At 38.7% G+C, this 545438-nt stretch overlaps 6 protein-coding genes, 2 long non-coding RNA genes and 1 pseudogene across 14 annotated transcripts; 3 read left to right on the top strand and 6 right to left on the bottom strand.

Moving 5' to 3' along the window:
• The first annotated feature begins 81935 nt into the window (after positions 1–81935).
• LOC148365447 (netrin receptor UNC5C-like) lies at positions 81936–327701 on the top strand. Of its 2 annotated transcripts, XM_088335767.1 has the most exons (18): positions 81936–82214; positions 226471–226710; positions 245208–245351; positions 251116–251219; positions 286650–286830; positions 288888–289055; positions 291418–291582; positions 297195–297242; positions 301397–301588; positions 304411–304511; positions 309864–309999; positions 310061–310148; positions 312050–312218; positions 313937–314170; positions 319204–319353; positions 319410–319574; positions 320831–321009; positions 324110–327701. In XM_088335767.1, the coding sequence occupies exons 1-18, from the start codon at positions 82121–82123 to the stop codon at positions 324273–324275; spliced, it is 2724 nt and encodes a 907-aa protein (XP_088191893.1). In that variant the 5' UTR covers positions 81936–82120; the 3' UTR covers positions 324276–327701. The 2 variants fall into 2 exon arrangements, with proteins under 2 accessions (XP_088191893.1, XP_088191894.1); XM_088335768.1 differs by lacking the exon at positions 297195–297242.
• LOC148365449 (uncharacterized) lies at positions 203611–205080 on the top strand. The gene is made up of 2 exons (XR_015850487.1): positions 203611–203851; positions 204616–205080. It is a non-coding gene; the product is annotated as an uncharacterized LOC148365449 (long non-coding RNA).
• On the bottom strand, positions 205164–206337 carry LOC148365448 (uncharacterized). The gene is made up of 2 exons (XR_015850486.1): positions 205951–206337; positions 205164–205536 (listed from the first exon to the last, which is right to left on the bottom strand). It is a non-coding gene; the product is annotated as an uncharacterized LOC148365448 (long non-coding RNA).
• Positions 327702–329059: 1358 nt separating the features above from the next.
• Positions 329060–376787, bottom strand: LOC148365446 (bone morphogenetic protein receptor type-1B-like). Of its 2 annotated transcripts, none has more exons than XM_088335771.1 (11): positions 376409–376787; positions 338786–338948; positions 338606–338705; positions 337798–337900; positions 337639–337729; positions 336595–336733; positions 336323–336515; positions 334223–334520; positions 332645–332820; positions 329466–329596; positions 329060–329400 (listed from the first exon to the last, which is right to left on the bottom strand). In XM_088335771.1, the coding sequence occupies exons 1-11, from the start codon at positions 376476–376478 to the stop codon at positions 329275–329277; spliced, it is 1590 nt and encodes a 529-aa protein (XP_088191897.1). In that variant the 5' UTR covers positions 376479–376787; the 3' UTR covers positions 329060–329274. The 2 variants fall into 2 exon arrangements, with proteins under 2 accessions (XP_088191897.1, XP_088191896.1); XM_088335770.1 differs by having other exon boundaries at positions 337639–337738; positions 376409–376785.
• Positions 376788–418839: 42052 nt separating this feature from the next.
• Positions 418840–488026, bottom strand: LOC148365445 (PDZ and LIM domain protein 5-like). 5 transcript variants are annotated; one of them, XM_088335762.1, is made up of 16 exons: positions 487935–488026; positions 486344–486470; positions 471812–471963; positions 450200–450230; positions 446142–446167; positions 444487–444507; positions 444381–444398; positions 442393–442565; positions 441522–441561; positions 430936–431009; positions 426985–427180; positions 424756–424936; positions 423418–423538; positions 421723–421783; positions 420905–420959; positions 418840–420838 (listed from the first exon to the last, which is right to left on the bottom strand). In XM_088335762.1, the coding sequence occupies exons 2-16, from the start codon at positions 486440–486442 to the stop codon at positions 420749–420751; spliced, it is 1338 nt and encodes a 445-aa protein (XP_088191888.1). In that variant the 5' UTR covers positions 486443–486470; positions 487935–488026; the 3' UTR covers positions 418840–420748. The 5 variants fall into 5 exon arrangements, with proteins under 5 accessions (XP_088191888.1, XP_088191889.1, XP_088191890.1 ...); XM_088335763.1 differs by lacking the exon at positions 444381–444398; XM_088335764.1 differs by lacking the exons at positions 444381–444398; positions 444487–444507.
• A 2909-nt stretch (positions 488027–490935) lies between these two features.
• LOC148365444 (uncharacterized) lies at positions 490936–499031 on the bottom strand. The gene is made up of 2 exons (XM_088335034.1): positions 497964–499031; positions 490936–491838 (listed from the first exon to the last, which is right to left on the bottom strand). The coding sequence occupies exon 1, from the start codon at positions 498897–498899 to the stop codon at positions 497967–497969; it is 933 nt and encodes a 310-aa protein (XP_088191160.1). The 5' UTR covers positions 498900–499031; the 3' UTR covers positions 490936–491838; positions 497964–497966.
• Positions 499032–502608: 3577 nt separating this feature from the next.
• On the bottom strand, positions 502609–517032 carry ckap2l (cytoskeleton associated protein 2-like). Its single transcript, XM_088335033.1, has 9 exons — positions 516858–517032; positions 515340–515397; positions 515203–515263; positions 513462–514366; positions 512688–512874; positions 510147–510305; positions 510022–510079; positions 507097–507262; positions 502609–503796 (listed from the first exon to the last, which is right to left on the bottom strand). Exons 1-9 carry the CDS (start codon positions 516895–516897, stop codon positions 503508–503510), a joined length of 1923 nt encoding a protein of 640 aa, XP_088191159.1. The 5' UTR covers positions 516898–517032; the 3' UTR covers positions 502609–503507.
• Positions 510705–510875, bottom strand: LOC148365443 (U2 spliceosomal RNA; annotated as a pseudogene).
• A 2357-nt stretch (positions 517033–519389) lies between the features above and the next one.
• acaa2 (acetyl-CoA acyltransferase 2) lies at positions 519390–539431 on the top strand. The gene is made up of 10 exons (XM_088335760.1): positions 519390–519534; positions 524223–524389; positions 524450–524578; positions 527530–527646; positions 527724–527871; positions 529101–529276; positions 532128–532257; positions 536395–536465; positions 537293–537447; positions 537525–539431. The coding sequence occupies exons 1-10, from the start codon at positions 519519–519521 to the stop codon at positions 537604–537606; spliced, it is 1191 nt and encodes a 396-aa protein (XP_088191886.1). The 5' UTR covers positions 519390–519518; the 3' UTR covers positions 537607–539431.
• Positions 539432–545438: the final 6007 nt, after the last annotated feature.

Here is a 545438-nt window from a genome sequence, read left to right as displayed (position 1 = left end):
ATGTTGTGTTACTCAGTGTTATTCAGTTATCATTGCTTATACTTATGGAGCTCATACCACATGATGTATTTCTGTTATTATTAATACTGCAATACTTTGAGCGAGATGCTCTAGTTTTCAAAATCGTACTCTATGGAGAATAGTAATGTCGTGTTACTCAATATTTTTCAGTTATCATTGGTTATGCTTATGGAGCTCATACGACATGATGTATTTTTGTTTTTAATAATACTGCAATACTTTGAGCAAGCCACTGTGGTTTTGAAATTCTACTCCATAGACATTTGTAATGTTACTGATGTCAATTATATTCTGTTTGAGGTACTTATGTTTTTTGGAGCTCATAGTCCAGCATGCTTTTTGGGGGGTTATTAATAATACTACAATACTTGGAGTGAGCTACTGTAGTTTTTGGAATTGCCGTTAGCAAAAATATTTAACACCTTTTGATTCAATTTCTTTCAGATATCACTGCTTATTTTATACGGAGCTCAAAGTCTAAAATGTTTTTTAGATATTGATTGTACTGCAATACTTTGAGCAATGTACTGTAGTTTTCTAAATCGTACTCAGCAGAATTTATGTTTATCTATTTATTTTTTTAAATCATATCTATTCAGTTATCACTTCTTATTCTTTTATGGAGATCACAGTACAAAATGTGTTTTTTATTAATACTATTACTATACTTTGAGTGAGTTACTGTAATGTTCAAAATAGCACTTACTAGAAATAAGATTTATTTATTTTGTTATCAAAACTATTTTTTTTAATGTAGCTCAAAGTACTGCCAATCTTTTTTATAATACTGCAATACTTTGAGCTTGGCCTACTGCGTTTTTGTGGAACTCAGTCAAACACTTAGGGATTTTCCCTTATTATCTTTATTATTATTATTATTATTATTTTTTTTAGTTATTATTAGATGGTACTCTTTGGGTGATGCTAGAGAGTTATATTTTTTGGAACTCAGTCAAATATCTGGGTATTTTTTTAACTCTATTCGATAGGTGGTCCTACCAAGTTTTTTGCGGATTTCAGTCAAACGTCCAAAATATATCTTTTATTTATTTTTCTCTGTACTCTCTAGACGACGCTAACAAGTTTTCTGGGCTATTTTCTTTTAAATGAAACTCAATCAAATATCCCGGTATTTTTTAACAGTTTTTTTTGGGGAAGTTTGTTTTGGGGGAAATTTAAAGACCAGTGAAATATTCAAGTATTTTTTGAGTAAAACGTCCAGGTTTGTTTATTTATTCTTTCAATTTTTGTTTGTGTTCTGACTGTACTCTCAAAATGGCGCTATTGAGCTTGTTCATGATTTTTGTGACACCCATAGTCGAATATTCCTTTTTTTGTGAAATTAAATTAACGTTCATTTTTTTTGTCCTGAAACATGGCATTTATTTATTAGAAGGCACATCTGACTATAAAGCGAATAAAATCCAAACCACACTTGCGTTAAAAAAAACATATGAAAATTTCAAAAATATATATTTTGTAAAACATAAATATGAGGAAAATATTTTAACAACTACAGTACACTGCTATTGGGTCTATATTACTTATTATATCGGCAAAATAACTTATTATTTATATTTTCTTAGCTTTGGTTAACTGTTAGCGTGTAGCCTAAATGCCGACGTTAGCTTAGTTGTCATGGTTGCCATGGTGTCCAATTGGTCCCAGCCGTGTGGCGCCATGTTGTCACGGTTGCCACGGCGCCCAATTGGCCCCGCCCATGGACACCGGCTAAAACGCATTGACAGATTGCTCACTGGGAGTACTCAAACGCGGTCTTTTGAGCCGTTAGTTGTCAGAGCGACTCCTGTTAAACTCTGTGAGAAATGCCTAGTTCTGTGAATTTGCCTGTGTTTGATCCTGTTTTATTTTTGGCCTGATCTGTTTGATTTTGACAACTCTTTTGTTCGGATTTCAATCCACTTCCGCAACCATCGATCCCCGGATCGAGTGTGCACGCATTCCTCCTCTCCCTAATAAACTGTGAGTACCTTACGCGATTGGGTTCTCCATTCGTGTTTCCTGTCCTGGTCTGTGACATTAGTAAGATTGCATGCATCGCAAACAAACGTTGGGCATGCAATCCAAGTCCTTTATTAGATAGATTTGATTTTCTTTTTTTTGGGGAGGGGGACATTTGAGCTGCACGCTAACAGTTAGCTGATGCTAAAAAAATGACTGGATGTGTTTCTGATATAAACAGTAATATGGGCTTGACAGCAGCAATCATAAACTTTAATTTCTCTTTCATGATATGAAGTCTGCGCTGCTAACCCGAGCATTTTTGATGAGTGCCTCGGTCCAATCTTTCATGTGTTTAACCAAACCTCTCTTCTTTTTCTTTGTTTCAAAGTGTCCGCTGAGATCCTGTAAAACTCGAGTGTACAATTAGTTATGTTTTTTTCTACGATTCTGTCACAAAACACACAACATGATGTGAATTAGCAGCAAAGACCGCTTTCTTTTCCTCTGTCTTCGAACCAGCACAATTATTGTTTTGCCTCCAGTTTCGGAAACCGTTTATAACAATCTCAAACTGCAGACGAGTTGGACCATGACAAGACTTTGACTCCACGTCGAACTTTTAGTGACTTTGTATTTATTTTGGATGCAGTCCATCAGGTCCAAAATCCCACCCCGACCCCATAGGGGACCCTGAAGGCTGGAGGGGCGTTCTCATCTTTGGAGGTGACCACTCGTATTTTATTAAAGGTCACGACCGGGAGCAACTTTATTGATTTTTTTTTTTTGCTCCTACTGTGAAATTGCAGAATCGTTCAGGCTGGGTCAGAAAATCGAGATTTACTATTTACCCTTCTTTGTTTTTTGTTTTTTTTATGTTGCTACAAACACACAGTAGCCGTCAATCGATGGTGCTCGCGTCTGCTAAAAAAAATGTTGTCTTGTCTTTGGATCTCATGATTGCTTTCCACACCTGGCGAGGGGAGATGTCAATTGTAAAACTTCACAGGAATGAATAAAATATTATTACCCTATTTTGTTTTACAGCAGACCCCCGGGATATGGCATCCCCACCTTACAACAATTTCACTTTAGGGTGTGGCTGAACTACCTCCCATAATACCTTTCTCTTGGTTCATTTCAGGAAATGCGTTTGCTTTTTTTAAGAATTTGCACCTCAGCAATATAATAGTTTATTCTTGGTACAGTATTTATCTGCTCTGGGTCCAAGGCTAAGAAGTAAAAACATGATAACTATGGAAATGAAGCCGGCAATTAACAAGAACACTAAAAAAGAAGTACACATCGTTACCCTCGCTATGGAATGTGGCCTTAACCAAAATCAACAATCAGGTCTATTATTAAAAATAGGGAGGCAATCAAAGAAATTTAAGGGCATGCAAGTGTAACTTTTGAAAGCAGTTTTAATTTTAATCTGCCTTATCCTCGCCTCTCTGCATCCGCTATTCCACACAATCAGCTCAAGTCACCAAAAGTAAATAAAATGTCATATTTTTTCTATGTATGCATTTTTTTCAATACAGTGGAACCTCGGTTTTCGAACGACTCTCAGTTCGAACAAATCGGAGTCCGAGCAAAAAATTTGAGAAATTCTTGCTTCGTTGTTCGACCAAAAATCGGAGTTCGAACGCCAGGGTGAATGTTTCACATCACATTTTTTTTACTCCTTCTAATTTTCTCAGGTGCAATTGCACCTACAATACACTAGGGGACGTCCGAGATTAAAAAAATGTGTAGCAAATGGGCCGAGTTACAGAATTTCACCACACCGATGAAGCTGCAGCCACCAGAGTCATCATGACTTTAATGACACTGTCATGAACCACTTCCGAAAAGTGCTAAAAAGAAGGCAGAAGCAAGTGTCATTGGATAGATATTTTAAGAGAAAAGAACAACGTGTGAGCACCCCTCAGACAGAAGAGCTCCCCGAAGTTTTAAAGGGGACTCTCCTTTCAAACAATATATTTCCTTCCTCCTCCACCCCTCTCACCGTCCATCTGCGCCTTCTGCTGACCACCGCAAAGGTAAAAAATCCTATTCATAATTATTTTCTTTATCCTTTTTTTATTTTTACACGTTCATGTTAGGGTAATCTGTCGTACGAAAGATTACGCTAACGTGAACGTACGATTAGCCTGGGTTACATTTATGTTATTTGTGTCTAAAAGGTAAACAAAGGTAAACATTCAGGGTGTTGGAACGGATTAAAACGATTTACATTATTTGTAATGGGAAAAAGGATTTCTGTGTTCGAACAAATCGCTTTTCGAACAGGGTTCTGGAACGGATTATGGTCGAGAACCGAGGTTCCACTGTGTGTTGTTTAACACATACACGTAATGAGTACAGATTATATACTATTTTGTTATCTTTATCTCGGGTATGGGGGTTTGGAGGCATTAGCTATGGATTAGCATTGGTTTATTTTTCTAGCTTTACGGCAATTTTTAATTGTGATCCACACCTCAGAATGGATTGATGTCATATGCTGAGGGTCTACTGTAATTTGAAATAAATCAAGATTTTGGGATATTTAAAAAAAATATATTTTTGTTTGAATGCGTTAATTGTATTGCTATCTAGTACAGTGGAACCTCGGTTCTCGACCATAATCCGTTCCAGAACCCTGTTCGAAAACTGATTCGTTCGATCACCGAAATCCTTTTTCCCATTAAAAATAATGTAAATCGTTTTAATCCATTCCAACACCCTGAATGTCTACTTTGAATGTTTAACGTAAACATAAAGCTAACCCAGGCTAATCGTACGTTCGCGTTATCGTAATCTTCCGTACGAAAGATTACGCTAACATGAACGTGTAAAAATAAAAAAAAGGATAAAGAAAAAAATTATGAATAAGATTTCTTACCCTTGTGGTGGTCAGCAGAAGGCGCAGGTGGACGGTGGGGTATTCCCTAGCAAGATCAGACACGCGCACACCTCCTTCATATTTTGCTATTATTTCTTTCTTAAATGCAATAGCTGTATGCAGTACTTGTCTTCTTTCACCTGTACCAACTTTGCTGCTTGCACTAACTTTCTTCGGAGGCATAATTAGGGGCTAAAACACTTCGTACACCTATATTAAAAGCGAAAGCTAAACGAAGCACGTCCGCACGCGATAACAGTTGGTCACGAAAAGAGCGATCTACACCCGTACGCCGCTCAGCATCGCACCATAGCGTACGTAGTCACGCATTACCGGCGTTCGAACTCCGATTTTTTTGACTGAACAATGAGACAAGAATTTCTCGAAATTTTTGGTCGGACTCCGATTTGTTCGAACTGAGAGGCGTTCGAGAAGCGAGGTTCCACTGTATATTTCTACTATATTTGAGTCATAATTGGCCCGTTGCTCTCACATGTGTTCACTTGTTTAACCCCAGCTGCCGCCCGTTTCCTGATTGGCTCCCCTCCTATACTAACACCTCGTTCTCATTCCACCCTGGTCAGTCCGTCAGCGAACCCTTCGCACATGCAAGGCAAGCGCTTTCTGACTCTGGCTTCCGTCTGTCCCGTCCTGTCCTGTTTCCTGCTCATCCGTCCCTGGCTTCCCAATCGTCCCCATTCATCTTATTTGTCCCAATCTCCGACCACGCTCCGATCTCCCGTCCCGGCTGCCCGACTTGCTTCCGATCTCCGAACATGCTTCATTTGGCGAGGGCTTCTTGCTCCTCCTGCTCAGTGAGCACATGATCGCTGTTGGATGTTTCCCCTGTGCCTGACTTCCTCAATCCTCCAATAAAGCTTTGTGTGAAACATTGCGCGTTTGGGTCTACTGCCTGTTCTTGTTTTGACAACTTGTTTTTTACTCTTTTTCTTTTAACCAAGCAAAGAAACTTCAATGTTTGTTTTTGTTTCTTAAATGATTATTTTGTAAACGCATTTTTGTTATTAATTACTTGAAAAAAAAAAACTTTCTCAAGTTAATTTGCATCCTTGGATATGTAAAGTACCGTCTTTTTTTGGGCTATATGGTGCACCTAAAAACTATATATTGGAAATAAATTTAAAATGCTCTTTATTTAACTAAATGTACGGTGGACAAAATATGAAATTCATAGTTACAATAAAATGATGCTGCATATGGTAACTGTTTTGCCATTGACAAACATACAGTAGTATTGGGGAGCTCTTTTGTGTTAGATCTTAAACATCCTTGTTTAATTTCAAACAAGAAGAAAGGAGTTTGTATAATAAACAAAATACAACAACATGTATTCAATATATTTTATATATATATATATATATATATATATATATATATATATATATATATATATATATATATATATATATATATATATTTATATATATGTTACAGCCTCATTCCAAATTGTATTAATTTAATCTCTTATCTCAAAATTCTACACAAAATACTCCATTATGACAATGTGAAAAAGTTTTTTTTTTAACTTTTTTTTGAATTTATTAAAAATAGAAAACTAAGAAATCACATTTCTTGCGTCTTAACTCTGAAAAGACCGAAATGTTAGTCATTGGTCCTTCTAAATGCCGGGACTTATTCGCAAAAACTGCTGTGAACATTGACAAATGTCACATCACACAGAGTGACTCAGTTAAAAATTTAGGTGTCATATTTGACCCTGATCTATCCTTTGAGATGCATGTAAAGCAAATTACTAGAACTGCCTTCTTCCATCTTCGCAACATTGCTAAAATCCGTTCAATACTGTCTCAGTCTGATGCGGAAACAATAATTCATGCATTTGTTACCTCCCGTCTCGATTACTGCAATGCACTACTCTCCGGTCTCCCGAAGTCCAGAATCAAGTCTCTTCAGCTAGTACAAAATGCCGCAGCGAGGCTTTTAACTTGGACAAAAAAGTACGATCACATAACACCGATTATGGCTAACCTGCATTGGCTCCCAGTTAGCCAAAGATGTGACTTCAAAGTTCTCTTAGTATTGTACAAAATCATACATGGACTTGCTCCCTCTTATCTTTCAGATCTGATCTGCCACTATGTCCCGGTCCGAAGCCTACGATCTGAGAGTGCTGGTCTTCTGATGATCCCGAGAGCAAAGAAGTCTTCGGCTGGTTCGAGAGCGTTCTCCATCCGGGCACCGGTGCTGTGGAATGCTCTTCCCCCTGAGATAGATCCGCAACCTCAGTGGAAATGTTTAAATCTAAACTTAAAACTCACTTCTACTCCATTGCATACGAATAACCTACTCCTCTTGTCGGTTGAAAATAGTTTGTGTAATATAGTGTAACAATCTGTGAAGCCCTTTGAGACTCTTCGTGATTTAGGGCTATACAAATAAAAATGACTTGACTTGACTTGACATTTACATAAGTATTCACAGCCTTTGCTTAATACTTTGTTGATCCACCTTTGGCAGCAAATACAGCCTCAAGTCTTTTTGAATATGATCCCACAAGTTTAGCACACCTATCTTTAGGCAGTGTTGCCCATTCTTCTTTGCAATAAGTCTCAAGCTCTATCAGGTTAGATGGGAGACGTTTGCGCACAGCCATTTTCAGATCTCTCCAGAGACGTTCGATCGGATTCAAGTCTGGACTCTGGCTGGGCCACTCCAGGACATTCACGGAGTGGTTCTGACGGCAATCTTTTGAGATCTTGGCTGTGTGCTTTGGGTCGTTGTCCTGCTGAGCTCCTTCTGTACTCGTTTTAGCTCCTGCTGATCACCATTTTTAAAGGCCCTCTTCTTTTGGTTCAGATGTCGCTCGTGATCCAGGGCTTGTATATACATATATATATATATATATATATATATATATATATATATATATATATATATATATATATATATATATATATATATATATATATATATATATATATATATATATATATATATATATATATATATATATATATATATATATATATATATATATATATATATATATGTGTGTGTATACATACAGTGGTTTGCGAAACTATTTGGCACCCTTGAACTTTGCGACCTTTTGCCACATTTCAGACTTCAAACATCAAAATATAAAACTGTAATTTCGAGTGAAGCATCAACAATAAGTGGGACACAATCATGAAGTGGTACACACTTTATTGGATATTTTAAAACATTTTAACAAATTAAAAATGAAAAAGTGGGTGTGCAAAATTATTATTATTATATGCTACAAAAAAATCGATTGAAATACTACAAAAATACTACAGAATTACTACAGGCATACTACACAAAACTCTTCCAAATATTACAAGAATATTACTGCTGGAATACTACAAGAACAAAACAACAGTAATACGACAAAAATCCAACTACTGTAGAAATAAAAAAACAAGAATCTAAAAAATTATTTTGCTTTAATTGAGAGTGTTTCATCACCAATTTGAAGAAACCAATCTACATAAAAACAATTTAAAAGATATATAAAAAGTACATGTCTGTGTTTATATTTATTCATAAATCGAAAAACAGAGGCAAAATTATTTAGCACTTTGACAATTTGCTGTTGGCCAAATAATTTTGAAATTAAAACCAAACGAGGCACACGATTTCTTGCATTAGCATTCATACTAACAACTACTCCATTAGCCCTTCTTGGAAAGATCTTGCTGAAGAGAAGAAAACATTATCATTTTGATGGGAATTGGCCATTGTTTTGTTCATCTCCAGCTGATAAAAACTAGAAACGGTGGGACGTCCTCCTGTGATCCGATCGGGATGATAAAAAATATTGGCGTGGAAAGAAAATGGATTTTTATTTGTGTGTTGCGTACAATGCTGGGGAGAAAATGAGTGGTGGGCGCTCCTGACAGTGATTATGGATTTCACCTTTGAGGTTACTCAGGCCAGTTGGGAAAGAAAACACGGTAGCTGAATTTGGAGAGCAAAAACAGATCGTTAGCGATCTGCACGCTTTTGTAGATTTATTGATTAGCAATTTGTCTCATTTACTGGTACTGTAGTCCCTTGTTTATCACTATTATATTTTAATAATTAGTTTCTTTGTAACTATATTAAAAAATGTATTTGTTAAAAAATAGTACGTTAAGAAATTGATTTACCGTTATTATACGATAATGAAAAGGAATTAAACTATGTTTTAAACTATTTTATAAAGTAAAATGAATAATAATAATAATATTGCTGTGACTTGCTCTCAAATACTACTCTGAACATTGACAAATGTAATATCACCCAGAGTGACTCAGTCAAAAATTTAGGTGACATATTTGACCCCAATCTGTCCTTTCAAACACACGTTAAGAATATTACTAAAACAGCTTTTTTCCATCTTCGCAACATTGCTAAAATTCGCCCGATGCTGTCTCAGTCCGATGCGGGGATTATAATTCATGCGTTTGTTACCTCCCGTCTCGATTACTGTAATGCACTACTCTCCGGTCTCCCGAAGTCCAGCATCAAGAGCCTGCAGCTTGTACAAAATTCTGCAGCCAGGCTTTTAACTAAGACAAGAAAGTTTGATCACATCACCCCGACTTTAGCTAACCTGCATTGACTCCCAGTTAGCTTAAGATGTGATTTTAAAGTTCTGTTGGTATTATACAAAATCATGCATGGACTTGCTCCCTCATTTAATTTCCCTCTATGTTCCGGTCCGGAGCCTTCGCTCTGAAAATGATGGTCTACTAGTGATCCCAAGAGCCAAGAAGAGATCCGCAAGTTCGGGAGCGTTCGTCATTTGGGCCCCGGTGCTGTGGAATTCTCTTCCCCCTGAGATTCAATCTGCAACCTCAGTGGAAATGTTTAAATCTTGGCTTAAAACACAGTTCTATTCTATAGCATATGAGTAACCTATACAGTGGGACCTCGCTACTTCGCGGTTCCATGTTTGTGGGTTCAGAGCTTCGTGGGTCTAAAAAATAATAACAAAAAAATCAAATAATAAAAAAAATATTAATAATAATACATGTGTATATATATATATATATATATATATATATATATATATATATATATACATATATATATATATATATATATATATATATATATATATATATATATATATATATATAATTTTTTTTTTAAGCATTTTTGAAGGGGTGTCGCTACTTCGCGGATTTTCACTTTTCGCGGGTGGTTTTGGTCCCCATTAACCTCGATAACCGAGGGATTACTGTATTTTTTTGTTGATAATATATGTGTATTATTTGTCCATTGCAGCCCGGTCATCCCGGAAGGGGGGGTTACCTCATGTGCGGTCCCTTCTCAAGGTATCTTCATTTTCCTCATGTTGAGTTTTTCTTTTAGTTTTTCCTTGCCCAAATGTAGGTTTTAGATAAGGCGATGGCGTAATAATAGTCTGTAGTTTGCAATAATCTGTGGTCTGTCCCTTTGAGACTCTTTGTGATTAAGGGCTATACAAATAAACATGACTTGACTTGACTATTGTTTATATATTTTCATCTAGGTTAGTCGTTAGAGGTTGTTTCTCTAATCTAAAAAAATAGATCCTAAATCTTTCATAAACTAGATATTAACAGATATTTAACATATGCAGATTTAACAGATCTGATATAAAAATTGATATTTTATTCCCCCTTGATTTCTTACAGTGTGTTATACTTATTCCCATTTAAATTTGATGTCTTTTTCCGTCATTGATGAAATTTGCGGGGTGATGAACAGTTTTAGACGCTAACAATATTGGGCAACGATGGGCGATGTTTTGACATCTGAAAGATCTGAGAAAAACAAATTGCGTATCATTTCCTCTTATAACGCAGCAGGACACCGCCTTAGGACACTTTCCTATTTTAATATGATCATCTCTGACATACTCGAAAAACTGAAGACTGTAGACCCCTGGAATACGGAGTGCCCACCTCATGATGTTTTCGCTTCACGATGTGGAATAAGATTTTTTTTTTTAATATTGAAATATAATTTAAAATTAGCTAAATTATTATTCTTTATTATTTTTACTGACTATTATTACATTTTTTATAATCAAAGTTACATTATTTGAAGACGTTATTATTCTTATTTTTTTTAAATACAATTTTCTAAATGGACGTATTGAAGTGTGTGAGTGTTAGCTGAGGTCAACAGCAGCCATTTTTTCACCCATGAGTTTTAATTTTCAATTATATATAATAATAATAATAATGGTCAAGAACCGGAACAGGAGGAGGACCCAGATGCGTGACGTTTCTCTTACAAGCTTTGTTTTACGGGAAATGGGGCAGTCATGCACGTTAACCCAAAACGCCAGTGATTCGGCGATCTTTGGGCGGAAGACGTAAGGCAGCAGTCTGGCGTGGAATGACAGGAAGCCAGAGGCCAATGAGATCGATATCTATTGCACGAGCAGATTTTGGACAGATGGGGTCGATACCGGAAAGGACGGGACACACAGGATTGATATCAGGCATTGGAGACTAAAGTCCGATAACAAGCAGGACGAGATAGATGAAAATGATACCAGGCACTGGAGATCGAATTTAAACAGGACAAACTAGACGGGAACGCTGCCAGACACTGGAGATCGATAAAAACAGAAAGAAATAGCCGGGAACGAAACTGGAGATTGATATTTAACAGGACAAAAACCGGACAGGAAACAGGCAGAAAACCGGACAGAGTCAAAACCCATGTCTTGCGGGTGCAAAGGTTCGTTGACGGACTGGCAAAAGGGAGAGTGAGAGCACTGAGCTTAAATAGGAGTGAAGCCAATCAGTCAACGAGCCGCAGCTGGCGCCAAACGGGCGGGACCCATTGGGCGCCATGGGCAACCGTGACAATAATATAAATATGCTACTCATTGACAGCTAATCGGCATCTTTGATTCTCCTTTCCTAGATGCAAGTGCACCACAAACTGATGACAAAAATACAAGAAAAATAAAAGCGTAGGTATGTTTTTTCCCCCCTTTATTTCCCTACAACATGTTGTACTTTATTATTTCCAATAGAATTTTACGTCCTTGTCCTTCATTGATAAAAGTTGCAAGTAATCAAAAGTTTTGGACGCTAACAATCATCGGTAACGATCAATTTTGACATTTGAAAGATCCGGGAAAAACTAATTGCGCATCATTTCCTCTAATAACGCGGCAAACGGCGCCTCATCGACCGCCACTCAAAACACAGACGCTCTATTGATTGCGTTTCTCCGCTGATGGGAAATTCCAGCATTGTTAGAAGAGAGTTGCGCTATGTGTGTCTGCGTACACAACGATTGTTGTAAAGTGGTTTGTTTTGTTACGTTATTTTACAGAAAGACACATTCGAATCTACCGGCTGAAAGGAATGGTCATATTACAATAGCAGATTTTGTTCAAAATCCAACGTGCCGAAGACGTTGAAAAAATTACTTTTTGGGGTCGAAATAAGAAAAAACAAATAAACTTAACACTGCAGCATGGTAGCGCAGTGGTAAGCGCATGTGCGACACAGTTCTGAGGTCACGAGATCGAACCTTCCTTTGTGGAGTTTGCATGTTCTCCCCATGCTTGCGTGGGTATCTTCCGGGCACTTCGGTTTCCTCCCACATTCCAAAAACATGCATTTAAGGTCTACTGGTCGGTTCAAATTGTCCCTAGGTGTGAATGAGCGAGTGACTTGTCTGTGTCTGTGTGCCCTGCAACTGAATGGCTACCAGTTCAGGGTGTTCCCTGCCCACTCCCCGAAGATAGCTGCGATGGGCTCCAACGCCCCTGCTACCCTACTGAGGATAAGTGGTGAAGACAATGGATGGATGGATAAACTCAACACTGACTATGTTTGGACTACATTTAGTCAAAGCTGAATGGTTCTAAACACAACCCAATTTTAGACATTTTTCCTAGGTCTAGAATAACTAACTAAACTCAACACCAACTATGTTTGGACTACATTTGGTGTAAGTTAAATGGTTCTAAACACAACCCAATTTTAGACATATTTTCTAGGTCTAAAACAAAAAACTGACCTGGCCATATTTACCTGAAAATCAAACATCCGAAAGACCTTGAAAGTTTTTGGGGTCAAAGATTGGACATGGTTACTTCAACAACCATTTTTGGGCTTATTTTGGTCCAAGTTGGATCGGCCTAAGCACAACCCAAGTTTGTTTTTGGTCTGAAACATGTAAAACAGGGATCAGTCCGTGCTCAATACCCAAGTACAAAAGACGTTAAAAGAAGACTATTTGGTGTCAAAAATGTGGCACGGTAAATTCAACCTAGACTCTTTTTATACTATATTCTGTCTGGGTTGAATGGGCTGAACATGACCCAATTTTAGATGTCTATTTTTGGTCTAAAACATGTCGAAAACCGAATTGACCATATTTCGCTAAAATTGCAACGTGCAAAGACGTTGAAAAGATTACTCTTTTGGGTCAGAAATTGGACAAGGTAGATTCAATTTGACTCCTAGCTGATTAATTTCAGTCTAAGTTGGATGGTGTAAACAAATCCCAATTTAAGGAGCCTATTTTTCATTGAAAACATGTCAAAAACAGACCAGACAGATTTACCAAAAAATCAAATGTGCTAAAAAAGATTAACAACATAAACTCTATGACCTGATCAGATTTATCTTAAAATTCAACGTCAAAAAAATGTTGAAAATCCATTTTTTGTGGTCAGAAAATTGGACCTTCACAACAACCATCTTTGGACTTATTTTGATTTAAGTTGGATCGGGGTGAACACAACCCAATTTCTAGATGTTTATTTTCGCTTTAAAACAAGTAAAAAAACGGTCAAGACCAGAACAGGGACAGGACCCACTTGCGTACGTTTCTCTCAGTTATATTGGGAGGAAGGGAAATGATTGCACACACGATCCGGAGATAGCTGGTCACGGGGAGCAGGGTGCTCAGACTCGGAAGTGGTATTTCCGTGGCAAGCGATGGCGGTGTCGGGAGCGGAAAAAACAGGTCAGTGGCTGGGACAGGAGAGCAAAAAACGTGGTCGAGATCAGAAAATGGGTCGAAGCCGGGAAACAGAAGGGGGCCAAAACAGGAGTGAGTCATTATCGGAAAGCTTGCCTAGCATAGACTGAGGTTCCCAGACGGACTGATAACAGGTAACACAAAGACGGGGGTTTAAATATTGACAGGGAGCCAATCAGAGTCCGAGGCAGTTGGAGCCAAAGGAGCGGGCACAGGTGCCTCGCATCAGTAATCATGATAAAAACGTAACGTAACAGACTAAGCTTCAAATCCAAAGTCCAAATGACAGTAAAAAGGCAAAGTGAACTCAACCTTGACGCTATTTGTACTAAATTCAGTCTGGGTTGGCTGGACTAAACTCCACCCAATTTTAGATGTCTGTTTTTGGTCTGAAAAAGTGTCAAAAAGTGACCTTAACGGATTTTGCCCCTCAAAATCCAACGTGCAAAGACATAAGAAAACTAATTTTTTGGGGTCGAGGAATGTACAAGTTAAACTCAATTTGACTCTTTTTCGACTAATTTCAGCCTGAGTTTGATAGTGTAAACATAATTACAGTATTAGATTTGTATTTTTGTTTTAAACCATGTGAAAAACAGACCAGACCATATTTAGCTAAACATCTAACAAAAGACGTTAAACAGATGACACTTTGGGTCGGACAATGTAAACTCAACCTTGACTCTTTTTGGACTAAACTTGGTCCGAGTTGCATGGTCCAAACACAACCGAATTCTAGACATCTTTTTTAGGTCTAAAACGTGTCAGGTTTATAACAAGATGATGAAAAGACATGTATTTGGGAACTAAATTTGGACAATGTGAACTTAAAAATGGCTTATTTAAATATGTTGAAAAGATGACTTTTGGGTTCAAATATTTTGGATTGAACGAGGTAAACTCAACAACCATTTTTGGACAAACTTTCGTACAACTTGACACAACCCAATTTTAGACTCATATTTTTGATCTAAAACATTTAAAAAACTGACCAGATTTACTCAAAACTAATCGCCAAAATGATGTTAAAAATACTATTTGTGGGTCTAAAATTTGACAAATATACATTAAACTCAATTTTTTCAAAAATTTGATTTCGTTCGAAGTGAATCGGTTTAAACACAACCCAATTTTAGATATTTTTAGGTTCCGACCTGACCAGTTTTAACCCAAAAACCATGTAAAACTGTCACGGTTGCCATGCCACGAAATTGGTTCCAGCCGTGTGGCGCCAGGTTCTGTCATGGTTGCCATGGCACCCAATTGGCCCTGCCCATGGACACCGGCCGAAACACGTTGACAGATTGCTCCCTGGGAGTACTTAAACGCTGTCCTTTGAGCCGTTTCTTGTCAGAGCATCTGCGAAACTCCTGCTAGACTCTGTGTGATTTGCCAAGTCCTGTGAATTTGCCTGTGTTTTGATCCTGTTTTATTTTCGGCCCGATCTGTTTGATTTTGACTATTCCTTAGTTCTGATTTCAATCTACTTCCACGACCATCGATCCCCGGATCGAGTGTGCGCCCATTAATCCTCTCCTAAATAAACTGTGATTAACGTTACGCGATTGGGTTCTCATTAATGTTTCCTGTCCTGATTCGTGACAAAAACAAGTTGAAAAGATAACTTTTTGGGGTCCATTTTTGGGCTACATCCTGTCTGAATTGTGTTGGTCTAAACACAACCCAATTTTAGTGGACTTTTTAAGGTCTAAAACATGTGAAAATCCAACCGGGACAGATTTGGCTCAAAATCCACATTCTAGAAGATGTAAAATGCTCCAGGGGATTAATTTATCCTGTTGACATGGGCTAATAAAGCAACAGCATCTGCATTCCAGATAGCATCTAAAGAAATCTCAGATGCTCGCGCTTCATTAGCATCATCATCATAAAAAAGAATTAATCTTGGTGTATTTATCGTAAAAGAGCGTCCCCGGACCACGACGCAGATGCCGCATTAAAAAAGTGCATCGGGAGACATTACTCCATGACGTTATCTTAAATCTCCTTTTAATACTCGCTTCGTAATTTACATTGTCTATTACCAGTCGCTAACGACTTTGACCTTCTCCGACGGAGTGCCTGACAGGAAGAAAAAAAAAGTGAGAGTGAAAGAAGGACAAGACAAAAGTAGAGTGTTTTAGGGCCCTGGCATTCAGAGGTGGGGCCATGAATCTCAGCTTTATGGCGAAATGATGGCGGGGAACGTACGTAAAGGTCAGCCAATGATAGATCAAGAGGACGACGAGGCACATACGTTCTCTCCGAGGACGTCTTTGCTAGCAGGGGACGCTTTCCTTTATGTTTGTTTTTGACCAACGCCAGATTATGAATATAATTCGGAAAGTGGACTCTACCAACTTAATCCCTTGACTCTATTGCAAACTTTGGACTACGACACCGATTTTCACTTGTGGGGATCGTCAGGTGAAATCGACATATAGCAAGAAATAGAAACCGATCTTACAAACCTCACACCCCAGGTACCACATTGAAATAACAAACACGTATGTAGGAATTTGCATGTACATGATTGGCTGGTAGAGTAGAGTAGCAAGTGGATGCAAAGGGCGGGAAGACAAGCGGACATATTTCAAAACTTGCAGGGGATTGTCATACCCTTGGAACATTTCCTTGCTGTAATCGCCTTCCTCTTTCTAATAATTGTCTGGATTGTCAATTGCTTTTTACAATACTTAGCTAAGGTAGTATATTGGTTGTCTTTTGGTTGAATTTTTTGATAATTGCAAGCTTCATTTCCTTGATTATCATGTTTTTCCGTCTTCTTTTAACATTACTGCAACTCTTGGGACCTGGAACTAAACGATTTTTTTCCACAAGAAATGTGTGAATTTCTGTGCCTCCTTCTAAATTATTGATCATCGCAAGCTTCGTTTTATTGGTTATCCTGTTTTTTGCTTCTCCATCTAGCATCACTTTAAGTCTTGGTACCGGCAGCTAATAAATACCGTACATCAAACACAGCCTTGTTTCGATGACTGAGCTGAACAAACAAAGAAAGGAATAGTGGGAGGGAGTTCAGCCAATAGCTAAATTGGATCCGTTTTGACGGTTTTAGAGCAGGGTTCTCCTACCTTTTGTAAGTTGAGAGCTACTTTTGTTTACTAGTTAGTGTAAAGAGCACCCAGCTTGGTATGCATTTCCGAGATAACAACATATGTTATTACTATGTAGTTACCATGTTATTACCAGCTTATTATTTGAAGCAGCATTAGATGGACTCAGTCAAATACTAAAAAAACTTTTTACCAGAAAATCACAATGACTCAGCACTGGTGAACTTTTTCTAGAACAGATGCGTGGGCACCTCAACTGTCCCTCAGGGGCACCTTTGGAGTCCCCTTTTTTAGAGCTAAAAACCACGCCTAAAATCGAGTAATGAGAACAATACAACTCAGACCAAATGTAGTCCAAAATGAGTCATTGTTGAGTTTACTTTGTTCATTTTTTTTGACCACCCAAAAAGGATCTTTTCAACTTCTTTACCACAAAAGATTTTCAGCTAAATCTGGTCCCGTACATTTTTTACATGATTTATACAAAAAATGGGTGTTAAAATTTGTTTTGTGTTTAGAACATCCAACTTGGATTAAAAAAATGGCAGAATTTAGTTGCATTCTTCTTGCCCGAGAAGTCATTTTCATGATAATGCTCATGAACTGCTAGTTTTATTTTAGACACTATCTGCAATGCAGACACAAACACAGCCCCTCTGGGACTGGACATATTTTTGGAAGATGAATTTTGAGCAAAATCAGGTCTGGTCCGTGTTCCACATGTTTTAGACCAAAGATCAACATCTCAGTCAGTTTTTTTTTAAATAGAATTTCCATACCCACAAGTTACCAATTTTGGTACCGAATTTGCGTCCATTGTCGTCCATACCGCATTAACACCGGCTGTCCTCGTTTCCTGCAATAATTGACACTTGTTGCCGTGATCCGCCGCACTTCATTAACTACCTTGATTAATGAAGGACAGCAGGAAAATGCCGTTAACATGCGTGTAAACGCCACCTCGCACACATCAGGTAGCCTTTACGACAAGTTGGGGTCTACGCCTGGGTTAAAAAAGTCTTTTACTCTAATTAGCGCTGATGGCGCAGCAGGCGGCGGGAAAGAAATGGTAATACATTTCAAGGTCATGCCTTGCAAATCAAAAATGTCTTTTTCGTTTAGAAAGATAACTGCAAAGTGGGAAAATGGGAGCAAAATTAGTTTGAAAAAACGTGGAAAAGGTGTTAAAAACGCGGCAAGGCTTGTTTGCTCTATAAGAAGAGCTAAATTTTATACGACATACATACAATTTTAGGCTAGGAGCAACACAACTGGAGAACAAAGGTTGAAAATATGTGAAGAAAACATTGAAAAGATGTTGAAAAGACTAATAGATGTGAAGGCTTGTTTGGTTAAAAAGATGACTAGTGGTACCTCTACTTACACATGTCTCTACATACAAAGGTTTCAGGTTACAAAGTACTTGAATGGGAAACTATTGTCTCTACTTACAAAGGCATTTTTGCAAAAGATACAAAGTCAAAAATACAGTACAATACGAGTTGCCATTCGCCGCTCCCAGAGTTCTACCTGGCAACTGTTGCGTATAACTGAATCCTGGCATGCTCTTCGCGTCCCCTTCCTGCTCTGTAAGCCATCTACTGTATGGTTCCACGACGAAAAGCTATCATTCACATTAGACGCCACGAAAAATATGCACTAAAGTGGGCAGGGAGAAAAGAAGAGGAATAGACTTTTATGAATAGAAGAGAAATATGTATAAAAGAAAGGAATAAAACACACACCTCCATGCAGGAGGAGTTCAGAGAAGACAAGTAGCCCCAAATCAAAAGCATTATTATTAAGTCTCAGAATTTGTGGGAAGAAATCACCCCAAAAAAGTATTGATAGGTCGGCTATCGTTCATTATGATGACTTCTGCCTCTTGCATTTCCAACAAATTGTCAAAAGCTGGCAAAAGAAGACGTCATTGGATCAGCTTTTGCGGAAACCCGAGGCAAAAAACACTGCTGAGGACTGGTAAACAAAGAGGCCAGATAGAATGTAAATGATCATTATTATTATTCCCTTTATGCTTTTTTTTTTACATTATGTAATGACATGGAAAATAAGCGGAAAAGACATAGAAAAAGATGTGGAAAAGACATCAGGATTACTTAAAAGGTTGACTTTTGGACCACTTTTGGACCAAAATAAACAATATGAACACATAACTTACTATGTTTAAGCTAGGCTCAACACAGATGGAGAAAAATCGTTGAAAACACGTGGAACAGACGTGGAAAAGAAAGGTCAAGACATGCTAAACGCCAAGGCTTGTTTGGTTGAAAATTCGACTATTAGGGGGCTACATTTGTTTGAAGTTTTTTTAATGAACAACTATTTAAAAGGTAGGAGGAACACACCTTTTAACCAAAAAAAAAATGATTGAAAAGATGTTATAAAGACACTGAGCTTCGTTTGGTCGAAAAGAAGAGAAAAATAGTCCAAAAGACATGAGATGACCTGATTTGACAAGATGTCAACGTTTTTTGGGTTGAAAAAAATGACTTTTTAGGGTCAAATTTGGACACCATTAGACGACATAAAAACAGGCTAGGAACAACACAACTAGAGGAAAAAATGACAAGGGAAAATAATTGACAAAAACGTCAAAGAGACATGGAAAAGACATCAAGTTTTTAAAGTGTCAAATTTAGACACTGTTTAAAGATTCAGACACAACTATATTTAGACACACTGAGAAAAATCGAAAAATCGTTCAAATTCGTTGAAAAGACATTGAAAAGATTTTGAAAAACGACGAAAGTTTGTTTGGGTGAAAAGACAGGAGTGTTGGACCACATTAAGCGTATTTTTTCAAGTTAGGAGCAACACAACTAGAGAAAATGTTTGAAAAGATAATGAAAAGATGTTAAAAAGACAAGGAGATTCGTTTGGTTTTATAACTTTTGAGGGTTATATTCATTTAGATATTTATAAGCTAGGAGCAATAAACCTGTTGAAAAGTTATTGAAAATATGTCCTAAACTTCTATAAATTGTTCTTTTCTACGTGCTAGCGCATTAAGATGCCTTAACTTTTACTGTATTGTTCTCCAAGCACTCCAAAACTAGCACCGTATTATTGTCCCTTACATTTTCCTGTGTTGTTCTTCGGGCAATCCTAAACTAGTATCTTCTTCTTCCATGCTTAAATAAAGCCTTTTTTTTCCCACATGCTAATAAATTAGCACAGTTGCAGGCTTCACTTATCCTTTTTTTTTGTTCTCCAAGTCCCTCAAAACCTAAAAAACTAGGAAACTAAAAAACTACAAAACTGCAAAACTAGAAATATAATTTTGTTTTCTACTACACGCTAACCCATTAGCTCATTAGCATGCCTTAACGTTTTCTGTGTTTTTCTACAGAAACTCCAAAATTGGCAATTTTTTATTTTATGTTTAAATATGTATTTGTTTTACCTGCTATTATTTTAGCATGCCTTACATTTTTCTGTGTTGTTCCTCTAGCTCTCCTATGCTAGCATCTTCTTCCTTCACACCATGCTGAAATAAACACTTGTTTTTTCCCAACATGCTAATAAATTAGCACATTTGCAGGCTTCAATTATCCTTTTTTTTTTGTTCTCCAAGCACTCAAAAACAAGAAAACTACAAAACGAAGAAAACTACAAAACTAGAAATATAGGTTTGTTTTCTACTACCTGCTAACTCATTAGCTCATTAGCATGCCTTAACTTTTTTTGTGTTTTTCTCCAGGCACTCCAAAACAAGCACTATTTTATTTTATGTTGAAATATGTATTTGTTTTACCTGCTATCATATGAGCATGCCTTTCCTTTTTCTGTGTTGTTCCTTGAGCTCTCTTAAGCTAGCATCTTCTTCCTTCATGCTGTAATAAAGACTTGCTTTTTTGACATGCTCATACACATTTGCAGGCTTCAATTTTCCTTTTTTTGTTTTCCAACCTTTCCAAAACTAGAAAACTACAAATATAGGTTTGTTTTCTACCTCATGCTAACACATTAGCACATTACCTTGCATGAAACATTTTCCTCTGTTGGTCTTTGAGCACTCCAAAACTAGGGCCGTCTTCTTCTAGGCCGAAAAATAAATATGTTCTCTTTATGTGCTATCATTCATGCATTCAATTTTCCATTTGTCGTTCTTCAAGCTTTCCAAAATTAGTGCCGCCTTTATGCCGAAATATCAATTTGTTGTCTCTTAAGTGCTAGCACATTAGCACCTTACATTTTTCTGTTGTTCTCGGAGCTCCACAAAACTAGTGGTGTATTCTTCCACATCAAAATATAGATTTTTCTCTGATGCGCTAACACATTAGCACCTTGGCATGCATTAAACAATTCTGTGTTGTTTGTGGAGCACTCAAAAACTAGTGCCCCCTTTTTTATATGCCACATATATATTTGTTTTCTTTCATATGCAAATACATTAGAACATATGCATGCATTTCATTTGTTGCTGTTGTTCTTCTAGCACTGTAAGACTAGTGCTGTCTTCTTTTATGCCGAAATATAGATGTGTTTTAAGGGCTAGCCCAACAGCAAGCATAAAATATTTGTTTGTTGTTCTTTGGGTACCCTAAAGCAGTTTTTTTTCTCCATTCTAACACATTAGCACATTTAGCGTGCCTTAATTATTTCTTTTGATTTCTTTAAGCACCCCCAAACGAGACCCATTTCTTCGATACAAAAACAAAGATTTGATTTGTCTTTGTGCCGTTTTCTTTCATGCCAAAATTATAGATTTTAGTTCTTCTCCAAGCTAACACATTAGCACAATAACATGCGTTAAATTTTTCTCTTTAGTCCTTAAAGCAATCCAAAACATATCTACGTTTTTCCATACAAAACTAAAGATTTGACTTTTACATGCTAACACATTGGCATGTTAGCATGCATTCCATTTTAGTTTGTTTTTATCACTACTATTTAGAGGTAAGATGGGGCCTAAAAAATTCAGACCCGAGTCCCAGGCATATACTGGTAAACTCGAAACCAAACCTGATGGATTGTCTTGATTTGATATACGAGCCCAAAATATACCCGAAGCTTTATATTCCTGCCAGCGTAAACATGAAGCTTTACTCCGGCCGTACGTACTACAGCACCGAACTATGCGTTTTGGCTAAACCACGCAGCTTGGGGTTTACTTAGGACAGAGTCCCTCAAATCAGGTGTGCACTTCGAAGTGCAGCCCTAAAATGAAAGGTGTGGTGCTGAAGGGCGCATCAAGGCGACATGCAGCAAGCGGAAGTAAACCTGAACAAAATGGCACCGAAAAGTAAATCCACTATAATGCAGATTGCATGCTGCAAATAGTGAAATATTTGGCCAAAACAGAAAGAAAGTTTGTAAAGCTTGTAAGCTATTGGCAAGAAGCAGAAATGATGTCTGACGTGAGGGAGGTGGAAGGAGGAAGCGATGTGCATTTTACCTAAACACAAGGAGAAAATGTATTTGGATTTAGTGATTTTGAGTTAAGGTTGGAAAGCATTTTCTTTATAGAAATAATTACTTGGGTAAAAGTAAGTGCATGCTGTGTAGATCCTCCATAAAGGGAAAAAAAAACGGCGAGAGAAGCCCGATTTACTGATTGACATTTTAAGCCCAAGATCTTACCTCTACTACCAATCTAGCGTGGTGTTCTTCCATGCCGACGTATAGATTTGTTTTTTTCTCCATGCTAATACAATAGCATATTAGCAGGCCTTCAATTGTTCTTTGTAGTTCTCAAAGCACTCTGAAAAGAGTCCCATTTCTTCTATACAAAAATACAGATTTGATACGTTCTACGTGCTAAAACATTAGCATATTAGCATGCATTTTTTTTTCTTGGTTTTAATCACTACTAATCTAGCGCGGTCTTCTTCCAAGATGACACATAGATTTGTTTAATTCTCCATGCTAAACCATTACCACATTAGCATACCTTCAGATTTTCTTTGTAGTTCTTATAGCACTTCGAAACAAATCCCGTTTCTTCTATACAAAAATACAGATTTGATTTGTTTTACACGCATTCCTTTTTTCTTAGTTTTTATCACTACTAATCTAAGCCGGTCTTTTTCCATGCCAAAATATAGATTCATTTTCTTCTACATGCTAACACATTAGCACATTAGCATGCCTTAGAACCATCTATACCTAAAGGATTACTTTAAATCGAGCCCTTCTCCTTCTCGACGATCCGTCGCCGTGTGAATGACGTACATTTTCCTTTTATTAGCTAAGGATCTCCACGTTATGCGCATAAAAAAATGTTCTTGACATTGATTAATCGGTAACACGACGGCCACGGCACGTTGAATTAATCTCCATTTTGGTCAGCGAGCCTCCGATTCATTAATCGGCGTAATTACGGCAGATCTCACGGACTATCTGATCTATCTGGTCGAGCAACGCTCTCTCTCTCTCTCCAAGAAATTATGGATCCCTGCATAATGGATAAGTCGGTCGGAGTAGACGGAATAAAAGCTCTTAGCCGTGTGATAAATTTTCTACGCTATCAAATTACGTACTGCATGAAAGGAGACTGTCGTACATGCTAAGTAATGACGTCGAAGGGGAGAAAACTCAGGCTGGAAAAATTATTTATTATTGTTTATATCGCTTTTTAGAGTTTTATTGACTCAAAAACTCATTAAAAAGGCTTTGGTGTTTTTGGTTGCACAACCTTCAATGTGAAAATCATCGTTTTTGCTTTAATTTGATTTTAAACGGGTGTTTTTTTCTCTTGTCGATATTCCCCCCTTTTTAATTTTTTTATATCTGATTTTTGGGCCTGCCGATGCCATCTCGCATTCTAAACTGAATTTCTTCTCGATTTGGCGCTTTTAAGAGATGGAGGGGTTGCGGGATGAAAATTAAATCCCGATATTGTCTCTCGGTCTTGACGATTGCGGTTTTAATTGATTTCAGGCAATAAAACTTACCAAATAAACTTGTCAAAACAAAGTTTATTGATTTAAAAGAATACATGTAAATTGGCCATTTTTACCGCAAAGGTAACACTTATAGCATACGTGTCAACCAGCTCCCCTTATTAAAGATTGCAATTTCCCTTACAGCGGAACCTCGGTTTTCGAACGCCTCTCAGTTCGAACAAATCGACCAAAAATTTCGAGAAATTCTTGCTTCGCTGTTGGGTCAAAAAATTGGAGTTCGAACGCCGGGGTGGATGATTCATATCACATTTTTTTACTCCTTTTAATTTTCTCAGATGCAATTGCAGCTCCAATACACTAGGGGGCGTACGAGATTAAAAAAATGTGTAGCAAATGGGCCGAGTTACAGAATTTCACCACACCGATGAAGCTGCAGCCACCAGAGTCATCATGACTTTAATGACACTGTCATGAACCACTTCCGAAAAGTGCTAAAAAGAAGGCAGAAGCAAGAGTCATTGGATAGATATTTTAAGAGAAAGGAACATCCTGTAGCCAGTCATCCGTAGCAAAAAGATTTGAACGTGTGAGCACCCCTCAGACAGAAGAGCTCCCCGAAGTTTCCTTCCTCCTCCATCCTTCTCACCGTCCATCTGCGCCTTCTGCTGACCACAACAAAGGTAAAAAATCCTATTCATAACTCTTTTCTTTATCCTTTTTTTTATTTTCACACGTTCATGTTAGCGTAATGTTTCGTACGGAAGCCTGGGTTACATTTATGTCATTTGTGTCTTAAAGGTAAACAAAGGTAAACATTCAGGGTGTTGGAACGGATTAAAACGATTTACATTATTTGTAATGGGAAAAAGGATTTCTGTGTTTGAACAAATCGCTTTTCGAACAGGGTTCTGGAACGGATTACGGTCGAGAACCGAGGTTTTACTGTATTAAGCCATGATAAACTGTGCAAACACAACATGGCATCTATTTACTCACAGCAAGACTGACCTTGGAGAAAAAAAACAAAGATGTTTAAACAAGTATTTTTTATTTACCATATAAACAACACAAACAATAACAGATATCTGTTGCAGAGTCAAGTTAGTGACTTAAGTTCTGTAGTTGTGTTATGGTGTTACGATATAGAGTTACAGAAGATGTTTTACTTTATCAGTTCCGTTATAGATTCACACTAGGAACTTATCTTCTGTAATTGGGCCACCGAGTTACAATGCAGTCACAACGCGGTCACTTGCAGAGATATGGTACAAAAAAGTGTTACAGAATTGTGTTACAGTGATCTCTTCATACCTGTCAACCTCAGCGACTCCATGCCCGTACAAACTGTCGTATTTTCCCGTACAAAATACAAAATAATGTACACCATGGTTTTTTTTTTTGGAATGATGCATGATGGGAAATCTCCAGGTGGAATACGCATGCGCACAGTAGCATCAAACCGCTCGCTTCGTTTGCAACAAAAAAAAACGATACCGAGATAGAGGCTTCCGCGGCGAACTCCTTTGACTTGATTGATTTGCCGTTTCGTGATAGTCGGTGTATACCGGATGGTACCCATCATTGACAAATTTGCGTTTTTCCGTACAGATTTCCTTGTACGTCGTACTCGTCTTCAAATGCATAAAAAACGTACTTTGTACGGCAAAACCGCTTGACAGGTATGTCTCTTACAGAGTCGTGTGACATACTTGAGTTGGGTATTTGTGTTACAGATTTACAATGCAAAGTAACATTCCGTCAGTGCTTTACATAAGTGAGCTTCCGAGTCGTTTTGTTACTAATGACGCTTTAAGGATTCCTGCTGAGTTACTTTGTTACACTGCAAAGTGAAATGACCAAGGTATGCCAAAGATTTTAGTTATGGAAGTTACGGATTGGTATCATCAAGGTATGTTAAAAATACGCACAGCGTTTAACCTCGCTAAAGAAGACTATCAAAACGTTCCATGATACAATTTTGATCTGGTGAAAGTCATGTTACAATATTTATATGAATCGGTACATATATGCAACACTTTATGTGATCAAGTGTTTAATTAATAGAACAATTTCTTGCCCAAAGAAACCTTGACACAGTTTCCTAGGCAAGAATCGATCCTACAACCTTTTGGGTTGAGAGACAAACGCTGCATACCGCCAACAACGACACGTACTTCGCCGTCCGAACATTTTAGTGGCGTAAGATTTCATTGTATAACATTTCAAGGACAGGAGTCTTTCAAAACTCATCAACGACATAAAACATACATTATCCCATAACGTTCTTTCCGTTATTGCCGCGCGATATCTTTTTCTCGACATACCTGGACGATCGTGTCCTTCTAAAAGCCAAAAATCCTTGTTTCCCGTGGGCTCTACAACGTCACCTTGAGTGTTTGTCGACCCCTGAAACCCTTAAAGGAGTCGACGTGCGAAAGGTTGAGGGATGCTTTTGAGTGGCACAGACGTGTTCCTTCTCTACGATTTTACGAGCAATCGATCACGGGGTGCGAAGAAACACTCGAGCGCTGCGATGATGTGTAAGTAATTCGATGGGGAGGTGGGGTACACGCGGAGGTACTTTGGAGGTGCGAAATTTGTCAGCCTGGGGGAGAGGGTCTGAAGGAAGGTGTCTTTTCTGGTATGTCGTGATTATTTGGGAAAATACAAGAAAAATATTGCACGAAAAACGACAATAAGTCACAACAAGGTTTATGCTAAGCTGTTATACAGTGCGGCATTTGAATGCTACGTAGTAAGAAGTATTTTAGGTGTTTTGAGGCTATATTGAAATTTAATATTGAAAGAAATAACCATTAAAATATGTTACCATCCAATATCTGCACCGCTTATCCTCAGTAAGGTCGCGGGGGTACTGGATCCCGTCCCAGCCATATTTTAGCAGTGGGCATCGGACACCCTGAACTGGTTGCCAGCCAATCACAGGGCACACAGAGACAGACAACTCGCTCATTCAGCTCATTCAGACCTAGGGACAATTTGGACCGGCCAATTAACCTGACATGCATGTTTTAGGGAATATGGGAGGAAACCGGAGTGCCCGGAGAAAACTCGCACAGGCACGGGGAGAATATGCAAACTCCACAAAGGGAGGCTGCAGTAGCTGGACTTGAACCCTGAACCTCCGCATCGTGGAGCTGCACGCTAACCACCCAGCTGCCGTGCCGCCTATAATGTGTTAAGTTACAATAAAAAAGTACACTGCTCTTTTTTGCATTACAATATTATGTGATATTATCATGTTACAAATTCTAGTTTTGTCTTACGATATTACGACATGAATTTTGTGTTGGGTTACAAAATATTTCTTGTTTCGCCATAATGTGACATTACAATATTGTGTTAAAATGAAGCTTCCTTCCTATGTACTGTTTCATTGTTATGCCGTGTTATTACATAGCTAAGTTGTGATATAAAATTTCTGACACAATCCCATAACTCACCTTCTTACTAATGATCTGGCAATGGAACACTATAACACAACTACAGAACTTAAGTCCCTAACATGACTTTGTCTGGGCATATTTCTGGAATGCAGCTTTGTGTTATAACTTCTGAACACAACTGGGTCACTCAAGATACTAACGAGACACTGTGTAACACAATTCTGTTACCCGAATTTCTAACTCACTTTTGTACCAAAAATCCCAAATTTTACTCAGCAATGTATCACAGTAACACAACTACAGAAATGAAGTTCCTAACTTGCCTCTGTAACACACCTCTGAAATGTCTTATAACTCTGTAACACACCTACCGTATGTAACAAAATTCCCTAGAGCAGGGGTGGCGAACATGTGGCTCTAAAGCCACATGCGGCTCTCGGCCAATAAAAATGCGGCTCTTTGCCTCATCATATTTTCTATATACTGTGGCTCTTTGCCTCATTTCATGTTTAGTTTTTTTGTGTGTATTGAGGGTGGACACTTTCCTTGAAATATAGACAAGAACAATACTTGTTGTATTGTAAGGAGACTTTTGAAAATTTCGGCTCTTTGTGTCAAACTTGTTTGCCACCCCTGCCCTAGAGTGACACTGTATCAAAATTCGGTAACACGACTTCTTAACTCAAGTCCCTAATGTAAAACAGTGACAAAATTCTTTTACATAACTCTGACGTGAACCTGTAACACGATTCTTTAAAAAGACATGCCCAAAATCCAAAATGCGATCCTGCAATGTAACATTATAATATAACTGCAAAACGCGAGTCCCTGATGCATTTTTAAATTGTGACACAGTCTTATAACACCAATATGTAACCCAAGCTTGAAAGTTAACGGGACCCCGAAACATGACCTGATACTATAACATGTTTACAGACTTGGGCACCTGGCAGACCCTACAACGGGACTTTAAATGAGTAGATGTTTCTTTTGTGTTGAAAACACCATTACAGATTGGCTCCGATCCTTTAGCGTAGTCGTGTTTTGTAATGCTAACATTAACAGCAGATATTAACAGCAGTTTTCATACAAACTGTCATGATTACCGATGTGAATCACCTGTGCCCGCTCATTTGGCGCCAACTGCCTCGGATTCTGAATGGCTCCCTGTCCCTATTTAAACCCACTCCTGCCTGTCCCCTTTTGTCAGTCCGTCTGCGAACCTCAGTTAACAATAGACAAGCCTTTTCCGACCCTGACTCCCACCTGTTTTTTGCTACCGTCTGTCCCCCGGCTTCGACCCGTTTTTAATCCTGATCACGTCTACTCTTCCGTCCCAGCTTTCGACCTCTTTGTGTCCCTGACCACGTCTACTCTCCTTTCCTGGCTTAAGACTCGCTTCCGACCCGACCACGTTTTTGCTCTCCTGTCCCGGGTACTGACCTGATTTTTCCGTTCCCGACACCGCCATCGCTCGCCACGGAAGATCCACTTTTGCGTTCAGAGGGACCTGCTTCCCGTGTTGAGAAATCACCAGATTGTGGGCGCAACCCTTTCTCTTTCTTCCAATAAAACTTGTGAGAAACACAATGCAAGTAGGTGCTGTCTCCGTTCTGGTCCTGACACAAACAACTCCGAGTAACGTCAGATATTATGAATACCGTAACTATAAGCTGCTACTTTTTTCCCAAACCTTCAACCCTGCGGCTAATTCAGTGATGCGGCCAATTTATGTAATTTTTCTAACGGCTGCCAGCGGCGCTCGAGTACAAGAGGTAAGATTTAGACTGCAACTTTTTAGCTTGTGCACAAATTAAATCAGCGTAGACATCTTTTCATCGTGCAAATTGCAAAAAGAAAGGCACATGACGCAACATTCAAGCTAAACGCATTCGGGCAGTCCGATATAGAAGGAAACAGAGCTATCACGCGCAATCTGTTTTTGAAAGAGGGAGCGTGGGACGACGTCTATATGACAAAGTCTCTTTCCCAGACTAAAGGAAGACGACTTTGATGACGTCAGCTATAAGGAGGAAAATGGGGACGGCTTACCATGCTCATTATAAGCTCAATATGTTTTTTTAACAGAGCTGTTTGCCGTGTTGCGAGCGTGTTCCTAGTAGCGTTTTGCTACCCTTCACAGGCACGGTTTGGGATGAAAGTTATAACATTATTATTAAAGCTTTGAAAACTCTCTCGGTGTACTGCCTTTCTTTGTAAATATGTGTAACCATGTATAATATGTATTTGCAACTGTGTATTTTTGTAATGTATTTATTTTAGAAACTTATTCTGGTATGTTTTGTACGAGTAAATGAGAAAGAAGGGGCGGGGCAAACGCGGGCTGACGGAAAGTGGAGTAAAGGTGAGACGTGTTTGTGGATGCGGCCGACAATAGTGGATATATATTTTTCCCACCCTTACCTTTGGAAATATACACCTTTTTTCCTTGGATTACTTTCAACGGGCACCTGGACTCCTCAGGTCTGCACTAAATGCATTCATTTTGACGGCTGTGTTTTTTGGTCTGTATCAGGTATGGGTTAATTTCGTGTTTGTATTGCGTTTTTTCGATGTGGGCGCATGCGGCTAATATACAGGTGCGGCTTGTGTATGTACAAAATCGTTTTTTTTCCCCGAAATGTGGTAATATTATAATCAGGTGCACTCTATAGTCCGGAATTTACGGTACTTATTAAGTATAGCCTGTTGCTACGTCTTACGAAATTATTACTCCATTTTTTATCACATTAACTAATAAAATGACTGACCTGACCTGATAAATTTCAAACATGTTTTCATCCAAACTAGAAACGTCATCACAAGGGAACTATGTGTTTTCCTTCGAACTACCCAACAACATACCGCCCTCGATTTATTTCCTCGATTTATTTCCAGTCGACATTTCTCCCTAATTTGTTTGTATATCCCATAATACCCGTAGTGTAAATCACTTTTTAGCGCAGTTGCCGTTATCGGCTTTTATCTTTTGTTTTGCGGATGCTGACGACGAAATATGTAAAGCACTTGGTTTTCTCCGCAATAAACGCAAAAAGAAAGATGCGTGGCTCGTTATTATATGTTTATGCTAATGCGGCAAGGTCCGTTTCGTGCCTGGATTGCCGTGGAAACAGCATCTTACGCTTTGCGCGGCGTTTTTATGGAGCGCGTTGTTAAAGGCGCTTAATTTACTCGTCATAGCTTTTAAAAACGACGCTTTTTACGACAGGATGTTTAAGTTGCGGCGTGTAGTTCGGCACATAAAGCGTCCGGCGAGAGCTAAACGAGGCGCCGTGCTAATAGATTGCTGTAATCGCGCCATACGTCATGTATAAAGCTGTCGAGCATTTTCTTAGAAGGCTAGGAAATTTTCGATATTGAATTAAGGAACTATAATAGTGTAAAGTCCTACCTTGACCTGCCTAACTTGGTTATATTGTTGATTGCGTGCAAATATGTGAAATTGTATACGTACTATTGAGAAATGAAGAAGAAAGCTACTGACATGCTAGGCTTTAGCAACATTTGTTTGAAAAAAAAATCTGTCTTTCTCTTTCGCTCTCTCTCTCTCTCTCTTTCTCTCACTTGCTCTTATTCTCTTTCTGTCTCTTATTTGTTCTCTTTCTTTCACTCTCTTTCTTGCTTTCTCTTTCCTCTCTCTCTCTATTTCTCTTTCTCCCACTTGTTCTTATCGTCTTTATTTCTCTCTTTTGTTCGCTCTCCTTCTCTCTCCTATACTCTCTCACTTTCTCTTTCCTCTCTCTGACCCTCTCTCTCTTTCATCTCTACCTCTGTCTTTCTTTGTTTTGTTCTCTTTCTGTCTCTCCCCATTCTGTCTCTCTCTCACTCTGTTTTTCTCTTTCTCATTTGCTCTGTTCCGTTTTCTCGCTCTCATTTGCTCTGTTGCTCTCTCGCTTCCGTGCTCTCTCTTTCAGTGGTCTTCCTCTCTCTCTCTCTCTCTCTCTCTCTCTCTCTCTCTCTCTCTCTCTCTCTCTCTCTCTCTACTCTGTCTTTCTCTCTCCCTCTCTCTACTCTCACTCTCTCTCGCTATCTCTCTCTGTCTCTGTCTCTCTCTGTCTCTCTGTCCTTACCTTTCCCTTTCTTTCTTTCTCTGTCTCTCTCTCTCTATCTCTCTCTGTCTCTCTGTCCTTACCTTTCCCTTTCTTTCTTTCTCTGTCTCTCCCTGTCTCTCTGTCCTTACCTTTCCCTTTCTTTCTCTCTCTCCCTATCTTTCTCTCTCTCTCTCTCTATCTATCTTTCTCCCTCTCTCTTGTTCTCTTACTGTCTGTCTGTCTCTTGTTCTCCCTTCCTTTCCCTCTCTCTCTTCCTTTTTCGTCTCTCTGTCCCTCTCTTTTAGTCTTTCCCACTTTAGTTTTCCCTCTCTCTTCCTCTCTTTCTCTCTCTCTCTATCTTTCTCTTTTATTCTTTTTATTGTAGTTCTAACCTCCTCTCTCTCTAACACACACACACTTCCTCTTCCTCTTTCTCCCCCCCTCTCTCCCTCTCTCTCACTCTCTCTCTCTCTCTCTTTCACTGTCACTTTCTCTTCGTAGGCCTGCAGCTCGTTCATTTCATCCCGCAGTCGCCTCACTCCCGTCCCATTTTCACGATTTGGTGAGCGCATGAATATGTATGGTGGTCTTCTTGTCGACCCGCCGGCGATGAAGCAGACGTTTTGGTCGCACGCCTGCGCACACAATTAAGCACGAGCACAACTACCGGAGAGGATTACTCCGGGTCACTTAATTAAAAACTCATTGATTGTTTCATGAAATATGAAAACGGCCGTGTGCAGCATATCCTACTCAGGGACACTTTTTTCGGTTCGTGCGACGATGCAAAACATTTGGAACATTTGGATGCTATGACTGCTCGCTAGCTAACTCACAAAGAAAAAAACCCTGCAGTTCTGAGTATCGGTCCAAATCTATTCTCTCTTATCTAAATATAAATCAATCTATCTGATCAAACTGTATTTAATAGAATCTCATCTATCAAAATCTAATCTCAATTACTTCCTAAATCCCGATTAGTGTGTGTGTTTGTATGTGAATAATTTTCGTGAAAAGTTACACCGTTTTACTTTGGGCCTCTGCGAGTGTCTTTAGTCAGGTTTTGTGTCAAGGCCCCAATAAATACTCAAAAAAACAGTAAACCTCTGCTTTCTTGTAGTCTGCTTTTGTGGGGTCTTTAATGCCTTCTGCGGGCCACATTGGATACTGCAGTTACTGACCGTCGATCACTCCAAGCAGCCGAATCTAATTTTCAATAGGCCTGACTCTAATATTTAACTGTAGTCACACACTGTATTATGTTATTTGTACATTTTCTCATTTTTACCTTTACTTTGGTCATCTTTTTTACGTATTTTATATAACTTCTGAGAAAACAGCCTCAGTAAAGGGATGCATTACTTTTCATTTGCGATACCTGAAATATCTAACAATTCTTTCCATGAATACAAGGGTACTTTGCTTGAAAGATAATATTTATTTGGAAGACAACCAATCTTCTATATTAATGATGTACAAACTTAGCAAGAATGTTTCAGACGATTTCGGTCACCTGGTGATCGCGGTCCTGTGGACGTGTACAAAACGTCATCCCTCTTTTCCCAGACAATGGGACTTTGTCACCTTTTTTAAAAAGAGAAAAGATCTGTTAAAGCTCCTTCTAAGCTGTTTACTGCTTAATTTTGTTTAGCTTCTTTAAAGCTTAACATGTTTTTTAGCACTCATGGATGTATTTATCCCAAAAAATACTTTTTCAGACACGATTATTCGACAAAACCAAGAATCTATAAATAAATTCCCCCTCTCTTAAGTTTTGAAGTAATGATAAAAGTACACTACACAAAACACAGATAAAAAAGTTCTCAAAAAAGAATGGGAAACATAATACAAGCCACGGGCAAACTGGCGACGACAGCTGCCCGCCAATTTCTTTCATTGGGTCGGCCATATTGCCGAGGATGGCGTTTTGTGAACGCAGCTCGATTAACATTGAGGCCCGAGGGGACCAAACCAAAACCAAAACTACGTTCCTTGTTTTCTCCCTTCGGAATGAGATGATAAAGAAAATGAACAAAGAAAGGTCATTTCAAAGTAGCAAGGAGTGATGTTTCCTGAATTAGCGCTTAAGTCAGTGCTTTTCGTCAACAACGCCACAGTACGACAATATTTTCTGATTAACTCATTTTTTAAAGTCAATTGTTTCAAATATTATTTATTTATTTATTATCTTATCTTATCCCTAATTGTTAAGTTAATTTTAATTTTGTATTCATTGTTTGGATGATTATAACATTTTATTTTTTTATGTCATTTTATCCACAAATTTGCAAAAAAATATTTTTCGAATTATTTTACTGTTTATCAGTAATAATTTAAATAACTTTTTAAAATTTCATTTATTTATATATTTGTTTCATCCATATTTTATTAATTGTTAAGATAATTATTATTCTTTTTTTTGTATTGTTTAAATACATTTTACCGTTCTTTAATTATTTCAATTGTTTTGAATCAATTGATAACTCCATTTTTCTCATGATTAAAAAAGAAATCCCTTCATTTTTAATTATTTTACTATTATATTAGTTTTTCTTCAACAGCACTGCAGTAGAGTGTTTTTGAATCAAGAGAACATTGATTTGGTTGGTTGGTTGGTTGGTTGGTTGGTTGGTTGGTTGGTTGGTTGGTTGGTTGGTTGGTTGGTTGGTTGGTTGGTTGGTTGGTTGGTTGGTTGGTTGGTTGGTTGGTTGGTTGGTTGATCCCTCAATCAACCACTTGGGTCGTAGGGGCACCATTTCCTATATTTCCTTCTTACTTAAAAAAATATGTAATTGTTTTTTACTGCATTTTTTAAACATCTAATTGCTGAAATTGTTATCCTTTTGATTATATTCATTCATTTCCTTTAAAACAATTTACTTAATGAATAAAAGAAAGATTACGAAAAAGACCAAAGGAAAAAAAGAGAAACCTGAGAACTGGAAAGAAAAAAGGAAGGGAAAAATAAATTACTTTTTTTTTGGTAATGATACATGTATGAAAAATAACCTTAGCAATAATTCCGGACATGGTTGTCACTGTGACAAATGGTCTCCGCGGCAACGCAGCAGGCGTAATTGGTGGCGAAATCCGGCAAAAATGGAGTAGCGGACATGTTTTTGATTCCGGCATGTAGAGGGCCGCTAACATTTCTTTGTACCTGCTAGCTAATCTGCGCGTGTCGAACAGAGATACCGACGCTTGCGTAATCTGTTGGCAGGGCGGGTGGATGTAAAAGAAGCCCCCCCTTTTCCCCTGAGAAGGAGATCAAAGCCAATGTTCAATGTCACGCCAAGCATCAGGCGTACATTTTGTTTGCGGTTGTAAATACGGCGTAATAGCAAACGTCAAATCAAAGCGCCGGCCTATCAAAAAACTTCAAAGGCAGAGTCGAATATTGCCGTCGAAATCCTACAATGAGACTAGGATTAGAAGAATTCTTCAAATTCTAACCTCAGTTTGAACTGAAGTTGCAAGATTTTTAGATTTCCTTGCAATTCTAATCATGGTTTGAACTGAAATTGGAAGTTTTTAAATTTGCTTGCAATCCTCATCCTGTTTTGAACTGCAATTGAAAGGTTTAAAATTGCTTTGCGATCCTAATCCTGGTTTGAACTGAAGTTAGAGGCTTTATGGATTTCCTTGCATTTCAAATCTCCAGTCATACAACTACTCAAGTAGATATATGCTACTGTACTTAAAGTATTTTAACACAAAAAAAGTAAACAGTTCAACAATATAAAGTGTGTTCAACAGTGCAGTGTAAAATAAATGAATCAAACTCTCCTAACCTTAAAAACTGGTCAAGTAGAAATAAGCAACTGCACTTTAAACAGTTCAGGACAAAAGTCAACAGTAAACATTATAAAGTGACTATCCAATCCCTCTCACTATTGTGATGTTATGTGCTTAATAACATAAGAACTACACCACCTATAATATAAGTAATATTACTGGTAATAAAATGTTTCCTTTTATTTTTTTGACTGTCAGGAACAGTAACGGCGTTGTAAGGGCAGAAAAAAGATTAGTTATATTATCCCGTTACTGAATAAAATACGCTGTTACGTAACTGCATTAATCACTGTAAATCAGTGATACCTCGTGGTCATCCGACCTTCTAAAAAACAAATAAATAAATCACTAACCTTTCTTCTAATGGATTTCACATTTCCAAGCACAATTAGTCTTGACTTTTCCTGATGAATACATTCCAACAACTCTGAGCGAGTTGCTCTGTTTGCGTGTAAAATATTCAGTCCTTACAAATGAATAATAGAGGTGCCGCGTCTCCCGACTTGCTCTTTAGCTAGCGCGAAAAAAGAAAAGTTGAGCCTCCTCTTCGCCATCTGTTAGTATGTACCCACGCTAACTTTGCTAGCGTCCTTCACAATCTGCTTGCAGGATTATGGATAACCCACACCATAAGAAAATTAAAATAAACCATCGTAACTCATTTACAAAACAACACAAGAGACAAGGTATGCTACATCTTGACCCTTTGCTCACAAGTGACCTAGCCACGTGCTGACACCATTACGGTCGGCACTGTAGTAAACAATACTCTTTATGGGTGAGGCCAGTAAATAGTTGAAAACAACAACAAAAAGCTATGCTATTCATTGCAAATGGCAATGACCGTTCAAACCAATATTGTGCATCTGTCGATTGAGGTGGGTCACAAAGAGCACTATTTAAGTGTTGGAATTAGATATCAAAATGTGGCGTTTACCAAATTGTTCGAATTAGTTGTCTGACTCCATAAACCAAACACAACCTACATTCACCCATCAATTTATGCGCGCTCGTTTCTTGAGAGAAAAGATGAACAGGAAGCTGACATTTCCACACGGGGGCAGATTTAATTTCCCTAACAATTTAACTAAGTGTACTCCATCGAAAACGGACAAAGTAGTGACGTTGGAGTCTCTGGGAAACCTTTTTCTCAAGTTCTTTAGTTTTTTCCTATTGGCCATCTTCTCCCCGCATAATGGCGTGCCAACTCCTCACATGGGCACGCCAAGGAAGCCCCCTGGGCTTCACCATCTCGTAGAAGAACGTCCCGATGTCTGGGGTACTCAAACATACACTGAGCGTTTCTACGTCATCAGGGCCTTTCTGCGTCAACAGCGTCTGGATGTGCTGATTATCTTATCAGCCGTAAGCCCCGTTCCCGCCGTTCCTGTAAACAACATTTTCCAGCAGAATGCCCTGACCTCGCGCCACAGCCCAGTCAGGGAATATCTTTTGCATTAAATGTAATTTACATTCAATCGTATAAAATCTTTTATAGTCAAATGTTAGAAATCTTTCATAGGGAAACTAAGGATAGCATTAGCAGGGCTTACTACTGACCCATACCGTCTTCCCCCTGACATATTCACAGATCTAACTGACTCTTCCAGTTTGCCTAACTTCAGTCCACTTGATCAGTAACACTTTATTGTATTTCGCTGGTGCTGGTGTAAACGCTTATAAAAGTCTGGATAATTATCAGCGGTTTGTAGCTATTTGGGCTACCGGTACGCATTGCTGGGCTGACAGGGGAAGGTACCTCATAATGGTAAAAGTAAGACACTAACGTTAGCTGTGTATGCTAATATGTTTTATCCAGGTAGCCATTAAATATCAAATCAAATGTAACCGAAAGCTGCTCAAATTCCATTTCAAATTCATTTTGAATAGGCCAATTCATGTATCCACAAGAGTTGTCAGACACACTCAGCTACAGCAGCACTAGCTAACTTCTTGGGAGCTACAATAAGTGTCTTTGACATGACTCTTACCTACTTAACATAAATTTGCTCTGAAATAAATAAAACAAACCTCGTAAAAAATTCTCGCTGCAAATCCTGGAGTACTTTGAGTGCTGCCTGTTCGTCTCATTGTTTGTCGATATCCATCGCCGTCTTCTGACAGGACGAGACAGGCAAGATCAATACCGGATACTGGGGACTGAAGCAAGATACCGGACAGGACGAGATTGACGGGATCAATACCGGATACTGGAAAAAGATACAGGACGAGACAGACAGGATCGATACCGGTTACTAGAGCATGATACCGGACAGGACGAGACAGGTGGGATCGACACCGGATACTGGATACACAAGCAGGATACTGGACAGAGTCAAAATACAAGTTTTGCAAGTCGGAGGTTTGTTGACTGACTGGGAGGGAAGCCAATCAGGCGGGCCCAAGTGAGGGCAAAGGGCAACCGTGACAATATCACTTTCCCCTCAATTTACCTCCATGGCTTTTGACCTCCGTCCCCACCCTCCTTTTTTTCTTTAGCTTTTGAAAAAAAAAGAATATATTTTTTGGTCAATTTCAGTTGCATTTTTTTCGACATCAGTGTTTTTTCAACTATAGCTTGTTTGTATAATTTACCCCCTCGATTTTTCGCTGTTACCTCGCACCTCTCCCTCCCTCACCTGTCATGTTTTATTTTTATTTTGTGTTAAACAACATTTTTTGGTCTTTCTTAGTCGCATTTTTTCAATTTTGGTTTTCTTTCTACAACTTGATACGCTTGGGGTTTTCTCAGTGGCTTCTTATCTCTCTCCCCCGTGTTCTTCGCGTTTTCTTTTTCTTTTGTATGAAACCAATTATTCCAATTTTGGGTCAACATCCTTTTCTGCCTTAATATTTTCTGTTTTGGTTTCCTTTTAACGACTATTTCACAGTCCTTTCCCCTTACATTTTACTCTGCGGCCTCTTACCTTTTCCTCCGTGGCTCTTTCTTTTTCTTTTTTTTTCAGATGAAAGTGAATATTCAATTTTTGGTGTAATTTGGATACATTTTTAGATTTTTTTTGGCTCGCCTCCCCCTCGATCTCTCCGTGCGGCCTCCCTCACTCTTGGTATTTTCTTTCGGTTGAACCTGGATATTCGTGTTTTTTTGGTTAATTTCGGCAAAAATGTTTTTACTCATCACGACATGCTTTTTTTCCTGCAGCATATTTTTCCCATTTCCTTTTCCCTTCAGCTGCTTGTTTATATCCCTCCCCCGTCGACAGGTCTGGGTGGCTTCTTGCCTCTCTCTCGCTCTTCTGGTTTGTTTGGCTTTGATGCATCGGCATTAGTATTCCCTGTACGCTTATTGTCGACTTGCCCGGCGAGAAGAGCGCACGACGTGCAATTTGTAAAAGCGTATAACCTGGGAAATGGAAAGTTGACATACTCCTCGTTGCAATCACGGTATCTTTCCGGGAAAATACCAGCTTTTGTCGGCACAAGCCTTTAATATTGACGGCGAGTCGATATTGTAGTGGTCGGGTCTGGACGTGTGGATGTTCCCTTTTGGCTTTTCAACCTTACTTTCTACTTCATCGCTGTCTTTGACCTTGTTACGAAAGGGAGTGTGTGTATTATGTAGCGCATTCTATTGTTAAAATGCACGACATTTATTTAAAATAAACAATAGACCATTAGATGATGAGCAAATATTCAGCAATTATCGTATAAACCTCCATTTTTTTAAGGCTGAAAAATTTGCGAAATTACGGTAGATGAAGCTTACCTAGAGGGAGTTAACACGTTTGTCGACCATCTTCATACCATGGAAAACCCAAAAAGTAGAGGGAAAAAAATAAATCAAAAAAAGAGAAAAAGAGGGGGGGAAATGAGGGAAAGGCAGAAAAGGTAAAAAAGAGTAAAGGGAAAAAAAGGAAAAAAGGAGAAAAGTAAGAGAGTTCGTAGAAAAAAGAGGGACATTTATAAAGGGGGCAAGGGGGAGAAGTAGAAAAAGGAAAAAAGAGGAAAAAATGTGAAAACACGACAAATAAAAGGTAAAAAGTAACTGGTCTGTGAATAAAAAGATTTTAAAAATTGTGCTTTTTGGTCACTTTGACTCTCCATAGTTTGTATTCTTCCTTTTGCATTACGGCATCATTTTTGGATGCACTACCCAATACAGTACATGTAGTGGTAGTCAAATTTTACACTGTCCCTTTAAATATATATATATATATATATATATATATATATATATATATATATATATATATATATATATATATATATATATATATATACCTTTATATATGTATATATATATATATACCATTATATATATACCTTCATCTATCTATCTATCTACCTTGGTCATATCACTCAAGAGGGGTGACTGACAGCAAAACAAACATAAAAAAATAAAAAGTGAAAAAATAATAGAGAAAAAACACACACAAAAACATACTATATATATATATATATATATATATATATATATATGGCAGCACGGTGGTTAGCGCGTGTGCGGCACAGTTCTAAGGTCTTGGGAACCTCCTGTGTGGGTTCAAATCCAGCTACCAGCCTACCTGTGCAGAGTTTGCTTGCGTGGGTTTCCTTCGAAAGACATACATTTCAGGTGGATTGGCCGTTCCAAATTGTCCCTAGGCGTGAATGAGCGAGCGAGTTGTCTGTCCCTGTGTGCCCTGCGATTGGCTGGCAACCAGTTCAGGGTGTCCCCTGCCCACTGCCCGATGATTGCTGGGATGGGCTCCAGCACCCCCGCGACTCTACTGAGGATAAGCGGTGTAGCTAATGAGATGAGATGAGATATATATATATATATATATATATATATATATATATATATATATATATATATATATATATATATATATATATATATATATATATGTGTGCGTGTGTGTATATATATATATATTGTATGAGAACATTGTTGGATTACAGTTAAATCTAGTCAAACTTAATCTGTGTCACATCACTAAAGCACATTTGACCTTGGCTATATCGGACAACTTCCCCCCAGGGAAAACATGATGTGAATGTAAAGATGTTTTATTAAAGTACAATTGGGAGAACAGTCGCAGAGGGATTCTCCAACAGGATATGCCAAATGTAGAGTGAATACCTTGTCACAAAAAGCCTCCCTTCCCTTTTAGTAGCCATATACTCTCTCAAGAAGATGGAACCTCGAAAGATTTACCATTTGTCCCATAAAGACCTTTTCTATATCCTTCTTATTTTTGTTTCATCTTGGATTATTGGATGACCTCAGCCGCCCGATAAACCGACCTAGACCCGTGATTGACATAACCACACCCGCTAGCCGGCGCTGTCTCCCGACGCCAGTGTCTTCTCAACCGTCATGGAAAGCTTCAAAACGTGCACACGACAAATGGATTATCAGCCTCTACATATTTCTAATAAAGGTTTAAATCATCTAAGTATCGGCTTGCAATTAAAAAATAATTGATTTGTCTTTGAGAGCTGTGTAACGATTCATGCTTGAGTATCTATTGGCATGTTTTTGATGAAATTGGCATGTAGAAAACTTTATTCTGTTAAAGCTTCAGCACCTTAGAAGGAACTTGCGTGACAGAGTCAAATGGCAGGTTCCAAGTGGTCTATGACATCACGGGGCATTTAAAAGCACGCTGCAATGTTCTTCTAGCTCTCTTTTTTTTCTGGACTTGGACGGGCTGAGCGCTAGCTATTTCTCTCGCTCTTCCCCTCCAGCTTGACCAGAAAGCACGCGATCTAACTTGCTCGTGAGAAAGAGAGCGCCTAAAACTTGCACTCATTCTAAGGTGTCCCACTTCAGGTAATAACAAGGAAAATATTTACAACTGACGTCTTGGTTTTCTAGTCGTATTTTTTCGAACATTTTAAACTCAATTTAAAATCCTGTCTTCCGAAAGGAACCCGTCATACCGTCTGCGAACCTATACTCTCAGCTAGGCAAGCTTTTGTACTCTCCGACATTCTCCTGCCCTGTTTTCTTGCCTGATACCTGTTGCCGACCTTTTTCTGGACCCGTTTCTGCTTTTGCTCCTCCGTCCCGGTCATCGACCTGTTTTGCCCTGTTTCCTACCTGATACCTGTTGCCGACCTCTTTTCTGGACCCGATGCTGTTTCACTCCCCCGTCCTGGCCATCGACCCGTTTTCTCGCTGTCAACGACTACCCTCGCTCGACACGGAAGTGCCGCTTCCGCATTCCTGCCATCAGCTACCCGTGACCGACGATCATCGGATCGTGGCTACAAGCACTGCTCTCTTTCTTAATAAAAACTGAGTAAAACGAACGCTATTGGGTCCCATCTACGTTCCTGGTTTGTGACAGTTAAATCTGAAACAGTCACCTTACTTGTGTTTTGGAGAGATTTGGTCCCGTGCTCCTTATGGTCACAACGTATGGCCCACGTGCTGATTTCAAGGCCGTAGTGCAGACCCGCACGGAGCTATCCGGAGCTACCCGGCTTCAGCGCTGTTAGACAGAGACACAAAAGCCTGCGGGAAGCGGAGAGGAGATGGACTCGCTATCTACGTGAACACGAGGTTGTGTAACCCTGGGCACAAAGATTTCCATCTGCCGCAGGGACCTCGAACTTTTGGACTAGCGTGTGACGTCATCCACTCCGCTGTGGCTAAACAACAACAAAGCACCCCGAGGGCATCCTGTTAATCCGTTAATAAACAACAAAGGAGACTGCTGGAAGTGTGAATTTCCCTACGGGGATGAATAAAGTGTCTATCTCTCTACTTGAGGATGTCCCTCCAGTCTACATAATTATGCACGGTGAGAACATTACCTTATCAATACATTGCCTTGGAAGTTTTAATTACGTTCAAAACTTCTTGTTATCAGATTTCATTATGGTACATGGTGAATTGCCACGTCCGGGAACTGTCCAAAAGGGGACGTCGTAGTTCCATCCATTCCAAAGCGAGCCATCCGTCACAAAGAAGGGGGAAGTCAATTTTGTGCCGGGCTTATTTGCTCTACACTAGTTCATTTTTAATGTATTTTCCTGTCCCTGTGTTTTATTTACTTAAATAGTTTACAAATTAATTAACTCAGTGATTAATTAGTGCTTAGTTTTATTCTCTTGAATTTAATATTTTTATGATATTTCATATCACTTTTCTCTTTTTTTCTTTTTGATTTATTTAGTTTTTAATTTCAATCATGTATTATTTATTTCTTTTTTTTTCTTTGTTTTCTTTTGTATATTATTTCCCTGAAAGTTTTGTAATTAATCATTTGTACATGTTTCTTTTTTATTTTTTTTCATTTATATTTTATTTTCTTATTTGTTTTTTTAATGTATTTCCGCATTTATTTTGTATTTCCTCATCTGTTTTTCCCACATTTTTTGGGGTTTAATTATCTGGCACCCTTCAGTTCCCTCCAAAAGAATATTTTGGTCCAAAAGGCCACCGTTGATAAAGCGATGCCTCATACCGTTTTATCCGCCACAATGTATTTTTCATCGTCGAGTATTTTCTCCAGTCAAGCCCTCGGAGAGCAAACATCTCGAACATCATCGGTTCCTCGTCTGTTTCCAAGCAACGCCGACAAGGAATCCTTCATGCAAGCGACTCGCTACATCTTACGCTCCACTTTACATTCGTTTAGCATTGCTTTACTCACTTGATACCCTAAAGTCTCTTTTTATATATTGTAATGCATAGGGAGAAAGAAACCTTCGAAATATGCAAAAAATGGCAATGTAGCCCCCCCCTTCCACTTTTTAACATGCGCCCAGCCGGCTACCACTTGCAGTCATAGTCGTCCAGGGATAATGGATCACAACCGCGTGGTTGCTGTTCATTTTGAGTGAAAAGAACAGGAAGAAGAGCTGCCGTGCACAACGCATATTTTCTGTATTGGCCCCTTCTATCTGCTATAGTCAACCAGGGATAATGGATTGCGGCCTTAACGGTAAAGTTAATTTTGAGCGGTGCGACAATGGCATGGTTTATTGGAACTGAAAAAAAATCAAGTGATCTGCCAGGGTCTCCTCTTAGCAATAGTTAATTGGGGATAATGGATCACAGTCGCAACTCTTTATTTCATTTTAGGAAAGCCAAAAAAGGACTCTGCTGGTCCTTGCTTGCAGCAATATGGGTCAGGGCATATTGATCTTGGAAACGTACGGTTTATTTTAAGGTACAAAGACAGGAAAGGCGAAAATACAGCCGCAAGGCCCAACAAACTCTACTGGCCCCAATTCGCAGCAATATGCGATAGGCGATAATAGATTGCGACCACATTAGTACAATTCGTTTTGAGCGAAAATACATAAACAGCAAAAGAAGACGGCAGGGCTACCAAAAATGCACTAATGCAGGTCCCCAAATTAGGAATAGGGGATTGACGATAATAGATCCCAGCCGCATGAGAGCAGTTCATTTAAGGCGGAACTACAGTAATGGCTAGAAAAATCTGCCAGGCTGGACAAAAGTGCGCTCAGCCAGCCCTAGCTAGGACTAAAATGCGATCAGGGATAATGGATCGTGGCTTAATAAGGCAATTATTAGGCAATTCCTTTCAATGGCCAAAATGAAAATGAAACAAAAGCTGCCGGGCTCGACACAAAATAAGCGATTGGGAACAATAGATTGCGGCATATTTTTCAACCCGAGAAAATAAACAATAACGAATAAAAATGAAAAGGTAATGAAAATACATAAAAGTAAAAATAAAAGATAAAACGATTACAAATGATAAAGTATTCATACTAAGTAAAAATAATGGTACCCCATCGTATTACAAAAAATACAATAGCAATAAGAGAATGATTTTAAAAAGACGGATAAAAATAAATTGAAATAATAAAAATAAAATATAATAAAATAAAATGTAACCTGGAAAGACAATTTTACTACATTTTCCTAAAGGCGTTTTTCAGTGCCGTTAAAATGAATCATTCTAGCTGTTCATGGCATTCAAATGAGTTGAAAAAGTTGATTTCATTTTATTTGCTAAAAAAATACGTCCACGTTTTCTATATCAAAATAGGCCCCAGTTAGCATTAGCGCAGGAAATTAGCCACTCACCTCATGAATGCCAATTTGCTGGAGGCTTTTTGCAAAAAAAAAAACAAAAAAACAACAAACGGCACAGATAAAATCCCAAGCACAAACGGCATGAAATCATCCCGGAAGAACAAAAGCTGGACGCGTTAATAAGCTTCCAACGGCGATGGCGCTTTTTTTACTGAGACCAACAAACGGATACACGATAGGCCGGCCTTTGATATTTCCCCCTCTTTGTGCTGCACTTGAAGGGAGCGGGCCGAGCACCTCGTCTGACAAGCCGGCTGTTTTTCTTTTTCGCTATCTGGGGAAACAGACCTTTCTTCTCCTTTTACGAATACCAATCCAGCCAGAGAGGGTGGGGGCTCGGGTGCGTCTATCCAAGTGTTTCTGAACTGGTGGGTCGGAACCCAAAAGTGGGTCGCAGACCTTTGTTTAGTGGGTCGGGGCCTCTGGCTTGGCAAAAAAGAAAGAAAGCGGAAAGTCAACTACACTCTTTAAAAGTAGATGGAGATAATGCCTTGCTCGATTTCTTTTTTCCATGGGCGCTGTACCAATTGTGTTTGAGAGGGTCCACATTTCATTTTGTTGTGATTTTGGGGGTTTTAATTCCTTTTTGTGTCCGTAAAAATTAGGGAATCATTCGATTTCTCTGCATTATTTTACCAAAAACGTGTTTTTGTCACAAGCCAGAAATGGAGACAGGACCCAATAGCGTTTGTTTTACTCAGTTTTATTGAGAAAGAGAGCTCCTATGATCGTCAGACAAGGGTAGCTGATGGCAGGAACGCAGAACTGGCACTTCCGTGTCGAGCAAGGAAAGTCGTGGGCGGCAGGAAAGCTGGTCGATAGCCAGGACGGGGGAGCAAGGGCGGTAACGAGTCCAGAAAAAGGGTTGGCAACAAGTATCAGGCAGGAAACTGGGCAAAACAGGTCAATGGCCGGGACAGAAGAGCAGGGCAGAAACAGGTCCAGAAACAGGTCGGCAACAGGTAACAGGCAGGAGAAAACAGGGCAGGAGATTGTCGGAAGGTACGGAGCTTGCCTAGCAAAGGCGTAGGTTCGCCGGACGGTCTGACAGCTTCCTCTTGGAAGCCGGGGGTTTAAAAGGAGTCAGCGCTCAGGACTGTTGGCGCCAACGGGGCATTCGCAGGTGCCCTGAATCAGCTATCATGACATCGCTGTCAAGTTCTATTTTTTCTTTGTTGGTGCCACGATGCACTTTGGTCCCGTATAACAATAAACATTCGAGACTGGGCTGAGCCATAAGTTGTCATGAAGAGGGATACATTTGACAAGTGGAATTTATTTTCTTAATTTGGGTCACAGTGGAGGCAGCACGGCAGCGAAGTGATTAGCGCGTGTGTGGCACAGTTCTGAGGTCATGAGATTGTACTTTCCTGTGTGGAGTTTGCATGTTCTTCCCGTGCTTGCGTGCGTTTCTTTCGGGCACTCCAGTTTCCTCCCACATTCCAATAATTGGCCAGTCTGAATTGTCCCTAGGTGTCAGTGAGCGAGTGACTTGTCTGTCCCTGTGTGCCCTGCAACTGGCTGGCAACCAGTTCAGGGTGTCTCTTGCCCACTGCCCGAAAATAACTGGGAATGGTTCCAGCACCCCCGCAACCCTACTGAGGATAAACGGTGCATATAATGGATGGATGGATGGATGGATGGATGGATGGATGGATGGATGGATGGGTCGCAGTGTTTACTTCGGGGGCAATGGTGGGTCCTGAAGTCAGACCAGTCGAGAACCACTCGTCTAAATAAAGGAGCCAGTATTGCATACCTGTATAACCTCTAGCCAGACACAGCAATATTAGTACAGCCGCAAATATGCGCCTGTGTAGGAACGATATCTCTCACTTCATCTTGCGCCCCCCTCCCTTTTAAAACATAAGCACGCCGGCCCCCCAGTTTGGACTGTTGTTATCAGCGTGCATTCGATTGCACTCGGTCACGCTCAAGTCATAAATCAGATCTGTGTTTGTGCAACACTGGGAATATCAACTGGAGAAGCACACAAGCTAATGCAAAAAAACAGGGGGTGGATTGATACAATCGGCGATACGGTTGATACTTGCGCCGTGAGATAGCATGAGAACGCATTCCCCCTACTCTGTATTGCCACCATTAACGTGCATTTGATTGCATTCGGTCACGCTGAAGTCATATAGTTTGTTTGTGCAACACTGGGCATATCAACTGGAAAAGCACACAAGCTAATGAAAAATACGGTGGATGGATTGATGAAAACCAAGACACGGTTGATACCTGTGCCATTGATGAAATGACGAGTGTGCAAAAAATGTCTTAAATAATTCCTATCGGGCAAAAGTTGAAAAGACGTCAACTTTTTTATTATTTTGAAAAGTGTAAGTTAAAAGAAAATGTATTTCCAGGACTTTGACAAGTTTTATTTTGGGGATGAATTTGCACTCGTGAAAGTATTCTAATTATTTTATTATTACTATATTATAAAAAAAACTCAACACAACGAGATAAAAACAAAAGAAACAAAGCGAAAGACACAAGAGGAGAAAGACCAAAATGGCAAAACAAAATAAAAAATTCAAAACAAAATATAATTATTATTTTTTTTTTTTTGCTCATTTCTTTTTTAATTGTATTTCAATTTTTTTTAATCTTATTTTTCCTTTTTTAAATTTTTTAATCTTTTTTATTATTTTTTTTTATTCATTTTATTTCCACTTAATTTCAATTTCATTTTTATTTCCTTGTATTTATTTAATTTTAATATTTTTATTTTTTCACCTTTTTCTTGTATTTTAAGTATTTTGAAAATTATAAATAAACCACAAATTTTGTTTTTTATGTCTTTTATTCTTTATTGTAATCAGCATCTTTGTATCTTTTAGAGTTTTCATTTTTGTCAATAAAATGTAAATACAGAAAAAAATAAAAATAAAAATAATAATGATAACAATGATAATGATACTAATAATAATAATAATAATAATAATTTCCTTTGTATTGTCATTCTTTGTAACAATGTACACAGAACGAAATGTCGATACACCTGACCCGTTGTAGCGAGCCGATGCAGCCGCAGCCAACAGAGGGCGCCGCCATTTACCAATGTTATAAGTCTATAAAGAAAATAACATGTATTTAAATTTAATTGATATTATTGTTTTTGCATTTAACTTTTGTTTTAATTTTTCTGTCTTTTTAAAATATTTTGTGTATTTTTCTTTCTTTCTATTTTTTTAATTATAGACCTATATATGTATACATGTAATAATTATAAGCTTATTTAAGTATTTTGTTGTTTTTTGAAAAATGTTTTTTTTACTTTTTTATGTTTTTATTTATATAATAAATATATACTTAAGATATTTTTCTAAAAAAATCTGACAAAGCAAACTACACTTTTATATTTGTTTATTTGTTTTAAAAGAGTCTCTCATAAATAATATTAATGATACCGGTGTGTCCAAAGTGGACTTAAACGCTCTTGTTTGGTATTGTTTGGTATGGCTTGGTATCCTTTGGCATCATTTGGTGGGGCTTGGTATCGTTTGGCATCGTTTGGTATTGGTGTTCCGGCTTTGGACGGTTTCCAAGGCAACAGGCCCGATTCATGCCGGAAGCAAAGAGGGGAGTTGCGAATGCTTGCTTACTGACTCATCTTTCAAGGAAGACTTTTATTAAAAAGAAGAATTCTCAGAAGAAGAAGAAAAACAGTGTAATAAAAATGCAATTGGGTTAGTACGGTATAAAAAAGGACTTTGGTTTTGTATTACAATAATATTTAGAGATGCTAGCATTAGCCAATCCACCAAAAAGGTTTGACTTGAAACTTTACCCAAAACAGGTTTATCGTTGGGTTCCGTTCTCAAATCAAGTTTGATTTTGTTAAATTTGTGGCCATTGCTCTTGGACTTGTTTTTCTTTTTCATTCATAAAGGAATTTCTTGTTCACGTATAACCCATTTGGTTTATCTTTTTCAACTATTTTTAGTCTTTGTTGGTACCACAAAAACGTTGGTCTTGTATTGCAGAAGTGAATTATGTATCTTAGCTTTGGGTAACTCTGTGAACAAACCTGAAGCGGACAATTTCTTAAAGAAATTTATGTATAGCACATTTAGTTCATCTTTTTCAACTATTTTTCTTCTTCGTTGGTACCACTATGCAATCCGGTCTTGTATTTGGATTATACATGTTTGCTTTACCTAACTCGGTTCATGAATCACTCAAATTCTCCCAAAAAATGAATGTGTAACACATTTGGTTTATCTTCTTTGGCTAATTTTCTTCTCACAAATCAGTTTGGTCGGGTAGTACAGCTATCTTATATTATGTTAAGTCACGTTTATTTGTACAGCCCTTAATCACAAAACATCTCAAAAGCCTGCACAGAACATATTATAAGAGAGCATAAAGACATTTTTTGTGCATTTTTACTGATCATTTAAAAAAACGTAATTGGCTTCACTAATTCAAACCATCAGTGATCAGGTTCAATGACTATAGGCCTGTCACACTGTGGTCATGAAGTGCTTTGAGAGGCTAGTGCTCCAGCACCTTAAAGGCTCCCTTACCTTCACCTTCTAAGAGTTCTCACTTTTTTCAGACTTCTTAGAGTCCAATTATGAAGGTGGGTTACCCCGGTCATGTATGATCCATTTATATTCTTCAGCTATATTCCTTTTTCGTTGGTGCCACAAAGATATTTGGTATTGTGTAACAATAGCGATTTAGAACCGTTAGCTTTGGCTAATCTAGAAAAATATACCTGGTGCGGTCGAATTTTCCGTTAAATCTACACATAATGCATTTGGTTTACCTTTTTCATTCACATTTTCTTCTTCGTTGGTGTCACAATGCACCTTGATCCAGTATTATATTAACAAATTATAAGCATTAGCGTTCGCTAAATCAGGAAACAAACCTGAACCTTTATTTTCCCCAAAAAAATCAGCCATAACATATTTGGTTTATCTTCAGCTATTTCTTCCTTTTTGTTGATGCCGCAAGGGGATTTGGTCTTGTATTACAATAGCATGTTGTACATGTTTAGCTTTCTAGCTTATTACCTCACCAGCATTTGTCGCTCTCTTTGGATTCCTTTGGCAGATATCAAGGTCAAGTTTGTCCCCTTCATTGCACATGCTAGTTTTAGCTAAGGTGCTAACCAATCCTCAGGTAAATTAATTGTTTAGTTTGTGAGATTTTACTCAGAACGGGTGTATTGGTTGGATTCCGTTAACCACCAATATCTGTGTCGCGTTTGTTTTCTTCTTCATTTGTGCCAAAGTGCACGTTTGTCTTAAATTTCAAAAATATTTAATCACACTAGGATTAGCCATTGCGTTAGAGAACCTGTAAATTGTTCATTTTTTCCATGAGATTTTACCCCAAACGGGATTATCATTGGATTCCATTAGCCTCCGATATCGGTGTCAAGTTTGATTTCGTTCAATATGTGGTGAAGACCATTTATTTAAATGTATTGCCGATGCTTTTGTATTAAAATAATAAATTATTCATGCCAACTTTTGCTAATGCACTACAGTGAATTGTACAAGTTTTCCAAGAAATATAACCCAGAACAGTTTTTTTTATTGGATACCGTTATCCTGTGATATCAGTCTCATATTTGTTTTCTTCTTTGTTGGTTCCAAAATACACTTTGGTCTCATTTTACAAAAAACATATATTCATGATATCACGCTAAAAAAGTTTCAAGTAAATTGTTCGATTTTTCCATGAGATTTTGCCCAAAAGGCTTTTATCATTGACTTCCATTAGTATCTGTATCCGGTTGGTTTGTTGGGCGACGGCCATTTTTTTAATGTAGTGCCGATGCTTTTGTATTACAATAATAAATTATTCATCCTAAATTTTGCTAATGCTCCACAGTGAATTGCATGAGTTATCCGAAAATTATAACCTAGAACAGGTTAATTATTGGATGGTGATACCCTGTGCTATTTGTCTCATGTTCATTTTCTTCTTTGTTGGTGCCACAAAGGAATTTAGCCTTGAATTTCAATAGCAAAGAATCCATGTGAGCAAACCTGAATTTGTTGCATCATTTTTGCTGGGGACGCATTGTGTCAAATCAACGTGTGTCCGCTGGAAGCAACTTTTTTGACACCAAATTGTCATTATTACCCGATTACATTTTTTTTTTAACAAAGATTTACCGCGCTCCAAACTTTTCGTCAGGCAGATCCGCCCATGTTGTTTTGGTCTCGCGCCGATCTTGGCAAACGAGATCTCGTTGCTTCGAGATGATGTCATTGTTTTGGTGGTTGTCGAGTGAAAGAAAAGTATGCCTCTGTAAAAACAGTTGGTATTAGGTGCAAATCAACAAAAATATTGGTAATTTCTTCAGTGTCTGTAATAAGTCGAAACACAATACAGAAAGTGGTAACAACGGCAATAATTCCAGCACGAAAAAAACGGCGGAGAAATTCTTCAGAAGACCGCGAAGACAAGGAAAACACGTGTTTTGAAGCGAACGATTTGACGAAAGATACTACACAAAAGAATACTCCTGACAAGAAAAGGATTTTTCTGCCAAAATTATCTCTATGAGGAGGATGATAATGGAGGCTACATTATCTGTGATGGGTGCACCCAGCGTGATAAAAAAACTGGATTGCGTAAATCATTTCGCAATACAAACTTTCAGAAAAGCACATTGGATCGGCACAACGACAATGAATACCACAAATTAGCTATGGAAATTCCGTTGCTGCAATTGGACCTTGAGAAGGCATTATAACTGTGGCGGGACAGCAAACCACGAAGAATATATGAACTGAAAAATCTGAAGTGATTAAAATGCATGAACATATAGACTAATATTTCAGCAATATTATTTTGTATAATGTACAATATTTTTGTGAACTGAAAAATCTGAAGTGATAACTGTTTTGTATTACCACTTTAGTGTGATGATTAAAACTGAATGAATATATAGATTTATACATTTATTTATATATTTGTCGCCAAATTACAATTTCAACCTCGATAACACTAAATTTTGGGGACCCATTGATCTCTGTTGGGATCCATAGATTTTTAGAGCATGCGAGTCCCCGGGACCCATCACTTTTCAGAGGTAAAATGAACACTGTTAGTCTAATATTACAGTATTAAATATATTGGCTAGCTTTAGCCAATGCGCTAAAGAAGCTTCATTTGAATTGCTCAATTCCTCAGATAAATTTGACCTGTAACGGGTTTATCGTTGGATTTGTTGAGCCTCCGGTATCGGTGTCAAGTTTGTTTTTCGTTAAATTTGCGTCTACGCCCATTTTTTGTACATATCGCCGTTGCTCTGCAGCTTATTTTTCTTTTTCATACTTGTTATTGAGCTAACGTTCCGGACAAAAGTAAGGACAATGTCCTTTCTTGCTCCACTCAATCTGATTGCAATCAGCATGAGTCCTCATCCTCTGCACGGCCCGTAATTGTCCAGTTCGTGTCGATTTTTTTTCTTCTTTGTCCCTGTGAGGTGGCTCTTTTTTACGGCCCTTGTTTACGCCGAGTCGGCGTTTCATCATCAGCCTATTTTGGCGGCCTTTGTTGTGAGACTTCATCTCTCCCTGTTGCCAGACGGACAGCTTTGAAAAACAACAAAGTCGCCAGTAAATGCTGTCAAAAAAAATTTTTTTCCCGACGTACACACGCCACTTTAATCGAGGGTAGAAGAAAAAAAGCTTGTTGCAATGGTTGAGAAAATGACAACAAAAGATGTCAAAGTTTAGTTCTCAAAAAAGTTTGTGGCCTCAGATATGTTTACAAAGTTTGGAAAAAATACCGCTCTAAAATATGACTGAAAATTTTGATTTTTTTTTTCCAGTTTCTATTTTTTATCTAATAATAAAATAGATTCATTGTATTCTTTCGTTATAATTTCATACATTGAACTACACAATAAAAATAAATCCAATTGAAACCAAAAACCCAAAAGAAAACAAAACAAACAAGAAATAAGTAAGAAAAATAGATAAAACAGGACAAATATAAAACAAAACGACAAACACAAAAACATACAAAACACAAAACCAAACAAAAAAGAAACAAAGTAAAAAAATAAAATAAAAAAATAAAATAACAAGCAAACAAAAAGTAGAAAAACAAAAAACACAAATAAATGTGAAACAAAACAAAAAACCATGAAATTAAAAACACTAGAATAAGACATTACCAACAGGAAAAATAAAAAACACAAAAAAATGAAATCAAATCAAAAGAACGGTTACCACGAGAAAAACGAGAAACAAAACAAAAAAACAAAAGGAAAAAAGAAAAACCTTCAACACAAAAGCAAAAACCCAAAATACAAAACAAAAACATGACAAAAAATACAATGCAAAACATGAAAGAACAACAATCAAAATGAAACAAGATAAATAAGACAAATCAAAAAAAAAGAAATACACAAAGCAAAACAATAAACACAAAACACTCACAAAAAAATGAAACAAAACCAAAAAAGATAAAGCCAAAACCACAATACAAAACAAAAACGTAGGATAAAAGGGCAAATCAATACAAAAAACGAAACAAAACAAAAAACCTAACCAAACCCTCCAAATAAATGAAAAACAAATAAACAATAAGGAAAACCACTCAACAATAAACACAAAGCAAAACAACTACAACAATACGAAGCAAGACAAAAACACAAAGATATCCAACACTAAAAACAAAACCATTAAACAATAAACCCAACACTTCAAACAACAAAATTACAAAATGAACAAGAAACCACCAAACCACCCCCCTATACAAAAACAATAACCCTAACCCAAAACAAAACAACAAACAGAACAATAAACATAGAACACACAAAAAACACAAAGCAGTCCCCTCCCGAAACTAAACTAAATGAAACACATGAAACCAAACAAAAAAACAAAAAACAAAAATTACAAAGCAAAAAAACAAAAAACAACCAAACCAAACAGAAACAAACACAAAAAAATGCACGAAAAAATGAACACAAAACAAAACTGAACGAAAATCAGGGATACAAAGACAAAGAAATAAAATTTAAAAACACAAAAACTTACCAATATGATACCATACCTTCAAGAAATCAATCTGAAGGAATTGACAGTGATGAAGATTTATGCAGACCCAAAATGAACCTCACCCTAATCCAAAATCAATCTGTTCCCTATTATATCACCACTCTGCGTCCATCCACTTTTAAATACCGCGCCAAACAAGTTTCCCAATGGCTTTCCATCAGGAGACCCCAAACTCAAATGCCCACAATGTCTTCCGTCCTTCACCCTCGGGGTACAAGCCAGAAAATAACCCCCTATCCTGTCATTTGGACAAAGATATGTCCATAAATCCTGCTCTTATTAGTCGACTTCCTGACCGAATGGCAGAAAAGTTCAAAGGTCGGCCTTCTGTTTTACATCACTTTCAAGCAAGCGTTTGTGAATTTTTTGAGGGGGAGGGCAACGCTGTCACTTTCTCAGGGCTGGCATCCCCCCCATCCTCCTGTGAGCCCCAGGTGTCAAAAACGCAGCCCGCGGGCCGGAACAGGCTGGAAAAGATTTTTTAACTGGCTCGTGAGGGAACACCCAGAGATGCACAAGAAAAAAAGCAGCTTTAGTTTAAAATATGTCTACCAGACGCCACTTGTAAAGCTACTGGAGCTATAATTCTTTCTCTCTTTTTGTTTTCTCTCTTAACCTTCTTGACGTATCTCTCTCGTTTTATCTATTTTTCTCCTTTTTTTATATCCCTGTATCTGTATCTGTTTCTCTCTATGTTTCCCTCTATCTCTCTCTCTCTCTCACTCACTCTTTCTTCTTTCTTTCTTTTTATCTGTATTTTTTACTCTCTCGTTTCTCTCCCTCTCTATTTTCTCCCTTTATCTCTCCTTGTCTCTCATTTTCTCCTCTTTTTTCTCTTACCCACTCTCTCTCCTCACTTTCACTCTGTTTCTCTCTTTCTTTCTATCCATCTTCCTTTCTTTATCTCTTTTTTCATTCACTCCCTTTCCTTCTCTCTCGTTATTACTCTTCCTCTCCTTTTCTTTCTGTCTTTTGTTTTCTCTTTTACTCTCTACCATTCACTCTCCCTCTTGATCTTTCGCTCTTGTTCCCTTTTTTTCTCTCTCTTACTCTCTAGCTCTTGTTCTCTCTCTCTCTCTCTCTCTCTCTCTCTCTCTCTCTCTCTCTCTCTCTGTCTCTCTCTCTCTCTCTCTCTTACTCTTTCTCTCCTTTTCTTTCTGTCTTTTGTTTTCTCTTTTACTCTCTACCATTCACTCTCCCTCTTGTTCTTTCGCTCTTGTTCTCTTTTTTTCTCTCTCTTACACTCTAGCTCTTGTTCTCTCTCTCTCTCTCTCTCTCTCTCTCTCTCTCTCTCTCTCTCTCTCTCTCTCTCTCTCTCTCTTACTCTTTCTCTCCTTTTCTTTCTGTCTTTTGTTTTCTCTTTTACTCTCTACCATTCACTCTCCCTCTTGTTCTTTCGCTCTTGTTCTCTTTTTTTCTCTCTCTTACACTCTAGCTATTGTTCTCTCTCTCTCTCTCTCTCTCTCTCTCTCTCTCTCTCTCTCTCTCTCTCTCTCTCTCTCTCTGTGTTATCTGTCTCCCCATGTTTTTCTCTCTTCTCTCTTTCTATCTTATTTTCTTTCCATCTTTTGTTCCTCCTTTGGAGCAATCCTGCCCTTAGCAGTTAGTAGAAGCCGGATTTCTTCTTCGGGGTGGATGCTGGGTGACCTCTCACAGCGTCACCACACGCTGGTAGCAGCAAAAAGAAGCACTACAGTAATGTCCTCGACTTGGAAAAAGGTACACACAATACAAACTCTAACTTATAGAAATGTCTGGATATTTTTCGACATCCCAAAATTAATGTTTGTATTTACCGTTTTACAGCATCTGTACACGTATATAGTTTGTTAGTTTCTATTTTTTATGCTGCAACTGAGTGGACAGCAAAGTAAGATTTTCATTGTGCAGGGAAACAGGGTTTTTTGATAGGCATTTGACAATAAACACTTTTACAACATATTCTGAAAAACATTTTCATCATTTCAAGATTTAAAATTCACATTTAAAAAAAAAAAAAAAGATTCAAAATACTATTCATTAAAATAAAATGCTATAAATATTCATACGAATAATTTTGCTCATTCGAAGATTAAGTTTCATTCTTCAAATGAGTAAAATTAACATCAATTGATTTTGTGAAAGAATTGTGTTTCCGTAATTGACTAAAACACGAGAAGTCCCAGTTTCCAGATCGGGGGAAACATGATGACCTGGAGAGGGATGGGAGCCATCAGGCTGTACTTGCCCAAGACACCCAACGGAAAATGATGCCTTTACTACCCTGGTGCTGAAGGGATCCCACCGACTTTCTATGTAACCATTCTACTGATAATGAGGCCCATCTGAAAATTGAAAATAAAAACACTTAATTAGCTCAATTAACATGAATTCATTTCGAAAGAACGCTATGAAAGAAGAAGGTCAAAAAAAAACAAAACAATTCAATTTGCTCTTTTCGTGTTCATTTTTTCTTTTGGTACACGGGAAATGAGCAAAAGTACATACATTTTTCCCATTGTAAAGATTTCTTTCTCTTTGTTTATTTGAAACATATTTGATGATTGTTATTTATCATTTTGCAAAATATGATTAAAGTTAAGGGTGGCACAGCGGATGGGTGGTTAGCAACCCCATGGTGCAGAAGTTCAGGGTTCAAGTCCAGCTAGCGCTACCTCCCCGTGTGGAGTTTGTATGTTTTCCCCATGCCTGCGTGGGGTTCATCCGGGCACTACCGTTTCCTCCCACATTCCCAGAAACACACATGTCAGGTGGATTGGCCGGTCCAAATTGTCCCTAGGTGTGAATGAGCGAGCAAGTTGTCAGTCCCTATGGGCCCTGCGATTGGCTGGAAACCAGCTTAGGCTGTCCTCTACCCACTGCCAGAAGACAGCTGGGATGGGCTCCAGCGCCCCTGCGACCCCACTGAGGATAAGCGGCACGGATAATGCATGGGTTTAAAGTTAAGTTGAGTTAAAAAAAAAAAAAAAAATATATATATATATATATATATATATATATATATATATATATATATATATATATATATATATATATATATATATATATATATATATATATATATATATATATATATAACTATCTTTTATATTTTTTAATTATTATTATTATTGTTATTATTATTATTATTATTATTATTATTATTGTTGTGTGCTAAAGTAACAAGATCATACTGGTAATTTTCCTCATTTTGAAATTAAAAAAGGATCATGTGTAATAATACTTCAATCGAGCTTGAATTTTGTTTATTTTAATGTTTATGTTATTTAAATATTATTTTTTTCAATTTTGAAATATTTTTAATTCATTATTTCCTTGAAAGGTTTTCCAGAAATGTTGGACTTTCTTGGGACACAATAGATAAGTAAAATAAAAAAAAATACAATTTTAATTTAGAGACAATAAAATAATTAAAAATGTGTATACAAATTAGAATACATGAAAATAAAAATAAAAATGGAAATGGAATAAAAATTGTAGATGAAATCATATTTTTTTAAAAAGGTAAAAAAATAAATAAATTTAAAGTGAAAAAATGGTAATTTATAATATTTTTGACTATTTATGTATTGAGTTTTTTTTTACAAGGAAAACAATGAAGCGCTAATTTTGTTGATTTAAAAAAATAATTTTAAATGCACAAAATAAACCCCCTCTCACGCACACGCTTGCACACACACATGATTTTACTCGATCCTTGCCATTTGGGTGCTGCTATCATAGTGTGCAACAATGACATTTTTTTTAAATCTGAGAATAAAATAAGAACACAAATTCTGACCAAAGCTTTCTATGGTACCTTCTTAAGGTGCGTTGGGGAACGAGTTTATCAGTTGGAATTTTGAAATTCCTCTTCCATTGAACAAAAGCTCCATTGTTTGCTATCTTCTGTGTACACATCTTATCTTTTTGAGCTTCCTCCCGCCTTTATTTTGTTTTGGCTTCCTGAAGGAATGTCTCCATTAGCTCAATTGTTGACGACAGAGCCCGCTTGACTTTTGTATCACATTTCAATGAAAAATATACACATATTTCTTTGCACCGTGTAAGAAAGTTCCTACTTGCTAATTGCTAACCGTTAGCTCGGTTATTCTCAAATAGGGCGTCAGCTCTTTGACAATGACAATAAATATTCAGATTCTGTATTGACATGAAAATTAGATAGATAGATAGATAGATAGATAGATAGATAGATAGATAGATAGATAGATAGATAGATAGATAGATAGATAGATAGATAGATAGATAGATAGATAGATAGATAGATAGATAGATAGATAGATAGATAGATAGATAGATAGATAGATAGATAGATAGATAGATAGATAGATAGATAGATAGATAGATAGATAGATAGATAGATAGATAGATAAATGGATGGATGGATGGATGGATGGATAGATAGATAGATAGATAGATATATAGATAGATAGATAGATAGATAGATAGATAGATAGATAGATAGATAGATAGATAGATAGATAGATAGATAGATAGATAGATAGATAGATAGATAGATAGATAGATAGATAGATAGATAGATAGATAGATACTTTATTCATCCCTGTAGGGAAATTCACACTTCCAGCAGTCTACCCCGTTGTTTATTAACAGATGAACATGATGCCCTAGGGGTGCTTGTAGCGGAGTGGATGACGTCACGCCAGTCCAAAAGTTCGACATCCCTGCGCCAGATGGAAAACTTTTCTTTGTGAAAATCCAGGGATACACCACCTCGTGTTAGCAAGTCCGCCTCCTCTCTGATTCCCCCCAGCTTTCGTGTCTCTGTTTAGCGGCGTTGAAGCCGGATTGCTCCGGGTAGCGCCGGGTGGCACCCCTTAGCATCTTCTGTGGAGTGGCAACATGGCAGCCTCAGAACAACTGTCAAATGACCTGAAAACAAATTTTGTTCAACATCATTGTTTAGGGGAAGGATACAAAAAGCTAACTCAGAGATTTCAGCAGTCAGTTTCCACTGTGAGGAACATAGTGGGGAAATGGAAGGTCACAGGCAGAGTTCTATTTGAGCCCCGGAGTGGCAGGCCAAGAAAAATCTCAGATAAGCAGAGGCAAGGGATGGTGAGAACAAACTCAACCCACAGAACAGCTCCAAAGACCTAAAACATGATCTTGCTGCAGATGATGTCATTGCACATCGTTCAACTTTTTGACGCGCTTTGCACAAAGAGATGCTGTATAGGAGAGTGATGCGGTAGAAGCCATTTCTGCGCACATGCCAAAAAACAGTCGCTTGAGGTATGCTAAAGCACATTTGGACAAGCCAGCTTCATTTTGCAATAAGGTGGTGTGGACTGGTGAAACTAAAATTGAGTTATTTGGAAATAACAAGGGGCGGTATGCATGGCAGAAGAAGGACACAGCATTCCAAGACAAACGCTTGCTACCCACAGTGAAATTTGGTGGTGGTACCATCTTGCTGTAGGGCTTTGTGGCCAGTGCAGGTACTGGCAATCTTGTTAAAGTTGAAAGTCGCATGGATTTCAGTCAGTATTAGCAGATTCTTGCGAACAATGTTCTAGAATCGGTGACAAAGCTGAAGTTGCGCTGGAGCTTGATACTTAAACATGACAATGACCCCAAACATTGCTCCGATTCTATTGAGGCATTCATGCAGAGGAACAGGTACAATGTTCTGGAATGGCCATCTCGGTCCCCTGACCTGAATATTATTGAAAATCTGTGGTGAGATTTAAAGCGGGTTGTCCATGCTTGGAAACCATCAAACCTGACTGAAGTGGAGATGTTTTGTAAAGAAGAATGGTCAAAAATACCTCCAAGTAGAATCCAGAAGTTATAGGAAGCGTTTAGAGACTGTTATTTCTGCAAAAAGAGGATATACTAAATATTGATGTAATTTTTCTGTTGGGGTGCCCAAATGTATGCACCTGCCTACTTTTGTTTACGTAATTATTGCACACTTTCTGTAAATCCTATGAACTTCATTTCACGTCTCAGATATCAATGTGTTTGTCTGCTTTTTGATATATTTAACTGAAATTGCTGATCCGAACAACCAATGATTAATGAAGGTAAATCAGGGGTGCCCAAACTTTTGCATACGACTGTATATCATTTATTTATGAATTGTAATCAATTTATATTTTATCCTATAATTTTATTCCCTCTCAAGAACATTTTGGGATGAATAATAGTGTTGGAATAACTACCCAGTTTTCTGTTTGTATTAGATTAGATTAGATTGGATTGGATTAGATTAGATTAGATTAGATAGTCCACCCAACCTGATATTGGGAGGGGTGGAACAGTGGGTATTTTTATGTGTCATGAATTATATTACAAAACCTTTCTGCAAGGTATTGTAATGCATTACACAGTATGCTATAAAATACTATATATTAGATTTTCTCTCCCACATTTTTGGGGAAATTGTATTTTTCTTCACATGAGGCTAATGATAATACATTTTTTATGCTTTATTGCTGCAAGCTAACATTCTTGTCCTCTTTCCAATCAAAACTGCAATTGTCTGCTTTTATTGTTTCATTAAAAAAGGGGTCTACAGTGGTTATGCTCTTTTATTGATTTGATTTTCTTCTCTCAGTAAACGCATGCGCACCATTTTTTTCCGAGTGCCTTTGTTGTCAAAACCCTGAGTGCAAACAAGAGGTTGATTACATTTAATTTGATGTTGTGTTAAGTCTTTAAAACATGCAGATTTTGTGGGTTCCTCAGGAACATAAACTTTCGGGGTAACAAAAAAGAAGAGTTAAGACCTTAATTAAAATCATTTTTATTTCAATATTTTTGAATTAAAACATACAATTGTGACTCAAACCTGACTTTGACACCCTAACCTTACTTCAATGTGTAACTCTCTCTCTCCATCTCTCTCTCTCTCTCTCTCTCTCTCCCCCTCTCTCTCTCTCTCTCTCTTTCTCTCTCCTTTATCATTCTGTTTGTATCTTTTCCAATTTTCCACTGTCTTTCTCTCCCTTTCTTCATTTGGTCTCTATATTTCTCTCCTTTTATCTAAATTGCTGTCTCTCTTTTCTCGCTCATTTGCTCTATCCTTTCTCTCTATATATCTCTCTTTCTGTACTCTCTCTTTCTCTCTCTCTCTCTCTCTCTCTCTCTCGATCTCTCTCTCTCCCTCTCTCTCTCTCTCTCTCTCTCTCTTTCTCTCTCTCTCTCCTTTACCATTATGTTTGTATCTTTTCCAATTTTCCACCGTCTTTCTCTCCTTTTTTCATTTCTTCTCTATATTTTTTTCTCTTTTTATCTAAATTGATGTCTCTCGCTCAATTGCTCTATCCTTTCTCTCTGTATGTCTCTCATTCTGTCCTGTCTTTCTCTCTCTCTCTCTCTGTCTCTCTCTCACTCTCTCTCTCTCTCGCACTTGATATATATATATATATAAATATATATACACTGTATTTCTCTCTATTCTGTCTCTCTTTCCCTCTCAATTGTTTTCTTCTTTCTATGTCTCTCTTTCCCTACTTGCTTTCATCCTTTCTCATTGAATCTCTATCACTCTCTATTTGTTTATCTCTTATTAGCTCATTTTCTGACTTTCTCACTCATTTTTTCTTAATTGCTCCATCTCTTCTCTCTGTCGCTTTCCCTCCTCTTTCTCTTTCTTTCTTCCATTTTACTCTATCTTTCTCTCTCCCCCTCTCTCTGGATCTCTCCCTCTGTATCTTTCTATCTCTTCCCTCTTTGCTTCTCTGTATTTTTCTCTCTCTCTTTCACTTTGCTTCTCAATCCCTGGCGAATTCAAGTGTGTTTCCCGCCCTCCGTTTCCCAATTTCCCGCCCCCGTTTTTGCCTCCCTCACCCGCTTCCTCCCCTCGCCGTGCTTTGTGCACAATTTTCCTCGTCCGTTTCATCTGACGACGGACAGACGGAAGGACGGACGCAGGAAGGATGGAAAGACGGACGTGTGGGTGGTTACCATGTGTTTGTTTATCCGCAACAGAAGGAAGATACGAAAGCTTGAAGTAAACAGTGGCTGTTTTGCATATGTGTGGAATCAAAAAAGGCAATATATATATATATATTTTTTTTTCCATAATGTACTTCTATTGTTTAGTGTGAAAATGTTTTGTCACATTTTTAAGTTTTTTGTTTTGGTCAAAGTTCAGGACGAGGGGCAACCAAAATATTGATAAAAATTGTTTTTTATTGTGTGTTAGTATGTAAACACAATATCGGAAAACAAAACACTCTCAAAAAATCGTCTCTTAAATCAAAACCATAAAGTGCATATAGCTTGATAACAATATGATAGTTATTCATAAAACTAAACGTAAACAAGAGTAGATTTCCCTCTTAATTATTTGTTTAGTCGTTCTTTCTTTCTTTCTTTCTTTCTTTCTTTCTTTTTTTCTTTCTCACTATTGTAATTCACAATGTAAAGCGTTTTGGGAGGTCTTCGGCGACTTGAAAAGCGCTATATAAATCCAAACCATTTACCATTCTTTCTTTCTTTCTCTCTGTTTTTCATTCTTTCTCCATGTCTTTCTTTCTTTCTTTATTTCTCTTTCTCTCAATGTCAGTCTTTTTTTCTTCTCTTTTTATTTTACTCAATTCCTATTCTCTCTCTCTTTCTTTTTCTCAATTTCTCTGTCAGTCTCTCTTTACCTTTGTCTCTATCTCTATTTTCCTCTCTCTATCGCTATTCCCCCTCCGGTCTCTTGCACTCTCTCTCTCTCTCTCTCTCTCTCTCTCTCTCTCAATGTCTTTTTCTCCTTTCTCTCTCTCTCTCTCTGTCTTTCTTTCCCCCAATTACTCTCTCACTATCTCTCTCGCTCTCTCTCTATCCTTCTCTTGTCTTTTTTCTCCCTATCTCTATTCCCTCTTCTCTCTCTCTCCCCTCTCTCTCTCTCTCTCTCAAATGTCTTTTTCTCCTTTCTCTCTCTCTCTGTCTTTCTTTCTCCCAATTACTCTCTCACTATCTTTCTCGCTCTCTCTCTATCTTTCTCTTGTCTTTTTTCTCCCTATCTCTATTCCCTCTTCTCTCTCTCTCCCCTCTCTCTTGTCTTTTCTTTTATGACTCTCCCTCAAAATTTTTACTCTTTCTCAATCTCCCACTCTTTCTGTCCATCGTTTTTCTGTAAGTTTGTTTTTCTCTCGATCTTAAATGTTCTCTCTCTCTTTACCACCTTCTCTCTACCCTTTTATTTCTCTCTATCTCTTTATATTTACCTTTATATAACCCTCTCTCTTTATATTCTACTGGACCTGTCTTTCTTTCTCTCCATGTTGACCTTTCACTTACTTTAACTTTCAATTTACTAAAAAAAATTAATAGAAACAATTCAAATCTTTCAAAATCTGTCATGATGACTCATTACGTTCACCTTTGCCCGCTCGTTTGGCACCAGCTGCTGCTTAAGTAGGATCGGTTCCCCGTCAGTCCTTTCACTCGCCTCTGGTCAGTCAGTCAGCAAACCTCTGTTCCCACAAAGCAAGCATTTTTGACTCTGACTCGCGTCGGTCCCGTTCTGTCACCCGTTTTCCAGTCATCCGTTCCTGATTTCCCTGTTTGTCTCCTTCTATGACCCTTTTTTCGACTCTGACCACGTTTTTGATCTCCCGTCCCGGCTAACGGCCTGTTTTTCCGTCTAACTACGCTACGATCTCCCGCTACGGAAGATCCACTACCGCATTCAGAACACGTTCCGATCCCGTCAGCGGCTTGCTTCCCGCGTCCAGCGAGCACCGGATCGTCCCACATTCCAAAAACATGTATGTCAGGTTAATTGGCCGATCAAAATTGTCCCTAGGTGTGAATGAGCGAGTGAGTTGTCTGTCCTGCGACTGGCTGGCAACCAGTTCAGGGTGTCCCCTGCCCACTGCCCGAAGATGGCTGGGATGGGCTCTGGCACCCCCGCGACCCTACTGAGGATAAGCAGTGCAGATAATGGATGGATGGGTATATATATATATATATATATATATATATATATATATATACTGTATATATATATATATATATATATATATATATATATATATATATATATATATATATATATATATCCATCCATCCATTTTATATATATATATATATATATATATATATATATAATATATATACATAATGTATATATATACAAGATAGAGTTGCTTGGCTTGGGTAAACAAATCTAAAAAACGACAAATATCTCCCTCTTTCTGTGGAAATATCAAAAGGATCCCAGATAACAGTCGTTTGCCTTTTACAGGGGACGTTACACAGAAAACATGGGGGCCGTATTTATGGAAGCTCGCTCGTTGCTAATTTAACAGGACGCTTAAAGCCCGTCCGGCGGGCGTCTCTCAGCCGTGTCTCGCCATCTTCGCACTTTAATAAGACTTAAAACCACGAAAGGGAAAGCGGTTATTGCAAAGCGCAAATGATCTCATACTGTTTACGGCCGTCCTCCAGAGATTCGCAGAAAATAAACTTCACGGCCCAGTCGCCGGGTAAATTAGAACGATAGCGGAAATCGGAGGCCGTCAAGTCGTACGTCTGTCGTCATAGTCGTATAAAATGGGGAACGGGGCATATTGCGGAAATTCCACGGTGTTATATACAAACGGTTTATAGTCTGGAACAAGTGTGGTGGAAAATGACATCGCTGTCTATATGCTTTTTCGACCCGCTTTTGAACAAAAGTGTCCTGTGCGGTAAAGCCCTGGGATACACCATTAATCGTTTCTGAGGTGGGGATTGCAAATTAAATGGCTTCATAGCGAGGGGTAGAAACCTTTGGTAATTCCCCCATGTTTTCCAAACCCCCGGTACCTCAAATGAAATCAGATAAATAGATAAATAGAAACATAGATAGATAGATAGATAGATAGATAGATAGATAGATAGATAGATAGATAGATAGACAGACAGACAGACAGACAGACAGACAGACAGACAGACAGACAGACAGACAGACAGACAGACAGACAGACAGATAGATAGATAGATAGATAGATAGATAGATAGATGATTTATTCATCCCCGTAGGGAAATTGACACTTCCAGCAGTATCCTTGTGTTGAAAATAAAACAATTATAAAGTAAAAGGAATATAATACACAAATACCCAATGTAACGTGTTGATATAGAGTATTTAAATAGTGCTACATAAAATACACACTGTAATAAAAATAGGGTAATATGCAATTTGGGGTGTGGTTTACTGTGAGCTTTTACTCCCCCGAGTGGAGTTAAAGAGCCTCATGGCATGAGGAAGAAACGATCTCCTCAGCCTGTCCGTGGAACGGGACTGTGACAGTAGTCTGTCGCTAAAGCTGCTCTGCCGTTTGGAGAGCAATATGTAAAAATATGTGTTTACCATAAAATTGTCAGGACCAGAACAGAAAGAGGACCCAGATGCGTAACGTTTACTCACAAGATTATTGAGATATAGAGGAAAAACAAACGCCAGCGATCCGATGCTCGCTGGCCGAAGGAAGCAAGCCGCTCACAGGATAGGAGCGTGTGCGGAATTTGGAAGTGGATCTCCAGGAGGGGGAGATCGTAGCGTGGCCATACGGAAAAAACGTGTCGATAGCCGGAGCGGAGGATCAGACCATGGTTGCTGGTTAAAAACGGGTCGTTAGCTGGGACGGGAGATCAGAACGTGGTTGGTGGTCAAAAACGGGTCGTAGCCGGAGACAAAAGGGGAATCAGGACCAGGCGAGTTGTATACAGATGGAAAAATGGGACAAACGGAAGCCAGAGTCAAAGTGCTTGCCTTGCGTAAGCAGAGGTTCGCTGATGGACTGACAACAGGAGGGGGAAGCAATCAGGTAACCAGCAGCAGCTGGCGCTAAACGAGCGGGCACATGTGAGTGCAATTAGTAATCATGACAAAAATTCGACCGGAAGCCGTGACTTTCACCCCAAGCTTTCAACCCTGCGGCTGATGCAACAATGCCGCCGATTTATGCAATTTTTCAAACGGCCGCTAGGGGCACCTAAGCAGTAAAGGTAAGAGTGAGACAGGTGGAATATATGCGTCAAGGAAGACGCCAGTTTAATTTAGCTTTGTGCATAAATGAAACTTGTATGAACAGACCCCTCATCATGGAAGAGTTGTCAATGGAAAGGGGAGGGATAACTACCACATTGGGAATAATTTTACGAGTCTGCTAATTTGTAAACAGAAATAATGTGGCGGAACGAACAGATTCCTATTCATCCGTCGGCATTATCGTTGGTTATAGAGTAAATATTTTACACAGTTGGATTCTATGAATTGTCCTTGATGTAATGACACCGTTTTTGAGAAAATTCAAAGGAGGTGAAGACGGCCAGGGAACATAATAATGAGTTACGTCGGCTTTATAGTTTTCGGGTATCTTGCTGCAGACAGATTGTGTTTTTTTTCTGATGAGTACATCTTGAAATGGTCATCGTATCTCAAATCCCAAGAGTTTAAGCTTTCCAATAATATGTGGCATGAGGTATTTCAGTGTTTCGAGACATTGTACAGACACATATTTGTTTATCAAAAGTCCGGTACCATATATTATTAAAACTCCTTCTGTGTACCGTCTTACTTTGTAAATATCTCATGTTTCAATGTGGGCACATGCGGCTTATGGTCAGGTGCGGCTTATGTATGTGAAAAACGTATTTTCTTTTAAAAATGTAGTGGGTGCGGCTTATAATCAGGTGCGCCTTATAGTCCAAATATTACAGTATATGTAATATATGTGTGTATTATTTGATACCATTATCGATAAATATGCATGTAAAAGAAACATTTATTCACCTTGGGTGTGACCTGACTTGAGCTGGAGTACCTGGTAGATGCAGAGATGCGAAAATGTATCAATGCTGATTAGTACAAAACACTTCATAATAATTTCATCAAACCTGTTTTTTTCTGATTTTTTGAAGTTCTTGTCATCCATTGGTTACAGCCACAGTCTTTAACGATAGTAAAGATGCCTGTGGCTTCTTGAAAATTCTTTGACCATTTCAAGCATTGTTTACGTGGTCATCATGCTTTTGCTTCTCCCTTTAGCATAAGTGCAAGCTTTGGTGCCCATAGCAAATGAACACAGAACAGAAAGTCACACGAGATTCTGAACTGAATGCAGAGAAAATAATGCAATGTGGGAATTAGTTCAGCCAATAGCATATTAAAATTAATTCATCACATTTAGTTTTTTCATGATTTTAATAATTAATCAAGAGCTTCTTTGTATTTTTTGATCATGGCAAGCTTCATTTTCATAGTGATCATGTTTTTGCTATTCTTTTTAGCATCACTGCAAGCCTAGGACACCTAAATATAGTGCAAAAAGTACTTATTGTATCAAAGGAACTCGCAACATTCTTGAGACACACAAGATTTTGAACAAATAAAGAATGAGAAAGGTATTATGGGATGGAGCTCAGCCAACAGCAGACAAACATTTAATACGACATCAACTGTCTTCGAGACGCCATGCAACACAGCAAGGCTAGCCATTCGTGTGCCTCCTTCATATTTCTTCCTAATCTTAAGCTTTTTGCTCTTCCCTTAAGCATAGTGAAAAAAAAACCCAAAAAAAGTCAAGCACTTTACTGAATAAAGAGACAGAAAGACATTGTAGGAGGTAGTTCAGCCAACAGCAGACTGGCGTTTAATATCAACCAATTGCGGACAGGCAACCTTTAATGCTTTTGGTTTGCTGAAGAACACATCACAACATCAAAATACGGTAGGCTATGGATGTCGTAAACTTAGGGGTTCACCGGGGGGCAGAGGCCAATTTACTTTTGAGCAATTGCAAGATCTGTTTATCTTCAATTCATTTACTTTTTTAAAACATAGTTATTGTAGTGTAGTGTAGTCTACATCTAACTGGGGAGAGGTTTTGCTCTTTAAACTATGTACGGCTCCCATTTCAGGTAAATAAAGCTACATTTAAGAAGTTCCCATCAAAGTGGCCGTTAAACCGTAGCTGCTAACCGGCAGTAAAGTCCAATTAAATTGTAACGTATCCTGCAGTGTAAATGTACATATTTAATTAAGTAAAATTACTCATTGGGGGATTACCCAGATTCTACTGAGCTCCTGAGCCAGCGGATGATTTAGAATATTCTTTTATGCACCTCTAATGTACAAGGCGGTCCTCTCTTATTCCACCAGGTAGAACCTGAATTACCGTGTGCGAGGAACGAGGAAAAGTTCCGAATCCGGAATGAAACGGCGTTGATGGGTTGAGAAAGACGTTTTATGAGGGTTGGTAATCATTAAACATTGTTTTTTTGGTACATATTTCTGTGTCTTTCAAATGTATTGAGATATCTATTATCTTTATAATTTATTAACAATACAGAGACGTGTGTAGAAGACGATAGAAGACAGGCACCTTAGAGACACCACACAGCTCACAGGGGGTGGCCATGCTTCATACTTCTTAAAAATCTTAAGCTTTGTTTCTATGGTTAGGTTAGCATGTATATAAGCGGTACGGCTAATGAGATGAGATGAGATGATATATATATATATATATATGATGGCGTCCATCCATCTCCATTCCAACAAATGTTTATTTTGGATTGCATTTCGAACAAGATTTTTTTTGCCATCAGAAGATGATGTGATACATTTCTTATTTCATAATACTAAGAAGAGACACAGATATTCTAGTAAAATGAAAAAAAAAACATTTAATATGGGCCAATTCTGTCAATGGGATATTTCATTTTTTGCTGTTTACTCATACTTGTAACAGACACATATGCATAATGAAGTGCTAATTTTTATATAGCAAGTCAAAGCCACCAAGTGGACGAGCTTACGTTTACGTGTTGCATAAGAACAAGTCCCTGTTCAATTTTAATCCTCCAATAGACAAGGATGAATAATCACATCTAATTTTGCTAACGTTAACATACAGGGCCACCAGGTGGCCTTGCTTATGTTGACGTGTTGCATAAAAACAAGTCACTGTCCCGTTTTAATCACCCAATTGACAAGGAAGAAGAAGATAACGGATAGTCATAAGGTGGTCTAGCTTACATTTACGTGTTGCATAAGAACAAGTCACTCTCCTGTTTTAGTCATCCAATAGAATTGGACGAACAATCGCATCCGCAACGATCTGTATGATTTATGACATGCTAACATTGCTAAAGCTAACATATAAGCCACCAGGTCGCCTAGTTTTTGTTGACGTGTTGCATAATAACTATCCCGTTTTAATCGCCCAATTGATAAGGAAGAATAATTGCATCCGCCACACTGTATGATTTATGACATGCTAACATTGCCAGAGCTAACGTATAAGCCACAAGGTGGCCAAGCTTAGGTTTACGTGTTGCATAAGAATAGGTCCCTGTCCAGTTTAAATAATCCAATGGACAAGGACGAATAATCAAGTCTGCAACTTTCTGTATGATTTGTGACATGCTAACATTGCTAAAGCTAACGTGCAAGCCACAAGGTGGCCTAGCTTACATTTATGTGTTGCATAAGAACAAGTCACTGTCCTGTTTTAATCATCCAATAGAATTGGACAAACAATCACATCCGCAGGGTTCTGTATGATTTATGACATGCTAACATTGCTAAAGCTAACATATAAGCCACCACGTGGCTTAGTTTTGTTGACATGCTGCATCAAAACAAGTCACTGTCCCGTTTTGATAATCCAATAGACTAGGATGAATAATCGCATCTGCACCTTCCTGTATAATTTATTACATGCTAACATTGCTAAAGCTAACGTACAAGCCACGAGGTGGCCTAGCTTAAGTTGACGTGTTGCATAAGAACAAGTCCCCGTCCCGTTTTAATCATCCAATGGACGAGGACGAATAATCACATCCGCAACTTTTCTGTCGGACATGTGAGTGGATTAGCGGCCCAGGTGGTTAGCGGATACGTGGTTGTACATGAAAAATGAGACTGGTAAAGCCGCTTCTTCAGCGATTTTACCTCCAGGGGGAAAAAAAGGAAACAAAAACCAACATATCACTCGTTTGATGGATTGGACACAGACAGTTGGACAAAGGACATGCAGAAAAGTCTTTTAATTAAATTGTTTCCTGAGGTCGGGGGAGAGAGGGGTCGGTTATCACAAACGCACAAAAGGATTTAGCGGTGAGAACAAAACATGTCGGCGGCAATAAATTGGATTGAAAAATCCCTGCCAGCGTGCGACCTAAAAAAAAAGCGAGTGCACGTTTCACATCAAAATAATCTGCCGATAATTGCGTTTCTTTATATAAGGCTGTGCTGCTTTCAAGGCCCCAAAGAAAATGGAGGGTCAAGTATAACTTAAAACAAGTACACATGTGTTATTTAGATTGTTTTTGCTCAATTTCATAAGTTTTATGTAATGTGGCACACGCTGTAATATTCATTCAGCTTGCAATATTTATTAGAAAGATTCTAAGCATTTTCAGTAGCACAAATTGATCGTGTACCCTCTCTCCCTCTTCATAATGTGAGTGAGGCACTGAAGATCTCAACCATAATCAGTTCCCTAGCCCAAAATTATAAGCATATATGTTCCTCATCCGATTGGATTTTGATCTTTCTCAAGAAATAGTAGCCCAACTTTGTCTTGTCTCCTCTCTACCTCTTCATAATGTGTGCGTGGAACCAAAGAGCTTATTCATATTCAGCCAATATTTTAAGCATTTACTTTCCTCAATATGATCGTTTTAGATTTTCTATAGAGGTAATAGCACAACTGAGTCGTATCTCCTCTCTACCTCTTCATAACGTGTACGTGGAACCAAAGAGATTAGTCATAATCAGCCAATATTCTAAGCATTTATCTTCCTCACTATAATCGATTTAGATTTTCTATGGAAGTTATAGCCCAACTTGGTCAAGTCTCTCCTCTATCCCTTCATAATATGTGCGAGGAACTGAAGAGCTTAGTCATTATCGGCCAATATTCTAAGCATTTATGTTCATTAATAGAAGATATTTGGATTTCCTATAGAAGTAATAGCCCAACTTGGTCGTGTCTCCTCTCTACCTCACCATAACGTGTGCGAGGAACCGAAGAGCTTAGTAATATTCAGCCAATAATCTAAGCATTTATCTTCATTAATATAATCGATTTAGATTTTCTATTGAAGTAATAGCCCAACTTGGTCGCGTCTCTCCTCTATCCCTTCATAATATGTGTGAGGAACTGAAAAGCTTAGTCATAATCTGCCAATATTCTAAGCATTTATGGTCATTAATAGAAGATATTTAGATTTTATATAGAAGTACCAGAACCTAACAATTTATAGTGTAAACAAAAAAAACAAACATAAAATTATTTGGTTTAGGTGTGGTCTTTCAATTCAGAAGCTCCAGAAGTATGAAGGCATCTGTTATTGGTATCATTAAAAAAAATTGTGGATCTCCCGGAGCGGGAGATCGTAGTGTAGTTAGACGGGAAAAACAGGTCGTAGCCGGGACTGAAGATCAGAACATGGTCGGGGTCAAAAAACGGGTTGTTAGCCGGAACGGGACATCAGAACGTAAACGGGGTCAAAAAAACGGGTCTTAGGGAAATCAGGAATGGACGAGAGGAAAACGGGTGACAAAACAGGACCGACAGGAGTCAGAGTCAAAAATGCTTGCCTTGTGTAAACAGAGGTTCGCTGACGGACTGACAAAGGGCGAGTGAAAGCACTGAGCTTAAATAGAAGGGGGAACCAATCAGGTAACCACCAGCAGCTGGTGCCAAACGAGTAATGAGCAATCATGACAAACAGGTTTGCATGCTAACAATGAATCACTTTTGAGTCACTGTTGAGTCACTTTGAGTCACTTTTGGAGCACTTTTAAGTCTTGTTTGAGTGAGTTAATTTTGGAGTCGTTAGTTGAGTCAATTTTTAAGTTTTTTTTATTCTTGCTGTTTCAGCTCGTTTTTCAGTTGCATTTGGATTTTTTTTAGTCGCATTTGAGTCATATTAGAATCTTTAATCATCTTTAGTCGTTTTGAGTCATTTTTCAGTCGGTTTTCAGTCATTTTTGAGTTAAAGTCTCAATTGAATCATATTTGAGTCCTCAATTGGGTTTAAGTTTTGGTGAAATATCTTTTTTTTACTTCTGTATTTACCAATTAAAAGGTTAAAAATGCTTACTGATAATGTTTGTAAATCATTATTAGCGGCTAACATCTGTCTACGAATCGCTACTATTATCAGCTACCATCTGTGATTCATTCACATTGACTGCAAAAGCAATGATACAGCAAGCTTCTATGACACTCTTAGTAGCTACAAAATTAGCACTAGCTCCATAAATCTCAGCAGCAATGGTCTTAGATGTTTCCAAGAAACAGTGAACGAATTGACTCTCTCCTAAATATTTTATGTATGTGTTTAGAGCGCATTCCTACCTTGTACGATGTCTAGAACGACATGAAATAACAGGTTTGCCTGCTATTGATGATGTGTAGCTGGTGCCGACTGCTAATGATTTAATTGCATTTTTTGGGAGTTGTTTTTGTGACATTTTTGAGTCATCTTTAAGTTGTCTTGAGTCGTTTTTTTGTAGTTTTTGAGACATATTTGAATCGCTTGTGAGTATTTTTTACCTTTTTTCAGGTGTTTTTGAGTCATTTACGGTCAGTTTTGAGTTAGTCTGAGTCTTATTTGGGTCTCATTTGCGTTGTGTGAGTCTTATTTGAGTAACTTTTGACAATTTTTTGAGTCTCGTGGGAGTCTTATGTGCATCTCGTTTGAGTTTTCGCATGGGTTAAAAGTTTGACCAAAATGGGGGTAAAAAAAAAGATTGATTTTTTTTTTTATTTTCAGCTTGCCGCTAATGTTAGTCTTTTGACTTTATAATTAGTTGTTAGCATTTGTATACGAGTCGCTAGCATTAGCAGCAATGGTCCTTGACAGAAAAAGTGGACAAATTGACTCTCTCTACATCATTTACGTGTTTAGAGCACTAGCCTGACTCACCAAAACCCAACAATTGTAATTGTAAACAAAGAGACTCATAAAAATTTGCCATGTTTTTAGTTCATTATCTGAAGCTCCAGAAGCAGGAATAAATTGGTTATTGGTATCGGTTGGAAAATTCAATTGTGCAACCCTAATTGCAATCTTAAAAACACAATGTCAACAACAGCACGAAATATCAGGTTGGCATGCTAACGACGATGCGGAGCCACCGCCGATTGCTAATGATTTAATTGGTGTAATATTGCTCACCGCTGGGTTAGCGGCGCTAATTAAACGCGACTCTGGCTCCGCGAGTGTGCGCCGGCTAATAATGAGCTCATCAAAAAGCACTCGTCCCGAATTAACACCTAGGAAGAGGGACGCCAATTAATTGCCGATCTGCTCCCGCCGGTGTTTTTGCCGATTTTTTCCACTTACGGTGAACCGTTTTCAAGTTGTTTCTGGCTTTTGTCTCATCTGTCGAGTTTGGCTTACGACTTAAGTGAAATTGTATTCGCTCAATTCAGTTGTCAAATTAAAAATCTAGAATCTAAAAATGTGCAAAATCGAGAGCAAGAGTTTATTCGTATAATTTGAAGGACTTAATGCTGGTGCTGTTTATTACACAACTGTTACTTAGCAGTGAATTGTGACATTTAAGCTAACTGTAAATACAACTAAAATTACAGGCTACGAGTGTTGATTTTGTGTTAAATTGGTTTTAAATTAGACTGATGTTGTTTCGATATTGTTATATTATTTCGATATTTTGCCAAGGTGGTGTATTCTAAATGCATAAATCGGCATTTGTTGGTTGAAATGAATGAAATCTTAATCGTTCAGTGAGTGGTAAAATTGAGATTGTGTGTATACATCCCTCTTGTATATAATTTTTCAGACGATCTTACTAAGATGTAAAACTCTCTGCTGGAATTGGAGTGCGTTTAAAGACCTGACTCCTAGTATGTACTTACAAATACTCCCATTAAAAAATTATTACATAAATGTTATTTTTTTTCCCCACCTAAATTCAAAATGTTTGAATTCAAACTGCTTTTTGACATGTTAGTTTTTCAAAGAACCTTTATTTAATCTTGCAATTTGCGCTACAATTATTACGGTGCATTTAAATACTTGGCTCTAAGTCAGAACTCTAGAACAGTCACAACAAACCTCTGCCGTATAATTCTAACTACTTGAAAAGTTATTTAACCGAGGTTTATAAAAATTACATAACCACCTTGTAACATGAGCTATAACTATCAAGGTGTGTTCAAAGACCTGAGCAGTTTTTTTTGTTAAATCTTAGATGTTTAACGTCAAACTACTATTAGATGTTCAAGTTCTTCATACAACCTTTGTTCAGTAAACACACGTAACTATCTTGTAATGTGACCCACAATTATCACGGTGTGTTCAAAGACCTGACTCTTAGTCATACACTTTTAATATTTACATAAAACATCAGCCATGTAATTAAACTTAGTTCTTCAACTGAACTAAATTCGAGAAACACTATGGAACTATCCTGTGACATAAGTTACTCTTATTACAGCGCGTTAAAAGACCTGACTTGTAGTCGGTCCTTCTGAATCCTCACAAAAAACATCTGCCGTATCATTGAAACTACTACTTTACAAGTTCTTCAACTGAGCTTTCTTCGATAAACGCTATATAACAATGTTTTTACGTGAACTAAAATGATCATGGTGCGTTCAAAGACCAGACTCATGGTTAAACTTTCCAATCCTCAAAAAATATCTCAATTTGAACTACTTCTTTACAAGTTCCTTAACTGAGTTTTTTTCGATAAACACGAAGTAACTTTCTCGTGACAAGAGCTAAAATGATCAAAGTGTATTCAAAGACCTGACGCATAGTCGGAACTTTCAAATTCCGTCACATTCCTGCAATCAAGTTTGATTTTCTCTCTCTTGCCCTATTTACTTTTTTAAATACGGCATTTTCTGGGCTAGGTGCTAGTTCGTTGCCTCTTTTGCCATGTTCCAAGCTTTCTTGTCACAGCTTGGTTTTTCTCCAGTGAACCAATCCTTGCCTCCTTTGCTGACCACGAGTACTGCATGTCGAACATTTGGACTGTCGGTTTTACGCAAGTGAGTTTTACCGGATCACCAACTCCTTGCCTGCCTCTTGGACCAAGACTGCTGCCTCTGGCGATCTAGATATTGATGCCCTGATACCTGATTCCTCATGTCCCGAAACCTGCCTGAAATAAAAACCACTGTATTAATCAGAGATTCTGTATTGTGATTCTACACCACCCTCAGCAACCCTGACGAATACTTACAAAAACTACCGGTACTATAGCAATTTTCTTTCAGTGTACTTCAGATGTTTTACTTGAAAATACTGGTTCACCATAACACCTAAATGTTTCAAAACGTAAGCTGCACTTATTGCGGTGCGTTCAAATACCTGACTCAGTCAGATGTTTACAAAAAAACTCTGGTATGTGTTACATATATATAAAATAATGACATATTTTTTGTTTAGGCTTTACTCCAGATATCTGTGGGTGAGTGTGTGTGTGAATGGTAAAAGATTGTATACATTTGACTATAAAGGATTTTATACGATTGACTACAAGTTACATATATTCAGTTTAATACAATAAAGATATTCACTGACTGGGCTTTTGTTCAATGTACAAGATCAGGACAGGCTTTGTGGAAGATGTTTTGTCTAGGAAATTTTGGATAACAGGAGGCCTGTGTTGACGCGGGGCGACCAGAGATCGTTGGGCGCAAACAACTGCTCGGCACGCCCATGGGAGGAGTCGAGACGCCATCTTGCGGGGACACATGAGCCAATAAGAGAAAGCTAAAGAAGTTAAGAAGAAGGCTTCCCGTACACACTCCAACGTCACTTCGGTCGTCTCCTGTACACACTTAGTTCTGTTAGGAAAAATAAACATCCGCCCCCGTGAGAAAATGTCGGCCTTCCTGGTCATTTTTCTCTCAGGAAACGAGCGCGCATAATTGTTGGATGAATGTAGGTCGTGTTTGGTTAATGGAGTCAGATAACTAATTCGAACAATTCGGTAAACTGTAAAGTTTGATGATTAATTCCCAACAATGGGTAAGTGTAAAGCACATTGTAAAGCGCTTTTGGAGGTCTTCGGTGACTTGAAAAGCGCTAAATAAATGCAGACTATTTATCCATATCTTTACTTCATCTTCAAACTACCTCTTTAAAAGATCTTCAAATGAGGTTTACCCGAAAAAGGCTACCAAACAGTGCTTCTCAATTATCTTTTGTCGTGGCCCCCCTAGGAAGAAGAAACATCTTGCGCCCCCCCAAGATCCTTCCCTACCCCCAACGCGCGCAAAACTGCTATACTGTACTTTATCTACGTTCATCTACGCATCACATTTTTACGCATTGAAAAAAATTAAAAATTGACCAACTTTTAACAAAAATTGAAAATGCATTTGAATTTCAAAAATACAATTAAATCCCCGAATTGTATTTTTTTCTCCCAGAGTAACCATGAACTCACCAATATTAACTCAGAAGCACAATATTAAATAAAAGGTAATTTGTGCGACATGTAACTGAGTCATTGGACAGTGGGATAGTTTTTATTTTTGCAGCGCTTTTCTCAGCATGACCAGAGGTGGGTAGTAACGAGTAACATTTACTTCAGCAAGTTTTAGACATTTTTTTCTTAAGGGAGTATTTTTAAATCACATTTATTTTCTCTTTTTCTTGAATAGATTTGTGAAGAAGAAGTAGGATTCTAATTCTGCTATATTAGACTATATTGAACCCGTTACTTAAGTACACACATAACTCCTTCATTTGTTTTCTTCTGTGTCCTCTGTGTGAGAGGCAGAGGGCTGTCCTTGAGGCCCAAGCCCCGCCTCTTTTAAAGACACAGTGTTACTCACATAGCAGGTGGCTGTTTAAAATAAACATGCGCGTGTGTGATCGGCCATGGAGCCCAAATGTAAAAAGATAAAAATAACTCCACAGAATTCAAACCTAAACTGAAATAATGTGATTTTATTTACTTTACCTTTTCAAAAAGTTGCTATTTTAATTTTAACTATGCATTTCTGCTTGTTATTACATTAATTGTGTTGCCTAGATATGGGGCGGATTAAAAACCTATATTGTGTTTTCATTCCAACCCTCAAAATAAAAATGACATCAAAAATTGAATTTCCTAATTGACTTGAATTTTCTTTCAGTTATCTCCAAATGTTTGAATTCAAACTACTACTTTACAATTTATTTCTTCAAACAAACTTTATCCGATAAATGCCATGAAACAATTTTGGAGTATGAGCTACGATGAACACGTTGAGTTCAAAGACCCGACTCCTAGAGCAAACTTTGGAATACTAATAAAAAACCTCTACCATATTTTTTTTTAGCTATACTGTACTCCAGATATTTGCCTTCAAAGTACCTCTTTAAGATAAAGTATTATTAAACGAACTTTATCCTAGAAATGCTACATAACAATGAGCTACAATAATTACAAAGTGTTCAAAGACCTGACTCCTGGTCAGAATTTTCAAATACTCACAAGAAAACTCTGCCTTATTTTATTTTTTTAGGCTAGACTGTACTCTAGCTATTTGCCTTCTAAGTATCTCTTTGTTGGTGATAGGAAGGAGTGGAGAGGTGTTGTGAAAGGATAGTGCGATTGTGGACGCGTTCTTAAGGATGGGCTAGGCACCCGTATGATGCGGCAGGGGTAAACCAGTGAAAGCTGTCGGGCCCTGCTGTTGAACAAAAGAGTGTGTTGTGTCACCCCGACCCGAGTAACATGGCCGCTTTCTGGTGTCCCATTTCATCTGGAGGGACGAAAGGATGACCAACCTAGTTGCCGAGGTGCCTAACTTGTTTGGGTGTTTGGGCAATTGGGTTGGCCATGGTCCAAAAATCTTTGTGTGTGTTTTTTTGCTATTTTTTCCCCCTTTTATTTTCTTTGTTATTGTATGAGTTTGTCTCGCTGTCGGTCATCCCTCTTGAGGGATATGACCAAGGTAGATAGATAGATAGATAGATAGATAGATAGATAGATAGATAGATAGATAGATAGATAGATAGATAGATAGATAGATAGATAGATAGATAGATAGATAGATAGATAGATAGATAGATAGATAGATAGATAGATAGATAGATAGATAGATAGATAGATAGATAGATAGATAGATAGATAGATAGATAGATAGATAGATAGATAGATAGATAGATAGATAGATAGATAGATAGATAGATAGATAGATAGATAGATAGATAGATAGATAGATAGACTCTACTCTAGCTATTTGCCTTCTAAGTACCTCTTTACAGGTAAGTTCCATCTTGGAATACGAGCTACAATGATACGTTGAAAAACCTGACTCTTAGTCAGAACCTTTGTATACTCACAAATAAAACATCTGTCTTATAAATGTTATTTTTTTCAGTTATAGTCCAGATGTTTGAAATCAAACTATTCGCTGATTATGTTCTTCCAACGAGTTTTATGCGATAAACGCTACGCAACCATCTCGTACTGTAAGCTAGGATTATTGGAGTTCCTTCTTCAGCTCCTAAACAAATCAAAGCCTCCCGTCGTACACGCGGGAGCTTTATTGAAAGCATAGCGCCGTGCTACGTTACGGTAGCCGTTTATGTTAAGAACAGGAAAAGCACGATAGCACGATCCTCCGGAGAACGTTTGGACAATTACCTTCTTGATTCGATTTGTAGCGCGACAAAAGGCTCGGAAATTAGCCCTTTTTCGGAGGCGGCTAGCTGATGTCTGGAATTGAATTGGGCTCTAATAGAACAGAAAACGGCAAATGGAGGCGGTCCCGAGGGAGCGCCCGAATATTTGCTTAGAGTCCCGTTAGCCCTTGCACCAGGTTTTGCTTATGATCCCTATAAATACTAGTGCAATATTTTACCAATAACTGAGCGGGGGAGTCATTTATCAGCCTTTTTTTGAGTCATATTTGAGTCATTCTTAAGTCAACTTTGATTCATTTTATGTGTTGTTTTTGAGTTATTCTTGCACAGTTTTCAACTTATATTTGAATCCTATTAGACTAATTTCTGAGTAATGACTGATGCAGTACTGAGTCGGATTTCAGTCATATTTGCTTCACTTTTGGGGTCGTTTTTGCAATTTTACTTATTTTTGAGTCATTTCTGAGTCATTTTAGAGTCATTACTGAATCGTATGTAAGTCATCTTTAAGTATTTTCATCTAGATGTTTTGGAGGAACTTTTTGTCAGAACCCGAACAGACGGTGGACCCTAATGCGTAACCTTTTCGCACCAAGATTTATTTTACGGAAGCGGGGCAATCATGCACGGGAACACAAACGCCAGCGATTTGGCGATCGCTGGGCAGAAGAAGTGGGGCAGAGAGGTCGGGCACGGGAAAACAGGAAGCAAGGGGCAGACGAGCAGGATACCAGACAGGGCAGGCCAGACGGGATTGATACCACATACAGCATACACGAGCAGATACCGGACAGCTGGCATCGATACCAGATACACTGGTTTACTGTATCTGATACAGGATGCACGAGCAAGATACCGGGCAATACGGGACAGACGGGATCAATACCGGATACAAGGTACACAAACAGGATACCGGACAGGACGGGACTGATGGGATTGATACCGGATACAGGATGCACGAGCAAGATACCGGACAGGACGGGACAAACAGGATCGATACTGGAGACACGAGCAGGATACCGGACAGACGGGATCCATACCTGATGCAGGATACACGAGCAGGATACCGGACAGGACGGGACAGACGGGATTGATACTGGATACTGGATACCGGAAAGGACGGGACTGATGAGATTGATACCGGAAACAGGATGCACGAGCAAGATAACGGACAGGACGGTACGATGTCATTCTTAAGTCACCTTGAGTCCATCCATCCATCCATTATCTGCACCACTTATCCTCAGTAGGGTCGCAGGGGTGCTGGAGCCCATCCCAGCCATCCCCGGGCAGTGGGCAGAGGACACCCTGAACTGGTTGCCAGCCAGTCGCATGGCACACAGAGACTGGCAACCCACTCGCTCATTCACACCTAGGGACAATTTTAATCGGCCAATTAACCTGACATGCACGTTTTGGGGAATGTGGGGGAAACCGGAGTGCCCGGGAAAAACCCACCCAGGCAGGCAAGGGGAGAACCTGCTAACTCCACACAGGAGGTTCGATCTCATAACCTCAGAACCGTGCCGCACACTTGCTAACCGCCACGCCGCTGTGCTGCCCTCATCTTGAGTCATTTTTGGTAAATTTTTATAGGCGATACTTCGTATTTGATTTGTTGAGTCATCTTGGAGTCGTCTTTCCATCATTTTTGAGCCAGTATCGGCTCATTTTTCGGATCCTTATTTGAGTCATTTTGAGTAAGTCACTTTTGAGATATCTTTAAATTGTATTTGAGTCATATTTGAGTTGTGAGGAAGTCGTATTTGAACTGTATTCCAATTGGATTTGAGTCGGTTTGAGTGGTTATTTAGTAAATTTGAGTCATTTTTTATTCATATTTTAAAGTCATCTCTCGTTCATTTTTTCAGTCATATGTTAGTTGCTTTTAATGGTTTTGAGTCACACCAGAATGTGACACATGACATGTACATAGTAAATCACATGATACTACACTCTTTTATGAAAACAAAATCTCACAGCACTCATTCCACAAACAAAGAGCTACTAGAACGCCTTTTTCACACAAGCTCAGAAACATTTGGTGGAAGGCTGGCCCTGGCATCATACATTGTAAATGTTTGTAGTAAAATATGCAGTCACTACCATTTATCACCGCGGCGGCCCCCGCCAGCCACGTTAGCCGCCAGCCTCGCTAGCCGTCAGCTACGCTAGCCGGTGACCCGGCGGGACCCGTAAAAGCCTTTTTATGCCGCCACTTTATTGGGAATGGGCAAAGCAATAAGTTACGCGGGAAACATACGGAGCGGCGCTCGTCAGCGTTCAGTGCCGACGGGGGAGGCCCCGCTCGTAATTCGCTTAGTTCGACGACAAAATATTGCTTTCATTACGCGGGCCCGTATAAAAAAAGCCTTCCCTCAGATTTCCAGGGAAATATTGCCGTGTACTTAGTACTTACTGATGCTAATGAGGCTAAGAGTTAGCAAGAAATATGCCATGTTACGATGGCCTTAATGCTAACGAATGCTAACAAGGCTAACAGAAAAGAGAGAGTAAGAGGGAGGCAGTGAAAACCAGATAAACATATATGGAGACATGGATGATGGAAAACTAAATTGAAAGAGAGAGAGTATGAGCATCGGGACAGACAGATAGAGAACGTGAGAGAGCGAGAAAGAGAGAATGAGCAAGAGACGGAAGGATCAAGAATGAGAGAGAAAGAATAAGAGAGAAAGAGCGAGACAAAGAAAGAGAAAGCGAGAATGAGACAGAGAGAGAACCAAAGAGAAAGAAAGAAATGGAGAGAAGGGGAGCAAAAAAGGATAGAGCGAGAGAGCTATATAGCAGGAGAGTGAAAGACGAGAATGAAAACAAGAACTGGAGATAGAGAATGATTGAGAGAGAACGAAAGAGAGAAATCAAGAGAATGAGACAACCAGTGTGCGAGGGTGACAAGAGATTGTAGAAGCAAGAATGAGGGAGAGAATGAGAGAAGGAACAAGACAAAGAGAACAAAAGAGAGTCACAGAGAAGGGACAAGAGAGAGTGCGAGAGAGAGAGAGAGAGAGAGAGAGAGAGAGAGAGGAAGAGAGAGAGACGGGCGGAGAGAAAGAGAATAAGTTAAAGTATGAGAGAGAGAACAAGAGAGACGGTGTGAAAAAGAGAGGATGCGAGAAACGATGAGAGAAAGAGACAGATAAAGTGAGAGACAAACAGCAAGACGGAGAGCAAGAGAAAGAGGGCGAGAGAGCGAGAGAGAGAGAGAGAGAGAGAGAGAGAGAGACAAACAGAGAGTGAGCGAGAGAGCGGGAACAAAAAAGAAGAGTGTTAACAAGAGAGCGAAAGAGATCCAGAAAAACAACAATACCAAGAATGAGGATGACAAGGAGAAAGAGAGCGAGTGAGCACAAGAAGAAAAACGAGAATGAGAGAAACAGATTGGGCAAGAGATAAAAGGAAAGAAAATGAGAGAGGGAGAATGAGGGAGAGCGCGAGAACAAGGTAAAGAGAAAGAATAAGCGAGAGACAAAGAGAATGAGAACAAGAACAAGAAAGAGAGAGAGGGAGTGAGTGAACAAGAGACAGAGAAAACAAGAACGAGAGAGAGGACGAGAGAGCAAGAATGAGAACGAGAACAAGAGAGAGAGAGATTAAGAGAGAGAACGAGAGCCAGTGAGAGTGAATATAGTGACAGTGAGAGAGAGAAAGTAGTCCGAGAGAGAGAAAGAGAGAGCGAGAGAGAGAGAGATTGGGAGATAACAAGAGATGAAAGAGTGAGATAGAGAAAGATAAAGAGAGACAGAGAGAGACTGAGAGAGGGGGGGGTGAGAGAGAGAGAGAGAGAGTGATGATGAGTTAGAGATGAAAGATAGAGCAAACACGACAGAACAAGAGAGAGCAGTTGCTTTAAAACGGATATTAAAAAGATGAACGTACCTTGCTTTAAAGAGATCGCTCGTTTCAATTTGCACTCGAGTCCAATTAAAAACTGATAGGAATTGATGGTGTATTAACGGTGTATTAAGATATTAATTACAAATCTCACAGTTAGGGGCGGAGGCATGTCTCTCTCTCTCTCTCTCTCTCTCTCTCTCTCTCTCTCTCTCTCTCTCTCTCTCTCTCTCTCTCTCTCTCTCTCTCTCTCTCTCTCTCTCTCTCTCTCTCTCTCTCTCTCTCTCTCTCTCTCTGTGTTTTTTTTCTCGGGTGGCTTTGCGCGCAGCAAGCGAGCCTCAGTACGGCCGCGCGGGCAGACACGCGTGGTACAGAAAAAGGGGAATTCACGCTCCTAACCAATTGTCTCGTGGATTATAAACCGCACCGCTATCGAGTGTCTTCTTTTTCGCGCGGGTGCAGGGAGTCTCTTTTTCTTTCTTTTTCAAGTGTCATTTTTGGGGTGTTATTTTTCCGTGGAGTTGTTGGCGTGGACATGGGGAGAAGTGGACTAGCAGGACGTGCGTGGATTTGCGCCACGCCGGCTCTTCTCGTCTTCGTGGGATTGATCCACGCAGGACGCGGACAAGGTAAGAGCAATACGTGACGCGTGTCCAAATCATATAAATATGTATAGGATATCATTAATAAACCGTTTTAAGGTTTGCGTGTTTTATTTGTGCGTGATCGTGGAAAACAAAAACAAATGTACTTGCAGGGAACTTGCAGGAGACCTCATCGATCCCAGCTTATAAATAAACAATCGATACTGTCATGGAGTGGTCGAAAAATGGCCGTATAAAGGTCTTCTTTTGCAAAAAAAAAGGAGACGCCAGCTCTGATGTCAATAAATTAAAATTCAGCAGTCATTATTTACTTCAACAAATGAATAAACAAGTTTTCCAATACTTTAATTTTCACCATTATTAGACTGGGAAACATTTCAAGCCAACCTGCCCTTAAGAGGATTTAAAAAAAAAATGATTCTGAATGTTAATAAATAAATATAAACAAATATAAATAACTGCGATTGGCTGGCAACCAGTTCAGGGTGTCCCCTGCCCACTGCCCGATGATTGCTGGGATGGGCTCCAGCACCCCCGCGACCCTACTGAGGATAAGAGGTACAGCTAATGAGATGAGATGAAATATAAATAACAAGCATTAATTAAAAAAAACGACTTTTATATATTTATTTTTGGTATCGTAATACTCAACAGCATTTTGGAGCTACTTATGTAATCACTTATGTAGTTCTTTTTATGTATTTATCATTAAAGATATCTATTTTCATCCATGGTTTAGCATCTCATGTACATATTGAAATTTTGGAAATACGAACTTTTGTTTTAATAAAATGAGATGAGATGAGAGATTATTTTAACATTGATCTTTTTACTTTTTATTTTATTTAATTGTATACCTTATTGTGTTTATGACCTCCTTTCTATCCATGTTGTATGAATTTTCTGTTTATGTGAGTGTTTTTTAATTTATGTTGTGTTATTATTATCATTAATTTATTTTTGTAGCATCTTTTATTTATTTATTTATTTATTTATTTATATTTTCTTTCATATATTTTCAACTTACAGACGCTCCCCTACTTACGAACATTCGACTTACGCAAAACGGTAGATTCGAACATTTTTTTCGGGATGTCGAAAAATCTCTGTAAGTTAGATTTTGTATTGTTTGCACCTTTTTCCGATTACAGGACATTACTGTAGTGCTTCTTTCCGCCACTACCAGCGTGTGGCGCTGTGAGAGCTCACCTAGCATCCACCCCGAGGAAGAAATCCGGCTTCCTCTTCCTAATTCGTGTGTAAATATTCTATACTGTATCTCCAGCGCGCTAAGAATTTTGGCATTTTTATTATTCAATATTCAATGTTCAATATGGTTGGTGTGAAGTGTAAAGAAGAGGGGGTTGTTTCTTTTGAAACGAAAGTGGAATAAGAAAGCTTGATGCGGTTGAGAAAATGGTCGGAATGCTTTTTTTCTGCCAATATTTACCACGGAGGAGGACCTCCTGACGCGCAAGTCCCAAAAGTAAGTAAAATCTCACTCTATTTATCTTTATAGAGCATATTATTTTATGAAATGTTTATTTTTTAGTACAAAACAATACAGGTTACTTATACAACCCCTTAAACATACAAAATATAGCACTGAAGGATTTTACGAACAAATTCAACTTGCAGACGATTGTCCGGAACCTAACTTATTCGCAGGTCGGGCAGCGTCTGTATACGTATTTATTAATTTATATTAATTTATATGTATCTAGTATCTCGTAAACCATTGGAGACAAATACAACGAAAGCCCCTCCCCCACCTTCAATAAAGTAATAAAACGTAAAGTATTTTGAGTCCAGTAAAAATGAACAGCTCGTAATCGTAATCTGGTGGCGACTGTTGACACAGCAACAATAACCAGTTCATCCAAACGCTGTTGCTAATGAAAACAGCAGCACACCCCGTAAACACCACATCTGTGGCGCTATTTTCTTTATCTTCCCACCTAAAGATCTACACGTTCTGGAGGATGCTACTTGAGATTTGACAGTGGTTTTTGAATACCGATCCACTTATTCGTTGTTTTCCGGGCTCCATGTTTGATTCCTTCTTGAAATAATGGGTGTTCTTTTTTCAATCTTCCAATTTTATTTATTATTATTTATTTATTTACTCGGGGCAGCAGTAGCTCAGGAGGTAGAGCGATCGTTTTAGGATTAAGGGATCCCAGTTCGAATCCCGGCTTGTCCGAGTTACATGTCGAAGTGTCCTTGGGTAAGACATTGAACCCCCAACTACCCCCAATAAGCAGGTTAGCTCCTTACATGGCTGCACAGATCACGGCCGCTATTGGGAAATGTGAAGCACAATGTAAAGCGCTTTGGGAAGTCATTGACTTGAAAAGCGCTATATAAATGCAGATCATTTCATTTCATTTGTTAATTTTGATAGACATTTGTTTCCTTCTTTTTTTATTTAGTTTTTTGATTTTTTAAATTATTCTTTTTTTTCGTATTTTTTTTAATATCACAAACATAACCCTAACCCCAACCTCAATATAAGAAAATATGAAAAATATTTTTGAAATATATATACTTATATATTTATCCATATATATAAATATATTTATATATATCCCCGCGACCCTAATGAGGATAAGCGGTACGGCAAATGAGATGAGATGATATATATATATATATATATATATATATATATATATATATATATATATATATATATATATATATATATATATATATATATATATATACATACATAATTACTAACTCAACTGTTTTTGTTGGGGAATGAAGTTTCATACTACAAAACAATACTTAAATGTGAAAAGTTTCCCTGTAAAATCTGCAAGCTGACCTGTCAAGTTCCATCGATGACCCCCAGGGGGCCCCGGTCCCCGGAACATTGGAGGTTCTGTTTCGTGGACTCCTACATCAGCTTCTGGTTACACCACATTCATGTTTCCACGCCCACTCAAACACAACACACTTGTTGAGATGATTCAAAATGGCCGCTTGGCGTCAAGTGGTGTGTGTGTGGGTGTCTGTTGGCGGCTCGGTGTGAACATGCGTGTGTGTGGTGTGTATTTGTACATACGTGTGAAATGACATGTTCTGTGTGTAGGAGTTTGTGTGATTTGTTTTTCTTCAATTGCGTGTCAATGTTCCCTCATTCTTTGTGTGTTTGTGTACTCATATTTCATGCCTTTTGGGAACCAGTGCCAGTGGTTAAAGGGACAGTGTGTATTATTGAGCGCCTCCTGGTGGTGAAAAAATTAACTTCATTTGAAAAACAACAACAATATTTATTTAAATGATAAGAAAATATATATGAACTATAATGCAAGCATGCATTTTCTTTTAAATACTTTGCAGTGAGGAAATTAGCATTTATTTTGCTTAAGATGATCCTCGCCTAAAGGGAGCTGACGTGAGTGGCTGGCATCTTGCTGCCAAGGCTAGCCTCAAAACCTGTTTTTATTTCCCTATTGCACATAATTGTAATTATTGATTTTCTTTTTTTGCAGAAAAAAATAAAGAAAAAAATTAGAACATCGTGAAATCAAAATATTTAATTGTAAGAGAATTTTTGATCACTTTAGGTAACATTTTTGTTATTTTTCCTTGTTTCTCTTGACACTTTTATTTCTACTTCTATTTTTTCTTACATTTCTTTTTTCGTTCTTTTTTGTTCCTCCTTTTCTCTTTTCTTCCGACCCCTGTCTTTTTCTGGCGTTTTTCTTTTCTTTGCTTTTACTTTCTTTTATTTCCTTCTTTGTTTTATTTTATTGCTTTCCCCCATCTCTCTTGAAGTTATTTCATGTTTCCTTCCTTTTTTCCTTTTCTTTTCTTTTCTTTTATTTTAAGTCAAGTCATGTTTATTTGTATAGCCCTTAATCACAAGAAGTCTCAACGTGCTGCACAGACTACTTTCATTTTTTTTTCTTTTCTTTACTTTTTGTTTTTTTGTTACTTTCTCCTTTTTTATCTTTTAGTTATGTCATGTTCCCCTCCTTTTCCTTCCTTTCTCTTCTTTTCATTTAATTTTATCTTCCTTCGCAAAAAGCTAGGCAAGCAAGTATGGGAAAATAATATATTGTTTTGGTCATTTCAGTCCCACTAATTTATATTCTTCCTTGCGCTTTCTATCACTCTTTTTTAGTCACACAACACCCCACACACACATTAAGTGGTCAAATATTACACACTGTACCTTTAAAGTTATATCAAAATATTGTTTCTATAAGTGTAGAGAAACAAGATTGAGTGAATTTGTGCTTTTATATGCGTACTTACTTTTTTTGTTTTCTTGGAACCCGTTCCGACACTTAAGGGGCTAGGAAATGCATGATATCAAAATATTGTCCCTACAAGGGTAGAAAAACAAGACTGAGAATGTGGTTTTGGGAATGAGGACTTGTATTTTTCTTTTCTTGGGACCAGTGTCCAGTTTTTACCATTATGTTCGGTGCCAATAATCCTTACTAGGACACTAGATGATTCTAGAACTCATTTTGAAGTAAAAAAACAAGACAAAAAAAATTATGGTTCTGTCTATGCGTGTGTGTACTTGTATTTCATATCTTCTTGGGACCAGTTCCAATAGTTAAGGGGAGGGGAAATGCATCACATTCAAATATTGTTGAAATATTGTGTAATTCTGTATGTCTTCTTGTATTTCTTCTTCTTGGGACCAGTCTCCATGGTTGAGATAAGGGGATAGGAAAGTCGCTATGTCTAAGTACTGTCTCAATTACACTCAAAAAAAAAACCTTTGTTTGAGTATAGTATACGTATTCGAAATTTTTTGGGGGGACCAGTGTCCAGTTTTTACCATCTTTCTAGGTACCAATAGTTCTTAATTGTCATGATGACTGATGTGACTCAGCTGTGCCCGCTCCTTTGGCGCCTACTGCCGCGGGTTCTAATTGGCTCCTGATAAGTATTTGTACACATTCCTGTCTGTCCCCTTGTGTCAGTCCATCTGCGAACAGAAGTGTATACTAGGCAAGCCTTTCTCGACCCTGACTCTCACCTGTCCCGTTTTTGCTCTGTCTGTCTCCGGGTACGACCCATTTTGATCCTGACCACGTCCGCTCTACCGTCCTGACTTACGACCCGTTTTTGATCCTGACCACGTCTGCTCTTCCGTCCCGGCTTACAACCCGTTACTGACCCCGACCACGTTTTTGCTCTCCTGTCCGGCTATCGACCTATTTTCTGTCCTTGACACCGTCATCGCTCGCTACGGAAGATCCACTTCCGTGTTCGGATCACAATCCGAGTACGAGAGCGACTTGCTTTCCGCGCCTAGCGAACACCGGATCGTGGGCGCAGCCCTTCCTCTTTTTTTTAATAAAGCTTGTGAGAAATGTAACGCAATTGGGTCCTGTTTCCGTTCTGGTCCTGACATTAATAGGACATTTAGGCAATTCTAAACCTCATTTTAAAGTAGGAAAAACAAACAGTTTTGTGTTTCAGTGTGCGTACTCGTCTTTCAGATCTCTTTTGGACCAGTGTTTAGTTTTTAACATAGTCGTGGATCACAATAGTCCTTGTTTGGACATTTTCGTGCGTCTTAACTTCGATTTAAGATAGAAAAACAAAGATGTGTGTGAGTGTGTGTGAATGTCCTCTTGTGTATGTCTACCCATATTCCAGTTCTTTTTGGACCAATACTGTATTCGGTTTTTACTATTATTGTGCATACCAATAGGACCTTTCGGCGGTTCCATTCCTCTTTTAGAAAAACAAAAGTTAGTATTTGGTTGTGTTATCGTATTCCGAATCTTCTGTCCAGTTTTATGTCATTGTGGGTACCAATAGTCACTGTTAGGACCTTTTAGTCCCTGCGACTGGCTGGCAATCAATTCAGTGTGTCCCCTGCCCACTGCCCGAGGATGGCTGGGATGGGCTCAAGCACCCCCGCGACCCTACTGAGGATAAGCGGTGCAGCTAATGGATGGATGGATAGGACCTTTTAGTGATACTAGATCACGTTTTAAGGACATTTTTTAAATTTTAGGTTTAATCAGACACGGGCAGAAAAATAAAACTATGTGTGTATACTTGTATTCCATATCTCCTTAGAATTTTTTTTACTGTCATTGTGGGCACCGATAGTCCTTTATAGGGCCTATCAGTGGGTCTAAATCACTGTTTAAGGGTTAAAAGGTGGTTTTAGATTAAGGGTTTAGGTTTTACCTTTCCTGGAGTTAGGTTAAGACTATCAGTTCCAGTTAGGAGGTATTGTGTGTGAGTTCTTGTAGTCCATATCTTCTTGGGACCAGTGTTTAGTTTCAACCTCATCATAGATACCAATAGAAGGACTATTGGGACATTTTAATGGGTCGATATGCCGTTTGAAAGGGTTAAAACCTTTTTTTACATTTAAGTTTGGGGTTAGGTCATGGAAATAAGTTCCAGTGTTAGTTTGGAACTATTGTGTCTCTGGGTGCGTGTTTGTAATCATATTCCATATCTTCTTTGGACCAGTGTTCAGTGTTTACCATAATTAAAGATACCAATAGTCAATTTTAGGACATCCAGGTTGTTCTAGATCACTATTTAGGGACCAAACATGGTTGTAGAGTTAAGATTTAAGTTAGACTTTTTTAAGGTTAGGTTAAGCCATATTGAATTCTAATAATAAATCAAATGGGGAGGATAAAGGTGTATTCAATTATAAGATTAAATGAAATAAAAAGCAAAATATGAACCCAGATAAAAGTACTGATTGTTGGTAACTCACCTAAATAGAGTGGGACTAGAATAAATGAATCTATAAATAGAGAACCATACAATCTTGCAGTATGTTGAAAATTACAATCTTGTTACTGTTTGGCCTAAATAACTGCCTGAGGGTAAGAGACGAGAAAATACATTGTCATTGTACTTGCTTATGAGAACCAATTTGAGGATTTTCATTCTTATTGTGATTGCTAGTTTTTTGTAATTGAATTGGATTATCTTTATTGTCGTTGCCATCAATGTTGTGAAACATTGTATGCAATGGCATTAGACAATTATAAGGACATTGAAGTGGTGACCCCATTTTCAAACATGATTTGAAATTTACGGTTAGGGTTGTCAAGGCAATCACTTCCAATGATTAAAGTCATTACCATTAGTCTGCATACAGGTAGAAAAAAAAAATGAATGAATGAAAACTTTATTCGAACATTAAAATAAAAACAGAACCAAAACAATAACTCAACAACAAAATAATATTACATAATATGTTCGAAAAGGGCTGGTCAGAAGCAAATGCTTATATTCCTTCCCCTTCCCTATTAAATACACTAATTATATAACAACATTTGTTATAACATTAATAATAACAGTGATGATATAACAATAGCACCAATAACACAAAGTTAACCATAGTTCTAGACGCACTACTCTCGTATCACTCATACCCGATTTTCTTCATCCCTGTATTCCACCAGGAATGTTTTTTTGTATTTAAATTTGATCAGGTGAATAGTAGGACATTGTTTAATCTCGTCTTGTAAATTGACTCCACACACAGACACACACATACTTTTCCTGGTGGTTCTCACCTTTGGGATTATGAATTTACTACAGTTTTGAAATATTGTGTAATTCTGTATGTCTTCTTGTATTTCTTCTTGGGACCAGTCTCAATGGTTGAGATAAGGGGATAGGAAAGTTGCTATGTCTAAGTACTGTCTTAACTACACTCAAAAAAATTAAGTTAGTTTTTTATAATTGAATTGGATTATCTTTATTGTCGTTGCCATCAATGTTTCTGAATGAATCATTTTTGGATGTTTTCTGGCACTATGTTTTTGTAGACCTTAAATAGCAGTTGTGCAGTGAAAATTTTTACTAAATCATCTAATTTTAAAAATTTGGATTTAGATGTATGTCTAAACTTGTATTGGGGGTTTCTTGGGGCAGATTCCAGGATTCTCACCATTATTGTGGTGGTTACTCCTTATAAGGACTTTAAGGTGGTTCTAGACCTCAGTTTTAGGGCTCATAGTTGATTTTAGGTTTGAGTTGTTAAGGCAATCAGTTCCAATGGTTAAAGTTAGGGAACTTACACAAGTCTGCACAAGGATAGAAAAACAAAACAATGGGTGTCTTTATTTGTGTACTTGTACTTGAAACCTTTCTGAGACCAATTTCACAATTTTTATTGTCATTAGTCCTTATAAGTTCATTGAGGTGATTCCAGGGCTTAAACTTGAGTTTAGATTTTGGGTTTGAGTTGTCAAGGCAATCCGTTCCAATGGTTAAAGTTAGGGACTGACAAACGTCTGCCAAAGGGTCCAAAAAGGAAAAAGGCGTGTGTCCTTGTTTTTGTGTTTTTGTGTGTTGTTGTACACACTTGGCACAGCAACATTGCCAGAGCCGCCGTCTCCTGCTGTCTCCTATTATGCCACCGTCCCGTCCCCAGGGAAAACCCTGCCACTTCGGGGTACACAGAGTTTGGGAAAGGGGAATCAGTACATGTACTGGCACCCTGGCATATGGTTTTCCCGACATAGAATGTTTTCATGTTACAATGATGAATATAATGTTTTTTTGGCCCCTTACTATTCCACATCAGCAAACTATTTTGCCTGTCCAAATCTTCTGTTCTTACCTATGACAAATTATATGAGTCGAGCTCATATACAATGCTCTTCTGCTATTGATTGCATCGCGGCTTCATGAATATGTCGATATTGTCACGATGCCAGGAAGGGAGACAGGACCCAGTAGCGTTCGTTTCCTCAGTTTTATTGATACGTGGGAGAGAAGGGCTTGCTTCCACGATCCGAGGATCAACGGACAAGTGTAGCAGGAGACGCGGGAGTTGCACTTCCGTGTCGAGCGTGGAGGGTTGAAGACAGGCAGGAATTACAAGTCCTTAGCCGGGACTGGAGGGCAAAGGCGGTGTCAAGTTCGGAAACGAGGTCAGCAACAGGAGGCAGGCAGGTAGCAGGGCAAAACAGATCGAGAAGGCAGAACGGGGCAGAGTTAGGTCCGGAAAACAGGTTGGCAACGAGGATCAGGCAGAGAAAAACAGGGCAGGAACAGAGTCTGACGTAAGAGCTTTCCGAGCTGGGAGCATCGGTTCGCATAACGATGTGACAGGGATCTTGATGGAAGTCAGGGGTTTAAAAGGATTACATCAGCCAATCAAAAGTGTCTCTATTAGTCACAGTTTTTTTTAGTTGGGCCAGGGGTGCAGCTTATACTCCAATGAGACCTACAGTATATGTGACATTATTGTATAGTGGGCGGCAGTAGCTCAGGAGGTAGAGCAGTCGTTTTGGGACTGACAGGTCCCCGGTTCGATTCTCAACGCCTCGGAGTTGGCAAGACACTAAACCCCTGTCACCCTCAATGAGCCGTCAGGCGCCTTTCGTGGCTGACACTGCTTTTGGTCTGTGGGGATGGGTAAGTGTGAAATACATTGTAAAGCAAATTGTGAGATCTTTAATGATATAAAAAGTGCTAGATAAATGCAGTCCATTTATATCATTGAGTTGTAATATATTATTACGATATATATATATATATATATATATATATATATATATATATATATATATATATATATATATATATATATACATACATATATAGATATATATATATATATGCATATATAGATACATATAATTTCAAATGTTATTTGCACACTAAACCTCAAGAGGGCGCTCTAGCCTGTGTTGATAATCAGACTTTGCCATGTTGTGGAAGGGACATTCTCCGAAGCAGGAGTTAGTTGGTTATAACCCCGAGTTGGAGGAGTTGTTTACCGGTAAAAGTGACACCGAAGATGGGTTCAGTGATATAGAGTGAAGCTGATTTGTGAGCATGTTTTTCATGCTCAATATGTTACGTCGCTACTGACGAGCGTGTCTAAGATACGTGTAACCTTAATATTTCGTACACCTATTCAGCCTGTTGTTGTCTATTTTTTTTTTTACTTTAATTTGCTTTTCAAGTTGATGACATGTGTTTTTTGTTGTTGGATTTGATTAAATACATGCCTATTTTGACACTATATATATCTGTATTCGTATCAATCAGGTAATTTATTATATAATATCTAAGCACCGAAGAAAATTACGTAAAAATAAAATGAATGTCTTCCATTTGTAGGAAAACCTTTTTCAATCAGATGCTAATTCCCAATTTCCCATTTTCAGTATCCTTATAATGTCAAGCAGCCAGCATGTCCATTTTTGTATGTATTCCCTCATTTTTTCTCAGGGAATTTGAATTTCTCCTTGTTCTTTCAATCTTGCTCATCCAAGCCGACAACCTTGACGATCTGGGCTGTGATCCGACGTTCTTTTTTCTTCTTTTCTTGCAGAAAACTTTCTTTTTTCCATTTTTTCATCTGACCTTTCTTAGCCCCTCGTCGTCCAGCGGCCTTGCGTTCACTCATTACATTTTATGAGCGACTGTGAAAAATGTTCTCCCACGCGTCACCATTTTTTTCTCTTCCTTTTCTTCTTTATCTTGTACTTCAGGTTACAGTTCTGCTCGCTTCAATACGCTTTCGCTGTACACTGACTGCCTTTGGCTGAAAAATGAAAACCTGAAATGAAGTATTCAGAGATGTACTGTATAAAAAAAAGATTCTTTCTTGATCGTTTCTTGCAGAATTCTTCAATGAAAATGCAACGTCAAAATATCGAAAACGAGCATCGAGACCAAGTACCGATACCAGTCTTAATATGGCCTGATTTTTTTCGACAACGGCTGATACTAATATCGGCTGCCCTCTAGTGGCCATTTTAAAACCATAAAATAGTAATTCAATTTCAGTAAGGATTTGTATAAATTAATTTAATGCTAGTCAAGAAAAAATATATACATATATTTTGGTGGGATTTAAACCTATTTCATGAAAATTTTAATGTTTTTTGTTCTTTCCTATGTTACCTTCACTGGCTTTGGCGAAATAACAACACTTGAAGAATTTAGTACTATCGAGAAAAGTTTCTTTCTTGGTCTTTTATTGTCAAATTTATAATAAAAAATAGATAAACTAGTATCAAGAACAAGTATAGCGAGTAAGTATTGATAATACACATTTTTCAAACTTTTTAGTTTTATATATTTATTCATGTTTACACTAAATTAGCATGTTTTTTTTTTCTTTTTTTTATAACACAAGAAAAATGTAAACAGTAAAAAATTAAACAGTGAAAAAAATAAAAGAAAATAGTATACAAAGGGAAAAAAGAAGATAAAAAAGGAAAGAAGGAAAAAGAAGAAGAGGGGAAGAAAATGGAAAAAGGGAAGTAAGAAATAACTCAAAAAAAGGAAAAAAACAAATAAATATTTTTTTAAGCAGGGTTTGGAGTAAATAAGTAAAAAGGAAGGGAAAAAAAGCAGATGGAATGAAAAAAGGGGAAATAAAGATTAAAAAAAGAAAGATTAAAGGTTGAGAAGAAAAAATAGAGGAAAGGAGTAACAATTGAAAAAAAAGAAGGAGAAAATGGAACGCATGAAAAAACAAAAAATAAAACAAACAAAAAGCCAAACAAATAACACCTTGTAAAAAAGAAAAGAAAAAGAAGAAAAAGAGGTAGAAGGAAGCGAAAAATACAAAAGAAACCCCCCGTGGTTTCCATGTAATCTTTTTAAAAAGGGGGACAAAATGAGAAGAAAATAAAGAAAATGAAGAGAGATTTTTTTTGGGAGAAAGAGAAAAATAAAGAAAAAAGAAGGGAAAATGTGATAAAAGAAGGGACATTTTTCATTTAAAGAATGGAGAAAAAAGTGAAAACATTTAAAAGAAGGGGAAAAAGGAGTGAGAGAACGAAAACCAAAAGAAAAAATAAACTGTTGAGTTGTACAACTTTGATATTTCAATTCTTCGTCTGAAGTTTTACATTCATAGCACAGCAGGAATCGACCTCCAATCAATTCAAAGCGACTTTTCAAAGCTTTGAAATGGACGCCAGCTAGCTCGCTAACGCTACGCTAATTGTTGATGCAAGCGTTCGTGTTTACGGCCATGTTGCAAGACGTAGAAGACGAAGATGCTAGTTTCTTCTCCTTCTTTCGTTTTCTTTTCCAATTCCTTCTCCAGTTTCATGTAGCATGAATTTTTCATGGCCCCCGAAACCCGAGGCCTCATTTGGGGCCGCTAGCTAGCCGCTTCAGATTTTTTTTTGGTGGTGTGTTTGTGTGTGCAAGAGAATGAAACATCAAACTCTGGCTTACTTGAACGAGAGTAAATTATTTAGTAAAAATGTGTTAAATGTTGACTAGTAGTTTCTTAATATAGATACATTTTACTCTCGGTTTGTGCTCTAGTTTTGCTATATCTATTTCTGACTACTTTTATATCAACCTCTACTTTCATCATGATTTCTACCTCTATCTCTTTTCGTACCTTTATTTTTATTTATCTTCTCATATCTATATTTGCATCTTTATCACTAGCTCAATCTTTATTTTTATTTCTATCTTTACTCTATGTCTACCTGTACTTGTATTTTCATCCATTTTATTATTTCTGTTCATCTCCCTACCTCAATTTCTATCTGTATCTCTATTTCTCCCTCTACTTTTATTTCTAGTTATGCCTCTTTCTCTTTTCCTTTGTATACCTCTCTCTGTTCCTACGTTCACCTATGTTCTTATATCTTTTTCTATCTGTATGTCTATCTCTACCTATTTTTTTTCTCCATCTCCATTTCTACCTTTACTTTTATCTCTATCTCTATCTCTACTTTTGCATTTATCTCTACATCTTTTCTACTGCTATCTTAATTTTGACCCCTTCCTTTTTATTATCTAGATTTGTATTTCTCTATTTTCCTATTTCTCTCTGTATCCCTGTATCTTATTTCTTTCTATTCCTACCTTTACTTTTACGTCCAAACCTACTTTTATTTCAAACTGTATTCTAATTTCATTTATATTTCGCAGTACCTTTATTTCTCCTTATCTCTATTCCTACCTTTATCTCTATTTATAACCCTCATTTCATTGGTACCTCTACTTCTATTTCTACTGTTATATTTCATCCTCTATTTTAATTACATTTCCCTATCTAGCTCTAGCTCTACCTTTACATTTAGTTCTTCCATTTCTTTGATTCTACTTTACTTTTATTTCAAACTCTACTTTTATTTTGGTTTATCTCTTTACCTCTATTTCTAGAAAACCCCATATTTCTACCTCTATCACTTTTTCTACCTCTATTTTCATTTTGACCCCTATCTTATTTCCTATTTCTCCCTCTGCTTCTAAATACAGGATATCTTTACCTCTATTTCTACCTCTACTTGTATCTCTACTTTAAATCCAAACTGTATTTTCAATTTCTATTTCCCCCTCTAACTTTGTTGCTATCTTGCCTCTTCTATTTCTATTTGTTTCTATCCTGACCTTTATTTCAATCTTTACTGTTATGTCTACCTCTCTATATTCCTTTCTTTACCTCTATTGCCTTTTCTGCCTCTAGTTTTACTCCAATTTCTCCCTCTACCTTTATTTGTACCTTTCAAATCAATTTCAAATGAGTTTTAGTGTCTTTGCAATCGATTCATTTTATTACCACTTGAAATGATCATATTGAAAATTCAAGCCCTAAATCTCATTTAATGAATCCACACCAAATTCAATTGACATTTTTCACACAGGGAGCAAATCCCCCTCTGTATGAAATCCGGTTTGGAAGGAAACATTATTATTACATGAAAAAATAAAAAATGCGAATGATTATAATGTTTTGACTTTTTGTTTTTTCTACCATGCTGGCTGGATACGTCCCAGTCCTGCACTCAGATTTGGTCAGGTCTTTCTGCACAATTTTGCTGGTGGACCCAAACGCAGGGAAGCCAGAACAGATGCAGGTGTGCCTGAAACACCAGTTTCATAACAAAAATAGGTACAAAGTAACAAACAAACATGTCCCAAAAAATCCTAACCTGACACGATAGTGGAAGACATCAGAAATGCCATTATTGCAAAGTCACTATAACACATTTGAAATAGATTAGAGAGGTGGAAATGGGGGTAGAGATATAAATAGAAATGCAAGTAAAATAGAGATAAAAGTAGAGGTAGAAATACAGTTTGAGGGAGATATGGAGGTAAAGTTAGGAATTAAGATAGTAATAAAAATAAAGGAAGATAGATAGAAATAAATAAATAGAAGTATACTGTAAATAAAAGTGAATATAGAAATAGAGAGATAAAACTAAAAGTAGAGATAGAAATATAAAAGCAAGTAGAGGTAGAAAAAATAGAGGTAAAGCTAAAAATGAAGACAGAAGTAGAAATTGAGAAATGATGGAAATATAGGGGTAAATCAAGATAAAAGTAAAGGTAGAAATTCAATTAGAGGTGACATGAAGGTAAAGATAGGAATAAAAATAGCAGCAAAAATAAAGGAAGAGAGATAGAAACAAATAAATTAGAAGTATCAATAAAAGTGAAGATGTAAATAGAGACAGGGATAGAAAAAGAGGTAGAGATAATATGAATGAAAGTAGAGTTAGAAAAAATAGAGGTAAAGCTAGAAAATAAGACAGAATTAGAAATAGAGAAATTATGGAAAAATAGGCGAAAATAGAAAAAAAGTAGAGGTAGAAATACAATTAGAGGTAGACATGGAGGTAAAGTTAGTAATAAATATAGCAATAAAAATAAAGGAAAATAGATAGAAACAAATAAAATAGCGGTATAAAAAAGTAAAGATAGAACTACAGATAGGGATAGAAATATAAATGCAAGTAGAGGTAGGAAAAATAGAGATAAAGCTAAAAATGAAGAAAATAATGGAAATATAAGGGAAAATAGATATAAAAGTAGAGGAAGAAATTTAATTGGAGGTAGACATGGAGGTAAAGATAGGTATAAAGATAGCAGCAAAAATAAAGGAAGAGAGATAGAAAGAAGTAAAATAGAGGTATACATACAAGTCAAGATATAAATAAAGACAGGGATAGAAATAGAGGTAGAGAAAATATGAATGAAAGTAGAGTTAAAAAATAGAGGTAAAGCTAGAAAATAAGGCAGAAGTAGAAATAGAGAAATTATGGAAATATAGGCAGAAATAGAAAAAAAAGTAGAGGTTGAAATACAATTAGAGGTAGACATGGAGGTAAAGTTAAGAATAAAGATAGCAATGAAAATAAAGGAAGAGAGATAGAAACAAATGGAACAGAGGTATAAAAATGTAAAGATATAACTAGAGATAGGGATAGAAGTATAAATACAAGTAGAGGTAAAAAAAAATAGTTGACAAGCTAGAAATTGAATCGGAAGTAGAAATAGGGATATGATAGAAAACTAGTGGAAAATAAAAATAGAGGTAGAAATGGAGATGAACGTAGCAGTAGAAATAAAGTTAGAAGTAGAACTGGAGGTAAAGGTAGAGAAAAAAGAGAAATGGGGAAAGGGAATATGGGGTACAAATAGAGGTAACTATAGAAATCGAGTTAAGGAGAAAAATAGATAGAAACAGATACGAAAAAAAAGTAGAGTAGAAATTAAAAGTAGAAACAAAAGTAAGGGTAGAAATGGAAACAGAGGTAGACATTCAGTTAAAATAGAAATAGTGCTAGAGGCAAGAAGAAAATCCAACAAAACTGGTCCTCCGACGCATTTCCGACCAAACTCTAACCTCCTCTCTGCACCGAATTTCCGCCGCTACTCTATCCAACTTTTGCTTTCCCCTTTCTCGCTTTTGGACCTTTCCCTTTATTGTGAGCATGTCGGATTTAGCCACTTTAATCGGCGGCGAGAGCAAACAGTGGCCATATTGTCCTCCTGACGGGAGCCCCAACACACAAAATGTGTGTTGCATGTAAACTAATCAGTCGGCGGTGCGTTCGGGTGTCTTTTCTTGCAGACATTTCAAGACTGAAAAGGGAATCTCGAGTTGCAAAAGACAGGTGAAGAAAAGCTCAGCTTGTCTCTATCTGTCCTCTTCACGCTCTATTTCTTCTTTTTTACTCGCTGCCGTAAAATCTGTCATAAATAGAGCAGGCGTTTTTATTGGCCTCGCTTTACTAGGGTGGGGAAAAGAAGTCAAAGTAAAAAAATACGGCCTTAATTTTATCCAAATATGCTGGATCGAAATCAAAATAAATAATATCTATTTTAGAAAAAGTTTATCCACAGAAAAAGAGGGACAAAGTTGCCATGAATCTTCAGTCAGCAAAGCTTTATTAGAGGAAGTACGAAACAGATTTTTTTGTTGCCTTTTTAAAAAATCACTCCAAATTGACAGAATTTAGCCAGACATGAACGCACAAAGATAAAAAATAGCCTTAAATTAATCTAAATATGCTGGATCAAAATTTGATATACTGTAAATAATATATTTTTTTTTGAAAAAGTTTATCCACAGAAAAAGAGGGACAAGGTTGCCATGAATCTTCAGTCAGCAAAGCTTTATTAAAGGAAGTACGAAACAGATTTTTTTTTGTTGCCTTTGTTAAAAATGACTCCAAATTGACACAATTTAGCCAGACATGAACGCACAAAGATAAAAAATAGCCTTAAATTAATCTAAATATGCTGGATCAAAATTTGATATACTGTAAATAATATTTTTTTTTTGAAAAAGTTTATCCACAGAAAAAGAGGGACAAGGTTGCCATGAATCTTCAGTCAGCAAAGCTTTATTAAAGGAAGTACGAAACAGATTTTTTTTTGTTGCCTTTGTTAAAAATGACTCCAAATTGACACAATTTAGCCAGACATGTACGCCAAAAGATCAAAAAATATCCTTAAACTAATCCAAATTTGCTGGATCACAATATGATATACTGTAAATAATATATATTTTAGAAAAAGTTTATCCACAGAAAAAGAGGGACAGGGTTGCAATGAATCTTCAGTCAGGAAAGCTTTATTAATAGAAGGACCAAGAGATCAAAAAAAAGCCTTAAAATAATACTGATCTGGGAGATCATGTCAATGTAGAGTAAAAATCATATACGTCATTATTTGCAACTCACGATTATTATCATAATCGGTCGGTTATTTTTCCGATCAAATGACAAATTGGATTTTAATTCCCCCCTCTATTCAAATATTGGAGTTTTGGAAAAACAGTGCACAAGACAACAGAATACTCGATAATTTTAAACAGTAAACAAAATTCAAGTCTATGTCAATTAACCTGGCCATAAACAAAACATTTTTCTCTCCGCCCATTTTTTGTCACATTTGAAATTTTATTTTCCCGGTGACTCACGAATGATGGGGACCTGGCAGATGGCTACTGGGTGGTATTTCTTTTGGATTTTTGGCTGAAGCGTATGTTTGTGTGTCACATCAGAGGGGGGGTTATTTGTGTCATCATGAATACGTAATAAAGCGGACTATTGAGGAATTAAAGCGTGACGAGACGGGAGGGGAAATGAACCCTCTTCCCGAAATTGTCGAGTCTCCTCTTTTGTGGCGTTTGGACCAAGTCCAAGTCAGTTTTAGTTTTCCTTTTTTCTTTTTCCCTTTTCTCTTTTGTTTTTGTTTTGATTGATGTACATAAACACACACTGAATTCGACAGAAACTGACGCACAAAAAGGTATGTAAAGACCCACAAAAACATGTATAAACATATGAAAACATAAGTAAACACGCAAGAAAACACAAGTAAAAACTCACTAAAACTTTCATTAACACGCACAAAAGCTTACATAAACGCTCACAAAAACATTCGTAAACATGCACTAAAACGTACGTAAACACACACAAATATATGCGTAATTGCACGCACAAAAATGCACTTAGACACGATCTAATACGTTATCGAATACGACAGAAAACGTATGTTAACATGCACAAAAACATACACTTCTATGTAAACATGCACAAAAATGTACGTCACGTAAAATTTCACAACGTAAAAACGCACTAAGTAACACTCCGCTTTTGACTTTCAATAACGGTAAGGGCGTCATGACGGCGGGAAAAATGAGTTAAATTAGCCCGTTACTGAAAAAAAATCAAGCCGTTATTCCAGGACTGTTGATCGGGAATCAACTTTCAATTTCTTACCATCTTTGTTTGCCGTTCCGGATTGGCCACCACGGTGATCATCATCATCATCACAATGGTAGTCCTAATCATAATTGGGGTCTTCTTGAGGCCCAGCTGGTGTACCTCACGTTGCAATAACGCCTTCCTTGTTTGCTGGCGTGCGTCTCAGAGGGCTCGCCAATATCACTAGCGTGTGCACGAGCACGTGCGTGGACGAGCACACGCCTACACGTTATCTCATCAACGCCGCATGGCATTAAGCGGCGCCGCAAAGTCCATTTTCATTATTCTTCTTATTTTTTTTTGCTAATGTTCCTCCGTCTATGGTGCCAAATTGGCTCCACTTCTGGCTTGATGGCATTGGAACAGTGCAGGGCTTATTCGCTGGCATGTTTTTTTTAAAAAAAAAAGCAGCCATCTTCACTAATGACTTTTTTCTATGTCCTGTATTTCGGTTGCACAGGTTTGCAGGATATAATGTATGGAAAATATGAATAAAAAAATAATTGGGCTTTTTTATTTTATGATTTTATAATTATCATTTATTACTATCATTGTTTCTCAAATATTATCAAAGTAAATATTGCTATTATTATTTATTTTATTAATTTGGTGGTTGGGGGTGGATCTCTCAACCACTAAGGTTGTAGGGGTACCATTTCCTGTGGTGTGTCTAAGGCAAATACAGCCTGATGGCGCCCATCCCTATCCAGGCCAATACATTTTTTCACCCAGTCTCAAACCTGGGGACCTTTCATGTGTTACATCACTGTGCTAACCACTGCACATTTTAAACAAATATAAGATAGTTTTGGTTATACATTTATAATTTTTAAATTTTTAAATATTTTTTTTCTGATGAATATTTTTGGATTATTATGACAAACATGTAATGTTTTTTTAATTTGATTTTGTTAGATTTAATTTTCTATAAATAAATATTAACAATGACGGCATGATAAAGAATTTAAAATAAATGTAATATTTTTTGAATGATTTGTCTATGTTTTATACATAAAATATTTTTTGATTAAAAACATTTAAACCAAAACTTTGGTAAAAATGTACTATTATTTTAAAACATTCTATATTCTAGTAGTTCAATTATATTTTTGTTTCAATCTTTTGTTTTAAACATCTCATCTCATCTCATTTAGCTGTACCGCTTATCCTTACCAGCTCAGTAGCCTAGATGGTAGTGTGCCCGCTTTGAGACTGGGAGGTCGCTGGTTCGCGCCTCGACCGAGACATACCTAATTGGTATAATGGCGGCGCCCTCTGGCTGCGGCTGCATCGACTCGCTACAACGGGTCAGGTGTATCGACATTTCGTTCTGTGTACATTGTTACAAAGAATGACAATACAAAGGAAATTATTATTATTAGGGCAGCGGGGGGCTGGAGCCCATCCCAGCCATCTCCGGGCAGTGAGCAGGGGACACCCTGAACTGGTTGCCAGCCAATCGCAGGGCGTTTTAAACATTCTAAAAATAAATATCCATACTATTGTTACGATGGAGTTTTTAAACAAATGTAATATTTTTAGTGACTTATCTTTTAATTATTTAAAATATTTTCTATAGAACCATCCATCCAGCCATTATGTGCACCGCTTATCCTCAGTAGGGTCGCGGGGGTGCTGGGGCCCATCCCAGCCATCTCCGGGCAGTGGGCAGGGGACACCCTGAACTGGTTGCCAGTCAGTCGCAGGGCACACAGGGAGAGACAACTCACTCGCTCATTCACACCTAGGGACAATTTGGACCGGCCAATCAACCTGACATGCATGCTTTTGGGAATGTGGGAGGAAAACAAAGTGCCCGGAGGAAACCCACGCAAGCACGGAGAGAAAATGCAAACTCCGTACAGGAAGGTTGGGAGCTGGATTTGAACCCATGACCTCAGAACTGTGCCGCCGTGCTGCCCTATATAGAACCGATCATTGTAAATTAATTATTTAATCAAGAAATATTTTATAATTTTATTTTTGGATATGTTGTACCATTTTTAAAAGATTGCACATCTCTGTACAATAAAACCTTAAAAAAAACATTAAAATTGTGATAAAAAATGCCTTTTCTTAAAGAAAATCGGGGTAAATACACACAATATTATTCCTTACCTCAATTTTCCTTATATTCTCATAGGCTTGTTTTTTCGTCATTTATGGTAGCAGGTCAAACAAAGCAGTGCATACAGTCAAAAAACAAAACAAAGCACTGACAATGATGAAAACTTTGGGGTAAAGAAAATGTATTTACAGTTTTTGGAACATCGTACTTAATACTAAAATTTTTTCAAACCTCTTTCTATTGTTTTTCATTGGAAACAAAAATAATGTATACAAAAACAACTACAATGACTGTGTGCCACCTAAGCAACCCCTTCTGGCCTGAGAGACTTGATCGTCTTTCTGGGAAAGCTGGTGGGTCAGAAAAAACAAAAATGCAGAGTCAGCCTTCTGCCGTAACTTACATGACTGCCCGGCTCCTCCGTGTTATATGTCGAAGTGTCCATGGACAAGACAATGAATCCCTAATGCCCCTAATAAGCAGGTCGGCGCCTTGCATGGCTGCTTGGCTGCTTTTGGTGTGTGAGTGTGTGTGTGAATGGATAAGTGTGAAGCACATTGTAAAGCGCTTTGGGAGGTCTTTATTGACTTAAAAAGCGCTATATAAATGCAGACCACTCACCATTTACCTGTAAAATATGCTGTTGATATTAAATGCTGTTCTGCCCTGGGAGAGTGGAATGTCTTTCTGGAAAAAAAATGCTGTCATTAAAACCAAAAGTGCTTTGTTATTTTTTAGGCATGTCTGCACATGTAGGTCCACCTTCTTACAGTCTACACTATATTGTGTTTAAATTGAATGATGTTTGTTCCAGGAAGAGGGGAATGTCTTTCTAAAAAAAAAAACTGCGAAACCAAAAGTGCTGTGTCATTTTTTGTCTTTTCCCCTCTAGAGTTACTTACCTGATTACATGTGAAAGATTGTGATCCTTGTTCCGGCCTGGGAAAGTATAATATATTTATGGTAAAGCTGCTGAGTCAGCAAAACCAAAAATGCCTTTCCATCCTTTTGTGGCAGTTTATGCAAATGGGAGTAAAATTCGGTGTTAATTTTGAATGTTGTTTTGGCCTGAAAGAGTGAATTATCTTTCAGGGTAGAAATGCTGAGTCAACAAAAACTAAAGTGCGGTGTAAGATTTGTTTGTTTGTTTTTCACATCTAGGGTAACCTAGACTGCTAAATTCCTCCCCCTTTTCTTAGTTAGACAGACACACAAGCAGACAAACAGACAAACAAACAAACACTTAATGTATTTATACATAAATAAATTCCCGTTTTTCTTCCATTCCTTGTGTCCTTCTTAATATATAACCCTAAAAAATAAAAAGCATCTTAGTCTGTCAAAAGCTTCCTATTGTTTTCTTTGTCTCCCATTTTGTGCAAGTGGCCAAACTTTTTTTTCCCCCTCGTGCGCCTGCCAATCTTTTTGGAAGCGTTTTTTTATTTTTTTCTGCCAAATGTGGAATGAAAAAATGTGCACAAGCTTGGCTGAATGTGCTTCAAATCCCTTGGTGAGAAACGCTATTTTACTTTCAGTACCGTGAAGAAAATGAAGACACTTTACGATTAAAAGTCGGTGTTTGTCATCTGGAAATGTCGGGACGTTTTTTAGGGAATACTTTTGCTGAAACAGCAAAAGTATATTGTTTTTAAAAATGTAAAGAAAATATAGAAATAAATCATTAAAAACAAAATACTAGAGAATAGATGATCACAAAAAATAAACGAAAACTATATTAATAGGAGAAAAAGAGCTTTAAAGATTATTTTATCATGAGGAAATAGGTATAAATCTATTTAAACTTTATGAGCTGCAATAAAACTGTCTGATATTTTTTATTGGTGATTACAACAAAGATAAATAATAATGAGCATTTCTATTTCTTTAATTTGTTTACATCTCATCTCATCTCATTAGCTGTACCGTTTATCCTCATTAAGGTCGCGGGGGGGCTGGAGCCCATCCCAGCAATCATCAGGCAGTGGGCAGGGGACACCCTGAACTGGTTGCCAGCCAATCGCAGGGCACATGGGGACAGACAACTCACTCGCTTATTCACACCTAGGGACAATTTGGACCGGCCAATTCACCTGAAATGCATCTTTTTGGAATGTGGGAGGAAACCGGAGTGCCCGGAGGAAACCCACGCAAGCACGGGGAGAACATACAAACTCCGCACAGGAAGTCTGGAGCTGGATTTGAACCCATGCAGGAGGTTCCCATGACATGAACTGTGCCGCCATGCTGCTAAAATAATATTATAATATATAATATATAATATTTTAGGATGTTGTTTATTGCTCTTCTTCTATTGCGTCATTTCTTATATATTTTTTGGTCAGCGCTACCATATTTTTATGCATTATTTTGTTTTAATTGCTATTTTTTAATGTATTATTTTTATAAACATAACATAATGAAGGATAAGCTATAGTCTACTTAGCTCTAGTTTATATTTTTGATTGTTTATTTATTTTTCATTCTATTTTCATTTTTATACATGATAGTATTGCTGTTTTAAAACTTGATAAATACATAAATACATGCATTTATGTTTTTTTTTGATTTATTAAAAATGTTTTTTAATCTTACTTTTAATTATGTGTATATAAATATATATATATATATATATATATACTGTATATATATATATATATATATATATATATATATATATATATATATATATATATATATGTATTATTATGTATTATTATTATATATTATATATATTTATTATTATATATATATATTTGTTTGATCACGGAAATCATTTTTCCCATTAAAAATAATTTAAATCGTTTTAATCCGTTCCAACACCCTGAATGTTTACCTTGAATGTTTAACGTAAACATGAAGCTAACCCAGGCTAATCGTACGTTCGCGTTATCGTAATCTCCTGTACGAAAAATTACGCTAACATGAACGTGTAAAAATAAAAAAAATCAGATCGTTTACAAGTCATTTAGCACCCGGGTCTCCACAACAAGTGGTGAGCGGTTCATTGGAAAGGGGGCTGCATTATAACACCTTGAATGTTTAACATAAACTTAAAGCAAACCCAGGCTAAGCGTACATTCGCGTTATCCTAATCTTATGAATAGGATTTCTTACCTTTGTGGTGGTCAGCAGAAGGCGCTCGCACACCTCCTTCATATTTGGCTATTATTTCTTTCTTAAATGCAATAGTTGTACACACTACTTTTCTTTTTCACCCTTAGCAACTTTGCCGCTTGCACTGACTTTATTCGGAGGCATAATAATGGGCTAAAACACCCGTACGCCGCTCAGCATCGCACCCTAGCGTACGCGCTCACCCAGTACCGGCGTTCGAACTCCGATTTTTTGACCAAACAGCGAAGCAAGAATTTTTTTGAAATTTTTGGTCGGACACCGATTTCTTTGAACTGAGAGGCGTTCGAAAACCGAGGTTCCACTGTATATATATATATATATATATATATATATATATATATATATATATATATATATATATATATATATATATTGAAATATTTAGATTATATTTATTATATTCATATTTTTATTGATTTTATGTTTTTATTTTTAAAAATAGTGTTGCTAATAAATCACAATAAAAGGATGACTATTAGTCAGTGCAAACACTTTTCTATTTTCTATTTAAAAATAAATCATATGATGTTGTTGCTCATAAATCATAACAGAATATGTGACACTTAGTTTTTTGGATTATTCAGTTATCCTTTGATTTATTTTTAACAGATTTATGATATCAATGCTAATAAAACATACCATAAGCCGCACCCACCACATTTTAAGAGGATAACTGCTTTTGTACTTACACAAGCCTCACCTGTATATAAGCCGCACGCGTCCACATTAAAACATGTAACACAATAACATAATTAACCCAAACCCTACTTTGAGTCCCGCAAATTTAAGGTACACAGTTCAAAAACCAAAGCCGGCAAAATAACGGAAAATGATACCGGTAGTTAAGATTTGATGCAGACCTGCACAGTCCGGGTCCCGTTAAAAGTAATCCAAGGAAAAAAAGTGTATATTTCCAAAGGTAAGGGTGGGAAAAATATATATCCACTATTGTCTGCCGTGTCCACAAACACTCACCTTTACCGGTCCCCACTTCCCGTCATCCCCCGGGTCTGTTACGCCCCTTCTTTTTAATTGGTCAGTGCAAGACTTATCAGAATAAGTGTCCAAAATAAATACGAATAAATACATTACAAAAATATAAAGTTGCAAATACATATTATACATGGTTACACATATTTACAAAGAAAGACGGTACACCGAGAGAGTTTTCAAAGCTTTAATAATATTATAACTTTCATCCCAAACTGTGCCTGTGAAGGGTATCAAAACGCTACTAACAACACGCTCGCAATACCGTTAACGGCTCTGTTAAAACAAAACATACCGTACATGTAGAAATCACGGTAAACCGTTCTCATCTTCCCCCCTATAACTGACGTCATCAAAGTTGTCCTCCTTTGGTATGGGAAAGAGACTTTGTCATATAGACTTCGTCCCACGCTCCCTTATTCAAAAACACGCTAGCAACATGCTCGCTAGGTGAAGTTTGCGTGCAGTAGCTCTGTTTCCTCCTTTATCGGACTGCTCGATTGCGTTTAGCTTGTAAGCTGCGTCATGTGCCTTGAACTCGAGCGCCGCTGGCGGCCGTTAGAAAAATTACATAAATTGGCCGCATCACTGAATAAGCCGCAGGGTTGAACGTTTATAGTCCGGAATTTACGGTAATACAAGTGTACTTTGAGTTTAAAATGGTAGAAAAAACATTTTTAAATACAAATTTGGTGTGAAGTGTATTTTTTTAACATTTCTAATACTATTTTGGTTGTGATACAATATTGGGCTGAGAACATCGTTATGTAATTGTTATGATTATTTTTTTGTATTACGGCTGATAAAAGTATATTAGCGAGTCGTTTTCAGATGCCCAATATATTAATGTGGCAAAAAAGAGACATAAATTGTAGCTAAAATCAAGATTTAAAAGCGTTTGCCTTTTCTTTAAACATAACGAAATAACGAATCAAGAGTTTAAGGCCAGCTAATCAATCAACGTCGGCAGGATTGATATACTGCTTAAGAAAAACACAAGCGTGGATGCACACTTAAGTGGACGTTTAATCATGGTGGACCCTTTGTAGTCCGCACAAACACACACAAAAACAAACACAAACACACAAAAACATACAAACACACACTTTTGTATCGATTTTGCGTGCGGTCCGGGCGTTGTTGCTTAAACAAGACAGTAATAATGGAGCCACGTTGTTTGCTCTGCTCATTGAACTGCGACTGCTCCTCATTGATTCTCGTCTCCGGTTGTATCGTTTGTGTGTCCTTGTTTGTTTGTGTCTTTTATGTGTATGTGTTTTTTTGTATTTTTTTGTGTCTTTTGTGTTTTGACCTCACTGGTAAATGGTGAAAAACTACAAACGTATGCTATTGTTATCGGGTTGTATTCACAAAATAATGCTATAAAGTGGAGATGTATTTCTACCGTTTTTTCCTGCATATCAAATTTAGCTGCTAGGGGCTGGAAACGGTTTTGTCCTTACGACAAGTGTTTTTCCTTCAGAAAAAAAAAGTTACTGTGTTTAAAATATCATACAAGGCTTAACACGGATGAATGTTTATGAATAAGTATTCTACAAAGGGATTTTGTGTTTATTTGAGCTCTAACCCCTTAGAGTTCCTGTAAAATTAACCTAAAATCCCAATCCCAGAGGTACACAAAGTAAATTGTATGCTGTTCTTAAAATGGACGCTTTTGGCCTCTTTTGAAAGGTAACACACAGAAGTTCTGTGCAAATAATCACTGCAAGTGTTACTATCATTGAGTAATCTGAGTTGGAACACATAGAAATTGAAGGTTTTTATTCTGTGTTTTTTTTTTTGCAATCACATGACTGCAGAAGAGTGGAACATAGACATCTTTGTTGGAAAACAACTGAGACGAAAAGTGCCGGCCCTATGTCAGATTTGATCCCAATCTGTAAAACAAAACATTGTATTTTACACATTTTCTCAAAGGTATGTCAAAGTGTTTCCAACGGCCAGTTTGCAGATACTAAACATCTGCAACCATTTTTAGACATCGTGAAAGAGTTGTTAATGTGTGACTTCTTTTTCTAGAAGTTAATCGCTGATTGTGCACACTTGCGTGTGATAATCACGCGTAAAAATGGATACTGATTTACATCTACACACATTTATTTTCAGCTCTGAATTATGTTGGAAATTTCATGGGCTAACCAATGTGTCAATCATCATTCAAATCGGTGACTACCGGCTGATGAGAATTTGAGCCAAAGTTATGCGCGTTGTTTTTTTAAATACAGGCCCCTATAGGCTAATCTAAGCTGTCGACCGTGGAAAAAAGCCTACAATTGGTTGAGAGTGGTGCCAATCGGAAGGTCCGAGGCGAGTAGCCATATTTGGAATCATTTGACAAGTGTTGTTTTTAAAAGGTTGTTTATAGACAATAGAATCACTGATAACCGATACATTATATTATCTTTTTTAACTGCTTTCTATATTACGAATAATTATGGATGCACAATAACAGTTTTTTAGTACCACTGACCAAATGAATTGACTGATACCAATATCAATACTAATATTTTGGCTTTTTAATTACTGGTAACTTGGAATGCAAGATAACTGTTTTTTGTACCGATAACCAATTAAGTCCTGCCCCTGGAGACTGACACTAATACCGATTACTTCAAATTATTGAACTGCATTTTATATCACTAAAAGTGCACTAAAAATGTTTTGTTTGTTTTCTCGTATCAATCACCGATAAATTCATGCCTCTGACCGATACTGATAAGCGGCATGTTTGTTTGCCTTTTTGCATTGGGAGGTCCAATCTACGCTGCCTCTACTGGCCGCAGCTGAGAAGTGCACTGAGTTTCTTCCCCCGTTTAGAACTCCTCTCTCTACTGCAGGTCTCTCCATCTTATTTTATGCAAACGAGCTCTAGCGAACTCGTCCAATTGGTCTCTCAGAGACTCCTACTAGAAGCTTCGTCGTTAAATTTCGCTCAGCTATGACGTTAAACCTCTTGACTAGAATAACGAGAATTTTTCGGGGTAGAACCCGGTCAGCGATGACGCCACTCGTAAGTGCGTTTGTCTTCTTTGGGCCTCCTTAATTGGGAGACGGGGTCATACCGTTGTTATTTTTCTTAGGCCTAGCATCCCTCGTGAGCGTAGCGCTAGTATACCGGGGGTCCTAACTGCCTATTACCGGTGAGTAGATGCACCCCGTGGCACTTTACTTGGCTACTCTGAATACGTTCGCAAATGAATATTGCATGGAGATGAATATGCGTGCCCGCACTTGTTCGCTTATAACCTTTTGTGAAATCAGAAACGGGCCTCGTCTGCACTTTTCCAGCCACGGGGGAGCTTTCGGAGCGTGCGGTGGAGAATTTGAACTCGTTCACTGCCGTTGACGGGTATAAAAGTCACTGGCGTTACCTCATGTCATTGCCAGTGGAGGGTAGAAACGTCAATTGCAGTAAAAAGTGTATAGCTTCTTCCACATCAAAAATTAACGTCAAAGGTTTTTGGTTCGAGACAGGGTGGAAACATATGTCGGCCGGGAGAGGGATGGGCGCCACCAGGCTGTAATTGCCCAAGACACAATACAGGAACGACCCTAGTGGTTAACGGATCCAACCAACCAACTAAAATTAGCATTTTTTTCATCCATGTAAATCAATACCATTGTATGCTGAACATTAGCCTTGTCGGCTTTTACTCCCGAAATCTGCGATCTATTCTCCTACACCAAACATTAGCATGTCCTTTCAAGCCAAAATTTGGCGTGATCTTGTACAGCCAAAAATTAATATCGTCTTTTTCTACACCAAAAATTATCTTCTTTTTATTTCACGTAAAAAAACATTGCGTTGTCTACATTATATTAGTAAATAGATAATATTTATTTTCTTTGTAATGATGCCATGTTTATGAAAAAGAAGAAAAAAAATCAATAGTATTGTATTCCTCTCCGACAAATATTAGCATAGTCTTCTACTACGCGAAAAATGAACATTTTCTTTCTGTAAAATTGTTCCTAATCTTCTTCGCATTAAGCTAGAGTCTTCTTCCACTCTGGACATTCGCTTAGGTTTCTTCTATGGCATTCTTCTACAGCAAAAAATAGCAGTTCTTCTTCTATGCCAAAAATTAGCAGGTCTTCTTCCACACCAAAAAATAGCATTATTGTCTTCTACGCAAATAACTAGCATTGTTATACATAGCTAAAATGTCACTGTTTGCGTCTACGCGAAAAATTGCGTTTATTAAAGGAAAGAGGAAGGGCTGCCGGTGTTCGCAAGGCACGGGAAGCAAGTCGCTCTCGTACTGGGATTGTGATTCGAACAAGTAAGTGGATCCTCCGTAGCGAGCGATGGCAGTGTCAAGGACAGAAAAACAGGTCAATGGCCGGGACAGGAGAGCAAAAACGTGGTCGGGATCAAAACAGGTCGTAGCCGGAGACAGACGGGAGCAAAAACGGGACAGGTGGGATTCAGGGTTGAAAAAGGCTTGCCTAGTATACACTGAGGTTCCCAGACGGACTGACAACAGGGGACAGACAGGACTCGGTTCAAATACTGACAGGGAGCCAATCAGAACCCGCGGCAGTTGACGCCAAATGAGCTAGTGAAATCAGTAATCATGACAATATTAATCTACACCAAAAACTGAAATAGTCTTTTTCTGAACCAACATTTTGTGTAATATTCTATGCAAAAAATGAGTGGTGACCTCTTCAACGCCCAAAAAAGTGTGTCATATTCTTTCATGGCCAAAATCAGCATTGTCTTCTACACCACAAATTTGCATTGCTTAGCATTGTTGAATTTTTTAGGAATATAACTACATATTTCGAAAGAAAAACGGACAAAAAAAACAACCTAATAAATAAAAAATACAAAGTAGATGAATGTTATAGAGGGTATGAGCAACAAACCGGCAATAGGGGGAGCCGTTACAGAGCAACCAATTTAATCGTCGACCGTACTTGATATTTCTTCGGAAAAACAAAACAAAATTATTGACATGTTGTAAAAACCAGCGTGGTAAACCGGAGTACTGATAATCAGATGGGGCAGAAGACACAGGGGCCACGTCACAGCCGGTTAGCGTAATTGAAAAAGGCAAAGGGAGAAAATCATTAAACCAACCCCTACTTGCATCACCATTATTAGATTCCCCTGCTGGGGTCATGCAGATTAAATTTCCCCTTCCCCATCTTTTTTTTTATTTCTTGCTAACAAACTCGAAACTCTCACAGCTTCTGAACTCCTTTATGACGACGGGGCACTTCGTTGTGTGGTGATTAGCATGCTTGCTTATTACACGGTTAGGACTATTTGCCAGGGAAAGACTCTAATATAACTGTCAAACAAACTTCAATCAATCTTCAAGCGGTCGTCAACATTCATTCAACAATCTTTAAACCTTAAGTGATCTTCAAACAATCTTCAAAAATAACATCAATAACTAAACAAACTTCAAATAATAATCAAATTGTCTTCCAAAAATGCTCCAGGGATTTTCAAACTACAACCAAATGATCTTTAAGCGATCGTCAAATGATCATCAAACAATTTTAAAAGAACATCAGTCCATCTTCAAACGACCATCGAATGATTATCAAATGTTGTTCAAATGACCACCAAATGATTCATATAAAATGATCTTCAGTAATCATCAAATGATCATTAACAAGCGATCTTCAAACAATCTTTACACATACATCAAATAATTTCATATCATATCATCAATCATAAATTTTTCATTAAACAATCTTCAAATAAACATCAAAATGTCTTTAATTTTCAAACAATAATCAAGGGGTGCTCAAATGATCACCAAATAATTATCAAGCTCTTATCAAACGATCATACAATGGTATTCTAAAGATCTTCAAACAATCTGCAAGCAATGAATAAACAATCTCGAAAGGTCATCAAACTATCTTCAAACGACTACAGAGGGTTTTTCAAACGACCACCAAAAGATCATCAAACAATTTTCAAATAATCATCAACCTTCAAAGGATAATTAATCCATCCATTATCTGCATCGCTTATCGTCAGTAGGGTCGCGGGGGTGCTGGAGCCCATCCCAGCCATCATCGGGCAGTGGGCAGGGGACACCCTGAACTGGGCACACAGGGACAGACAATTCGCTTGCTCATTCACACCTAGGGACAATTTGGACCAGCCAATCAACCTGACATGAATGTTTTTGGAAAGTGGGAGGAAACCGGAGTGCCTGGAGGAAACCCACGCTAGCACGGGGAGAATACGCAAACCCCGCACAGGAAGGTTGGTAGCTGGATTTGAACCCATGATCTCAGAATTGTGCCGCACATGCGCTAACCACTGCTCCGCCGTGCTATGATAATCAATCAATCGTCTTAGTATCATCAAACCATCTTCAAAGGATCATCCAAAGATTATTAATGGATCTGAAAACTACCACATACCGATCTTCAAACGATCATCAAAGTATCATTTGACGATCTTCAAGCGATCCTCAAATGATCAATTAACGATCTCATAAGATCATCAAAATGACCAAACATCTAAAAACCATCTACAAACCATCGTTACACAATCATCAAACAATTATCTAGGGTTGTGCAAGCGACCACCAAATGATCATCAAATGATCTTCAAACAATCATCAAAATACGTTCAAAAGATCATTAAATCACATTTAAACAATCATCAAATGATCGTTAAACCTTCTTCAAAAGATCATCAAACCGTCCATAAACAACCATCAATGATAAGACGATCATGGAATGAATATTTTTCCCAAAATTTGACAATCAGCAGCTAACTGGACACTACAGGGACGATATGCTGATATTCTGGGGCCCCAAAAATCAGTACCGGTTCCGATTATAGATCTTTTCAGCGCGACTCAAAGGAGTCGAGGGATTTGGAGCGACGAGTGTGACTAACGGATTCTTCCGTCCTTGTGACAGTCAGTAGGTCACATTACTTCTGACCCATTAGTTAGCTGGTACTCCGCGGCGTCCTGTCACTTTTGCTTCCCGTCTCGAAACCCCCCTTCCAAAGAAAGTCATTTTCCCCTTCCCCTTCCTCTCCCTCGCCCATATGCGCCACATGTCCCCGGGATGTGTCACACTTCCATGTCTAGACTGTCAGAGACGTTTACGTGTTGGCTTGCGTTACCCCCGGTGACAAGGGGACACCCCCCGTCTCCCTACCGTCCCCGAACTCCTAGTCAGTTCTCATACCGTGGCGTGCTGCCCAGGGGGCATCGCTAAATAAATCGTGAAAATAATTTCCATGAAAAAAAATCTAAAGTAAATATATAGAAAATGAAACAGAATAAAACTAGGAATAAAAATCATAACGGGTTGGGTGCCAAACTTGGACGTTGCTTAAGGAGACAAAGAACCTAAAAAGTCAGTGGAGGGTGAAAAAAGGTTGGAGTTGCCCTAAATTTTCTCATAATTTATTCTCATAACCTCATGTTTGCTTCCAGGGATAAAGATTTTTTTTTGGTTTGAACAAATTTATTGACACTAATAACAGAAAAAAACAATCATGACAATCTCAACAGCAATTAAGCACATCCACAATATTATATTTCAATATGACTTTTTTAACAGCAAGCACAATGTGAGGTTTGAACAACCCTTCTCGAAAATCTTAATAGCAATCAAGCATATTCACAATTTCATTATATAACATCTTTGTTAGTGTCAATAGATCCGTCCAGGCCAAAGTCGATATTTTTTTGGTTTGAACAAATTTATTGACACTAAAAACAGAAAACAATCATGACAATCTCAACAGCAATTAAGCACATTCACAATATTATATTCCAATATTACGTTTTTAACAGCAAACACAAAGTGAGGTTTGAACAAACCTTCTCGAAAATCAAACATATTCACAATTTCATTATATAACATCTTTGTTAGTGTCAATAGATCCGTCCAGGCCAAAGTCGATTAAAGTACTTAAACCCCGAGTTAAACCTTTAACTTTTGATAGACATCGGGTTCAAATGTTAATGTTTAAAGCTTATTAAACTTGTGCTTTTACAGTAAGTGATGGAGTTAAAATATTAGAGTAACTTAAGCCATGACTCAGATTTGGTTCAAAGGTTAACATTTAGCTTTAAAATACTTTTGGATTTTTAGTTAAAATGGTGAAGCCACTTTAACTCCAAGTTAAAGCTTTACATTTGACGACACATTGGGTTCAAAGGTTAACATTTAGGTATTTAAATTGTTTTAAATTTTGAGTTAAAGCATTGAAGCCACTTTAACTCCAAGTTAAAGCTTTAACATTGACTACACATTGGGTTCAAAGGTTAACATTTAGGCTTTAAAATACTTTAGAATTTTAAGTGAAAAGATTGAAGCTGCTTTAACTCCCACGTTATAAATCTTGAAATCTATTTAAAGTTCATTGTATTATCCAGCTTGAGGCTTTAACCCTGAGGTTAGGGTCGCTTTAAAGCAATAACTTTAAGGTTTTTGCTTTGTCTTTGACAACTTAGTGTAAATTCAGTAGTTATCTTTACATACAAAGATTGACTTTGAGTTAAAGCTGCTTAAACTCAGACTTTAAACCAGTTTAACTCAAGTGTGAAAACAGCTTCAATGTTTTAACTGCAGAAGGTTTGACGCTGCTTAAATTCAAGTGTTCAAAGGGTATTTAAATGTGTCACATTTGTTTTTTTTGCGCTCCTTAAGATTTTATGGCTACACAAATAGCACTTGGAAACATCTACGTTTTTCCCAGTGAGGGATTGGGCCTACCCGGCAATTTTCTGTCTCGAGGCTGGAAAATCACAGCTGTAAAATTGTCTTGAGTGGTAAAATCTTCCAGTGAATTGCGAAAATCTGACATCTGAATCATGACGACAATCTCAATGCTAGCACTCGTCGCACACAATTACATAACCGATGTTGCTCTGCCCGCTAAATAATTGAACGTGTAGGCACTGAGTCTCCGATGATAAAAATCAACATGAGTTTGAAGAGTTCGGGGCTTCCCATTATAATTGAACAATTAAGTAAATTAAAAAAAAAAAACACACATTTTTTTAACCGTCCAAATGCATGAATAGGTAGAACAAAACAACAGTAAATCCTTGATTTAAAGATTGCTTTCTACTTTGTTGCATAACCATATTGAAAAAATAATGTTAATATTAAGGCAAAAAAAAACTGTTCAAGAACATTTGGAAATGGTTTAAAAATAAATTAAATTGTAAATGGAGTATTCCCCTCCTCAAAGCTAGTTATTCTTCTCATTTAATATAAACATTTGTGTTATTCCCCATCCTATCAGCTATAGGTATAAAAGCCACACCCACTGTATTAAAAAATGTAATAGTAATTACTAGCATTTGGTAATTTGACCTGCTAAAGAAAAAATAATGTATTCATCTTTGTATTGATTTTTCATCCCTTATTTTGATTCTAATAAGTCAGTTTAGGCAGTTTGTTATTTGAAAGAAAAAATGGAACTAAACTAGTGACTCCTGACTCTATCCGGCCCTGTTGTTCTGTCTGATTCCCGTTGCCGACCGTTTTTGCTCCTCCGTCCCGGCCATCGACCTGTTTTTCTTCCGCGTTCCCAGCGATCTGCTACCCGTGACCGACGATCATCGGATCGTGGATGGAAGTCCTCTTTTCTCTTCTAAATAAAACTGAGTAAACAAACACAATTGGGTCCCGTCTCCGTTCCTGGTCCGTGACACAATTATTCGTAAAAAAAAAAAAAAAAAGTGTATGTGTGTATATATATATATATATATATATATATATATATATATATATATATATATATATATATATATATATATATATATATATATATATATATATATATATATATATATATATAATCGTTTCTTACGGCATGCAGTTTTCAAAGCAGAAGCTGTGACTTTCCACTTCTTAGCACCATCTTTTCTTGTGTGTTGACTGACACTTAGGAGTCGCTAATGACTGTTAGCTTTCCCGCTAAACTCGCACTGCAAATTGGGTGTGGAATTCGAAACGAGCACTACGGGCTGCTGCAGCTCGTACCAACTTGAGATGATTAAATGCTGACGCAGTTATATGATAACTAAGCATGTAACGAGTATCGTATAACCCGGTTTTATGACTAATTCCCGACATAACTTGTTGCGACTATTTGGTGTTGAGTGGAGACGAACAGTCGTCCCTGGTCATAAAATTTGATCGGCTACCGAAAACCGAGAGGGAGAGATCTCGGGAAGTGTTGACGCCTGGGATAGGGTCGTCAGGTTAAAGATGGAAACGGTGGCCCTCGGGCTTTAGGATCTCGTGTCTGATTTATTGCACTTCAGACGACCGGACACTCGTTTGTGCTAGTTTTTTGTCGATATAGGTGACGATACGGTTTTATTTGAGAAAGAGTCTTTACAGTATGAAACGTTGCAAAAATGTCTGTTTTTTTATTTTATTTCATTAAAACACGTGGCATTTAAAAGGTTAAAGCTTTTATTTAAGGCTTTGGGAAGCTAATGCTTTGACCTGTGAGTTACAGGAGCTTTAATGATTAATTCGAAAGTTAAAGTAACTCGACATTTTTAACTCGGGAGTTGAAATCACTTTAATGCTTTAACTCAAGAGCTAAAACTGCCTTACATGTTTTAACTCAAAATCAAAGCTTTAAAACAAAACTGAAAATTCAATTTATCCACTTTATCCCATTTTATTCTGATAAGCATGACAAGTTAAAGTTTTACCTCAAGGCTCTTCAAACCATGACTTAAAGTAGGTTTAATGTCAAGTCAAGTCAAGTCATTTTTATTTGTATAGCCCTTAATCACAAATAGTCTCAAAGGGCTTCACAAGTTATTACATATAAGAAGTTTAGGTAATGAATAACTCAAAAGTTAAACAATCTCAAAACTTAACTCAGGAGCTTCTAACCAAACAGCTTTTTAAACTCTAATTCAAAGCCTTAAAACTGAACAGAATTTTGAAGCTTGAACTCAAAAGCCACAATAGCTATTAATCAAAACTTTAACAATGTCTTTTTAAAAGAATAAAGATTTAACATCAGAGTAATAGGTTTAACATAGCTTTAGCTCAAAATTAAACATTTAATGATAACTATTAAAAACTTATTGGCAACAAAACAATGGTGTTGAAGTTTAAATGTTTTAACCTCTGAATTAGAGCTTTAAATCAGTTTTCACTCATAGTTAAACATTTTAAGTTATTAATTTAATTCTGGCTTACAGCAAACCGCTGCAGTGAAAGGTAGATTTAAAAAAAAAAAAAAGAATTATCGAATTAGAAAGCTATAGCTTTAAGTAAGTTTTAACTTTGTTAATCTTTCCATTTAAGATTAAATATCAATAGCTGAATTGCTTTCAAAGTCAAAGCCTTAAACCTGGAGTTATAACTTTAAAAAAGTGTAGGAGCTTAATATTGAAAGCCTAGATCCAGAAAACCAGAAAGAGATAGAGCTTTAAATTGGCTATAACTTCAAGTTAATCCTTTATTTTAAAGTTAATAATCAGAAGCTTAATTGCAGCAAACTGAAAAACAGAAACCTTTAAACTTAGAGTTATAGCATTAAAGCAGTTTCAACTCAAGAGTTAAAGCTTTAAAGCAGTCAAGCTTTAACAAAAAACAAAAACAAAAGCACATAACCTGTTGATTGAATAACCTAACAGGGCAACTGTAAATTCCCTGATGACATAAATGTATCAGTTAGCCTCGTAGCATCCAGTGTCCTAAAAAAAACTAGCCTTATAGGTTAAAATTGCATGGGTGGGCCCTCTTTTGTCCCCCCCGTAAATCTCGACCATGCATTATGTGGCCCTCAGACATTCGTTGCTATTTTTTCCAAGTCTTTATCTCCTAAAAGCACCCTGGGGGGTCAGAAAGCTTTTATAAAAGGCTTTAAGGTCGGCCATGTTCCATTTCAAGTAGGTGACTATTACCACTAAGTGATGCCATCTGAGTGTATGTCCTTGCAGCCGTGACGTGAGTCGCAAACAAAACGGGTCTTTGAGGCGGCTCTCTGAAGTGAACAACGTGAGCCGGCTCTTTCACCAATCAAAAGCCCGCTTGCTTGGAGATAGTGATGTGTTGTTTTGCGAATGAAGCGGCTCTGTGAACCTGGTCTTTGAAGTGAACGACGGGAGTTGTTTACCCGCCTGTCAAAAGACAGCTCACTTTGAGATAGTGATGTGATGTTGGCGAATGTAGCGGATCTTTGAGCCAGTTTTTTTAGGTGTTCGACGGGAGCCTGCTCCCCACCAATCAAGAGCTGACTTGCTTTGAGATAGTGATGTGTTATTGGTGAATGAAACGGTTTTACGAGCCAACTCTTTGAAACAATCGACAGGAGTAGGCTCCCTATCAATCATCAGCTGGCTCACTTTGAGAGAATGTTGTGTCGTTGGCGAACGTAAGGGCACTATGAGCAGGTTCTTTGAAATTAACGGCAGGAACTGGCTCCTCACCTATCAAAAGCTGTCTTGCTTTGAGATGGTGATGTGTTGTTCTGTGAAAGAGATGGCTCTGTGAAAAGGCTTACTGAAACGAACGACGGGCGTAGGCTCCCCACCAATCGAGAGCCGGCTCTATTTAAGATTGTGATGTGTCATTAGCGAATGAAACAGCTTTATGAGCTGGCTCCTTCAAGCGAACGACTGGAGTCGGCTCCCCACCAATCAAGAGCTCCCTTCGAGTTAGTGATGTGTCATTGGCGAGTGAAACAGCTTCATCAGCCGGCTCTTTGAAGCAAACAACAGCAGTAGGCTCCTGACCAATCACCAGCCGGCTCACTTTGAGATAGTGATGTTTTGTTTCGCAAACAAAACGGCTCTGTAAAATGGCTCGTTGAAGCGAACGACAGGGATTTTGCTCCCCACTAATCACCAGCCGGCTCCCTTCGAGATAGTGATGTTTCATTAGCGAATGAAACAGCTTCATTAGCTGGTTCTTCGAAACGAACGACAGGACTAGGCTCCTGACCAATCACCAGCCGGCACACTTTTAGAGAATAATGTGTCGTTGGAGAACGTAAGGGCTCTATGAGCCGGTTCTTTGAAATGAACATCAGGAACCGGCTCCTCACCAATCAAAGGCCAGCTTGCTTTGAAATAGTGATGTGTTGTTCCGCGAAAGAGACGGAGGGCTCTGTAAAACGGCTCTTTGAAGCGAATGGCGGAAGTTGGCTCCCCGCCAACTAAGGCCACCTCTCTTTGAGATAGCCATGTATTGTCACAAACAAAACGGCTCCATGAAGCCACCAAACAAACGTTGGTTCCCTTCCAGACGCTTTTTTCTTTTGTGACTGGTCGATGTGGATTTTTTTCCATGAAATTTGTGTTGCTGACTCTTGATGTGTTGAGTATATAAACGTTTAAAATTGGTTTTGTTTTTTTTGTCACCTTTTTTTTAGCTCTGTAAATAATGTGATTTAGGTTTTCTATGTTTTTGAGGAATATCGTTTCACGATTTGCTTTTTTAAAAAGAATAGTTTTTTGTTTGATAACTATTTTAATATTGCACTGAAAAATCATCATTTTTAATGTATATGTTTTTTTTTGGGAGATTTTGAGTTGACTTTAAACTTATTTAGTATTAAAACATTTAAACATTTAAACATACCTGTCAACCTCCACGGCTCCATTCAACTTCTTTATACAACATAATAATTCGTAATATAATGCATCAAAGCAAGTGAGCCGTTTGAGAGCCGGCTCTCTTTAATGAGTTGAGCCGAAAAAGCCGGTTCTCTAAAAATAGACGGACTTCCTCTCACTACACAAATAAAACTCGTTTGACTTGATTGATTTGCCGTTTCGTGATAGTCGTTGTATACCGGATGGTACCCATAATTGACAAATTTGCGTTTTTCCGTACAGATTTTCTTGTACGTCGTACACGTCTTAAAATGCATAATAAACGTACTTTGTACGGCAAAAACGTACAGGTTGACAGGTATGTTTAAATATGTTAAAAGTTCACTGAAGCGTGGGAAAAATGCTATTCTAATATGTAGAATAATAGATTATTTTAAATTATTGATTCATTTTGTGCATAAAGTTGCATTATTATTGGTCTTTTGGTCTTGGTTTCATGTTTTCGTCCTATTTTCTTTTTCTCTTAGCTTTTTACTTCTTTTTTTATTCTTTTTCCTCTCTTTTTTCATTTCTTTCTTTCATTTTTTTCTTCTTTTGTTTCCTTTTACCATACGTTTTTTTCATGCTCTTCCTTTTTTCTCTTCTTTCCTTCTTTTATTTGTCTTTTTTGCTTTGTTTTTCACCTTGTTTTGTCATTTTGTGCAAATTGTTTCATAATTGATAATGTATGGATTAACGCAACAAAAATACAACCTGAAGAGCTGTTGGAAAGCCAAAGAGCTGGCTCTTTTAAGTAAGCCGAGCCGAAAGAGCCGGTTCTTAAAAAAAGCCTTAATTCCCATCAGAAGACTTTCTTGAGATGGGGGTTGGCCATCCCATTGGCCAGCCTGTGGTTTGTGGCCGTAAACTGTCTGGGATGCCCCCACCTCCTCCGAGTCGCACTCGACCCCGTCGCATTCTTTTCCTTCGCTAAACTCGGAGTTACCGCAAATCTGGGTTGGACTTCCTCTCCATGCCACAGCATCATAACTCAGGGACAATGTCAAAATTATTGTTAACACTTTACAAAATGGACTCCGTGGTCCACTGAAAAAAATTCTATGACTATGTTTGTGTTGAAAATGTCCCTTTTTTTCCCCAACCAGGAAAAATATAAGTGGCATGGGAAAACGGCATCCTTATGTGATGTCAAAGTCAAAGCTTTAACTATGAGTCAATTCTGCTATACACTCTGAGTTTAAAGCTGATTTCAAGCGATAACACTAAGGTTAACACTTTAACTTTGACAGCACTGGTTTGCTGGGATTCAGTTTTCGGCATTAAACTTTAAATTAAAGGATTAACTTTGAGATAAAGCTATAACTCTGAGGTCAATGTTTTAACTTTAACACCAACGGTTTTCTACAATTCTTTTTAAATTTTTTTTATTTTAGTGATTAACTTCTAAAGCTTCTTTATTGCTATTTTTTCTCCACCTTTGCGTTAGAAAAATTGCCATTTAATATGTATATATATATTCCCAAAACAACTTGCGAAAATTATTTTACATACATGAGAATGTACTAGCAGATATACATTTTCTCTAACACCCGTCATGTCTGACATAAGTATGTGATTGGATGCATAATAAGTGTAAAAATAAATATAATAGTTCCTACTTCACAGACTTTGCCTATCACAGGTTCTCTTTGAGATAAATCAGGGTTCACTGTATAACTGACTAGAGGATTTCAAATAACCCAACAATTTCTGGACCCTCCAATTGTCCAAATACGGTGTTGTTGATGAGATTCCTGATTTTTTATTGTTTTATTTATTGTTCATCGATGTGTTTCATTTCTAACTTATTGTAACCGTGTATTTTATGACCAGTGGAAAAAAAGAAAGATTTCAATCAATAAAAATGGGTTTATTAATGAGTGCTGAAAAAATGCCAGGACTCCACTTGCCAAATCAACATAGTGTACATCCAAATTCAGTGTTTTCCTCAACACCATCAAAATGTTATGCACCAACAAAAGTATGTAAGTGTTTTTCAAAGTTTCAGTTTTTTTTCTTAGTCGGCCGGGAGTGCGACTCATACTCTGGTTCTCCGCACAGGAAGGCTGGTAGCTGGATTTGAATCCATGACCTCAGAACGGTGCCATGCATGCGCTGCCCACTACGCTGCCATGCCGCCTCATTATTATATCATTGGGTTTTTTATGTTTGTTTTTTTTTAGCCGGTATATCATTACACATGTCATTTTCACCCTAAATCGCAAGAGGGTGCTCTAGGCTTGTGTTAATCATTTTTAAATACGTCACTTGCGCAAACGTCACTTGAATGACTTTGTATCTCATTTGTAGGGAAAATATAATAGACCAGTAAAGCCCAGAGCATTGCCAGTCGTTATAGTAACGCTTGTGCGAGTGATGCGCGCTGGGGGGCATTTCACACGGGGGACTTCTTTAAAGTTTTTATTTTAAATTGCATTTCAAGATGAGATGTATGTTTTTTGGTGACAGATTTTAACAAATACATTCCCCCCAAAAATGTTACTTGTACTCCACATGCGACTTATCTATGTTTTTTTCTTCTTAACTATGCGTTTTTTTGGCTGGTGCGACGTATACTCCGGATCGACTTGTAGTCTGAAAAATACGGTAGTTGTATAATACTACTCGTATAACCGCTGGCAATAAACCAGGGTTCACTGTATAACTGACCTGAAGAATTTGCAAACAAACAAATTTCTGGACACTCCAATTTTTCATACCTATGCTCACTTTTCATGCCTATGCTCACTTTGCACTCACTATGTTGCCAGTTTTTGCACTACTGCATATTGCATTAATACGATCCCAAAACTGTATGTAACATCCTACATGCCCACATTTCTTGTGTAAATATTGTGTAAATTACTGTAAAACCTTTATCTTCTTTGTTCCTTTATATTGTATAAATTATAACCTTATATTCTTTGTTCCTTTATCTTCTTTGTTTTCTTTTATACTCACTGTTAAATGTGAAACAAGAGTGCCACGTCCAATTTTGTTGTCACAATATGTTCAACCCATTTTGTAACAATGACAATAGAGGTAAGTTATATTCTATTCTTGTCCAAATTTGGTGTTTTTGACAGGATACCTTCTGGAAAATAGGTCCTGTGATAAACGAGACATGCCTGTACTACTTGTACGATGTTTCATCTCCACTCCTCAAACTGGCAAAAGTATAATACAAGTACATGTGATTTCCTCTTCAATTAGCTCAAACGGACGAGCCGTTAAAACGTCTTGGGATCTGACGGACCATCCGATTAACAAGTCGCGATTCCGCGTGAGAGCGACTCTCTTATTGCGTCCATTCATCTCGGTGCCGGAGCAGCATAACCTTTTAGGCGAGGGGATGCTAAATCAAGCTCATTATTCTACTCTCCCTGGGCGCTCGCCTTCCATTGACTAACTGTTCCCCGAACCCCTTTGCGGGAAAAAAAAGAGGGGGTGCCAAAAAAACTGCCCTTCGATCGGGAGTAGGGTTCAAAGGCGGTAAAAGAAAAACAACGCAGGGGGACGTGTCACTCTGATTCATATCGGCCAATGAATACGAGCCTCTCTCGTGCCGTGTCCTTTTCCTGGAGAATCCACCGAATGAATAGAACTTTTGTTCCGCACGATATATGGTAGTCAAGTTTATTGGTATATCAGTAGAGGGGACATCCCCCTCCTCCCGCCGTACGCCTTAACGTAGTCTGAGACTATAATGCTTTCAGATTTATGAACGGAACTGAATGACGAGGTTATATACAGTTTATCGGTGATCCTTACCAGCAAGCATCACTGTCCTGCTGAAAGACCATGTGGTGAAAACAGCATAAAAGTGTACCCCCCCACACCCCCCTTGGACAACTCCCACAAAGCCACCAGGATGGCAAGTGACCCCACTGCAGTCTCTCATACCAAGAACCAGCAGGCTTAAGGACAGCTTCTTACATTAGTTTGTCAGGACTCTAAATTCTCTTCCTGCCCTTTGGATAAATTACTGCAAAACCGTGAGATTCCGGCTAAACTTAGACAGAGCAGTTACAAAGGATAGAGACACAGGCAGCTTTAATTATTTCTTCTTTTATTTAATTACAAAAAAATAAATCCTTACCCGATTGACCCAAAATTTTGCTTATTATAATTAAGTATAATTTCTTCTTATTTTTACATATTTTAGCCTTTTTTTCTAGTATTATTTAAATAACCATCCTGAAAACAAATGGTCCGATATGGCAAATGTGAGCCCGTTTATCTTTCCCCTCATTTTAAGAATTATTTACTAATTAGAGAAATAATGAAAACAATTTGACAATGTATATCGTCAACAAGCCAAGAAGATTCGATCTACAACCTCTGCGGAAATGTTTAAATCGAAGCTTAAAACACACTACTATTCTATAGCATATGAATAAATTATATTTGATGTTAACAATGTCTGTGTATGTTTTGCCCTCATGTAGGTTTTAGATGAGGGAATGGTGTCATAATAGTCTGTAGTTTGCTATAGCCTTTGATCTGTGCAGCCCTTTGAGACTCTTTGTCTATACAAATAAACATGACTTGACTTGACTTAGCACATTTTCAATTCAAAACCATGATTTTTTATATTACTTGATTCTAAAAAAATAAAAGACAAAAGAAAACTTGCTGCTATTTGTTCTGCTGCTATTGGTTATTAGTTATATGTATTATGAATCTTTTCTTCCGGCGCCGTCACGAATGGCAGCCACTCCAGCAGCTCCCGTGTTATTTTCGATTGTTCTCGATTGTTCTCAGCTCAGGGATGCTGCTGGAAATGTGAATTTCCCTTCGGGGATGAACAAAGTATCTATCTATCTATCTATCTATCTATCTATCTATCTATCTATTGCATGTTTGCACGCGGAGAAGAGAAAGCGATTTCATATGTGGTGCATGTTGTACAGAGAGCATATTTGACAATAAAGTCAAACCTGAGTTGATATTGAGCTCATTGAAAGAGTAACATCTTAGCTTCAAATTAGAATTATCTTCCTCTACGCGAATAGCTTGCATTGTCATCTATGCCGAAAAACAAAGATAGGTAGCATTGTCCTCTTCTCTGCCCCCAAAATGACATTCTCTTCCTTTACACAGAAAGCTAATATTGTCTTATTGTATGTTATTTAGTCTAAAACAGAAATTTTTTGGTTTCCCTTATCTATTTCAGTCTAAATACAACAAAATCTAAAGACGTCTGTTCCTTAGTGGTTGTGTATTATTTCCTAAAAAGCCCTTCAAAAACCAAAACACCGTATTGTTTTTGTCACCGTGGCAACGTGTCAAACATAGCTTTATTACTTGGACTGGCATAGAGACGTCATGACACCCCTGGGACGGATAATCTGTCCTGGAATCAGTAGCGAGCACTCCTCCACGCTTGACATCTTCACTTTTGTATCGATTCTTCTGCACTTTGCCTGATACGAGCGCACGCGCGGATAGAAATGGGGACAAGCGCACGCCAGGGGATTAAGAAAGTAGCTTTGGATGTTTTCGCAGTCGTCTTGCGCGCTTATAAGCGAAGCCATGCAAACTAGACAAGAAAAAGAAGGACAGAAGGAGCAAAGGAAGAAAGGAAAGAAGGAAGGAAGCAGAGAAGGGAGGACGGAAGGAAGGAAGGAAGGAAGGAAGGAAGGAATGGAGGAAGGAAGGAGGGAGGGAAGAAGAAAATGAGTAAATAAATGAAGGAAGGAAGAACAGAAGGAAGGAAGGAAAGAAGGAAGGAAGGAAGGAAGAAGCAAAGGAGTAAAGAAATGAAGGAAGGACGAAAGGAAGGGATGAAGGAAGGACCAGTGATGAAAAGAAGGGAAGCGCAAATGATTAATGAAATGAAGGAAGGAAAGAAGGATGGAAGGAGGGATGGAGTGAAGAAAGGAAGGAATGTGCAATGGAGTAAAAAAGGATTGAAGAAGGAGAGGAAAGAAGGCGCTAAGAAAGAAAGGAGCGATGGAATGAAAAAGAAAGGAAGGGAGGAAAGAAAGAGCAAAGAAAAGAAAGGCAGGCGAAAAGGAGTAAAGAAAGGAACGGCAGAAGGATGAAAGTGAGTCACGAGCAAATAAAGGAAGAAAGGAGCAAAGGAGTGAAGAAAAGAAAGACAGAGGCGAGAAAAGGAGCAAAGTAAGAAATGATCGATGGAGTAAAGAAAGATAGGAAGGAGTTGAAGAAAGAAGGAGCAAAGATATGAAGGAAGGAGAGGTAGAATTAAAATGAAAGGAAGGGAGGAAAGAAAAATTAAAGAAAAGAAGGACGGTGTGAAAGAGTGACAAAAGGAAGGGAGGAAGGAAGGAAGGGGGATGGAAAGAAGGAAATAAGAGAGGAAGTAAAGGAGGAAGAAAGGAAGAAATGGGAGTAGAGAAGGAGTGAACAAAAAATGGAGGAAGGAGCAATGCAGTGAAGGAAGAAAGAAAGGGAGGAAACAAAGAGCAAATAAAAGAAGGAAGGAAAGAGTGATGGAGTGAAGAAAGGAAGGAAGGATGCAGGGAAGGAGGAGATAATTGAAGGAAAGAGAAAAAAGGAATGAAGGCGTGATGCAGTGAAGAAAAGAAGGAATAAAGGGAGAAAGGAAGGAATGAAAAAAGGAGAGAAGCAAGAAACCAGAAAAGGTGAGAAGGAAGAAGCAAGGAAAGGAGAGAAGGAACGGGGGAAGGAAGGTGAGTGAAGAAAGAAAACAAAGGAAGAAAATAAATGAAAGAAAGTAAGGATGGAGCAAAGGAAAAATCTTAATGGAAACAGGTGTTTGAAGGCAAGTTATGTCATGTTTCTCTGTATAGCCCGTACTCACAAGGAGTCTCAAAAGGCTGCAGACACCATTTATTTCTATTTTTATATATCTATTAAAAAGGTCTGTGACGCAAACTAATAGCATTGCTTTAGGTAACATAATTTTTAGTTGATGTCTTATTCCAACCCCCAAAATTTAAATGTTGTAAGGTGAAACCGAATTATCGCGAAAATAGAGGGACTACTGCAGGGGTGTCCAAACTTTTGAGAAAGCAGGCCAGATTTGGTAAGATGAAATGTGTGAGGGCCGACTATTCAGCTTTTATAATTTACCTTGAAAGGTTTGCCAACAGCTTCGCAACCTCGTAGCTCGCCTATGTAGCATTTTCATTTGACTAGCAGGGTTCCCTGAACAAAGGCTCCTGTGCTGTTTATACAGCTTCCAGTTGCCTCCCCTTTTACCAGCGTTCGTTTCAAGTTAGCTTTCTGTAGTCAGCATGTTTTGCGCGGCAGTGCCTCTTGATTTTATGTACGTTGAAAACAGCCAAAGTCTCTCAGCAAATTAGAGAGACGCCGTTGTTTTGGATATTGGTGAATAATACTCGTCCTGGAAGCGGACGCCCTCAGAGTCAACTTTCCTTTTTTTATTTACAGTCGCCTTGTTGAAAATGGGCAGCACGGCGACGCAGTGGTTAGCGTGTGTACGGCACAGTTCTGAGGTCATGAGATCAAACCTTCCTGTGTGGAGTTTGCATGTTCTCCCCGTGCTTGCGTGGGTTTTCTCCGGGCACTCCGTTTTCCTTCCACATTCCAAAAACATGCATGTCAGGTTAATTGGCCGGTCCAAATTGTCCCTAGGTGTGAATGAGCAAGTGACTACAGTGTTATTGTTACTGTACAGTGACTTGGTTACGTGACTGCCCATTTTGCACATCTGGTTAGCTGCTACTCTTGCACTCTTTGCACTATTGTATAATACGATACATAGCCATTTACTACTATTATTAGTACTTCAATACTCCAAATCAATACAACATTTTATTTATATCTGTACATTCAAGGAAACTGTGCGGGTCAGATGTATTGACATTTCGTCCTGTAGACACGTGTACTAGAATGACAATAAAGTAGATCTGAATCTGAATCTGAATCTGAGTTGTCTGTCTCTATGTGTGCTGCGACGGGCTGGCAACCACTGCCCGAAAATGGCTGGGATGGGCTCCAGCACCCCCGCAACCCTACTGAGGAAAATGGAGGTTGGCTGAAATTTTCTGGTATAAAAATGTGATTTCATATGGGTACATATTATTCATTTTATGGGCCGTAACTGAACCCCGGGCCAGATTTTGGGCATACCTGGACGACTGTATTTCGTTTTTCGGAACGCCCCCTGTCTATTTTTTCAAGGGATTTGTGCAGGTATTGGATCACTGCCTTCATCGTATCGTTTTTTAAAAAAAAACGTTTTTTCCTTCCGAGTGCAGAAGCCAGTAAATGAGTTTGACTCCAGGCTATTTTCCTCATGGTTTCCTCTACTATCAGTGGACTAAAAAACACACTAGAGTGCTGTTAAATACAAACAAGAAATTGCTTTTTTCAAGGGACATCAAAGCACCGAATGCTAGCGTAAAATTATCGAAACGCATTTTCCTTTTTTATTTTTATTTTCCTGCAAGCATATGTCTCGCTAAGTTGCGTCAAATCAATCACGGAGAGCATTAGCGGTGACTGCTAGCGCCGTGATTACATTCTGATGTAGTGCGGCGAGCTCCAAGACGACGCTACGCTGGATTAAAAAGTGCGTAGGCACGCCAGTATCTCAACCATGCCCCTCTATGTACATTTTTTTAAGGTTGTGATTGTGTGCTTCAAGGAGGAAAGCAATATTAAAGTTTTAAATACCTTCAAAATTGATTATAAACAACCCTTATTACTTTTGTAAAGGGATAAACATTTTGTCATATTTAGCTAAACAGCAAGCGTTTTCTTCTTCTATGCCAGATGTTAGAGGCATCTTCCTCTACACAGATAGGTACGCCAAAAGAAAAGCATTGTTTTCTCCTACAAACACAGATAGCGTTTTTTCTATGCCCTAAATAATTGAAATGTCTTTCTTTTCACTGATAGCTATGTTGTTTTAAGCCAAAAATAGTGTCATTTTCTTACACTGTTACACTGTAGCGTCTTACTTACACTGTTAGGAATTAAATTATCAAAATATACCGTTTACCAAATTGTTTGAATTAGTTATCTGACTCCATTAACCAAACACAACCTAAATTCACCCAACATTTTATGCACGCTCGTTTCTTGAGGGAAAAGATGAACAAGAGAGCCGACATTTTCACACGGGGGCAGATTTAATTTCATTAACAATTTAACTAAGTGTACTCCATCGAAAACTGCTGAATTAGCGATGTTGAAGTTTCTGGGAAGCCTTTTTCTCAAGTCCTTTAGCTTTCTCCTCTTGGCCATCTTTTCCCCGCATAATGGCGTGCCGACTCCTCCCTTGGGCGTGCCAAGGAAACCCCCTCTGGGCTTCACCATCTTGTCGAAGAGCGTCGCAATGTGTGGAATACTCAGAACAACACAGCATTTCTACGTCATCAGGGCCTTTCTGCGTTTGGATGTGCTGAATATCTTATCTTTCCCCAAACAGATAGGCCAAAAATGTCTGTTCTCTTCTTGTACACGGATAGCTAGCGTTGACTTCCCCTATGCTAAAATTCAGCGTTGTCCTCTTCTACTCAGATAGCTAGAACTGTCTTCTATGCCAAAAAATAAGAAACAGCTTCCTTTTCACGGATGCCTTTTTCCACGCCAAAAAAATAGTATCATTTTGTCTTACGCTGATAGCTTTTATTGTTTTATTCTACACTAAAAATGATCATAATTTTCTTCTACATAAATAGCTAGCGTTGTTTTTTCTTCATAAAAAATAGAATTCTCTTCCTTTACAAGATAGCCAATGTTTTCTTTTTCTGTGACAAACAACCATGTCCTCGTCCTCTACACAAATACCTAGTGTTTTCTTATTCTTCAAAGATTGCTAGCAAAGTTTTATTCAAACCAAAACATTAGCATCGTCTTCCAATACGAGATTGCCAGCGTTTTTTTCTTCTGCGCCAAAAACGTGTGTCCTATTTATACAATAAATAGCTAGTGTTGTCTTATTCTACAAGAAAAGTATGAGTTGTCTTCTTCCACACCGATAGCTGGCAAAGTTTTAATTTACACAAAAAGCATCCTCTTCCTTACACACCACTACTTTATGTTGTGTATTTATACACAACTAGCTAGTGTCGTATTCCTTTCCGCCAAAATTAAGCGTTGTCTTACACACAAATGGCTAGAATTGTCATTTTCTACACGAAGAATATACTCCTCTTGCTTGACGAGATGGCTAGCATTTTCTTCTTCTATGCCAAAAATTTGCGTAATTTTGCCCGACAGTTAGCTAGTGTTATGCTAAAAATGATTGTTCTTTTCTTGTATGTTAATAGCTAACAGTGTCTCTATGGCAATAAAATGCATCATCTTCTTGCACATAGACAACTAAATTTGTTTTCTTCTCCACCCACAATTGGTATCATCTTTTTCTGCACAAATAGCTAACGTTGTCTTCCTTTATGCCAAAAACTAGCGGCGTTTTTTTCCATGCCAAAAAATAGCATCATCTTTCCCAACACAGGCAACTTGCGTTGTTTTCTTTCACGCCAAATTATAGGGCTTAAAAATAAACCAGTCAGTATGCTATTAAAAGGCGAAAAGAAATTCAGCACTAGTGCAACTTATTGTTGCTTCTAACCGCAATTAGGAGCATTTTCTGCTCCTTAATTATTTAACTGCAGTTGTCTCGAAACAACAAGTGCTTAAATGTTTTCAGTTTGAGTCAAATCTTTTCTCTTTTTCAAGTTTTTGTATAGATCCACGTATTTGTTATTTTTTTGGACGGATCTGAAATTGTTGACATGTCCTCAAGTACGGTAATCAAAGTGTTCATGTAATATTTATTCACGTGGATTATGGCACACTTCAATCCTTGTTGAGTCTAATCGGTTTTGGCAATCCTTGGCCTTTATTTAGTACAGGTTTTTGCTAGCAACATGAGCATATAGCATCACTTTGGTAGCTAATTTCTCTTAAGCAGTGAACATAATTTAAGTTTTAGATTATGCTAAATGATTTGGCAACTAATTCTAGTGTCGTAGACTTTAACTACTAGTATTGGAGACACCACTGCTAGCTGCTAATACTAGCATCCAAAAATAAAAGCCTAACGTTAAATGAATTTTAACAAAAATTAACAAACTTGTCTAAAAATAAAATGGTTAAAAGTTTGGATCCCTAGGGTTGTAGGAGCGCCATTTGTTGGTCGAGTACAGCCTGGTAGCACCCATCCCTTTCCAGGCAAACATGTTTCCACCCAGTCTCAAACCGGCGACCTTCCACGTGTTAAGAATGTGCTAACCGCTGCACTATGGAAAGATACATTTCCCAACATGTCCCTTATTGTATTCTGTCGCGGAGTCCTTGGCTTGGATTAGCACACATTTTTGTCAGCCAGTTAGCATGTAGCTAGTTTCACTTTAGCCGATAGCATCATTCGAATAGTTGGTTGGTTGGTTGGTGGGTGGGTTGGTTGGACCCCTTAACCACTAGGGTCCTCAAGGCACCATTTCCTGTGGTGTGTCTTGGGCAAGTACAACATGGTGGCCCACATCGTTCTCCAGGCCAACATATGTTACCTTGCGCATGTTAGGAGAATAGGGTAGTTTATGCTAAATAAAGAAGCAACTAAGGCTAGTTTAGTAGACTTTTAGTACTAGCATTGTAAACAATGCCCCTATCCGCTAATGCTAGCTGCTAATGCAAGTTGTATTAATGCCAAATGTTAATGGACGAAAATTGGTGTTGTTTAAAATAAACCCCAACTAAAAAGTACATACATTTCCTTTTAATGTCACCTGTTTTCCTTAAAGTAAAACATAAAAGCAAAATAATTTAATTAGTTCTAATTAGTTGCAAAACTTTTTTTCTTCAGATAATCGGGATAAGAATTAGATCTTTAATTGTACTCTGTTTTGGCAGTCTTTGGCCTGAAATTAGCACACATTTTTGCTAGCCTAACTAACATCTAGCAACGCCTTAGTTGGTAGTTTTGCTTAGACGATAGCATCACTTGATTGTGGTTTATCCTGAATGATTTAGATAGTCTAGTAGACCCAAACTAATAGTATTCTAGACATTGGCGCTAGCCACTAATCCCATAATGCTTGCATTATTTACTAAAAATTGTACATAAATATCATATCGGCATCTTCACGATGTTGTGATGCAAAGCAATAGCAGACCAACATTTTATGTGAGTCGATCAAGAGCATTCAGGCGCATTAGCTATGTAACTCTATAATTTGTTGTTAATGTCGTATAGTGGGTAAAATGCCATAATGAGGGGGCAAAAAACATCGCATCCCGTATCGTAATGTGAAAACATTGTGAGCCAGTGATGCCGTCACACGGGGGACTGCTGTACCTTAAATAAAGGAGTAAGTTAACGTGGCAAATTTTCAATGCTTACATTTTCCACCAATAGCAAGATCCCTATGAAACAACTCAGCTTACTTTAAATTCAGGATTGGATTTTAAGATTGTACCCATAAAGGAGATGCTTTCATTCTGCCACTAGTTCATTAGAATTAAGGAAAAGTGTCATGAACCGGAACAGGAGGAGGACCCAGATGTGTAACGTTTCTCACACAAGCTTTATTTTACGGGATTGGGGCAGTCATGCACATTAACACAAATACCAGTGATTCAGCGATCGCTGGGCAGAAGAAGAAAGACAGAAGTCTGGCGTGGAACAACAGGAAGCCAGAGACCAATGAGATCGATATCAATTACACCAATACCGGACGGATGGTGTCAATACTGGAAAGAACGGGCCTGACACGATTGATAACAGATATAGGAGACTGGAGACAGAGATCAGACAGAACGAGATGGACGGGAATGATACCAGACACTGGAAACTGGAGACCGATCTCAAAACAGGACGAAATAGACGGGATCAATACCGGACAGGATACACAAACAGGATATAGGACAGAGTCAGAACACGTGTCTTGCAAGTGCAGAGGTACATTGACGGACTGACAAAGGGTGAGTGAGAGCACTGATAGGAGGGAAGCCAATCAGTAAACAAGCCGGAGCTGGTGCCAAACGGGCGGGGCCAATTTGGCGCCATGGGCAACCGTGACAAAAAGAGACATAGAAAAATATATGCAAAGATAAATATGTGACTTTTTCATCAACAGATAAAGTTTGTGTTTAGTTGATGAATAAATTACTCTATTTTATTTGTTCTGTAAAAATAGCATCAAGTGTGTTGTTAAATTAAAAACACAGAAAATGATCTTTTCAACAACATACATGTAACTTACAATTCAAATCTTTTGTTTACTTGCCATAAATATGACATTTATTCACACAAAATTTGTATCCGTGTATTACACTCAGTCATGTATAGAACGCACCCATAATTTCTGATGATAAATCAATATGCAATTTTGTTTCACATTTTCTAAGCTCAAACTTAAATGCGACGTGAACCAACCAGGGTCTCAGCGGTGAGATTGTAACCACAAGACCACCAGAGATTTAGATGACATACGAAAGGGCATTCCATTTTACCTTGTCTCTATTTAGTCACTATGCAGATTTAATTTCTTTAACAATTGAACAAAGTGAACTCCATCGTAAATGGCCGAATTAGTCGAATTCGTTGTTGGAGTCTCTGGGGGGCTCTCTCTGAAGTCCTCCAGCCTTCTCCTCTCAGCCCATGTCTTTCCGCAAGATGGTGTGCTGGCTCCTCCCATGAGCGTGCCAATGAAGCCCAACGTGAGCCCCACCACCTCGCCGCGATGTCTGGAAAACTCAAGCGGACAGCGTTTCTCAAACAATGTCCTCCGCCATCAGGGCCTTTCTGCGTCGTCGGATGTGCTTACTATCTTATCAGCCGTTCCCGCTGTTCCTGTAAACATCATTCTCCACTAGGTTGCACTGACCTCACCCCATCAGCCCAGCCAGTGAATATCTTTTGCATTAAATGTAATTTGTATTTGATCGAACGAAATCCTTCATAGTCAAATGTATAAAATCCTTCAGTATGAACACAATACCTCCATAACATTTACAATGTATTCATTTTGAGTGCTTCAAAGACTGATTCATCATCATATACCCCAAAGAATTGTTTCCCTCATTGTGCTTTTTTGCATTTACTGAAATCTTTCAGGACAACTTCCTATTTTCGCCATTCTTTAACACAGTGTTTTTCAACCTTTTTTGAGCCAGGGTATGTTTTTTACATTGGAAAAATTTGGCGGCACACCACTAACCAAAAATGTTATAAAATGACACTGAACAGTATGTTTGATTGCAATATAATTTATAATACCCCGAGTTTTTACAGCACAGACCTTTAACAATAACATGATATTTGCAGAAAATGATTCATAAATGTTTTAGAAAATTTTAAATTTTAAAAAGTGCCATTGGATAATTCCTCACGGCACGCTAGCATGTCTGCTTTAACATTTGCTTCTGGTAAATGAAATGATCTGAAATGATCTGCATTTATATAGCGCTTTTCAAGTCAATGACTTCCCAAAGCGCTTTACAATGTGCTCCACATTTCCCAATAGCGGCCTTGTATTGCAGCCATGTAAGACGCTAACCTGCTTATTGGGGGTATCAGGGGTTCAGTGTCTTACCCAAGGACACTTCCACATGTAACACGGATGAGCCGGGATTCAAACTGGGATCCCTTGATTCCAAGACGAGCGCTCTACCTCCTGAGCTACTGCCGCCCCAAGTAGCTTAGCAGGTAGCGTTAGTTTGGCTAGCAAAAAGGTAGCGTGAATAAGAATAGTGTGATCTGTATGCATTTATACCACTTGTGTTTTTTAAAATAAAACAGTAGGGTCTGTTGTTTCTCCGAAATAAGTAAATCGAAATGAAAACTCTTTAGTGCACACAAATTGCATCATTTTCCACGGTACAATACACACCAGTGTGCACAGTGGTTAGGATTCAGTGCTATCACCACCACAACTTCGGTTCGATTACCGTTCCGATTGTGATCAGCGATATTTTTTCGTTCAGTCTTTGCACAAATACCTCTGTATTTTATCGCTCACACCTAAACTTTGAGTTATTTAAAAAAAATTTGATATACACAAATAAATACAGTAGATATCTCTGACTTATAGAACTATACGGCTTGTATATACATTTTTATAAAGAGTCTCTGAACCTTATATACATGTGCGCATACCTGTCAACCTCCATGGCTCTATGCCCTTACAAACCTTCGTATTTTCCCTTACAAAATACAAAATAATCTTACACCATTTTTTTTTTTCAAACGTGTTTATTCATGTAGTTTAACATGTTATATTGTACATGTGTTTCGCTATATCATAGTTAAGTAACATTTTGTTTTGAGATCCTGAGTTGCTCGACATGAATGAGGTTGATTATAAAAAAAGTTCAAAAATTAAGTAGCTTGGATGTTCACTGTAGAAGGAAAAAATGCATGCAAATTTAATTAAGTAGAATAATACATTTTCTTATTCAAATTACGAATTCATTTTCTGCATTAAATTATTGTTGGTAATATACTGATTAAAGGGATAACCACAAACCTGTCTTTTTTCATTTTCTCCTTTTATACTTCCTTTTTTTCTTGACTTCTTTATACAACATAATAATTCGTAATATAATACATCAAAGCAAGTGAGCCGTTTGAGAGACGGCTCTCTTTAATGAGTTGAGCCGAAAAAGCCGGTTCTCTAAAAAGAGACGGACTTCCTTTCGCTACACGACTCGAACTCGTTTGACTTGATTGATTTGCCATTTCGTCATAGTCAGTGTGCACCAAATGGTACCCATAATTGACAAATTTGCGTTTATCTGTACAGATTTTCTTTTACGTCGTACACGTCTTAAAATGCATAATAAACGTACTTTGTACGGCAAAAACGTACAGGTGGACAGGTATGATTTGCGCCTTATAGTCCAGAAATAACGTCTGTCTGATACATTTCCTGTTGCTCAATAGATAAACTATTTTTAATTTGTTTTTCTTCATGGAGTCACCACCGAGACTTGTGGGAGTTACGTTTGCTAGCAAAAGAAGATTCTTAACAGTCATTTTTCAATTATTTTTTTTAAGTCAGGGAAAAACCCGAAAATCCCAATTTATTTTGACTTTGGAATAACAGTCATCAATAAAACCAACTCTTTGATGCCAACAAATAAACAAGCGAACCTCCTGATGAACGCTGGCACTTTTGCAAGTCCAACTCGGCAATTTCGAGTCGGCCGTCGCCGATTCCCGACGCACAATCGAGTCATTGTGTTCCCCTCCCTATAACTAGCATCGTGGCTTCCATTTCCCCGAGTATGAAACCACAAAGTCGTAAAACGCTGCGTACACACTTCTGCTTCTGGCGTGAAAGACAACAAACTGTCGGCTGTCTCTTCGTTCCACGCCGCTGGAAAAAGAGAACGAAAATAAACCCGTCGGACTTTGGGAAATGAGCTAACTTGTCGTAAGCGGGACTGAATGACTTGTGTGTACATCTTTTTAAGAGAAGTACAAGAAGCAAAGTTACTGTAAAGGGTGTGGTGATTGCTAAAACATATTAGCGGGAGGGCTACACGGGTGAGGGAGGTTATATGGAGGTTATACATGTTTATTAGTGTACTTTAACATTTCTACATGTATTTTCGTGTGTGTATGGCCCCTAAGTTGAAGTGAGATCTTGGGCCCAAATTAAAATGTCCATTATTGAGTCGGGCCAGCCGGGCTTCTCTCTCACCGATCTTTTTTTTCTCTCTGAGCACAGAATGCACACACTTTTACTCAAGTACTTATTTAGATGAAAAAAAATCTTACCAAACTACCAGTTTATCACAGTAAATCCATAGAAACGCTTGGTGAGGAGGTAAAAGACGCGTCGCTTCCTCCTTCCACCTCCCTCACGTCAGACGTAATTTCAGCCAATAAGCTTTACAACCTTTCTGCTTTTGGGGCAAGTATTTCACTATTTGCATTTTGCAATCTGCAGAACATTATTTTTTTTTCCGTCCCATTTTGTTCAGTTTCACTTTCATTTTTGTCCGTTGCACGTCGACAAAATGCGCACTTCGGGGCCGAACCATTCGTTTCAGCACTGCACTTGCAGTGCACAACTGATTTAAGAGACTCTGCTTCAAGTCGACCCCAATTTGCCTAGTTCATCCGAAACGCACTGTTCGGCGCTGAAGTACGCACGGCATAAGTAAAGCTTTGTGTTTATGTCAGGCTCGGTTATTCGATCAAGATAATCGGGTTCGGGCGGGTTCGGGCGGGTTCGGGCGGGTTCGGGTTTATATACTGTCGACCTGGGTCGGTCGGGCTGAATTTTTAGGCCATTTAAACCCACTCCTATCTGTACCCTTTTGTCAGTCCGTCTGTGAACCTCAGTGTATACTAGGCAAGCCATTTTCGACCCTGACTCTCACCTGTCCGTTTTTTTGCTCCCGTCTGTCTCCGGCTACGACCCGTTTTGATCCTGACCACGTCTGCTTTCCCGTCCCGACTCACAACCCGTTTTTGATCCCGACCACGTCCGCTCTCCCGTCTCGGCTTAGGACCCATTTCTGACCCCGACCAAGTTTCTGCTCTCCTGTCGCTATCGATCTTTTTTTCCGTCCATGACACCGCCATCGCTCGCTACGGAAAATCCACTTCCCTGTTCGGATTACAATTCGAGTACGAGAGCGACTTACTTCCCGCGCCTAGCAAACACCGGATGGTGGGCACAGCCCCTCCTCATTCCTTTAATAAAACTTGTGAGAAACGTAACGCAATTGGGTCCTGTTTCCGTTCTGGTCTTGTTATATAAAAGCTAAAAATAAAATGTCCTGAAGCACGTCCGACTTATGGCTTCGTGAACATTACCTGTTACCTGTCTCATGAGATCCACACAATTAAAGTCTCAGGAACCTCAAAATGACCCTGAAATGTCTGGCACAAAACGGAGACAGCTTATTATTCTTTTTCCCCGTAATTAATCAAGGAAACGCAACCAAATGACCGTCACTAATTCCTCCATCCATTTTTTGTTTCACTTTCTCATTCATCGCGATGACTTTTTGGGTGCAACGATGCATTCAGGTTCCAGTCTGGTGCGGGACTTCACACGCACAGCTTTTTAATTGCTCATAATGATTTTCTGCTGTTTCCCAGTCGATGTGTGCTATCTAACTGTGGGCAGGATGAATATTTATTTACCTCTCATTTTGCTCAGCGGCGGCGTGAAAGGCCCTCGTAGCTAATTTAATTTGGCCGAGCTGTTTTGGGGAGATTGTTTCCGAGCGCCTACGAGAGAGAAGACGCTCGCATGAGTTACGAGTGTGAATTATGACCATGTTTTGTTTCTCTCCCCCATTTTTCCTGAAATGTGCTTCAGAATGTAAAATTCCGATACTGGCTCGGGGTGTTTATGTACTCGTCTTAAGATGGTAGGAGGTCTTCTTATTTTCTGGAACTGGGGGGGGGGTTAAAATAAAAGCTTTACAGAGGGACTGAGATCAAATTGGATAGGTAGAATATCCACACACTGCCCCGCCACCCCAAAATAAAAAAAACTATTTTAATTTTTTTTTTTCAAAACCCATAATTTTCCGAAATTCTATCTTTATATATATATATATATATATATATATATATATATATATATATATATATATATATATATATATATATATACTGGTATATATATATAAATTTTATAGATAATTGATTTATTTATTCGATTTTTATTATATTTATTTTCATTCTTTTCTATCTCATCTCATCTCATTAGCCGTACCGCTTATCCTCATTAGGGTCGCGGGGGGGCTGGAGCCCATCCCAGCCATCTCCGGGCAGTGGGCAGGGGACACCCTGAACTGGTTGCCAGCCAATCGCAGGGCATTCAATTTTCCATTTTTTAATTATTATTTTTGTCATAAACCAGAACAGGATCAGGACCCAAATGTGTGACGTTCTCACACAAGCCTTCTAATTTAAGGGAAATGGGGAGTCGGGCATGTTAGACAGCAGTCTGGCGTGGAAAGACAGGAAGCCAGAGACCGACGAGATCTATTCCAACTGCCGATGTCGGACAGATGGGGGTTGACAAAACAACTTTAAAAACTATATGTTAGCTTACGTGTTGATGCCTATGTGGCTTATAACAGTCCTTTTTTTCATTTTGTTTTATTTAAATAAGTCTTCAAGTTTACACTTTTAAGTTTAAGAGCCTTACAACGTTGATTTCTGTCATGTTTTGAGTGGTTTCATTTCTTTAAAAAAAGCGCATTTTAAAGGGAGAGTGTGTATTTTTTGACCACTTAATGTCACTGTACTGTATAGTGCAAAAATACAGCGACGAAAACACACCATTTTACTTCTCATATTTTTGCTCAGCCATTTTGAGGTTTTTAGGTACCTGTTGTATCAAGATGGCGGACAGTTTTGTTCAGCTCCCTTTAGGTGAGACACATGTCGGGGTTATAAAGAGTTTTAAATGCTAATTTCCTGACCTATAAGTATTCTAAAAAAAACATGATTATACAATAGTCCTTGTACTCGTGGTTTTTATTAAAATTAGTGTTGCTTTTATTTTTACTTAATTACATTTTCTTTTTGCTACAACAAGGGTGCCCTCAAAAATACACCCTGACCCTTTAAAAGAGTGTACTTTAAAAAGCTATGTGTAAGCTAATATGTAGATGCTAATGTAGCCTAAAACGTACTTTATTTAAATATTTGTTTTTATTTGAAAACGTCAACTTTACACTTTTTAAGGCTCTTTGACCGATAAATGACTTTCTATATTCAAGTTATTGATGTTTTTAAATGAATAACTAGATGGATTCAAAAATGAAATAGGTCCTCCAAAAATAAACACACAAGTATTTAAAACAAGTTACATAAACACGTCATAATCAATTCCAGACATTTGTTCCTTTAAGAGCACAAATAAATACATAAATATTTCCATAAATACATATATAAACAATGCAATAACATGGTTTCAAATACATAGAAGAATAAATACACACTATTCGAATAAATAGATGTAAAATTAAGACATACTCAACCAGCAAATGACACAATCCTTATAAAACAAAGTTTAAATAACTTTGTGTAATCTAACGTTCGATGCTTATGTAGCCAACAACATCTACAATGATCAAAAATGGGTCAGTAAATAATTAACATTTTAACAGAGCGATCATTTTATTATTGTAAAGAGAACAGCATAATCGCAAATTATAATAGTTGACACTTCCTTCATACTGACATGACTATAACAAAATTCTGGAAATGCCCTCAGATGAACCCCTTCAAATCAACTGTTTAGGCATTAATATTAATTGCTAATTATATTAATTTAATGGAATTCCGTTCATAATCCCTTTCGTATTGCTAGCGCGCTGATAAAGATGACTCAGGGCTTACAGCGGCGCTACGAAATGAGCTTCCAATTCCTCCTTCCTCTCCTGACAGCGAAAAGTTGATTTTCACTAAATTACTGTTTCCGTCGATATGTTATTTTTTGTTCGAGTGGTTTTGAGTCAAAAAACATCAAAGACGCGCCAAAAGCACTTTTCAATTAGAAACAGCAGCTTAAAACTCAGAATCTGCCTTATCTGCGGCTCAAAGACATCGGAAGGCCAAGTTGTCTTTTCAAGCTATGAAATGTAAAGTTAAGTGTATGTTTAGTGTTTTTACAAAATTAAAAAATGTCACTGAGTATTTTGTCACCATGACATGAGTTTTCCAGCTACAATTAGTTTCTTTTTTGATCATCACATTGTTTGGCATTGTTTATTTAGTTTTTGTAGATGCGCATCATGTTTATCCACATATTTAAGCAAAGTGGTAACTAGATGAAATGAAATGATCTGCATTTATATAGCGCTTTTTTAAGTCAAGACTTCCCAAAGCGCCTTACAGTGTGCTTCACATTTCCCAATAGCGGCCGTGCAGTCATGTAAGGTGCTAACCTGCTTATTGGGGGTATTAGGGGTTCAGTGTCTTACCCAAGGACACTTCGACATGAAACACGGAGGAGCCGGGATTCGAACTGCGATCTCTTAATCCCAAGACGAGCGCTCTACCTCCTGAGCCACTGCCGCCCCTAGATGCATCCTTTCTTAACAGTACTTTCCCATCAATAGTCTTCCGCCCTTATCATATAACCTTTGATGTATCAGGAATGCGCAGTACTAAATCTTGTAGAGGGAGTTCTCCTTTCTTTTGCTTTGTAATGTGAGATACCAGATGTGCCTGTTAGAGTTTCATGTTCCATTTTGCAAATCCACACCCTTCCCTATAAAACAGGGAGAAAAACATTCTGCCTTGCCTTTCTTGGGAGCGAACTCGCGGGAGGACGCTTCCCATCGACTGGTCGGGAGTGCACTTGGATTTTGTCTTTATTTTGAAACTTTGTAGTACATGTCCTTAACTGAATTGCTTCTTTCCATCTCTATTTTTCAAAGTCCGAATACTCGGACCAGGAAAATAACACACGGCGAGACATCGGGAATGTCCTTTTGCCTTCAGTGCCCTTAGGGATTGCTTGACTCCAGTTAACAACAAGCTAGCAACCACCGAGAATAGATCCTTTAGAATTTAGAATACAATTTATTGTGAAAATGATAATTAAGCGACAAGCTAACACCCGCCCGGGAAAAACTGGTTGAAAAGAAGTCGAAAAGATGTCAAGGTTCCGTCCAAAACAACTTGGTTGGAAAATGAAAGTTAGAATAAAAACCTTAAAGACAATTTTTTCGGGGCTATATTTGGATCACATAAGTTGAGCCAAAACCAGTTTTTGTTGTTTTACATCTCCTGACAGCGAAATGTTGATTTTCACTAAATTGGTGTTATTTTTTTGTTCGACAAAAACATCAAAGAAGCACTTTGCAATTAGCGACAGTATGATGAGCGTCTTTAAGTTTATGTTTATTGCCTGTAGGGATTGCTAAACTCCAGTTAGCAATAAGCTAAGCATAAGTTGAGGTTAACACAACAATTATTAAAAGAATCCAAGGTTCCATCCAACCAACATTTTTATTTTGTTAAAAAATTAAAAGTTGAAAAAATTAAGACGATCTTTTTTTTTTTTTTTTTTTACTAAATTTGGTCCAAGTCGCATGGACCAAACACATTCCAATTTAAGACGTCCATTTTTGGACTTATGAATGAAAAAAAAAATAGATCCAGCCCAAAATTTAACGTCCAAAAGACGTTGGATGCTAGCAGGGCTAACTAACTCGATTCGAGCAGTTATATAACTGTACGATGTTCCGGGTTATGAGGAGTCTGACTAGCTAACAAATGTATACTATGGAAAAAACACGTGAATTAAGATGCTTCACAGTATGAACAATGAACAAAATACTGAAAAGACTTATTGTCAGGAACATGAGGGATAAGAGTAGTCGATGGGTCGCTAATTAAATGCCTTGCAGTTGCTAACTGAGTCCCTAATTGCATTTGCTAACTGGAGTCTAGCTGGTTGCTGAATGGATGTTAAGGCTTCTGGAGCTGTTGCTTGCTAGTTGTTAGCCACTAAACCTGCTAACTTAATGTAAATATACTGACCAGCCAATGAAAAGAAATAGCTACTTTTTATTTTTGTGAATGGTTTGATATTTAAAAGCTGACCAGCTAGCTAGTTGCTAACTGGATGCTTAGAGCCTCCAGAGTGGTTGCTAAGTACTTGCTAGCTCCTGTAGCTGCTAACTGAATCTAAATATTACTGAACAGCCACTGATGAGAAAACGTTATGCTTTTTGTCAATCAGCTCAATATTTGAAGTTGAAAAGGTGGATCGTTGCTAACTCAATGCTAAGATCTTCCAGAGTGGTTGCAAGCAAAAAAATTCAAGAGGGGTTGCTAATTAGTTGCTAGCTCCTTTACCTGCTAATTGAATGTAAGTATGACTGACTAGACACTGATGAGAAAATGCTATGTTTGTTTTTATAAAATGGTTTAATTTGTAATAATTGACGAGCTAGTTGATAACACTTGTTGTTTGAGTATCTAAAGTGAAACTCCTTTGTCTTTTTCTTCTGTTTTGAAACCATCTATGTCGAGAGGGCGTCAAAACATGTTTTTCCCCCATCACATATCTGTTCTAAATGTAAATGTGGTAAACAGATAGCCGCTGGTTTTCCGTTGTTCTATTCCTGTCGACGTTTGGGCCACTTTGCATCCGTCTCGACGGACCGACGCACTTCGCTCAAACTCCCTTCGGTCCGGCTTTTGATTAGCGTAGCGCCGGCCTGACACTTTCATGTCGCTCGTACACAACTCGTGTTTGTTTTCTGCAGATGCTAATCAGGCTTTGTCAGCGGGACACCGCATCTTAAAGTATTAGTTGGCAAAGTTTTACAGTGATTTTTTTTTATTTTTTTTACTTCCTGTCTGATGTCATTTAACTGGGATGGTAACTGATTGCTAAGTAGATGATACATGGGTGCCAGTCCATGCCTGATTAGAAAATAGTTTACATTATCTACCAAGTCAGGCAGCACGGCGGCTGAGTGGTTTGCGTGTCTGCGGCACAGTTCTGAGATCATGGGATCATACCTTCTTCTGTGGAGTTTGCATGTTCTCTGTGTGCTTGTGTGGGTTTCCTCTGGGCACTTCGGTTTCCTCCCACATTCCAAAAACATGTATATCAGGTTAATTGGCCGGTTGTAATTGTCTGTAGGTGTGAATGAGCGAGTGATTTGTCTGTCTCCGTGTGCCTTGTGATTGGCTGGCAACCAGTTCAGGGTGTCCCCTGCCCACTGCCCGAAGATGGCTGGGATGGGCTCCAGCACCCCTGCGACCCTACTGGGTATAAGCAGTGCAGATAATGGATGGATGGATGGATCTACCTGCTCCAAATTTAGCCCCTAGAACAGGGGTCGGGAACCTTTTTGACTCAAAGAGCCATAAAAGCAAAATATATTAATTTTATTTTGGGAAAGAGCCACACCATATATTATGAGACAAATTTACTCAATTGCTAAACCCGCGCCCCAGACAAAAGCTTAGTCTTCAGCACATTTATTTTTGATGATTTGATAAAAATTATGAAAAGAGAATAATGCCAGAGCCCGTGTCCCAAAATCAACAAACATACCATTTTAAACTTGTGTCTTTCTTGCAATTACTCAAGATCGGTTAAACTCATTTTGACCCTTTTTTATCATACATATTGGTTTCAAAACCAGATGTAAGCTGTTATTTTGTAAAAACGTCACAACATTCTGCAAACAGGGAGCCTGATGTGCTTATGCGTAGGGCGAGAGATGGGAGGGAGTGCTTGCACTTTTTGCATAGCTCCACCCATCCCTCCCACTCACCCAATCAAAAAACTTTAAGTTCTCTTCAGGTGTTTTGGCGTATTTACAGTGTGTTCTGTGGATTCATCATAAGGTATCTGAACACTAAAGAGAGATCATATAGTGAGGTTTTATATAACGGATTCTTTAGCGATGTACAGCCAGAACGAGTTTTTTTTTTTTTTTTTTGTGTGACACCTTGACTGTAAATTGTAGTGAAAACGTGCCCTATATATTCTGCCAAGCACTATCTCAGTGTCAGCTTTGGTTTGGCTTTGTGTGGATCTGAACAGGATTAGTTGCCTACGTTTTGGACGAGATGGAGAAAATTTGCATATAATCGAATTTGTCTTCGAGCCATAGGTACTTATAGAAAGAGCCATATATGGCTCGCGAGCCATAGGTTCCCGACCCCTGCCCTAGAAAGACATTTTTCCAAACTTTCCCTTTCCAACCGAATAAAGACATGTTTTTGAAATAAATTTTGCTTTTTCTTTTCATTTTGGGCTGAGTAAGAACCCCTTGTAACAGTTCATTCGGTTAGCAAGTATCTAATTCCCTGTTAGCTTCTACACCAGGCACTCAACATTCAATCAAAAAACGACAATGAGCAACCTTCTAACAAGCAATAAGTGACTACCATGTAAAAAAATATTAGCTTCTGTCTTACACTGTTAGTTTGATACAAGTTTGACGAGCTTTATTAGCTTCATCACCCAGTTATTGTACTGTTTCCTCTACGTGTTTAACTTTTTTAAGTGTTGAACGCAGATAAACAGCAAGACAAGCTCTCTTCATGAGCAAAGGAACTAATGCACTTGCTCCTTTAATGATGCCTCAAAAATATGATTTCTTAACAAATGACAGAGTGAAACTGGAAGTAAAAGAAAGATACATCTCAAGCTTCAGTGTTTGACATTAAAGCCAACTGCGTACGAGCATGATTTTATCAAATGGTTTCAGTCAGACTGTATAATATCTTGGCTATCATAAACAGAAAATGACAACAGATATTACATTTTTATCCAGGCTAACAGACGTAACATATCCTTTTTCTATTGGTAAATGTAATCTTCAATACAAAAAGCCATGCTAGCACCTAGCTGTCAAAATGTTAATTACATCTACTATTTACAGAAATTGCATGGGCCGAACTGCCATGATTCACTTCATCTTACGTTGACAAAATTTAGCCCCTAAAAAGTCAACGTTATTCCCAGCTTTCATTTTTCAACTAAATTGAGACATGTTTTAGATGAAACCTTGGCTTCATTTTAACATGTTGTTCACATTTTTTTTAACTTAAGCTTTTCAACACCAAAATATTTTTGGTAAAAAATTAGCATCTCATGTTTGGCTGAGTAAGAACCCCTTGTAACTTTCCATTCAGTTAGCTAGTGTCTAATTCCCTGTTAGCTTCTACACCATGCACTAAACATATCATATAAAAACATGACAACAAGTAACAAACAATCGTATATGGATAGTATCGATCGTAATATGCTTAAGAAAATGTTCCTTGTGTTAAGTTAAATGTCTTCGTTATTATTTTTCTTTTAACTTTATTTATTTTACCAATTCATTTTCAGATTTATGTTCTCTTTATTTCTGCAGCACTTTCTGTTCCCTTGAAAATTTTTAACTTTGTTTCACTGTTTCATGCCAAATTAGTCTGTATTGATGCAAAGTCCAATACACAAGGATTAAAAAAAAAAATTAGTTACTTAAAACTACAACTCCGCAACTTTACAACGAGAATCCATACACTCTTTTGTATTCGACATGCTCGAGGGCTCATAATCCGCGTGACACAACAACTCGATGAGCAAATGATTTGCCAATGCCTTTAATATTCAATTTTAATAAATTTAATCGAGTCATTGCTGTGGCCCTAAACTCTTTCCTTTAATGCTGCATTACAATGTTGTACAATGTAGGATCATAAGCAAAAATAGTGTAATAATAACATCAAATGTAATCCATTTTCCTTTGTTATCTGTGAAGCTAGTGGGCTTGTGTCTATAACAGGGGTGTCCAAACTTTTCAGAAAGCGGGCCAGATTTGGCAAGATGACGATGTGTGAGGGCGGACTATTAAGCCTGGCGTTCTTTAAACAGTCTTTAATGAATTCACCCTCCATGAAAGGTTTGCAGTGCTTGGCGATCGGGGCCGCGACATTGTAGCTCACCTTTGTCACATTTTCATTTGACCTGCAGTGTCTCCTGAAAAAACGCTGCTGGTTGTGCCATTAGAACAGCTTCCAGTTGCTTCCCTTTTTCACAGCATTTGTTTCCAGTTAGCTTTTTGTAGTCAGCATATTTGGTCTGGCAGTGGCTCTTGATATTATATTCTTTGAAACAGTCACAGTCTCTTGGCATATTAGGCGAACGCAGTTGTTTTGGCTTTCTGTGAAAATTTCTCCAGTTTTCACTTGCCCGGGAAGCAGTGCCACTCACAGACACAGTCGCCATGTCGGAAATGGGGTGGGCTAAAATTCTCACAGAAAGACAAGGCGGCCAAAGGGCTACTGCAATCATCTGGTGAAATGGTGAATTTTTTTGGTACAGATAACTGCCGGGCCACATTTCATTAATTTTTTTGGAAGAGGCTGAGGGCCAGTACAAATTCGACAATGGTCCGTAAGTTGCCCCGTGGCTGGACTTTGGACATACCTGGTCTAGGATTTGGCACTCTCACAACTGCAATCTGGGTTTGATTCCCGTTGCATCCAATGCTGAGCGAATGAGGACAACGCTATTTGTCGATTGAGCAATCATAGCACGGTGATACATTACCGTAAAATCTTCTGTATCATGCACTATTGAGTTAACTTAAGAAACTACAAATTAGCAAGTTGCTAGTAGCTAACAAACTGATAGTAACTCTTCAGTTATGACTAGGAATTCTGTTTAATTACGACGATTCAAACCAGTTGAAGAAGGCATAGCATTCTTGATGGGACTTTTGACTAGCGAGCTAAAGCAGGCGGCTAACGTGAAACGATAAGCACTTTTTGTGGGCCGGGCATGCCAGGGCAGGCTCCGACTTAATGACAGCTGCCTTGTTGACTCTCCCCAAGCCAATTACAGCGCTACGTAATTGGCCTTGATTGCTGGGAGGCCAATTATACCCGTTAGCGCCACCGCTGCCGTTTGTTATTACAGTGCGCGCGCGGGTTAGCTGCATTCCGCTGTGTGGTCAAAAATAAGCCTGGTCTTGAATGATAAGATCGTATTCCAGCTTTTTCCACTCTGTGGCTGGAACCAAGAGAGCCATTGAAGGACCAATTACAGTCGCGCTGCGTTAGCTAGCGCCGTGAATGTCCTCGTTATTTCATGTACAGTTAGCTGAGACCTTCTGCAGGAAGTGAATGTTAAACTTGGACAAATATTGAAATTCTTAGGCACACTGAAGAACTGTTATGCGGGGAAGCAGAAAATCAAATGGAAAAGCGAGTAACTATATATGTGTAAGAACAGAACGGTTTTATTGCTGTCTGTCTTTCAAAAGGACACATATCCTGTGATTTTTAAATGGTTACACCGTTAGTCTTTCTCAGTGAAATTGAGTAATTTTTGTCACAATGGCAATACCTGTGTGCGTGAACATTTTTTTGGTGGAGATTATTCTCGACGGGATGAAGGAAACATTGTTGAGCCAAACCTACCGACCTACCTTCCAATCAGTGTTCCCTCTAAGCTGCGCGCGTGCGCAATCTCGCACTGCCTGCACATTCTCAGCGCACAAGAAAATCTATGCAGCGCAATGTTCCCTCTAAACTGCGTGTGTGAGATTTTAATTTTTTGAGAACCGGCTTCTTTGGCTCGGCTCACTAAAAGGAACGGCTCTTTCGGGTCCTAAACGGCTCTTAGGTTGTTTTTGCTTCTTTCATCCCTATATGACCAAATATTACTTAAAATTATACACAATATGACTTAAAAGAAGGGGGAATAGAACAAAAAAAGAAAATAATACAGAAATGAAAAAGTTGTGAAAAGCTGAGAAAAAAAGAAACAAAAGGAAGAGAAAAAAGGTAAAAATTTCAGAAAAAGCCAGAAAAAAAGAAAAGAAAGGGAAAAAAAGGAAATAAAGAACAAAAAGAAAAAAAGTAACAGCTTGGAAAAAATAAATACAATGAGATTTTTTAAAAGGGATCCATTTTTTTTAGAAAAAACAGGGACAACGAAGAAAAAGTTTGTGTTGCATTCAAATAATTTCCAATTATACCAAGTCAATCTTGTTGCCAACATTGTAATTCCACTAAAAAAATGTGATTAAATACAGTTGTGTATCGTGCAACCGACTAAATAAGCCCCCAAAAATGTTAGCATTATGCGACAAAAGATACCAGGAAAAAAAGAAATTGAAATCTTGTGAAAAAATTGTTGTAAAAACAGATGACGTTTGTGGGCCGTTCAACCTTTGCAAAAGTACATTAGTCAATTCATTCATAAGTGAAAAAAAAACATTTGCATTGCGGGAGACTCAAGTTTTAGACATGTTTGATAATGACTTAGTTGCCATACTTGGGATTTACGTTGCTCACTGTTGTTTCAAGCGTTGCTCACCGACTTTGTGTGAACTCTCAGACCCGTGAAAAATTACAGGGAACATTGATTCCAACTCACTTTTCTTTTGCTCTCTTTTTTTCCTCTTACACAGAAAGACGTTACACAGAAAGAATTTTAATAGTATACAGTACCTCAACTACCTTAATGTTTGATAAACAAATATGTGTCTGTACGATGTCACCAGCCACTGAAATATGTCATGCCACTTATCATTAAAAGGCTTGAACTTTTGGGTTTCGAGATATGATGACCAATTCAAGATATAGTTATCGCAGAAAAATTATGATCAGTCCGTACCAAGATACCAGAAAACTATAAAGCTGGCGTAACTCAGCATTACGTCCCCTGGCCGGCTTTCAACTTCCGTGAATGTCCGTGAAAAAGGTTTGTTTTATCAAGGACAATCCATAGAATTGAAGCATGTAAAACATGTATTCCAAAACACACGATCATGCCGACAGATAAATAAGAATCCACCTCAAACATTTCTGCTTGTTGTAATCCGTTTGTTTCGCCACATCATTTCCGTTTACAAATAAACAGACTCGTAAAATTATTCCCAAAATGGTAATTTTTCTTCCCCTTTCCTCTGACACCTTTTCCGTGATAAGGGTCTGCTCATGCTAGTTTTATTCATGCACAAAGAACAGTTACATTAAACTTCCTTGACACATACATTCCACCTGTCTCACCCTTACCTTTAGAGCTCAGACGCCCCTGGCGGCACTTAGAAAAATGCATAAATTAGCCGCATTGTTGCATAAGCCGCAGGGATGAAAGCTTGGGGGGGAAAATTTGGTGGTTTATTGTACACATTTTTCGGTATGTATAAAATCATACAAAGTATAATTCCCTCAAATTATTATGATTTTTTTTTACTCTCAGCTTAGAGTAAAAACAAGAAATGTTAATGTGGTTTCATATAGCACAAAACTGACATAGCATTAAGCATAATGATAGCACACACCTACGCAACACATAAACAGTGTGAGTATGTTTCTACATTTTTTGCTTAACATAGTAATGTGACAGTATTGTTTTCTTTGTCTGGTAAGGACCACACACTTTTTTACTGGCCCTAAAAATAACATCTCCAAGGATCCTGATAATGAGCGGCGTGGGCCTTGAGGTAATTACACGTGGTCGTTTGGAGAATGTGATAATTGCGAGTGTGAGTATTGGGCGCAGTCTTCCTGCAGGTGTGGCTATCTTTAGTGGTCGCTTGTGCTTCCTGAAATACGTAAAGGTCAATATTGTTGTTTGGATCAAAGATTTTGGAACGTTTGAGATCATTTCAGAAGACAGTACACCCCCGCCTTTTCATTTTACTGTAATAAAATACGATTTTTTGCCCCCTCTTTAAGGCCTTTCTTCTACTATACGACATCAACAAGATATTATTTTGCGTGGCCAACGTGTACAAAATTGTGACGGCGTTTGTGGGTACGATGAATTGCTATTGGTCGACATCACAATAAATGCTGGTCTGCTATCTGTTTTCATCCCAGAATTATTAAAATGCCAAGATGTTATTGGCTGGACTACATCCCACAATGCCTTTCTTCTCTTTGAGTTATGAATGTTTGAAGCCCCCGCCTTAATATTGAAGTTAAATATAAGTGTAGCTCACAAAAATCGTCGGTTTATTTATGACTGATCTATTTATTTATTGTAATATTAATTCTTAATAGTTTTTCTTAGATCTTCTTTTGGAGAGAATATTTTCTCAAAGATATCTGGGAACAGCAGAATGTTTCACTCTTTGTGGAAAACTCAGGTTGACCTAACCTCAGCCAGACATTAGTCCCGGTGACCCAAAAGTAATTTGAGTCTGAGATCCTTGTGCCAAAGAAAGAAGAATAAACATTATATTCACAGAAAAGAAGATGGCAATTATCATGAAATGTGAAAGGGGCACACAGATTTCTACACTCGCCATGGTTTTAACTAATCGACGACTAGGAATATTATTAAAAATAGAGAGACGTAAGTTTGAAATAATTTCGTTTTAATCCTACGTCATCATCTCCTCCCCACCTCCTTTGCATCCACCATATACTCCAATCTACCAGTGTAAGTAATGTTAGATCAAAAGTAAATACAACCTCATGTTATCTAGTCATATATGCATATGTTACCATCAAGCTGTCGCTGTTATCAATGTGTGAGTATGTGTGTGAATGGGTAAGTGTAAAGCACATTGTAAAGCGCTTTAGATGGTCTTCAGGGACTTGAAAAGCGCCATTTAATTTTAGGTTTCCATACCCCCCTCATACAGTAATTAACCATCAGGTGGGGTAGTCGTATGCCGGGGGTCTACCGTAACTAGACGCTATCTTTACATTACTACTTTTTGTCGGACAGTTTGTTCAAGGGAAACTGAGATTGCAGCATGTAGCCCATCTCAAGACAACACGTTTGATTCGTTCCGAGCGGCAACACAGCGACATGCCAGACGCAATGAGGCTCAAAAAGGGAACGAATAAAGTAAAAGACGCAAAAAGTCGCGGCGCGGAATAGAAGCGGCGAGCTCTGACCACCAGGGAGCTAACTAATGTAATATTCAGCACTACACGTGGGCCGCTGATGTCACCCCCGGCTCGCTTTTAGGACACAGTCAAACACACAAAGGCTCTCTTGGTAGCAGACGGTGAGCTGCAAACTAGCCAAGAAGTCGCACGTTAACTTGCTGCTATTCCATTTCACCAGGGCCGTTATGTTACGCAGGGTTCACACAGGTCCTTGAAATCTTTGAAGCTGCTTGAATTTTTATGTTCCAGTTCGGTGCCTGCATTCTTTCTTTTCTCCAAAAGATGACAGTTTTACCCAGTCCCCTTCACTTTTCCTCTCCTCAGGCATTTGCAATGAAACAGCCACCTCTTTTATAAATACCCCGGGCTCCCACCTCACTTTGCTAAACTGTTTTCATTCCTGAAGACTTTCCCTTACCAAGATGACAAACTTCGCCTCCTCCTTCAATTCCAGTTTCTCCCCTGGAAGACCTGCCACTCCAACCCTCTTCTTAAAGGTATTCCCACCCCTAGATCCCTTCTCAAGCTTTCCAATCAAGATCTCCTCCTCCGCTATCTTTGTCCTATGGTTGTGTCCATCGGACACCTCAGGACAATGTTGTGCTTCAAAGTTTGGAAAGTGCTTGAATTTTGGGTCAAGTGCTTGAAATTGTTGCCATGTTTCTAGGCAGTCCAGTTTAATAGACTGCGCATTAAATGAAGAAAATAAATCATGCCTGCTTAAAAATGAAAGATGAAAAAGAACTCATCGCATCATTCCATTTTATTGTGTGCTCTCTATTTTTTTCTCTCCACACAGTATCCAATTTAAGTACTGCTTAAACTGTTAAATGATATTGATAGCTTTGTTTTACTGTGTGGATTTATTTTTTTCCCTCCATACTAGCCCTGGTGAAACATTAGAATAACAAAGTTGTACATACTAAGTACTTCGTATATGTAATATACACGTATATGAATGAATAATATAAATACATATATTTATTAAGAAAAAAAAGGTCAAATTATTTCTGGTGTACAGTGGAGTAGTGGGTGGATGCAGAAGGGGTGAGGAGTTAGTGGATTAAAATGAAACTTATTTAAAAATAAATCACTTGCGAGGATTGTCTTGCCCTTAGAAGATTTCCTTGCCCTTTTTATTTTTAATTATAGTCTTGATCTTCAATTGTTTAGACCATGCAACTTAGCAAGGGTAACAATCATCTTGCTTTTTTTTAACATGTTTAATTTTCACAAGTTTTGTTTGCACGCACATCTGATTTTTGCTTCTCCCTTTAGCATCACAAGCCTTGGGACTTAAAGTGAAAAAAATTACATAAATGCAGTAAGTTATCACCGACTTGCTTAGTCTTTATTTTTTTCTGAACCGTACAGAGAGAAAGGCAACGTGGGATGTAGTTCCGCAGATAGCATAAACTGCATTTGCGTGATGCTGTGATGCAAACAAATAGCAGACCAGCATTTTATTAGACTCATCATACGCACGAACACCGCTGAAAGCCTTGGGACCCGCTGAAAGCCTTGGGACCCATAGCTAATACATACGGTACAAAAAGGCCAGTATTCTTTTGCCGACTTGCAAAGTTTTAATAAAGCATATGATATTTTGAAACTCAATGAAGAGAAATGCATTGAGGGAAGTAGTTCAGCCAAAAGCATGTTAGCATTTCTGTGATATAAACCAACAGCAGACCATCATACCAGTAAAGCATCTTAGAGACGTAACTCATACACAAAAATGGGGCAAAGTTAGGATTTTCTACATTTTTGGCCGTGCAAATTAAAATTGTTTATGTCATTTAGGAGAAAATGGTGGGGATAACATTTTATTTCACACTGTAAAGTGAAAACTTCTTAAGGCGTATCCCGGGTGTCTACTTTACAGTGCATCGGGGGGGGGGGGGGGGGGGAGAACAATGGGACCTTTCATAAAGGTCATCTACCTCCGACTTCCTGCTGCTACTTTCCTCATTCTCTTTTGAATCCGTTTCTTCCACCACCCTACAAATTTCCTTGTTAATTAACGTTTAATTGGTCCCCGATTTCATTAAAATTTTACACATGCTTCGCACCGGTCTTCTGCCTTGAATATCAAGCATGTATTTATCAATCATGACCAGCACCTTCATTTATTTTTTCTTCTTTCAGTAACAAGGTAGCCACATTCAAAACAGGCAGTGAATAATAACTTTATTTGTTGGGGAAAGCTAGAACGATATCTCTTGGAATTAAATACCAGCAATTTATGCTGTGATTTAATATAATGTATGATAATGTAAGAGCCTGTGTTCTATATCAATAAAGGGCCCAGCTACATTTGGTGTTCCTCCTCGCGTACAATCTGAAATCAAATACAGTATTTTTAATTTTTAAGAAAAAACAAAACACTACGAAGTACTAGGGATGCACGATCAATATGTTTCCCTACCGATAACTGATAGAATCCTGCTTTTGGAGACCAAAACAAGTACCTCTAACTTTGCTTTCCTTTTCAATTTAACGTTAAATAAAACAGACATCCATACATCCGTTATCTGCACCGGTTATCCTCAGTAGGGTCGCGGGGGGTGCTGGAGCCCATCTCAGCTATCTTCGGGCAATTTGAACCGACCAATAGACCTGAAATGCATGTTTTTGGTATCTGGGAGGAAACCGTAGTGCCCGGAAGAAATTCATGCAAGCACGGAGAGAACATGAAAACTCCACACAGGAAGGTTTAATCCCAGGACCTCAAAACTGCCGCAGACGCGCTAACCACTCATCCTCCGTGTTGCCCTAAAACAAACAGGCAAAATCAAATTATTTTTGTGTGTCTTAATTTCTATATACAGCTGAGGTGAACATAGCATTGGAGATATTAGAGCTTGATTTTATCAATCGATCGATCAATGCTTCCTTTTTTAGTCATTAATCACTGTAATGATATCATATTGTACATGTGCACATTGCAGAAATTGAATATGGTTATATGTGTGCTCAATATGTGAAAAAACGACATTTTGAGACATCATTCGAGTGCTCCTGTACTGAAAGTCACACATACCTTGGCCAAGAAATCTATATTACTCATTCTTATCAAGTAACATTACCTTAGCTGTACACATTAGTAGCTGATATAAATGGAAATATATATAATGCTGATGCAGAGGGGAAATACTTTATAATTACCTTATTTATTTGTGTACAACACGCACTCGTATTTTCTGATTAAGCACAGAATAAAATTTAGTTTTACCTTTTATCAGCTCTTTGTTAAGCGATACAAGCTGTAGAATATGTGCAGCCATGCTTGAAATAATATATGGACAACGTAAACTAATGAATAATATGCCAACATGAAATTAAAAATGTAGTCATGTCTTCCAAAGTCTGATTCATCTTCAGATAAACCAAAGTGTTGTTTCCCTTGTTGTTGTTTTTTGCGTTTATTTATATCTTTCGGGACGACTTTCTGTTTTCTCCATCCTCTCATATTCATCTCTGGTACCATGAATGAAAATGATGTTATGATGAAATAGAATGGAATGTCTTTTCATATCACATTGATATCACTGGTGGTCTAGTGCAGTGTTTTTCAACCAGTTTGCCGGGGCACACTAGTGTGCTGTGAGACCTTGTCTAGTGTGCCGCTGGAATTTGCCCAATTTTATCTTTCAAAAAAATCAGGCCATTATTTAGTATTTTTGATTTCTTCAGACAAAGAACTGTAATAGTCATCCATATCAGTAGGTGGCAGTAGATTTTTATATAGTTTTTATATACTAATTATCTGCTCATGAGGTAGCACACAGCATTTAAAAACTTTTGTTTAACAAAGCGGTTTAAGATTACACTGTAAAAAATAAAAACATAAATAAAGCACATCATTCTTTTTTATTTTTAGTATTATTTTCTTCCCTTTATATACTAATGATCTGCTTATGAGGTAGTACAGTGAAATATTTGACATAACTTCATTTTCACACATTTTCGACGCATGGTGTGCCTCTGAACTTTTTCATAAATAAAAGTGTACCTTGGTTGAAAAAGGGTTGAAAAACACGGGTCTAGTGGCTAGCATTCACCACGCTGCAACCTGGTGTTCCACTCCCTATGCATCCAATGGTTTGGGATTGTGGAGAGCATATTATTGACTGATCATTCATTGGAAATTTACTACCGTACAACCACATGTGCACCCAAACTTTCCGTTTTTTTTTAGGTAAAAAAAAGTGATTTATAAATAGGGCTGCACATCGATAACCATCTAATTTAGAACTGGTTCCGCAGTTAACCGACTTCTTGGAATCGGTGGTAAAACTCCATTTTGGTTCCATTATCGATCCTGCCCGGGCACGCAGTAAACTGTCAAAGGTGTGGCTGTATTTCACCCCAAAAGACGATGCAGAAACATGGTATACTTGCCCAAAAAGCAATCTCAGCGAAAGGGGGAAACACTACCAACATGCACAAACACTTGGCTGGAAAACATGGCATTAAACTCAAACTAATGCACTGTGTTTGAAGCGCTTCAAAGGCAGGAGGTCAGTGTAGCTACGTTAGCTAAGATTTTATTGGTGACACGGGGTTAATTTAGCGCCACTGTGTGTATCCAGCTCTCATTTGTGAATACTTTTTTTAATCCATGTCATTTAGATGACCTGATTGGCTGTCAGAATCAGGCTGCAGGTACAGCAGAGGCCCCTTATCCAACAGTCCAGCCCATCTTTAAATTATTTTTGTATTAATGAAACTTGTTGTACTATATCTGTAGTCACATAGTACATATTTTTCGTCAGTGAGAATTAATCAGAGAATCAATAAGGAATTGGATCGATGAGTAGGGATCGATAAGGAATTGGAATCGCTAAAAACTTCAATACACAGCCCTAGTTATAGATGAATAAATACAGGTAAATGGAACATTTCTACCTTTGTCTGTCGTCTTCAGAGCTTTTCAAGTAAAAAGGCATGGCACACAAATACATGATGTCTCTAAAGTGATATACATGTTTTCATTTATAAGTTACTCTGAAATGAACTCTGCAGGATCAGCCGACCGATCCAAAAAAGCACAACTGATGGTCTGGAAAATAGAATGTAGTGTTTAAGCGAAGTCACAGCCGCTTTATTTTGTTTCTGTTTTCCTAATGTTCAATTCCCGTCGTCCGTGTAGCCGTGTGGTCCTGTCAGTTTCTGGGCCTCACCGGCCTCGTGTCCCCAATGGCCCCCTCCCGGTAGATTGGTTTGTCATGTTGCTGACTACATGCTTCACCTTGTTTCCAGGACACACAAAGACACACACAAAGACACATGCAAAGACACACACAAAAACACTCAAAAAGACAGACACACACACTAGATCTCTCCGTCCTTGCAGCCCTGAGAGCTTGTAAAGTGTTTCAGAGCAGTCATTTGTCAAAGTCACTCACTCTTTGTGTCGGGAGATTGCGCCGCGCTTTCTCTTTCGCTGTCTCGCCGATTTTCTTTTCACCTTATGTAAAACCAAAAAAAAAAAGTCAAACTATTTTTTTTTTCAGATTTCTGCAGTTATATACATCAATCCATACCTATTTACTGTTTTTGTTTTTTTTTACATTTTTGCATCTGTTTTATTAGCCAAAGTTCAACTTTGCATTTAAATGGTCATTTCAAAGTAAAACCTAAACCTCAACAGTATTGATATTTGTGTACAGTAGCACTTTTTTTCTTTTATTTTGAAGTTTACCATCACTGTGCTTTACATGGCTGCTTGTTATTAAATTAAACTGGAGCAGATAATTAGTTAAATAAAAAAATACATTTAGAAATAGAGGTTTTAAAACAAAAAGACTTGTCTGACTGTGTTCGGGTGTGTTCAAGTTTTGGTGATTTGTTAAAATGTAGAGTTCTTCAAGTTCAGTGGTATCACTGTACGTAGTTTTTAAAATCGCTAAGTCAAGGGTCTTCAAAATGGCACCAGGGTGCCCCCTAAGGACAGCTGAGGTGCCCGCGGAACTGTTCTGAAAATAGCTCACCAGTGCTGGGTCATTGCGATTTACTTTGCTCATTGCACAATCATGTACATTTCCTTTAAGTCAAGTCAAGTCATCTTCATTTGTATAGCCCTAAATCACGAAGAGTCTCAAAGGGCTTCACAGATTATTATACTTTATTACACAGACTATTTTTCAGTTATTCATATGCTATGGAGTAGAAGTGAGTTTTAAGTTTAGATTTAAACATTTCCACTGAGGTTGCAGATCGGATCTCAGGGGGAAGAGCATTCCACAGCACCGGTGCCCGGATGGAGAACGCTCTCAAACCAGCAGAACACTTCTTTGCTCTTGGGATCACCAGAAGACCGGCACTCTCAGATCGTAGGCTTCGGACCGGGACATAGGGGCAAATCAGATCTGAAAGATAAGAGGGAGCAAGTCCATGTATGATTTTGTACAATACTAAGAGAACCTTGAAGTCACATCTATGGCTAACTGGGAGCCAATGCAGGTTAGCCAAAATCGGTGTTATGTGATCGTACTTTTTTGTCCTAGTTAAAAGCCTCGCTGCGGCATTTTGTACCAGCTGAAGAGACTTGATTCTGGACTTCGGGAGACCAGAGAGTAGTGCATTACAGTAATCGAGACGGGAGGTAACAAATGCATGAATTATAATTTCCGCATCAGACTGAGACAGTATTGAACGGATTTTAGCAATGTTACGAAGATGGAAGAAAGCGGTTCTAGTAATTTTCTTTACATGCATTTCAAAGGATAGATCAGGGTCAAATATGACACCTAAATTTTTAACTGAGTCACTCTGTGTGATGTGACATTTGTCAATGTTCACAGCAGTTTTTGAGAATAAGTCACGGCATTTAGATGGACCAATGACTAACATTTCGGTCTTTTCAGAGTTAAGACGCAAGAAATTGAGTGACATCCACTCTTTTATCTTAATGAGGCAGGCCTCCAAATTTCCACAGTTTAGTGTGGGAGATTCCTCCAAAGGAAGATATAGTTGAGTGTCGTCTGCGTAGCAGTGGAAGCTGATATTGTACTTGCGAATAATATCACCTAATGGAAGCATGTAAATGCTGAAAAGAAGGGGGCCAAGCACTGAACCCTGCGGAACACCGCAGGTAACATTAAAGGGCTCAGATGTCAACACAGAACTTTTGCAGAACTCAGAACTTTTGTTTGCAAGGTAGCACTATGAACTTTATGACTTATGTGTGCACTCTCTATTTATGTGTCGGACTGTTTACATAAGTGTATTAGTGTAATAGGTCCTAGCATTGTGTTTTTGTTTTTTATTTTCTAAACACTGAGGGCTGAGAGAAAAGCCATTTCAATTCTCTGTTTATGCAGCAGAATCGACAATAAAGCTTACTTTGACTTTGATTTTCTAGTAAATGTTTTTTTAGTGGCTGACCGAGTCTATTTTCCCTACTTCCAATAACCCAGCAGGAAAATTGTAAGAAATGGTTACTGTATAACAAGTAACAACAAAGTAACAACATAGTGATAACATTATAAGATTGTTGTTTTAGAAAAGTATATCAAACTAGTAGGTGCCTTTTAAACTAATTTGTAACAAAAATTAGCTCTCGGCTTAATATAGGTTGAAGACCCCTGATCTAAAGTTTTGCATCTGTTTCATTAGTCAAGGTTTAATTCCCTTCATTTAAATTGATCACCTAGGCTAACCTTATTTCCAAATAAAAGCTATGATAATAGCTCGTTTGGAGAATAAAACGACCCGATAATGATCCACTTGATGTCACGCTATAATTCAATCAGCTTTTGTAAGAAAGATTACAATCTGTTATGTTCTTCAATAGAATCAATTTATATTTTCTTTGGAACTTGTAGTGCAGGTTGGACATTTCTCCATTCTACCAGGCACTGGAGAGCTTGGCAATAAACAGGCCCATGGCACAAGTTATGTTCTTCATGAGAATAGTTTTTCCACTTTCCATAGAAAGTAGTAGCACAACTTGGTCTTGTCTTCTCTCTACCACTTCGTAATGTGTGTGAGGCACCGTAGAGCTGGGCCCTAATCAGTCGCATGGCCTACGATTCTGAGCATTTAAGGTTCTCATTAGAATATTTTTTCCACTTTCCATAGAAAGTAGTAGCACAACTTGGTCTTGTCTCCTCTCTACCTCTTTGTAATGTGTGTGAGGCACCGTGTCATGATGACTGATTTGGACCACCTGTGCCCGCTCGTTGGCGCCAGCCGCTGCGGGCTACCTGATTGGTTCGCTATCCTTTTTAAGCCCAGGCCTTTCAATCTCCTGTTGTCAGTCCGTTAGCGAACCTCTGTTTCCACAAGGCAAGCATTTTGACTCTGACTCCCGTCCGTTCCGCTTTTTGCACCTGTTTTACCCATCAGTTCGTGATCTCCCCGTTTGTCTCCGGCTTCGACCTGTTTTTGGACCCCGACCACGTTTGCTCTTCCGTCCCGGCTTACGACTCGTTTTTGATTCCGACCACGTTTTGGCTCTCCTGTTCCGGTTATCGACCTGTTTTTTTCCGTCCCCGACACTGTTATTCTTACTCCGGAAGATCCACTTCCGTATTGTGTGAGCGGCTTGCTTCCCGCGTCTAGCGAGCACCGGATCACGGGGGCTGCCCTTCCTCTTTCTATCAATAAAACTTGTGGTTAACGTTACGCATTTAGGTACTGATTCTATTCTGGTCGTGACAAACCGGAGTGCTCCCACATAATCAGTCGCCTGGCTTAAGATTTTGAGCATCAATGTTACTTTGAGGTTAGTTTTTCAGTTTCTATACAAGTAGTAACACATCTTTTGTCGTGTGTCCTCTCTACCTCTTCATTATCTGCCCCAGGCACTTGAGAGCTTGAACATCACTAGTTGAAGGGCACAGGCTCTTGTGATTGTAGGGGCCTCCGAGCTTTAGCTAGTATGTCGAGTTTTGTCCTATGTGATGTGAATTTCCCTGCGGGGATGAATAAAGTATCTATCTATCTATCTATCTATCTATCTATCTATCTATCTATCTATCTATCTATCTATCTATCTATCTATCTATCTATCTATCTATCTATCTATCTATCTATCTATCTATCTATCTATCTATCTATCTATCTATCTATCTATCTATCTATCTATCTATCTATCTATCTATCTATCTATCTATCTATCTATCTATCTATCTATTTTGTTCTTTCCCACGGCGATAGAATGAAACTCGACAGCTTGTTGATTAAAATAGACAGCTGCCTGACCAAGTCTGCAATATGTCACTTTTCGCTAATAGACATACACAAAGTCTAGTGTATACATTTTAATCTATGTACTTCCCTAGCAAATCATGAATTTGCTTTTAATTCACCGCAATTAAAAGCTTCTACAACTGAAATTGGCCAAACGTTACATTTGCCTGACGTGGTCTACAAATCACCATTTGTTTTTAATCACCATTTGTTTTATAGATTCTAGCTAATATTTGTACAACTAAGTTCTTATACAAGGCATGTGTGACATTCAGTATCGGAGTGCATGTGTTATGTTCAGAAGTGACGTATTTATTTTTAGTTTTTATTTATCTTAGCTACTAACTTGCACAGCTAACATAACGTCACTCGATAAGAATAAGTAGCGTGTGACTTTCAGTATTGGAGCACTCTTAATGACACACTAAGAGAGTATTGAGCGATAGATTGAAGCTCTTGTCTCTCCAACACTACTTTTTGGAGTCGAATTTATTGAAGCTCTCTCTTTTTGTGATTGTAAACAAAAAACACACATATGTATTTATAATTGGAATTTTATGGGTTTTTATTTTTGTTTTATTATAAATACAGTTTAAAAAGTTACTGTTTTCCAGAAGCACTATTTTATCTGTTACAGTATTGGTATCTGGAGGGAAAAAGAACAGTTATCCCTAAATAAATAAATGAACAAAGAAATAATTATTCCCTGCCTGTTACTTATTCAATACCAGACGTTTTTCTCAAATGAGAAGAGTGCCGGTGCCAGCCTATTTTTGGTATTTTGACCCATTTCGAAGGCCTACAGAAACTGTAGTTCTGTATTTATTTAGGCATAAGACATATTAAAAGAAAACTTTAATCCTAATTTTTTAATAGAAAAATTGTATGTTTCTTGTTTTTACCATTGTTTAGTAAACAACAGTGGAAGTTTCTTGAAAATACTGGACGGCTTTTTGTGAAGGTATGCCTTTCAAGCAGAACTTTCACTTTGGTGTTTTTTTTTGCATTTGTTATACCTCTAATATATAAACAATGATTTTTATAAACACAAGGCCACTTAGCTTGAAAAATAACATTTCATTGCAAGAACATTGAACTTATGCATGGAATATGCAAGCACTTTTTAGTGCTTGATGTTTCCAGTGACGTAATCACACAATTTCTGTCACCATGGCGATTGCGTCACTCTTCACTGTCCCGACGATGACGAAGAGACTTTTTCAGAAAGAGAAAAAGCTCTGTTGAAGCAGGTCCGGATCCATATATTAGCTTTTCTCACCACACTGCTTCACTATGCCTACTCCGGGGCCACCTACACACTCTCAATTTCTGGATACAGGAAGCAATACTAAGAAGTGCGAGCTTCCTTGATATGCTGACACAGATATGATCAAAGCTACTCCTGCCATCTAATGATGATTTGTTTCATTCTGAAATCATTCCCAGAGGCTTGATATATATATATATATATGTATATATATATATATATATATATATATATATATATATATATATATATATATAAAAATGAAATTAAATGATCTGCATTTATATAGCGCTTTTGATATATATTGTCCCTAGGTGTGAGTGAGTTGTCTGTCCCTGTGTGCCCTGCAATCGAATTGTCTGTCCCCGTGTGCCCCTGCGACTGGCTGGCAACAAGTTCAGGGTGTCCCCTGCCCACTGCCCGGAAATGGCCGGGATGGGGTCCAGCACCCCTGTGACCCTACTGAGGATAAGCGGTGCAGATAATGGATGGATGGAGTATATATATATATATATATATATATATATATATATATATATATATATATATATATATATATATATATATATATATATATATATATATATATATATATATATATATATATATATATATATATATATATATATATATATATATATATATATATATATATATATATACATATATATCTATATATATATATATATATATATATATATATATATATATATATATATATATATATATATATATATATATATATATATATATATATATATATATATATGTATATATATATATATATATATATACACTTTTTTATACTTTATGGCACTGAATGACTTAAGAACTGTGCTCAGTTAACTCTCTGATAACAAGGTCTCCTTTTTTGTAACTTTTTTTTTGGTGCTTTTTCTCTTATTTGAACACAATACAGACAAAGAACACAGAGAAGAGGAGGTAACAAAAACAAAACAAAAGCTGAACGAAACAAACAAAAAGCAAAACAATATGGAAGTGTGTCTTATCTAAGTGAAGAATTCGAATTTATGGAACTTCTCTATTATGAAATATATCATTTTTATAGGAGAATGCGTATCAACTTTCTGCCCCAACTGGAACATCATGTCAACAAGCAGCAAGCGTGACGTCCCTCCGTGGCATTGTCACCCCAGTGTATCCGACATCACGCTGATATGAATAATGAAGCTGCTCTTTTATGTTCCCATGCACACAACGCATCTTTTATTTAAACAACCGCGCTTTAAGTACTTGTACACGGACCTGTACACTCTGTCCGTGAAAGGTGACTCGACGGTCACATCATTAGGTACAAACCCTGCTGAGAGAGAGAGACTAACTCTATAAAGCCAGTTCTAGAATGGATTGCTCGAGGACTGCAGTGGTTAAATTTCATTTTGGGTATTTTCTTCTGCAATTTTATATATATTGGTTCTTTCATCCCCAATAATTCTTTTTTTTTTCAATGTAATATTTTATATGAACTGTGATTTTCCTCATTAAACATATAAGACTCTCAGGATGAAAGACAGAAAGAAATATTTAAACCTAGTGATTTTATTAAAGTATTTTTATTTTATAATTTTTCTACATATATGTTATGTATAGTCATTTCAAACAATTGTATTCATACATTTTGCTATCTGACTTGCCTCGTGAAATTACATAACTTTTTAAATACATTTTACTATTTTTGAGTACTAAAATAATATGTAGTTGAATACATTAGATACCAGTGTAATTGGCTCATTTAAATTATGTTTACATTTACATACATATTTTATACATATTCATTTATTTATTAGTAGAATATGAATTACTTGGATGGGCTCCAGCACCCCGGCAACCCTACTGAGGATAAGTGTTGCGAAAAAATAGATGGATGTGAATACTTAAAATGATCTTTCTTTTTTCGTTCTTTCCTTCTTTCTTCTGTCTTTCTTTCTTTATTTATGTCTATCTTTCTTTCTTTCTTTCTTTCTTTCTTTCTTTCTTTCTTTCTTTCTTTCTTTCTTTCTTTCTTTCTTTCTTTCTTTCTTTCTTTCTTTCTGTCTGTCTGTCTGTCTTTCTTTTTCTTTTTTTCTCTTTTTTTTCTTTCCCATATTCTTTCTTTCTGTCTGTTTGTCTGTTTGTCTGTCTGTTTGTCTGTCTGTCTTCTATATTTTTCTTTCCTTCTTTCTTTCTTTCTTTCTTTTTCTCTCTCTTTCTCTCTCTCTCTCTCTCTCTCTCTCTCTCTCTCTCTCTCTCTCTCTCTAACTCGGTTCTCCTCCTTTCCTCTCTTTCTCTATCCATCTATCCATCTATGCAACCAGACAAACATCTATCGAAACAAATATCCATTTATCAATCCAAATATCCATCAATTTCAAACATCCATCTTCCAATCAAAATATCTGACAAATATTTATCTATCTAAATATCCATCCATCCATCCATCCAAATACCCATATATAAATCCCAAATATGCATCCAAATATCAATATATCTAAATAACCAAATATCCATCGATATAAAATCTATATCAATGTATATTTATATTGTCAGATCTTGACTCCTGAACGGCAGTTCCATTTATTCACAACATAAACGTGTATAATGGACCCAGTCCATCAAATGCAAGGAATTGCTTCTCGTTCCTCCGGCGCCAACTGTAGATACGCTGGAGTACTTTGAAAAAGCGCCGGCAGCCTAGATACATATCATTTGATTACATTTGAAGCCCACCAACAGATTTCACACGCCACTTGGAAGTCCAGATATAGGTTTTTATTTTGGATTTTTTTCCCTCCCGTGGAACTTTTCTGTGTTTGTCGCTCGTCCCCGGTGCATGACGTCGTGTCAAGTCGGTGTGTAAATAGCTCATTAGCGCGAAGGGAGGGGGAACGTTCCCCAAATGTGTGTGCAAGAAGTGATGTGGTCGCAGCAGGGTGCCGGGCCTACTTCTAAGATCCTCTCATCTAATGTGGCTTCCTCGGCCCCCCTCCCCGACTCCTCTCATCCGATTCTGACTTCCTTAGTGCCGCCTCGCCATCCGATGGGACGAGGTTCGTCTTCAAACGTCCCACTCAAGACTTGCCCTCCCTTCTCCGCCCCACCGCGGCTCACACCCAGTCCTATGACACACTTGTCACCTGTCCTCTCGCTCGCCCCCCTGCCGTTTTCTTGAGTTACCACTCAACTCTACCTGTCTCCAGTGATTTTTTTGTTTGACGTTTGTATTTTTCATGTTTTGGGGGAGAATACAGTAAAAAAATGAGGTAGCTGTAGCCCCAAGCCCTTTATCAGTGCATAGAGAATTAAAATACAGCGTTTATTGTGCTTATTGGGAACCAGAACCCCGCGCGAAACACATAGCCCCCAAGGGTAAAACTTACCTCGAGATGATGTTCTTACTGACTGAGAGTATACAACTGTAACAAAATAACAAATATAGATCTACAGATCAAAACACGAAACACAGAATTGTAGTTAAATCTATATTGCTGGTACAAAAGTACAAGAAAAATGGAGGGCTTCTTCTTTAAATGTATCGCCTATCCTCGAAATGAGCCAGGTCCCCGCGATGATTGAAATACAACCGTCCAGAATGTAAAGGTTTCCTGCAAGTTTTATCCAAGTCATTCGTTTCATGGCCAACAGGTCTAGCGATGATGAGATACAGGCTCTCTAGGGGTTTAGCTGGTGAGGGTTGTCACCTAGCCTAGCCATAGTAGCAGCCACGCCATTGCCTTATTTCTCTTAAGTCAATTCATGGACTTGATGAAAATCCATGGAGCAATTGCTCTTAATCATTATTTCTTTGCGCTCTTCTCACTCTCCTCAGAGTCTGATTAAATTGATAAATATATTTTCAATGTAAGGAGTGGCTATACGCTAGCTGCTGCTGTGCTTACTAATTTGTTTTGGGAAACACATCGACTTGTGCGCCCTTCCCTGTTTGACAGCATACACCAGCCTTTCACAGTTGCACACAGAGACAGTCACGCCCATCTAACACACACACATACAACCTTCCCCTAGCGATAGCATTTGGGGTGCTCTGTCTGCTCAGAACACAATGCAAGATATGTTCTCAATGCCAATAGAGACAATTAAATTCAAAATGCACCAATGAATGAACAGGTGATAAACGGAGCACGAAGTAGCTAGGGATTGATGGTGGACTCCCGTCTATTGGCCGTATCCAGGTGAAAATGCCAATTCTGTATGTTGTTGTTACTGCTTGAGACAGAGACGCTATTGCACATGAGCGACTCTCACCAGGGAGTATATTGGAAATTCCTCACTCTATTGGAAAAATGTGTCTGGCGACAATAGTCGACAACCGAATTAGCTGTCAACTATTTCTATTATAGATTTTTGGCGATTACGTCGTCTAATCGTTGCCCTAAAACAAACACTAATTTATAGAATTGATGCCTTTACCTTACTTTTTTTTATCAAACTGTTTATCTTATTATAGAAACTTCACTGTTACATTGTGTATATAATGTAGAAAGGAGCTAAACCTTCTTTAGACTTCTGCAAAGACCCTGAGGTGCTATTTTTTTAATTGTATCATGTTAAATGGCCTGTTAGTTACTTTTATTTTGGTAAAAAAAAACATTGGAATGGGTTTCCTCAATGTTCTTTGGTTAATTAATGGTAGTCAGCCAATACAGCTACTGCGGGTGCTTTAGCGGGTCGTGTCACACATGTTTGACACGTGTGCTGCATTAAGAGATCTTTATAAAATAAGTAAATCAATAAAACCAAAGTGTGATGTACGATGTTTTGGGGGCACCAGCCTAAAGTATGCATAATTAAGAAGATAAACACTTATATAAGTCACACCCGAGTATAATTCAATTTTTGGGGGGAAATGTATTTGATAAAACCCAACACCGAAAACGTACATGTCATCTTGAAAGCCGATTCAAAATAAAACAAGAAAAACACGGTAAAAGATTTCATACGGTAGACAGCGTTACATGATTGGCATACTTGTTAATTTCAGTAACGACGTAACATATTTGGAGTTATTTAGAAAACACTAGCATAAAGAACATGCTTATCAAACTATCATTTTGACAACAAATCACTATATTCAATCAAAATCTTCATCCTTGGTGTCACAGTAGACTATCCACCGTCCGTTTTCGTCTTCCTCCTCTACAACGCTTAGGTCGGACTCATCGTTACCTGCGCTTTTTTCCTGCTTATATTTCACTATTGGCTGCGTGTAAACTGCATAATAGTATTTTCTTTTCGGTGCCAATTTGTTCAGCCTTCTCAGTTGTTTTTATAAATTTCTAATATTGTGGCAAAAATGTCTCTTCATGAGAATACATCACTTACGCAAACGTCACTAAAATGACTTTGTATCTAATTGTTGGGGAAAATATCAGAGAACAGTAAGGGACTTAGTATCCGCACATTGTATGTTGTTGTCGGATCCATAACCACTTGAGTCATCGGGGCAGCATTTCCTGTGGTGTGTAATGGGCAAACACAGCCTGGTGTCAACTATCGCTCTCCAGGGCAGCAAATCAGGAACGTTTTTGCTAACCAAAATCATGGTATTTGAACATACATGTATATCACGGTCATAGTATTTACTGTATACCAAGCGTTGGCAACCCAACATAAAATCCCTATAAAAAACGTTTTTTAAAAAAGAAAATTGGATTCCTACTTATAAAAAAGTTAGTCATTCAAGGTTTAATACGTATTCTAAAGAAAACCATGACTCAAAAAAAAATCATCTTTCAAGTGGATTTCAGGAAGTTTTACTTTAATTATCCAAGAAAAAAGTGCGATTGCACCCCCACTAGAAAATATCAGTTGCACTCTCACTTGGGCGCGTGAGAGGTTTTCATCTTCTTGAGGGGGGCATGACAGAAAATAATTGAGAAGCACTGGGTTGATGCCATATCCCAGGAGTCTACTGTATAAAACCGTTCATGGGAAGTTTTATTTACATCTGTAGCAGTAAATGGCGGTGGATGAGAGAATGTTGATAATGTAATTCCTTATGCAAAACAAGCCGACCACTCCTGTGCACATAGTAATGGGAAAACAAAACATTTCTTAGACAAAATTTACAACACAAAAGACCAGACTCTGCTTAGAGACAACCAAACCACCTTGCACCTCGTACAGAAATCCCTTTTGAGCAAGCTGAAAATATTTACTTTTGCTAAATGACGCCTTTTCTTCCGAACATTTGTATCCCGATGAGTAAGAAAAAGAAGTGCATATTTGCCAAAGTACATATTTTCAAATTGTTCTTTACAAGTTGCAAATTCTCTGTGGTTTACGGGTATTACGTTTCCCCAAAATATTACATACAAAGTCCTTTTAGTGACCCATTTTTTTGCACAACAGGGCAAAGTTAATATTATCAACACGTGCTTAGAGCGCCCTGTTGCGGTTTAGTGTAAAAAGAACATGTGAACTGATATACTGGTAATAAAACATCAAAACGTAATGATATAACAATGTGTTAATCATTTCACAAATATGTCTCACTGGGGTATATGTCAGACCATGGCCAAACTGTCAAAAAAAACTGCGACTCTTGGCCAGAAAATACGGTAATCCCTCAAGCTTTGTAAGTTTCTACCACTAAAGACTTGGGGTGTGTCAAGTTTGTTTGGAATGCTTCCACAGTGCACTCTAACACTTGACTTCTGACCTTACCCCTCCGTTCTTGTTCATCAACCCGAGTGCCGAAATCAAGCTTTTGTTTGGCCCATTGCACCGGTGCTTTTGCGGCCCCTTCCTCACAAAAGGAAAGTGAGCTTAGACTGTCTTGTTCGACAAAGACAAAGCCGGTGGCGGTCGGAGGCGAGACAGACGAGCAAACACGGGCTGACGCTCCAAAGGCAGATGAGTAAACACACAAACAATGAAGGCTTTGACTCCAAACCTCACTTTTACATTTCAGTTGCCGGGTATTTTGCCGCTGTCCAACCTCATACATTAAAAAGCGGTCGATGTTATTGCACACTTAGTTTTACGAGCGGAACATAACTTTTTCGGAATATTAAAAAAAACAAAAACGTGCTTGTTTAAAACTGGAAGTGACAAAGTTTTACCAAAACCGCAATTAAATCTAATCGTTGAAGCGGTTATTTACGCTCAATGACTCAGTCTTGTTTTAAAATAAAGCTGACTAAAACACCAATCTCAAGTCAAGATTTTTTTGTTTTGGTTTAAATTTTGGAAAAAAACTAAGATTCAAAAAAAAATCTACCAAGGGTCTTCCAACCTTTTCTAAACTGAGAGCTGTTTTGTCACTAATTAGCGCAAAAAGGCACCCATTTGCGCAATCCTAAAATAACAACTTATTGTGCTATTACTATGTTGTTACAGTGGCATTAAGTGTAAGAGGTGCAATTGACCCTCATTTATTTATTTATTATCCTAAGCATTTTTTTTCTTTTCTTTTCTTTATCAATGAATGACATTTTTTACTACTTGGAGGCACTAGGAGGAATAGTACAGACTGTCCCTTTTAGTTAGCTGATGATGGATTGATATATTAAAGATCTATTCATCTTAATATGGATGAATAAATAATTGAATATGTTCAGTGTTTTATTTTTCTTATTTCATATCTTGTATAGAGGATTAAAAACAAAAAAACAAAAAAACAATTTGGCTCAGCCTCATCCGGGCCGTTGCTCCGACTGTCCCCAGCTAAACTGAGTATGAGACCCTAGGACTAGAGCCAAGTACTACTAATAAACATATGTTGTTTTAGTGCTATTCTTGTCCCGAATGTCTCTTCCTTCGTTTTCCACCCATTACAAAAAAGTATTTTTACGAAGCATTAATTTGTTTTACGCTCAAAGCATTCATTTATGTACATGCTATTTTGTATTTATTCTAAGATATTTATCAAATTTCATGCAAAAAACATCCACTTCTGAACTTCTGAATTCATAATATTAATCATTCTGTTTGAAAGGGGAACTCAAAATATTACTTTGCGATTACCAATTTGATGAACTAATCCATTCGATAAACATCCATCCATCCATTATCTGCACCTCCTATCCTCAGTAGGGTCACGGGAGTGCTGGAGCCCATCCCAGCTATCTTCAGGCAGTGGGCACACAACTCATGCGCTCATTTACACCTAGGAACAATTTGGACCACAGCCAGTTAACCTGACATGCATGTTTTTGGAATATGGGAGGAAACCGGAGTGCCCAGAGTAAACCCACGCAAGCAGGGGGAGAACATGCAAACTCCACACGAGAAGACTGGTAGCTGGATTTGATCTGTGCCACGGATGTGCTAATCACTCTACTGCCATGCCACCCTTCATTAAATATATATCAAATTCAATATATACTCGGATGTAGGTCATCTGCATGTATATTAAATAATAAATGCATGGACATGAATTTCCTCTTGTGCTGCCGTGGTATCGGATTCATGACTCATCAGCAGATAGAACACAAATCAAATCAATCTATCAATGAATATTTTTTCTGCTAAAATGTTTAACCCCACAACTCATAAAGTTTGCCCACCCTTGGGCTTGGATATGCAGACAGTTCCTGGAGGAAGAAAGAATCGATACAATTGACTCCCCCGCACGTTCACCTGACCGAAACCCCTACCTTGCAAAAAGACTGTCCGTGTCTGTCCAGTAAAAGTACAAGCCATTGACTTTAAGAAGGTTTCGCCTGGTAAATCATCAAAAGCCCCGCCCACAAACTCCCAATTGGTCAGTTTGCCATCTATAAAACAGGGAAAATTTTGAGAGCATCAAACTCTCAGGGTGAGAATTCCTCTTCATAAGATTTCCAGTACCTGGTGTCAAGCATCACTTATTCCTCTTTGGGCTGATTCCGCTAAATTAGCTTACGGGTTTTTTTGTCGAGTACCCTTAAGTCCCTTTGGGCTTATTTGGCTGGGTCCTTTCCCACTGGAGGTGGGCAAAATAATGATATTTAATCATGAAGGACTTATTCAAGATGGTTATTTCAAAAATTGGATGATCGTTAGATCATCTTCCTTCCCTGGCCTGGACTTAGAGTTTTCTTACAAATCTGCAGCTAACACAACCGTTCAATTAACATATAGCATGGTGGCACTTTTTCAGTTGATGCTAATTGATTTAACAGCTAATGTTAGTGTCACAAACGCTAACTATGAATTTCGGATGGAGCTGATAGCTACAGTAGCCATGGCTAGTGTATTTGAAATAATGTTTAATATTGAATTACTCTTTTAATAACTCTTTACTGAGAGATGACTTAGATCCGGGATATCAAACTCAGTTTGGCCCTGGGGCCGGATCTACACTTTCAATTCTCTGGTGGGCAGGATCAGTAAGAGAATGTAAAATTAAAATGTTTAGATTACCATAGTTTTTCAGTATTATGCTTTATCATTCAACCTACATTAGAATCCTACCTTACATATTATACTCACAGAAGAAAAGCAATCTTTTCCCAACACAACACATTCATTCACAGTGGGGAAAAAAAATATCACGTTTGTCATTGAATGTGTTAACTACTTAATTTTAAATATTGATTGAATGCAGTTTTACACTTGAACCAAACCACCACGCTATACAAACATTTGTAGTCATTTGGTTTGCATTTAATAGAAAAATCACTACTTTTGATAACAATGACTTTGAGATTCGCTTCTTTTTTTGACATAGTCGGAAATTCATGGCGGGGCAGATTACATCCTCCGACGGTCTGGATCCGGCCCGCGGGCCGTAATTTTGTCAATCCTGATGTGAATGAGGGACAAGCTGCATGTGCATTGTTGAAGCAGAATGGCAGAATCCATGTCAGTTTTTAGCAGACTATTAACACAAAAAGATCACGGATTGGAACATCTCATAAACTTCAGCTGCTCCATAACGTTGCCGCACGCATCATCACCCGAACCACCTCTTGCCATCACATCACCCCTGTCTTTCAGCAACTCTACTGGTTCCCAATCCACAATAGAATCAACTACAAAATCATCCTCTACAACTACATTGGCCATTTATAACCTTGCCCCTCCCTACTTCTCCGACCACCTTCACATTATAACGCCATCCCGCACCCTCAGATCATCCTCCTCCCTTTAATCTCACTATACACCCTGCCATCTCAGCTCCATGAGTAGCTGAGCTTTCAGCCGCTCTGCCTGCCAGCTCTGGAACTCATTGCCGCCTGAGCTCCAAAACTCACTTCTTCAGACTTGACTTTTCATGATCATCTTCTTCACATACCACCGTTTTTAACTGTACTGTGTTCTTATTTGCTATTTACTAGCTTGTTTTATTCATCTTTTAGTCTTTCTTTATTTTGTTTGGAACTATATGTATGGGGACCTTGGGTGTCCTAAAGCGCGATTCGAAGTACAATGCATTATTAATTAATGTGATTACTATAACATAGCAAAAAGTAAGGGGTAGCAGCAAGAAGGTGACCTTATTTTAGTCATCAAACTCTACAACAACAAATGTATATTTTTGATTGCCGCTGGATTTCTTCCTTTGATGGTACAGGAAAAAATGGGGGAAAATGGCCCTGAAAGTGCTTAAAATTTGGACATTAAAAAGGTGCATACAATTTTTTGAGAAGCACTGTCTTAATTGCTCAGTTTACGTTAAAAATATATATTTTCTGGGAGTTTGGGTTTTATTCCATCCTTAAAAAAGCTCCTTTTGGAGATACGTCTTTTTAACACAACGGTGTTGATATTGACGCGCTATCGATGTCTCATACTCGTTTGTTGTTGTTTTTGCTTAAGGACACCCAGATAAATATTTACCACATGGACATGATGAGGGTAATTCACGGGCGACGGCGGGCGCAGCGGCCCGACATCTCGCAGACAATCAATAACGCTTTCATTCATCCTTCAAAGATAATTTCATGCTGGCTAAAGCTCATTGCTTCTCCGAACACATCTATTAAAGGGAAGTTCATACGGCGAGCTGATGGAGGAGAGTGCCGTGACCGCCGCTATCTGCTCCTGTTAAATGAGACTTTCAACTGTTAATCATCTGGGTTAGCGAGCGACTTGCCCGCACTTTAATGGCTAATAAGGTTCGGTAAGACGCAGAGCGCCGGGCCCGCAAGGAAGAGGACGACTTCATCTCATTTTTTATTTTTATTTTTTTGGTAGCTTCTGCGATGACCTCGACATTGACACTTAGAGGGAAATGTTCTATTTCCTGATGTGTTTAAGACTGGGCAGGAAGGTCAGTAGAGTAGAACCCCGGGATACGACATTAATCCGTTCTGGGATTAAAGTGAAATTGCTTGAAATCCTTGAATTATAATGTTGTGTTTTCAAGTCAAGTCAAGTCATGTCTATTTGTATAGCCCTTAATCACTAGGAGTTTCAAAGGGCTGCACAGACCACAGATTATTGCAAACTACAGACTATTATCACATCATCCCCTGATCTAAAACCTACATGAGGAAAATGAAGAAACCTTGAGAAGAGACCGCACGTGAGATAATCCCCTTCCAGGATGACCAGGCTGCAATGGATGAAAATATAAAATAATGAAAATATATGAGTTGCACAAGGGGACCTGAATGCAGCCAGGAAGCGGATTGTTAGCATGTCCAACAACATAGGAAACAATACAAAAAAGCATATCATTACCTATATAAAATGAAATGAAATGATCTGCATTTATATAGCGCTTTTCAAGTCGAGACTTCCCAAAGCGCTTTACAGTGTGCTTCACATTTCCCAATAGCGGCTGTGCAGCCATGTAAGGCGCTAACCTGCTTATTGGGGGTATTAGGGGTTCACTGTCTTAGCCAAGGACACTTCGACATGTAACATGGAGGAGCCGGGATTCGAACTGCGATCTCTTGATCCTAAGACGAGCTCTCTACCTCCTGAGCCACTGCCGCCCCTACATGTTCGCGGAACACATGTTAAAGGATGTTCTCGCAACATCCATTGCATCCTGGTCATCCTGGAAGGCTAATCAACTGAGGTTTTGCGTTTTTCCTTGCCTTCATGTAGGTTTTAGATCAGGGTATAATCTGTAGCCTGTGTTAGTCAGTGGTCTAAGCAGCCTTTGAGAATCTCTTGTGATAAAGGGCTATACAAATAATCAGGATTCAATTATGGGTGAAATGCTTGTAAATGCCTGAATTTGATACCATGTTTCTCTACAAGACCGCTTAAAAAACTGCACTCTAGTGACTTCGCTTTGCTTTTGGATTTTTTCTTCCCTCGTGATTAACGACAGCTGGCATCAGTTTGTATAGCATTCTCCTATGGAGTGTCATCGCCCCCTATGGGTCCCGGCCAAGAGGACTGTTTCATGCTACACCTAAACCGAGCGCTATAAATTTTGTATTAGTGCAAGGACTATACGTCAATTATGTACATTTATTATGGGCTGTGCAGAAAATGAAGGTAAAATGTACGTTACATTTTTTTGTTATTTTTATTCAACACCAATATTGGGAGAGTTTTGACTCAGAAACAAATATGTTAACTTCCTCAAGATCTACAAATCATATATCTGTATAAGATTAAAGATTGCATATATAAATCGCTGTTGTATTTGTAAAGTCAAGTCAAGTTATGTTTAATTGTATAGCCCTTAATCACAAGGCTTTGAACGGCATGATTCACACCCAAAAAACATTACACCCTTAAATTAAAATGTATTTTTAACATTTCATCAAATAAGTATCAAATAATTTTCTTTTCGACAATAAAGTGTAATTTTGCACTTTATTTAAGTAGATATTTCCAAGAATACTTTTACGTAAATAGTTGTATGCATTAGTATTTCTATTTTTTCAAGAGTCACTGATTAAACGAAATGTTCTAAGCTAGCTACCCTTGGTAACGTCTATTATCTTCTATTTGTTTGTCTCCCAGTTGGAGTTTACTGTAACATTGGCTAATAAAATATATATATAGCAATTTAAAAACCAAACAGTTCAGCCAAGCCGTATCATTTTGTCCGGGTAAAGTCTGCTAGCTAGATGCTTACGTAAAATGTTCGTGGTAAACCTTCAATTAGTTGCTATGTTAGTACACACGGTTATTACGATATGTTGAAATACATTTTTGAGGTTGGTTTTTCGGCATGGCTTGTGTTTTTACTTGATAAGGGCGGTCTCCACTGATAGGCTGTCCTTGGTTTACTCGCTTTATCCTCCGCGGTTGCCCCTAGCTTGGAATTTAATGACCTTAGTCAGCTTCTGCTTTGTTGGCGTCTGAGATTGAGTTTGAGCCGAGGGTTCCCACGTGCTCTTTAGCCAGATTTTCATTGTTATCCATAATTGGCTGTTCCAGATGTCAATTAAATGGACAAAGAGTTATAGAGAGAGAGAGAGAGAGAGAGAGAGAGAGAGAGAGAGAGAAAATAAATTTGATAAAGAGGGAGACAGAGTGCAAGAGATAGAGAGGGAAAGAAAAAATTACAGCTACAATGTCTTTGTGATTGGCGACATCAAGTAGACCTATGTTAAACAGCAGCTCATTCTTCTCTTGCGCTTCTCCCAGTGTTGTCTCGCGGGCCCGACCTGTCCCGCGGGCCACACATTTGACACCATTGCCTTTGAGTAAAATCGTTGTAAAGTGGGGCTGGTGTCTCCCCCGGGTCGACCGTTTCTATTTTTTGTCCCAGAATGAAATGTTTGCGCGGGTGCTCGTGATGGAACCCACGAGCGCTAACATGATTGCTGTTAATGACCCCTGCAACAAAAAGTCCTTTCAGCTAGCTTGTTTAGATCAAGTGGAACTCTGGCCTGAGCCCCCCTCGATGCCCCACCTCCTGCCGAATGCATACAAAATCCCACAGGAAGCAGTTAAGAGCACAAATCCACCGGACGGGGGTCCGGGTCAACAGCAGTCCAAAAGGTTTCCAAAATCAGGAAGTAATCACGGGGTTATTATCATTAGGGTGCCAGGTGGAATCAAGCTTGTAGAAGTTTGTTTTTTCCCCCTCATTATCCCAAAATGGACAGAAGCTATTTGTAGTTGCTGGAATCTATCACGGTTACACATTACCTGATGATGCCATTTTGTTATCGTTACTATTTTGCATTGTTATTATTATACAATTTTTATATTTTTTTATAAAATGCGATGTCAATATCACATTGCTGTTATGTAAAAAATGTGTCATTTGCCCCTAAGGAGAGTTAATGACCGAATTATGAGTTTTCTTAAACAGACGTGATTATTTGTTATTCATAATAAGGGCTGAAACAACTAATCGATAGCGTCGATTAAAACCGATTGCAAGTAATTCAATCTTCAATTCGTTATATTCTGTAAATTATGAGCCACTACATAGGTTAAATTGATGCAAATAAGAAAGCACACAATTCCGTTGTGACACTGAGAGTTGTAGTACCACTTTAATCCAGCAGAGTGCGCCAATACTTTTTTTTAAACGGATCCTACATAAGTTTAAATCTTTGCAAACAAAGTTGGCATGCAAAATTCAACTCTGTAGTTATCAATTTTCAAGGGAACAGAAGTGCTGCAGAAATACAGAAACCAAAATCCGAAAAAATGAGTCAATAAAATAAAGTAAAGTTCCATGTTTAACTCTATACAAGGGGCAGATCTTAATCGTATAATATACCATTTTCATATTGTTAATGTGAAACATATTCAAAGATTTAACCAAATTTGTTGACAACATTTTGAAAAAAAAATGTGGATATAAAAATGTGCTACACGTGAATGAAATGTATCGCTATTTTTTGTTTTGTTTTGTATGATAAGTCCAAATAGAATATGATCTTTGAACATGAGGGTAAGACAAGATTATACCACATATATATGTTTAGGTTTATAGTATATATTTGCATGTTTTTTAGTTTATTCCCAAGTTAATTGACAAACAGTTGGATTGATTTATTGTTTTATTATTTAGAGTATTCTGTTGTTTTGTGCATTTTTCTCTCTATCCAAAACTTTAATCAAATAAATAAAATGAAAAACTTATAAACAATCTTTCAATAAAGAGGAGGAAACTAACACTGTCTTTAAGAAATTTGATTTATAGATAAATCGAAAAAATAAGCGATACGTCGATTATGAAAACGATCAGTAGTTGCACTCCGAGTCTTTCTTAGCTGTGAGTGCAATGTCTACTCTTGTTGCTGACAATGTTTCCCAAGGCTGGTATCGATGACAATAGAGACAATTTCAATTGTTTGAATATAAAAACATTTCACAGCATTAAGGCCCTAAGTTTGGAGAGATAACGAATGGGGAATAGACGCCCGGCGAGGCTCCGCCCACATTTCTGCTTAGCTGCAGACAAGACTAATGACAAGCTCTCCCGTGTGAGACTTTCAGCACGTTGCTAACTGGAATTCCGAAACACATTTTTAAGTTTGGGGCTCTGGCGCTCAGTCAAGCAGAAAACCCGAAAAGTTGGCTTTTGACGCCATGCAGACGCGCTAATTATACGGCGTGGAGGCGCTTCTGCGACTCATCAATGCTCATTGGTCCAAATGAGACTTTGCTGCTGGAAATAACTCAAGAGAGGAAAAAAATACATCAACCAGGGGGATAAAGCCGTGAACTGGCGACTGTCAAGTGTTGTTATATGTGAAAAAGACATGGAGGGTTTGAAAAAGAAGCAGAAAACAATGATTGAAAAATCTCATCTCATCTCATTAGCTGCACCGCTTATCCTTAGTAGGGTCGCGGGGGTGCTGGAGCCCATCCCAGCAATCATCGGGCAGTGGGCAGGGGACACCCTGAACTGGTTGCCAGCCAATCGCAGGGCACACAGGGACAGACAACTCGCTCGCTCATTCACACCTAGGGACAATTTGGACCGGCCAATTCACCTGAAATGCATGTTTTTGGAATGTGGGAGGAAACCGGAGTGCCCGGAAGAAATCCACGCAAGCACGGGGAGAATATACAAACTCCGCGCAGTAAGTCCGGTAGCTGGATTTAAACCCACACAGGAGGTTCCCAAGACCTCAGAACTGTGCCGCACACACGCTGACCACTGCGGCGCCGTGCTGCCCTGATTGAAAAATATGAACCAAAAATATATTGAACTGAATTGTATTGTATTGAATTGGCTTCAGGGCCGTTGCCAGATATGAGTCACATCAAATGCACCGGGAGGTACAGCTATTATTACCCCCAAAATGTTTTTCAAAATGTACACTTTATTCCTGTATTTTGTAGTTTTTTTGTTGTTGACCTGAAGTCAGTAAATTATTTTAAAATACATTTTGTTGTGTCATGCATGTCAGAGCTAGAACAGGAAGAGGACCCAGATGCGTAACGTTTACTCACAAGTTTATTGAGATATAGAGGAAAAACAAACGCCAGCGATCCGGTGCTCGCTGGACGAGGGTATACAGCCGCTCACGGGATCAGAGCGTGTTCAGAATCCGGAAGTGGATCTCCCGGAGCGGGAGATCGTAACGTGGTCAAACAGGAAAAATGGGTCGTTAGCCAGGACGGGGGATCAGAGCGTGATCGGTGGCCAAAAACGGGTCGTCAGCCGGGACGGGAGATCAGAACGTGGTCGGTGGTCAAAAAGGGGTCGTTAGCCAGGACGGGAGATCAGAACGTGGTCGGTGGTCAAAAATGGGTCGTAGCCGGAGACAAACGGGAAATCAGGAACAGACGGGTGGTATACGGATGAAAAAAACGGGACCGACGGGCGTCAGAGTCCAAGTGCTTGCCTTGCCTAAGCAGAGGTTCGCTGACAGACTGACAAAGGGCGAGTGAGAGCACTGGGCTTAAATAGGCGGGGGAATTAATCAGGTAACCAGCAGCAGCTGGCGCCAAACCAGCGGGAACAGGTGAGTGCAATGAGTAATCATGACAATGCAGGGATTCCTGTTAAAGTTTGCTAAGAATCCTATACGTTTAAATGAGTTGAAAGTACACGGCAGAGTGAAAAAATAAATTTAGCAGAAAAATAGATTTTTCAAAATCGTATTACTGTAATTGTTTAGTGCAGAACATTACATTATATTGTTAGTAATAAACTGGAAAAAAAGGACCCCCAAAAACTTTTTTTCTGCTTTTTCTCTTCTTTTTTTCTTCCCTTTTTTCTCTTTTATTTTCTCTTCATTTGTTTCTTTTTTCCAACCTTTTAAAAAAATGTTTTGGTCTTTTTTTATTTTCATTATTTTTCCCGCTTGCTTTCTTCTGCTTCTATTCTCTCTTTTCCTTGTGTTTTCATTTATTACTTTATTTTATTTTTACTTCATTCTTCTTGCTTGAACTTTTTCTTTGTTTTTTTCTCCTTTTTCCTTTTAAGTTTGATCTTTTTCATCTTTTGTTTTTTTTCCTAGTATTTGTCAATCATTTATTTTTTTCTTCTTTTTTCCTGCTTTTTTCTTTTTCCTTTTCTCTTTTTTCTTTCATTCTCCTCTTCCAGATTTTACTATTTTTTTCTTGTTTTATTATTCTTGTTTTCTTTTTTATCTTTTTTTATTTTTCATTTTTCTCATTTTGTTTGTATTTTTTCAATTTCTTTCATAGACAATGGTCTCACCTGTGGATTTACAGTAGTAGACCAGCATTTTCAGAGCGAAGGCTCAGAACTGGAACATAGGGGGAAATTAAATCTGAAAGATATGAAGGAGCATGATTTTGTATAATACCAACGGAACCTTAAAATCTCATCTTAAGCTAACGGGGAGCCAATGCAGGTTAACTAAAATCAGGGTAATGTGATCAAACTTTCTTGTCTTAGTTAAAAGCCTCGCTGCAGCATTTTGTACCAGCCGCAGGCTCTTGATGCTGGACCTCTGGGGACCGGAAAGTAGTACATTACAGTAATCGAGTCGGAAGGTCTAAGAATGATTTAGTTAAAAAATAGCCTTTTTAAATCGAGTTTTGTTCAACCATCCTACGTTGACGCCATTTGTTCCAAAATATTTCCCTCATGTCAATTTAGAATCCCAAAAAGACATCGTTTTAGTTTCCTAGAAAATACAGATTGTTGAAGTTTCTCTTTTTGGCCAAATAAAGATGTCTTTTGGAAGAAACGTTGGTACATTTTGATGTATTTCAAGCAGTTTTTACTGGGAGGGGAGGAATCCTGATTGAGTGCGAACATTTTGAAATGGTCCAAATTTAAACCCCAAACTGATGTCTTTTCAACGTGTTAAAAATACATTTTTTTGAACTTTCACCTTTTTACCATACAAAGATGTATTTTGGAAGGAACGTCAATATATTTTCAATGTATTTTCCTAGGTGGGAAGGAATCCTGGTTAAGTCCAAAATGAATGATCTTGCCTCAAGATAGCCACCAAAATAACTTATTTTCAACATGTTGAAAAAGACGATTTTTTTCCACTCTTCTTTTATAACCAAATAAAGATGTATTTTGGGAGGAACCTCGGTTTATTTACACTGGTTTTTAAGATTTTCTGTTTTTGCTCTGTGGCAAGGAATCCTGTTATTTTGCAAAAATATTAACCTCTTTTTTTCCAAATGAAGACACTTTTTTAAAGAAACTGTGGGGTCAATGACTTTTCAAGCAGTTTTTTTATGTGCGTGAAGAAATCCTTATTTAGTCCAAAAAAGACAACCTCATCTAGATGTAGCCCATCAAAAAGATGTCTTTTTAAAGTCAGGAAGTTTTTTTTAACTTTTTTTTTTTTAAAGATGCCTTTTGAAGGAACCTTTAGCGTCTTTTTCAACCCCATGTTGACCAAGTATCATACAGTCTGCTTGGATTGTCTTCTGTTATTTTGGCCATGAAAGATTCAGAAATCATGTTATTTGTGATTAGTTTTGGTTATTTATGTTTTAGAACCATTAATATCTGGCAATTTTTGAGACAATTTAATAATAGCTTAAAATGGAAAAGCAAAATGAAAAACTCAAATTTCTCAGGTTTATAATGAAGCTGAGAATGTTACTGAACATCAACACCATTGTAAGACAATGCAAACTGCAAATAGTAACTGTATGCTCTCTCAGTATATATGGAGAATTGTTTTTTAATTTGTTACATGTGAAAAAAATTGCTTTAAAAATGCATGACCTATTATGCCCTGTCTGTGCCATTTCTTGCCTGTGATTGACCCGTTGCCACACGCGAATGCCTATGAGATGTCATTGTGGGAAGTTGCTTCCACCTTGTGGGTGTTTTAGAGAACTACTTTGAATACATATCCTTCTTTCCTTCCCAGAGTCATGGTAACTCATATAGCGCTTGTCAAACGGGGGCCCCAGCGCCCCTATGCTAATAAGAGGTTTGAAGTCTTATCAACATATTTTCAATCTGTTTTTGATCATTGAGTCATCACTTCATCAGTTCATTGATGAAAACCTTCCTTAAATCTAGTCCCCAGAAGGACGTCTTTTTAACCTCTTGAAAGTCACAAGGGCAAGAACTGACTATTCTTTGTAAAATCAGTCGCTAACATAACCAGCAGCACCTATGAAAACCCAGAAAAATAGTCTCACTAAGTCAACGTATTCCCGCCGATAAATGTTCTTTTTAGTCACGATAACGCTCCCGAGAGACGTCGGATTAAACAACGCCTTTAATTATTCGCCTCACACGCCGACGGGGGAAAGAAAATGTCCGATGGAGTGTAATTGTTTCTGAGAGCTGCGAGTGTCGTTTAATAATCTAACAAAGTGCTGTCTTGTCTCTTTGTGTTTTCTCTCTTTGATCATCGGGCGACACCGCTTCCTGTCCCTCCCGCACTTTCTTACTTCTAATACGAAGGTAAGATCACATTTTCCTTGTCAGCGCAAGTGGCGAACAACTATGAAAGAGTTTTTGAGGTCCTCAGAACTATTGGGACTCCCACCAAGGTTTATCAAGAGTACAGTCAAACCCCGGGATATAACATTAAGCCCTTCGGAGGTGGGGTTTGCATAGTAAAACTGCTGTATAGCGGGGATAGAAACTGATGCTGATTAGCAAATGCCTTCTGAACCCCAGATGAAAACCATAAAATGAGAAAATAGTATACCGTTTTTATATGTAAAGTGTTTATGATTAAATAACATAATACATGAATAAATTGGATTTACCTTTGGTGTGGCAATACCTCAGCTGGTCGAGTAGAGTAGCAGGTGGATGCAGAGGGCTGCGGAGCAGGTAGATTCAAATAAAAACAGATTTAAAATATTGTATTTGTGAGCATTGTCATTCCCAGATAAGACTTTATGACTTTAGTTGCCTTCTTATTTTTAAAAATTGTCAAGAACGTTGATTGGTTACAGACATATTTCTTAGCAGAGGTAATGATGTGCCTTCTTTTGCTTCTCAATTTAGCGTCACTGCAAGCTTCAGGACACATAGCAAGTAGATACTGGACCAAAAACAGTATTGAGTCACACTAACTAGCAAATATTGTGATTTTGTGAACTAGATTAAGACAGAGAAAGGCATTGTGGAAGTGAGTTCAGCCAATAGCACATTGATAAGTCCGTGATGCCGTGACCTAAACCAATTGCAGTACAGTGTTATATATGACGTCAGCCAATAGCAGACAGGCATCTTAGAGACCCAAGTCAACATACACATGAACATGGCAAAGTTTCTCCTCTCCAAAATGATAATTCATCTAAGTGGTATAGCGGGGGGGAAAACATGTTATTCCACTCTTCAAATTCAAAATGTCATAAGGCAGGGACACCTTATCCTGGGGTTTTAACGGGAGGGTCAACAAAAAGCGGTTCTGAAGTAGCACGTAGCTCTTTGGTGATCCCCAATGACTCCCTGGTGATTTTATAAAAATGTTTGATAATGGAAAATGATAAGGTTTATGTAGGAGGAAAACATGACCTAAACATTCTTAACATTATCTAATGGATAGAGATATATATACTATAGATATGCAGGATTTGCTACCTTCCTTATAAGGCTCATATAAAACTTTTCATTTGTTGGGGCTCCAATCATGTGTTTTCGGTTATATTTTTGGTCCAATATGGCCCTTTCCATATTTTGGGTAGCCAACCCCTGCTTAAAGGTGCGTGGTCAAGTAAATTAGGTCAAATGAAACTTGTCAAATATTCTAAAAGTCTTGAGCAGGCCTGTCCAGTCCAAGTCCTGCCCGGGGGCCGGTTGCGGCAAGTGATCACATTTTTCTGGCTCACAACACATTTTTCTGGCTCACAGCCTTTGTCATAAGACAATAAAAAAAATATATAATCACCATTTTCATTGTTATGGCAGTAGCCCTTTGACCACATTGACCTTGACTTTCCGTGAGAATTTTAGCCCACCCAATTCCCGACATGGCGACTGTAATTAAATAAAGGAAAGTTGACTCTCAGGTCCACCGCTTCCAGGACAAGTTGAATTTTTTTCAGCATAATCTGGAACAACTACGTCTGCCTATTTCTCCAAGAGACTGTATCTGTTTTCTAATATTATACTGTAATATCAAGAGGCACTGCCAGACGAAACATGCAGATTACAAAAAGCTAGAAACGAATGCTGTGAAAAGGTGAAGCAACTGGAAGATGTTTAAACGGCACAGCAAGACCTTGCCAGTCAAACGAAAATGCCACAAAGGTGAGCTACGAGGTCCCGACACTGATCGCCAGGCTGAATAGTCGGCTTTCACACCAGTTCACCTTACCAAATCTGGCCCGCTTTCCCAAAAGTGTGGACACCGCTGTTTTGGAAAGAGACTTTTAAGATTTTGGAGCCTCACTATGGTTAATGAAAGTTCATGGGTGTTATATAAATTCTGATCTTATATTATTCCCACAAAATATAACTGATTTCATTGAGGGTTGAGGACCCCTTGTGTCAATGCGTTTGCTGAAAAATGGGAACTACAAAAACAGACAGACAAAAGGACGTTCTCCAAGTTCTGTGTGTTCGTCCCCCAAAATTTCGACGTGATCTTCGAAACAGCAATAAAAGAGCATTACCACGAGATCCGGCGCACGGCTGTTATATAAGTCTCATAACGTGTATCACGGCGAGCGCTACAAGCCCGCCACTTTGTACTCCCTTATCGTCAGTTGCGGCCAACTTTTGTGTCATGATTGAATCTTGTTCAATGACATCCAGCAGCGAGCGAAGGCGACGCGTTTGCAGAAATTGCTTTAGAGGAGGACGACGTTGCGAGCGTCCCCTGAGCGCCTTATGTTTTTGTTGCAGCGTATCCCTCCATCTCAGCGACTCCATGGCGCTGTTCAGTGAACAGTGAAATGGACTTAGCGGCTCCTCAGTACTGTCAGGCGCGTTTGTTGTCTGAAATAAATGAACAGATGGCTGGCCCGACCGGCGTGGCTCGTGTCGGCGATATGTGCCTTTGATTGTTGGCGGGTGGGGAGTTTTTTAACGGTTTAATAGGACAGGCTTCGTAGGGGAGAAGAGGAGGCTGAATTGCGAAAAAGTTCGGCTTACCCTCCGTTACAATTCGGGCTGCGACGGTTTGTTAACATATTCGAGAATAATCGATTCTAGGAATAGTCGCTCGACGCGTTTTTCCAACTAAGTGAGGCATCTTACATGATAATAACCTCTGCTGAGGGTCACTCTTGCACCATAGCATATACAGAAATGCCGAGATGGGGTTAAAATCAAGTACGCGTACAAAAACTTCTAAAGTTGGGGAGCACTTCAACCTGGATACGGCCAACTAGAGGACTACTTGCAAAGTTTGCAGGTCAGACCTGGCGTTACATGGCAGTTGTTAGGTGACGCATGAACATTTAAAAAGCACGTCGAAAAGTAAAAAAAAAAAACTGAGTTTCACTCGTCTCAGTAAGGTTAAAAAAAAATTCAAGCCAATGCATTGTATATTTTATACGCATATGTTTTGCTAAGTCGATTATTTAACCCATTACATTTTAAACTGTTAAGAATTCTTAACTTCTATCTTAACAAACATGTTGAGCAATGAATGTGCTTCTTGCTGCTGAAGCTGTCCATTATCATATCGCATATCATTGTGAGCAGAGTTTAGCAGACCGCACTCTATTTGTTTGCCTTTATGTCCGCCTAAAATGAACTGCACTCGTGCAGTGGTGATCCATTATCTTCTTCAATCCTACATTGTTTAAATGGAAGGTTGTGGCGGCAATTCATTATCCCTGTCAACTATTATTTAGCTCAACTCATTATTTTTCCTGGTTTGGCCGCAGAAGCGTGCCATGGTAATTCACGTAAAATAAACAGCCTTTTTTTGGCCGCGATCCATCATCCTCGGTCGACCATCGCTGAGTGCAGACGCCGACAGAGCAAATTTGTGTCGTTTGTGGTGGCATTTTTTTTCGTTTCTTACCCTAAAATGAACAGTACCCGTGCAGCTGTGGTCCATTATCCTGGATCGACTGTTGCTACAAGTAGGGTCTGGCAGGTTGCGTGTTTAAAATGGTTAGGGGGTATTTTTTTGTGCAGATTTTTGTATATCACTGAGAAGTTTAAGTAAAGTTACAGTTTATAGAAAGAAGTACTCGTGTGTACATTACATTATGAATAAATATACATGTAAAGGAAAAATGTTATTTTAGTCACGTTTGTTGTGACGTGACTTGAGGCTCGTATAGTGGACCAACAGGTGGATCCATAGAGCGAAAGTGACAGTGGCGGACTAAAAATGACACTGATTATTAGACTTTATTGTTTTAACTGCCTCTTTATTTTTAATAATAGTCCAGATCGTCTATTGGTTACAGCCATGCAACATCCTGAGAGTAATGATACAATGTATATCTTTGTACTTTTTGTACTTCTTTTTCCATGCTTAACATGTATTTGCTTTTCCCTTTAGCATCACTGCAAGCCTAGGGTCACAATGAGTAATTACAAAAGAGAAATTACAGCACATAAAAATCTCAATTTTTCATTTTAGTCCGGTCTCCTCCTGTCTCGCTTTTTCCTGACTTACAGTCCACATCATTAAAAGCCGACTTTTCATCTGAGGCAAGGACATATCCACTCGCCCCTTGTGTTTTGTTATTTCGGCAATTATAACAACATCGCCTCTCTCAACCTCCCACGTAACATACCAGGAGACCTTTCTTTTCAGTTGCTCTTTTTCGCTCTTTCAATTATTTCCTAATGTGAGCACTTTTCCCCACCATCTGTTTGCAAACTTGGATCCTCTTGAACTTGTTTTGTCGTGATCATCCTTCCACACTCTTAGAATCTCAAAGCTAATGGCCAAGAAAACCAACAAAACCCACTATTTTTTTCAATCAAGAACGACTTGAAAAAATACAATAAACCCCCAGGATATGGCAACCCCGCCTAATGGCGTTTTACCTTTGAAATGCGAAATAGGATGTTTTTTAGGCCCCTCGTTACGGCATTTTCTCCACTAAATGACATTAACTACGAAAATATTTAACTTGCCCAAAAGTTTTGCAGTGTTTGTGCGTTTGTAGAGGGATGTCTCTAAGATGCTTTAGGTCATATAAAATGCCGGCCTGCTATTGGTCCGCTTCACAGCATAATGAAAATGCCGATATGCAGTTGGCTGAACTCCACCTCACAATGGTCTTCTCATTATTCATTCAGTGCAGAACCTCTTGAGCTTCGTAAATACGTTTTGAAACCTGTATTTTTATTATAGCTATTAGTCACAAGGCTCACTGGGATGCTAAAGGAATAAGTAAAAACATGATAACCACGGAAACAAAGCTTGCAATGATCAGGAAATTGGGAAAAGACACGAAAGCCTCTCCTTTGTAAGAAAATAGAAATTAAGTACCTGAAGTCTGACAGTTGCGGACAAAACCTTTTACTGCTTGTGCCAAGCTTGCACGCCTTGGATTTCCAACATTTTGCTATTAAATCAACACAACAATGTTTTTACATGTTTAACATCTGTGCAATTGTTTTGGTGAATAAATCCCCCCTGTGTTTGTAAAAGCTGTAACAGTTCTTGAGGCCTTCCAGAATCCATATATAGTGAAACTTGAAATCTGATTGGCTAAATCAATGGTTTTATTCTCAGTTGTTTGGTCTCATGAGAGCCTGCAGATCCTTGTCTGCAGGCCTCAGGGTAGATTTGTGAGCGTAGCAGCATGTAATAGATCAAATGTGATTGGTTAAATGCGTGAATATTAAAGCACACATCTGGAAACAGGGTAACTAGTGGAAAAGCAATATAAGGAAGCTGACAGACAATTTGGAATTATCTAAAAAGTATTCATGGACAAAATCTAATTAACATCTAATTATTCCGCTATTCTTAACGCCAGCAGAGAAGGCCTTGCAGGCCCAAAAGGCCCGCTACTGCTGTAATCAAATAAAATGGTAGACTGTATTGGCTTCATAAAAATGCTGATATATTATTTGCTGAACTACTTCCCACAATACATTTTTTCTCCCTTCATTCAGTTCAGAGTATCATGATCTTCATAAAGATGTTGTGACTTGGCAATACAATGCTATTTCTTTGTACCTCGTCTAAGTAAAAACATGGTAATCATGCAAATGAAGCTTGCGCTTATAAAGAAATATGATGAAGGCACACGCATTGGTACCCTCAGTTACATGGCTGTAACCAATCTCTTACCAAGGCTTGCAGTGATGCTAAAGGGAGAAGCAACCATGCAAACAAAGATTGCAAATGATCAAGAAACAAAAAGAAAGCCCACGCTCGCTTTGAAATATTGTACTAACCCTACAAAATGCTAGCTTGTATTGTTTTTAGTCATGACTTCATGAAAATGCTCATGTATTATATTGTAAACTACCCCCCACAATGCATTTCTGTGTTTTCATTTAGTTCAGAAACATGTGATCCGTAAAGGCGTAGCGAGTTGGCGATACAATGCTATATTTTTTGTAAATTGTCTATTTGCTAAAGGTTCCAAGAATTGCAGTGATACTAAATGGAGAAGCAAAAAGTCATGATAAGGTGAATAAAGCAACACACTCTTTTGAGTGTTACCACCTTTTTTTTGCGGTGACAGACACATGAGTAGTGAAGCAGGAACTGAAACAGGGGTGCTCAAAATAAGGATGGTCTTTAAAAAAAAAGTAAAGTATCAAACACACGAGTCTTAAATCAAATAACTTGTCCGAACTAAATCAAACCTGACACTACCCTGAACCAGAAACACAGACCAAACCGAAAATGTAAATGCAAGTAACAAAGTAACAAACAAGTGGGATTTAATAAAATTCCAAACAAGAAACCAGAATAAAAAATGTAAAAAAACTGACATGGCAGTGGAAATGCAAATAGGAGACTCCATTGTGCATTCGGAGCAGTCAATCTAAAAGCCCAGGGTAATTTGCAACAAGTGTGTGGATATTAGGCTCAGGTGTCTCTTGCTCGCTGGTTGGGGCCCTCTGGGGAAAGGTGGCATGCTGGATTCTAACAGTACTCTCGCAAATGCAACGTTTAAAATCATTTTTGATTCTAATCTGCCGGCGCCTCCCTGCTCTGCATCCACCCACTAACTCCACTGTACCAGCTTAAGTCTCGTCACACCAAGCAAATTGTTTCTATACTTACTTAAACTGTTATTTAATCATATGCACATATATTAAACATATTGTGAGTAGTACTCAAATAGACTATTTTGTATATTTTAATGTTTTTATCTTGGCTATCTGGGACTTGGAAATCATTAGCTAATTAACAAAGGTTTTAATCCCTGGCTATTCAGCAATATCACTGTGTGAACCCTAACTTTGAGTGGATTGGCGCATCCCAGGGATCTACTGCATAAGGTAGATTGAATCCAACTTTATTGACATACATTCAATTCCAAACAATTACGATACAGGCTCAATATAAACCTGCAGCAAAGGGCGACGAGAAGAGTCTGACAGAATTTAATTAGCATATATAAACGGCTTCCTTCGAGCTTCCCTCATCTGTTGTTTGAACTCATCAGTCTTTCATTGCCTTCCACCAGGCCCCTTATCTCTTTTTTCCCCCCACCTCCTCACCTCATTTCCCCCCATGCTCTCCCTCTCTCTATTTATATACACTGTACCCATCTTTTCATTTCCTCACTTTTTTCCCGGCTCTTAGCATTCGCTCCGGTCCTCCAAACCTTCTCGTCTCTTCTTTCATCCTTCCTCCTTGTTTCGTTCCTCTTCCCCCGTTCCAGTGGCTTGGCACCCCACTAAGAGGCTGTTGATGGTGTAATGGCACACTCCACTATTTGGATATTTATGCAGCCGAGCACAAGCCAAACGTGAACTCGCCAGCTAACCGCGCAAGTTTTTGAAGCCTGCCAGGTTTAGGCTGTTATTAGGAAAAACTGCCTTTTTTCCTGTTTGTTTTTTTTTTTGCTTCGCTTGGTATGAGCTACTGAAAAAGTTCCAAAATTAAAGAACATTTTCAGTGCAGATGGTTTGTTTAGAGAGGCGGGGAATAGAAGTACAGTCAGATGGCATTATAGAATAGAATAGAATAGAATAGAACAGAATAGAATAGAATAGAATAGAATAGAATAGTCGTGTCTTTATTGCCATTCATAGGAACGTGGCAAAACATTGTATTCAATGGGATAAAACATAGAACTCCAGGTTATAAAGACTTTAAAGAGAAAAAGGCAAAAGACAGTAAGATATTGAATAATTATAAAATAATAATAATAATAATAATAATACATTTTATTTTGAAGCCTCTTCCAGGACACCCAAGATTGCTGTACACAAAATATAAAACAGTGATACCAATAAAAACCGAAATAAAACAAAGAATAAATACATACATTTAAAAAAAGTACAGGTAAAATGTATTGCTTAGAGACGGGCCCTAGTTATAATAATAGTGTAATAACAAAATACTGCATCATAGCAAAATTAGTCAAAAATGTATACAATAACATTAACGCAACAACATTTCCCAAACATGTCACAAGATATAGATTTCCACAGTTTAGCGCACTTGTTTAGGGTGGGGATGGCCCTCGTGAAGAAACTGTCGTAGATAATGCTAGTCCTTGTAGTTCCTAACTGTCACGACCAGAATGGAATTAGGACCCAAATGCGTAACTTTAAACACAAGTTTATTAAGATAAAGAGGAAAGGCAGCGCCCGCGATCCGGTGCTCGCTGCACGCGGGAAGCAAGCTGCTCTCATAATCGGGACATGTTCGAATGCGGAAGTGGATCTTCCGGAGCGGGAGATCGTGGTGTCGAGAGCGGAATAAACAGGTCGATAGCCGGGACAGGAGAGCAAAACGTGGTCGTGATCAAAAACGGGTTGTAAACCGGGACGGGAGAGCAAAATGTGGTTGGGGTCAAAAAACAGGTTGTAACATTGCATCTCGAAAAGTCTTTGCGAGGCACACAAGACTTTGAACTGAATGAAGAGAAAGACATTGTGGGAGGCAGTTCTGCCAATAGCGTATCAGCATTTTCATGATCTTGACCAGTACCAGACAGTCATGCTGGAGACGTAACTTGTGTGTATGTTGAGTTTGAATTTCGTGTTAAAGTATACAAACATATTTGTTTATGTCGTATAGCGGCAAAAAATATGCTGGATTCTAACACAACTCTCGCAATTTTAACATTTAAAATCATTTTTAATTTTAATCTGCCGGCGCCTCCCTGCTCCGCATCGACCCACTAACTCCACAGTACCAACTTATGTCACGTCACACCAAGCATTCAACACTTTAAAATAAAAACTATAAAATGCTGGAATGCCGTTTTTCCTGGGTGAAATGTGCATAATTTCCTCAACACCGACATCAGACCCAACTTACCAAGCTATTTACTTTAATAGAGTTTCCCAAATTGGATATAAGCATCGTTTGTTCTTAATAGGCATAAACTGACGATGCGTTAATGGTAATGAAGAGATGATAGCGTAAATGCGTGCATTGTCATCCTTAATTACCCACTGTGGTTTTGTTTATCACTCTGCATTATATTTAAAAGGCTCTCACATCCTCCATTTTGTTTTAGGGGAAGCTTCTCTCTTCGTAGAACCGAGTTTAAACTGGAGTCATTCTCTCGTATACGACTTGCTTACGATGCTGCGCGATGCATTCCTTTTATCTCTTCATACGTGCTACTACAGGTCAAGTAATCCACTTGGTTTTTCGAATCCCGAGGGGCGCACGGAAGCGCTTTTATCCTCCTTGGCCAAAGAATGAACCACAACAAGGGATTACCTGACTATGTTTTTTGGGGGTACAATAGGACCAGTCTCCCAAAGGAAATGAAGTTATGCTATTCCTCCCAAAATGCATTTGTACAGATAAATGTTTCTCTTTAGGGGAAGTGAGCCTGGGACAGAAAAAGCAAGTCAGGCACAGAAAATAAGAAGAGTTGCAAACTGAAAGTCAGATAAAGAAGTTAGCAACAGCAGGACCCAGTTCGGAACAAGACAATTTAACAGGTTGAAGGCGGCAACAGCGAGTCTGAAACGAGAATGCAACTCTTAAGTAAGAGTAGCAAGAATCAGACATTGTAATAAATAATCAATAATACATGAAATGTGTCATTGAGATGTCTGCAAGGATGCTGCAAAAGTTAGCCAGCAAAACTGTTCATAGTTTAGTAAACACTCAAAATAAGGAGAGAAGACATCAATGGATTTTGAACTTGGAAAAACAGGGGAGAGAGCCTAAACCTCAGATAAGAAATTCTAATCCATTGTAAAAGCCCTTACCTGAGAGACAAAAATCCATGCCAGGGAATGCAGTTTTACCTGTTATACGGTAGAACCCCGGAATACAGCGAACCCGCATTAGAATGTTTTCACTATATTGTGCATGATCGACAACATTTAACACCGATACGCTATTGGGTGAACTAACGCCCACAATGCCTTTTTCTTTTCACTCCGTTCAGAATCTCTTGTGCTTCATAAATACTTTGGGAGTCGGTATTGCAATACTACATTTTTTTTGTACTGCATTTATTCACAATGGGTCCTAACGTTTGCAGTGATGCTAAAGAGACAAGCAAAAACATGATAACCATGGAAATGAAGATTGCAATTATCAAGAAATACAAAGAAGGCACACAAATCGCTACCCTCGCCGGGTTGCAAGTGAGTGTTGACCCATTTTAAATCAAAATATCCCATTTGATGTCACAGGGACTCAAATGGCACTGAATAACCGGTAGGACCCAATCGCAAAAACTCAAAGACTAATCTCAAAATGCAAATTGACATCAAGATTTCCACGGAAGTCAAACAAAATGGCCAGGCACCTCCCCTTCTCGTTCGAGATCTTCTCTTGATGTCAGCTAAACACTTTCTCTCCTTGCGCTGTTTGTTTAGTTGCATCGCATCTTGCACATCAAAGATTGCGGGGAGCCCCCTGCAGCGCAGTAGCACCCTAACAAGGTGCACGTTTCACAAAGATGGGGAGGCTCTCCGTAATCGCCCGCCTTTGATGTGTTTAGGAAAAAAAATCATCATTTGATGTCTTTAAATGATTAAAGATCCCAAATTGAAAGATTAGAGGAAGGTGCGCGTGCGTACATGTCAGTTATTTGCGAAGCTAGCGTGTTTTGTTGTGCCAACTTGTCATTAGCGTCTCCAAGGTTAGTTGTGTAGAGGTCGTATGGGTGCTTGAAATCCTTGAAAATGCTTAAAATTCAATGTTGTGTTTTCAAGGATTGAAAAGTGCTTAACTTTGAGGTGAATTGCTTGTAAGCGTTTGAAATTGTTGCCGTGGTTCCTAACACACTGCTCTCTGGTGGCCTTGCTTTATCATTACATTTCTTTACCTCATGATTCACGGCAGTTGGCATCAGTCTGAAAATAATCATTCTATGAAGCGTTATCGTCCCCTACAGGTCCCGCCTAGCATGACAGGTTTATGCTACACTTAAACGGGGCACTGTGAAATGTCTATAATTGCAAGGAATACAAATCTATTTTGGACATAAAATTAAATGTAAAGCACTTAAGACAGAGAGGTCACAGGTTCGATTCCCTGCTCCTCCCAGTTAAATGCCAAAGTGCCCATTTGGAAAGACACTGAACCCCTAATGCCCCTGATAAGCAGATAGGCGCCTTGCATGGCTGACTCCTTGTCAGTCTGTGAGTGTGTGTGTGAATGGGTAAGAGTGAAGTACATTGTAAAGTGCTTTGGGAGGTCTTCAGTGACTTAAAAGCACTATATATATGCAGTCCATTTACCATTTAATGGGAATAACTTTCTGCAACTGAAAATGTAAGCTACATATTACTGTCATTTTTACCCAAAACCTATACGCAGAGAATATATATATATATATATATATATATATATATATATATATATATATATATATATATATATATAGTCACGATTTGCTCAAGAACTAAAAATCGGGTATCTTGGTAAATTTACAGGCATAATTAAAAATCGCATATGTAAATTACAAATATATGTGTGGCTCTGCAGAACACAATTCAAATCAGAATTTCTATTATGGTACTGGAGAAATTTGAAAGTTGGCTTTAAAATCCTTCAAAGTTTTTTTTAATTGGGCCATGAAAAAGGTGTACGGACAGTGGGCGTTGAAATGAGCTGACTTCAATTTTTGTCATGTCTGGAGATTTATTATTAACACATTGAGATTGGCTGGGTCTTTGTGGTGATATTGGACAACCTTCACTGGACTACTTCTTAAAATGGACTTTTAATAAATGGCGAGCGCATCTTTGTGACAAACCCATTGTGTTCTCGCTTCACAATGCAACAAATGGACCAATTTCTCCTCTCCTTTCTTATTAACGTGTCGGCCAAAGGTTTTATAGACTTTCTCTAATATTGTTGGTTTTTTTTTGTTAGCTTTCTGTTTCGTATATTCCATTTTGATATAAATAACACCGTGGAAAGAGAAAATGTTGTCAGGGACAAGGAAGAGGAGTTGATGACAGAAAGTCAGGAATAAAATGTTAAAGCTAGGGAAATGAGAGAAATCATTTGACAACCAAGCGGACTGTGGGCAGCATAAGGCACAGCAAGCCCCATGAGAGAAGGCCAAGATAAGTGCAAAGAGGAAAAACTAGCTGCAACTTGAAATGTGTCCACTTCAGGTCACCAAAGTCAGGCGCCACTGGCACAGCCGCTGGAGCTGAAATTCCTTGTTTCTTTCCCTATCTGTCTCTTTCTTTTATGCTTTCCTTTTTTCTCTCTTCTTTAATCTCTCTCTTTGTCTCTCTTTTTGTTTCTTTTGCTCTCTCTCACTCTTCCTCTCTGTTTGCCTCTCTCTCTCTCTGTCTCTCTCTCTCTCTTTCTCTCTCTCTCTCTCTCTATATATATATATATATATATATATATACAGTGGAACCTCGGTTCTTGACCATAATCCGTTCCAGAACCCTGTTCGAAAACTGATTTGTTCGATCACCGAAATCTTTTTCCCATTAAAATTAATGTAAAATCGTTTGAATCCATTCCAATGTTTACCATAAACGTAAACATAAAGCTAACCCAGGCTAATCGTACGTTCGTGTTAGCGTAATCTTCGGTACGAAAGATTACGCTAACATGAACGTGTGAAAATAAAAAGATCAGGTCGTTTACACGTCATTTAGCACCCAGGTCTCCACAAAAAGTGGTGAACGGTTAAAGGATAAAGAAAAGAATTATGAATAGGATTTCTTACCTTTGCGGTGGTCTGCAGAAGCCATGCTCTATTCTCTCGAAATAAGGGAAACTCGCACACCTTCTTCATATTTTGCTATTATTTCTTTCTTAAATGCAATAGTTGTACGCACGACTCTTCTTTTTTTACCTGTAGCAACTTTGCTGCTTGCACCGACCTTCTTCGGAGGCATAATTAGGGGCTAAAACACTCCGTTCACCGATATTAAAAGCGAAAGCGAAAAGAAGTGCGCGCGCACGTCATAACAGTTCTTCACGAGGGGTGGGGGCATTCTACACCCGTACGCCGCTCAGCATCGCACCCTAGCGTACCGACGTTCGAACTCCGATTTTTTGAACGAAAAGCGAAGCAAGAATTTCTCAAAAAAAAAAAAAAAAAAAAAAATTTTAAAAAATAGATAAAATATAAAAAAAACAAAATATATATCTATATATATATATATATATATATATATATATATATATATATATATATATATATATAAATATATAATATATTCTCTCTCTGTCACTTTTCTCATTATTTCTCTCTTGTAATTTCTCTCTCCCTCTCTTTTTGTTCTCTTCCTCTCTCTTTTTTCTCTTATCGTCTCTTTTGTCTATCTCTCTCTCTCTGTCCCTTTCTCTCTCTTTATGTCTTTTTGAAGTTTTTCTCTCTCCCTCTTTCTTTCTATACCTTTCCTTGTCTCTCTTTTTGTCTTGTATCTTTTTTTTTTCTTTCTTTGTTTTATTCTTTTTTTCCTTCGTTCTTTCTTTCCTACTTTCTTTCTACCTTTTTTCTTTCTTCCTGTTTTCCTTTTTTCCTTTTTACTTTCTTTCTTTCTTCCTTTCTTTCTTTGTTTTTCTGTCTGTCTTTCTCTCTTTCTTTCTTTCTTTCTTTCATTCTTTTTTTTTTTTTACCAAATTATAAATTTAAATGATTGATTTAATGGATAAAAAGTGTTTTTTTTTTTTTTTTTTTAATGAGAAAGTTTACCTTTAAAAGTGTAGTTGGCCGTCAAATTTCATTTTTATTTTAGAAACTAGCTAAAGCTTAGTTAAACTTCTGCAAAGCTGCTCAGGTGGTATTTTTTGGATTTTGTATTGTTCCTCTTTACTTAAACACCGGGATGAGTTTCTTCTATGTTCTCCGGTTGATTAATAAGCAAACACAGCTACTATTGGTGCATTGCGAGTGGCGCCTGGCTTTGGCATCATCCAATAGACAAATTCAAACCAAAAGTCATGGTTTAACACGATGATGCTTTTTTTTTCTCTTGTGCTTTTCTCAGCATTGATTCACGGGCCACATGAAATGATGAGGCGGGCCACATTTGTCCCGGGGGCCATGAATGGGACTCATATGCATCACATTCACACTCAGGGTGTGGCAGGGTTTTTTTTTTCACAATTGTGATATGACACACGGCGTACAGGAAATTGTACTCATTGTTTAAACAAATATATAACATGTGCTATATACTGGACTGTCTCAGAAAATTAGAATATTGTGATAAAGTTCTTTATTTTCTGTAATGCAATTAAAAAAGCAAAAATGTCATACATTCTGGATTCATTACACATCAACTGAACTATTTCAAGCCTTTTATTATTTGAATATTGCTGAATTTGGCTTACAGCTTAAGAAAACTCAAAAATCCTATCTCGAAATATTAGAATATCATGAAAAAGTATACAAGTAGGCTATTCAACTAATCACCTGAATCATCTAATTAACTCGAAACACCTTGCGAGGGTTTCCTGAGCCTTGAAAACACTCAGCTTGGTTCAGTAAACTAAATCACAAGTATGGGGAAGACTGCTGATCTGTCTGCTGTCCAGAGGACCATCATTGATACCCTCCATCAGGAGGGTAAGACACAAAAAGAAATTTCTCAAAGAGCAGGCTGTTCACAGAGTGCAGTTTCAAAGCATATCCACAAAAAGTCTGTTGGAAGGGAAAAATGTGGCCGGAAACGCTGCACAACCAAGAGAGATGACCGCAGCCTTAACAAAATTGTGAAGAAGAGCCGCTTCCAGAATTTGGGGGAGCTTCAAAGACAGTGGCCTGAAGCTGGAGTGGAGGTATCAAAAGCCACAGTTCACAGACGTGTCCGGGAAATGGGCTACAATAGCCGTATTCCCATGGTCAAGCCACTTCTGAACTCAAGACAACGGAAGAAGCGTCTGACTTGGGCTATGGAGAAGAAGCACTGGACAGTTGCAGAGTGGTCCAAAGTCCTCTTTTCAGACGAAAGCAAGTTTTGCATTTCATTTGGAAGTCAAGGCGCCAGAGTCTGGAGAAAGGCTGGAGAGGAGCAAAATCCAAGTTGCTTGAAATCCAGTGTGAAGTTCCCACAGTCAGCAATGGTTTGGGGAGCCATGTCAGCTGCTGGTGTTGGTCCACTGTGTTTCATCAAGTCCAGAGTAAATGCAACTGTGTACCAAGAGATTTTAGAGCACTACATGCTTCCATCTGCTGAAAAGCTCTATGGAGATGAGTATTTCATTTTCCAGCATGATCTGGCACCTGCCCACAGTGCCAAAACCACCAGTAACTGGTGCACTGACCATGGCATCACTGTCCTTGATTGGCCTGCTAATTCCCCTGACCTGAACCCCATCGAGAATTTGTGGGGAATAGTTCAGAAAAAGATGAAAGACACCAGACCTGCAAATGCAAATGAGCTGAAGGCCGCTATCGAAGCATCCTGGGCATCAATAACACCTCAGCAATGCCACAGGCTGATTGCCTCCATGCCACGCCGGATTGATGCAGTAATCCGTGCAAAAGGATTCCCAACCAAGTACTGAGTGCATCAATGGACATTTTCAAATGTTTGATTTAGTTTTGCTGTTATAAAATTATTTTTTTACTTGGTCTGAGGAAGTATTCTAATATTTTGAGAGAGGATTTTTGAGTTTTTTTCAGCTGTAAGCCAAAATCAGCAATATTCAAATAATAAAAGGCTTGAAATAGTTCAGTTGATGTGTAATGAATCCAGAATGTATGACATTTTTGTTTTTTTAATTGCATTACAGAAAATAAAGAACTTTATCACAATATTCTAATTTTCTGAGACAGTCCAGTATAAATCATCTGGTGCTTTTTTCCACATTGTGACTTTACAAACAGTCGCCACCTTGTGGCATGGTGCCGAATTCCACATTGTTACGGATCAAGCAAAAAATAAAAACACATCAATTTCAAATATATCCGTTCCCTGTAAAGAACTTTCCACATTTTTGAAGTCTTCAGCTTTAAGAATCGCCCTCCTGTTTCCCTAGGTTTCTTATCAATCACCCTTTCTTGTTTTCGCTTCCGGTCGTCCTTTGTTCTGATTTGTGTCCCGTCCTTCTCCTTTGGCCTCCGGGACCCTCGGGGTGATATAAGTCAGGGGGAATGGCAGAAAGCGAATTCCTTGATGCGGATCTAGCACTCCGTCACAGGCCGGTGTCGTCGTCGAGCGCTTCGGGCACTACGCGGTGCCGCAGAAAACGAGAGATAAGTGGAGCCTTTTCATAGGAAGTCGGCGGTAATCAGTCCCAAATCTGCAATTGTCCTCTAGTCTCCGGTAAGGTCACACATGGATTGGTAATTTGGGATTTATGGAAATTTGTACCGAATACTTCTCTCTTTGTTTTGTTTTTTTCAAGATTATCCCGTTCTATGATAGAGAGCGGTATCCAATTAAACCTGACAGCAAGGGCACCGTGACATTTTACTTTTTAAATTACAGAAACAGTGTGGTTCGTTGCAAGTGGACACTGTTTGAATTGGGGGAAAAAAATAGACGGTAATTATAAAATAATGAAGCAAAATTTCTTCTTATCCAGGAAATCTGGTTCAAAAGACATACAAAAAACAGATCAGTGGAAAAGTATAGCTTTATTTGGTTGAGAAGTGGAAAAGAAACAGGTATTTTTAAGACTTTTAAAAATAGTTCTGGTGGCTAAATACGGATTCTTGCATACCCAACAAAAATGTATTGAAAAGAATATGCCTATCTTGCATCCGGAAGACGTATTTATCTGGATGAAAAGTAAAAGGTGTTATTTTTGGGTGCTAAATTTAGACAGGGAAAACTGAACTAAATTAGACAGCGAAAAACATACCTAAATTTTAAATGTCAATTTCGCAAGAATTTTTAACAGCAAATACTGGTTTAAGAGATGTCAGAATTACGCATAAGTTTAGACCCTTAGATGTCTTCAAAAAAGGTATTTTTACAAACGTTGAAAAGTCGTATAATCAGTGGCTGAATTTTAGACACTTTAAACATGTCCTGACTATTTTATATCTATGTTTATTGGGATACACACAAACCAATTTTAAATGTCAATTTTTGGACTGAATCAGAATTCTTTCACAGTGAAAAGTGGTTTAAGAAATGTCAAAATGATGCCTAAGTTCAGACCAAAAGAGGACTTTATTTGGTTGGAATATAAAAATTGTCTTTTTACAGACGTTGAAAAGACGTATTTTCAGTGGCTAAATTTAGACAATTTAAACATGACCTGACTCATTTTTCTCCATGTTTATCGGGCTATATACACGACCCAATTCATTCTAGACATAAATTGGACCATGCCAGATTGTTTTTGAGCATTGATTTTCTTAGGTTCGCTATCCATATTCTTGATTTGATTTATCTGTTCCTGACCAGAACAAAAGTCTAAAAATACTTTAAAGGGTTACCCATGTTCAGTTCAAAATGTGTCTTCAATTGGTTGAAATGTAAAAGTCTTAAAAAAATATGTGGGCGGCTAAATTCAGACTGGACCACTGATCAAAAACATAGAAAAAAAACGTTTAAAACATGTCCAGAAGACACATTCTCTGAGAAATATATTTGTTTTGGGTTGAAAAGTGAAAGTATGAAAAGGATGTTGAATAAATGTTTTCATCAGGGGTGAATTTAGACGAGGTACATTTCGGACTAAATTTGTTGACAGACCAATAATTTGAATCAATTCTTAACCACCTAGCCTCAACTTTCAACCACTTTAACTCCCACAACTTCTCGAAAAGACGTTGAAATGAGTTAAAGAGACACCAAGGTTCTGTCCATGAGATGTACTTAATTTGTGGTAGGGGGAAAGATTTTGCACCTCTAGGAGGCACTAAATATTACACACTGTACCTTTAAGAAGTGAAAGTTGAAAAACGTATTGTATAAGACATTGAAAAGACTTCATGTTGGGGGCTAAATTAAGACAAGCTTAGCATTTTAGACGAAAAGTGGTTCATATTTGTGGGCATATTTGTTGGTTGGTTCCCTTAACTGTTAGGGTCGTTGGGGCACCGTTTCCTGTGGTGTGTATCGGGTGAGTATACCCTAGTGGCATCCATCCCTCTCCAGGCCAAGATATGTTTTCCACCCGGTTTCGCACCGGGGACCTTTCGCGTGTTAGGCTAATGTGCTATACGCTGCACTTGTAGACAACCCAAATTAAGACGTCTACTTTTGGACTAAATCATGTTAAAACACAGGCTTCGGATGGGTGCTTGTAGTCCTCGCAAGTGCTTGAATTTTAATTGTGTTTTTTCAAGGATAGAAAAGTGCTTGACTTTCGGGTGAAGTGCTGGTAAATGCTTGAAGTTGCTGCTATGTTCCTTAACAAGTCTGCTAAAAAATGACGCGGGCACTGCTTTCTTGCTGAATCACTTTGCCATTGCATTTTGTCTCCCTTGTGATTAACGGCAGCTGGGATCAGTTTGTATTTGACCTATGAAGCGTCATGGTCCCTTACGGTTCAGGAGAATGCTACACTTGAGCAACGCACTCTGAAATGTGTATCAGTGCAAGGATTTCATATCAATTATGAACATTTATTCCGTACTATGCGTTTTACAGCAGTAAATTGTCAGGGAGACCTTCCTGCAACTCGTTTTTACCCAACATCTGTATGGGGAGAGATTCGTCTCAAAATCATATATATTTGCGATTTGTTTAATATTTTAATGGTCCCGGAGAATTTCGAAATTTGGCTTTGAAAGTCCTTAAAAAGTGCTTGAATCTGTCGATGAAAATGGTGTTCCTCCTAAAATTCAACGCCCAAATGACATCCGGTTCTCCACTTCTGCCGTCAAACCCTTACATCTTAGTCATAAGTACTCCCCAGCACAGGAATATTTTTTCTATTTTTTCTTTCCAGCCAAAATTTTGCAAGTGGCCATCTGTCGAGCGGAATTATGAAAAAGTGTGTAAGCAGTTGAAGGAGAAGCTGCTCATTTGGCAAGCCATTTGTTATCATTTCCTATTCAACATCCCAAAAGAATTGGCGCTTCGCTAATGCGCCGCCACATCAACGTTTTAGAAAATGCTAAAAAGTGGCTGCTCCTCCTCCGTGACTCCCAAAATCAATTTGATGTGGCGTACCTATTCATTTATTTCCGTTATCATTTTTTCAAGCACTTTTGGCATGAAATGAGTTCCCGCGTGCCCTTCATTCTTATAAGAGCATGGGTTGAGTGCAGGGCTTCTGCTGTTCCAAATTTTATATATATATATATAAACCAACAAAGAAATACATTAACAATGGGGCATTTACTTTAAGAAAAAATATATACTTTTTATGTTCCCGTTAGCATTAACCCCCAAAAAATGTTACAAATAATTTTTAAACATGAAAACATATGAAATTAAATTATGATACAGCAGTGAAGTGGGTGATGAAGGGTAACCACGGCAACAGCAGAGCCGTTACTGTCTTCCCCCTAATGATTCAGAATGTTGCTATTTTTTACCTCATTCTTGCAATTTATCGCTGCTTTGAGTGCCAAATTATTGCATTCGGAGTCTTCTTTTGTTTTTTGATAAAAGCAATCGAGGCGAAATCGGAGTTAAGCGAAGAGGGGCCCTGATTAATGGCGCTGCACGCTCTGCTGAGGACAGATTAAAAGAAGAAAAAACAAAAGGCGCCATTTTCATAACCTGGCCACAGCCAATTACGGAAAAGCGTGTCTGACGAGACCGCCACAAGTGAGCGAAGCTGTGATTGATGACCCCCGTACATCCCCATTCTGTTTTCTCTTCTTGTTTGCCATTCAAGTGCAAATTCAGAATATGATAATGAACAGAATGCATATTTTAGAGCCCTTGCCTGGAGCAAATGCTTTTTTCTTTGTGAGTGATATACACACACACACACACACACACACAAATATGAAAAAAGAGAGAACAGTAAGAGAGAAAAAAAGAGACAAAAAATAAGAGGAGAAAAGAGAAAAGTTGACGGAGAAAGAAAGAAAGAAGAAAAGAAAGAAAGGAAGAAAGAAAGAAAGAGAATAAAGGATTGAAAGAGAATAAAGGAATGAAAGAAAGAATGTAAGTATTCCAGCTCAGATTGCTTTTGGAATGGCTTTGTTGACATCATGTGGACAGAATTAACACTGCAGCTCATTTTTCTCGTGTGCTTCTCTCGCTGTTGCCTTGCTGGCGGGATTAAAACCCTTAGTGGACCTGATTCGCCATGTGGGCCGTACGTTTGACACCCCTTAGCTGGATGTTAGCATTAGCCTGCCAGCCTGAATCTTCACTTTCATTTTTACTGAATTTCTTCTGAGTTTTCTTTTACTGGTCATCAAACAGCTGCTTTCTTCTTAGCCGCTCTCATTATACTCACATCATTAGGCGCCTTTTTTTTCTTCTTTTTTTTCTTTTTTCCGCCACGGCACTGCCAATTTCAATTTCTCACGGAATGTGACATTCACGCGCTCGCTTGAAATGATTTTCACGCGGCTGTCCGTTCTGCTTCTTCACACGAGATGCTCGTCCATCATCTCAAACTTCAAGCTAGCCCTCGCTCTCCCATTGTAGATAATTAAGCATCTATTACCTCTACACCACCAGACTCCATCTTTAAAATTAGATACTCATGGAGTTAACCCCTTAACATTACGTTGATAAGCAAATACGTGTCCGTGCGATGTCACCAGTCTCGTGGCACATATCATCAGGAAGCTTAAACTCTTGGGATTCCAGATATGATGACCACTTCATCCCAGAAACATCACGATCAGTCTGAAACAAGATACCAGAAAACTATAAAGCTGGTATAGCTCACCACTAACTGATTGTCAGCTGATGAAACGATTCTCCCCATACACGGTCTTGTTAAATTTAGGACCATCCAGTGACTCCAACTGTCACGAACCTGGGCAGGAAACAGGAATGAGAACCCAATAGCGTAACATACTCACAGTTTATTAGGGAGAGGAGGAATGCACGCACACTCGATCCGGGGATCGATGGTCGCGGAAGTGGATTGAAATCCGAACAAAAGAGTGGTCAAAATCAAACAGTTCAAGCCGCAAATAAAAGAGTTTCGCACACGCTCTGTCACCAGGCGACTCGCAAGACCGCGTTTAAGTAGTCCGGCAGCAATCTGTCAATGTGTTTCAGCTGGTGTTAGTGGGCCAATTGGGCGCCTTGGCAACCGTGACAGAACCTGGCGCCACACGGAGGGGACCAATTGGTTGCCATGGCAACCAGGACACCAACTGTATAAAATATTTATTCCAAAACAAATAAAAAAAATTAAATAATCCGCCTAAATGCGTTACTGCATCATTTGACAATCTTTTTCATAATCAGTCCATTTTTCTCCATAACTCCCCTCCATAACAGACTCATTGGATGATATCCAATAGGCCGTTGGCCTCTGACATTTTGAGAGACACCACTTTCGGCCAAAGCAGGCTTTTTTTTCTTCTTAATCAACAGCCAATATTAGCCTATACAGGCCTATATTGATAGAACAGAGATTGCCTTATTTAGCGCTGAATATCTTTTGGGTGTAGTTACCAATTATAATGATGACCAAAACATTACTTAGCCAATAAAAATCCTGAACAGAACGATACACAGATATCTCATCTCATCTCATCTTATTAGCTACATTGCTTATCCTTAGTGGAGTCGCAGGGGTGCTGGAGCTCATCCCAGCAATCATCGGGCAGTGGGCAGGGGACACCCTGAACTGATTGCCAGCCAATCGCAGGGCACACGGGGACAGACAACTCACTCGCTCATTCACACCTAGGGACAATTTGGACCGGGCAATTCACCTGAAATGCATGTTTTTGGAATGTGGGAGGAAACCGGAGTGCCCGGAGGAAACCCACGCAAGCACGGGGACAACATACAAACTCCGCACAGGAAGTCTGGAGCTGGATTTGAACCCCTGCAGGAGGTTCCCAAGACATGAACTGTGCCTCACATGCGCTAACCACTGTGCCGCCGTGCTGCCCGATACACAGATATTCACTGTGTATTTAAATTAGACCCCAAAATAAACATGCGTAATGCAACTCGCGATCCATGTTTACATGGGATAATTACGAGTGAGTGTGTACAATCAGTGATTGACTTCCGAAAAGAGAAGTCAAACACTTTCAACTCTTTCCCAATGTCTAAAAATTGACCAAAGTAAAATACATAGTTGCAAAGGTTTTAGGCTGAGTCCCATTCTTCGCACTTTCACTCGCTATGTGCCCTAGTCACTCGGTTTGCGCGTTCACGTGAAAATGGGGTGTGTCCCGATACTCTCAAGACCGAGGCAGAAGTGCCCTCAAACCATGTCGTAGCCACTTCAAGACCGAGGGGGCTCTCGACCTCACTTGGCGGCGAAGTGACTACCCAGAAGGCTTTGCGAATTCTCAATATCAACAAACATGCCCGGAAAGGAACCGCACAAATGTAAGTAGTTTTCCACAACCACGCATGTATTTGCAACAAAATGTATTGAGATATCTTAGTTAGACGTAAATGCAATAGAAAATCGTATTTTCGCGTTAAAACACGAACATTGCAAAATCGCTACTTTACGAAGTGCACTAATCTACCAAGGGAGCTGGCAAAAAAAAATCTTCACGCTACAAACTTTAAAGTAGGATAACTGGGCAGAAAATCACGGTTCAGCCCATCCCTGTTTTTATCTTAAACGAGTCGTCCTTTTACATCTACTGTACATGGCCAGTCGCTAAAGGAGCATAGTCAGAATACCGTTCTGGACATAAGCGCTTGTTTACTGCACACAATTTCGGGTGTCGTGTTTTATTTACAATATGATTCTTTCATGTGAGATCAGAATGCATTAGTTTTCATCATGCATTATGAGTAATGTCTCCGAATTTCACGTGGAAATACAGTTGAAACAAACTACTATCACATAGTCCACTGCCTTCTCTGTAAACACATATTAAGTAAACTAATTACCTTCTCAAAATGTTGTCCAAATGTGGAGACAATTCTAAAGCATATGTGATGCTGGCCAATAGAAGGCTCATACAGCCATAAGAATAACATGTCAATTTTGTGTATCTATTCACTATCAAATAATTATCCAGAACACATCCTATAATTTCCTGTCTCACATCAACTTGCTGAGCATCCTATACTCAGTTGTTTTTGTACAATACATCAGCATTAAGTAATTCTTGTTTTTTCCACCCAACCTAAAGGCCACTGTAGAACGTCCCGTGGAAGAGCTGGTCACCATCACAGCTACCACGCCATCCACACCACCGGGCACGTCGTTGGCACCTTCTAATCCGGCGCCAAACCCCAAATCACCCAGAAAAAAAAGGAAGCACGATACACTCCTTGACTTTTTGAAAGCGGAGTCTGCCGGAGCGAGGAAAAGGCTCGAAGAAACTGTGGCCAAAACTGAGCGGTTCCCGTCCTTTTTGGGAAGCTCGTGGACAAATTTCCAGAACAGTGACATCTCTGCAATGTTTCCCTTTGTTTTATAAAAGGATAATATTGTTTTTTTTATTAAGAACTCAATGAAGTTCCAGTTTGTGTTTTCCAGCTTCATGGAAGTATTGGTATATTTTTGTTAAAATTTGTGACACATTATTTACTATTATGTATTTTGGCCCAATGTGAGTTTGTTTTTCTGAAAGTAAACTATTATTTAAGCTGGAGTGATTTGTAGTTGTTTTCTGTCCAACAGTCACATAGTTCACACACAGTATCTCACATCATTATGAAATAAACCACCAAGGTGTTACTCAAAATGAAGATGTTTATTGAATAGTAATGCAGAAAAGCACATAATGCAAATGTGGGTCTGACTTAAAGAGCCTAAATATGGCTTTTGGGCAATTTATTCCATATTAACTGGACAATTCTTTGTACGGTGGACCTGGGAACCCTGAAGACCCGTGACACCACACGGTAGGACAGAGCGTGGGCCAGCCAGTACACGTAGATCAGGACCTCCAGCCACGGCCCTGTTCCCTCTTTAGCAGCTCATGCAGGGCCCACATAACCTTCTTGCTCAACCTTAAGTCCTGAATGAGTTCTGACTCCACATCCAACCATAAGCACAGGATGGGAACATTCCTGTCCAACCTGTCCACGCTTATGGGACAGCCACTCTGGAACACAATAGATAACAATTTAGACATAAAAGTGGGCATAGAAAAGAAAAAGACCGCTTTAACTGTGATGTAAGCATCATGAAAAAATGTTGAAATGACCTTTTTTATATCCAATGACAACTCTTTTGAATTAAATTCCTTATGAACTAAGGTTTTTGGGTCGTACAGGGAAGTTTGGTGACGATATTATGTCAGCTTAAGGGTCAGGTGGACTGTTCTTGTGTTTGTTTACTTTTCGTCATGTCACACATTCAAAACCCCTACTATATGTCATAAAATGGCATTAAGATACTAATAAGTAGATTGCCATTTATGTCTACACAAACATAGGGTATTATGTGAACGTGCATTGTATGTTAACTCTTACTGTATTTGACCGAACGGGTCATTTTTTTTAATGAGTGTACGTACCTTGTAAAGATGAATCAGCACTACATAGCGCCAAAGCTGTCTTCAGTATAGCACATTTCTCCTCCGTTGATTGGAGACACGGAAAAGATGATGAGCTTTCAGGCAATCGGTAATAACACAGCTGTAGCGGGCATTTTTAACGTTGCACGAACTCTCCAACTGACACACTACGTTGAGACTCGAGTTGTTTACATGTGACGTAGGCCTATACGTCACTAAGGTCTACAGCCAATTAATATTACCGCCATCTCCTGGACAGGGGTGGAACCTTGCAAGTCTTGTCCAAACCTTTTCCACTTTGCACTCCACTCGATGAGGGCACTCCTCTATCGAGGGACCTCACTGGAGGGTTCTCGGGGCCGAGTGAGAGAAATGGGATTGGGCCTTAGTGTTTTAAACTTATCGTTCCAAATGGCCAATTTTGGAAACGCGTAAACCTACCCTGAAAGAAATGCGTAAAATACAATGTTTAGTTTTAAGAATAGTAATAGTAGTCTTTTTTACAACCATCTAACTAAGTGATGCTTATGATATGTGATACTTTTTCGTATTTCTTGCTGATCCCAAGCTTTGTTTGCATGGTTATCATGTGTTTGCTTCTCCCTTTAGCATTACCATTATCTTTTGACACATTAAGAATAAATACAGTACAAAACAAGACAGAATTGTATTGCCCTAACTTTCCAAGCATTTAGGAAGCAGACACTATTCTGAAATGAATGAAGAGAGAAAGGAATATGGGAGATAGTTCAGCTAATAGTATTTAAGCATTTTCATGTCACTATATAAAAACCAATAGCAGATCGGAATTTTATAAATCATCGACCATTGCAGACAGTTATCTTATATTCATATTGTGTCATATTGACGTTGTTGATGTCACATAGCTGAGAAAACGCTGAAAGAAGGGATGAAAAAACATTGTAAAGTAAAAACGCCATAAGGTGGGTACACCTTATCCTGAGGGTCCACTATATTACCATACTCCTTGCTAAAAAACAAATGAATGAATATAACTCAGATACTCAATAATTAAGGGCCTGAGTCACTTTCATGGAGGGGGTGGGGCCTAAAATATGTAACTTTCCACATCTCGCATTGATTTTGATACATGAACACAGTATAAACACACAGCGTGGTGCGTTGGTGTGCAGATGGATGGCAAACATATGTGGTGTACAGTACATGCTTCTAGTGGACTAAGCGGAGGGGGGTTCGGATTTGAAATAGTATCCCTTTAAAAAAAAACAAATATCCCTTTCAAAAAAGTGAGCGGCATAATGAAACATGTCAACAGCTGACACAACCGCGACAAAAGGGGAGCCTTTGTCCGCTCTGTTGACAGGGAAATCATTCAACACAAGCTTAATTCTTGGCCCGCTTTCATCGATTTAATTTAATTTGTAAACACACAAATTGTTATTAACATGTGTTTACATCCAACAAAAACAAAATAGAACTGCAATTATTCACACAATAAAATTCGACAATTACCTTTGAAGCCAGATAAATTGGCTCATTCTTTTTATTTCTTATTGTTATCTTTGTCACAGTGTTTACATTTATTTTAATAAATATAATAACATGAGAAAAACAAATGTTTAATATACGTAAAACAAATAATGTAAAAATATATTTTTCTCAAATGTTATTGTTTCTTCTTATAATTTTTAAATTATTTACATTTATTTTAATATCGCTAATAATAAAATGAGAAAGTGAAAACCGTAAGTACATTTTAAAAATAAGGTGAAATGAGATATTTTTTCTATTTCTTATTTCTCATTATTAAATTTCATGTTTTTTACATTTAAGATGTTTGATAAGAAAAAAAAGAAAAACATATTTTACAATTCTTCATTAATGACAAAAATATACATACCGTATTTTCCGCACTATAGGGCGCAACCCCAAAAGATAAGGCGCTACAATGGGAACGTCGACAAAACAGTCAGATAGTTCAGTCAAACTTATTACCCCCTTCACATTCCCAAAGCTTGCAAAGAAGCAAATACGTGTCGTAGACACGTGCGGATGCGGTGTCCATACGATGTCACTCAAATGTATCGTTCCAAATATCATTCGGAAGGTTAAAGTCTTGGGATTTAAGAAATGCCAACCATTCCTTAGTTTCTATTTTCTTTTTCGCTCGCAACTTTACTGTGCATATGACAATAAACACTGGGAATTGAGTTTAATTTAAAAAAAGACCCATCACAGAACATCCAGATCACTCTGAAACAAGATACTGGGAAAATATATAGCTAGAGTAGCTCACCGAAGTCGTTGCGTTCAATAATAATGTGCAACCATGGTCCTCTTATGTCCGTGAGTGTAGTAAATCCAGGAGAGTAAAATATTTACAAATACAGAATGATAAAACATGTTTCCTCTATGCCATAGACAACCAAATCTGCTATTCACATTCATCTTTTTCGGCCAATTGCAGGCTTTGTTTTGCCCCTTTAGCCCATGCGAGCCTGTAAATGATAAAAAGGATCCGTCCCCTTTACTTCCGAATAACTTTAGCCAATGGTGATCGATTCAAATGATGATTGACACATTGGCTGGGAAATGAAACGCCGGCATATGTATCCCAGCATACACCGCGGACCACATCGCCTACGAGGAAAAATCTAGTCGGCGGCTGCTTGCCTTTGTTGCGAGACATTGCGACTTAATATTGATCCATATATAAGGCGCACTGTATTATAAAGCGCATGGTCAGCTTTTGAAAAAAATTAAGACTTTTAGGTGCGCCTTATAGTGCGGAAAATACGGTAAGTTAAATAAACGCTGTGTTTAGCAGTCTCACAACCCCACTAAGTCACATTGCGATGTCGATTCGATTTTGGATAATCGTGCAGCCCGAACGTGTTGTGTACAAATCGTCAAACAAACGTTCAAACTTCTGACTTCAGACTGCCGCCCCCTTACCGCCCCTTATTACCCCCACCCAAGATGTTTCCACTAGCAACCAGTTCAGGGTGTCCCCTGCCCACTGCCCGAAGACAGCTGGGATGGGCTCCAGCACCCTTGCGACCCTACTGAGGATAAGCGGCTAAAATAATGGATGGATGGATGGATGGACTGCATTTATACATGTTTAAAAATATTCTTACATTTTTTAATAATAAAAGTTAATGAGACCATGGCGGGACCAATTAGGTTCTGGCCTCCTGCCAGAGACTTTATATGGTATGTAATCCCTGCATTGTCAATTTGAATATGTCAAGACAAACGGACCAAACTAGTCATCCTCACTACTTTGGAAACATTTCAAAGTGCACGGCACCCCCGCATTAGTAACACAAGCCAATACCATTTCAGGGCGGCACGTTGGATCGATTATGAACGGCGCGTTTACACGCGTCTTCATTTCCAAACGCAAACAAAAAAAGAAAAACGAGTTGAGAAATGCTCAGCTGCAGTCCATTAGCTGAGAGCTTACGAGCGCCAGACACTTAAGAGGCCGTTTGTCAGCTGTCTTGACAGGAACCGCATGCCCAAAACACACACACTCATGTAAAATACCCCCGCCATACAGCCCCCCACCATACACCCCCTCCCTAAGGCACCTCAACTCCTGACCTCGCGTCCACCTGCACTGATGACATTTCGTCCTGTTGCATATCTTTTTTACGACTCACTCATGCACATCGTGTGTCATCGGTTTGGAGGCTTACAAGTCCAGGAGATTGTGGTGCTTTTGTAAAAATCAGGAAAAAATACTGCTTTTATAATACACGAACAAGATTAAAATGACAAAATAGTACATTGTTAGTACTCTCAAGGGTTTTAGAAATGTTCACAATATTGAATAAACCAACAGGCAAAATAATGATTACATTTAATACACCTATTTTTGTGATGTGACCTGAGCTGGTACAGTGTAGTAGCAGGTGGATGCAGAGGTCGGGCATGCATTAAAATTAAAACTGTCACAAAGTGGGTCGGTAATCAGGAATTTGGAACTCATTTGTGTGGACGATCTGTCACTTTAATTGAGAAAGAAAAGTTGTCCAACACACAAACGGACCAAAAACAAAACAAAGCAGGCTCAAAGGCAGGCAAAATTACAATCTAGGCATTACTCAGATCAAACAGGCATGAACAGGTTTTCAACAAGGGCAAACAAGCATCTGGCCAAGAGCAGTTCCAAAAGGCGCGTTTAAGTACCCATAAGAGTAATCAGGAAAATGCAGGTCAGCCGGTGTCAAGGGGCGGGGCCAGCTGGGCGCCATGACAACCGTGCAGGACATGACAAAAACAGATTTTAAAACTTCTACCTGAGAAGATGTATGTCATCAAAATACTATATTGCTTTAATCGGATGCTTACTCCTAATGTCCTGATCGTCGATTATTACGACCATATTCCATATGAAAGGAAAATATTTGTGTGTGTTCCTTCACATTTTTTTTTGAAAAGCTGTGTTTCAATAGTTATCATGTTTTGACTTCTCCCTTTAGCATCACGTCAATCCTCAGTCCCATAGCGATTAAATACAGTACAAAAAAATTACAATGTTGTATCGCCGAGTCTTTACAAAGCAAACACGATTCTACACTGAATGAAGAGAAAGAAAGGCATTGTGGGAGGAAGCTCAACTGATCAGCATTATCATGTTTCCATGGCACAAACCAGTAGCAGACCAGCATTGTATATGTCAACCAATGCAGAAGACTAACATGTAACACTGCAAAGTTTATTTATTTTATTTTTTTTTCGGCATGTGACATTATTTGATTTCCATGTGGTATTGTAGAGGAAAATGTCATTAAGAGTGGTCGAAAAAAAATTGAATCCCACAACGCTGTATTCTGGGGGTCTACTCTAGTATAGAAAATAATAATTCACCCTGGTCATCCTGGAAGGGGGATACCACTTGTGAGGTCCCTTCTCAAGGTTTCTCTTTTTCCTCACGATGAGGTTTTGAGTTGTTCCTTGCCCGCATTTTGGTCTAAGATCAGGTAATTGTATCATTTTAGTCCTGTGCAGTCCTTTGAGACATTTTTGTGATTAAGGGCTATATAAATAAATTTGACTTGACTTGACTTGAAATAAATAAAATAAAAACATGACTGATCCTGGGCAGCACGGCAGCTGGGTAGTTATCTCGCAGCCCCACAGTGCGGAGGTTCAGGGTTGAAGTCTCCTCGTTTGGAGTTTGCATGTTTTCCCCTCGACTGCGTGGGGTTCCTCCTGGGCACTCCGATTTTTCCCTACATTCCTAAAAACATAAATGGCAGGTTAATTGGCCGGTCCAAATTGTCCCTAGGTGTGGATGAGCGAGTGAGATGTCTGTCTCTGTGTGCCCTGTGACTGGCTGGCAACCAGTTCAGGGTGTCCCCTGCCCACTGCCCGAAGATAGCTGGGATGGGCTCCAGCCCCCCAGCCACCCTAATGAGGATAAGCGGTGTAGACGATGAATGGATGGATGGATGGATGGATGGATGACTGATATTATGAATGAATGTAGGGGTTTTCAACATTTACGGTATACATATATATTGCTGTCTCTGAGCCTTTTTGTTGTTGTGTTAAGGGACTTGAAGCACCTACCAGATCTTCTGGGCTGTATTGATTAACAGATAACAACAGATATAGTGTTTCAAATTAACTAATTTATTTATTCTTATGTATGTTAGCGAAGTAATATTCTCCGTATGTAAAATCGACAAAGCAAAACAATTGTTATGTCCAAAATCATCGAGGAGGAGATAAGATAAACAACAGCGTTGCCGTTGGGGTTGGGAGTTCAATCTCAGGTGATTCATTTTTTCTTCCCACTATTCTGAGCTGTGTTGTAATTCTCTCCAAAGACACTGCAGGTAATCGTGTTTTTCTTTGTGGCTTTTTTGTTTGTTTTGTTGTTAGACCAAGAACCGTATTATGCAGAGTTCAGATGGAGTTCAGGTTTTTCCAGGTAGCTGATGGTTAAAAGTCAGATTAGGATAAAAAACAAAAAAGGGAATAGTTCCTTTCATTCCGATCGTTTTCTGTCTTTTATGATGCGCAGTTTGAAAGCTAACAACGTCTGTTTGTTTTTATGGAGTCCGAACAAAGTACTGTGAAAATTGGTCGTTTTAAAGGACTTCGCAAACTGTAAAAGGTCAAATTAACACTCATTTTAACAAAGACAATTTACTGATATTTTTAGCTCATTTTTAGCCCAAAAATGGCTAAATATCTGTTACCTGCCTAATGAACCAATGACTTATGTCAAAACCAGATATAATTTGATGTTACTTCAAAGGTGCTGAAAGGAACTTAACTGGCTGACGCCTTCGTCTGGCTTATGTCATCATTGCAGTTTATGTCAAGCTGCTTGTAATGTGCTTGTTTTTCTTAGACGTGCCTAAATAAACTTCCAGTTATTTTTGCTTCTTAGTTGGTAAATATTTGCAATTAGGCTGGTGCAACAAAAAAATACACTAAACTAATATATATATATATATATATATATATATATATATATATATATATATATATATATTTTTTTTTTTTTTTTTTTTTTTTTTTTTTTTCCTACATTTGAAACTGTCAATAGAATGTCAGAAGACTCCCAGCAAAACAGATGCCTTCAATGCTCGGAATATCTCCTGTTGACCTCTGACTCCCCGACCCCGTTTAAGTAATGGCGTTCTTGTTATTGACCCCATCCTGAGTGCTGGCTTTGTGTGTAGAATGGGAGGGGGGCTGTGGCTGTGCTGAAAGGCCCCGTCATTCAGTGGCGGGGGCCTCGGGCTCCTCAACCTCTCAAACACTGAAAGCGTTTTTGGCTTTCTCTTATTTTCTTTTTTTTTTTATGCTCGACTAACTCGTATGTCAATAAAGCGACTGTGAGTTTGTGTGCTTTGCTTTTACCGTGCCCCAAAACAAACCAAAGGTGAACTTTTCAACCTGATTTGATGACCACTGGGGGAAATTTGGTTTCGGTCAGGGACAGGCGAGTATCGGGATCCAGGTATTGGTATTGGTGCCTACAGCCTCTGTATTATATAGTATCGGTATTCATGATAAAATCGACCTTTAAAAAAGAAAGATACATACATTTCATTTCATTTCTATCCATTTTTTCAAACCGGTGTTGATTCATTCAATTTTGTTGGTTTTTATTTTATTTTTAAATTATGATTCTAATGGTTTTATTTTTTATTCTTACCCTTGTATTTGATTATTTATCTCTTAAGGAAAAAAGAACAGTTTGGAGATTGGTAGGTATTGACAACCAGGTATCCGTAATGGTGTCAATACCAATCCAGGGTATTCATATTCATAATGGTGGTTCTTAATGTTTTTTTTTTCGTTCGTTTTTTTTAAAGGACTTACTTTAATTTTATTCATTTTATTTTTATATTTTAAATAATGGTTCACAGTTCCCTTAACTGCCTATGCTTTAAGGACACCAATGAGGACGCAACTCTAGACAGCCTTCTCCACTATTGACGGTTCTTGGGTAGTGGCAAAGTTGGCACCAGTCCATTCCTTAATGTTGTCGGCCCAGTTCTTTTAGGGTCATCCTCTCCTCCTGCCCGCTTGCACTGTGCCCTGGAGAATTATCCCAATAATATCTGATGAACTTGTGACGTGACCGTACACTGAAGATCCCATCCGCGCACAGTTGACTACAGTTCTCTGTAGGGTCCAATGTGCCCTCTGGTGTTTAGTTTGTCACACGGGCTAAGTAGCATTTTCACGACGTGGATTATTATTTTTTTTTTTTTTTTTGTAAGAACCCATGTTAAGCAAGCGTAGAGGAAGATGGAAGTAACCAGCGCTTGCATGAGTCTGATCTTTGATTTCACTGCTATGTTGAGAGGGTGGTATGTTAAAAGGATTGTGGGATGTTTGGACGCGTTCTAAGGGATGGGCAGGGCACCTGTTTGATGCGGCAGGGGTAAACCAGTGAAAGCTGTCGGGCCCTGCTGTTGAACAGAAGAGTGTGTTGTGTCACCCTGACCCGAGTGACATGGCCGCTTTCTTGTGTCCCGTTTCATCTGGAGGGACAAAAGTATGACCAACTTGGGTGCCGAGGTGCTTAACTTGTTTGGGTGATTTGGACATTTGGGTCCAATTTTTGTGGTTTTTGCTACATTTTCCTTTTTTCTTTTCATTGTTTTTGTGTATGTGTTTGTCTTGCTGTCGGTCACCCCTCTCGAGGGATATGACCAGGGTAAATAGACATGTTAATTTACTTTCCCAACATTTGAATTGTATCCAATCATCATTATTCTTAATTCTGTTCTAAAATGAGGGGAAATAACATCAGAGCTGTATTTTTAAAAAATATTTATTCAGTTATTTACATATTTACATTTTGAAGGTACTGGTATTCACTTCTATTTTTATTTAATTATATCACTTTTTTTGTTGGTTTAATATTTTTATTTGAACATAACATCATAGTTGTTTTAATTGTATTTTTTTAATTCAATTGTTATGTATTCATTACATTTCTAAATGAAATTTATGGAGATATTTAAGAAAATAAATATCATAAGTAATATCCTTTGTTGGTTGTTGCTTGAAAATAAAATACATTACAAAACCCGATTGAAATGTGTTTTATAAGTGAAGAAAACAATCTAGAACAAAACCTTCATCCAATTAAACATAACAAACCATGCAACCTACTGCATACACAATTAACTAGCGATTTAAAAAAAAAATTGTGTTGTGTCTTTCTTGAAGTGAATAACAGTATAGCGACACAACAAAGCCACCACAAGAAAAGCAAAGAATAAAAATGGCTGACGAGAGAACAAAAAAAAACAATTACTTTATTTCAAAGTGTTACCTGCCACGGAAATGTACTCGCATAGAGAATGATAATACACGATTTTACAGCATAGGAGCGTCTCATCAAAATGCATGCGAACTACAGAGGTTACAAACGACTTAATGCTTCACGTTATCTCGCAGATGGATTTTGCGTTTTCTGGTCCCGAGGCTTTGGCTTTGCCTCGCCTTCGCAATCGGAGCTCGCCATCCATATTAATGGCGGCGGCCTATCAAAAGCGTTGGCCTAATTTCAAAGATAGAGCGCAACGTCGTCTATTTTTCCCGCGGGTCGCTCGGCCGTCGGGATGAGGGAACGCTCACCTGCTTTTCTGCTCGCTATCTCCTGACAAGCAGGTTACTTTCTTGCTTTCTTTTTCTTCGTCCCGCCGAGTGAGTTCAAACGTGGAGCGAGGGAACAAAATGCAAAAAAAAAAAATGGTTACAATGCATTATTTTAGGTGTGTTCGGGATTGCGAACTAAAAATAAAAAACTGCAGGATTTTGAAAAAAAGATTAAAGGTGAGGGTGTGCAGGTGGGTGCCCTTTGCTACAGATACACGCACCCTCCCTTTTTTTTTACAGCGACAGACTTTATCAAAATGAAGAAACCTCGAAAGACTCAGCATTTGTTCTCCAGGACACCCCTTTTCATGGATTGTTGGACTACCTACACCTGATAAACCGATATATCTATCACAGCTTATCCTCAGTAGGATCGCGGGGGTTCTGGAGTCCATCCCAGCCATCTTCGGGCAGTGGGCAGGGGGACACCCTCAACTGGTTGCCAGCCAGTCGCAGGGCACACATAGACATACAATTCACTCACTCATTCACACCTAAGGACAGCAAATTATTCTGACATGCATGTTTTTTTTAATATGGGAGGAAACCTGAATCCCCAGAGGAAACCCATGTAGGCACGGAGAGAACATGAAAACTCTTCACAGTAAGGCTGATCCAGTATCCGGTATCGATCCTGTCTGTCCCGTCCTGTCCGGTATCTTGCTCGTGTATCCAGTATCTGGTATCGATCCCGTCAGTCCTGTCATGTCCGGTATCCTGCTCGTGTATCGATCACGTCCGTCCCGTCCTGTCCGGCATCTGCTCGTGTATCCTGTATCTGGTATTCATCCCATCTATCTTGTCCGGTTTCGATCTCGTCTGCCTTTGGCTTCCTGTTTTCCCACGCCTGACTTCTCTGTCTCACTTCTTCCGCCCCGCGATCTCCGAATCACTGGCGTTTGTGTTCACGCCCCATTCCCGTAAAATAAAGCTTGTGTGAAAACGTTGCGCGTCTGGGTCCACCGTATGTTCGGGTCCTGACACAAATGTCAAAAATGAAACGCTTTAGAAGGACATTTGATGTGCCCTGAGGGCTGAGATAACAAGATAACAATATCGGTTGAATTTACTATAATAAGTTACTTTCTTTCAATGGATTTTGCTTCCTTGTTAATAACATTAGCAGGAAATACATCACTTGTGCTTGTATAGCCCTTAATCACAAAAATAATCTCAAAGGACTGCACAGAAAACCATTACTTTTACTTCTTTACACTTGACATCATTTTCACAGTTTTAAGTGCAATATTCTGATTCAAGTGCAATATCCAGGTTAGGTGCGATTTTACTTTAGATGTTCTTAACTTAATTCTAAAACAGTGATCAACAAGAAGTATTTTATTTGCAGAATAAGTAATTTGTTGCAGAAAACTTGTTTACTTCATTTATTTTTGCACTGTTAATGCATTAACATGATACTGTTTACTCATTTACACTTTAAATTCCATCACATTTCGATTTCAGTGCAATTTTCACCCGGTTCAGGTACAATATCCCGGTTGTGTGCACAGTAATTCTTAGTTCAGATGTAAATACCAGAGGTCAACACAGATTTTTATACATATATATATATATATATATATATATATATATATGTATATTTATATGTCTTATATATAAATATATATATATACAGTGCATCCGTATTCACAGCGCTTCACTTTTTCCACATTTTGTTATGTTACAGCCTCATTCCAAATTGTATTAATTTAATCTCTTATCTCAAAATTCTACACAAAATACTCCATTATGACAATGTGAATTTTTTTTTTTTTACTTTTTTTGAATTTATTAAAAATAGAAAACTAAGAAATCACATTTACATAAGTAAATTACAATTTGGAATGAGGCTGTAACATAACAAAATGTGGAAAAAGTGAAGCGCTTTGAATACTTTCCAGATGCACTGTATATATATATATACACACACATATATATATATATATATATATATATATATATATATATATATATATATATATATATATATATATATATATGATCATACGACATACATTTTTCATTTCAATTCGTCATTTTTTAATGTTTTTATTTCATTGTATTTTCTTAGTTCTATGTATTTTTTTTTTTAATCATTTCTAAATATTATCATTTTATTATTCTCTCACGTCAAAATAGAAAAAACATAACGATGGGTGATACCAGTAAAATGAATGCTTATAATTCACCTGAAGTGGTAGTTGGGAAAACAGAACTAATTAATAAACCCGAAAATTTATTTATTTATTAATTTGTTTATTTATCTCATCTCATCTCATCTCATCAGCCGTACCGCTTATCCTCATTGGGGTCGCGGGGGGGCTGGAGCCCATCCCAGCCATCTCCGGGCAGTGGGCAGGGGACACCCTGAACTGGTTGCCAGCCAATCGCAGGGCACACAGGGACAGACAACTCATTCGCTCATTCACACCTAGGGACAATTTGGACCGGCCAATTCACCTGAAATGCATGTTTTATTTATCTATTTATTTAATCATTCATTGATTCATCTATCTATTTATTTATTTATTAATGTATTTATTCATTTATTCGTTTATCTATTTATCTTTACTCAAGAACAAACCAAATTTACAAACTGAAATATTTGTAAAAGTACTGTCCTTTATAAACTTGTGTCTGTATTTTTTGTTTGTTTTTAAAAAAAGTAATGAACTGTCAAATTTGAATTTTAAAATCAATTATTGACTTTCATTGCAGCATACTTATAAACAATGTATGTTTACTGTGAAAGCCCATTATGGGTCAAAAACTCCCCAAGAAGGTATATTATTGATATATCATTTAAATTACCTAATTTCTTGTTCTTACATAAGCCTATAATATAGTTTATTACTATACGGCGAGAGAAAAAAAACTTCTTTCTCGACAAGCTTCGCACATTTGCTGCACAGCGTGACAGTTTCCCCGTTAACTCATTAACATGTGAGCCGCCGCTAGCGGCTAGCAGCTAGCGTCAGCTCAGAATGATGAGGCGCCGGCGGCTGTGCCTCACAAAGCTCGGGAAAATCCATAACTGGCACATTTGGGTCAATTCGCTCGCACTTTGAGCTACTTGGGGATGACAAACGGGGGAGAGAAGGAAATACTGTAAACAAACGGGTCATTCCTTCGGACTCACGTCCAGGAAATACTATTTATTACTTTTTTGACTCTTTTGCGGTGGCTTGAAAGTTTGGCTCTACCATTTTGTAAATTGCTCTCGTACAGAAAAAGTGTGAGCGGAAATTTTGGTTTAATTAAAGAATGTACAAAGAACCTTCAATACTTTTGAAAATAACTCGATGTTTTTTTAACTTTTTTTGTGGCTGCTGGATTATTTTGGCTCACTCTACTTGTTAGCTCATTTGCCAAAAATGTGTGAGTACAGTTTTCGTTTTAATCAAAGAATGTAAGAATTATCCTTGTCATGATTACTGATGTGACTCAGCTGTGCCCGCTCATTTGGCGCCAACTTCCGCGGGTTCTGATTGGGTCCCTGTGACTATTCAAACTCAGTCCTGTCAATCCCCTGTTGTCAGTCCGTCTAGGAACATCAGTGTATACTAAGCAAGCCTTTCTCAAACCTGACTCCCACCTGTCCCGTTTTTGCTCCTGTCTGTCTCCGGCTAGGACCCGTTTTGATCTTGCCCACGTCTGCTCTCCCTTCCTGGCTTACGACCCATTTCTGACCCCGACAACGTTTTTGCTCTCTTGTCCCGGCTATCGACCTGTTTTTCCGTCCTTGACACTGCCATCGCTCGCTACGGAAGATCCACTCCTGTCTTCGGATAACAATCCGAGTACGAGAGCGACTTGCTTCCCGTGCCTAGCGAACACCGGATCGTGGGCACAGCCCTTCCTCTTTCCTTTAACAAAAACTGTGAGAAACGTAAAGCAAGTGGGTCCTGCTTCCGTTCTGGTCCTGACAATCCTCAATACTTTCTATAAGGCTTGAAAAAAGGTTGACTTCATTGCGGTGACCTGATCATTTTGACTCTCTTATTTTGTAAGTAACTAAGTAAATAAAAACTGTGTGAGCATAGTTTTTACTTTAATTAAAGAATGTAAGAATAATCCTTCATATTTCTGCAAATAATGTAAATATTTTTTTACTTTTTTGTCGTAGTAAGATCATTTTGACTCATGCATGCTTAAAATTTTTGAGCTTAGTTTTTGGTTTAATGAAAGAATGTACGTATCCTCAATGAGTACAAATTTCTATAACCTTTTCTGGCAGCTAGATCATTTTGATTTGCTACCTTTGGAACCAACTCACAAAGTGTGAGCATAGTTTTTGGTTTGATCAACTGATGTAAGCATACTACTCAGTACGTTTGCAGATATTTTGTATTCAGTTTTTCGTATTAGTGAGATCATTTTCACTCATTCATGTTGTAAGTAGCGCTCATGCTAAACATGTATGTGCTTATTTTTTTATTTAATGCAAGAATATACAAAGTATCACCAACACTTTTAAAAATAATTGCAACTTTTTATCACCTTTTGTGGTCGGGAGATCGTTTTGACTTGCTCGGTTTATAAGTACTGTAACTCACAGGCTGAAACGTGTAAGCGCAGTCTTTGGTTTGATTAAAGAATGCATAATCCTCAATATACACACATGTATATATATATATATATATATATATATATATATAGAGAGAGAGAGAGAGAGAGAGAGAGAGAGAGAGAGAGAGAGAGAGAGAGAGAGAGAGAGAGAGAGAGAGAGAGAGAGAGAGAGAGAGAGAGAGAAATAAATAAAGAAAACAGAAATCATTTTTACAAAAATTTTTAAAAGAATAAAAACATTACTTGTCAAGACCAGAACAGGAGGAGGACCCCTAACAAACGGGAAAAACGGGTCGTTAGCCGGGACGGGAAAACAGAACGTGGTCGGTGGCCAAAAGAGGCTCGTAGCCGGAGACAAACGGGAATCAGGAACAAGCGAGTGGGATACGGGTGAAAAACGGGACCGCCGGGAGTCAGAGTCAAAAGTGCTTGCCTTGTGTAGACAGAGTTTCGCTGACGGACTGACCAAAGGCGAGTGAGAGCACTGAGCTTAAATAGGAAGGGGAACCAATCAGGTAACCAGCAGCAGCTGGCGCCAAACGAGCAGGTATAGGTGAGTGCAATGAGTAATCCTGACATTACTATCTCGTATCTTGAGTTTGAGCATATATAAAGCCTTTCAGAAGTACATTTTGAGTTTGGATACATTTGAAAAATGTATTTAAAATACATGAATATCTATTAAATACGTTTTGTTGTTTTCAAGCAATTTTTGCTGTGTGAGCTACTGAAACGAAATGTACTTTGAGCCAAATAAGATTGCAGCAAATTAATTAGGTTTGACTTTAAAGTTCATCAATAAGTCAGTAGCTCATCCTTGTCAGTCGGACACCGTTGCTGAGGGTATCCGCCAACTCAAGCATCCGTCGGTTTCCGCCAGTTCGAGCATCCGTCAGTCGCTGGCTCATCGATCCAAAGTGGTCTTGCAGCTTTAGCGCCAGTTTTTGTTTGTCACTTCATCAATGCGCTTGCTGCTCTGACACTTACGGGCAGTTTGTCACTCGATTTTTGTTTTTTTGGTTACCGTCTTTGTCACCCTTGAATTTGGTAAAGAGTTGTTTAAAAAGTCATAACAGACGCTGCGAGGTTCCGGACAATTGTTCGTAATTCGAATTTGTTCTTAAGTTGCTTCAATGCTATATTTGGTATGTTTAAGGTTTATATAAGTATTTTTAAGGCTTGTATAAGTAACTTGTACTGTTCTGTACTAAAAAATAAACATTTCCGCTCTATAAAGATAAATAAAGTTGAGTTTAACTTACTTTTCGAAGATAAGCTTCAAGAGTTAGGCGACTTCCTCCTACGTGGTAAAAAGTGGATGATAAAAAGCGTTCCAACCATTTTCACAACGGCATTAAGCTTTATTATTCCACTATCATTTCAAAAGAAATGACTTGCCTCGTCTTTACACTATACACCAACCATATTGAATGGATGCACGAGATATTAAACAATAAAAAAGTCCTTAGCGCGCTAGAGATAAAGTGCAGTGTGTATAAACACACTCCTGGAAGTAGAAGCTGGATTTCTTCTTCGGCTGGATGCTGGGTGACCTCTTACATCGCCACACGCTGGTAGCAGCAGAAAGAATTTCTACAGTAATGTACTGTACTCAGAAAATGGTGCACACAATACAAAATCTAACTGACAGCAATGTCGAGATGTTTTTCGACACCCCGAAAAAAATGTTTTTATGTACTGTTGTTCGTAACTCGAATAATCGTAAGTAGGCGAGTGTCTGTTTTTTCGTTGTGGATGATTTGAACTCTTTTTGTAAGTAGCTCAAATGCTGGAAAAGTTTAAAGACCCCTGATTGAAATCACCCCTGAATGTAATAGTCTCGTTAAAGCTAAATTGTTTTCTAAATCCGCCAAAATAAAAGAAGCTCAACCGCTGAAAAACTTTGGGCACTACTGCTCAAAAACATTCCGGAATTTATTTGTTTTTCAAAAAGAAATAGTTTGCTAATTATGTCAATATAAAATCTACTGCAGAAGATGAGGGGAGCCCACACTTTTTACGCATGAGAGCTCCTTAAAAGACGGCCATATCGACATGATCTACTTACTCTAAAATGCATAACATATATATTTATAAATATAGGCTATTGAGTATTGTTTATTTGTACCATATATGTTGATGTATTTTGCATTGCCCATTTTTTACAATACAATACATTACTTTTGTATGTCATTATTTTATTCTGATGACTTGCACTGAATGGAATCAGCCAGGAAGGGGTATTGTCAAGCTGCTCCCATACCTTCAGTTGTGTCTTTATTTCTGGAGGTTTTTGATATTCCCCATATCACTTTAGTGCAGCTTGAGGAGAGATGCAGCACTTTTCGTCTGAAACAATTAATTGAGCTGGTCTTACTGACCATTTTTTTTTGTCTTTTGCAGCTCTAGGTTAAGATCATTCAGCACATTAGTCAGATCTGTCGATGCTAAGTCGAGCAGCCACTGACTGTCATATTTGTAGGAAATTCCCTCTACTCAGCAATCTTACGTCAGTGTGTGGCAACTCAGCCTTCTCCAGATGTGAACGAAATAGCCGCCTTTGATGAGATCTGGCGCAAACGGAACAGGCGATCTTCTTTGAAAAAATCTAATATCACTTTCATGTAGAGCATTTTCGCGCATAACACTAGCTTGTTTTACATACACTACTCGGTGTCATGAGGTGTCGGACAAACCCAAATTGGGGGGTGTTTATTTAACAAGACCAAAAAACTTCACTCGGGAGAATGGAGTGTAGGCTCGGAACCTCTGAGGAAGAAAACCTAAGAGGAAGTCTTGGTGTAAAAGGGAGATTTGGGAGTATTTTAAAAAAGGTGAATGGAGTGGCAGGACATGGAGTGTCTTTGGAATGAGGAGGGGCCTGTAGTCTTGGTGGGTGAATGTCTTTAGGAATCCAAACGTCTCAGAAGTGTGAGGAGGAATCCCGGAGTATTTATGGTAGGAGTGACTAACTGTCTGACTGGAACCGCTGGGTAGGGGAATAGCAATGCCGACTGGAAAATGGGGTATTGCTGACACCTTTGGAGAAGGAGAGGATCTGCAGGCACCAAACCATGACAACCGGTACCCTGTTTTTACCGGAGTTGTATTTGCATGCGTGGTGACCCATGCGTCAGAAAGGGTCAGATGTCGAACTGGTTGCCCTGTAGATAGATAGATAGATAGATAGATGGATAGATGGATGGATGGATGGATGGATGGATGGATGGATGGATGGATGGATGGATGGATGGATGGATGGATGGATGGATGGATGGATGGATGGATGAATGAATGGATGAATGGATACTTTATTCATCCCGTAGGGAAATTCACACTTCCAGCAGTCTCCTTTGTTGTTTATTAACAGATTAACAGGATGGCCTCGGGGTGCTGTGATGTAGTTTAGCCACAACGGAGTGGATGACGTCACACGCTGCCATAAGAAGGGAAAAAAACATCTTATTTAACACCATAGACTGAAAACGTCGTGAAGAGGGGACATTGTAGCACGGGGGTATACTGTACAGAAACACTGAAATATGATTGGCCGTGGTTAAGCATGCCATCTTCAATTGATGCTGCCGATATTTAATGGGTCATGTAGGGAAAGCAAAAGGATGAATAAAAGAACACACACACCCTCACCAATATTTACAAGGCACAATAAATCGAATCGTGGATATCGTTTGGCATCGGCCATTCATTATGGATGACAGATCCCAGGCCAGACGTTTATGAGCTGGAGGGGTACGTAATTCACTCTGGGGGGGGTTTCGGGGGTCAACATGAGAGAAGAACCGCCGGATAAACAAGCCGAAGATTGACAGCTTGAAAGGGAATAACGCTATCTCAAAGACAAAGAGAATTGTGTATCAATTCCTCCGCCGATTCCTTATTCGGTTCCCGAGCTATCGTGTTTCCTTTACCGATCAATAATTTACACTGTCGCCGTGGAGAAATGTGGCCCCTCGGTGCAGAATGACAGATGAGGATGACACTCATTGTTCACCAAGACAAGAAAAAAGAAAGCAGGGAGGGAAGGAAGGCAGCACTGGAAAGGGGAAAAGTCGTTTTGGGAGATTTATTTCAAAAAGTGACTGGCTATGAATAGAAATAGTAGTTCGGGGGTCTATTTTGGTCTGTCAAGAGTCTCAACACCTTGCAAGGGTCAACTTTTACCCAAGCTCGGACTTTATTCCTGATGCAGAGAGCTTGGAAGTAAATTGTGCCAATTTGGGCAAGTGAAATTTAAAAATTAGAACCTTAAGTTCAATGACATCATAGACCCTTACACTGGGGTTTTCAAAAATGTTACTCTTTGAGATCGAGTCCGGTCTATAAATACAGTATCCTGCCCACCTTAGAGGTTCACATTTTACACAAACTAAGACTTTATTCCTGATACACTAAGCCTGGAAGTAAATTGTCCCGCTTTGGGCAAGGTAATATAAATAATAGAACCATGAGTTCAGTGACATCATAGACCTTACACTGGCGTATACAAAAATGTTACTCTTTGAGATCCAGTTCGGTCTATAAGTATCCTGCCCACCTCAGAACGTCACATTTTCAACAAAGTAGGATTTTATGTCTGATATAGTGAGCCCATAAGTAAGTTGCCCCAATTTTGGTAAGTTAACCCTTTAATTGTCATGAGGGCTAAAAGAGAAAATTCAAACGCTTCCTGAAAAAACAGGAGACGGTCTTTGGATAAAACCCTTGGTTTCAATAAAATTATATCAAAGTACATCTTGAACACACCCACAAGGTAGTAGCAACTTCCCCCAATGGATAATTTCTCACGCATTGGTAGTGGAGAGTTTGATGAAGGAACACGTTTGTCTGGAGGAGATTGATCTCAACCAGAGTAAGTAAAGCATTTTTTGTTTTTTGTAACAAATAAAAAAATAAAGAATAAAAAAATAAATCCTCTGAACATTACTTTATTCGTTTTGATTCTCGAAGGGGCAATGAATCAATTGGTCTGTTTTTATTCTATATTTTTAGTTTTCACCCTCTGATATTTAGTTATTTATTTGTACCTTACAATTAGTTACCGTCCTTCTAACTAATACCTGCCTATCTTTAGGATGGGTACTGGTGAACACCATTTTCAGCTATACTGGAAGGACTCAGGATCCTGTGACGTATATGGACACTGAGAGAGCAAGACTCAAAAACTTTTTTTTATATATTTATAACAGTTCATATTTCCAGTTCCAGTCTCTACTTGATTACAATCCTGAAAAATCCAAGTCCGTTTTTTGTTTTGTTATGCATTTTAAACTGTTATTACATTTTTTAGCACATAGTAACGGTAGATATTGCCAGGTTTTAAAAGTTTGGGTATTTCTGAAAAATGGCCAAAAGTAATCACTCATGGCTTGAGTTCTGACTGTTTCATGGACAAAATAACAATAAAACTGCAGGCGGCCTGTAAGACACTTGGTCAATAAAGGGTTAAATTCAATACCATAACGTTGCGTTTAATTGACCCAAAATTGTACTTTTTTTTGGTCTGAAGAGCCTGTCTACTTTTCAAGCATCACATTTGACACAAGCTAGAACTTTATTTTAGATTAAATGAGTCTAAAATTTAGATTAAACAGTATACTCTTAAAGTAGGGTTTTCAGAAATGTTCTGTTTTGGTATTTGATGAGGCCCACCTTTCAGGGGTCGAATTTGACACAAGCTGGAAAAAATGATGCTGGAAGTAAATTTTCCTAATTTGGGCCAGTTATATGAAATAATGGGACTTCATGATTGGATTCTCAGATGTTTTCTTTTTTTTTACTTGCTCAATTGTGTTGAGATGGACAATTATGCAAATCTAAAGTATTGTTACTTTTTATATTATTGGTACAGGCAAAATTTTGCTCTTTTCAAACAATGCTAAAAAAGCTTGTTTTACGCATATGTTTTCAGGATTCAAAAACCTTTTACTTTGTTTTTCTAGTAAAATAACACCAATCATATTTGGATAGGCAAAATTATGTAGCAGATGATGGATTTTCTTGTTCTATTTAAGTATTGTTTCCAATGTGTCACAATATGAAGAGGTATAGAGGAGACACGACCAAGTTGTGCTACTACTTCTATAGATACTCAAAGTATATTCAAATGCGAAACATAAATCATTGGAATTTGGGGGCATGTCCGAACTCTCTGGTGTCTCCCTCGCAGTACAAAGAGGTGGAGAGGAAAAATTACCAATTTGTGCTACTGTTTCTTCAAAAAAATCCATATTTATTAAAATGAAAACATAAAATATTATAATATTGGGCTGCGCGACCAATTTTAGCCAAGCTATCCCGTGCCTCACTCACATCACGAAGTTGTAGAGAGGAGACACAGCCAAGTTGTGCTACTATGTCGTTAGAAAATAAAATTACTGTATATTCTAATAAAGAACATAAATGCTTAGAATATACGGCCATGCAACTGATTATAGATGAGCTCTCCGGTGCCTTGCACACATTACGAAGAGGTATTGAGGAGAGACCACCAAGTTGCTCTACTACTATCTGAAATCGAAATATATCCAATGAGGAACATAAATGCTTTGAATATTGGGCCATGCGACTGATTATGGCAAAGCTCTCAGGTGACTCGAGCACTTTACAGTGAGCTAAGGAGGAGACACAACCAAGTTGTGCCACTACCTCTATTGAAACTGAAAATCTATTCTAATGAGGAACATAGATGCTTAGGAACTTGGACCTTGCGACCGTTTCTGGCCAAGTTCTCCAGTGCCTCGCTTACATTACGAAGAGATAGAAAGGATAGACGACCAAATTGAGCACGTTTGTCTTTTTCAGCGCGAGATCACGACGACGACTTCTTGAGCCTGAGCGAGCTGCCCGAGACGTTTCCGTCGGACCCGCCCGAGCCGCTTCCTCACTTCCTGTTCGAACCGGACGAGGGCTACATCGTCAAAAACAAGCCCGTCAACCTCTACTGCAAGGCCACGCCCGCCACGCAGATTTACTTCAAGTGCAACAGCGAGTGGGTACACCAGAAGGACCACACCGTCGAGGAACGGGTCGACGAGAACTCGGGTGAGATTTATGACCGCCTTTCATATAGTTCACGTGAAGAAAACCCCTCTTCGGTCATTTTTTGACTTTGTGGAATGTTTCAATCACAAGCAGCTGACTCAGACAGTGTAGGAGACCCGTCAAAGCCAACCGCTTTTGATCGGTTTATGACCCTTAAGGTTGATTTATGATCCCCCTGTCAGCTGAGTTTTATTTACATCTTCAACTGTTCGTGATTTTTGCAAAGTGGCACTTAGCGTAAAAAGCTTCCTTCATCCTTGCAAATGATTTGAGTTACTTACAAAGTGTTACATTTTTGTCCTGCAGAGATTTGAGTCAATTATGAATGAATGAATGAATGAATGAATGAATGATTTTTTTCATTTCAGACATAAGTAGAGAGAAAAAAAACAAAACAAAACAAAAATAATGTTAATGTAGCATGTCCGAAAAGGAGTAGGATGAAGCATAAGCTCATTTACTCCTCCCCCTTTGACTTCCTTAGTACTTGTAACTCAAATTAGCTCTTCTGTGTATTTACATAAAACAAACAAATACCTCACGTCTTTACACTGTCACATAGAATCTTCGTGCCAGACACTTGGAAATGTTAATAATAATAATGATAACAATAAGAAGAAGAAGAACAAGAAGAAGAAGAAGAAGAAGAAGAAGAAAAGTAATAAATGTACATCCCACTCGAAGCAAAAATCATAATATGTTTTTTTTTTCAAAACAAATTGCATGAGAAGGGAGTGGGTAGCAGTTATGCTTATTTAGTCCCACCCCCTATTCGGTCTTACATAATTAGTGGATGCCGTCACTTCATCATCATCATTATCATTACTATTACCTTCTTCTTTTTTCTTATCATCATTTCTGACCTATTATGTATAAATATAATTTCTATCCATCCATCCATTATCTGCACCGCTTATCCTCAGTAGGGCCGCGGTGGTACTGGAGCCCGTCCCAGCTATTTTCGGGCAGTGGGCAGGGGACACCCTGAACTGGTTGCCAGCCAGTCGCGGGGCACACAGGGACAGACAACTCACTTGCTCATTCACACCTAGGGACAATTTGAACCGGCCAATTAACCTGACATGCATGTTTATAGAATGTGGTAGGAAACCTGAGTGCCCAGACAAAACCCACGCTAGCACGGGGAGAACATGCAAACTCTGCACAGGGGGATTTGATAGAATTTCTATAATAATAATATTATTATTGGAGCTTTTGGTAAAAACCTAATTAAAATTGTTACATATCTTTCAATCTGAGATTTGAGTTGCACACGGAAACTGTTAAATTGCCCTCAAACAGAGATTTGAGTCACTTAGTAAAAGTGTAAATGAGTTAATAAAGTTGGTCAAAGTTGGTCCTCTTTTAAAAAAAAAATTACTCTGGCAAAGTGTTACATTTCCTTTTAGTTTTTGAGTTTTTCCTTGCCCTCATGTAGGTTTTAGATGAGGGGATGGTGTCATAATAGTCTGTAGTTTGCAGTAATCTGTGGTCTGCAGCCCTTTGAGAATCTTTGTGATTAAGGGCTGTACAAATAAACATGACTTGACTTTATTCAAAACCATTTGAGCTATGTACTAAAATGTTTCAATTTCCTTCCTTCTGAGATTTGAGTTACTTACAGAAACTGTTAAATTCCCCTCTTAAAAACATTTGAGATACTAATTAAAAGTCTTTGAATTCCCTTCCTTGGAAAATACTTGAGCTACTTAGTAAAAATTTTCAATTTGCCTGTTATATTTCTCTCCTTCAAAAATAATTGAATTACTTGTGAAATGTGTCAAATGTCCTTCCTTAGAAAATATTTGAGTTATTTTAAAAATGTTGTTATATTTGCCACCCTCCAAACAATTTGAATCACTTGAATATCGAGAATGGTTGCTTAAAACTAGTGATCCCAAGAGCCAAGAAGAAATCCTCAGGATCGAGAGTTTTCTCCATTCGGGCCCCGGTGCTATAGACTGCTCTGCCCTCTGAGATTTGATCTGCAACCTCCGGGAAACTTTTTAAATCTAGCCTTTAAACACACAAATATTCTATGAGTTATGACCTGTATATTATGTCGATGATGTCCGAGTAGTGTTTGTTGATGCCTAACGACATCCATTGCAGCCTAGTCATCTTGGAAGGTGGATTACCTCAAGGTTTCTTCATTTCCTCATGCTGCTATGTTTGAGTTTTTCCTTGCCCTCATGTAGGTTTTGGATCAGGGGATTGTGTAATGATAGTATGTAGTCTGCACAGCCCTTTGAGACTTCTTGTACTATACAAATAAATGTGAATTGACTTTACTTGACTTCATGGTGAAGTAGAGAACCTCTGTATGCATTCTTGATGTTGGCGTAGACACAGTCCAAAGTGTTCCTCTTAAATATAGGATAAATGGCTGGTCCAAATTAAATTTCGTTGGTCTTTGACAATGACAATTCATTTTCTGATTCTGATTCTTAGTAACTCCAACTGTTTCGAAATAGGAGCATTTATTAGTGGGAAATTAAAATCTTTTATCTTTATTTTTTTAAAGTGAGTCTATGTGACTTTGACCTCGCTACATCTCCATTAGCACAGAGTGGACTCTTGAGTCTTTATCTCCATTAGTCAGCCCTGCCCCGCATTTTTTTTCTCACACACATGCAATATACACAAAACAGGATTTGCACGCAAAGTATCGGCGGGTATCGGCAGCAGTGATTTGTGACCTCCTTTTCTCCTTTGCTGCCACGGCACTTATCGATTTCTTCTCATCTTTACCTTCTCATCCTGTCAATGTTGCTCGTCCTCACTGCGCTTCTTCTTTCTTATCTCTTCCCGTCTTTCCAATTTACATTATTAACAACCGTCACCATTTATTGGCAACTCAGTTACTGGATTTTATTTATGAAGGGGGAGTGATAGTTGGACCTTCCAATGTCCTTTTTTACATTATAACAACACACACTCACTTGTACATAATACAAAATATACAGTAGACCTCCGCGATTGCAAAGTGAAAATGATTTATAGCGGGGGATAGAAATCTATGGTAAAAAGGGAAAAACATTAAAAAAACAAAATAGTATATAGTATGTACTACTTGTGTGCGGAATATATGTAAATAGGATTACAAATAAATCTATTTGCAAAGGAAAAACTTAATTTTCTATCATAGGTGATGTCTCTTAATTTGGTTGAGTGAGGTAGCAGGTGGATGCAAAAGAGGGAGAGACGGCAACGGCGAATTGAAAATGACCTCTAGATGTTTAACAATAATCCCGATGTTCCATTGGTTTCAGCCTTGGAACTTACCGAGGATAACGATTCATCTGCCTTCTCCATATTTCTTATTATCACAAGATTAATTTCCATGGTAATCATGTTTGTGCTTTTAGGATCACGACAAGCCTTGGGACATGTGGCAAATAAATATAGACGAAAAATAACTATGAGATATTAGAATATTTTATCACGAAGGCACACAAAAACTAAATGATTGAATTTAGATTTCTAAGAGCTTTTCCACCGTCCATCAGGGGGCACCAAATAGCTTCAGAACCACGTCCTCCAGTGATATTATCCAACAAGGGTAAATTTACATAAAAATGCATAATCTATAGTATAAGAAAGCCAGATTTGAAATTCTTTATTTTAAAATACTTACAATATTTACAAAAGAAAGGCAACATTTCAAATGGAATATTTCTTGTCTGCAAAAATTCACAAAATGTCCACAAGAGGGAACCATAGCTTCAGAACACATCCATCCATTATATGCACCGCTTATCCTCGGTAGGGTCACGGGGGTGCGCGAGCCCATCCCATTCATCTTCGAGCAGTAGGCAGGGAACACCCTGGACTGGCCAATTCACCTGAAATGCATGTTTTTTTTAATGTGGGAGCAACCGGAGTGCCCAGAGGAAACCCAGGCAACCGCGGGGAGAACATGCAAACTCCACACAGCGAGGCTAGAATAGCTGGAATTTGACCGTGGACCTCCGCAATGTGGGGCTGCGTGTTAACCACTCTAGCTTCAGAACGACGCCTTATAATAACATTCTCAAATAACAGTAAAAATAGTAAATGTATGTAAAGTTTTGTTTTTAATTAAGTATGAATATGCTAAATATAGTTAAAAAAAAAATGTAATTTTTGGGGAGGTTGAGGGGGGCATTCGCGAAACATCCACAAGGGTCGGCGAATAGTTTTAAAACTACGCCTGCTAATAATATTTTCGCTTACTCCAAGCTTTGGCAAACCAAAATGTTGAAAGAGACAAAAAAACAAAAGACAAGTTGGTCTGAATCCGCAAAAAAATAAAATCCTCATATAATCCTTCTAATGGATGCAACACATGCTGTACGTATCTATATCAGTTATATTAGTCAGTCTTCTTACAACCTGATACTACTGGGAGAGCGGCAGTCAAACCTCCTACCTGTGAACTTGTACCAGCTGATCTTCCCTCTTGTCTCATAGTTTCTTAGTAACACCCTTGTTTCAAATGTATTACCGTAAATTCCGGACTATAGAGTGCACCTCATTATAAGTCGCACCCACCACTTTTTGGGCAATTTGACGCTTTTGTACTTACACAAGCCGCACCTATGTATAAGCCGTGCCTTTGAAAGGTACCAACACGCTAGTAGGATCACGCTCGCAATGTATCAATCATACCTGTGAAAAAAAAGCATCCCGTAATTGTAAAATTCACGGTAGATCGTCTTCAACTTCCTTCTCATAACTATCGCAGGGGCATCTTCCTTAGTATCAGAATGAACCTTAACTTTACAGAAAATCTATGCTAAAATTTAGAGGTTGCAGTCTTTCTTGGCGCACATATTCTACTGGTCTTAATCTTACCTTTTTAACTCTTGCGCCGCTGGTGGCCGATAGAAAAATTCCATAAATTAGCCGCTTCACTGAATAAGCCGCAGGGCTGAACATTTGGGAAAAAAGTAGCGGCTTATAGTCCGGAATTTACGGTATTTATTCTACACCCATTTACAGCATTGGGAAACATTTAAAGTGTTTTAGTTATGCTTGTCCTACAACTCTATAAGCAGTGCGACGCAAATAATTTTTGTCACGTCCTCTCTTGGAAGAAGAAATCCTCTCGCGGAACTCCCCACCCCCCTTTATTTTTTTTTTCAACTGATCATATTATACTGTTTGGGACAAAAAATCAATTGCTCAAGATTGGTGGTAAGACGTCAACTCCATCCATGCAAAATCTATGCCTTTCTGCACATTTCTGCTGGAAAAAAACCTTAGCGTCTTTTCAGCAGTATTGCTTTGTCATGCTATTTAAATAAATGACGACAACAACAACTACAACAAGTAACATCTTAACTTGTTTGGCTTCGTGCTGTCCGTTGACATTATTTTTAAAATACCAGGCACACCGGTCTTTGCCCGTCACCCTCCGTGGTCACAATAAAGTGATACGTACACTTGTCCTAGCTTTCGGGAGGAGAATTTTGTTTATCTTTTCACCCCATCTCTCTTCACCTGTCTCTGTATCTGTGTTAAATATTTTTTTCATGGGGTCACTTGAGGGTCTGATACACTTTGTGTCTACACTATATACTCGATACACTTCATACTCAATACTTATACTCTGTGCTCAATGCACTGCGGGAGACTAAATGTAAACTAAACCCTCTGCCAATGAGAACGCCACTGCGTTCTAGTGTATTAAAGGTGCAATTGCACTTTACTCTGGGAAAAGTTAAGAAAATAATTAATTGTAGTCAAACACGCCCACACCCCGTTGGCAGCGACCCCACTACAAAACAATGTATGAAATATTGTGACAGAAATACTACTAAAATACTAAGAAAACATTACGAAAGGCTAAAGAAATACCACAAAAATAAACTATAAACTATAAAAACAACAAAATAAAATATTACTAAGAATATACTATAAAAATTTTGATTTATAAAGACGTCAAAAATACTTTGACAGAAAAACGACAAAAATACTACACAGTAACACTATAAAATAGGATGCAAAATTTTGTGACAGAAATACTACAAAAATACTACTACAAAAATACGACTACAGTAACATTCCAAAAATACTATACTACATTCTACTATGGAAATACGACAGACATAAATATGACTGCAGCATACTGTTCAAATACTACAAAAACACAACTATGGTTATATTACACAATTAAAAATCAAATTCCGTGCTTAAAACAGGTTCCGAGTATAATTTTTTGCTTAAATTGTGATTGTTTCAAAACCAGTTTGATGAACAAAATATATTACAAATCAGTTTTAAAATATAATTATAATAACATTTGGATGGTTCTCCGGGGTTGTTCAAGCCAATGCGGCCTCCAACTCCAAATAGTTGCCCATTCCTAACATCTAAGATCTCTTAATTTTATTTTGTTTTCCCTCTGATTATTTACTAGCTTCTTTGCTTTGGTACCTCAGACTTGCATGATGTCATATGGCTTTCAGGACAGATTTTTCAGGACACTTTTTATGATAAAGACCTGTATTTTCTTTTTTCTCCCTTTATTTGGGTAACGGCTCCCAGGTGTTTTCCGTAAAATTCTTGAGGTGTCAAAAAAAAGATGAAAGCAAAATAATTACGACATAGTTAACGCTACTCTGCTTCGTTTAGTATGATTTCTGAAAGTGCCGGCCCGAGGCATAAGCGAGCTAAGCTGCTGCTTCGGGCCCCGTGACCACTAGGGGTCCCCCAAGAGCAGTTAACTTTCTTGGTGCCAACTTTGTCCCCATTGTCACTTTGTGTGTCCACAACAAAAATACTATGACAGAAATACAGCAAAAATACTACGAAACTAAATATCAAATATAGTGCGAAAAAACTGGTATCTCATATATTATTTTACTTTCATTCTAAAAATAAAATAAAATGCCAATAATAATATATTACAAAATACTACTACAGAAATATCACCCCAGAAATTTTACAAAAATATAAGTGCGGTAAAATAACAGAAATACTAAAGAAACATGACAAAAATACTACTCTGGTAATATTACAAAAATCATACTAAAATACTACTAAAATGCTATTTTGGAAATACATCAATAATACTTCTGAAGAAATAGTAAAAACATACCAAAACATAATACTATAATGTAAAAAAAAAAATTTTTTACCACAGAAATACCACTTCAGAAGTATTACAATACTGCCAGAATTCAATGACAGCATCACCACAAAAATACCACAATGGAAGTATGACAAAAATAGTACAAAAATAAAACTACAGTAATACTGTACTACAGAAAAACTGAAGATATCCAAAAAAACTCTACTATTAATGTACTATGAAATACAACAGAGGAAGTACAAAAATATTTTTAAAATAACACTCCAGTAATACTACAAATTAACTAAAATCATAAAACGACTGTCATACTAAAGAAATACTACAGATATACAACAAAACTGTTACTATCAAAATACAACAAAAATAAACATATATTTAAAAAATACTACACAAAACTACTGCAAAATGTATACAAAGATACTGCAAAAAATGTAATACTGCAAAACTAAATATCAAATGAAGTGCTTAAACCAGTTTACTTTTAATTATGATTGAAGTTAATAAAACTAATCTATTCCAAAACAAAATCAACATGGAAGGTAGATGTCAGTATGTATATTTTTTATAAATGAGGAAAAATCGATCTGTCTCCAAGATGGCCGCCTTGGCCAAATTTTAGAACCCAGTGCAGCCGCCAACTTGAAATAGTTGCCCAGCCGTGGAGTAGAACATGGAATTAGTTTTAGTAAGTATGCAGATGATGAAGTAATAGTAGGTCAAACCTTCCTGTGTGGAGTTTGCATGTTCTCCCCATGTTTGCGTGGATTTCCTCCGGGCATTCCGGTTTCTTCCCACATTCCAAAAACATGTCTAAATTGTCCCGAGGTGTAAATATGCAAGTGAGATGTCTGTCTCTGTGTGCCTTGCGACTGGCTGGTGACCAGTTCAGGGTGTCCCCTGCCCACTGCCTGAAGACAGCTGGGATGGGCTCCAAGACCCCCGCGACCCTAGTGAGAATAAGCGGTGCAGATAATGGATGGATGGATGAAGTAATAGGGCACTACATTTCAGAGAAGATGATGCAAGTTTCCGTAGTAGAAAAAGATGACGGTTAATTTCAGTGTAGAAAAAACCCCAATGCTAAACGCTAAATGCTAAATCGACCTATTTATCTATAGTAATTTTGTATTCGGTTTACACATTGTCCTATATTTTTAACATTCAGTTAATATGTCAGAAAAATATTATACAAAAATATCCCAAACGGTGTATTTTTTGTCATTTTAAATATTACAATCATTGTATATTTGTTCACAGTTTTTGGTACATTGTTAAATACTCCAATCAATGTAAAGTTTTTCATTGTCAACTTTCTCCCATGTGAGAAATTGCAAAGAGATACCAATTTTTATCTGTTTTTTTTTCCTGTTTGTGTTGCAAATTTCCGTAGTTTTTTTACTTTCCTTTTAAGTATAAAATCTTGCAAACTATAACGCACATCATAAATTTGCAGTTATTTCGTCCGTATAACTTACAAAATACTCCAAAAAGTATATATTGTTCATCGTTACATTTTGCTCATTTCTGTCGTAGAAGTAGATTTTTCTTTCACCGTAAAAAAACGTGACGCTAGGATAAATAACGTCATACCTTTGAGGTTAGCTTGTTCGTATAACCGTACATCACAAAAGTACTTCAAATGTGTACATATTTTTTCATTGATATATTTTTCCCACATTTTTAAAATAGTTTGCTCGACTCCAAGATCAACGAGACGCTAATCGTGAAAAGAAATTGAATCGGGGCAAATGTCAGGATATCGTATGATGTTAAAATTACAAAAAAATACTCGCTGTCTATTTTTTTTGCGTTACAATTTTGATAGTTTATTTCGTAGAAGAAGTCGATTTTTTTTTCATCGTGGAATGAAAAAAACGACACTAATGAAAATGGCATCCTAGAGTGACATTTTCGTGTTAAAATGACAACAATACTGATCGCTGATTGGTTCCCGAACTCTTTTTAAACTCCCGTCTTCCAAGAGGAAGCTGTCAGATCGTCTGCAAACTTCTTTCAGCTAGGCAAGCTCATACCTTCCGATATTTTCCTGCCCTGTTTTCTCCTGCCTGATACCTGTTGCCGACCTGTTTCTGGACCCGTTTCTGCTTTGCTCCTCCGTCCCGGACATCGACCTGTCATCACGCTGCCTACGATTACCCATGCCTGACACGGAAGTGCCACTTCCGCGTTCCTGCCATCAGCTACCCGTGATCGACGATCATTGGATCGTGGAAGCAAGCACTATTCTCTCTCTCTCTCTCAATAAAACTGAGTAAAACGAACGCTATTGGGTCCTGTCTCCGTTTCTAGATTGTGACAAATACTCCAAACAGTGAATATATGTTTTTATCGTTAGATTTGTCCCACATTTCTAAAATCACATGTTTGACTCCAAGATCAATGAGACACTAATCGTAAAAAGAAATGGAATCGGGGCAAACGTCAGGATGTCGTAAAATGTTAAAATGACAAAAACGACTCCAAACACTGTCTATTTTTTTAGCATTACAATACTGCAAATTTTTTTCGCTGAAGAAGTCGATTCTTATTTTCAGCATAGAATGACAAAACGACACCACTGAAAATGGCATCGTAGAGTGACATTTTCGTGTAACGTTAAAATGACAACAATACTCCAAACAGTGAATATATGTTTTCATTGTTATATCTTACCCACTTTTTCGGCAAAGTTCATTTAACTCCAAGATCGACGAGACGCTAATCATAAAAATATTTTTTAACGTGTCTTGTGATTGACACAAACGTCGGGATATCGTATAACGTTAAATCGCAAAAATACTACATAAGCTGTCAATTTTTTTAGCGATCCAATATTACTAATTTTTTTCATAGAAGTTGATTCTTATTTTCATCGTAGAATAAAAAAAACACACTAATGAAAATGGCATCGTAAAGTGACATTTTTGTGTAACAATAAAATGATAAAAATACTCCAAACGGTGTATATATGTTTTCAACGTTATATTTTACCCACTTTTTGAAAGAGTTCGTTTGACTCCAAGATTGACGGGACGCTTATTGTCAAAAGATTTCTTAACTTGTCTTGTGATTGACACAAACGTAAGGATATCGTATAACGTTAAATCGCAAAAATACTCCAAAAGCTGTCTATTTTTTTAGCGTTACAATTTTGCTAATTTCTTTCGTAGAAGTTGATTCTTATTTTCATCTTAAAATAAAAAAAACACACTAATGACAATCACATCATAGAGTGACATTTTCGTTAAGATGACAAAAATACTCCAAACGGTGTATATATGTTTTCATCGTCATATTTTTTTGCCACATTTCCAAAAAGTTTGACTCCAAGATCAACGAGACGCTAATCGTACAAAGAAATGTCAAGGTGATTGACGCGAACTTTGGAGACCTCATTCCAAAGTCCTTTTTTTTCCCGTCTCCAAGCTGACGCCAGATTTCTCTTGAAGGGAACTTCTGTCAGCTAAAAAGTGACAACGTGACTAAAAAAATGATATTTATACCTCAAGAAATATATCACCCAAAAGAAATTGAAGTTGCGGTTCTCTTGCTAGCTGTCACTTTCACGTCTCGCGTTACTTTTTTGGGGCTTTAGCTTATTTGGTCGTTTTCTCAAGTGCCTTTTTTCTTTTTTTTGAGGCTTCTAATTGGCTCTTTAGTTGGCGTTTCCGCGGGCACCTTTGCCCCCAGGCCGCGTCCCCCGTCTCCAATTTTAGCGGTCGCTGCTGTAGCCGTGCCCCCTGTTAGCCTGCTGGCGAGATTTCTCACGTTGTTGCTTTTCTCCTCGGCTTCCCGTATTCTTATTAGTGACCGTTGTTTACTTTTCCGGCAAAGACTCTTTTTTTCATTCCGAGTTCATTCCGATCACAGGTATCAAATGTGCGGCCCGCAGGCCAAATCGGGCCCGCTAAGGGTTTTAATCTGGCCCGCGAGACAACAACCAGGGAAGCGCAAGAGAAAAATGTAGCTGCAGTTTTAAATATGTCCACTTGTTAACAAAGCCAGGCGCCACTCGCAAAGTCACTGGAGCTGTAGTACTTTCTCTTTCTTTCCCTCTCTTTAGCTCTTTTTCATTGACTCTTTTTTGCCCTCTCTTTTCTTTTTCTCTCTCATTTTCTTCTCTCTCATCTATTCTCTCTCTGTTTTTCTCAATCTTGTTCTCTTTTGCTCTCTCTTTCTTTTTCTCTCTCCTTTCTCTCCTTTCTTTGTATTTGTCTCTTTTCAGTAACTCTTTTTCTTTCTTTCTTTTTATTTTCTCTTTCTCTGTTTCTATCTTTCACTCTATCTTTTATTTATTCTACTTTGTCTCTCTCCCCCTTTCTATTTCTCTTTTCATCTCTCTTTCTCCCTCTCTCTTTTTCTTACCTTTCTTTTATCTCCCTTTATTCTCTCTGTCTCTCTTTTTTCTGTCTCTCCCTTCTCTCTCTCCCTCTTTCACTCTCTATTTTGTTCTCTCTTTTTCTGTCTTTCTTACTCTCTTTTTTTCTCTCTTTATTTTTTTATTACTGTCTTTTCTCTTTTGCTCTCTCTTCTCTCTCTTTCTCTCTCTATATATATTTTGATCGGTTTATGACCCTTAGGTTGATTTATGATCCCCCTGTCAGCTGAGTTTTATTTACATCTTCAACTATTCGAGATTTTTGCAAAGTGGCACTTAGCGTAAAAAGCTTCCTTCATCCTTGTCAAATGATAGATTGATAGATAGATAGATAGATAGATAGATAGATAGATGGATAGATAGATAGATATTCAAAATGGCGGCGCCCTCTACGGCGGCGGCTGGATCTGCTCCCGACAGTTTCTCACATTCTAGTCAAAAACCCCAATCTTCGACTCAGTTTATGAGGGCGAACAAAGACAACTCTAACTGTAGATTAATATACGATTGCAGTTTTTTGCTGGATATGCGAACATCCAGAAATCCAGCGCAAATTTCGACGATCACTCTGGAGTGTTTACTTAGCCTCGGAGTGCTACGTCAACAGAACGAAGCGGCCGACAAAGCAGCGAGTAAAAGTGGCAAGCGGAAGCGCTGTGACCGGGGAAGGAAACGAGGTTGTCGGGCCGGGCTAACGGCTCGGATGAAGGCTAAACCCTTCAAAACGCCTCTACCATCCATTTTCCTATCCAACGTCCGCTCCCTGGACAACAAACTGGACCATTTACAAGTGGAATTTACATCGAACCGCGAATTGACGAACTGTTGTGCTTTAATTCTGACGGAGACATGGCTAAACTCATCTATCCCGAATGACGCTGTTAGCATTGTGGGGCTAACTGCTTTCCGCGCTGATAGAAGCGGCGAACTCACCGGCAAAAGCAAGGGGGGCGGTCTATGCATTTATACCAACAACAACTGGTGTAAAAATGCGAAGATAATATCGAAACACTGCTCACGAGACATTGAGCTTTTGACGGTGATCTGCAGACCTTTCTACCTACCGAGGGAGTTTAGCGCGACCATCATTACTGCCGTGTACGTGCCCCCCAGCGCTAATACGAAGGAGGCAATGGACGTTCTCTACCGAACTGTGAGTGAACTGCAGCATGCTTACTCCGAGTGCATTTTTATTGCGGCGGGGGACTTTAACCAGGCCAATATGAAAACAGTTCTCCCGCATTTCCATCAGCATGTAAACTTTGCTACAAGAGGTAGGAACACATTAGACCTGGCCTACACAAACATCAAAGGTGCATATAAAGCAGCCCCCCGCCCCCATCTTGGCTCATCAGATCACCTTTCTATTATGCTAATTCCAGCATACAAGCCCCTGCTGACCAGAGAAAAACCTACAGTGAAGCAGGTGAGGGTGTGGTCTGAGGGGGCAATGGAGGCACTACAGGACTGCTTTGATTGCACTGATTGGGACATGTTTAAATCGGCTGCCACTTACAACAACAAAATAAATATAGATGAGTACGCCATTTCTGTGTCAGCCTACATCAGTAAATGCGCAGAAGACGTCAGCAATAACAAAACTATATGCACCCGTGCCAATCAGAAGCCCTGGATGACTGCTGAAATACGAAAACAACTAAAAGTACGGAACCTTGCCTTTAGATCTGGTGACAAGGAGGCGCTGTTATCAGCGAGGGCTAACCTGAACCGGGCTATCAGACTAGCAAAGCGAACGCACAGTCAAAAAATCCAGGAACGTTTCCTCAGCACAACCAACACCAGGGATATGTGGAAAGGCATTCAGGCCATCACCAGTTACAAGTCAACCACCGCCCCAGTGCAGAACACTAGCATGGACTTTCTGAATGACCTCAACAAATTCTTTGGAAGGTTCGAGGCACAAAACGGCACCCCTGCAGCGAAAGCGGTTCCAAATCAGGACGAAAGAGCACTCCACCTGGACTCATCTGACGTGAGGAAGACCCTGAGAAGGGTCAACACAAGGAAGGCTCCAGGCCCGGACAACATTCCGGGGCGGGTACTTAGGGAGTGCGCCGATCAGCTGGCTTGTGTACTAACAGACATTTTCAACACCTCGCTAGACCAAGCCAAAGTACCATCATGCTTCAAATTTGCCAACATCATCCCAGTGCCAAAGAAACCCCAGATCTTATCACTCAACGATTACCGGCCCGTTGCACTGACTCCTATCATAATGAAGTGCTTTGAGAGACTGGTTAAAGAGCACATCACCTCCAGTCTCCCCTCCTCATTCGACCCCTTTCAGTTTGCCTACAGGACAAACCGCTCCACCAGGGATGCCATCTCCTCTGCGCTTCACCTGAGCCTGACACATCTAGAGGAGAAGAACACCCATGTGCGGATGCTGTTCCTGGACTTCAGTTCAGCATTCAACACCATCATCCCACAACATCTGGTGGACAAAATGAGACTCCTGGGTTTCAACACCCCCCTGCGGAACTGGCTGCTGGACTTCCTCTGTGACAGACCCCAATCAGTGCGGATAGGTCAGAACAGTTCAGATGTCATCTACCTCAGCACGGGCTCCCCCCAAGGCTGCGTCCTAAGCCCCTTGCTGTTCACCTTGATGACACACGACTGCGTCCCTAGGTCCGCCACAAACCACATCGTGAAGTATGCTGACGACACAACAGTGGTGGGCCTCATCAGGGATGACAACGACCTGGCCTACAGAGAGGAGGTGGAGCAGTTGGTGGGCTGGTGCAGGGACAACAGCCTGGTCCTGAATGTCGACAAAACTAAAGAGATCATTGTCGACTTTAGGAAAAACCAGCCCAACCATGCCCCACTTTGCATCAACAACAAGGCTGTGGAGGTTGTCAGCAGTATCAAGTTCCTAGGGGTGCACATTACAAACAAACTCACCTGGTCCGTAAACACTGCATCACTGGTTAAGAGGGCACAGCAGCGCCTGTACTTCCTGCGGAGGATGAGGAGAGCCCACCTGCCCCCACCCTCCCTCATTACATTCTACAGGGGCACCATAGAGAGTATCCTGACCAGCTGTATCTCTGTGTGGTGTGGAGGCTGCAGCGCTACCGACTGGGGTAGTGTTAGGAGGGTAACGAGGACAGCAGAGAAAATAATCGGGACTACACTTCCCTCCATTCAGGACATTGGCCAGAAGCACTGCCTATCCCATGCTAAAAACATTACCGGGGACCCCTCTCACCCCCATCATGGACTGTTCACTCTGCTAGCCTCTGGGAAGAGGTACTGCAGTGTGCGGTGCAGGACCACCAGGCTCCGCAATAGTCTAGTCCCCCTGGCCATTAGACTGTTAAATGGTCAATCTAACATATAGTTAACTTAAATCTAAACGGCTGCTAATCTGACTTTTGCACTACTGGCAGTTTTTTTATAGCTTGCCACTCCTTGCACATTGCTCTCTGCACTATTGTAATTACAGCGTTATTGTTACAGTGTTAATGTTACTGTGTACCTGACTTGTTAACCTGACTGCCCATTTTGCGCATCTGGTTAGCTACTCTTCTTGCACTATCGGAACTATGGTAAAATACTATACGTAGCCAAAATACAATACAACATTATTTATATCTGTACATTCAAGGAAACTGTGGGGGTCAGATGCATCGACATTTCGTTCTGTATACACGTGTACTAGAATGACAATAAAGTAGATCTGAATCTGAATCTGAATCTGAGATAGATAGATAGATAGATAGATAGATAGATAGATAGATAGATAGATAGATAGATAGATAGATAGATAGATAGATAGATAGATAGATAGATAGATAGATAGATAGATAGATAGATAGATAGATAGATAGATAGATAGATAGATAGATAGATAGATAGATAGATAGATAGATAGATAGATAGATAGATAGATAGATAGATAGATAGATAGATAGATAGATAGATAGATAGATAGATAGATAGATAGATAGATAGATAGATAGATAGATAGATAGATAGATAGATAGATAGATAGATAGATAGATAGATAGATAGAAAGAAAGATGGATTATGTAGGCCCGATTTTACGTCTACATAGAAGTAATAGCAAAAAAACAATTTTGTTGCTTCTGTTTGTCTTCTGATGGCAAATGGAATTGTCTAAACCTGTTTATAACTTCTCGGCGCGTCTAAACTAAGAAGCCCCACCGGATGGGAAAGGTCGGCTGTTGGTAACCTTCCCGAACCCCAAATAAAGCGGAGAGATCTCCGGCATGGAAGGTTTTTGTGCCCCCACGCTAACCGTTTTTCCTTAAAAGCTGGTTTTCTATCTCGGGTTATAACATTTAACCTTCGCCCTTCGGCACCTCGCCTTCTCTCCTGGCGAGTCGGTGAGCTCAACTCTTCACCATTCTTTTATTCCTGAACATTGGCATAACGGCCCAAAAATCTTGAAGGCAATGAATATTTCTAAAGAATGAGATTTTAAAAAATGCATTAAAATCCTATTTAACTATATGTATTCTTTTGGCTTTATTATTGTACTGTTCTCAGCTCAGGGATGCTGCTGGAAATGTGAATTTCCCTTAGGGGATGAATAAAGTATCTATCTATCTATCTATCTATCTATTTTTCCGATAAATGCAATATTTAGCTTGCTGTTCACCTTGATGACACACGACTGCGTCCCTAGGTCCGCCACAAACCACATCGTGAAGTATGCTGACGACACAACAGTGGTGGGCCTCATCAGGGACGACAACGACCTGGCCTACAGAGAGGAGGTGGAGCAGTTGGTGGGCTGGTGCAGGGACAACAGCCTGGTCCTGAATGTTGACAAAACTAAAGAGATCATTGTCGACTTTAGGAAAAACCAGCCCAACCATGCCCCACTTTGCATCAACAACAAGGCTGTGGAGGTTGTCAGCAGTATCAAGTTCCTAGGGGTGCACATTACAAACAAACTCACCTGGTCCGTGAACACTGCATCACTGGTTAAGAGGGCACAGCAGCGCCTGTACTTCCTGCGGAGGATGAGGAGAGCCCACCTGCCCCCACCCTCCCTCATCACATTCTACAGGGGCACAATAGAGAGTATCCTGACCAGCTGTATCTCTGTGTGGTGTGGAGGCTGCAGCGCTACCGACTGGGGTAGTGTGAGGAGGGTAACGAGGACAGCAGAGAAAATAATCGGGACTACACTTCCCTCCATTCAGGACATTGGCCAGAAGCGCTGCCTATCCCATGCTAAGAACATTATCGGGGACCCCTCTCACCCCCATCATGGACTGTTCACTCTGCTAGCCTCTGGGAAGAGGTACTGCAGTGTGCGGTGCAGGACCACCAGGTTCCGCAGTAGTCTAGTCCCCCTGGCCATTAGACTGTTAAATGGTCAATCTAACATATAGTTAACCTAAATCTAAACGGCTGCTAATCTGACTTTTGCACTACTGGCAGTTCTTTATAGCTTGCCACTCCTTGCACATTTGCTCTCTGCACTATTGTACTTACAGCGTTATTGTTACAGTGTTAATGTTACTGTTTACCTGACTTGTTAACCTGACTGCCCATTTTGCACATCTGGTTAGCTACTCTTCTTGCACTATCGGCACTATGGTAAAATACTATACGTAGCCATAATACAATACAACTTTTACTTATATCTGTACATTCAAGGAAACTGTGCGGGTCAGATGTATCGACATTTCGTTCTGTATACACGTGTACTAGAATGACAATAAAGTAGATCTGAATCTGAATCTGAATCTGTATTTACATCCAAATGTTAGGAAAGAATGCTTTGAAATTGACTAAATGTTTTTTATTTGTGTATATGTTTGAGTTTTGAATTTTACTCTTTGTTCTTTTTTTGTTATCATAATTTTATTATGTGGATTGTTTTCATTTCCAATCATTGGGTTTTCTCTTTTTTTACTGTCAAGTCAAGTCATTTTTATTTGTATAGCCCTAAATCACGAAGAGTCTCAAAGGGCTTCACAGATTATTACACTATATTACACAGACCATTTTTCAGCCGACGAGAAGAGTAGGTTATTCATATGCTATGGAGTAGAAGTGAGTTTTAAGTTTAGATTTAAACATTTCCACTGAGGTTGCAGATCGGATCTCTATGTTCTATTTTTCTTTTCCCTACACTACTTTCTCACCCTGTTAGCTTGTTCCTCTTCTGCTTCTTCTTCTCTCCATTATTCATCTTCTCTCTCTCTTATTATTTTTCCTCTTCTTTTTCTAGCCTTTCTTCATCGAGTTATGCCTCTTCCTTTTCCACTTCCTTGTCATGCTCTACTTCCTCTTTCTTCTTCTGCTTTTTGATCCTGTTTACCCCATATTTTCTTCTTCCCCTTCTTCCTTTATATTTTCCTCCTCTCGCTTTCCTGTTCTTATTTTTTTCCACTTCTTCTTCCTCATCTTTTTCCTCTTCTTCTTATTCTACCTCGTATTCTTCTGGTTCTTTCTGTTTTCTGTCTTCCTTTTCTTTACTTCCCGTTATTCATTGATATCCTTTGTATCTTCATGTTCTTACTCCTCTTCTCCCTCTTCCTCCTTATCTTTATTCCTCTTTTGCCTCCTCCAATTTTTCAGCCTTTTTCCCCTTCTACTTACTTTATTTCCTCTTAATGCTACCTAATGCTAATGCTGTTCTTCTCCCTCTTTGTCTCTCTCTTAATCTTTCTCCTTTGCTTGTGTTTCTTCTTCCTTATTGTCTTTTTCTGCCTCTTCTGCGCCTTCTTGTTCTTCCCCATTCTGCTACCTTTTCTTTTTTCTCTTCTTTTGTCTCAATGTTCTTTCTCTTCTGCTTCATCCCCTTCCTCTTCCTTTTCACCTTTTTCTTTTGCCTCTTTCTTCTCTACTTCTTCTTCCTATTCCTGTTCATTTTCTGCCTATGCTTTGTCAACATCCTCTTTTTTTTTTTCTTCCTCTTTTTCTTCCTCATCTCCCTAATGAATATTGTGTCAATTCCACTAGTGGTCATCCAGCTCCTGTTCCTATTTTACTTCCCGTTTAACAAAGATGCCTTCCTTTTTCTTTTTGCAGGTCTGGTAGTGAGAGAGGCCAGCATCGAAATCACCAGGCAGCAGGTGGAAGAGCTTTTCGGTCCGGAGGATTATTGGTGTCAGTGCGTGGCCTGGAGCTCCGCCGGGACCACCAAAAGTCGCAAGGCCCACGTACGCATCGCATGTGAGTACCGGGAAAAAAAGAATGGTTTCCGTTTCGCTTCACCACTACAGTTTGATTTGTTTTTGGAAACTTGGGAACTTTGGACCGGGTCGTGGACAGCGTGTGGTCGCGGTTCGCCAGAGAAGTTAATGGGACAGCGTGGAGGAGGCGCTCTAAGGCGCTCACCGCAACACACAAAAGAAGAAATTTGGAGTCAATTATATCTTATCAGCTGATGACAGCCGTGAACCCGGCTTGCGCTTCTTCCTTTATATTTTTATGTTATATTTCTTCGATGTTCTAGGACAGGGGTGTCCGTCTCATTTAAGCTCAACAAACATACCACTTTAAACTTGCCTCTTTCTTGCAATTACTCAAGATCGGTTAAACTCCTTTTGACCCTTTTTTTCATACATATTGGTTTCAAAACTAGATGCAAGCAGTTATTGTGCAAAAACGTCACAACATTCTGCAAATAGGGAGCCTGATGAGCTCACTTTTGGCGCAGACTTTGTAGGGCGAGAGATGGGAGGGAGTGCTTGCACTTTTTGCATAGCTCCACCCATCCCTCCCACTCACCCAATCAAATGACTAAGTTCTCTTCCGGTGTTTTGGCGTATTTACAGTTCTGTGGATTCATCATAAGGTATCTGAACACTGAACACAGATCATACAGTGAACTTTTATATAAAGGATTCTTTAGCGTTGTACAGCCAAAACGAGTTTTTTTTCCCCTTTTTTTGTGTGACACCTTGACTGTAAATTGGAGTGAAAAACGTGCCCTATATATACTGCGAAGTAATACTATGATATCTAGCTTTGGTTTGGATTTGCGTGTGCCTGTAAAGGATGAACGACGTAGGTTTTGAACAAAATGGAGAAATTTTGCATGCAATCAAATTTGTCTCTGAGCCACAGATACTCATAGAAAGAGCCATATATGGCTCGCGAGCCATAGGTTCCCGACCCCTGGTTTACAGTATACATATATACAAAATGAATATGACATGAATATTTATCTCAGAAACAATAAAAATAAATGAAAATATATCCAAAAATTCACTATTAGATCGAAGAATTGAATGCTTCTCTACAATTGTTTGACATGCTTACCAACTTTAAAGGGCAAGGCCTTCTTTAAGTGGTATGTGTCAATGGAGCATAAGTCTTAATGTTCAATACTTGAAAAGAGACAAAAAAATACATCTTTTTTTCCATTTGAAGCAGCAATAACTACGCTCCAATTTCTTCCTCCTGGCGCCTGATAATAATAATCGTTCGAGCACATTTTCTTTTTTCTTTTAAAAAGCGAAAAGCATTCAAGAAGAAGTTCCTTCGGAACAAATACTTCCCTCTCACGAAGCATTTGCACAGACAGCCTCGGTTTTATCAGCGTGGTAAGATTTAGCGAGCCCGAACATCTGGAAACATCTGGGAGAACGCTTGATGGAAGAGCGACGCGTCGCCACGGCAACCGCATATCAACTCCAACTGTCAGTCTATAAAAATAAGGGATATATTTGCAGCGGCATAAAGCCGAAACTGTCTGGGGGAAGTCATCCGGAAAATGGTGCCGCTAGTTTAAGTTCCGCGATGGCTGAAATGCGTTTTCTTCAAGTACTTATTTTTAAGCAATTCATTCATATATATATATATATATATATATATATATATATATATGAACTTTGTGACCTTTTTCCACTTTTAAGACTTCAAACATAATAATTTCTTGTGAAGAATCAACAATAAGTGTGACACAATCATGAAGTGGAACACATTTTATTGGATGTTTAAAACTTTTTCAACAAATAAAAAATGAAAAAGTAGGTGTTCAAAATGAATCAGCCCCACTGAGTTAATACTTTGTAGCACCACCTTTTGCTGCGATTACAGCTGCAAGTCGCTTGGGGTATGTCTCTATCAGTTTTGCACATTGAGAAATTGATATTTTTGCCCATTCCTCCTTGCAAAACAGCTTGAGCTCAGTGAGGTTGGATGGCAAGCGTTTGTCAACAGCAGTTTTCAGTTCTTTCCACGGATTCTCAATTGGATTGAGGTCTGGACTTTGACATGGCCATTCTAACACCTTGACATGTTTTTGGTGAACCATTCCATTGTAGCTTTTGCTTTATGTTTTGGATCATTGTCTTGTTGGAAGACAAATCTCCGTCCAAGTCTCAGGTCTTTCACGGACTCCATCAGGTTTTCTTCCAGAATTTTCCTGTATTTGGCTCCATCCATCTTCCCATCCATCTTCCGTGTCCCTGCTGAAGAAAAGCAGGCCCAAACCATGATGCTGCTACCACCATGTTTGACTGTACGGATGGTGTGTTGAGGGTGATGAACTTCTTGCATTGTTGCCATAAAGTTGGATTTTGGTCTCATCTGACCAGAGCACCTTCTTCCACATGTTTGGTGTGTCTCCCAGGTGGCTTGTGGCAAACTTTAAACGACACTTTTTATGGATATCTTTAAGAGATGACTTCCTTCATGCCACTCCTCTATAAAGGCCAGATTTGTGCAGTATGCGACTGATTGTTGTCCCATGGACAGATTCTTCCACCTCAGCTGTAGCCCTCTGTAGTTCATCCAGAGTAATCATGGGCCTCTTGGCTGCATCTCTGATCAGTTTTCTTCTTGTATGAGCTGAAAGTTTGGTGGGACGGCCCGATCTTGGTAGATTTGCAGTGGCCTGATACTCTTTCCATTTCAATATCATTGCTTGCACAGTGTTTAAAGCTTGGAAAATCGTTTTGTATCCAAATCCTGCTTTGAACTTCTCCACAACAGTATCTCGGACCTGCCTGGTGTTTTCCTCGTCCTTCATGATGCTCTGCGCTTTAATCAGACCTCTGAGACTATCACAGTGCAGGTGCTTTTATACAGAGACTTGATTACACACAGGTGGATTCAATTTATTTTCGTTAGTCATTTAGATCAACATTAAATCATTCAGAGATCCTCACTGAACTTCTGGATAGAGTTTGCTGCACTGAAAGTAAAGGGGCCGAATAAGTATTTGTTGTCCGTCATAGGAGTGTTAGCGGATCCTTTATGTTTTATTTGCAAGGTGAGGGCGCCAGGGGTTGCAGCTGGCCTCAGCGGGCGTCCTACCCCCAATTCCGACTACCCTACCCCACTCATCATTCTATCCCGCCGTGCAGCTGCTCTCTTGACTTTTAGCAACATCCTCTGCAAAATTCAACTTGACTCTCTCCATTGCATTCGTGCGTCCTTGAGTATTTTCCTGGGTTGCCAGGCCGACTCTCACCTTGTCCGTCTGTTGTGACACGTGTGCGTGATCACGTGCACATGCCCGTGTGTGCACGTTTTCAAGGACTAACAAAGCCTCTGCAATTTTTTTTAGGAGATTGTCTACGGTTAATGGATTTCAGCCAGTTATTTGAAGGATGAAAATGATGCATATAACTGGGAGATAATGGAGAATAGTATATGTATACACACACACACACACACACACATAGACAGACAGATAGATAGATAGATAGAACAAGTGAGAGAATAAGAGAGAGAACCAGTGAGAGAGACATAGAGACAGAGAGATACAGAGACAGAAAGATAAAAGAAAGAGAGGGAGAGACAGAGAGAAAAAGAGACACAAAGAGAGGAAGAGGGACAGTGATATAGAGAAAGAGAGAGAGCAAATAGAGACTGTGATAGAGAAAGAAAGAAAGAGAGACAATGGAGAGAGAGGGAGAGAGAGAGAGAGAAAGTGAAAGAGAAAAAAAGGAAGAGAAACGATGCGACACTTGTCTATTAGAATTAAGATCTTAAGATGGTGCCCGACTTGAAGGGGGGGCGTCACATTGGTGTGGTTTAATTCGCATGAAAATTCCGAGACCATCTGCTGCCATCCCTATCAGTGTAGATAGGCCTCCGTCTGGTGATTTTCCTCACATTGTTAATCTGTGCCTTGCTATAATCATATTTTGTTTCTATTCATATTTGTTTTGTGTTTTTTCAACTCGTGTGTGTGTGTCTTTGTATGAGTGGTGCAATTTATTGCCTGAAAAGTGCTTTACAAATCAATTTGATTTAATAAATATTAAACTTCATCCCAAAAAAAGCATTTTCACCTATTCAGATTATCCCCGCATATGTTTCCTTTTAAGGAAATGCATTGGAGCATTTGATGGCTAGCTTAAAAGTGATCCGTCACTGCGGCAGCAAAACTCCACTTGAATTTCTTTTATTTTGTATTTCTTTCATTTTTTTACGGCATCTTCCTAGTTGATTGTTTTAACATCCTCTCTTTGGGGATCTACGCCAGTACACTTTCAAGGTAGTCACAAAACAACAGGAGGGGATTAATTCAGTGGTACTTGTAGTATTTAGTTCTTTAAATTTTCGTTTTAAGCACAGATTAAACATTCATAATTCGCAGTGTTAGCATTTTGCTTTACTGCATTCCCTGTTCAAATTTAACCAACTACAGCTAGCCTTATTAGCTCCTTTGACTAAATTCAAGTCGTCTCAGGGATAGAAATGTCCATTTTTTTCATCATGTTAGTATTTCATAATAATAATAATAATAATAATTTCCTTTGTATTGTCATTCTTTGTAACAATGTACACAGAACGAAATGTCGATACACCTGACCCGTTGTAGCGAGCTGATGCAGCCGCAGCCAACAGAGGGCGCCGCCATTTTACCAATGTTATAAGTCTTAAGTATGACTCGGCTGTATACTAACATGATACTGTATTTCCTTTTGCAATTTAACAACAGTTCGATATTATTTTTAGCTTATTTTGTTAAGCTCAATTTGAGTCAGGAATATAAAATAGCCTTCTTTATTTGTGTTAGTATTTTGGCTAATATGCCAGGATGATATTACATTACAACAACACCTGGCTAGCCATGTTAGCTTATCTAAATAATATGAATCCATGTCAGGGATAAAAATGTGCGCTCTTTTTAGTCATTTTAATATTTAGGCTGAAATTCTAACTTGATATTATATTTTCTGTTGTAATATAACAACATGTGGCTAGCCAGGTTAGCTTATTTATCTAAATTTGATTTGTTTCAGAAATAGATTTTAGCAATATTTTTCTTCATGTTGGACTTTTGGCTAATATGCTATCGTAATATTGTATTTCATTTTGCAATTTAACATGTTGCTAGCCTCGTTAGCTTTTCTGGCTAAACTTAATTTGAGTCAGGAATAGAAATCAGCCTTGTTTTTCAGTGTTATTATTTTCGCTAATATGCCATCGCGAAACTGTATTCCCTTTGCAATTTAACAACATTTGGCTAGCATTGTTAGCTTACCTTGCTATATTTAATTTTTGTCAGAGATAGAAATTTGCCTACATGATTCATATTAGCCTCTTGGCTATTATGCTCACACAATTATAGCATACTTCAATTTTTTGTTATGAACAATTGATGGACAGGAATATATTTTTGTGTGACTAAACATAAAACTGTAATGTGAACATGTTAATAAAAGGATATATTTATTTTAGTCAATTTTGGAAATATGAACCTACGGGGTTCGTATATTAAATCGTAACGTTTTACGTACGTTTCTGAAAACTTAACGGTCAGTTTATAGCGTACATAAATGTAAGTGCAATTCAGTCTCTGGGTGGTTTCAACGTTATCGCCGTGGTAACGAAACCGCAGGGCCCCTTTTAGAATAAAAGCCACCGAATCATCAATGCTTTAGGACTTTCGTGTCACTTTGGATATCGTTGAGAAATATTAATTTCTATATGATCACATTTGTTTTAATCATTGCAATTTTTGTCTCCGCAGACCTGAAGAAGTCCTTCGAACAGGAGCCACTAGGCAAGGAAGTTTCCCTTGAGCAGGAGGTGCTATTGCAGTGTCGGCCACCAGAGGGCATCCCGGCGGCAGAGGTACGCACTATTTCAACAATTTTTGCCGGAAACTGGCCATAAAAATCCAAAATGTCATAAAATTACAGTTAATGAGTACGCTATCTGTTTGTTTGTCAAAAACAATCTATGTTTGCTGCGGAAATTTCGAAGTTTGGCTAACGTGCAAATTACAGCAATATTTGATAACTGATTAAACTGACGAGGGATCCGATATTTGTTTCTAACATTTGGAATATAATCCCATATTACTTAGAATTTGTTTGGTTTAATTTGGAAAGAAATTTAGCGAAAAGTAGCAACCTTTAAGACGTTTTGTGATAAAGGGCTATACAAATAAATGTGACTTGACTCGACTTGACTGCTTAACTCTCGATTTATTTGTCTACATTTTGGAAGCTAACGGGATAACTTAACAGCTCACATTTTTCTGGGCTAGTTCAGCAAAAAGCTAATTAATTAGTATTAATATAAAGCTAATTGATAATAGCATTAGCAACCTGAAGTCTCATAGCTTTATACAGAGCACTTTAAATTTACCGACCTCAAACCATCAACCCTTCGTCCGCAAATGGCCCGCAAGCAACAAGTTTGAGACCCCTGATTTAAAACAATAGATAGTCGGCTCCCTTCCGGGTTTTTTTTTCCTCTTGTGATTGGTCAATAAGCAGTTTTGTCCATGGAGTCTGTGTTGCTGACTTTAAATTTGTTGAGTATTTAAGAGATAAACGTTGTTTTGGAATATTTTGGATTTGTAGATATTTGAATTTTCTGTTAATCTGTTGTTGCAATGAAAAGTCAACATTTGAAATTGACATTTTGTTGTGTCAGACACGGATTCCAGTTGCTCGACTTTAAAGTTGCTCAGTATAAAAAGGGTCAAAGTTCAAGGGAGTTATTATAATTTAGTGGAATGATAGATTTTTAAGAAAGATATGAATTCATTTTCTTCTTAATATTACATTATTGTCGGAAATATACTAATCAAGGGGCCCCCAAAAGGATGTTCTTTTTCTTTTATTTTCTTCTTTACTTCTTGCTTTTTTTTCCTTCATTTTTGCGGCTCTTTTTTTTCTTTGTATTTATCTTATTCCTTTTTCCCCCGGACTTTTTTTTTTTACTTATCTTCTTCTTTTGTTCTTCATTTCCCTCTTTTCTTTTTTTCTTTTGTTTAAGTTTCTTAACTTTGTATTTGTTTTCTTCTTGCTTTTTCCTCTTTTTTTTATCGTTTCCTGTTTTTTTTTCTTTTCTGGTTTTTCCTTCTTCCTCCTAGCTTCATACTTCTTTTTATTTCTCTTTCATATTTTTTCAGTTTATTTTTCCTTTTTTTATTAAAAAATGTTTCCTTCTTTTATTTCTTTTTTCAATTTTGTCATTTTATACTGTCTCTTTCTCCCCCCTCATTTTAAATAATTGTATGCCTAATATTACATATGATTTGGTATTATATCAAATAAATCAAGAAAAAAAGCAATTTTAAGCTGACTCTTTTTAGTAAGCTTAATCGAATCAGCCGGTTCACTAAAAAGAGACGTAATTTTCATCACAACGCCAGGGCCACCTACTTTGAGTGGAGGCAGCCCTGTCATCCGGTTCGGACTTTTTTCTTTCTTTTCTTGTTCCACGGACAGAAACCGGGCTGGTGAATGAGTCTGATGGTGTTTTTTAAGCCACTTACGTATATCCATTGTTTTAAATAAATGAAAGCTAGGAAACACGTTTAGTCTCTCTCACAGACTCATTCATTTTTATTTTTCAAAAACGCATGGCAACATTGACAAAGTCACACGAGTGTCCACAGACATAGAAAATAAAATACGAACGGAATAGCATATGTGCTGTTCAGACTGCCGTAAGTACTACATTCAATATTCTTTTAGTGGGCAGAACGTGACTATTGGATTGTACTGCCCACCCCTGCCCCAAGTGGTAGCTTTGGCATCAAGCTAACTAACTAGCATTATTTCACGAAAAGCTAATTTGCTTCTTTTACTGCGAATCATGTTTCTATTTTTTGAAATGTTCTTTTCCTAAACCTGCTGCTGTTAGCTTGTCATATCAAAAGTTTTGTAGGAAGTTTACCTTGACGACATATTAGAGATTTTATTTTATGACAAGAATATGAGTGTAAAAATGTCTTTTTTTCTGTCTGGTATTCGCTTGAAAGTGGGTTGCGACAACGCTAACATGAACGTTCTAAAGATAGATTTAAAAAGTCTCTTGAGAGCCAATTTGAGTCGATAGCAAAAAGTTGCAGACCTGGATTTGGAGTTTTTTAACCTTTATGCGGCGCCGATAAACACGTTTCTTTTAATTCACACAGACAAATTTGAATCCAAGAAAGTTTTTACCTTTAATATGTATTAAAACACATAAAACTGAAAAAACAATAAAGAAATAAACATATTTGAGAATTAATTGATTGCCGTATTTTCCAGACTAAAAGTCTCTCTGGAGTGTAAGTCACAGCAGCCCAAAAATGCATAATAAAGAAGGATTTAAAAACATTTTGGGGGTAGATTTATTCGATAAAATCCCACACCAAAAACATACATGTGTTCTTGGAAGGCAGTTTGTGATAAAGATAAAATACATGACATGTATACAAATGTTACACCTACGCGCATATTTTAGACATTAGTAACAGCGTAACATATTAAGAGTTATTCGGATAACTCGAGCATAAAGAACGTGCTTACAACATCCAAATCCAATAGAATTTTCATCATTAAGGTCAATTTTGCCGGTAAACAACTCCTCCAACTTGGGATGATAACCTGCTTCCTCTTTCTGCTTTGCCAAATGTCCCTCCCCGACAGGGCAAGGATAAAATTAGGTCACGGTTGCCATGGCGCCCAATTGGCCCCCGCCGTGTGGCACCAGCTGAAACTCGTTGACAGATTGCTCCCTGTGACTACTAAACGGTGTCCTGAGAGTCGCCTTTTGTCGGAGCGGCTGAGAAACTCTGTTTTGAAAAGTCAAACCCTGAGAATCTCCGTTTTTCCTGTGTTTTTGCTCTTGTTTTGCCAAGCCCTGTGAATCTCCGTTTTTTCCTGTGTTTTTGCTCCCGTTTTGCTCTCGCTACGATTGGTTTGATTTTGACCACTTCCGTGTTCCGGGCAAATATACTCCCCGCGACCAACGATCTCCGGATCGAGTGTGCGCTCCTTTCTCTTCTCACCAATAAACTGTGAGTAACGTTACGCGAGTGGTTTCTGCTTCCTGTTTCCCGTTCTGGTCCTGACAAATTATCAACAAAAGTCTAGTGTTACGAGGTGTGGTTTAGTGTGAAAATAACATGTGAAGTTATATGCAGTACCGGTAACAAAAAAATCAAAACTCAATGATATAATAATGCGTAATGTAAATCATTTCACGTACAAGGAAGTTTAAGTTACCATAATTCCAGGCAAACTATGAAAAAACTGCAACTTCTAGTCTGGAAAATGGGGTTAGTAAAAATAAATAAATACATTGAAGAAAAGGAGTTTGATGTAGCTAGCAAAGCTATGCATTGAATCTCTGGTTTTAACTGGACCAAATATGTATTTCTGACCATTTTTTTCTCCCAACTAAATCAATTTTCTTGACATTTTCCACTTCTCAAGAGAGATTGATTTTCATGTGGAGAACTGGTCTCCACTGTACTTGCTAACGCGAAGTGTTAATGGAGGTCAAGGCTAGCAGCGTTAGCATTGATAAGCCACGTCAACAGGAAGGGGTCACGGCTTCTTCTCAGCATGAAAAGGTTATGGCCGCCTAGCAACCTTCAAGATCTTCCGGCGTTATCGCAAAGCTTAACTGTCTCGAAAATAAGAGTCAAAAAAGTAATCGAATAAGTAAGATGAGCAACATTGTTGGCTTATAGTGTACAAATGTTTGCACTTTGAAATCAATATTATCATCCATCCATCCATCCATGATCCCACTCACTCAGTCACACCTAGGGACAAATCAATTAACCTGAAATGCAATTTTTTGGAATGTCGGAGGAAACCGGAGTGCCCGGAAGAAACCCACGTAAGCACGGGGAGAACATGCAAACCCTGGACAGGAAAGCTGGTAGCTGGATTTGAACCCTCAGAACTGTGCCGCGGACGCGCTAACCACTCAACTGGCATGCCGCCCAATATGTTTTTCTTATTTTCTTGTTATTCATCTTCCTTTCCTTCCACTTATGCTCACAGTTTTTCTTCTTCCTCTTCTTTTTCTTACTATTCTTCCACTTCTTCCTCTTCTTTATTATTCTTCCCAATCTCTCTTCTCTTTTTGTTTTCCTCTTCCTGTGACTCTTCTTGTTCTTTGTCAACTTCTGTGTCTTCCTGTTCTTGTTCCTCTACCCCTTTCCTCTTATTTCTAGGTTTCTTACTCTTCTTCTTCCTCCGCTTCCTTCTATTTTTTTCCTGCCTCTTTTTCATCTTCCTCTACTTATCCTTCATGTACTTCTTCCTCTCCAACTGTCTCTTCTTGTCATTTTCTTCTGTGTCGTCTGTTTTTTGTCTCTTCTCTTTCTTAATCCATCTCTCTTTCTACTTCGCTTCTTCCTCTTCTTTTTCTTATTTAACTTTTCCTTCCACTATATTTTTCATCCCTTTACTTTTTGTTGGACTATTTTGTCATCCTCTTTTTGTAATGTTGTTTTTCTCTTCTATTTTTGTTGTCCTTCTTCCACTCTGTCCTCTTCTCTCTCAAACAAAAACATAACAATGTCACAAACCAGGTTAGGAAACAGGAAGCAGAACACACTCGCGTAACGTTACTCACAGTTTATTGGGGAGAAGAGGAATGAGCGCACACTTGATCCGGGGATCGTTGGTCGTGGAAGTAGATTGATCGGAACGAGGAAGTGGTCAAAATCAAACAAATCGGGGTGAGAACAAAACAGTAGCAAAACACAGAAAAAAAACGGAGATTCACCGGGCTTGGCAAAACTAGAGCAAAAACACGGGCAAAACGGGGATTCACAGGTTTGGCAAAACAAGAACAAAAACACAGGCAAAAACGGGGATTCACAGGGCTTGACATATCACAACAGAGTTTAGCAGGAGTTTCGCTGATGCTCCGACACCAGGCGACTCACAAGGCAGCATTTAAGTAGTCAGGGAGCAATCGGTCAACGCCTTTCAGATGGTATCCATGGGCGGGGCCAATTGGGCGCCGTGGCAACTGTGACAGAACCTTGCGCCACACAGTGGAGACCAATTGGGCGCTATGGCAACCGTGACAAACAACCTGTTGGCTCCTAGATGGAGTTCCTACGTTAGGCAAGTCCTCTTGTGCCGTGCTTGTAAAGGCACCTGATTTAATGCAATCCTCTGTCAGGCCATCGTTCTGGGTTCTGGAGAAAGGGTTGGGAACCGGTTCTCATGACTACATAAGGCTTGGAGTTAGAATAGGACCTGTGATACTTTTTAAAATTGCTAATCGATAAGCCGTAGTTATACTGTACATGCAGAGCCAAAATGATGCAATGTGTGAGTCCGTGGTAAGCCCTCTTCTGAAGTCCTTAAGCTCTCTCCTTGCTGGCCATCTTCTCCCCGCATTATGGCGTGCCAACTTCTCCCATGGGCGCGCCAAGGAAGCCCCCTGGGCTTCACCATCTCGTAGAAGAGTCCCGATGTTTGGGGTTCTCGCAACAACACCAAGCGTTTCTACGTCATCAGGGCCTTTCTGCGTCAACAGCGTCTGGATGTGCTGATTATCTTATCAGCCGTATGTCCCGTTCCCGCCATTCCTGTAAACAACATTTTCCACCAGGGTGCCCTGACCACGCACCACAGCCCAGTCACTGAATATATTTTGCATTAAATGTAATTTAAATTCAATCATATAAAATCCTTTATAGCCCAATGGATAAAATCCTTCAGTGCAGAGTTAAAACAATGCTGACATGTAATGTGTTCGGTCAAGTACCTATAGGACACAATTTTAACCACGGTTTACAGTCAGGGTGTCACACCAGCAAACCCCCGTTTTGCCTGTAAATCACTAAATAATCCTTCGTATGGAAACTCGTTCTTTTTTCTGCTTATTCAGATGATTCTTCTTTTCTTCATGTATTTATTATTCCTTTTCTTATTTTCTTCTTTTACTTCTTGTTCTTCTTATTTTTCCTTTTTCTTATTTTCCTTCTTCCAATTCTTCTTCATTTTCCTCTACTTTCCCTTCTCTTTTCTTACTCTGTGTCTCCCTGTTCTTCTTCATCCACTCCTCCTTTCCTCACTCCTTCCTTTTCCTGTTCTTCCACATCCCCCCCTGCTCTTTCTTACTCTTCTACTCCTCCATTTTCTTCATCCTCTACTTCTTTGAGCACTCATTCTTCTTCTACTTCTTCTTTTTCCTCTTCTTTTTTTCTGCTTCTCCCTCTTCTGTGTCATCTTCTTTTCCCATTTCTCCCTCATCTTCATTCTTCCATTTCTTCCTCTTCTTCTTGTTACTTATTTTCTACTTCTTCTTAATTTTGTTATTGTTGATTCGTGTTTTTTTTCCAAATCCAAAACCGTTTTGTACTGCTCCGCTTAGAATTCTTCTGAAAATAGTGTTGCTCCAAATGACTAAATATCATTCTTATTATTCCTTTTTAATTGTGTGTTTTTAAATCCCACTGACAAATGTGACATTATGTTGTAGAGTTAGGATAATAATGACTACGATTCCCTATAACCAAATGTACCAAACGTTTTGTTTTCTCCATGGTTGTGCGACACTTCACAAATGCAAGAAAAACAAATGTAAAAATAGTGCCAGGCTCAGTTGGTGTCGACCGTCTAAGTGTCAATGCGATGAGGTCGGCGCCATGATACGGCCTCGTAATGCTGCCAGTTGGCAACCTCATCAAAGCTTACAGCTCTTCTAAAGACGCATATGTTTACCTTCTATTTTACGGGGATGTCACACGCACCTTTAGTTTTTGTTTTTTTTACGGAAGGCGGAACAATTGGTGCGTGTAAGAGATAAGAGATGTGGGTAATTAGAACAGCGAATTGGTCAAAAACTGTATTTTCCGTACTATAAGGCGGACCCCTCGAAAGATAGTCTTTTGTCACCTATTTTTTATACATAAGGCACACTAAACAATAAGATGCCAGAGACCACAGTAAAAGCTGTTGGAATTAAATATCAAAAAGTACCGTTTACCAAATTGTTCGAACTAGTTATCTGACTCCATTTACCAAACACAACCTACATTCACCCAACAATTTAAGTGCACTCGGGGGGCGGCAGTAGCTCAGGAGATAGAGCCCTCGTCTTGGGATCAAGGGATCTGAGTTCGAATCCCGGCTTGTCCGTGTTACATGTCGAAGTGTCCTTGGGTAAGACACTGAACCCCTAAAACCCCTAATAAGCAGGTTAGCGTCTTACATGGCTGCAATACAAGGCCGCTATTGGGAAATGTGAAGCACACTGTAAAGCGCTTTGGGAAGTCATTGACTTGAAAAGCGCTATATAAATGCAGATCATTTCATCATTTCATTGCACTCGTTTTTTGAGGGAAAAGATGGACAGGAAGCCGACATTTCCACACGGGGGCAGATTTATTTTCCCTAAAAATGTAACCATCGAAAACGGCCGAATTAGTGACGTTGGAGTATCTAGGAAGCCTTTTTCTCAAGTCCTTTAGCTTATTCCTATTGGCCATCTTCTCCACGCATAATGGCGTGCTGACCCCTCCCACGGGCGCGCGAAGGAAGTCCCCTGGGCTTCACCATCTCGTAGAAGAGCGTCCCGATGTCTGGGGTATTTAAAACAACACTGAGCATTTGTACGTCAATAGGGCCTTTCTGCATCAACAGCGTCTGGATGTGCTGATTATCTTACTAGCCGTGTGTCCCGCTCCAGCTGTTCCTGTAAACACCATTTTCCTTCAGGGTCCCCTGACCTCGCACCACAGCCCAGTCAGTGAATATCTTTTGCAATAATTGTAATTTGTATTCAATCGTATAAAATCCTTTACAGTCAAATATATAAAATCCTTCAAAGCTTACATGTTTACGGGTAAATATCAATGCACTTAAAGCCCTAGTGTGTAATATTTTACCACTAGATGACACTGTTGTCTTATGCGAACAAAAACCAGTGCCACAGCAAGCAACGAGACAGCAGACAAGAATGGCGGAGACCTAAAGTATCCATTCGACTATGTAATTTAATTATTTTAAATAAAAACTGACATTGGTATGATAGGTCTTGTGTTTTTGCCTAATATTCAAATTGATGTTTTTAACTCAATGATAGTTTATCGTATCACTAGGAGGCACTAAACACACTGTCCCTTTAAGCATATTTACTGTATATGGCACTAATTCAGATGGCATAATATTGTATTTGATGGTGATTAGACCTAAGTGGTGGTAGTCAGAGCACCTTCATGTTACCTCTAAACCACTAGTGGTACAAAGACAAATGAAAAGGCATTTGACAGTACCTCTTCATCGCATAGTTTTTACGGTGCCACAACACTGAATTGCATAGTGCACTCTGATAGGTTAAACAGTAGTTCACTTTTTCACCTGCGCATCATTAAATCCGCGGTTTTATATGTATGCATACGTAAAAGAGCTTGTGTAGTGTTATGTTGAAAGCCTTTCTGCTTTTTCCATTCTCTAGCATTCTTGAGGGCAACGCATCATTGTATGTGGCTGGCGAGACAATGCTGAGAGAAGCACAAGAGAAAAATTGGCTACCTTGCATCAGTGACTTGCAGTTTTAAAAATGCTCTCTGTAACTGCATGCCAAAGCCACTCACAAGGCACCCACCGTAGCTGTATTTGCTGGTTACCACTAATCAACCAGAGAACACTGAGGGAACCCACCTATCGTTATTTTACTAAAAACCAAAGTCACAGACGTGCTTAAAGGGACAGTGTGTCATATTTAGTGCCTTCTGGTTGTACAAAAAAACTTCCAGTAAAAAAAGAAAAACGCATTGATTTAAAAACTGGGCAAAAATACATAAACCAATGTAAATGTTTTTTTAAATCCTAGGTGTTCTTGCAGCATCCTGCCGCCACGTTCTGCCGTATATCACTGGTCCTCGCTCGTAACAGACAAAACAGTGCCATCTAGTGGTCAAATATTTCACATTAAGGCCTTAAGGCAATACAAAAAATGCTAAATTCAAGAATATAGCACCTGGGTTTAAAGAAGCTCTTGCTCCTTTATATAACAGTACTGTAGTCTTCCCATATACAGTGTTCTCGTTTGCCCGTGTTCCCGCATCCTAGACGCATCATTTTTGCTGGGGACGCATAGTGTCGAATCAACGTGCGTTCCGGGGACGCAAGTTTTTTGACCCAAAATTGACATTATTTCCCGATGACTTTTTTTTTAACAAAGATTTATCGTACTCCAAACTTTTCGTCAGGCAGATCCGCCATTGTTGTTTTGGTCTCGCGGTTCGAGATTTCGTTTGCAAGCCGATCTCGGCAAACGGGATTTTGTTGCTTCGAGATTACGTCATTGTTGTGGTTCTTGTCGTCGAGTGAAGGTTAAGTATGCCTCCGAAAAAACAGTATTAGGTAAAAATCAACAAAAAATTGGTGATTTATCAGTGTCAGTAATAAGTCGAAACATAATGCAGAGAGTGATAACAAAGTCAATAATTCCGGCAAGGAAAGCACGTGTGTTGAAGCGAAAGAAAATAAACAAAAGAATACTCCTAGCAAGAAAAGGACTTTTCTGCCAAAATGGACTCAATTATATTCCTGGTTACGCTATGAGGAGGATAATAATGGAGGCTACATGTTCTGTGATGCGTGGACCCAGCGTGACAAAAAAACTGGATTGCATAAATCATTTCGCAATACGAACTTTCAGAAGAGCACATTCAATCGGCACCAGGACAATGAAAACCACAAATTAGCTATGAAAATTCCGTTGCTGCAATTGGACCTTGAGAAGGCATTACAACTGTGGCGGGACGATAAACCACGAAGAATATATGAAATGCAAACCTGAAGTGATAACTGCCTTGTATTACCAATTAACTGTGATAATTAAAACTGTATGAATATATAGACTAATATTTCAGCAATATTATTTTGTATAATGTACAATATTTTTGTGAACTTAAAACTCTTGTAGTGATAACTGCTTTGTATTACCAATTAAGTGTGACGATTAAAACTGAATGAAAATATAGAAGAAGAATTTACTTTTATTGTCATTCTTTGTAACCATGCACACAGAACGAAATGTCGATACACCTGACCCGTACTGTTGAACTGTAGCGAGCCGATGCAGCCGCAGCCAAACAGGGCGCAGCCATTTTAGTCATTAGGTGACCAAACCCCCCAATTCCAACCCTTAATGCTGAGCGCCAACCAGGGAGGCAATGAGTACCAACGTTGTAAGTCTTAGATATAACTCGGCCGAGGCTTGAACCAGCGACCTCCCAGTCTCAGAGCGGGCGCTCTACCATCTAGGCTACCGAGCTGATATAGATAGATTAATATAATTATTTCAGCAATATTATTTTGTATAATATACAATATTGTTGTGAACTGAAAACTCTTAAAGTGATAACTGATTTGTATTAACAATAAACGGTGATGATTAAAACTGAATGAATATATAGATTTATATTATATGTTTGTCGCCGATTTACAATTTCAATATAACACTAAATTTTGGGGACTCATAGATATCTGTTGGGACCCATAGATTTTTGAACATGCGAGTTCCCGGGACCCATCACTTTTTACAGGTAAAATGAACACTGCATATATATCTAGGTAAACATTTTCATACAAAATGAAAAGACTTCTAAATCTTTAAGTCAATGATTAAAATGAGTTTGTGTGCTATTTTGGTGCCTTTTAGTCTGCATGAGTTTCCCCAAGTTAATTAAACTGTCGTAAAAATTAATGTAATGTTTGTTTTGCTTTCCTCTAACAAATGCATAGTTGATAAACACTACAAGAGATTAAATCTTACTGAGGAAAATAAACTCTAAACAATCGTTTTATAATTAGATTTTATTTCGCCGAATCATCATTTAATCGTGAGCCTCCAGAAAGACCCCAAGCCTCCCAGTTAAGGCACTCTATTTTTGCCCTTAATTTTCTAGTCCGGTTTTTCTACCATTTAGCGCCTGAGCTAAAATAGGCTTGACACTCTTGATTTAATCTTTTTATATTTTCAAGTCAAAACCCGATGGACGCGGTTACCAAGTTTCACATCAGAGAACAAAATCTTTTGTCAACCACTTAATATTCCGACGGTCCACCGGCAGGCCGTCAGACTCGTGATAAACAAAGACGAGTCTTGACGATGTCACCAGACACTGAAATACATCTTTAACTTCTTGGGATTTAAGATCTGAATACCATTTCATAATATAGTTATCACAAAAACATCATGATCAGGCTGAAATAAGTAACCCGAAAATGCTAAGTTTGATATAACTCACACAAAAAGTTGTGTAGTATTCCACTCATGAAACGATTCTTCACAAAAATGCCGAAAAGTCACCTAAAAGCATTTCTGCACTGGTTGACAATCCTTGTTGTAATGTTTCTGTTTCGCCCCATAATTTACTCTTAAAAGTAAAAAAAAAAAAAACTCGTGAGATGATTCAGACGCCATTAGCCTCTGACATTTTGATTGACACCACTCTTGGCCAATTGCAAGCTTTTTTATGGTCCTCCTTATCCTGTAATAATAGCCTATGAATGCTTGTATTGAGAAAATCGATATGACCTGCTTTAACTTAAAAAATATTCAGTCAATAGTGACCGATTAAAATGATGACTGACACATCAGTTAGCCAGTGAAATCCATCCCATCCATCCATTATCTGCACTGCCTATCCTCAGTAGGGCCGCGGGCATGCTGGAGCAATCCCAGCGACTTAGGGCAAAGGGCAACGGACACCCTGAACTGGTTGTCATCTACTCGCAGGACACATAGGGACAGACAACTCACTCGCGCATTCATACCTAGGGAGAATTTGGACCGGCCAATTAACCTGATATGCATGTTTTTGGAATGTGGGATGAAACCGGAGTACCCGAAGGAAACCCACGCAAGTACGGGTAGAACATGCAAACTCCACACAAGAAGGTTCGATCTCATGACCTCAAAATTGTTCCGCGGATGCGCTACCCACTCAGCCACTGTGCTGCATTAGAAGTATTCATTATTTGTAATATTTTTTATTTCTTTAACTTTGAAAAATACAAACTTAAGATCAAAAATATTATAACAAAAACATGAATTTACAAAGGCATGTTTTGATATTTTAAAGTTCTTCTTTCTTTTTAACATATGACCTCAGAACTGTGCCGCAGATGTGTTAACCACTCAGTTGCCCAGCCAGTGAATGTCACAACGTAGATTTATGTCATTTGGAGGTTTATCGAAATCAGAGCCGAAAATAAATGTGCATAATGTAACCTGGGATTCATTGTTACACCTGATTAGCACCTGCAAGTGTCAACAGTCAGTGATTGACTTCTCGAAAGAGATGTCAAACATTTACAACTCTTTCACAATATCTAAAAATTGGCCAAAGTCAAATACACGGTTGCAATGGTTTTACAGCTGTAAACTGGTGGTCTACAAATGGCCACTTTTTGAAACGCTTCGGCACACCTTTAGAAAAATGTGTAAAATACTATGTTTAGTTTTTCTGATTGTAATCAAATTTGACCTAGGACCAGGTATGGCTTTATTCTGTTGTCCCAGCTGCTTTCAAGGGAAGACGCCAATGTAACACTCATCTGCAAGCAAGGGATTGCAAGTGATTATTTCCGTTTCGGAGAAAACTTCAGAGTTACTGGTCAAAAGAGACCAAAACTGTCCATATTCTCTAAACGATTTAAAAACAGTATTCAATTGACTTTCGGAACGTCTTGGATTGGGATTTTGGGAGAATTTTACAGGAAGTTTAAAGCATTAAATGAAATTTTTCGCTCCGATCAAAGCACTGACAGCTCAATCGTTGGACAACCGGAGCTCTCGGGAGACGACGGTTGGTTGAATATCCTTGAGAAACAAAAGTAAATCTCTTCAGGCTGAACGCCGAAAGCCCTTTTAAAGCCGACGGTTAAAAAGCTGACGGAAGAAGCCCGAGAGAGTTCAGTAGTTCAACGCCGACGACTTCCCCTGAGATCGGCAACAAGTCCCAAGCACTCGCTACGCTCTTGGTTTTTTGAAAGTATGGTGGTTGGATAGATTTTTTTCAGCGATACCATAATCTGTTTAGGATCAGTGTACGAACACTAAATTGTTCAAGTACTGAAACATTTCTTCCGATAGTAATGGTTTTTATTTTCATACCATTCTACACATACCAAAATAACCTAAATATATAAAAAAAATGTGTAGCTTAAAGGCAGTGTGCCTGATTTTAGGTATCATAAAAAGATTAAAATAAAATCCGTTCTCTATTAAGTATGTGTTAATAATGCCCAACTGAGTTCAAACATATATATATATATATATATATATATATATATATATATGTGTGTATATATATATATATATATATATATATATATATATATATATATATATATATATATGTATATATATATATGATGAAATGACTCCAATGTCCGGGTCGACATGAGTCATTTTAGTTTAGACTTATCAATTCAATTTCAATTTGTGCTCCTTTTATACAAAAATATTTTACAATAGCCTGATTTTTTTAAAGCTGCGCCTTTATAAACCTAGAAAATAACGGTAATCATCCAGACTGAGTGACAAAATCCAGATTTTATTTTTAGGCCAGACGTCTGACACGGCGAGTGTGTTAAGGTCGGACACGTGGACGGGCCTGTCAGCACACATTGATGTGTTTATTTCCCTGCAGCCGCCCTGTCACTCTTACAACCACCTGCTATGAGCAATCTGCCGAGCTGTGAGCGAGACCCAGGGGGTGAAGGGGGTAGGGGGGTCGCCGTTGCTCTTTGGGTGCCACTTTCACTGTCAGGATGAATGCCGCTCACTCTATTCCATTCCCTAAATTATTTTATCACTATTTGGCAAAGTCATAAGACTTTTAACAGGTGCTATACTCGCTAATATTTACTGCTTACTACTACGTTCAGAGGAACGTTACTCTGTTATTACATTTTTTTCCTACTATTTGGCAAGTTGCCAACACTAAATGTAAACTCAAGCTTCCCTTTTTAGCAGGTGTTAATACTTACTGCTCCCCATTTAGCAAGTTGATCCGACCCTGAGGCCATTCTAATAATTCTTGTATCAATATTTGTCAGGATCCATACACAAATGTCAACTGATGCTTCACTTTTTAGCAAGTGCTGTATACAGTATGTGAATATTCACTGCTCACTATTTGGCAAGTTCATTAGACTTTCAGTCCTTTTTATCAAATCCTTTCTCACTATTTGGAATGCTTGCAACACAAACTGCAAAGGAGTGATCCACGTTTTAGCAAATGCTACATGCTAATAGTCAATGCTCACTACCAGTATATTCTATTGATTTTCAACTGGTCTGAGTTCATGACCCACCCCCCTACGTAGTTTTGAGCCACAACCACAGTCAAGAAAAATTCTCAAATGTTTTTAATAAAAGGATTGTGCAGTTCAAAAGAGACGTTTAAGAATATGTTCACATAAAAACAGGGTTGGGTGGTTAGCACGCAGCCCCACAGTGCAGAGGTCAATTCCAGCAACAGCAGCCTTCCTGTGCAGTTTGCATGTTCTCCCCGTACATGCGTGTGCTTCCTTCTGGCAATGTGGTTTCCTCCCATATTCTAAAAACATGCATTTCAGGTTAATTGGCAGGTGGTGATGAACCAGTGAGTTAGGCTCCACTGACGTGTCTACCTTTGGAGGAGACGTGACTGGGCAAGAAAGAGAAGAGAGTGTGTGCGCGTGTGCATGGCTCCGCCCATCCCCTCTGCTGACCCAATCAAATTGCTCTTGGCGCTCGGCTGGTATTTATGAGTGTGTGCAGTTTGTTCTGTGGGTTTTCATCATATGGTGTAAGGATTCCTTATCGACGTACAGCCAAAATGGGGTCTGTTGGTATGACACGCTGACTGTAACTGTTCCCTTTATATACCAGACAGAAGCTTTGGCGAAATCATTGTTGTTCTGACTACACGCAAACCAAAATCGGCTTGCAAACTTGGAAATAAAGCGAAACAGAGTGAAATTTGATCTCAGAGCCAGATGTACTCATGAAAACAGCCGTATCTGGCTCGCAAGCCATATGTTCCCCTGGTCTACTTTATTAAATGATTTCTCACAATTTGGCAAGGTCCCAACACAAAATGCCAACTCGATCTTCACTTGCTAGTATTCTGTGCTCACTATTTACCCAGTGCAACGTCACCCAATTGAGTGTTTGTGTGAAGGATTTCCTTGAAAGGAAACAAAATATGTGATACTTTGACCACACCTTGATATATCCTCACCTTAATCCGCTTTGGTGGTGCCTAGTTAGCCACCCCCACACTGATATACCAGAATTCCACTCCAACCTACCGTCAGAAATTGTCACAGTAATCCACAGATAAGTCGGCAATCTCTTGTTTATTCCCTGTGCTGCCGCTTTGATTTATAGACACCGTGTTAGGATTATTAAAAATTGGAGCTGGGGGGCGGGGTGGTGGGATATCGGCGTATAATTGCAATTTACAAATGGGCAGTAGCGCGATTGTATTCCCCTTTTTTGGGAGGGGTTTATTGTTTGCGACCGGATTTACTCTCATATGAACTCTGTCCACGTAAGAGACGGACGGATTAGGATCATTATCTAACGGCGTGATTGTTGCATGTGTCTTGCGTGTGTCTTGCGTGTGTCTTGCGTGTGTGTTGGGTGTGCGTTGCATGTGTGCACATAATTTGGCATGTATGTTCATATTTCCCCCAGCTCACAATTTAGCAACACCTATAAATTTATTCTGGTACGTGTTGGCGCACCGGCTCTCGTGAGGGCAACAATGTGAGCTGTGGTTGACACCAGCTGAGTGTGTTTGTTTTTAGAAGCAGCTGAAAAATACATCGGTGGTTGTGCATTGAAATCAGGGAATGGGTGTAATAACAGGGGGGAAAAAACATAAATTATTGAAGTTGTTTGGTTCGTGTTGTCTTTAACTCACTGTTTGGCAAGGTCAGCAGGCCAGCACTTCTATTCGACTTGGCTTTGAGGTGTCACTATTTGCCAAGAAATTAGGACACTACTTCAATGCTAGTTTTTTTAGGTCTCACTATTTGGCAAGATCGGGCCGAATTGATTTCTTGTTTTAAGAAATATTTTAAGAATTATTTTAAATGAAATTAAAAAAAATAACCAAATGGCTCACTATTTGGCAAGGCCATGTTGTAACATTCAATCATTTTAAAGTAGTAAAAATCGCGTAAAGGACAATTAAGAAAAAAAAACAATGGAAAAGATTCTTTTTTGCCACCGTGTGCCCCCTAACCCCCCGGTATCGCTTGTCCCTGATTTTATCTTTGTCAATGCCTGTCCCCGAGTTCCCGCGGCCACTTTTCTATCCCGAGACGAACGTTGTGGAGATTGACGAGCGACATGACAGCAATGGCAGCGTTTGAGCCTTGTCCTGGGTGCGTTCGAGGTCCCTCGGCGGTCCCAGCAGCGGCGTCGCGGATGAACGAACACCGTGTTGTGACACCAGCTCTCACAATGTCACATACAATACAGAATTCCTTCCATTGTGTTTTCCCAGCTGAAGTTTTGCCACGTTTATGTCCAGAAAGTTGGACGACTTAATTTTATTGTAACATTTTGTGTTTAAAGCATTTTCATAAATGTTGTAGTTTATGAGAGTGAATAGTTAACTAGCATTGGCTAGTTGCAGGATAAGCTAGCTAGCTTTTGCTAGTTGCAGAGCCACGCCATATATTTTAAGGCAAAATTCAACAAAACCACAGAACCTGCATTTTATATTGTAATGTTTGATAATTTGATCAAATCTAATCATAATAATAATAATAATGCCAGAGCCTGTGTCTCATATCCATATAAATATACCAATAATCTCCCACCCACAGTTACTTAACAGTGTTTAGGGTCTTTTTGTCTTTTTTTCCTCAATTATGGTTTCAAAACAAGGTTCGTGGAAAGATCTTTTGTAAAAATATCACAAAATGTCCCGAGATATCAGGCAGACCCAAATGCAGGACATAAAGAGACGGATACAACGAATGAGATCAAACCCCACCATGGGGCATTTATTTAACAGCAACAAAAAAAACTTTACTGAAGGTGGTGTGGGACAGGAACTGCTTAGGAGGAGATCTTGAGGTGGAGGTTTGCATGGGAAACTAGAAGGGGGAGGGTCTTTGGGTAATGAAAATCTTGAGGGGAGATCCAGGAGTACCTTTCAAAGGATTGCTTGAGCGGACGATCTTGGGATGAAGAATGAACCGAACAAGGTGGTTGCAGTGGCAGGTCTTGGAGAGGGTGAAGTTGAATAGAAGAGGTAATTGAAAATGGAGATCGTGGGAGGAGAAGCTTGTTGTTTGGCGAGGGAAAGACTGTAGAAACTAAACGGAACAACAACGTTGTACCTGCTGAACATAAAATTGCTTGGAAATCCATCAAACGTACTTTGTAAAAAAAATTGCTGGAAATTCTGGAATTGAGGGCTGCCAGCCTGCCAGTGTTGTGCCTTGACTGAAGATAAACATTGTCATCTTCCATCTTCATCAAAAGGGGTACAATTCCAAATCAAGCTTAGAACCTTGCCCACCGCACAGGAATAAATCACTATAGTAAAAAGTGTTGGTTATATTCTTCTGCCTTGGTTATTGGTATTTGTTTCAACTCAACTGTCTATTCAACTGCCATGTGCTCAAGTGCCTGTACGGTCCATCGTGGCTTTCATTCTGCCAGAGAAGGAAATGTGATGTCACGTGCAAAGGGTCAATACGTTTAGTTTTTGAACACCACGTCATCAGTGTCTCCACCTGCTTCCGGTATGCAGTCTCATACCCATCAGAAAAAAGCCCCACCAAGGTGATGTTGTCAGCGAACTTCACAATTGTGTTTGTGGGATTAGTTGGTGACAGTCGCAGGTATACAGGGTAAACATTGGAGGGCTCGGCACAAATCCTTGGGGGAATTCTATGCTCAGTGTCAGGGTGGAAGTGTTGTGAAAACCGAGTTTCACAGCCTGCAGGTGGTTGAAAAGAAAGTCCACAATTCAGCTGCAGATGAAGGAGATGGAAGAGTTTCGCCTCTAGGATCTCCGGGATGATGGTGTTAAAAGCAGAGCTGCAGTCCAGGAAGAGCATTCTGACATTCTTTTTTACTAAATGGCTCTGTGCAGCACTAAGTGTAGTGTTTATTGCGTCATCAGTAGAGCAGTTTGTCCTGTGGGCAAACTGATGAAGGTCCAGTGTGGGAAGTAGGGAACCTTTGATATACCGGAACACCAACCTCTCAAAGTACTTCATGACCACTAGCCTAAGTGCGACAGGCCTGTCGTCATTTAGGCCGACCACTGATGACCTTTATGGAACGGGAAAGATGGTGGAGGTCCCAAGGCAGGCTGGTGACAGGGACCAGTTGGAGATGTTGACAAAGACCCCAGCCATTTGGTCTGTGTTGTACCCTACCACCAGCCCTGGTCTCCCTTCAGGCCAGCTACCTTCCTGGGGTTCGCAGTTATCGTTCTGATATGTTCCGATACACGTCATTTTCCTTTCCTAGCAAATCGTCAAATCCATCCACTATCGTTAAAAATTTGAATTATCAAACACCAATAAGTCAGTACGATACACATATTTTCAACAATATGAATAAAATCATTTTGATCTATTTTGTTAGGTATGCTAATAAAACCATCCGACGCCTTTTTTCTTTCCGAGCGACGTTAACAACAAAAAACGTCCGCGTTTGAAGCAAAATATTAGCTTATCAAACGCCGCCGCCGGCGTTTTTGCCGCTCTCAAAAAGCCGCCTTTCCTTTTCAAGATACAAAGACGACGTTGGGGCAAGCCGGCGTGACCTCGCCTGGCGTTTTCTTGTAAATATCTCTCTTTATACTGCAAAGGAAAATGAAAAATGTGCCTGGGGGTGCCTCATTCAGCATGAAAAAGATGAATAACGTTTGTTTTGCTTCCCGCGTTGTCGTGATCTTTAGAAAGTTGCGCAACCTGCCCCCCCCCCCTCCTCCTGGCCCTTGAAAAATCGGCGGATTGTCAATCAAATCGCCGAGCCGCCTTGACTCGGAGACTGTGATGCCCTTGCATGTGGGCAAGAAGAGCCATTGTCCCTGGTGCACTAAATAGCAAAGGAGAAATCAGATGCGCAAACAAAGTGTTTAAAAAATAAAAGTAACCCGAGGGGACCTGACTGGTCCAAAGTTGGTTGAGATTCAATGGCAACGAATTGCCTCACCAAGGTGAATTTTAAACCACATTAAAAACTGCCGTCTTCAATTGTACGCATTATAAGGACTTTATTTTACCTTTAATCTAAATGTGTTTATTTTTAAATGGATTTACTGTCTTCTAAAATCGTGTACATTTTAACGATTTTTCATTCTGTTTTTTAATATTTGAGCAATATTTTTAATGTATTTATTCCTTTTTTTAAGGATTTTTTTAAATATTTAAGAATATATATTTTTGGTAAGTTTTGATTCATATTCCATTTTTTTCAAATATATTTATTATTTTCTTATCTTTTTGATATAATTTATTTCTTATATATTTTTTATTTTAGTTTTGTAGCTATTTTTTAAATTTTCTTTCAGATTTAATTCTAAGGATGTATATTCTATTTTAATCAAATGTTTTTATTTGTCATATTTTTTCTTTAACTTAGCATTTCTACTTTTTTTTCTTTGTTAAATTTCAGAAACATCAGTTTATTTCACAAAAATAAAGAAGCCTAGAATGCAGAATAAAAATAGTTTTATTTTATAATTATATAAAGTTTGCATGTTCTCTCTGTGCTTGTGTGGGTTTCCTCCTAGCATTTCGGTTTCCTCCCACATTCCAAAAACATGCATGTTGGGTTAATTGGCCGGTTCAAATTGTCCCTAGGTGTGAATGAGCAAGCGAATTGTCTGTCTCCGTGTGCCCTGTGACTGGCTGGCAACCAGTTAAGGGTGTGTCGCCCGAGGATGGCCGGATGGGCTCTAGCACCCCCGCAACCCTACTGAGGATGAGCGGTGCAGAAAATGGATGGATGGATGACTTGACTATGTATATATGAAGATATAATGTGAGTCATCGTCTCACTATTTAGCAAGTCGACACTAGCCATTATCATTATTTGGCAAAGAAATTCCCACTCAAAGACCTTTTTCAAGTCAGGTTGAGTCATTGTCTCATTATTTGGCAAGTCGACACTAGTCAGCATTTGCCATTTAATTCTTTAGTCAATGGCTCTTCGCCTATGCAGTCCAGAAATACTCCAAGTCCTCTTTTGAGTGAATGTGAGGCGTCTTCTCACTGCTTGGCAAGTGGACAGTATTTCGTATGTCCAGATAAATTGATATTAGTCCATGGCTTACTATTTGGCAAGTGACAAATCACAACTCCAAGACCTGTTTTGAGTGAATGTGAGTGGTCATCTCACTATTTGGCATGTTCAGAAAAGCGACAAAATAAAGGAAGATGGAGACCGATCTGAGGAGGAAGGGAGTGACTGGCCGTCTTTCCACGGCAACCTGGGGACGAGTCTCGGAGCGTTAGTGAGGAGGTGATTACGAAGAAGGAGATTCGCGGGGGTGATCCATTAAGACGATGTCAACAAGAGAGGGGGAGGAACGAATAAAAGAATGGAGGCGGGATTTCCATACAATGTGCACAATTAGGAAAAGAAAGATGAAGGTTGCTGAGTGCGGACAAAAAAGGCTCAGGCCGTGCCGCTTTCATCTATTATGAGAAAAAAATAAGGCAGGTGGGTTATCATTCTTTGCCTACTTTTTCTGTCCTTACTCGTCCCTCCTTTTGTCCACCCCCCCCCCCCGTTCCTCTTTTGTTTCGTTGACCATACATTTTTTTAATTATATGACCTCTAGATGTCGCTGTATTGTGTGGTAAAACAAAAAACGAGCGCTAAAAAGCACAAGGGAGAATACTAATTACAGAGTGACCGAACCGCCTTTTATAGAAAAAAAAGAAGAAAGTGGGTATTATTTGACCAGTAAATGTCACTGTATTGTGTGGTGCGACTGAAAACATGTGCTAAAAAAAAGCACAAGGAAGAATTTCAATTACTGAGATTCAAAGCCAAAGCATTTTTATTCTCATTTTTTTGTCCATGCTTTTCTGACTGTTGCAAGTGTTTAGTTTGATGCAGCAAGATGGCTGATAATTATGTTAGCTTCCTCTCGGGTAGGCTCATGATTTGTACAATAAATTCAGATTTCTTGATCAACAAGTAAAATGTACTTTTACATTATAGTCCATAAGGTTTTTTTCTTCCAAATAGGAGGAGTTGAATAATCCTGTTTCTTTAAATATTTTTATGATGACATTATTTTTTTCATTAAAACGAGACCGTTTTTAATGTAATTTTTTACATTTTTCATATAATTTTAATCATTTTTAAATTAATAAATTAATAAATCATATATTACTAGTGTATGATCTTGATTTTCACAATATTTCTTCAGCCATTTTATTTATTGTTATCATTATCATCATTGTTATTACTGTATTTTCATGACTATTAGGCGCGCCCAAAAGCCTTTATTTATTTTTCAAAAGGTGGCCATGCGCCTTATAATACAGTGCGTCTTATATATGGATCAATATTGAGTCGCAGGGTGCCGCAACTGACGCAAGCAGCCGCCGACTAGATTATCCCCTGTAGGCAAAGTAGTCTGCGGTGTATACTGGGATATATATGTACCAGCGTTTCATTTCCCAAACCAATGTGTTTTTCGGGGGTAAAGGACGCGGGTTCTTTTTAGCATTTACATGCTCGCATAGGCTCATGTGAGGCAAAACAAAGCCTGCAATTGGCCAAAAAAGATGTGAATCACACGTTAGGTTGCTCTACGGCCTGGAGAAAACATTTTTTACTCGTCTGTATTTGTAAACAGGAATTATGAAGCTTAACAGACAGCTAGCAACAAGCAACGTCCATCGATGCAAATGCTTCTCAGTGGATTTTTTCTTTTATTTGTCAGCATTATTTCGTGTTTTGGAGTACGTAAATATTTTACACGGTTGCATTTACTACACTCACGGATATAAGAAGACCATGGTTTCGTATTATTATTGAACGTGATGGCTACAAGACGACTTTGGTGAGCTACCCCGGATTTATATTTTCCCAGAATCTTGTTTCAGACTGATCTTGATGTTTCTGCAATGAGTCTATTTTGAAATTCAATTCAACTCAATTCAAAGTGTTTATCGTCATATGCACAGTAAAGAACCACGTTTCCTTGCACAATGGAATTCTTACTTTGCTGTGTACACAGTTGTCAGCAAAAAAGAAAATACAAATTAAGAAATGTTTGGCATTTCTTGAATCCCAAGAGTTTAACCTTTCTAATGATTTGTGGAATGACGCATTTGAGTTATTGGTGACAACGTACAGACACCGTGTCGGTATGTGTCTGAGACACAAATTTGCTTCTTGTTAGACTGAACTGTCTGACTGGTATGTTGATGTTTCCACTGTAGCGCCTTATAGTCCGGTGCCCCTTATAGTCATGAAAATACGGTAATTGATTGTTGTTGTTCTTGTTATTATTATGATGATGATGATGATGATGATTATTATTATTATTATTATATTTATTATTAGAAAAAGTAGTAGTATTGATATTAGTATAAAAAATATAATTATTGTTATCATTATTATTATTAATATTATCGTTATCATTATTAGGTGTTTTATAATACCATATTATTGTTTATTTCTTAATTGATTTTAATTTTTTAAATATGTTTTTTTCAGAATTTTTCTAGTATTTATTAAATAATATAGGTATTATGTTTTTGAACTATTTGGGGGGAAAATTAACCAAAATGTTTGATGTGGCTAATGGCAAATATATTCGTTCATGTTAATTTTGTCTCATAATTTAAAAAAAAACTAACATTGTTTCTTATATTTACATTTTTTACAATTTATTTTCAACAAATTGTTTCAGTATTTCTTTTACTAACATAAAATGTTGTTTTTGAATGCTTGTGCAGAGAAAAAAAACATTGAAATTAGCAATTTAAGTATTATAAATATTTTCTATATTAAAATAAACAAATAATTCTTCAAACTCATCGAAATTATTTGATATACATGTATTTATTTATTTATTTATTGTTTTGAATTCAACAATAAACATTGCTTATTTATTTATTTATTATTTATCTCTATGCTATGTTATGTTTTGTTTTTCTATGCTGCATGTTTTTGTGCGCACCATCCATCTTTTTCGGACGGCGGATGTTTTGTGATAAAAATAAGTCTTGTAAGTCGCATCCCAGTCCAAGCGCTGTCTTTGCGTCCCAGTTCTGTCTGTGGCGGGACACCTTGGAGAGCGTTGCCAATGTTGTGCTCACTTTGGGAATTGTTTTTTTGTTTCCGGTCGTCCCGGAGTTGAGCTTCCTTACAATTAAGTAGCACCTTATATTCCGGACTATAAGACTCTCCGGAGTATAAGTGTCACCAGCCAATGCATAATTGGGAAGAAAAAAAAACATATATAAGGGGGAAATTTATTTGAAAAAAACAACACCAAAAAACATACATGTCATCTTGAAAGGCAATTTCAAATTCAAATAAATTAGAGAACACAGTATACTAACGGACGTGCATATCTCGAATACATCAGTAACGACATATCATAAATATTCAGATAATTCTAGAATAAACCCGTGCTTAAAAAACTTACTCTGAATCACTAAATCTAATGTAATAATCATCCTTGGTGTCACTTTTACCGGTAAACAACTCCTTCAACTCGGGAGGAAAACAATAAGCTGCTTCCTCTTTCCACTTTGGAAGATGCCACCTTGCAGTTTAGTGTGAAACTAACATGTGAAATTGCTGTACAGTATATACAGTACCGGTAATACGAAATTAAAAAAAAATAATCGTATAAAAAAATGTGTTTCAATTTTTACATATAAGTGTTACCGTAGTATAAGTCACAAATGGCCAAACTATGAAAATAACTGAAACTTATTGACAGAAAAATATGACAGTTAAGATAAAGATTTTAATACTAAATAAAATTGTTATCATGGATAACAACATAGTGAACATGGTTTAGACGTAGCACAGACTAAACATGTAATTAGACTTTAAAGGGACACTGTGTAGTATTAAGCCACTAGATGTGTGGTGGCAGTCGCTCTGGAGGTAGATTGCTCGTCTTAGTTCGCTTGCCTGCTCCTCCGAGTTAAATGTTGGAGTGTCCTTGGGCCAGACACTGAACCCCTAATGCCTGCGATAAGTGGGTAGTTGCCTCTCGTGGCTGACTCCACTGTCGGTGAATGGGCAAAGTGTGAAAAGTATTCTAAAGCACTTTGGAGGTCCTCAGTAGGAGTGCTTTATAAATGCAGTCCATTTACCATTTGCGTACTGCAGGTTTGTCAAACACACAAACATACAATGATTTTATCAAACCCGTGTTAAATGTCTAACTATGTAAAAGAAGCAAGTGCCTAGCTAATGTATGTCAAAAATTGTGATTTTATTTAATAAATACAAACCAAAACCTGCTGCTAGAGGGAAGTGAATCCGAAAAAGGGCTGACATCCAGCGTTCAGCACTGACACAAGTCAACACTTGGAAGTTATTGTCAACGCACCCTTTTAACAATGGCACTGCTCAAAAAAAAAAAATAATAATAATACAAATGTGGACACAAAGATCAGGCCTTTTTAGGAAAAATAGACTGACAATTATTTGTTGGCCGGTGTGACGATTGGATTGTTTATGTATGTGATGCATGTATTGAGTTGCATTTACTTAACTATTATAGAGAAATTATTAACACATTAAACCCTCTTGTTACCATAGTGGCACCGGCACCCCTGTTTTACAAGCGCTAAACAAATTACCGTTACCCCGCAACCTGTGATCTAAAGAGAAAATGTAAACGGTTTAGTTGAATCAAAGTAGTTCTACAAAATACCCACAGGTGGCAGCAACTTTCCACAATCGTATCCCACAGGCATCCACGTGTGGCAACGAACCAATCACAGGCAAGAAATTTCACAGGGCATAATAAGTAATGAATTTTGTAAAGCATTTTTTTTTCGAAACAAATGAAGCAAATTATTTAAACCCTTGAGCTTTATTTATTAGTCAAGTCATCCATCTATCCATGTTCTGCACCGCTTATCCTCAGTAGGGTCACAGAGTGCTGGGGCCAATCCCAGCTATCTCCGGGCAGTGCGCAGGGGACACCCTGAACTGGTTGCCGGCCAGTTGCAGGGCACACCTCGGGACAATTTGGACTGGCCAATTAACCTGAAATGCATATGCATATTTTTGGAATGTGGGAGGAAACCGGAGTGCCCAGAGGAAACCTACGCAAGCATGGGGAGAACATGTAAACTCCGCTAGGGAAGGCTGGTAGCTGAATTTGATCCCATGACCTCAGAACTGTGCTGCGGACACGCTAACCACTCATCCGCCGTGCTGCCACTAAGTCAAGTTGTTTATTTGTATATATGAGACACACTGTAAACGCCCTAAATTGAAAATTTCATAAGGCGAGGAAAGGTGAAACAATGTAAGGGGGTGACGCCCTTACCTGTGTGTTTACTTTACTGTATTTAAGAAACGTCATAAACACTGGAAAGTGAAAATATTGTATGGCAGGGTCGCTAAAACCCAGGGGTCTTCTCTACATTATTTAAGACACACTGTAAACATCAATAAAAGAAAATGTCATAAGGCGGGAACACCATTACCTGGGGCTCTACTGTACACTATTCAAGATCCACCATAATGTGAAACATTGTAAGCGAGTGGCGACCTAACCTGGGGGTCTTCTGTAATGTATTTAAGACACACTTTGATCACCGTAAAGTGAAAAAGTTGTAAGGTGAATCGCCATAACCTGGGGGTCTACTGTAAAGTACTTAAAACAAAGCACAAACACTATGGAATGAAAATCTTCTAAGGCCAGATCACCATAACCTGGGGCTCTACTGTACACTATTTAAGACCCACCATAATGAGAAACATTGTAAGGGGTTGACGCCTTAACCTGGGGATCTACTGTACAGTATTTCAGACACATCATGAACACTGTAAAGTGAAATCGTTGTAAGGCAGTGTCACCATAACCTGTGGGTCTACTGTACGGTATTTAAAACACAGTATAAACACCGTAAAGTGAAAAAGTTGTGAGGCATGGAAGCCATAACCTGAGGGTCTTCTCTACATTATATAAGACACACTGTAAACACCTTCAAGTGAAAATGTCCTAAGGTGGGGTTTCTCTAAACAGGGGGCCTACTCACACTTTAGGGCGGAAATGTTGAAATGGGGGATGCCATAACCTGGGGGTCTTCTTTTCATGATTTAAGACACCCTGTAAACATCATTAAATGAAAACATAATAAGGCGAAGACACCATAACCTCAGGGTCTATTGCAAAGTATCTAAGACACACTGATATTATAACTTCATTTTTATTTCTTATCAGGCCTTAATTGTCCTCTACTTTAAATCCACGAGTGTCAGTCGCTACGGCAACGTGGTAACGGCAACCCCTTTTAATTGCCTCTTCATGTCACTGGCGCACATCTCATTAATTAATCTGTCAGTTAAAAAAAAAATCTGTCAGCGCTCACCTAACCGACGCCGTTCTCGCCATTGGAGCGCCTCGTCGGGTGGCCCGAGTGTCCGAAATTCCACAGAGACACTTCGCCACATATGCCCAATTAAAATGGACGTCAAATGTCAGCAAAAGGACAGCCGGGACGCTGTTTTCGTGAGCTCCGTTAGCTTTGTTAGCTTCGTTAGGGTTGTTAGCTGTCTGTCAAATTTCATCTCGAATTGTGACACCTGATGTTCACTCACCTGCTCTTGGTAGAATGCATTCAGTTAATTAAAACGTATTAAAAACAGATTTTGTAAAATAAAGCAAAATTATGTTCCCACAATGCTGCTGAAGGATGACTTTTCAATGCACGATTGTGGCATTAAGTAATTGGGAAATAATTGAAAGATATGTTTCAGCATTGAGGCAGAACGTGATTAGTATTAAATGGATTTGTAATGATTAAGGGCACAAATCTTGTGAGTTTAAGCTCTATCACAATAAACTACGTATTCATTAGGGTTTATTTACTCTCCAATGATGCTGCCGAAGGAATAATTGTCCAATTTTCAATTATTTAACGATTGTTTCGTTAAATAATTGAAAATTATATTTAAAAAAATGCAATCTTTTAGCCTTCAGTGTGATCAATATTAAATGGCTTTTAAGAGGCACACATCTTGTCCATGCACAAATATTACATTAACTAATGAATAAATATGTATTTTTTCCCTAAATGCTAAATTTTAGCATTCAGACAAATTGTGATGAATATCAAATGGCTTTGTTATATTAAAGGTCACATATCCTGTGATGTTAAGTTTTTTCATAAAAAATGAAAATATTTCTTAAAAATGTTTTAATTATTTATTTACTAATAATGTCTTAGAGCTTAATGACTTTGTAACTTTATAGGGTACACTTCCTGTGATTTTAAGCTCTTTTAGTCTTGTTTTTAAATTATGATCATTGGTTTTCAATAATAATGCAGAAGGACGTCTCCACCATGCACAGTTGTTGCATTAAATATTTTAATTATAACTTTAAAACATGCTTTGTTTTGGCATTCGGCCTAAATCCAATACATTTTAAATGGCACATGTCCTGTCAGTTTAAGTTCTATTACAACAGACTTAATAAATAATTAAAACATTTTTAAGAAATACTTTCATTTTTTATTAAAGAGCTCAGGAGGTAGAGCGATCGTTTTAGGATCAAGGGATCCCAGTTCGAATCCCGGCTTGTCCGTGTTACTTGTCGAAGTGTCCTTGGGTAAGACACTAAACCCCCAATACCCCCAATAAGCAGGTTAGCTCCTTACATGGCTGCACAGATCACGGCCGCTATTGGGAAATGTGAAGCACAATGTAAAGCGCTTTGGGAAGTCATTGACTTGAAAAGCGCTTTATAAATGCAGATCATTTCATTTCATTTCATATGTGACCTTTAATATAACAAAGCCATTTGATATTGATCACAATTTGTCTGAATGCTAAAACATTCGTAGCATTTAGATAAAAAATACATATATCGAGATTTAATATTGATTATCATTTATGTTCCCATAATGCAACAGATGGCATGATCGTGTCATTAAATCATCTAAAAGTGATAAAAAAGATACTATGTTTTATGATTTGGCCTAAATGTCATCGTTATAAAATGGCTTTGTGATATTAAAGGTTTGTAATTTTCACAATAAACTGCAAATATTTTTTTGTTCTTTTTATTTCCATTTATTTGCTGTAGACAAATTTTACGAATTTTGTTTTGAAATCCAAATGTTTCTATACCGACAAATTATCTTTTATTCATCCATGATCTGCACTGCTTATCCCCAGTAGGGTCGCGGGGGCGCAGGTGCCCATCCCAGCTATCTTTGGGCAGTGGGCAGGGAACACCCTGAACTGGTTGCCAGCCAGTCGCAGGGCACACAGAGACGGACAACTCACTCACTCATTCACACCCAGGGACAATTTGGACCGGCCAAATAACCTGACATGCAACATTTTTGGAATGTAGGAGGAAACCGGAAGCACGGGGAGAACATGCAAAAAAGGCTGGTAACTGGATTTGATCCCATGACCTCAGAACTGTGCCGCAGATGAGCTAACCACGAAGCTGCATGGCCACCACAAATAATATTTATTTTTATCATATTTAATCTGCCATTTGATGAAAATAATTCATGTGCGGAGTTTGTATTTTCTCCCTGTGCTTGCGTGGGTTTCCTCCATTTACTCCGGTTTCCTCCCACATTCCAAAAACATGCATTTCAGGTGAATTGGCCGGTCCAAATTGTCCCTAGGTGTGAATGAGCGAATGAGTTGTCTGTCCCTGTGTGCCCTGCGATTGGCTGGCAACCAGTTCAGGGTGTCCCCTGCCCACTGCCCGGAAATGGCTGGGATGCGCTCCATCCCCCCCGCGACCCTAATGAGGATAAGCGGTATGGCTAATGAGATGAGATGAGATGAATATCAGAAGTATTCCATTTTCCATTATCTTTTCCTCAGTTGGGTCGCGGGGCTGCTGGGTGGTCAGGGGACACCCTGAACTGGTTGCCAGTCAGTCACAGGGCACACAGAAACAGAAAGCTGACTCGCTCATTCACACCAAAGACAATTTGAAACGGCCAATTGACATGAAATGCATATTTTTGGAATGTGGGAGGAAACAGTAGTGCCCAGAGGAAACCCACGCAAGCACGGGGAGAACATGCAAACTCCACACAGGAAGGTTCGATCTCATGGCCTTCAGAACTGTGCCGCGGATGCGCTAACCACTCAGCCGCTGTGCTGCATTAGAAGTATTCATTATCTATAATATTTTTATTTTATTAACTTTTGGAAAATACAAACTTAAAATTAAAAACTTTATAACCAAAACATGAATTTAAAACGGCATGTTTTGATATTTTAAAGTTCTTCTTTCCCTAATTAAATTGTGTTATAACAATATATAATATTGATTACCAATGTTAAAAAATATATATGCATGAATAATTAAATGAATACTACATTTATTATTAAATTATGTAATTATCTACAGAATAAATTAACTATTATATGCATATATTCGCCTAACACACGAAAAGTCCCCGGTTCGAGACCGGGTGGAAACATTTGTTGGCCTGGAGAGGGATGGGCGCCACCAGGCTGTACTTGCCCAAAACACAACACATGAAGTGGTGCCCCCACGACCCCAGTGGTTAAGGGATCCAATGTACGCATTATAAATTCAAAATAATTGAAAATAATTTATTAGATACAATAAATATATATCAATAATAAGAAGAAATATTATTTATTAAGTGCCCTGCGACTGTCTGGCAACCAGTTCAGGGTGTCCCCTGCCCACTGCCCGAAGATAGCTGGGATGGGCTCCAGCACCCCCTCGACCCTACTGAGGATAAGCGTTGCAGATAACGGATGGATGGATGGATTATTTATTAATTAGTGTTATTCAAATGTATTATTATTATTTATTATACATGATAAGAAGTAATTTATCATTTTTAAAGGATATTGAAAAACACTAATTCTAAAATGAACCAAAATTCATGTCCAATCAATTGTGCATTTTTTTGGGGATAGATTTTCAATCCATTCCAACAACTTTAGCAATACCTTTTGGAATATTATAATTCCCTGCTCTCCGGAAACAAGGAAAATGCATACAGGTTGAGATAAAATACAGTAAAAAACAAAGTAGAAAAAAAAAATCTCGGCCCAGCTATCGTGGGCCTAATTTTCAATTAGCTTCCCCCGATTGAGTTTGAAGAGCGCCGATTAGTCGGTAATGGTCTTTGTTAGGGTGCTATTGAAGGCCTTGATTAGCATTCTACTTAGCGGTAATGCATCAGGACTGGGTTGATGTGTTTGCTTAGCATCCGTTAGCTTAGCGCGCAAACAAACATGCACACACACACACACACACACACACACACACACACACACTCACAACTCTTTTTATTTTATTTTATTTTGAAAATAAAGATATTTCATTCAATGGATTTGCTCTAATAATGGTATGTTTGAAAATAATATCGTAAATTGTCACTCAGGAACACGATTTGTTTTATTATTTTAGATTAAATTACATTATGTATTTAACATTTAAAATGTTGCTAAATCTTCTGCTAATATAATCATTTTGTATTTATTTATAAATGTGTTTGCATTGTACTACAAAGGTCACAACCTCATTACACTGAAAAAATATTTGTATCTAAAATTTTTTCTGGTTTAAGATATTTTACTCTGATTCTTGAAAATAATTGGGGGGGAAATAACAAAAAAACAACCAAATTTTGCTTATTTTAAGAACCAATACGCGAAAAAACATGTTTTTAATGGACAAACTAATAAACAAGCAAATCAAATTGCTTAATATTTCTGTTTTTGATGAGAAGAAAAAAAACAAGCCAAGATAACATGAAACTAGGAAAAGAAAATATATACACACACACACACACACACACTCACACAAACAAAATATTTCTGCCCTGAGGCTAATTAAAAGAACAATCTACAAACAATGAACTTGGTTCAAGGTGCAGAACCATTCAAGTTTTCTCCTGACTGCGCAAAATCGCTTTTGTCTTGGCAAATAATGTCGCCGTGTTTCAAAGAAAAGAAGAATGGACTCTTTTTGAACTTTGGACTAATCCCGCCTCGGTTGAAAGCGGGGCCGAGGCTGCCTCTGTCTTAGGGTCCCTTCAAAAAAAGGGAAAATAGTGCAGCGTGCGAGCATTGTTTTTGTTGCATTGAGGAAATGCTACAGTAAGCAGGTTGAAGGTCGTGGGGGTTAATTGGCATTGAAGTCCAAATGACTTTTTAAGTGTGTGTTTGTCCTCATTGATTTTGCTGACTGGGGCTTATTTAGAAACAGTGTTTGCGGGGAGGGAAAGGAACTTGGAACGTATGGAGGAACAGAATACAAAGAATACCTCGGAACGTGTGGAAAAGGACAGAGTGAAAGGGTTGTTGGGGAGAAAGGGTGGGTTGCTATAGAAACGGCATGGGAGAAACAGTTGATGGACACCTGAATGTCTTGATGGAGCAGTGAAACTTTTGTGGGTAAGTTAGATTTGATGGATGGATGGATGGATGGATGGATGGATGGATGGATGGATGGATGGATGGATGGATGAATGGATGGATGGATGGATGGATGGATGGATGGATGGATGGATGGATGGATGGATGGATGGATGGATGGATGGGTGACTATTAATTGGATGGATAGATGTTTAGATGGATGTTTAGAAGGATGCTTAGATGGATGTTTGGATGAAGTGACAAGCAGGTTGATGGTTTGCCCAATGAAGGGATGCCTGGCTGGCTGGCTGGATGCGTGGATAGATGGATGGAAAGATGAATGGATGGATGCATGGATGGAAGTTTTGGTTTCCTTGTCCTTGAGGTTGAAGGATGAGCCCGGTTCTGTTCTGAGTCATCATACCAGCACCTGGATGTGATGTTCACGCCATTTGTTTAGAACCTGCAGCATGGGTCGAGATTTTGGGACAGGATGCTGTTATGACCGATATTTAATGACGAGGATGTCTGTGTATTTTCTGTCGATGCCCTTGCATCATCCATTGCAGTCTGGTCATCCCGGAAGGGGGACCACCTCATGTGCGCCCCCTTCTCCGGGCTTGTCGATTTCCTCATGCTGAGGTTTTTTTGAGTTTTTCCTTCCCCTCATGTAGGATTCAGATCAGGGGATATTGTTACGGTTTTCTGTGCAGCCCCTTTCGAGGTGCTCCTTAATCAAGGGATTTACAAATAAATGTGACTTGACTTCACATGAAAAGGATGGATGGATAGACAGATGAATGGATGGATGGTTTGATTGACCGAAGGATTGATTGGCATATGATCGGACAGATGGACAGATGAAAGACAGTTGGATTGACGTTTTGAATGGATTGAAAGACAGTTGGATGGATTCAAAGATGGATGCATAGATGAACATGTGGATAGATCATGGATTGATGAATGTATGGACAGAATGATTGACAAATTGTTATTACAGAAAAGATAAAAATGAAATGAGAAGAATAGTTGATTCAGAAATTGACTATGATAGATGATGGAAGGACTGACGCAGTTAGCATTCCATGTCTTCATCATTTCTGATAACCCAAATATTTTGTTTTCCCTTTCACGCACGTTCCAATTTCTCATCATCGATCACAACCTTTACATATATTTTAGCTCAGAAACCTTTTTGACCCAAAAAGCTACAATAGCAAAATATATATTTTTAGGAAGAGAGAGCAGTACCATATACTATAAGAATAGGTTCAGCCAAAACGCCAAACTCACTCTCCAGACCAAACCTACATTTTTTTAGCACATTTTATTTTACTGTGTGACGTTAGAAGATGGTTTGATAACATTTATGACATAAGAATAATACCACAGCCTGTGTCCAATAACAACAAATATACCACTTTAAACTTGTCTCCCTCCCACATCTTTGACGCTCATTGGACGTTCATATTTTTTCATAAATAATAGTTTAAAAACAAGTTACAATCAAAGTTATTTTGTTAAAGAAAAGTCACAAAAAAAAAAAACTGGAATCAAAAAGTTCCCGCAGGTATTTCTTTTCAGCGCATTGGGTGCATGTGGGAAATAGGGGAGTGTGCAAAGATTCGGCGACCCTTACTCTTCACACAATCAAATTGCTCTTTGTGCTTGGCTGACGTTGTGTGCTTAGAGTTTGTTTTGTGGGTTTCTATCATAAAGTGTCTCAACAGTGAACATACATTATTTAATAAGCTTCTATATAAAGAATTCTTGAGTGATTTACAGCCAAAATTGAGTCTGTTGTTGTGACACCTTGACTGGAAACGTTTATATACTGGACCAAACTAATCATGCAGCAAATTCAGCATCGCGCTTGTCAGAATTGTAATACTACCGCGGAAATTTAAGCAGACAGCATTTTATCTCCGAGCCATATGTACTCATGAACAGAGCCAGAAGTTCCCGACCCCTGTACTATACAGAAAAGCAAGAAAAAGATCTGGTTCCGCAAGTTCTCCGCCAACAACTCTCACCACAACACTGTTTCCCATCCTCGTCCGCATCTGAGATTTCCATTTCCTGGCGTTGCCGCCAACGTTTACGCCAGCGCCGTAAAGTTGAATTTACGAGACTCCGCCGCCGTAAATACAGCGCTCGGCAAATGTGATTAGGATCATAAATAGGAAATTCCCGCGCCGCTCTCCACTTCACCCGAAGAGTCTTGTAAAAGCATATGTTCACCACACTCGCCTGCTTTTTCTCACTCCCTGTGAGGTCTTTATATTTGCGACTGGGACACATATGAGCCGCACAAGTTAACAATTTATAACATACCAAAATCTTCACAAATATGTACTGTATATGTGCTGCAATCCCTCATCTATGGCAGTTGATGGGCAAAAATCCACAGCACCAACTCCCATTTTTTTCATGCGCTCTGCCGGCCCCCGCTCTCAACAACAGTCGACTGGGGATAGTGGATTGCGGCAACATGGTTGCTGTTCATTTGAGGCAGAAAGAACAGAAAAAAGCCACCGTGCATGACACAATTTTGTTTTCTCTGCCCCCACTTTCAGCAATAATTGCCTGGGGTTAATGGATCGCAGTGCATAGGTGCTCTTCATTTTAGGCGAAAAGAGCTAAAAAAAGAGTCATGCTGTCCTGCTCTCAGAAAAATAATGGAAATAATGGTAAAAAAAAAGTGCCGCTAGGACTGACTAAATGCCTTCTGCAGGTCCCCAATAACAGCAATTTGTGATCTGGTATAATGCCTGACAATAACACAAATGTTATTCACTTTTTGGTGGACAGAATGGTAAAAAAGTGATGCCAGGCTAACAAGAAATGTGCTCTGCTCGAAAAAATATGAGATTGGGGATAATAGATTACGGAATATGCTTCAACCCGGGATGTATTGATGCCACAAAGGTGAAGTAGCAAAGGATTACAGTATAAGTTACAATATTTTTTATACATTAATAGATAGATAGATAGATAGATAGATAGATAGATAGATAGATAGATAGATAGATAGATAGATAGATAGATAGATAGATAGATAGATAGATAGATAGATAGATAGATAGATAGATAGATAGATAGATAGATAGATAGATAGATAGATAGATAGATAGATAGATAGATAGATAGATAGATAGATAGATAGATAGATAGATAGATAGATAGATAGATAGATAGATAGATAGATAGATAGATAGATAGATAGATAGATAGATAGATAGATAGAATAGATAGAATAGAAGAATAGAATATACCTTTATTGTCATTGCTACAAATGGGCTAACATATTGTGACAACGAAATTGGGCATGACACTCCAGTTTTACACATTCATAGTCAGGTATGAGCAAGAAGATAAAGGAAGAGAGAAGATAATGTTATAAGACAAGGGGGATAAGGCTATAGTTATAATTTACATGGTATTTACACAAGAAATGTCGGCATGTGGGATGTTACATACAGGGTTGTCGTGATAACGTTGGTATCGTAACGGTTGTGCAATATTGCATTTGGTGCAAAGTCATCATAGTGCAAAATAGATAGATAGATAGATGTGTGGGCGGGTTTGTAGGTAGGTTGGTATATAAATAGATCAATAGATGCTAAAAAATGCTAAAAATTGGAACGCTAACTGCTAACAAACCCTCATATTTTCCTAAAGCTATGATTTTTTTTTTCTTGCCGGCAGGTGGAATGGCTAAGGAATGAGGAGCCCATCGACCCTGCCGAGGACCGCAACTTCTACGTGACCATCGACCACAATTTGATCATCAAGCAAGCACGTTTGTCCGACACCGCTAACTTCACATGCGTCGCTAAAAACATCGTCGCCAAGAGACGCAGCACCACGGCAACCGTCATTGTTTACGGTCAGTGACCTTCATCTTTACAGCCTCAAGGTCAAACACGCTCCATTTGGTTTTCATACCGCCGATCGTCTTCCAACTGTTTGGAAATGTTGATCTATGATAGTGCTAGCATCCTATTGATTGTTTTTGAGAGCTCAAAAAGCTGTTTAGAATTTTGGAGGTTGTATTTGGATCGTGTGAATTATATTTTACCAAACTTTTGGAGCTAGAAAAAGACCCACAGCACAAATAAATTAGCCAATCTCTTGAATGATACTACACTAAAAAAATAAAAATATGTACGAAATAGCTACAACCTATCTTACTTGCTAATTGTTGATGCAGCACAATTTTAATTGTGCATTCAGAATAATTTTGCCATGTCAAATTTAATTATTATTTTTTCAGGTTTTTTTGACCGGTTATTTTTGGGCCAATTTTTGGGCAGATTCTAATTTTGAGGGGTCAAAAAACAACCCGGATAACAAGTTAATTGGTAATTTTTAGGAATTATATACTAACACACTAAATATTTCAAAATATGCTCGCAATAAGGACACTATTCGTTATTTGATAGTTGTTACTGCTACACAAGCTTCACGGTGCAATCACGATTTTGGTGATAATAATAATATATTATTGAAATTATAGTAATAATATTAACTTAACATAGTATAAATGAATGTGTTTATGAACAAAACATTCAAAAGAATAATTGCTTTGTCAATAGGTAGGTAATAGGTAATGGCAGGCTGGAAAATCTAGTGACGCTTCTAAAGAAAAAAAAGCCAATTGTATTCATCCCTGAGCTTGACCACTATGTATTTTTTAGTGTTAGACATACCAGTGTTGTAATAAAATCATGAAAACATGAAACATAGAATATAGATTTTTGGTAAAAACAATCATGACACCAAAATGTTGCTGCAAACAAAACAAAAACCCAATTAATAACAGTATGTATGAGAATTTTTGAACCTACATTCAAGCTTTCGTCCAACGGAAAGGAAACAAGGTTCATTCGACACATGAGAACTAAAAACCCTCTCCTATGTTTCCCTCCAGTCGTCGCTTCAATCACAAATAACCGCGTATACGTGTTAGCGTAGCGCCGCTACCGAAAGACAGCCCGAGATGAAGTGCTTTGACAATGATGTATCCTTACAGAAATAGATTGTTCAATCTGAGGTTCAATCTCCTTGCCTTACCCCCCTAAAGCCCTGAGGGCCTCGGCTGTTGACAAGGTGAAAAACGTAGTGGAGGGAAGGAAGAACGGTGAACTGACCTAGTTTTGTTGAAACTGAAAGGAAGGTTAAGTTTGGGAAATTGGCCGACACTTCTCATTTGGGTGCAATGGTCATACTTAAATGATGGTACGATCCAGTTATACTTCAATTGTGACCACTTCCGACATTTCTTATTTGTGTACGATGGTTTGACTCGTTCATGTTATACTTAAATCAGGACAGTTCTCGATTATAGTTAAATAGTGAGACATTCTGACACTTCTTTTTGGGTGAAATGGTAGAACTTGAATTGTGACGGGTCTCTGTGATACTAAAATCTTCTCATGTTCCTTTTATACTTAAATTGTGAGATGTTCCACTTTGTTTTTGTTTGCAATGGCTATACTAGTCGTGCTATGTTCCATTTATACCTAAATCGTCAATCAATACACGTTTCGTAGTGACTCCTTTTGGTTATAGTTCAATTATGACACCTTACGGTGACACCGACACTTCGTATTTGTGTGCAATGGTTATACTTAAAGCGTGACATGGTCGTGTTATATTCATGATATGTTCCAGTAAACTTAATTCGTGACGCCTTCAGGTTACACTTAAAATATTGCACGTTCCATGAGGACTTCTTTTGGTTATACTTAACATAATACACACAATAGGGCGCGGGAGCCCTCTGCTTAGCCTGCCCTACAACAACACAGAGTGTACATATTTTGAAAATACAACAGAAGCAAAACTGATTTTCGTTGTGTTTTATTTAAGTTCTGATTACAAAGTAAAACAAAGTTTCAATTCCTTCAATGACGGTGAGGTTACCTCTTTTTGACGTTGCAGTTAACGGCGGTTGGTCGACCTGGACAGAGTGGTCGGAGTGCAATAGTCGTTGTGGGCGGGGCTTCCAGAAACGAACTCGAAGCTGCACCAACCCCGCCCCTTTAAATGGAGGACTGCCTTGTGACGGACAGCCCCTGCAAAAACTGCCCTGCACCTCCTTGTGTACTGGTGAGTTTTAGCCAATATGTCGTTTATTTTCAGTGATCGATTTTTGCATCATAACGGTATTTTAACCCCTTGCAGTAGCAAAATATATATCTATAACGCATCACACAAATTTTACAAAAATTTTAAAAGTATTTTAAGTGTGATGACTACGTTATTTCAGTGTCACAGGGTGTTAGAAAGACCCAAATGTAGGACTGCAAGGAGACAGAATAGGGTTGTGATCAATCCCCATCATAAGGGGGCGTTTATTTAACAACAAATATTTAGAAGGGAGAGAGTGTCCGGAACTGCTTGGGAGGAAAATTTGAGATGGATTATTGGGGTGGAGAAAATCTTGAAAGGCAGATTAGGGAGTAATATTAAAAAGTGGAAGATCTTGGGACGAAGAGGGAATTGAAGAAGGAGGTCTGTGAGGAAAAGCTTAAAATCTCGAACGGGAGATTTAGGAGTAACTTTAAAAAGGTGCTTGGAATGGTGAATATTTGAGTGGGTGAACTTGGAATGAGGAGGGAACTGAGGAAGGAAATCATGGGAGGAGAAGCTTGCACTCTCGGCAGGTAAATGTCTTCAGGAATCAAAACGATTCAGCAGAGTGGGGTGGAAGCCTGGAGTATTTATAGTAAAGGTGGCTAATTGTCTGATTGGAATCACTTAGGTAGAGAAATAGCGTGGGGACTAAAAATGGGGTAATGCTAGGGAAGGAGAGTGACTGCAGTCACCAAACCATGGCCTTCAAACATTTATTTTATTTAACATGTTCAGTAACATCAGAGCTATCCAAACCCATATAGTTTTTAGCATCAAGCTGAAAATCAGCAAAAACTCCCCGGACGACTTATGTTTTAACGTTTCAGAACTGGAATCGTGTTAGGTGTCGGTTACCAAAATTATCCCTTTTCTGCACTCTTCAGCATCAGACTTACCCTGGTGGTTGCTCGAACAGCTAAAGTAGCACCACACCCCCACCTCGACCAATCACAGTGGATATTCAAAAACATAACTTATTCAATGTTTCAAAATGTGAGCCAATCTCTTCGCAAAACATCTGTTTGAAATAAAGACACTCACACGCTTTCATGTTGCGTAGACATGCAAAATTCAAAAACACTTTATTTTTGAAAAAAAAAAAAAACAACAACATGGCCATCAAGTTTGGAATCACTCACCAAGTTCTGGAAATTGTTGTACAACCATGCCTACTGCACTGTTTTTCAACCTCTGGGCCTCAGAACACTGGTGTGCTGTGAAACTGCAATTAATTGTCGTACTGTGCCGTGGGAAATCATCCAATTTGTGTGCCTGTGCGGTTTTGCAGAAGCTGTCTTGTGTTTGGATTTATTCTACCGGAAATGCAACTGCACTGGGATTTGTTTCAATTTAAGAAATGTGCCTACTATGATTGTCGAATATGTTATATTGCGGTATTAAAGTATAAACTCATTGCTGCAATACCTTAAAATGGTCAGCAGGTGGCATTTTGAAAATTCAGAACATTTTAGACCAGGGGTAGGGAACCTATGGCTCGGGAGCCATATATGGCTCTTTTCATAAGTACATGTGGCTCCGAAATAAAATGTAAATATTGCACATTTCTCTGTGGCGTTCCAAAGTCAAGTGATTTCATCCCGATTTTGGTCCATATAAAGCCGAAGCAACTCAATGCAGAAGTTCGATAAGAAACCATTTAAACTGATAAATAAAAACGCTGGCAAACGACTTTGATTGGGTGAGCAGTACAGGTGGGCGGATCCCTGCACACACCGCAAGGCTCTTCCTTCTCTCTCACTCTCGTTCAGTGCAATCTACACCGAAAGTTAATATGACGATATGCTTATCGTTTGCAGTAGTTTGTGACATTTTTACAAAAGAACTTTGCATGCACATTGTTTTGAAACCGTTATTAAGGACAAATTTCATTGAAAAAAATTGCCTCAACACTCTTAAGGTGGAAGACAAATTGTAAATGGCATATTTACATTGATTTGGGACACAGGATTTGGCATTATTAGCATTTCATACATTTGATTAAATCGTCAAATGACACACAGTGAAATAAAATGTGCTGAAGAATTACATTTTGTTCATTTGTTTGGCAGTTTTTTCAATTTTGTCTGAAAAATATATGATGTGGCTCTTTCAATTTCTTTTGAAAACATTTGTTGCTTTTATGGCTTTTAGGGTCAAAAAGGTTCCCGCCCCCTGTTCTAGACACTCCATGAAAATGTCAGGTTTTTTTTTTTTATATTCTTTGTCTTCGATTTGAAGAAAAAATATTTAAAAATTATTTTAAAAAATGTAGACAATGTAGCATGAGGGTTAAATGAACATTTTGTGATTTGTTTTCCGCCGACGTTGCCTTTAGTGGACGGCGAGTGGAGCGAATGGAGCAAGTGGTCGGCCTGCGGGACCGAATGCACCCAGTGGAGGAGGCGTGAATGCGGCAACCCTGCTCCCAAAAATGGCGGAAGAGACTGCGAGGGTTTGGTGCTCCACTCTCAGAACTGCACTGACGGACTTTGTATGCAAAGTTAGTGAGGGATTTGTTTTACCACCAATTCATTTAGAACAGAGGTTCTCGGCTGGTCTGACTTGAGGACCCACCATTCCACCCTAATGACAAGCTGTGACCCAAACAAGAAAAATGTTCTACTTCATAATCGTTTCTAATTAAAGGATTGTGCAGTTTACAGCAGAGTTAGTAAATATAGGTTAAATGACAAGCAAAACTAAGACGACTCCAAGTATGGTATATACTCACATATAAGCCTACATCAAACTTCAGCGACCCCTAAAACTGCTTTCGAGTAATGATACATTTTATGATAAAGAAAAGATATTATGAAGCTAAACCTAAACATCAATACTTATTTACCTATATAGTTTATAAACAACCATGTAAAAAGCTAAAAATGTAACACTTTTAAACCATTTATTGTACCTTTCAACTGTAATTCAATGGCAAACATTTTCGTGATCGACTCAATTATTGTTGTAACTGTTTTTCACTTTTCTTTCCCCTCATCACAAATTTTCTTTGGACCCATTTTTATGGGCAGAAAAATGAAATAAAACCAACAAAATCCCAATAAAATAAGATGTGGTCCGCCTCAACGCAGGAAGAAATAATCAAGCAGAGCATAGTCACTATCTACTGGTCAGGAATGTAATTTATCCTTTATTTTTGATCTCCTTCTAAGCGTTATTTTTCGAAGGCAAAGGCCAGCGACCCACTAAAAACTGGTCTACGACTCATTATTTGGTCGGAATCCCACCCGTTAAACAACACTGATAGAGAACATGAAAAGAAAAATATGTACATATCATTAAAAGGGTTTCTTTATGTAAGTGACGCCGAGAATAATATTTTCCTTGCATTTTATAGCATTTCCTCCACTAAAATCTTCTGCCGGGGCTTTATTCAGTAACCCAGTTGTAGAAGATTGATGTGCTGGATGGCTGCTACAAACTGCAGTACTTGTGCCACCTCAGAGAGGACAAAAAGAATGAAGCCCATAATATAATGTGTGAATGAGTAAAAATAAGGTAACTATATAGACCTTGCACATTTTGTGACACAACAAAGAGGCCAAAAACAATGAAGCCCATAATACTATGTGTAAATCAGTAGATATAAAATAACTGTATGGACCCTGCACATTGTGTGACACCACAAAGAGGCCAAAAGGAATGAAGTCAATTGTTATTCTTGTAAATGACTTAATATAAGATAACTATATGGACCCTGCACATTTTGTGACACTGCAAAGAGGCAAAAAGGAATGATGTCCATTGCAATTCTTGTAAATGAGTAAATATAAGAGAACTGTATGGAATTTTGTGACACCACAAAGAGGCCAAAAACAATGAAGCCTATATTTTGTGAAAACACACGGAGGCCAAAAGAAATTAAGTCCATAGTAATTTATGTAAATGAGTAAATTTAAGATAACTATAGAACATGCACATTTTGTGACACCACAAAAAGGCCAAAATCAATGACGTCTGTAGTAATTCTTGTAAATGACTAAATATAAGATAACTGTTTGGATCCTGCTCATTGTGTGAGACAACGATGAGGCCAAAAACAATGAAGCCTGTATTACTACGTGTAAATCAGTAAATATAAGATAACTGTATGGACCCTGCATATTTTGTGACACCACAAAGAGGTCAAAACAAATGAAGTCCATAATAATTATTTTAAATGAAAGAATATAACAACTATTTGCACATTTTTTGACAATGAAGCCCATGGCAATTCTTGTAAATTAGTAAATATAAGATAACTGTATGGACCCTGCACATTTCATGACACCAGAAAGAGGCCAAACAGAACGAAACCCATAGTAATATACTAGTATATGGGCAAAAAAAAGATAATTGCATAAAATCTTCAACAATTTATTCTTTATTTTTCTCTGACTTCCTCCTCCATGTGTTATTTCCCTCTCACGAGGCTTTTACGGCATCGATTCACGATTTTTAAGCGCGTAAATAACAGTAATCAAGCCCCTATTCAAGCGCTTTTTGGACTAAAATTTTCTAAAAAGCTCAAAAAGACCGAAAAGCCAATATAACCGCGCTTCTCCGAGGCGCCGCCAATTATATTTCTCCACTTGCAGCGTGAGGACGAGTACCTTGCTTACTCATCGCACCCAAAGTAATTGGCAGACATTTTTGACAAGAGAAGAAGAAAAAAATAGCGAAATATATTTTTAGAGCGCACGTAACGACGCCACAGGTGCTCGTCGTGCTGAGCGACAACATTCGTTCATTAGCGAGGAACGGGAATTTTTCCTGCCCTTTTCCCAGTTGCCCGGGATTCTCCGGGAGACAACAAAATGTCGAGAAACAAGCGAAAATAAAAATTGTGCCGGATGGAGAAAAATCGAATCATTCGGGATTGAAAATTAGAAGTTGTGTTATTAGCAGCCCAATGCTTAACAATTTACTAGCTTTTTGGTGGACTATACAATTTCATTAGACCCCCGGGATACAACATGAATCGCTTCCGGGGATTGCAAAGCGAAAGTGCTGTATAGCGGGGTGTAGAAACATATGCTAATAAGCCAATGCTTTCCGAACTCCCAGTAACCTCTATTAAAAACATTAAAATAAGAAAAGAGTATATAGTCAGTACTACGTATGCGTAATACATGCGTATAGGATAAAATACCATTACAAATAAATCTATATTTAAAACGAATATGACATTTTATTTACCTCTAGTACAATGTAACGTGAGCTGGTACGGTAGAGTTAGTGGGTGGATGCAGAGGGGAGGTGAGGGGTCATTTAAATGAAAAACAATTTTAAAACATCCTAATAGCAATGGTTGCTATGGATGTTACATATTGAATAAAAGTAGACTTAAAAAAAAAAGTCTTTACATTTGGTGTGATTTGAGCTGGTAGAGTATGCACAGGGGTGTAGAAATTGTATGATTAAGAAAACGAAAATTATATTTAAACTTTTTTCGGGGAGAGGGACCCAAGTGTAGACACGCAACTTAAGTTACAAGGGTGTGTTGTGGGCAAAGTTTACAAGCTAAAAGAACTCCACTCATGGGAGGAAGGAAGAAAACGATGAACAAAAAGCACAGTCTGGAAAAACTCAGGAAGTTCAGGAAGTCCAGGATCGATCAAAGACAGGAATAAAGAGGTCGAGAAACATACGCAGGCGGGAAGATGAAAACGGCAAGTATTGATCTTGCAGCTACTGCTGTTGGCACAGTCCCTAAATGTGCCACCCGGATTAGAGTCACGTGCAGGTATTGAAGTGTGGGGTCTTCCAGTCTGTCCGCTTGCTGATACCCCCTGGGGAACTTTAACATGTTGGATTCCTAACAAAAACTTCTACTTGTTACGAGAGTTATTGGTCTGCGCGTGTGTCTGTGTGTGTGTGTGTGTGTGTGTGTGTGTGTGTGTGTGTGTGTGTGTGTGTGTGTGTGTGTGTGTGTGTGTGTGTGTGTGTGTGTGTGTGTGTGTGTGTGTGTGTGGGAGACAGAGAATGAGAGAGAGTGAGAGAGAGAGAGAGAGAGAGAGAGAGAGAGAGAGAGAGAGAGAGGAAAGAGAGAGAGACTGTGCTCTACACAACAGATCTTTGTAGAACTGTGACCATGCCTGCATATTATCAACTCCTAGCTGAATCAAGTAGTCAGGAATGCAGTGGAGGTGAAAGGCAGTAGTAGTGTGATACTTCAAGATTTCATTTCATTGCAAGCTTCGTTTCCACAGTTATCATGTTTTTGCGTATTTCTAACGCATTACTGCAACTCTAGTGACCAGTTTAAAATTTCAATTTGTTACACGAGATTCTGAACTAGAAGATTAGAGAGAAAGGCATTATGGGATGTAGTTCGGCCAATAACATATCAGCATTTTTATTATTATGAAGTCGACGCAACTCGACATATGCGCGAACACCTCATGAACATGTGAAATAACTTGCTTTTGTTGTGGTATAGTGGGCAAAATACCATAAAGAGGGTCTGGAAAAAATATCTTATTCCACACCTTGAAAACGTCATGAGGCGAGGACGCCATATCCTGGGGTTCAATCAAATTTCTCACAATCTTGCTTCCTAATTAGCCGTTGGCTGTGATGTTGTCGCACCACGTTAGCATTTTAGCCGTGACTGCTAATCGCTTGACAGTGAGTTTCTCTTATTTACTTAGTTATATATAAAATCTCACAAACCTGAATTAGACTTCGCATTAAGAACTTATTTAAGTCCGTACATAGCTTTGTCTAATGGAAAGAAGCAAGAGTGTTGCCGCCATCTTGAGGTTATAAGCCGTTACAAATGGTTTCAGACAACGTAAATATTCCATAATTAAAATATTTTTTTTAAACAGCCAATATGTTTTGTTTGTTTTTGTCATGCTCGCAAACAAATGTTTTTTTGATGTTGTAATCAGCCATCACGCCGTCTAAGCATTTTAGCGTCAAACCTGACCGTTTATTTTAGGTCGGTCAGAGCTCTCACTATAGTTAGTAAATTAGAATTTTGCTGCCATCTTCAGGTTAAAAGCGGTTTAAAAAATGATTTAGACAGTGTAACAATTCCTTAACTAGAATCTTGATAAAACAGCAAATAGTTACCAATGTTTGTTCCGTGCTATCCTCTTCTTCAATTTAAGCATTTATTCCCTTTCTTCCTCTTGTCTTCTCTCACTTCCTGTTTTTATTTATTTCTCTCTTTGTCTCACTCCGTTCTCTTTCTATGTCTCCCTTTCTCCCTCTGTCTCTCTCTTTCTCTCTCTTCCCCATATTCCTCTTTTTTGCTCTTTCTTTTCTTCTTTCTTTTTTCCTTCTCTTTCTATCTTCAACTCTCTCCCCCTCTCTTTCTTTCATTCTTTTTTTTGTTATTTCTTTCTTTCTCTTTCTACCTCACTTCCCTTCTCTCTTTGTCTCTTTCATTCTTGTTCTCTCTCTCTCTCTTTCTCCATCTATCTATATGTTTTCACTTTCTCTTTCATTCTCCCTTCCTCTGTTGCTTCCTTTCATTTTCTTTTTTTTCTTTCTCTCTTTCTTCCTTTCTCTCTCAGTCAATCTCTTTTTCTTCTCTCTCATTTTCTCTTCCACTCTCTCTTTTTCTGTCTCTATTACGCTCTTCTTTGTCCCTCGTTTTCTTTCTTACTCTGTTTCCCTCAGATGTTCTCTTTCTCCGTTTGTCTGTCTTTTATTTTCTTTCTCTCTCACTTTCTTTATCCCTATACCTTTGCCACTCTTTTTCTTTCGCATTATTTAAATCTCTCTCACTCCTTCACTGTCTTTCTCTCTCTTTCTCTTTTTTCTCTCATTTTTCCTCACTCTCTCTCTCGTTTTCTCTTTTTCCTTTTTTTCTCTTTCCCCCTTGCTCTCTTTTGCTCTCTCGCCTTCTCTTTCTTTCTCTCTGTATTTTTTTCTTCTCTGTTCTTCCCTTTCGCTGTTCTTCTTTAATCTACTCATGCGTCCCCTCGTGACAGTGCTTTCTCTACCTGAGCTCAAATGAGTTTGACACCAAAAACGCTGATTCGGCAAATGTATGTTTTTGTCCCGTTTGACGTCTTTTTTGTCGTCGTTCAGTTCCTCCAAGCATCCGTCCATCCGTCCATGCATCCGTCCTTCATCCTTTCCTTTTCCCTGTTCCCCAAGGTTCATTGTTTGAGACGTCCAAAGAAAAGAGTGATGTGGGATTCACATGTAAGTTTTCATTTTTCATTTTTTTGTGTGTTTGTGCGCGTGTTTATTGGTGGCGCTCTCATATCAAGGAGGGGGAACCCATTTGTTTCAGGAACTCCACTGTTCTCTCACGCTGGCATCAAAGGCACATCCATTTTTTTCGTCACCGTTGCCGGCGTGACGGGAATCAAAGGCGTTTGAGTTGATTCGGTTTGAACTGGAGAGGGATTGTCTCTTGTTTTTTTTTTTATCGGAGAACTGAAAAAAATGTTCAAAGGGGCCAAAAAATGAGCAATGAGATCAAATGTGATGTACATATTTTGAACGCAAATACTAAAATTGTCAAGCTTTAACTCTGAGTTAAACCTTGAAAGTGGTTGTAACTCAAGTACCACTTACAAAAGCCTACGTTCTGAAGCTTTAGATCCGAATTCAGGCTTTAAATTAGCTTGCCTCCAACACTGCTTACAAGCTTAGTATTGCGTTTTAACTCTGAGTTGAAGCCTAAAACTTACCTGGAATACTGCTTTCAAAAGCTGAAATTGTCGAGCTTTAAATCCAAGTCAAACCTTTAAAGTTATTTTAACTCAAGTATTGCTTACAAAAACCGTTCTTAAACTTTAGATCCGAGTTAAGGCTTTGAATTAGCTTGCCTCTAACACTGGCTGTGCACTGTTTCGCAAATTATTTTTCTTTTCCACTCTTTATTTTTCTCTCTCTTTCTGTCTCTTTTTCTACTTCTCGCCATTTCTTTTTTCCCTCTTTCTCTCTCTCTTCTCCATATTTCATTTTTTGTCTTTCTCTTTTCTATTCCTTTCTCTCTCTTTTCTCTCTATTTCTCTTTGTCTTCCTCTCTCTCTCTCTCACTTTCTTTCTTTCTCTTTTTTGTTCTCTTTCCCTCCCTCTCTCTTCCTATCTCTCTCTCTCTTTCTTTCTCTCTTTCTCTCTCTCTCTCTTTTTGTCTACCTCTCTTTGTCTAAATTGTCATTCTCTTTCTATGTCTCCTTATCTCTTTTTCTCTCTTTCCGTCTTTCTTTTTCTGTTATTCTCTCTTTCTTTTTCTTTCTGCCTTTCTTTTTCTCTTTATTCCTCTCTATCTTTACTCTCTCCCTTTCTTTCTCCCTTTCTCTGCCCCTCTTCTTTCTTTCTTTCTCTTTAATCTACTATTTCCGCCCCCACTTGGCCCCTGAGCTCAAATGAATTTTGACACCCCTGGATTAGAGCGAGTAGCGATGCCATTCTCGCTTCAGGTGCTCCGTCCCATCCTTTTATAGCGTGTACGCTCACGCATAGTCGAGTCACGCTAACTCCGTTCCCATTATACTGTGCCGCAAACGTACACACAACTGCAGCCCTGGGACAGGCGTGTCAAAAAACACGGTCCGCGGGCGGGATCCAGCCCGTTGGATGATTTAATCCGGCCCGCCATAGATTTTTGAATATGTCAAAAAACGGGCAGCACGGCGGCGCAGTGGTTAGCGCGTGTGCGGCACAGTTCTAAGGTCTTGGGATCCTCCTGTGTGGGTTCAAATCCAGCTACCGGACTTACTGTGCGGAGTTAGTATGTTCTCCCCGTGCTTGCGTGGGTTTTCATCTGGGGACTCCGGTTTCCTCCCACATTCCAAAGACATGCATTTCAGGTGGATTGGCCGGTCCAAATTGTCCCTAGGTGTGAATGAGCGAGTTGTCCCAGTGTGCCCTGCGATTGGCTGGCAACCAGTTCAGGGTGTCCCCTGCCCACTGCCTGATGATTGCTGGGATGGGCGCCAGCACCCCTCCGACCCTACTGAGGATAAGCGGTGCAGCTAATGAGATGAGATGAGATGTCAAAAAAACAAGTGAGTATCTAGGTCAGGGGTCAGAAACTATGGCTTGCGAGCCATGTATGGCTCTTTTCATGACTACATAAGGCTCACAGGGCAGGAAAGATTACTTAGAAAATTTAATCTGATACAGTTACTTTTTACTAATTACTTGCATAAAATGTAATCGGTAAAGTAATCCGAATACTATAGTATTACAGTAGTGTAACTAGAGTACTTGTGGTTCCTTCGGATTAATCCAATACCAGATATGTTAATAAAAGAGAAAATAAACACTGTAACCTTTTAAAGGAACTGGAAGAAATTATGCTTAGGTAGTTTCTCGTAGCCCAATAAAGTAGTGCTTGAATTTGAACCAAAATGTGAAGTTTTTTTAAACACTCAAAAGTGATCACTTTCAAAATGTTCAACAAAATAATCCAGGTAAGATATTAATGTTGATAATCATTCATCTCAGGTTGACTGTTGTCCTCCTTAGCCTGATGCTCGTGCCTTGAACGCTTCCTCTGCAACAACGCAATTAATCATGTGAATTGATTTTGGAATCACGATTATTTTTGAAAAACTGTATTTTTTGGGGGGTCCAAACAAACAAAACTATCACATTAGACCAGCGTTTTACCATCTGCCTACATTTAGACATGTTCTGATTTCCTTTATATAAAATTATGTCTTCATTTGTATTTCAAAAATAACCCGTTAAAAGAGAAGTTGTTAAAAACAGTTATAAAATTTGCCATGAAACATGGTGTGTTTCTAAGTCTTTTTTTAACTTGGAAATATTTGGAAATATTGCGTGGCCCCGTTCTTTCAGGGTAGAAATATAAATGCCACCATTCAGATTCCTTTGAGACCCTTTAGGTGGTTCACAGCGCCTTCAAGTGGCCATTTGGAGAATGCAAGAATTATTGATAATAGGGTATTAGTTATATCTCCATCCGTTTATTATCCGCAAAGCTTATCCTCACTTAATATTATATGTAATGCCGTGTTTTGACTAGATTTTTATTAATTCAATGAAGTTGTAAAATTGTGCTTTAAAGCCAATCAAAATAAGTCTTTGAAAACGTTCATTTAAAACCAGTCTTTTTAAATCAAAAATGTTTCCAGGAAGTGTACCAAATAATTTGACTTTATCCCGCTTTGATCTCCTTATTATTTCCCGAACATACGACGAGAACGTATCCGACTCATTCCTCTTATTGTGAAAGTCCGTGTAAAAATGAATGAATGAGTGACTGAATGAAACTTTTATTTCGAACATGACAAAACAAAGCAAAACAACAAATCGAAAAAAACAAACAAAACAAAAAAAATGAACCAATGAGAGTCTTTAAAAATCGTCATGTCGTATCAAAGGCCGAGTTTCATCAAATAATTAACAAGCTTATTAAGATAGACCATTTTCACGAGCGCTACTGTCTAGACTAATGCCCTTTTTACGGCTGCCGGAGGCCTTTTAAAAACTTCCAAGGGTCATCTTGCAGGTCCGAAAACTACAAAATGAAAATGTCATTGATTTAAGGACACTGGAGAAAAAAAGACAACAAGACCAAAACGTATATATATTATTATATAAATAAAAGAGAAAAGAAAGCTAGGCTAATTAGCTCAAACTTTCCAAACTCTGGTTATCTCAAATAAAAAACAAAATGGTGTATAATAGGCACATGTTATTTACGTGCATATGATGAGATAACTTTGTAAACTAGACAATTCCCGAGGCAATTGTGAGAGTTGTGCTGGATCTGGAAGATGTTACCGGCAGAATACCTGTTTCATCGGGTATGTAATCGTAAGCATGTAGTCGTTAGCAATGAGGAGATGCATTGTGGAAAGACTAAAAAATCCCATTCATAGTAATTACACTGTTATTACACTGTGTTATAAAACCTTGAATGCGCACATTCAAAATTAATGGGCCATACAATTTGGATGGGCCCATCCGGAATGCATAGGGCCCATACTTTTCAATGGGCACCCAAGGAAGTTTCCAGGGGTCGCCCAAGTATGTCATCAATGTCCCACATGAAATTCAATGAGTGGATGAGTCGTTAGCATGACTCCTTAGCATATATCTGTTAGCATGTACATGTAGCAGTTAGTATAACTTGTTAGCATATAGCGGTCAGCATGATGTCATTTATAAAAATGTGCAGGATTTGCGTCCTCAGTGAACCATACATATACATATATATATATATATATATATATATATATATATATATATATATATATATATGTGTGTGTGTGTATATATATATATATATATATATATATATATATATATGTATGTATATCTATATGTATATGAAATGACCTCACAAGTAACAGCTATCTCCATGGTTTCAGCGGCACCGAGCACGGACGACGTGGCACTCTACGTGGGCGTCGTGATCGCCGTCATCATGTGTTTGGTGATCTCGGTCATCGTGGCACTCTTCGTCTACCGCAAAACACACCGAGACTTTGATTCAGACATCATCGATACCTCGGCCCTCAACGGAGGATTCCAGTCCGTCAACATCAAGACGGACAGATCGGGTACATTTTATGACCTCATGTAGATGTATTTGGACTTGCGCAATACGTGTTTTTTGCCCACCGATGACTGATAAAATGAAGACATTCTACAAGTGCTCCAAATATGAACGGCACACATGCCCTGGTTAAGAAAAATACATCAATCATTTCCATCAAATGGCATTATCTTAGCCGTACTCAGTAGCGATAATAAATACTAAAAAATGTGACTTGGCCGAGGTCTCCGGTGCCTCGCTCACATTACAAAGAGGTAGAGAGGACACATGACCTAGTTTTGCTAATTCTTCTACAGAAACTCAAAATATCATCAAATGACGAACATAAAGGCTTGGAATATGTCTAACAAGTGGTATCAACTGATTGAATACTATAGTATGGCGTCATAGGACAAATCATCGGGTTTCTCCGGTGCCTCGCATGCATTACACAGAGGAAGCAAGGAGACACAACCAAATTGTGCTACTGGCTTTACGAAAAGTAAAATATATTATTATAAGAATATAAATGCTTCGAACCTTGGGGCATGCAACTGATTATGGCCAAACTCTCCAGTGCCTCGCTCACATTGTGTAGAGGGAGAGGGCAGACAACACCAAATTATGCTGCTCCTTCTCTGGAAAATCAATATACTGTATATATATATATATATATATATATATATATATATATATATATATATATATATATATATATATATATATATATATATATATATATATATATATATATATATATATATATATATATATATATATATATGCATCAATTTTTTTCTGTATTGTAATACTTTTAATAATCTAATTACTTGAATAATTCAAACAGATATTTTACAAAAATAGAGTCATTCTTCATGAATTGCACACTTTTATTACTGGTTAAAAATCTCATTAAAAATATAGTTGAGGTTTCTCGTTCATTGTTATCGTAATTTCATTTGGAGTTCTTAATGTGCCTGTAAAAAGTTGGGAAAAATAGAACGTTTTAGGGTTGTGGTTGTGAAACTGGATGGCATTGGCGTGCCATGTTGGATCAGGATGTTAGCGCATGTTGTTTTCATTTTTTGTGAATAGATCAAATAACCAAATCGCTCTCCCATCTTGACATACTTTTCCATCCGGCTAATGGAGGAGACCCTGAAAATCTCCCAGCCGGATGCCTTAATTGCTAAGCGGAAATGTTAAGGGAATTGGGGATCGATGGGTCCGTCGTCTACATTCTTGGTACCCGGAAAACATTTGCACGTTCGCTATCAAAAATTCCCTGATTCAGCTTGAGGCTCGTAAAACAAAAACAAATGAGCTCTCCTCTAATGGTCATGCTCTTTTTAAAATGCTACAAGGAGAATATGAATGTGCAGTACAATTGAGTTTTTGAAGTAGTGTCCTGGCACACTGGTGTCCCACAGGAAAGTTGTCCGATTTTCAACTTAAAAAAAGGACTGCGGAGTGTAAAAAGCTGGTACAATTTACCACAACCCGTAAAAAAACACATTTTTCCTCGTGAATTAGAGATTTGATTCCCCGGCAAACAATTGTCTCCAGTACCCACCAGGGAGGCTAAGAAGTGTGAATCGATTGTAATCGGAACACACTCTCCGGTCCCCCTTCTCAAAAAGGTGATCCGCCACCCCAGTTTGCCAGTCCAGAGATAATGTAAAACACGCTGGGGGAGTGCCAAATGTGAAAATATTTGAGCAAAAGTAAGGATTATTGTTACCTTTTGTCTATTTTTTCAACCATTGTGAGGATTCAGAATTAAAAAGTAAAGCAAAAAAGTGATATCAGTGCTAACGTGCTAAATGCAAAGAAGGCTAACTCTATCATCACTTTAATTGAACAGGGCTTCTTTTGTTTTTGCTTAAGGTATTAAGTATTCATTATTTCATTGTATTTTTTGGGTGTAATAACTATTACTAAGTTTAGTATTTTTTAAACTATTGTAAAGATTTTTCTTAAAAACAACCAAAAGTGCGACAAGGAGGCTGCTAACGCATCAAATGCTAACGGGGCTGGCACGGTTATTGATTCAATTCAAAAGGGTTGTTTTTCTCTTACTCATTGTATTAAGTATTAGATTAGTGAAGTAATAACGATCATTATCCCCTAACCACGAGGAGCGAAGGGGCAACATTTCCAGTTGGGCGGCTACAGCCTGGTGGCGCCCTCTCCAGGCCAACAATTACTTTTTGTATTTTTTTTAACAATTCTATCAATTCACATTAAAAATAAAGCAAAAAGTGACAACATGGCTAACATGCTAACGTGCTAAATGCTAAAAAGGCTAACACTATTATCACTTGAATTCAATAAGGCTTCTTCTGATTTTGCTCAGTGTTTTAAGTATTCATTATTTTATTGTGTTTTTCCACAGTAGTAAGAATTATTGTTATTGTTTGTATTTGAATGAATGAATGAATAAAAACTTCATTCAACATAAAAATTAAAAAAACGGAACAAAAACAATTACTCAACAACAAAATACGTTACATAATAAGTTCGAAAGGGGTAGTAAGAAGCAAATGCTTATATGCTCGTATTACCTACCCCTTCACCTTCCCCACCAAATGTACCAATGATATAACAACAAATGTACTTATATTAATAATCATATTTCTTTAACCATTGTGAAATTCACATTGAACAATAGAGTAAAAAGTGACTCTATTGCTTTAATGCTGAAGTGCTAAATGCTGTGAGGCTAATGCTATTACCACTTTTATCCAACAGGCTTCTCTAGATTATGCTCAACGTTTTAAATTATTGTTATTTGATTGTTGTTGTTTTTTTTATATATTACTTAATTTTGGTTGTTCCCATTTTTAGAGCCTCTCCCCAACCTGAAGATAAAGGTCTACAACTCTTCCGGACTCGTCACGCCGCAAGACGACCTCGGAGGAGATTTTACGTCCAAGCTGTCTCCAAAGGTCTGCTTTGAAAGAGGATAAATATCATTAATTCCGTTATTTAATTAACACATGATTCAAATATGCATAGCTTTTTGTGTCTAGTTGTTGAGCGAGGGGGCTGGGAATCCCCTCCTCTGAATCAATCTCCCAAAAACTCTAGCCACCTCCCACTAGGGGGATATGGCTGTGTGGTATATATACTGGTATATATATATATATATATATATATATATATATATATATATATATATATATATATATATATATATATATATATATATATATATATATATATATATATGTCCCAGAAAATAACTTAGAATAAAGTTTATTAAATGTTAACAAAGGTAGGGTGCATCGTGTGAGTTGTCCTTAAAAAGTGGAAAGTAGAACAAAAAAGAGTTCAAAGAGCCATTATAAATTTACTTACCACCACGCCTTTCTGCTTTTATCTTACTTTTAGGAACACTGTTCTGGGACAGGTAGCACATTAGGTCAACATTATATATATCATATAAAGTGACTTTAGATAGATAGATAGATAGATAGATACTTTGTTCATCCCCGAAGGGAAATTCACATTTCCAGCAGCATCCCTGAGCTGAGAACAATCGAAAATAACACGGGAGCTGCTGGAGTGGCTGCCATTCGTGACGGCGCCGGAAGAAAAGATTCAATTTGAATCATGTACAAACAAACAAACAATTGAATCATGTACAAACAAACAAACAAACAAAATATTCATAATAAAATGGGGGGAAAATAATTTCTGATACTGATATAACCAGGTAAAACTAATTTTAAGTTACCTGTCCAAATGAATGTTGTGCCATCTCACCTTTCCCACTCTCTCTCCTCTCACCTTTCCCACTCTCTCTCCTGCAGTTGACTTGCTGCTGCTCGCTCCTAAAACTAATACTTACCTCTTTGTGTATGTGCAAAGAAGTTGAATCCAAGACAAACGTGATGGAGCAGTAATGTCATAATTTTCTTTTGTTTACTTTAGGGAAAAACCATATGAGAGCAACATATTACTAAGATGCCAGTCAGTTATTGGTCAATGTCTTATGAGATTTTGGTCTGCATCACGGCACGATACCCGTCATCGCAGTTTTCTGTTAGTATAGCATGAAAACGGTGAAAGATAAAGCCACAGTTATCCTCTCAAAACTTATTGTATCTTTAGTTATTGTGTCCCCAATAAATAATTTGGTTTTAATAATTAATTAAAGACAATTAACAAAGTTAATTAATTAATTCAAAATAAAAGCACTTTTAGTATCTGTAGTTAACTGGTTAGAAATAAATGAAAATTATTATTTAAATGATTAAATCGAAATAATGAGTTCCATTAAATACTTAACTCGTAATTAATAAACTGGATTTTGTGTGACGTGTGCTTTCCTTCTCTAAAAAATGAAAAAATAATCCCTCCTCAAGGCTTCTTCATTTTCCTCATGTTGAGGTTTTTGAGTTTTTCCTTGCCCTCATGTAGGTTCCAGATCAGGGGATGGTGTAATAATAGTCTGAAAAAATAGTCTGTGATTAAGGGCTATACAAATAAAAATGACTTGACTTGACTTAAATGTATTATTTAGCCTGTGCTAAAAGTTCTAAAAAGTGTTTACTATCCCTGATTATCTTCTCAAACTAAAAACAATATGAATTAACTGAAAATTAATAATTCGATGAATTAATTATCTCATAGTGAAAGTTATAAACAGCTATTAGCTTAGTAAAAACTTAACATGGATTCAATTAAACACAATAGCCATCCAAAATAAGTTAACAGAAATTAAAGTTACAAAAAATATTATCCACTCCCAAAAAATAGATTTTTAAATAAAATCAATGAATTCAATCAAATAAATAACTCGTAACGAAAGTATTAAATAGCTTTTAGTATCGTAGCTTTGTACATTTTTAGAACAAACGTTACTTGAAAAATCCCCATCATAGAATTGCAAAAGTATTTGTTGGCATTTTGAGACAAAAGTAAATGAATAATAATTTGATTTTAAATCTGAAAATATGCTCTCAATAAGCCTGGAGGAGATTGTTTTTTTCTCAAAGTCGGCTTAATTGTCCGTTCTTCTCCAAACACAAACATCAATCGATACTCCAAAATCCATTTTTGATTTCATTTTATTTCCTAGGAACCTTCCCCGAGTAGTAATTGTTTTTGTCAGACCATCCTTTTGGTTTAATGGAGTGACCCCAAAAAAATGAAATAAAATTTCTTATTAGAGCTGGCGTGTCAAAAAAATCGATACACAACACTAACCCATCAAATATCAAATGACTTCGACAAGGAGCTCCAAATACAGTTCCTAGCGAAACTATTGCCATGACAACCCCCCTCCCACCCTAAACTGAAAATACAATTGTGAGACACAATCATAAAGTAGATCCAAAAGATTTTATGTCATAATTACAACAACAAAACAAACACACAAAAAAAATACGTAAAAGCAGGTGCTACCAAAATATTGGCCTGTTCACTCAGCTCAGCCAACTGACTCCAGAAGTTCCACGATGACTTCTGAATAATCCATTGTCAACCTAAATGGATAAAATTAAATTTAAAAAAAGGTCATTAGTGTCCTCCTCGCGTCGCTCCTGGTCATCTACAACTCTGGCAAAGCCACCTGGATGGAAGGTGACCCCACCCACCCAACTCACAGCCTCTTTAACCTGCTTCCGTCAGGAAAAAGACTCCTTCAGAGCAGGAACCAGCAGGCTTAAGGACATATTTTTCCAACAGGCTGTCAGGACAAACTCTTTCCCTGCCCTACCTGCTCCCACCTTAATGCCTTGTAAAACTATTCCTCTTAGATTCTGGCTATACTTTGAACGTTTTTTATTCAAAACCAAAACTCGATTTAAAAAAAGAAGACAAAAGAAACCTTGCCGCTATTAGTTAGTTGTATTTGTATTGTGCCTTTATCTCTGACATGATTGCATGCAGAGAAGAGGAAGCTGTAAGCTGTGCATAGAGCTCATTTGACAATAAAATTGAGTTGAGTAACAATGACAAACACATTTCACTCGTGTGTCATTAAGTCTCAGTTGAAATGCACCTGCTCTGTGATGGGTTAAGAGGTCTGTGAAAGAAGACACTGGAGAACTGTCAGCATTAGGAAGACCAAAAAACATACTAGGCAAGTCCGGGATAATGTTGTGGAAAAGATAAAAGCAAGAATAAGATACAAGACGATTTTGCAACATGTATACATCTCCTAAAGCTCTGTGAGCGCAAGTGATAAAAAATGGAAAGAGAATCAAATCACTGCAAACCTACCAAGACCTGGCAGCCCCTCTAAACTTTTGTCCCAAAAGAGGCGAAAACTAATCCGAGAAGCGACCAAGAGACCCCGGTTTACATTGGATGACCTGCAGGCATACAAAGCTGATGTGGGGCAATCTGTGCAATCTTTTAGCCATACACTGCATAAATCTGCCCTTTATGGAAGAGTGGCAAGACGAAAGCCCTTTCTGAAAGTGTACCATAAGAAAGGTCATTTGGAGTTAGCGAGAAGCTGCATGGGAGACAGATAACATGTTCTCTGGTCAGATGAAACCACAATTGAAGCTTTTGGGATTAATGCAAAAACATTCAATATGACATGAGAGTAACACTGTACATCACCCTGAAAACACCATCCCCACTGTTAAACATAGTCTTTTGGGGTTCACCTTCTGACAGTACAACTACTACAAACATTCGGCAAATCCTACAATGGGAATATCTAAAACTACCAATATTTAGTGTGTGTGATCCAAAAAGAAAAACCCAACTTGTACACTCGAAAAGTTTTCATTCATCCTCAATAAGCGCAATCTAATTGCTTATTTTACAAGCCAGTGATTGTATTTACACCATCAAATGCAAAGTAGCTTCTCTTTTGTCTTTTTATTATTTTTTTTTTTCATCCCTTGATCCCCCACGGTGATTTGGCATCTTCCTTCTCAGCTTCTCTCTACAGTCGTCATGGAAACAGCTCCAACAAAAAGGGCCCCAAACAAACAAGACTGGAAAAAAACATTTTTGTATGCAGTTATTCAAAATGATAAGCATGTCCAATGTCTCTGGTGATGTTCCCAAATGACAAAACAAATGTTACATTTTCAACCACAAATATAAAATATAATATTTTTTATTATTATTACCGTAAAAAAAAGTTGTATTGTTTTCACAAAAGTGCAGATATGCCATGGGCTGAACTACTTCCCACAATGACTTAATCTTCATTCAGTTCAGAATCTCATGTGATTCTTATTAACTTCAGTTTCACTTTACAGTGTGGAGTGTATTTCGGCCCCGCTTTATGTCGCATAGTGGGCAAATTGCCGTAAAGAGGGGCTGGGGAAAACATCTTACTCTACACTGTAAAGTGAAAACGTCATAAGGCGGGGATTCTGTATCCCGGGGCCTACTCCAAATGCGATAAAATAAAGGATGTCAAATTCAATAAGATAGCATTTATTGTTTTTGGAATAACCTTAAAGGGGCATTGTGTATTAGTTAGCGCCTCTTAGGGGTGGAAAAATCCATATGAGAAAAATGTAAGACAAAACACATGAACTATTATAGAAACGTCCATTCTTTTAAAGAAATCAATTTATTTGACATAGCATGATGCTCACATCGATAACATGATCGGCCGCCATCTTGCTACTAAACGTACCCCAAAAGACCAAAAACCTTGTAAAAAGCTGGTAAAAAAAAGAAAAAAAATTGTGCTTTTTGGTGACTTTGAGTGTTTGTAGTTTGTATTCTTCCTGGTGCTTTTTAGCACTCGTTTTTGGTCGCACGACACAGTACACTGCTAACTAGTGGTCAAATGATACACACTTTCCGCCTTAGTCATCACCTTATTTTTATTCATTGTCCTGATAGTAATGTATACGAGTTCTTCATATTTTTTGCCAATCGCAAGCTTTCTTTCAATGATTATCATGATTTTGCTTCTCCCTTTAGCATCACTGCAAGCCTTGGAGCCCATAGCAAGTTATTACAAAATATAAAATAAAAAATGGAATAGTTTGGTCACTTTTATACACAGTGTCCCTTTAATGATTTCTTAACCCCCTGATTGTTAATCATAGTCCTGATAGTAATATATGCGTTCTTCATATTTCATGCCAATCGCAAGCTTCCTTTCCATGGTTATCATGTGTTGGCTTCTCCCTTTAGCAAAAACTCAAAACCAAAGCTATGATTTGGTCTCTTTGAGTCTTCGTAGTTTGTAATCCTTCATGTGCTCGTATTTGTTTTCGGCTGCACAGCACTACACAGCGACATCTAGCGGTCAAACATGACACACTGTTCCTTTAAAAAACTTGACGTCTTATTTTTCTTGGGGCTAGCTTACACAGTCCCTGCTGGAGAACAGCGAGAGCACCAACCTGCGGAACCAGACCATGGCCCGAACCCGAGACCCTTCCTGCACGGCCTACGGCTCCTTCAACAATCAGGGGGGGCACCTCATCGTACCCAATTCGGGTAAAACCAGCAAATGGACCTACTATATTCCTAAACGAGGCGCTAATGTTTTTGTTTGCAGGAGTCAGTTTGCTGGTTCCGGCGGGGGCCGTCCCCCAGGGACGCGTCTACGACATGTACGTGACGGTGCACAGGAAGGACAGCTCCAGGCAAGTCTTAACTCTTTCCACCGTTTCCTTCTCTAGCCACTCATTTTTGACACTTGACTGCAGGCTATGACTCGCGGCAGGCTGCTATTGTTAGCAGCTCCTGTTTCATCCTTCAGTGTCACAAGCCTTCCACAGCTGAGCCCTGCATGCGATTGTCGGCTAGTTCCGCAATTCAGGCATCTTAACCTTTTTTTCCCACTCTTTCATTTTCTAGCCACTCTTATTAAGCCATTTGGATGCAGGCTAAGGCTCACCCCACGCTGTTGTGGTTATTTATTTTGCTGTCTTGCTTTGTCATTCATTGTCACTCGCACTCCTCAGCTGGTCATTCAAGCGAATGTCACTGAGTTCCATGATTCAGGCGTTTTAGGCTTTTTTTTCACCGTTTTCTTCTCTAGCGACTTATGTCAGCTGCAGGTTACAGCTCAACGTTAGCCATTAATCTTCTTTTTAGCTGCTCCCTCTGCAATCTTCTGTGTCAGTTGCCTTCTATAGCTAATCATTCAAACAAACGTTGCTGAGTTTTTAATTAACGCACCTCACCTTTTTTCTACTGTTTCCTTTACCAGCCACTTATTTTAGGCACCTGGTTAAAGGCTATAGCTCACTGTAGCCGTTATATTATAACAAATGTTGCTGAGTTCCATTATTGGGGCTGTTGGGAATTAAATATCAAAATGTACCGTTTACCAAATTGTTCAAATTAGTTATCTGACTCGATTAACCCAACACAACCTACATTCACCCAACAATTCATGCACGCTCGTTTCTTGAGGGAAAAATGAACAGAAAGCCGACATTTCCACACGAGGGCAGATTTATTTTCCCTAACAATTTAACTAAGTGTACTCCATCTAAAACGGCCGAAGTAGCGACGTTGGCATCGGTGTGAAGCCTTCTTTTGGAGTTTCTCTTCTTGGCCATCTTCTCCCCGCATAATGGTGTGCCGGCTCCTCCCATGGGCGCGCCAAGAAATTGTTTGCGCGCCTTGATGTCTCGTTTCCCAAAACAACACCTGCGTCAACAACGTCTGGATGTGCTGATGTGCTATCAGCAGTACGTCCTGTTCCTGCCGTTCCTGTAAACAACATCTTCCACCAGCCTGCCCTGACCTTTCACTGCTCATTGAATAAAGGCACAGTCAGTAAATAACTATAGCATTAAACTCAATAAATGTAACTTGTATTTAATCATATAAAATCCTTTATAGACGAATGTATAAAATGTTTCAGGGCATTTTCCACTACTTTTAAATGCTTCCTTCTCTAGCCACTTATCTTATCCATTCGGCAACAGGCTGTGGGTGGTTCTTAGCCGTTATTTTTACAGTTAGCTGCTGCTGCGTCATCCTTTAGTATCACTCGCCTTCTATAGCTGGTCATGCAAACAAATGTTGGTGAGGCCAGACATTGGAAGATTTTCCACTTTTTCTTCCTCTTCGTTCTGTAGCCACTCATCTAAGCCATTTGGCTGCAGGGTATGGCTTGCCATTCTCTGTTATTGTTATTTTTACCTTCTTCTTCATTCAGTGTCACTGTTCATGCAAGCAAACGTGGCTGAGTTCTATAATGAGGGCAAAATCCACATTGTTTCACTCTTTCCATCTCTAGCCACTCACCTCACCATTCAGCTGCAGGCTAAAGCTCGCCATTATTACTTTTTTTAGCCGCTCCTGCTTTGTCCTTCAGTGTTACTTGCCTTCCATAACTGGTCATGCAAGCAAACATTGCAGAATCATGTTCTCCGGGGAGCTGGTGCTTTGTTTTCCACTGTTTGCTTCTCTATCCACTCATCTCAGCCACTTGGCTGGGGGCTTCGGCTAACCTCTAGTTGCTTTTTTTTTTTGTTATTCGTAATATTTCTCTTTGTTGATTTTGAACGTCGGCTGTTACCATCCACAGACCCCCGTTGGAGGATGTGCAGACTGTCTTAAGTCCGGTGGTGACCTGCGGGCCCCCAGGGGCCCTCCTGACCCGACCCGTCATCCTCACCATCCACCATTGCGCCGACGACGTCCACGAAGACTGGCTCATACAGCTCAAGAACCAACTGAGCATGGGCGAGTGGGAGGTCTGTATACACTTTATTTTTTAAATAGAATTATTTCTTCGATCAATCAGTTGGGAAAAAAATGGGTCTAATAATGCCTACGTCAACAACTGCAAATGGATAAATTTACTCTCAAAGTCGTTTCCTAGGTTTTATTCTATCTACCACGGTTACACGAATAACCCAAAATCACATTCCTAATTGTTGGCTCACTATAACAAAAATGAAAACACAATATAAGAACCCAATTAGATGTGCTTTAAAAGTACTGGATTCAGAGTCAGTGAAATTTGGTCCAAAAATGCACCAATTTACTATATTCCCAGGTGTTACATACTAAATAACCCATTTTTTAAACATTTTATATAAAACATAAAGCTAGATGTTTTCCAAATAATGTGTTAGTTTTTGTTTCGTTTGTTTTTTAACCACGGGATGCATTTTCTTGTTTCGGTTGTTTTCTTTTTGGTATGTTATACAAGATGTTGCAATTTTTGTTGTTTTAAGTGGTGTTGTGACAAAATATTTCGCCTCATTAAAAAAAAAAATAGATTGTTTTAAAGGGAGGGTGATTTAATGTATTGAATGTTTTAGTATTAAAGAAGAAAAATCTTTATTTTGCCTTGCAAACAGTCTTAGTCCAAATTCCTTGGGCTGTTTTTGTGGGGATAGTATCTCCCTCATTTTATATATATATATATATATATATATATATATATATATATATATATATATATATATATATATATATATATATATATATATATATATATATATATATATATATATATATATATATATATCTCAATTTGAGACAAATATTTTGCCATGCAAATAATAAAGCGATTATAATTTGTTATAAACATATAATGGGGAAATGTGATCCAGTCATATTGCAGGGCAAACATACTCTAATTTCCTTCTCTTCTTGATTTATTCATGCATATTAGACTTTGAATGTAAACAGAACCGTTTTTTTTTCCCTCACCACTATTACACTTCTGGTAGTTATAACATAGTAATAACACGATAGCTAGGTTTTTTTTCCGTTTCTGTCTTGTCCGTGCAGCAAAGGAGACGCTGTTTATGCAGCCGAGATGTCTTCAGGGAGCAAATAGAGAAGCAGGCCGGAGTTCTTTTCTCTCTTCTATCGCTGCAATTTGTTATGCTACAGTTGTCCTCCATTTTTTATTTTTTTTTGCTTTCCTCAGCATGAATCGGCAGCATTCTCACAGTGTTTTTGCAAAATCCCCTCTGCGCTCGTTTTGTGTTTCTTATCGCAGCTCCGCACGAGGTTTCCGCAATTAGCCACGTGTTGCACATTTTTTATGTGTCTTTATGAAAATGAATTGCAGAATTTTATCAGTGAAGGAAATATTTTGCTGCAAATTAAAAAAAATGAGATCCACGGGAGGGAGGTTCTGCGGGTGTCGGCTCATGTTTATTTTTAAAGCTGATAAAACATTCAATGCGAGTTAGCTTGTATCGATCGGGCCTCGTCTCAAGCGCCACGACTGACTTTAATTACGTAGAAGAGTGGAGCTTCAGACGCCTTCGTTTTTTTTTCAACTAAGTATGAAAAAAAATGTCATCGCATGCCAGATAACTTTACCAATTTAAAATAAAAATAGAATAGTGCCAAAAAATAATTACAAAATTACTATTTTAATGTTTTTGTCAAATACTTATATCATTATGTATAGATGTATGTATATGAAAATGTTTTTTTTTGTGATCAGGACGTGGTGGTGGTAGGCGAAGAGAACTTCACTACGCCGTGCTACGTGCAGATGGAGTCAGAGGCTTGTCACATCCTAATGGAGACTCTGGGCACGTACTGCCTGGTGGGCCAGTCTCTGGGCAAGGCGGCGGCTAAAAGGCTTAAGCTAGCCGTTTTTGGACCCGTCTCCTGCACCGCTTTAGACTACCACATCAGAGTCTACTGTCTGGACGACACGCAGGATGCCCTCAAGGTGAGATCAGGATATTTTGATGCCGCAAGGCACCATGGGACTTGTAGTACAGAGGGGAATGATCTGCACCTACTGGAGCTTACTTGCTAAGAAAAGCTTCATGTGTATTGGTTAATTTCTCCAGGACATTTCTATTTTGTTTTTTGCCCCCATGAAAATGCCACAGTTGTATCCATCCCTATATAGTGTAAGTCTATGCTTCCGGCATGTACCCCCACAACCTTTCAAAGTAGGGATTTATCCTCAATGCCTTAACCTTCCTTACCCTGAACCTGAACTTTAAACATAAAACTAGAGTTGTGGCTTCATGTTAGGGTTTCAAACTGATCTGAGGTTTCAAATTAGTGTTGGGCTTCATTTTAGTGTTTTAAATTCAATTTAGGGCTTTAAACCAGTGTTTCAGCTTCATTTTGGGATTTTGAATTGAAGTTGTGGTTTCAAACTAGGGTTTGGGCTTCATATTAGGGTTTTAAACTCAATTTAGTGTTTAAAAGTATATTAGCGTTTTGAATTGAGTTTTTAGGGTTACGAACTAGGGTTTTAACCTAACCTTAATTTCAACCATAATAATAAAACTAGATTGCTTTGTACTAGGGTTTTGACTGATTTGTGGTTTCAAAGTCATCGTTGGCATTCATATTACAGTTTAAAGTTGAATTTGGGGTTTCAAACTCAGGTTGAAACCTAGTGGTTATGCTTCATATTAGGGTTTTGAACGGAATGTATGGTTTCAAACTCGTGTTTGGGCTTCATGCAACAGTTTTTAATGGAATGTTTAGGGTTACAAAAAAGTGTTCCATCTCTAGGCCTTTCCCCCTAACTCTGCCTTAACAATAAAACTAGGGTTGAGGCTTCATATTATGCTTTTAAACTGAATTAAGTGTTTCAATCCAGTGTTTGTGCTTTATTGTAGGATTTTAAATTGAAACTTTAGGGTTACAAACTGGGGCTTTAACTCTTACCCTCCTAACTCCAAACCTAATCATAATACTATGGTTTAGTGCCTCATTATAAGGTTTAAAAATAAACTCTAACCCTGCACTATCCATAAATCTAGTGTTCAGACTTCTTATTAGGGTTTCAAAATAGGATTTAGAACGAGGTTTCGCTCATCTATTTATTTTTTTCATAATGTGAAAAATTCATATGGATTGGTCCAATCAGGACCAAGGAAACAAAAGGCAGTTTTCACATTACTATGAGGATACTGGCGCTTTTAAAGTTAGGCTGAAATTCCTCTATTCACCCAAAAATCAGCAGCATTACTATATTTTGCTGACTGTAGGATACAGTTTTTTTCATAGTGTGTCTGGGGTTGCGACCTATACTCTGATGCGACTTATGTGGGACATTATTTACACACTATCATATTATTCCACATGGTATTTTTACACCAACCGCAAGAGGACGCTCTAAGCCTTTATTAAAAATCGACTGAGAAAAGCTGAACAAAAACAGCACCAAAAATAAAATCCTATTCTGCAGCTTACAAAATGCCAATCGTGAAATATGCTGCTAAAATCGGTAATTGAGCAGCAGAATGGTTTGGAGTTAGCATAAAGCAAAGGTGACAACGAGTCCGAGGCAAGCCACATGAAAGAGGAAGCGCGTGATCGTCTTTTTTCTGAGTTAGGAGGAGTTGCATAAAAGCGACACCAAGGATGATGTTTTCATTGGGAGCACGGCAGCAGACAGGAAAAATACACAGAGCGTAATGAACACAGCCTAGATCATTAGCTGCCCTCTGCCCACTCTAGAAGACATTGCTGGCCTACGATACTATATTAGAGCTATTACATTATAGAATTGAGGATAGTATTTGTTTTTTTAATTTGCTGAGATCGCAAGTTCGATTCCCGGCTCCTCCGTGTTATATGTCGAAGTGTCCTTGGGCAAGACACTGAATCCCTAATGCCCCCAATAAGCAGGTCGGCGCTTTGCATGGCTGCCTTGGTGTGTGAGTGTGTGTGTGAATGGGTAAGTGTGAAGCACATTGTAAAGTGCTGTGGGAGGTCTTCATTGATTTGAAAAGCACTATGTAAATGCAGACCATTTACAATTTACCATTTATTGTTACAATGCTCTGTTCTTCTTCATTGCATATCATTACGATAACTTAAGCACATTTTTCCAAGCACTACTTTGTAAAGATTTTGCCTCTTCATCCTGATAGTCTTTTAACTTTTTTTTTGTTTTCAAAGTTTTTATATTACATATTTTACCCGTGAGTGCCATGTATAATCTCCATGCATACAATGTTTCGCAATGTGAATATCCATGACAACAAAGACAATTCTAATCATAATGTCAGTCATGTAGCATTAGTATATTGTACAATCAACATGTTGTTCTCTATTTTATTTAAGTTTTCAATTGCTTTTCAAGTTGACATGCATGTTTTTGGTGTCCGATTTTATCAAATGAATTTCCCTCCAAAATGCGACTTATATATGTCGTTTCCTTCCTAATTATGCATTTTTGGGCTGGTGCGATTTATAATCTGGAAAATACGGTAAAAGAGAAAAATCCGCGATGCACCCAGGACTCCTAAGTGGAGCCCACATATGGAAAGAGAAGACTGTATTAATTAAGTCAGAATTCAAAACTGAAGTTATGATAAGACGTTTGCATTTGCATTCAAAGCGTTGTCGAGGTCGTCCGGCGCCGTCTTTGCAGCAATAAACAAAATGGGGTCAGGGCAAAGTCACACTTTGCAAAAGAAACCCAATCCCTAGCGCCACTGGGAGCATCTGATACGAGAGCTTAACCGAGAGAATTTATGCAAGAAGTCATTAAGGCGCAATTTCTTTGGATTTCAAACGAGAAGTGATTACAAGACATCTTGATTTAATCAGCGTTATGTGGTAGAAAAATCAAGCTTTGGTGTCTTTATCTGCCACCTAGAAGCAAAACTTAATTACTATGTGTTTTATTTGTTATATTTTACTAAGTTGTCTGAATGTATGTATTAAAACTACTGGTAGATGTATTTACAGTGTATACGTACCTTTTTAGGTGTTTCTTATATTTAATCCCAAAAAACTTCAGTTTTTAAATGAATACGTAACTCCATCCATCCATTATCTGCACCGCTTATCCTCAGTAGGGTCGCGGGGGTGCTGGAGTCCATCCCAGCCTTCTTCGAGCAGTTGGCAGGGGACACCCTCAACTGGTTGCCAGCCAGTTGCAGGGCGAATATGTAACTCATAAACTCAAAAATGTCAAGAACCGGAACAGGAGGATAACCCAAATGCGTGACGTTTCTCACACAAGCTTATATTTTAGGGGAAATTGGGCAGTCATGCACGTTAACCCAGACGCCAGTGATTTGGCGATCGTTGGGCAGAAGACGTACGGCAGCAGTCTGGCGTGGAATGACAGGAAGCCAGAGGCCGACAAGATCGATACAAATTGCACGAGCAGATATCGGACGGATGGGGTCGATACCGGACAGGACGGGACAGACAGGATTATATGAAAAATAAATAGGAAGATAAATGAGAAAAAAAAGAAGAAATGGAAAAAACAGGAAAAAATGAGAGAAAGGGGAAACTGCTAGAAAAAAGAAAGAATACGCTAGAGAACAAAAGAAGAAAAAAATGAAAGAAAAGAGGGTAAACAATAAAGAAGGAGAAAGAAAGCAGGAAAAGTTTTTTGAGGTCCGTTTGACCGCTCCTGTGTTCCATTCAAATAGTTTCCAAGTACAGTATATCAAGTCAATCTTTTTGCCAACATTTTACTTTGACTAAAAAGGTACTCTGTATTGTACTAAATACATCCCCAAAATTTTAGTGCTATGTAACAAAAGATACTTTCTTTTTAAACTGAAATTTCATGAAATACTTCCTGTGAAAACAACTGTGTATGTGGGTCCTGCCATTTTTCCCAATATAGCATTAATCAATTCATTGAAAGTGTGACTGGCTGGCAACCACTTCATGGCTCCAGCACCCCCGTGACCCTACTGAGATAATGGATGAATGAATTCATTGAAATTTGAAAAACTAACACGTGTTGAAAGAAAGCCAGCAGAATGTACTGTTGTTCTCAGGTTCTTGACATGTTTGATAGTGATCTGGTTGCCACACTTGGAGTTAATGTTGCTCACCGTTGTAAATCAGGGGTGCCCAAAGTTTTGAGAAAGCGGGTCAGTTTAGGTAGGCTGAAAATGTGTTAGGTCAGACTAATCAGACCAGCATTCTTTGAACAGTCTAATAAATTCACCCTCCATGTATGTTTGCTGTGCTTGGCGCAACCTCGTAGCTCGCCTTTGTAGCATTGTCATTTGACTCGCAGGGTTTTGTGAAAAAGCTCTGCTGTGCCGTTAAAACAGCTTCCAGTTCCTTCACCTTTTCACAGCATTTAATTCCAGTTACCTTTTTGTAGTCAGTATGTTTGGTCTTGATATTATATTCTTTAAAAACATCCACCGTCTCTTGGCATATTAGGCAGACGGAGTTGTTTTGGATTTCAGTGAAAAAATACTCAAATTTCCACTTGTCAGAAATGGGGCGGGCAAAAAATCTCACAGAAAGTCAAGGTCCAGGAGGCCATAGGGCTACTCCCATCATCAGGTGAAATAGTGATTCATTTGTTTTTTGTACAAATGTTTTTATGCAGCGGTCAGTTATTATTACTAGGGGGCCACATACAACTATTTTAAGACACTTGCTGCCGGCCAGTAAATATACCATCACAGGCCATAATTGGCCCCCGGGCCAGGATTTGGACATGCCTGCTGTAGAGTAAAAACATTTTAAGGTATGCCATAAACTGGGTTTAGTGTACAGTATTTAAGACACACTGTAAACCCCATTAAGTGAGAACGTTGTAAAGTGGGGATGCCGTAACCTGGGGGTTTACTGTACAGTATTCAAGACATTGCATCAACACAAAAAAGTAAAATTGTTGTAAGGCGGGGTCACCATAAACTGTAAAGTATTTAAGACACACCGTAAAGGTTTTAAGGTGGGTACGCCTTATCCCGGGGTTTCACAGTCCCATTATTGTGTCTTGTCCGTGATCTTTTCCAGGAAGTGCTCCAGATGGAGACGCAAATGGGAGGCAAGCTCCTGGACGAGCCCAAGTGCCTCAACTTTAAAGACAGCAGCCACAACCTGAGGCTTTCGCTCCACGACGTGCCGCAGCCACACTGGAAGAGCAAAGTGCTGGCCAAGTATCAGGTAAGGCGCTAAGAAACGACGGCGTGGAGGAGACGGCTAAAAGCAGCCTTTCGCAGGAGATCCCCTTCTACCAAGTGTGGAGCGGCAGCCAGAGGAGCCTCCATTGCACTTTCACCTTGGAAAGGATGACCTTGGCTGTCACAGAGGTCAGCTGCAAGCTCTGCGTCCGGCAGGTGGAAGGCAAGGGCCAGATCTTTCAGATCGCCAACACCCTGGAAGAGGTAGGGCATCAAACGTCCAAGTTTACAGCGGTACCAGATCCGAAACTGATCTGTATATTTCTGGGGCTAGAAGTGCAATAGCGAATCGGTTCAAAACCCCAATACGAAGCCCGAAATCTGGTTTGATGGTCAGGATTGGGGTTAGGAAGGTTAGGGGGTTAGGGATTTGGGTAAAGGTGGGGGGCTAGGGTTAAGACCCTAGTTTAAAAGCCTATAATCAGTTTAAAACCCAGAGTGAAAGTCCCATTTTAATAGCGTAATTTGAAACTCTCTAATACCTTTTAAACCCCTATAAAAATGATTAGGGTTAGGATAGGCATATTAGGGGAAAGTTAGGTTTAGGGATAAGGCCCTAGTTTGAAACCCTATATTCAGAAAAAAACCTGATTAGAAGTTGTTTGAAACCTTAACTACTGCTTCAAACACTGATAAAAATCTTGAAATCTGGTTTTATGTTTACAATTAGGGTATCAAGGGTCAGGAATTAGAAATAGGGTTAGGGCTAAGACCCTAGTTTGAAACCTAAAATTCAGTTTAAAATGAAAGCCAAAAACCTAGTTTTGAACCCTCTTTTGAAACGCTAAACTGGGTTTAAAACCCATGAATGAAGCTCGAACCGTGGTTTTAAACCCTGGTTTGAAACCCTAAATTCAGTTCAATCCCATAATGTCAAGCCCAAACACTATCTTTAAAGCTGTTTCAATTCCTAAATTCAGTTTAAAACCTTAATATTAAGACCAAACCCTAGTTTGGAACCCTAAATTTAGTTTAAATCTGTAATGTGAAGCCAAAACTATAGTTTAAAATCCTACTTTCAAATCCTAAATTCAATTTAAAACCGTAATATGAAGCCTAAAATGTGAGTTGTAAACCCAATTTTGAAGCCCTAAATTCAGTTTATATGAACTCAAACACTAGTTTAATGGTTAGGGTTGAAGTTAAAAACGTAGTTCAAAACTCTAAACCAGTTTTAAAATCTTAATATGCAGCCTTAACCCTAGCTTTAGGGTAAGGGTTTGGTCGGGTTTGGAGTTGGGTTAGAAGGGTTAGAAGGGTTAGATTGAAAACCCTAGTTAGAAACTATACATTTAGTTTCAAACCATCGTATGAAATCCAAACGGGTGCAGTCAAGCTATTCAACTTTAATGAACATTTTAATAGTTGTGCTTCTTTAATTAAAGCTAAAATAATAATAACGAAGATGGCATAACCCTCGCTTTTGAATGATCAAGGATTTTTTTCTTTGTTGTGTTCAGGAACTGCAGTGCATCGACACATCCCTGATGGACCCGGCCAGCAACATCACCACCCTGGTGGGGCCGCACGCTTTCCGCATCCCCTTGTCCGTCCGGCACAAACTCTGCGGAAGTCTGGACGCGCCACAGACGCGAGGAAATGACTGGAGGATGCTAGCGCGCAAGCTAGACTTGGACAGGTGAACAAAAAAACTAAAAATAGCTTTGTTTACATGGTTGTTATGTTTTTGCTTCTACCTTTGGCATCACTGAAAGCCTGATATAAAGCCCAAATCGCTTGTTTTAAACCCTCGTTAGAAATCTAAAATTCAATTTAGAAATCTGATTAGAAGCTTAAGCTCTAGTTATTAAAACATAGTTTGCAACCGTCCATTGTTTAAAACCCTAAGATAAATCTTTGACCATCAATTCGGTTTAAAACTGCAATATGAAACCCAAAACCTAATTTGAACCCTTTTAAGAAACCCTAGATTCACACACAGGTGGACACAGTTTGGGATTTTATGAAAATGGATTCATTTTGCATGGTTATCATGTTCTTCTTCTACCTTTAGCATCACTGCAAGCCTAATCTAAAACCCAATCCCTTACTTTTAAACCCTAATTAGAAACCCTAATTTCAGTTTAAAATAGTAGTAAGTAATTGGAAACCTCAAACCTCAGTTTAAACGAGTGCTAAGAAGCCCACGCCCTAGTTAGAAACCAACGTTTGTAACCCTACATTCAATTTAAAACCTTAACATGAATCCTGATCCCTAGTTTAGAACCCTATTTTGAAACTAGAAATCCCTTTAAATCCAGTTCAAACCCATAATAGGAAGCCCGTACATTGTTCGTAAACCCTATTTGGAAACCCTAAATTTAATTTTATATGTAGCGCGAATTGTACAGGGAGACAAAATTCTCTTTTTTTATAAAAACAGCTTCATTTCCATGGTTATTGTGTTTTCGCTTCCCCCTTTATCACCACTGCAAGCCTTGGGATCTAAAACACAGTATGGTATCAAAGAGAAGTTTTTTAATCGATTTTTTTCGGATGTTGTGTTGTCGGCATCAAAAAAAAAGGAGACAAGAACGGCAGCAGGCCTCTCCTGCAACCAAAGAAAACAGAGGATGGAAGACGAGCTATCAAAGTCATTCCTTGAAGGCTTTTGTTAGAATCGGGTTTTCCTTTTTCCCCTAGAAATGTGTGCTTGTTTGGCTCAAACCTGAAAGTGTAAGGTTTCTAATTTATACCTTTAAAAACAAATTAATTTTGTTTTGTTCATGATGGATCAATCTGCTCATTTTAAATATTAAAAAATAGAATATATTTTTTAAATTGTTCGATGTGAGATTCCAAAAAGGATCAATATTTGCATTTTATTTGACAAAAAAAAACAATTGACGCTGAAAATGATCCACTTTTGAAACCCTAACCCTAGTTCAAAACCCTTCTTTGAAACTCTAACCTGATTCAAAATATTCCTCTACAACCCCTAAGCATAGTTCATAAGCCTACTTTGAGACCCTAATCCTAGCTTAAAATAAAGTTTCGGAAACCCCAACCCTTGTTCAAAACCATACTCAAGAAACCCCAAAATAATTCAAAACCCCACCCAAGAACCCTAATACTAGATAGATAGATAGATAGATAGATAGATAGATAGATAGATAGATAGATAGATAGATAGATAGATAGATAGATAGATAGATAGATAGATAGATAGATAGATAGATAGATAGATAGATAGATAGATAGATGTGCCCAGGGTTACACCACCTTGTGTTCACGTAGATAGCGAGTCCACCTCCTCTCCGCTTCCCGCAGGCTTTTGTGTCTCTGTCGAACAGCGCTGAGGCCGGTTAGCTCCGGACAGCTCCGGGTAGCTCTGGGTACCTCCACGTTAGCGTCCGGGATGCTAGATGTGCACCATGTTTCCGTAAAACACAGCAAACTGCACTCCCTGTGCGCTTTGATGTTTTTCACCAGCACAGCCAGTTCTTATTTGGTAGAGAATTTACATCAACCATGATTACGGATGGTACCAAAGACTTATAACGCCGCTAGCCGCATAGATAGCTCCGGCTCTCCATCCACGATAGGGCCCCCTCATCACGCCGGCACGAGAATTCTTCAGGGCAAGGATTTGATTCCTCGAATAAACGCATTTTTGTGCATTCAAACCCATATCCGTAGGATAGAAAGTAATCCAAAGTGTAGTTGTCAAACAGGACGAAAAACACTAGTCAGAACTCTAAATTAAAACCATAACCTTTGTAAAAACCATACCTTTTAAATTCAAATCATTGTTCAAAACCCTACTTTGAAACCCTAACTGTAGTCCAAAATATTACCCAAGAAACCCTAACACTAGTCAAAACCCTAAATTGAAACCCTAACCATTGTTAAAACCTTACCCCTGAAACCCCAACTATTGTTCAAAACCCTCCTCAAGACCCAAACCCTAACTCAAAACCCTTATCGTAGTTCCAAACCTTACTCTAAAGACCCAAACTCTAGGTCAAAACCCAACCTTGAAACCCTTTAAGTAGTCTAAAACCTGACTTTGAACTGTCACCCTCGTTCAAAACACTACCTTCAAAATCAACCCTAGTTTAAATCTCTACTTTTAGACCCTAACTGTAGTTTAGAACCCTACAGTATAAATCCTACCCTACTTACGTCTGTCCTGTTTAGAAACACTACTTTGAAACCCCAACTCTAGTTCAAAACCATACCCAATTGACCCTAACTCTTGTCTAAAATCCAACATTAAACCCAAACTATACTCAAAATCCTACACTTAAAACTTTATTGATAATCCAAACCTACTGTGAAAAATAAATCCCGTTTCTTTTTCTTCTTTATTTTTTCTCTCTGTCTGTCTGTCTCTTTCTCTCAAACTGTCTCTCTCCCCTTCTTTCACTCTCTAAGTCTCTTTCTTTTCCCCTCTGTTTTTCTGTCTTTGTCGCTCTCTCTATTCCTCTGTCTCTCTCGCTATTTTCTTTTTTTATCTCTTTCTCTGTGTCTTTCTCTTTTATCTATTTCGCACTTTCTTACTGGATCTCCCTCTCTTTCACTCTCTATCATAGTCTCGTCTCTCTCTCTCTTTTTCTATCCTTGTCCCTCCCTGTTTTCTCTCTTTCTGTTTAATGTACTAGTCCTGCATCCATTTTTTTCCTACCATATGGCCCCCTAGCTGCAATGAGTTTGACACCCTTGTTCTAGATAATTATTGTCTCGGCCCCCTCAGATTAAAAAAAACCTCCAGGTAATCTTTGGCTCCGCCCCCTCAGGTACCTGAATTACTTCGCCACCAAGTCGAGTCCGACGGGCGTCATCTTGGACTTGTGGGAGGCGCAACACTTCCCTGATGGCGGTCTCATCCGATTGGCCGCCGTACTCGAGGAGATGGGTCGCCATGGCGACGGCAGCTTCTGCGCTATCGCCGTCGAACACTGACCAATCACGGACATGAAAAGAAAAACGCCGAACAAGCTAACGGCGGGAAACGCTAGCATAGCGACCCGACATCATCGAAACATCCGCCATGTTTTTTATGTTTTTTTCCTGTTTCGAAATGGCGGCGGAAGACTAAAGTGGAGACAGAAAGGGCTAGCGACGGTTCCTAACCGCTAGCAAGTTAGCAAGTTAGACGAACAAATGACGCTAATCATACGGCTTAAATGTATGCAGCCGGATAGCAAAATGACCTAAGGCCTTAGAAGCGTTTGCTAACCACTAGCAAATTAAACAAATTAAGCTAATCATGCACCCTTAAAGTGAGATCTTATGGAGCGGGCTAGCAAAATAGGCGAAAGCCGATTGCCGACGACTACTAAACACAAGTAAGTTTAGCTCATGATTTGGTAAAAACTCAGATCATATGCAGTAGTTTAGCAAAATAAGTTAAACTTTAGCAACACCTGACAAACAAGTTAATGATATGGCTTAATTCATTCAATGAGCGAGCAAATTTAGCTAAAGGTTTAGCAAGGGTTCCTAACCGCTAGCAAGTCAAGTTGATAATGTAACTAAAGTCTGGGATCGTATGCAGTAGGTTAGCAAAATGAGCTAAAGTCATCAAGACGAATGCTAGCAGCTTGCAAGGGTAGATGAGCAAATTAGCTATTGATGTGGCTTAAAAGTGAAATTGTTATTTTCTGGTGAGCAAAATGAGCTAAAGCGATTGCTGAGGTTGTTAACGCTAGCAATTGTAAGAAGTTAAGCAAATTCTAGGGATTTAGAGAGAGGTCATATCCAGCGGATTGTTAAATTAGCTAATGCCTAGTTACAATTGCTAACAGCTAGCAAGTTAAGCTAACGAAGAGGCTTCAAAGTGAGATCAATAACATTTGGTTAGTAAAATGGGCTAAAGCCTTAGCAAAGTAAGTTAACCACGAACAGGTTGGACAAACGAATTGAGCTAATTATATGGCTTTAAAGTGAGATCGTATAAACGGGGATAGCAAAATGAGCTAACAATTTGGCAATGGTTGCTAACCGTTAACAGGAAGAAAGCTTTAGGAATTTTTGTTACGATCAGGCAGAAATGAACAATGTTATAGAAAAGAAAAAGGTCATTGGATGTAGCTGGCTAGCAAAACAAGCTAAGGAAGTTTGAGATCAAGTTTTAGCAATGAAGGCTAACTGCTAGCGGCACAACGATAATGGCATTGGACGTCTGTGGCTAGCATAACAAGCTAAGGAAGTTTGAGATCAAGTTTTAGCAGCGACAATTAACGATGCATTCATGAAATATTTAATAACCAGCCATTCAGAGGTCCTGCCAAGAAACAAGCCCCGCCCTTTAGCCCGCCTCCTCTTGGATGATGTCTTCACGCCTTTTCCGATCTTCTTTGATTTTTGGTCTTTTTATTTCCGATGTTGAACGCAAGCCATGACAAGAGACTTTTATTTATCTTGACGTCAAACAAGCAGCAGGGAGAAGCGGGGAAACCAGGAGTCAGGGAAGGCACCACGATGAAGGCTCCTTTTAAAGGGACAGTGTGTATTATTTAGCGCCTCCCAGTTGTACAAAAATACATTTATTTTAAAGAAAATAATTTTGATTTCAATCATTAAAATACATGAACTATCATATAAATATGCATTATTTTATTACTCATAGGTGGAGAAATTTATATTTATTTAAAGTAAGATGAAGATCGCCTACAGGGAGCTGACATATTTGTCGGCCATCGTGTTGCTAAGTGTAGCACTCATAAAACAATAAGCTTTTTTTTTTTCTTTGCCTTTTTAAATTATTTTTCCATTGCTTACTTTTATTTTGCTCTCTCTGTTTTACTTTTCACTTTTGTGACTTTTTCCATTTCTTATCTCCTATTCTTTTGGCCCTCCCTTTTTACCCCTTTCTCCCTTTTTTTTTTCAAATTTTGATTTTCTATTTTTTTTTTCTCCATTTTTCATTTTTTTATTAAGTCTTATTTATTTTTCTTTCTTTTTTCGTTTATTTTCTTTTCCTTTTTTTTCTTTCTCCTTTCCCCTTTTCTCTTTTTTCTTTTCAAATTTTCCTGTCTCTTTCTTTTTTTATTCGTTTCCTTTTTTCCCTCGGTTTTCTTTTTTTCTCTTTTATTCAAGAGAGGCCTGGCATAAAAAAGAAGAAGAAGAAAACGAGCATTTTGGACACTTTGAGTCTCCGTAGTTTGTATTTTTCCCTGTGTTTTTTGTTTCACTATACAACACAGCGAAATCTATTGGTCAAATATTACACACTGTCCTTTTTAACTACGTATATATTCAAATTTTTGTCTAAACCTAGCGCCATCCGGTGGCCTTTAACGTATCGTGTTCGATTCATGTAAATACATGATCGTCACACGGTATACAAATCATACTTTTCTCGCGGATCATCGTTTTATGTGGTTTTATTGGGGGTTTTGTTTTTTCCACTATATATTTTTATGCCACAGCTTGAATTATGTTGAATTTATGTTTCTTTTTTGCATGTTGCTAAAATAATTTTCACGGGATATAGGTAATATTTTCAATTTAAAAATTATATGACTTTCAATTATTGGCAGTTTATGAACACATAATTTCATGCAATATCTTATTTTGATTTTTCTTTTGACCCAATGAAAAAAATATATATATTTATTTGTATTAATTTCAGTTGGTATTTCTTTCAGTGTGTTTCTTCTTAAACGTGTTTCATATATAAAGTAAAAAAAAAAATCTAAAATCATTGAACATGGTCTTACGGAAAATCTTCTGATGCAAAAATATATATTTACGTTCATATTCAGGTTTTTTTTTTTAGCCTATAATTTTTACTTTTGGCAAAGAATCATTACGTAATTAATATTAATATGATTATCATTAGAATTATTATCATTCATATTATTGATATTTTTATTATGATTACGTAAAAAGTATTTTGTGATCCAAGCAAGCAAAAGTGAATGATGTTATTGCTTAAAGTATTTTCTAGAAAAAAATAAAAATAAAAATGTTGTGATTGTTTGCAAAAGGGTACAGGGTGCGTTTAAAACTCCAACCCAAAGGTGGCGCCGTTGAGTTTTTCCCTTTGAAAATCGTCAAACTGGTCACAAAAAAACTCCACCCAAATCAATCAAGTGTTGTATTGTTCATAGTACAAAAAAACTTTTGTTCTATATAGCTATGGTGTGTACACTTGTGTACTGTCACTTTAAGATTTACAAGAAAACAAAAAAAAGATTTGGGAATGTGTTTTGTTTTTGTCATTTTGTTTTTGTGGACTATGCAAATTTTCGATGGACGTGAATGGACTAGCTTCACCCCCTCTTAGCCCCGCCCCCAGCTCCTTGTTTTCTGTACAAAGTGTAAGAAAGAATTTTTAAGACGATTAATAAATTATATTTATAAGCAAAATGCTCAACATGACTTGACGTGTGGCCTTGGTCGTTTTTTTTTAAAAACCTTACTCAAATTGGATATTTTCGCTGGTTATTTAGAATCTCATTTGGAATCTAAAATACTATGCCAAATTGGAATCTCCCTTCTCTGAAACCATGACCCTAGTCCAAAAAAACATTTGAAAACCATAACAGTGGTTTCAAACTCTACTAGGAAACCCTAAATACATTTTAAAACCTTAACCTTGTCAAAAACTCAACTTTGAGACCATATCCCTAGTAAAAAAAATGCTACCCTTAAAAACTATACCCATACTTCAGTAACCAATTCGAAATCCTATTCATAGTCCTTGAAATCCTAACCCCTAGTTAGCAACCCTACTTTGACACCCACACACTTGATGAAATCCCTACTTTCAAACCTTAATTGAAGTTCAAAAGACTATTTGGTAACTTGAACCCATGTTCAAAACCCTAATCAAAAACCCTAACGATAGTCAAAAACCCTGTTTTGAAGCCCTAGCCCTAGTTTAAAAACTTACCACCATCTGAAGTTCAAAACCCTACCTTCAAACCTTGACACCAGTTAGGAACACATCTTTCAGACTCAAGCACTAGACAAAATCCCTACATCCAAACACTAACTGTTGTTCAAATCGCTACTCTGAATTCCCAACTGTTGTTCAAAAGCTTACTTTCAAACCCTAGCCATAGTCCCAAAACCCTATTTTGAAAACCTAACCATGGTTCAAACCCTTACTTTCAAACCCTGACTGTGGTTCAAAACACTATTTTGAAACCCTAACCGATGTTAAAACCCCTACTTTCAAAACCTAGCGCTAGTCCAAAACCCTATTTTGAAAATCTAATCCTAGTTCATACCCCTACTTCCAAACCCTAAATGTAGTTCAACACATTACTTTGAAACCCTAACCCTTGTTCAAAACCCTACTTTAAAGCCCTAACTATAATTCACACCCCTAATTGGAAAACCCACCTGTAGTCAACCTTACCCTAGAAATCTTAACTATAGTTCAAAACCCTATTTTGAAACGCTAATCCTTGTTCAAAACCCTACTTTCAAAACCTAGCCCTAGTCTAAAACTCTATTTTGACAACCTAACCCTAATTCAAACCCCTACTTTCAAACCTAGCTCCAAACTCTATTTTGAAATGCTAGCCCAGTTCAAAACCCTACTTTTAGACCCTAACCCTTTTTCAAAACCCTACATTTTAATCCAACCATGTTTTAAACATCATTGAATCCTGGACCAATATTCAAAGCCCTGGTTTTAAAAACATCAACTTTAAACCATAACTTTGAAAATCCTACTTTAGCTGGAAAATGATTTAAGTGACCCTTGAATGTAGAGAACTGAAGGCCAGTCAAGAACTTCAAACAGGTTTATTGCGGCTTCACAGGGAAAATACACCAGCCATGACAAGGAAAAGAATGCGAATAAAAAGACATTTCAAGGAAAACCAGCATGAAGTAGAACCCGTTCAGTCCACTTTTGTCACACAGTGGCAGCCCCGCCCCCTTCCTTCTCACGCCCAATCAGCTTTCACAGAAAGCAGGACGAGAAGAAGTCCCCGCCTCCTCACAGTTTGATGTCCTGCGATTCCGACATCTTGGCTAGCGTCTTTTTGACTCGAAGCGCCGTCAGGCGGCCGGTAGGGTTTTGAGCCCAGCACTCGCTCATCAGCTTGGACATCTGCTGCAGACACTGTAGGGGGGGGGAGGGTCGGGGTCAGGTGACCGGTCGGGTCGGGCCACGAGTCGGGGTCTTACCTCGTCGCTGGTCCAGCGGTTGGGGAAGGCCGGTCTCAGTTTTTTGACGCAGACGACTTCCCGCATGTCCTCGTACGACGGGTCGCTCGGGACCAAATCGTGGTAGGGAAGCTGGTACTCCTCCAGGATGCCTTGCAAGCAAAAAGGAGGGAGAAATAGGTCAAACATAGATGAAGATCAGATGTGGGAAAGCCAAGGCCCGCGGGCCAAATGCGGCCTGTCAGGCTTTTTTCATCCGGTCCGCCAAACAAAAATAATATATAATAGTAAATAAAGTTCTAATAATAAAAAATATTGTTGGGTGCCAACTCTGTCCCTATTATCCCTTTACAGATATACTACAAAATGAAATATCAAATTTAGTGCTTAAAAACTGGGACCTAATAAATGATTTTGCTTTGATTCTGGAAAGAAATAAATGCTACAGAAATACTAAAAGAAATCTTCTACAGTAATGCTACAAATTATTAAATATCAAATTTAGTGCTTAAAAACTGGGTCCTAATATTGTTTTGTTTTTATCTGAAAATAAAAAAGTACAATAGAAGTATTAAGAAATACTACTAGAGGTAAGATAGTAGCACTCTAGTAGTATTTTGTCAAATTCTACTACAGAAATATTACAACAGAAATAGGAAAATTAAATGTCAGTAAAATTATAAAAAACACTAAAGAAATACTACAATGAAAATACGGCAATGAAAACTACTACAGATATATAACAAAAATACTACTATGGAAATACCTAAAAATAATACAACAGAAATATTACGACAGAAATACTACAAAAATACTAATACAGAAATATTACGACATAAATACAACAAAAATACAACTACAGTAATACGACAAAAACATTAAAGATGCACTACAAAACTTCTTCAGTAGAAATAACACAGAAATACTTCAGAAACTCTTTCGGGAATACTACTGCAGAAATACTACCCAAAAAACTACAGTAAGACAAGAAAAATGTTACAGATATACTGAAAAAATTTCAAAATGGAAATACTACAATGATACTACTGAAATACTGAGGAGGTACTACAGAAATACTCTTTTGGAAATCCTGTTAAAACACTGCAGAAATACAGTGATACAAAAAATCTTTTGCAGAAATACTACAAAGTGCAACAGCAGTACAGTAATACTAAATATAAAACAAATATATTATTTTTCTTTTATCCAAAAAGACAAAAATACTCCAGAAATAATACAAAATACTACTAGAGTGCTATTAAAAAACAAAATACTAGTAGAAAAATATCACAACAGAAATACTAAAAAATACAGCAGTAAAATTACAAAAATACTATAGAAATACTACAATTGAAATACTTAAAATAATACTACAAAAATATTAAAGGTACACGACAAAACTTCTACAGTAGAAATACCAAAGAATTACTTCAGAAATACTATTTTGGAAATACTACTGCAGAAATACTACATATATAACTACATTGGTACTACAAAAATGCTACAGATATAATGCAAACGTTTTACAACGGCAATACTACAAAACTACTATTGAAATTTTAAGGAGGTACTACAGAACTACTGTTTTGGAAATCCTGATAAAAACAGACATACAGTAAAACAAAAATTTGTCTTCAAAAATACAACAAAAATAAATAAATATATATATATATATATATATATATATATATATATATATATATATATATATATATATATATATATATATACCGGAGCCATATCCCCCTAGTGGGAGGTGGCTAGAGTCAAGAACACATTCCTGACTCTTTCTGGGAGATTGATACAGAGGAGGGGATTCCCGGCCCCCTCGCTCAACCTAACTGATGTGTTGGGAGTCATTAGGTGAGCAAACCCCCCAATTCCAACCCTTAATGCCGAGCGCCAAGCAGGGAGGCAATGAGTACCAATGTTGTAAGTCTTAGGTATGACTCGGCCGAGGCTTGAACCAGCGACCTCCCAGTCTCGAAACGGGCGCCCTACCCCCAAGGCCACCGAAAAAATGGCGAGTATAAAAACCTACTTCTGTGTGATCCAACTCAGATTACCCAATGTTGGTCGTAAATGCCGTGAAAAGAATCCTTATTCTCCAAACGATTCAAGAAGAGCATTAAATTTCCTTTAAGTACGTCTTGGATTAGGATTTTAGGAACGGTAAGGTATTAATGGTATATTTGAGTTACTTGCCCTTAAGTTTATCTAAATTTTGAACTGAAGCCTGCCCGATGATAAGCTTTTGGATGCTAAGCTACTTGGGCATTGAATTTCATTTGTGGGAATTTGTTCTCATGGGAATTAGTCTCATTAGTTTAAAACACTACTTTCAAAACCCTACTTAGAAAAACCTTGACTTTTAAACAATCCTATTTCAAAACCATAGGCCTACTTCTAAACTTTAATTCGAAACGCTAACCTTGGTTCAAGACCCTACTTTGGAACCATAACCTTAGTTTAAAACCCTACGTTGAAATCTTAACACAAGTTCAAAACCTCACTTGGAAAACCTTCACTTTACTAACAATACTATTTCAAAAATCTAGGCCAAGTTGAAAACTCTTTGAAACCCTAACCCCAGTTTAAAACCCTACTTTGAAACCTTAACGATAGTTCAAACACTTACTGGAAAACCCTTGTCAAAAACCGTACTTTGAAATCATAGTCCAAACCCTTAATTTGAAACACAAACCCTAGTTCAAAGCCCTACTTTGAAACCTTAATCCTACTCTAAAAAGCTATGCTAACCCTATTTAAAACCCTTCTTTGTATCCCTACCCCGGCTCCCACTGGAAAACTACTTTGAACTCTAATTTTGATTTGAAAGCTGAATGTAAAATCCTAATACCAGTTGAAAACTCTATTTCAAAACCCCACTACACAGAGAGGTTGGTACCCCACTTTTGTGAGCGCTTTTAAAAGTGGGTCACTTGTGACACCCGCAACTTTACGGGTTGAAAACAATCAGAGCCACACAACGCATGAATCCTTTGACACCATTTTGATCTGTTATTCCTTTCTGAAGACAAGGACTGGCTCGCCGCTTTTTTATTCCTTCTTTTCTTTCTTTTTCTCTTTTTCCCTATCTTTTCTCTTTCCCGCTCGCTTTTGCTCTTTCTCACCTTCTTTCCCTTTCTTTCTTTCATTCTTTTTCTTCCTTTTTTAAACATTCTTTCTTTTTCTGTTACCTCCGGAAAGGCACCGTCGTGTGATCTCCCACATGATGAGTCCGAAGCTGTACATGTCGGCCATGATGTAGGACTGGAAGTGGGTTGTGTTGAGGGTCTCGTCCAGGACTTCGGGGGCCATGTAGCGCTTAGTACCCACTCGCGTGTTGGGGGGGATGTCCACCTCGTTGGTGTTGCTGGAAAGACACAAAAAAGCCAGGGTTGAATAAAAAAGATTGGTGTCACTTCTGACTTAGTCAAAAACATTATTGCTATATGTATACTGCATTTATATTTATGTATTTCAGAAAATCTTAAGAATGTTTGTCCTTCGACAAAACCATATAGTTTTCCATTATCAAACACTTTTGAAATATCTTCAGGAAGCCACTAAGGCTGAAGAGCCACATGCTGAGGGGTTCCTGACCCCCACTCAACCCTTTACTTTGAAATCCCTACCCTAGATTGTACCCTTACTTTGAAACCATAATCATAGTCAAAAGCCCTACTTTAAAATTGAAACACTTGTTTGAAACTTTACTTTGAAAACGTAATCCTTGTCCAAACCATACATTCAAACCCTCACTAAGTTCTAAACTCTGACCCTAAGGAAAATCGAATATTGAAATGCAAATACTCAAAAAGCCCAATTCGAGTCAAAACGCATAATTTAAAATATTAACACTAATTCAAAATTTTACTTTGAAACCATAACTCTTTTTCCAAAAATCTGACTCTTGTTCAAAACCCTAGCTTTAGTCAAAAACTCTACTTTCGGACACCAACCCTTGTACATAACCTTACTTTCAAACTGTAACCCATGGAAAAGACCCAACTTTGATTAAGGGCTATACAAATAAACATGCCTTGACTTGACTACTTTAAAATCCTAACACTAGTTCAAAACCCTACTTTGAAATCCTAAAACTTGTTCAAACCTCTTTGAAAGTCTAACACTAGTTCAAACCCTACTTTGAAATCATAACACTAGTTCAAAACCCTACTTAAAAATCCTAAAACTAGTTCAATCCTTCTTTGAAATCCTAAGACTAGTTCAAACACTACTTTGAAATCTTATCACTAGTTCAAAACACCACTTAGAAATCCTAAAACTAGTTCAAACCTTTCTTTGAAATTCTAACCCTACTTTGAAACCCTCACCCCTGTTCAAAACCCTAAAACAAATCCAAAACCCCAAATTTGGACCCTAAACCCCTACCTTCAAAATCTAACCCTAGTCCAAGACCTACTTTCAAAATGTAACCATATTTTAAAACCCCACTTTCAAACCCTAGCTGAGGTTGATACTACCAAGATTCCACTTCTGACATCAACTACGACTACTCTCTTGATTTGAAACGATGATGGACCTTTAAATAAGACATTTTACTGTATGTCTTATGGAACCCAGCATCCCGCTTCTGACTTCACCCGCTCTACATAGAAACTGGAAAGTTGGGGCTCCGGACCCTATTTCCGATGCCAACCAATGTCAATAATCTTGACTTGAAACGAAGTCTCAATGAACCATTGGCCCGGATGCATTGATGAACGAGTGACTTTCGGGAGCTAGCATAAGACTCGCGACACGGGTCCCACCTGATGAACTTGACGGCCAGTCCGAGGTCGGCCACGCAGCAGGCTCCGTTCTTCTTGACCAGAATGTTTTTGCTTTTGAGGTCTCGATGCGCTACGGCGGGTTTGCCCAGCGTGCCGAAGATGCCGGTGTGCAGGTGGCAAAGACCCGACACGGCCGTGTAAGCCAATCGCAGCGCGGCTTTTCGATCCAGCGTGCTGGACTTGAGGAAGTCGTACAGCGAGCCGCTCTCGTGGTAGTCCGTGATCAAGTAGAGTTGCGTCCACGAGCCGGTGCCTTTGATGTCGGCCGCGATGAAACCTGACCGAAAAAAAAAGAAAAGAAATAGGATTCGGTCTACTTTGGGTCGTTTTGCTTCTCTATTGGTACTTAGGGTTTGTTGATGTATCACTAAATCCTTTTTTTCAAATTTGTGTAAATGCCCCAGAAAAACGTTTGTTGTGTTATAATAGTAATTTCATTGTCTTGTACTACAGACAGACTAAAGAGATCTTTTCTTCCTCATGCCATGAGGCTCTTTAACTCTACCCGGCAGAGTAAAAGCCCACATTAAACCACACCCCCTACATTGCATATTACCAAATTTTATTGCAATATGTATTCTGTGTAGCACTATTTAGATATTCTATATAACACGCTACAGTGGGCATTTGCACGTCACACTGGGTATCTGTATATTGTATTCTTTTTGCTTTATTATTGTATTGTTCTCAGCTCAGGGATGCTGCTGGAAATGTGAATTTCCCTTCGGGGATGAATAAAGTATCTATCTATCTATCTATCTGTCTGTCTGTCTGTCTGTCTGTCTGTCTGTCTGTCTGTCTGTCTGTCTGTCTATCTATCTATCTATCTATCTATCTATCTAGCCACATTTTCTCTTTTTGTACAAAACAAACCAGAATTTAAAGCCACCACCCATATTTAAAAATCTCAATTTGAAACACGAATCCTAGTTTAAAACCCTACTTTGAAAGCCTAAACCTAGTCTTAAACCCTTCGTTGAAACCCTAACCCTATTCAAAACCTTAACACTAGTTTGAAACCTTAACCGCAGTTCAGAATCCTACTTTATGATTGAATTCAAACCTAAATGTAAAACATTAGCCTTTATTGGAAACCCTACTTCTAAACTCAAATATGGTTTTAATTCTGGATGTAAACCCTCAACCAATGTTGTAAACCCTAGTATGAAACCTAAACCTAGGTTTAGAGTTTTGGTTACATTTAGAAACGGCACAGCTATCTTAGCTCCTAAGATGTCTGTATTACACTCAAAGGGTCAAGTGTTCAATTCCCAGTCAAGACAGTAAAAAATCTAGTCTTAAGAGTTTTTGTGGCGCAACCAAAACCCCCACTTCAACAAAAACTATAACAATAGAATTTGTACTGCCTTGACTGTGAGTGTAATCCAGGTATTTCAACGTTTCAGCTACCAGTGCTGTTAACATTTTCAATGAAACTCTAACCCTAGCCCCAAACAGACTAACCATGGCTTCGACCCTAGTTACAGCAGAAACCCTGAACCAAACTCCAATTTAAACTAGAACCTTAGATCCAACCGCAAACCCTAACTCAACCAAAACCATAACGGCAATATAGCAAGGCTCAGATTTGAACTCATAACCCTGTGAGTATGTTACACGCATTTTACTGGCTGAGCTACCGATGGAGATAAATCTTTACAGGCTAACCCGAACCCCAAAAAAAAAAACCTAAACCAAGTTTGGGCTGGCTTGACTATAGATCAAAATTAAAACCCTAAGTGCAGAAATCATGCTTTTTAAAAGTTGAGCTATTGGTGACGATACTAAAGTCTAACCTGAGCTCCAACTAACCCAAGAATTTGTACTGTCAACTGGGTAATCATCACACAACCCATTATGTGGAAATCAGGCAGCCTACCAGTAGAGCGACCAGTGATGGTGAATTCACGAAAGCCTGACCCGGGGTCCAACCAAAACCCTATTATGTAAAAAAATCCACCCTTTTGGTCTTATTCCTGTTCTACAGTGTCCCAAGAAATATGATGTAAGAATAAATCTGCCCATTTTCAGTCCTCTTTTGTTCTCCAGTGCCCATAAAATCTTTAGTGAAATTTTTACCGAGGATGTTCTCGTGTCTCATGAGTCCGGTCTGGTAGATCTCGGTCTCGCGGAACCAGCTGGCCTCCTCGGTGGTGAAAAAAACTTTGACCGCCACCTTCTCCCCTCGCCATTGACCCATCCAAACTTCGCCGTATCGACCTTTGCCGATTTGCTTCACCATTTGGATCTGCTTGGCGATCGTCCGCTGCACCTAATCAAACAAAAACAGAAAGTTTTTAGTTTGAAGTCCTTCTTTACATGCAGGCTGCGGTGCGCTACCGCCGTCTCACCAGCAGAGGGAGGCCTGAGCCCGAACCAGAGCTCTGAGACTGCTCTATTAAATCCTTCAGCGACTCTCCGGGAGGGATAAAGGTCTCGTCTTGTTCTAAGCCGATGGTGTAGCGAGGCCTGGAAACTTGGCGCTTATATCTATTCAAAACAGAAGAAAAGGAGAAAAAATGTTCAGATTTAGGAAAAAAATCCAAGTCGTATTGAAAAAGCACAATTTTGAGGTTGAAAGTGCTTCTTGGACAATCTTATTGCTCATAAAATGGGGGAAAGTGAGAACTATGAGGAAAAAGAAAAAAAACAGGAGAGGAGAAAATCTGAAAAAAGTTAAAAGGACAAAAAAGTATTTTTTTTTTTTTAAATAGGGGGATTAAAAAGGGAGAGTAAAATGGTCAGAATTTATATGGCGCTTTAAAGAAAAAAGGGCAGAAAAGGAACAAAGAAAAGCAAAAATTCTGAAAAGTAACAAAGGCGGGGAGATAAAAAAAGGTAAAAAGAAAAGGAAAAAAACAAGAAAAGGGAAACAATTACGAGAGGAAAAAAATATAGAAAACTAAAAGGGAAAATGGATAAAAAGGATCAAATAAAAAGAAAAGGGAAAAAAATGAAAAGAACAAAAGTGGAAAAGGGAAAGACAAAACAGAAAAAGAAAACCAAGAAGAAAAAAATACTAATAAGAGAAAAATAAAGGGAAAAAATGAAGAATTTGAAAATGAGAAGGAAAGGAAAAGAAAGGAAAAGAGGGGGAAAACAAAAACAAAAAGGAATATAAAAGGGAAAAAACACAAAAAAAAGATCAAGGAAAAGCAGTCAAAAAAAAAATGAAATGAGAATAAGAAAAGTGGCATGGAACAGGAAAAAAGAACAAAGGACAGGTAAAAAATCAAAAAAATGAGAAAAAGGAATAAGGAAAGATGAAGTAAAGCGAAGAGGGAGAAAAAAAGAAAAACATGAAAAGAATGAAATTAAAAAAGATAGAAAAAATAAGCAAATGAAAACAGTAAAAATGAAAGTTTTGCTGCGAATTTCAAGGTAATGATAATCACCGAAAGTAGCAGAAGAGGACGCCAACTGCGACCAAAATGAAGCTGCAGACGGTGACGGAGACGACCAAGGCCTGGTAATGGATTTTTCCATCTACGAAGACTGAAACCATTTTCAAAATGGCAAAGGGGATAAAGGAAATCTGCAATGAGGGTACTTACAAGGAGGCTTGAGAGGAGGAAGAGTGGGACGAAGGAATCGGTTGCAGAAATCTCCGTCGGTGCAACATTGCAATGTTCGTCTTTGACGAGCCGTTGCCGGGTCCTGCAAAACCGAAACCCACTCCCCGATTAGTCTTTAGAATTCCCCTCAAATTGAAAAATAAGGTCTTTTTCCCATTAGTTTGCTACTAAAATCTAGAATAATGTGCAACAATATTTTACGTAAAATAAAACAAAAATCATATCGAAAAACAATCACATTTTACATTTTATTTTCCCATTTACAGACAATTTTTTTTGTCAAAATAGAAAAAAAAATCTGATAAAAATACATTTTACATATCATTTTCTTATTTTGGGCAGCACGGCGGTGGTTAGCGCGTGTGCACAGTTCTAAGGTCTTGGGAACCTCCTGTATGGGTTCAAATCCAGCTACAGGACTTTCTGTGCGGAGTTTGTATGTTCTCCCCGAGCTTGCGTGGGTTCCCCCGGGCACTCCGGTTTCCTCCCACATTCCAAAGACATGCATTTCAGGTGGATTGGCCGGTCTAAATTGTCCCTAGGTGTGAATGAGCGAGCAAGTTGTATGTCCCTGTGTGCCCTGCGATTAGCTGGCAATCAGTTCGGGGTGTCCCCTGCCCACTGCTGGGATGGGCTCCAGCACCCCCGCGGCCCTACTGAGGATAAGTGGTGCAGCTAATGAGATGAGATAAGAGATTTTCTTATTTTAAAATAGTTTTTAACAAATATTTTAGTTAAAATGAAGATCACTCTTAAAAATGATACCTTTTACTTTTCTTTTACTCACCCTGCACTGAAACTCGGAGCCGTCGAGCGCCAGACAACCGGCGGTGAAGACGGGGACGCCGCCGTCGTCCTCCACCATCGTGAAGCAGGAGCCGTCCGTCCTAAAGTAGACGGCGAGTGTCGTCGTCACGGCGACAGGAAGCGGTCGTCGCACCGACCGGAAGAGGACGGGTTTTGGTACCTGCACGAGTTGTTTTTGGAGTCATCCGGGCAGTGATGGTTGCAATGGCACCAAAGCAGCGGGAGAGATGAGTCGGCATCGAGGGAGGCGCTCCCCGTCTTGTCTTTGCCGAACGCCGCTTCCCGATTGGACGCTCGGAGAAGCATGCCGTCCATCATGTTACCTAAAACAAAAGCCGGGTAAAGACCATCACTTGAAGTTTGTAGGTGAGCCTTCGGTGTTGACTGAGAGGAGGTAATAATGAGCCTAAAAAACCCGCCAAAGCTCGACCAGTTCACTTGATTTGAGGGACCAAGCCAAAAAAAAACCCAAATTTTCAGATTTTATTCTATTTGTGAAGACTCTGGAGGGGGTGGGGGTGTTTTTGAATTTAGGTCGTGCTTGGGCGAGTTTGGGCCTAAATTCTTACATCTAGCACCAAGCAATGTGAATTTCCATGTTTTTTACTTTTCGTTTATTTTTCAATAAATTTCCGTAAATATGAATCATAATTTAAAAAAAGGGGGAAATAAAACTAATAAATTCACAATAAAATGAGCTGTGGTACCTCCCAAACACGCTGATTGACTAAACAGATAGAAGGGATCAAGCAGGTCATTATCGCTATCTACTGGTAAAGGTGGGGAGTTCGATGTGTCCACAATATGTTTAAAACAAAATATTTTCTCGATTGAGTATGTGTTAACGATGCCCAACTGAGATCAAAGAGCCTTTATAGATATTTTTTCACGGTGCCTTTCTGCTTTTTCTTACTTTAATCATGGGTGTTCTGGCCACAGAGCATGCGGTTGAAGAAAAGAAGTCGGAGGGAGGGGAGAGGAGTGATTTCATCCGTGTGCTCAAGGTTTTTCTTATTTCTAAGATGAAAATAGGGAAAGTAAGAAAAGGACTGTTTCAAATACAGTCTAAGTGCCGACCCAAACTCCAAAAAGATTCAAAAGGTGTCACAAGCCAGAAACGGAGACAGTACCCAATAGCGTTTGTTTTACTCAGTTTTATTGAGAAAGAGAGCAGTGCTTGCTTCCACGATCCGATGATTGTCGGACACGGGTGATGGCAGGAAAGCGCAAGTGGCACTTCCGTGTTGAGCGAGAATTGAAAATGAAATGATCTGCATTTATATAGCGCTTTTCAAGTCAAGATTTCCCAGAGCGCTTTACAGTGTGCTTCACATTTCCCAATAGCGGCCGTGCAGCCATGTAAGGCGCTAACCTGCTTATTGGGGGTATTAGGGGTTCAGTGTCTTACCCAAGGACACTTCGACATAGATTTGACCTGCGATCTCTTGGTCCCAAGACGAGCCCCACGAGGATAGTCGTGGGCAGCAAGAAAGCTGGTCGATAGCCGGGACGGGGGAGCAAGGGGGGGTAACGAGTCCAGAAAAAAGGTCGGCAACAAGTATTAGGCAGGAAACAGACCAAAACAGGTCGATGGCCGGGACGGAAGAGCAGGGCAGAAACGGGTCCAGAAACAGGTTGGCAACAGGTAACAGGCAGGAGATTGTCGGAAGGTACAGAGCTTGCTTAGCCAAAGCGTAGGTCCGCAGGACGGTCTGACAGCTTCCTCTTGGAAGCCGAGGGTTTAAAAAGAGTCAGGGAACCAATCAGCGCTAAGGGCTGTTGGCGCCAACGGGGCATTCGCAGGTGCCCTGAATTAGCAATCATGACAAAAGGAACGGATTATTTAAGCGCTTCAAAGAATCTCACATACTTGGATGTGCAACAAAATGAGATGCAATTATGATTTCGGACAGAAGATGGCGTCAGCAAGAACATTTTTGAAGTTACATACGCCATCTTTTGGGAGTGTAATTGACCCTCTGTTTTTTGTTCTTCTTAGCATTATTTTGCCAAGGAAAAGGCCCACTGAAAAACAAGTCCACGATCCGCTTTTTGGCCCCAAACCACGGGTTGAGAACAACTCCCCCAAGCTGCGTCAGCAACCTTGACAAAGCAGATAACGTCCATTCCTACAATGCAACCTTTTTCGATCGGACTTTCCCAAACGGAACAGAACAAAGGCGGCCTATCGAGTCTTATCGCATTTCAAAGAAGCACCTGTTTGTCACTTGAGGGAGGATGCAGAGGGCGAGTGTGAGAAAATCCCAAAAAGTATCGCTACGCCGCGCTTTTAGGGATTTTCTCCCGTCCGGCACGTGGGTCTACGGCAGATGCACGACAGCTGCAGCAGGAGATGCTGAGGCTGCAGATGAGAATCCAGCGTGGGGGGCGTTTGGCCTCGCTCGCCCGTTCCCGACACGCTACAAGCTAGAAGGCCGCATCTGGAGGCAGTATCGGCGCGAAAACAGGAGAAGGGAACGTGGAATGCAAATACTTTCCTCGGTAACGAGTCCTGTAACGCGTTATAAGTACAATTTCGTGACTTTTATGTCGTTACTTCATATTAACACGTGTGGATCATTACGTAGATATAGGAAAATGGTAAACAGACTGCATTCATTTAATGCTTTTCAAGTCACTGAAGACCTCCCGAAGCGCTTTATATTTGTGAGGACTCGGGAGGAGGAGGGGGGTGAATTCTCGGTGGGGCCAGGGCTGGGCTCAGGTTCGGGCCTAGTATCTAACCTCCAGGACCAAGCAAAATTCTTCTAATATTTTGTAAATATTTATATATATTTCATTTAACAACTTTCAAAAACGCATTGTCGCACTATGATAATATATGATATGACCATACAATAAATCCAGCTTAAAACGTAATTTTGTCAGAACCAGAACAGATACAAGACCTAATAGCGTGACGTTCTCACACAAGCCTTTTATTTTATGAGATATGGGGAGTCATGTACACTAGGAAGCCGGTCTGGCGTGGAAGGACAAGGGCGCCAGAGACCGACAAGATTGATAACGAATCAGGGTAACGAATACAAACAGGAGAAACTCGACGGTAACCAAAACTGGAGAAACTAACCAACAGGACAAGAATAGACGGAAAATAAAACTGGAACCCGAAATTAAACAGTACAAAAATAAACGGGAACAATACCAGACTGAAGATATCAACAGGAAAACAGGACCGAGTCAGAACCCGCGTCTTGTGGGGCAGAAGTTCGTTGAGGGGCTGACCACCGAAGCAAAAGAGCGCTGAGCTATATATAGACAGAGAGTCAATCTCTAAACGAGCCGCAGCTGGCACAACACGGGCGGGGCCAATTGGGCACAATGGCAACCGTGACACACACGGGCAGGGCCAATTGGGCACCATGGCAACCGTGACACACACGGGCAGGGCCAATTGGGCGCCATGGCAACCATGACACACACAGGCGCGGCCAAGTGGACGCCATGGCAACCATGACAAATTTTGTGTTTTTGTGTTTTTCCAATTTTATATATTCTTACATATATATTAGAGAAAAATAATCAAAATATACTAATCGACCAAATTTTAAGTAGGTTCTTTAAATAGATAAAAAAAGGGCTCAGTGTCTTGCCCAAGGACACTCAGACATTAAACTAAATAGGGCTGGGAAATGAACCTCCAACCTCTTGATCTTAATACGAGCGCTCATAACTATCAATGGGAGGGAATATTTACAGAAACTGTTACAAAGTCGTCATAAAGGAAATAAAATTATTGAAAAATACAATTTGGAAAGCCAGGCAGGATTCCAACAATGGCCGTGCCAAGACATAAAATAAATAGTAAGGATAGTTTTTGGAATTAAAAGAGAAATTTGGGTAACAGAGAAACTACTATTGTTGTTGCCTACAGTTGAAGAAATACCATATTTTCACTGGTATATAAGAGAATTCAAAACATGATGTTTTAACAACCCTGAAAAGAGACACGCATCCATCCATTTTCATCAAGCACGAGGAGAACATGCAAACTCCGCACAGGACGCCTGGTAGCTGAATTTGAACTCATCACCTTAGAACCGGGCCGCTGACGTGCTAACTACTCAGCTGCCATGCAGCCATAAACATTCTAATGAAGCACAATTAAAACTGACGACCTGCAGCTACGCAGAGAAACGTGGAAACCAAGCAGTTACAAAAGAATTGAAGATTAAGGAATGGGTGGTTCGCAAGTGGGGCAGCACAACGACGCAGTGGTTAGCGCGTGTGCGGCACAGTTCTGAGGTCATGGGATCAAACCCTCCTGTGTGGAGTTTGCATGTTCTCCCCGTGCTTGTGTGGGATTCCTCAGGGCACTCCGGTTTCCTCCCACATTCCAAAGAGTCGATGTCAGGTTAAATGGCCAGTCCAAATTGTCCCTCATTGTGAATGGGCGAGCGAATTGTCTGTCCCTGTGTGCCCTGCGACTGGCTGGCAACCAGTTGAGGGTGTCCCCTGCCCACTGCCCGAAGACGGCTGGGATGGGCTCCAGCACCCCCGCGACCCTACTGATGAGAAGCAGTGGCGATAATGAATGGATGGATGGTTCGCAAGTGGAGGAAGCTGAAAAACAAGTTCTGAGATAACAAGCTAACAGGCTAACTTGTCTGCTGGGACTTTTCCTAAAGCTTTTGCAAAAACCAGCATCACTCCAAAGGAGGCGCACGGCACGGGAAATGCCTATGATAGTGAAGAAATCGAACCTGGCATGTGTAAAAGAGATTTAGCGAATCTGTTCTGTTCAAAAAAAGGAATGAGGACTCTTATGGGTTTGAATAATAACAATTATTGGTAAAAAAAAAAATGCGAGTACCAGAAATGTCAGTGTTTTTCGACCATGCCTTTGCCTACTGATAATAAAAAATATTCATACTTCGAAATCAATACTAAATAAACCACAAGCAAATTCAATTTCGTTCCAACTGTATTTCTAAACACCCACACTCATATGGTTTTCTGTGTTATTGTAAGGCAGCTGCAGCAGAGGCCACCTGAGCCCTATCGGGCGGTGCGCCTTTTGTATTGTTAAAGGAATAGAATGAGCTACGGAGACTGCATCCTATAGTCGTGAAAATACAGTACTTTGATCATGAGGTAAAATCGGTGATCTGTCATAAACTGTTTTGTAAGGTCCTATAAAGGTAAAACATTAGAAGCAATATATAATAATTGATGGCATGTAGGATCTTATTGTCACAGTTGCTATGGCGCCCAATTGGCCCCGCCCGTGTGGCGCCAGCTGCAGCTTGTTGACAGATTGGCTCCCTGTCAGTATTTAAACTCGGTCCTGTCAGTCCCCTTTTGTCGGTCCGCCTGCGAATCTCTGTTTTAACACGGCAAGCCCTTTTTCGCCTGTCCTGTTTTTTGCTCCTGTTAGTCTCCCGTTACGTTCTGTTTTGATCTCGACCACGTCGGTTCTCCTGCCCCAAATAACGATCCGTTTTTGATCTTGACCACGTCTACTCTCCTCTCCTGGCTTTCGACTTGTTTCCGATCACAATCACGTTTTTGCTCTTCTATCGCGGCTACTGACCCGTTTTTCCCGTTCCCGACACCGGCATCGCTCGCCACGGAAGTGCCACTTCCATGTTCGGAGTGACCTGCCCTCGTGACCAGCGATCACTGGATCGTGTGCAATCCTTTCCCTTCTTCCCAATAAAACTGTAAGAAACGTTACGCGAGTGGGTCCTGTTTCCGTTCAGGTCATGACACTAAAAGCATATATGCATATATGGCTCAGAGAGTAAATATATCTCGTCTAACTAGAGTATTCAACATGCGGGACTGATTGTCGTACACATGACACCAAGGCCGAGATATAGGACACCATTTAAACTGCCATTTACAGTCAAGTTGCCACACTAACAGGCTGAGTTTTGGCAGTAAATAGCTAAATAATCCTTTATATGGAAGCTCATTAAACAATCTAAGTTCATTGTTGAGACACGTTACGATGTAAACCCACACAACAAACTTTAACCGAAAACAAACATTTTACCCAGAAGCTCTAGAAAAGCACTTGATTGGATGAGCTGTTAGAATGGGCAGAGCTATTCACTGGACAGGACGTGCGCACTCCTCGCACAGCGCCATCTGCAATGTGGGTAAATACGTTGGTTTCCTCGTTTGCAGTATTTTGTGACATTTTTACAAAAGAACTTTGCTCGCACCTTGTTTTGAAACCATTATTTTGACAAACGTGAGCCTCAACACTCTTAAGCAACTGCATGTCATTATTATTATTATTATTATTATTATTATTATTATTATTATTACGCTGTGGAGAGGACAAATGTATATTTCGGCTTTCCTGGGACAAGTTTTGGTACGCTTTATGGACAATTGTGGGATACGGGATACCCAAAACATTCAAGATGCTTCTTTTGGGGAATCTAACAAAATAAATATTACAGAAATAAATTGAGTACCTGGTAAAAGTTCTTCTGAAAGCAAGCAAAATTACAACTAATAAGAGCTTCCTGCCGTAGAGCAGTGTGTGTGAATTATTTTTTTAATGGAGAGGAACATGTTTCCAATAAGAAAACAGGAGACCCAATTCATGGAAAAATGGGAAAAATGGATTGACTACCTTATAGAAAAACCTAGGACACCACTTCCGAATAATGAAGACTGGACTTTGAACTTGAATTGATCATTGTATATTCAAATCAATTCACGTTTATTTTTACAACCCTTAATCACAAACATGTCATAGGACTGCACAGGCCATAATTACACCTTCCCCTGATCTGAAAACGGGCATGCAGGAAAGGAAAAACTCAAAAACCTTAGCATGAGGAATATAGGAAACATTGAGAAGGGGCTGCACAAGTGGTAATCCCGTTTCCAGATTTTCCCCAAGACTGCATATGATATATATCCTATGATATATAATATAAATAATGATCGTATACAGTATATTGATAGTATATTATATTCAAATCTTTGGCTGACGTACAAAAATAAAATTGTTCTTGTAAAACAACCTAGTCCTTTTTTAGTGGTTTTCTTTTATTTTGAAAAAATGTAATTATTATTATTATTATTATTAGTAGTAGTAGTAGTAGTAGTAGTAGTAGTATTTTATTCATTTTGGGGTAAAAATACACTGAAATTAAAAAAAAGCCTGAAAAAATAACTAATATATGCAGATGGACACCAAAAAAGTCTAACAAATTTAAATATGAATATAAATAAGTGGAGCAGCGCTACTTTATTATTTCCGGCTAAATTGTAGGTAAATTAGGTGTCAACATATGTGAAAATCCTTCTATTTTAGAGTTCTAAATTGGAACGTTTTAATTCAATCCGATCCGTAAATAAATCATAGGGCAAGGAGAGATGCCTGATCACAAATGAGCGAACGCAAACCAGTCGGCTTTTGAAAAACGTTTGTAGAGCAGGTAAGTGTCGGGGGCCGAAACGAGAAGCGACAGATGGGTAAGGGGGCTTGGGGGGGTCACGCTAGCCTTTGCCGCCCTCCTGCTAGCACTTAGCGCCACTCTTTCTCGCTCGCTCACCCCCAATCTCGTCAACCCTAACCTTGTCGGCCTCCGTGACCTCGCCTTTTTACCCAGGAACAAAATAATAATTATCCATTATTTTGCCGATTTATCAATGACTTGGAAACGATTCCAACTAGTGCAGGAGTCAAACATGCAGCATAAAGAGCTTTTATTTTTGCTGTACAAGTGCTTGTTATTAGAGCACGACAGAAAGTAAAATAACAACTTAGCATGTTATTATTACGTTGTTACTAGGTTATTACTATGTAATTGCCAGGTTGTAATTGATAAAAGGAGGGGTTGAAATATGCTCAGTCAAACACTAAAAGAAAAGAAAAGAAAAGAAAAGAAAAGAGAAGAAGTGTAAAGAAAAGAAATGAAAAAAAAGAAAAGAAAAGAAAAGAAAAGAGAAAAAATTGAAAAATGAGAAAGAAGAAAAAAAACAAAAATGAAAACAGAAAAGGACAAAAAAGGAGAAATAACAAGTTTAAAAAGAGAAAAGAGGGGAAACATAAAGAGAAGGAAACAAAAAACGAAAAAAATGAAAGAAAAGAAAACGAAAAAGGGAAAAGGGGAAAAAAGAAAAGAGAAAAAAGAAAGAAGAAAAATGGGAAAAGGAAACAAATAAAGATGAAAAATGTAGCATTAAAGAGTGCAATTTTATGTTGAAGGGAAAATAAGAGAAAAAAAATACTAAAAAATGGAAGACAAAAATGAAAAAAGAGAAAAAGAGGGAGGAAAATAATAAAAAAGACAAAAATAGGGGAGGAAATAGAGGAAAAAAAATAGGGAAAAGGAGAATGAAAAGGTAATATTTACAAAAAAGGACAAAAAATCAGCGGAAAGAAAAGAAAAGATGAGGAAAATAGAAAAGAAAAAAGAGGGAAAAGGGAAAAGAAGAAAGACAAAAAAGGGAACCCTTACTTACTCAAGGACATTAACCTACTGGAAGGAGTTCAACGACGGTATACGAAGCGGATACCTGGGATGCACAGCTTGTCATATCCGGAAAGACTACAAAGACTGAACTTGGACTTTTTGGAGCTCCATAGAATTCAATTTTATTTAATTTTCGTGTTCAAAGTACTGCATGGAATGATCGATGTGCCTTTTGATCCATTTTTTGAGTTCTGTCGTGTTGATTGTTTACGTGGTCACAGATATAAGTTACGGGTGCCTAGACCTACCAGCAACTTGCACAGAAACTTTATTTCTTTCAGGATACCAAAAATTTGGAATTTTTTGCCTGACCGGGTTATTAGTGCAAATACGGTGCAAACCTTTAAGAAAAGGTTGGCAGAAACAGATCTGTCAAATTTCCTTAGGGGAGGGGGCGTAAGGTGACCATATTTGGCCATGCTCACTCTCAGCATTAGTTTTTCTTTTTGTGTCATGTTTTGATTAATGTATCCAACAATACCTTCAATAAACATTTCATTTCAAGGAAAGGTAAAAAAGAAAAAAAGGATAAATAAATGATTTAAACAAGAAGAAGGGGGGAAGAAAGACGAGAATGTTGTTAACCTAAATAGGGGTCTCAAACTATGAAATTAAAACAAAAGTTTTTCCTTGTCCACATGTCGGTTTCAGATCAGGGAATGTGTCATTGTGGCCTGTGCAGTTCTTTGAGACATTTTGTATTTAAAGGCTATCAACTCTAATGATCTTCCTAGTCCCTGCTGAAGAAAATCAACTCTAGAGTATGATGCTGCCACCTCCATGTTTTCAGGGTGTAATGCAGTGTCACTCTTAGCCAAACAAAACACTTGGCATTCAAAGTTCAATTATGGTCTCATTTGACCAGAGCACCTTGTTACACATGCTATTTGTCTCTGGTGTTGGCTGAGTCAAGAGAAGTCATACTTTCCAGTTTTTGTTCTTGTATCTACAAGGTGTTCAAATAATTTGGTTCCACTTCACAATTGTGTCTCACATGTTGTTGATTCTTAGAAACTATTTTTCAGTTCTTTAGCTTTAACTTCAAAGCCTGGAATGAGGAGATATGACAAAAGGTTGTTGGGGCCAATACTTTTGCTAGGCACTGTATTTTGATGGTATGAAAAACATCCAAGAAAAAAATCCTGAGACATGCTGAAATGTTTTTAACAGAAAAAAATGTCATTCATCTCATCCCACTAAGCACCTATGTAAAGATCTAACGAGTTTCCAGGAACCGGCAAAAACGAAGAAAATACATCAACTCGTGTGTCGTCTTTTCTCTGAGCCAAATTCTTCGAAAACGTCAGGTTTGATTAGATTTATGACCTCAACATTATCTCCTTGCTGAGAAAATCCTAGCGTCCTTCCCCGAGTTATTTATGGCCAGTGTGCGCATATTTGGTCTACGAGCCATCCAAAATTGTTTTCACCGAGCCGCAAATCAGACATGAGATTTTTCAGCCTTTGACAGGAACTAAAGAAATCTAAGAGAGCAAATCCGGACCCCGGGGTCCCAGACGTGTCCTAGAGTAACGCACTATTTTGGCAGGACGGACAACATTTTTCATGACCACTCAAATTATCTGTCGGCGAATTAAGACGTTTCTACAACTGGTACCGATAAAAAAGGAAGATCTGCAGTTCTATCGCTATATATTATGTAAATCCTCGGGGAACGTACAAGCACAACTTTTAAAAACCAAGAGTCCTCTAAGAACATACAAACAGAACTTAGAAACACACAGATCCTGGTGGAACGTACAACACTACATATCAAAACATAAAATCCTCAAGGAGTACACTTAAAAACACACAAAGTCCACAAGGACTGTACAAGCACAACTAAGAGGGATACAAAGTTCTCCAGGAACATACAAGCACAACTTATAAACACACAAAGTCCACAAAGAACATATAAACATATCTTAGAAACACACGGAATCCACGAGAAATATACAAGCACAACTTATAAATCCTCGAAGCTCACATGGAACGTAGGAGGATATATAAGAAACACACACAAGGAACATACGAGCACAAATAAGAGACACACAAATTTGTCCGGGAACGTCCGAGCACAACATTAAAACACATAAGATCCTCGAGCAACGCAAGACCATAAGTTAGAAACACAAAAATATCTCCGTGGTACATACAATCACAACATATAAACAAAGAAAATTATCATGGAAAGTACAAGCACACAATATAAACAAAAAAAATCCATACGACCACAAAAAATAAACCCACAAAGTCCACAAGAAAGGTACGAGCACAACTTATAAATCCATAAAGTCTTCAAAGAACATACAAACACAACTTAAAAACACACAAAATTCGTGTGAAAGATACGAGCACAAAATATTAACATGAGAAATCCTCACGGAACGTACGAGCACACTTCATAAACACTAAAAAGGCAATAAGAAACGTACAAACACAAAACATAAACAAACAAAGTCCTTGTCGGACATACAAGCACAACATAAACACATGGAATCTTCACAGAACGTACGAGCACAAAAACCCATGAAGAACATACGAGCACAACTTACAAGCACAAAATCCTCGAGGAATGTATGACCACAATTTACAAACCCACGAAGCACAACTGAGAAACGCACAAAATCATCCAGGAACGTACGAGCATAACGTTTAAACACACAAAGTCCTCAAAGAACATACAAAAACAACTTGAAAACACATAAAATATTTGAGGAACATAGGAGCACAACACATGAACACATGAAATCCACACGTACGTGCACACTTTATAAACACACAAAGTTCACGAGGAGCACACGAGCACAACTTAGAAACATAAAGTCCTCAATGAACATGCAACCACAACTTATAGACCCACAAAGTTCACGAGGAACGTACAAAAAGAACTAAGAAATACAAAATCCTCGAGGAAGGTACAACAGCGTCTAAATGTAACGCTGTACTCCTAATTTCTTTATTTATTTTTTTCTTTCTTGCATTTTTTTCATAACGAAACATAGTGTAATTCATTGTGCCCAATTATCCTGAACCCTTCAAAAGAACATTTTGTTTCGCTAAATTTGTCATTGTGTTATTTTATATCCACCGGCACACCTGGTTTGTTTGTTTCTTTGTTCCTTTAATCCTTGCATTTTCCATTTCAATGCATTTTGGTCTTTATTTCCTTTTTGGCTTTTTTTAAATTACTTGTACTAGTGACCAAACCTCCAAATTTCAATGCCGAGCACCAATCAGAGAGGCAATAAGTAGGTACCAAATCTTAGGTATGAGGCTCAAACCCATGAACCACCAGTCTTGAGGCGGGCGCCCAGCCCTAGAGCTAAGATTTATGGCCCGAGCCCGAACCCGAACCCGAGGCAATTTCGGGCCGGGTCGGGCCTGAAATGTCAGTCATACGGTCGGGTCGGGTCGGGTTCGGTCCTGCTTTTTTTTTTTTTTTTTTTTTTTTTTTTTTTTAAATTAATTAATAATGTGTTAAATGTTCATTAAAAATATATACTTAAACTATGTATGGATACTAGACCAAGGAATACTTGTTATAAAATAAATAATTTGGATAAAACGGAGAAGGAGCTGTAATTGCTTTTAACGGAGCCAGAGCATGCTCTGTGCACGTGACGTGACGTGAATGCTGTCCTCTTAATAATCTTCCCCTCCGCAAATTCGCGTGATTTTGGCCTGGTATCCCCAATATGGAGTCGGACCAACAAGAAGTTAAGGATAAACTCAAAAGAGGAGAACTGACGAGGAAAACGCACTCTGGTAAGAGTCAAGTGTGGAGCAATTTCAAATTGATATTAGAAAATGATACACAGACTTGCGTTGGCTTCGCTGAGTGTCAATGTGGCAATTTGCTCGCATACGATAGCAAAAAGACTGGGACCTCGACGCTGATCAGTCATTTAAAAAGCTGTCCTGGCAAAAGTAATGAACGTCAGACATCTATATTATCATTCGTCCCAAAGACAGTTATTATAATTAGCTCGCTTTATTGTTTTAATAAGCGTTTTATATAGAATACGATCGGGGGGGGGGGAATTTTCATAGGAGTCGGAAAAGGGCACAACACGTCGTCAACACCCCCTCAATGAAAGTGCGCTAAAATCTTAAGGACGTACTACTACTGCTGCTGTGGATTATGGCCCAATGATCAAGTCGTCAAAATGACGGACGCCCTTAAATGTTTTCGCTACCTCGAAAAAAAAACCGTCAATGACAGATTGTCGCTTAATGTGACATCTGCAGTGCAGACACAGAAATATAAAAGATGTAAATGTTTATACAGTTTTATTTAACTTAGGCCTAGATGTTGTAACAAAAGGCAGAGTTTAATTTGTTATCATAAATCACCCCTCCTTATAAATAAAATATGTAATTTCGGGCCCCTCGGGCCGGGCCAGCAAATCCAGTTAATTAGTCGGGCTCGGTCCGGGTCGGGTTTATTACCCCTCGGGCCTGCGTCGGGCTCGGGTGCTTTTTTTGGGCCCGATCTTACCTCTACCCAGCCCTAAGGCCGCCAAGCTGGTTGACTCCTGTTTGGACTTGGTCAGGTTTAATTTTTTGTTTAGACATGCCATTTGCTTTGTCCCGCCCTGTGTAGTTGTTACTTCGGCCCGAGTTTTGTCAGTAGATACCATCATTTTTCTGAGCACCTCTTGTTTCCAGTTCCTTCCTCCCCCACATGGTTCCATCACTGACAAACTTAACAAATATAAAGTTTTTTAATTTTTTGTAACTCCAGATAATTCTTTGAGGGTGCAATATGGTTCTTTCAACATTTTGGGTTGTTGACCCGTGCCCAAGGGAAAGACTATGCATTATAAAAAGTATCGGGCCTAAAATTGAACCTTGGGGAACCCCAACTGTAACTGAATGGGTTCAGGAAGAACATGCATCCATACTTACTAAGAAATGTGTGCGGTAGGAGTAAAACCAGTTAAAAACAGTACAAGAGATGCCCACCAGGTTTCTGAGTCTATTTGATAAAAACTGGTGATATACTGGGGCAGCACGGCGGCACAGTGGTTAGCGCGTGTCTGAGGTCATGAGATCGAACTTCTTGTGTGGAGTTTGCATGTTCTCTCCATGCTTGCGTAGGTTTTCTCCGGGCACTCCGATTTCCTCCCACATTACAAAAAAAAACATGCATGTTAGGTTAAGTGGCCGGTCCAAATTGTCCCTAAGTCTGAATGAGGGAGTGAGTTGTCTGTCCCGGTCTGGCAACCGGTTCAGGGTGTCCCCTGCTCACTGCCCGAAGATAGCTGTGATGGGTTCCAGCACCCCCGCGACCCTATTGAGAATAACCGGTGCAGATAATGGATGGATGGATAGTGATATACTGTGTCAAAGGCAGCATTGAGATCCAGTATCACCAGAACTGTAAATGGCTTAAAATAGGAATCTATCTGAGGAATACGAAACCACCTTGCTATTTTTACAACCTATTCTATTCCGACGCTGGCGTCATGTGACACGTTTTTCCGACAAACAATACGACGAATATGAAACTGATCCCGGGATGACGACACCGAACCGGTTCGGCTTCTCAAGGTCGAACTATTTTTAAACTCTTTTCGCAGGACGGAGTGAAAATATCTTTGGGGGATTACTTTGTCTGACCTCAGTGAGATTATCGGGGATATTTGAAAGTCACGTCCATGAAATTTTAGCTAAACGATGAGCCTTATCGCGTGTTTTGGCCTTTTGGAGAGGCGTGACGTTTTTTGGTGAGGGTGACGTCATTCGTGGGTTGCTTGAAGCACAGTGCGTAATAATGACCACTAGAGGGCACTGTTGACTAATGCGAACAGAAACTGGTGCCAATTGATCCCTGCATAGCAGCTCGATGCCAGACAAACATGGCGGCGACCACTAGGTATGGATTCCACTGAGTCAAAAATATACAATTTTCTCGACCTATGATCTTTTTAATAAATACAGTATCAACATTAATATGGGCAGCACGGCGGCGCAGTGGTTAGCGCAGTTCTAAGGTCTCGGGAACCTCCTGTGTGGGTTCAAATCCAACAAATCCAGCTACCAACCTTCCTGTGCAGAGTTTGCATGTTCTCCCCGTGCTTGCGTCGTTTTTCTCCGGGCACTCCGGTTTCCTCCAACATTCCAAAGACATGCATTTCAGGTGGATTGGCCGGTCCAAATTGTCCCTAGGTGTGAATGAGCAAGCGATTTGTCTGTCCCTGTGTGCCCTGCGGTTGACTGGCAACCAGTTTAGGGTGTCCCCTGCCCACTGCCCAATGATTGCTGGGATGGGCTCCAGCACCCCCGCGACCCTACTGAGGATAAGCGGTGCAGCTAATGAGATGATAGTGTGTATTACTGCCTAGTTTTTTAAACGACACTAAATAATACACACTGTGCCTTTATGCAGATGTTAGCGTGATCGTGGTTTTTTTTCCTTTTTTTTTCCCCTCATCCAAGTTGTCCATTTCAAAACCAAGCTGCAAAAAATGCTGTGTCGAAACTGATCAAAAATTCATAAAAATTCTGCACATCCTGCATAGAGCCTCCGTTGAGTGATCTTCTTCAAGGAACAGTATCCAGGCTTACTTACATTTGTGTATTTAGAGTGCTCCAAAGGGACTCGGGTTCGCCCTGCTTTCCCGCTCCACCGAAGAAAAAGAAGAAAAATCGGAGACGAAGACGGCGAAAAGATAGAAAACAGAAGCGAGGATGTCGTGCAGGGAAGCGTGTGAAGTTGATGGAGCAACGACATGAAGATCTGTCTAATCCAACCATCATTTCTTCGTCGATTCTACGAGTAAACCGACAACCGAAGCCCAACGCACACAACCGGCATCTTGTGACGATCTATACAAAGGCTACAGCTAAGTCAAATGATTCAAAGCTAAAATTTGGTCTTTTGAATGTTAGATCGCTCGCTCCTAAAGCTTTACTTGTAGATAATATTATTCGTGATTATAAACTTAACTGTATTGGTCTCTGTGATACGTGGTTACGCCCGGATGAGTATTTAGCTCTAAATTATGCTTCTCCCCCAGATTACGAGAGCAGCCATATAGCACGCACGTTGAAAAAGGGTGGCGGTGTCGCGCTAATCTCTGAAAAATCGCTTAAATTTAATCCACGTACCTCTAATAATTACAAAACGTTTGAGGCTCTTGTGATGCGGTCCCCCCTATTGTCAATTGACGTAATAACTATCTATCGCGCACCAGGACCATACACAACTTTCTTAGACGAATTCGCCGAACTTCTGTCTGAACTAGTAACCTACGCAGACAAAATTATTATTATGGGGGACTTTAACATTCATATGAACTCTCCACTCAGTTCACTCACTGTTGCGTTTCAGTCTATAATTGATGCTTTTGGTTTTAATCAACTGGTTGATTTGCCAACCCATAAAGATGGAAACACGCTCGACTTGGTTCTGACTCGAGGAGTTTCAACCTCAAACATGGCGGTGCTATCGTGTACTACAGTTATCTCGGATCATTATTTAGTTACATTTGAGGTGCTAGCTAAATGTAGTACCAAAAAAACTGAAGGATTCACCGGACGCAATATAAGCACAGGCACAGTTTCTGAGCTCTCCGATATTCTTCCAGGAGCAGTTGCGTCCTTTCCTTCCTACATAGGCTCCATAGAACCACTCCTAAATGAATTTAACGCTACCCTGGCCAATGCCCTGGATTTAGTTGCGCCCATCCGGCATAAATTACGACCTAAAAGACGCACACCTTGGTTTAATGATGAAACTAGATCCCTTAAACGAGAATGCAGGAAATCTGAAAGAAAATGGCGCGCTACCAAGCTTGAAGTTTTCCATCAAATCTGGTGTGATAGTTTGTTGAAGTATAAAGCGGCCCTGGCCTCTGCAAAATCAGCCTACCTTTCGAAAGTGATTGCGTCACAAAAGAACAATCCCAAGGCCCTTTTTGACACTGTAGCATCACTTACAAGGCAACAGACTATCCCAGATAGCTCCACCCATTCTGCTCACGACATAATGGTCTTCTTTACTAAGAAGATCCAGAGCATACAGGAAGAAATTGCTAAAGACAATATTAATTCAACACATACTAAAGCACTCAAATCCCTAGATGCACGACATGGTGGCTGTCCAGGGACTTGGTCCCGTTTTAGTGAACTGTCACTCGAAAATCTTAAACAGATGGTGAATACTGCCAAACCGACGACTTGCCAGTTCGACCCACTTCCAGGTTCACTTATTAAAGGTCTCTTTGGCGTTCTTGCACCTTCAGTTCTAAATATTTTAAACATATCACTCGCCTCTGGTGTAGTTCCAGCTGCTTTTAAGTCCGCTGTCATTAAACCCACACTGAAACGACCCAACCTAGATCCAGAAAACTTATGTAATTATAGACCTGTGTCAAACCTACCGTTTCTTTCTAAAATACTTGAAAAAGTAGTGGCACAGCAGCTGAATGATTTCATGTCCGATAACAATCTCTTTGAATCGATGCAATCAGGATTCAGGGCTAACCACTCTACTGAGACAGCTCTGATAAAGGTAACCAATGATCTCCTACGGGCAATGGACTCGGGCGCATCATCACTTTTGCTGCTGCTGGACATTAGTGCTGCATTTGACACAGTGGACCATATTATCTTGCTAGAACGGTTGGAAAAATGGATTGGTCTCTCAGGAAACGTCCTATTATGGTTCAGATCTTACCTCTCAGATAGGACACACTGCGTTAAATATGGCGAATTGACATCTGAGCCATTTAGTGTAACTTGTGGTGTTCCGCAGGGTTCAGTGCTTGGCCCCCTTCTCTTCAGCATTTATATGCTTCCACTAGGTGATATTATTCGCAAGTATAACATCAGTTTCCATTGTTACGCAGATGACACTCAACTCTATTTCCCGATGGAGGAATCTACCACACTAAACTGTGGAACTTTGGAGGCCTGCCTCACTGAGATAAAAGAGTGGATGTCACTCAATTTCCTGCGTCTTAACCCTGAAAAGACTGAAATGTTAGTAATTGGTCCTTCTAAGTCCCGTGACTTATTCTCTAAAACCGCAGTGAACTTGGACAATTGCCACATCACACAGAGTGACTCACTTAAAAATTTAGGTGTCATTTTCGACCCTGATCTGTCCTTTCAAACACACGTGAAGAAAATTACTAGAACCGCTTTCTTCCATCTCCGTAACATTGCTAAAATTCGTCCTATACTTTCTCAGTCGGATGCGGAAATCATAATTCATGCGTTTGTTACCTCCCGTCTCGACTACTGTAATGCACTACTTTCCGGTCTTCCGATGACCAGACTCAAGAGTCTTCAGCTGGTACAAAATGCTGCAGCGAGGCTTTTAACAAGGACAAAAAAGTATGATCACATCACCCCAATTTTGGCTAACCTGCATTGGCTCCCTGTTAGCCTAAGATGTGATTTTAAGGTTCTCCTACTACTATACAAAATCATACATGGACTTTCCCCCTCGTATCTTTCAGATCTGATCTGCCCTTATGTCCCGGCCCGAAGCCTTCGTTCCGAGAGCGCCGGTCTCCTGGTGATCCCAAGAGCCAAGAAGTGTTCCGCTGGTTCGAGAGCGTTCTCCATCCGGGCACCGGTGTTGTGGAATGCTCTTCCCCCTGATATCCGATCTGCAACCTCGGTGGAAATGTTTAAATCTAGGCTTAAAACTCACTTCTACTCTATAGCATACGAGTAACCTAATCTTCTTATATGTAATAACTTGTGAAGCCCTTAGAGACTAATTGTGATTAAGGGCTATACAAATAAAAATGACTTGACTTGACTTGACCTTATCTATTGGTCTTTTATTTCTTTTATGATTTATTTTGCTGTATTTTATTCATTTTATTTTCATTTAAATATATTATACTTTATTTTGTTATATTTTTATTTTAATGTACTTTTTTGAAAAATATTTTATTACAATCACACCTGTAAAAAGTTTATTGCTTTTACTCCTTTTTTCATTTTTATTTAATTTATTGTATCTCTGTTTTATTTTTCATTTTTACTTTCTAATATTATTTTTATTTTATATTTTAAATTTATTGTATTTTGTTTTTATTTATTTTATTGCAATCAGACCTATAACATTTTTTAATTTAAGAAAATTGAATTGTACTTGATATTTTTTCCCTTTTTTCTATTCAGTTTTACTATATTTTTCTTTAATTTTCATTTTGGTTAAATGTACAGTATTTTCGTTGTTTTAAATTCAGACTTTTTTCCGCTTGACTACAATTGTAGCAATTACTATAATGTTTCTTTGTTTTTATTTTTGAAGTTTAATTTTCACTGTATTTGTATTCTTTTTTATATTTTTCCATTATCTTACTTAATTTATTTTTCATTTTGATTAAATGTATTTGATTTTGTTCTTAGCTTTCATTTTAAAATTTATTTTAGATCATTTATTTATTTAACCACATTCAGACTACACAAATTTAATGGTATTTGGTATTGTATTTTATTTTTAATTGTGTTTTGGTTTCTCCTGCATTTTACATTTATTTAATTTTACTATGATTTATTTTCCATTTTAAGCTTGTTAATCTGTTTTAATTTTATCAATATTGTGTCTATTTTATATACATTTGTTTTACATTATGTTTTTCGTGTATTCATACAATATAAAACATGTTGTAATTATAGTTTGATTGTATTCTATATTTTATTGTATTATATTTATATTTATATTATATTTTTTCTTTATTATATTATTTATTTTATCGTATTTTAATATTTTATACTTTCTTTGTAGATTTGATTTTATTATTTATTTACAAGTGGACCAATAATTGTTTTTTTTTACCTTAATTTTGCAGCACCTTCTAAAGCACAGGTGTCAAACAGGCGGCCCGCGGGCCCGATCAGGCCCGTTAAGGGATTGAATCCGGCCCGCGAGACAACACTCAGAGAAGCGCAAGAGAAAAACAAGCTGCAGGTTGAAATATGTCAACTTGATGTTGCCAAAGCCAGGTGCCTCTCACAAAGACACTGTACTTGTATTTATTTATCTCTCTTTCTCTCTCTCTCTCTCTCGTTCTGTCTCTCTCTCTCTTTCTTTTCCACCCCTTTTCTCCCACTCTGTCTGTCTTTTTCACTCTCTGTGTCTATCTTTTTCTCTTCCTTTGTTGCTCTTTGTCTCTTTCTCTCTCTGTGTCTTTTAACCTCTTTTGCTCTAACTTCCTTTTTTTCCTTTTCTCTCTTCATACCCTTCGCGCTTTCTTTTCCCTTTTCTCTCCTGTCTTTCTATTTCTTTTTGGATTTCTTTCTTCCTCTCCCTTTCTTTTCCCCCTCTCTCACGACTTTTTATCTTTTGTTTCTCACACTCTCTCCCTCTCTCTCTTTTTCTTTCTTTGTCCCGCGCACTCTCCTTTTCCCTCCCTCTCTCCTTTTCCCTCCCTCTTTTTCAGATTTCTTTATCTCTTTTTCTTTCTCTTTAATCTACTAGTCCGGCCCCCGACAAAATGTTTGTTCTATCGTGTGGCCCCCAAGTTAAAATGAGTTTGACACTCCTGTTCTAAAGTGTAAAAGTGATGTTGTCAAATTGGTCAACATTGGTAGGGTGAAAAACTATAAGGAACAGTGTGTAATATTTAGTGCCTTTCATCCTGTAAAAAAAACAACAACATTGATTTGAATAGTAGGCAAAAATATGTGAACTACCAACTGTAGATTAAGACCTCTAATCTACAGTATTGAACTACCAATGTTATTTTTGCACAAAAAAGCACAAGTTGAGAAATTTGTATTTCTTTTACACCGCAGAAACCCCACATTCAGAGGCCAAACACTGGCCCCGCTCGTGCCAGACAACACAGTGGTCAAATATTACACATTGGGGCTTTAAACATTAAACAAATATATTGTGATAAAACGTATTTTTTAATGCTAAAAACAAGGACTGTCTCTTTTTAACCTTCGTGTTGCAGCACCTGCCAAAATAAACAAAAAATTAATTAAATTGTGTCAAGTTTTCAGTTAACTTGTTATGCTTTTAAACGGTTGCAGTTTCTCCTGCCCATAATGCAAAAGAAAAAAAACACCAAAAAACACAAGAGACCAACAATCCAAAAATTGAAAAAAGGCTCCATATTTTGCCCCCCAAAAAATTCTATTCAGTACCATGGCAACCAAATATGTACGCTAATGCTAACGTGAGCTCATATTTGCATTCCCAGCCATGAATGCTTAAAGGTTAGCAAACTCTAAGCCACCCCGTCCACACATACTGTAAATTTGAATATTCCTCTTCCCATAAGTGTACTCGTGGCAAGATTTGATGGCGTTAACAATGCAGCTGGCATGTGTTGATTTTCCTGGCGTCACGTCACGTAGCGCTCATTTACATCACGTATAAACAATACGCTATTCGCGGCCGAGTTTCTGGTGACAAATGGAGGAACGTCTGCAAAGTACGGCGTGTTTACAGCGTCCGGCTGTCTAGCGCACGTGATTAGCTAGCCATTAAGACGGCTACATATCAGCCGTCGCCGGCTCCAGGCCTTGTCTGCGCTATCTCAGCCGACAAACATGCCGTCAAAATTTTTCCGACGTGCACAAACGCGAGGAACGTGAATTAAAGCGCTCGTCTCCATCTGGATGGTCGCCAGGTTCATGTAAAGTGCGTCATGTACAAGGCTGCAACACAGAATTAATAAAAACGATTAGAATTAAAAGATTATTAAAATCAGATCACATCTATTTGTAGATCACCTTTCAGGCAATAGATTGCCACTCAAAGATTTGTGTACCAATATTCAATGTACAATAAAATAATAAAATTTCTTTATGTGTTGATAATAACACCCACATGTCTTACGCAATCTGAAGGTCTAAAATCTTGTAGTTTTGGTAAAAGTAGATCTCTCTGACTTTAGGACCAATGACCAAGACCTCTGTTTTGTCCCGGTTGAGCTGTAGGACGTTCTCTGCCATATCAAGTCAAGTCAAGTCCTTTTTATTTGTATAGCCCTTAATCACAAAGAGTCTTAAAGGGCTGCACAGGTTATTACACAGACTATTTTTCAGACTATTATTACATCATCCTCTGATCTGGAACCAACATGAGGGCAAGGAAAAACTCAAAAACCTCAACATGAGGAATATGAAGAAACCTTGAGAAGGGACCGCACATGTGGCGTCCCCCTTTCAGGATTACCAGACAGCAAAGGATGTTGCAATCACAAATAATACAGAGATATTGTCCACGAAAAGTATAGGCATAATATCTAAAATAATTTTAAAAGGGTATCTATAGGACTTGTGTCATCAGGGGACACAGAAATTTAGAGCTGGGTGTCGTCAGTGTAACTATTGACGAAAAATGGACTCTGGGTCTCCTGGGGAAGCATATCCATCCATCCATTATCTTCTGTTCCCAGGCCAGCCTAGTAGCCTCTCTAGCGTGTCCTGGGTTGTCCCCGGGGCCTCCTGCCGGTGGGACATACCCGGAATACCTCCCGAGGGAGGCGTTCAGGAGACATCCTTATCAGATGCCCAAGCCACCTCAACTGACTCGTCTCAATGTGGAGGAGCAGTGGCTCGAGACAGTTTGTGCGTGTGTGTGTGTGTGTGTGTGTGTGTGTGTGTCCCAATGATCCTAGGAGCTACTTTGTCTGTGGTCTTTAAGCCTCTGGAGAACCTACACCTATGACAAACAGGTTCTAGGTGAGGGGCCAGACCAAACACAGATCAAACACCCCTTATGAAGAGAAAATACTTTGGTCCACAATTTTCCTCGCCCGGACGCGGGTAACAAGGGCCCCTCTCTCGAGCCAGGCCTGGAGGTGGGGTCCGCTGGCGAGCGCCTAGTGGTCGGGTCTTTTCTCACGGGGTCCGGCCAGGCACAGCCCTAAAGGACGACATGGGTCCCTATTCCCATGGGTTCACCACCTGTGTGGTCAGGTGCGTAGAGAGCTGTGTAGCGGCCAAATAATCATTGGTTGCTGCCCTAATAATGTAGATCTAATTTGGGGGGTTTAAAATGACAGAGTGTAAATATGCACCACTAGAGGTTGTTGTGGTATAGAATTAAACTGAAGTGCATTATAAGAAAGCCCACTTGTTTTCCCCCTCAAGTGCTTTTTTAAAATGTCCTTTTCAAAATAAACTCTTGTCACTAACCCCATGTGTCTGCACTTGGGTCTGCCTTACCAAAACATAAGAGAATAAGTACAGTTGGTCAGAACTTGTGTAAGCGACTAACTTAAGCAGCTAGCGAGACAAGGTAAGTGGCAAGATTAAAGGAAAATTTGTCAAAATTTGGGACCCTGACTCATGAAAAAAGACGCGAGTAGCTAGAGAAAGAAACAGTGAAAAAAAGTCAAAGATGACAAGTGCCAGATGCCTGAATCACGGTACTCGCAACGTTCGCTTGGGTGACCGATTCTGGAAGGCAAGTAACACTGACGAAAGAACGAGCTGGTGTAAGTGGCTAACACTAGCATCTAGAGGGAGGACAAGTCCAGTAAAATATTGCAAGCGCTAACGTTGTGACCCTGAACCAATGTACTCAGCAACATATGTGGCTAGAGAGTTAAGCGGTGGAAGAAAAAGTAGAACATTCCTGAATCACGGAATAAAGTGACTAACTGTGGAACGTGAGTAACTCTGAAGGACGAAGTATGAGTAGCTAACAATGATAATAGTGGATAGCATCGAGCCATAGCTTGCAGCCCTGAGGCTAGAGAGGGAAAAAGTGGAGGGAAAAAGCATCAGATCCTTGAATCATGCTGCTCAGTGACTTTCATTGGGATCATCAGCTGTGGAATGTGTGTAAAACTGAAGGACGGAGCAGGAGAAGCTAACAACGACAACACTGACTAGCACCGATCTAAAGCCTGCAGCCACGTGGCTAGAGAAGAAATAGTTGGAAAAAAAAGCATTGGATGCCTCAATCAAAAGTCATGATATTTGCTTGCATGAGCAGCTGTGAAAGGAGAGGTACATTAAATTACAAAGCTTAAGCATCTAATAATAACAATACCTGCTAAAGCATGCAAGTAACGACCACAAGTGACTAGACAAGGAAACATTGTAAAAAAATTGGCAGATCAGTGTTTGGCAGAAAATGCATGGGCAAGTATATGATAACGGCATTTGATATATTGTGTTTTTTGAGTGAATATCATGACAGTTTTAATAATTGTCTGGTAGCGTGCATGAGCATGCGGTCAAATGACTACCACGAGTTGCTAGAGAAAGAAACCATGGAAAAAAGTAGAAGATGCTGCTTTGGCAAACAATTTATGGGAAAGTATATGATTACGACATTTGATGTAATGTACTTTTTGTGTGAATCTGATAACAACATCATAATTGTCTATTAGCGAGCAAGAGCGTGACGCCAAGTGACTACTATAAGTGGCTAGAGAGGGAAACCGAGGAAAAAATGTGGAAGGTGCTGGTCTGGCGAAAATGTATGGGCAAGTATATGATTACGGCATTTGAAAAATTGCTTTTTGAGTGAATCTGATGATGACAACAATAATTTGTTTGATGTAGCTTGTAATCAAATACATGGACAAAGAGACAAAGAGTAGCTGGCGCCTTTTAAGACAAAACGACCACTCACTCTGATTTAGCGAGTCGGTCTCTTTGAAGATAATTGCCTGTGGCATTACCTGAGTCTCTTTGATCAAAACTGCCACTTAGTCAAGGTAAACAATTGAGTTCAAGTCAAGGACCAAACTATATTTAAACATTTACTCAAATGTGATTATTGAATAAAAAATATTACTCAAAGACCATTACTTTGATCCTTTAGCCCAAAGAGTCTCTTAACTCATTCACTCCCATTTTTAAAAGAAAGTTCATGAATCAAGATTCAGTTTAAATAATTTCCCACAAAATAAGTTTTATGTTTATGTAAAACTGTCTAAAAATCTAATTCGTGTAAACACCTTATATCACACACTGTGTTAAAAACAGGAATTATAAATGAATTACCGTATTTTCCGCACTATAAGGCACACCTAAAAGTCTTATTTTTTTTCAAAAGCTGACCATGCGCCTTATAATACAGTGCGCCTTATATATGGCTGAATATTAAGTCGCAAGGTCTCGCAACTTACGCAACAGCCGCCGACTCGATTTTCCCCCGAACGCGGAGTAGTCCGCGGTGTATGCTGGGATTTATATACCGGCGTTTCATTGGCTAACCAATGTGTCAATCATCATTTGAATCGATCGCTATTGGCTAAAGTTATTCGGAGCCTCGGATTGGCTAGAGGGCCAAAACAAACCCTGCAATTGGCCGAAAAAGATGTGTCAATCATCAATTAAATCGATCGCTATTGGCTGAAGTTATTCAGAGCCTCGGATTGGCTAGAGGGCCAAAACAAACCCTGCAATTCGCCGAAAAAGATTACTGTGAATAGCAAGCTTGCTAAAGTACGCCATAAAGAAACATGTTTCATTAGTCTGTATTTGTAAATATTTTACTCTCCTGGATTTACTTCACTCACGGTTGTAAGAAGACCATGATTGCGTATCATTATTGAACGTGAGAACTTAAGTGAGCTATGCGGCTTTATATTTTCCCGGTATCTTGTTTTAGAACGATCTTGATGTTGCTGTGATGAGTTGAGTGAATTAAACTCAATTCCAAGTGTTTATTTTCATTTGCACAGTAAAGTTGCGATGGTTGGCATTTCTTGAATCCCAAGACTTTAACCTTCCGAATGATATTTGAAACGATGCATTTGAGTGACATCGTACGGACTCCGCATCCGCACGTGTCTACGACACGTATTTGCTTCTTTGCAAGCTTTGGGAATGTTAGGGGGTAATCAGTTTGACTGAATCATCTGACTGTTTTGTCGAAGTTCCCACTGTAGCGCCTTATAATCCGGTGCGCCTTTCTATGGAAGATATAGGACCAAAAACTATTTTTTGGGGGTGCGCCCTATAGTGCGGAAAATATGGTAAAACTAAGTGAGACTAATAAAAGATTTAGGGAATAATTAAAGTACAAAAACAGACTGGGATAAAATCTTCTTTCGCAAGGTAAAACAAACAAAATGTCAAAGCGCAGGTGGAGTAAAGAATAAATAAAGTACAATAAAATAAATGATGTGAAAATGTGTCTTTGGCACTGAGTGAGTTTAATGATACTAACAATTCATTAAATCTATCACCACAAAATTGCAAAAAAAAAATTAAATGCATTTTATATCATATCAAACGTTTTTTTACTTTTTAAAATTGCAAAACCTGTATTTTAATTACATAATTTTCCTCCATATTTTGGTGGATACAAAAATGTTTTGAAAAATCAAATAAATAAAACTAAATGACGTGAAAATGCATCTTTAGCACTGATTTCTTAGAGTTATGTTTCTAAGAAGCTTGCCTGCTATTGGTCGACATCGTATAAAATGCTGGGGTGCTATTGGTGTCACAGAATCGTGAAAATTCCGGTATGCTATTGCTTGAACTCCATCCCACAATGCTTTTCTCTTCATTCATTTCTGAATCTCATGTGCTTCGAAAAGGCTGAGTGTCAATAATACAATGCTGTAATTTGTACCGTATTTATTTAAAGACTTGCAGTGTTGCTTAAGGAAAAAGCAAAAAACTTGACAACCATGGAAAAAAAGCTCTCAATCGAAGTGGGATCATGACAATAAAAGTGGATCATATTTCAAATGTTGGCAAGGAAAAAAAATCACTAAGAAAACATGTAAATGGCTCCCCTTGCTAATTTGCACGGACGTAACCAATCAACAATTGGGACTATTATCAAAAATAAAGAGACGATTAAGGCAAGGAAATCTTCTAAGTTAGATATGGGTAAACTACGGCCCGAGGGCAACATGCGGCCCGTCAGACTTTTTAATCCTGCTTGAAATATGAAAAAGGTGAAAATATCAAGACCATCACTATATAAAAGTAAAAAAGATATACAAAAAAGGTGTTTTCTCTTGGAGCCAGCTTTGTCCCAATGTCTGCTAAAAAATACTACTTCAGCAATACGACAAAAATACGACAAAATTATGACAAAACTAAATATTAAAGATTGTGCTTCTAGTTTGTGATCTAATTTATTTTTTTACTTTATTACTGAGAAGAAGACAAAATTACATACTACTACATAACACAAAAATGCAAACATACTACTGCAGAAATACTTTTATAGTAATACTTCAAAAATACAACCGCAGATATACTACTACTAAATTACTACAAAAAAGACAAATAGAGTAACCCTACAAAAACACTACAGGTATAGAACTAAAAAAATACTACAAAAATACTATTACGGAAATACTACAAAAATAAGACAGAAATAACACTATGGAACTATTACAAAAAACTGTGGCGGAAATAGCTCAACAATGCTGTACTGCAAAACAATTACAAAACTAAATATTAAAATCAGTGCTTGAAAACAAAGATCTAATTTCTTTTTTTACTTTAATTCTGAGAAGCGAAAACTAAATACCACAACATACTACCATGGAACTACTACAAAAAACTACGACGGAAATACTACAGAATTACTACTGCAGAATTACTGCAAAAATAATGCAGAAATACTATAATGGAACTACTCCAAAAAACAATGGCGGAAATACTACACAATTACTACGGCACATAAACTAGAAATACTACACAAATACAACTAAAGAAATACTCCAAAATACTACTACAGTAATACTACAGAAATACAATACAAATATTCCAATACTAAATATCAAAGTAAGTGCTTAAAAAGGGACCTAATATAGGTTGAGCATTTGAAAACTAATATAACAAATTGAATCGGTTTCAAAACAAATATAAAAACAAATATAACATGTAGATATCTGCATGTATATCTATTTACAACTGCAGAGAACAATTGGAGTCTCCAGGCCTGGGCCCCTAGCCCAATTTTTTAACCCAATGCAGCCCCCAACACCAAAAGATTGCCACCCAAGTTCTAAGGTAGTGTTTTTCAACCAGTGTATCGGGGCACACCAGTGTGCAGTGAGACTTTCACAAGTATCCCGCAGGAAAATGCCCAATTTTATTATTATTTGATTTTTTTAAAATACATGTTATTGCTTTCTTCCAGTAATCAGCCAAGTAATTGTAAAATTCAATAATATCAGTAGGTGGCAGCACATTACTTTTTGTTCTTTTTATATGACGTCGTACAAGGACATATACAGTATTTGATAACTTGTTTTGTCTAAAAAAGCTGTTTAGAATTACCCAGCCAAAATAAATAATTCATGGAACAAAGTAAAAATCTTACACCTAATTTTAATCATTATTTTTTTTCAATTTACTAAATAAAAGATTAAAAAATAACAGAAAAGGTGAGAACGTTATAAAAATTAACTTCAGTTGCCAACAATTTTTGTTATCTATCCATTCATTTTACGCTTATTCTCACTAGGTTCGCGGGAATTGTTGTAATTTTTCTCATTTATCTAGGAAATCAAAGGTTACAGCAAAACTATTGACCAAAATGAATAACTTGTATTATCTCCAGAGGCATAGTGACCACAAACAATAAGAAAAACTTTAGACTGCCGGCTACTCATTTTTAAAACATTTTGGACATACGGTGTGCCCTGAGATTATTTTATAAAAAAGGAGTGTGTCTTGGTGCCCTTTGCATCCGTCTGCTATTCCCCTAGACCAGCTCAAATCAAAGGTAAATTTAATATTTTTTTCATATCTTATTATAGTGTCATTTAATCATCTATCCATCCATCCATTATCTGCACCGCTTATCCTCAGTAGGGTGGCAGGGGTGCTGGAGTCCATCCCAGCCATCTTCGGGCAGTGGGCAGGGGACACCCCGAACTGGTTGCCAGCCAGTCATAGGGCACACAGGGACATACAATTCGCTCGGTCATTCACACCTAGGGACAATTTGGACCGGCCAATTAACCTGTATGTTTTTTGGAATGTGGGAGGAAACCGGAGTGCCCAGAGAAAACCCACGCAAGCACGGGGAGAACATGCAAACTTCGCACAGGAAGGTTGGTAGCTGGACTTGAACCCATGACCTCAGAACTGTGCCGCACGCGCTAACCACCGCTCCGCCGTGCTGCCCTCATTCAATCATATACATATATATTAAAGATACAAAGCAGTATATACCGAAGGTTCAGAGCTAATATCCAATGGTTTCCATCCCCCGCCATATAGAAATTTCACTTCACGACTCCTATATTAGAACAAATTTTGACTATTCATTCCTCTAGTGGCCCTTTGAAAGAGACTACAAGTTCAGTATTTTAATGGGAACTGAGATCAAGTACTTCATAGCTGCCAGAAAACCGACCTAGAACTGAACTCCTTCTCAAAGCAGACCAAACATTGAAGGTGGTGGCAGGCATTCAAACCAAAACAGGAGGTGGCAACTTCTCATTAGTAGCCTGCTGACAAAAGCACAGCAACTGGCTGAGCTTTTGGCCGTGAAAACTGATACCAGTTTCTTTTCTTTTTTTTTTAACCCCGCCAAGGACAATGAAACGTAAGCTCAAAGTCATGCTGCAAGCTAGGTGGAAGGTCACAGGAGATCTGGGAATCCTTGAAAGACTGGGCAGGAACTGATCGTCCTGTACTCGTCTGGAGGAGGATTGTCTTGACACGGAGATATTATTTACATCTTTGTTTCGATTATGGTCTCTGTGTTCGTACGGCAAGATAGGAGCGATAGCTAGCAAAACTCAACACGAAGGGATCGTATACCTGTCAACCTCCAAAGCTCCATGCCCTTATAAAATTTTGTATTTTCTCTTACCAAATACAAAATAATCTTACACCATATTTTTTTTCAAACGTGTTTATTTATGTAGTTTAACATGTTATATTGTACATGTGTTTCGTTATATCTTATATATTGTTAATTAACATTCTGTTGTGAGATCCTGAGTTGCTCGACATGAATGAGGTTTATTATAAAAAAAAGTTCAAAAATTAAATAGCTTGGACGTTCACTGTAGAAGGAAAAAAACACATGCAATATATAATTAGGTAGAATAATACATTTGCTTATTCAAATTATTCATTCATTTTCTACATTAAATTATTGTTGGTAATATACTGATTAAAGGGATAACCACAAACCTGTCTTTTTTCATGTTCTCCTTTTATACTTCCTTTTTTCTTAACTTCTTAATACAACAATAATGATTCGTAATATAATGCATTAAAGCAAGTAAGCCGTTTGAGAGCCGTCTCTCTTTAATGAGTTGAGCCGGTTCTCTAAAAAGAGACGGACTTCCTTTCACTACATAACTACCACATGAAATCCGAGGTGGCAGATGTATGCGCGCAGTAGCATCAAACCGCTCGCTTCGTTTGCAACGAAAAAAAAACGATACCGAGATAGAGGCTACGACCGCGAACTCGTTTGACTTGATTGATTCCCCGTTTTGTGATAGTCGGTGTACATGTATACCGGATGGTACCCATAATTGACAAATTTGCGTTTTTCCGCACAGATTTTCTTGTACGTTGTACACATCTTAAAATGCGTATTAAACGTACTTTGTACGGCAAAAACGTACAGGTTGACAGGTATAGGATCGTACTTACACCTAGTGCTTCAGTTCAAATGGATGGTGTTTCCTTTTATATGGCAGGATAGTATACATAGCTTGCTAAACTCGACACACAAAAATATAATTGACATCAAGTGTTTTATTTCAAGTTGACAGTTTCTATCTTTCTAATCAGAATTCGAATCACCCTTACTAGCTAGAAGTGAAAATTCACGACAGTTCAATTGTAGACAGTCCCTGTCTTTCTAATTCTAAATAGTAGCGATAGCTAGCAAAACTCAAGACGCGGAGATATTATTGACATCAAGTGATTCAGTTCGAATTGACAGTGTCTGTCTTTCTAATGCAGTACAATAGCAATGACTGGCAAAACTCACGACACAAATATATTATTAGTATCTTCAGTTCGATTGTGGACAGGGTCTGTCTTTCAATGACATGATAGGAGCGATAGCTAGCAAAACCCAACACAGAGAGATGTTATTTACATCAAGTGCTACAGTTTAATTGTAGAGAGTCCTTGTGTTTCTAATGCTAAAAAGTAGCGATAGCTAGCAAAACTCAACACATGGAGATATCATTGACATCAAGTGATCAGTTCGGATTGACAGTCTCGGTCTTTCTAATAGAGCACAGTAGCAATGACTAGCAAAACTCACGACACAAAGATATTGTTAGTATCTTCAATTCGATTGTGGACTGGGTTTGTCTTTCAATGGCATGATAGTAGCGATAGCTCGCAAAACCCAACACAAAGAGATGGTATTTACATCAAGTGCTTACATTTTTAAAGTAATGTGCCCAACACTGGTTTAGAAACATGGCAACAATTTTAAGCATTGACAAGCACTTCACATACAATTCAAGCACTTGTCACTTGTTGAAAACACACCATTAAAATTACAGCATTTTCAAGGATTTCAAGCACCCGTACAACCCCTGTAAAAAAGATTGTTTGAAAGGATAATATTCACAGTGATGGAGGAGATTATGCAAACGGTTGTCGGTCTACTGTGTAAAGATCAGCACTCGGTTACCCAACAGATTAGGAGAGAAGACTAGCGAAGCAAAGGCCAATCATCTTGCTGGCTCCAAGAAAAAAAGGACAATAGAGAAGATAAAAGTGTCCCTTAAAGGGTTAAGGGAACCCGTCCAGCAGTTCAATCACTTTCCTCCCACGTCGAACTGAGTCTTTCACGGGAAGCCGCGATCAGTCATCCAAGAGAGGCCAATGAATGGAGGGACAAATTCCTAATCCATCACTTAAACATCCGGGGGATGAATGAGCCTTGAGAAAAAGCTCCTACTAACAACAAAAAAACAAACCGAGTAAGCCCTCAGTGACGGACACCGAAGATAGGATGAATGATTCACTACAATGGTAAAAAAAAAAGATATTTTGGGGGGACCAGATTTTATTTTGATTTATTAGATGTTTTGTTAACCTTCATTGTTGACTATATTTTGATCTGTTATTTATCATTTACATTTCATTCAAATTTGAACCCACCACAGTAACAAAGGTTCCTGAGCATTTTTGTTAGTTTGGTTTGCAAAAAAAAACACATAGACTCAAAAAAAGATGCAAAAAATGTGTTCATTTGTTTATTTTGTTTCATCTTTGTTTTATTCTTTCTCTCTCTCTTTCTTTCTCTCTCTCTATTTCCCTCACTTTTTCTCTTTTTCCCTTACTGTTTTTGTCTTCTTTTTCCTCTCTCTCTCTCTCTCTCTCTCTCTCACTCATTCCCTTTCTTTTACACTCTCTTTTTCCCCTCACACTGTCTATATTTTTCTCTCTTTCTCTGTCTCTGCCCACTCTCCGCCTCTCTCTCTCTCTTTCTTTCTGTCTCTTCCCTTCCTTTTGCGCTCTCTTTTCTCCTAACTCTTTCTTTATTTTCCTCTTTTTCTCTCTCTCTGCCCACTCCACCCCCCTCTCTCCCCCCTCTCTCTCTCTCTTCCTCTCTCTTTCATTCTCTATCTCTCTATCCCTCTTTCTCTCCTTCTCACTATCTCTTTCTTTCCCTCTCGCTTTCTTTTTCCTTTCCTGTCTCTTTCTCTCTATATTCTATCTCTCTCTTTCTTTCTCTCGATTTATTTTTTCCTTCATATCTCTCTCTTTCTCTCTCTCTCTGTATATATATATACAGAGAGTATCTGTATCTATATATATATATATATATATATATACATATATACAGTATATATATATACATTATATATATATATATATATATATATATATATATATATATATATATATATATATATATATATATATATATATATATATATATATATACATATACTGGACTGTCTCAGAAAATTAGAATATTGTGATAAAGTTCTTTATTTTCTGTAATGCAATTAAAAAAACAAAAATGTCATACATTCTGGATTCATTACACATCAACTGAACTATTTCAAGCCTTTTATTATTTGAATATTGCTGATTTTGGCTTACAGCTGAAAAAAACTAAAAAATCCTATCTCAAAATATTAGAATACTTCCTCAGACCAAGTAAAAAAATAATTTTATAACAGCAAAACTAAATCAAACATTTGAAAATGTCCATTGATGCACTCAGTACTTGGTTGGGAATCCTTTTGCACGGATTACTGCATCAATCCGGCGTGGCATGGAGGCAATCAGCCTGTGGCATTGCTGAGGTGTTATTGATGCCCAGGATGCTTCGATAGCGGCCTTCAGCTCATTTGCATTTGTAGGTCTGGTGTCTTTCATCTTCTTCTTAACTATACCCCACAGATTTTCGATGGGGTTCAGGTCAGGGGAATTAGCAGGCCAATCAAGGACAGTGATGCCATGGTCAGTGCACCAGTTACTGGTGGTTTTGGCACTGTGGGCAGGTGCCAGATCATGCTGGAAAATGAAATCCTCATCTCCATAGAGCTTTTCAGCAGATGGAAGCATGTAGTGCTCTAAAATCTCTTGGTACACAGTTGCATTTACTCTGGACTTGATGAAACACAGTGGACCAACACCAGCAGCTGTCATGGCTCCCCAAACCATTGCTGACTGTGGAAAACTTCACACTGGATTTCAAGCAACTTGGATTTTGCTCTTCTCCAGCCTTTCTCCAGACTCTGGCGCCTTGACTTCCAAATGAAATGCAAAACTTGCTTTCGTCTGAAAAGAGGACTTTGGACCACTCTGCAACTGTCCAGTGCTTCTTCTCCATAGCCCAAGTCAGACGCTTCTTCCGTTGTCTTGAGTTCAGAAGTGGCTTGACCATGGGAATACGGCTATTGTAGCGCATTTCCCGGACACGTCTGTGAACTGTGGCTTTTGATACCTGGACTCCAGCTTCAGCCCACTGTCTTTGAAGCTCCCCCAAATTCTGGAAGCGGCTCTTCTTCACAATTTTGTTAAGGCTGCGGTCATCTCTCTTGGTTGTGCAGCGTTTCCGGCCACATTTTTCCCTTCCAACAGACTTTTTGTGGATATGCTTTGAAACTGCACTCTGTGAACAGCCTGCTCTTTGAGAAATTTCTTTTTGTGTCTTACCCTCCTGATGGAGGGTATCAATGATGGTCCTCTGGACAGCAGTCAGATCAGCAGTGATTTAGTTTACTGAACTGAGTGTTTTTAAGGCTCAGGAAACCCTCGCAAGGTGTTTCGAGTTAATTAGATGATTCAGGTGATTAGTTGAATAGCCTACTTGTATACTTTTTCATGATATTCTAATATTTTGAGATAGGATTTTTGAGTTTTCTTAAGCTGTAAACCAAATTCAGCAATATTAAAATAATAAAAGGCTTGAAATAGTTCAGTTGATGTGTAATGAATCCAGAATGTATGACATTTTTGTTTTTTTAATTGCATTACAGAAAATAAAGAAGTTTATCACAATATTCTAATTTTCTGAGACAGTCCAGTATATATATACATATATATATATATATATATATATATATATATATATATATATATATACATACATACAAATATATATATATATATATATATATATATATATATATATATATATATATATATACATACATACAAATATATATATATATATATATATATATATATATATATATATATCATCTCATCTCATTAGCTGCACCGCTTATCCTCAGTAGGGTCGCGGGGGTGCTGGAGCCCATCCCAGCAATCATCGGGCAGTGGGCAGGGGACACCCTGAACTGGTTGCCGGCCAATCGCAGGGCACACGGGGACAGACAACTCACTCGCTCAATCACACCGAGGGACTATTTGGCCTGGCCAATTGACCTGAAATGCATGTCTTTTGGAATGTGGGAGGAAGCCCACACAAGCACAGGGGGAACATACAAACTCATATACAGTATATATATATATACATACATACAGTGGGATCTCGCTACTTCGTGGTTCGACGTTCGCGGGTTCAGAGCTTTGCGGGTAATAATAATAAAATCTATATATATATACTTTTTTTTAAATTTTATTTTATTTTTTTATTTTTTTAAGCATTTTTGAAGGGGCGTTGCTACTTTGTGGTTCCACGTTCACGGGTTCAGAGCTTCGCAGGTCTAAAAAATAATAATAACAAAATAAAATGCTTAAAAAAAGATAAAAAATAATTATTATATATATTTTTTTTTAAGCATTTTTGAAGGGGCGTCGCTACTTCGTGGTTCCACGTTCGCGGGTTCAGAGCTTTGCAGGTCTAAAAAAATAATAATAATAAAATAAAATGCTTAAAAAAAAATGAAAAAAAAGCATTTTGGAAGGGGGCGTCGCTACTTCACGGATTTTCACTTTTCGCGGGTGGTTTTGGTCCCCATTAACCACGATAACCGAGGGATTACTGTACAATTTTCTCAACCTATGATTTTTTTTATTAAAAAAATAACATTGGTATGATATTTCATGTATTTTTGCTTGATATTCAAATCAATGTGTTGTTTTTCTAATAAATGAAAGTTCGCGGGGAACTTTAAACTCATCACATATTATTTTTTTATTATCAGGGTTTTTACAACTTTTTCATGGCTAATTCAAGGCAAATTTTTCCAGTACCTTCAAAGAAAGAAATTGGTCCAGATAACGTTGTTGTTGTTTTTGTAGACTTTGATGACCAAAATAAGTCGCTATCTTGCATCTAGCACATACTTTGTGCTATTTTGAGCTGTTCCTCTCCGTGATAAACAAGACTTTTGTGTCAATGGGCATCTATAAACTGACATGAATTCTGCCATTCTGCTTCAACTATGCACACAGAACCTTAATATGTTGAGTAATAATTGAGTTCAATACGAAAGACAAAGAAGGAAAGAAAACATTTTTATTAAAAGCAAAAAAATGAGCCAAATTTGGACTCGTTTTAATCACATTGATTGCTCCGAGTGCAATCAATCTTTCCTTCTTTGAGAATGATGATCTTTTGCTTTTTATTTTACTTGTTTTAATTTATATTTTTTGCTTGTTTTTCAGGGGATCTGTAGGTTAAGTTGGTTAAAATAGAATCGTAAATAGTTATTTTTTTGCATTTTATTATTTATTCATGGCATTGATTAGTTCATATTTTTAATCTGTTTTATTGTTTTGCATCTCAGGGATTTTGTGACTTTAAATCTGTTCAGTGTGTGAAAAGCTAAAATGGTTTGGTATTTTTTGTCGATCTGTGAAAAAATATATTTAGATTTCATGTGTTTTTCGGGAATCCCCGCAAGACATATGAAATTACTAATTATTAATCATTTGGTGCATAATGTTTTATTATTATTGATCTAATAGTATTAAAAAAAAATCTGAGGAGCTTTTTGGGAGCCGAAAGAGCCTCTTAATAAGGAGCCGAGCATGAAGAGTGTTTTTTTTCTAGCGAGAGCTGTCCTCTTGGGTGTGACCAGTAGGGGGCGTGATGCTTGTCATGATGACTACGCCATTATGACAAGCCACCAGATCAGGCGTGTGGGCATTATTTTAACGGTTTATCTTTAATTTTTCGTTATTTCTTGCTCGGTCTATAGTCGGACTGCCAAAAAACATGGCGACAACAACAATTTCCAGCATTTTCCAGCACTTCACCCAAAAATCAAGCATTTTCTTGACTACATTTAAATTCAAGCCTTTTCAAGAATTTCAAGCACCTGTACAAACATTCTATAACAAACCCTTTTTGCGGTAAAAAAATCCGTCGAAAATAGAAAAAATATATCAGCCTTCACATTAAGTGTAGGCGGCGGGCAGCTGTTGTTTGGATTCTTCAGATCAGTCAACGTTCACATGAAATCATGTAGACACTTTGTATGTTTGCTTGCACGCGTGTGCTTGAAATGCTCAGAGGGTCACGGCTTTTGCGCTCGGTCACGGCTTTCGTCGACGCGACTGCGACAGACGAGTTATGACGAACTCGTAAGCTGGAAGAACTTCAGAAGCTTTGTAATAGAACTGAAGATGGAAGGGCAAGGCCGGACGCAATCACTCACTCGCTCCGACGTTATTTTTGAAATTCCTCCTTTTGGGGAATGTGGAGGGGGGTTGATAATGTATCGAGCAGGTGTAAACTGTTGGCGTGGGGGGGGGTAGCTCGGGGTGGTTCGGTCGTCAAAATGAGAATGCCAGGAGAAAAGGATTTGGAACCCAAAAATTTACATAAAATATGTGAATATGTGGCTCCTCTTATTTGAATTTTTTTAATTCAATTACAATTTGGGCGAAAGAAAATTGATTTTCAGCAAATGTTCATTGTATAAAGTGCATCTAAAGTGCAATCAAAACTACTTGTTAATCAGCTATCTTTGACAATGTGTACCCCCCCATAAAAAGGGTAAGAAAACAGAGTTTCTAAAGTGCTGCAAAACAATACAAAGCATTCATCCAAAAAAATGATCTGAATGACGCGTTCCCAAAAAAAATTCTGTCAAATTTTGAGGAATTTGCAAAAAAGGGGGGAAATTTCCAATTTTCTGACAGGAGTGCAAAACCATGCACAGTTTTTCATTATTGTCCATCAAAACAATACTCAATCACATTTTCTTTGTCAAATTTTGAGAATTTGGCAAAATAAAAGAAGAAAGAAAACATTTTTTGCACAGCATCCAACCAATAAAGTGCAATTAAATTAGTTGTTAATCTGATTTGATTTCAAACAAAAGTTGAAGACAAAAAAGGAGGTGGAAGAAAACCGATTTTCTGAAGAGCTGTAAAACAATGCTCAGCATTTACTCAATGAATTGCTTTAAAAATGACTAGTTACTCACAATTGTTTCCAGTCAATCAAAAAATGCAGAATATACATTTTATGAAAGTGGTGCAGAACAATGTTCAGCATTCACACACACTCAATCACACCTCGGGACAATTTGGAGCCACAAATTAACCTGCCATGCATCCTTTTGGAACGTGGTATGAAGCCCACGCAAACAAGGAGAGAACATGCAAACTCCGCACGGGGGGCAGGTGGATAAATTTGAAGCCCGGATCACTGAACTGTGGGGCTGACAAGCTAACCACATAGCCGCGTGCCGCTTGACTTATTGATCAGAAAAATTTTTTTAAGTGAAATTGGCAAATTTGGCAAACTATAGGTCTGCAAAAGGATGTCCAACATTCACTCAATAAAGTGCTTTTTAATAAAATGAGATTTTTTTTTTCAATCAAATTGTAGCAATATACCGCACCCCCCCACACACACAAAAAAAGGGAAAACTGCAAAACAATTCTAAACATTTACTCAATAAAATGCATTGTCAAATTTTGACTATTTGGGGAAAAAAAGTAAAGTAACTAAAGTAACAGATGTTCTGCACGGAATTCACTCATTAAAGAGCAAGCAAACGGAAACGGAGCCTTACCGTGCACCGCAACGTCCCAAAAAACAAATCCAAGTACTACAAGCGCCGTTATTCGTCCCCACGTCGGCATGGTCGGAATAGACCCGCCGCTCCTTTCCACTCTCCCCCCTTGCTCGCCCGAAGTTCCTCACGCACTCTCTCACTCCTCTTGATTGCGGGGGGGGTCGTCAATCAAAATTCCGGATTTCGGCGATGTGAGAAAAGTGGCCGTCCTCGAACAGAGCTCAACCTCCAGTAGCTTGTTCGTCCTCCCAACTGACAGTAGCTCACACTGAGGAAAAGAGAGAGAGTGAGACATATGGAGGGGGCGGAGGAAAAACGGGGGCAGGGAGCCAACAGGAGAAAGACCAGGTTTAGCGAAACAGGGGTGGACGAGGAGTGGGTTGCTTGTATAAAGAGTCGAAGGTACTAGGAGCGTTCCAACTATGACGCACTTGGCCTGGATTCCTGTCAATTATTCAGTAGGCTCGTTTATTTCTATCGCGCAATTGGGTGCTGGTTCAATTTGTTTTGAGTTACTTTTTTACAGTCCGCTGTTATTAAACCTACTATAAACGACCCATACTTGATCCAGAATGCTTATGTAATAATAGACCTGTGTCAAACCTAGTTTCTTTCTAAAGTACTTGAAAAAGTTCTTCACTCTACTGAGACAGCCCTGGTTAAGGTGACCAATGATCTTCTACGTGTTGTGAAATGCTCTGCCCACTGAGATTCGATCTGCAACCTCTGTGGAACTGTTCAAATCTAGGATTAAAACACACTTCTACTCTACTAATAGCAGAGGGGTCAGGAACCTTTTTGACCCAAATAGCCAAAAAAGCAAAAAATGTTTTAAAAAGAAATTAAGAGAGCCACATCATATATTTTCATACAAAATTGAAAAAAACTGCCAAACACGGTCTCTAGACAAAAGCTTATTCTTCAGCACATTTTATTTCACTGTGTGACATTTGATGATTTAATCAAATGTATGAAATTATAATAATGCCAAATCCTGTGTCCCAAAATCAATGTAAATATGCCATTTACAATTTGTCTTCCACCTTAAGAGTGTTGAGGCAATTTTTTTCCATGAAATTTGTCCTTAATAACGGTTTCAAAACAATGTGCATGCAAAGTTCTATTGTAAAAATGTCACAAACTACTGCAAACGATAAGCATATCGTCATATTGACTTTCGGTGTAGACTGCACTGAGCGAGAGAGAGAGAAGGAAGAGCCTTGCGCTGTGTGCAGGGAGACGCCCACCTGTACGGCTCACCCAATCAAGGTCGTTTGCCAGCATTTGTATAAATCAGTTTAAATGGTTTCTTATCGGACTTCTGCATTAAGTTGCTTCGGCTTTATATGGACCAAAATCGGGATAGAATCACTTGACTTTGGAACGCCACAGAGCGATGTGCAATAGTTACATTTTATTTCGGAGCCTAATCTACCCATGAAAAGAGCGATATATGGCTCCCGAGCCATAGGTTCCCTACCCCTGCTATAGCACATGAAACACCATTATTTCACATTGACGATATCCATGTTTTATTTTTATTGCAACATCTCTGCAGCCTGGTCATCCCGGAAGGGGCATGTTTGGTCCCTTCTCAAGGTTTGTTCATTTTCCTCATGTTGAGTATTTCCTTGCCCTCGTGTAGGTTTTAGATTAGGGGATGGTGTCATTAAAATGCTATATTTTCTTGGATCAAAAGGTAAAGCATCTGAAACGCTGTTTAACTGCTTTTAATTTGGAGTGAAAGCAGTTTTAAAGCTGTACTAACTTGTGAGTTAATCAGCTTTACAATTTTTGGAGCAAATTTAGTCAAGGGTTAAGCAGCTTTTAAGCTTTGTACAGACACTCCCCTACTTACGACCAATTCGACTTACACAAAATGGTAGTTACGATCATTTTTTTTCGGGATGTGTAAAAATATCCAGACATTGTTGTGAGTTAGATTGTGTATAGTGTGCACCTTTTTCTGAGTACTGGACATTACTGTAGTGCTTCTTTCCACTGTGTCACCCAACATCCACATTGAAGAAGAAATCGGGATTCTACTTCCTGGTTCGTGTGTAATAATAACAAGGTGTACTTTGACGTTTTTATGGGATTTTTCGTGGAATAAGAAAGCTTGGTGGGGTTGAGAAAATGGTCGGAACGTTTTTTTTCAGCCACTTTTTACCACGGAGAAGGAAGTCGCCTAACTCTTGAAGCTCATCTTCTAAAAGTAGGTTAAACTTAACTTTATTTATCTTTATAGAGCATATTGGTTTATTAAATGTTTATTTTTTAGTACAAAACAATACAGGTTACTTATACAAGCCTTAAACATGCTTATATAAACCTTAAACATACAAATTATAGCACTTAAGCAACTTATGAACAGAGAGTGAATGCAGAGTGAATGGCTAGGAAGAAGAAAAAAAAAGACTTCCCGCCTCACCAACTCTCACCACCAGTGAGCGAAACCTCTACGCGCACCCGCTCGGTTCAATTGCCAAACTACGGCCTCGGAGTAGAAAATAAATCTCAAATAAATGTACAAAAAAATCAAAACAAATATTTTTAAAAAATAATAATAATTATTATAATTATAGGAACAAGTTGTAGCACTACTAGAGCTTTAAACGTGCAATTCGTATTTTTTTTTAAAAAGGAAGCAGTTTTAGTTATCTTTTTTTTTCTTTTTTCCAGCCAAACAAGCGATCTCTCCAATCGCCGCCTCCACGCTACTTTACTTGACTTGGCTTTTTTTTCCATGCTAATTTTTCTCATTTTTCCTTCTCACAGCGGTTAGCGTCGTTCAATAGCCACTCACAAAAGAAGCCAGAGAGGAAAAATCATGTAAACATACAAGAGGCTCACTCATCCGGGCCCCCTTTCCCACGTTAGTATCGGACCTCGGCGAAAGGTGTCGATGCCCCCCCAGATCCCAATGGAGAATCGGCCAATGGGGAATGGCGTTAATTAATTGCTGGGCTCCGAGCCGTGTCGAAAAAATCGGGTCCAAACATGTCCGGGGCGACGAGGCGGAATGACCTCGAGAGGGATAACAAAATCATCCAGTAAGGCAGGGGTGTCAAACTCATTTTGGCTTGGGGGCCACATAGTAGAAAAAAACACTCTCACGGGGAGCTGGACTAGTGCATTAAAGAGAAAGAGAGAGAGAACACAAGAGAGAATGAGAGAAAGAAAGAAAGAAAGAAAGAAAGAAAGAAAGAAAGAAAGAAAGAAAGAAAGAAAGAAAGAAAGAAAGAAAGAAAGAAAGAAAGAAAGAAAGAAAGAAAGAAAGAAAGAAAGAAAGAAAGAAAGAAAGATTTAAGATAATAAAAATAAAATTGAGGAATACAAATGAATACATCAAAATAAAGTCATTTTGAAAATTAAAAAAATCAGATGATGGAATTAAAAAAAATGTAACACATATTATATAAAACATAACAAATTAAAATATACAATCGAAAAATTCAAATAAATTATTGGTATTAAAAATAAACAATAAAATAAATATGAAAATAACAGATCAAAATCAATAAATGATCATATCAAATACATAAATAAAAGGAAAATTTCAAAAAGGTGAATTAATTAGAGATTTGTTATCAAATTCAAATACGGTAAAAAAAAGTTCACTTGATGGAGTGATGTACTGTATTTTCAATCCCATTGAAAATTCATTGATTCATTCATTAAGTAACAGCATCGAGTCACACACCGCAAGTAGACTTTTTCACAATCCTATTATGGGCTGTGTAAATTGCGTTATTGAGCGGGCACCCCAGGTGGCACCTCAGGTGGCACCTCTGCTAATCCACAGAGAAAAGGTTCTCGGATGAAAAAACTCCACATAATCTGCTCTAATCTGCTCATTCACAGCGACTATTGACATCTCCGTCCAATGAGGGAAGAGATGACTGCATTGTTTCGATTTGTCTCTTTCTTCCTATTCTTCTCCCAAAGAACAAAATAGGATATTAAACTAAAGAAAGGGACTTCGTTTGGATCAAGGTGTCAAACATGCAGCCCGCTAGCCAGATCAGGCCCGGCAATGTTTAAATCCGCAAGAAAACGCCAAGAGAAGCGCAAGAGAAAAAATACTTGGTGTCTTAAACAAGTGCCCCCGACGTCGCCAAAGCAGGGTGCCTACCCACAAAACAACTGGGGCTGTTTTTTTCTCACATTATTTGTCACTCTTCATTACTCTCTCACCCTCTCTCACTCTCTCCCTCTCTCTCTTCTCTTTGTTCACTCTCACTCTTTCTCTTTTTACTTTCTTTTTCCTTAATTATAGCCTCACTCATTCACTTTCTCTCACTTTTTTTATCTTTTTCCGTCTCTTTTTACTCTTTGTATGTTTCTCTCTCTCTCCTTAGGCTCTGTCTGTCACTTTTTCTTTCTCTATCGCTTCCTTTTTCTCTCTTTTTTCTCTTTCTCTCATTTTCTCCCTTCCTTTCTCTCTCTCCTTTCCGTCTCTCTCTTTCTCTTTACTTTTCACTCTTTCTCTCTGTCTCTAATTTCACCCCATCTATCTCTCTCATTCTTTCTCTCACTTTCTTTGTTTTTCTTTCTCCCTTTCTCTCTTTTCTCTTTAGTTCTGCCTTTTTCTTTTTCTACCTCTTTTGATATCTCTCTCACTCTTTCGTTCTCACTCTCTATATCTCTCTCTCTTTTCTCTCTTTCTTTTCAATTTTTTTCTCTCTTCCCCCTCTTTCTATTTGCACCTGACTCTTTTTCTCTCTTTTGCTCACAATCTTTCTTTCATTTTCTCTCTCTGCCTCTCTCTTGCTCCCCGTCTCTCTCTTTCTACATTTCTTTCTTTCTTTTTCCTCTGAGTTTTTTTTTGTACTATGTGGCCCCCGCGTTAAAACGAGTTGACACCCCTGATTGAGATGCGACGATTTTCGTTTGGGCCACTGTTGAACCTCCGAACAGGAAATAGGCAAGAGAAGAGAGGAAATGAAGGATAACATGCCAAAGATGATGAAGATGAAGAAGAAGAAGATGATGAATGCGTGACCGAGAGGAGAAAAATAACAAGGTGGCCGGGGTGACCTTTGAACCCGCTGCCGATTTGTTCTCCGCTGACCTTTGAACTCCCAAAGAGAGGAAAACACTCGGAGGCATCGGAGGATTTTTTTGTTCTCGGGATGAAAGTCAACAGTTAAAAGACAAGCTAGCGCATTGTTGGCATTTTCTTACTTTTTCTCTTTCCTACTCTTTCCATTTCTTTATTTCTTCAATTTTTCCGTCCATTTGTTTAAATTTCACATTAAAAAACAACGCCAGCGTAAATTTAAGCTGTAAAGATTTTACAACGTTTTAAACTGACTTGATACTGTCTCAGACCCGCGGCCCGGGGGCCAATTGCGTCCCCCAGGTTGATAGTTTGGGGCCCCTGCCTCCGTATGAAAGTTAAAGGGACAGTGTGTATTATTTGCTCACTAAATGTCGCTGTATTCTATCACAACGGAAGAAGACAAAATACGGACACTCAAAGTGACCAAAAACACACCTTATTACTTTTGAAAAGAGAAATAAAAAGTATACAAATATTTTTTTTAATATAAAAGAAAAGAAAAAGGACAAAAAAAGGGGGAAAAAAACTAAAAATAAAAAAAATAGAAATAAGACAAAATGTAAAACACAGGAAAAAAGGAAAAAAGTCAGAAGAAATTTATCTTTTATTCCTTTCTTTCTATTTTTCTTTCTTTTTCTCCAATTTCCTTTTTTTTTGCTTTCATAGCCCCTACTTTTCTTTTTATTCCTGTTTCTCTTCTTTGCCTCTTTTTGTTATTTCTTCTTCCCTATTTTTCATTCCTTTTTAAAAAAAATATTTTTCTCTTCTTTTTGTCTCTCTTTGTGAAAGGCTGGGTAAAATTGGAAGAAAGGGGTTGCTTTTTTGGTCACTTCCAGTCTCTGTAGTTTGTAGTCTTTCCTGGAGTCATTTTTGGTTGCACTACACATTACAGCGACATCATTAGACAAATATAAAACACTGTCCCTTTAAGAACAGCATAATGTTTTTATCAGCACTGTTTTTGTGGAAAATCCCATTTGGACCAGCCTCACCTGGACCCTAGCTTCAGTGGCCCCCAACTCAATTGAATTTGAGACCACTGCTTTACAGCTTTGACACGGTAGAATAGGCAGATTTAAAATTTAAATTTGAAAAAGCAGCTTTAAAGATTTTAAAACTTAAACTGTGAGTTGACTCTTTAGCAGCTTTAAAGTTTTAATTTAGGAGATAACTCACAGTTAAAGCTTTAAAGCTGTCGCTAGAGAGATAAAGTTACTTTAAAGTTGAAATGAGAAATACAAGTTTAAAGCTTGAACTGTGTGTTAACTCTTTAGAAGATTTAAAGAATTAACTTACAAAGATAAAGCAGCTGTAAAATTTGCATTAGAGAGATAAAAGGAGATTTAAAGCGTTAAATGTGAATTAACTCCTTAGCAGTTTTATGGCTTTAACTCGGGAAAGAAAGCATCTTGAAAGTTTAAGTTTGAGAGATAAGAAAGCTTTAAAGCTTAAACTAATTAATTAACTCTTCGGCAGCTTTGAAGTTTTAATTTAAGACATAAAGCAGCTCTAAAGCTTTAACTTTGAATTGACTATTTAGCAGCTTTAGTTTTTATTTGAAAGATAAAGCAGTTTTAAATGTATAACTTGAGTTAACTCTTTTACAGCTTTAAAGCTTTAACTCGATGAATGAAGGTTTTATTTGAAGGGTAAAGCAGCATAAAATATTTACCAATGGTATTTTATTTTTAATGTTTTAATATTATGTTTAGTTAAAAAAATATGTATTTATTAAATATTTCAAATACGGCACCATTTCCTGTGATATGTCTGAGGCAAGTACAGCCTGGCGGTGCCCACCCCTCTCCAGGCCATTTTTGCTACCCCACATGAAACTGATAGTACCAGTTTCCATGGTTACCAGTAGCAGGAGAAGCCCCCTGATCTGACTCAGATACAACATCTTCGTCATCTGGTTGCCGTTGTTTCCCGGCATAAAGTGCTCTTTAGGATAAGACAGTCCTCAGATTTCACTCAACAAATATCGTACAGTAATTTATTTGATTTATTTAGTATTATTATTTTTATCAAAACATCACCAAACTAATGTGATTTCAGTTCCAGATTTTAAAAAAATTGTCCCTACACGGCTTCATAAACTTTGGAAATTATGCAATTTTTAATATCTATTTTAATTTTTTTGTCATGATTACTGATTCGGGGCACCTGCGGCAGCCCCGTTGGCACCAACAGCCGCGGGACTTGATTGGCTGTTGGACTCTTTTCAAACTCTCGTCTTCCGAAAGGAGGCCGTCAGACCGTCTGTGAACCTATGCTCTTAGCTAGGCAAGCTTTTCTACTCTCCGACATTATCCTGCCCAGTTTTCCTGCCTGATACCTGTTGCCGACCTTTTTCTAGACTTGTTTCTGCTTTTTCTCCTCCGCCCCGGCCATTGACCTGTTTGCCCTGTTTACTGCCTATATAACTGATGCAGACCTCTTTTCTGAACCTGTTTCTGTTTTGCTCCCCCGTCCTGGCCAACGACCTGTTTTCTCGCTGTTAACAACTACCCTCGCTCGACCCGGAAGTGCCACTTCCGCGTTCCTGCCATCAGCCACCCGTGAACGCAATCATCTGATCATCGGATCATCGGATCTTAATAAAAACTGAGTAAAACGAACGCTATTGGGTCCTGTCTCCGTTCCTGGCTTGTGACATTTATTAAAAAAAAAATAAAAGAAGAAAAATAAATAATTCAAACTTTTAAAAAAGTATATTGATAAATGTTATATAAAAGTGATTAAATAAAACAATTCAAATATTTAAAATAAAATAAACAAAATAAAGGACATTGGGGAAAAAAAGATGGACGAGAATACTAATTAATGAGGCTATTTTGTGTTTGTTTTTCTCAAGTGCTTGTTTTTGTCATTACGAAACTATTCAGCGGATCACTTTACAACCCTCTATAAAAACGTTGACATGGTTAGGGGGAGTCTGGCTGAGGCCCAATAAATACCGAGGGGGGTAATGGGGGTTTGAAAACTAGTGAGATTTTAATGATCTCCGGAAATTCGCTATGCAAAAGTGTTTTTTTAATTGAATTGACTGCATTCAGGCTTTTTGTCCTGGCAAATAGTAACATGCGTCACAAATATTTTTCTGATACATATTAAGCCAGTTGAAGTAAAGTCAAGTCAAGTCATGTTTATTTGTATAGCCCTTAATCACAAGGAGTCTCAAAAGGCTGCACAGACCACAGATTATCGCAAACCACAGACTATTATGACACCATCCCCTGATCTAAAACCTACAATAGGGCAAGAAAAAACTCAAACACCTCAAAATTTGGGAAAATGAAGGAACCTTGGTTTACTAAAATAAAAAATTAATAATTTTGAAAAGAACAGTGATGCTGTTTCATCCCATAATAATACAAATATTTAAATGAAAATTTGATTTTTAAAACGCACTGTTCATTTTCTTTTCAAATGAAAACAAATATATAAAATTAGTAAATTGATTTTTTAAAGGTAAAAAAATCAACAAAAAGCTGTATTTTATCTCAAATAAAAACAAAACTTTAGCTTTTTTTTTCAAATTAAATTAAAAACTAATTTAATCAGATCAAAAATATTATTATATTACATTTCAAAAGGTAACTTTTTTAAATTGTACACAAAATACGTATAAAATAAAAGCAATCTCTCCCAAACAATATTTTACATAACTCAATTTAATTGAACAAAAAGTGATGTGAAGCTGTTTTTTTTTTTTTAATAATAATAATTAATTTAACATTAAAATGCAATGTGAAGCTGTTTTTCCCCAAAATACACAATAAAATACTTGAATTAAAAAGAAGAGTAAAGGTGTTTTTTTTAAAAAAATCAAGCAATGTGAACCTTTTTTAAAAACAATAATTTTAAAAATAGGGCAGCACGGCCTTTGCCTTTTATGATTTTCTATTTTCCTTTTTTCTTCTTTCTTAGATGTTTACCTTTTACTACTTTTTGGATTTTTATATTTTCTTTTATTCAATTTTTTACTATTTCCCCTTTTTTGTCCTGTTAAATTTATCTTTTATGTGGTAATAGAAGTAGTAGTAGTAGTATTTGTTGTATCTATTTATTTATTTATTTATTTATTTATTTTTGGAGTGTTTGTGGTGGTGGGGGGCAGCACGGCGGCGCAGTGGATAGCGCGTGTGCGGCACAGTTCTAAGGTCTTGGGAACCTCCTGTATGGGTTCAAATCCAGCTACCGGACTTCCTGTGCGGAGTTTGTATGTTCTCCCCGTGCTTGCGTGGGTTTCCTCCGGGTACTCTGGTTTCCTCCCACATTCCAAAGACATGCATTTCAGGTGAATTGGCCGGTCCAAATTGTCCCTAGGTGTGACTGAGCGAGTGAGTTGTCTGTCCCTGTGTGCCCTGCGATTGGCTGGCAACCAGTTCAGGGTGTCCCCTGCCCACTGCCCGATGATTACTGGGATGGGCTCTAGCACCCCCGCGACCCTACTGAGGATAAGCGGTGCAGCTAATGAGACGAGATGAGAATTTTAAAAATAATAATAATAAATAAAATGTAAAAAAAAACAATTTGGTCCAATCCTTCCCCCATTCCACAAATAAAAAATGATAATACAATATTTTCCAGACGATAAGACTCACCCAAAAAGCACAAATCTATCAGAAAATTGAACATGCGCTCTATAATCTGGTGCCCGATAATTGGAATCATTGACCTTAATTTTGCAATCATTAATTGGTCAATAAATGACATCACAAACCTAAATATGATTAGTACTAACTGCACTTGAAACAGATTGCAAAGGTAGGAGCACCAATTCCTAACCAGCAGGCCGCCAGGGATATGCTAGGTTGTTCACAATTGCAAAATACAGATTGCATTGCAGTGCTTTCCATAGATTTTTGTGAGACTCCGGTGGGTGGACAGTCTAGGGCAGGGGTTGGCAACCCAAAATGTTGAAAGAGCCATATTGGACCAACAAAAAAAGCAAATTTGTCTGGAGCAATGAATGAATGCAACACTTGCTATGTGTATCTATATTACCTATATTAGCTTACAATTCAAAGTTCATAGCAGTGCTTCCTGAGGACCATGATGCACCACGTGACTACTCTATTGTAGGATACCTCTGGAAGTTTAATGTGATAACAATAATAATGAATTACAGTATGTTTCATTTCTTTGAAATAAGAAAATTAAAGAAATGCAATAAAGAAATCTATTTTTAGCTTATTTTCATTTTGAGGAACAAAAATGAACGAGCCCTTTTATCTGGGCAACAAATAACAATAAAATGAGATGTGGTTCCTCTAAAACACGCTAAACAGGTAGAAAAGATCGAGCAGGTCATTATCACCATCTAATGCTTCTTCTTAGAATTATTTTGCCATGGAAAATCCCACTGAAAACCGGTCTGCGACCCAATTTAGGGACGGTCCCAACCCACCACTTGAGAAACACTACTCCGTGCCACGATCTTGCTTGCGAGCAATGCAAAGTTATGTAAAGTTATGCACTTGTATGCAATTGTGACTAGTGATATCTTCTGGCTGATCCAGGCACTTTATGACTCATTGTGCAACCGGAACCCAAAATCCAAGCTAAAAAGCACTACTCAGTAGTATGACTATCGTATACCTTATTGTTGTATTGCATTGTTTTTTATTGTTTTTATTTTAGCTTGTTTTTTTATTTATTGATTCTCTTTTATGACTTTGGTGTACAAAAAGGATTGATGTAAAGGGCAGAATAAATTAAGTACGTTTACAATAGTTTTATAGTCCAGTGCACCTTATTTGTAAAAAATAAAAAGGAATAAAAGACTATTTTGGAGCCTTATAATTTAGTGGGCATTATAGTGCAGAAATCACAGTCATAATTATTCAAGCTGTCGGCATATGGTGCCATCAAACATAACGTGACAAAACTGAGTTTGGATATGGGGATTGAAACAGGGTGTCGAAAGGGCACAGGGGGGGGGGAGACTAGATTGTTGGGAGGAGGGGGGGACTTGTGTTGGGGTCCATTCGGGGTGAGTGGCACAGTAGGATAAGAGCGTGGGGAGTTCACGGCCCAGCCGGGCCCTTTTCGCACTGCATAAACAAAGAGATTACAGTGAGAAGGGGGTTCAGGGATGCATGGGAGGACTAGGGACCCCCGCACCCCCCTACCCACACACACAGAAACAAGGAGCATCATAACATTGTGGCGCCACCTTTCTCTCCTTTGCCAATTACCGAGGTCCCGGGATGCTCCTAACGAGTGGCAATTAGTGTGAGAGTGACGGAATGAGGGAGAAAAGCATCTCGCTCCATTGTGCGGTAAAAAAGACGTTTTTGTTCTCGCCGAACATCGTTTAAAATAACTCGGCTGGCCGACTTCAAACCTGTTTTTTTTTTTGCAAAGCGACTACACAAAAAAAGCTCATGGGTTGCTGTGTGTGTGCGTAGCAGGTGTGCAGGGGGGATAGCTAGCTTCAAGCTCCGGTTCACAAATATAGACCCCCGCTATGCGAGGATGCGGGAGGAAATAATGCTTCTCGGGTGACCATTGTGACACACACACCTGCTTGTAAAGTTTGTAGTCTTTTTTCCTATTGCACGTTTGTACAAAATGGAAACATGATGCAAGGGAACGGAAACTACGGTCCACGGAACATATACGGCCCATCACACTTTTCAATCCAGCCCCACCCAAAATATGGTAAAAATATAATGAAACTATATGCACGACTAACAGAATTATAATTGATAGTTTGAAGTAACATAGTGAGATTGTGTCGCAATGATTTTTAAACAACATAATTACTCATTGCACTCAACTGTGCCCGCTCGTTTGGCGCCAGCGGCTGCTGGTTACCAGATTGGTTCCCTCTCCTATTTAAGCTCAGTGCTCTCACTCGCCCTTTGTCAATCCGTCAGTGAACCTCTGCTTACGCAAGGCAAGCACTTTGACTCTGGCTCCCGTCGGTCCCGTTTTTTCATCCGTATACCACTTGTCTGTTCCCGATTTCCCGTCTGTCTCCGGTTACGACCCGTTTTTGACCACCAACCAAGTTCTGATCTCCCGTCCCGGCTAACGACCCCTTTTTGGACCACCGAGCACGTTCTGATCTCCCGTCCCGGCTAACGACCCGTTTTTGAGCACCAACCACGCTCTGATCCCCCGCTCCGGCTATCGATGCATTTTCCCCGTTTGACCACGCTACGATTTCCTGCTCCGGGAGATCCACTTCCGCATTCCGATCACGCTCCAATCCTGTGAGCGGCTGGCTTCCCTCGTTCAGCGAGCACTTAATCGCTTGTTTTTCCTCTATATCTCAATAAACTTATGAGTAAATGTTACGCATCTCGGTCCTCCTCCTATTCTGGTTCTGACACAGCAACCCTTACAAAGCTCCCCAAAATGGGACACTGTTTACTGAAATTCAACCCAATTAACTATCTGGTAAAATTCACCCATAACCACAATCCAAGACTAACCTAAAGTAAACCGAATGCTGTTGTTGAACTGTTTGGAGAATATGCTCGATTTTGGTCAAAATGTGAAGTTTAGTTCCCAATTGAAATAATAACTTCAAGTGCAACAAACATTAAGTAATCTAAGTTGGAACGCACAGAAAAGGTTTTTATTCTAGACTTTTTTTTTTGCAATCTAATATCTGCAGAAGAATGCAGCATGGGCATCTTAGCTGGAAAATAGCTGGGAGAATTGTATGAAGCCTAACCTGGTTCCAGGTGAAAGTTGATCGCTCGGCATGCCGTAACCCCTCTACTGTATAAATAATTCTAAAAGAAATACTTCTAATAAAAACATGTTCTTTTTGAGCCAATATTGTCCCCGGTGTCCCTTTGTGTGTTTTGGAGCCAAGGATTGCCCACCCCTGAGATAGCATGTCATTAAGATCTTAATCATCCTGCAATCTGTAAGCATGACGGCTCATTTCCTCACCGCCCGTCTACTATTTCTTCTTCCGTCCCTCAGAAGTGTACAAGGAGATACTAGCAGCAGTGTCTATTCAGCGGAAAACAGAAGAGCTTTCTGCAGCCGAAATAGAAGACGGAGATACTTTGACCCCCTTGTCCCAGCAGGATGACCTGTGCTCCCCTACCGGCTAACGGGTCATGTACAAACATGCCGGGTATGTATGTTGGCATGTTGATGGTGTAAATGGAACAAAGTGAACAGTTATCTACCCCAAATACATGCTGCCCTTTGTGGGGACTCAAATCTTGCTTTGTTGGACAAAGTGTATTGCCGATTTGCTGAGAAAATGTCTATTTACGATAATTGTCTTATGCCAATGGTTAGTAAATGTCTTTTCTCTTGCAGAAAAAGGGGACAAAAACAATTATTACCGGTTACATTGGTTTATTCTTTTATTAGTAAATCTATTTATTAATTGGTGTATTTTTATTCATCATTATTTTATTTTATCGATATGATTTCAAAATATTAAAATACATATTTTTATTCAGCCCTGCGGTTGGCTGGCAACCAGTTCAGGGTGTCCCCTGCCCACTGCCCGGAGATGGCTGGGATGGGCTCCAGCCCCCCCGCGACCCTAATAAGGATAAGCGGTACAGCTGATGAGATGAGATGAGAGATATTTCTATTCATCGTCACATTTTATTTTTTTATTATTATTCCTATTTAAAAATATATTTTTATTTATCATTTTATCAGCTTTGTTTTTATTATTTTTATCATATGTGTATATATATATATATATATATATATATATATATACATTTTTATTTATCATTGAATTATTATTTCTTTCTATTTTCCAATTTATATGTATTCTTATTTATGATTCTTTTTTTTATTATTTTATTATATGTATTTATCTATATGTATTTTCATTTGTTATTTTGTTTTATTACTATTTCTATTTATGAAGTGATTATTTCAAGTATTATTTTTCTTTTTTAATATATTAATTAATATGTCATCTAAATTACTTTTTTTCTTATTCGTATTGTTTTATGTTTTAGTTTTGTATTACCAAACTGCTCATTTTAAATACAAAGTATATATGTTTTCAGCCCAAAGAAATTATACTTAAAATGAATCCAGTGCTTATTTTATATATTATGTTCTATTTTGCTCATGTTTTTTAATACATTAATGACATTTTTTTTTCATTTGATATCTTTATTTCATTATAATACATATTCTAATCATTTTATGGTCATGGGATTTATTAAATAAAAATCAAAGTATATATATATATATATATATATATATATATATATATATATATATATATATATAAATATATATATGTATGTGTAGTGTTTTATGCAGTGTTTTCAACTATTCAACACGTTTTTTTTTCATGGGTGGGGGTCAACAAAAGACCATGGTAATTCAGAGGGAAAGTGAGGGCAAACTCTGTTGAATTGGTTAAGGTAGCAACTCTGTCGTGCGCACACTAATTGAAGTAACTCAATCTTGTCATTACTCCCCAAGAGCAGGGCCATGTGAGCCCTGTATGCAAACACGTAATCGCATTTGCGTTTGTTTCGTGTGTAGTTTAGGTACGCATCGAGAAAAAAACTTGCAGATGATTCGAATGGATTAGAATAGAATAGAATCGAATAGAATATAGCTTTATTGTCATTGTTACAAAATGGGTTAACATATTGTGACAATGAAATTGGGCATGATACTCCAGTTTCACACATTCACAGTGAGGTAAAGAAACCAAGAAGATAAGGAACAGAGAAGATAAGGTTATAAAACAAGCATTAAAACATTAAAACATTAGCATGTTTGCAGTAAGTTCTTCACTAACATAGATGCTTAATAACTGGTTTTACCCTACTGATATTGTAACTGAGTTCTCCAGACTGATATAGGCAATAATAAACCTCACAAACATAATCAGGCACTGATTTACTCACAGCAAGACAGACTATGTAGAATACCGCGGTGATGTTGTCTATTGCTTCCAGTGACAGAGATGATCCGGATTGGAACTGAAATGGTCAATACCCGATCTTTTTTTTACTTATATATACTTTTTTCCCATATTAATATTATCCACCCGCCATGTCCTTTGTTTCTTTCTTTTTCTTCGTGGAGGATCCTGCGATGGATTCTGGCCCGAACAGCACAACCTGCGTCTGCCGAGCATAAGCGGCCATAAACAACCCTCCTTTCCCTTAAGTCCTCACAAATAAAGTACGAAAATTCGTGTTTGCTTTAGCCTTGGTCTCTTGAATCAAATTAATTGGTCGGGCTCCGGCTTTATTACCGCAAGCCAGGGTCGGGACGGGCTGTTTTTTTTTTTAGGCCTGATCTTACCTTTACTCCAGAGTAAACATGTAATAAAGACCTTATGTAATATGATAAAAGACTGTCAGGATAAATGGGCAAAATACTTACCAAGTAAGTGCAGCACGGCGGCGCAGTGGTTAGCGCGTGTGCGGCACAGTTCTTAGGTCGTGGGAACCTCCTGAGTGGGTTCAAATCCAGCTCCCGGCCTTACTGTGCGGAGTTTGTATGTTCTCCCCGTGCTTGCGTGGGTTTCCTCTGGGCACTCCGGTTTCCTCCCACATTCCAAAGACATGCATTTCAGGTGAATTGGCCGGTCCAAATTGTCCCTAGGTGTGACTGAGCGAGTGAGTTGTCTGTCCCCGTGTGCCCTGCGATTGGCTGGCAACCAGTCCAGGGTGTCCCCTGCCCACTGCCCGATGATTGCTGGGATGGGCTCCAGCATCCCTGCGACCCTACTGAGGATAAGCGGTGCAGCTGATGAGATGAGACTTACCAAGTAGTGCATCTGTAGTTTCTAACAGAGGGCAACAGGTCAAAAGGGTGTTAGCCTCTATGAGAATAATGTTTATGATTTTGCTGCGGTATCGCAAGCCGGCAATGTCCTCCAGACTTGGCCAAGGGCAGCCAATGATCTTCTTGGCTGTGCAAATTATTGTTGTGTTAATTACTCTCTGTATGTTTTTCCTGTTACAAGCTTAGACCATTTGAAAAATCAAAAAAACGTATTAACTATGGGGAAAAATATAAATGCAGCCCCACTCCTTCTACGCACGAGGCATGCTTTGTTATGCTGACTCCCATTTTTGGTAAGTGCTCATAATAAACTCACATTTTACGTGTTGTCCTTACACAGTAGTTAAATCAAAGATCAGACTCATGCAAGCGCTGGTTACTACCATCTTCCTCTAAGCTTGCAAAACATGGACTCTCACAGAAAAACTGGAAAAGAAAGCCCGGGCCTTTTAGATGCGATGCTCCAGGATACTTCTAGCCATCAGCTACTTAGCCAATGTGACAAACGAAACGGTGAGCAACACCATCAGAGGGCACATCAGACCCTACAAAGAACTGTTGTGAACTGTGATTAAACAGAAATTTTAAGTGGTATGGTCACGGCAAAAGATCATCAGGACTGACCAAGATAATTCTCCAGGGCACAGTCCAAGGGGGTAGGAGGAGAGGAAGACCGAAAAAGAACTGGGTCGACAATATTAAGGCATAAACTGGTGCCAGTTTTGCCACGACCCAAGAACAGATCAGGGACCGTCAACAGTGGAGAAAGCTGTCCAGAGTTGCGTCCTCATTGGTTCCCTGACGACCCATGTCGTTAAGGGATCTGTGAACCTTACGACAACTGTTTTTTTTTTTTTTAATAAATAAGTCACTGTGATTAAAATGTAACACAAGGCTAAAAACAGATGTAAGTTCATTGTCTTGTTTATGGATATTTTGTGTTTATTTGAGCTTGAAAGTTGAAAGATATAAAATAATACTACTTTCGGGCAATACCCCTTTTGGGTTTTCCGAATCAATTCATGTTCTTTGATCTGGATGTCATCAGTAATTACACACAAGCGGACAAGATGAGTGTATGTTCTAATCAATCTTCATCCATGTTGAAAAGGTAACAAGGCAATGCTGTAAGTTACTTCAAGTGTTTACATAATGTAAACAAATATATCTTATAATCAGACAGATGTAAAGTTTATGTACTTTATTTTAGTGAACTTTGCTCATGGTCTCAATGCATTGTATTATACATACTTAGCAGTTTTCACCATTCAAAGAAGGAACTAAAGCTACAGTTACACGTCACCCATGGTCATACTGCTTCTTTGTTGGTTTAGCTTTGTGATATCGAAGATACTACATTTTATTTTGTTAATACCATCTCGTTTAACTTATTTCTGTAGTTTTCATGTGTAATTACTATTTGAATGTAGTTTTCAGTGATCAAGAAGAAGTGTTTTATTGTCCTTTTGAGTTTGCTTGGATGGTTTTGGGAGGGGGTTGATCAGAGCAATTTGTTTTTAATTATTTCATATTGGGAAAATGTGCTCATTACAGGAGCAAGATCCAAGAATGAATTAGGAAGCTATGGGTACCACTGAATTGTGTTTTATCATGGCCCATGATAAAACACAATACATGATTCATGGGTTTAGAGACAAAATGTAATTCTCAGCAAATACATGGGGGCCTCTTTTCTATTGAATGCAAATGCAAGCACACACACATACACACATGCACACAATGTGGCCCCTCCCATTCGGCCTCTCGGCCCCTAGTCTTCAGCGAAATTACTGCCACCTGAAGCGGAACCCTTCCTGTCATGAAGAGGGCCCCTAAAGCCCCACAGGTGTCCTTTAACATGTACAAAGCACCCCTTCCCCCTTTCCTACCATGTGGCCATTCATTTGCCTGTGATGGAAGAGGACATCAAAACAAAACACATCCCCGGGGGGGTGACGGACGCTCAGGGGGAGGGGGGGGATCGACAAAAAAAGCTGACAGGTTGCTGCCCAAGTCAATTGTATAGAATGTTCTAAAACATACAAAATGTGAGAAAACAGCACATGTTTTTTGCATAATATCTTTCTATATAGTTAATTGGTATATTTAAATTATTTTCCAGGATAACACATTTTGAAGACAACCTGTCTTGTCTTACTTCCTGAGCTGTGATGTCATGTGAAGAACACCAGTACCATAGCAACCCAGTCACAATATTGGTTTACATGTTAATTAGTCCAAGAGGTTTGGAGTGTCTTAAGCCAAGGTTTGTTAGTTTTTGTGGAGAATGCCTTGGTGTTGTGTCGCAGGTGGGTGCACAAATGGTACAACAAATGGCGAGCAACCAAAATGGTGCAAACTGGGAAAAATAAAACACAGAGAGCTAACAGGGGCTTAACCAGCCGGGACACGGTAGGCTAGCTCGATGCCTTCGAGGGCTAACTGGGTCAGATCGGCGGGAAAACGGGAGGTTGGCCGACCAATAAACAGCACGGCTACCAGGGAACCTACAGCGAAAGACAGCTACTGCATCAAACACGGACATAGGCAGAAGAGAAAAATACTGGGCACAGCAGGCTAACCAACAAATCGACTGCTAACAGGGCTAACCTGGACCAAAGAAAACTGGAAGCCGTCTGGAGCCAGGATGCTAGAGGGTGCTATCTGGACAATATTTTACCAATTGCAAGACACGCGGCAAAAACACAAATCACCTACCTAAAAGGAGGCAAAGACAAAAAAGGAACGCACGCTGGACACGACGGCAGGCAAACTTACCTCACACACCTTTTGATGATCCAAGCACGCAACTCGGACAGTCACAACTCCCCCAGCGACACAGTAAGCAAAGTTCCAATTTCTCCAAGCAGAAATAAGCGCTATGCAATCGCCAATTATTACAATTGCTGTCCTCTTTTCAACTAAACCCAAATTGTTATGAGTCTTTGGTTTCATCCTGTGACGTGACAGCTCTACAGGATATGACACAAATCGGTTGAGTTTTAGACTAAATTTATTGAGTCCCCAAGTCCGTGAAATATTTTGCAATTTATCTAAATGATTGTCGGGAGGAACTCGTGTCCTTTGCCTAGTTGAAAAGAAGAATTGTTCTTTTATAATCCCGATAAGTATCAGAACTATCAATCTCAAAAAGAGGATTGTTTGGAGTCCAGTCAAAACGGGGAAAACAAATTAACAGGATTAGAGATCGGAGTATTGCCCATATTCTGAACAATGTCAAAATCTTAATACTCAGATTAAGAAGCGGATTTGTGTAAACTTGTTAGGTTTATCTGATGTTTTGTTAGATTTCTTCCGTAATTTATACTTATGCATTGGTGAATACATAAGAATATTGGCTGACCTACTGTTCAGACAAAATGGGGAAAACACATTAAGAGAATCTTGTGATACGAAATTTCGATTGTTATCTTATTCTAACTCTTAATAGTTGGATTAGGAAAGTTAGTCAAAACGGCAGCCTCCTGGCATATTGCACCTCTCGGGCACGACCTGTATGGGCAATGACGCTTCACATGACAACGCCAAATACAAATTAATCCCAGCTGCTGTTGATCTCGAGGGAGAGGAGAAATTGAAAGGAAAAGTTAGGCCACCACAGCAGGCGTCCTGGCGTCATTTTCAAACAGGTTTTATTTTTTATACTTAATGTCTGGTCAGACTGCAGAGAAACATGGCAACAATTTGAAGCATTCACAAGCACTTCACCCGAGATTTAAAGCTCAAAAACACAAAATTAAAATTCACGCACTTTCAAGGACTCTAAACACCTGTAAGGACCCTGTAAGTAAGAGTGATTCCTCTTACTGACAATGGGATCTCTGACAGGTAAACAGAGGGTAAACCACACAACAGCACGTTGAACTAAACAAGGGGGTTTTCTGTTGTCACACAGGGAAAAATTCTTCCCTTTGATGTCAAGGCCATGTGACCCCCCACCTAAAGTGAGGGTCCGAGGAATTGAAGCAACGTCCAAACAAACATCAACACTCTTAAGGTCACCACAATAACCTTCAGAGTTTGTGGCAAGATTTGTTCCTCTTTTTTGCTCCCAAAAATGTTGAATTAAGAAATACAGAAAAGCGTCTTTGGAACCTCATTGAAGTTTGTTTTAGCGAAGAAAAACAATAACAATCTGGGCTTTTTGAATGTATTGGGTAAACAGAGGTGTCCGGTAGCGCCGGTTTATTTCGGCTCGTGTCGCAGCCCAAACGAGGATTAGGACAAAGGCCGTAGTTACCAATTTTAGAGCGCTAAGTACTTTCTGCTTCTGAACTTGACGACAGACAAACACGTGACAGTCGACAGCCGAAAAATACACCAGAATTATCATACAGCTTTTTCACACGTTGTTTTTTTTTGTTCAAACTGAAATGAAATAAAAAATGTATACCCTGTTGTCAGAAAAAAAGCTTTATTTTAACTATAATTTACAAATTTTGGATTTTTAAGATCGTTTTTAAAAGAAAATACAAAAAAAAACAACCTTAAATTAAGAATAAGTACACCCTTTTGCAATTTGTAGAGAATATTTTCAACCAAGATTCCAGATCAGCCATGTCCTAAGTCCTGACCAGGGGGCAGTTACAGCCCGTGATCATTTTTTTACTGGCCTTTAGCCTCTGTCATAAAATAAATAATACATGGCCTACCAGTAATGTTGATTACAGTATAAACTACATTGTTTTCATCACAGTGTCATGATGATGCCGAAATGCTGTTAGCTGAACTACCTCCCACAATGCCTTTTACTTCATTAAGTTTAGTTAATTCAGAATCCCCTGGGCTTCGCAAAGACTTCTTAAACTATTCTTAAGGTTTTAGCGCTGCTGATCGGATTGAAATTAAGTATCAAGCCTCTGGGAATGATTTCAGTATAATAAATCACTACTAAAAGGCAGGAACAGAGTTGATCAAATATACTGTCCACACATTAAGGAGCCCTTACTTCCTCATGTTGCTCCTTGTTTTGGGAAAGCATTGTTTATATATTGGCGGTATCATGAATTCACAGTCCTGCTGAAGCCTGGTGTCACTCCAATGTCAACTATCTCTCTTCACTATTTAAACTCTCTGTTTCCTAAGCTGGGTGCTAGTCCGTTCGCACGTTCCAAGCCTTGTTGTCATACACTTATTTTATTTCCAGTGTACCGAAACTTTGACTCCTTTCTAACCACGATTGCTGCCTCTGCAGATCAAGATACACCTGCCCCAATACTGATTCCCGGTAAGACAAACCGTGCTTGTAATAAAAAACACTGAACTATCTGTATTTTGCTTTTGCCTCACCCTGAGTATCCTTGACAAAAATGCAAAAAAAAGCACTGATGTGAAAGTTATGCTTGAAATACATTCTTTCACAAAAAGTCGTTTTGCTCAAAGGTTTTATTGGAGACGGAGTATTTTCAAGAAACCTATCAATGAAATGTACCCTACTCTTAAATTTTCTGTAGGCCTTCAAAAATGAGTCAAAATGGCAAAAAATAGCTGGTACGCGCACTTCCCGTTTAAGAGAAACGTCTGAGATTGAATGAGCTAAACATGATGACATTGGTGAGATCGGATTTCATACTAAAATCCAGCTTTTTTTTTTAATAAAAGTTTTCTGAGAAGATTGCATTCCCTTCTGACCGCATTTGACCCATTCACATCAAAAACTGTGACTTCATACGGTGTTTCGTGTGGGCCGCCAGCCAAAAACCGCACACTTTATTAAACCAGATCAACAACTCCCACCTCCACTAAAACAGCAAGAAAACATTTATCCAAACACAGCCCGAGTGAACTCACACTTGATTAATTTCACACAACATTTGATTTTACTGCCACCCACTAAACTGCTCTCGCACACTGGAGTGTGAGAGTGTTTTTGCGAGTGACATTCAGCGTCTGCGGTAACTCGAAGTTTCGAACAAAGAGGTCAATTCATATTCTGGGTGCTTAAAACGCTGAGGTGGCCATAAATCCCCGAAAGGCAGTTTCAATGATTCAATTGAGACGAATCGAAGGTGAGGTCCATGTGTGAAGATGGCAAATATGCAGTGGAATGGGGTAAAGGGGTCAATTTGACTTACAATACAGAATGATAAAGAATAACTACACATAAAAGTGGGGACAGAGTAAAGACATGGCCAATGTCCAGGAAAACCAAATGATCTTAAGGATCGAGCAGAAGCCCAACCCACCGATTTGATTGACAGCAATTATTTTATTTTTATTTATTTTCCCAGGTGTTATTTTTTGACAGAACAATAATAATGTCAATTAAACCACAGGAGGCATAGCTACAGGACACACATGACCAATCAACCTCAAGGATCAAACGCAGGCCTAACCAATCACCTTTGATTGACAGCATTTAATTTTAATTTCCTTTCATTCCACAAAGGACTTTTTTTATTTCAGAATGAATAAGAATATCTCGAGCGGCCAATCACACCACAGAAAGTGGAGCTACATGACAGACTTGAGCAATTGATCTTAAGGATCAAATGTGGGCCTAACACATCAACTTTGATTGACAAAAGTCAAGTAAAGTTATGTTTTTTTGTACAGCCTTTAATCACAAGATGTCCCAAAGGGTTGCACAGAGTACAGACTATTATTACACCATCCCCTGATCTAAAACCTACATAAGGGCAAGGAACAAATCAAAACGTTAAGAAGGGACCACACATAAGGTAATCCTGTCAGGCGGGACGAAAGGAAGACCGAGATCACTTGCGCTCGTTTCTTGGTTTTATTTAAAGGAAGGAAATTACAAGGTGGGATTCTTCGATCCGTTGGTTGGCGGATTGACGGAATTTGACAGGCGGGTGAAGGCTTGGCGGGAATGGTCGCGGACAGGCGTAATAGTAGTGTTGTTGGCCGGGGCTGGAGAAGAAGGGCGTCGTAGTATTCGGGTACTTCAGGTACCATAGGGCTCTGGCGGACAGGCTTAATGCGGGAAACATGAAACGTCGGGTGAACCCTCATGGTGCTGGGCAGGCGCAGGCGGACTGCCGATGGACTAATAATTTTGTCCACCGGAAACAGTCCCAGGAATCGGGGGGCCAACTTTTTGGACTCCACCCGGAGTGGAAGGTCCTTAGTGGACAACCAAACTTGCTGGCCCACCTGGTACGTTGGGGCCGGAATTCTTCTTCGGTTAGCCCCCTTTGAATAACTTTGGACGGCCCGAAGAAGAGCAGCCCGTGCCTGAGCCCAAGTGCGACGACAGCGACGGGCATTTGCAAAAGCCGACGGACAGAAAACCTCCTTCTCTTGGTTGGGGAACAAGGGTGGCTGGTAGCCATAGACGCACTGGAAGGGAGACATGCCAGTGGAGGAGCAGACAAGGGAGTTGTGGGCGTATTCCACCCATACCAGCTGTTGCGCCCAGGAAAGAGGCTCACGGGAAACCAGGCAGAGGAGAGCCATCTCCAGTTCCTGATTGAGGCGTTCAGACTGCCCATTAGATTGCGGATGGAACCCGGACGAGAGACTGACCGAGGCCCCCAGGAGACGGCAAAACTCTTTCCATAATCCCGAGGCAATTTGAGGACCTCGGTCTGAAACAATGTCTTTTGGGATTCCATGTAGGCGGAAGACATAAAGCTGGACCACCTGCGCCGTCTCCTTGGCGGACGGAAGTTTGGGCAAGGCCACGAAGTGGACCATTTTGCTGAACCGGTCCTCAATCGTCAAAATGGTTGTCATCCCTTCCGAGGCAGGCAGCCCAGTAACAAAGTCCAAGGAGATGTGGGACCAAGGATGGCTGGGGACTGGTAAAGGTTGAAGCAATCCGGCAGGGGGCTGATTCGAAGTCTTCTGCCGGGCACAGATTTGGCAAGCCCCGACGTACTCCTGGACGTCCTTAGCCAATGAGGGCCACCAGAAACGTCGGGCCAGGAAGTTGCTGGTGCGGGTAGCACCCGGGTGACAGGAGAGGAGAGAGTCGTGCCCCCATTGAAGGACCTCCGACCGTAGGGCTTCCGGGACGAATAGCCGCCCCTCTGGACAAGTACTGGGGCCTGCTTGGTCTTGGAGGGCCTCCCTGACGCAGTCCTCGATGTCCCAGGTGAGAGTGGCCAGTAACCGGGACTCAGGAAGGATGGCTGTCGGACCCTGGGAATGATTGTCCTCCTTTTGAAACTGGCGAGAGAGGGCATCTGGCTTGACATTGCGGGACCCGGGGCGGTAGGAAAGGGTGAAGTTGAAACGGGTGAAGAAGAGTGACCAGCGGGATTGTCTCGGGTTCAAACGTTTAGCAGAACGGATGTATTCAAGATTCTTGTGGTCAGTCCAAACTAGGAACGGAACTGGCACCCCTTCCAGCCAGTGGCGCCATTCCTCAAGGGCCAATTTTATTGCTAGCAGCTCACGATCCCCTACGTCATAATTGCGTTCGGCGGGGGATAAGCGACGTGAAAAGAATGCACAGGGGTGCATCTTTTGATCCTCGGCTGACCTTTGGGAGAGAACAGCCCCAACACCAATGTCCGAGGCATCCACTTCAACAACTAGCTGACGCCCCGGGTCACGTACTTGGAGGATGGGCGTCGTCGAAAATCAAGCCTTGAGGGCAGAAAATGCTTTGTCGGCCGCATGAGACCATCTGAAAGTTTCCTTGGGGCTAGTGAGAGCCGTCAGGGGACCCGCTACCGTGCTATAGTTCCGAATAAATCGTCGGTAAAAACTGGCGAAACCCAAGAACTGCTGGAGCTTCTTGCGATCCGTGGGGACAGGCCAGGAGGTGACTGCCGACACTTTCGCAGGATCAATCTCCAATCTCCCCTCCGCGATGATATACCCCAGGAATGACACAGTTTTGGCGTGGAACTCACACTTCTCAGCCTTAACGAAGGGGGAGTTCTCTAGGAGTCGTCGAAGGACAAGTTGGACGTGCTGCGTGTGTTCCTCCAGGGATTTAGAGAAAATCAGAATGTCCTCCAGATAGACAAACACAAACTTGTTGAGTACATCACGCAGCATGCGTTGATAAGGGACTGGAAGACGGCGGGGGCGTTCATTAGACCAAAAGGCATGACTGAATATTCATAGTGCCCCGTGGGAGTGTTAAAAGCCGTTTTCCATTCATCTCCCTCCCTGATACGGACCAGATGATAAGCGTTTCTGAGGTCCAGTTTAGTGAACACTGTGGCCCCTTGCAGCAGTTCAAAGGCGGAGGCGAGCAGTGGTAAAGGGTAGCGATTCTTAACTGTTATATCATTAAGGCCCCTGTAGTCAATGCACGGTCGTAAGGAACAGTCTTTTTTGCCAACAAAGAAAAAAACGGAAGAGGATGGCCGAATTATTCCGGCTGCCAAGGCCTCCGAGATGTATTCCTCCATGGACTGTCTTTCGGATGCAGAAAGGGAATAGAGACGACCCCGCGGGGGTTTAGAGCCAGGCAGAAGGTCGATAGCACAGTCATAGGGGCGATGTGGAGGAAGGGAAGTGGCCTTGGCTTTGCTGAAGACTTCCCGTAGGTGGTGATAGCAGGCAGGGACCTTGGACACGTCAGGAGGAGACTTGGAAGCCACGGGTCAGTCGGGGTGATATGCAGAACTTAGACAGGTTTGATGGCACTTGACGCCCCATTCCATGACGGTCCCCGAACGCCAATCAAAGTGAGGGTTGTGCCGTACCAGCCATGGATGGCCCAAAACGAGTGGCTGGCCGGGGGATGGGAGCAGGTGGAACTGAATTTGCTCTCTATGATTGCCAGAAAGTCTCATCTCCATCGGTTCGGTAACATGGGTAACCGTGCCCAGAAGACGGCCATCTAGTGCTCGGGCGGTGATAGGTGTAGCGAGGGAATTCAATGGAATCTTGAGTTTGTGGGCGAGGGAGAGGTCCAAAATGTTCGGCCCCGGAATCCACTAGCGCGGAAAGTCTTTGTGGGGAACCAGCAATCAAGAGATGCACCTCGAGGGAAGGTCGAGAGGTTTTGGAGGACGAGATAATGGCAGAACTCAATCGGACGCCTCCGTTGTCCGACGAGCCCCCCTTTTTAACGGACACGTTGAGATACGATGCCCCTTGCCGCCGCAATAAAGGCAAAGTCCCTTAGAAACCCGCCGCCGGCGCTCTTCGGCCGATAGCGCTGCCCAATTAATCTCCATGGCTTCGTGAGTAACTGTCATCGGGGATCGAGGTGTTTGGAACCCACTAGGCTCTTTGGGCGAATTCGTCGGGAGTCGTATTGTTCTTCCCCTCTCCTGTCGCCGTGCTTGGACCCGACGATTAATTCGCGCCGTCAGTGCAATGGCCTCGTCGAGGGTAGAAAGCGGAGTATGGGACACCAATTCGTCCTTCAAGTAATCGGCCAAGCTGTGGTGATAAGCGTCCACTAACGCTTCCTCATTCCAATTACTCTGGCTAGCGAGTGTTCTGAAGTCAATGGAGTAATCGGCGACCGAACGTTTTGCTTGGAGAATGATGAGCAGGGAGCGTGATGCGTCGGACGAGGCAGACCCAGTATCAAATACTTTCAGGATCTCCTGGGAGAATAGTGCAAACGAGGAACATTCCACCGATCCTCGTTCAAACTCAGCGGTTCCCCAAAGCCGGGCTCTCCCAGTCATGTGGTTAATGACGAACGCTACCTTGGTTCCTTCGGATCGAAAATTTCGGGGTTGGAGATCAAAAATGAGTTGACAGTTTACGAGGAAGGCACGAACTTGGGTAGGGTCGCCGCAAAACTTTTCGGGTGCGCCCACATGGGATTCTGCTGCTTCGGAGACATGCGAGGTAGGCATTGGAAGAATCGGCAGGGGTGTTTGTGGACTCGGAGACGGGTTGACGGAATGCGGAAATAGTGACGTCAGTAATTTTGGTTCTTCCTTCGGAGAAACGTGCGCTGATCTCATGATGTGGTCTGATTGTTCTGTCAGGCGGAACGAAAGGAAGACTGAAATCACTTGCGCTCGTTTCTTGGTTTTATTTAAAGGAAGGAAATGACAAGGTGGGATTCTTCGATCCGTTGGTTGGCGGATTGACGGAACTTGACAGGCGGGTGAAGGCTTGGCTGGAATGGTCGCAGACAGGCGTAATAGTAGTGTCGTTGGCCGGGGCTGGAGAAGAAGGGCGTCGTAGTATTCGGAAAAGAGTTCAGGAGTCAGACGGGCAGGGCAGGTCGTAGGCAATTACAGAAATGGGTCGGCAACGGAGATCAATCAGGAGAAAACAGGGAGCAGGCAAAGAGTCAGAGGTACGGGCTTACTGAGCTGAAGGCAACAGGTAGCGTGAGTACAATCAGACAAAGTGTTACCGGAAGCTGGGGATTTAAATGTACAGGGTGCGCCAATCAGCTGTCCTGGCTGTTGGCGCCAAATCCTGAACACTGGTGTTTCCGATCCGGGTGATTGTGACAAATCCCGCTTCACTATGACCAGAATGCAATGGATGTTGCAATACACAGACATTGTCAACATCAAAAAAATGGTCATTTATAAGCTACAGAAAATAAGTCTTTTAAGCCTAGATTTAAACAGTTCCACTGAGGTTGCAGAACGCATCCTAGAGAGCGGAGCATTCCACAGCAACGGGTCCCAAATGGAGAACGCTCTCGAACCTGCGGATATCTTCTTAGCTCTTGAGATCAGTAGTAGACCAGCCTTTTTCGAGCGCAGGCTCCGAACAGGACCATAGGGGGATAAAAATCTAATATATTCGGGGGCAAGTCCATGCGTCTTTTAATTTAATTTCTATTCCACAATGGCCTTTTTTTTTAAATTTCTGAATGAAAAAGGCATAACTCCAGATGTCAATCAAACCAAAGGAGGTGGGACTATAAGACAGACATGACCAATGTTCAGGTACACTAATCAATATAAAGGATTGAGCAGAGGCCCAACCCACCAACTTTGATTGACTGCATGTCCATTAATTACTTTTTCCACAATGTATTTGTTTTAGAATGACAGCCGAATAACTCCAGAAGACATTCAAACCAAATGAGCCAGGGCTACAAGACAGACATGACCAATCAATCTTAAGGATGAAGCGCAGGCCTAAAACATCAACTTTGATTGACAGAATGTATTCTAGTTTCCTTTATTTTCCATAATGGCGTTTTGTTGTATTTTAGATTGATGGTAAAATAACTCCAGGTGTGAATTAAACCACAGGAGGCTTGGCTACAGGGACAGACGTGACCAATCGAGCGCAGGCCAAACCCTCCAACTTTCTGGATTTCTTCTACATACCAGGTCAAATATTTAGCCTCAAGCGCAATGATTATTCTTCGCTACGCCGAATTGCTATCACCCCCGGCCCCAGCTCCGAAAACGATAATCCCTCTTCTGATTGGCATTTCCTGCACCCTAGAAAGACCCCCCTTCCCTAATGTTGGAGTGGATGGTTTGCGCACGTTATAAAGGTTTAATTGAGTGTGCGGGCCTGACATGTATTGAGGGAGGCCGCAGCATAATCATTGTCAGATGGCGGACAGAGCCCTTGTGTCTGGAGACGTTTATGAGGCCGGTCACAGCCTGAAGGGGGGAATAGGGTTACCCCCACCAAAAAAAAAATCACCCAACGAGCCTTCTTTGTTGTCTGGGAAAATCGAAAGCCCAAGTTAATAAAACACTTAACATGAATGGCAAAATTAGACCTTACACGTGTAACAATTGTCCTTAAAAAATAACATGTAATTATACATTTCTAACTACTTTATATTAAAGTGACAGTGTGTAATAATTCACCACCAGAGGTGGCTGTAGCTCAGAAAGCATAACACACAATTCTAAAACCTTACCAAGGAGGAAGTCAAACCAGGATCAATTTAAGCCAGCGATAACTAAATTTTGATCATGATGGGTACACCCGGGGCGGCTGAAAAAAGCCAACAGCTAGAGATGCTGAGAACTTGTGTTAGTGGATAACTTAACCTTTATAAGCTAGTAGCTACAAAAGCCTAATAAACGTGGCATCAGTAAGCTTCATTTACACAAAGCAGCTAACATTAGCGGGTTAATAGCGAGCAATAGTCTGCAGCCAAGTGGATAACACAACAGTGGCTAAAGAGTGAAGCAGTTGAAGAAAATAAAGCACCAGATGCCTGAATCACAAGACTAGTCACATGTATGAGGAGCTGTGGAAGGCGAGTAACACTGAAAAACAAAGCAGAAGCAGCTAACTATAGCAGCTAGAAGCAAGTCATAGCCTGCAGCTAAGTGACTAACATGAGTGGATGGGGAAGGAAACATGAACTGAATCATGGCCTCGGCGATGTTAGCATTCATGCCCATCTATGGAATGACATTGCAAGCTTTATTTTCATTTATCAGCAAACAGTAACAATAGTGGCTATAGGCAAACCATAGCCTGCGGACAAGTGGCTAACATGAGAGTCCGGAAGAGCAAACTGTGGAAAAAAGTCAAAGATGCCTGAATGTTCGCCTACATGACCAGCTATAGAATGACGAAGCAGGCTTTATTCACATAGATCAGCGAATAATACCAATAGTGGCTAGCGATGAACCACAACCTGCAGTAAAGTGGCTAACATGAGTGGCTAGAGAAACAAATAGTGGAGGGAAAAAGTGGAAGATGTTGAATGAGAGGAATCAGCAACAATTAGCTTTGGGGCTCGGCTGCGTGCAGTGTCCGTTGTTGTAAAATGGTTGACAAAATGGCACCTTCTTCAAAGTGGTGTAATTTCGTTACAATTTTCTAAATTTAAAATCATGATAAAACTCATTTACTGAACTAATTGTTAGAATCAACTGGTTTATTTCTATACATCAATTATTTTTACACCACGAGTGTTTGCTAAATAACACACCTCTGGGCTTTGAAAGTGTTTTCATTAAGTTCCTCTACTTCAGTAATCTTAAGATTATTTTATATTTTTAAAAGAAAAACACCAAAGGTGATTACATAATCCATACAAGACCGTTTCAGTCGATAGCGAGAGAAGATGGCTGCCCCCCTGGTAGCTACAGCAAGTGGATTTTGCCGTTTTATTCACTGTGTATTTCATTTATTTTCATTGTGGTTGAAAATGTATAGCTACCAAGGTTACTTTAAAAATTTAATCTGATACAGTTCCTACTGACTAGTACTATAACCCCTAGCAGAAAGTATGGAATCACCAGTCTTGGGCAAGCCCTCATTCAGACAACGTATTCTGTAATCAAACTCAGTTAAAAGGAATTAATTTTTTTTTTAAAACAAAAGTGCAACTCCTTGGCTCTCAAAAAATCTAAAAGAAATTAAGAAAAAACATTGCAATGGTCAGTAAATGTTACTTTTATAGAGCAAGCGCAGAGAATTAATTATGGAATCACTCATTTCTGAGCATGAAACTACGAAATCATGGAAAAACAGACAAAGAAATATCAATCTAAACATATCACTAGTATTTAGTTGCACCACCTTAGGCTTTTATGACAGCTTGCAGTCTGAGGCGTGGACTTGATCTGGGACAAACAGTATTTTTCATCAATCTGGGGCCAACTTCCTTTGATTGCAGTTGCCAGATAATCCTTGCAGATCGGAGCCTTGCTGAGGACAATTCTTTTCAATTTCCACCACATATTTTCAATTGGGATGAGATCTGAGCCATGACATTGACTGGATGCATCTTTCTCAAAGGAATGCTTTCACAGTTTTTGCTCTGTGGCATAATGCATTGTCATCTTAGAAAATGAGTTGTTAATCCCCAAAGATTTTATCAGTAGAAAGAAACAGAAAGCTGTACAAAATGTCAATTTAAACGTGTGCATTTATTGCAGATTTGACCAAATCCATCTCCCCAGTGCCTTTGCCTGACATGCAGCTCATTAAAGACTGGCAGTTTGGATGTTTTCCTAAGGCAGTCCTCTTTGTAAATCTCACCGGAAGGGACCAAACAAAAGTTCCAGCATCGTCACCTTGTCCAATGCAGATTTGTGACTCGTCAATAAAGATAACCTTCATTCAGTCATCCGCAGTCCATGATTGCCTCTCCTTAGCCCATTACAGTCTTGTTCTTTTGCGTTTAAGCGTCAACAATGGTTTACTTTTAGATTTCCAATATGTAAATCCCATTTCCTTTGGGTGATTTTACACAGTTCTGTCACATACATTGACTCCAACCTCCTCCTATTTCCTCTTCATTTGTCTTCTTGTGCATTTTCTGTTTTCGGGACATATGGCCTTTAGTTGTTTGTCTTGACGCCTACATGTCTTCCTTGGCCTACTAGTATGCTTGACTATAACAACCTTCCCATGCTGTTTGTACTTGATCCAAATCTTTGATATGGCTGAGTGTGAGCAGGCCCACATCTTTGGCAACCATACTAGTTGAGTTACCTTCTTCAAGGATTTTGACAATCCTGTCTTTGGTCTGAAGAGACATCTCTCTTGTTGGAGCCATGATTCTTGCCAATCCACTTAGTCTAGGACCCATATAACTGCACTGTTTAAACTGCTGACTAAAGAGAAGACCTAATTTAAGCCCGGTGCCCAATTAAGGAAAGGAAATTGACTGGATGTGTCTTTATTTTCTACTCAAAATTCACTGATTCCATATTTTTTTCCTCAGAATGGAATGATTCCATATTTATTTCCCTGCACTTGTAACATTTACTGACCATTGCAATATTTTTTCTTTATTTCTTTTAGTGTTTCTGAATGCCAATATGTTGCACTTTGGAGTGACCTTACTATCGTTTCATGTTCGTGATCTGAGTTTTTCTACAGAATTTAATGTTTGAGTGAGGGCTTGCCCAAGACTGATGATTTCATACATTTTTGCTAAAGGTTCTATAATATTGAAGTCATGTAACTGGATTACTTCCCATTACTTTTGGATTACTACAATACCAAATATGCTAATAAAAGACTAAATTTGTACTAAATTGTGTTCAGCATGAATAAAAAGTGTAACCTTGAAAAAGAATTGGAGGAAACTAAGCTTAGGTAGCTGAAAAACAATTTGACAAATATGCAGTGGTGGATAAGGTGCAGGTCTGTGCTACAGATTTTGGTTGCGCACGTAACTCCTGCGTGTGTGTAAACCTAATCTCTCTCTGTCTTTCTTGTGTCAGTGATTGAAATTATGACACAATTTACTTATCGGTGAATTATGTATATGGAACATTGTTTTGAATAAAATTTGAAGTAAACCTTATTTTAACAAAATGTACCTGTAATTTGTTTAAGTCTTTTCTTCTGTAACTGTAACGGAATACATTTACATTTTTTTAATCCTCATTACTTAATGCTGTTACATGTATTCTGTTACTCTCCAACCCTGATTGCTACATAATAAGATCATCCAAACATTCGACAGTAGCTCATAAAAAAAAAAAATGCTAGTGGCCTGCTCATTGCTAATTGCGAGAGATGGAAATTAGTAAATCTGCAGGACCTCTCCTGAGATCGGATTTCAGAAGCTTTGAAGTCAACATCGCATGGCTGAAATTTCATTTACTTTCAAGAGATTTAATCAAGGCGGATAAATACTTTATGAAACACTCGGATGAGCACAATATGAATTTGTGACCTGAGGGAAGTCGGAGCAGGGGAACCCTGGATTATTGCAAATATATTCCCCAAAAAGTAGGCAAACCCTTTGAAGTAGGACCCTTGATTTTTTTGTGTACTATTATTATCCAATTAAATACAGTAGACAACTGGAATATCGCATGCCCACCTCACAATTTTTTTACTTTACGTTTTTAAGATGGCTTTAGATGGCCTGTCTTTACAGCATTTACCCACTGTATAGCATGAACAACAAATGTAGAGTTAAGTCTTTAGCATGCCTGTCATATAAAATGCTGGTCTTCTACTGGTATGCGTCACACCGTCTTGAAAATGCTGATGTGCTATTGGCTAAACTACCTCCAACAATGCCCTTCTCTTCATTCCGTCCAGAATATCAAGCATGCTTTGTAAAAACTTTGGTGTCAGTGATGCATGTATTGTTTTTCTACTGTATTTACTCGCTGTCTCAAGGCTAGCAGTGATGCTAAAGGGAAAAGCAAAAACATGATAACATAAAATACAAGCTTGAGATTATCAAGAAATACAAAGTGAAGCAAAATGCTACCCTTGCTAAATTGCACACTCTCAACCGATCTATGATTATTAAAAATTAGGAGTAAATTAAAGCAATAGTCTTCTAAGAATAGGAAAATCCTCGCAAGTGGAAATTTTAAAATGAGTGCCTCCTCCCCCTCTGCATCCACCCACTACTATACTGCACTAGCTCAAGTCTTGTCACACTAAAGGTGATTAAGGTGTCTTTTATTTTGTTACTATGCCATTTAGAATGCAGAACACAATGCATGATAAAAGTATGAGAAGCAGCGAGACAGTGAGAGATTAACCGTGTTATAACAAAGGATTACTAAACTCTAGGATCCGCCAATTTGAAAAATTGAGAAGAGGCCTTGGAATCTTGAAGTCAAAACCAAACTGATGTTTTTATAGACCACATTGAGGCAGCCGAAAGACGTCCCCAACATCAGAGGAACATCCTACCTGACTTTTCCTCCAAAGGAAATATTTATCCTGTCACTCACGTCTCAAGAAGAGACATTTTGAGGTCCTCAAAAATTACGGATGAAATGAGGACCGAGTGGATCCAGATGCTCCACCTTCTTTTCACTTTGCCCTTTTCCCCTATCAGGTCAGACCTCATCACTGCATTTTTTTGTTCCTCAAATTGGAACACGATTACCTTCGGAGCGACAGAAGAGTTGTCATCTTCTCAAATGAATAGCAGCCTTTCAACGACAAACTTTGCCACTGTTTAAGTGTCTGTTGTAAAAAATGGCAGCATTACCTAATGGGAAAGTCACGTGACTCAACAGTCTAAGCCCCAGGTGGGGGTTGCAAAGTGAATTTGACGTAAAGTGGGGGATAGAAACCTATGGTAATTAACTCCAGGGTTCATACTCCTTTTTCATGGCCAAATTTAAGCACTTTTCAAGAACTTCTGAGGCCAATTTTTCCAGTACCTTCAAATTCCAGCGCCGATCAAAATAACATTTTTTGTTGATTTTGATGACTAAAATAAAGTCGCTATCTTGCTGCTAGCCCATAATTTGTGCGATTTTGAGATGTTCCTATATGTATGACAATCTTTTTGTTCCAACATGCTGCAATAAAATGACAGGAGTTATTACATTCCGCTTCAACAATGCACGCGCAGCTTGGCTACGTCACACATGTTTACGAGGGCTCTTTAGGTGTTAAGTAATAATTTAATGCAGAAGACAAAAGAAGAAACGAAGTATTGTATGTATAAAAGGCAAAAAAATGAGGCAATTTGGACTCATTTTAATGATTTAGAATTGTCAGGGCAGCACGGCGGCGCAGTGGTTAGCGCTTGTGCGGCACAGTTCATGTCATGGGAACCTGTCGTGGGTTCAAATCCAGCTCCAGACTTCCTGTGCGGAGTTTGTATGTTCTCCCTGTGCTTGCGTGGGTTTCCTCCGGGCACTCCGGTTTCCTCCCACGTTCCAAAAACATGCATTTCAGGTGAATTGGCCGGTCCAAAATTGTCCCTAGGTGTGAATGAGAGAATGAGTTGTCTGTCCCTGTGTGCCCTGCGATTGGCTGGCAACCAGTTCAGGGTGTCCCCTGCCCACTGCCTGGAGATGGCTGGGATGGGCTCCAGCCCCCCCGCGACCCTAATGAGGATAAGCGGTACGGCTAATGAGATGAGATGAGATGAGATAGAATTGTCAGTAGTTATTTTATAATTTATTTATAGCACTGAAACGTTAATGTTTTGAATTTTTATTTTATTGTTTTGCATTTTTAAGGATTTCGTGTTGTTCGACTTTAAATCTTTTCAGTGTGTAAAAAGCTAAAATTGTTTAGTATCTTACAAATAATTGTGTAGACCTGTTGATAGTTTAATTAATATTTCATGTTTTTTATCAGGGATCCTCTGCAAAACATATAAAACTACCAATTACTAACGGCCATACTACCCTGAACACGCCCAATCTCGTCCGATCTCAGAAGCTCAGGAGGTAAAGTGCTCATCTTGGGATCAAGAGGTCGCAAGTTCGATTGCCGGCTCCTCCGTGTTATATGTCGAAGTGTCCTTGGCCAAGACACTGAATCCCTAATGCACCTGACAGCAGGTAGAGTGGCTTGCGAAACTATTTGGCACACTTGAACTTTCGCCACATTTTAGACATCAAACATAAAGATATAAAACTGTAATTTCTTGTGAAGAATCAATAGTAAGTGGGACACAATCATGAAGTGGAACACACTTTTTTGGATATTTTAAGCTTTTTTAACAAATAAAAAAACAAAAAAGTGGGTGTGCAAAATTAATCAGCCCCATTGAGTTAATACTTTGTAGCGCCACCTTTTGCTGCGATTACAGCTGAAAGTCGCCCGAGGTATGTCTCTAATCGTTTTGCACATCGAGAAACTGATATTTTTGCCCATTCCTCCTTGCAAAACAGCTCGAGCTCAGTGAGGTTTGATGGAAAGCGTTTGTGAACAGCAGTTTTCAGTTCTTTCCACAGATTCTGAATTGGATTGAGGTTTGGACTTTGACTAAGCCATTCTAACGCCTTAATAAGTTTTTTGATGAACCATTCTATTGTAGCTTTTGCTTTATGTTTTGGATCATTGTCTTGTTGGAAGACAAATCTCCGTCCTAGTCTCAGGTCTTTTGCGGACTCCATCAGGTTTTCTTCTAGAATAGTCCTGTATTTGGCTCCATCATCTTCCCTTTATTTTTAACCATCTTCCCTGTCCCTGCTGAAGAAAAGCAGGCCCAAACCATGATGCTGCCACCACCATGTTTGACTGTGGGGATGGTGTGTTGAGGGTGATGAGCTGTGCTGCTTTTACGCCAAACGTAACGTCTTGCATTGTTGCCAAATGGTTCGATTTTGGTCTCATTTGACCTGAGCACCTTCTTCCACATGTTTGGTGTGTCTCCAAGGTGGCTTGTGGCAAACTTTAAACGACACTTTTTATGGATATCTTTAAGAAATGGCTTCTCTCTTGCCACTCTTCCATAAAGGCCAGATTTGTGCAGTATACGACTGATTGTTGTCCTATGGACAGATTCTCCCACCTCAGCTGTAGACATCTGCAGTTCATCCAGAGCTATCATGGGTCTCTTGGCTGCATCTCTGATCAGTTTTCTCCTTGTATGAGTGATCAGTTTTCTCCTTGTATGAGATGAAAGTTTAAGGGAACGGCCCGATCTTGGTAGATTTGGGATGTTTAAAGCTTGGGAATTTTTTTTGTATCCAAATACAGCTTTAAACTTCCCCACAACATTATCTCGGACCTGCCTGTTGTGTTCCTCGTTCTTCATGATGCTCTCTGTGCTTTAAACAGACCTCTGAGACTATTACAGTGCAGGTGCATTTATACAGGGATTTAATTACACACAGGTGGATTCCATTTCTCATCATTAGTCATTTAGATCAACATTGAATCATTCAGAGATCCTCACTGAACTTCTGGACAGAATTTGCTTCACTAAAAGTAAAGGGGCTGAATAATTTTGCACACCCACCTTTTTGTTTTTTTATTTGTTAAAAAAGTTTAAAATATCCAATAAAGTGTGTTCCACTTCATGATTGTGTCAGACTTAATGTTGATTCTTCACAAGAAATTACAGTTTTATATATTGATGTTTGAAGTCGGAAATGTGGCAAAAGGTCACAAAGTTCCAGGGGGCCAAGTAGTTTCGCAAGCCACTGTAGTTGCCTTGCCTGGCTGACGCTGCTATCGGTTAGTTAGTGTGTAAAAGGGAAAAGTGTGAACCACATTGTAAAGCGCTTTGGGAGGTCTTCATTGACTTGGAAAGCCCTATATAAATATAAATGCAGACCATTTACATTAATTTACATAAGGTGCTGCGTAATGTTTTGTTATTTATAGTGATGATATATCGTTTAAAAAAAACGGAAAAATCTGAGGATTCCTTTTGGAGTGGAAAGAGCTGGCTCATCTCAGTGAGCAAAGCCAAAAGAGCACGGTTTTCTAAATAGAGCTGTCCTTTTGGGTGCGACCAGTAGGGGGACAGTGGCTCTTCTCATGACAATGCCACAAGCCACTAGAACAGGCGTGTCGGGGTCATTTTCACGGGCTTTATAAATATATATATAAATATATATATATATATATATATATATATATATATATATACAGTATACATATGATTAAATAAACTTCGAAATAAAAATGCATGTCAATGAAAAATTACCTTTTATTTACCTGGTGTGATGTGACTTGAACTGGTCGGGTGGAGTTGCTGGTGGATAGAGAGATGGCAACAGCGAGGTAAAATATAAATAGAATTCAAAGCTTCCACTTGCAGAGATTTTCACATCAATAAAATACTTTCTTGCTTTAATTGCCTACTTTTTTCAAAATAGTTCTGAGTGTCGATCGGTTACAGCCATGCAACTTATTGCGGGTAGCCATTTCACTGCCTTGATCATTGCAAGCGTTGTTGGTTAATATGTTCTTGCTTCTCCCTTTAGCATCACCACAATCCTGATGTAACAAATCCATTATCATAGATTTTGAAGCAGTTGAAGACGGCCAGGAGACGTAATGGTGGGTTACGTCGGCTTTGTTAAGTTACCGTATATTATTAAAACTCTTTCTGTGTACCACCTTAGTAAATATCTCGTGTTTCAATGTGGGCACATGCGGTGTATAGTCAGGTGTGGCTTATGTATGTACAACACATTTTCTTCTTTCAAAATGCACTGGGTGCGGCTAATAATCAGGTGCGCTCTATAGTCCAAAGTTTAGAGTATATTACAACTGTTTTTCTTCTGGCGATAATTATTCTTTTGAAAACATTTCGAAAAACAAAAAGAAAATATTTTTTGAAAAACACTAAACATTCTACGCAACAGAAAATAAGAAAAAATAACATTTATCCTTTTTGGGAATTTTTTTTTAGTTTTTCAAAATATTTTTTCCTGAGTATTTTTTCTATAATTGTTAAGTTCGCCATGATATTTTCATTCTTGTTTAGCTAAATATTTTTTGTAGTATTGCTACAAAATACCAAGAAATGGAAAAAGAATAATTTAGTCTCCAACGTGGAGCCCCCTTAGGACAGCTGAGGTGCATGCGGACCTATTCTGAAAATAGCTTACCAGTGCTGGGTCTTTGTAATTGTCTAGTAAAATGGTAAAGGGTAACTGGTCGGCATTTATATAGTGCTTTTCAAGTCACTGAAAACCTCCAAAAGCGCTATACTAAGATTTTCACACTGAACCATTCATACACACGCTCAAGCACCGATAGCGGCGACAGCCATTCAAGGCGCCTACCTGCATTGGGGGCATTAGGGGTACAGTGTCTTGCCTAAGGACATTCTGACATTTAATTTGAAAGAGCCAGGAATCAAACGAGCGACATCTTGGTCCCAAAATGAGTGCTCTACCTCCTGAGGTACTGAATGTGTTGTTTTAGTTTGACTAAGCCCATTTACTCTACTTCGTATAATTTACCTGGTAATAACATAGTAACTACATAGTAATAACATCATAATATGTTATTTGAGAAATGCATATGAAACTGGGTGTCCTTGTTCTGATTAGTAACAAAAAGTCGCTATGAATTTTAAAAAGAGTTTGAGAGCCCTGGTCTATACTGTACTCCAATTGTAATGTTTTTCTTAAAACACCTTGGAATTTTTGTTTTTTAATGAGACCTATTATAAGATATTTTGCACAATATATTTGGAAGCCTGGACTCACATGGCATCTGACTCTATTAAGATCCCACAAATGCGCAGGTATGCATGCACATACAAGCGCAAAAGCGAGGCTAACGTCTGTGTTTACGGCCGCGAAGCGAAACTCGATTAGCGTGCCAATTGAGCCGACGTGGCTGTTGCACACTAGATTTGCATCATGTGTTCTTGACCCATATTAGATTGCAGCTTATTTACCTCAACTAAGAAAACTCTTCACATACAGTATACACTCACGATAATTTGCTCGCAGGTTTCAATCCAGACAAAATCAAACCAGAGGAAAAAAGGTCAGAGAGCTGTCGAGTAAAAGGAAAGTTCATTTTTGTCTTTTCAGACTGTCGCTACATTTTAGAATGTTGCTATATTGACTGTAATCAAAAAAAGTAATACCTCAGTTCACGAATGTCTGTAGTTGAACAAATTCTAGCCAAAAATGTGAGTAATTTTTATATTCAAACGAAAAATGGGAACTCGAACACACACGAACACAGGAAGTGTGACTAGCTTGAGCTGGTCAAGCAGAGTTGCGGGTGGACTCAGCTGGAGGGGAAACGGCAGGGTGAGATTCAACACATGTTATGTTTAAACTTTAGCAGATACTCAAAAAATGACATTAATAGTTTTTTAAATTACAAGTAAAAACAGTGGAAGGGCCTTCAGATAAGAAAGTTACATAATCTGTGGATAATTCGGTACATTATACACACACACACATATACACATATATATATATATATATATATATATATATATATATATATGGGACACCATTTTTACTACAGTTTACAGTCCAGGTACCACACTAACAGACCTCGTGATGGCTATATATATCGCTAAATATTCTTGTATATGGCAGCTCACTAAGCATTCTATGTTCATTATTTAGACACTTTATAACGAAAGCCACACAACAAATTGTATATACCCAGAAGCTCTATTAAGGCACCTAGATCAATTTGATTGGGTGAGCGGTAGAAATGGGTGACACTATGCACAGGACAGGAGGCGTGCACTCCTTCTCGCTCAGCGCCGTCTGCACTGAAGGTAGATACTTGTTTTGAAACCATTATTAATAACAAAATAAGGGTCAAAATGAGCCTTAATACACTTAAGTAACTGTAAAAGGTAGACAATTTTTAAAGGGTATATATACATCGGCTCACGCTCTGGTATTATTCTTATTTAAAAGATTTGATCAAATCATCAAACATCACACAGTGAAATAAAATGCACTGGAGAATTACCTTTTTAAAGAGTGGGTTTGGCAATTTCGTTTAATTTTGTCTAAAAATGTTTGATGTGTCTCTATCATTTTTGCTTTTATGGCTTTTGGGGTCAAAAAAGGTTCCCGACCTAGCATTAAACCATTGCTGGCTTGCAAAGTCTTAATGAAGTACACAAACTTCTGAAATAGATAAAGAGAAGAATAATTGTGGGTGATATTCCTCTTTATTTGCTTCAATCAAGAGTTAATAATAGTAAATATTGTAAATTTTGCTGTACATACAAGGAGATAAATAACCTCAAACCATGTAATGTAAATTGTTTATATGAAATAGACATATTTATACCTAATTCGGTGTACTGCCACTTGCATGAGTTTATAGAAATTGCAATAACATATGTTAAAAAGCAATAATAATAATAATAAAACTAACAATAGTGTTTATAATAGTAATAACAATAATTGTATTGTCGAATTACTAGACAGAATATACAAAACAAAATAGCAACAAAACAGGAAGCTTCTAAAATAACAAAAAACACAATAATTTCGTGTGTCTTTTGAACAATTATTAAGCAAACATGTACAAACATTTTACTTAAAGCAACCAAATGCACGTTACTTCTGCATTTCTTTAAACCAAAAACAAAAAAACAAGCTAGTCACATTAAACTGGGAAACGCCATTAAATCACAAATCGACATGTCAATCACCAAATGAACACATCTGTCACGAAACCTTTTTGGACACCTATTTGTTTTTAACGCGACAGAAAAGCAAATAAACTCAACTTTAGCATCACTTACTTGTAGATAAATTAGAAAGTGTCTTGACCAGGCAGATATAAAGTTAACTTGATGTCTTTCTTGAGACCGCAGACAGCTCTCTCCAGTCTTTGCGCTGTACGTGCTCGTCCCCGAGGACTGACGTTGTACGTGCACGTGCCTGTACATGCCTGCGCGCTTGCAGTCATAAAATATTCGAATAATAAATAATACGATTACCAGCATTTATACTATTAATAATGATCGTAATAATAAGTATAAATAAATACCAGTAGTTATATAGATAGCTAGGTAGCTGGATACCTAGCTAACTCCCTAATTAGCCACATAGCTAGGTGGCTAACCAGATAGCAAGCTACAGAGTTAGTTGGATCGCTGGCTGAACAAATAATTACAAAATGTTAATAATTGCTACCTAGATAACAAACTATAGAGCTAGCCCTCTAGCCTACCAGATAACTGGCAACCTCACTAGCTAACCAAATAGCTAGATAGCTATTGAGGCTAACTAGCGATAGTGCTAGAAAGTTATCTAGCTAGCCTCCTGGCTGGTTATCTGGCTGGCTGTTTAGATACTATTTTTTATATTTTTTTGTTATTATAATTATCAATTTTATAGCTTGCTAGCAAGTTCACTTGCTAGCCTCGATATAGCTAGCCAAGTAACTCGCTAGCTTGCTGTCACTAAGTATTTAAATAGTAAATACAGTACGAATACTAATAATAATATTATTACATAAACATTACTAACAAACATAACAGTAATTATGTAGCTTGCCAGATAACTACCCAAGTAGCTAGCTAGAAAACTAGATTGCTAGCCAAATAGCAAGATAGATAGTTACCTAGATTGCTAGCTGAACGAATAATCATAAAACGTAAATAAAAGCTACTAAGATAACAAACTATGGAGCTAACTCTCTAGCTAGCCAGATCACTCGAAAACTAACTTGCCAGTGAAATTGCCAGGTAAATAGCTAGATAGCTAACGATGTTAACCAGGAATATAGCCAGCAAGCGATCTAGCCAGCTTCCTGGCTTGTTATGGCTAGCTACTTAAGTACTCTTTTTATTTTTTTATTATTAAAATTATTCATTTTATTAATCTATAGCTAGTTTGCTAGCTAAAAAAATAATTACAAAAAATAAACAACTAGTTAACCATGATGTACTTATCTCTACTCAGGAGCTAGCAAAATAGCTTGGCAGGTAGATAGCTATTAAAACTAACTAGTGATATAGCCAGCAAGCCATCTAGATAGCTTTCTAAGTTCTATATTGTTTTGTTTTTGTTATTATATCACAATTCATTTCATATATCGCCTGCTAGTTCGCTAGGTAGCCTCGTTCTAGCTAGCCAGAGATTTTTAAAGTAGCTATATCAATTAAACATTGCAGTTTTTTTATTTAATCGATTAATTACAAAAATATATGATTTACTGTTAAAATACAGCAAGCTAGCTAGATAACTAGCCGGATAGCTAGCTAAAATCGTGAATAACATATTTATTTCACCACCATCAAATCTGATCATTTTTTAGGGATAATGATCACATTTAAGAGAAAAAAAAACGTTAATTCCACTGTATGTGAAATTGAATGTTGTTATGTAATAATAAACTGTGAAACAAATTTAAAAAGATGAAATTATTTTTGTTTTTTTACAAAAAGCAAATTTTTTTTCACCCATTGCATCAACATATGGGTGCTTTAATTGTCTTAAATACACTCCCCGCAATTAAATAGAACATAATCATACTAAATAAACATGACCATTTCACAAGTTTGTGTTAGAATCAATTTAATAAAATGCACGTTAGTGGTTAACTAACCCAGGAATTAATTCAAACAAATATGCATAATGTTATAGAACAAAATAAATAATATGGTCAAATAACTAAAGGGTTTATATGTTAATGTTGTTAAAAAAAAAATACTGTTGAATATCCATACGTTTTGCAAAATTTCTACAAAAGAACAATAATTTCAATTGAAAAAAAATAATAATAATTGTGACAGAAAGCGAGAAAATAGAATATTTAAGTTCAACAACAGCTACAGTAGACCCCCAGATACGGCGATCCCACCTTACAATGATTTTATGTTACAATTGGGAATAATTAGCTGCCCTTTTTAGATATTTTCCCCACTATACAACGTCAATAAGTAAAATTTGAACTTTTTGGAGTTCGTGCATATGACAAGTTACATCTCTAAGATGCTTGTTTGCGATTGGCCGACGTCATATAAAAATCTTGTTTGTTATTGGTTTCCGTCACGTAATCCTTTAAATGCTGACATAATGGTTGAACAACATCTCACAATGCCTTTCCTTCATTAACTTGTAGGATATTGTGTATTTCGTAAAGACTTTTAAGTATTGTACCTTTCTATTTGCCATGGGTTTTCCGTTATGCTAAAAGCAAGTAGCTAATAATGGAAACTAAGCTTGGGATGAGGTACAACTGTAAAGAAGGCACACGAATCAATCACTAAGATACATCCCTGTAACCAATCCACGATAGGGACAATCATTAAAAATAAGCAGTCAACGAAAGAAAGTGTGTCTTCTACAGATATAACAATCCTCACACTATTGATTGTTTAAATCAGTTTGATTTGGAATCTACTCCACCTCTCTGTCCATTTGTTTCTCTGCTGTACCAGCTCAAGTCATGCCACACCAAAGGTAAAACAAATTAAATTTTTACTTTAGCCTGTTGGCTGGCTAGCTCGCTAGATAGGAAAATAACCTGCCAGGTAGTTATCTAGATAGCTATCCGGGCTAGGTAGCAAACGGTCTAGCTAGTCTTCTGGATAGTTATTATGCTTGCTAGCTAAGTACTCATATTCATTTTTTTTTTACATCACAAGTTCAAAAACCAGAATTATATAGCTTCCCAGATAACTTGCCAGGTAGCTAGCTACAAAGCTAGCTAGGTAACTAGCTCACTATTCAGCCAGATAGCACGCTAGATAGTTAGCTATAATGCTAGCTGAACAAATAATTATAAAAAGAAATAGTAGCTGGGTGGCACGGCGGCCGAGTTGTTAGGGCGTCCGCGGCACAGTTCTACGGTCATGTGATCAAATCAAGCTACCAGCATTCCTGTGCGGAGTTTGCATGTTCCCCCTGTGCTTGTGTGGGTTTCCTCCGGGCACTCCGGTTTCCTCCAATATTCCAAAAACATGCAGGTTAATTGGCCGGTCTGAATTGTCCCAAGGTACAAATGAGCAAGTGAGTTGTCTGTCTATGTGTGCCCTGCGACTGGCTGGCAACCAGTTCAGGGAGTCCCCTGCCCACTGCCCAAAGATGGCTGGGACAGGCTCCATCACCCTCGCGACCCGACTGAGGATAAGTGGCGCAGAAAATGGATGGAAATAATAGCTAGCCAGATAACATCATAGCTAGCCTGATCACTTGCTCGCTCACTAGCTAGCTAAATAAATTGCCAAGTGGATAGCTAAAAAGCTATCAGAATCTAAACCCTCTGCAAACAACTGCTACTTTAAGCCAGGTCACACCAAAAGTTTTATTTTTTTTTTATTACATTTATTCAATCATCATTATTTATTGTTATTTAATCATATACATGTATATTATACATAGGTCGGACTTACTATATACAAAGTTGTTATTTCAATGTTTTTTTTATCTGGGGTAGCCCCGCATATGGCTATTTCACTCTACCACCCCCCACCTCAGATTGGAAGCATGCCGTATACCGGGGGTTTACTGTCTTCGAAATATTAGTCTAAGAATATTAGTCAAAATAAACAAAAGTTATATTTTGACTGCATGAGCGTGTTTTTTGCAAAGAGGCTTGTCCTTCTTGGAGAAAAAGGTCTGGCCCTCAAGAGTGTTGGAGCAAACCTGTGGAAAGAAAAATTTGTGAGAAAATTTAGAAGTCAGGATGGTGAAACCCGAATCGGCACTTACGGCGCACACAAAGCAGTTATCATGCCACTTGAAACCTAGCGCTTCCAGGAACTTGAACACTGCATCTCTGGTTAAGAGGGCACAGCAGCGCCTGTACTTCCTGCGGAGGATGAGGAGAGCCCACCTGCCCCCACCACCAGCTGTATCTCTGTGTGGTGTGGAGGCTGCAGCGCTACCGACTGGGGTAGTGTGAGGAGGGTAACGAGGACAGCGGAGAAAATAATCGGGACTACACTTCCCTCCATTCAGGACATTGGCCAGAAGCGCTGCTTATCCCATGCTAAGAACATTACCGGGGACCCCTCTCACCCCCATCATGGACTATTCACTCTGCTAGCCTCTGGGAAGAGGTACTGCAGTGTGCGGTGCAGGACCACCAGGCTCCGCAATAGTCTAGTCCCCCTGGCCATTAGACTGTTAAATGGTCAATCTAACATATAGTTAACTAAAATCTAAACGGCTGCTAATTTGACTTTTGCACTAGTGGCAGTTTTTTTATAGCTTGCCACTCCTTGCACATTTGATCTCTGCACTATTGTTACTTACAGTGTTATTACTTACAGTGTTATTGTTTACAATATAATGGTACTGTGTACCTGACTTGTTAACCTGACTGCCCATCTTGCACATCTGGTTAGCGTCTCTTCTTGCACTATCGGCACTATGGTAAATAACACAATACAGCTTTATTTATATCTGTACACTGAAGGACACTGAGGGAAACTGTGGGAGTCAGATCCATCGACATTTCGTTCTGTATACACGTGTACTAGAATGACAATAAAGTAGATCTGAATCTGAATCTGAATCTGAACTTGTCGCCGGCCTCGATGGGGAACTCGCACCCGTGACAGCTCGTGCCGAACAAACTGTAGAAGTCTGTGGTAGGTGATGTGTAAATCATGTAGAGGTTAGCATGCTACCATAGTTAGCTTGTATTATTTGTAAGTTATGCGTCTTCTAAAACTGTTAGCATAGTTGGCTCAGGTTCTTAGTAAGTTATGCGCCTTCTAAAACATTTAGATTGCTGACATAGTTATCTCAAGTCATTTGAAAGTTACAAGCCTTATAAAACAGCTAGCCTGCTAACACAATCAGCCCAAGTTCTTTGGAAGCTATGTGCCTTGTAAAACAGTTGGGGTTTGGAATTGGAACAGGTGTGTTCATTTACCACAAACCTGCTTCTGATTACCCCAAGCCTTCAAAAGGGAGATAGAGCGCTGGGATCAAGAGATTGCAGGTTCGATTTCCGGATCCTCCGTGTTATATGTCGAAGTGTCCTTGGGCAAGACACTGAATCCCTAATGCCCCCAATAAGCAGGTAGACACCTTGCATGGCTGCATTGGTATTGGTGTGTGAGTGTGTGTGTGAATGGGTAAGCAAGAAGCACATTGTAAAGGGCTTTGGGAGGTCTTCATTGACTTGAAAAGCGCTATAGAAATGCAAACCGTTACCATTTACCATCCCCTGACCTGGTTGCGATGAGATTCCTCTACCACTTCGGCTCCCTGCCCTGGCTGTGAGGTGAGTCTCCGGTCACTCCGGCTTCCTGCCCTAGCTACGGGGAGAGTCCCCGTCCACTTCGGCTTCCTGCCCCGGCTGCAAAGACTGTCCCGGCCCCAACGGGTCACTGCCCCAGCTGCGAAGAGATTCCCTTGTCGCTTCAGCTCAGTGTCCCGACAGCAAGGAGAGTCCCCAGCTGCGAGGAGAATTCCCGCCGCTTCTGCTTCCTGCCCTAGCTGGGAAGATAATTCCTAACCGCTTTGGCCTCCTCCACCGACTGCAAGGAGAAACCCGGACGCTTCGGCTCCCTGCCTCGGCTGCGAGGAGAGCCCCTGGCCGCTTTGGCTCCCTGTGCCAGCAGGGATCTTCAGCCTCCGTAAATTATTTTTTTCCTGGTCTGGGCCATCTGGTATCCAGCGCTTGAGGTGGAGTCTATCTTAGTGCCTGGTGTGCCCTCTTCCACCAGAGGGTTCTGAACTGGGACTGGTGTGTCCAATCATCACACATCTGTCCCTGAAATCCCCAAGCCTTCATAAGGACATTTTGGACAGAGCACGTTGTTGGGTCATTACCATCAGTCCCCATCAACTTTTTACCATCCATACCACCATCACCTTTTTCAGTATCATCCTTGTTTCTGAGGTTTGTTTTTTTTCTCTGGTTATGGTTCCGTTATATTGGGGTTTTTTTTGACTACTTGTTTCTTACATTGAGGTTTTTGTGATTTTGTGATTTTTGAGAACCTTGCCTTGGTTTCTGCTTGCCGGCATTTATGTCCAGCGTAAATCATGACAGACAGCCTGCTAACATAGCTAATTCAAGTTTGTTGTAAATGATGTGCCTTTCAAAACAGTTAGCCAAGTAACAAAGTTAGCTCAAGTCATTTTTAAGTTATGCGCTTGCTAAAATTTTACATGCTTGTTAAAATGGTGCTACACTAAAAATATTTCAAAATGATACATTGCTTTATAATCCAAGTTTCAATATAGCCTAAGCAATCTGGCCTCACCTTGCTCACAGTAAGGTTCGCCATCCTCCAGGTGGAAGGTTCGATTCCCGATGGGCTGCTGGCAGGAGGCGCACAAAAAGCAGTGGTTGTGCCACGTTTGCTTAAGGGCACTAATCACTTCCTGGACACACACATGCCACCTTGGTTAGCTAAAAACGACTTTGAGGGTTTAACTATATTACTATATTACTATATTACTATATTCCTATATAACTATGTTACTTTACACCAAATTTGTTTACATTAGTTTGCTTATGATTCTTTGCATTACTTACTACGTTAGGTTACCTTATGTTACTTTATGTGACTTTTTGTTCTCTTATATTATGTTACTCTATGCCATGTCACCATGTGTTACTTTGCTTATGATTACTTACAATGGATAAGCATTACTTAGTTTATTTTACTTTACGTGACTATATTTTTTAGTGTACAAACTGTTGAGATATAAATTATTTTGTTTTTTGTAACAAATGTCTTTCCTTTTGGGCAGCACGGCGGCGCAGTGGTTAGCGCGTGTGCGACACAGTTCTGAGGTCATGAGATCGAACCTCCTGTGTGGAGTTTGCATGTTCTCCCACATTCCAAAAACATGCATGTCAGGTTAATTGGCCGGTCAAAATTGTCCCTAGGTGTGAATGAGCGAGCGAATTGTCTGTCCTTGTGTGCCCTGCGACTGGCTGGCAACCAGTTCAGGGTGTCCCTGCCCTGGCTGTGAGGAGATAGCTGGGATGGGCTCCAGCACCCCCGCGACCCTACTGAGGATAAGCGGTGCAGATAATGGATGGATGGATGGATGGATGTTTTTGCTTTTAATGCATTGTGTTATAGTGTAATTGATGTATTGAGAGAAATACGGCAGGTACAATTATAACTGTTTTCTTTCTGCTTCTTTTCATATTGATTATTACAGTTTTGTTCCCAATTACGTTTTCCTTTTTTTTCTCGCCGGGAAGAATAAAACTAGGTATTGAAAAAATATTCAATATCATGCCTTTCTCGCAGGAGCTCATGACTCGGCTAAGAATAGACGTTCCCCACCCTCGAGTGTGAGAACAACATCGAGACAGAGATTCCTTGGAAATGCTCAAATTTAGAGGGGGGGAATTTAGGGGGCAATTTTAGAGGGCAAGAGGCGAGAAAACAGCTTAATAAGACGACGTAAGCCGCTTGAAGATGTGTGAGAAATGGAGGGTTTGCAGGGGGATTTGGGGGCCCTCGGGAGGATCGGAACACGTGAAGTGACACATTAAACCTTTAAAGACTTAAAAGAAAAAAAAGAAAACTTAAAAGGCCAAAACAGGGGGGCACGAGTTGACATCTTTCTTTCCGACTCACCCCCAGTATCTTAGCCTGGCATCGGCCACACGTGGGTGCTAAAAACTCCTCATAGCAATGCTCGCAGTAAACGTGGCCTCGCTCCTCTACGAAGCCCATGTCGGCCAGGGAAGTCATGCAGTGGACGCAGTTGAATTCTTCTTTGTGCCACGATTTTCCCATGGCCACCAAAAACGGGCCTCTGAAACAAAAACGTGGACAAAAAAACACAACGCTGTCAGCTGTCAGGACACAAATAACACTGAATCTATCCTCGCCCGACAACGACTGCTTGAAAACATACGGAAGCTAGCTTCCATCCAAATGACAATTTTGATTGAAAAGTTAAAATTGAAATCATCAAAGAGGTTGAAGGACAGGATTTAGTCCAAAAATAGACTTTTCTTTTTTTAACAATTGCAATTGACCTTATTGTCATTGATATCAACGTAGTGAAACATAGTGTGCAACAGGATTAGACATGGCACTCTAGAGTAAAACATGTAATGTAGAGACTTTGAAAAGTAAAGGTTAAAAGGCTATCAGGATAAATGGGAAAAAAAATTATATCATAGTGCTTGGAAAAATTGGCCTTAGTTGTAATACTAATACGTAATAATAATGCAATTTTATTTGTTTATGTATGTATTTATTATTTATTTGTTTCTTTTTATACATACTGTATATCTTTTATATTTATATATCTTGCGATATATTGATTCTTTCAAAAAGTATAGAAAAATGTGTTCCCACTTGGCAAAAAAAAATGGTAGCGAAGATGTCACAAATATTTTGAAAATGTATCAAAAGGTTCAGTCTGAAAGACAACTGTAAGAAAAAGTTGAATAAATATATATTTCATGACAATGAAAAAAAATGATTTAGTCCATAAGTAAAGGAGTAAAAATGGGTTTGCACTTGAAAAAAATGGTTCAAAAGACATACTAAAGACTTTGAAAAGACGTTGAAGAGAAGTCGAATAGACATCAAAAAGATTTTGAAAAGATGGAAAGGCTTCAAAGGACAGTACTGAGTTTAGAAATAGATGTATAAAATTGGGTTCTTACCTGGCAAAAACTGTTTGAAAATACATTGAAAATACGTTAAAAAGACACCAAGGTTCAGTCTTAAATACATCACTAAGTGAAAGAATTTTTTTTTAATCATTTTAAAAAGAAATGACTAATAATAAACGGCTAAAATTGGATTACCAACTGTCAAAAACTGGTTGAAATTTTTTTCAAAAGGACGCTGTGGTTGAGTCTAATAGACATATTTCAGTAAAAGTTGAAAAGAGGAATTTAAGACTTTGAAGGACATGATTTAGTCCATAAAATAAATGTCTAAAATTTGGCTCCCACAGGTGCAAAAACCTGTTAAAGACATCAAAAGGATACCTCGGAATCAACCAGCTCTGGGAGGTCAGAGGTTCAAGCCTCAGTCATACCTAAGACTACAACATTGGTACCCATCCTCCCTACTTGGCACTCGGCATTAGGGGTTGGAATTGGGGGGCTTGGTCACATACTGACTTAAAATCGGGGAAAAATATGAAAGGAAAAAAAGGAGACCTTGGTTCCTTTAAGAAAAATGTCTCATTTATGTTGAAAAGTTAAAAAAAAATGATGATTTACATAATTTAGTCACCAAAAATAAATCTAAAATTGGGTTCCCACCAGACAAAACTGGCTGAAAAGGGATCAGAAAGACTTAGAAATGATGCGTATGAAATTTCAGTTGTCTCTAAGGGAAAGTTAAATGTATTTTTCAATTGGTTGAAAAAATGTTGGAAAAACAGTCAAGGATATCAAAAAAATGCTGAGGTTTAGTCCAAAATATGTTTTGAAAAAGAAAATGAAAACAAGTCTTTTTCAAGACTTCGAAGGACGATTCAGTCCAAAATAGATGTCTGAAATTGTGTTTTCACTTGGCAAAAACTGGTTGAAAAGACGTTAATAAAAAAGAAAAAAAAGACAACGGAAAGATGCCAAGTTTCTGTCTTTATTTGGTTGATAAATGAAAGTTGGCGGCAAAAACCGGTTGAAAAGACGTCAAAAAGACATCGAAAGGACACCATGGTTCTGTCTCCATTTGGTTGATAGGTAAAGTTGAAAAAAGACTTTTTAGGTCACAAATTTGGACCACGATGTCACCGTCTATTTTTGGGACTAGATCATATCTAAAACGGACCATACTAGATTTAGCCCAAAAAATATTTAAAATACATCCAGAGTTGCGATCAATCGTTACCTGATGACTTTCTGACAGTGGGCGCACATGGGGGTTCGAGTACCGGCAGGGTAGTGCTCCGCCATTTGCACCAGGGAGTCCATGTCTTTAGGGTGGGGCTTCGGAACAGGTCGGGCAGGGGTGGGACATCCCGGTGTGTGGGCGGGGCCATTGGACCTGACGCCAAATGACGGTGTGATCAACTGTCGACTCACATCTGTGTTACATAAAAAGAGATCCTGTTATTGTCTGCTACTACCTAGTGGACAAAATTGAAATTACGTCCCAAAAGAAAGCGACCTCAACTGGTTCCTCTCAATGCGAAGTAGCAGCGGATGACTGAGCTTCTCACCTTATCTCTAAGGGAGAGCCAAGCAACCCTGCGGAGAAGGCTCGTTTCAACCACCTATATCCGGGATCATGTTCTTTCAGTCATGACCCTTAGTTCATGTCCATAGGTGAGGGTAGGAATGTGGATCGGCAGGTAAATCGAGAGTTTTGCCCTTCAGCTCAGCTTCCTCTTCACCATGACGTTCCGGTACAGGATCCGGATTACTGCAGACTCTGCACCGATCCGTCGGTCAATCTCCCGTTCCATCCTACCCTTACTCATGAACAGAACTCCTCCACTTGTGGCAGGATCTCATCCGCAACCCGGAAGGATCATGCCACCCTTTTCCGACTGAGTACCATGGTCTCGGAATGGAGGTGCTGATCTTCATCCCGGCCGCTTCACACTTGGCTGTGAATCGCTCCAGTGAGAGCTGAGGATCACGGCCTGAGGAAGCCAACAGCACCACATAATCTGCAAAATGCAGAGATGCGATGCTAAGGCCTGCAATCTGGACCCCTTCCCCACCAAGGCTATGGCTGGAAAAAATGTGTCCATAAAAGTTATGAACAGAATCAATGACAAAGGGCAGCCCTGGCGGAGTCCAACTCCCACCAGAAAGAGATCCAACTTACTGCCGACAATGCAGACCAAACTCTGGCACCGGGCATACAGGAACCGCACAGCCTAGATTGTGTGAAGTACCCCATGGTCCACTCTGAATTAATGCCCCCCGCCTCCCTGGATACATGGGAAAAGTTCTGTAATGAAACTCTTTCCGAGAGGGGGATTCAGCTATCTGTTCTTAACATACCTTCAAAACAAGCTTGTGTCTGCCGGGTCAGACCGGCATCTTCCCCCACCATCAGATCCTTTTCACAACCAGGTGGTGATCAGTTGACAGCTATGTCCCTCTCTTTACCCGAGTGTCCAAAAAATGCGGCCGCAGGTCCAATGAAACGACTGCAAGATTATCTAACTGCGGGTGTCCAAGGGTGTCCTGTTACCAAGTGCACATATGGACACACTTATGTTTAAACATGGTGTTTGTTATGGACAAGCCATGACGGGCACTATTTGGTGCATAAGCACCAACAACAGTCAGGACCAGTCACCCCACCCGAAGGCGGAGGAAGGCTACCCTCTCGTCTACCAGGGTCAGCCCCAACGTACAGGCGTTGAGCCATGTCACAACTGATATGCCCACACCAGCTATGCGCCTGTCCCCACGGGCAACTCCAGAGTGGGGGAGAGTCCAACCCTTCTCGAGATGACTGGTATAAGAGCCCAAGCTGTGTGTGGAGGTAAGTCTGACTACAGGGAGTGCAGAATTATTAGGCAAATGAGTATTTTGACCACATCATCCTCTTTATGCATGTTGTCTTACTCCAAGCTGTATAGGCTCAAAAGCCAACTACCAATTAAGCATATCAGGTGATGTGCATCTCTGTAATGAGAAGGGGTGTGGTCTAATGACATCAACACCCTATATCAGGTGTGCATAATTATTAGGCAACTTCCTTTCCTTTGGCAAAATGGGTCAGAAGAGGGACTTGACAGGCTCTGAAAAGTCAAAAATAGTGAGATATCTTGCAGAGGGATGCAGCACTCTTAAAATTGCCAAGCTTCTGAAGCGTGATCATCGAACAATCAAGCGTTACATTCAAAATAGTCAACAGGGTCGCAAGAAGCGTGTAGAAAAACCAAGGCGCAAAATAACTGCCCGTGAACTGAGAAAAGTCAAGCGTACAGCTGCCAAGATGCCACTTGCCACCAGTTTTGCCATATTTCAGAGCTGCAATCACTGGAGTGCCCAAAAGCACAAGGTGTGCAATACTCATAGACATGGCCAAGGTAAGAAAGGCTGAAAAACGACCACCACTGAACAAGACACACAAGCTGAAACGTCAAGACTGGGCCAAGAAAAATCTCAAGACGGACTTTTCTAAGGTTTTATGGACTGATGAAATGAGAGTGAGTCTTGATGGGCCAGATGGATGGGCCCGTGGCTGGATCGGTAAAGGGCAGAGAGCTCCAGTCCGCCTCAGACGCCAGCAAGGTGGAGGTGGGGTACTGGTATGGGCTGGTATCATCAAAGATGAGCTTGTGGGGCCTTTTCGGGTTGAGGATGGACTCAAGCTCAACTCCCAGTCCTACTGCCAGTTTCTGGAAGACACCTTCTTCAAGCAGTGGTACAGGAAGAAGGACAACGCTCCATCACACGCATCCAAGTACTCCACAGCGTGGCTGGCAAGAAAGGGTCTAAAAGAAGAAAAACTAATGACATGGCCTCCTTGTTCACCTGATCTGAACCCCATAGAGAACCTGTGGTCCCTCATCAAATGTGAAATTTACAAGGAGGGAAAACAGTACACCTCTCTGAACAGTGTCTGGGAGGCTGTGGTTGCTGCTGCACGCAATGTTGATCGTGAACAGATCAAAGCACTGACAGAATCCATGGATGGCAGGCTTTTGAGTGTCCTTGCAAAGAAAGGTGGCTATATTGGTCACTGATTTGTTTTTGTTTTGTTTTTGAATGTCAGAAATGTATATTTGTGAATGTTGAGCTGTTATATTGGTTTCCCTGATGAAAATAAATAATTGAAATGGGTATACATTTGTTTTTTGTTAAGTTGCCTAATAATTATGCACAGTAATAGTCACCTGCACACACAGATATCCTCCTAAAATAGCTAAAACTAAAAAAGCCCCACTCCAACTTCCAAAATATTCAGCTTTGATATTAATGAGACTTTTGGGTTCATTAAGAACATGGTTTTTGTTCAATAATAAAATTAATCCTCAAAAATACAACTTGCCTAATAATTCTGCACTCCCTGTATATCTACAAGTAGTCAGAACTTCTCAACATCACACACTAACTCGGGCTCCTTTCCTGCCTGAGATGTAACATTGCATGTCCCAAAAGCCAGTTTCTGTAGCCGAGGATTGGCACGCCAAGGACCCACCATTGGCCACCACCCAGCTTTCTACGTACCCGACCCCTTTGGCCCCTCTTACAGGTTGTGAGCCCATGGGAAGAGGGACCCGCATCGTCTATTCAGGCTGTGCCCAGGGCCACGTGGGCGAAGGCCCATCCACCCAGCGCTCGCCAGCGGTCCCCACATCCAGGCCTGGCTCCAGAGAGGGGCCCCGGTAACCCGCGTCCAGGAGAGAGAAATCGTATATTGTTGTCGTAAGGGGTTTTTGATCTGCGCTTTGTCTAGCCCCTCACCTAGAACCTGTTTGTCATGGGTGACCCTACAAGGGGCTTAAAGCCCCAGGCAACATAGCTCTTAGAATCATTGGGACACACAAACTCCTCCACCACGGTAAGGTTGCAGATCATGGAATTATTACACACTGTCACTTAAAAAAGGGACATTCTCTCGCACTCATGTCTTTACCAGCTCAGTAGCCTAGATGGTAAGGCGCCCGCTTTGAGACTGGGAGGTCGGTGGTTCGCGCCCCGGCCGAGTCATTCCTAAGACTTAAAAAGTGGTCGGCGGCGCCCTCTGTTGGCTGCGGCTGCATCGGCTCGCTACAACGGGTCAGGTGCAATCGACATTTCGTTCTGTGTACATTGTTACACAGAATGACAATACAAGGAAATTATTATTATTATTATTATTATTATTTACCTTGATTTGCTGCAGGTGATTTGATCATAGTCTTGGCGGTAGCAGACTCGTGGCGGCTCGGCTCGTGTTCTTCGCTGTTTAAAGCAAAGTCATTCATTGACATCAAAGTTGACATTTATTTTAATAGTAATAGGACTGATTGCCTGTTTTGCAAAACAAAACATTCATCATAATAATAATAATAAACATTCTAACCTCTTGGGGAGGTAAATTTGTTATTTCTCTCATAACATAATGGAAAAATAATCCTTAAAATTAAAAAGTGTATCTACTATGGAAGATTGTTTTTAGAAATGTTTTATACCGATACAAATATCCCCCTCATTTACCGAAATGTATATTGTAAGTATATATTTTCAGTTTCATTATGTTTTGAATATAATTAACCTGTACAATTAGATTTAAAAAAAGAAAAAAAAGCCTTGTAATGGTTGACTAAAATTTTGCAAAATTGTATACTTTTTTCTAATAAAAATTAAAAATGAATTTTTTTAAGAAATGTTGCTCAGTTTAAGGATTTTTTTTTTTCATTTTAATAGAGAAATACATTGTAAATATAGTAAAAACAAAGTAAATAAAAATAAGATAATTCTATAAATAAAATAAATACTAAAATAATAAATCAAATATCATTTTTATATCATTTAAACACCCCCCAAAAAATCATGTTACATTCTATCATTTTTAACGCAATAAAAATATCACCCCATTGACTAAAAGTGCTCAATTTATTTTTTATTATGTCCATCCATTTCTGCTGTGCTTATCCTCACTAGGATCACGGGTTCTTTCATTATGTTTTAAAGTTTTTTCCAAAAAATTGAAAAAAATGCTTTAAGAATTATTTTGATCACTTTAATCGTCAACAATAAATAATTGAAAATAAATAAAGATCAGTCTACAAATAATAAGATAACAAATTGAGTATACATTTTTAACAATTTGACGCAGAAAAAAAATCATGTTACATTTTTATAACCCAAAAATAGAAATATCACCCGATTGAAAGAAAGTACACACTTTATTTCATTATTTCCATCTATTTTCTGCACCTGTTATCCTCACTAGGGTTGTGTGTTATTTTATGAGGTTTTGGATTTTTTTTTCTATCAAAATACTCGAATAACATAAACAAAAAAATAAAATAAGTTTGAAATATAACAAAAAATAAATCTAAATTAAAAAAACAAAATAGTTACTTTTATAAATAAAAAATGAGACAATAATAAATTTGATGTAAATTTTAAACAATTTAACAAAAAAAAAATTCATTCCATATTTGTAAAACTAAATAGTTTACAGAAAATACTCAATTAATTTTTTTGCATTTTGTATTTCACTAGTAAAATATTTAGGATCAGTAGAAGTGTTTTTTTACATCAGTGAAAGGGGAAAAAAAAAGAAAAATCCTTGCTCGTTTAAAGGATTATTTTTCTTATATTACCGTATTACGAGATAAATGAGTTTTAAACATTACAAAAATGATAATAAGGCAATCTATCTATCTATCTATCTATCTATTTATCTGTCTATCTATCATGTAGAACATTTTGTTTCAATTTTTTCTTGTGTAAACTTAAAACATCAACTTTTCATCTACCAATGGAGTAAAAAATATGTTAATGTAACAAGAAGTCTGACAGTATCCTCTATCTGAATTTACCTTTTGAGATTGTGATACATTTAAACATTTTTAATATAGGATAAATAAAACACAAACTCATATACAATGCAAATATCATAAATATGCTATAAATCATACATTTCCAAACCTGTAAAATTCCCGTAAAATCCCAATCCAAGACATACTCAAAGTAAATTGAATGCTGTTCTTGAACCGTTTGGACAATATAGAAGCTTTTGGTCTCTTTTGGAAGGTAATACTCTGAATTTCTGCCCCCAACTGAAATAGTCAATGCAAGTGCTACTTACATTGATTCATTTAAGTTTGAACACACAGAATTCACATGCCTGCAGAAGAGTGTAACAGGGGCATCTCAGCCGAAAAACAGCTGGAAGAATAGCATGAAGCCTTTCCTGATCGCAGTTCAAATTTGATCACAATCTGAAAAACCAAATATTGTAATTTACTCATTTTTCTAAAAGTATGTCTAAGCATTTCCAAAAGTGGCCATTTGGAGTCAACCAGTTTACAGCTCTGCAATCGTGTATTTTACTATGGTCAATTTTAAGACACTGAAAAAGCTTTCAGTTCTGATTTGAGTACGATCCATAAATATAGATACGTTTATGTTGGGAATTTCATTGGCAAATCAATGTGTCAATCATCTTTGATTCACTCACTACTGTGTCATGATATGCCTGATGCATGTCTTTTTTTGTATTGTTTTTAAATACATGCATAGGCTTTTGTAGGCTAACGACTGTGAAAAAAAAGCTTGCAATTGGTCGAGTGTGGTGTCCATCTAAATGTCAGAGGCTAACGGCCATTTGGAAATCATCTGATAAGTCTGTTTACTTTTAAAAGGGAATTATGGGGCGAAATAGATGGACTACAACAATGAAAGTCAAACAATGCAGGAATGCTTTTAGGCGGATTTTATTTCTATTTTTTTTTTCTACACTATCGTGTGGTTCGGAGTAACACGGTTGAATTCACTGACGGGTTTTGAATGTAACAAGACCATGTATGCGAAGAATCGTCAGAGCACTTTATTCGTGAGCTATTCCGGGTTCATGTTTTTGGGTATCTAGTTCCAGGCTGATTTTGGTGTTTCTGTTATGAGTACATTGTGAATCCCAAGAGTTTAAGCTTTCTAATGATACGTGGCAGGACATATTTTAGAGACTGGTGACCTCCTGAAGTCACGTATTTGCTTCTCAACAGTCTGACAGTAGACGGCAAGCTGGCAGAACGTAAAGGAGTTGAAGAAAAGAGAATGAGCAGTAAAAAGTGCGAAACAAACAAAGAAGAAAAATAGAAAAGAAAGACAGAAGGCAGATTTTTAACTACAACTATATGCAGCAACTTTATTAACTATAATATTTCTTTATTGGGGGGATGCCACTTCAAAATAAAGAAGACAACAGCAGCAAGTAAACATCAACACAAGGAATATTTTACAAAGCCAGCTTCTCACCAGAACATTCGCACAGTTTGCACGCTTTATCTGCAATATCATTTTTAATATAACTATCATTTTTAGACCACTCAAAATGTCCTCAAGCGGAATTTTGGGGGCCCCCACATCGAGGCACATGCACTTATATACACATCCTTAAAGCAACATATTTCCCGGACTATAAACCTCACCTATATTTAAGCCACACCCACTTTATAATAATAATAAAAGCCGCTAAATTAAATTCTATTTTGTTGGAGGATATTCAACACTGGGTCAGCTTTCTGATTTGCTCCCCCCTCCTCCACCAGCTGGACTCCACCATTTTAAACTTCATCTGATTTCATGCACAAGGAGAATTTCTCATACAAACGTACTTCTTTGCAATGTCAGAAAATGATGATACAATGCCAAACATTAGACATTAGATTATTAAACTGCATCTCTGAATGCTTCCCTTAACCACTAGGGTTCATAGGGGCACCATTTCCTGTGTTGTGTCTTGAGCAAGTACAGCCTGGTGGTGCCCATCCCTCTCCGGGCCAACATTATGTAATCATATTTGCATGAATTTTCTAGTTGTATTAGTTTTGATATTTAATCATAGCATCATTACTCTAAAAATTACATGATTCATTTAGTTGTTAAATATGCGCATCAAATTTATTCACATATTTTAATGGAGTATTTTGTAACTTTGGAAAAAAAAGACTCCAACTGAACTGCTCTTTTCAGCTCTATTTTTTTTTCCTCCAAAAACTCAGTCTGGTCCCGGAAACTGAACACCTGGCAAGACACGGATTGTCCACGCCAACAATGTGAATACTATGCTTTAATACAATTATTTACAGTTATTGGATCTGGTAGCAACTGGATGTGAGATTTGTTCTCATATTTGCGAAACAAAGGAACTTTCGGGTCGCCTTGACAGCCAGTCCCTAGGTTGCTGCCTTGGAGCCCCTCTTCTCCAGGGGGCCAGCAAAATACGTGTGGGAGCGACACGGTCAAGGTCCCTAAATTTTAGTTTGAAAGAAGCCAGCGAGCCAACAAGAGGTCCGGCTTACAAGTGGCCAAGCTCAACAAAGAAACTGAAGAGTTGGTTGGGTTGGAACAGAGTGATATCACGAGTGTGGTCATGGTTTTCTTTAATCTTAGTATAGAATGGTGATAATTAAAAACGAACTGATTAAAATACAGTCCAAATGCCAAACCAAATCCCCAAAAAGATGAAAAGGGAAGAAAGAGGTTATTCGAGCGCTTCTAAGAATTTCACATAGATGCACGTGCAACAAAAGGAGCTGCAAAGATGATTTCAGCCAGATGATGATGTCGGCAAATAGAATATTTTTAAGTTACATACACCACCTTTAACATTGTTAAATTGGTGTATTGCAATGTGGTCTATGTATAATCCACCAGGTAGCAGCATAGGAACACACAATGTAGGGGTATTCTTTTAACTAAGTGACGTCATCAATCGGCAGAACAAATCCAAGTTAACCTGGGTATGATAGTGCATGTATTTTTGCCTGGTATTCAAATCGATAGTGTTGTGTTTTACTGGATGAAAGTTTTCTTGTACAAGTAAGAGGCACTAAATATTACACACTGTCCCTTTAACAGTGTTAAATTGGCACATTATGAAATTGTATACCTGTCATCTACTATTTAGCCAACATATGGCAGTAGAGGAACACACAATGCAGGGGTATTTAACCAACCAACATCATGAATCCACAGAAACGATCGCCCGAGACTCAAAGTAAACTTGATGAAAGACAAAACTGGAAATAATAATAATTAACTCCTCATTTTCTTTTTCAAAGCAACTTTAGATACATTCAGAAGCATCTTTGGGGTTCTTTTCTCGATTTACTGCCCTTACTACGCTAGAAATGTGAGTTATGTGACTTTAACATTCTAATGTGAGTGACATTAGCAGGAGGGAATAGAAACTTCAAAATAATGTATTTAAAAGATAATATTTCAAAAAATACATCATGACAATGACTGGATGAGATTTTTAATCAAAGTTATCCAAACTCTTTTTGTGTTTTTACGTTTTGGAAATGTGAACTTGTTTTATAGTTAAAAGAGAACAATTGTTGTGATTTCGATCACATAAGAGCAAGGATTAGAAAATAACGGTTCTAAACTTGATCAGCTATTTAAAACTGCTTTGTGTTTTTATGATTTTACATCTTTTTTTATTGTTGGGTTGTGTCTCAGCTTTCAAACTTTTATTGCCAAGGTCTGAATTCATCTTTCCCACAAAAAATAATGCTAAACTCGTCCATTGAAAAAGTTCACTATTTTCAATAAAACGTGTATCTAACCAGCAATTTAGTCCTAAACATAGCGATTTGTATAATATTGATACATACATGTATTAAAATATTCATAATACTTTAACATGAACAAGTTTGTGTACATTTTACAAACCTTTGTAGTGCAATTTGATGTCATCTCTTTGCCTCCTTTGTAGTGTACATATTAGCCAGCATTTTCTTCGAAAAATACTAATCTTCTCATCTCATCTCATTAGCTACACCGCTTATCCTCAGTAGGGTCGCGGGGGTGCTGGAGCCCATCCCAGCAATCATCGGGCAGTGGGCAGGGGAAAAATACTAATCTTGTCGCAGTTAATTTTTAACTGAGGAACAAATTAGTTTGCCTTTATGAAATGGGCGAATTCGATCCCATATTTTTTCATTCTACTCTCTGTCACACTCGAGAATAATTACAATAAACTTTTTCTTCACTTTTCAGTACTTTAGCAACAGCTCTGTCAGTTCACTAATCACTACTCATTCTGGCCTTGTGTGTGCGTCTTCTCAACGCTTTCTCAAAACAATCACGCGTAAGTAGAAGAATGCATCCATTATATCAGACAGCCGTTCTCTTCTGACATTTTTTAAAGCAGCCTCAACTTGCTTTAAAAGTAAAGCCCTTTTCATCACTTTCAACGTTTCCCATGATACCTACACCCGCTTATCCCTTTTCAGATCATCATAAATAGCAGGAGCAAATCCAAAGAGTGGAGATCCAAGGGGTGGTTTTGCTCCACTCGGCTCGACGCGTGACATTCAGAAGTTGAAATCTGATTAAAAGAAAAGGGGAGTTTTTCCTGAAAACATTTGTTGGGATTCAAGTTGGTCGAGGGCAGAGACATTTAAATATTGAGCACCGATACTGCCGTATGTAGCATTGTTAGCAGGCCTTGTAGTTCAGTGGTCAGATCACTAATCCAGTTTACCAAAGGTCCTAAGTTCAATTCTCACCAGTGCCTAGATAAATGTTATTTAAATAAAGTAGAAAGATTGTCTGACTTCATGAAAGAAATGCTGGACAAAAAGTATTCTGGCAATGTGAATGTGTTTAGAATTTTTGTAGACAGGTATCAATGGGTTGTTGCTGTTTTTGGTTTGGTCTTTCTGGTCAGTCCTAAACTCGGCTGTTTTCAATGACAATCTTCTACCCTCACGCAATGAGGTCAATTTCCATTTTTAGAAAGCTATCCAATAGAGTTAGCAGGCCTTGTAGCTCAGTGGTCTGAGTATTGGTCTTGAAAAACAGGGATTGTGAGTCCAATTCTCACCTGGGCCGAGATAGAAAAATATCTGAATAGAGTAGACAGTTCAACTAACTGCATTGAAGAAATGCTGGATATTTAGTCTTCTGTCAATATGAGCCTGTTTAGAATTATTGCAGACAGGTATCAATTGGATATTGATGTTTTTGGTTTGGTCAGTCTTAAACTCAACTGCTTTGAATGACAATCTTGTACCCCCGCGAGAGGTGGTTAAATTTGATTTTTCAAAGCTGTTTTGCATTAATAAATGTATGAATACCAGACATGGGACCAAGTCACACATGTGCAAGTCTCAAGTAAGTCTCAAGTCTTCACCTTCAAGTCCCAAGTAAGTCCCAAGTATTTTTTTCTTGGGCAAGTCAAGTCACAAGTCAAGTCCCGAGTCTTAGATTGCCAAGTCCAAGTCAAGTCACAAGTCATAAAAACAGCGACTCGAGTCGACTCGAGTCCAAGTCACTAAGTCTCAAGTCCCCATGTCTGATGAATACCTATAAATATGAGTGAATAAAAGCTCATATAAATAACGTAATACCTGAATATATGACATAAATGCAATATATATCTCTATATATATTTTTTTAGGCATTTTTGCAAGTTCAAGTAAGGAGGCAGTCCAGTTGCCTGAGCTTTTCACATACTCAACTCAAATCTGAATTAAACTAACATACTTTGCACTTTGTCATATTATGTCATCTCTATTTGCACTGTACTAACCAATGTTTATCATTGATTGCTACTACATTTAAGAATTTTATGTTACTTTTTAGTTCTATGTGTATATGTGCACTATAAGGGGCAGCTTTGAATTTCATAACTCTGTGTAATGACAATAAAAGTGTTCTATTCTATTTTATTCTATTCCATTCTATTCTATTGGTTGATTGGTAATGAATAAATAAGCTATAGCTGTAAACTCACCCGCCCCCTCATGTAAATAACATTTTGTTGTAACAAAGTACGCCACAATATAGATAACCAAATCAATAAATGACAAACGCATAAATACACAAATAAATTGAGTTTATTATATATTTAGGTCTTATGTGATTCATTTATGTGTTCATTTATGTACATAGTTCATATTTCTGTAAGTATTTTCATGAATGTTTACATTTATTTCTATATATGGCCGGATGGGTACCCATATTGGAAAGCTGAGGCAAAACTGTATATAGTCGCAGCGCCCCTAGTGGTGGACGAAAACTCCACAGAGTAGCTACATCATTGTATAGAATAAAGGGATTCTAATCTATAATGTAACTGCTTATAGTCCAGGAAATCTGCATCTTTTATTCTTTACTCTGACTTTCTATTGTACCGTAGAGCAAGTACAGCAGTCTATCATCCAGCACACGCATGTATATTCACACATTTTAAAGCTTTTTCAACGCAAATACACATTTTTATTGGACATTGAGCGTGCGAGCGGACACGCCGTGGTGCCAATCCCTCAGTTCGCCGTACTTTGGGCCGACCACCAAGCGCGTGGTGTGCTTGTTGACTCTGTTGTCACCGAGACAAAACACAATATGAGTTCCGTTAGCTCCATCGGCCATAAAATAGGATGCACTCCAGACAAGCGCTAGCAGGATTAGAGCAGGGGTGTTAAAGTCATTTTAGCTCAGAGGCCACGTGGTAGAAAAAGCACTCTCTCGGGAGCCAGAGTAGTAAGTTAAAGGGAAAGAAAGAAAGAAAGAAAGAAGGAAAGAAAGAAGGAAAGAAAGATAGGAATAAAGAAAGAAAGAAAATTAAAAAATAAATTATTACATCTGACCCATCCTGTGGGCCACATATTTGACACCGATGAAATCTCTGTCGCTAGGCTAGTGCCCTCAAAGGCACACAGGCTCACATAGATCCATAAAACAAAAAAATCATTACAAATTTAGAAAACAAATTAGTCGATCCATCTAAAATAGCTCTATATATATATATATATATATATATATATATATATATATATATATATATATATATATATATTATAATCTATACATTTGATTTGATTTTTTACTACAATAATAATACAATAACAGTTTCACCGGATGCTAACGTTGGCATAGCGCTAAATCTCCTGCCCGCTGCTAAACAGCAGCTTGCACACCCCAACGGAGCTTTATCGTCGACGGCGACTTTAATCGGGCATGTTTATGGACTGTACTCCCAAATCCATTCAATTGTGGACTGAGCAATTCGGAAAAACACTGGACTATGTGTAATGTAAGATCAAACATTCGGTTGTGTCCGGCAACTCTGTTTGACCCTCACACTGTTTGACGAGTGTCTTTGTTTCCTTATCCTCACTGTAAATGTGGAACTGGAGTCGTCCAATTTCGTTGTCACAGCATATCCCATGTTGTAACAATGACAATAAAGGCATATTGTATTCTATTCTATTCTATTTTTAAGCTTTATGGCTCTGTGGGTTTAAAGGTTCCTGAGCCTTGTGTTAGGGTCTGGCGTGCCTCTGTCCACCAGAGGGCGCCTAATCGATTTGTAATTGGGACAGGTGTGTCCTATCACACCGCACCCAATTGGTCTGACCCTTCATAAGGACATTTTGGACAGCACTTAGTGCCGGGTGATATTCATTTTCCACTATCATTTTCCAGTTTTGTTTTTCAAACATCATCTTTTTTCCGTCCATTCTGCTTTCTGGGGTTTGTTTTTGGGGCTCTCACAGTTGTAGAGTATTGCTGTTTTTGAACATTTATTTGTTACTTTGTGGATGGTTTCTTATTAAATACTGTTAAACCTGGTTTTGAGCACATTGCCTTTTTCCCGTTTCTTGCCTTAAAGTCCACTGCAAAACCACAACACTACCGCCACAAATACTATTGTTACTCACGTTAAACATACTTGGGGCCAATTGCATGCAGGACACAATGCAATCCCGGGTTAAAACTTCGTGCAGATTTTCACAAAACTCGCAATACCACGAACGCAAAAGTCGGACAGGTACAAAGACGATATGGCAGAGGATAGTGATTATTCACTTGTTGTATCTTTAAGGAGATTTGCATATGCCAACAAATCGTTTAATGCAATGGTTCCCAAAATTACATCCAAGGACACCCAGGGGATCAAAAACGTTTTTTCAGGGGGGCCTACGACACGATGTCTGAGAAAGTAAAAATAAAATATTTTTCTGAAGAAAGGAACATAATTATTTTTTCTTCTGTCTTGCTATTTCTTACATCCTATCTATCCCAGCCTTGATGAGGGATTTGTGCAGCGCTTCGCCCCAGCCCCACAGTGCCAGTAGCTTTGCTGAGAGAGAGGGAGGGAGAGAGAGAGACAGAGAGAGAGAGACAGAGAGAGAGAGAAAGAGAGACAGAGAGAGAGAAAAGAGAAATAAGCGTGGCACAAGAGGCAGGAGTGGACTTGACTTTAATTGTGGTTGCTGCTGCACGTATCGTTTTGAGTTTTGAAGTGTCAACTCGAACGTAACTGAAGAGATGAAGTGGAATAGAAGACTGGTCAGTGAAACTTTTGGTGCGATGGGTTGGAAATGTTTCCAAAACTCGCCAAATAAGCTGTGGAATACTTTGTTCTTTTCATTACTATGTACAAGTATGAGGCAAGGTTTTCAACTTTTAGATGTGAAGAAAAATAACTCGAAATAATCTGGAAGTTAATCATAATAATTGCCGTTTTCAGTGTTAAACCTCATTCTAAATTATTGCGCAAAAATATGAGCCACTAAAAATGGAGTATTTCTTTGTACCAGAATGGCATAGCTGTGCCCAGCAACTCATTATTGGCAAAAGTTGTGGTTGGGGGTCCAGGAGCTTTTTAAACCACTCACTGGAGGTCCAGTCCCAGGTTGACTTTGGGAACCACTGTTTTAGTGTAACCACAAGTGTTACTATTTAGTTGTCAGTCAATTTGAATGGCAAACATGGACTTACTTTGTTTTCTTGGCGGTGTCTGCTTCTTCTTCTTGAGCTGCTACAGAGACAAAAAAATTGTATTACCACGATTCTTTTAAATTAATTCATGAAAATGTTTTATTCATCCAATTGAAGGCAGCAGAATTGTTTACAGTAGACGCCTGGGAAATGGAAACCCCGCTTAGCGGAGTTTTGATTTTACAACAGCAAAAACAGGTTGTCCGTTTCTAAAAATACAACATTATAAAAATCCCCGTAAGCTATTAGGTGAACTACTTCCCACAATGCCTTTCCCTCCATTCATTTTGTGAGTTGGTGATACAATACTAAATTTTTTGTACTATATTTATTCACATGGGTCTCAAGACTTGCAGTGATGCTAAAGGGAGAAGTTAAAGCATGAACATCATGGAAATGAAGTTTACGATGATCTAAAGAATATGAAGAGGGCTTACACATTGTTACCCTCGCTAAGGAATATGGCCATAACCAATCTACAGTTGGGGCTAATATTAAAAATGAGGAAGTGATTAAGGCACGGAAATCCTCTACTGACATGACAATCCTCGCAAGTGGAAGCTTTAAAATACCTTTTCATTTTAATCCACAGTCTCATCCCCCTCTTGCATCCACCTGCTACTCAAATGTACCAGGTCAAGTCACGTCACACCAAAAGGTAGTAAAATTTGATTTAATGTATATTTATGTTTAATGTTTTATGTTTATTATCACAATGTTTTAAGCTTGGGTATAGGGGGTTCGCATTAAACATTTAGCATAGGTTTTAATACCCCCCTGTAAAGCAATTTGCCTTTGCGATCCCCACCTCAGAACACATTCATGTCGTATCCTGAACGGTCTAATCTACATACACAAATCGTGTCCGTACCATTCTCAGTGCCTGTGATCTGAGCCAGAATCCGGAAGGATCTAGACTGGGTGGTCCCGGTGCGAGGACGCCAGTCCTCTGTGTCCTCCATGATGCGCTTGCGGCTGGCGTCAGCGTGAGTGGGCACGTGGTAGAAGTGAATGTCTGTGTCTACCACGTGTCTACGGGGAGGCCTGCAGGGAAAGGTCAATGGTTAGAGTCTACCAGGGAAATCTGATTTTGATTTTGGAGTAAAGAGTTAGGACAGTCCAATGAGAAACCACATGTTTAAGACGGTGGTTCTTAACCCTGTTGGAGCTACCCAAGCCCACTAGTTTGACCGAACCCAACTTTAATGTATAATCAAATACGATTTGCTTTTTCAAATTCAAAACATTCCATTTTTCTCTCTATTCTAGCCAAGATGTCTTTACTCGTGTCCTTCATGTCAACAAGAGACAAAAGAAAAACTACAATAAATAAATGAAACAAAAGAGTTAAAAGAAGAAAAAAGAATCCATTCTAAATTTTCATATAAACACATTAACATTGAAAAACATAGGAAATAAAATTAAAATATCTTTAAATCTACAAAACAATTTAACCTATTTTATGTCAATAAAATAGATTTTCACCAAAGAATGCCTATTGAGCAATCACAAGTGATAAAAGGCGTCTCAGTGGAAACCGGTTGTTAATTGGCGGATCCCTTCGTTCACTTACAAGAGTCGGCCTATAAAGCCGTTTCATTCGCGAACGACACGAGCCGGTTGCCGCTGCATCAACTGGTGGCTCACTTTTTGGCGTGCCAGCCCTCGTTCGTCTTTTCGATCGGCATTAGAAAATCTCATCTCATCTCATCTCATCTCATTAGCTGCACCGCTTATCCTCAGTAGGGTCGCGGGGGTGCTGGAGCCCATCCCAGCAATCATCGGGCAGTGGGCAGGGGACACCCTGAACTGGGTGCCAGCCAATCGCAGGGCACACAGGGACAGACAACTCATTCGCTCATTCACACCTAGGGACAATTTGGACCGGCCAATTCACCTGAAATGCATGTTTTTGGAACGTGGGAGGAAACCGGAGTGCCCGGAGGAAACCCACGCAAGCACGGGGAGAACATACAAACTCCGCACAGGAAGTCTGGAGCTGGATTTGAACCCACGACAGGTTCCCATGACATGAACTGTGCCGCACAAGCGCTATCCACTGCGCCGCCGTGCTGCCCATTAGAAAATATTATAATCATAATCGCTATATAACTCTACAGTAGTCACAGTTTTGAATGGAGAGATGATCTGGAAAGATGTGACATAAACAACTTGGAGGAGAACAGAAAACCGTTTTATTCAAAGTAACGTGCGGCTTTTGATCGTCAGTGATGGTACCGCCGTTGTAACGTTTTACCACGTTACTGAAAAAATAGCTCCGTTATTCAACACTGGTAACGTTTATAAGATTTGCGCTCTTTATTTAACGCATATGGCTTAACAATGGTGTGTGGCTTACCCTGCTTTGTATGCAACTTCATACGATGCTGTACAAACATACAATTGCAGAAATACTACAATAAATACTACAAAATTAATATTTAATAAAAGTAATACTAGAGCAATATAACAAAATGTTGCCTACAGAAATATCTCAAAAATTCTACTATAGAAAACACTACTGCAGAAATACTAAGTTGCAGTACTAAGAAGAAAATTAACTCAACTATTTCAAGGCAGTAGAGTATTTCCGGCACTGCGTTGTACACATTTTTGTTTGTTTTTTACTTTTTGTTTTAGCGGGGTTTTTTTTTCAGATTTAAGCCTATCCTGTCCTTTATTAACGAAATGAGAGTTTTTTAAATGCTAAGATTTTTGGGGGGTGATTGGGTTGGATTTGTGGGTGTTCAAGGACGGGCTGGTTACGCCCCTGGTTCCACCCAACCCAGGTCAAGAACCACTGGTTAAGGATGAGGTGAGGACGATGGGCAACAGACACGTGACCACCAACGTCATTACCTTGGTGGCTGAGCTTTTCTTATCGAGAAAAAGGAAAGAAAGGAGAACAACTGAATATCCAGTCATAATATTCAAAATAAATTTCAGGGTGCTTGTGAAGACTTACTTTGAAGCAGCGTGAGGTCCACTAGAGGGAGACAGAAGGAGATGTAAGTGAAGGTTTTAAAAAGGCAATAGAAAAGAAAAAGCCGCTAGAGGGAACCAAACTTCCAGTTATTTTTAGTCCCGTTGCCAAAATGAGGGAGCGCAAAATGCATTCTTATTTTACTATATTTTTGTACTAATAGAAATGAAAAAACATGTATTTAAATTTCGTCTGTGTCCGATCATTTTGCACACTTTATTTTATTTTTATAAGGAATACCATTTACCACAGTAGACAAATTTGCGTATTTAAAGGTTTTTATTTCTTGTTTTACTAGAGAATGAATAAACATATCAACATAAAAAAGGGGGTGCAAAATATAATCAGTTATAAATGATGCATTTTTATCTCATATTTATCTTGTTTAATTTAGTTTATTTATCACTAGTTTTATTTGCCGGGTTCATTTTATCCACTTCTTTATTTTAATTAGCAAAACAATTTATATTTTAATTTGATGTATTTTTTAATTTATTTGTTGATTTTATTTATTCAATATTTGTTTTATTTTTCACTTGAGCAGAGAGATATCAAAAGCTGCATAAAAATCAAATTTTGTCGCAAGAAGAAAAAAATAAATGTTATTTCTTATCCTATTTGCTGATTTTTAGTACTAGTTTTTATTTTATCTTATTTTTTAAATTTATTTATGATTGGTTTATTATTCATCCATTCTCCGGCCCACTTATCCTCAGTAGTGTCGTGGGGGTGCTGGGGCCCATCCCAGCCCAAGGAAGAAAAAGGAAGCAAGAAAAAGAGAAGTAAAAAGCTAGGGAAAAAATAAACTAAAGATACAAGGAAAAATGAAGAAGAGAAAATGAAGGCTAAAAAGGCAGAAAAAAATAAGAAAAAGCTAGGAAAAAAAACTATAACATAAAAGAGAAAGGGAGAGAAAAAAGAAATATCATAAAGCAAGAAGAAAGAATTAAAAACCTTGGGAAAAAAAGAAACAAAAGAAAAGGAAAAAAAGGAAAAAAAAAGAAGAAAACAAGCAGGCAAAAAATAATAAAAAGAGGAAAAAGCAAAGCAAAAGAATTGAAAAGGTAGGAAAAAAGAAACAAAATAAGAACAAAATAAAACTAATGTGCGGTTTTCCTCCCACATTCCAAAAATATACAGGTTAATTGTCTGAATTGTCCCTAAGTATGAATGAACAAGTGAGTTGTCTGTCTCTGTGTGCCCTGCGACTGGTTAGCAACCCTGCCCACTGCCCGAAGAAAGCTGGTTCGGGCTCCAGCACCCCCGCGACCCTACTGGGAATAAGCCATGCTGATAATGAATGGATGGATATTACTTTTATTTGTATTAACTTATTTATTTGAATACAATTGATACTCTATGATTTTCTTAATTTGTATTTATTTGTTACTACATTTATTTGTTTACTTTAATCTTGACCTGGGTAGACATATATAAAAAGCTCCATCAGGGTACAAATTTTGTCTCACAAGTTACAACACATGAAAAAAAAGAGAAAAGAGAGAAAAATCTAGCAAGAGGGGATTGTTTAGAAACCCCCTGAAAGAGGTCTGAAACTAATTAGCATGAGTGCAATGGCCACCATTTTGAATAAAACACAAAAAAATGTTCGATACAAGCATAAATCAGAAACTAACTTTATAACGTGAGGAGCTGCTGTCGTCTGGAACAAAAAGGTGAAGAAAACATATTGAAAATTGTAAAATAGTCAAATTTGATACAGTAAACGTGCAAACTTCAAATTGCATGCCGAGCACTTCACATGCTGACCCCGCCCATTGTTCCTCCCCTTGTTCCTCCCCTTGTTCCGCCCCTTGTTCCGCCCCTTGTTCCGCCCCTTCACAATGGATTCACCACTCACCCGTTCTCATAATCTTGTCCCGCCTAAACTTCAAATAAGCCCTGCCTCTGCCCGGGGCCGCTTCCCAGGTGTTCTAAAGGATAGGATAAAAGTGGCCGAGGGGGGACCCCAGCAGGGTTCGATCCCTTGTTGGGCAAGGGGATCTTGTTTGGTGGGGGCGGGGTTCGTGCAAGGGGTTTTATGACCTCACTTCTGTTTACCAAACATGCAAACACATCACAGCAAACTAGCCAATCGCTGAAATCTATTTGGTGCTCATTTGCATGTCGAATGAACCGTCGTTATTACAATGACTACAGTAGACCCCCGGCATACAGCGACCCCGCCTTACAACATTATAACACAAACGTCTTTGTGTCATCCAATAAGGAGGGAGAAATACATTGAAAAACAGTTGGAAATTCTGTTTTCTTAAGAAAATGTTGTTGTTGTTTGATTTAATTCTACCCAAGGTTCGTAAACCTTTTTGATGGCCAAATCCAAGCACTTTTCAAGCACTTTCAACGATCGAGACAATAGATGAGAATAAGGAGCTGATTAAAGTCATGACATTTTCGAAGGGCTCGACAATCCTTACAAATTTATAACCCGTTTCATTTAATCCACCGTCCTCTCGCTTTGCATCCACCCACTACTTCCACTGTACCAGCTCAAGTCACACATGAACGCCATATTTATTATGTTATTTAGTATATTTTACACATAAATAGTACTTCCTGTATACTATTTTGTTATGTCAATGTTTCATTATTTGGTGTACCAGGGCTTCAGAGCTAATTACTGTAGGTTTCTATCCCCCACTAAACGGCAATTTCACTTTACCATACCCCTACAAATTCATATTGTATCCTGGGTTGAGGTAAGATCTCGGGCCGGGGCCCAAACCTGGGTTTGGGCGTAAATTGTCAATCATTAAGTCAGGCCGGGATGGGCCGGGCCGGGCCGGGATGGGCCGGGCTTCTCTCTCTCTCTCTCTCTCTCTCTCTCTCTCTCTCTCTCTCTCTCTCTCTCTCTCTCTCTCTCTCTCTCTCTCTCTCTCTCTCTCTCTCTCTCTCTCTCTCTCTCCTCTCTCTCTATCTGTCAGAGACCAGAAACGGAGACAGGACCCACTTGCGTTCATTTTCTCCGTTTTATTTACAAGGAGGAGAAAGTTTGCACGCACAATTTAGTGATTGTCAGTCACGGGTAGCAGGTCGCTCGGAACGCGGATGTGGCACTTCCGTGGCGAGCGCAGGCAGTGTCGAGAGCGGGGGAAGAACAGATAGATGGCCGGGACAGTGGAGCAAAAACATAATCGAGTTCAGAAAAGGGGTCCGAGCCGGGAATCAAACAGGAATCAGGACAGGAGAAAAGTCAGGGTCGAAGAGACCTGCCTAGCAGGAGCTGAGGTTCGCAGACGGACTGACCACGGGTGACAGGAAGACGGGGTTTAAAAAGAGACAAGCCGCCAATCAGCGTCCGAGGCAGCTGGGGCCAAAGGGGCAGGCTCAGGTGCCTCGCATCAGTAATCATGACACTATCTCTCTCTCTCTCTCTCTCTCTCTCTCTCTCTCTCTCTCTCTCTCTCTCTCTCTCTCTCTCTCTCTTTCTCTCTCTCTCTCTCTCTCTCTCTCTCCGTTTTTTTCGTCTTTCTTTGTGGATCTGCACAGCATGCTCTAACTTAGCGATTTAGAGGAGTGTTTTTTTACTTCTACTTGATTAATATTTTTCTGAAGTAACGGTACTTTTACTTGAGTAACATTTAGTAGTTATACTATTCAGATAACTCTATCATAAAGAACGTGGTTACTAAACTATCAGTTTAACCAAATCAATAAATTGTCGGTGTCACAGTAGAAAACGCGCCGCTTCCTCTTTCTTATGTCGCTTACATCATTTACTTTCTTTCTTTCTACTTTTCAACTAAATACTTCACCATTTGCAGCTTGTGATCTGCAAAATATGATTTTCATTCCGGTGCCATTTGGTTCAGGTTTATTTCACTGTATTTCGGAGTGCAAACTTGATTTGAGGGGCCGAGCCCGAAGTAAACCCGGGGCTGAATACTTCAGCCGAAGCGCGCACCTCGGAGTAAAGCTTCGGGTTTACCTCGGCTTGAGTCCCACAAATCAAGTTACTCCGGCTGGTTCGGGCTTATAAATATGCAGGCCAGGTCGGGTCGGGCTGGGTTTTTTTTTCGAAATTATCCTACCTTTAATTCCGGGGGTCTACTGTACTCATTTGGAAAATTGGACACTTGCAAAAGCTCACACATCGCACTAAATGGGCACAGAGGCATCAGAACGACACACGAAAGTTCATGCAACACATACACAAAAAAACACATCACAATGCGTTTCTAACACACCAGGTGAAACATTTCCAACAACTTGTAGCTAATTATCTTTTAAAATGATTGCTTATGTTGGAATGCTTTTACTTAAAGCAGTGCTTTTCAATTATTTTGTGTCACGCCCCCCACCAGAAGAAGTCCTCTTGCTCTCCCCCACCTTTTTTTTAAACTGATCAAATAATATTGGTGGGGACATGCAATTCTTCGCCCTTTGGCACAATTTTTCAGGAAAAAAAAACCCAAGTGCCGTATCAGCAAGAAAATTACTAAATTTTGTGCAGGCTTGGGGAGTAACGGAATACATGGAACGGCAAAAATGATGTTGGCAAGCTGTTTGGATTTATTTTCATTTTGTTTCTGTCGCATTTTATGTTCGTTTTGCCGGAGATCAAAGAGATCAAAGCCAGGAGAGAAAGCTTACCACGTGTTGTGAGTCATAACTTTATTCATATTTAGTTTCTTTTGTCTTTTATTAGCATGTTTGGTATTGGAGTAATCCAAAAGTCATTGAAAGTAATCCAGTTAAAGTAACCCTACCCAACCCTGGTAATGTCATTAGGTGAAAGTTTAATTTACTTAATTTACTTAACCTCGTGCTAATATTCGCCCTATGCTGTCTCAGTCAGATGCGGAGATTACAATTCACTACTCTCCTGTCTCTTTATTCAGGGAACATAAAAAGTTGTAAAAAAAAACTTAAATGCGCCTATGCCCCCTCTGATTGAGCCTTGCACCCCTCTCAGGGGAGCCCGCCCCACTATTTGAGAATCCCTGACTTAAGGTAAAGCCTTTATGTTAAAGGCTCAGGATTTCTCCCAGTGCCTTATAAATCTTTGGGCTCCCAGGCTTTAGAATTATTTAGATATTTTTTAGATTTATAATTGTTTTTTTACTATTGACTACACTATAATGTACTTTGTTCACATCAACCTTGCACTCCAGGATAAACATGTCATAAAATATTTAGCCTGATAATTCTCTGGGGTGGGTTGATGATTGATGATTACAGTTTGGCCTCCTAGCTAGCTATCTAGATTTGTTTTTAGCTTTCTATCTTGCCATTTAGATGGTTTTTTTTTTTAGCTGGCTATCTAGCTCCCTTTTAGTTTTTTACCTGTTTACCTATCGAGCTAACTACCAAACTACAATTTGGCTGTTTATCAAGCCAAGAAATTCATATCAAACTTTGTGCCCTTTGCACTAACTAACAAACAGTAGCTTGATGCTCGAAAAAGGTTGGAGACTTCTGTGCTAGCTTCTATGCTAAAGCACACATTAAATACAGAGCATGTTGTGTGTAGCTCATTCTATCTGATTCATCTGGTTAGGTTACATTAATGCTGCTGTTTTTCTCAGCAAAACATTTTTTTTCTGATTGTCGGGACTAAATTTATTCGATACTCTTCCGTTATAAAAATAAATCATTTATTTGGACAGACCTCCACCTGGCATGTCATACGCGCCGCTTTGTGGTTTTTAGTACAAACGTATGGTGATGGTACCTTGGGGGCCACTGGAGGCGGCTTGGCGACTCTGAAAAGAGGAAAAAAACGCAGGTCATGTAGAGTGGATATTGGCGTGTGCCAAACTGTAAAAACCCGAGCTGCAAAACGGTCCTCCCGATGTACGAAACGCAAGCTTTTAAGGCTATTTTTAGAGGGCGATATCGATGACACCACTTAAGGCCATTTGCTCCTTCCAAAGGTCAACTGGGGAAACACTCAGCAAAGTCTGGTCACATCTCTTTATACTCAACATTAAAACATGTCAGGCCTTTTAGGTCTTGATTCATTTTCCTTGCCACTGGGAAACTCTACTTTACTTTTTTGAATGGCACATAATAAGTGTCCATAATTGATAGTTAATCCTTGCACTAATAGTTTGATAGTGTCCTGTTTCGGTGTAGCATGCACCCAATGCCTCAGTGACTATTCAGGAAGAACGGAAGATGTTCCGAAGGGCCTGCTCATGTCAAGTTGGAGTTTGGGCTGGCTAGATGAGAATAATAATTTGAACATGTATCTGTCACTCGCACCATCTAATCTTTCTCGTGCATTCATTCTTTAGTCAGCTACTTGGCCACATTCAGCGCAACAGATGAGGTGTGTTTTGCTATTTGGGGAATTCCCCCCTCCCAAATTTTAAGTTGATTTGGCCCGCCACCCTTCTTTTTTCTGTAGCGGCAAAATTAACTGCCTGAATGATACGAGTCGGGTACTATGGAGGACAGAAAGGTGCTAGTTTAGGGTCGAAAAAGCAAGGAAAAGAAAAAGAAACACGCTAAAAGAAGAACTGTTATAATTAATTTCACTCATCTTGCACTTTTTGCGTGTCATCTGTGTCCCCCCCTGGTTATGTGTCGTTATACGTGTTTGCAGGATTTAGCAGTTAACCGGCTTTAATGGGTATCTGCTCTAACATAAATAAGCTCGTAGTGATGGGAATTCCGTCTCTTTTTCTAGAAGCGACTCTGTCGGCTCAGCTCATTAAAAGCCTCTTCAAAATGTTTTTGTTTCTCTTATTTATCAAACCGCCGTTTCTTTCAGAGCATTATTAGATACTGTCTTCAGAATTGCAACTACTGTAAATTCTGGACTATAGAGTGCACCTGATTATAAGCCGCACCCACCTCTTTTTAGGTGATTTGCCACTTTTATTCTTACACAAGCCGCACCCATATATAAGCCGCGTGCGCCCGCATCAAAACTTGACACAATAACAAGTTTAACCCAGACCAAGCTGTATGTTCCACGATTGAAACTACATAGACAGTACACAATTTTAAAACCTCAGTTGGCCTCATATATGGAAAATGATACCCGTAATTAACGTATGATGCCGTCTTGTAAAGTCCGGGTGCCGTTGAAAGTAATCCAAGGAAACAAAATGTATATTTCCAAAGTTAAGAGTGGGAAAAATATATATCCACTATGACAACAGACAGATCTACAGGTAACTCAGCTTTACCCCAATTCCCATCAGCCCGCGTTTGCTCCGCCCTTTCCTTTTGATTCGTCCGTAGAACACATAACAGAATAAATCTCCAAAATAAATACATTACAAAAATATACAGTTGCAAATACATATTATACATGGTTACACATATTTAGGAAGAAAGACGGTACACCGAGAGAGTTTTCAAAGCTTTAATAATAATAAAGCTTTCATCCCAAACCGTGCCTTCGAAAGGTACCAACACGCTAGTAGGATCACGCTCACAATGTATCAAACATGCCAGTTAAAACAAAGTATCACGTAATTGTGAAATTCACGGAAGATCGGAAGTTCGTCCTCGACTTCCTCCTCATAACTATCGCCATCAAGGGCGTCTTCCTCATTATCAAAGGTACCTTAACTTTACAGACAATGTATGCTTAAACTTAGAGGTTGCAGTCTTTCTTGGCGCACATATTCTACTGGTCTTAATTTTACCTTTAATACTCCAGCGCCGCTGATGGCCGTTAGAAAAATTCCATAAATTAGCCGCTTCACTGAGTAAGCCGCAGGGCTGAACATTTGGGAAAAAAGTAGCGGCTTATAGTCCGGAATTTACGGTAACTTTATAGTAGTCGCTATTTTGATTGTTCACATGATCCAAAAAGACGTAACGTAACGAACTCCGAGGAAAGCGAAAGACCACAGCGCTGAAAACGCCGTCAGTTTTGCGGTGGCTCGCGTTCTGCAGCCAAAGTATTGCACTGTTTTTGCCCGTCAGTAACGATAACGGCGTTGTAACGGCGGAACAAGTAATCGGTTCGATTACCCCGCTACCGAAAAAATAACGCTGTGACGTAACGGCGTTATTTATAGCGGCATTATTCCCAACACTGGCCTCTGCAAACCGGTTGAAAAACAGGATGGCAACACGCAAGGTTCTTTGTTGGAACGACGGATCCTAGAACTCACGCCCTAGCAGATACTTAAACCCTGGAATGTTTACGTGAAGCGCAAATGTGCGAAGGCCAAGCGAGTAAGTGGGCGCGATACAGACGGTGACAAGGAGAAGCTGACAGGCGTGACATTCCTTCCAATGGAAATATGTGGCCGGGTCTTCTGGCATGCGCCACACCGTGCACGCCTTCAATTGGCAACATTATCAGTAGATAGAAAAACGTCTATACTAAGTCGCCCGGTGAGCAGCTATTTTAGCAGCGCCTCGACGACAGTAGCGCTCGATCAATTGTCCTCATCGGATGAAACTTTGCAAACGTTAGCTGGGAAGTGAAAACGGACACCGGGTGGATATTTAAAAGGCGAGCAGGAGGAATAGCGTAACCTGACCAATGTCAAGAATCCCAAATCATGTTTGTCATACTTGAGCTATTACTATCTGGATGTTTTTAAAACGCGGCATGTAGGACGCCTCGATCCATTACTCGGGTTTCCGTTTAAGGCTTCTCGATTTCAGGCAGACGAAACAACACTTGGTTGCTTCTAGCTTCCGAGTTTCAATCTAGCATACTTGCACATTGCAGGTTATTCCAAGAGATTAGTTGATTTCTTACACCTAGCTGCTATTCAGTAACGCTTCAATTTTCGCAGGTAATCCGTTCCGTTACCATCCGTATTAAGTGGATTTTCACTAAGTAAGAACCATAAATAGAGTAAGATAAATAGTGAAAGCTAGAAAGAGATCGAGAGAGCTCCCTACAGAGAGATCTAGAGAGTAAGCTAGAGATAGATTTAAGAGTAAGCTAGAGAGAAATTAAAAAAGCAAGTTAGAAAGTAATCTAGATAAAGAGCAAACTAGAGAAAGATATCAAAAGCAAGCTAGAAAGGGATATTAGGAGCTAGCAAAAGAGAGACTAGCTAGAGCTAGCTAGATATAGAGAGAGCTTGCTAGAGGGTGATCTAGAGTGCTAACTAGCAATCTAGAGTTCTAGCTAGAGACCTAGGGTGCTAGCTAGCGTTCTACAGATCTAGCTAGAGATGTAGGGTGCTACCTAAAAGATCTAATGAGAGGTCTAGAGGGCGAACTAGAAAGAGATTTGGAGTGCAATCTAGAGAGGGATATAGAGAACACCCGACAGAGAGATCTAGAGAGTAAGCTAGAGATAAATTTAAGAGGAAGGTTGAGAGGGATTAATAAAGCCAATTGGTGTCATAATAGTCTGTAGTTTGCAATAGTCTTTCATCTGTGCAGCCCTCTGAGACTGTTTGTGATTAAGGGGTATACAAATAAACATGACTTGACTTGACTTAAAGAAATCTAGATACTAGATTTACTAGATACTAGATACTAGAAAAAGATATCAAAAGCAAGCTAAAGATGGATATAGAGATTAACAAAAGAGAGAAAGAGAGCTAGCTAGAGAGAGAGAGAGACAGGGAGGGCTTGGTAGAGGGACATCTCGAGTGCTAGCTAGCAATCTAGAGTTCTAGCTAGAGGTCTAGGGTGCTTGCTAGCGATCTAGGGTTGTAGCTAGAGATGTAGAGTGCTAGGTAGAGCTGTAGGGTGCTACATAAAGAGAAATCTAATGAGAGGTCTAGAGGGCAAGCTAGAGAGATATTTAGAGTGCAAGCTAGAGAGGGATATAGAGAGCTAACAAGAGAAAAGGAAAGAGCGTGCTAGAAAGAGATCTAGAGTGCTAGCTAGAATCTAGAGAGCTATCTAAAGAGAGATCAAGAGCGCAAACTAGGAAGAGATGTAGAGAGCCAGATAGAGAAAGATTGAGAGACCTAGATACAGAGCAAACCAGAGAAAGATATAGAGAGCAAACTAAAGAAGGATATGGAGAGATAGTTAGAGAGATATATAGTAAACTTACTAGAGAGATATCTAGATTGCTAAAAAGAAATCTAGAGTGCTATTAAGAGATCTAAAGTGCTATCTAGAATCTAGAGTGCTAGGTAAAACGATTTCCAGACAGCTCGCTAGAGAGAGATCTCGACAACTAGTTAGAGAGAGATCTAGAGACAAGCTTTAGCAATAAGGAGATACCTTCAGGAACAGTATTGAAAATCACATCCGTAGTAATAACATAGTAATAACACTGGTATAACGCTGTATAATAACATTTTGAATATGCCCATTCTAGAGCGCTGTATAGAGAGACATATAGAGATCTAGATAGAGATCTAGAGACTAGGTAGAAGGACATCAAGAGAGCTAGATAAAGATACATCTAGTGAGCTTGCTAGAGAGACGTCTAAAGAGTTTGCTCGAGAGAGAGAGAGATCTAGAGAGCTAGAGATAGATAGGGAGCTAGATAGAGAGAGCTTGAGCATTCGATAGATAGGTTGATAAATAGATGTGGAGTATATAATGAACTGATTTTGGGTTGTTTTATTTCAAATTTATGTTATTTTTATCCCAATTGTTAGATTGTAAACAAGCATCAGTGTTTGGTTGATTCCTACGAGACATTTCCATTTTATATTCTACCCCACGGTGAAAATGCCCCAATTGTATCCATCCATACATAAAGTAAAAGTCTTTGCGACGGGCAAACTACGTACAAGCACAACTTGTAATCAGACTGTACTGTATTCCTGTATTTTCATACGTTTAACAAATGGGGAAAATCAACTCCAGCTCTCGAAGGCCAGGAATAGTTACATAGAAGAATCATTATACACTGCGAGCATCTGTCGACACGGCTTGAAGTCAACTCGTTAAAAAAGACGTACACGTAATTTCAGTGTGAAAACAAAAAAGCTCATAAAAAGTGTTGTTAAAATTGAAGCATACTTTGTACTCTCATTGGTTACATTGAAAAACCTCAGGGTTTAAGTTTCTTGTCTTTATGTTCTACCTTAATTCAAAGCAGAAGGACCAACGCAGCGAAGAGGTCCAATCATTGACACGTGCGTTTTGGCATATTTTCCTTCCACAGTGTAACTAGGTTTGTGTGTTGGTGACAAAATACCAGTTGGACTTATGGGGGGAGAAAAATCAGTCAACGGAACTACTGTTAGGATCCTGACACGCGTTCTAAAAACAGAGGGCCCCACTGAGGTTTTACACAGGGCACAGGTGTGTCAACGCACCAAAATGCTGGTATGCTATTGCCACGGAATCATGAATATGCTGATAAAGTATTGACTAAACTACTTCCCACAATTCCTTTCTCTTTCTTCACTCAGTTCAGTGTGCTTCGTAAAGACTTTTCTGTTGATGACCCAATTGTCATGATTGCTGATTCGGGGCACCTGCGAATGCCCCATTGGCGCCATCAGCCCTGAGCGCTGATTGGTTCATGGACTCTTTTTAATTCCCCGGCTTCCGAGAGTGAGACCGCCCTGCGAACCTACGCTTTTGCTAGGCAAGCACCGTACCCTCCAACAATCTTTTGCTCTGTTTTCTCCTGCCTAATTACTTGTTGCCGACCTGTTTCTAGACCTGTTTCTGCCCTGTTTCCTGCCTGAAACTTGTTGCAGACCTTTTTTCTGGACTCGATTACCGCCCTTGCTCCCCTGTCCCGGCTAACGACCAGCTTTCCTGCCACCCACGACTATCCCCGCTCGACACGGAAGTGCCACTTCCGCGTTCCTGCCATCTGCTACCCGTGTCAGACCATCATCGGATCGTGGAAGCAAGCACTGCTCTGGTTTTCAATAAAACTGAGTTAAACAAACGCTATTGGGTCCTGTCTCCGTTTCTGGCTTGTGACACCAATACTGTGTTTTTGTAATGTCTTTATTTGCTATTGTTTTTAAGGCTTGCAGTGATGCTAAAAGGAGAAGTAAACATGCTAACATTAAAATAAGGCTTGCGATTATCAAGAAAAATGAAGAAGACATGGGTATCGTTACGCTTTCCTAACCAATCCACTATCGTAATAGTTATCGGGAATAAGCAGGCCATCAGAACAACAAAATCTTCTAATTGCACTCATTAGTTTATAATGCATTTTAATAAAACCTTTTATCATCTGGCGTCCATGTTTAAAATGGTCATAAAACATTTTCTTTTAATTTCAGACAATATTGTTTTGGCTAACTAGTGATTATGATTTATTTTGGTGCGTTATTTTCTTAGGAACCAAATCTCTGCGTGGCGTTACGGTCACAATCACCTATGTCAGCCTGACTCTCATTTATAGTCATTACCAAGAAAGTGCTTGTGAGACGTTAGTGTTTTATTGTCCTGCTGCTTCGTGTTCAAGATCCATTCATCATGACTGAGCGACCTTCAGAAGATCGGTTTTACTTTAAAAGCCGAAAGAGTAACACCACAAAGAGAAGAGCTTTATAGCAATGTTTTGTATGCTGATTCTGTATACGTTCCTTAACTGAAAGACTACGCCGACTGATGCTAAGCTACACCTTAAAACATGTCATTTAACCCAGTGGTACCCTCTACTTTACGAATGTATCTCTTTACAAAAAATCTCAGCCTAATGAGATGTTGACGCTGAGGTGGAGAAGTTATAACTGAGTGATTCTCTGATGGCAGCAACATTTTATGTCTGCCTTTTATTCTTATTCTGTTTTTTCTCTGATATAAGCGAAATTTTCATGATTTGCCAATTACTCTCACCTGCGCTCACTCGTACAGCCCCAGGTGCCACTCGTCCCCTAAGTAATCCTCCTCCTATTTAAACATGTCATTCTCGATCGCTCTTAGTCAGTCCGTCTGCTTACCTCAGCACATGCAAGGCAAGCACTTTTGACTCTGGCTGCCGTTTTGATCCCGACCTGTTTCCTGTCTCGATCCCCGATCCAAGCTCCGTTCTCCTGTCCCGGCAACCTCTATCCTGATTCTGTTTCCTGTACAGATCCCTGATCCAAGCTCTGTTCTCCTGTCCCGGCTACTTGTGTCCTGCCCGATTCTGTTTCCTGTATCGATCCCCGATCCCTGACTTCCCGCTCATCCTGGCTACACGATTTGTTCCGATCTCCGATTACGCGCCGTTCTCCCGTCCCGGCTGCTCGACTTGTTCCGATCTCCGACCACGCTTTGTTCGCAAGGGCTTCCCGCTCCCAATGTCCAGCGAGCACCGGATCGCTGTCTTTTTCCTCCCCCCTGACTTCCCTGATCCCTTAATAAAGCATTGTGGGAAACATTACGCATTTGGGTCCCCTGCTTTCACCGGTCGTGACAGAAATGTATATAAATGGTACTTTGGTGACAGATATGCTGAATTGGATTGTGCCTGCAGTGAAATGTGATCAACTTCCTCAAGTGGTATAGTCTATACAATGCTAAAATCATTTTTTTCTTTAATAATTTGATAAACTGCACTAAACTTAATTTTATTATGCCATTGAATATGATTTATTAAATTCTATTTGCTATTTTTTTCAATTTCTACATGTAGTAATTGTCCACCCTGTTATAAAGTGCTTAACTGTACTCCAAAAATCAACAATTCCATCAAAGCCATTTACAGAAAGTGACATAATTGGATTTTGGTGGACATTGGAGAAGTTCTACCCTGTTATGGAAGATTATGGAAAATGTTTATTAAGTATAGCTGTTTTAAAAAAAAACATATTAGATCACTTGCCTGTCCAACCAGATAACTAGTTAAACAGTTGATGTGTGTTAATAATCTTATAATACTTGTTGTGATGTTTGATGAATGCTCATGTGGTCTGTGATACTGTATTCCATTCATTTCCAGTTTTGGCAAAAAGACTGGACTATGGGGTCAAATCCAAATTGGAAACAAAAATTGGCCACCCTGTTTCACCTTCTGTTCCACCCTGTTAGGGGACATTTTTTTAGAACATAACTTAACAAAATCAGTGAATACTGTACATATTCCTATGCCATGTTGAGAAGTGAGGAACAATAGATAGATGTCCGTTTTTAAAAATGCCATTGTTTTTGAAAACAAAACTTTTTCATGTTTAGTTATTTGAGGTCCACGTGTAACCGGGTGGAAAACATTTGGAGACACTGATCCAGAAAACAAGATGCAATTATAATTGCTTCTATCCCTGAGCTTGACCACGATGTATTTCTTAGTGTTTAACATAAAAGTGTTTTAATAAAATCATAAAAACATGAAACATACAAAAGTTTTTGGTTTCTTTTTTTCAAACATCGTAACACCAAAATGTTGCTGTCACGGTTGCCCATTGCCCTCACTTGGCCCCGCCCGTTTGGCGCCAGCTGCTGCTCGTTGCCTGATTGGCTTCCCTCCTATTTAAAATCAGTGCTCTCATTCACTCCTTGTCAGTCCATCAACAAACCTCTTTTCTTGCAAGACTTCTATTTTTACTCTGTCCGGTATCAATCCCATATGTCTCGTCCTGTTCAGTATCTTGCTCCAGTCTCCAGTATCCGGTATTGATCCCGTCTGTCTCTTCCTGTCCGATATCTTTCTCCAGTATCCGGTATCGATCCCGTCTGTCTCGTCTTGTCCGGTATCTTCCTCCAATCTCCAGTATCCGGTATCAATCTCGCCTGTTTCGTCCTGTCCGGTATCTTGCTCCAGTATCTGGTATCAATCCCGTATGTCTCGTCCTGTCCGGTTTCTTGCTCCAGTCTCCAGTATCCGGTATTGACCCCGTCTGTCTCGTCCTGTCCGGTATCTTTCTCCAGTATCCGGTATCGACCCCGTCTGTCTTGTCCTGTCCAGTAACTTCCTCCAGTATCCAGTATCCGGTATCAATCCCGTCTGTTTCGTCTTGTCAGGTATCTTGCTCCAGTCTTCAGTATCAAGCATTGATCCCGCCTGTCTTGTCCTGTCCATTTTTTTGCTCCAGTCTCCGGTATCCGGTATCGATCCCATCTGTCTCGTCCTGTCTGGTATCTTTCTCCAGTCTCCAGTATCCGGTATCGATCCCGTCTGCCCCGCCCTGTTCGGTATCGGCTCTTGTATCCTGTATCTGGTATCGATCCCGTTTGTCCCGTAAAATAAAGCTTGTGTGAAAACGTTACGTGTCTGGGTCCACCGTCTGTTTGGGTTCTAACAGTTGCTTCAAACAAAGAATCACCAAACTCCTTATGGATATTATTCTTCCTTGTCTTCCTCCCACAAACGATTGCCATCTTCGATATACCCCCACAATATGACATGAATACGTTCTGTGATGATCGCAAAGTGAAATTGCTGTACAGCGTGGGATAGAAATAAACCAAAATGGTATGCAGAAAGTACTACTTTTGCATTATATATGTGTATATGATTTAATAATATCATAAATAAATATACATGTAAAGAAAATTTCAACTTTATTCACCTTTGGTGTGATGTGACTTGAACTGGTACAGTGGAGTTATTGGGTGGATGCAGAAAGGGGAAATATTGGGAGATTAAAATGAAACTTTCCCTGATGAAGATTTTCCTTGCTTCAATCTCTTTAATTGTCGTCTCTTTTTTAGTAATAGTACGGATCGTCAGCTGGATAACTTAGCAAAATGTGTCCTTTTTGATATTTCTTTATAATCATAGATTTGCTCTTGCTATAGCATCACTGAGAGCCTAGCCTGGGGCCTGTTATGAATAAATACAAGTTTAAAAGAATACAGTATTGTACTCGATTTGGAATCGATTGGCATTTATAGGGTGAAATGGCACTACTACTTAAGAAATTTTCAGGTTATGAAATGGCTTTCAGAACAAACTAATTGTCATGTAAAGCATCACTGTACATGTAATTATGTTTTGATGATTGTCAAAGTTTTGAACCCTATTATTACCACGAGGCGCCCTCGTTTTTGCGCCACTGAAATTAACGTAACCGATAAAATTTTCTAAAAAAATCTGTTTGAATCAATGTAGTTCTCTAAAACATCCACAAAGTGGCAACAACTTTTGACAATCGTATCTCACAAGCATCCACGTGTGGCAACTGACTAATAACAGGCAAGATATGACTCAGACGGGACATAATAAGTAATGCATTTTGTAAAGCATTTTTTCGTTATCTGTAAACAAAAAAAGGTAAACATTTGAATATTTTGGGAATTCTTTATCAGTTTTAAAGGGGCAATGAATTGGGGTACTGTTGGGTCATGTATGATTTGGGTCTCTGTCTCCAGGAATTGCTTCACCATATATACTGAGAGAGCATGACTCAAAAAGCTTTGTTGTCTATATTTCGTATACAGTTCCGATTTCCAGTTTATGCTGTCCTACAATGTGTTCCAGTATTAGCTTTAATTTAAACCTGATAAATTCAAGTCCGTTATTTATTTATTTATTTTTCCATTTTAAACTGTTATTACATTGTCTTAACACATATTTATAGTAAATTTTGCCATGAATTAAAAAAAATGATATTGTCATGAAAAAATGGTCTAAAAATAATCACTCATACATTATTTCTGACTGTTTCGTGGCCAAAGAAAATTCTAAGCGCCCTGTATGATACTTGGTCAATAAAGGACAAAAGTGTGATCTGCAAAAGACAGGCAGCGGCAGGTGTGTCTAAATGCAGCAACATTCGACCGGCGTCAGGAAGTTACTGGCAAATACGCCAAAAGCGCCGGCCATGAAGGGTTTTAGACAGGGGCGACACCGGGGGAGGGGGTATCCGGGATGGGCAGTGCCCACCCACAGACACGCTTTGCCCACCCAAAAAAAATGGATGTAGTGGTGAGAGCAGTTTGATAAAAGGAAAAAGAACAGACAAAAGGAGTAAAATATTTTTTTAAAAAGAGAGAGAAAAAGGAAGCAAAAGGAAGCAAGAAAAAAGAATTAAAAAGCTAGGGAAAAAAAGAAACTAAAGATACAAGAAAAAATGATAAAGAAAAGAACGAAGGAGAAAAAGGCAGAAAAATAAGAAAAAGCTAGGAAAAAACGATAACATTAAAGGGAAAAAGGAGAGAAAAAAAATCATAAAGCAAGAAGAAAGAAGTAAAACGCTTGGGGAAAAAGAAACAAAAGAAAGGAAAAAAGGAAAAAGAAGAAAAAAAGAAGAAAACAAGCAGGTAAAAAATAATAAAGAGAGGAAAAAGCAAAGCAAAATAATTGAAAAGATAGGAAAAAAGAAACAAAACAAAAACAAAATAAAACTAATGTGCAGCCTTTTTAGAAACACCTAGACATACTCTTTGAAAAACGTGTGAAATACAATTCCTTTTTTTGGATTGTGATTAAATATGAGGGCAGCACGGCGGCGCAGTGGTTAGCGCGTGTGCGGCACAGTTCTAAGGTCTTGGGAACCTCCTGTGTGGGTTCAAATCCAGCTACCAGACTTCCTGTGTGGAGTTTGCATGTTGTCCCCGTGCTTTCGTGGGTTTCCTGAGGGCACTCCGGTATTCCTCCCACATCCCAAAAACATTGAGGTTAATTGGCCGGTCTGAATTGTCCCAAGGTATGAATGAGCAAGTGAGTTGTCTGTCTATGTGTGCCCTGCGACTGGCTGGCAACCAGTTCAGGGTGTCCCCTGCCCACTGCCCGATGATTGCTGGGATGGGCTCCAGCACTCCCGCGACCTTACTGAGGATAAGCGGTGCAGATAATGGATGGAAATAATAGCTAGCCAGATAACTACATAGCTAGCCTGATCACTTGCTCGCTCACTAGCTAGCTATATAACTTGTCAAGTGGATAGCTAAAAAGCTATCAGAATTGGATGGAAGAAAAAAAGCAGGAAATAAAACAGGTTTGGGGTCCGTTTGTTAAGTATATCACTAATAAGAATGTAATATTCTGCACAAAATACATTAATACCTTTTTGAAAAATATGTTTTTCTACTAAATTATAATAGCCTTCATATTTCACTCTGTCGTGAACTTGCAACTCATTTAAACCTTTTATATTAAGCAACATTAAACTGGAATCCCTGCATGCCACAACAAAAATGTCTGTTATCTTTCCAGTGCTAAAACAAATAAACTACAAAATACAAAAATCAACCGTACATTTTTTTTAAAACGCTAATTGTGAAACACATCCCTGAAAAACACCAGAAACAGTGCTGTGCAAACACATTTTTGGGCAGTAATAATAGTTCCCTCTAGACTCATGTCTGGCAACGGCCCTGGTTTAAGATGATCTTTGGCTAATAGCGCGAGCTTGTGAAGAACGGGGACAGGTGAAGCGCTTTGGCTAGCAAGCGCCGCTGCTAAGTGACCGCAGCAGCTGCTATGGTGGAATTTAGGAGCAGTGGCGGCTCGGGATGCCAGATGAATTTGGTGGTCGTTCTGAAATCATCTGTAAATGCGGTGGGAGAAAAAAGCTAAGTAGAACCCAGGATGTGGCGACCCCTCCTAATGACGTTTTCACATTACTGCCCCTCTTTACCGTAATTTCCCCACTATACAAACATCAACAATGAATTATTTAGCCACCCCAAAAACTAGTGTAAATTAAACTTTGCAGTGTTTAGGTATTTGGGGACTATAGTCTCTAAGATGCCTGTCTGCTATCGGTCGACATTATATAAGATCTTGTTCTGCTATCGCTTCTCGACACGGCGTCATAACTATGCCGATATGCAATTTGCTTGGTTGAGACTTTAGACTTGAGGCAATAGATGACTGTATTTTTTGGATCGTATTTTTTGCTAGGGGTCCGAGGCTTGCAAAAATGCTAAATGGAGAAGCAAAAATATGATAACCATGGAAACAAAGCTTCCAAGGATCAAAAATATGAAGAACGCAAACCAGCGGCTATACTCTTTAAATTGCAGGAGGCGATTAAAGAAAGGAAATATTCAAAGTATGTTAAATTTTAATCCACTGTCGCCGCCCCCTCCCCTCTGCATCCACCTGCTAAGTCCACTGTAGCAGCTCAAGTCATTTCACACCAATGGTAAATGAAATGTAATTTTTTGTTTCGTTATCCCAGTTGTCAACTGAATTCAGCTGACCTAACGTTGAGATCTGGGGATTGACCACACCAATCCAGGCCCTTTAATTCCATAATCAAAGATGTTTTTCACTGAAATCTTACAATACATGCACCCCATTTATTCTTTCCTTTACACTAATCAGTTGTCCAGGTCCTTTTCCAGAAGTTTCACCTATCCTTCACAGTATTCTTTCTCCTCCAAACACAAGAAGTTCAATTTTTGTTTCATACTACCATAAGATTGTCTTCCAGTCCTCTTCTGGATTATCCAAGTGCTCTCTAGCAAACGTCAGAAGGGTACTGTAACTGCTCGAATGGTCTGGAACTGCACAATTCAGCATAGGACACTTCCCTGATCCTCTTTTGGATCAAGTGCTCTCTAGCAAACTTTGAAAGGGTACTGATACTTGTTTAGAACCCCTTAATGGTCAGAAGCAAACACCGCCAGTCTCTGAAATATGTCAATCTCAAGCTTAAACTCTTGAGATTCGAGATTTGATGAATATTTCGAAATATTTTAATCACAGAAACTTCATGATCAATCTGAATAAAGATACCCAAAAACTATAAAACCAGTATAACTCACCCAAAGGTCTTGTAGTATGCCACTCATGAAACTATTCCCCGCAAACACGGTCGAATTAAAATCACAAAAGCCCAGTGTAAAATATTTACTCCAAAACAACGATAATGCCGACAGTAGAAAAAAAAAACTGCCTAAAAGCATTTCTGCATCGTTTGACAATTCTCGTCTCTTCCGCCCCACAATTCCTTTTTGCCAACAAAGAAACTCGTAAGATGATTTCCAACATGCCGTAAACTCTGACTTTTCGATTGACACCACTCTTGACCAATTGCAAGCTTTTTTAATGCAACACAGCCTGCATTAGCCTATGAAGGCGTGTATTGAAAAAAAGATACACATAACTTTGGCTCCAAATATCTTTAGCCAGTAGTGACCGATTCAAATGATGCTTGACACATTGGTTTGCCAAAGAAAAATTCCAAAACCAAAATATATGGATATAGACGGGGTGTATTGAAATCAGAGATGAAACAAACTTGTGTTATGGCATCCAGGATCGATTTTTTTTGACAGATGTTCACAATCTATGAAAGAGAACTCAAACATTTACAACTGCTAAAATGTTATTCACAATGTCTAATAAATTAGCTGAAGTCAAATACACTGTTGGAGAGGTCTTATAGAGTTGGACTTTTAGAGGGTCTTTCTAGAGCCTTTTTTTAGAAACGGCTAGACATACTCTTTGAAAAAAAATACAATTATTTTTTTAGATTGTGATTAAATATGATTTGGGACCAGGTAAGGCTTCATGCTGTTGACCCAGCTGTTTTCCAGCTAAGATGCCCATTCTGCACTCTTCTGCAGATGGAAATAAAAACCTTCTATTTCTGTGTGTTCCGAGTTCAAATTAGTTTCATTATTTTGTCTACTTTTATTCCGCAGTCGATTGTTATTTTGGCTCATTGTTACGCGCCACGGGTCGTTGTTTTGATTATTATGTGGTAATTATTGACCTCATTGTCACTGTTAGGAAATAAATATATTAAAAATGTATCCTTTGCCAAATTGTTCCAATTAGTTATCTGACTCCATTAACCAAACATAACCTTCATTCACCTAACAATGCATGCTCGTTTCTTTTTGGGAAAAGATGGACAAGAGACCGGCATTTCCACACGGGGGCAGATTTAATTTCTTAAATAAAAAACTAAGTGAATTCCATCGAATTTGTCATGATTACCCAAGTGGAGCCACCTGGGGTAATCATGTGGCGCGCTGGAATGTGCTTCCTGATTGGTTAATGTTCCCTTTTTAAACGCGTTACGCGGAGAACTCTTGGTCGGAGGATTACTTTTTACCCCGTTTGACTCGCCTGATTTTCCTGTGTATTTTTGACTTGTTTACCTGATTCTGCCTGCCTCCGATCCGACCTGCTTCCGTTCCACGCTACGATCTTCTCTCCAGTCCCGGTAAACTCGACCTGCTTCCGTCCCACGCTACGATTGGCTACGTGTCCCGAAGTTGTCTTCACGGCGTTGCTGCTGACGTTCGACGGTCATTGCGTCTCCCGCTAACCCTGTACCCTTCCCCAAATAAAAGACTTGTAACGAACGCTCTGGGGTCCCCTGCTCTGTTCTGGTCCGCCCTGACAGAATTAGCCGAATTATTGTCGCTCGAGTCTTCGTCGAGCCTTTTCTCTATTCTCCCTCGCGATCTACTTCCTTTTTTCTTCTTCTAAAGCAAAATATTATACTATGTCCATGTTTACAAGCATTTAATTAGATATTTATCCTTGCAATAATTTTCTTTTATTTTTGTAGCATTTCCATACTGTTCGAAACCTTTTTCCCCCTTTTGGACTGTGGATTACCCAGTCCATCAAAATGAGTCATGATGGAAATATCGAAATATGAAAATACAGGAAAAGAGATGAAAAAATGTCAATGTGGGTTGGGCATTGAGGGCCGTGCAGGACGGATGAGAATCCGGGTCGTTGTTTTGATTATTATGCGGTAATTTTTGACCTCATTGTCACTATTGACCAATCATGTTGCCGTTCTTTGATCTCCACACCCATTAGGGCTGATTTGCTTTTTATAATTTTAAAGAAGAACTAAAAAGGCATTCAGGGGGGGCTTCAGAACAGGGGTTTTATCTAAGGGCTTCCATCCAGTCGTCCTTGCAAGTAAAAATCCATTGATGTCTTCTCTCCCTATTTTGAAAATTTACTCGAGTTTAAACTTCACAGTTATTTTCATCCTAATTCTGCTGGTCATTGATTGGCTCCTCCTAAGTGCTTCTGGTGCTTGAGATACTAAAAGGTCAAAGCTAAACACGTGCCTGGCACACACCATCACACGTGGTAAAGCACTAGGGTTCAAGTCCGGACTTCAATAACCAGCCGGGGATCCTGCCGTCTCTATCCCGAGGACACAATGTCAACAAAATGAAAACGTACACCCTAAACTGACATCAAGCACCCAAACAGAACACCGACGTTGGGGACCACCGAAAGCCAACTTTGGATACCCTCAAATAACTCTAGCAGCTGTTGGTCCGCTACTTTATTATCGGGGAGCATTCACATGCGATCACGTAAATAACGATACTTTAGTACTGTCATGGAGCACCAGTGAATATCTTTGTGTATATTTTATTGAGTTAAAAACTGATATCAGTGCATCTGCTAGTTAGATTTTGCTTGCATCTTTGAGAAATATTGAGCAAAACTGAACCAGAATCAGTAATACATGCATTGGAAATGCATTATGCCTGGAAATTTAGAGCACAAAATGAAATCTCTGTCTTCTTAGCATTAGATAGATAGATAGATAGATAGATAGATAGATAGATAGATAGATAGATAGATAGATAGATAGATAGATAGATAGATAGATAGATAGATAGATAGATAGATAGATAGATAGATAGATAGATAGATAGATAGATAGATAGATAGATAGATAGATAGATAGATAGATAGATAGATAGATAGATAGATAGATAGATAGATAGATAGATAGATAGATAGATAGATAGATAGTAGGGAAATTAACACTTCCAGCAGTATCCTTGTGTTGAAAATAAAACAATAATAAAGTAAAAGGAATATAATACATAAATACCCAATGTACGTGTTGATATAGAGTATTTAAATAGTGCTACATAAAATAAACACTGTAAGAAAAATAGGGTAGTATGCAATGTGGGGGTGTGGTTTAATGAGGGCTTTTACTCCCCCGGGTGGAGTTAAAGAGCCTCATGGCATGAGGAAGAAATGATCTCCTCAGTCTGTCTGTGGAACTGAGGTCATTAGCTCATTTAGCATGTTTTGAAATGTTGGGAACCAGTAGGTTTTGATAGTATAAAACGTTAGCAATCCTAAAGAGTCTCCAAAGAACAAGGCCCAATGACTATTGTTTTTAATTACAGTATACCCCCGGGATAGTGCGTACCCCCTTATGACAATTTCACTGTATGGTGTGGAATAGTCATAAGGATTTGGGAATTTTCCCCACAAATATCAAAACAAATCACTTTGTGTGTATGACAAGTTACATCTCTAAGATGCCTGTCTGCTATTTATCAACGTCCTATAAAATGATGGTCTGCTATTGGTTGGGTTCAAGGGATCATAAAGTTGCCGATACGCTATTCGTTAAACTACCAAGCAAAATGCCTTTTCTCTTCACATGGCTCAGACTCTGTGATTCGGCGATACAATACTGTATTTTGTAATGTACTTTATTTGCCAAACCTTGCAAGGATGCTAATGAGAGTAGCAAAAACATGATGACCATGGAAACAAAGAACTATAAAGAAAGCATACAAATCGCTACCCAGAGCAAGGAAATGTCCTAAGGGCATGACAATCCTGGAAGTTTAACAAAACAGTTTTCGTTTTAATCTGCCATCTTCTTCCCATTTGCATCTACCCGCTTACTCCAACATACAAGCTTAAAGGTGATGTTTGTAACTTAAAAGTGATCCTACCTGCTGACGCTATCTTCATCATTGCAGCCTTTCTCCAGCTGCGCTTGAATAAACTCTTCTTTTAGGATTAGCATTCTTACTGTACATGAAACAGGCCTTTTCTCACTTTCATCATTTTCATCCAAGGATAAATTAAACAACCAGCATCAAAGTAAAGTCACTCATCCACCGCTCTCCCCCTTACCCCCCACCTTATTTCATCCAGTTTAATGTGAAAATACTACAATCAAAGCAGATAGGTGCGGTGAAAAAAATATATATTAAGGCTCTTTGAACACAGTTGGGAATTGTTAACACATATTGAATAGAGAAAATATATATTCCTAAACTTATCAAGGACACCTCGAACACCTTTGAGTCAAAAGTGAATACAATTTCATTTTTTCAATATTATTATATATGTATATTTCTGAATAACAATATTTAATAATATAGACACATATTAAATATAAGTAGTACATTTCTTGTGTAAATATTGTGTAAATTATAACCTTTATCATCTTTGTTCCTTTATATTGTGTAAATTATAACCTTATCTTCTTTGTTCCTTTATCTTCTTTGTTTTCTTTTATCCTCACTGTTAAATGTGATACTGGAATGCCACGTCCAATTTCGTTATCACAATATGTTCAACCCTTTTTGTAACAGTGACAATAATAAATTTCCACTTCCCCAACCGATACATCAAAGTAGCCGCTCCCAGATGGCGACGCCGAAGTATTTTGGAGATGAGCGCTGAGCTAAGCAAGGTCTGAAAACCGACGCCGCCTCGGGAAAGTAACTCTCGTCAATATGCCGTGACCGCACTGGGGAAAAAATCCCGTTGTGTTTATCCCTGATTTATTACGAGCTGTCATTGTGGATTTCAGCGCCATCGCGCCAACCCAGACCCGTCGGCTACAAAGAACAACGATGATGCGGTCGGAGCTCCTTACGGCAAACAATATCTAGAAAAACAAAATGGCGGAAAAAAACAGAGATGTCAGCTCATTTAAGCTGGGGGCCGCATGCTTGAAAAAATAAATCTCTCGGGGGCCAGTCTAGTAGATTTAGGAGAAAGAGAGTAAGAAGGAGAGAGAGAAAGACAAGAAGATAGAGAAGGAAACAGAGATAGAAAATCAGAGAACAAGTGATACAGAGTAAGAAAAAGTAGAAAAAGAGAAGGAAAAGAGAGAAACATGGTAAGAGAGAAAAATAGAGAGTAAAACAAAGAGAGAAAGGGTAAAAGGGAGCGAAACAGAGAAAGAAAGATATGGGAAAAGACAGAAAGAAATAGAGAATGAAATTGAAAAAGAAAGAGACAAAGAGGGGGAGATAAAGAGAGATAATGGTAAATGGTCTGCATTTATATAGCGCTTTTCAAGTCATTGAAGACCTCCCAAAGCGCTTTACAATGTGCTTCACACTTACTTATTCACACACACAGTCGCTGCTAATTGGGGCCATTATGAAAGAAAAATAGTGATAAGTGAAAAGAGAGAGAGAATGAGTGAAAGACAAAAAGAGAGAGAAAAAGAGTGAGTGTGGAAAAGACATAAAGACAGTGGGAAAAAGACCAAGTGAGAGAAAAAAGAAAGAAAAATGAAAAAAGAGTGAAAAGAGAAAGAGGGTGAGAAAGAAAGCGAGAAAAAAGGGGGAAAAAGAAGGAGATCGAAAGAAAGCAAAAGTAAAAATAGACAGCATGAAATGAAAGAGAGAATGAAAGATAAAAATACATAAAGACAGAGAAAATGAGAGGGAGAGAAAAAAACTGAAAAAAAGAAAAGAGAGAGAGGGAGAGAGGGAGGAGAGAAATACAGCTTCAGTTGCTTTACGAGTGGACCCTGGCTTTGTCGACATCGAGTGGACGTATTTAAATTTTTCTCTTATGCTTCCCTCAACATTGTCTCACGGGCTAGATTATAACCCTAGACAGGCCTGATCTGGCCCGTGTGCTGCATGTTTGACACCTGTGGTCTAAACCGTCTCTCTTGATGTAATATTTTCCGTATTTAAAGTGTGCAATAATTTACCCTTTAAGGCATCACATTGATTAATACTTCAAGATACTTTAGCGAATGTTTCCAATCCCATTAAAATGACTTCCTGAAAATAGTGATTTTGTTGAATTGCAGTAGTTGAGGGGATTGTATTCCCTAATATGAGACCCAAAAATTGTTTTCTCTATCATGAAAAATTGTTATAAAAGATAGATAGATAGATAGATAGATAGATAGATAGATAGATAGATAGATAGATAGATAGATAGATAGATAGATAGATAGATAGATAGATAGATAGATAGATAGATAGATAGATAGATAGATAGATAGATAGATAGATAGATAGATAGATAGATAGATAGATAGATAGATAGATAGATAGATAGATAGATAGATAGATAGATAGATAGATAGATAGATAGATAGATAGATACATAGTAATGTCCTTTCTACCTCATTTTTTTCAAAATAACAGTGAGTAATAATTCACCACTAGAGGTCGTTGTCACCTAGCATGGAGCTGAAGCATGCATATTTGAAGAAGATGCACGATACCATACCATTTGCAAAATTCTGAGGCCTATTTTTTTAATTTCCACCAGCAACAACAAATGGGCAAGCTAGATACACACACAGTGGCTGAAAAGTGCCAATAGCTGGGGTAGGTCAGAGCTGGTGTATTTGAGCAGCTAGCCAGAGAAGCTACAAAAAAGGCTGGTAAAAGATTCATAGAGTAAACACAAATATGGCCAGAGAAAACAGCTTCTTCGAGGGTGTTTCAGTTCGAAAATGTCTCAGATTACCACGTAAAATGGTTGTAAATGTCCTTTGATACCAAAGTCAAAGCCTTTGGACTTCTGTTTGAACTGTTGCCCCATGTGAGTAGGGGTAATAGCAGGGGTAGGGAATCTATGGCTCGGGAGCCATGTATGGCTCTTTTCAAGAGTACGTATGGCTCCGAAATAAAATGTAACTATTGCACATCTCTCTGTGGCATTCCAAAGTCAAGTGATTTCCTCCTAATTTTGGTCCATATAAATCCGAAGCAACTTAATGCAGAAGTTTGATAAGAAACCATTGAAACTGATAAATAAAAACGCTGGCAAACGACTTTGAATGAGTGAGCAGTACAGGTGGGCGGATCCGTGCACGCAGCACAAGGCACTTCCTTCTCTCTCTCTCTCTCGCTCAGTGCAGTCTACACCAAAGTGAATATGACGAGATGCTTATCGTTTGCAGTAGTTTGTGACATTTTTACAAAAGAACTTTGCATGCACATTGTTTTGAAACTGTTATTAAGGACAAATTTCATGGAAAAAAATTGCCGCAACACTCTTAACTGAAGGTGGAAGACAAATTGTAAATGGCATATTTACATTGATTTGGGACACAGGATTTGGCATTATTAGCATTTCATACATTTGATTAAATCATCAAATGACACACAGTGAAATAGAATGTGCTGAAGAATTAGCTTTTGTCTAGAGAGCGTGTTTGGCCGTTTTTTCAATTTTGTCTGAAAATATATGACGTGGCTCTCTCAATTATTTTTAAAACATTTTTTGCTTTCATGGCTCTTTCGGTCAAAAAGGTTCCTGACCCCTGGGTTATAGTATTCCACACAATAGGTGACCGAATATCAAGCTAGAGAATTGCCTTGTAGGATGATTTGGTTCAAACTAATCTTAAGTAAATATCGCAAAGATATCCTCCGATACCAGAGTCTCCACCTCAGGAGTTACTCTGGTTTGTACTGGTGCCCCTTGTGAGTGGGGTTCTTTCATCCCACGCGATACGTGACCGAATATGAAGCTAGAAAATGGCCTTGTAGGAACTTGGATGGTTTGATTCAACCTAATCATCCTATATGTGTCATGGATTTCCTCCGATACTAGGGTATTCCCCTTGGGTCTTACTTCTGAAGGGTGAGGCTGAGGTCTCCCGTGCAGTTTTTGATTTTGTTCTGGGCCTCCAGGTGGTTCATCCCTTCGGTGGCAACGCCATCGATGGACAGGACCACGTCGCCGAGGCTAATGCCGCTTTTGGCTGCTTTGCTGCTGTCGTTCAGCTACACAAAAGAAAGAAAAAGTTAGCTTGTCAATTAAAACTCATTTAAAGCCCTACTACAGAGCCCCCTACCTACTTCCTGCTTTGTTTGGTTCAGTCCTTATATTTTTAATGGAATTTATTTATCTTTATTGTCATTGATATCAATGTATTGTGCATTGTGTTTCTAATAGACAGAGACCGGAGGGTGTTCTGTGTTGGGTAGGTGTGACTGTCTGTGTGTGCTAATGTGATCGACCGGTGTATGCTGTCAGTAAAACAGCTGTTTTTGAGCATGAGCAGTCAACGTCACAGAATAAAAAATAAAAACAATGGGAAGATTAGGCTTTTACCTGCTCGTTACATAGAAAATAAATTCATCAATTGAATTGGACTCTAGTGAAAGTCAAAAGAGCGTAAATAAATGCCAGCAGGTGCTTTGCGGATTGTTATCATGCCCAAAAATTCACTGAGACAAGGTCTTAAGGGAAAGCGATAGTCTGGCTGCAGGTCCGCCTACTGCTCGGTTAGGTTAAACTCGATAAAATCGCGCAACTAGCCAGAAGCTTGGTGCTCTACCCACGAAGGCAAAGAGGTTTCAACGTCCATGATGGTGGACTGAGGGGCCGAGCGTTCTGATTTCCGTGTGGGGTTCGAGGAGGTGATCAAGCCCGGGCCACACAGGGCGGCAGTAGCTCAGGAGGTAGAGCGATCGTTTTAGGATTAAGGGATCCCAGTTCGAATCCCGGCTTGTCCGTGTTACATGCCGAAGTTTCCTTGGGTAAGACACTGAACCCCCAATACCCCCAATAAGCAGGTGAGCGCCTTACATGGCTGCACAGATCTCGGCCGCTATTGGGAAATGTGAAGCACAATGTAAAGCGCTTTGGGAAGTCATTGACTTGAAAAGCGCTATAGAAATGCAGATCATTTCATTTCACAGGGGTGGATGGGGCATACGTGTTTAAGTAAGTGGGGGCTCTTCGCTTTTCCCTTTTGACAAATGTCCGCCAATTTAGTTTTACTTTTGTATATGGACAATAAAACCATTTATTTAACTGCAATTATGTGTTGTGTGGTATTATTTGTAGATCTATAGTTGCTATTTGGTTAGAGTCGTATAATTCTCATTAAGTTTGACCCTTGGGGCTTTTATGAAGGTGTGAAGTTACTTAGCGTATTTTCACTTTTCTCAGTGGTTCTGGTCCCCATTAACCAGAAAAACCGAGAGATCTCGGTATAGCATTGATTTTCAAGCAGCGTGCTGTGAGACCTTGACGAGTGTGCTGCAGGATATTGTCGAATTTTGTCTTTGCAAAGCTTGCAATTGTTGAAATCTTTGCTCTTTTCCAGTGATCAGCCAATGAACTATAACATTCATCCATCATAGCAGGGAGGCACACATTACCATTTTAAAAAATATTTTTATGTACTAATTCTCTGCTCGTGAGGTAGAGGAAAATATATTGTGTATTATCTGACCACTAAATGTCAGTATATGGTATAGTGAAGCCAAAAACAAGTGGGGAAAAGCACAAGTAAGAATGCAAACTTCGGAGTGTCAAAGTGACTATTTCGGGGGTCTTGGGGGTACCCACAGCAGCAAAATGATGGGCAATTAAATCAACTCAGGTGAGGCTCATATAAACTAAACTCCAATTTCTTTACTAAGAGTATTTGTAAAAATGTCATGATAACTGATTCGGGGCACCTGTGGCTGCCCCGTTGGCGCCAACAGCCACAGGACCTGATTGGCTGTTGGACTCTTTTTAAACTCCCTTCTTCCGAATGGAAGCCGTCAGACCTTCTGCGAACCTATGGTCTCAACTAGGCAAGCTTTTGTACTCTCTGACATTATCCTGCCCTGTTTTCCTGCCTGATACCTGTTGCCGACCTTTTTCTGGACCCGTTTCTGCTTTTGCTCCTCCGTCCCGGCCATCGACATGTTTTGCCCTGTTTCCTGTCTGATACCTGTTGCCGACCTCTTTTCTGGACCAGTTTCTGTTTTACCCCCCGTCCTGGCCATCGACCTGTTTTCTCGCTGTCAACGACTACCCTCGCACGACACGGGAGTGCCGCTTCCGCATTCCTGCTATCTGCTACCCGTGACCGACGATCATCGGATCGTGGATGCAAGCACTGCTCTCTTTCTTAATAAAAACTGAGTAAAACAAACGCTATTGGGTCCTGTCTCCTTTCCTGGCCTGTGACAAAAAATGCATGTTTATGTCATTGTTTGAGTATATTGGTATTAAATCAATATTGTTTTGGTGATGAATGAAGTTTTATTACCACCAGGAGCCGCTAAATAATACACACTGTCCCTCAGATTGCCCCCCGAAAAAATTAAATAAAGTAAAAATCTTGCATTTTTTTTATTTTACAAATAATGATCCTTGTGAAGCATTTTTTGGTTGAAATGGCAGATTATTTTTCTAATTCAAAGTATAATTTCAGGTAAAAAAATGTTTTCGAAAAAACGAGATGAAGGTATATTAAAACCGCAAAATTAATAACCAAAATTAATTATCTGTGATTACCTACTGTCATGATTACCAATTTGGATCACCTGTGCCCGCTCATTTGGCGCCAGCAGCTGCGGGCTATCTGATTGGCTCCCTGTCTCTTTCTAAGCCCGGTCCTGTCACTCTCCTTTTGTCAGTCCGTCTGCGAACCTCTGTTGTTACAATGCAAGCCTTTTTTGACCCTAACACCCGCCTGTCCCGTTTTTGCACACTTTTTTCCACCTGCCCGTTCCTGATCTCCCCGTTTGTCTCCGGCTACGACCTGTTTTTTTTTTTTATCCCGACCACGTCTGTTCACCCGTCCCGGCTTACGACCCATTTCTGACCCTGACCACGTTTTTGCTCTCCTGTCCCGGCTATCGACCCTTTTGTCCATCCCTGACACCGCCATTGCCCGCTACGGAAGATCCACTTCCGTATTGGGATAACAATCCGATTGCGCGAGCGACTTGCTTCCAGCGTCCAGCGAGCACCGGATCGTGGGCCCTGCCCTTCCTCTTTCTTTCAATAAAACTTGTGGTTAACGTTACGCAATTGGGTCCTGATTCCGTTCTGGTCGTGACACCTACTAAACTATCTTGATCACCAATGTATTAATTTAAGCTTTTAAAAACCTGAAACTCGGATGATTTTTTTAATAAAAAAAAAAAAAAAGGGGGGGGGAAAACGTGTCTTGTCTCCAAAACACTTCTATATGATAGCTTATCGTTAGCAAGTAGCGTAAGCAACTGAAAATGTATGGGTCTTTGCCATTATGTGTTTGATAAGCAATTGAGACTCCCCTTTGTTTCCACGGCACCCTATAAAAACGCCTGTTAAAAAGGGGGCTCTGGATTTATGGGGGGTGTGCAAAAACAAACTGGTTTATAGTCTTTGTAAGAACACCATTTAAGTCTTGCTTCGCAGGCGTACCTGACACCAGCTCGCCTTGCTTGAACTGTTCTATTTATTCTCGTTGACATCAGGGGACAGGAAATATTTTGCTAAACGTGACTACTTTCCTTGGTTTTTTGGAACAAACTCCACCAAATGTGTGGTGTATGGAGGACTGACTCTTCTATATGTAGACATAAATTTATAGATACTGTACATGAATACATCCAAATATATGCCATATTAGTAAATGAACACGTCAATAAATCACGTAATGCCTAGATATTACATAACTGCAATTCTTCAATTTATTCATGCGATTTGTCTTTTATTTTTTCATTTTGCATGGCTGCACGGCCGCTATTGGTGTGTGAGTGTGTGTGTGTGAATGGGTAAGTGTGAAGCAGATTGTAAAGCGCTTTGGGAGGTCTTCATTGACTTGAAAAGCGCTTTACAAATGCAGACCATTTACCGTTTACCATTTGTTTATTTCAGTCATTTGCACAACAAAATGTCATTCAAATGGGGGGTGAGAACTGGCTGAGTTTTTCACCTATTGGTTGATTGACGAGTGCACCGATCAACTGAGCAGTTTCCCTCATCCAGGATATTTTGATGTTGCAAAGCACTGTGGGACTTGTAGTACAGAGATCATTGATCCATGCAAACTGGTTTACCGGCTAAACAGGCCTAATGTGTCTTTTCTGACATCCCATTTTATTTAATGGCACTGATGTATCCATCCATATACAGTGTAATTCCATGCTTCTGGCAAGCCATGAATAAATAAGCACAACTTGTAGACAGGACTCAGGAATGAACTTTTCGAGCAAACAAGCAAGGCTGATTTTGGTGAGTGACCTGAATGAAATCATCCTCAATTTGAATGACGAAAATTAAAATGGACATTGTGTATTTTTAGCGCCTCCTGGTGGTAGAAAACACAACTTACTAAAAAAGGCTACAGTTTGCATTAATGCTACACGCTAACAGTTAGCTGAAGCTAAGAAACTAACAAGACATTTTGCTGCTATCATAAGAAATATGAACTCGATAGAAACAATCACAAACGTTTAATTTCTCCTCCTTAATATGAAGTGTGCGCTGCACATCTTTTTGCGTTAATCTGTTTAGCCATAACTCTTTTTTGTCCTAAAACGGAAATATCCGCTGGGATCCTTTAACTTCAATGTACGACCACTTACGTTTTTGATCCAATTCCGGCACACAAACACACAACATGACGTCAACAAGCAGCTACGACAGCGTTCTTTTCCTCTGTCTTCTAACCAGCGCAAGTACTCTTTTGCCTCCAGGACAAGCCCCGCCCACTGGATACGTCAAATCAACGGGTTTATTACCTACAGTATCATTAGAAAAAAATGGAAAATCTCGAGGAAATACTCTACTTTCAAGCAATGCGATACTTCATTGAGCGGCAGTAGCTCAGGAGGTAGAGTGCTAATTTTGGGACCAAGTAGTCCAAGAGGTTGTTGGTTTATTCTGGGCCTTTCGAGTGAAATGTTAATGTGTCCTTTGAGCAAGACACTGGACCCTTAATGTCCCCGATAAGTGTGAGTGAAAGGGTTAATGTGAAGTACATTGTAAAACGCTTCGGGAGTTCTTCAGTGACTTAAAAAGTGTTATATAAATGCAATCCATTTATCATTTTTAAGCTATCAGGTGACGTAAGCACTCGACAATACAAACCAGACTACTTTCTTATCAGTAAACTGAGGGTAGAAAGGCAAAGGATGTTCCACTCTGCATTACTCATCTACAACACCGCGAATAGTACTCCACTCTTAATAGAGCTGTTATTCCAGCAAGGGACAGAGACATCGCGTTTGATGTCATTTATCAGCATTTACAAGGACAACTCTGACATTTCCTAGATATACAAAAGAGCTGGCGCTGAAGTCATTTGTTTATTTTGCTACTAAAACTAAAAGACCACACACACACACACACACACACACACAGAATCAAACCTTTTACTTCTCTTACTTTACTTACTTTACTTTCCAAAATACAGCATAAAAGGTGTGAATGAGCGAATGAGTTGTCTGTCCCTGTGTGCCCTGCGATTGGCTGGCAACCAGTTCAGGGTGTCCCCTGCCCACTGCCCGGAGATGGCTGGGATGGGCTCCAGCCCCCCCGCGACCCTGATGAGGATAAGCGGTACGGCTGATGAGATGAGATGAGATGAGAAATATTGTATCTGCACTCTTATTCAATATCGCGTCTCAGATGCAGTGGCTTGAACTTGAACTTTGTGACCTTTTTCCACTTTTAAGACTTCAAACATAAAGATATAAAACTGTAATTTCTTGTGCAGAATCAACAATAAGTGGGACACAATCATGAAGTGGTACACACGTTATTGGACATTTTAAACCTTTTTCACAAATAAAAAACGCCCAGCTTGAGCTCAGTGAGGCTGGATGGAAAGCGTTTATGAAGCAGTTTTCAGTTCTTTCCACGGATTCTCAATTGAATTGAGGTCTGGACTTTGACATGTGCATTCTAACACCTTGATATGTTTTTGGTGAACCATTCCATTGTAGCTTTTGCTTTTTGTTTTGGATCATTGTCTTGTTGGAAGACAAATCTCCGTCCCAGTCTCAGGTCTTTTGCGAACTCCATCAGGTTTTCTTCCAGGATGGTCCTGTATTTGGCTCCATCCATCTTCCCATCCATTTTAACCATCTTCCCTTTCCTTGCTGAAGAAAAGCAGGCCCAAACCATGATGCTGTCACCACCAAGTTTGACTGTAGGGATGGTGTGTTGAGAAGTCTTGCATTGTTGCCAAAAAGTTCGATTTTGGTCTCATCTGACCAGAGCACCTTCTTCCTCATGTTAAGTGTTTCTCCTAGGTGGCTTGTGGCAAACTTTAAACAACACTTTTTATGGACATCTTTAAGAAATGGCTTCCTTCTTGCCACTCTTCCATAAAGGCCAGATTTGTGCAGTATACGACTGATTGTTGTCCTATGGACAGATTCTCCCACCTCAGCTGGAGACCTCTGCAGTTCATCCAGAGTGATCATGGGCTTCTTGGCTGCATCTCTGATCAGTTTTCTCCTTGTATGAGCTGAAAGTTTAGGGTGACGGCCCGACCTACGTAGATTTGCAGTGGTCTGATACTCCTTACATTTCAATGTTATTGCTTGCACAGTGTTTAAAGCTTGGGAAATCGTTTGTATTCAAATCCAGCTTTAAACTTCTCCACAACAGTATATCAGGACCTGCCTGGTGTGTTCCTCATTCTTCATGACGCTCTCTGCGCTTTAAACGGACCTCTGAGACTATCACAGTGCAGGTGCATTTATCCAGAGACATGATTACACACAGGTGGATTCTATTTATCATCATTAGTCATTTAGATCAACATTGAATCGTTCAGAGATCCCCACTGAACTTCTGGACAGAGTTTGCTGCACTGAAAGTAAAGGGGCTAAATATATTTGGACACCCACTTTTTTGTTTTTTATTTGTTAAAAAAGTTTAAAATATCTATATAAAATGTGTTCCAATCTAATGATTGTGTCCCACTTATTGTTGATGCTTCACAAGAAATTACAGTTTTATATCTTCATGTTTGAAGTCTGAAATGTGGCAAAAGGTCACAATGTTCAAGGGGGCCAAATAGTTTCGCAAGCCACTGTATGTTTAAGGTATACTGGACTTAAAAAGACACTCTGGCATGGTTAATAAAAGAGACCAGGATTAGCGTTAATGCTTTTTAGCCCTTGGACTATTTATAAAGTAGACCCCGGGTTAAGGTGACCCCACCTTATGCCTTTTTCACTTCACGGTGTGGAATAAGAATGATTTGGCATATTCTCTACTATATGATTCAAACAATATTTTTTGTGTCCACAAAATTCAAACTTCGTCCCCAAGATGCCTGTCTGCTATTGGTCAACGTCCTATAAAATGCTCGTCTGCTATTGATTTGAGTCTAGGCATTAAGAAAACGTCACTATGCTACTGGCTGTACCAATTCCCACAATGCCTTTCTCTGTTTTCATTCAGTTCAGATCTTGTGTGCTTTCTAAACTCAGTTGGTGATACAACACTGCATTTCTTTGTACGGAATTTATTCCCTATATGTCCAAGGCTTACAGTGATGATAAAGGGAGAAGCAAAAACATGAAAACCATGGAAATGAAGATGGGATATTACAAAGAAGGCACAAATTCTTATAGCTGCCTTCACAAAGTTGCATGGCGACGATCAGGAATATTACTGAACATGAAAAGGTGATATAAGAAAAGAAATCTCCTCTCCCACTGCATCCACCTGATACTTCACTCAACCAACTTAGGTCTGGTCCCACTAAAGGTAAATGAATTGTCACATTTCTTTTCCATATATATTTCTATATAATGTTATACAATCATATGCAGCTATATTACAAAAAAGTTGTATTTAAAATATACGATTTTGTTATTTCAAAGTCAACTACAATGATACTACAATAATTCTACTGAGGAAATACAATACAAATAAACCAAAATAAAACTACATTAAAACTGTGATACGAAAATACTCTGGAAATACTAAAGATGCAATACAACAATTCTACTATCGAAATATTAAAAAAAAAAACTGAAAAAATAATAATACTACAGTAATACTACAAAAATACTAAAATCATAAAGATACTGTAATCCTACAAAAATACCAAAAAAATACTAGAGATGTACAACAAAAAATCTCCTATCGAAATACAATAAGCCTGAAAACTTCTGGTTTGAGTCCCTTTTTTCCAAATGTAATATTTAGACAAATTAATACAATGTTTGCTCCAATAATTTTCACATTGCTTTTCACATTGCTAGTCATCGCTTTATTTACATGTTGTATTAATCCAATTATTCGTTGTTGGTTTGAAAAAAATGATTTTTGTTTTAGTATAACCACTTACAATGAAGTTGTGCATTTGCCGGCAATTAGAGCCAAAGAGTGGGATAATCAAAACACTGAATTACTGTAAGCCTTTCTTGTCTTGGCCATATGGTGATCGCTCATAGAGGGTCGGAGAGGAATTTTCCTTGACGGGCAAAAGGTCGTGGTTTTTTGCCTCACACTCAACAAGTGGAGCATTTTTTAACCTTCTTGTGAGCTTAAAATGACAACTGCATTTAGTATAAATTTCACAAAAGAAGGAAATATGTATGATAAATGATGGTCTAAATGTGCCTTTTATCCTATGTTCTATATTCTTATGCCCAATATATACTTTTCACTCTTAATTTTATACTCTTACATCTTTATATGTTTATATTTCTATAGTGCTCAATAAGTGTGTGGTTTTACGATTTCGCTAGAACTTTCATGGTGAGGAGGATAAGTTCTCAGGCCACAAGGGATGTTCCTCCGATTAAAAAGCTACAAGTTGAAAGCCAGTATGAGGCCTGCTACCTGATATCAAAATGGCCTTGACACTCCCACATTCCGAGCCGCTAAAAAGCTTGCTTTTCTTCTTACAAAGACGCATTGTGTTTACAAAGTTTCACTTCCCTATTGCTCATTTATTATACATGCACGCCATACACTGCATTTAAATATGTGTTTCCTGTCGAAACCAATCAGATTAATTTCCTGTGTTCATGTAAACCAATCAAATGTGTAGTTTCCTTCTTGTGTTTTACAATAAATGAGCCTCCTGAAAAAGGAAGAGCGTATTCTTCATTGAGCCGATCCTGGAAGCACGTACCTACGAAGGAAGGGGCTATGAAAAACGTTTCAGACTCAGAGTGTGTTCTTTTATTCTTTCTACTACGATCTCGAGTTTTAACCTTAACAGAAATACAACAAAAAGAGTCCAGAAATACTAAGAAAATACTACCATGGAAATACTACAAAGCAACTACTGCAGAAATACTACAAAAAAGCTTCAGAGAACTTTGATTAAAGTAATCTATTTAGAAAGAAATATTACACGTAAACGTCTGCATCTATAGTTATTCAAAAATTAAAAAAAATAGAATGGCTCTCTAGGATGGGCCCCTAGGCCAACTTTTTTCAAACCGATGCGGCCCCTGGCTCCAAATAGTTGCCCACCTCCGGAGTAGAACATGGAATGAGTTATAGCAGGTATGAAAATGATCGAGTAATAGGGGGACCCAGATCTAATTTTGTTTAGGGCCCCATGAAGGCTTGGTCACAAGTGGGGTAAATGGCCCACATGCCGTAGTTTGAACACCCCTGTTTCGGCTTGTCCTTTGTGAACACACGAGAAAAACAGATTCCTGCCAACCAAAACAAATAACAAAATAAAAGTCAAAATAAAGAAGTTAATTAAGTTGAACACATCGTAAACTGAGAAATCCGGTCTCAGCCAGCGACTACTCGTAATAAATTCGTACACTTTCCGAACAATTCGATCTTGTGTTCCGACATCTTTTTACATCCACAAGCCGATCATTGTGTCCGGCTGTGAATGCCGCCTCCTTTTAGCCCGTTTTACCGACGTGCCGTTTCCTCTTTACCCGGGTAAAGGCTCTTAATTAGTCATTTTGTTTACTCACACCTTTCCATTTAGAGCAGGGGTGGGAAAACTACAGCCCATGGGCCACGAGCGCTGTAATAATAGGCAAAGGGCACATAGTTTAATATAAATATCTAAAAAGCAACTTAGCTAGATGGATTGCTAAATAGCTCAAAAGGTATATTGATAGTTGGCTAGAAAGGTAAACAGGTTTAAAACTAAAAGGAAATAGTCAAGTCAAGTCATGTTTATTTGTATAGCCCTTAATCACAAAGAGTCTCAAAGGGCAAACCACAGACTATTATGACACCATCCCCTGATCTAAAACCTACATGAGGGAAAGAAAAAATTCAAAAACCTCAACGTGACATTTTCTGACTCTTTATTTCTCTATTTATTTTTTTCTGTTTCTATTTCTTTCTCTTAATTTTCTCTCAGTTTTTATCTTTTTCCTGCTTTATCTTATACTTTTCTCTATCTCTGTATTTGTCTTTCTCTTTCTTTTTTTTGTCTATCTCATTGTTGCCTCTCTTTTTCTCCCTCACTCTTTCCTTCTCTCGTTTTCTCTACCCCATTTGTAATAGTGTTCCCTCTTCCAATGGATTTTAAATTATGCTAATCTCTTGTTCATAGTGAGGGAGAGGCTCCAAAATAAAACTGTGAAAAGAAACCTTTATTTTATTTTACGATGATTAGATGTAGCTAGCTAAAAGAGTAAAAAGCCAACCAAATAGCCAGATAGAAAGCTAAAACAAAGCTAGATAGGGAGCAAGAAAGGAGTACACAATTCTGCCTAATCACTTGCAAAATGTTAGCTTGATAGCATGCAAAAAAATGCAAAAATCTAGCTAGATAGCTTGCAAAATAGCTAAAAAGGTAGCTTGATAGTTAGCTAGAAAGGTAAAAAGGTAGCCAGATAGCTAGTTAAAAAAACTGCACATCTTTGCTCATTCGCTTTTTAAAATCCATTCATTTGAATAAAGCTTGTTATATTTCATGTAAAATATATCACTAAAAAGATGACTAAATTAATTTATTTTATTTACAAATAGATTCTCATTCTACCCTCTTATTTAAATGCTTAAAGATAATTATCAATACTTGTCTATGAAGCCCATGGAGTTGAGTTGAATTACCTGAATTTTCACAATAACAATCCAACATGTTAATACTAAGTTGTTACTATGTTACTAACTATAAAAATAGGGTTAAATAGTCTTAGTTAACCGATAAGAAAATCATTTTACTAGAAAATCACAATTACCTAGTGCTGGTGAGCTATTTTCAGAGCAGGTCAGCGGGCACCTCAACTAGTCTTAGGGGCATCCCGGTGCCCGCTGGCACCACGTTGAAGACCACTGGTTCTACGTAAACAAATAATGTAATGTATATACATATTTCTAGCCACGCCCATTGTTGACAAGAAGCACAAGAATAGAACAAAATCAAAAAGTTAACACAAGGGAACGAAAACTGACAATCATTTTCGAGGCAGGACGTGAAAAGAATGCCTGAATAGGCGTGCCCTGTAGTTAACTGACCTGTGAAACGATTGGTCTATTTTTATGCAATTAATGTAGACGTTCCCCCGAGGTATTTACAACAGTTTCCTGGGACTGTGTGCGTATGTAGCCATTCTTTCAAAATGGAGTGCACTTTGACCTCATTCACTGTTAGCCTAACTAGAATGGATCTTTGACGAGTATAGCCGTCGATGGCAGCCTAGCTAGAATGGATCTGATTTGTCTTCGTCGGGGACTACACTAGAAAGTACAACATTCACAACAAGATTTTTAAAAAAGACTTCAGAAGAAAAATGACAGAAAAAGAACATTGGTGTAAAACAATTATTTTTCTAAAATATTTTATTGAAACATTATGAATCGAACGAAATCCGAAAAATATTAAATACATTGCTTTGTACTCACCAAAGATCCTCTATTAACCTCTTTTGCTAGCTGTGTTGTTTTGTAAGAGCTAACTATCTAATATTTGTCAAAAAACTCAAATATTTTATTGAAAAATTAAGAATCACAAAGCGAAGGAAATCTGAAAAACATTAAATACATTAAATTGTACTCACCGAAGATCCTCTATTATCCTCGTTTACTACCTGTGTTGCGTGGTAAGAGCTAACTAGCAAGTTGTTAAACAGCTTGAAGGTTAAAATAATAAAGAAATATTCCTAATGTATATACTGAAACATACCTTTTTCTTGCATTCACCATCCTCTTTACTCTGGCCATTAAAAAAACTAGAAACTCCCAATTTTTTTTTCACAAAACCACAAAAACACACAAGTGCGGTGAAAAGAAGAAAATAACCCACATGGCTTCAGTTAGCGGGAGAAGTATCACATCCAAAGTAATAATAACACAACACGGCACCCGACGGGGCTTAGTGGGGCCCCGGAATTACAGCGCGCCGGTCATTCATCATCGGCCTCACGGTGCCGTTAGCCAATTTGAGTCCTTTCGCCGTTTGGATTTCCTTCAAATGCTCCGCTGAATCACAAATTGAGTTCTAAATTTCATGTTTTGTCCAGTAAACAGGTGAAAAACCCATCATGTGAGCTCATTATAGAGCATGTTTACCAAAATCTGTTTGAACTCTTGAACACCAAAATGGTGCATGAAGTTACTTAAAGGGTCAGTGTGTCATATTTAGTGCCTCCAAGCGGCACAAAAAAATTGAATTCAGTAAAAAAAAAATAATAATAATAATAAAATATTTGAATACCAGACAATTTCCGCGGCAATTGTGACGTTTGGGGCATGTAGCGGTGAACATGTAATCGTTAGCATGTAGCTGTTAGCATTGAATCCTTAGCTTGTTGTCGTTAGCGTGTAGCCCTGAGCATGAAATGGTTGGCACATACTCGTTAGCATATATATATATATATATATATATATATATATATATATGTATATATATATATATATATATATACATATATATATATATATATATATATATACTGTACATATACCGCCTCACTTAACTGCAGACTTGTGCCAATTCCACAAAAGTGAGTACTTGATTAAAGGAACAATCAAAGCAAAAAAATAAGTGATTTTTATTCATTTGACTCTTGTAAAAAAAAAACGCTGCTGTGCCGTTAAAACAGCTTCACCTTTACACAGCATTCGTTTCCAGTTAACTTTGTGTAGTCTGCATGTTTGGTCTTGATATTCTTTGAGAACAGCCACAGTCTCTTGGCTTATCAGGCAGACGCAGTTGTTTTGGGCGGGGGCCCTCACAGTCAACTTTCCTTTTTTAGTTTCAGTCGCAATGTCAGAAATGGGATGGGCAAAAATTCTCACCGGAATTAATAGGCAAAAGACTTCTGCCGTCATCTGGTGAAATGGTGATTTTTTTTTTTATTAATAGATTTGATATTGCGGTCAACATTATTGGCAGGCCACATATTATTAATTTTATACGGCCGATAAAAATTTGATCACAGGTCCCCGGGCTGGACTTTGGACTTGCCTGCTTCAGTATCAGTGATTGAAATGATGATAGACGCAATTTATCTTCATTGTATAAATATGTAAATATTCTGTGTAATTCTGCAAAGTAATCCTTAAATTAACCAAATGTACCTGTAATTTGATTACATCTTATTTTCTGTAACTGTAACGGAATACAATGACAATTGTTTCGTATTCTAATTACGTGAAGCCGTTGCCCCCACCAAGGGTTCCAAAACTTGCAGTGACGATAAAGGGAGAAGCAAAAACGTGATAACCATGGAAAGGAAGAAATAGGAAGAGGGCACACGGATTCCTATCCTAACTAAATTACAACAAAACGGCGATCAAAACTGTTAATACAAATAAGGAGGCGTTTTAAGCAAGGAAATCTTCTAAGGCGGAGCTCAGCATCCTGTGGCTCCCTGCCCTAGTGGCTCCCTGCAAAAATGCATGGAAAAGGATAAAGAAGAAGGAGAGAAATGCATGTTTTTAAAGGCTGTAAAATATTTGGGATGAATATCGAGGGAGTAACCTTTTTATAAAAATCACTTTTTATTTCAGTTTATACAAACTTAAACTTTTTTCGTGGCTCCAGACATTTTTTTTTTGTCTGTTGTTGTTCAACATTTCCGGTTGCTGACCCCTGTTCGAAGACAATACCATCTGGTGGAAGTTTTAAAATCAATTTATCTTCGAAACTACCATCTCATTCCCCATCTTCATCCACCTGCTACTCTACTGTACCAACCGAAGTCATGTTACACCAAAGGTATATCAAAGGTCATTTTTGCTTTGTATGTAGATTCATTTATGCCATTTAATCATATATAACATATACTGTAAGTACTACTTGCCATGTACTATTTTGATATTATCAGAGTTACCAGGGGTTTGGAAGGTATTGGTTAATTAGTATAGGTTTCCTTCCCTCCGCTATAAGTCAATTCCTCCACCTCAGAAGTGACTCACGTTGTTTTCCTGGGGGTCTACTGTACATTTGATTATTATTGGATGTTTTAGAAGTCTTACCCTCGAGATGGTGAGGGGCAGGTTGAAGTCTTTTCCGCCCTGTAGACGAAATCCCCAGGGGGCGGGGCCTCCGAGAGTCACGCTGTAGTTGATGCTCATGATTGGTTTCTTCAAAGGGGGAGGGGCACTACACAAAGTTGACGTATTTTAGATGATGACGATTAAGATTAAAAGTTATTTTTCAAATATGGAAACGGGACTATAGCGCTTATAGAATATCTACAGACTATTGCACAAAATGCATATTACATTCAAAAACAATTGTGCAATATGAACAAAGATGAAAAAACAAGATAATTGCCCTACTTGCGTTTTATGTATCAGTTTATTTTGCATAACTAAATAATCAATTCAAATGGTATAGTCAAAAAGCTAGTATAAAACGTTTTTTCGAAATATCTGTTTAGTAGATATTATTTTAAAAACTTTTTAAAGCTTTTTAAAAGCTAGTATTCTATTATCATACTTAAAACAAGCAACTATTAAACAATTACATTTAATAAAACAAGTATTCAGTTTTTAGAATTATAACTGGAAACTATGAAACAATTATATAGAAATGGTAAATGGTTTATATGGATCTTTTTCAAGTCACTGAAAACCTACCAGAGCGCTTTACGATGTGCTTCACTCTTACCATGAATCTAAACAAAATCCTTATTAAATAATTTATTATTATTTATTTAAAATATATAGATAAGATATACTTTAAAAACAACTATAAAAGATTTAAACTCTTAACATTTATTATTCAGTTATCATAATTAACAGAAGCAACAACACTAGATAGATAGATAGATAGATAGATAGATAGATAGATAGATAGATAGATAGATAGATAGATAGATAGATAGATAGATAGATAGATAGATAGATAGATAGATATTATGAGTAAAATAATCATATAGATAAATTATTACTCATTTATGTTAAAGCAAGCAACTATGCACCTATTCTATTTGAAATATATATATATATATATATATATATATATATATATATATATATATATATATATATATATATATATATATATATATATATATATATATATATATATATCCTAGTATTAAGATATAGCAATTATAGTATTGAAGCAAGCAAATATGTAACTTTTTTATTTAAACTATATATAATTAAAACAAACTATAAAATATAAATAATCATCATAATTAAAACAAGCAACTGAAAACGTGATTATATCAATGTTCAACATTGTAAATAAATGTATTTATAATGATTAAAAATAAAACAATTATTTATAAATAAATAAAAACTATTTTATATTAAATTATATTAAAGCAAGCAAAAGTCCCACTTAAAATATCGCATTCAATTATTATCATTGAAAAATAAGCAACAGTAAAACAATTAAAACATTTAGGCCTCAAATTAATTTAAATGAAAAACAAATATTGTACTTAGCATATGCCAAGTTTATTGTTTATTATTGCAAACATATTGGGAACAAATGTGTGTAATTCTCATGTAATTACATAAATAAATATCATTTTACAGGACAAGATAAAATATATGATTTTAGCCAATATTTAAAAGAAAACAATCAGTTAATCAATTAAAGGGACTTTACCTTTATTGGAAGAAAAAATGAAATCGCCTTTGCAGATAGCCGACAGTCAGTCAAATAATCCCCTTGGAGTCCTGGCGAGCAAGCCCCTTCCCATACAACACATCAAGTGTATGAGTGAGGGGGGAGCAAATGCTCTTATACTGTATACCGGGATGGGAGGAGGAGGGGGGGGGGTATCGAGAGGTTAGGATGGGGAGGGGAGGGCCATAAATCTAGGAGATGAGTGGGAGGGGGGATGTATGACATGACGGGAAAGTGGTCGGGAGTCCCAGGAAAATGAGGTGGGGGGAGTTTGTATTTGTTCTTTATGTCTATGAACAATATTGGCTGGATAACGATTAGCATTCGCTTTCTGGAAAGGATAATGAATCCTGACTAAAGCTCCACTATCAGGAAAGGACCCATGTCATATTTATTGCACCTCACCAGCACGGCGGCGCAGTGGTTAGCGCATGTGTGGCACAGTTCATGTCATGGGAACCTCCTGCGTGGGTTCAAATCCAGCTCCAGACTTCCTGTGCGGAGTTTGTATGTTCTCCCCGTGCTTGCGTGGGTTTCCTCCGGGCACTCCGGTTTCCTCCCACATTCCAAAAACATGCATTCGAGGTGAATTGCCCGGTCCAAATTATCCCTAGGTGTGAATGAGCGAATGAGTTGTCTGTCCCTGTGTGCCCTGCAATTGGCTGGCAACCAGTCCAGGATGTTTCCTGCCCACTGCCCGATGATTGCTGGGATGGGCTCCAGCGTCCCCGCGACCCTACTGAGGATAAGCGGTGCAGCTGATGAGATGATATATATATATATATATATATATATATATATATATATATATATATATATATATATAGACCAACAACTCATGAAAAAAATTATGTACATTTAATTATGTGTTAACCGCTCTTGGAGGACCCCTAGTGGTTACAGGCCCTAAGCAGCCGCTAATAGTGCTTTTCCATGAAATAGTTCTAGCTCGCCTCGCCTTGCCACGGGTACTAAGTATTTATTGAATCTCCTTTTCCATTACATCCATCAAATTGACAAGATTTCCATACAAACAACACACAGAAAACTTCAAAACTTGTGACTATAGATATGTTTAGGTGTCACATATACGGAGTAAACAATTTGAAATTGTCAAAAAATGTATACAATATAGGAAAACACAATTTTTTTAGAGGGTGTCACTGCAAAACAACACAAGAGATTGTCCAAAATGTACCCAAGTATTGGTTTTGTCCATATTTTTAACCAAACTCGGGTTATTTTGACCCAGCTTTTTGTAACGGTTATAGTAGGCCTTAAAAGTCATTGTGTGTTTTGAATAAAAAGGAGCAGTTTAATAATATTAAAAATGAGTTGAAATGTAAAATACAACATATTTTATTTAGAGCGTTTGGGAGGCATTACGAAGGGCTTCAAAAAACTTTCAGACTTAAAAATCCACCGCGAGAAAAAGGCTAATTAACTGCGAGCAATGGCGAGAAGCGTACAGTGCTGTACTGTATACGAGGTAAGCGTGGTCTACTGTAGTGAATGGGCCAATGGGGAGTCGTGTATTCAGCGAGTGCTGGCCAATGAGCTTGCGTTTATACATGCATTTCTTTGTGTTTTAAAATTTTGTAAAATGATGCAATTACTAATTCTAATTGAATATTTTGTTTTCAAATTTTGTAAAATAATGTAATTTCTAATTTTAATGTAATATTTTTCATTATTATTATTATTTTTTTATTGATATTATATACATATTATTTTTTTTCAACTATTACAGGCCGCGAAGCTCTGAACCCGCGAACGTCAAAGCGCAAAGTAGCAAGGTCCCACTGTATGTTCGTTTATTTACTATTGCATATTAAAATATGTGTTAGCGAGGGACATAAAACGGAAAAGCTCAACCCCCTCCAGGCTGTCCAACAATATATCAGGGTCCCATATGCTCACCTCTCCAGATCAGCGGCTTAATGAGCAAAGCTTAACCCCCCCACCAACCCAAACAATGCACACACACGCACTTCATGAAAATTCAGACAAGCTCCGCCCCTTTGTGGCTTCATCATATGCCCACCTAAATGACATTTAATGCATCGTCCATGTGGATTCGAAAAATAAATGGGGGGCCGGTCCCCGGGGAGGGGCGCCCACCCTCTATTCAGACACCTGGTCCCTCTTACACATGATCACAGTGGTCGGCAACCCTTTCTGTACCACGGACCGGCTTAATGTCGGACGATATTCTCGCAGCCGAGCCCAAAAAAAAAAAACAACAACAGTGACAATAACAATAACTAACGAGAGTTGGGGCTGGGCTCTGGCATGAAGTTGTTAACATCTTCCTGTTAGCATGTAGCTGTTAGCATAAAAAGTTAGCATATATGGCTCAGGTGAAGGCCTTTAGAGCAGGTTGGACTTCCTTATATGAAGTCTTCTCTCCTTGTAGGTTCAAAACCTATTGATATCTATTCTTCTTATTTTGACTGAAGTTTAAAAATATAATTTTTATTTCAGATAAATGAAATTATTAGAAAGATTCCCTTCACTACCTCATGAGCATACAGTATTTAAAAGAAATGAAGAAAATAGGATTCCGCTGCCACTTACTGATTCGGAGTAATCAAAGATACGGAACAATGGCATGCTTTTTTGCAAAGATAATATTGAGAAATTCTCACGGCACCATAGTTGAAAAACACTGCACTAAATCACTAGCGATATAGATCACATAGGAAAAGGCAATCAATTTGATCTCCTGGTCACATTATTTTTTCAAAACCCTACATTCATCTCTGGTGGGGGGTTTTAACAAACTTTATTGACACAAACACATCACACTCCAACAACGTGGCCCACTTTAGAGATTACAAACATTGCTTATTCAAACATCGTTACTAATGTTTCAATGAAATAAATAATTGTGGCAGGATAACAAGGTTACCATGACAAATGAACAAGTAAGGGGGGAGACAAAAATCACAGGCAGAGAAAAACTTGACCCGCTGGAAAATAAAAACAACCAATGTGTACAAGAACAGTTTTTTCTTGGCTTGAACGACCCTCACTGACACCTCCAACCGCAACCAAACATACCCACAACTCCACCACATCACACTCCAACAACATGTTGGAAAATAAGAAAAAAAAATTGTGCAGGGCAATACTATTGTGCAGGGTCACAGCTCTGTCTTCTCAAGTGGGATTTCTTCCTACCCTCCCAAGCAGCATCCTTGTCTCTGGTACCATGAGTAAACTACAGCACTAGACCACTAGGGGCAAGTCAAGTCAAGTCACATTTATTTATATAGCCCTTAATCACAAAAATGTCTCTAAGGACTGCACAGGATTACAATTACAAAATTGCACAATTACCTGATCCTAAACCCGCATGCGGTCAGGAACAACTCAAAAACCTCAGTGTGAGGAAAAAAGAAACCTTGAGAAAGGACCTCACATGTGGTAATCCCCCTTCCGGGATTGACCAGGGTGAATTACAATTAGCATTACTGTACACAGAATAGAAAACATTAGGAAAAAGCATGACACCAACGACGCCCCCAGCCGGTAAACTAGTCCAGAAAGTCTATGACGGCCACGACGCAGCTTCCCATCTCGGCCAGCTGGTAAATGCAGGGGGTTGACATGCTTCAGGTCAGACGCTGGTCAGCTGACTCATCTCAAATCGTCCTTCTCCTAATTATCAGCCAGGCAGGCAGTCGGAAAAAGACAGGACAATACAGAATATGAGGTGGGCATCAATCATAAGCTTTGGAATAGAAGTGTGTCTTAAGCCTAGATTTAAAAACTTCCGTTGAGGTTGCAGATCTTATCCCCGGAGGCAGGGCGTTCCATAACACCGGGGCCCGGATGGAGAACGCTCTCGAGCCTGCAAACTTCTTGGCTCTCGGAGTCACTAGGGATACAGAAAGACGTAGGAAAAAGCATTCTTTTTATCTCATTAATACACGGTTTTTACTCATGGTACTGGAGACGAATGCTAGACACTAACATTCGTCTTTGGTACTGTAAACATCACTGCAGTGGTTCTCAACTGGTCTGACTTGAGGATCCATCATTCCACCCTGATGCGACCCAAATCAAGAAAAAAAATCCACTTTGCAATTCTATTGAATTAAAGGATTGTGCAATTGAAAGCAGACGTAGTAGAATATAATCACTTTTCTCCAAAAAACAAAACAACACATATAAGCCTTCATCGCATATATGCGAACCTCTAAAAAGTGCTTTAATAAAGCAGCATGTTAAAAGAAGTTTGTACCCAAAATATTTAAGAATCGTGTGCCTAAACAACAATAATTACTTAATTGTGTAGATGATAAAGAGGAATATGTTGGTTAAAAAAAAGCTTGAAATATAAAACTTTAGACCATTCAAAGTACATTCTAGCAATGCTTCAAAGGAAAATGCAATCATTTGTTTTTTCGAATTGATCGTTGTCACTGTTTCCCACTTTTCCTTCCTCTTATCACTTACTTTTTTGGGATCCATTTTTATGGACGGAAAAAATACATTAAATAAAATAAATCACAATAAAACGAGATATGTTACCCTGGAAGAGATCGAGCACGGCTTTAGCGCCATCTACTATCTTTTTAGCATTTTAAAAAGGCAAAGGCTCGCCACCCACTGAAAACAGGTCCGGGACCCACGTTTGGCCTCCGACCTGCCATTTGGGAAACACTGTTCTAGTAGTTAGGATTTAACATTCTCACCGCCTTGATTTGGGTTCGATTCCCACTGCATCCTATGTTAAGGTTTTGATTTTTGAGACATTTGTTTCACAGCTCTGCTAATGTAAAAGACGTGAAGCTCAACTTAAAATGTAATTTTCAGGTTAAGTTTACAAAGCTTAGTGGTCCTGTCGTGATTTGTGTGTGAGCCCCCTCTAGCGGCGAAGTCCCAGAAATTCACCGCAGTAATGCGGCTCAATTGTAATAAACTACTATTGATGTCATTCTGATTCTGGTGAAAGTACATCACTTTGCAAATCTGTTGGAAAAGCTCAAGCATGTCAGCTGAGAAATAATCGCAGATCAGGAACATTGGCAAGTCATGTTTATTTGTATAGCCCTTAATCACAAAGAGTCCCAAAGGGCTGCACAGACCACAGATTATTGCAACCTACAGACTATTATGACACCATCCCCTGATCTAAAACCTGCATGAGGGCAAGGAAACACTCAAAAACCTCAACATGAGGAAAATGAAGAAACCTTGAGAAGGGACCACACATGAGGTAATCCCTCTTCCAGGATGGCCAGGCTGCAATGGATGTTGCATTAAAAACATTAAAATAAAATATAAAATAACTAAAGTACAATACAAAATAAAATAAAAAGGATGACCATGTTGCAATGGATTAAAAAACAATGCACATATATTGTCAACATGAAATAAAGGTCATTCATAAGCTATAGAATAGAAGTCTGTTTTAGCCTAGATTTAAACAGTTCCACTGAGGTTGCAGATCGAATTGAGCTCCTTTTTTTTTTTTTTTAACTTTTTATTTCTCACACCAATTTTGACAGAGGTTTGATTCCTCCATCATACATCAACACAAAATATATACACTTGACACACTCATAAATAACAGAAGAAACAACAAAGAAGAAAAAAAAATACTATTAATAGAAAGGAAGAATAAATGTTCATACAATACATCCATACAAAAAGAAAAATATATATATATATATATAAATACATATATATAAAATAATAAATCAAAATATACACCCCAAAAAAAAAAAAAAAAAAAAAAAAAAAAAACAACGGACATAATAAATAGGGGGAGGTGTTTAGACATCAAGTAAAATTTGTGTGATAGGCTTCCATCTTTTCTCAAATTGGTCAAGTTTCAGTTGAAGTCTTGCAGTGATTTTTTCCATAATGTACATTTGCTTTAATTTGTCTCTCCATTGTTTTATGTCAGGAGGTTGTGGTTTCAGCCAGGACACTGTGATCATTTTCTTTGCTACCAGAAGCATTACCCTTAGTATATATTTCTGTTGACCAGATAGTAATTCTTCTGGCAAAATTCCTATTACGTAAGCCTTTGGGTCCAACCGCAACTCCCAGCCCGTGATTAATTTTATTTCTCTCTGGATACTTCTCCAAAAATTTAATATTACAGGGCAATTCCAGAAAATATGCGTAAAGTCGCCGACCCCCCCACAGTTACGCCAGCATAGATTTGAGGTATTTTTATATTTTGAAGTGATAGAGGGTGTATAGAAGAATCGCATTTTTACTTTCCATTCAAACTCCCTCCATGTCGGGCTGTTGGTTATTTTGTGTCCCTCTTTCAATGTTTTTTCCCATTCGTTGTCTTTTATCGCTACATTAGTTTCTTGTTCCCATTTTTCCTTAACTGCCATGTCCTCATTACTGAGATCCATTCTCAGGGCTTTATATAGTTTTGATATAACCCCCTTTATTGATTGTCCTTTTGTATACGATATTAATAATTCCTCTACCTTAGTTGGCTCCTTACATATTTTCCCCCATTCCTCGTGTTTCTGGAGGTAATGCCTTAGTTGCAAATATTTGTAAAAATCATTTCTGGGTAGGTCAAACTCTTGTTGGAGTTGTTCGAATAATTTCATTGCCTGTGCTTCCAATACTTGGGTAATCAACATCAGTCCTTTTTGGGCCCATTTTTGAAACCCTACCTCCATACCCCCAGGTTTAAAGTCTGGATTTTTCGCTATTTTGGTAGCCCTATTCACAGATCTTGATATTTTTAATTTTTTTTGTATAGTTGACCAAGTTTTAATAGTTCCCTTAATCCATTCATTCTGGATTTTTAATTTCTTCCACCTCGTGACTGATATGTATGGTAACGATTCCACCAGCATATTTGGACAAGATCGTTGCTCCATGTCCACCCATATCGCATCTTTGTCTGTTGTAATCCACAAGATGAGTGCTTTAATTTGAGCTGCCCAATAGTAATATTTAATATTGGGTAGGTCTAGGCCCCCCTTTTCTTTAGGAGCTAACAGGGTTTTGTATTTTATTCTAGGTTTCTTGTTTTGCCAAAGGAATTTTGCTATTAACTTATTTAACATTTTAAATGTGGATGCCGGGATCAGAATTGGAAGGGATTGAAACAGAAATAATAGTCTTGGTAATATGTTCATTCTGATTGTTTCTATCCTGCCGATAAGACTTAAGGGCAAAATTTCCCATTTTTCCAAATCTTTCCTTATTTCTTTTATCAACATTCCATAATTTGCATCAAACAGCTGTGTGGAATGTGGTGTAATGGTCACCCCCAAATATTTAAACCCTTTATTTGTCCATTTAAAATCAAACCTTTCAATCACATCTGTTGGACATTTTCCTGATATCATCATTGCTATTGATTTGCTCTCGTTATTTGAATACCCAGCTACTTCTCCATATATTTTAAGGCTCTCCAACAGTGGTGGTATTGATAACGAAGGTTCCTTCAGCATTACCAACAGGTCGTCTGCAAACAATGATATTTTATGTTCTGTTCCTCCTTCATCCAATATCCCCCTTATTTGCTCATTTTGTCTAATTGATTCTGCGAGTGGTTCTATGCTTATTGCAAACAAGAGTGGGCTTAAGCAATCCCCTTGCCGGACTCCTCTTTTGATTTCAAAGAAATCTGAACAGTGACCATTTACTCTAAGACGAGATTTCGGATTTTTATAGATAATTTTCACCCATTCAACAAATATTGGAGGGAAGCCAAAAGCTATAAGTGATTGATGTAAGAAGCTCCATTTCACCCTATCGAAAGCTTTTTGTGCATCCAAGCTCAGTAACATCGAGGGTTGGGTCTTAGATTTTGTGCTCGTAATTATGTTTAGTATCCTCCTAATATTGTTTGCACCCTGCCTTCCCGGAATAAACCCTGTTTGATCATTTCTAATTAATTTCGCAATAAATTTCTGCATTCTTTTTGCCAGTATGCTTGTAAGAATTTTTAGATCATTACAAAGTAAACTAACTGGTCTATAGCTTTCACACAATATTGGGTCTTTTCCTTCTTTGTGCAGGACTGTTATGATGGCTTCCGACCATGATTTGGGGGGATCTCCTTTTGTTAAATACTTTCTGCAGTACTGGTGTTAATTCTTCCTTAAAGCTTTTGTAGAACACCCCCGGGAATCCATCCGTTCCTGGTGATTTATTTATTTTTAAGTTATTTATTGTATCTTGTATTTCCTGTTTTGTAATGGGGCGAATAATTTCTAATGTATCCCCCCCTGTTAGTGTTGGTAAATGTAGTTTTCCTAAAAAGTTTTGTGCCGTGTAGTTATCTAAGTCATTTTCTGAGTCCTTGTATAATTCTTTATAATAATCTGCAAATGCTTCTGCTATACCTTTGGGTTTTACTAAACATTGTTTAGAGATAGGATGTTTTATTTGTGATATAATTCTATCTGTTTGGGCCTTTTTAAGTTGGAAGGCTAGCAGTCGACTGGCTCTATTGCCCATTTCATAGTATCTCTGGTTCACAAAGCGCAGAGCCCCTTCTGCTTTATTAGTCAAAAGTTCATCTAATTTGCTTCTGGTTGTTTTTAATACCTGTAATCTGGATTCATTTGGTGTTTTTTTATGTTCTTCTTCTAGTTCCTTAATCTTATCCTCCAATTCCTTCTGATTCTTTAAGCGTATTCGTTTCAGCCGGGACGATATTTCTATTAATTTCCCCCTTATTACAGCTTTCCCTCCTTCCCATAATATTGTTGGAGAAACCTCATTGTTGTCATTGATTTGGAAATATTCTTTTATACACCGTTTTATTTCCTGTACTACGTTTTTATCTGAGAGGAGAGATACATTCATCCTCCAATACCTAAAATGGGGTTCATTGTCTAAACTTAATTTCAAAGTAATTGGAGAATGGTCACTTATAGTAATATTCTCTATACCACACTCTACTACTGTATGCATATGTTGTCTTGAAATGTAAAAGTAATCAATTCTCGAGTAGCTGCCATGCGGGTTTGAATAGAAAGTATAGTCTTTAGTTTGGGGATTCTTCTCTCTCCATGGATCTATCAATCCCAATTCTTTAGTTATGTTATTTAACATCCTCGACGTCTTTGTATTTGTTCCATGTACTGAAGGATACTTGTCCACTTTGCAATTCTGTACAGTGTTAAAGTCACCTCCTATAAGTAACATTCCCTTCGCACAGTTGGTTATCACTTTAGCTAATACTTGAAAAAAAGTCCCCTTTTCCTCAACTGGTGCATAAACATTCATTATTGATATTTCCCAACCGGCCATTGACCCTATAATCATTATATATCGCCCCAGATTGTCCTTCACTTCTTTTTCGACTTTAAACGCCACCCCTTTTCCAAGTAAAATTGCTACTCCCCTCCTTTTACCATAGGATGCGTAGAACACCTGGTTCACCCATTCTCTTTTTAGCTTCTTATGTTCAATCTCGGTCAAATGTGTCTCTTGTAATAATGCTATTGAGCTCTGCAATGTCTTGAGTTGATTCAATATCTTTTTTCTCTTGATGGGGTGGTTTAGCCCATGTACATTATATGAAACAATATTTAGATTGCTCATGTTTTGTATTGAGTCTCACTGATTTTTGAAGCATACAGAAACACTACATTAATTACTAACACCTCCATTGACAAAACAAACCAAATTACTAACAAACATATTGACAAGCACACATAATTTCCCACCAAAAAGAAAAAAAACACACCCAAAAAACAAAAACCCATGTCTTCCAAGAGTCCAATTGGAGAGTTGTGGCTACCCTCCTGGAAATATGCACTCAGTGCGTGAACAACTTTTGTACCGTCGTCCATAGTTATAACTAACTAAATATTTTAAAGTAGCTCTATGCCAATATATGTACATACATTGTTTTAATTTAAAGATAACAATTTTACTTGGTATTTTACTTACTTCTAACTTATTGAATTTATAATAGAAAGGGCATATATGGTCCTTACTCTTTCTCCCCAAATCCGAATATGGCTTCGTTTTGCTCCATAGGAGCTTGTAAGTCACCTTCTATGATGGGGGTGTTCCCTTGTCTTCCTCTCGATTCCGGTCACTGTGGTCCAAATGTTCTTTGACAACATCTTTTGCAGTGTCTCCGTGTTGTCCTCTTCCACTTCGATCCCCATTTCTTTTAGCAATGTTGCTGCCTCCATCAGTGTAGAGAATGTCCTTATTCCTGAGTCCAAAAACATCTTCAGCTGGGCGGGATATGGTGATTGTGCCTTTACGTTCTTTTCCTTTAACTTTTTGATAACGTCCCTTACTTGTTTCCTCTTTTTTTTGGATTTCTGTGGTGTAATCTTGGTTGAAGTAAACGGTCTTGCCTTCGTACGTTGTCTTCTGCTTCCATGCTTCTTTCATTACGGATTCTTTCACTATGTAGTCGGTGAAACGTACGATAATTGCCCGTGGCAGTGCTTTACCTTGAAACTTGTTCCCCAGTGAGCGGTGTGCCCTCTCAATGCGCACATCCATATGTTCGGTTGTCGGAATGTTTGATTTAATAAAGTTTGTTATGAAGCCGATTGTGTCTTTTCTCTCGGCACCCTCGGGAATCCCATGTATCCTAATGTTGTTCCGTCGTGATCTCGACTCCAAGTCCTCACACTTTGTTGCTAGTTTGGTGGTTTGTTGGAGCAAGGAGACTGTTAATTGCTCTAGTTTTGACGTTCGCTCTTCCGTGTTAGCATGTAGCTCCTCCATGCTTTCCACCCTCCGCTCCAGCAACACAGTGCGCTCCAGAAGTTCTTCGATGCTCTTTTCCAGTCTTGTCATCGTAATCTTGCTGTCCCTTGCTGCTTCAGTGTGTTCTTGCCGTAATTTACGGATTTCGTGGAGGATGGCCGAGTCACGTCCCTCGTCGACCGATGCCATTCCTTCTGCTCCCTCGATCTTTTTCTCCTTAGCGCCCTTTTCCTCGACAAGTTTCCCCTTCTTGACCATGTTTTGTTGAATAATTTGTCTTTAATATGAGTCACAATTTATACCTTTTCTGTCTTTCTCCAAGTAAGTATTACATTACTCTTTAGTGATTTTTGTCAGAGCTACTTTCCTTGCTGCCGTCTACCTCATTGCGCCACCGGCGAATTGAGCTCCTTTTAAGACGGTGTATTTTTCAGGGATGAAATTGGGTCTGGGCATACAAATGTGTGGAAGGTGGGAAGGGAATACCGTATTTGTGTATGACGCGGACCCCTAATTTTTCATTGGATATCGATCAAAGTAAGCAGCAAGTCTTGGAAGAGAAACAATGCTGAATGCATGCAGCCATGATTGAAATCATTTGTGAACCCAATACCATCATAAAATATACAATATATTTATTTCATGTCCTTATAAGTCTGATTGATTGTCACATACCGACGCTGCCTGTCTTACAAACGAGTTAGGTTCCAAACGATTGTTCCTAAGTTGAATTTGTTTGTAAGTTTCTTCCGTGCTATATTTTCAATCTTTAAGGTTTATATAAATACTTTTAAGGCTTATATAAGTAACCTGTAGTGTTTTGTACTAAAAAATAAACATTTAATAAAACGATATCCTCAATAAAGATGAATAAAGTGAGGTGTAACTTACTTTTGGGAGATGCGCTTCAAAAGGTCCTCCTCTGTGGTAAAAAGTTGCAGAAAAAAAAAAGCGTTTCGACCATTTTCTCAATCGCATCTAGCCTTCTTTTCACTTTTGTTTCAAAAGACACCGCTAGCCTCTTCTTTACACCTTACACCGACCATAATGGATGCACGAGATAGCACTACAGTACTGTCCTGTACTCGGAAAAAGATGCACGCAATACAAAATGTAACTAACAGCAATGTCCGGATATTTTTCGACGTCCCGAAAAAATGTTCGTATCTACGGTTTTACGTAAGTCGAATGGTCGAAAGTAGGGGAGCGTCTGTACACCAAAAAAGTTTCCCTCAATGTGCTTTTTGACTTGATATATTTCACGCTCCCCGCGACCCTAATAAGGATAAGCGGTACAGCTGATGATGATGATGATAATTCATGCTGACTTTCTGTTTTTCCATTCTCTAACGTTGCTCTCTGGTATCAGAATTTTAAAAAGTGTGATAATCAGGGTTGGGTAGGGTTACTTTAACTTGATTACTTTCAATTACTTTTGGATTACTCCAATACCAAATGTGCTAATAAAAGACAAAATATACTAAATATGAATAAAATGATGACTCACAACACATGGTAAGCTTTCTCTCCTGGCTTTGATCTCTTTGATCTCCGGCAAAACTAACATAAAATGCGATAGAAACAAAATGAAAATAAATCCAAACAGCTTGCCAACATCATTTTTGCCGTTCCATATGTTCCGTTCCTCCCCAAGCCTGCGAAATTTAGTAATTTTATTCATATTTAGTTTCTTATTGGTATTGGAGTAATCCAAAAGTAATTGAAAGTAATCAAGTTAAAGTAACCCTACCCAACCCTGGTGATAATGAGATCAAATCGAGTGCGCGTTACACAGGAGTGAATACCGCACTCCTGCTCGAGCGGATTACAGCGATTTTAATTTAAACACACCACCTGAGACACCCGATTCCTCTGGTAACTCAAAACATTTTTCTCCTCAGATCTATACAATTCACATAGGTCAACCGTTTTTTTTTTGTTTTTTTTTTACTTCAAAATGATACATTTTGCCCAAAGGTGAGCAATTTTCATGCCTGATTATTTAATGCTTCCTGGTGGTAAATAATCAAAAAAGAACAATATTCATTTAAATAATAAGTAAAAATACATGAACGGTCATATAAGTGTGCATATTATAGTTGTAGGCCTCGCTGCCATATTTTATCATGCTTTTTTTAATTTTCGATGATGTGACTTATCATAATCGAGTTTTGGATTATTCCCCTTTCTTCAAAATTGAAGACAACGTTGAAGCTTGTTTTTTGTGGTGGGATTGGAATGTGATATCGTGTGTGGGAGCGACGGGTCTGATAGGTTTCTCGGACGTCCAAGAAGACACAGAATACGGATGTCCAGCTTGACCTTGACCTGTGAAGACAGTATGCTCATCGGAGCAACATTTGTCGGCGTGAGCAATAACGAGAGTCTTTTGGTCAACAGCCTAACCTAACAGACGACACTGGAGATTACTTTTGCTCAGGTTGAGGTCATTTGAAAAGTGATGGAAGTGGGGGCTGGGCACAGATATTCACTTGGTCTCGTTGGGCTTTTGTAGCTCACTCTTGGTGCACGTTCAATCCCGCTTTAAGAAAATGCTACATCATCTCAGGTTTTACACACTATATTGTGGTCAGAGTGTAAGGAGAAAGGATCTGAATAGAAACAACAAATGACTGTTATAATGATGTCAGATATGTGATCAATGTTCCCTTTAAGCTGCGTGTGTGTGCGCAATTGCGCACTGCACAGAGCTTTTCTGCGCGCAAGAAAATCTAGCCAGCTCACAAAAATGAGGGCTCAAAATTGCTAATTAAGAAGCGAATTAAGTCAAAGGTATGGTGCATGAAGGTAAAAACACACGGGTTCCCCTGATGCTGTGTTCTAAATGCGGTATTTTGAAGTCAATGTCAAAGTAGAATGAAGTTGACTAAAGTCAGTAGTTTTTCGAGAACCGGCTCACTAAAAAGAACCAGCTCTTTCGGGTCGCAAACGGCACTTCAGGTTGTTTTTGCTTCTTTAATCCCAACATGACCAAATATTATGTAAAATTATGCAAAAAATGGCTTAAAGGGGGGCAAAAAAAAAAAAGAGAAAAAAAATACCAAAATGAAAAAGTAGTGAAAAGCTGAGAAAAAAAGAACAGGAAAATTTCAGAAAAAGACAGAAAAAAAGAAATAAAGGGAAAATGAACTAGAGAACAATAAAGCAAGAAAAAAGTAACAGCTAGGAAAAAATAAACACCGTAAGATTTTTTTAAAGGAATTTCTAAAAAGTAGAAAAAACAGGGAAAAAGAAAAAGTTTGTGTTGCATTTAAATAATTTGATTATATCAAGTCAATCTTGTTGCCAAAATTGTACTTCCACTAAAAAATGTGATTAAATACAGTTCTGTATCGTGCAACCGACTAAATAAGCCCCCCAAAATGTTAGCATTATGCGACAAAAGATACCAGGAAAAAAAAATGAAAATCTTGTGAAAGAATTGTAAAAACAAATGACGTTTGTAGGCCCTGCAACCTTTGCAATCGTACATTAGTCAATTCATTCAAAAGTGAAAAATAATTTTGCATTGCCGGAAACTCAGCAAAATGTAACTGGATGTCAAGTTTTGGACATGTTTGATATTTCTTTAGTTGCCACACTTGAGATTGCTGTTGCTCACTGTTGTTTCAAGCGTTGCTCACCGACTTTTTGTGAACGCTCAGACCCGAGGAACATTAGAGGGAACATTGTATGTGATATATGATTAGAATATTGATTAAAGAAGCTATTTTGGGGCAAGGTCTCTTATGAGGCTTTGGCTTTAACCTGTCATCTTTTTTTTCAGGTGATCTGTTCATTCTGTGATTTGATGTTTGTTCCAATGTAACTGAAAAGAAAATAATAAATGAGGAATACACAATGCAGTGACATTTGGTGGTCAAATACGATGGAGTTAGTGTGAAAATTAGATCACATTATGGTAAGTCTGTAGTCAAAAAAGATTTTTTGGTGTAATTGTGTGAAAATCATGTTTATTTTTTACATGTATGTCTCTAGCATGTTGTCACATTTAAAAAAAATATCAAATACAAATACTGTAATATCAAACAAGAAACAAATATCTGTTCCAGGATAAGACTGTCACACACTTACAAAATATAAAAACTGTACAATGGAATACATGAAAAATTCTTAAAGTAAATCTCACTTTTTTCCGTTAACAGAGAAATTAACTTACTGGTGTTTTATTGAAGGAAATAACGTTTCCAGTACGATATAAAAACCCCGGTTGGCTGCCTGGTTCTCATTGGTCCCTGCCAGGGTCTCAAACTTGTATTAAAAAATGTATACATATATTTTGTCCTCTCACTCACTTTTGGTTAATGGGTTGATTGGTTAATGAGTGTTTTTGTTGGCTAAGCAGATGAGGGAGGCGGGGGGTGTTATCTGCTGCAGCAGCATATTGAGCCTAGGAACGGTTCAAGAGAGATTGAAATACCGACAACAAAAGGAACATTTCAATAAAAGATTGACGCAGTAAAATGATCCATATTTGGACTCATTTGAATGATATTAACGTCATCAAAACTATGGGCATTTTATATCACTGACAAGAATTGAAATCTGTCCTTCACAGCTTAGCACTTTGTGTTCCTAAATGCTAATGTTCAGTAGAGACTTATGATAAACCACTGGACACCCCCCACCCCCCTCCCTAGACAATACACCAACCGGCGTCTCACAAAAGCCTATGGAAAACACTGAGGGGGCTGAACTATTTGAACTTAAACTAGCCTGGAGTGCTTTTGAGAAACGTAAAAAAAATTCCTCAGTAGTGATAAGTCCAACGAACAATCCGATTCGAATTGCAAACAATCGTAAAACTCTGGAAACTCGTCAAGGACTCTCAACAGGCCTGTTGATTTAAGACTGCACATCCTGCTCGCTCACTACCCGGAGACTCATCTTATCATTGAGCGCTTCGTTCTCCCTGTAGACGTAGACTTTGTCGCTTTGGACTTGCTCCTCCTCCTCCTCTTGGTTAGCCATGAGTTGTGCGAAAGAGGCCACGCATTGGTCTTGCTCCTGCAAATACTTCGGGTACTGTTGTGCCGCGCTCTCGATGCGCACCGAACGCCGCACCGGCGTGAAAAAGCGCACCTCCTGCCCGTCCAGGATGCGAGGCGGTTCCGAAGGTTGGGTGGGCGGGGCGCTGCGGGAAAGAAGGCAGGGTCCTAATAAAGGGATCGTACACCTTGCTCATGGCAGAATTAGAGCACTTTTTAAAGGACTTTCGTGGGCAATTTCCCAATTTTGCCAGTGCCTTCAAAGAGATTCAGCGCTGATCAAAAGAATTCTTTTTTTGGTTGACTTTAATAAGTAGAATGAACTTGCCATCTTGCTGCCTGTACATATGCTGTGCTATTTTGAGCTATTACCATCTATGATCTTCAACTTTTTTATGTCAATGAGCTGCTACAAACTGACATGAATTCTGCAGTTCTGCTTCAGCAGTGCACACCCAGCTTGGCTCCGTCACATTTGTTTACAAGCAAGGGGAAGGGCTCCATAGGTGTCGGGTAATAATGAATTTCAATACGGAGGGGGAAAAAAAAAAGTACTGTATCTACAAAAAGCAGAATGATGAGCAAAATTTGGACTCATTTTTTTTAAATTGATGGCTCTAAAGCAGAGACTGCTGATCTGTGTCTAAAATGGTTGAAATAAAATTGTAAATTGTTTTTTATTTTAATTTTAAAATCATTTATTCAAAGCACTGAAGAGTTGTTATTTTTATGTATATTCTATTGTTCTGCATTTTTCGTAGATTCTGTGTTCTTGTTAAGTGTAAAAAGCTCAGATTGTTTAATATTTTACATTTTTTGTAGATCTATAAATATTGTAATTCATATTCCAAGTGTCTTTCAGCAATACAGTCTCTCACTTTGAATTTACTGTGATCAAAAGAAACACCTAAATTCTTTGACATTGATACAAAAATGATCTGAACGCAAAATCCTTTACACAAACAAAGAGCTTTGTAATTTGTCACAAAGGCAAAGCACAAAAATATGAAAGCAAGGGATCCGTAAACCCTTAAAAAAGACAAAAGTTTATTTTTGTATTCCATAGCCTACTTTATTTTTGTTGTTGCACTGACAGCTAAATGTTTTACTTTATATTAGTTGTGTTGTGTGTTTTTCAGGGACTCTGTCCTGAGCAAAAGTAATCTCCAGTGTCGTCTTTCAGGGACCTGAAAGTTGTTTAGTAGAAACAACTGCATTTGATTTAAGTAGGCTAAAAGTTTGCTAGATATTGCCATGGTAATATTGAAAATAATGCACATTTTAAAAATTAATTACTAATTATTTTGATGCATAATGTTTTATTATTATTGATCATATATTAAAGAAAAAAAAAAACCCTGAAGAACCGTTTGCAGTGAACCGAGCCTTAAGAGCCGGTTTCCTCTTGGCTGCGACAGTAGGGGGCAGTAACGCTTCACATAACAACTTGATAATGAGGACGGAGCACCACCATTGGTGTCACTTTTACGCACACTTCTTTTATTTTTCTTCATTTATCACATGGTCTATTGAGTCAGACTGCCAGGAACCATAGCACTTCATCCAAAATTCAAACATTTTTCTGACATTTTTTTTTTTTTTTTTTAGAATTTTTTAAGGATTTCAAGCACTCGTACAAACCCTGAAAATAGGGCATGAAACATTTCCACTTATCTGTTATACGGACGCACCAATTGTTATTCTCCATAAAATGAGACAAAGTGCAGTTTCGGCCACCCAAAAAATTAGGTTGCGATGACGTTATCTCGAAAGTGATGAGGCAAGTTGTTAAAAGCTGGCTTTTATTCAGGGTCGAGTTTGTGCATGACACAGCTTTTTTTTAAACATTTTGCACACCAGATGGAAATGGAGGTCAAAACAGTTAGCCTTGCAAAGCTTTTAACGACAGGACAATTTATCAAAAGTTTACTCTACGTTTTTGGTTGCCATTTGCCCGAGCCTTGGCTAATGTTTACATGCTAAAGCTACAGAGTAAATTTACTAGAGTTGAGTAGTTTTAATTTGTATACGCGTTCTTTGTGTGTGACATTAAGTCTATTTGCCCCTGATGTCCATTGGCTGGGACTATGCCATCTGCAGCAAGGGATGAATGTAATATTAATTGAGCAAAAATGCGAGTGAGACTTGTTTGTTGCTTCATAAGTTCCCTCCCACTACTGTTTTCTTGTCATTATCTGGTCATTAAAGGCTTGAATGCCCAAAAATATGTCCTTAAAAAAGATGGATGGAGAAAGAGAAAAGGGAGAGAAAGAAAGTAAGAAAGAGAGGAAGACAGGAGGGGAGTAAGACAGCGAGAAAGATAAAGAGAGAAGAGGGGCAAAAAAATGAGTGAGAGGAAAAAGAAAGCTACTTTTTTGTCACTGATTAAGAAAAAGGTGAGAGAGGAAGAGAGGAAGGAGAACAGAGGGATAGAGAAAGAAAGGGGAAAAGGACCAGGAGAGAGAACAGGATAGAGGGAGAGAGACTGTTCCTGTTCCAAGCTGTTTTTCATCATAACTTCACTGAAAATAGAATTAACTAGCTTGTGGTATTTTCATGTCAGATCCCTCTATTTTTTCTTTCCTTGCATCTCTTTGTTGTCCGATCAGATTTTTTTTAAGCACTATAATGCTTTTTTGGTTAATTAAATTAAATCCTTAAATTTGCATCTAGTTATACGATAATCAAATTTTCTCATTTTATTTTGGACCTACCTAATCAAGTCAGTGCAAAGTTTCAATTTCTGGTGGGATATGTATTTGTGTATCAGTTTTCGGCCAAAAGTTTTCCATTTAAATATTTTTTAATACCCTGCTCTCAGAATTCCCCTAGAGAATATCGTAAATCTGCGGCAGTTGCAAGTTTTACTTATTCAGGGTTCCTGCATCTTTTTTTATGGCCAAATTCAAGCACTTTTTAAGGACTTTCAAAGCCAATTTTTCCTGTACCATTAAAGAACAAATCCAGTACCGATCAAACAAACAAACAAAAACGAAAAAAAACGAGTCTTAGTTTTAAATCTTAACTCTAACCAGAACCTAAATTCGGAACCCTCAAATCAGTTAAAAACCCTAATTTACAGCCCAACTAACTCTTATTCTCATCCTTAAACCTAATCCTACCTGTAACCTAGCCACAACCCTGCTTCAAACCGTAAGGTATTTTGGAACCCTACGTTCAATTTAGAGCCCTTATATGGAGCTCAAACTCTAGTTCCTAAACTACACCTAACTCTAGCAGTAACACGAGCCCCAACCACTTCAGACCATAAATTCAGTTAAAAAAACCTAATAAGGAGTCAAAACTTTAGTTTCTCATTCTAGCCTAAATCCTTTTTGGAACCATAAAATAAGTCTCAATCCCTTATTTAAAGACCTAACTTAAGAAACATGGCAAGAATTTCAAGCATCTACAAATGCTTTTAATTGGTATCTCAATGGACTCACCCAGGAGTGTCTGTGATCTTGTACTTGACGGTGGAGGAGGGTCCCGTTTCCCCGGAGATGAGGACACGGAAGGGGGGTGTCACCGTTGGGTCCTCTTCCTTGCAACCTTCTGGCACTTCGACTTTAGTTGGAGTGCCGTCTGCTTGGGACTCGTCTTCCTTGCGGGCTGCGCAAGAGACAAAACTGAGCATTTTTCTTTACTTCTCTAGGGAGGAATGAGGACGATATGCAGCAAAATGGGGATTCAAGGTTTGTACAAATGTTTTCATGGCCAAATTTAAGAACTTTTAAAGCACCTTCTAGGCTTTTCAGGTTTTTCCTAGTACCTTCAAAGGAAAAAAAATCCAGTGCCAATCAAAAGAAGATTTTTTTTTTTTTAATTGACTTTGATGACTTAAATAGAAGTCACTATCTTGCACATCTTTTTTGTGTCAGTGGGCTGCTATAAACTGACATGAATTTTGCCACTCTGCTTCAACAATGCTCGGGCATCTTGGCTACATCACACTTGTTTACAAGCACGGAAAGGGCTATATAGGTGTTTGGTAGTAATTGCATTAAATACGGATGACAACAAAAAGAAAGAAAGTACTGGATGTGTAAGGACTGAAGAGTAAATATTTTCAATTTATATTTAATTGTTTTGCATATTCAGGGACTTTGTGTTGTTGTTCGACTTTTAATCTGTTCAGTGTGTAAAAAGCTAAAATTGTTTTGTATTTTGCATTTTTTTGGTAGATCTATGAATATTTCACATTTTTTATATTTTATTTGTTTTTCAGGTATCCCATAAACATGAAATTACTAAATAATTTTCTGCATAATGCTATATTATTATTAGTTATCCATCCATCCATCATCTGCACTGCTTATCCTCAGAGGGGTCACAGGGAGTGCTGGAGCCCATCCTTCGGGGAGGGGGCAGGGGACACCCTCAACTGGTTGCCAGCCAGGCACAGGGCAGACAGAGAACGACAACTTACTCGCTCATTCCCAGCCTAGGGACAATTTGGAGCTGACATGCATGTTTTTAGAAATGTGGGAGGAAACCGGAGTGCCCGGAGGAAATCCACACAGGCACGAGGAGAACATGCAAACTCCACACGGGTAGGCTGGGGTATCTGGACTTGAACCCTGGACCTCCGCGCCATGGGGCTGAGCGCTAATTTTATAATTCATGTAAAAGACACACACACAAAAAAAATCGCCCAAGCCATTTAGGAGTTGAAAGAGCCAGCTCTTCTCCGTGAGCTGTGCCAAAAGATTCATTTTCTAAATAGAGCTGTCCTCTAGGGTGTGACCAGTAGGAGGCGGTGACATTTCAGATGACAAAGCCATAATGACAAGCCACCAGAGCAGGGGTTTCTGTGTCATTTTCACACACTTATAAAAAAAATATGTATAGATATTTTAATAAATGGTCTTTAGTGTCGGACTGCAATGGCAACAATTTCAAGCACTTCATCCAAAATTTAAACATTTTCCTAACCTTGAAAATCCAAAATTAAAATTCAAGAATTTTCTATGATTCCAAGCACCGGTAGGAACCCTGGAGCTTGTGAAGTGTTGAGAAAAGCAAATATAATACCATATTTCATTTACTTTTAAACAAATTCAAACAAATGTTACAGGAGCTTTGTAAAATTGGATCAGGGAAAGGTAGCACTAATAACCATGATGAAGATATTACATGTGGTGAACAATGGTAAGTGAAAAACCATTTTAAGTGAAAAACCATTTTTTATGACATTAAAGGAATATGTCAACAATAAAGGCCTTACAGGTGAGAACCAGAAAAGTTTTGAGTTCATATTCGGCCGGTATGAACCATACATGATTCAATTGTTTGTTTGTTTGTACATGATTCAAATTGAATCGTTTCTTCCGGCGCCGTCACGAATGGCAGCCACTCCAGCAGCTCCCGTGTTATTTTCGATTTTTCGATTGTTCTCAGCTCAGGGATGCTGCTAGAAATGTGAATTTCCCTTCGGGGATGAATAAAGTATCTATCTATCTATCTATCTATATTTCTGATTCTTGTCAATGTTAACGAAAAAAAACAGTACCATGCAACTTATTGTTTGTCCAACGAAATATTTAAAATAAAAAATAGTGAAAATAGACATGAACGATATATTGATATAAAATTTAGAAGAATTTCAATACAAAAATGGTTAGCTTGTCTAGAATTCTTGTTCTTTTCTGTTACCAGCTGTCATGCATAAAAGCTGCCAATGCTAACATATCTGCTTGTCAATAATGCTAAGCAGATTCTAGCAGCTAATGTTAAAGCATTTAGCTTGCGTCACGGATGCAGCCAGTAGCTTTAGTGACTAGCTTTAGCAGTTAGTGGAAATTATTTGGTACAATGGGTACAAGCCATACAATTATAGTGGTGAAAAAAATGAAAAAAAAAAATATATATATTCTGCTGATTTTCTTCCATTCAATAAGATTACAAAATTCCCAATTTAAGTTAAAACCTGTTCGGAGAGCATAGTTGGCAAAAAAATATTTCAATTAAGGCATGGAAAGACAGTTGTCTAAAACGTGTCAATAAGGCATGATTACAAACTGAAATAAAATAAAAATCTAAATTGTAATGTTTTTTTTTTTTTAAATTGTAATATTTTGGGAAATGAGACAGATCTCTGACACCTTACAAGGCCTGGCCAAAAGATTAATTCATTTGCTTAATTTGTCATTTAAAAAGTCGACCATTTATAAATTTGCTAAATCAGGGCAATCAAAGGTAGGAATTTAAAGCTTTAATTTGAATTACTCAACATTAGTAACAATAGTCACTAACAAGCAATGAGTAACAATTTATTGAATGTTTTTTTTCCTTTGTGCCCAGGATTTTGAATGAAGGAAATTATTTATTTTGCGTTCTTGAAATTTCGACGATTTCTGCATCTCACCTACCTTGAATGTCCTTCTTTTTGAGGATATCAAACACCACCTTGCGTAGCTCGTCTACAGGCTTGAACGAATGGAGACAAATTTTAGAATTGAAATGTAACTGGAAAGAGCAGACACATGGTTCTCACCTCCAACACGACTCGAACTGCCTCCTCAAACATGGGCAGAACATCCATGTCGCCCTCTTGCGCCATGATGTGGGCTTTACATATCCAGAATTTGGCAAACCTTTGGGACACCGGCGGCAATCGAGCTAGGACTCCTTTCACTTGGGACGCTGGGCCTCCCTGGCAGGGTGCAGAAGCAAGTTAGGACGTTCTGTCCTCAAAATGTGAATAGAATGGACAAAAATGGCAGGGTTGCACTTTCCTTGAAAGGATAAATATCAGTATATTTTTGGGGTGTCGACCCCATGCTTTAACTCGCAAAATGCAACTGTATGTTAGGGCAGGATTTTATATCTCTTACTAAGTCATTTGTATTTGATCTAGTTTATCTTCTGCAAGAATGTACACAATTGGGGGGGGTTAGATTTTGTAAGGTTTATTGTTCTATATTATTTATCAATTGTCCATTATCCGTTATCGGTCAAATCATAATACGCTACAAAGCCAAGGGGCCAAGACACTTGCTCTCAGCCAAGAGGCTGAGTCAAGGTCCTAGCCACAGGGCCAAGCAGCGATCAGTGTGAATGCACCGTTCCCGGAGGTACTGCAATACCGGGCCGATGCGTGGAGTGGACAGAGCAAGCTCTAATTCCATCTCCCGATTGCAAAAATGAGCCGGCACATGCCGTAATTTTCAAAAATTTTTTTTTGGTTTGAACAAATTTATTGACACTAAAAACAGAAAACAATCATGACAATCTCAACAGCAATTAAGCACATTCACAATATTATATTCCAATATTACGTTTTTAACAGCAAACACAAAGTGAGGTTTGAACAAACCTTCTCGAAAATCAAACATATTCACAATTTCATTATATAACATCTTTGTTAGTGTCAATAGATCCGTCCAGGCCAAAGTCGATTGTCCTCGGTCTGAACAAATCCACTGACACCAACAGCAGCAAAACACAGCCATCAAGCATAGTCACAATTTTTTTATATTTGACAATATGGGGTTTAGGGGTTTTAAGGGTTATTTAGCTTGTTCATAAATCATTATCCATTATCCGTTATCGGTCAGTTCATAATACGCTACAAAGCCTAGGAGCCGGGACACTTACTCTCAGCCAAAAGGCCAAGCTAAGGTCCTAGCCCTAAAGCCTTGCCGCGATCATTGCGAATGCACCGTTCCCGGAGGTACTGCAATACCGGGCCGTTGCGTGGAGTGGACAGAGCAATATGACGCAGGCAATAATCTGATTGGAAACAGATTATTGCCAGTAATCAGATGATGTAAGGCTATGTAAATGCGCAAAGAAATCCTATTAAGTCCACGGTCCGACTAAGTTTTTTAGTTGCAGTGGTTGGGTTAGACCCTTTATTTTACAATTGCTCGTGCAATTACTCGAGTAATTCGACTACTTGTGCACACAGGCAATTTTCGTCATGCTGGATATCTTTATAGCCCAGTGCAATGTGGTACTTGTAGTGCAGAGACAAATAATACAAACAAAAGTCCATCTTATTATCTTAAAAATAATAATACTGTACGTAATGGTTGATTTATCTGAAACATTAATATTTTATTTTCTTCCCCCGAAGGCTAAAATTGTCACAGTTGTATCCATCCCTATATATTTTGTTAATCTATGCTTTTAGAATAGTCTCTATTGTCATTGATAAAAACGTTGTAAACATTTATTGCAATGAGATTAGACATTTCACCCCAGGATAATCAAGATAAGATGAATAGATTTCGGCTTAAACTTTTTTATTCCAACCTTATTTATTGTTTTATGCTTACTTTTTTATTTAGTTGTTATTGATTTTTCCATTTGGGTTTTATTTGTTGAATGTATGCACACAAGTAATTTCATCTGTGCTGTATGTTGCGAATATACCACATTATAAAGTGACAATGAGAATAATATAGGAGTAATAAAGACCTAAAAGAGAAAATGAAATTTAAAAAAAGTCACGATAAATAAGCAAACATATTAATAAGGCAGTGCGTTGAGAATGGCCTAAATTGAAGGTGCAATTTTATTTCATAATAATGTTGCAATTGAAAATATGGCATCGTAACAATACAGAAAGGAAAACGTAGTGCAATAGTAACAAAATTCATAAATAAGTCCATAAATAAGACATGAATACGCATTTTTCAATACAAGTGGCAAGATGGATTTTTCCCAGTCTTGCGCACGCTTGTTTAGGGAGGTGATGGGCCTAGGGGAAAAAGCCACGTTTCTGCCCATCTTGTCTACAATTAATAAGAAGCAATGGAGCTCACTTTTGGAAACGTGCGTGGTACACGTTTTTTTTTTTTGGGGGGAGATGAATGAAAAAAATCCCTTATTTAATGTCAAAAATTAAATGTGGGGATGACTGTGCTTCCTCGTCCTTATAATCGTAACACTCACAAACGTACACGGGATTACACATTTGTCTCAAAGCATGTGAACGATGCATTTGGATCGCTCCAGAAACCCAATATTCCCTTTCCAATCAGATTATTGGCTGCATGTGAACTTGGTGAATAAAGAGATCTGCACGTACCTCAGTGAGCAGCTTAATACAGTCCGAGAGCGACCTGTCCACATCGCGGACAAACAAGCGAGCGTCATCTTCCGCCTTCAGTTTCTTCTCTACGGATGAGGGGGCGCATCTTCCGGCAGGCTTCAATTGCATGGGAGGGCGTTTGTAGGAAATTCCCTTTGATTCCCGCCATTCCTGCAATTTTTTCCTAAAAACATCGTAGCATTTATTTATGCGTTTTGATCATATGCGTGTATATTACACATAAGAACTTCTTACTGTATAATAATAAGTAGTTATTTGAAGGTTTTCTCTGGGGCAGGGGTCGGCAACCTATGGCCTGCGTGCCATCAGTGGCACACGAGGGGTTAACCAGCGAGCGTACGGCCAAATAGTAATGATTTTTTTTAGCGCAATTACCTGAAATTTAGACATCTTCAGTTGCGCGCCATGTTATGTAAAGGATTTACGTTGGACTTTACGTGGGTTTTTCAGTGTGAGTTTGCCCGGCGCCTCGCAGAGAGAGAGAGACCCAGCCAACGAAAAACATTTGGCGATAAATGAACGAATCATGGCGGCTCCTCGGGCGAAAAGATCGCGCTCCCCCCAGCCAGCGTGGACAGACGAATGAGGCTTTGTGCCAAAAATGGCCGTGCTTTTAAGCACTTTTCAATCCTTGAAAACACAATACATTTAAGGATTTTAAGACCTGTACAAACCCTGAAAGTCATATCCCTGGGGTCAATTGCATGTGCCGTTTAATTCCTACATGGAATCAATTAAATCTTTACTTACATTCTCTCAGCTTGCTCAGCAGACATTTTCTTCCCAGCAGTTTGAGACTTGGTGGGCTTCTTCTCCAACCTGGGCTGTCCGACATTTGTGGCGACGGTACAAAGTGCCCTCTGCTTTGCACCTGTTTCTCTTGGGGCGGGGTCAGCAGATTTTGGTTTGGCCACAGCGGGTTTCCTGCTATTGATGGCTGTTTGAGATGTGCGCACTCCTGCTGCAGTTTTTTTTGTTATCAATGTGCGTTTTGGCGCCTGAATTGCCACTTTTTCGGTTTGCCGGGGAGGAGCTCGAGCTCGTGGCAAGGGCACAGTCGTTGATTTGGCTTTATCTTTGAAAGCTGGTTGTTTACCGGGCAAGGATTTAAGCTCTCGAGCAAGAGTGGGCTTCTGGTGAAGTGGGATTTTCTTGGCTGGGGCCTTGGAGGACGGGACGGCAAACCTCGGGGGAACGACTGTAGAATGCGTCGTTGGGGAAAGTTTAGTGACCCTCGGTGTGATCATTGCCGGTATGAGCCCTGTCCTGGTTTTGACGATGGGGCCGAGACTCAGTCTGGCTGTGTAGGTCTTGGTAGTGGGCTTTAAAGGCTGCCGAAAAGTACAGCCTGATTTTTTCGGCGCTGAAAAGTTTGAAGATGCTTTGCCAATAGGTGGCGCCTTGATGTTTGACATTTTTTGGGGGAAACTGGTTGTTTTTACTGCAGAAACATTATATGTTACAGAATACATTGGCTTTTTCCCGAGTGTCGGCGGTGCCGGTTTATTGCATTCAGTTTGTCTGTGCCCTTTGTTCTCAAAGATAAATGTTTTTCTGGTGGGTTTTCTGTTGCCCAGTGTAGCCAAAGGTGGGACTTTTTGGGCTTCATGACAGAATCCAGTGATAGGAGCGACATTTTCTTTGCCCCTGTGGTGCTGCAAGACAAAAAAGAGAAGAGCCTTTTTTTCCCAGAACTGTTACAATACAAACAAAAAAATTGTTTCTCAAGTGACAGCACAGAAATAGAATATTTTGAAGGGGATGAAAATACAAATATTTAAATGATAATTAGATGTCAAAGTACATTGACTTATATTTCTATAATTTACTTATTCTCGCACAATGTCACTCCTAATGTCATTGCAATATTGTTGATGCACATTCAAAACGGGGAAGTCTACAACCGCAACTAACCACTATTGTCATATTTGCAACCATTTATGTCTGAAATACATGTTTATCCTGGAGTGCACGATCAAATCTCGTTGTAAACAATGTACAATAGGTTATAATCAATAAGAAGAAAATGATATTCCATCTCAAAATAAAATGTTATTAAATAAGCTTACTGGCTTTAATTTTAATTTAATATAATAGATTTTAAAATGGTTCTGTCGATTTTAAATCAGGTAATTCGTTGTTGAAAACAAAGAAAGTATCCTGTACGTGGCAAGGACAAAATATTAATATCCTGCTTATAAGTTCACATTAGCTGGTCAAAGTATTCTGTATTACTTTGAACAAAATTATTATTGATCCAGCAAAAAGTATTATCTTTTAAATTTGACAATATTGAATAATTTTCAAAACTGAACTTGGGAACAATTGAGATAATGTATTGGCATGTATTGGCATGGTCCAAATCTAAAAAACAAAAAAAAATACAAAACAACAACAACAACATGAAAAGTGAATGCTAACAAAGAAAAAAACATTGTGTTTTTAACAAAAACATGACTTTGCAGATGGGAATAGTAGAAAAATCACAAACCTGTACTGAAGACTGTCGTGTTGACTCTGACTTTTTCCTTGCATGATCATTGACATTTTGCCTATGGAGAAAAATAAAATTAATTGTTCAAGAGAAGTGAGAGCAAATGCATAAGAATTGTAAAAAAAAGTTTTTACTTGGAGTTCTTTTGCCCTCGATTCGTCAAGTATTCCATTAACTTCTCCTTGCGCTGTTCTGCAAAAACAGAACAAAAAGATTTTTCTTAAATGCGCTTGAAACCAACACGACTTGTGCTACGAATCTTAAATGTCACTAAGGTAATACATGAATAAGTTTTCTCTTTGTAAATTGCTGGTCGAATTATCTTATTTCTAATACAGTGACCATTATTGCTGCTGGAGTCACAACCCAGAAAATCATCAGCTTCCCTCAACATTATTGCGGACTCCTCTCACCCTGGCCACAACCTCCATGACCTGCTCCTTTCTTGCAGATCTTACATGTCTCTAAAAGCAAGGACTCAAAGGCTTGGAGACCGTTTCATTCCCAGAGCCATCACCACCCTAAACAAGCACAAACAATTGTGATTTCCCCCCCCCCTCTTATACATTTGAATTTTATCTTATTCTTATCTTTGCGCAATATTTCTGCTAATGTATTTTCTCTTTTTTTCTGATGCATGGCAAACTTGCTAGTCTACAAGCACTACCATAAAACAGGGTTCTCCAATGATTTTTCCATTTAAATTTAAGACTTTTAAAGCCCTTTTCAAGACCACATCTAAATGAAATTTAAAAACAATCTCGCACCAATTTTGGCAATCTGTCAGTATAACTAAGAATAAATGCATAGGACCGGGAGAAGTAACAGTTACCCATTCCAAAGTTACAGTACTCAGGCGGCGACAGCGGGTTAGAATGCTCCAACGCAATGTGGCATTTTAGAATACGCATAAATCTGGATTTTCCGACTGGAACATTGCATTTATAGGTCTAAGATCAATAAAGTCAGAGAAAACTTAAAAATAATGTTATGACACAACATACCATTCTTTTGTAACGTTTACTTATACGGTTATTATCTCCATCATGCAGATAAGACAGGGAAGAAAATAAGACATTTGAGAGTTATATGTAAGACTTAAAAACACAATTTTAAAACATTTTGAAGGCCTTGATTTGCAATTATCAAATTTAAGACTTTTTAAGTTTTCAGGACCCCACAGGAACCCTGTATACGTATTGCTAATCTATACAAGTATTCTTTAAATATATATTTTTATGTTCTTTTATTTTATGACATGTTTATCCTTGCGTGCCACGTCGAATCTCGTTGTAAACAATGTACACTACGTTGTATTCAAAGACAAACAATTCTGATTCTAAAATAAACAATCATTTAAATAAACATGCACGCTCACCATTACTAGTTAACTTGAGAAAATAATGCATTCAAACTTGGAAAACTAACACAAGGGTTTGTTTGTTAGTTAAAAAAATAATGTTTGTTATGCTGTGGGTATTTTTTTCTTATTCGAGGCCTCAAAGAGAAAAAAAATTAATGGTTTTGCGTTGGTATTGATAACATTATGTTTATATTGCCGTAATAAGTACATACATTTTTTCTATTCGTCTTATCTGAATTGGCATTAGCTTTTAAGCTAATCATTGATGTCAATGTCATGTAACACGCACCTCTTCTGCTCTTCACAGGGACTGGGTCCTCTTCCTCCATTTCACTGTAATTATCAATATTCTAACCTCTTGTTTTTTAAATAAAATGAAACGCTTTTCTTTCCAACAGTTAAATTGAACGGACAACACGCTTGGCGTCCGTTTACTTTTTCGTTCAAGCTTCCTTTTTTTTTTTTTTTTTTTTTTTTTTTTTGAAAGAACCCGGTCGTTTGTTTTGCTCTGCTGTGATTGGACACTATTTGAATCAACGTTTGCGCATGCGCAAATGCAATATCAGAAGCGCACGTATATATTTGTTTTGACAACCGTTATAGATTTACAAATAAAACTACTGATAAAATTTGTACAGCTGTAATACCTAGGGTGTGTTTGTGCCATCAATTATATTATTTTTGAATGAATATTAATAAGAAGAAGAATACGTAAGAAGAGCGACTTAATGTTTATATGGGGTGGGGTAAAGACACAATAAAATACAATAACATAAAAAAGACACAAGAGAAATACAATACTATAAAAAAAAATCCAACAAAAACTATTTCTAAAATATATACAGTGAAACTACTGTCTGCATTGCATGACAGTAGATAGTGCTAAAAGCCACTAAAAGATGCCGACCTGGAAACAGAAATTGACCCTTGCAAACAATAGTTAAAAATACAGCACATTTTGGTCATATTTTCCAATTAAATTGACGCGTTTTTATATGTATATATATTTTAATTTCAATAGCAAATTCTCACTAATTCAACCCATGACAAGATCCAGTTTATTAGTAAATATGAAATTGTATTTCATGAAAGCTTTTTTCCTACATGCAAAATAAGGGACTTTTGACTCAACAGCAATATTTTGACCCTCTGTTATTTTTATCTTATTTATCTTATTTATTAATTATTATATTTTTACTTTATCTGCTGGTAAACAGAAATCATGTCACGCCGTTAAGTGACAGTACTGCTCCTTCACATTCTGCGAACCGCCTAAGAAAAAAACGAAGAAGAAAGAAAATCCACGACGAAGACGAAGTAGTATAGACGTGCAAAGATAGATTCAATGCGGTGCTGGTTTTTGTGTTGCACGCGATCAAAACACTGTTTTAATCTATGTGTTGCATTTGTATTGATTTTAGCACCCAAAAATATGCTTTGATAATTGGACCAAATGACTTGCAAAATGTGATTCAACAATAGGGATGAAGTTTTACTCAATGTTAAATATTGTTTGTGTAGATAAGCATCAATAGCATTGTATTGCCTTTGGAATAACTTTATACATAGTCTGCATTAAACAATTAAGGTTGTCTGATATTTTTGTCAGGGCAGCACAAAAACACAATCAACAAAAAATGTATTTAAAAAAACAATTCCACTCTTCTCATTCTTACAATGTAACCATGCAGTAGCCTACATAATTATGAGCCTAAAGTAAGCTTTTACACGACTTTATCAGAAAATTAGAATATAACGAAAAAGTTTTTTCCTTATAATGTCATTTAAAAAACAAAATTGTAATACGATCTGAATTCATTACAAATGCACTGAAATATTGCAAGCCTTTTATTACTTTAAACCATGTGTTGTCCTCATTTTAAGGACCAATTGTATATTTTTTTTACAACTTACATACAAATGTGAAACCAAACGTTTTATTTTCTACTGCTGGGACCAACCTAGAAAAGGTTATGCCATTTTAAGTAAAATAGAATATCATGGAGGATTTTCTTCTGGGATTTTAACAGCAGAGTGGCAGGTCATTTTGACCCAAAAACAACAGAAGGGTTAATAATACTGATTAAAGACTACTAGTATACATATTTTGAGATTGGATTCGAGAATTTGCCATAATCAGAAATATTACTATTACTAATGCTAATACATTTTATTTCAAAGTACTTTTCATGGCTGTTGTACAGAGAATATAAAATATAAATAAAACAAGAATTATTTCACGTAACCACTGGAGTCATAGGGCCACCATTTCCTGTAGTATGTCTTGGGCATGTGAAATACTATTAATTGTTTTAATATTAATAACAAATACATTGCATGCATGTCCCCTGCCCACTGCCCGATGATTGCTGGGATGGGCTACAGCACCACCGCGACCCTACTGAGGATAAGCGGTGCAGCTAATGAGATGAGATGAGACATTGAATAACTGCTTATTTCCTTAGACAATACTCACTATTTCACATGTTACAATGACAATAAATTATATTCTATTCTATTCTTATCTCATCTTATCTCATTAGCTGCACCGCTTATCCTCAGTAGGGTCGCAGGGGTTTTATTCTATTTAAAATATAAAAGACCTGCAATATTCAGGTTGATTGCAATTAATCCAGAATGCATGACGTTTTTATTTCTTAATTGCCTTACAGAAATTAAAGGACTTCATCACAATATTCTATTTTTCTGAGACAGTCCCGAAGAAAGGAACGTTGCCACTACCAAAATGGAGTCTGCGTACGTATCTAAATGAGCCTCACCTATATTGTATATACTTATTTCTATGCCCGGCTGCTTTTCGAGTTTTGTAGGGGAAAGGTCGCATTTGTGTGCAGCTTTGAGCGCTTGATACATTTATTTAAAGCGATCTCAAGATCATTCAATATATATCCCCCCCCCCCTAACTCGTTTGGACTTTTTCTTCTTCAACATGTCATTGCTCAGAGGTAAATATGCTCTCTAAAATATGATATCAATGCCTACATTTCAGTTAAAGGACTTGGAATTCGTCATCAACTGAAGTTGTTGCAGAGATCTTTCCAAATGATTATAAAATCGAAATAACCATTGACGTATTCGCTTGTTTGGTTTAGTTTTTAGTACTTAGACTTGCAATTCGTATTCTGTAGTTTGCTTTAAGATTACTTTTTGTTTGATTTATCAATGTTGTAAGTAGAGGTCACCTCAACAATGTAAATTCAGCTACACACTGGTAAAAAAAACAATTAGATACTAAGAATCTTAAAAAATGTGATTCCACAAGTAAAGTCATACATTACAGATTATTATATGGTAAGTAACATTAATTGATAATTATTTTGCCGTAAAAGGCTATTCTTGTTCGAACATCTAGTTTTGTTTTGCTTTTGTGGTGTAGCTAATTCTGTTAAATTCTAACAAAAAATAAAACAATTATTAAAAATTTTAAAATATAATTTAATGAGGTACCACATAAATTAGCGATGATGGTAGGTAACAACAGTTAAGAATATTTTTCCGTGAAAGGCTCTGATTGGTTAATCGCGGGATTAAGTACTTCCTTTTTTTATTTTTATTTATTTTTATTATTATGAAGCTAAAACTATTAAAACATCCATCCATCCATTATCTGCACCGCTTATCCTCAGTAGGGTCGCGGGGGTGCTGGAGCCCATCCCAGCTATCTTCGGGCAGTGGGCAGGGGACACCCTTAACTGGTTACCAGCCAATCGCAGGGCACACAGGGACAGACAACTCGCTCGCTCATTCACACCTAGGGACAATTTGGACCGGCCAATTCACCTGAAATGCATGTTTTTTGGAATGTGGGAGGAAACCGGAGTGCACGGGGAGATCATACAAACTCCGCACAGGAAGTCCGGTAGCTGGATTTGAACCCATGACCTCAGAACTGTGCCGCACACGCGCTAACCACTGCGGCGCTGTGCCGCCCCTATTAAAACATATATTTTTTTAAATGTAAAGTAAAATACTTCAAAAAAAGTCAAAGCCTAATAACAAAATAAAAAAACGTAAATGGTGTCAAGTCATGTTTATTTGTGTAGCCCTTTATCACAATGACTCTCAAAGGGCTGCACAGACCACAGATTGTTGCAAACTACAGACTGCACTATCCCATGATTTAAAACTTACACGAGGGCAAGGAAAAACTCAAAACCTCAACATGAGGTAAATGAAGAAACCTTGAGAAGAGGTAATCCCCCTTCCAGGACGACCAGGCTGCAATGGATTTTGCATTAACAAATAATACACAGATATTGTCAATGTGAAAATATAAGTGTGTTTTAAGTCTATATTTAAAAAGTTCCACTGAGGTTGCAGATCGAATCTCAGTGGGCAGAGCATTCCACAGCACTGGGGGCCAAATGGAGAACGCTTTCGAACCTGCGGATCTCTTCTTGGTTCTTGGATCACAAGTAGACCAGCATTTTCAGTGCAATATCGTTTAACTATGTATTTTCAAACTCTGGAGTTAGGTGAAGGTTTAGGGTTATGAACTAGAGTTTGAGATCAATATTAGGGTTCTAAACTAAATGTATAGCCCTAAATCACGAAGAGTCTCAAAGGGCTTCACAGATTATTACACTATATTACACAGACTATTTTTCAGCCGACGAGAAGAGTAGGTTATTCATATGCTATGGAGTAGAAGTGAGTTTTAAGTTTAGATTTAAACATTTCCACTGAGGTTGCAGATCGGATCTCAGGGGGAAGAGCATTCCACAGCACCGGTGCCCGGATGGAGAACGCTCTCGAACCAGCAGAAGACTTCTTTGCTCTTGGGATCACCAGAAGACCGGCACTCTCAGATCGTAGGCTTCGGACTGGGACATAGGGGCAAATCAGATCTGAAAGATAAGAGGGAGCAAGTCCATGTATGATTTTGTACAATACTAAGAGAACCTTGAAGTCACATCTATGGCTAACTGGGAGCCAATGCAGGTTAGCCAAAATCGGTGTTATGTGATCGTACTTTTTTGTCCTAGTTAAAAGCCTCGCTGCGGCATTTTGTACCAGCTGAAGAGACTTGATTCTAGACTTCGGGAGGCCAGAGAGTAGTGCATTACAGTAATCGAGACGGGAGGTAACAAATGCATGAATTATAATTTCCGCATCAGACTGAGACAGTATTGAACGGATTTTAGCAATGCTACGAAGATGGAAGAAAGCGGTTCTAGTAATTTTCTTTACATGCATTGCAAAGGATAGATCAGGGTCAAATATGACACCTAAATTTTTAACTGAGTCACTCTGTGTGATGTGACATTTGTCAATGTTCACAGCAGTTTTTGAGAATAAGTCACGGCATTTAGATGGACCAATGACTAACATTTTGGTCTTTTCAGAGTTAAGACGCAATAAATTGAGTGACATCCACTCTTTTATCTCAATGAGGCAGGCCTCCAAATTTCCACAGTTTAGTGTGGGGGATTCCTCCAACGGAAGATATAGTTGAGTGTCGTCTGCGTAGCATTGGAAGCTGATATTGTACTTGCGAATAATATCACCTAATGGAAGCATGTAAATGCTGAAAAGAAGGGGGCTAAGCACTGAACCCTGCGGAACACCGCAGGTAACATTAAAGGGCTCAGATGTCATTTCACCATATTTAACACAGTGCGTCCTATCTGAGAGGTGGGATCTGAACCACGAGAGGACGGTTCCTGAGAGACCAATCCATTTTTCCAACCGTTCTAGTAGGAAATTGTGGTGCACTGTGTCAAAAGCAGCACTAAGATCCAGCAGCAGCAAAAGTGATAAAATGTAGTGTTACAAAATACGTTTGGAGCTAGGATTTGTACCAGGGTGGGGGCAAGGGTTACAGCTAGGGTTATGTGTAGGGCTAGGGTTTGGAGCTAGGGTTTGGGCTGTCAGTTAGGGTTATAAACTGATTTTAGGGTTCCAAAATATGGTTGGGGCTATAGTAATGGTTTGAAGCTAAGGTTTAGGCTCCCATTCTTTTGATCAAAGCTGGATTTGTTCTCTGAATGGTTTTAGAAAAATTGGGAAATTGGCTCAGTGTACGAACCCTAAAAACTTTTAGCTCTGTGCTAGTCAGTCACAAAAACGTATCTGTCACCTACACAAAAGAAAGTGACCCTGTATAAACCTTACCAACATCATATCGATGTTCTTGCCAATTTGAAGTAAGAAAAAAACTCATAATAATGGCCATCGTAACTCTAAAACTTCACTTTTTGTGTTCTACAGAAACTGTATGGACGGCAAAGCTTTACCTCAAGTAACTAATTATTGTTCTTGTGATTACCAAAATGTAACCCTCGCCTTTTCTTTCAAAGGCAAGTGTCGGGAACAGGCGGCTCCGGAGCCGCATGTGGCCCTTTGGCTCCCTAGTGGCTGCCTGCCGCTTTTTAATAATGTTTGATAAAGGAAAAATACATGGTTTCTCCAGGAGGGGCAAACATGACACAAATATCCTTACTTACTTAAATGTAGCATGAAGTTGATTTAATTTGGTGGAAAATGATAATAAACGCAAGAAAAATAGGTACAATGAAAAAATGTATCTTTTATTGAGCATACTTAATCTTTGTATAAAAATTAAATTCAAATCCAAAACAAATTAAACGCAAAGCTTGGTCAGTAGAGACATAAATATGTGTTAATTTTTAGGGACAGGCAAATAAATAAAAAAATAAAATCAAGTAAACATTTTTTTTATCCTTGTAAACCAAGAATAGCTGCAGTACAACAATAAATAAAACAAATATGATATGCATTTTCTGAAGTACTTGCGTTGGTCAACAGCAAAGTCTGTTTAAAAAGAATTTAATGCTTCTCAACAGTTTGAAATAAAGCAGTATTAACAACTGACATTTGATTTTCGGACTGCTTGCATTTAATTTCAAATATGTTTGCCAGGCACTTTCTGGCATAACCCTCATTCTCTTTTTTAGTGATATATATGCGTATAAAATGTACAATCATATCATCAAAACCGCGTCGGCTCAAACGTTACTGAAACGTTACCGATGCAAGTCAGACCCTGTTTGTTCGACTGTGAGACATGCTTTTTAAATGTTCATGTGTCACAGAGCTACCGCCGTGATATCCAAGGTCTGCTTTACGAACTTTGCAAGTACGGTTGTCTTTTTATACGCTGTATGCAGGCTAAAATGCTCCCAATCTTTAAAATATGTGGTACACAAAGTGGATTTGACACCACCATTTCTGTATATTAAAGTTGGCGCTCGAGACAGAGATGCTATTTTTTGCATATCACTCACAAAGGTTTATGATCATCAAACCAAAACTGCATTTGTATCTTTTTGGGTTGTCTCTGTGTGATATTAAAATTAGTTGTATGATCTCAAACCTTTGTGAGTGATAAATATGGAAAAAACACAAAATTCAGTAAAGGCGGCAAATAATTTTTCACAGCACGGACATGCCTCAGTCTGTTGGAAAATCGTGTCTGTTGACAATGAATTCTATTGTCCACTATTTATATTTTTTACTTTTGTCGACTAAATGTGCAGCCAAAGTATACAGTACGTGTTGCCTTGCTTATAAGGCTTATGTGAAGCTTTTATTTGTTTGCATTTCCTAACAAATGTATTTTTTCGGGGTGTCCAATATGGCTCTTTCAATAATGTGGGTTGCCTGCCCTAAGGCGTATTCATCGTGGCGGCCAAGCGCACTCCGTTCGGCACGTACGGTGGCGTCCTGAAGGACCACAGCGCCACAGATCTTGCCGAACACGCGGCTAAAGCGGCTCTAGCTGCAGGGTCAGTGGCCCCCGAGCTCGTCGATAGCGTCATCATGGGGAACGTCATGCAGGTAATCAACCAAAATCCGCGTAAAAAACGACGCCAATTTCCAGTATGTGTTTGTGTTTAGAGCTCGGCGGACGCTCCCTACATTGCACGCCATGTCGGTTTGAGGTGCGGCGTTCCCATCCCGGTTCCTGCTCTGACTGTCAATAGGCTATGCGGGTCTGGTTTCCAGTCCGTCATCAATGGTGCTCAGGTGAGACCGACTCCGGTACTCGTTATGAAACTGATAACCGCCAAATAGGACGTCTGTTATCAGCCAGGTAGAATAAAAAAACCTGATGATGAGTCACTTAACGCCGTGCTATAATGATCAGAAGACAAAAGTTGTTATTAAAATATTGCAAGCATTTATGTTCCTGAAAGAATATATATTATTTTTTTCAAAGAAGTAATAGCACATCTTGATCATTTCACCTCTCTAGCTCTTCATAATGTTCTCAAGGCACTGGAGGGCTGGGCAGTAATCAGTCACATAACCCAAGATTCTTTGTTTTTTTCTTATTTAGATTATAGTTGGATTTTATACAGAAGTCGTAGCACAACTTGGTCATGTCTCATCTCTACCTCCTTAAAATGCGTGCGAGGCACTGGAGTGCTTGGCCATTATCAGTCACTTGGCCAGAGATTCTAAGCATTTATATTCCTCTTTAGAATATTAGATTTTTCTAAAGAAGTAAAAACTAACTTGGTCTTGTTTATTCTCTACCTCTTTATAGTGTGCACGAGGCACTGCAGAGCTCAGCTGTAGTCAGTCACATTTCCCAAGATTTTAAGCATTAATTTTCTTATTTAGATTAATTTTTGGAGGCCCAAGATTCTAAACATTTATATTCCTCTTTGGAATATTTAGATATTTTTTTTTAAAAGGAAAAAATTGTCTTGTTTTTTCTCTACCCCTTTATAGTGTGTGCGGAGCACTGGAATGCTCGGCTGTCACATTTCCCAAACTTCTTAGCATTTATTTTCTTATTTAGATTATATTTGGATTGTTTATGCAAGTTGTAGCACAACTTGGTCATGTCTCAATTCTACCTCTTCAAAATGTGTACGAGGCACCGGAGGTGCTTGCCCATTATCAGTTACGAGGCACAAGATTCTAAGCATTTATATTCCTCTTCAGAATATATTTTATTTTTCTAAAGATGTAGCACAACTTGGATGAATCTCCTCTCTACCCCTTCTTAATGTGCACAAGGCAGCGGAGAGCTCAGCCATAAAGAGTGGTATGACACAAGACTGTAAGCTTGTTCCTCATTAGACTATATTTTGATGTTTTATAGTAGTAGTAGCACAACTTGGTCGCATCTCCTTATACCTTTTCAATATGTGCGCGAGGCACTGGAAAACGGCCACAATCTGTTGCATGGCACAAGATTCTCAGCATTTATGTTACTCGTTAGAATACATTTGGAATTTTCTACTGAAGTAGTGGCACATCTTGGTTGTGTCTTCTCTCTACCGTTACGTAACGTGTGTGAGGTACTGGAGAACTCGTCTGTAATCAGTCACATCGCCCAAGATTCTCAGCATTTATTTTCTTTATTTTTCTATTGAAGTAGCTGCAAAACATGGTTGTGTCTCCTCTCTACCTCCTTATAATGTGAGCAAGGCACCAGTGAACTTGGCTTGTTAGGAATTTTCTAAGCATGTATGTTCCTGTTAGCACGCATCCCCACGGTACTGAAGTTCAGGGTTCAAGTCCGGCTACCGGAACCTTGAACCCTGTTTGCATGTTCTCCCCTTGCCTGCGTGGGTTTCCTCCGAGCAGTCCGGTTTCCTCCCACATTCCCAAAAACATGCATGTCAGGGTAATTGGCCGGTCCAAATTGTCCCTAGGTGTGAATGAGCGAGTGAGTTGTCTGTCCGTGTGTGCCCTGCGACTGGCTGGCAACCAGTTCAGGGTGTCCCATGCCCACTGCCAGAAGACAGCTTGGAGGGGCTCCAGCACCCCCGTGACCATACTGAGGATAAGCGATGCAGATAATAGATGGATGGATGTATGTTCCTCATTAGAATATATTTTGATTTTTGATAGAAATAGTAACACAACTTGGTTGTGTCTACTTCTTCATATGTGAGCGAGGCACCGGAAAGCTGGGCTTAATAGAAAGAATGTGAGAATTTAAATTTTAATCAAATGTATTTAGGCACAACACAGAAAAATAAACATATTAATTTATGTACCACATTAAAAGGAACCAAAGAACTTGGCCTGTTAGGATTATTCTAAGCATTTATGTTCCTCACTAGAATATACTTTGTTTCATCAGTCCAATTTTGCCACAACATTGGATTGAGCATAATGGTTTGCAGCCACCAAAGAGAAGTTCAATGTAGGCAAAAATACAGTAACAGCAAGAAAAAAAACAAAAAAATGTTGGGCCTGACAAAAATGCATTCTTCCCCTGCGAGCAGCAATATGGAATCGGGGATAATGTGATTACACTAATATAGATATTGTTTATTAGTTTTTTTGTTTTCTTTAAACCTAAAATATAATTCAAAATTTGGCTTTGCATTTTACATGATGTTTTACGGGAGTATATTATTGAAAAATATCACTGACCACAATCGCAAAATACTGACTGCAACGGGAATCAATCTTGGGTCACGGCGGTGAGAGTACTGAATGTTAATCACTAGACCCACTAGGGATGTAGATGACAAATGAAAAGGCATTCAATTTTATCTCATTATCACACTTAGTTTTATTCAGAGTACCATAGACGAATGTTTGATAATAGAGAAAACAGAAAGTTATCCTGAACGATATAAACAAATGCAAAAAAGCTTGACGCGGGAAAAAAACTCTCTGGTGTATATAATGACGAATTGTACTTCTAAGGATATTAAATAACTACATTGTAAATATTATGTATTGTGTTCATAGTTTACATTATCAACAACTGATTTTGATCATGTCCCCATGTATTCAAGAACTTACAGTGCTTCATTTCAGTTGACAAAAAGTGGAAAAATGTTATCCCGATTTTTGATAAAAAAGGAGGGTTGTGCATACGCGAGTAAATACATCAGGTATTTTTTCGATTACCGGTAGAAAAGAACAGTTATCGTGCATCTCTCATTAATTATGTGTTTCATGAAAAGTCTGTCAAACAATGGTGACGCGTTCTGTGTTTTCAGGAAATATGTGTGAGGGACGCCGAGGTGGTCTTGTGCGGCGGCTCTGAGAGCATGAGTCAGGCCCCGTACGCCGTGCGCAATATCCGATTCGGCACTAAATTCGGCTTGGACCTCAAGGTCTGATTTGGCATCCAAGACGAGCATTATAATCGACCTTTTCAAAAACGAAACTTAATCTGTTTTTCCATTGACAGCTAGAGGACACCTTGTGGGCGGGGCTTACAGATCTCCATGTGAAAATTCCCATGGGCATCACGGCTGAGAATCTGGCAGAGAAATACAAAATTATGCGCGAGGATTGTGATAATTACGCATATCAGACGCAACAGCGCTGGAAAGCAGGTTGGAAAAGCCGCAAGTGGCCACTTTACATGTAAAATGTTTGTTTTGGATAAAGGACCTAAGTCAGTTCAACTGTCAAAAAAATAAAAATATGTTCTGTTGACATGATAACATTTTGGAATATTGGACTTTGCAGGTTTGTTTTTAAAATAAATTATTTACTTTGAAAATATTTCAGTGTTTTGTTATTGTGTTTTTTATATCCAGAAGTGTATTTATTTTCTCTACCAAAAATACTTTCAAATATGCTATAATTATTTATTATTATTTATAATAATAACTATATTTACTTTTATTTTTTTCGTTTCATGAATATTTTAATATTTTCCTTTCAATTTTTTTGACTAATTGATTACTTTATTACATTTTATAATCATCACTATAATTATTTTATTCATTAATCTATTTTTTCAGTGTGTGTAATGAATATTTGTATTTTTTCCCTTTTTATATATATATTTTTTTAAAGTAGTGTACTTTCAATTATTTTGTTTTTATAATATCTATAAAAGTGTTTTGTCCACTAGACACTCTGTAGGTTTGTTTTTGAAATAAATAAATGTAGTTTTAAAATGGTTTTAGTATTTATTATGTACATATTTTTTATTTTGTACATTTTTTTTAATTTCAACTTATATAATACTTTCTCAATACTTATATTTATATATTTTTCATAATATATTTTTAATAATTGCATTATTTTGCTTTGAATTGAATGCATTTTTAAATTATATTTTGATTTTAGAATTACTTTTCAAAATTATTTAGTTTTCCTTTTTATTATGAAATGCATTTTTAATAATTTTGTATCATTTGCAAAAATATTTTGTCGACTCGAAACTGCAGGTTTGTTTTTAAAATATATATTTCATCTTAAGATCTTTTAGTATTATTGTATTTTCTAATTTGGGAAATAAAATTCATATTTTTTTTATATCTTGTATGATTCATTTTAATTTTTTTGTATGATATTTTATGTATTTATATTTATGTATTTTTATAACATTTTATTTCTTATATGTATATTTTATTGTAATATTTTAATATTAAAATTTTAAAAATATATATTTTAATATTATTTTATTTATATAATTAATACATTATTTTATACATACTGATAAATATTTTTCTTTAAATATTTTCCTTTTTTATTATATAATTCATTTTACATAACATTCTTTGATTTGTTTATTTCATAATATTTATAAAAGTATTTTCCCGTCCCCCAGCTCACGAGGCCGGCCATTATGAAGCCGAAATCGCTCCTATCGAGGTGAAAGCCAAAAAAGGGAAAGCGTTGATGGCCCAAGATGAGCATCCCCGTCCTCAGACCACATTGGAACAAATGGCCAAACTGCCAACGGTCTTCAAGAAGGGGGGAACCGTTACTGCTGCTAACGCCTCTGTGAGTCCTCCTCGGTTTTATTTTAGTTTTAGTTTAAGTGGTACCTTTCCATACCAGCTTCATTCTTTCTAGGACTGTGCTCGTAGCTCCAATTGCTCGAGTAGCAAGGACAATTACTATATTGAAGGCAATTTATTTTGTATCCGTCCGCCCAAAAGAATCCATGTAAACGGCAATGAACAAGGTTCGTACGGGTGCTTGAAATTCTTGACAACACTTGAATTTTAATGTTGTAAGTTTCAAGGTCAGGAAAATGCTTCCATTTTGGGTAAAGTGCTTGAAAATGCTTGAAATTGTTGCCATTGGCATGTTTCTTGTTAGTCTAATAAAAAGAAGTGTGTGTAAATGATACCTACAGCCCTGCTCTGTTGGTTTGTAATTAGTTGTCATTATGGCATTGTCATGTGAAGCGTCACCGCCCCCTACTGGTCGCACCCAAGAGAACAGCTCTATTTAGAAAACCGTCCGTTTTGGATCAGCTCACTGAGTAGAGCTGGCTTTTTCGGCTCCCAAACAGCTCCTCAGATTTTTTGTTTTTTTTTTGATGGTATATTATCAATAAAAATAAAACATCATGCACCAAATCATTTACTAATTAGGAATTTCATAAGTTTTGCAGAGGAAACACATGAAATATAACTTAAAATATTCACAGATCTACAGAAAACATTTTTAATATACAAAACAATTTTAGCTTTTTACACTCTGAACAGTCGAACTACAATGCGAAATCCCTAAATGTGCAAACAATAAAGTAAAAAATACAAATATGAACTCTTCAGTGCTATAAATGAATGATATAATGCAAAAAAAAGAACTATTTACAATTATATTTAGACACCGGTCATCTGAAAACACGATACAAAACATTTTTAAATAAGTAAAACAAAGAGCCTTCTGCCTCGGAGCAGACAATATCGTTAATATGATTCAAAATTTGGCTAATTTTTCTGCTTTTTATACATCCAGTACGTTGTATTTAACTCCATTATTACTCAACACCTACAGAGCTCCCTTCGTGTTTGTAAACAATTGTGGCGTATTGAAGCTGCACGTGCATTGTTGAAGAAGAATGGCAGAATTAATGTCAGTTTATAGCAGCCCATTGAAAGAAAAACGTAGATCATAGATAGGAACAGCTCTAAATAGTGTTTGCAACAACTAACATACTATGACACTGCCCTACTTATGAACGAGACAGGTTCCGAATTTGTCTGTAAGTTTATGCTATGCACTGTGCTTTGGAGCCATCAATATCATTAAAATCAATGCAAATTTGGCTCCTTCTCCTGCGTTGACTCTTTTTTTCATGTACAGTGCTTTCTTTAAGGGTCTCAAACTCTATTTACTTGGACCTCTGGAGCTAGGGTCTAGGTGAAACTTGGCCAACGTAGGTTTTCCACAAGGAAAGTTTTGATTAAAAATATTCCACTCTTCTCAAATATATTTTTAATTGGCTACACAAAATAAGATGAAAAAGTGAAGAATTCATGTGAAACTATAAATGAATACATGTGGAAAAGTACAATTTTCTGCCCACTAAGATTCGATCTGCAACCACAGTGAAACTGTTTAAATCTAGGCTCTTTCTGGACAAATTTCAACGTGTTACCTATTGTTCTCTTATATTGATGATTACTATGTATGTGTACTGTTACCCAATGCTAAATCCATAGCGTGTTGGTTTAAGATCAGGCGATGGTGTAATTGTAATCCTGTGCAGTACTTCGAGACATCTTGTGATAAGGGCTACACAAATAAATGTGACGTGATTTGACTTAAAACACAGTTCTATTCTATAGCTTATGAATGACTCATATTTCACGCTGACAATATCTGTGTATTATTTGTTATTTCAACATCTGTTGCAGCCCCTTCTCAAGGTTTCTTCATTTTCCCCATGTTGAGGTGTTTGAGTTTTTCCTTGCCCTCATGTAGGTTTTAGATCAGGGGATGGTGTAATAAAAATAGTCTGTAGTTTGTAATAATCTGTGGTCTGTGCAGCCCTTTGAGACTCCTTGTGATTAAGGGCTATATAAATAAACATGACTTGACTATAAATTACTCCTTAAATTGCATGGGCTTTACTTACACTAAAGGACAATGTGTATTATTTGACCTCTAGATGTTGCTGTATTGTGTTGTGCAACCAGGATAAGTGCCAGAAATTCAAAATATGAGGTTGAAAGAAGACCAAAATGCACAATTTTACCTTCCCAATTTTTTTGAAAAGACTTTTGAGGTTTTTGGCTAACCGTAGGTGCAGGATGACTTACAATTAGCTCAATATATATAAAATGAATGCAATTCCTCGAGCAATGAGTATTATTTCATAATGCACGTTTCTATCATAAGTCGTGTATTTTGGAATTTTTCAAACTAATATTGTTCTTTTCATTAAATTATTTTTAACACTACTAGGCACTAAATAATACAACTATTCTTTCAAACTTTCATATTACGTTGGGGACAAAGCTTAAGAGGACCGGTTGCGCGCACGGGCTTTTGGGGTTGGGGCGAAAGGATGCCCCATGGCGGTAGGGTTGTCGCCGGTGGGGTTTGGTTATAAACATCCCCCTCCCTACCTGTATGCCAGAAAAGATGTGAGATTGGTTTTAAATTTCATTGGATGTGGACTTGAAAAAGCCTTAAATTTGAATGGAAAATCCTAAGGGAACCCTGGGTAGAGGACTGGGTCTGCTTCTGAACTGAATTTTCCTTTGTATATAGCAATCAAGGTTTTTGGCACAGATCAAACTCATATAATCCTCGTGTTTAGAGGTGCTAGTTTAAAGCAGTACCACTTGTATATTTATTACTCAATCTTGGTTTTTTTTCGGCTACGTTATAGGGCGTGTCGGACGGCGCTGCCGCGTTGGTGATTGCTAGCGAGGACGCTCTCGGTCAACACAAGCTAACGCCGCTGGCCAGAATCGTGTCCTATCATGTGTCGGGCTGTGATCCGAGTATCATGGGGATAGGTGAGTGACTCTCATGTCAAGAATACACTAAACCCCGACAAAAAAAATGCTCTGTGGTGTAATTGCAAGATGAATTTGCCGAATGGTATGGGATAGAAACCTATGGTAATGTGCTACTGCCTTCCAAACCCCTGGTACCCCATATAGAAACATTTAAAAAACAAAATAGTAAGTACTATGTGTCTAAAATATATATATTTGATTAAATAACCCAGCATATCAAATTACATTTAAAGGAAATTATACTTTACCAGCTCGGTGGCCTTGGGGTAGGGCGCCCGCCCTGAGACTGGTTCAAGCCTCGGCCGGGTCATACCTAAGACTTGCAACATTGGTACTCATTGCCTTCCTGCTTGGCGCTCGGCATTAAAGGTTAGAATTGGGGAGTTTGGTCACCTAATGACTCCCAACGCATCAGTTGGGTTGGGCGAGGGGGGCTGGGAATCCCCTCCTCAGTATCGATTTCCCAGAAAGAGTCAGAAAAGACTCTGGCCACCTCCCACTAGGGGTACATGGCTCTGGTAATATATATATATATATATATATATATATATATATACTTTATTTACTGTTTGTGTAATCTGACTTGAGCTGGTCAAGTGGAGTAGCCAGTAGATGCGGACGAGAGAGGAGACAGTGGATTCAAATTAAGACTGATTTAAATTGAATTTAATTGGCTTTATTGTCAATTATATCAATTTAGTAAACATTGCATGAAACTAAATTAGACATGGCTCTCGAGTGTAAACATGTCCTAAAGAGTTTAAAAAGAGAAAAGACTGCCAGGTTTAAAAGGCAAATAAAAAATGTCTACATCGCAGTGCTTAGGGACTAGCCTAAGTTATAATAGTAGCGAATGAAAAAGAATAGTGCATCGTAACAATAGTGCAATGAACAGGGGGGCTGTACATCGGACACCGTGGTTAGCAGCACAGGATCTCCGCAGGGGACCGTTCTCTCTCCGTTCCTACTCATTCTATATACATCGGACTTTAAGTACAACTCTGAGTCCTGCCATGTGCAAAAGTTTGCCGATGACACTGCGATCGTGGGATGTATCAGAAACGGGCAGGAGGAGGAGTACAGGAAATTGATTCAGGACTTTGTCCGATGGAGCGACGCAAACCACCTGCACCTAAACACCACCAAGACCAGAGAGATGGTGGTGGACTTCAGGAGAACCAGAACTCACCCGGTTCCTGTAACCATCAAGGGAGAATGTGTAGAATTTGTCCAGACCTACAAATACCTGGGTGTGCAGCTGGACAACAAACTGGACTGGACTGCCAACACAGAAGCTCTATGTAGGAAAGGGCAAAGCCGACTTTACTTCCTCAGAAGGCTGGCCTCCTTCAACATCTGCAAAAAGCTCCTGAAAATATTCTATGAGACAGTAGTGGCAAGCGCCCTCTTCTATGCGGCAGCGTGTTGGGGAGGCAGCGTCAAGAAGAAGGATGCCTCTCGTCTCAATAAACTGGCTAGGAAAGCGAGCTCTGTTGTGGGCAAAGAGCTGGACAGCCTAACAACAGCAGCTGAGAGACAGGCACTGAAAAAGCTGAGGTCAATCATGGACAATCCATCGCATCCGCTTCACAGCATTATCTCCGGACAGAAGAGCAGTTTCAGTGACAGACTGCTGTCACTGTCTTGTACTACGGACAGACTGAAGAGATCTTTTCTTCCTCATGCCATGAGGCTCTTTAACTCCACCCGGCAGAGTAAAGGCCCACATTAAACCACACCACCTACATTGGATCTTACTGCATTATGTGTTCTGTGTAGCACTATTTAGTTAATCTATATAACATGCTAAAGTGGGCATTTGCACGTCACACTGGGTATTTGTATATTGTTTTCTTTTGGCTTTATCATTGTATTGTTCTCAGCTCAGGGATGCTGCTGGAAATGTGAATTTCCCTTAGGGGATGAATAAAGTATCTATCTATCTATCTATCTATCTATCATGAAAAGAAGTGCAATAACATTTAGCAGTAACAACAACAAAATAAGAAAAGAAGTTGCGTGGATTGTCATGCCCACAGAAGATTTCCTTGCTTCGATTGTTTAGTTTTAAAAAGTCTCGATAGCCCCAATTGTCGCTTGCTTCCAGTCATTCCACTATTCGTGCGCCTTGTTGGTATTTGATCATCACAAGCTTTGTTTCCATTGGAATCTTGTTTTTGCTTCTTCCTTTATCATCACTGCAAGCCCTGGACCCGTAGCAAATATACATAGTACAAAAAATACAGTTTTGTGTTGCCAATTCACAAAGTCTTTACAGAGCATTTAAGGAAAGGACCAGAAGGCATTTTGGGAGGTAGTTCAGCCAATAGCAAACCAGCAATATATATATTTTTCTTATAATGGTTCAGATTGTTCATTGATTACACCCATGCAACTTAGCATGGGTAGCCATCCGCGTGTCATCTTTTTATTACTTGAATCACTTGCTTAGTTTTCCTTGACGTTGCATCCTGGGGGGTCTACTATACAGGACTGTCTCAGAAAATTAGAATATTGTGATAAAGTTCTTTATTTTCTGTAATGCAATTAAAAAAACAAAAATGTCATACATTCTGGATTCATTACACATCAACTGAACTATTTCAAGCCTTTTATTATTTGAATATTGCTGATTTTGGCTTACAGCTGAAAAAAACTCAAAAATCCTATCTCAAAATATTAGAATACTTCCTCAGACTAAGTAAAAAAATAATTTTATAACAGCAAAACTAAATCAAACATTTGAAAATGTCCATTGATGCACTCAGTACTTGGTTGGGAATCCTTTTGCACGGATTACTGCATCAATCCGGCGTGGCATGGAGGCAATCAGCCTGTGGCATAGCTGAGGTGTTATTGATGCCCAGGATGCTTCGATAGCGGCCTTCAGCTCATTTGCATTTGTAGGTCTGGTGTCTTTCATCTTCTTCTTAACTATACCCCACAAATTCTCAATAAGGTTCAGGTCAGGGGAATTAGCAGGCCAATCAAGGACAGTGATGCCATGGTCAGTGCACCAGTTACTGGTGGTTTTGGCACTGTGGGCAGGTGCCAGATCATGCTGGAAAATGAAATCCTCATCTCCATAGAGCTTTTCAGCAGATGGAAGCATGTAGTGCTCTAAAATCTTTTGGTACACAGTTGCATTTACTCTGGACTTGATGAAACACAGTGGACCAACACCAGCAGCTGACATGGCTCCCCAAACCATTGCTGACTGTGGGAACTTCACACTGGATTTCAAGCAACTTGGATTTTGCTCCTCTCCAGCCTTTCTCCAGACTCTGGCGCCTTGACTTCCAAATGAAATGCAAAACTTGTTTTCGTCTGAAAAGAGGACTTTGGACCACTCTGCAACTGTCCAGTGCTTCTTCTCCATAGCCCAAGTCAGACGCTTCTTCCGTTGTCTTGAGTTCAGCAGTGGCTTGACCATGGGAATACGGCTATTGTAGCCCATTTCCCGGACACGTCTGTGAACTGTGGCTTTTGATACCTGGACTCCAGCTTCAGCCCACTGTCTTTGAAGCTCCCCCAAATTCTGGAAGCGGCTCTTCTTCACAATTTTGTTAAGGCTGCGGTCATCTCTCTTGGTTGTGCAGCGTTTCCGGCCACATTTTTCCCTGCCAACAGACTTTTTGTGGATATGCTTTGAAACTGCACTCTGTGAACAGCCTGCTCTTTGAGAAATTTCTTTTTGTGTCTTACCCTCCTGATGGAGGGTATCAATGATGGTCCTCTGGACAGCAGTCAGATCAGCAGTCTTCCCCATACTTGTGATTTAGTTTACTGAACTAAGCTGAGTGTTTTTAAGGCTCAGGAAACCCTCGCAAGGTGTTTCGAGTTAATTAGATGATTCAGGTGATTAGGTGAATAGCCTACTTGTATACTTTTTCTTGATATTCTAATATTTTGAGATAGGATTTTTGAGTTTTCTTAAGCTGTAAGCCAAATTCAGCAATATTAAAATAATAAAAGGCTTGAAATAGTTCAGTTGATGTGTAATGAATCCAGAATGTATGACATTTTTGTTTTTTTAATTGCATTACAGAAAATAAAGAACTTTATCACAATATTCTAATTTTCTGAGACAGTCCTGTACATAAATCAATAAGGGGTTTTCTTTTCATTACGCAGGCCCAGTTCCAGCCATCACCGAAGCTCTGAAAAAAGCCGGACTCTCACTTAAAGATATGGACCTAGTGGAGGTCAGTTGAAATCTGCTCCATGATTATTATTACTAGGTTTTAATCCTCTTGTTTGGTCAACTCATTCAGAAAAAAAACACATAAGTAGGTAAGTGTGTAAGTAGGCAAGTAAGTACCGTAAATTCCAGACTATAGAGCGCACCTGATAATAAGCTGCACCCACCAAATTCTAGGAGGAAAACTGATTTTGCACATACACAAGCCGCACCTGTATATAAGCCGCATGCGCCCACATTTTAACATGTAACACAAACACAAAATTAACCCAAACCCGACTTCAATTGAAACTAAATGTCCTTCATTAAAATCCAAAGTCTAAAAATCACAGCCGGCAAAATGAACGGAAAATGATAACGGTACTTAAGGTTTGATCCAGACCTGCAGAGTCCAGGTCCCGTTGAAGGTAATCCAAGGAAAAAAGTGTATATTTCCAAAGGTAAGGGTGGGAAAAATATATCAGATGAACACATTTACTCACGCAACTCCTTTTTCTTTAACCAACTTTTTACCCCCTCTTCTTTCCTTGTCTGTCCCTCACCTTTAGCGGTCCCCACTTAAACTCGGCACCCCGCGTTTGTTCCGCCCCTCATTTTTCGTTCACACGTGCAAAACATATCAGAATAAGTGTCTAAAATAAATACATTACAAAAATATACAGTTGCAAATACATATTATACTTGGGTTACACATATTTACAAAGAAAGACGGTACACCGAGAGAGTTTTCAAAGCTTTAATAATAATAATATAGCTTTGACAGGGCAGTTAATGGTAGCAACACTCGAGGGGCATCACTAAATTAAGTAAAGACTGTATATGTTTAAAAAGGTGAATGAGGCCTTCGCCCCCCAGTATTTGGCCGTCTCCAAAGCTTTGGGGCTAGATCCAGAAAAAAGCAACGTTAACGGCGGGGCAATCGCTATCGGGCATCCTCTCGGCGCTTCGGGGGCTCGCATCACCGCTCACCTGGTTCATGAACTCAGGTAACGCCCTGTGTCTCCTCGATGTCATCAGCATTTAATTGACAGGGCTCTGAATGATTTTTTTCTTTTCGGGTCAGGCGACGAGGCGGCAAGTACGCCGTGGGATCGGCTTGCATCGGAGGCGGTCAAGGAATTGCCATCGTGCTGGAAAAGTGCTGAGTGTGCAAAACCCACCAGAAAGAAGAATGTCCTAAATGTTTGATCACTCTTTCACACTCGTACAAAAGCTGCTTACTTTTCAAAAGATGTTGTTATGATTAAGAAGCTGGAAGGACTGACTGTTTTGTGGGATGCAAAACACCATTGTGTTTTTCTGTCAACTAATTGCAACATCTGCCCATTTACAAAAAACAACAACAATGCATGACATATTGCAGACTTTTGGCATTTAAAAAGAAATCGTGACATAACTTGATTTACCTTGCTTTTTTCTTTAATGATACAGTAGACCCCTGGGATACAACACAAGGTGGGGATTACAAAGTGTAATAACCGTATAACGGGGGATAGAAACCTATGTTAATTAGTTAATAAGTTCCACTCCTCCCATGTGCCACAGATAAAACATCAACAAATATTTTAAATAGGGTTCCTACGGGTGCTTAAAATCTTTAAAAAGGCTTGCATTGTGATGTTGTGTTTCCAAGGTATGCAAAGTGCTTGAATTTTGGGTGAAGTGCTTGTAAATGCTTGAAATTGCTGCCATGTTTTAACAAGTGTCTCTGGTGGTTTTGCTATGCCATTGCGTTTCTTCTTCCCTCGTGAGTAAAGGCAGCTGGCTTTCGTTTGTGTGGCATTGTACTATGAAGCGTCATCACCCCGTATGGGTCGCACCCAAGAAGACAGATGCATGCTATACCTAAACAGGGCTCTATCAAATGTGTATTAATGAAAAGATTACAGACATTTGTTATGGGCCATGCAAAAAATTAAAGTGTTTCCCAGTGGTCAATTGTAATGGGAACTGAAAACTGAAAATATAGGCTACATTTTTATTGGGAAAGATTTTTCTCATAAACAAATATATTTGCAATTTACTTAACATCTAAAAAATTATATGTTTTGATAAATGCACACACGCTTGAATTTGTCCATGAAAAAAAGGTGGACGAAGCCTGTATAAAGTATGTGTAATATGCAAGCACATAATGAAATAACACAAATATACATGACAAGTAAAATTGAAATTGATTTTCATTTGGTGTGACGTGACTTGTGCGGGTTGAGAGGAGTAGCAGGTGGATGCAGAGGGGGAGACGGATTATTGTTAAAATAATTATTTTTTTTTAAAATGGTCCCAATCACCATGTAACTTGGGCAGTCCACTCAAGTGTGTGCTTTCTTATGGTTTCTTGATGATGTAAATGTAATGTAAATGTACTGCATTTATATAGCACTTTTCAAGTCAATGAAGACCTGCCAAAGTGCTTTACAATGTGCTTCACACTTTTCCCTTTTACACACTAACTAACCGATAGCAGCACCAGCCATGCAAGGCAACTAACTATCTGCTATCAAGGGCACTGGGGATTCAGTGTCTTGCCCAAGGACACTGAAACTTTATTTCCATGGTTATCCTGTTATTGCTTCTCCCTTTAACATCATTGCCAGGCTTGACCCACAACACAACTCCTGTACAAGGAATAGATATCGCTGACTTAGAGACATAACATACGACAGAACATTGCAAGGTTTTTAGATACGCCAAATAACTTGTTTATGTCGAATAGTGGTGTGAAAGCTTTAATGTGGGGCTGAAAAACATTTTATTCCACACGTTAAGGCGAGAACACCGTATCCCGGGGATTTACTGTCGATGAAAAAGCATACATTGAACGTATATTACACGTTTTAAAACTTGAGATATAAACCCTCATAGACAATAAGGGTTTTTGTATTTTCTTTCTCATTTGCCTTAGATTTTTATCACTCCAATTAAGAAAATTTTTACATCTCCTCTAACATTTTGTATTTCTGTTTTGGTTGAATTCAATAAAATACATTTTTGGGGAAACATCTTGATGAATTTTTATGTACACTTGCCACAATTTTTAACATCAATCCAACATTTTTATCGACGTTTTATAAAGTTTCATCTGTTACTCCTGTAATAACAAGCTGTAGAAAGAAACAAAAATACATCTTTATTCCAAAGTTTGAAAGTAAATTGATTTTGTAGTGAAACATATATATACTAATGTTGAATGAATGAGGCAGCACGGCGGCGCAGTGGTTAGCGCGTGTGCGGCACAGTTCTGAGGTCATGAGATCGGACCTCCTGTATGGAGTTTGCATGTTCTCCCCGTGCTTGCGTGGGTTTCCTCCGGGCACTCCGGTTTTCTCCCACATTCCAAAAACATGCATGTCAGGTTAATTGGCCGGACCGAATTGTCCCTAAGTGTGACTGAGCGAGTGAGTTGTTTGTCTCTGTGTGCCCTGCGACTGGCTGGCAAGCAGTTTAGGGTGTCCCCTGCCCACTGCCCGAGGATGGCTGGGATGGGCTCCAGCACCGCCGCGACCCTACTCAGGATAAGCGGTGCAGATAACGGATAAATGAATGAATGAAATATTATTTTCAATGGGAGTTAATTTAGCTTTGTATATGCTTGTATCTTAAGATTTAATGTGCCTACATAAAAACCATTTTTTTCTGCAAATAATATTCTTAGTTCAATTGTTTAAATCACTAATGTAGAATATAATTGTCCTTCTTACCATATACAGGTATACCCTGTTGGTTATTTGATCTTATTTAATTTTTTGGCATTTCTTATTTTACTACTAATATGCCTTTTATTAAATGTATTCCAACACTAACTTGGGGGATTTTAATATTTATTTAAATATCATCTGCAACATTTTACTCCGGAAATCATATAAAATAGAAAAGTCTTTGTCATTGACCACAACTGAGTGAAAATCGCTTACGAGATGAGACGATGTGATCAAATATGTTAAAAAAAAAAAGAATAATAGTATAAACAGGATATTTTACAAAGTAGTGGTTGTAGACTCACCTAAGTTGCATGTGCATCAGAAAACAGTGGAATGAAAATATTACAATGTTATTATGAACAACCTTGTGCAAAAATAAAAAAGGAATAAATAGGAATATAAATTGGAAAGGTTTGTATAATACATTGTTTACAATTAGTCAAAACTTAATGTCATTGTGTCACAGACCAGAACTCAATTGCATGTGTTTCTCAGATTTAATTGAAAGAGAGTGAGAGTAAGGCTTGCTTGATTGCTTGATCCGAGGACTGGCGGAGAGCGGGAATGAGCAAGGCGGGAGTGACACTTCCGTGTCGGAAGAAGACGGGCGGGAATGGCAAATCGTTTGACCAGGGCTGGAGATCAGAGGCGATATAAAGTTTGTAATAGTGGTCGTAGGCAGGCTGCAGGCAAAACAGGCATAGTCAGGTTCGGAAACGGGTCAAAAAATGGGAATCAGGCAGGAAACAGGTTTTAACAGGGACAAAGTCGGACGGGACCGCTCACTGAGTGAAACACAACAGCTCGCAACAATCTGATAAAGTTTGAACTGAAGTCGGGGGCTTAAGAAGGGTGTGGCCACCAATCAGCTTGTCCAGGCTGTTGGCGCCAATCAAGCTGCCACAGGTGTTCCAAATAGGGCAATTATGACACATTGTAATAGATAAAATATAGATATGTCAAATGAGATCATTGTAAATGTTTTTGTGATATCCATCCAACACCGCTTATCAACACCGCTTATCCTCAGTAGGGTCGCGGGGTTGCTGGAGCCCATCCCAGCTATCTCTGGGCAGTGGGCAGAGGACCACCCAAAATGAAAAAGGGCACACAGAGACAGACAACACTCCAGCTCAGGGGTCAGCAACCTTTTTGGTCCTGAGTGCAGCTCCAAAATTTCCGTGTAAATCAGTGTGCCACACCTAGATTAATGATTCGCACAACTTTTTTTATAACTAACAGAGCTGTCATTTTACACCAGTCCAAATATACAACATAAAAAGCACAGCGGCTGAGTGGTTAGTGCGTCCACCGCACAGTTCTGTCATGAGATCTAACCTTCCTGTGTGGATTTTGCATGTTCTCTCCGTGCTTGCGTGGATTTCCTCAGGGCACTCCGGTTTCCTCCCACATTCCAAAAAACATGCATGTCAGGTTAACCGGCCCTGTCAAATTGTCCCTAGGTGTGAATTGTCAGTCTCTGTGTGCCCTGCGACTGACTAGCAAACAATTCAAGGTGTCCCCTGCCCACTGCCCAAAGATGGCTGGGATGGGCTCCAGCACTCCAAGGACACTACTGTGGGTAAGCGGTGCAGATAATGGATGGATGGATGGATGAATATACATTGAAATCATATAACTAACCTTTTTAGATAGATAGATAGATAGATAGATACTTTATTCATCCCCGAAGGGAAATTCACATTTCCAGCAGCATCCCTGAGCTGAGAACAATACAATAATAAAGCAAAAAGAATACAATATACAAATACCCAGTGTGACGTGCAAATACCCACTGTAGCGTGTTATATAGAATAACTAAATAGTGCTACACAGAATACACATTGCAATAAGATTCGGTAATATGCAATGTAGGTGGTGTGGTTTACTGTGGGCTTTTACTCTGCCGGGTAGAGTTAAAGAGCCTCATGGCATGAGGAAGAAAAGATCTCTTCAGTCTGTCCGTAGTACAAGACAGTGACAGCAGTCTGTCGCTGAAACTGCTCTTCTGTCTGGAGATAATGCTGTGTAGTGGATGCGATGGATTGTCCATGATTGACAATTTACATTTTATCTTCCACTATTCTTGTTCATCTATGAACTAAAAAAATGAATGTGAGCAACATCTGGAAAAGCCTGTAGACATCCATGGCTTAAACTTTTTACCACCAGAATCAACCAGAATCCACCATTCTTTATCAACAACGAATTACATTTAAAAAACAAGTAATATGGACAGCTACCATACCATTCATCAATGAAACCTTATTGCCGAAATATCAAAACTTGAAATAACAGCAGCAAGGCAGAAAGCTACTTGAAAATAAGTGCAACAGAAATAACCACTGAACAGCAGCACGCACGTACGCACACGATTGCATCCACACACGTGCGCTTCTTTAATATATTCGCCATCAGTAAATGGTTTTCCGTGCTTTGCTATGCAGTGAGCAATGTGATAACGTGTGTTTTTAGCTGTGAAAAAGGTTTTCAGGGTCCGTGTTTGTTTGCCATACCTGGACACAGCGCGTTTTAATGTCTCCGCAGACTCGTGCTTGAATTCATGTTCATGTTTCGTCTCGCAATGACGTTTAGCACTTGACGTGCGAGGTACAACGCTCTCGATGCATAATGCACAAATACTTTTTTGCAAAAAGCCCCAGTCATCCATCCACGCTGGCTGGAAAGGACGGGTTGTTTTTTTTTGCTGGAGGAGCTGTCGTGATTCATTCATTTATCGCACGCCGGTGTTTCTCTGGCTGGGTTAAAATACGGATCGCTCATCTGCGAGGCGCCGCGCAGACACACGAGCAAAGGAGGGGCGCTACAGTAAAGCCCCTAAACAACACAGCGCACAACTGAAAATGTCTAAAATTTAGGTAAAAATGTGCATTTTTAAAAATAATCATTATTATTTTTATTACTTTGTCGTGCTCTCGCGTGCCACTGGTTAACCCCTCGCATGCCATAGGTTGCCGACCCCTGCTCTAGCTCATTCACACTAGGGACAATTTGGACCAGCCCAATTAACCTGACTTGCATGTTTCCAATTAACCTCACGCGAACGTTTTTTGGAATGTGGGAAGAATCTATGCAAGCCCAGGAAAAACATGTAAACTACAGACAAGAAGGCTGGCAGCTGGATTTGAACCAATGACCACAGAACTGTACCGCGGACACACTAACCACTCATCCGCCATGCTGCCTCATTGTAATTAATTGAATTCACTTATTTATAAACCAAAACACATGTATATTTTTCACAAAACTGGAAAAGATATTATGTGGTAAGTAGTAAGTGGACTGCATTTATCTGGCGGTTTTCATGTCACTGAAGACCTCCCAAAGCGCTTTACAATGTTTTTCGCACTTACCCATTTATGCACACACGCACGTACACACCGATAGCGGCTTTAGCCATGCAAGGTGCCTACCTGCTTATCGGGGGCATTAGGGGTTAAGTGTCTTGCTCAAGGACACTGACTATTATAAGATATCTTACATTTGTATTTAGAATTTGGCCTGGAGAAGGATGGGCACCAACAGGCTGTACTTGCCCAAAACACACCACAGGAAATGGTGCCCCTATGACACTAATGGTTAAGGGATACAACCAACCATATTCATTAATATTACAAATAAAATTAGTTGAGGGTGGCATGGCGGATGAATGGCTAGCGCGTCTGCAGCACAGTTCTGAAGTCATGGAATCAAATCCAGCTACCAGCCTTCCTGTGCGGAGTATGCATGTTCTCCACGTGCTAGCATGTGTTTCCTCAGGGCACTCAGGTTTCCTCCCACATTAAAAAACATGCTTTTCATGTTGTTTGGCCAGTCCAAAATTCTCCCTAGGTCTGAATGAGCAAGTGAGTTGTCTCTGTGTGCCCTGCGACTGGCTTTCAACCAGTTCAGGGTGTCCCCTGCCTACTCCCCAAAGATGGCTGGGATGGGTTACAGCACCCCCGCGAACGTACTGATGATAAGCGGTGCAGATAATGGATGGATATAATTAGTCAAGTCAAGTTTACTTGTATAGCCCTTAATCTCAAGGAGTACCAAAGGCCTGCACAGACCACAGACTATCGCAAACTACAGACTATTATTCCACCATCTGATCTAAAACCTACATGAGGGCAAGGAAAAACCTCAGGATGAGAAAAAAGAAGAAACCTTGATGGCTCAGATCAGGAACATAGGGGAAGTTCAATCTGAAAGATATGAGGGCATGATTTTGTATAATAACAACAGAACCTTAAAATCACATCTTAAGCTAACAACGAGCCAATGCAGGTTAGCTAAAATCGGGGTAATGTGATCAAACTTTCTTGTCTTGGTTAAAAGCCTTGCTGCAGCATTTTGTACCAGCTAAAGGCTCTTGATTTTGGACTTCGGAGACCGTAGAGTAGTACATTACAGTAATCGAGACGGGAGGTTACAAACGCATGAATTATAATCCCCGGATACGACTGAGACAGCATAGGGCAAATTCTAGCAATGTTGCAAAGATGGAAAAAGCTGTTCTAGTAATATTCTTATAGTGTGTTTGGAAGGACAGATTGGGGTGACAAATTGGGGCGCAAGAAGTTAAGTGACACCTATCTTTTTTATCTCAACTAGGCAGGCCACCAAATTTCCAAAGTTAAGTGGGGCAGATTCCTCCATCGGAAGATAAAGTTAAGTGTCATCTGCCTAACAATGGGAACTGATATTATACTTGCGAATAATATCACCCAATGGAAGCATGTAAATGCTGAAAAGAAGGGGGCCAAGTACTGAACCCTGCGGAACGTCACAACCAAAGGGCTCAGATGTAATTTCACCATATTTAACACAATGCGTCCTATCTGAGAGGTAGGATCTGAACCATGAAAGGGCTGTTCCTGAGAGACTGATCTATTTTTGCAGCTGATCTAGTAAGATGTTATGGTCCACAGTGTCAAAGGAAGCACTAAGGTCAAACAGCAGGAAAGGTGATAAAGAGTCCATTGCCAATAGAAGATCATTGGTTACCTTAAACAGGGCTGTCTCAGTAGAGTGATTAGCCCTGAATCCTGATTACATAGATTCAAAACGATTATTCTCATACATAAAAACATTCAGCTGCTGCGCCACAACTTTTTCAAGTACTTTAGAAACGGTAGGTTTGACGCAGGTCTATTATTACATAAGCTTTCTGGATCAAGGTTGGGTCATTTAAGTGTAAGTTTAATAACAGCTGACTTAAAAGCTGCTGGAACAACACCTGAGAAGAGTGATATGTTGATAATATTTAGAAC

This window comes from Urocampus carinirostris, chromosome 5, assembly GCF_059441175.1.
Source record: "Urocampus carinirostris isolate Australia breed hairy pipefish chromosome 5, RoL_Ucar_1.0, whole genome shotgun sequence".
Lineage (NCBI taxonomy): Eukaryota > Metazoa > Chordata > Actinopteri > Syngnathiformes > Syngnathidae > Urocampus > Urocampus carinirostris.
The sequence above is the reverse complement of the archived record's forward strand: the minus strand, read 5'-3'. Positions and strand labels throughout refer to the sequence as shown.

What these genes read in the sequence shown, in the direction of transcription:
- LOC148365445 (XM_088335762.1), bottom strand. Translation starts at nt 486,442, where the DNA reads ATGAGCATCAACTACAGCGTGACTCTCGGAGGCCCCGCCCCCTGGGGA. An exon ending in TGCCCCTCACCATCTCGAGG is followed by an intron (nt 471,964 to 486,343) that starts GTAAGACTTCTA and finishes TCTTTTGTGTAG; the next exon opens with CTGAACGACAGCAGCAAAGC. An exon ending in CGCCTCCAGTGGCCCCCAAG is followed by an intron (nt 446,168 to 450,199) that starts GTACCATCACCA and finishes TTTTTGTTCCAG; the next exon opens with ACGACAGCAGCTCCTCACGT.
- ckap2l (XM_088335033.1), bottom strand. Translation starts at nt 516,897, where the DNA reads ATGGAGGAAGAGGACCCAGTCCCTGTGAAGAGCAGAAGAG. An exon ending in CACGACAGTCTTCAGTACAG is followed by an intron (nt 514,367 to 515,202) that starts GTTTGTGATTTT and finishes TTTGTCTTGCAG; the next exon opens with CACCACAGGGGCAAAGAAAA. An exon ending in AAGATCACAGACACTCCTGG is followed by an intron (nt 503,797 to 507,096) that starts GTGAGTCCATTG and finishes TCTTTCCCGCAG; the next exon opens with CGCCCCGCCCACCCAACCTT.
- acaa2 (XM_088335760.1), top strand. An exon ending in CCGTCATCAATGGTGCTCAG is followed by an intron (nt 524,579 to 527,529) that starts GTGAGACCGACT and finishes CTGTGTTTTCAG; the next exon opens with GAAATATGTGTGAGGGACGC. An exon ending in AATTCGGCTTGGACCTCAAG is followed by an intron (nt 527,647 to 527,723) that starts GTCTGATTTGGC and finishes TTCCATTGACAG; the next exon opens with CTAGAGGACACCTTGTGGGC.
- LOC148365447 (XM_088335767.1), top strand. Translation starts at nt 82,121, where the DNA reads ATGGGGAGAAGTGGACTAGCAGGACGTGCGTGGATTTGCGCCACGCCG. An exon ending in CCACGCAGGACGCGGACAAG is followed by an intron (nt 82,215 to 226,470) that starts GTAAGAGCAATA and finishes TGTCTTTTTCAG; the next exon opens with CGCGAGATCACGACGACGAC. An exon ending in TGAGCATGGGCGAGTGGGAG is followed by an intron (nt 312,219 to 313,936) that starts GTCTGTATACAC and finishes TTTTGTGATCAG; the next exon opens with GACGTGGTGGTGGTAGGCGA.
- LOC148365444 (XM_088335034.1), bottom strand. Translation starts at nt 498,899, where the DNA reads ATGGTCAAGAAGGGGAAACTTGTCGAGGAAAAGGGCGCTAAGGAGAAA.
- LOC148365446 (XM_088335770.1), bottom strand. Translation starts at nt 376,478, where the DNA reads ATGCCGACGTGGGGACGAATAACGGCGCTTGTAGTACTTGGATTTGTT. An exon ending in GCTCCGAGTTTCAGTGCAGG is followed by an intron (nt 337,901 to 338,605) that starts GTGAGTAAAAGA and finishes TCGGTTTTGCAG; the next exon opens with GACCCGGCAACGGCTCGTCA. An exon ending in GCTCAGGCCTCCCTCTGCTG is followed by an intron (nt 336,516 to 336,594) that starts GTGAGACGGCGG and finishes TTGTTTGATTAG; the next exon opens with GTGCAGCGGACGATCGCCAA.